This window comes from Chlorocebus sabaeus, chromosome 1, assembly GCF_047675955.1.
Source record: "Chlorocebus sabaeus isolate Y175 chromosome 1, mChlSab1.0.hap1, whole genome shotgun sequence".
Taxonomy (NCBI): Eukaryota; Metazoa; Chordata; class Mammalia; order Primates; family Cercopithecidae; genus Chlorocebus; species Chlorocebus sabaeus.
In genome coordinates this window covers 90,431,710-90,969,353 of record NC_132904.1, presented here as the reverse complement: position 1 = coordinate 90,969,353, position 537,644 = coordinate 90,431,710, and the positions used below count along the sequence as shown (strand labels likewise).

The following is a 537,644-nucleotide window of genomic DNA, read 5'->3' as shown; positions in this document are numbered from 1 at the left end:
TTTAAAAAAAAAAAAAATTGCTCTTGGCTGTGAAAAGAGGTACTAAATGTGATTCACTTCACCACTAAGGAAAGTGATGCCATAGCAGTTACAGAGGGTGAAAAATCTCTCCAACTAATTCAGGTCATTTTGTGAATGGTATGTATCAAGCCCTGAAAATATGGTAAATAAAACGTGACAGGGAAACCTTTCTTTGACTGACTATTGTTACATAGTTAAATGTGCTATATATCCTTAATATTTTATATTGATGCTGCAAATCGGTTGGTTTTGGGGGAGTTTCGTTTTTTGTTTCTAACAATTTTCAGACCTGTTGGTATAGGAGTGTAGAGGTCTTTCAGATGATTTGAAAGCAGCTGCATTTGCTCTTGGAGGCTTTGGGAGAGCAGGAATGAAAACATTCAGAGGAAAACATCTGTAGGGAATTCTTCTGTTGCTTACCAAAGAATAAATATCTTTCTGGTGTTTTGTTTCCTATCAAAAAAATACAACAGTGCATTTACAAGGTTAAAGATTCCTCGAAGTTCTAGGAAATTGTAGAAAATATAAGTGGTGCTTAGAAAATTCAAGTATTTAGGAATGTGACCTCTTAATTCAGGTACGTGAAAGACTTTTTTCCCCAAACTTTTAAAAGTAGGAAATACAATAAATACAGAAAAGTCATATGGTTGAATAAATTATTATAAAGTGAGCACTGATGGAATCCCTATACAGGTCAAGAAATAGTGCACTGTCCTGGACCCCCATTATATTGTTTTCTCCTTTCTGAGTAACCAGCCCTGACTTCTGTAATTTAAAAACTCCTACTTTTGCCACAAGGTGGTGCTTCTGCCATTACATGCAGTTAGGAGGATGCAACTGTAAATCTAAAATTAGGAAGTTAGTGTAGTTGCAATAAACTTAGAACATATGCATTAATACTAAACCTATACAGTATTACCATAATTAGCCTTCTAATAATGTAAATTGCTTTACTTAGGTATTTCATTTGGTTTAGCCTGTTATGGAATTTACCAGCTTGATAAATTTTGCATATCAAGGTTTATAAAGAAAAGGAATATTTTATGTTTTCATAAAGAGAAAAATCCATTCTTAGAAAAAAACTGAGTTAAAAAGTATCTCAGTGGGCTGGGCATGGTGGCTCACGCCTTTAATCCCAGCACTTTGGGAGGCCAAGGCGGGTAGATCACCTGAGGTCAGGAGTTCGAGACCAGCCTGACCAACATGGTGAAACCTCATCTCTACTAAAAATACAAAAAATTAGCCAGGCATGGTGGCATGTGCCTGTAATCCTAGCTACTCAGGAGGCTGAGGCAGGAGAATCGCTTGAACCCAGGAGGCGGAGGTTGCAATGAACCGAGATTGCGCCATTGCACTCCAGCCTGGAAAACAAGAGCAAAACTCAGTCTCAAAAAAAAAAAAAAAAAAAAAAAAAAACTCAATGTAAAATATCTTATTTGGAAATATAGAATTTAAAAGCAACTTTCCCCCAAAGTAATCTGATGTCCTTTTTGTATCTGTCATATATTTAATTCATAGTATTTTGTGTTTTTTTTAAAGCTAACTACCACTAAGATCATGATAGATGTTTGGTGTAATAAAGATTTGGGTTTCCATATTCTTGAATGAAAAAGATCCACATTTCATCATTTGCCTGTTTCATTTTCTTTTAGTACGTTTGAACTCAGTTTGGTTAGAAAATACTAGAATTTTAGTTTGATCTAAAGAACCAGCTTACATAACTTACTGTTGCAATGTACATTTGTATGTTTTTGGTGTGTCAAATAACTGGATCTGATTTTAGCTCTTTTTAATGCATTTTTATTCTTCAAATTCAGACATTGAATACATATTAAAATGTGTATGCTTACCTGTCATCTTCTCCCTATCAACAATTAGGAACATGTTTCTCCAATTACTGTTGGCACGACTACCAAGAAAAATTGTTGAATTAGAACCCCAGCGCCGGGCATGGTGGCTCATGCCTGTGATCCTAGCACTTTGGGAGGCCAAGGCAGGCAGATCATCTGTCAGGAGTTCGAGACCAGCCTGGCCAACATGGTGAAACCCCAACTCTACTAAAAAGACAAAAATTAGCCAGGCATGGTGGTGGGTGCCTATAATCCCAACTACTCAGGAGGCTGAGGCAGGAGAATCACTTGAACCTGGGAGTTGGAGGTTGCAGTGAGCCAGTATCACACCATTGCACTCCAGCCTGAGCGACAGAGCAAGACTCTGTCTCAATCAGTCAGTCAATCAATAAGAACCCCAGATTGTATAGCTACATATTTTAGTCCCCTTATCAAAGTATATGTTCTCCTTGGTACTTATTTTGATATTCTGATTTTTCTACATATGCTTTATCAACCTCTTAATTAAACCATCATTGTCTATTTTGAGAGATAACGGCACTGCTTCCCATTGTGTGTTTTAAATGTTGTTCTTCAGTTTGAGTCAAATAAAAGGATATTTAATCTATGGTGCCTTGACATTAAAAGTGGTAAAGTGATTTTTAAAGGGCTCTTGGCTGGTTGTTGCACATTATGGCTGATTAACAACAGACATTTAATGGATATTAGGCTGGTTGGCCCATGCAAACTTTCTTCTGCCTCTGAGCCACTGTGTAGTCAAGATGGGTCACGTACAAATACCCAAAACTAGTGCATAAGTACCCTTGATCACAGTGCCTGTTTAATATCAATACCAAGTGTTTCGTGTTTATATTTTATGTAAAAACAAGAATTTTCTACATAGAAGCTTATAACTGCAGTCTTCCTGTTAGTGCATTTGAACTGATTGCAAAGTATATCTGACTTTGAGTACATTTTGCTAGAGGCAAAAGGCCATTGCTTAATAGGCTGAGAGGCCCACCTGCATTTCCACTGGTTCTTGGGTAGTCCGGGAATGAAGGCATATGAACTGAAGGCATCCATTTTACACTCATTAAAGTGTTTTACCATAAACAATGAGATAAATAAGTAAACCCATCATACGCATACCTGAAAGTTTCTAGTGGTTTATCATTCCAATACTGATTTCTGAAGTTTTTAGTAGTTTTAAGTCCAGATTATATTTTTAAAACTTGAAATAGTATCAACTTTACAGAAATTTGCAAGAATAATGGAGAACTTTTTATCCTTTTTTCAGATTCACCAATTTTTGACATTTTGTCATTAAAAAAATTCTATATGTACATATATGTATATGTTATATACATATATTTTCATATCAAATGTGAACACACACAAACACAATTTCTCAGTCTTTTGACAGTAGGTTGGAATGTCATGTTCCTTTACTCTTTAATACTTCAGTGTATGTTCCCTAGGAACAAGAATGTCCTCTTATATATATCCTTTTATAACCACCATACTGTTCATCTGCAGTCCATTTTCCAATTTTGTTATTTGTTCTAATACTTTCCTTATATAGCATATTTTTCCCTCTATTCTAGGATTTAGTTTTATTTTGTGAATATGTAGAGTATCAATGTGCTTCCTGAAGTCTAAATCATTCAAATGCACACTCAAGTCTTACTCCCGTCCCTATTCCTTTCATCCCTTTTTGCCCCACCCATTGTAGGTAACCAATTTCATTTTTGTTTATTCTTTTTGCCAAAATATGCAGATTTGTACATTTTTTCATGTCCCCTATTTTCGTACATAAAAGGTTTTATGCTATATATACTCTTTTTATCTGAACATTATGTTCTACAAACTATGTCATTTTATGGAGATCTTCCTTACTTTTTTATAGCCTCATGGTACTCCATTGAGTTTAAATGCCATAATTTATTCTGTCCTCCTATACTTGTGCCTTTTGGTGGTTCTGATTATTTACAATTACAAATAATACTGCAGTGTTAATACTAGTATTTTTAATACTGCAATACTAATACTAGTATTTAAAAATTTTTAGAAGTGTTATCTTCAGAGTAAATTCCTGGAAGTGTGATTATTCAGTAAAAGAGTAAATGTACATGTAGTTTTGTTAGGTGTTGCCAAGTTCCTTTTTATAAAAGTTGTATTCCCACCAACAATGTGTGAACTATTTCTCTATAGCCTCACCATCAGAAGAATGTGTTGTCGTCAGATTTTTTATTGTTTGCCAAACTGATAGACAAGAAATGGCATCTTAGTGTAATTATAATTTGCATTTCTCTTATGAATTAAGTTGAATTTGTAAAAATATGTTTAAGGTACATTTTTACACCCATTTTTGGTGAATTGTTCATGTGTCTTATTTATCTAGAATGTCTGGTCCTGTTTTTCTTCACTCAATATAAAAAATATTTTTTAAATATTAGATATTAACCCTTTGTCTATAATATATTGTAAATTTTTTTCCCAACTTCTTGTTTGTATTTTTATTTTGCTTATGGTGGTTTTTTTGCCGTGCAACTGTTTGTTTTTAATGTAGTCAGATTTATCTGGTTTTGTATCTGGACTTGACTTTTGTTGTATAAATGGTGTCTAATTGAACAGAGGGTCTTTTAAGGAACATAACTTTTTTATTTTTATAATTGCATAATTAGACTTTATGAAGTCCAACTTACATTGATTAAGGTGTAACACTTTTGTGTTCTGTTCAAGAAAAGCATTTCTTATGCTAAGGTCATGTAACTTCTGTGTTATCTTCCAGAACTTTGTGTTTTGCCTTTCCAATTCAGCTCCACAGTCCAGCTGGGAATTGATTTCTATGCTCTTAATTGCTATTGGGCTATTTTTTTCTATTTGTTTCTGCTATGTGCTTTGTTTCAAATCAGATCCTCAGAACATGAAAGAAAATAATTATCTGTTAATTTAAGCCATTGATTAATATTGCATCTTACAGAGGGGGAAATAATGATTAAAGTGGGTTGTTTTTGTTTTAACAACAATACCATGTAAAAATGTCTTTAAGAATATTTCTAGAAAGCATCACCAGATCAGCAACTCATTTTCACACGATGCAAGCAATAGCTATCATTGATCTTACATGTTTTTAAAAAATGCTTCTAATAAGATTTTTTAAATTGCCATTTGAGGCCATTATTTTTGAGCATCAGAGAAAGAAAAGTTGTATTTTTTCATACTGACTCTAACTGCCTTATGTTTCATAAAGTTCATGCTATGATAAAGACAAATTCTATCAATTATAGTTGAAGACACAGCTTGCAGGCAGTGAAACAGGGAAGGCTGTGGTGATCATACATCTCAGGGGAAAAATCTGTACACAGTGAAGGAAACATGTAGGATCTGAAGGTGAAAGTCTGTTCTTGACCCACCAGTTAGACTATTCAGCAAAATCACATGATATTATAAAAGGCTGAAATTAAGGGCAGAGTGATAAAAATCTAAATTGTGTGAAGAAAGTGACCATGCCTTTTGTTTTGTTTTTTTTAAGTTCGAGAAAGTCTTGCTCTGTTGTCCAGGCTGTAGTTCAATGATGCGATCTTGGCTCACTGCAACCTCCAACTCTCCAGATTCAAGTGATTCTCCTGCTTCAGCCTCCCGAGTAACTGGGATTACAGGCATGAGCCATCATACCCAGCTAATTTTTTTCTATTTTTAGTAGAGATGGGGTTTCACCGTGTTGGCCAGGCTGGTCTCGAACTCCCAATCTCAGGTGATGTGCCCACCTCGGCCTCAAAGTGCTGGGATTACAGGTATGAGCCACCATGCTCGGACCATGCTATTTATGCTATACCTACAAGTTTAATTGCTAAATAACGATTCTTAACAGCAAGTGCCTTCTGGCAGGCTGTGGACTCCCAGCCTGGGTTCATCCTGAATTCACCTCTTCCACAACCTTTTATTATGCGATGCCATAACTCTCGACACTGCCTTTCCCATTAAATTGAGTTTCCTTAAGGGAAGGCACCTTGCTGTTTTTGTCTTTTAAACCAAGCCTAGCATGGTGCCTGGCACATAGCAGGCTCTTAGTAAATACTTAATGTGTGACTATGTGAAGACATAAATAGATTTTGTTAAAAAAAATTCCAAAGTACTCAGAAATGAAGCAGAGCTGTTAATTTCACCCTCACTCCTTGACAATGGAAATACCTCTCGTAAACACAAATAAAGTAAAAACTGTGTTATGCCGTAGAGGCATTAGAGTCTTAAGTTATGAAGCCAACGACTTGATTTCCAAACAGCTACTTACCCAAAATTGCCACCCTAGTCAAATTGGTTCAGTTGACTGATCAGACCAGTGACCCATCTCTGACAGTGGCAATAATTAGGAACCTGTTACAGGTAAAGATGGATTGTTATCCTCTGTAAACTACTGAGTTTTTCGAGTATAAATAGTATTTGCGAAAAATGCAAAAGAATATGAAGAAAAAGGATGCCATAATCCTGCTATTAACATTTCACTGTGCCCCCTTAACTCTTCACATAATTGAAATGAAATTGTATCAGTTTGTGTCCTGCTTGTGTTATTCTGAAAGCATTTTCTATAAAAAACATTTCTTTTAATGGTTGCATAGTGTTTGGGGTCATGGTATGCCACAGCATAATATATTTTTTCACTATAATAAGTAATGCTTGATGGAGTCATCTTTTTACATGAATATTTTTATACATTTTATGTGGAATAGAGTGTGAGAAACCTACATGTATCCATCATCCTGCTTCAATCCATTTCTCTTCCCCCAGTCCAGATGATTTTGAAGCAAATTCCAGACGTTGTGTTACTTAATCTGCATGGATATATGCACATGTGTATATACAATAAACAACAAGGACTCTGTCAGTTGTACATAAATCTTTAACCACATTTTAAAAATTATATCCATAGGCTAGGATAGAGTAAAAAATAGAATTTCAGATAAAGGAGATAAAAATATTTTGAGGCTTATGAGAGTTTTACCAGATTGCTTTGCAGAAAGGATATATCCATTTGTACTCCCACCAGCAACATGAGAGCACCTCTTTCACTGCACCCTAACACCTAGTCATTTATTTGATTTTGTGAACTTCACAGTAAAAGGTTTCTTGCATTTAGTTTTAGGCTTTAGCAGTATTCTTCACCCAGAAGCTAATAAGATTGTTGATCAGTCAGACTTGGGCTTCAGTCTTCCAATCCTTTTAGCTGTGTGACTTACACCAGTCAGTCTCGGAACATCTGCTTCCCTATTCAGTAGATAAAAATGCCTACCTTGTATGTTTTGTGATTAGATGCAGTGATGCTTATGAAGTGATTAGCACAGTCCCAGCATATAAAACTTCGATGGTTCCATTGGCTGCAAGCTGCATCTTCAACTGTAATTACTAGAATTTCTTTTATCATAGCATGAACTTTATGAAAAAGAAGTCAATGTAAAATGAATATGAAAAAAAAGACTTCTTTTTCTGATGCTCAAAATTAATGGCCTCAAGTGGTAATTCAAAGAAATTTTTTAAAATCCTATTAAAGCATTTTCAAAAGAGCCTGAAATCAATGATAGCTATTGCTTACATCCTGTGAAAATGAGTTGCTGATCCTGTGATGCTTTCTAGAAATCCTTAACAATTTTTTTACTTAGTATTGCTATTTAAAAACAAAACAAAACTTTAATCATCATTCTCCCTCTGTAAGATGCAATATTAATCAAATAGCTTAAATATCATGAGTAATTATCCTCTTTGTCATTCTGAGGATATGATTCAAAACAAAGCACACAGCAGAAATGAAATAGAAAAAAATAGCCCAATAGCAATTAAGAGCATAGAATGAGAGCTGATATTAAGAAATGTGACTCAACCTATAGAATTATAGAAAATCCCCTTGAAACATTAAATGCACAGCTCTGCTCATTAGAGGAACTGTATCTTCCTTTTGCCCCCTCTGAGAGCTAATGAAGAAATTCTCATTTTATGAGAACACTTGGACACAGGGCGGGGATCATCACACCCCGAGGCCTGTCGTGGGGTGGGGGGAGGGGGAAGGAATAGCATTAGGAGAAATACCTAATGTAAATGACAAGTTAATGGGTGCAGCAAACCAACATGGTACCTGTATACCTATGTAACAAACCTGCACGTTGTACACATGTACCCTAGAACTTAAAGTATAATTTGAAAAAAAAAATCTCATTTTAAATGGTTATCCAGCAACAGAACCAGAAAATTGTTACTTTTACAGAAGGTAGGTTTTATTGCATATGCAAGATGGATATTGATATCATTTTAAATTAGATATGTCCAGGGTAAACGATCATATCAGCAAACAGGGACAGTTTGACTTCTTTACTGATTTGGATGCTCTTTCTCTTTTGTCTGATTGCTCTGGCTTGGACTTCTGGCACTATGTTGAAGAGGAGTGGTGAAAGTGGGCATCCCTGTCTTGTTCCCATTTTCAGAATACTTTCAACTTTTTCCCATTTAGTATTATGTTGGCTGTGGGTTTGTCATAGATGGCTTTTATTACATTAAGGTATGTCCCTTGTATGCCGATTTTGCTGAGGGTTTTAATCATAAAGGGAAGCTGGATTTTGTCGAATGCTTTTTCTGCATCTATTGAGATGGTCATGTGATTTTTGTTTTTCATTCTGTTTATCTGGTATATCACATTTATTTACTTTTGTATGTTAAACCATCCCTGCATCCCTGGTATAAAACCCACTTGATCATGGTGGATTATCTTTTTGATATGTTGTTGGATCCACTTAGCTAGTGTTTTGTTAAGGATTTTAGCGTCTGTGTTCATCAAGGATATTGGTCTGTATTTTTCTATTTTGGTTGTATCCTTTCCTGGTTTTAGTATTAGGATGATGCTGGCTTCATAGGATGAATTAGGGAGAGTTCCTTCTTTCTCTGTCTTGTGGAATAGTGTCAAAAGAATTGGTACCAGTTCTTCTTTGAATGCCTGGTAGAATTCTGATGTGAATCTGTCTGGTTCTGGACTTTTTTGTGTTGGTGATTTTTAAATTTCAATCTCACTCCTTGTTATTGGTCTGTTCAGGGTATCTAATTCTTCCTGATTTAAGCTAGGAGGGTTGTATTTTTCCAGGAATTTATCCATCTCTTCGAGGTTTTCTAGTTTATGTGCATAAAGGTGTTCATTGTAGCCTTGAATGATCTTTTGTATTTTGGTGGTGTCAGTTGTAATATCTCCTGTTTTGTTTCTTAGTGAGGTTATTTGGATTTTCTCTCTTCTTTTCTTGGTTAATCTTGCTAATAGTCTATCAATTTTATTTATCTTTTGAAAGAACCAGCTTTTTGTTTCATTTATCTTTTGTATTTTTTGTTTGTTTCATTTAGTTCTGCTCTGATCTTGGTTATTTCCTTTCTTCTGCTGGGTTTGGGTTTGGTTTGTTCTAGTTCTTTAGTTCTTTGAGTTGTGACCTTAGATTGTCTGTTTGTGCTCTTTCAGAATTTTTGATGTAGGCATTTAGGGCAATGAACTATCCTCTTAGCACCAGCTTAGCTGTATCCCAGAGATTTTGATAGGTTGGGTCGTTATTGTCTTTCAGTTCAAAGAATTTTTAAATTTCCATCTTGATTTCATTTTTGACCCATAGCTCCTTCAGCAGCAGGTTATTTAATTTCCAAACCCTAAGGGTTCCCCCAGAAAGCTACTAGAACTGATAAAAGAATTCAGCAAAGTTTCAACATACAGGATTAATGTACACAAATCGGTAGCTCTTCTATGCATCAAGAGCGACCAAGCGGAGAATCAAATCAAGAACTCAACCCCTTTTAAACAGCTGCAAAAAAAAAACCCATAAAGTAAAATACTTAGGAATGTACCTAACAAAGGAGTTGAAAGTCCTCTACAAGGAAAACTACAAAACACTGCTGAAAGAAATCATAGACGACACAAACAAATGGAAACACATCCTAAGCTCATGGATGGGTGGAATCAATATTGTGAAAATGACCATACTTCCAAAAGCAATCTACAAATTCAATGCAATCACCATCAAAGTACCACCGTCACTCTTCACAGAGTTAGAGAAAAAAAAACAATTCTAAAATTCATTTAGAATCAAAAAAGAGAGCCCACATAGCCAAAGCAAGACTAAGCAAAAAAAACCAAATCTGGAGGCATCACACTACCTCACTGCAAACTATACTATAAGGCCATAGTCACCAAAACAGTGTCGTACTGGTATAAAAACAGGAACATAGACCAGTGGAACAGAATAGGGAACCCAGAAATAAACCCAAATACTTACAGCCAGTTGATCTTCGACACAGCAAACAAAAACAAAGTGGGGAAAGGACTAATTCTAGAAGATAACATTGGAAAAACCTTTCTAGACATTGGCTTAGGCAAGGATTTCATGACCAAGAACCCAAAAACAAAAGCAATTAAAACAAAGATAAATAGCTGGGACCTAATTAAACTAAAAAGCTTTTGCATGGCAAAAGGAACAGTCAGCAGAGTAAACAGACAACCCACAGAGTGGGAGAAAATCTTCACAATCTATACATCTGACAAAGAACTAATATCCAGAGTCTACAACCAACTCATGTCAGAAGAAAAAAAAGTCCCATCAGAAAGCTGGCTAAAGACCTGAATGGACAATTCTCAAAAGATATACAAATGGCCAACAAACATATGAAAAAATGTTCACCATCACTAATCATCAGGGAAATGCATCAAAACCACAACGTGATACCAGGTTACTCCTGTGAGAATAGCCATAATCAAAAAATCAAAAAACAGTAGATGTTGGCATAGATGCGGTGATCAGGGAACACTTCTACACTGCTGGTGGGAATGTAAACTAATACAGCCACTATGGAAAACAGTGTGGAGATTCCTTAAAGAACTAAAAATAGAACTACTGTTTGATCCAGCAATTCCACTACTGGGTATCTACCCAGAGGAAAAGAAGTCATTATTCGAAAAAGATAGTTGCACATGCATGTTTATAGCAGCACAATTCACCAGTGCAAAATCGTGGAACCAACCCAAATGCCCATCAATCAACAAGTGAATAAAGAAGCTGTGGTGTATATATATACAATGGAATACCTCTCAGCCATAAAAAGGAATGAATTAAGAGCATTTGCAGTGACCTGGATGAGATTGGAGACTATTATTCTAAGTGAAGTAACTCAGGAATGGAAAACCAAACATCGTATGTTCTCACTGACACGTGGGAGCTAAGCTATGAGGATGCAGAGGCATAAGAATGATACAATGGACTTTGGGAACTTGGGGGGAGGAGTGGCAGGGGGTGAGGGATAAAAGACTACAAGTATGGTGAGGTGTATACTGCTCGGGTGATGGGTGCACCAAAATCTCACAAATCACCACTAAAGAACTTACTCATGTAACCAAATACCACCTGTTCCCCAATAGCTTATGGAAAAATAAAATACAAAAATAATTAAATTAGATATGTCCCAGGAACTTACTAGACAGATAGAGTATTTAGAGAGATAAAGACCTGCCTCCTGGGTTTTCTGATTCCAGAGCCAGTATCTCAACCTCAGTACTGCCAGTTTTCCCTGTCTTAGTACTAGGGTGTAGGAGACAACATTAGGAAGACAGTAGTTCCTGGCCTGGTAATACTGACAATTTCATAGGAAATACACGTGTAGCAAATCATGAGACCCCAACAAGGACAGTACAGTATCAGAGAATGAATCTCATGTTATGGGAGTACTTTTAAAAGAGCAGATTTGGGAACATTGACTTTGCTTGTTCTGGGGTTGTGGCAGTCAAGGGAGTCAGTCTTCAGAGGGGAGATAACATTTCAGCTGGGTCTTGAAGAATAAGGAGTTTTTCTGGCTCGAAGGTGGTGGAGAGGATGGCTGTAGGCAGAGAAACAGCATCCTCAAATACACAGTGTCATGTAATTGGTGATGTGTGAGATGACCACAAGATTCTAACCGTGGTGAACAAGTGAACAGGAAAAAGAGCAAGTACAATAATGTGAGGGAAGAGCAAGATATAATGAATTGAGTTTGGAGCTTGCTGAAGTGGGTTGGTATTCCAGGTCAAAATGTCTAATCAACAGTGAAATGTTACATAATACAGATTTGGAGCTTTTAACAGGTGGTAAGTGAGGTACCGATCTTGGAGTCATTGGTGACTAATGGATGGTTAAACCAGTGAAGGAGGCCGAGATCACCCAGGGGGACGTTTAATTCAAGAGGAGCAGATAATGGAGCATAACACCTTGGAGCCCTGAACTTTAGCTAGCAATCCTGTGGTACCATTTATCCATATATGGATTAAATGGATTGTTGGATTTGGCTTAAGTCCCTAGCCACCATTTAGAAAAGTTTCTATGTAGAAGTGCAGAGTAAGTTCAAGTAACTTACAATTTAATTTGGGGCCACAAACTGAAGTTGGAGCTTGGTTGTGCTTCTTTTTACATATCCTAAATATACCTTTTTACTCTATGGCTCAGTGTGCTGGAACTTGGAAAGCAATTCCTGGCTTAGCCTGCCTACACACTTTGCATTTTTATTGCATTTGAGCATATCTTCAGCTGTACTTGGTATTTGAGGCTTACTTGGTTCATTTGTAATTCAAGTATGATGACATACAACTGGTACAATTTAGGAGTGACTGTCATGTGCCTGGCACTGTGTTGAACTGTTGTTTGTTCACTTCTGCCACTGTGATTAGTACCCTAAGGAACTGGGAGTGTGGTGAGTTTTTAACTCAAGTAGGGCCTTTTCAGAGAGTAATATTGGAGTTAAAAAGGCATTGTTTGCAGTGTCAGGAATATTGATGTGGCGAGGCTCTCAGAACCTCTTTCTTAGGCCTCTGTGATGTTACAGTAGTCTCACTTTATCCAAGGTTTCGTTTTCCACAGTTTCTGAAGAAATCGCGCACCACCCTACTGTGTCCACTCAGGATGTGAATCCTCCCTTTGTTCAGCATATCCATGCAGTACCTGCTCCTCAGTCACTCAGTAGCCACCTCAGTTGTCAGAGCTCCCGTAAAGGTATTGCAGTGCTTGTGTTCAACTAACCGGTATTTTACTTATAATAGCCCCAAAGCTGCAAGAGTAGCGATGCTGGCAATAAGCATATGCCAGCTAGAAGCTGTAAAATACTTCCATTATGTGAAAAGGTGAAAGCTCTTGATTTAATAAGGGGGGAAAATCGTAAGCTGAGGCTGCTGAGATCTGTAATAAGAATGAATCTTCTATCCATGAAATTGTGAAGAGGGAAAAAGAAATTCATGTGTAGCCTGTGTATGGTTTGGTACTATCCACAGTTTTGGGCATCCACTGGGAATCTTGGAATGTTTACCCCATGAATAAGGGGGGACTACTATATTCTATAATTCTTGGTCTCATTTTTATTAAAATAGTGTGAAGTGTTTTATTTTTGTTGTTGTTTCAAGTACATTTGCGAGAGTGAAACCCTCTGCTCTTTGCTGTGTTTACTATGTGTGACTATTATTAGAGATCTAGGACTATACTTACTATTTGGCACAAACTGACTATTCAGTGTCCTTGGTTTTATTTGTAATATACAAAACAAGAGGCTGGTTCACTGTAAGAGCTGCTTGTGACTTCCTGTAACCACTTAGTAAGAACAACAGTGATTTACAGTACCCATAATGCCTCTGAGAAAAGAACTTCTTTTAATAACTCAGCCTTCGTGTGGGGTAAGGTGGGGGGATATTCTTGTTTCATTAAAGACTGTGACTTCAGAAGTTCAGGATAAGTTTGGGGCAGTGGTGCTGGGCTGAGAGGAGGGCTTGGCAGGGCTCAGGCCTGGCTGAGTGGAGAGCTGAATGCCTGGGGAAGAGGAAGAGGAAGTGATTCCAGACCTCATGCCTACCCTTGGATTTTCTCTGGACCTCCTCCCCCTTTCAGAGCACACCAGTGCAACTTGTAACTGCCAGCAGTAGCATTTATTTGCCTGAGTCCTTTTGCCTCTGGAGCCCATTTTGACTATCCACATGGCAGGCCAGAAGTTCAGGAGCATCCTGGGAGAAGGAGCACACCCCTGGGAGAAGCCTTCAACCAGTAACTAACAGGAGGTGGAGTACAGATATCACAGCTCTGTCACCCCTTGGCTTGGATAGCTGATGTGTACACCTTACACTGGCTTCCCAGCAGACTTCAGCTTGTCACCCACCGTGGTAGCTGGCTTGACAACACTCTTTATTGGTTGCTTTCCCTTTCTTGTCACGCTTCTCCACTTCCCTATTGGTGTTTGCCTTCATCTCTCAAATGAACCCTCTCACTAGAGTATTTGGCTTAGGAGATGCTTTTGGGGAAAGCTAAGAAGAACTAAAACACCTCACCTCTTTCAGAGAGAAAGTTTCAGGCTTCTGGTGTAAATGTCCTCACACTTACAAGGTGGGCATGATGAGAAGGGAATCAATGTGAAGACCTTAGTTAGGTGGCCCAGATTACAAATATGCCTGCTAGCAAGCACCTGTTGGGGTACTTGGAAGAGAGTGCTTGGAAGAGCATGGGCTACCTTTGATTTCTTTCTCTGAGCTTGACGCTGACTATTCCTCTTCTATCCATACATTCTTTCTTGACACTGGGCACAGTTCTTTTGACTAGGATTCTGTTTTCTAAATGACCATCATATTCCAGCCTTGCCTCTCAAGATGATGCCAAGTCATCTTGATGGAGCAGCAAGTCTACCAAAGCTTTAAGTGTTTACAGGCAGTCTCTTGGTTTATTTCCTAGAGCTAAAGATGTATTATTTCATCAGCCTAGCACCTTGTCCCTTCTAGGATCTGTCACATAATCCCCTATTTCAGCCACTTAATCCTGTGAGACCTGCCAGGTCCTTCAGTATAATTGAGGGATATCTGCTAGCCATACTTTCCTCCAGACACAGTTGCTTGAAGAGTACATGTGAAGTGGAAAACTGGAGACAAGAGTGATACCTAGGTTTGAGTCATTGTTTGGGTCCCAGCCCAAGCACACTGCTCCCCAGGGCACGTTGACACAATGGAAAGAATCTACATGGTGTTTCCTGTTGGGGGTCAGGGGTGGTTACAAGTAGTCAACCACATATTGCATCTCTTGCACCAGAGGGCAATGCAGTGAGAGATGTATAGAGGGGTCTCTGAAAACCTCACATTTAGGAAAAGAAAGCCTTTTAACCAAGACCAAAAATGTTAAATGGCTTGCTCAAGATTTCACAGCTAGGAAGTGACAAAGCTGGGATTAAACCCTAATTACAGAGCCCATGGTCTTTACCACAGGCATGTGGGTGGCAGAGGACCCAGTGACTGGGAGAGTTTTCACAGTGGAAGTGAAAACAGGTGAGCATGATAGCAAGGTTTCCTGGAGAACTAGGTGGGGAATGAAAAACAACATGGCTCATCATACCCCTATAAAGATACAGCTTCACGGACTTCCATGGCAGAAAAACTATTACCCAAGAGGTGAGCACATAGCTAAACTCTTTTCCTTCGCTTCTTCGCTTCTTTGATGCCATCAGAACTGCTTTGAAGAGTTTCCTTGAAAAACAAAGCTCCCCAGATTGCAGTCCTGGGGACTGTCAAACCGTAAACCTTTAATAAGCCCTCCAGCACCGCTGACACCTGGATACTCGGGGGACTTGGAGAATCCTTAACGTCTCTAATTTCTGGTTTGCCTTTTTCCTGGGACCGCCGGGACGCAGCCATCCACTTCGATATTGAAACTGTGCCAAAGCTAAGGCTTAAGTGGAAACAAATGGAATATATCCTTGTTACTGACCCGGCTTTGCCAGCATGCTCCCTTATCATCCCAAACGCCCCTGTGGGCTTCCTCCCACCCGCCTGTCTACTTCCTTTACAAGAGGCTAAGCCGACACCACGCGAGCATGTACGCGCTGGGGAAGGAGACCCCGAAGTGAAGCCCTGTCGGAGGAGTTACGGGCGGGAGTGGGAACGGCTAGGGGTGGGGGCAGCAACGGCGCCGCCGGCAGGGTGGGGGGAGCGAGGCTTGTCAGAGCTGGAGCGCGTCACCGTCGCCGCGAGAGACGCCGCGCTGCCCAATAGGCAGAGGCGCTCCCTAGCAGCCTGGTGGGAGCAGAGATATAAAAGTGCTCCAACAAACCCGGAGCTGGGGTGCCGACCGCGGGCTGCTGGCGGGCTGCGCGGTGCTCCGCGGGTCCAGGCTAACTGGCTCCTCGGGACGGCCTTGCACGCTCTGCGCCCCGCACTCCGGCTGCGGCCCCGAGCCCGGCGAGAGGGCGCCCGACCCGCAGGCTCCAAGGGGAGGGGTGGCTCCTGCAAAATGGTCCCTCACCTCTTGGTGCTCTGTCTCCTCCCCTTGGTGAGAGCCACCGAGCCCCACGAGGGCCGGGCCGACGAGCAGAGCCTGGAGGCGGCCCTGGCCGTGCCCAATGCCTCGCACTTCTTCTCCTGGAACAACTACACCTTCTCCGACTGGCAGAACTTTGTGGGCAGGCGGCGCTACGGCGCCGAGTCCCAGAACCCCACGGTGAAAGCCCTGCTCATCGTGGCTTACTCCTTCATCATTGTCTTCTCACTCTTTGGCAACGTCCTGGTCTGTCATGTCATCTTTAAGAACCAGCGAATGCACTCGGCCACCAGCCTCTTCATCGTCAACCTGGCAGTTGCCGACATAATGATCACGCTGCTCAACACCCCCTTCACTTTGGTAAGGGGCCCGCTGCCTGCCGCCCCACCTTCTCTCTTCGTCTCCCTCTCCTGTCTCAGTTCTCCGGCCTCCCTCTGCCGTTCTGTGTCTCTCTGTGGGTCCCCACTTCTGTCTCCACGTCTCTCTTCCTCCTCATTTCTCCTCTCCTCTGCCTCTGTCTTCCTCTCCTAGTCTCTTTTCTCTCTCCTCTGTCATCTCGGTTCTTGACTCTCTCCTCTGTTTTTCTTAGTCTTTCTTTCAGTCTCTGTCTCTCTGAAGTCTTTCTGTCTTTCTTCTCCCTCTCTGTCTGTGTGTCCTCATCTTTTTTTTTTCTGTCTTTCTGTCTCCCTATTCCTCTCTGTCTCCTCACCTCTTATCTCTTTTTCTTCTTGTCAGTCTCTCTGTGATTTTATTTTTCTATTCTCTCTCCTCTCCCCTCCTCTCCTCTCTTCCTCTCTCTCCCCTGCCACACTCTGATTCCTCCCCACTTCTTTCTGTCTCATCACTTTATAAGCCAGAGCTTCTGCGGAGGTGGCATTGGGTCAATAGTTTGAGTGTCTGCAGCCAGCTGGAAATGAATGACCATTTCCTGTTTAATCTCACTGGGTCTGGGCTTGCTTGATAATTGAGCAGTAAATCAATGCCCCTGAAATGTCAGCAGAGATGATCAGGTCCCCCTCCCTCTGAAGTTCAGCCTATTCAGTGCCCCACCGTACCCATGGGATGCTGCTTTGTGCTACAACTGAAATATCAAACAACTGCTAATTTTTAATGGAACATTAAGTGCATTTTCCCAGACCACTTATTTAAAGTGCATTTCCCTTCTGTGGGTTGATAATGAGGCTGTGTTTGAGGTCTGTTGAGGAAGAAATGAGGGGAGTGGGCTTGGGCCACAGAGATCGGGCAGGCTGGGGGCATTTGCACATTGCAGCTAATGGGATTCCTCCCCCAAGCCCTGGCTACTTAGCACTGGTGGTGTCCCGCTGTGACCAGGGAGTGTGGCTCTCATGGATGCTTTGGGACTGTAAGGGCGATGACTGAGCAACCATAGTGACAGTTATACTGCATGTTTCTCTAGTGTGTTATATTTTTTCATTTTATGGAATAACTATTATTTGAGTGATTACTAAAGCAATATCTGTTAATCCCTGTCTGTCTCTCTCCCCACTATCTCTCGTACACACACAACCAGATATCACAGACAAGCAAAAAACACAGGATGAATCCCCACAAGTCCATCAGCTGTGTGAACATCCTTCCAAATCTTATATTGAAAAAGTGCCCTCACATTCTCTTTTTCATCCTCACTTATTAGAATATTACTCACATTTTGCAGATGAGAAAACTAGGGCACAGAGAGGTTCAGTCCCTTGTCCAAAGCCACCTGGCCAGTAGCTGGCAGATCGAGGGTGAGAATTCCATCCCCTAACTCAAATCCAGAGGTCGGTCCACTAAGCCAGCCAGCTGGGAGTAAAGAACACTCTTGGACCATGTTTAGCTTCTGCTACTCCAAACCCTGGACTTGTTCTGATCTCCTTTCAGCCTACATCTAACGTATTGATAGCTGCTCAATATCCCCTGGGCATTACCCAAGGATGAGTGGGCTTTCAAATACTCCCCTCCTCCCTGGGTGTCTCAAAGCACAAGACAACAGCATCCCTGCCACCCCTTGCCCCTTCCTTGGTTTCTGACCTGAGAACCTACAATGGTGCGGTTGGGCTGGTCTACCCAGGTTGGGCACTGGGAAACCACAGAACATGGCCTTTTTTGCTGCTGCCCAGAGCCAGGATGCAGGGCTGGATCTGCAGCAGACACAAGAAGGGGTAGGGAGGCCATGGACTCAAGGACAGGCTACACCTGACAGCTGGCAATACCTGCCCCAGAGGATCTCCTGCAAGAGATATATAGGATGTCAAGGTCCTCAGAACCCAGCACCCCCTCCAGTATGAGCCAAAGCAGCTTAGCCTTGAACCTGATCCATCAAACTGCCCCAATCCAAATTTGGATTACAGCTTATAAGGTGCTGGCAGGTAGGAAAGGGAGAAGGTTATGGGGAGGGGCTTCCAACCCCTCGGCCTACTCAGCTCAGGCTCCCCCACTGGGAAAGGCATGCCTGTCTTTGGCTGATTGGCAATGATATCCTTCTTCCCTGGTCTCCCTTCCTATCCACTTCATCTACTGCAGTCAGCATGAAACCCAGCCCTGATAATGGGGAGAAAAGCAGACAATTACTTACAGTTCCCCTGGTAGATAAGAGATAGATGTACACAGAATGTAGTGGAGCCTGGAGGAGGGAGTCTTTCATTCCGACCCATCAGAGTCCCATGAGAGGGTTAAAGGAGACTGCAAAGAATGTGACATTTCAACAGGACCTGGCTGAATAGGAATTTTCCAGGTCGAGATGAACACTTAGTGCAGACAGAGGGACCAGGGAGAACAAAGGCATTGAAGCATCAAAGTTCATGGTGTGTTGTGGGAATGCTGAGTGGCTCAATGAAGCTGGAGCAGCAGGAAGCACAGTGGAGGAGTGGGCAGGGGAGGCAGAAGCCTCATATGTTGTAATAATAATATGTTGTATGTCTCATATGTTGTAATAATGGCAGTTGATAGCGTTAATGTACTAGGCACTATTGTACCTACTTTACATATGTTATCAACCTTGATTGATGTAACAACCATGTGAAAAGGGTTAGCCCATTTTACAGATGAGGAAAGTGGGGCTCAGAGGGCCCAATGCCTTGCCCAAGGTCACAGTGATCAGTGGCAAACACTCTGCTGTAAGTCACTACATTATACTCCTTCTCTTGGGCCGACTTGCCCTGTTTCTATGCCTCTGTGCCTCTGCCCCCTCCCATTCCTATCTGGTGGCCCCATTGCCCTTTGTCTGGGTCTCTACAAAGCATTGATTACTTTCTGTCTTGCACTTGAGTTGACCCTCCTCTGCCCTGGCTGCCAACTCCTTAATCAGAATCAATGCTCAATCTCTCAGGCATGGGATGTTACTCACAGGAGCTGCTCAAGTACTAATTGAATGAGTAAATAGTGCTGGGTGATGTGGGATAAGGACCGGGCCTGCTTCTAGGGCCCTACACGGTTTTGAGAGCTTGTCTTCTCTCCCCACACCTGTCAACACCTCTCCAGGTCCCTGGATCTCCACCCCAGATGATGACCTGCAAGGCCAGTTTAGCCAAGATTTGCCAGCACAGCCTGCATGCATGCTGTGTTGTGACAATTCAGATGTGTCTCCCCTACTAGAGTGAACTTGTGTGGACCAAGAGTGAATTTTGTTATTGCACATAAAAATAGCTACTATTTACTTCTAATAATAGCTGAACAATCTGCCAGACATTGTGTTTTGCCCTTTACAGACATTTAAAAAATTTAAACCTTATACTAAGCCTATAAGGAAGAGATTTTTGATGGCGCTTTTTTTTTTTTTTTTTTTTGCAAATGAGGAAACAGATTCAGAGAGGTTACCTATCTTGCCCAGGCCCTCACAGTAAGAAACTGTTAGAGGTGGGAAGTCCAACTCCAAAGCCCACATCCTTCCCAAGCTCTCCTGGCACCTAACGGAGCCTGGCCCAGAAGCATGATCAGGGTTTGCTGAATTGAATGAATGAAAATGAGTTGTGCTGGAGAAAATCATGTTTACTCCACAATTCAGTCTCATAGACAGAAAGAAGGGAGGAGGTGGAGGAATCCTCCTAAGGGCATGCTCCTCAGAGACCTCTAGGGATGGGTGTCAAAGTCAAGGCCTGTCTGTCTCCTAACATCTTTGGGCTCATCTCCAGGTTCGCTTTGTGAACAGCACATGGATATTTGGGAAGGGCATGTGCCATGTCAGCCGCTTTGCCCAGTACTGCTCCCTGCACGTCTCAGCACTGACGCTGACAGCCATTGCGGTGGACCGCCACCAGGTGAGGGCACCTACCCCTAATGCTCTGCTCTTCCCTGTCTTGCTTCCCCTTCCTGGAAGTTGCAGGGGCTCCGAAGACAGTGTTTTAACCCAGTTTTCAATGAGTGTGTTTCTCTTCTTATTGATCAACATGAACACATAAGTTAGTGATATTAAACCCTTTGTCCTAATTGTCACAGAAAGTTATTCTTAGTTTGTTGATCCAATGAATACTCATTGCTGGCATTTTCTTTTTTCTTTTTCTTTTCTTTTTTTTTTTTTGAGACAGAGTCTCACTCTTGTCGCTTAGGCTGGAGTGCAGTGGCGCCATCTTGACTCAACCTCTGCCTCCTGGGTTCAAGGAATTCTCCTGCCTCAGCCTCCTGAGTAGCTGGGATTAGAGGTGCCTGCCACCATGCCCGGCTAATTTTTGTACTTTTAGTAGAGGTGGGGTTTCGCCATATTGGCCAGGCTGGTCTTGAACTCCTGACCTCAGGTAATACACCCACCTCGGCCTCCCAAAGTGCTGGGATTACAGGCGTGAAACACCGTGCCCGGCCATTGCTGGCATTTTCTGTCTCAGAAATTAGTGAGCTTGTTTTGAGGATAGAAAAGCAAACCCGGAAAATCACAGATTAAAGGAGAGGAGTAATTGCAGGTCAGAGACGAGGCTTCAGAGTGAGAAATGAATATTTACCAATTCAGGCTGTTCAGGCGGAAAACAAGCCAGGATGTCCAGGTGGCAAGAGCAGGCATTGCAGTGGAGCATGGCAGCCCTGGGTCAGGAAGGTATTCTAACAGTTCTGCCCCCATGGGAAGCTCATAGGTATATATGGTGAAAGGAACTGACCAGGACATCTAAGTAGGACAGCTTCATGCCAGGCGCCTTTTCCATGCTTACTCAATGAACTCACGTTGTATGCTTAGACCTATGCTGAATTATAGAATGGAGGCTCAGTAAAGTGCATATGTAGCTTTTTCAAGATCATGTGCCTATGAATGGTGAAGCTAGGATTAGGACTGAGGTCTGTCTGGCTCCAAGCCCATGTTCCAGTCACTAGACCATGCTGTTCTGAGAAGGCTCAAAGGAATCTACAAGGCCAGTATTATGAGGGCCACCAGACACAGAAAGATGAGATTTATTCTGAGTAGCACCATGAGATGCAACAAGGACCACGGGATAGGAGGCTTCAAAGATGCAGTTTCAAAGATACAGTCAGTCCAATGTGGGAAGAATTCTCTCGTAGATGTGTCTAAAGGTAGACACACCTGCCTGGGAGGTAATGAGTTTCATGTCACCAGCCATATTTAAGCAAAGTGAGAATGACAACTTGATGGGGAGGTATTTGAGGAGATTCCTGCATCTGATAAGGGATGGGACTAGTCAAATTTTGAGATCTCTTTATCTCTGAAATGCCATAATTTTGTAAGAATCAACTCTTAATGTATGTTGCAGATGCTTTAGTGTAAAGTGTGAAAAGTTTGCATATCAGTATTTCCTGCCTTTTCTTAACTGTCTCCCTTAATTTAACTAGAAGGACTTCTGATTACTTTTACCTGGCCTATGCTTACCCCAGATTAACGCAACCGAGCACTGACCATGGGCTAAGGGTGGGTCTGGGGAATAGGGGCAAAGCCTTGCTCATGTTGACCATGTTACCGCAACATATACCCCAACAAGGGGCTCTGTCCCAAGGTCAACGGAGTCTTTGAGAAGTGCTTGGAGCCTCTGCCCCAGGCTGCCACTCTCTTCAGCAATCTGAACACAAGAGTGTGAGGGGCAGAGATGGCTGAATCCAGAACGGAGATATGCTGTCAGCTTCTGAAGCCTCATTGCTTCTTCCCATAAAACCTTGAAAACACTGGGAGGAATAAAAAAAAAGTTCAGGACACAGCCAGAATGTCCAGTGTGTTCTGGGATGGCATCTAGAGGTGGTGGCACCTCTTCCTGACCTCTTCCCCCTAACGCTGGACTAACCTATCACAAATGCCTTTTTCAAAAAAGAATGTTCTCATCTGAAAATGAGGATGGTTTTAAATCCCTAAGTCTTTATTTAAACCTTTTAGGAGAATTGATTGATATACAGTAGCAACTCCAAGATGCATTTCAGCCTGAAGCCTGCAACACTGAGTTTATTATGGGTGTGTGAGACTTGGGGCCTGCTGCAATTTTAGTAATGGCTTTCATAAACATGTTGGGAGTTCCCACATAAGTGCCCATGCAGCTTCCCAGGATGAGTGATGAGAATGGTCTCTTCCTGTCTGTCAGACCCTCTCAGAGTCCATCATAACCTAAGGGGTCTAGAATCATGGGAAGATGAGCTCAGGTCCCGAGGAGATGGGAGCTGACCATGGACTTGCTCCTCTCCCAGCCTCACTGTGATGCCATGTGAGCAGCCTTCCTCCTAGACCCCTTCCCAATCCTCTCACTGGACCCTGGTTCAGCCTGAGTATGATCAGCAAGAGGCAGATGACCTGCCCCGGGTCTCTGAATCCAGATGACCCTTTCTTTCCTCCTCTGGAGGTGGGCTGTTGGGTGGGACATGGCTGGGCCTCCTCTCCCCCAGCAGCTACCTGGTGTAGCTCAAGGGCTCGATAATGAACATAAGGGGTGCTTGACTTTATCAATAGGGCCTGCCTTATATGACAAGTGAGCTGTGCCATCCAGATTTCTTTTTATTTATTTATGTATTTTCATTTAAAAAAAAAAAATAGAGAGAGGCAGGGTCTCACTATGTTGCCCAGTCTGGTCTAGAACTCCTGGGCTCAAGTGATTCTTCTGCCTCAGCCTCCCAAAGTGCTGGGATTACAGGCGTGAGCTCCTGCACCTGGCCCAGATTTCTGATTTGTTCCAAAATGTCTTCAGTTAGTGATGCGGTTTGCTTGTTTTCCAGGTCATTATGCACCCCTTGAAACCCCGGATCTCAATCACAAAGGGTGTCATCTACATCGCTGTCATCTGGACCATGGCTACGTTCTTTTCACTCCCACATGCTATCTGCCAGAAATTATTTACCTTCAAATACAGGTGAGATGAATTCGTAGGGATCCACCTGGTGATTCGCGTCTTCTCCCGAGTCAGGCTCGACCAAGGAATACCTGAGGCCCCCAGGAGCTCACAACTCTCTGAGTGACTAGTACCTGCCTCACTGAGTCTTTCTCTGGCTCACTCCCATCCTGTTACCTCCTGGTCCATGCCTGTCCTCTACATTTTGTCTGCTTTCTCTCTTCTTTAGCTTCTCCCTTATTCTCTTTCCGGGGTTCTCTACAAGGACAAAGCAATAGTTATCAGCGTCTGTCACCAGGGTGCTGTACTCACGCAGCCTGAGATCCCAGTCACCAAGGCCTTGTTGAAAAGGAGCAAGGTGTAAACCACTCACACTATCTACAAACAAAACCTGCATGCAAGTCTGAGCCTGAGGCAGGCTTCTCTATCTCCCCCACCTCCTGTGCATGTTTATCTTATGCTCTACTGAATGAGAACGTCTTTCTTTCAACACACAGTTTTTTAAAACTTAAACTGCTTCATTAGGTGATCTCCCTGCTGCACTGTCAGTTTGGGAAGAACTGGCCCTGTTTCTTTGTTATCTCGGTGATCCCCACTCTTAGCTTACTGTCTCCACACATTTACTGAATGAATGATCTTAGAGTGACTTTTTTTTTTTTTTTTGAGACAAAGTCTCGTTCTGTTGCCCAGGCTGGAGTGCAATGGCAGGATCTCAGATCACTGTAACCTCCGCCACCGGGGTTCAAGCAATTCTCCTGCCTCAGCTTCCCAAGTAGCTGGGATTACAGGCACGCACCACCATTCCTGGCTAATTTTTTGTGTTTTTAGTAGAGACGGGGTTTCACCATGTTGGCCAGGCTGGTCTTGAACTTCTGACCTCAGGTTATCTGCCCACCTTGGGCTCCCAAAGTGCTGAGATTACAGGCATGAGCCACTGTGCCCAGCCTCTTAGAGTGATTTTTGTCATTTGTTATTGTTGTTGTTGGTCACTGGTATGTCTTTTTTAAAAATTTTTAAATTATACTTTAAATTATGGGGTGCATGTACAGAACATGTAGTTTTGTTACATAGGTATACACGTACCCTGGTGGTTTGCTGCACCCATCAACCCGTCACCTACATTAGGTATTTCTCCTAATGTTGTTCCTCACCTAGTTCCCACCCCCTGACAGGCCCCAGTGTATGATGTTCCTCTCTCTATGTCCATGTGTTCTCATTGTTCAACTCTCACTTATGAGTGAGAATATGTGGTGTTTGATTTTCTGTTCTTGTCATAGTTTGCTGAGAACAATGGTTTCCAGCTTCATCCATGTCCCTGCAAAGGACATGAACTCATCCTTTCTTATGGCTGCATAGTATTCCATGGTGTATGTGTGCCACATTTTCTTAATCCAGTCTATCATTGATGGACATTTGGGTTGGTCCAAGTCTTTGCTATTGTGAATAGTGCCGCAGTAAACATATGTGTGCATATGTCTTTATAGTAGACTGATTTATAATCCTTTGGGTACATACCCAATAACGGGATTGCTGGATCAAATGGTATTTCTAGTTCTAGATCCTTGAGGAATCACTACATTGTCTTCCACAATGGTTGAACTAATTTACACTCCCACCAACAGTGTAAAAGCATTCCTATTTCTTCACATCCTCTCCAGCATCAATTGTTTCCTGACATTTTAATGATTGCCATTCTAACTGGTGTGAGATAGTATCTCACTGTAATTTTGATTTGCATTTATCTGATGATCAGTGATGACAAGCATTTTTTCAAATGTCTCTTGGCTGCATAAATGTCTTCTTTTGAGAAGTGTCTGTTCATATCCTTTGCCCACTTTTTGATGTTTTTTTTTTTTCTCGTAAATTTGTTTAAGTTCTTTGTAGATCCTGGATATTAGCCCTTTGTCAGATAGATAGATTGCAAAAATTTTCTCCCATTCTGTAGGTTCACTCTGATGGTAGTTTCTTTTGCTGTGCAGAAGCTTTTTAGTTTAGTTAGATCCCATTTATCAATTTTGGCTTTTGTTGCCATTGCTTTTGGTGTTTTAGACACTAAAAGGAAGTCTTTGCCCATGCCTACAGCCTGAAGGGTATTGCCCATTCTAGGATTTTTATGATCCTAGGTCTTAGTTTAAGTCTTTGATCCATCTTGAGTTGATTTTTGTATAAAGTGTAAAAAAGGAGTCCAGTTTCAGTTTTCTGCATATGGCTAGCCAGTGTTTCCAACAACATTTATTAAATAGGGAATCTTTCCCCCTTGCGTGTTTGTGTCAGGTTTGTCAAAGATCAGGTGGTTGTAGATGTGTGGTGTTTTTTCTGAGGCCTGTGTTCTGTTTCTTTGGTCTATATATCTGTTTTGGTACTAGCACCATGCTGTTTTGGTTACTGTAGCCTTGTAGTATAGTTTGAAGTCAGGTAGCGTGATGCCTCCAGTTTTGTTCTTCTTGCCCAAGATTGTCTTGGCTATGTGGACTCTTTTTTGGTTCCATATGAAGTTTAAAGTAGTTTTTCCAATTCTGTGAAGAAACTTAGTGGTAGCTTGATGGGGATACCATTGAATCTATAAATTACTTTGGGCAGTATGGCCATTTTCATGATATTGTTTCTTCCTATCCTTGAGCATGGAATGTGTTTCCATTTGTTTGTGTCCTCTTTTATTTTGTTGAGCAGTGGTTTGTAGTTCTCCTTGAAGAGATCCTTCACATCTCTTGTAAGTTGTATTCCTAGGTATTTTATTCTCTTAGTAGCAATTGTGAATGGGAGTTCACTCATGATTTGGCTCTCTGTTTCTCTGTTATTGGTGTATAGGAATGCTTGTGATTTTTGCACATTGATTTTGTATCCTGAGAATTTGCTGAAGTTGCTTATCAGCTTAAGGAGATTTTGGGCTGAGACTATGGGGTTTTCTAAATACACAATCTGCAAACAGAGACAATTTGACTTCCTCTCTTCTTATTTGAATATCCTTTCTTTCTTTCTCCTGCCTGATTGCCCCGGCCAGAACTTCTAATACTATGTTGAATAGGAGTGGTGAGAGAGGGCATCCTTGTCTTATGCCAGTTTTCAAAGGAATACTTCCGGTTTTTATCCATTCAGTATGATATTGGCTGTGGGTTTGTCACATATAGTTCTTATTACTTTGAGATACGTTCCATTAATACCCAGTTTATTGAGAGTTTTTAGCATGAAAAGGTGCTGAATTTTGTTGAAGGCCTTTTCTGCATCTATTGAGATAATCGTGGTTTTTGTCATTGGTTCTGTTTATGTGATGCATTATGTTTATTGATTTGTATATGTTGAACCAGCCTTGCATCCCAGGGATGAAGCTGACTTGATCGTGGTGGATAAGGTTTTTGATGTTCCGCTGGATTCAGTTTGCCAGTATTTTATTGAGGATTTTCGTATTGATGTTCATCAGGGTTATTGGCCTGAAATTTTCTTTTTTTGTCGTGTCTCTGCCAGGTTTTGGTATCAGCATGATGCTGGCCTAATAAAATGAGTTGAGGAGGATTCCTTCTTTTTCTATTGTTTGGAATAGTTTCAGAAGGAATGGTACCAGCTCCTCTTTGTACCTCCGGTATAATTTGGCTGTGAATCCATCTGGTCCTGGACTTTTTTTGCTTGGTAGACTATTAATTACTGCCTCAATTTTAGAACTTATTAGTGGTTTGTTATGGGTTTTGACTTCTTCCTGGTTTAATCTTGGGAGGGTGTATGTGTCCAGGAATTATCCACTTCTTCTAGATTTTCTAGTTTGTTTGTATAGAGGTGTTTATAGTATTCTGTGATGGGAGTTTGTATTTCTGTGGGATCAGTGGTGATATCACCTATATCATTTTTTATTGCATCTATTTGATTCTTCTCTCTTTTCTTCTTTATTAGTCTGGCTAGTGGTCTATCTATTTTGTTGATCTTTTCAAAAAACCAGCTCCTGGATTCATTGATTTTTTTTTAAGGGGTTTTCGTGTCTCTATCTCTATCAGTTCTGCTCTGATCTTAGTTATTTCTTGTCTTCTGCTAGCTTTTGAATGTGTTTGCTGTTGCTTCTTGAGTTCTTTTAATTTTGATGTTAAGGTGTCAATTTTCGATCTTTCCTGCTTTCTCTTGTGGGCATTTAGTGCTATAAATTTCCCTCTACACACTGCTTTAAATGTGTCCCAGAGATTCTGGTACGTTGTGTCTTCGTTCTCATTGGTTTCAAAGAGCATCTTTATTTCTACCTTCATTTCGTTATTTACTCAGTAGTCATTTCATAGCTAGTTATTCAGTTTCCATGTAGTCGTGTGGTTTTGAGTGAGTTTCTTAATCCTGAGTTCTAGTTTGATTGCACTGCGGTCTGAGAGATTGTTATTATTTGTATTATTTTGCATTTACTGAGGAGTGTTTTATTTCCAATTATGTGGTCAATTTTGGAATAAGCGTGATGTGGTGCTGAGAAGAATGTATATTCCGTTGATTTGGGGTAGAGAGTTCTGTAGATGTCTATTAGGTCCATTTGGTCCAGAGCTGAGTTAAAGTCCTTAATATGCTTGTTGATTTTTTGTCTCATTGATCTGTCTAATATTGACAGTGGGGTGTTAAAGTCTCCCATTATTATTGTGTGGGAGTCTGAGTCTCTTTGTAGGTCTCTAAGAACTTACTTTATGAATCTGGGTGCTCCTGTATTCGGTGTACATATATTTAGGATAGCTAGCTTTTGTTGCTGCATTAATCCCTTTACCATCATGTAATGCCCTTCTTTGTCTCTTTTGATATTTGTTGGCTTAAAGTCTGTTTTATCAGAGATTAGGATTGTAACTCCTGCTTTTTATTTATTTATTTATTTATTTATTTATTTATTTATTTATTGAGATGGGGTTTCACTCTTGTTGCCCAGGCTGGAGTGCAATGGCACAATCTTGGCTCAATGCAACTTCTGGCTCCCGGGTTCAAGTGATTCTCCTGCCTCATCCTCCCGAGTAGCTGGGATTATAGGCATGCGCCACCATGCCTGGCTAATTTTGTATTTTTAATAGAGACAGGGTTTCTCCATGTTGGTCAGGCTGGTCTCAAACTCCTGAACCTCAGGTGATCTGCCCGTCTCAGCCTCATAAAGTGCTGGGATTACAGGCATGAGCCACCCTGCCGGGCTTCATTTGTTGTGTTAGATGACCTTCCTTAGAGACAGGTTTTGCCTTAAAGTCAGGTACACCTGCAAGTGGCTAATTGAGGCAGTGCTCCCAAGAGCAACGGGAAAGAGAGTGGCAGAGGCTGGACAGGGACCAGGGACAGACTAAGGAAGGGTGTGATTTCAGGGGAAGCTGTCCCTGCCCCACAGGAGGCTCTGGGGCTGACTGAAAATGCAGAGTTGGCCTCAACTTGAGGCCAGGTAACTGGGCTTTCCTATTTCTCCATCTCTCAGTCTTTTGTTACAGGTGTTTCCTAGAAAAACTGAAAACTGCCGGCCAATTATGGCTGTACTGAATCGTGGGAAGGGCCTTGGGTGGCCTTAGGGGAGTCCTAGGCACCTAGAAGATCACAGATGCCAGCTGTTTCTTGCTGGGTGGTTGGTTCTCCAGACTGACAAAGGGGCTCTGCAGGGATCCAGGGAGTGTCTGTCACAGGAGCCATGCTCCACCCCACCTGCAGCACGCGTGCGCACGCGCGCACACACACACGCGCACACACACACACGCGCACACACACACACGCGCACACTCACTCCTGTGACAAAAGCAAGGTCAAGAGAAATAAGCCCAGAAGGTGGATTTCAACTAATTTATAAAGGCCCCCTCCAGGAATTCTAGGACATTGAAATGAATCACATGCCCAGGCCCCCAACATCCAGGCTGCCCTTCTACCTTTCCACATAGAGGACTTATTTTTTCCCCCCTAACAAAAGCAAAGGAAGTTTCCTCTCTCTCTTGGTAGTGATGACCACCAGCACATAGAACTAGAGCACCAAGCCACATGGATATTCCTAAAAAGGCTGAAGAGGACCGGGGTACATTCCATATAAAATAAATACTTGTTCTATGAGTGGCTGAAGAGATGTTAGTTCAGGCTTTACCACTCATATGCTCAAGACCCATCATTTCTTTTCTTTATGCCTTAGTTTTCCCTTTAAAATGGGGAAGTAGCACAATGGGAAATTCTAGGATTTCCTCAAGGATGAGTTACTTTTCAATCTGGGAACATGAGCATTTCATTCATTTATTCAAGAAATATTTATTGGGTCTCTACTATGGGCTAGGAATTGCACAAGATTAAGAGAACACAGAGAAATTCAGGTGTGTCCTTTACCTCTATGCAATTCCCAGCCTAGTGGGGGAGGCAGAAATGTAATCAGATAATTAGGCTACAGCATCAAAAGTGCTTTATTAGATGGATGTACCAGGAGCCCAGTGGAAGGAGAGGCCAGTGCTTCTTGGGATGAAGACTTTCCACACTAATAACTCCTTTCTGTTACCTCTCTCCCCCTCCCTACTTCCTGCCCCCAGTGAGGACATTGTGCGCTCCCTCTGCCTGCCAGACTTCCCTGAGCCAGCTGACCTCTTCTGGAAGTACCTGGATTTGGCCACCTTCATCCTGCTCTACATCCTGCCCCTCCTCATCATCTCTGTGGCCTACGCTCGTGTGGCCAAGAAACTGTGGCTGTGTAACATGATTGGCGATGTAACCACGGAGCAGTACCTTGCCCTGCGGCGCAAAAAGAAGACGACCATCAAAATGTTGATGCTGGTGGTGGTCCTTTTTGCCCTCTGCTGGTTCCCCCTCAACTGCTACGTCCTCCTCCTGTCCAGCAAGGTCATCCGCACCAACAATGCCCTCTACTTTGCCTTCCACTGGTTTGCCATGAGCAGCACGTGCTATAACCCCTTCATATACTGCTGGCTGAACGAGAATTTCAGGATTGAACTAAAGGCATTACTGAGCATGTGTCAAAGACCTCCCAAGCCTCAGGAGGACAGGCCACCCTCCCCGGTTCCTTCCTTCAGGGTGGCCTGGACAGAGAAGAATGATGGCCAGAGGGCTCCCCTCGCCAACAACCTCCTGCCCACCTCCCAACTCCAGTCTGGTAAGACAGATCTGTCATCTGTGGAACCCATTGTGACAATGAGTTAGAGGAGGTTGGGAAGAGGGAGTGGGAGGGGTCTGTCTCCACCCAAGGCAGGGAAAGAGAGCCCATTCTCACACATGATCTTCAGAGTGCTGGAAACATGCTCCTGCAGAAGCTGTAGGACTCTTGAATTCCTAGGAAACTGTCCAGCCTCCTAGCCCCATGTGATGTGAAAACTAAAAGGCACCACCAACTAGACATGTGTTCATAAATTCCCATCTAAGAAACACTGGGAGGCACAGCAGTCTGGATCTCTGAGGAAGAGGAGCAAGGACAACTTTGGCCCAGATGGGGGCTGAATCATTCAACTGCCTCCATCTGTGGGGCAGCTGCTGCCCTACAGCCCTTCCTACTGCTAAGCATCCCGAAGGGAGACCTGCATCACACTTTGGGTGTGGTGACCCAGATGCACAGAGCTCTGCTTGAAACAAGTACACGGGCCAGGGAAATGCCAGCAAGCCAGAGTGGGCGTGGAGATTTTTATGCCTCACTTTCTGGAGTCACTGGGCCATAATGAATCAGAAGTCTTCAGTGGCCTAGCAATACGCAGACAAGAAAGGACCAACTTGGGTTCCTTAAAACAAAGCGCACTTATTATTACCACTTAGAAAAATTCAGAAAAGCATACACACACACACACACAATCACTCTCTTATCCCATCCATTTGTGATAACATCTGTGAACATGCTGTGGCTCTATTTGCAATGTTTTCCTTTGTGTGTGTGACTGTGTGCATGTGTGCATGACCTTTTTTTTTTATTTATACTTTTTCATTTAGATTGTAATAATTAACAGAAACAGGGGTACCTTTCCCAGGGGTGTCCACCAGAAGAGTTGAAGAAGAGGTGAGAAGAACCCAAGGTGAAGCCTGTCACCATGCAGACAGAACTGCCCCCTACCATAGACAGTGGTGGGAAGGGCCTGGCTTACATGCCCCTCCTTAGAGGCAGCCTCACGATGAACCAGGGAATCAAACTCAACCAGGAGGCATGATTCCTCCTCTCCTGCTATTGCGCAAAAACAAGAGGTGGTGAAACGTTGTTCTGTTTTCACAAGAGATGAGGGAGCAGGCTTTCCAATATGCTGGAAGTAATTGTGCTTAGACACCTCATCCTCCCGAGCTGTCTAGAAAGGCATTTTGCTGTGTTTTCTGAATAATGGGAGTTTTTTCACACCATTTCTCAAAAGGACATTCACTGTCAATATCATTTTAGTGGTTCAGGTGTCACTTTGACTTACAGAAACCTATGCATCCTTAAGAAACCTCAATTCTTAAAGGTCTAACTGGCCAGAGAAATCTCATTCCAGGGACTGATTGTTTTTATCACCTTCCATCTGGTCCTGAATGACTCACTGTATCACCCAGAAAAGAGACCTGTCAGGCAGAATCCAGCTTAATTCACCTGCTCTAAACAATTGCGACTGACACACTGCTTTCAGGTTTTCTTCGAGCACCAGATAAACTCTGAAAGCAAAGCATGGATATGAGCTCAGTAGGAAACTAAGGTTTGAGGGAGAGTTTGTCACTTAGACCTCTTGGCTGTTAACTGAAACTGAACCTGGTCACATCATCTGCTTCCCGGTAATGAACTATGAGGGTTCATTATCCTAGTTTCTATTTATGAAGATGGTTGAAAATTTTCAAGACACAAAATTTTGAAAACTCACTTACTGAATTATGGGCAAAACCGTGACTTTCATTGGGCAGAAAGAGTCTTCTAAGCCCACAGGGATCCCCAAAGGGACTTTTCAGGACAAATGGCTCATGTGCCTGTACTTATTGTCTCTGTGGTGTGTCAAGAAGTAGCTAATGGTTTCACCTGAAAGCTGCCATAGAAATTCTATGAACCGGCCGGGCACAGTTACTCACGCCTGTAATCCCAGCACTTAGGGAGGCCGAGGCGGGCGGATCACGAGGTCAGGAGATCGAGACCATCCTGGCTAACACGGTGAAACCCCATCTCTACTAAAAATACAAAAAATTAGCCGGGCGTGGTGGTGGGCACCTGTAGTCCCAGCTTCTAGGGAGGCTGAGGCAGGAGAATGGTGTGAACCCGGGAGACGGAGCTTGCAGTGAGCTGAGATCATACCACTGCACTCCAGCAAGGGTGACAGAGCAAGATTCTATCTAAAAAAAAAAAAAAAATTCTGTGAACCAGAATGAGACAAGACAGCAGGAATACAGAAGGTTTGTCCTGCTCTGGGAAGCATGGAGGATGTTGCACTTCACTCCTCTCTGAGGGTGTCTGGGAATACAGAAGCTCCTTGACTTACATCTCAGTGAACCCATCATAAGTCCAAAATATTGGAAGTTGAAAATTCATTGAATACGCTCAACCTACTGAACATCGTAGCTTAGCCAAGCCTACCTTAAATGTTCTGAGAACACTTATATTAGACTACAATTGGGAAAAAACCATTTAACACAAAGCCTATCTTGTAATGAAGTATTAAATAGCTCACGTAATTTATTGAGTACTGTACTGAAAGTGAAAACCGGAAAGGTTGTATGGATATGCGAAGTATGGTTTCTACTGAATGTGTATTGCTTTCACATCATCATAAAATTTTTAAAACCCTAAGTTGAACCGTTGTTAGTCAGGGACCTTCAGTTCTGCCAAGTCCCAGAGAAAACCTTTTTCTCTGGGGAGCACCCACTGATGGCTCATTAGGTCTTCCCTTCCCCAAGGTCCCTGTGTGCCTTTGAGCAAAAAGTGACTTGTATTTGTGAATGTAAAATTTGTGAAACTTGAGTTTTTCCAATGTGCTGTAAAGTGTTTTATTGTAAATTGCTCATCTCAATAAAATTTACTTCAGGTGTGTGGACTGTGCTTCTTGGACTTGCAATTATATCACAACTGGTAACCTTTAAAGTGGGGTCAGCAGGGATTAGAGGAAGGGAGCATGAAGAATATCTACTCAATCCCGCATTTTACAGATGCTGAGATTCAAGCCCTGAGAAATTAAATAGCCAGTTGAGGAACCTCTGCCTCTTTGTCTAGTGTTTCTTCCATTGGTCAGCTGCCCAAGTTCCCGTTTTTGTAGTTAAAAATCTGTGCTGCGTGTTTTAACCTGGGACTCCATCTGTTCCTCAGTGACTCAGGATGAGGTAAAGCTGCCACTCAAGCCTTGAGAGCAATTCTCCCACTTGGCAGTGTGCAGTGCACACCACATTCCCTGTGTTTACCATGCTACCCACTGTAGCCTGGGATCCTACGATCCTACGAGGTAAGCTGGGTAAGCCTTCATTACATGCATAATTACCTGATGCCATTCAGAGTTCAGGAAATTAGTTTCAAACAATTTCACAGAAGGTTGTAAATAGGGGTAATTTGCTAAGCCTAGAGGAAAATTTGAAAGAAAAATGAAAGGCGTAGGAGAAGGAGAAGGAACTAAGAATTTGTTACCACTGCCTATGTGCAGTATTGTGCTAAATGCCTCAGAGCTCATTATCTCACTCACCTTCACAGCAGTCCTCCAAGGTGGGCATTATTATTGCAGATGAGGAAACAGAGGCTCAGCTAACTTAAGAAACCTGCTAAAGATCATGCACAGCTAAACTGGGAAAAGGCTATCCTCTTGCAGATTAAGTTCTGAGAAGGTATGTAGAATAGAATCTTAATTTTTAAAAAATCTAGGATTCCCCAAATTTCCCTGATTAAGAGACACCTTTTTGGGTAAAATCTATCAACCATCCTAAAAAACTAGTGCTTGAGTTACATACTTTGGGAAATGCTTGACTAGATGAGCTCCAAAGCCTCTTGCAGCTCAGTGGCCAAGGAATCCACCATTTTAGTACAGGCAAGATCTATGGCTGCTTTGTGAGGTCAATTCTCATTAGAATTGTCTTCCAAAAAAGCTTCTAAGTGACTCCCAAGTTACTGAAGCCTGCTCGACTGTCTTAGTCCATTTTGAATTGCTATAAAGGAATACTTGAGACTGGGTAATTTATAAAGAAAAGAGATTTATTTGGCTTACAGTTCTGAAGGCTGTACAAGAAGCATGGCCCCAGCATCTGCTGCTGGTGAGGGACCTCAGGGAACTCCATTCATGGCAGAAGGCAAAGGGACCAGGCATCACATGGCGAGAGGAAGGAAACAAGAGAAAGGAGTGAGGTGCCTGGTTCTTTTTAACAATCAGTTCCCCTAGGAACTAACAGAGTGAGAACTCATGCGTTACCACAAGGATGGCACCAAGCTGGTCATGAGGGATCTGTCCCCATGACCCAAACACTTCCAACCATGCCGCACTTCCAACATTGGGGATCAAATTTCAACATGAGATTTGGAGGGGACAAATATCTAAACTACATCACTGATTATGGCAGGTTGCCAAGGAAAACTGCCATTCCACAGCCAGCCTGGGCCTCAAGGTCCTCAGGTAGCACAGGTAGAACGCCACTAAACCCTCACTGCTACTAAGCTTGCTGTGATGTGCTACGCAGACCTCTATGGTGATAGGAGTCCTTCTGGGGTGTCTGAATTCAGGGAGAAATCTGAGAAGACTGGGGGTCTTGGAGCTTCCACTGGTGAAACGTGTGGCTTAGAGTGTAGCCTAAAGGTGGCAAGTGGATGCTGCCAGCCTCCTAGTCCTGATCATTAGCATCTTTCTTCATCATCTTCTGCATCTCTGTGCACCCCCCAATTCTCTTTCATTTCAAGGAGTAGTTAGGGAAGGAAGAAATGGAATACATGCAATGCTATATGCATTTTTGAAAGAATAAAAAAAACAACAATGATATGTTTAATGTGAGAAAACTCTGGGGCCCAGTCTCCTCTCTGAGTTTTTATTTTTATTTTTATTTTTATTTTTTTTGAGATGGAGTCTCGCTCTGTCGCCCAGGCTGGAGTGTGGTGGCCGGATCTCGGCTCACTGCAAGCTCTGCCTCCCAGGTTTACACCATTCTCTTGCCTCAGCCTCCTGAGTAGCTGGGACTATAGGTGCCCGCCACCACATCCGGCTAGTTTTTTTTGTGTGTTTTTTTAGTAGAGATGAGGTTTCACCGTGTTAGCCAGGATAGTCTTGATCTCCTGACCTCGTGATCCACCCATCTCGGCCTCCCAAAGTGCTGGGATTACAGGCTTGAGCCACCGCACCTGGCCTATCTGAGGTTTTATAATCTCTCTTGCAGAGAAGAAGCTATCTGTTACTTCATTGGGACAAGTGCTTGATATTAATAGGTCCTTCTTTGTTTCTGTTTCTAGTCCACTGGAGACACTGTCTTCAGACAAGTCATGAATTTAAGATCTTCAGCTGAAACATGAGGAAGACGAATGAATCTTGAACACCGAATTCAGCATGTTGGTGACCTCAGGTGGGAGAAAGGGGTATGGGTTAGTGTGGGGTGGGAACAAGGTTAGATAATTGTCTAGGTTTTAGATTTTGTTTTGGGCAGTGAGTTCATGGGTTCTTATTACATTATTTAAAATAACCAGATGGCTAAAAGCAGGTCATACATGGACGAACATTAAAAGGGTGCTAGAATTGGAGTATGATCAATCCAGTTCTGTAACCCTGTGGTCTATAAACAAACAATAAACCAATGAAAATGGAGGCCTAGAGGTCTAGGCCTTCACTTTTCTTCCCTACATCTTCCAGTCAAGTTACATCTATATTTCCATTATTAAAACATGGAAATACAGTTCACTGCCAAGTTAAAGCCCCTTTGCGACATGGCCACACACATCGAGTGCTCTGCCAACCACCACCAGAACTGGTTCCCCTCGACCTCCTGAGCTATCTATGCTGCTTTGCTCTGAGCTAGTTGCTCTTTACATCTGCAGAATACCTGTTCTCCCAGGACTTTCCTTCTACTTTCTCCAGTGTTAGCTCTAGTCAAGTTTCCAAGGTTCCTGTCTTCCTCTTATTTAGTTTACTCCCTTATTTTGGAAGTCCGTATCTTTCAGCAGTTTCCCAAGACTGCTTAGATGCATAGGACCTCATTTTTTTGAGACCTCATATGCCTGAAAATATCTTTAATTTAAACTCACATTTAATTAGTAGTATGTCTAAATACAGGATAATAGGTTGAAAGGCATTTTCTCTTAGAATTTTGAAGACATTTGTATTAGTTTTATATTTCTGCCTTAACAAATTACCACAGTCTTAGTTGCTTAAACAACACAAATGGATCCTCTTACAGTTCTGTAGGTACATCAGAAGTCTGACACAGGTGTCCTGGAGTTAAAATTAAGGCATCATCAGTGCTGCACCCCTTTCTACTGGCTCCGGGAAGCATCCATCTCCTTGCCTTTTTCAGCTTCTTGTGACTGTGCATATCCCATGCCCTTGGTCCCTTCCTCCAGCTTCAAAGCCATCTACTTTGTACCTTTCTGAACTTCTTTTATAGTCATATTTCCCTGACTTGCTTCTTCCACCCCTGCCATCTACTTTTCAGGACTTTTGTGATTACATTGGATCTACCTAGTAATCCAGGATAATCTATTACTGTCTTAAAGTCAACTAATTAGCAACCTTAAATCCATCTGCAAACTTACTTGTCCTTTGCCTGAGCATATTCATGGCTTCTAGGGGTTGGGATGAACATCACTGGGAGGCCATTATGCTGCCAATCAGCATTTCTCCTTTCTCTTCTATTTTCCAGCACTTTGGTTGAGAAACTGGATATTTTGCTTATTCCCAGTTCTATGTATGAGAACTAAGCCCCTTCTGTGTTAGGTAGAGACCAATGGGCTTTAATAGGAATCCCCATCTCCATACCTTTCATATATTTGATGTTGGCACAAGCCTCTGTGGTTCCTCCAAGGACACGATGTTGCTTTTGGTTTATTGTCTTCACTGGAAGGAGAAGCTTCAGGGGCCTGCATGTGACACTACTATAATTGTTCTCATGTGTATTCCACCTCTACACTTAGGAAGTCAGGGACTAACTACAGGCTAGATGCATGCCCCCAACCCATGAGCAGGACATAAGTCGAAATTCCCTTTATCATTTGACCCCTCACAAATTCACATGGGAATGTGAATGGTGACTGCTTGGCCACTGTATGCTCTGGGACACCTGTGCCTCATCCTGTAATGCTACCCAATCCTCATTGCCTTCAAACCCTATGAAATAAGAATAAATTCCAGATTCCCAGGTCCTTAAAATCTGTAGTCTGCCACCATTTCTGGAATGAATTCTTTATTGATCACTGTTCTTTGTTGTAGAAAACAAAAATCATTCTAGCTAGCTTACATGTAAAAGCAATTTTATGTAATATCCGAGAGATTAAAAGATTTTCAGGAACGCTAGAGAGGTTTGGAAGTTTAACAAGCAGAAATAGTCAGCCAAGAGAAATGCCCAGTTATTCTGTGGGACTGCACTGGAAGAAAACCTATTGCTGCAATTGGTTATCAATGAACACTAGAATCTCTGCTGCAGATGCCACAAAGAAACCAAATGCCCCCAACTTAGTGTTCACTAGAAGAGCTCTTTGACCTTCTCCCAGCCTCTACTTTACATAGCTCTTTTGCCTTCCAAGTCCCTGTGAGTTTGTCCCCTACCAGAACCTGGGTCACACGCAGATCACTAACTACAAAAGGGTTCAGGATATGTCATTTTTAAAAAGCATTCCAGCCTCTATAATGTAAGAAAGTCATTGGAATGAATATCAAAATGGAACCAATCTGATGTATTAGTTATAGCAAAGATTATAGGAAATAATCACACTCAGAATTTGAAAGTCTAAAAGTCACTTTACTATGCACTCACTCTGGAATATTAGTTAAGCTGTGTGATGAATAGCAAGTTGACTGTCATTTTCCCTTCACACTTTTAGAACCTTATTTTATTGTTTGTGGCATCTGTTATTAGTGATGCAGAATCTGCTGTTGGAATATCTTTCCGTGGTAGGAAAAATTATTTCCTTTTTATTTTATCTTATTTTTTATTTTCTAGCTTTATTAGGGCATAATTGACAAATGAAAATTATATAGATTTATGGTGTACAGTGTAACATTTTGACATAAATATCCATTGTGAAATGATTAAATCAGAATAGTCAACATACTCATCATCTCATAAAATAATCATTTTACTAGTGGGGAGAACATTTAAGATCTACTCTTAGCAATTTTCAAGTATATCCTACATTATTACTAACTGTAGTCAATGTCCTGTGATTCCAGCCTTTATTCATCCTGTCTAGCTAACTGAAGCTTTGCACCCTTTGACCAGCATCTCCCCATTTCTCTCACCTCCCTCCTGGCATGACCCAGCCCCTGGTAACCACCATTCTACTCTCTACTTCTATGAGTTCAACTTTTTAGATTCCACATATAAATGAAATCATGCAGTATTTGTATTTCTGTGCCTGGCTCATTTCACTTGACATAAAGTTCTTCAGGTTCATTTGCAGATAGTTTTTAAGATTTTATCTTTGACATTTTGAATTTTTACTATTGAGTATTTGGGTGTACATTTGTTCTTATTTATTCTGTTTAGAACTCTATAATCCTCACTCTAAAGATTTATGGATTTTACAGTTCTGAAAAATAAAATGACATTATCATATTGAATATCACTGCATTAGTCCATTTTTGTGTTTCTCTACAGAAGTATCTGAAACTGGGTAATTTATTAAGAAAAGAGGTTTAATTGGCTCATGGTTCTGCAGGCTTTATGAGAAACTTAGCACTGGTATCTGCCTGGCTTCTGGTGAGGGCCTCAGGGAGCTTTTACTCGTGGTAGAAGATGAAGTGGGATCAGGCAGCAGGCATGTCACATGGCAAGAGTGGGAGCAAGAGAGCGGCAGGGAGGTCCCAGATTTTTTAAAACAACCAGATCGTGCATGAACTAATGGAGAGAGAACTCACTTACCACCAAGCGGATGTTGCTAAACCATTAATGAGGGATTCATCCCCATGATACAATCACCTACCACCACACCCAACCTCCAACATTGGGAATCACATTTCAGCATGGGATTTGGAGGGGACAAACATCCAAACCATATAAATTACCTATCCCCATTTTCTCTGTTCCTCACTCTGGAACACTGTCATTTTGGGGGAGCTTCCTATTAGATCTCCTTTGACTCTTAATTTCTCTTTCATATTTTTCATCTCTTTATGTCTCTGTGGTACATCCACATAATTTCTGGAGATCTTTTATTCCATTTCTTCTCTCTTTAGCTGAATTGAGTCTACTACTTACTGTATGTTAAAAAATTCAAGTGACCCTTTTTTTTTTTTTTTTTTTTTTTTTTTGAGACAGTCTCGCTCTGTCACCCAGGCTGGAGTGCAGTGGTGGAATCATGGCTCACCATGGCCCCAACCTCCTGTGTTCAAATGATCCTCTTGCCTCAGCCTCCAGAGTAGCTGGGACTACAGGCATGTGCCACCACACCCAGCTTTTTTTTTCTTACTGTTTTTTTTTTTTTTTTTTTTAATTATTATACTTTAAGTTCTAGGGTACATGTGCACAGCGTGTGGGTTTGTTACATATGTATACATGTGCCAAGTTGGTGTGCTGCACCCATTAACTCATCATTTACATTAGGTATTTCTCCTAATGCTATCCCTCCCCCTTCCCCCAACCTCACGACAGGCCCCGGTGTCTGATGTTCCCCACCCAGTGTCCAAGTGTTCTCATTGTTCAATTCCCACCTATGAGTGAGAACATGTGGTGTTTGGTTTTCTGTCCTTGTGATAATTTCCTCAGAATGATGGTTTCCAGCTTCATCCATGTCCCTATGAAGGACATGAACTCATTCTTTTTCATGGCTACATAGTATTCCATGGTATATATGTGTCACATTTTCTTAATCCACTCTATCATTGATGAACATTTGGGTTGGTTCCAAGTCTTTACTATTGTGAATAGTGCTGCAATAAACATACATGTGCATGTGTCTTTATAGCAGCATGATTTATAATCCTTTGGGTATATACCCAGTAATGGGATGACTGGGTCAAATAGTATTTCTAGTTCTAGATCCTTAAGGAATCACCCACTATCTTCCACAATGGTTGAACTAGTTTACAGTCCCATCAACAGTGTAAAAGTGTTCCTGTTTCTCCACATCCTCTCCAGCACCTGTTGTTTCTTGACTTTTTAATGATTTCCATTCTAACAGGTGTGAAATGGTATCACATTGTGGTTTTGATTTGCATTTCTCTGATGGCCAGTGATGATGAACACTTTTTTCATGTGTCTGTTGGCGGCGTTAATGTTTTCTTTTGAGAAGTGTCTGTTCATGTCCTTCACCCACTTTTTGATGGGGTTGTTTGATTGTTTCTTATAAATTAGTTTAAGTTCTTTGTAGATTCTAGATATTAGCCCTTTGTCAGTAGATTGCAAAAATTTTCTACATTCTGTAAGTTGCCTGGTCGCTCTGATGGTAGTTTCTTTTGCTGTGCAGACACTCTTTAGTTTAATTAGATCCCATTTGTCAATTTTGGCTTTTTTTGCCATTGCTTTTGTTGTTTTAGTCATGAAGTCCTTGCCCATGCCTATGTCCTGAATGGTATTGTCTAGGTTTTCTTCTAGGGTTTTTATGGTTTTAGGTCTAACATTTAAGTCTTTAATCCATCTTGAATTAATTTTTGTATAAGGTGTAAGGAACGGATCCAGTTTCCGCTTTCTACATATGGCTAACCAGTTTTCCCAGCACCATTGATTAAACAGGGAATCCTTTCCCCATTTCTTGTTTTTGTCAAATTTATCAAAGATCAGATGGTTGTAGATGTGTAGTATTATTTCTGAGGGCTCTGTTCTGTTCTATTGGTCTATATCTCTGTTTTGGTACCAGTATCATGCTGTTTTGGTTACTACAGCTTTGTAGTATAGTTTGAAGTCAGGTAGCATGATGCCTCCAGCTTTGTTCTTTTGGCTTAGGATTGTCTTGGCAATGCAGGCTCTTTTTTGGTTTCATATGAACTTTAAAGTGGTTTTTTCCAATTCTGTGAAGAAAGTCATTGGTAGCTTAATGGGGATGGCATTGAATCTATAAATTACCTTGGGCAGTATGGCCATTTTCACAATATTGATTCTTTCTATCCATGAGCATGGTATGTTCTTCCATTTGTTTATGTCCTCTTTTATTTCATTGAGCAGTGGTTTGTAGGTCTCCTTGAACACGTCCTTCACATCTCTTGTAAGTTGGATTCCTAGGTATTTTATTCTCTTTGAAGCTGTTGTGAACGGGAGTTCACTCATGATTTGGCTTTCTGTTTGTCTGTTACTGGTGTATAAGAATGCTTGTGATTTTTGCACATTGATTTTGTATCCTGAGACTTTGCTGAAGTTGCTTATCAGCTTAAGGAGATTTTGGGCTGAGACGATGGAGTTTTCTACATATACAAGCATGTCATCTGCAAACAGGGACAATTTGACTTTTTCTTTTCCTAATTGAATACCCTTTATTTCTTTCTCCTGCCTGATTGCCCTGGCCAGAACTTCCAATACTACGTTGAATACAAGCGGTGAGAGAGGGCAACCCTGTCTTGTGCCAGTTTTCAAAGGGAATGTTTCCAGTTTTTGTCCATTCAGTATGATATCGGCTGTGGGTTTGTCAAAAATAGCTCTTATTATTTCAAGATATGTCCCATCAATACGTAGTTTATTGAGAGTTTTCAGCGTGAAGGGATGTTGAATTTTGTCGAAGTCCTTTTCTGTGTCCATTGAGATAATCATGTAGTTTTTGTCTTTGGTTCTGTTTATGTGATGGATTACATTTATTGATTTGTGTATGTTGAACCAGCCTTGCATCCCAGGAATGAAGTCAACTTGATTGTGATGGATAAGCTTTTTGATGTGCTGCTGGATTTGGTTTGCCAGTATTTTATTGAGGATTTTTGCATCAATGTTCATCAGGGATATTGGTCTAAAATTCTCTTTTCTGTTGTGTGTCTGCCAGGCTTTGGTATCAGGATGATGTTGGCCTCATAAAATGAGTTAGGGAGAATTCCCTCTTTTTCTATTGATTAGAAATAGTTTCAGAAGGAATGGTACCAGCTCCTCTTTGTACCTCTGGTAGAATTTGGCTGTGAATCCATCTGGTCCTGGACTTTTTTTGGTTGGTAGGCTATTAATTATTGCCTCAATGTCAGAGCCTGTTATTGGTCTATTCAGGGATTCAACCTCTTCCTGGTTTAGTCTTGGGAGGCTGTATGTGTCCAGGAATTTATCCATTTCTTCTAGATTTTCTAGTTTATTTGCATAAGGGTGTTTATTATATTCTCTGATGGTAGTTCGTATTTCTATGGGATCAATGGTGATATCCCCTTTATCATTTTTTATTATTTCTATTTGATTCTTCTCTCTTCTTTATTAGTCTTGCTAGCCGTCTATGAATTTTGTTGATCTTTTAAAAAAAACCAGCTCTTGGATTCATTGATTTTTTTGAAGCATTTTTCGTGTCTCTATCTCCATCAGTTCTGCTCTGATCTTAGTTATTTCTTGCCTTCTGTTAGCTTTTGAATGTGTTTGCTGTTGCTTCTGGAGTTCTTTTAATTTTGATGTTGAGGTGTCGATATTAGAACTTTCCTGCTTTCTCTTGTGGGCATTTAGTACTATAAATTTACCTCTTTACACTGCTTTAAATGTGTCCGAGAGTTTCTGGTATGTTGTGTCTTTGTTCTCATTGGTTTCAAAGAATGTCTTTACTTCTGCCTTGATTTCGTTATTTACCCAGTAGTCATTCAGGAGCAGGTTGTTCAGTTTCCATGTAGTTGTGTGGTTTTGAGTGAGTTTCTTAATCCTGAGTTCTAATTTGGTTGCACTGTGGTCTGAGAGCCAGTTTGTTATACTTTCTGTTCTTTTACATTTGCTGAGGAGTGCATTACTTCCAACTATGTGGTCAATTTTGGAATAAGTGTGATGTGGTGCTGAGAAGAATGTATATTCTGTTGATTTGGGATGGAGAGTTCTGTAGATGTCTATTAGGTCTGCTTGGTGCAGAGTTCAAGTCCTGGATATCCTTGTTAACTTTTTATCTCATTGATCTGTCTAATGTTGACAGTGGGGTGTTAAAGTCTCCCATTATTATTGTGTGGGAGTCTAATTCTCTTTGTAGGTCTCTAAGGACTTGCTTTATGAATCTGAGTGCTCCTGTATTGGGTGCATATATATTTAGGATAGTTAGCTCTTCTTGTTGAATTTATCCCTTTACCATTATGTATTACCCTTGGTTGTCTCTTTTAATGTTTGTTGGTTTAAAGTCTGTTTTCTCAAAGACTAGTATTGCAACCTCTGCTTTTCTTCGATTTCCATTTGCTTGGTAGATCTTCCTCCATCCCTTTATTTTGAGTGTCTCTGCATGTGAGATAGGTCTCCTGAATATAGCACACTGATGGGTCTTGACTCTTTATCCAATTTGCCAGTCTGTGTCTTTTAATTGGGGTATTTTGTCCATTTACATTTAAGGTTAATATTGTTATGCATGAATTTGATCCTGTCATTATGATGTTAGCTGGTTATTTTGCTCGATAGTTGATGCAGTTTCTTCCTAGCATCGATGGACTTTACATTTTGGCATGTTTTTGCAATGGCTGGTACCTGTTGTTCCTTTCCATGTTTAGTGCTTCCTTCAGGATCTCTTGTAGGGCAGGCCTGGTGGTGACAAAATCTCTAAGCATTTGCTTGTCTGTAAAGGATTTTATTTCTCATTCACTGAGGAAACTTAGTTTGGCTGGATATGAAATTCTGGCTTGAAAATTCTTTTCTTTAAGAATGTTGAGTATTGGCCCCCACTCTCTTATGGCTTGTAAAGTTTCTGTCAAGAGATCTGCTGTTAATCTGATGGGCTTCCTTTGTGGGAACCCGACCTTTCTCTCTGTCTGCCCTTAACATTTTTTCCTTCATTTCAACCTTGGTGAATCTGACAATTATGTGTCTTGGAGTTGCTCTTCTCAAGAAGTATCTTTGTGGCATTCTCTGTATTTCCTGAATTCGAATGCTGGCCTGCCTTGCTAGGTTGGGGAAGTTCTCCTGAATAATATCCTGAAGAGTGTTTTCTAGCTTAGTTCCATTCTCCCCGTCACTTTCAGGTACACCAATCAGATGTAGATTTGGTCTTTTCACATAGTGCCATATTTCTTGGAGGCTTTGTTCGTTTCTTTTTACTCTTTTTTCTCTAAACTTCTCCTCTCACTTCATTTCATTCATTTGATCTTCAATCACTGATACCCTTTCTTTCACTTGACTGAATTGGCTACTGAAGCTTGCACATGTATCATGTAGTTCTTGTGCCATGGTTTTCAGCTCCATCAGGTCATTTAAGATCTTCTCTATGCTGTTTATTCCAGTTAACCATTTATCTAATCTTTTTTCAAGGTTTTTAGTTTCTTTGCGATGGGTTCAAACATCCTCCTTTAGCTCGGAGAAGTTTGTTATTACCAGTCTTCTGAAACTTACTTCTGTCAACTCGTCAATGTTATTCTCCATCCAACTTTGTTCTGTTGCTGGCAAGGAGCTGTGTTCCTTTGGAGGAGAAGAGGTGCTCTCATTTTTAGAATTTTAAGCTTTTCTTCTCTCGTTTCTCCCCATCTTTGTTGTTTTATCTACCTTTGGTCTTTGATGATGGTGACCTACAGATGGGGTTTTGGTGTGGATGTCCTTTTTGTTTATGTTGATGCTATGCCTTTCTCTTTGTTAGTTTTCCTTCTGATAGTCAGGACCCTCAGCTGCAGGTCTGTTGGAGTTTGCTGGATGTCCACTCCAGACCCTGTTTGCCTGGGTATCTCCAGCAGAGGCTGCAGGACAGTGAATATTGCAGAACAGCAAATGTTGCTGCCTGATCCTTCCTCTGGAAACTTCGTCTCAGAGGGGCACCCAGCTGTATGAGGTGTCAGTCGGTCCCTACTGGGCGGTGTCTCCCAGTTAGGCTACTCAGGGGTCAGGGACCCACTTGAGGAGGCAGTCTGTCCATCCTCAGATCTCAAACTCCATGCTGGGAGAGCCACTACTCTCTTCAAAACTGTCAGACAGGGACGTTTAAGTCTGCAGAAGTTTCTGCTGCCTTTTGTTCAGTTATGTCCTGCCCCCAGAGGTGGAGTCTACAGAGGCAGGCAGGCATCCTTGAGCTGCAGTGGGCTCCACTCAGTTCAAGCTTCCTGGCCACTTTGTTTACCTAGTTAAGCCTCAGCAATGGCAGATGCCCCTCCCCTAGCCTCACTGCCACCTTGTAGTTCAATCTCAGACTGCTGTGCTAGCAGTAAGCAAGGCTCCATGGGTGTGGGACCCTCTGAGCCAGGCACAGGATATAATCTCCTGGTGTGCCATTTGCTAAGACCATTGGAAAAACACAGTATTAGGGTGGGAATGTCCCGATTTTCCAGGTACTGTCTGTCATGGCTTCCCTTGGCTAGAAAAGGGAATTCCTCAATCCCTTTTGTTTCCCAGGTGAGCTGATGCCCTGCCCTGCTTCAGCTCACACTCCATGGGCTACACCCACTGTCCAACAAGTCCCAGTGAGATGAACCTGGTACCTCAGTTGGAAACGCGGAATTCACTCGTCTTCTGTGTCACTCATGCTGGGAGCTGTAGACTGGAGCTGTTCCTATTTGGCCATCTGGGAGGGAATCCTAACTTTTGAATTGTTTGTAAAGATGGGGTCTTGCCATTTTGCCCAGGCTGGTCTCTAACTCATGGGCTCAAGTGACTTACCACCTTCTTCAGCTTCCTAAAGTGCTGGGATTACAGGTGTGAGCTACTGTCCCTGGCCCAAATGACTATTTTCTTATATTTCTGGTGTGACTGCTTATTCCTTTTTGAAATATGTTTGCTTTTTTCTCTTATTACGAACACTATTCCTTCTTTTTATGTCTTTAAACAGGTAAGTCATTTTCTAAGTCCTTCAGAGATTGAACTATTTTCTATCATTTTTTTTTTTTAATTAATTTATTATTATTATACTTTAAGTTGTAGGGTACATGTGCACAACGTGCAGGTTTGTTACATATGTATACTTGTGCCATGTTGGTGTGCTGCACCCATCAACTCGTCATTTACATCAGGTATAACTCCCAATGCAATCCCTCCCCCCCCCCATGATAGGCCCCGGTGTGTGATGTTCCCCTCCCCGAGTCCAAGTGATCTCATTGTTCAGTTCCCACCTATGAGTGAGAACATGCGGTGTTTGGTTTTCTGTTCTTGTGATAGTTTGCTAAGAATGATGGTTTTCAGCTGCATTCATGTCCCTACAAAGGACACAAACTCATCCTTTTTTATGGCTGCATAGTATTCCATGGTGTATATGTGCCACATTTTCTTAATCCAATCTGTCACTGATGGACATTTGGGTTGATTCCAAGTCTTTGCTATTGTGAATAGTGCTGCAATAAACATACGTGTGCATGTGTCTTTATAGCAGCATAATTTATAATCCTTTGGGTATATACCCAGTAATGGGATGGCTGGGTCATATGGTACATCTAGTTCTAGATCCTTGAGGAATTGCCATACTGTTTTCCATAATGGTTGAACTAGTTTACAATCCCACCAACAGTGTAAAAGTGTTCCTATTTCTCCACATCCTCTCCAGCACCTGTTGTTTCCTGACTTTTGAATGATCGCCATTCTAACTGGTGTGAGATGGTATCTCATTGTGGTTTTGATTTGCATTTCTCTGATGGCCAGTGATTATGAGCATTTTTTCATGTGTCTGTTGGCTGTGTGAATGTCTTCTTTTGAGAAATGTCTGTTCATATCCTTTGCCCACTTTTGGATGGGGTTGTTTGTTTTTTTCTTGTAAATTTGTTTGAGTTCTTTGTAGGTTCTGGATATTAGCCCTTTGTCAGATGAGTAGATTGCAAAAATTTTCTCCCATTCTGTAGGTTGCCTGTTCACTCTGATGGTAGTTTCTTTTGCTGTGCAGAAGCTCTTTAGTTTAATGAGATCCCATTTGTCAATTTTGGCTTTTGCTGCCGTTGCTTTTGGTGTTTTAGACATGAAGTCTTTGCCCATGCCTATGTCCTGAATGGTACTACCTAGGTTTTCCTCTAGGATTTTTATGGTATTAGGTCTAACATTTAAGTCTCTAATCCATCTTGAATTAATTTTCGTATAAGGAGTAAGGAAAGGATCCAGTTTCAGCTTTCTACTTATGGCTAGCCAATTTTCCCAGCACCATTTATTAAAAAGGGAATCCTTTCCCCATTTCTTGTTTCTCTCAGGTTTGTCAAAGATCAGATGGCTGTAGATGTGTGGTATTATTTCTGAGGACTCTGTTCTGTTTCATTGGTCTATATGTCTGTTTTGGTACCAGTACCATGCTGTTTTGGTTACTGTAGCCTTGTAGTATAGTTTGAAGTCAGGTAGCGTGATGCCTCCAGCTTTGTTCTTTTGACTTAGGATTGTCTTGGAGATGCGGGCTCTTTTTTGGTTCCATATGAACTTTAAAGCAGTTTTTTCCAATTCTGTGAAGAAGCTCATTGGTAGCTTGATGGGGATGGCATTGAATCTATAAATTACCTTGGGCAGTATGGCCATTTTCACGATATTGATTCTTCCTATCCATGAGCATGGTATGTTCTTCCATTTGTTTGTGTCCTCTTTGATTTCACTGAGCAGTGGTTTGTAGTTCTCCTTGAAGAGGTCCTTTACATCCCTTGGAAGTTGGATTCCTAGGTATTTTATTCTCTTTGAAGCAATTGTGAATGGAAGTTCATTCCTGATTTGGCTCTCTGTTTGTCTGTTACTGGTGTATAAGAATGCTTGTGATTTCTGCACATTAATTTTGTATCCTGAGACTTTGGTGAAGTTGCTTATCAGCTTAAGGAGATTTTGGGCTGAGACAATGGGGTTTTCTAAATATACAATCATGTCATCTGCAAACAGGGACAATTTGACTTCTTCTTTTCCTAACTGAATCCCTTGATTTCTTTCTCTTGCCTGATTGCCCTAGCCAGAACTTCCAACACTATGTTGAATAGGAGTGGTGAGAGAGGGCATCCCTGTCTTGTGCCAGTTTTCAAAGGGAATTTTTCCAGTTTTTGCCCATTCAGTATGATATTGGCTGTGGGTTTGTCATAAATAGCTCTTATTATTTTGAGGTACGTTCCATCAATACCGAATTTATTGAGCGTTTTTAGCATGAAGGGCTGTTGAATTTTGTCAAAAGCCTTTTCTGCATCTATTGAGATAATGATGTGGTTCTTGTCTTTGGTTCTGTTTATATGCTGGATTATGTTTATTGATTTGCGAATGTTGAACCAGCCTTGCATCCCAGGGATGAAGCCCACTTGATCATGGTGGATAAGCTTTTTGATATGTTGCTGAATCCGGTTTGCCAGTATTTTATTGAGGATTTTTGCATCGATGTTCATCAGGGATATTGGTCTAAAATTCTCTTTTTTTGTTGTGTCTCTGCCAGGCTTTGGTATCAGGATGATGTTGGCCTCATAAAATGAGTTAGGGAGGATTCCCTCTTTTTCTATTGATTGGAATAGTTTCAGAAGGAATGGTACCAACTCCTCCTTGTACCTCTGGTAGAATTTGGCTGTGAATCCATCTGGTCCTGGACTTTTTTTGGTTGGTAGGCTATTAATTATTGCCTCAATTTCAGAGCCTGCTATTGGTCTATTCAGGGATTCAACTTCTTCCTGGTTTAGTCTTGGAAGAGTGTAAGTGTCCAGGAAATTATCCATTTCTTCTAGATTTTCCAGTTTATTTGCGTAGAGGTGTTTATAGTATTCTCTGATGGTAGTTTGTATTTCTGTGGGGTCGGTGGTGATATCCCCTTTATCATTTTTAATTGCGTCGATTTGATTCTTCTCTCTGTTCTTCTTTATTAGTCTTGCTAGTGGTCTGTCAATTTTGTTGATCTTTTCAAAAAACCAACTCCTGGATTCATTGATTTTTTGGAGGGTTTTTTGTGTCTCTATCTCCTTCAGTTCTGCTCTGATCTTAGTTATTTCTTGCCTTCTGCTAGCTTTCGAATGTGTTTGCTCTTGCTTCTCTAGTTCTTTTAATTGTGATGTTAGAGTGTCAATTTTAGATCTTTCCTGCTTTCTCTTGTGGGCATTTAGTGCTATAAATTTCCCTCTACACACTGCTTTAAATGTGTCCCAGAGATTCTGGTATGTTGTGTCTTTGTTCTCATTGGTTTCAAAGAACATCTTTATTTCTGCCTTCATTTCGTTATGTACCCAGTAGTCATTCAGGAGCAGGTTGTTCAGTTTCCATGTAGTTGAGCAGTTTTGATTGAATTTCTTAGTCCTGAGTTCTAGTTTGATTGCACTGTGGTCTGAGAGACAGTTTGTTATAATTTTTGTTCTTGTACATTTGCTGAGGAGTGCTTTACTTCCAATTATGTGGTCAATTTTGGAGTAAGTATGATGTGGTGCTGAGAAGAATGTATATTCTGTTGATTTGGGGTGGAGAGTTCTATAGATGTCTATTAGGTCTGCTTACTGCAGAGATGAGTTCAATTCCTGGATATCCTTGTTAACTTTCTGTCTCGTTGATCTGTCTAATGTTGACAGTGGAGTGTTGAAGTCTCCCATTATTATTGTATGGGAGTCTAAGTCTCTTTGTAAGTCTCTAAGGACTTGCTTTATGAATCTGGGTGCTCCTGTATTGGGTGCATATATATTTAGGATAGTTAGCTCTTCCTGTTGAATTGATCCCTTGACCATTATGTAATGGCCTTGTTTGTCTCTTTTGATCTTTGATGGTTTAAAGTCTGTTTTATCAGAGACTAGTATTGCAACCCCCGCTTTTTTTTGTTCTCCATTTGCTTGGTAAATCTTCCTCCATCCCTTCATTTTGAGCCTATGTATGTCTCTGCGTGTGAGATGGGTCTCCTGAATACAGCAGACTGATGGGTCTTGACTCTTGATCCAGTTTGCCAGTCTGTGTCTTTTAATTGGAGCATTTAGTCCATTTACATTTAAGGTTAAGATTGTTATGTGTGAACTTGATCCTGCCATTCTGATATTAACTGGTTATTTTGCTCGTTAGTTGATGCAGTTTCTTCCTAGCCTTGATGGTCTTTACATTTTGGCATGTTTTTGCAATGGCTGGTACCAGTTGTTCCTTTCCATGTTTAGTGCTTCCTTCAGGGTCTCTTGTAAGGCAGGCCTAGTGGTGACAAAATCTCTAAGCATTTGCTTATCTGTAAAGGATTTTATTTCTCCTTCACTTATGAAACTTAGTTTGGCTGGATATAAAATTCTGGGTTTAAAATTCTTTTCTTTAAGAATGTTGAATATTGGCCCCCACTCTCTTCTGGCTTGAAGAGTTTCTGCCGAGAGATCTGCTGTTAGTCTGATGGGCTTCCCTTTGTGGGTAACCCGACCTTTCTCTCTGGCTGCCCTTAAGATTTTTTCCTTCATTTCAACTTTGGTGAATCTGACAATTATGTGTCTTGGAGTTGCTCTTCTCGAGGAGTATCTTTGTGGCGTTCTCTGTATTTCCTGGATCTGAATGTTGGCCTGCCCTACTAGGTTGGGGAAGTTCTCCTGGATGATATCCTGAAGAGTGTTTTCCAACTTGGTTCCATTTTCCCCCTCACTTTCAGGCACCCCAATCAGACGTAGATTTGGTCTTTTTACATAATCCCATACTTCTTGCAGGTTTTGTTCATTTCTTTTTCTTCTTTTTTCTTTTGGTTTCTCTTCTCGCTTCATTTCATTCATTTGATCCTCAATCGCTGACATTCTTTCTTCCAGTTGATCGAGTCGGTTACTGAAGCTTGTGCATTTGTCACGTATTTCTCGTGTCATGGTTTTCGTCTCTTTCATTTCGTTTATGACCTTCTCTGCATTAATTGCTCTAGCCATCAATTCTTCCACTTTTTTTTCAAGATTTTTAGTTTCTTTGCGCTGGGTACGTAATTCTTCCTTTAGCTCTGAGAAATTTGATGGACTGAAGCCTTCTTCTCTCATCTCATCGAAGTCATTCTCCGTCCAGCTTTGATCCGTTGCTGGCGATGAGCTGCGCTCCTTTGCTGGGGGAGATGCGCTCTTATTTTTTGAATTTCCAGCTTTTCTGCCCTGCTTTTTCCCCATCTTTGTGGTTTTATCTGCCTCTGGTCTTTGATGATGGTGATGTACTGATGGGGTTTTGGTGTAGGTGTCCTTCCTGTTTGATAGTTTTCCTTCTAAGAGTCAGGACCCTCAGCTGTAGGTCTGTTGGAGATTGCTTGAGGTCCACTCCAGACCCTGTTTGCCTGGGTATCAGCAGCAGAGGCTGCAGAAGATAGAATATTTCTGAACAGCGAGTGTACCTGTCTGATTCTTGCTTTGGAAGCTTCCTCTCAGGGGTGTACTCCACCCTGTGAGGTGTGGGGTGTCAGACTGCCCCTAGTGGGGGATGTCTCCCAGTTAGGCTACTCAGGGGTCAGGGACCCACTTGAGCAAGGAGTCTGTCCCTTCTCAGATCTCAACCTCCGTGTTGGGAGATCCACTGCTCTCTTCAAAGCTGTCAGACAGAGTCGTTTGCGTCTGCAGAGCTTTGTGTTGTTATTGTTTACTGTGCCCGTCCCCAGAGGTGGAGTCTACAGACACAGGCAGGTTTCCTTGAGCTGCTGTGAGCTCCACCCAGTTCGAGTTTCCCAGCAGCTTTGTTTACCTACTTAAGCCTCAGCAATGGCGGGCGCCCCTCCCCCAGCCTCGCTGCTGCCTTGCTGGTAGATCACAGACTGCTGTGCTAGCAATGAGGGAGGCTCCGTGGGTGTGGGACCCTCCCAGCTAGGTGTGGGATATGATCTCCTGGTGTGCCTGTTTGCTTAAAGTGCAGTATTGGGGTGGGAGTTACCCGATTTTCCAGGTGTTGTGTGTCTCAGTTCCCCTGGCTAGGAAAAGGGATTCCCTTCCCCCTTGCGCTTTCCAGGTGAGGCAATGCCTCGCCCTGCTTCAGCTCTGGCTGGTCGGGCTGCAGCAGCTGACCAGCACCGATCGTCTGGCACTCCCCAGTGAGATGAACCCAGTACCTCAGTTGAAAATGCAGAAATCATCGGTCTTCTGTGTCGCTCGCGCTGGGAGTTGGAGACTGGAGCTATTCCTATTCGGCCATCTTGCTCCGCCCCCTTCTATCATTTCTTGACTACAAATTTTCCAATTTGTTGTAATTGTTAAATCTCTTTTATGGTGTGAATTTCCATGTGTGTTTTGTAAATTTTGCCTATGAGCTCATATTTGGCAAGAATTATTTTTTATAGAAGTACTGTGGAAGTGGTATGTATGCACAGGTATTATGCTGAATAAGTTGACATTTGCCTCTGTCAGGGCCCCTGAATTTTAAATGAATTGTTTCGTGATTTTATTAAACTTTATTTTTTGACTGCATCATAATTTAAAAATGTGTTCATTCTGTAATCTTTTCCCATACCTAGATGAAGATGGGCAGACTATATGACTTTTAAAAATAAGCTTCTATCTTTTAAAATAGTTTTAGACACACAGAAAAGTTGCAAAGGCAGTTTAGAGAATTCCCTATATCCCATACCTAATTTTTCTTATTATAAATATCTTACATTGGTATGACATATTTGTCAAAATATTGAACCAATACTGATACATTACTATTAACTAAAGTCCATGTTTTATTCAAATTTCCTTAGGTTTTGCCTAAGGTCCCTTTCCTGTTTCAGGATTCCCTCCTGTACATCACATTTTATTTTATTTCATTTCATTTCATTTCATTTCATTTCAATCTTCACATCTCCTTAAACTCCTCTCAACTGTGATGGTTTCTCCACTTTTCCTTGGTTTGGATGACCTCAACAGTCTGAATGTGTACTGGTCACGTATTTTGAAGAATGTCCCTCAACTGAGATTTGTGTGATGTTTTTCTCATGATTAGGTGGGGTTTTGGATTTTTGAGGGAAAAAGACCACAGCAGTAAAGTGCTATTTTTATCACATTATATCAAAACATGAATTGTCACTATTGATGTTAAAATCTGGCTAAGTTACTGTTTCTCTGGTTTTTCCACCATGTATTCATCAGATTTCTCCAGAGGGACAGAACTTATAGGATATATGCCTATATAAAAGGGAGTGTATTAGGGAGAATTGGCTCACACTGTTACAAGGTGAAATCCCATGATAGGCCATCTGCATGGAGAAAGAAAGAAGCTGGTAGTGGCTCAGTCCAAGTTTGAAAACCTCAAAACAAAGAAAGCTGACAGTGCAGCCTTCAGTCTGCGGCCAAAAGCTAGAGAGCCCCCAGGAAGCCACTGGTGCACGTTCCAGAGTCCAAAGGCTGAAAAGCCTGGAATCTGATGTCCAAGAAGAACAGAAGCAAGTGTCCAGTTCAAGAAGAAGAAAGAGAGCCAGAAGCCTCAGGAAGCAAACTCATCTCACCTTCTTCCACCAGCTTTGTTCTAGCCGTGCTTGCAGCTGATTGGATGGTACCCACGTGGGTCTTCCTCTCCTAGTCCACTGACTAAAATGTCAATCTCCCCTGGAAACACTCTCACCAGCATACCCAGAGAAAATACTTTACCAGCCATCTAGCCTTCCCTCAATCAAATTGACACCTAATATTAACCATCACACATTGTAAAGTTACTCTCCCCACCAATTCCAGTTTTCACACTGTACTCTTTGGAAGGAAGTTACTATGTTCAGCCTACATTTAAGAAGTGGAGTTATGCTCCACCTTCTTGAAGGTGAAGTAGCTACACAAATTATTTGGAATTCTACTACACAGCAGATTTGTCTCTTCTCCCATTTATTTATTCAATCACTTTTTGTATCAGTATACACTAGTGGATATTTATGTTATCTGTTGGGTATAATTCAATACTACTGAATTTTGCTAATTTTGTTCCAGCTTTGGCTGTGAGGAGTTCCTTGAGTTAGCTCCTATATCTGTTGACATACTTCCATCAATGTGGGTTTTGTTTTTTGTTTTGGGGGGTTTTTCAGTACTTTCTTACTTTCTTGAGCTATCAGATGCTCCAGGCTTATCTCGTATATTTCCTGCTCTTGTCCTAAAATCAGCTATTTTCCAAGAAGACTGGTTTCTTTTGTTGGAAAATGACTTTAGAAATCAAGATCTGGGTGCTGAGTGTGTTCATTGCTACTGGGGTGTCATTACTTCTAGGACCCCTCAGCTGGCAGAGCAAGGAAATATATGTGTGTATATTCTGTGTATGTATATGTAACCATCAATATATATATATTAATTATGAGCTCATATTGACATCTTCAACTCTACACCATTGGCAAGGGATCATTGTAACCTCCTCTAAACTCCCACTCTGGCAGTGAGAAACCTGGCTCACATCATCTTCCATCCATTTACTTAATTGTTCACTTCCTATATACATCTACAGCAATAGCAGAACTGTTAACTCATACTCCTATGAGAAACAACTTTGTTAACTAGAGTACTATGCATATGTGCCGTTCTTTTTGCTTTTAGTCTTACAGGTTCCATTTCCAAAATTACTTTTGGAAAGTTATAATTTCCAAATTCAGCAACTTTATCATCTATCCCCTTCAGTGATATTGTTTTAAATAATTATAATACAGTTAGATTCTTTTGTTCTATCTACAATCTATCCTGAGATCCATCCAGGGACCTCCTAAATGAGACCTCCTAAAATGATCTTTTAAATTTGTATACTTTAAGGTTTGTTTTGTAAAGCTTCACGGGCTTTGACAAATGCATAGTGTCTTATATTCACTATTATAGTATCACACAAAATAGTTTCACTACCCTAAAAGATATTCCTGTGCTTTATCTATTCAGCACTCACCTTACTCCTCCACTCTGAACCCCTAGCAACTGCTGATCCATTTACTATCAATATAATTTTGACTTTTCCAGAATGTTATATAGTTGGAATAATGTAGTATACAGATTTTTCAAATTGGCTTCCTTCACTTAGCAATACGCATTTGAGATTCATCCATCATTGCGGGTTGACGTCTCATTCCTTCTTTTTTCTTTTTACTGAATAGTATTCTACTGTATAAATGTACCACAGTTTGTTTATCCATTTACCTTTATTCAAGGACATAGTGATTGCTTCCAGTTTTTGACATTTTTAAATAAATCTATAAATATTCACTTGCTATTTTTTGTGTGAATATAAATTTTCAAATTTGTTTAGTAGATACCTAGGGGCATAAGTGTTGAATAATGTGGTAAGACTATGTTCAGCTTTGTAAGAAACTGTCAAACTGTCTTCCAAAATGGGTGTAACATTTTTGCATTCCTACCAGCAAAGAATGAGTGTTCCTGTTGCTCTGCATCCTCACCATCAATTGGCATGGTCAATATTTTGAATTCAGCCATCCTAATAGGTATGTAATGTATCCCATTGTTGTCTTAATTTACATTTTTCTAATAATGGATGGTGCTGAGCATCTTTTCATATGCTTATTTTCCATCTGCATATTTTTTCTGATGAGCTGTTCAGATCTTTTGCCCACTTTTTAGTTGGATTGTTTGTTTTCTTACTGATGAGTTGTCAGAGTTCTTTGTGTACTTTGGACCAAAGTCCTTTATCAGTTGTGTGTTTTGCAAATGCTTTTTCCCAATTTGTGACTTGTGTTTTTATTCTTTTAGCAGTTTCTTTGGCAAAGCAGAAGTTTTCACTTTTAATAAAGTCCGATATATTAATTATTTCTTTCATTTATCATGTTTTTCATGTTGTAAGGTCTATGACAATTTGTTTTGCTTACTTTTAAAAAAATAGAACTTTACATCAAAAATTATTTCAGATTTTTATTTCACAAATTAAAATGTCAGGTACAAGAGTCAATACTTCAATCCTTATCTGAAGCGAAATCTTCCCCCACTTTGCTAACATTTGTGGCAGTTTCCTACTCTCGGAATTAGGGGTATGACTGGTGTCTACTCTGACATCCCTCATCACAACTTTAACTCTTTAGCTTCTGTTTGGATCTTCACTGAGAAACGAGTCAAAGAGAGGGAAGAGAGTTAAGAGTTCCTAACTTCGTGGGGTGACTTCATCCTTTCTGGTTTGGGCAGATAGTTAAAGCTAACTTTGTTTTATGGGTGTTTTCAATGGCTCTGCAGAGGCTCTCCAAGGACCTCTTGCCATAATCCTCAAAACAAAGGGGATGCATTTGATCAGTGTTCCAGGAACACTCTGCCCTTGGCCTCTTGTTTACTACTGATCCATTCCACTGTGGTTTGCATGCTAGAGTCTATTCTCTCTCCCAGTAACTCCAGTTCTATTCTCTCTCCATGTGACTGACATCTTGTTCACAGAGAACACTCAGGCATTCTTCTCTCCTCAGACACACTAAAGCAATGCAGGCAGTTCTAGCATGGCAGCCTTCTCTTTGCTATACCACCAAAGCAGTGAGTCAGTCCTTATCCTACCTCCTATGAGCACCTGGACCAGACACATGTCCACAGTATCCCTGGACTCCAGGGGACAGAAAATCTCAAGGAAGCTCCTTCATTACTTGAAATTAAGAAAATAGAAACTCACATTTCTCATCTCTCAGAGGGGGTGGGAGATAAATAGGTAACAGCTCTCTACAAACTTTTTTTTTCAAAAATTTTTCTCCTCCAAATCTGAGCCCTTTTTATATTCTTGATTTAGCTGAGGAATTCAGGAAAAGAAGACATGGTTTGAAGTCTGTCTCATACTTTGATGTTACTCTGATAGCCATAGAATTGGTCCCTCAGTGAAACTGAAACTAGAGTCCAATTTCCCTCTTAGGTAAGTAACACTTCCAGATCCTAGAGATCAGAGGCTTTCGGGTAGAGAAACAGGTAGTTAACCCAGACATAGCCACTTCAAAGGAAGAGCTACTTAGCTCTGTCTCTCAGAAATGCTGTATGCATTTTTAGATCTTATACATATAAATCAATTTTATTAGCCAGATGTTTGATTTTCTTTCTAGTGGAAGCTGGAAACTCTTCTCTCCCTTTTTATGCAAAGTTTTGCTGAGTCTCCTTTTCTCACTTTAATTACTGTCTGATTAAAGTTCCTTTCCTCTGTCAGCCCCTAAGGGCATTTGCTAGGTTATTGCTTCTGGTACTTCTCATTACTTCTTGTATATCCAAGATATAGAAAACTTAAAAAAAATATATTGGACTCTTATCCGGCAACCATGCTGAATTCAGTAATTCATTTTAGTAGATTTCTTTTGTAGATTTATTAGGATTTTCTATGTACATCACTATGTCATCTGCAAATAAAAATGGTTTTACTTCTTTCTAATATATATGACTTTTATGTCTTTTCCTTGTTTTAGGGCACTAATTATATTTTTGTGTACAATAGTAAAGAAGTGGTGAACATGGATATGTTTGCCTTATATAGGATGTCAAGTAGAAAGCATGCAGACTTTCACTGTCCAGTATCATGTCTGTCATAAAGTTTCTGTAGTACATATTTCTTTCTATTCTTAGACTGCTTACAGTATTAATGAATGGGTGGCTGAATTTTAGCAAATGATTTTTTCTTATATATTGAGATGATAATGTGGGTTTCCTTTATTCTTTATTCTACAAGTATGGTAAATTACATTAATTAATTTTAAAATGTTAAAACAACCTTGCATTCTTGAGACAAATCTTGTCTGTATACACATAATTCTTATCCTGCAACCATACTAAATTCAGTAATTCACTTTAGAAGAATGCACATAATTCTTGGTTGGCAGTCTTTTAGAATCTTAAAAATGTTATCCTAGGCTGGGCATGGAGGCTTCTCGCCTGTAATCCCAGCACTTTGGGAGGCCAAGGCAGGAGGTTCGCTTGAGCCCAAGAGTTGGAGACCTGCCTGAGCAACATAGGGAGACCTCATCTCTACAAAAATAAAAAAATTAACCAGGTATGGTGGCACATGCTTGTGGTCCCAGCTACCTGGTAGTAAGGGAAGAGTAAGGGAGGAGACCACCCCTCATATTGTCTTATGCCCAATTTCTGCCTCCAAAGAAAGAAGAAGTAAAAACTAAAAGGCAGAAATGAAATCCACAGGCAGACAGCCCGGTGCCATACCCTGGGCCTGGTAGTTATAGATTGACCCCTGACCTAATTGGTTGTGTTATCTATAGATTACAGACATTGTATAGAAAAGCACTATGAAAATCCCTGTCCTGTCTGTTCTGTTCTAATTACTGGTGCATGCAGCCCCCAATTACCGCTGCACTGGTAATTAGAGGGACAGGGATTTCACATACCCTCAACTTGCTCAATGGATCACGACCCTCTCACGCAGACCCCCTTAGAGTTGTGATCCCTTAAAAGGGACAGGAATTGTGCACTCAGGGAGCTCGGTTGTTGGAGATATAAGTCTTGCCAGAGCTCCTGGCCAAATAAAGCCCTTCCTTCTTCAACTCAGTGTCTGAGGGGTTGTGTCTGCAGCTTGTCCTGCTACATTTATTGGTTCCCGAACCAGGAAGCGAGGTGATTAATGGATGGTCGAGGAAGCCCCTTAGGGGGCTTAGGCCTTCCCTGTGGAGCATCCCTACTGGGGACTCCAGCCAGCTTGAGCTATGTGGATCTTGAGAGGGCTCCTGGGTAGGCAATTGCCCTGGTGGAACACCTCGCCAGAGCAGTGCGTGGCAGGCCCCCATGGAGGATCAACACAGTGGCTGAACACCAGGAAGGAACTGGCACTAGGAGTCCGGACATCTGAAACTTGGTAAGACTGGTCTTTGGAACTTGCCTACTCCATCTGAGTGGAAGCATGGCTTGATCACCGATGGTGTGACTATACCGGCACTTTGGTTTTTGTTTTTGACTTGACTTGGATTGCTTGATACTTTGGTTTTGGTTTTGACCTAGCTTGGATTTCTTGATACTCTGATTTTGGTGTTGATTCTGGTTTGGTATAAACTGTAAAAGTGTGTGTGTGCCCTTTTTACCCATTCTTTCTTTTGTGGGGTGCTTGTGGTGTGAGCATGGTGTTTTGTCTCAAAGAAGCATGGGTCAGGCACAAAGTAAGCCCACCCCACTAGGAACTATGTTGAAAAATTTCAAGAAAGTATTTAAGGGAGATTACAGTGTTACTATGACACCAGGAAAACTTAGAACTTTGTGGGAAATAGACTGGCCAGCATTAGAGGTGGTTTGGCCATCAGAAGGAAGCCAGGACAGGTCCACAGACATAAAGGAAGTTTGCTTTGGAAAAGAATGGTTATCTTCGAGAAAAAAAAAAGGAGAAAAAGGGGCGGGGGGCAGAATTTATGTAAAAAGAATGTTATATGGTAAATTCTTGTCCTCAAATAAATTAACTGACTGTTTAAAGAAAGAAATGTTTGTAATAAGTTGGAAAGTTGAGGCAAGTCGGAGAATTGTCTGTGAAAGTCGTGAAAGAGGAAAAAAAATTGTAAAAAAAGAATTTATGCAAGAAATGTTGTATAATTTAAAAGTAACTAGGCCTCCTGAATGTAAAACAATTGAAAAAACAGTTTATGTGCAAGGTGTATAAGGAAAGTAAAATATACCTTTGGTAAAAGGATTATAAGGAGGCATAAGAATGTAAATTTTTACCTACAATTAAAAGGTTAAAAAAATTGTTGTTTTGAAAGTTTAAGCAAGTTTTAAAACATTAATTGTAAAGAACATTCTATATGTAACCATATTAGCTAAAGTTAAAGGGGTATCATCCAGTTTTTCTGTGAACTGGACATTAAAGTAAAAACACAACGGGTTTTTCTCAAAGCACTTTTCTCTGCTCTTTAACAAAGATTATAAAAGGTTAAAAAGAGTCTATAAAAATCTTACCTTGTGGTACGACATTAAAAATTGAATAAATATGTCTACAAAGTTTTATTAAAACTAAGTTTAACATTAATAGTACAGTAATATAAAGGTGAAATTTAGCTTATCTGGTATAAAAATCATACAGGAAGCATTGTCAGATATAAAATGGTGTTTGGCTTCTTTGATCTAAAAACTAATAAAAATAGGTGCTAAAGGAAATTTCTCAGTAGAAAGACACCGAGGGCTATAAAGTCCACTGCTGATGTCCCCACATTTAAAACAAAAGGTCAATTTCTTAGAAATTGTATACTTAGTTTATCTTCCACTTTCCTTTGCCTCAAAACTAAAAGTCTTTTAGCACATGCACCACCCCTACAATTTCCAGTAAACCAGCACCAGCCTGAAGATCACCTTCCCATCAAAAGGTGGAAAGAAGAAAAACTCGAGTCAGCCTAGGAAGGACCCTACCTTGTGCTGCTACCCACTGAGACTGCTGTTCGTGCAGCGGGAAAGGGACGAACTCATCACACCCGAGTCAAAATACCACCCCCTCCAGAGCCGTGGGCCACAGTCCCAGGGGAAAACCCTACCAAACTAAAGCTAAGAAAAATTTAACTCTTTCATCTATTCTATTACTCTTTCTTCTTTCCTCACTCTATTGCCGACCATCTGGTTATTAACATAACTACGATAATTTTGCCTCAAACTATTGCATTTAATGCTTGCCTCGTTATACCCTGTGGGGACGTGCCAAGTCAAGAGAGATCTCTACTTCAGAAAAGCATCTCTGCCCCTCCTGACTCTCCTCAGACTGGGCATTAGTAAATTAGGACCATTTAATCAGGCGAAATTTTGACAAGGTCTCCAGTGTCAACCAGGAGTCTTGCTCCTCAGTGTAGAGCTTTTATGCCATAGTTGGTCCAACGTTCTGTGGACCACTAAAGAGCAAGGATGGACTGCCCCAACTGGGTTTTGTAATTTCCTAAAATCATACATTCATTTTACTAGAGGATCATAAAAGTTAAAGACTTAAAACAAACGTTGGCAATTAAGACAGGATACCAAGATGCAAATGCCTGGTTGGAATGGATCAAATATTCTAGCCCCACGTTAAACAAAAGCAATTGTTATGCTTGTGCACATGGCAGGCCAGAGGCCCAGACTGTCCCCTTTCCACTAGGGTGGTCCTCCAGTCGACCAGGCATGGGCTGGGTCTATTTTAAGTTTACTAACTTGTTACTCTGTCATAAACATTCTGCTATTTAGCCTATCCAGTGAATATCCTATTTCACGTTTTTTCATTTTTGAAATTTTCCATTTTTTTCATAGTTTTTATTTGATGAGCACATCTACTTTTCCATTTACTTCAAGTGAGACTATGTTTATCTCATGAAGCATAGTGATAATAGCTTACTTAAAGTCTGATAATTTTAATATCTGGGCCCTCCTTGGGTTGGCATCTCCTGACTGTCAATTTTCCTTGAAAATCTGTCACATTTTCTTGGTTCCTTGTTCGTCGTATAATTTTGGATTGTATCCTAACCATTTTGAATATTGTGTTGCTTAGACTTGAACCCCGTTATAATTTTGTAAAGAATGTTGATTTTTCGTATTAGTAGGAAATTGATCCACTTCAGTTTAGACTACAAGTTCTGCCTCTTCTATTTTGACCAGTGGTATCAATAACAGTTCAGTTTTCAAATCTTTGCTCTGCTTTTTCAGGTTTATCTCATGTATGCGCCACTCAGTGGCCAGTCTGAGACTTGAGTGTTGGTTTAAATTTTTAATTTAGTTCTCAATGACTTTGCTGTGTTTCTTTTTCTTTCTTTCTTTTTTTTTTTTTTTTGAGATAGAGTTTAGCTCTTGTTGCCCAGGCTGGAGTGCAATGGCAAGCGATCTCGGCTTACCGGCAACTTCCGTCTCTCAGGTTCAAGCGATTCTCCTGCCTCGGCCTTCCTAGTAGCTGGGATTACAGACGCCCGCCACCACGCCTGGCTAATCTGTACTTTTAGTAGAGACAGGGTTTCTCCTTGTTGGTCAGGCTGGTCTCGAACTCCCAACCTCAGGTGATCTGCCCGCCTTAGCCTCCCAAAGCGCTGGGATTACAGGCATGAGCCACCGCGCTGGGCGACTTTGCTGTGTTTCTATGAGTCTGTCCCACGCATGTGAAGCTTGGGGTAAGCCCAGGACCTATACTGACTTGAGACAGGAATAATACACGGTCGTCCCAGGAGAACAGAAAATTCCAGACAGCAGTTTCGGATAACTAACTAAAAGGGAACTTGTTGAAATAGCTGCCTAAGGTAGGGGCCAATAAGATCCTGAAAATCCAGGTGTGGGCCAAGCTGGCTAAGATCAACTGGACCCAGTATGGTACTGGATTGACCTAGGTTTCTCCTAGGACCTCATTATATGCTCATTAACAAACTAAATCACACAACCACCAGCATCATGACAGTTCCAGGAACACTCACATTTGGTATAAAATGGGTGACACCACAATTCGAGAACTCTTCACCTTTGTCCAGGAATCTTCATGAATATTCCACTCCTTAGTTAAAGAAATCCATGAAGGTAGAAACCTCAAACCCAACTGTGCATCTCTCTCTCTCGAGTACACCCACACTCCCCTTTCTTAAGTGTGTACTTTTTACTTTGCAGTAAATCTCCACACTTTCATTATTTTCGGACTCATCCTTGAATTCCTTCTTGCGATGCTGTCAAGAGTCTGGACACTGTGGGCTGGGGTTGGGGTCCTACTGGCATTTAGGAGCATTTAGGAACCTTCCCCAGCCGACCAATAACAGGTTCACACACAAATCAAATCCCCTTGCGCCGGGCGCGGTGGCTGACGCCTGTAATCCCAGCACTTTGGGAGGCCGAGGTGGGCGGCGGATCGTGAGGTCAGGAGATGGAGACCATCCTGGCTAACATGGTGAAACCCCGTCTCCACTAAAAATATAATTAGTTGGGCGTGGTGGCAGGCGCCTGTAGTTCCAGCTATTCGGGAGACTGAGGCAGGAGAATGGCTTGAACCCGGAAGGCGGAGCTTGCAGTGAGCCGAGATCGCGCCACTGCACTCCAGCCCGGGGGACAGAGCGAGACTCCGTCTCAGAAAAAATAAGTTCCCTTTCCAGACTCTCTCCTCCTCAGGGCACGCCCCCCGCCCCCCACCAACACACACACACACACACACACACACACACACACACACACACACACACTATACTCCTCCAGCTCACAGAAGCCCCTTATCAGGTTTCTCTGGCCAGAATTATGGAGTTTTGATTGAAATTTTAACTATCTACACTACTGCTCTACCATGCTGCTCGGCAACTGGGGCAAAACCTGGAGAAAAAAGGAAAAAGCACCCCCGGACCTGGGAGTGCTACTCCTTAGAGTATCACTTCTCCAAGTTTTGACTCACCTCTACAATCAGCCTTTTTTTTTTCACTTTTGAGAGTCCTTAAATAGTTGATTTTAGAATTTGGTTTAGAGTTTTTAGTTGTAATCAGTGGGAGAGTTAGGCTGTTACGGGCTTCAGCAGCGGTGGTGGTCAGACCTCTGTGCTCAATTCTTTTGGCTCCCAGGTTCTACTTTGTTAAGCCTGGCTCCCCGGAGGGTTGCCTTGTATTTGCATATTTTAGTGGTAAACCAAGGATTTTGGCAAAATTTATATTCAGATTTTAGATCTTAGTCTTTCTGTAGTGCTCTAGCGTCCAGAATTTCCCTCTTAAATTTTCAGCTGTTCTAGTCTCTGAAACCTATGTGTCCCTCCCACATAGCAAGGCTGCCATAGTTAGTTCCTCACCAGAACTTGGAAAGTTGGGAGCTCCAAGAAGAAACAGCCATAAACTCACATTTCTTACCTGATACATTATTGGTCATTCAAGAGTAAACTCTTCACAAGTGCCTGCCTGTCACTTGAACTTTTTGTAGTACCTTCAAATAGTTGTTTTTAATAATTTTGTCCAGTTTTTATAATTGTTATCTTTAAGAGGAATTGTGTGACCTTCTTATGTCATCATTACAGAAGTCCCATCTATCCCTTGTGTGATTTTTAAAATAACATCTATTTCTCTGCAGAGATTTTCCATCTGTTCCTCTATTTTGAATATATTTTCCTTTAAAATATTAGAATATTTACAATAGTTGTGCTGTAAATTTTCCTGTCTGCAAATTGCAACATCTAGGTCATCTCCAGACTGGTTTTCATTGCCTGATTTTCCTGTAGAATAGAGGGTCAAATTTATCTGTTTCTTTGTATGTCTAGTAATTGCTCATTGATTGCCTACTGGACATTATAGTGGCATGTTAGAGAGAGATTTTATGTTTCCCTGAAGAGTTTTGTTTTTCTTTTTTTGGTCTTTGAGGAAGTTAACCTTGATGTCCCTTGTGATGGGCATCAGCTGAAATCTCTACCCACTTTCTTCAACTTTCTCCTGCTGCTTTTTAGCTGGACTCTCTGAGGCCTCCAACACATGCACACTTCAGTTGTCTGCACAGGATTTGGGCTCGGTGTATATTCATATTTTAGGATTCCTCCCTTCTGCACCTCTCTCTCCCCTGCAATTTCCCCCTTAACTTTCTTGCCACTCTACAAGCCCTGAGCTTTTTTTAATCTCTTCAACTTTTAAGTTCTGAGGCACATGTGCAGGATGTGCAGGTTTGTTACATAGATAAATGTGTGTCTTGGTGGTTTGTTGCACAGATCATCCCATCACCTAGGTATTAAGCCTAGCATCCATTAGCTATTCTTCCTGATGCTCCCCCTCCCCCAACCCCACTCCTAACAGGTCCTAGTGTGTGTTGTTCCCCACCATGTGTCCATGTGTTCTCATCATTCAGCTCCCACTTATAAGTGAGAACACGCAGTGTTTGGTTTTCTGTTCCTGCCTTAGTTTGCTGAGAATAACCGCTTCCAGCTCCATCCATACCCCTACAAAGGACATCATCTTATTCCTTTTTATGGAAGCTCTGACATTTGTCCCTTGAGTTTCATGTATATTGGGAATGTCTCAAATTCCCAAATCACACCAATTGTAATTGCTGTATTTTGAGGGTGGACCCCTATTCAATTTCTACAGGGCCTTCATATAGTTGTTTTAATATTTTTTTCCCATATATTTAGTTGTTACTAGAGAATCTGACCAAGCTATTTGGCCATTACCATTCTCATGAGTTTTAAATTTGTTTCTCAGCTTAGGCTTTCCATACCCTGCAATTATTGTGAATTTGGCCTTACATCCAAACATGGAGCTGTCCTTGATTTCCAGTTTCTTGTCGGTAACTCTATTTTTCCATCCATGGTGCAGGATAAATGAACAGCTTCTATATCATTACTCATGCCACTAGTCCACCTTCCACCATTCACTCTGATAGCACATATATAGGCTTCTACCTTTAGGCAGGGAGTTCCAGCTTCCCCTTCCCCACCATGAATGTAGCCTCCATATTCACAAAGGCAATATAAATTCAGCATCTAAAGTGTATATTCAATCCTGATATCACCATGAGCAGTTATCACATCAATTCCTACTCCCCATTTAGCTGTTAGTTTACTTCTTGTTGATGATATCTGGGCCTTTCCATTTCTTAGTTTTAAAGAACTTTTCTAACTGTTTGTAGTAGTCACAGAGCATCTTGCATCTGCCTCATCATGCATCTTTAACAAAAATCCCATAATTCATTTTGCATAAGTATTCCTTGAAGAAGTTTTTAAAATCCACCTTCTCTTACGTATTAATTATTTAAGACATGGTGTGCCATTTAGTCAACTTAAAAGCTTACTTAGGTGTCACCACAAACAGAAAATCAAACAGAAAAGATGCACACATTTCAGACATGATGTGTATTCCAAGATAATTTGCAATTTAAAGAAATGAAAGCATATTCAGGCCAGGCATGGTAGCCCACACCTGTAATCCTAGCACTTTGGGAGACCGAGGTGGGAGGATCACGAGGTCAGGAGATCAAGACTATCCTGGCCAACATGGTGAAACCCTGTCTCTACTAAAACAATACAAAAAAGTTAGCCGGTTGTGGCGGTGTGCACCTGTAGTCCCAGCTACTCAGGAGGCTGAGGCAGGATAATTGCTTGAACCTGGGAGGCAGAGGCTGCAGTGAGCTGAGACTGCACCACTGCACTCCAGCCTGGCGACAGAGTGAGACTCTGTCTCAAAAAAAAAAAAAAAAAAAAAAAAAAAAAAGTGAGAGACAACTACACACCTACTAGAATGGCCCAAATCCTGAACAATGACAACACCAAGTGCTGATGAGGATGTGGAGCAACAGGAGCTCCCATTCATTATTGGTGGGCGTGCAAAAAGTGGTACAGCCACTTTGGAAGAGAGTTTGGCGGTTTCTTACAAAATTAAACATACTCTAACCATACTATTCAGCAACTGCACATCTTGGTTTTTACCCAAAAAATTTGAAAATTTATGTCCACACAAATTCCTGCACATAAATGTTTATTTTGGCAAGCTTTATTTATACTTCCCAAAATCTGGAAGCAAGCAAAATGTCCTTTAGTAGGTGAATGGATAGACAAACTGTGGTACATCCAAACAATATAATATTATCCAGTGCTAAAATGAATGAGCTATCAAACCATGAAAAGACATGATGGAAAACTTAAGTACATATTACTAAATGAAAGAAGTCAATCTGAAAAGGCTACATACATACTGTAGGATTCCAACCATATGACATTCTGAGAGAGGCAGAACTATAAAGACATTAAAAAGATCAGTGGTTTCCAGGGGCTGGGGGGAAGGAATAATGAATTAATTAACAATTTAATGAACATAGAGAATTTTTAGAGCAGCGAAACTACTATGTATAATACTATAATGGTGGATACATGACTTGTCCAATGTCCAATGTTTACACAAATGTAGAACACCAAGATTGAACTTTAATGTAAACTGTGGACTTGGGATGACGATGATGTATCTGTTAGGTTCATCAGTTGTAACAAATGTATCACTCTGGTGGGGGATGTTGATCATGAGAGAGGCTGTGCATGTGTGCAGGCAGAGGATATATGGGAAATCTATACCTAAAACTGCTATTTAAAAAATGAAGCTTTTTAAAAACAACCACCAAAACCCATGAGTAATTACCTCACTGACAATCCTCCACTTCCTCACTTCTCCCAGACTTTGCTTCCAAACCCTCACCACTTCCTACTTTTGTTGGTTAAGTAATCATTTTAAGTCTATCCAGTGGTATTGTATTGGTCTGCTACAGCTGCCACAGCAAAAAACAAACAAACAAACAAACAAAAACAAAAACAAAAAGCAAACACAGGCTAGAGGGCTTTATCCAAGCTTGTCCAACCCATGGCCTGCAGGCTGCATGTGGCCCAGGATGGCTTTGAATGCAGCCCAACACAAATTTGTAAACTTTCTTAAAACATTATGAGATTTTTAATAAGCACATCAGCTGTCATTAGCGTTAGTGTATTTTATGTATGGTCCAAGACAACTCTTTTCCTTTCAGTGTGGCCCAGGGAAGCCAAAAGATTGGACATCCCTGGCAATAGAAATTTACTTTTTCACAATTCTAGAGTCTGGAAATTCAAGATCAAGGTGACATCAGGGTGGACGTCTAGTGAGAGCTCTCTTTCTGGCTTGTAGATATCTGTCTTCATGCTGTGTCCTCACATGGGCTTTCTTCTGTGTGTATGCAGAGAGAGAAAGAAAGAAAGAGTGAGAACTCTGGTATTTTTTCCCCTTTTTGTGAGGACACTGGTTCGATTAGGTTAGGGCCCTATGACTTATGACTTCATTTAGTCTTAATTACTTCCCCAAAGACCCTACCTCCAAATACAGTCGCATTGCAGGTTAAGTCTGCAACACACGAATTTTTTTTTTTTTTTTTGGGGGGGGACACATTCAGTCTATAACAAGTGTTATTATAATTGATTTTCTTAAACTTCCATTTCTGTTTTATCACATTTACACCACTTACTTTGATTACTCACCATGAAAAATCACCGCTTACTTCTAAGAAGAAGTCATTGTGGTTGACCAGAGATTCAAACTTCAAGTAACTTTAAAGAAGGGAATGTTAGAAAGGGCTCAGGTGTCTGATGTGAACAATCCATACACTTAAAAAGAGAAAAGAGGACTTTATGATACTTTCAGTGAGTGCCCAGACAGCCCCGATTTGCTTATTAAGAGGAGGCTAAACCTTCAGTGAAAAATGACTACTTAATTATATTGTAAGGTTGTATATAGGAAACATGTGACTTTTGATAAAAAGGTAATTTGGAGGGCAATTAGGTTCCAATATAAATATTCTCATAGACGTCATTCTGAGGGATTTGTCAGAGTCTTGGGAATGCTTCTTGAAAATGTCAAGGATCTGCTGTCTTGTGTCAGTGAGACCCTAGCAGTGAGTCTGCTAGGGTCAGACTAACTGGGCCTTAATTCCAGCTAAGCCATTTACAAAGGCTTGCTTTTTCTTCTTTTGAAGGTACAATAATGAAAGTTGGGTATATGTTGTTTGGTGACTATTTGGCATTCCATATGGTGCTACAAATAGACATATCTGAGGCGGTGCGGGATGTAAAGCCGCCCTCAAACTTCAGCATGAATAAAAAGCACAGCAATAGGAACAAAGCACAAAGAAGAGGTGTCCAATTGTCAGGAAAGCAAGCTAGTTTCTTTTTCATAAATTCTATTCAAGAAAAAATGATTTTTGAGCCTCAGTCCCTTGGCAATGAATAATTTTATTTTGTTACCCCCAAAATACATTTTATTTTTACCAACTGGGGCATGATCTTGAAAGTCAGAAATGAATCACTGTTGTCCATGAGTCCAAAGGATGGAGCTGTTTGTGATGAAGAGTGGTGACATAAGTATTTTGAAATAACATTTTAATTTCATATTATTTCAAGCTTTTCCAGCTCAACTAAATAAGCTGCACAGAGTTGAAATAAAAGCAAGAAACAATTAGGTTTTGACAGAAGAGAGATGTTCTCAGAGTAGTCCCAGTGAGAGGCTTCAAGACATGAAATTGTTTCCTCAGGAAGGCTGAAAAATTTCTCCCTGGAGGTGCTGGTCTGGGAAACAGGGCTCAGTGTGAGGTCCTTTGTCAGGTGTTTGTCTCATCCTGTGGCTCTGAAGCCAGGAGAGGCAGTAGGATGCGGTGGTTAATGTCATGGCTCTGCTAGGGTCAGACTAACTGGGCCTCAAATCCATCAGAGCCATTTACAACTGCATGCCCTTGGGCGACTAAATTAACTTCACTGAGCCTCAATTCATTATCTGTAAAATAGGTCATTGTAAGGATTAAATAATGCAGATAAAGTGCTTATACTTTTGTAATTGTTCAACAAATGATAGCTCTTATTATCACCTATCAGATTCCCTAAATAGCTCAGAATGAAATTATGAAATAAATGAACATCAAGGGAACTAAAACAGTGGGCATTGTGCTAACAGGGCTTTCCATTCACTTTCTCACTTAATTTTTGCAACAGCCCTTGAGGCTTTAATTTTCCCGTTCTTCACCTCCGTTTGTTCTCATCCTCGAGGATTTTGTTATGGTTGGCGATTTGTTTGTTTAGAGGACATCCAAGGAAATACATTTGAAGACCACTGGTGAAGCACACGAGTGGATATCAAGAACCTTCTACTCCATTCTTTTCTAAGGCTGCCTTGCACATGGATGAACACTGTCCTCCTTCGCATGATCTTGGCTCTTAAAACTGAGCTACCTCCCACACTGAGGAGCCACCATCTCTCTTGATAAACTTGTTCCCACATCAGAAGAAAAAGCATCTCTGTTTCCCCCATTGTCATTACACTTTCCCAAGTGTCTCATCCTGAGCAGTCGACCCATCTTGCTCACCACAGGAATGAGCTCTCTTTGTCATACTCATAAGTGTGTTTGTGTATGCTGCTGTATGTTGGGTATAGCAGCATTTTACAGGCTCTCATTTTTAGTAATTACCCCTCCAGCTTGAGGGTTTTCATAAGGGCAAATACCTCAGCTGACAGGAAAACGATCAGTTACAAATTCAGCAGTTCATATTCTCAGCGAGCTGGAACTGGTGAGGCAAGTTAGGTGCAAGGAAGCAAATTTTTATTTTATTTTTATTTATTTATTTTTATTATACTTTAAGTTCTAGGATACATGTGCAGAACGTGCAGGTTTGGTACATAGGTATACACGTACCATGGTAGTTTGCCGCACCCATCAACTCATCATCTACATTAGGTATTTCTCTTAATGCTATCCCTCCTCTAGCCCCCTACCCCACGAAAGGACACAAATTTAAGCAGACACTTGCACAACCCTGAGAATGAGCATCTCTAAATTTTGCACCCGCTACGCCTCCCTCTGGAAAACACAATGGTCTCCAAACTGGCCTCCATATGCCAGCCTTGCTCCTCCAATTCACTCCTCATGCCATGTATTAAAATGACTCAAAGCCAAACCTGTCATCCCTTGCTTAAAATTCTTTCATGGCTCCTGTTGCCGACCCACCTATGGAGGCTCACCTCTCACCTTCTTTCCCTGCCTTGGCCCCTGCAAAGCCCAGACCTGGTAACCTCATTCACAAAATGGGGATGGTAATACTAACCTCCCAAGGGCTATGGCGAGGACCGAGAAAGATAATGTGTGTGTTCATATTTACTGAAATGGTGGAGGCTGAAGGTTAATCTTTACAGAAGTCTATTTCCAAACATAATAGCTTTGTGCTGCCCTGAAAACCAAAAAATTTTAAGAATATGCTTACTCTCTACTCTGTGCTCTGTGTTTAACAAGTGAGTCACATTTTCCCCAAGGCCAAACAGCCCTTAATGTTTTTTAGGTAATTACCTACCTTTGTTACATTCTGTATTTCCTTTTATCTGCAGTGGTTTATGGTTCTCCTGATAGAAATTTATTTCTTGTTGAATTTAAAATATTATGGTAGTGCCAGGAATTCAGAAATGATTATAGAAGCAAGGAAGTTATTGGAATGTTAAGGAGTTATGAGAAACTGTGGAAAGGAGATAAGAAACACCTCAAATAGCCAAATATCAGAAGTCTCCCTGCTTGCCCATTTGTTTTATTATAGGGTGTGAGGTGTATTAGTGGTGGGATCCGGGAGGGGTGGCATTGGTAGAATGTTGCAGAAGATACTATCGTAATGAAAAGAGCCTGATCTCTACAGTTTTTGTAGAAGTTTCCTTTTCTGAGATAGACTCGAGACTTTGTGTGACCTGTTTCTCCCAAGTTCTGTTCAGCCACCTGAGAAAATCTTTTAAGATTCTATCAACCCAACACAATGTTCACTTCTTCACTGTCAGGTTTTACAGATAAAAGACAGAAGACCCAGGAAGTGGCAAAAAATGTATGGTTCACTCAGCCTGCAGTCTATAAATAATTTATAAGTACTAGTGCTATGGTTTAAATACTGGTGTCTCCCCAAAATTCATATGTTGGTATTTTAAGAGATGAGGCCTTTTCAGAAGTAATTAAGTAATAAGGGCAAAGCCCTCAGGGGACTGATGCTCTTATAAACGAGATTGATGGGAGTTGCCTTGCCCCTTCCACCATGTGAGAATGCAGTAAGAGACACAATCTGAAGTGGAGGGCAAGCCATCACCAGATGCCCAATCTGCTGGTGTTTTGAACCTGAAGTCCTCAGCCTCCAGAACTGTGAGAAATAAATTTCTATTATTTATAAATTACCCAGTCTCAGGTATTTTATTATGGCAGCATCAGTGGACTAAGACAGAAATTGGTACTGAGAAGTAGGGTGCTGCTGTAACAAACACCTAAAAATGTGGAAGCAATTCTGGAACTGGGTAATGGACAGAGACTGGAAGAGTTTGGAGGAGCAGGCTAGAAAAGGTCTCTATTGCCATGAATAAACCATAAAGGGTGGTTGTGGTGAGGGTTAGAAAAAGCGAAAAGCTATAGAGAGAGGCTCAATCTTCTTAGCGATTGTCTAAGAGATTGTGATCAGAATGTTGGTAGAAATATGGACAGTAAAGTTCACTCTGATGAGATCTCAGATGGAAACGAAGAGTATATTATTGGAAACTAGAGCCAAGACTATTCTTGTGGCAAAGAACTTGACTGAATTACTTTCTTGTCCTAGTGTTCTATGAAAAGAGGAATTTATGAATGAGCAATGAAATTAGATTTGGCAGAAGAAATCTACAGGTAAAGAGTTCAGGGTGCAGCATGGCTTCTCTTGACTGCTCATAGTAAATACGAAAAGAGAGAAGCAAATTAAAGATGAACTTTATAACCAAAAGGCAAGCAGAAGTTAAATATTTGGAAAATTGTCAGCATGGCCATGTTGTAAAGAATAAAATGGCACAATAGAGACAAAACATCAAAGTGTGACCAAGCAACTGCCAAAGAGATTAATATGGGTGGGCGGAAGCCAAATGCTCTTCATTAAGACAATAAAGGAATGACCCTGAACACATTTCAGAGATAGTCAGGGTTGCCTCTCCCAGCACAGGCTCAGTGCAACACCTGGAAGACAGAAATATGTCAAAAGAGGGGCTTTGGGCATCTGTAGAAGTTTGGCATCAGGCCACCTCAAGCCTCTGCTGCCTGCATTCCAGTGCAGCATTCCTTAGCCACCTAAAGTGTGGCTCAAGCATGCCCAGGTATGGCAGTGCCTGTTCTTATGGAAGGCCCAAGAGGTAAACCATGGCAGTGTCCATGCAGTACCATCTCCACAGGTGTGTAGAGTGCACAAATCGTAGGAGCATGACTACCTCCAGCTAGATTTCAAAAAATACCCTGAAGAGACTTGGTGCTCAGGCTGAGAAGTGTCACAGGGATGGGGCCACTGCAGAGAATCCCCACGAGAGCAATGTTCAGTGTAGTCATGAAGGCAGGTCCACTTCCTAAACCCTAGGCTGGTAGAGCCACCAACATGCAGCTCCAACCTGGGGAGAGCTGCAAGCATATGACTCCAATGCATGACAGTTACTGTATGGGATGCGCCCAGCAAAACCCTGGAGCCTTCAGGGCCTAACCCTCACCCTAGTGTGTCTGGAAGGTAGGACGTTGAATTAAAGATTATTCTGAGGCCTTAAGATTTAATGTTATTTGCCTCGTAGTGTTTCAGACTTACTTGGAACCCATTATCCCTTTCTTCCTTACTATCTCTCCCGTTTGAAGTGGGAATGTCTATCCTATGCCTATTCCATCATTGTATTTGGAAGTACATAAATTATTTGAATTTACAGGTTCACAGTTGGAGAGAAGTTTACCTTAGGGTGAATCATACTCTGAATCTCACCCATATCTGATTTAGGTGATATTTAGATAAGACTCTAGATTATAGACTTTCGAGTTAGTACTGAAGAGGTTAAGGCTTTTGTGGCTATGGGATGGAATGAATATGTTTTATATGTGAGAAGGACATGTCTCTCACTTTAAATCAAAAGTTAGAAATGAATAGCTTAATAAGGAAGGCATGTTAAAAGCTGAAACCTAGGCTTCTTGCACCAGTTAAAAAAATTGTGAATACAAAGGAAAAGTCTTTGAGGGAAATTAAAAGTGATGCTCCAGTGAACGTGTGAATGATAAGAAAGCCAAACAGCCTTCTTGCTGATATGGAGAAAGTGTTAATAATTTGGATAAAAAAATCAAACCAGCCACAACATTCCCTTAAGTCAAAGCCTAAACCAAAGCAAAATGTTCAACATCGAGGCAAAACTCCACCAGCAAAAAGATCACAACTTGCTGAAGGTTCAGATGATTGTCAGCATTTTTTAGTTATAAAGTATTTTAAAATTAAGATATGTACACTTTTTTTTTTAGACAGAATGCTATCACTCATTTAGTAGACCTCAATGTAGTGTAAACTTTAATATGTTCTGGTAAGCCAACAAATTTGTGTGACTCACTTTATTGTGATATTCACTTTATTGCGATATTCACTTTATTGTGGTGGTCTGGAACCGAAGCCACAATATCTCCAGGTTATGCCTCTATTTGACAGAGTTTTGTGATTAGACAACCTTCAAGACAGCCCCCAATGATGTCCATTCCTGGTGTTCACTCCCTTCTGTAATCCCTGCTCCACGCCCCCATCACACCCCAAGTTGATCTTTCTGGGATAGACCTAATACTTTGCTTCTAATGAATAGAATATAAGGCAAAAGTGATTCAATGTCTCTTCTGAGACTAGGTTGCAAAAGGCTATCATTTCTGTTTTGATTGCAGAGTCTGTCTTGATTCTTTTTCCCTGGCTTTTCTTGGTTTGCCGACTCTTATGAAATGAGCTGCTATATTATGAGCTGTCCTGTGGAGAAACACAGGTTAAAAGGAATTGAAAGTGGTCTCTGGCCAACAGCCAGTGAGGAACTGAGGCTCTTGGTCCAATAGCCCACAAAAAACTAAATTCTGCCAACAGCCATGTGAACATCAGAGTTGTAAGCGAGCTTGGAAATTGATCCTTCCCCAATTGAGCCTTAAGACGATTACACAACCAGATGATACTTTGACTATGTCCTTGTAAGAGATCCTGAGCCAGGGAATCTGCTAAACCATACCTGGATTTCTGGCCCATAGAAAATGTGTGATAATAAATATTTTAAGACACTAACTGTTGGGGTAATTCGTTACACAGTGCTATGGTTTGGATGTGTCCCCCTAAAAGCAAGTGTTAGAAACTTGATTCCCAATGCAACAGTGTTGGGAGGTGGGACCTAATGAAAAGTGATTAGGCCATGAAGGTGAAGTGAATGGATTAGTGCCATTATTGAGGGAGTGGGTTTGTTATAAAAGGGAGAGTTTGGCCCCCTTTAAACACATTCTTTCTTTCATTCTTCCTCCCTTCCTTCCATCATATGACACAGCAAGAAGACCCTTGCAAGATGTCTGCACCTTGATATTGGATTTTCTACCCTCCAAAAGTGTGAGTCAATAAATTTCTGTTTATTATAAATTACCTAGTCTCATGTATTCTGTAACAATAGCACAAAATGTACTAAGACACGTAGCAATGGATAGCTAATACAAAGTTGATGATGGGTGTCCTCTGTGGGAGGACACACAAAGTCAGCCTCCTATTGATCACCCGTGGGTAGCTGCAGAAAGTGCAGACCAAACATGATGTTGAAGCACAGAGTATACAAATGGACTGAATACATAAATGGACAATGGCAGACTGTATGTTACAATAGAACTCTGGTCAGGAAGCCAAACCATAACCTTTGTAGCAACTTTCACAGAAGGGGGAGGACTTGGTCAATGGCTGCCAGTTTCCTTATTTTTTGCCCTCACTTCCAACTGAGGCCCAAACATAGAATGCTCCCCAAATCAATCATGTAAGGTACTCCACTTTTAATTATCCTGCCTACAGCTTCCCCACACTGACAAATTACAATCAAAGCATACTTAAAGCTGTTCCACTGACTTTTTTTTTAACTATAAAGTTTTCCCACTCTCTTTTGCCTGCCTTGAGCCTCTGTCATAGGATAAGTGAGGGTGGCTGACCCCCTTGTTATAACCACCTCTGAATAAATAGCCTCTGCTTGTTCTCATGTAGGCGATCTTCATTTCCACAGCACCCTCTTCCCCAACTCCCATGTGTTATGCTGCCTCCTGCTGGCCACCTGAGGAAGACCAACCTTGCTGGGGGCCACACTGCTCTGGATGTTCCTATAGAAACAGGAGCAGCAACCCAGATGGCTAATGACCGGTCATCCTCTCCCTTCTCCACCTCTTATGCTAGCATTCACTGTGAATTGTCTTTTGACTAGTTGCTTGTTGACTGCAGCCTTTAATTAATCCAAATGGGGATTACTGTTTTCTAAGAAATATGCCAAAAGAAGGAATTTGAACTTTGTAATTGCTTGTATTGAGAATAGGAAAGTCTGAAGAAATAAATGAATTTTCATGGTGGTAAAATATGTTTCATTTCAGATACCTTGGGGGGAAAATGCAACTCAGAGCAGAAAATTTATCATTACCCCACTTTCTCTCCTTCCAGCACTCCATGTCCCAAGTCTCCCCTCCCCATGCCCTCACTTCCTAGCAGAACCAGGGGATGGTAAGATCAATTCTGCTAAGTTAGATAAAGCCACGGACAGTCATATGCATACAACCATGGTACACTAATGTCCAACAAAGATATAAGTGATCAGTTCTTCTGAAAGGAGGGTCAGGCAGGGTATTGGAAGTCTTGAAGAGAGGGATTATGAGAAGAAAAGAGAAGAAAAAGAGAAAGGTTGGGAAGTGGCATGTCTTTGAAGCTTCAGCCAATAAGACTTTATTCTATTATTCAAAGACTGAAAGGCACATCAAGGATGAGTCTATCACTTTTTTTTCAACCCTGTGTGTCTTTTGGCAGTAAAAATCAGCTTAAATTTTTATCCATATCCAATGAAGGGAAGGTAAGAAAACAGGAATGAGGTGACACAGAAGCTTATCCACCAGGCTGAGGGAACAACTTAATTACAGACCACAAAGTGATGAGGATACATCCTTAGAAGGATGGCCCTGTTGAGGAAGTAGTAAGATGGACTCCTTGCCTCCCCTCTGCCTGTTTCTCCCTTCCTGGTAGGTGATTAGAAACATAATTTGTGAGAGAGAAAAAGGAGGCGCCTGCCACATGGGTTACATCAACGAGTAAATCTGACCTGAATCTTGTGATGGTTTGTTTGTCCTTTCTTATCTCATCTCTTGGCCTCTCCTGGCCTTGCAAAAGAAACCTGGGGCTTGGGCAAGGATGCATTTTACTGAATGGTGTTTCTTATAACAGAGGTGGTTGTAAGGATGAGAAGGAATGTTATACCTGGAAATTCCCAGCACAGAACTCAGCACATGGGAGATCCTCAGTAAACTGTAGCACACTCAGGATCTAGGAACCAAAATGTGATACGGGATGAAAAGTTGCCCTTGTCCACAATCTTCTCTTCAGTAGTGTAGTGCTCTGAAAATATTAGTACCACCTCAATGAAACATAGAAAATGTTTCTTGCCACTGAGATGTCGGGGGCAACTGGAGGAAGAGTAGCTGTCCTTTACAAGAGTCTTCCTCTCTCTTCCCTTGTGGCAGGGGCCTTTGCCTAGGATACCTCTATCTACTTCACCACATTCAACTTTTCTTGTGTTCTTTTAGAGCTGTTTTCCTCAGGCAACAATTCATGTTGCGTGTTATGTGTCAGTAAAAGGGTGCTGATTAAAGTTATTCCATTAAAAATAAATACGTTGGGAGGTATGTATGCCTTCCTCTTCAAATTTCTAGGAGAGTTTTTGTAGAGTTGGTATTATTTCTTCCTTAAATGTTTGTTGTAATTCACCAGTAAATCCATTTGGACCTTGTATTTTCTTTGTGGGAATAGTTTCAACCACAACTTTAATAGGTATAGGGCTATAGTTTCTTTAATAGGTATAGGGCTATTCAAATAATCTATTTCTTTAAAAAACTTTTTTGGAAAGAGGGGTTACCTATGGCTGAGGCCATAGGTGCACACCACCCTACCCTACTAATGTTTTTTATTTTTTGTAGAGATTAAGTCTCTCTATGTTGACCAGGTTGGTTTCAAATTCCTGAGCTTAGGATTTAAGTAATTTTTAAAAATCTTGGATATCTACCCACGTAGTTCATCTTTCCAATGTTCCTCATTCTTTTGCATAGATCTACATTTCAATCTATTATTTTTATTCTGCCTATTTAATACTTCTCATTGTCTAGGTCTGCTAGTGATGAATGTTTTAAACTTTGTATGTCTAAAAATGTATTTACTTTGTCTTCATTTAAAAAACATATTGTATTAGGTTGCTAGGACTGCCGTAACAAAACACCACAGAGTAGATGGTATACACAACAGAAATTAATTTTTTCATAGTTCTGGAGGCCAGAAGTCAAAGATCAGGGTCTGGCAAGTTTGGTTTCCTCTGAGGCCTCTCTCTGTTGCTTGAAGAAGGTCATCATCTCACCATGATCTCAGATGGTTGCCCCTCAGTCTGTGTGGTGTTCTAATCTTCCCTTCATATGAGGACACCAATCATATCGGATTAGGGCCCACCTATATCACTTTATTTTACCTTAATTACTCCATAAAGGCCTTATGTCAAAATATAGTCACATTCTGAGGAGTTGGCAGTTAGGACTTCAGCATATGAAGTTTGGGGGGTGGGGGAACACAATTCAGCCCATAACAGATATATTTTCTGGGCATAGAATTATAAGTGGACAGTTTTCTTCTTTCAGCACTTTAACAGTGTTGCTCCACTCTCTTCTTAATTTTGTTCCTCTGAAAGTATCAAATGTTTTTCTCTCTTTGCTTAAAGGTTTTCTCTTTATCACATATTTTGAGCAATTTGATTATGATTTATTTTGATGTCACCTTCATGTTTCTTGTGCTGGAGATTCATTCAGCTTCTTGGATCTATGGATTTATCATTCCAGTCTGAAGTAGAAGTGACATTTCCTTAGGATTTTTCATGGAAGTAGAATTGTGAGCTAAAAAGATTTGACAATTTTATATTTTAATGCATTTGAACAGTTTTCGTTCTATAATGCATTCATCAAGTTATATCCCCAGAAACAGACAGTACTATTTTTTTAGTCATTACCCATCTAATTAGTTTTAAAAAGGTTCTCATTATTTTAATTTGCACTTATTTAACTACCCACAAAACAAAATTTTTGTTAATGTTTATTGATTTTGTTTTCTCATTTTTCTTTATTCATTCATTTAATCATTTAACAAATATTTGTTGAGACCCCGCTGTGTGCCATGAAATGTTCCATATACTGGGGATACAGCAATAAATAAGACAGGTGAGGTTCTCGCCTCATGGAGCCTGCTTTCTAAGAGTGAGGTGAGGGAGACAGTACAGATACACACTCACACAACTTGGGGTAGTGATATACGCTATAAAAAATAAGACAAGGTGACATGGAGTATGACTTGGAATGGTGACTTGAGTAGTTGCAGAAGGCTTCTCTGAAGATGTGATATTTGAACTAAAATCCAAATTATGAGAAAGAGCTAGGTATGCAATGATATGGGCAAAAGCATCAAAGAAATAGAAAACAAGCAAGTACAAATGTTCTGAGGTATAAATGAGCCTAGTTTATTTGAGAACGAGAAGAAATCCCAGGTCACTGGAGAGTGGTAAGCAGGAGCAAAGGTCTTAGGAGCTGAGGTCAGAGTTCTAGGCAGGAGTTTAAAGTTTATTCTAAATGTGAATTACCTATACAAATCCTTTGCTTATATTTTAAAAACATTTGTTGTACTAAAAATATTGACATCTGTATGTATGTGTTGCAAATATTTCTTCCTATTTTTGTGTCTTTTAATTTTATTTAGAGTGTTTTTTTTAAAAAAACCCTTTCCTTTTTCTTTCTTGCCTTTTAAAAATATAAGTAAATATATTAATCTTTTACTTTATAGATACTGCCTTTAGAAAGCTCACCTCATCAAAACTATGAAAATATTCACCAAAATTACTATCCTACTCATTATTTTCACACATCATCAATTTTTAAGGGTTTTTTTGTGTGTGTAGTTATTAAGTCATGTGTAAGACAAATATTTTTATCTTACCTCTGAACTTCCTTGGGCTAAGAAATGGGTTAAGAACTGGGTGGTGTCATACCTCTTACTTAATAATAAAACTATAGAAACACATATTATTTAATGCCTTGCTGTGGCTATTTTGAAGTCCTAGAGTAAGGGAGGGGGAAGAGACTGACCACAGTTGACTTGTATCCACAGAGGATAAACCCAACTTAGTTATTGGTGAGAAATGTGGCCCTTCTGCTTGCCTTTCTTTGTTCTTCTTTATGATCTGACTTCCTGGGGCTTGTTGTTAAGGCTCCAAATTCCATTCCAGGGAAAATTGCTCTTTCTTCCCAAACATCTCCTTTGAATTGAAGTAATCAGAGCCTGATAAGTGCTAAGTTCTTCCTTTGTGAAGTAGTCAGCAGGCCTGACCCCATCAGCTTTACAATCAGGGGTTGTTCTAGGATCTGGAACCATAGCCCCTCTCTCTATAGACAGATGCAGAGTTCAGAAAAGGTGGAAATGAATTTTTTTTTGCTTTTTCATTGCTGGTGCCAATTTTTAGTCTATCCATAAAATGTCCTGACTCTGAAAATAATTCTGTCTCAGTTTTTAAAATCTCACTGATAGCAACAGGGGGCAGCCAAATGCCTAGGCAGATAGGGGCAGGTCCCCGGTGAAATCCCACCTCCAAGCCAAAGTCAGTTTAAAGCCTGAAATGTAAGCTACAAATCAAATCTATGGACTGGATTGAGAACCTGTCTTCCCATTTGGTGCACTTTCCTCTGATTGATCCCCATCCTTTGCCTATTTTACCTTTACCTACCCTGTCCTAATTGATTTTCTACACTGTTGTGCCCACCTTTGAGTGGTGTCTTCACTTTAACCTTTTTTGCATACTCACAAACCAATCAGCATCCACTCCACATTCTGAGTCCATAAAAAGCCCTGGACCCAGCCACACAAGGAGAGAGAGAAACCACCTGACGGCATCCTCTCTCTGCTGAGAGCTGTTCCGACACTCAATAGCATTTTCCACCCTCATCAGCCTTCAATTGTCAGCATGACCTCATTCTTCTTGGACACTGGACAAGAGTTCCAGACCCACTGAGTGTGGGTACCCAGAAAGGCTGTCACACTGGCACTTTGCCCTTGCCGGTAGAGGGCAGCCAACCCATGTGACGGGGCCAGGGACCAACTGAGCTGCTAACATGATGCCATCCATTGGGTTGCGGACAGCAGAGCCAAAAGAGCTAATGATCACACTGACACCCTCTCTAGGGCTTTGGGGTCATAGACACCCTTGTCTGGGTGATGCCATTTTCACCTTGAGGCCACATGCCTGGTCTGGCCGTGGGCCTCACATGGAGCTTGCTCCTGTGTCAGTGCTCGGAGTGGGCAGCCAGATCCTGCACTTGCTCACTCACATGCTCCCTCCTGCAAAGGGCTGAGCTCAGTAGGCTGAGCAGATGGGGCACCCCTGCTGTGAGTCCAGCAAAGGGCTGAGAAAAACTCTGCATTGTCAACCTTGGGTGGATTTTGATTCTTTGGACATTTTACATTCACTACATGGCTGGGAACAGACAAGCTGCCCAGGTTGTGAATTTGGGAAGCTGGACGTGAGGAGCAGTTGCCCATGTGACACACTGCCCAGAATGTTACCACTGGCCCACAGATATGAGCTTCTAAACTCACAGCAGGTGGCAAGCTTCAATGTTAATTGAGTCAAAGGTTACATTTGAAACATTTTGATTCTGAAATCACTTTTAAACATTTTCTTTCTTCTCCCATCACAGTGGAAAGAGTATCAAACCTCCAATAATCTTTGTGTTCAATGCTGGGTCTCCTAACCCCTTTGAAATCGTGCCCTCAGCTCTTCTGCCCTGTTTTGAACTTCACCTCACTAGCACTTTCCATTTATCCTACAAACATGCGCCCCAATCTTCAAAATGTTTTCTCAGGCTTCCTATTCCTTTTATGTATCTATCTCATCTAAATTAGCCACCTCTTCAACTCTCTCTGGGCCCCTGTATGCTTCTTTCCTAAGAATCATCTTATTTGTAGTTCTTTTAATTTTAATCATCTGCTTATATCTTTAACGTATTTCTTATCACAGTATAAGGTCCTCGTGGCCAGGAATGATGTTTGTCTTCTTTGCTATCCTATCTTGTGGAAATAAATGAAGACCATCCATATGAGAACAAGCAAAAGCTACCAATTCAGAGCTTACAAGGGAGTCCACCACCATTATTTACATTTTGCCAGAGACTCAAGGCAAGCAGGGGAGTGGGAAAGTTTTAGAGTAAATAAAAGAGAAGGCTTCAGATCTGCCCAGATCAAAGACTGTGGGAAGGGGCAAGCTGTAGGCAGTTGTATTAGTCTATTCTTGCATTGCTATAAAGAAATACCTGAGACTGGATTATATATAAAATATATAATAGGTTTAATTGGGTCACAGTTCTGCAGGCTGTACAGGAAGCATTGCAGCATCGACTTCTGCGAGGCCTCAGGAAACTTCCAGTCAAGGCACAAAACAAATGGGAAGCAACCACATTATGTGGCAAAAGTAGCAGCAAGAGAATTGGGAGTGGAGGCGTGGGGGTGCCACACACTTTCAAATGACCAAATCTCATGAAAACTCATTATCATGAAGACAGCACCAAGTCATGAGGGATCTGCCTCCATGATCTAAACACCTCCCACCAGGCCCCACCTCCAGCACTGGGGATTACAATTCAACATGAGACTTAGCTGGAGACAAATGTCCAAACCACATCAGCAGCTCACTAGAAGCAGGGCGTTCCATGTGATTGGTGAGGGGGCATATTTAGCTTTCCCCAGTTGGTCCTAAGTTAAAAGCAGGAGCTGAAATAGGAAAGCTGGAAGTTATTAATCAATTCCTGATCATTTTGGGTCAATTGTTATAGGGGTTATTCTTTGGCTTCCTGGAATGGATACTGTGGATAGTAAGTTGGCTTCCTGGGCTGGCTGTTACAGGTTGTGGGTCAGAGTCCTGGTTTGTACATTGCCTGGTCATTGTTCATTTGTATATTCAGTCTTTCAATTCCCAGGATGAGCATTTTCCAGCATCGAGTAAGAACGTAGTAATTATGAGTTAATTAACATGTAGTGGGCAACTTCGGATTTGACACTGCCCCTCAGAGATGCAGCTCCCTTCCATCCTTTCTACCCGGCTTCTGCATCTCTGTGTCTTTACTAGCTCCATTCCTTGTCACTTCCTTGACTGTAGGTGAGTCAGAGAGACTCTCCACAAGCTTCTCCTTTTTATCTCTTTAGTTTCCTTAGAGAACTCATCTACTTCCACACTTCTAGGAAAGTGAGTCCAGGATTTTTATCTGTAGCCCACACCTCTCTCCTGCACTGTGGGTCAATTGTCTGATGGACAACTCCTTGCTGACATCCTGCCAGCATCTCAGAGCCCATCATCAGCTCCTCCTCACTGGGAAATCCTCTCTTCTCCTCCAGATGTTTCTTTTTTTCTTTTTTCTTTTTCTTTCTTTCTTTTTTTTTGAGACGGAGTTTTGCTCTTGTTGCCCAGGCTAGAGTGCAATGATGGGATCTCGGCTTACCACAACCTCTGCCCCCCAGGTTCAAGGGATTCTCCTGCCTCAGCCTCCCTAGTAGCTGGGATTGCAGGCATGTGCCACCACGCCTGGCTAATTTTGTATTTTTAGTGAAGACGAGATTTCTCCATGTTTGTCAGGCTGGTCTTGAACTCCCGACCTCAGGTGATCCACCCACCTCGGCCTCCCAAAGTGCTAGGATTACATGCATTAGCCACCACGCCTGGCCCTCCAGATGTTTCTATTTGGCTCATTTGTGGCAAAAGCACTATTGAAAGTGGTTTCTGATTCTGTGGGAGAGTAAATCTGAGGATGGATGTAAGGAAAACAGAGTAGGAGGGAAAACAAAAAATGGGAGACTGGTGTTGTTGGCAGGAAAAGTGTCCCCTGGGGATGCAAGAAGGGAGTGGACACAAAAGGGCTTGAGCTATCTCAAGGGCTGGAGCTGGGGAAAGTGATCTGACCTTTCCTCCTTATCCCCTAGTCTCCAAAGTCCATTGTATCATTCATATGCCTTTGCATCCTTGTAGCTTAGCTCCCATTTGTAGCTTAGCTTCCAACACCAGCCTAGAAATAATCTTCATTTCTGGGTCTTCCAACAGCGAAAGCAATAGGACATTGGGAAGCAATGGAGGAAGCAGTCATTTTTGTGGAGGAGGTCAGTGGGGGTGGGGTGGGAGAGGAATGGCAGGGGTGCTCAGCGCTCCTCCGTCAGGCAGCAGAGGCGGTCTAGGAACAAGATCTCTGTGCATGACTGTCAGGCTGCAGCAACTCCTGTGCCTGGTAAGGCATCTTACCGAGGAAAGTTACTCAGAAAGAATCTTAAAGCAAGGGCAGCATACAAGAGGGCCACTTTGCTTTGTTTTTTTATTTGCCACCCAGGACTTCCCATTGTCTCTGAGGAAGGACTTGAATAGGGTGTGATGTTCCCACATCATCAAAAGTGACTGGGTTGCCTCCAGGAGAAGGAACACCCTCTAGTAGCTCCCTGCTACCAAGACCTAGTACAATCCAAAGTGGGGAAAGTTCCTCTTATAAATGGAAGCATCAGAGTACAGTTATCCAAGGCTGCTGGTTTCTTTGGGATAGTTCTCCGTCCCTAACATCTTTTACCTATTTTGTGGTACTTTATGCAAAAATATGCTCTAAGCTTCTATTGGTTCTATCCTCTAATATTTCCCGAATCTGCCCCTCTTGTATCCACTGCCTCTACTGTAGCCTGGCTTCATGCCTTCTAGAAGGTTGCTCACAATTAGGTTTCTAGCACCTGCCTTCTGATTTTCTTTCTTTCCTGCAAGTTCATTCTATATATTGTCCTCATCCTCCTTGTCTTCCATTTGGCTGTCTTTCAATCTACTGTTTAAACAACTGTTGAGTCTTTAATAAATCTACAGCTTCTGGTTACAGAGAGTTGAATGAATACCTGCTATTCCACTAAAATGATTATTTCCATGTTCCTTTATCAAGAGCATGTGAAGGAAACCATCAGCGAACAAGAGATTTCAACAAATATTTAGAAGACAGGAAGCACATGAGAGCACATCAAAGGAAACAAGAAGGCCAGAGAAATTGGAGGCGGCAGCTGTAGTGGACGAAGGAGCTGATTCATCAGGCAGAAACTCTGAGAGGCTCTGGGCCCAGAGTTGGCAGGCATTGGGGGCAGAGCAAGAAAGTCTTTACACACCACTGGTCCACATGTCCTCTGCCCAAATCTAGTGCTCAGGTAACCCAACTTTAGCCCCTGGGGTAGAATAACCTTCTCTAAAAAATTAAATGAAATTCCGGATAGTGCTGAAGTTGGGTTTTGTTTTTGTTTTTGTTTTTTTTTAAGATAGAGTCTCACTCTATCACCCAGGCTGGAGTGCAGTGGTGCAATCTTGGCTCATTGCAACCCCAACCTCCCAAATTCAAGAAGTCCTCCTGCCTCAGCCCCTCAAGCAGCTGGGACTACAGGTGCATGGCACCACCACGCCCAGCTAATTGGACAGTGCTGAAATTTGATATATGGTTGTTAGCATCCCAGAGAGAACCATCCCTATTCTGCCATGCAAAGGCTCCACACCCCAATATAGCTCCTGCTAACTTGGTCTCAAGAGACTAAATACACAGATGGACAATGACCAGACCACATATAACAATAGAACTCTAACCCATTATCTATAGTAACCAGCCCAGAAGCCATCCTACTATCTTGCAAGTCAGACTTGTAGGACATCAGAACTCTCTCTCTAGCAATTAGCCTAGAAAGCCGAACCATCAGCCCTGCGGTAGCCCCAAACAGCCAGGAGTCGATTAATAACTGTTCCCTAATTTTTGTCCCTGGGATTGAAAGACTGAATCTACAAATGAACAATGGTTAGCTGTATATAAAACAGGATTCTGATCCACTAGTAGCCCAAGAAGCCAACCTATTAACTGCACTTGGTAAGGGATCTTACCTTCAGGAAGATGCAGTGTAGGGAGCCAAAGAATAATCCCTGTCACAATTGACCCAACATGGTCAAGAATTTTTTATTAATAGCCAGCTTTCTTATTTTTGGCTCCATTTACAACTTAGGACCAATCAGAAAAAGCTAAGTATGTTCCCTGAACCAAACACATAGGATGCCCATTTCCAGTTAGCCTGCCTACAGCTGCCCCTGCACAGCCTCTGAGCCTAGCAGACTTAAAGCCTTCCCTTTTTTTTTTTTTTGAGATGGAGGCTCGCACTGTCACCCAAGCTGGAGTGCAATGGTGCGATCTCAGCTCACCGCAACCTCTGCCTCCCGGGTTCAAGTGATTCTCCTGCCTCAGCCTCCCAAGTAGCTGGGATAACAGGTACCCGCCACAACACCAAGCTAATTTTTTTGTATTTTTAGTAGAGACAGGGTTTCACCATGTTGGCCAGGATGGTCTTGATCTCCTGACCTTGTGATCTGCTCACCTCAGCCTCTCAAAGTGCTGGGATTACAGGTGTGAGCCACCATCCCTAGCCGAAGCCTTCCCTTTTATCCACTCTAAAACTTTCCCACTCCCCTCCTTGCCTTGAGTCTCTGGCAAAATGCAAGTGATAGTAGCTGACTTCCTTGCAAGCTCTGAACGAATAGCCTTTGCTTGTTCTTATTTGGGTATCTTCATTAATTTTCACACTCTGAAGCAAGGTCTTTCTCTCAACAAGCTCTTCCCACATACCAATAAACCTTTACAAATTGTTACAAATAGCAGCAGTGCTGCTATTTAGGGGAAATGAAGATCCTTATATAAAACCATGGAGGAAACCTAAAATAGCTCACTATAAAATCAACTCAGCTCCTCATTCTTAAATATGACAGCCAAAGATAGACAGTCAAAGCCACCAGACTCAGAGAGAACCAGCAGCATGTAGGAGAAAATCAAGGAAACAGAACAGATTGACCTTGGAGGAAACAGGTCATTCAGAGACTCAAAACAAGCTTAAAAACATTCTAATTAGATCTTCAGTGACATTTGAGAAGATATTACATCCATGAAACAAAAAACAGCAGGCTGTGGAAAAAAAAAAAAAAACGAAATAAAAAAGTATCCTGGAAATTAAAAGTGGATTGCCGGAATTAAAAAGATTGGAGGATTAAGTTGAGAAACTCAAACAGAACAGAGAGCAAAAACATAGCCTGAACGTCTGGCAGAAAAGGTAAGTCACATTTTGTAACTTTTTCATAGCTAAACCCAGAAATGGTTAGAAGGGGTGCTCCTAGGGTAGGAACCTGGTGGATGGGTGAACTGACAGCTGCTCTCTCGCTTTGCATTAGAAATCCTTTGGCCGATGTGTGTGAGCCATGTGCATGGATCACTCTGATTAAAACACACAATCTAACTGCAAATCTGACAGTTCTACTCCATTGCTTACAACCCATCACTCCTCCTGTTGACCAAAATTAAGGCTATTTGTAACAATTTGCAAAGGTTTGTTGGAAGCAGAAATAATTTACAAAGGTTTATTGGAAGCCAAATGTGAATACTGACCCAGGAAGACACACTAACAAAGTTGGGAGTCTTCTGGAGTGTTACATGTTGGAAGGCTTTTTATAGGAAAGTTTAGGAGAAGGGAGGAGATTTCGCATCCTGAAGTTGTCCTTTTTCATTGGAGGGTACAATATAGAGGTTACAATTATTGGATACAGATTGCAACATACAAGCTAAAATGTCTATGTGGAAGACAATCAATAAAACTTTAATATGTAAATTTAAATCAGCACTCTTGGCCGGGCGCTGTGGCTCACACCTGTAATCCCTGCACTTTGGGAGGCCGAGGCAGGTGGATCACAAGGTCAGGAGATGGAGACCAGCTTGGCCAATATGGTGAAACCCCATCTCTACTAAAAATACAAAAATTAGCTGGGTATGGTGGTGGGTCCCTGTAGTCCCAGCTACTAAGGAGGTTGAGGCAGGAAAATCGCTAGAACCTGGGAGGCGGAGGTTGCAGTGAGCTGAGATTGTGCCATTGCACTCCAGCCTGGGCGACAGAACGAGACTCTGTCTCAAAAAAAAGAAAGAAAGAAAAAAAATCAGCACCCTTTTCAATGTCGGTAGGCTACACATTAAGCAGTATGCGAACAATTTGGGAACTCACAATAAGATTATTTTTCAGGGAAAGGATGTCACCATGAATCACAAGGCCTACCCTAGGTGAGTTAACTTGGAAGCCTTTTTACTTTTAAACTGTCAAATGTGACCTGTGGGTTATGACTCCTAATCCCATGAAGTGGGAGAATTCAGTCTCTTTCCTGACTGTGACTTGCCACCAGCCATCCCTCCCTCTCTCCCACCACTCCCAAATCCACGTCAGTTCCACTCAACTACAGACCAGGCTGTTCAGTGTAAGCCCGTGAGCTGGAACTGTGGGCTCAGACTTAGCTGGTTTCAAACCTACTTATATTTATGTCCCAATCTGAAAAATGAGAAGAGTAAAAAATGAGGATATTATAATACAAGGATAATAAGGGTTTTGTGAGGATCAAATGAGCTAATATATATTATGTACTTCTCAGAGATCCTGGGTGCAAGGTAAGTGATCAATAAGTATCAAGTTATTAGGGCTTCCAGACTACTTGTTTTGTCCACTCCAATTTTAACCTTCCTTTGGCAATTCCTTATATTTAAAAACACTTTAAAAAGAGCATTAACCTCTCAGCTTTATTATCAACCACACACCCACAGACACCTCAGTTTTCAAGAGATTTTCAATTTTTTAAGCTCTTTAAGAGATTTTTGATACATTCATATGTATTTTTGAAGCCACAAGCTATTAATTTAAGAGCAATTGAAGGTCCTGCTTCATCTGGCTCATACCTTGGGGCCTCCACTGGGTTTTGACTAGCACTTCCCTTCTGTTCTCAGTGAGCTGCCCTCTTTCTTTGGGGCTCCAGCCTCACCCCTTTGTGAGGCCTTCTCAGAGACCCCCACCCAGCCCCTTTCTTTCAGATTTCCTATGACCAGCTTTGTCCCCACTGCAGCTGTCATCTACTACTCTAGACACTGAGGGCCGCACTTGGAAGGACGCTCTTTGTTGGTTTTGTGACTCCAGTGCCTCCCCTGAGACAAGGTCTGCTCAGTGGATGAGGCTGTGAGGCCGGTGCAGAAGGAATGAAGGCCGAGTTTAAGCAAAAAGCGAGGCTGGCTGGTGTCTGACAAGAATGAACAGTTGTCAGAAAAGCCAGTCAAATCAAGTGCAGCCATGCTAGAACCCTCTCTTTGTCAAAGAAAATGTTGTGGGGGAAAGCATCATCTACTGCTGGGAAGCCGCCCAACTCCAGGCTCCAGAAGGGGCTGGGTGGGCAGGTCAGCTGCTTGTCCACTTACAGCCGGGGTGCGAGGTCAGGACCCCATGCCTGGTGCAGTTCTAACACTTCATTCTTGAGGTTGTGGCGTACCATCTGAGGAGCACACACTATCTCCTGGCAAACAAGGTTGCTAGCTTTTTCCTTTTTCTTCTTTTTCATAAGTTAAATCCAACTAACTCATTCCTTTCAGCAGAGAGAGAAACCAAGGCAGTCTTAATGAAGATCACAGGAGTTGCCAAAAGTCATATAGAAAGCAAAGAGGCCAGATTAGAACTTGGGTTTCCAAAATTTTAGACCAGTGTGCTGTGATTCTGGGGTAAAATGAATGGGTTAAAAGGAAGAGGGAACCCTGAAGGCAGTCGAGATAGCAGCTTTAATTTTGGCAGCCAAAATAGAGCTGATGCTCTGGGTGGCCCCATCCCTCTCGCCCTGGCTTTGGGTCCTTTGTATGGGGTGTCGCTTGTTGCAAAAAAAGAGGCATTGAAAGTACTCCCATCAGAGAGGTGTTGTGAGGATGTGTGGCAGATAGTAAGAGGGTAATAATTGTTAGGCAAGTAACAACCTAACTCTGAGGCTTCAGCGCAGTGGGCAAACCGCTTGCCGCTGTGTGCATGCTAGGTCCCTGCTCGTAAAGCTAAGACAGAGGAAGTCAAGCAGAGGAGCGGTTGAGTGCCGATTTATTGGAGACACCATCGGAGGACGGGAGGCCAGGTCTGCCACCATGAGCTCTGTCATAGAAAGGGGTAGGCGTGCACTGGATGGGAAAAGTCCTCGAGCCCCTTGAAATCTCCCATCCCTCAAGGCAGGAGGGGGCCAGTCACCTTGGTACTTCCAGCCCCCAGCTGCCTCCCAGGCCAGCTAAGGCAGAGCAGAGCAGTGGAGGGGGCCTCAGGCCAAATGTGCAGGGCTCAGGCACCAGCGGCTGAAGCCTCAGTGGCCACTTCCTTCCTCAGGCCCTCCCCTAAAAGCAGTGGCATGGGCTGGGAACTGCAGTCCCACCCAGTCCCTAGCCCATGCCACTGCTTTTAGGGGAGGGCCTGAGGAAGGAGGTAGGCTGTGGCCTGGCCTGACCCACAGTTGGCGGACGTGCAGGAATGTGGGTTGGAGAAGAAGGGCTCTCAGGAAAGGAACGGCAGGAACACGGAGCAGACCATGAGGGTGCAGGATAGTTCCCAGGATGGGGCAGAGCTGGCGAAGAGGCGGGCCACGGCCACATTGGGGTTGCCCTGAGCAGGCTCAAACCACTTCTGGAGACACCGCCCACTGTTCCGTCGCTCAGGGCTGGCCTTGAAGGAATTGCTCCAAGTCTTCTCACACAGGTCAGCTGGGGTGGGGAAGTAATGGGAGAAAGGGAGGCACTGGGCCCCTTTGGGGCAGCGGTTCTTCCCTGCAGGGGATGGAGGAGGGACAGCTTACCTCCTACTCCCTCATCCCTAGCCTCTGCACCTGCACCCTTGTGGGGACCACCAAGGGTCCTGCTTCCCCACCAAGGCGTTGTCAGCACCACTCACCCTGACTCCAGTCCCAGCCGCCACGCCAGTTGGATTTGCATGTGTAAGACAAGTGACAGTCTTCCCACCACTCCTCACAGTCCTCCTGGCACAGCGGTGCATTCACGACTCGCTCTCCCTGCCCACTCGGGGCCTCCTGGGTGCAGTCATAGCCAGAGATAAGAACATTAATAGCAGAGATGTGAAGATTACTAATAGCTACAGTGGTATTTGTGCCAGCTACCATACGTACATCATCTTCTATAAAGTCTCTAAGTATTATTTTACAAATAATACCAATGAGGCTAAGAGATTTAATAGTTTGTCCCGGGCTATACAGCTGGTAGGGACAGAACATGAGACTGAGGCTCAGGTCTGTCTAACTCCACCAAACCTTCTGTGGTGATAGCCCTGCATCCCACTGTTGTCAAAACAGTCTCCCCCATGTGGTTCTCCAGCAGGGGCCTCTGGGTCTGCTCCTGTCCATAGGGAGATAACACCTCCTGTTCCTGCTAGCATCCTGGAGGCATCAGCGTAAGATAGGGTGAAAGCTCTGGCTGTTAATATAATAACAGAGCATTGCACAGATCTGCCTCCTACCTCCCACCCCAGGCTTCCCACTGGCTGGATCCAGGGCCCCAGGTTTGGGGAGCACTCATAGAAGCAGATGGCCTGGATGAAGTGCTTCCGACAGCCAGGCATCAGCAGTCCACAGTGAAACAGGCTGAAGTTGTAGAGTGGGGACACATCCAGATGAGCTTCCCAGCTTGTCGTGAGGGTGCAGCAGGCATTGTCCTTCCAGGGGATGCACTGAAGGCAGACGAAGAAACAAAAGGCCCAGGCATAAGGGGCAAGGATTGCCGGGTGTCTAGGGAAGAAGGGCGCTGAAATGAAAATGTCCCTTAGGAGAAGGCCTGAGCAAGTGGGATGCCTTTATCTGGTAAGCCCCTACATAAGAGGAACCCTGATAATCTCTCAATGTTTACCCAAAGGGCAGAGGCACCTGCACACTGACCCCCTGCCACAGGCTGCTACAGTCCTCTAGGAACACAACTTCTGGGCTCTCAGCTCCTGAGAGGCAGCAGAAACCTCTTAGGGCAAAGCAGGTAGAAGAGCCCCAGCGAGACCTAGGGGAATCTGGGGTTGCATTGAGTGGGGAGGGTCTCATAGGCAAAATGCCAGCTGTGTTCTTCCTCCCACATCCCTGGCAATTGCCTTTAGGAGCTTGGGGAGGGGTTACATACGTTGTATGTTTCCCCAGGACCTGTTGGCAGGAAGGCTTGTTTTCATCTATGCCAAGTCAACAATGGACCTCTGGGATCACCATCTGCCCCGGCTTTCCCAGTGGCTGGAGCAGCTCAGAAATGGGAACTTTGAATCACTTGGCTCTTATGGTCTCAAAAAGGCATAGTCTCTTTCCATCTAGTTGTCTTTGCTCAACTCCCAACCCCAGGAACCAAATGATCAGGGTTGATGAGGTTTGGAGACCATCTTGGCATTTGTGTCCCTTCCCTGATCTTCCCCGTCCCATCCCCAGGTCTGGCCACTGTACCTCCTCATAGAGCTTGTCTTCTGGGCCGGGCACTCTCTTGTGGTGTTTGGCATTCATGCAGATGTTGAGTAGCTCGTCCCCAGCCCAGGTGGGCATGACTGTCAACAGCTCTAGCAGGAATGGCCACCACCATGCCATGGCCTGCTGCAGAGAGACCGATGCTGCACACTCATTGGAAAGGATACCCCACTCCACCCACTTCATCATAGCAGGCACTGAAAAAGGAGGATAGGCTTCAGTCTCCCTCAAGTGACTGCAACACTTTGGCTGTTCCTAGGACCTTCTGTTGGAGGCAGCATCACGGAATGTCAGGGCAGGTAGAATAATCCTCGGAGGCCTGACACAGTGCTGGAGGCCTTGCTGGCCCTGCAGAGCCAGGGAAATGCCGAGGCATGAGTCAGATAGGAGGAGCCTTCTACATCCACAGCCTGATCCCCATCACAGGAATGAGGAGGAGGGCCCTTCCTATATCCAACTCTGTTCTGGGTAGTAGTGGTAATGAGAGGTAGTAGAAAGAGAGACAAAGCAAAAGGCAGAGGGGCCCCGGGCCTCAAGCACCCAACCTCTTAGGACACAGGGCCCCTCAGCTTCATAACCCAGGAACCCATGGCTCCCCCAGTCCCCCAGGTCTGGCAGGAGCCTGACCTGGACCCATCATGGTGAAACTGGAAACTTCTAGCCTACCCTGAGCTAAGAGCCTCAAACATCCTGGGGAGGAAGAGCCCAGTCCCCTCTTCAGAGTCCAACCTCAAGTCCAAATCTAAGGCTGTTCTCTCTCCAGATCACCAGTTTCAAGTTCAGCCATGACCTCGAATATTTTTAAAGAATCAGGTCTGTTAGGTAAAAGGAGGAAAGATGCTGCCCCTTCCAGCACTCTCTTCATACTCACTTTCAAGGCAGGGGCCTCCAGGTGCTCCTGCTCCCTCCTCCCCCTGAAACTGTGAGGCTGAGGAGAGTTCCACGTCCCACCCATTTATTACCCAGTCTGATTTCTACTAGGTCCAGGTGCAGGAGGAGAACTCCACGTGGCTCCCATTAAACAGCGTCTGTCTTACTCAGCTCTGCAGGCCTGTGGGTTCTAAGAAGTTTGCTTCCTCAGAGAAACAGACCCCATCATAGGCAAGATCTGGGGCTCTTCAATAAGCTATTGGGTTCAGCTCTCAGCTCTGCTACTCACTAACTGGCTCCCCTGGAGAAAATGACTCAAACTCTGTTAGTTTCCCTCTCTGTAAAGGAAGTTTTTATTATGAGATTGGGAAAAATACAGAGAAAGTTCATGAACAAAAACCTTGGCATTGTGCCTGGGATAGAGGAAGTCTTAATGATTTTAAATTGTATTCTTTTATCCTCTCTCCACACGCCCCTCCTATATTCTGTTCCATAGCTCTACCTGCCCTTCACTGTTAGCCAGGCATCAGCTCAGTCACCTGGTGGCTTTTCCGACAGTGTCCTCGCACAGCCCGCAGGAGCTACGGTCCCTGCTGGAGGGCAGACCCAGGACACAGGATGCAGAGATGAAGTGTGGCCTTGGGGACCCAAGAATTTAAACATATGAACAAAGCCAAAGCAAACAAAACAAAGAATGTCCCTCCATAACCCACCAAACAGCCCCCCTTAGCACACAGGAATCGTTGTCCTGTGAAATATTCTACAAGGGTCCTCAGCAGTGATCATATTTGCAAGACTATCCTTTTCAGCTAAGGAGAGACTAGAAACTTGGATAGGATTCTTGGGAGAGTCCTAAAGATGATAAAAATGCTGGAAAAGGAGCATATTTCTTTGTTTTTATAATATGTTCTCTCTGTCTCTCTGAAAGAGAAGTAGCTGAAATCAGTGAAGTTTTATTGATACAAAGGAAATGAAAACAAAACACTAAAAGCATTTTTTAATGGAATAAAATAAAATACATTCTGTGGTGTTCAGCTACACAATTGATGTGTAAAACGTGTACTCATGTTGGAAAATGACATTCTCCACACCTGGGTAGTCACAGCCATTGAATGCGGAGCACAAACAAGGATGCAGGCACTGGCCTGGTGCCGTCTACAGGATCTGATGTCTCAAAAAGACCTCCAATGTGAACACCCTCCTTGTTTTAGCTGTGGGGAAATTAAGGCTCACAGGTGCGTAGTGGAGCTGGGATATAAATTCAGGTGTATTCGACTCCCTATCTAATGCTTAAGGACCAGGTGAGGGAGAAACCTCCAGGACTAAAAGAGTAGATACTGTCTGGTTCTCAAGTGAGGTCTCCTTCTTAAAAAAGCTTAAATGCCATAATGAGTTTGTACATGCATTGGGAGGTGTGTGTTGGCTTTATTCTAGAAAAGTGACGGTTATCAACCCATTCTCCCATGTTCCCACCTGAAGCAGAGCCTGGAGTCTCCTCCTTAGGTTCAGATACCAAATGGTAATAGCATCTCCATAGCCTGACAGGGGGAGAAGCAGGCTCTCATATTCTGTTCAGTTCCTCACGAATATTCAGGAAGCTCCAAGCCTTGACAAGGTAAGAGATTTAGGGTTTAAGGTTCAATTTTAAATGACTGTGGAGGTGCCAGAGCCAAGAATCCAGACATGAATCACAACAGTAATTATTGAAATGGAAATAGGTCCTCTGACAACCGTCCTTCCTAGGGTGGGAAGAAGCACTAAGGGCGGCTTGCTAACTCTCCGGGACAAAGCTGTAGGAAATGAGCTAAAATTGCAGCCAGCGTATATGCAGGTGGAGGGAGGGAGGGAGAGAGGGAGGAAGGAGTTACCCAGTGAGTGAGGCTGCCTTTCAGAGAACCATCAGGCCGGCCAGCATCTGCTCTCGGGAGAGGCAGCTTGAGATCCTTGAGCAAAGCTTATTTTTGCCTTATTGTGACTGAGTCTTCCAGAGCAATCTGTTTTCTGACTGAAAGCAGATAAATCAAAGCTGACTGTAGATGAAGCAATTTGAAGTGGCTGATTCAAAACAATTTTATTCTAAAAACACACACACACACACACACACACACACACGTACACACACAACAAAACAGAACACTTCCATTTCCAAAAGAAGAGGTACAGCTGCCTTCAGAGGGCTCTGAGGGAGGACAAGGAGGTCAGGGCAGTGGGTGAAGCAACCCAGCCTTGGCTCTGGTTTGGGGCCACTGAAGATGCTGGGCAGTGATGACTTCTCTCCCCTCTCCCGTCCTCAGGTCACCCAAGGGGCTGAAGCCCACTGACTTCGAGAACAGACTACGAAAGTGAAGAGCTAGAGCCTGGAGTCTCCTGGTGAGAATCCGCTGTCAGAGGCCAGCCGAAGGGGACTTCAGTGATTCCAAGTTCTTAGTGGGTCTCTCATGAATTCTTCTCACCCCAAACCCGATTGACCATCCTCATCTAAACTCTTAATTGGTTTCTGTCTAGGGCAGGTAAACAGGGATATTAATTTATTCTTCCCTCTATGTCTATCTAATCGCCGAAGCTGTTGATTTCATTTTCTAAATCTCTCTTGAATTCACATCCCTTACTTACTGTCTGGACCATGATCAGCTCTTGCCTCAGTTACTGCAACAACCCCCTAATTAGCTCTCCCACCCTTTAATGGAGCTTTAATCATGTAGCAGCCATAATGATGTAATGTCTCAGAATTTTTTTAATTTGTATAAATTTAAGGGTATAAGTGCAGTTTGGTTACATGGATATATTGCATAGTGGTGAAGTCTGTGCTTTGCACATTGTATTCATTATGTAATTTCTTATACCTCACCCCCTCCCGCCCTTCCGAGTCTCCAACGTCTATTATTCCATGTTCTATGTCCATGTGTACACATTATTTAGCTTCCACTTTTAAGTGAGAAAATGCAGTATTTGACTTTTTGTTTGAGTTGTTTTACTTAAGATAGTGGCTTCAGTTCCATCCATGTTACTGCAACATACATGATTTCATTCATTTTTATGGATGAATAGTGTTTCATTGTATATATTTTACCACATTTACTTTATCCATTCATCTGTTAATGGACACTTAGGTTGATTCCAAATCTTTGCTATTGTGAATAGTGCTGTAATAAACGTAAGAATGCAGGTCTATTTTTCATATAATTATTTCATTTCTTTTATCAGTATTTTCATTATGAAAGTTTTCAAACATAAAGTTGAGATAATTTTATAGTGAACTCTCTCCCATATGACCACCACTTAGATTTCACCATTGCCATTTTATTATATTTTCTTTATTATATATTTAGCCAACCATCCTTCTCTCTATTCAGGTATCAGTCTTATTATTTTTTATGCATTTCAAAGTAAATTGCTGATATCAGTAAACTGATGTCTTCCTAAGTAATTCAAACCTGCATTATCATTAACCAGGGTTCAACATTTGTTTGCAGTCTTTGTTTTTCAGAATGATCTTTTAAAAATGTAAAGACAGTTATGATACTCCCATGTTTAAAACCTTTCTAGACCTTAAGGTAAGTCCCAGATCCTTAACGTGGCACACCAGCCCTTTTAAATGTGGTTTTTATTTACTTTTCCATCTTAATCTGTTGTCCTTGCTCTCATGGATGCTCTGGGCACTCCTGAGGCCTGATGGCCTGTCATTGTCCTGCCCCTTGCAGGGGCCCCTCTTCCAGGGCTGTTCTGTCATAGCCCAGCCTCTGTGTCTAGGGATACATACCCTTCAGCTCTCAGAACTGAAGGCTTCCTGTCAAGGAAACTTGCATGGCCGTCATGGGCTGGTGAGATGTCTCTTGGAGCTTATGCTTGCTGCAGTCATTGCACATACCTCCTGCCCTTGGAAATGAATGCCTGCAGACAGGCTCGACCTTGCCTCTCTTCTGTAAGCAGGTGCAGGAAGATAGTAATGATCACAGGGTCAAACACAGTCCCTGGCCCAGAGTGCATACTCTGCAATTTGTTGAGTAAATGAGGAGAAATACCTGAGTAGAATAAAACTGCATTTCTTTCCTTCCTTCCTTCCTTCCTTCCTTCCTTCCTTCCTTCCTTCCTTCCTTCCTTCCTTCCTTCCTCTCTCTCTCTCTTTCTCTCTCTCTTTCTTTCTTTCTTTTCTTTTCTTTTCTTTTCTTTTCTTTTCTTTTCTTTTCTTTTCTTTTCTTTTCTTTCTCACAGACTCTTGCTCTGTTGCCTAGGTTGGGATGCAGTAGCACAATCTTGGCTCACTGCAACCTCCACCTCCTGGGTTCCAGCGATTCTCTCACCTCAACCCCCTTCCCGAGTAGCTGGGATTACAGGTGCACACCACCATGCCTGGCTAATTTTTTGTATATTTAGTAGAGACGGGGTTTCACCATGTTGTCCAGGCTGGTCTCAAACTCCTGCCCTCAAGTGATCCACCTGCCTCGGCTTCCCAAAGTGCTGGGATTACAGGCAGCAGCCACCGTGCCTGGCCCAAACTGCATTTCTTAAAAATGTAGTTTTAACTCAGACACTTCTCTAGTTTGACCTGACCTATCCCACCTCTCTTTTCTGCCTCTCTTGCTTCCTGCTGCTGAGTGTAATAGCTCGTAACTGAGGTTTGTATGCAGTTTCACAATGTGCAATTGTTCTTGAGACATTTTCAATCCATCCAGCATCTCTTCCTGGAATATTAATTCAGACACTTCCCTAGTTTAACCTGACCTATCCCATCTCTCCCTTTCCCCTGCCTTCCTTCCTTTCCTCTTTCTCTTTCTTCTCCTTTATCATATGCTCACCCATCCTTTTCTCTCCAACTTAAGGTGACCTCTCCCTTCTCCCTCTCCCCATGCTTCTTCCCATCTCTTCCCTCTTTTCTGTTTCTCCTCTCCCTCCCTCCCCTCTCCTCTCTTCCTTCCTATCCCCTCTTTCTTTTCCTTCCCTCCTCTATTCTTCCTCCTTCTAGTTTATAGTGACCTCTTCTCTCAGCCCTTCCTCCACCCCTCCCCTCCCTGCCTTTCCTCTCTCAGTTTTCTTCCTCACTCCCAGATTTTCCAACCAGAGCTTCTTCAGTTTCTGATAATTTCTGTGATATTTCAGAGTGTTAATGCTGGGGCGTCTCATTGCCACTTGAAGAAGGCCACTTTTTAGGTCTAATCACCACAAAGGAAATGAGTTTGAAGCTCATCAACTGTTGAAAAGAGTCCAAGTAAGGGGAGAACAGAGAGCAAAACACCAATGTTCTGTGGACAAGGAATTAACTGAAAATTACAGACAGGAGAAAGAAAAAATGTCTTTACTCTCCTTATTTTCCTTCTCGGGCTGATGGCTCCCTTGCTCACCATCACACTTATGTCACATTGTCACATTCAAACCAGGCTGCTGCTGGGTGTATCAGAGGGCATTATTAACTAGTAACTAAGGTTTGCATGCAGTTTTACAGTATGCAACTGTTCTGCATACATTTTCTTTCTTTCTTTCTTTCTTTCTTTCTTTCTTTCTTTCTTTCTTTCTTTTCTTTTCTTTTCTTTTCTTTTCTTTTCTTTTCTTTTCTTTTCTTTTCTTTTCTTTTTTCTTTTTTTATTTTTGAGATGGAGTCTTGCTTTGTTGCCCAGGCTAGAGTGCAATGGCGCAATCTCAGCTCACTGCAACCACCGCCTCCCAGGTTCAAGCAATTCTCCTGCCTCAGCCTCCCGAGTAGCTGGGATTACAGGCACGTGCCACCATGCCTGGATAATTTTTGTGTTTTTAGTAGAGATGGGGTTTCATCATGTTGGCCAGGCTGGTCTCGAACTCCCAACCTCAAGTGATCCACCTGCCTTGGCCTCCCAAAATGCTGGGATTACAGGTGTGAGCCACCATGCCCAGCCTCCATATATTTTCAATCCACCCACCATCCCTTCCTGGAACTGTCCTTAGACCCTAAGTTCCACCTCAGCTACCAAACTGTCTTTTCTTCCTAGCTATGTTTTGTATAAAACCTGTGTATGTTCATGGTGGCTCCTCTGTGTCTCCTCATGTTCATTATCCCTCCCTGCTGCCTGACTTCACCACCGTTCCCTGGAATCCACTCTGGCCATATTCAGCAGCAACTTCTAAATTATCCAATCCAGTGGATAAGGTCTGTCTGGATCCTACCTGACTCCTCAGCTGCCTTTGACCAAAGTACTCAGTCCCCCCAGCCTTCTTGAAACTCACGTCTTCCTTGATTCTCAGGGCTTTCCTCCTACATCTCAACTAGTTCCTTTTTGGTCCCTTTGATAGGTTCCATTTCCTCCTTCTGCCCTTTAAGCACTTTCTGGGGCTCTGTTCTTGGTTGGACCTCTTCTCTTCTTACAGTACACTCTCTCTCTCTGGGCAATATCACCCCCAATGTGGCTTCAGTGATCATCTATATGTGGGTACTCTTAAATCTCTATACAGTCCTGACCTGTAGAATTACATATCTACATACTTCCAATGGTATTGCACTTGAATTTTTCACAGGCACCTTACACTTACCTGTTTCAGCTCCACATTCAATCTCCTTTTCTGTGCTGGCTAATGGGACCCCTTCCCTTCAGTCACCCTGCCTGGAGCTATCCTGGACCCCTCTTCCTCCACCACCTCATGCAAATACTGTAACATGATCATTCGAGGCTTGTCATCATCTGACATGGGTTACAACAGAAACCTCTCTCCCCCCATCCCATCCTCACCCTTCATGCCAGCCACACTGAGCTACTCCCTGCTCTACCGCCACTCTGTTCCTTTTCATCTGCAGCTCCATCTGCTGGGGATGACCTTTCCCTGCTTCTCCACCAGGCTGCTCATCATCTCAGGCTCTGCTCAGGCACCTTCATCACAAGAGAGCCTGCTTTTGTCCCTTCCTTTGTGGACTGTCATGGCATTCAATGCTTCTTTTCAGCATCGTGCTTAATACAGGGTGATGCAATCTTCTGCATATTTGCTTGCTCCGCCCTCCTTAGACTCTTGAGTTCCTTAAGGGTGAGGACTTTACTTTATCCTTCTATATTAGTCTGTTCTCACACTGCTATGAAGAAATACCTGAGACTGGGTAATTTATAAAGGAAAGAGGTTTAATTGACTCACAATTCCTCATGACTGGGGAGCCCTCAGGAAACTTACAATCATGGCAGAAAGCAAAGGAGAAGCAGGCACCTTCTTCATAGGGTTGCAGGACCAAGTGAGTGCAAGCAGGGGAAATGCCAGACGCTTATAAAACCATCAGGTCTTGTGAGACTCACTCACTACCATGAGAACAGCATGGGGGAAACCACTCCCATGATCCAGTGACCTCCACCTGGCCCTGCGTTTGACACACGGGGATTATGGGGATTATAGTTCAAGATGAGATTTTGGGTGAGGACACAGCCGAACCATAGCGCCTTCTGTTACAAGCTCCTGCCAGTTTATGGTACATAGAAGGGCCTCTCAATATTTGAATACATGAATGAGTGAGTGAGTGAATGGGATGTGTCAGGTGTGACAACCCACAGGGCCTGAACCTGGGGTAGAACTCAGTGTTTCTGACTCCACAGGCCATGCTCTTTCTTCACAGTCCAATTTTCAGTAGATGCCCCTCCTGCCAACCTAGTATGCTTAAAATGAAAAGTATTTGAATAGGCACAAACTTACCAGTAGCTCCTCTCAAAGGACCTTGAAATACCCCTACATAGGTATAGGTTCCTTTAGACTGGGACAATTTTATATGGGTGTAATACATACGGTTCAGTGGTCCCCTGCAGGCAAGGCTGCCCAAAGTATGACTCTTAGTGTGACTGTGTCCTGCCCCCATCTCTCCCCTTCACATCCAAGGATGTAAGCCAATGTTGGTGGCAATATTAGAATTGTATCCACTTCCTGGTGTGGGAAAGTCCAGCTAAATGGAACTGTCTTCAATACTTTCAACTCTCTATGATCACTGTTGCTACAGGCTTTTGTACATGTTATTCCATTTCACACGGGACCTCCTCCGTCATCCTCAAAACATGTAGTATCTTCCCTTAGCTAACTTGTTATTTTCTAGATCTCAATTTGAAGATATCTACATCCAAGGAAGCCCAAATCTGGGTTAGGTGTCCTTCCAGGTACTGTCTCTCATAGCTCTTGGGTTACCTCCATCACGTCACTTGCCACACTATTCTAGAACTGCCTGCTGACTGATGTGTTCCCCACTGGGCGGCTGTAAGATCCTAGACCAGTAGAGACTGTGTCTGTCAGTATCACACCTATAACCACAGTTCTGGGTACATGATAGGCACTCAGTAGGTATTTGTTAAATGAACAAGTGATTGTTTTTTAGTTAAAAAAAAAAAAAAAAGATTTCTCCTATGATTCACTTTTGCCAAGAAACATACGAGGAAAAATTCTTGGAAATCTGAGTTTCTGTGTATGGTCATATTTAGATGGTCATATACCTGTGTGATTTGCAGGCGTTTCGATGTCTACTTTGTAGAAAATGATTGTTTTTCTTCTCTTTTTTAACTTCTCATATCGCTAGATGACCTGTGTCTTGCTGGGCTCATCTTCCTGACTCCCCACAGCTCTATAAACCAGGAGGCTTGGCAAATGCAATTGGTGAGTTGTTTTTTGTTTTTTCTTAGTCAAGTACACAATTTCAAGTTTGAAGAATGGAATCAGTCGGATTATACTAGAGAAAACAAATATGCATCTTTCTGGATTTGTTTTAGTCTTTGTCTTACATTGAAAATATCTGAGAAATCTTGCAAAAGGGTTGGAAGGTCCACAATGTATTTTATAGTTTTTATAGAAAGAAAATAATGGAAAGTAAATAGTTTTAATGTGGCAAATATTTGACTCTTTATGCCCTTCTGCTTACAAATGAAAAGACAGAGAGAGGAAAGTCAATTTTCCAGGAGGCTGTGGGTAAATTGCCTTGCAATACCATCATTAAGCAGTTGCCATTTCTAGAAAAGTAAATTTTGTGATTCTTCAGAGACCTTTATTATAGACCAGTGAGATGTAACATTATGTGAAGCTCTTGAATTGCTTTAAGTTTATTTAAGACTTAAATCTCTGAAAAATGTTAATAGTTGGGAATATTCAAAGACTCTGATTTATGAAACTATAATAGATTTTAAGTTGCCAAGTGTCTTCTCATATTTGAGTTGATGCTTCCATTTTATTTTTTTATTTTTTTTATTTTTGGAATAGTTTCTTTTATTATTATTATTATACTTTAAGTTCTAGGGTACATGTGCATAATGTGCAGGTTTGTTACATATGTATACTTATGCCATGTTGGTGTGCTGCACCCATCAACTCGTCAGCACCCATCAACTCGTCCTTTACATCAGGTATAACTCCCAATGCAATCCCTCCCCCCCCCCCCCTCCCTCCCCATAATAGGCCCTGGTGTGTGATGTTCCCCTTCCCGAGTTCAAGTGATCTCATTGTTCAGTTCCCACCTATGAGTGAGAACATGCGGTGTTTGGTTTTCTGTTCTTGAGATAGTTTGCTGAGAATAATGGTTTCCGGCTGCATCCATGTCCCTACAAAGGACATAAACTCATCCTTTTTTACGGCTGCATAGTATTCCATGGTGTATACGTGCCACATTTTCTTAATCCAGTCTGTCACTGATGGACATTTGGGTTGATTCCAAGTCTTTGCTACTGTGAATAGTGCCGCAATGAACATGAACGTGTGCATGTGTCTTTATAGCAGCATGATTTATAATCCTTTGGGTATATACCCACTAATGGGATGGCTGGGTCATATGGTACTTCTAGTTCTAGATCCTTGAGGAATTGCCATACTGTTTTCCATAATGGTTGAACTAGTTTACAGTCCCACCAACAGTGTAAAAGTGTTCCTATTTCTCCACATCCTCTCCAGCATCTGTTGTTTCCTGACTTTTTAATGATTGCCATTCTAACTGATATGAGATGGTATCTCATTGTGGTTTTGATTTGCATTTCTCTGATGGCCAGTGATGACAATGCTTCCATTTTATAATCAAAGTCTGTGGAATGTCTGGTTGCCATGCATACTGGGGCTTAAGAGGAAACATTGAAGCCTCTTGCTGTATTGTCCTTAAAGACAAAGCATTGCACTCATTCACAGAAATGTGGAAAGACTTTATCTTCTCCCTTACCTGCCAAATCCCATGGTATGGTGTTTTCTTTGAATCTGGAAGATTCAAAGAGTTATTTCTACTGAAGGATGAATGGTCTCTTTGGGTGAAGTGAAGGAACCTAGTATATGAGGATGGTTGTTCTCAGAGCTGCGCCTTACCCATTCCATGAATAAGGGGAAGGCAACCAAGATTTCTCAAGCATTGGCTCTGTCCCAGGTCCTATACCAAACTCTGGAGACATCTCATCTCACTGTCTGCTAGTCAAGGGCAAAGATTGTGTCACATATGAATGTCTTGGTGTATACAACACAGTTTACATTGATTGGTATGAATGACTGCTGAATGAAGGAATGAGCAAACAATCCTGTGTAGGTGTTTTAAACCCATTTTAAAGATCACCTCAGAGAAGTTAAATAAGTTGTTCAGTCTTATCTCTTTATCACAGAACAGAAGATGTATTAGTGATAGTTAACTTTATTTATTTATTTTGTTTGAGACAGGGTCTCATTTTGTTGCCCAAGCTGGAGTGCAGTGGCATGATCATGGCTCACTGCAGCCTCAAACTCCTGGGCTTAAGTGATCCTCCCACCTCAGCCTTCCAAGTGGCTAGGACTACAGGGATGCACCACCATACCTGGCTTATTTATCTATCTATCTATCTATCTATCTATCTATCTATCTATCTATCTATCTATCTATCTATCTTTCTTTCTTTTTCTTTTTGCAGAGATGAGTCTCACTATTTTGCCCTGACTGGTCTCAAACTGCCAGGCTTAAGCGATCCTCCCACCTCAGCCTTCCGAAGTGCTGGGATTACATGTGTGAGCCACCATGCCTGGCCAAAAGTTAACTTTATGTCACAGTACAGTCATGTGTTGCTTAATAGGAATATATTCTGAGAAATGTGTTGTTAGGCAATTTTGATATCATGCAAACATCATAGAGTGTACTTACACAAACCTAGAGGGTATAGCCTACCCTCGGCTAAATATAATAGTATAGCCTGTTGCTTCTAGGCTACAAACCTATACAGCATGTTACTGTACTAAATACTGTAGGCAATTGTAACACAATGATAAGCATTTTTACATCTAAACATATCTAAACATACAAAAAGTACAGTAAAAATAGAGTATTATGATCTTATGGGGCCACCATCATCACTATTGTATGTGGTTCACTCTTTGTATTTAAGCCACAAGATATGAAAGGAAAAGAGTGAATATCACCCAAAAATCTGCATTCTGTTCTGGGGAAAGGATTAGCATGTTTCTGTTTGCACACAGGATAGTTGTGTCATGTTAGGTAGAAGTATCACCTTGTTGTCTTTATTTGGATATTAAATATGGCTTGAGAAGATGTGTATGGGTGCCAGGTTGTCAAAGGGTGGATTCATGTGGTCCTTATGTATCAAATTATCTAGGCTATTGCCCCCTATTCTCAACAAAATGGTAATCTAAGTGTTGCTAGGAAGGTATTTTGTATCTCTTGTTAAAGTTCATAATCAGTAGTGAGCAATGGAACAAGGATTTGAGGCCCAATCTATCTGGCTTCAAGTCTGTGTTCCCCCTATTCTACATTAAACAGAAAATAAAAGCCTATTGAGTGTTTCATTGGCAATTAAATCTAATAAAATCTGCAAAGTTTAAACACCTGCCATGTGGCAGCCACTGGGCCAAGTGTGTCACTCAGGTTATCACACAGCAACCCTAAATGCCATCACCCAACTATGGTCATGAAGAAACTGGGGTTTAGAATACCTCTATTTTTTGCTTAACTTTACTATGCACCATTCTCTAAAGAATGTTCCCTGAAGTTCCAGTCTCCAAAATAACAGATTCTTTTCACGATGAAAATGTTTGGGAAACATTCATGTTATCACTACCTCCTGAGGACTCAAAGTGTACATACACAATGTGTTACAGATTCCAATAAGTACTGCAGTAAAGACTTTTTTTTTTTTTTTAAGACAGAGTCTTGCTCTGTCAGCCAGGCTGGAGTACAGCAGCATGATCCCGGCTCACTGCAACCTCCGCCTCCTGGGTTCAAGTGCTTCTCCTGCCTCAGTCTCCTGAGTGAGTAGCTGGGACTACAGGCACATGCCACCACGACTGGCTAAGTTTTGTATTTTTAGTAGAGACAGTGTTTCACTATGTTGGTCAGGCTGGTCTGGAACTCCTGACTTCAGGTGATCCACCCGCCTTGGCCTCCCAAAGTTCTGGGATTACAAATATGAGTCACCGCGTCCAGCCAAGACATTTCTTGAACTCCATTTAACCCAGCATTTCAAACATATTTGACCATAGCAGCCCTTTTGTGTTATACCCATTAACATCATTGGCATGAGACTTCTGCCAAGCAGACTTAGGAAAATTTTGGCTTGCTATGTAGCACCAGGCCTCAATTTCACAGGAGCAACTGTAGGCAGGTTCTCAGACCATGTTGAGCTGCTAGGTCATGCTTATTACCTAGATAATGCTTCGTGTTTATTTATATTATATTTTTGCTGAAAATCTTGTGTGGGCTGAGCTTCTGTTCAGAGGAGTCTCATTTTGCCCACAGGCTATGTGTCATATTCCAGTGAAAGCCAATTCTTGCACCTGTGGACAAAATGAGACAGAGGACCTCTAGATTATTTTCTTATTTTTTTTCTTGTGTGCCATTTTGATTCCCACCTCATTTCCTTTACTGTATGTTTCTTAGTTATTTTCTTAGTGGTTACCCTGGAGATTATAATCAACATCCTAAATTTCTTTGAATTGATAGCAACTAACTTCAACAGCATAGAAATCTCTGCTCCTATACAGCTGCACTCCCTCTTCACATTGCTGTTGTTAACAGTTTTGTCTTTATACATTGTGTGCCAATTAGCAGAAATTTATAATTAGTACTTTTTGCATTTATATTTTAAATAATATAGGAAAAGAAAGATGAGTTACAAACCAAAAATGCAATAACCCTGGCTTTTATATTAATATTCACCTATGTTGTTACCTTTACTGGTGTTATTTCTTCATATCGTTTTGAATTCCTGTGTAGTGTCTGTTCATTTCATCCTGAAAGACTGCTTTCAGCATTTCTTGTAGGGCAGGACTGCTAGCAGTAAACTTTCTCAATTTTTATCAAAGAATGTCTTAATTTCATTTTAGTTTATTTATTTATTTATTTATTTATTTATTTTTGAGATGGAGTCTCATTCTGTTGCTCAGGCTGGAGTGCAATGGCGCCATCTTGGCTGACTGCAACCTCTGCCTCCCGGGTTCAAGTTATTCTCATGTCTCAGGCTTGCGAGTAGCTGGGATTACAGGCACCCACCACCGTGCCCAGCTAAATTTTGTATTTTTAGTAGAGACGGGTTTTCACCATGTTGATCAGGTTGGTCTTGAACTCCTGACCTCAGGTGATCCACTCGCCTCGGCCTCCCAAAGTGCTGGGATTACAGGCAAGAGCCACCGCACCCGGCCTTTTTTTAAAAATTTCATTTTAATTTTTAAAGAATATTTTTATAAACATATAATTCTTAATTTACAGGCTTTAAACTATGTCATCCTGTTGCCTTTTGGCCTTCATGGTTTCTGATGAGAAACGAGCTGTTAAACTTATTGATGATTGCTTGTATATGACTAGATGTTTCTCTCCTGCCACTTTCAAAATTGTCTTAGTCTTTTTTTTTTTTTTTGACAGTTTAATTAACATTGTGCCTCAGTGTAGATGTCTTTGAGTTTATTCTACTTAGAGTTTGTTGAATTTCTTGGATATATAGATTCATGTATTTCATCAAATTTAAGCCATGATTTCTTCAAATAGCTTTTTTGCCTCTTTCTCTCTCTCTTCTCCTCCTGGGATGCTTCTTGGTATGCTTGATGGTGTCCCACAGTTCCCTTAGACTCTGTTCCTTTTTCTTTAAAAAAATGTTTATTTTTTGCCGGGCGCGGTGGCTCAAGCCTGTAATCCCAGCACTTTGGGAGGCTGAGACGGGCGGATCACAAGGTCAGGAGATCGAGACCATCCTGGCTAACACGGTGAAACCCCGTCTCTACTAAAAAATACAAAAAACTAGCCGGGCGAGGTGGTGGGCGCCTGTAGTCCCAGCTACTTGGGAGGCTGAGGCAGGAGAATGGCATAAACCTGGGAGGCGGAGCTTGCAGTGAGCTGAGATCCGGCCACTGCACTCCAGTCTGGGTGACAGAGCAAGACTCCGTCTCAAAAATAAAAAAATAAAAAAAAATATATATAAAAAAAAATAAAAAAATGTTTATTTTTAAATTTTATTTCAGTAGTTTTTGGGAAACAGGTGGTTTTTGATTGCATAGATAACTTCTTTAGTGATGATTCCTGAGATTTGGTGTGCCCATCTTATGCAAAGGCATAAGAATGACACAAGCACTTTGGGGACTCAGTGGGGGAGGGTGGGAAGGCAGTGAGAGATAAAACACTACACATTGGGTATAGTGTACACTGCTTGGGTGATGGGCACACCAAATCTCAGGAATCATCACTAAAGAAGTTATCTATGCATTCAAAATATTTGCTTTTCCATTCCTGAGTTGCTTCACTTAGAACAATGGTTTCCAATTCCATCCAGGTTGCTGTGAATGCCATTATTTCATTCTTTTTATTATGACTGAGTAGTATTCCATGGTATGTATATTATATGACATTTTTTTATCCACTTATCACTCATTGGTTGATGGGCATTTAGGCTGGTTCCAAATATTTACCATTGTGAATTGTGCTATTATAAACATGCATGTGCAAGTGTCTTTTTCATATAATGACTTCTTTTCCTCTGGGTAGAGACCCAGTAGTGGGATTGTGGATCAAATGGTAGCTCTACTTTTAGTTCTTTAAGGAATCTCCATACTGTTTTCCATAGTGGTTGTACTAGTTTACATTCTCACCAGCAGTGTAAAAGTGTTCTCTTTTCACCACATCCATGCCAACATATGTTATTTTTTTATATTTTAATTATGGCCATTCTTGCAGGACTAACCTCATTGTGGTTTTGACTTGCATTTCCCTGATAATTAGTGATGTTGAACATTTATTCATATTTTTATTGGCCATTTGTATGTTTTGAGAATTGTCTATTCATGTCTTTGCCCACTTTTTGATGGTTTTTTTTTTTTTTTTTTTTTCTTGCTGATTTGAGTTCCTTGTAGATTCTGGATATTAGTCCTTCGTTGGATGCATAGTTTGTGAAGATTTTTCTCCCACTCCATGGGTTGCCTGTTTACTCTGCTGATTATTTCTTTTGCTATGCAAGAGCTTTTTAGCTTAATTAGGTCCCATTTATTTATCTTTGTTTTTGTTGCCTTTGCTTTTGAGTTCTTTGTCATGAACTCTTTGCCTAAGCTAATGTCTATAAGAGTTTTTCTGATGTTATGTACTAGAATTTGTATGGTGTTAGGTCTTAGATTTAAGTCTTTGATCCATCTTGAGTTGATTTTTGTATAAGGTGGGAGATGAGGATCCAGTTTCATTCTTCTACATGTGGCTTGTCAATTATCTCAGCACCATTTATTGAATAAAGTGTCTTTCCCCCACTTTATGTTTTTGTTTGCTTTGTCAAAGATCAGTTGGCTGTAAGTATTTGGCTTTATTTCTCTATTCTGTCCCACCAGTCTATGTCCTGATTTTTATACCAGTATTGTACTGTTTGCATAACTATAGCCTTGTAGTATAATTTGAAGCTGGGTAATGTGACGCCTCCAGATTTGTTCTTTTTCTTAGTCTTGCTTTGGCTATGCAGGCTCTTTTTTGGTTCCATATGAACTTTAGGATTTTTTTTTCTATTTCTGCAAAGAATGATAATGATACTTTGATGGGAATTGCATTGAATTTGCAGATTGTTTTTGGCAGTGTGGCCATTTTCACAATATTGATTCTACCCACCCATGAGAATGGGATATGTTTCCATTTGTTTGTGTCATTGATAATTTCTTTCAGCAGTGTTTCATAGTTTTCCTTGTAGAGATCTTTTTCTTCCTTGGTTATATATATTCCTAGGTGTTTTTCCTTTCTTCCTTTCTTTTCTTTTCTTTTCTTTTTTGTTTTGTTTTGTTTTGGTAGTTGTTTTAAAAGAGATTGAGTTCTTGATTTAATTCTCAGCTTGGTGATTGTTGGTGTACAGCAGTGCTACTGTTTTGTGTTCATTGATTTTGTAACCTGAAACTTTACTGAATTCATTTATCAGAACTAGGAGCTTTATGGATGAGTGTTTAGGGTTTTCTAGGTATACAATCACCACATCATTGGTGAACAGTGACAGTTCGACTTCCTCTTACTGATTTGGATGCCCTTTATTTGTTGTCTGATTGCTTTGGCTAGGATTCCTTTTCTTTATTATTTTTTCTTTTCTCTACTCATACTGGATAATTTTAATGAGCCGTTCCTCGAGTTACTGAGTGTTTGTTCTGCCTGCTCAAATTTTCTGTTGAACTCCTCTAGTGTATTTGACAAAAGTAGTTATTATGCTTTTCACCTCCAGAATTTCTATTTGTTTCTTCTTATACCTTCTGTCTGTTGATATTCTCTGCTGAGACATCATTTTTCTGGTTTTCTTTAGTTATTTTCCATAGTTTCCCCTAGTTATTTGAGCATCTTTAAGACAGCTGCTAAGTTCAATGTCTGAGCATCCTCAGAGAAAGCTTCTGGCAATGTCTGTTCTTCCTGTGAACGGGTCATACTTTTCTGTTTCTTTGCATGTTCATAATTTTTTGCATGTTTGTAACTCTGGAAATCAGATTATCCCCCTTTCCAATAATTGGCTACTGTTGTTTGTTTTGGGCTGCAGCCATCCATTTGCTTAGTAACTTTTCCTAAGAATTTGGCGAAGATTGTATTTCTTGTTATGTATGTTCACTGTTATGTCTCAGCAGTTAGCCAGTCACCTGAGAGATACTTACTTAAATGCTTGGAACCAAAAATAAAATGAAAAATACTTAGTGACATCTGCAGTCTTTGCAGATTATTTTTTAGTTGGAGCATTCAATGCTTAGCCAAATCACCTACAACCCTGTCTTAACCCTTATCCTCCTGCTTCTGTAGGGCCCAAAGATCAGCCAGAGATGCAAGCACCGAATCATCCCAGATCTTTCTGAACATTTATTCAGAGCATGCACATGGCTCTCTGGATTCCTTGATATATTCAGGAGTCCTTCAGAGTCCTTATTTCCCCATTTATCTTGATCCTCAGGCTACTCATTCCCAGAATTTTTGTTCTGTCCGCTGCTTGTCCCATTCTCCACCTCTTTCTCCTGGTGGCTGTCCATTGTATAATGTCCTTATGTGCTTTTGACAAATGCTGTCCAGGAGGCCTCCAGTCATGAGAGAATTCAAAGTGGGGCAAAACAAAGACAGTTGTCTAAGCCAGCCTCTCAAGGAACTGCCAAAAAGATTAAAATGCAGAACACAATTTATTGATAACAAGGTCTTTATTGATCTTTCTGGCACTAGCAACTAAATCACCAGGAACATGGCCACCACCAAGCTAGGGTATAGGGGGTGATAGGTTGATAAGCAAAAATGCCACACAATTTTTTTTTTATATTTATTTATTTATTTATTTATTATTATTAAACTTCAAGTTGTAGGGTACATGTGCACAACGTGCAGGTTTGCTACATATGTATACTTGTGCCATGTTGGTGTGCTGCACCCATCAACTCGTCATTTACATCAGGTATAACTCCCAATGCAATCCCTCCCCCCTCCCCCCTCCCCATGATAGGCCCCGGTGTGTGATGTTCCCCTTCCCGAGTCCAAGTGATCTCATTGTTCAGTTCCCACCTACGAGTGAGAACATGCGGTGTTTGGTTTTCTGTTCTTGTGATAGTTTGCTAAGGATGATGGTTTCCAGCTGCATCCATGTCCCTACAAAGGACACAAACTCATCTTTTTTATGGCTGCATAGTATTCCATGGTGTATATGTGCCACATTTTCTTAATCCAATCTGTCACTGATGGACATTTGGGTTGATTCCAAGTCTTTGCTATTGTGAATAGTGCTGCAATAAACATACGTGTGCATGTGTCCTTATAGCAGCATAATTTATAATCCTTTGGGTATATACCCAGTAATGGGATGGCTGGGTCATATGGTACATCTAGTTCTAGATCCTTGAGGAATCGCCATACTGTTTTCCATAATGGTTGAACTAGTTTACAGTCCCACCAACAGTGTAAAAGTGTTCCTATTTCTCCACATCCTCTCCAGCACCTGTTGTTTCCTGACTTTTGAATGATCGCCATTCTAACTGGTGTGAGATGGTATCTCATTGTGGTTTTGATTTGCATTTCTCTGATGGCCAGTGATGATGAGCATATTTTCATGTGTCTGTTGGCTGTATGAATGTCTTCTTTTGAGAAATGTCTGTTCATATCCTTTGCCCACTTTTGGATGGGGTTGTTTGTTTTTTTCTTGTAAATTTGTTTGAGTTCTTTGTAGGTTCTGGATATTAGCCCTTTGTCAGATGAGTAGATTGCAAAAATTTTCTCCCATTCTGTAGGTTGCCTGCTCACTCTGATGGTAGTTTCTTTTGCTGTGCAGAAGCTCTTTAGTTTGATGAGATCCCATTTGTCAATTTTGGCTTTTGCTGCCGTTGCTTTTGGTGTTTTAGACATGAAGTCTTTGCCCATGCCTATGTCCTGAATGGTACTACCTAGGTTTTCCTCTAGGATTTTTATGGTATTAGGTCTAACATTTAAGTCTCTAATCCATCTTGAATTAATTTTCGTATAAGGAGTAAGGAAAGGATCCAGTTTCAGCTTTCTACTTATGGCTAGCCAGTTTTCCCAGCACCATTTATTAAATAGGGAATCCTTTCCCCATTTCTTGTTTCTCTCAGGTTTGTCAAAGATCAGATGGCTGTAGATGTGTGGTATTATTTCTGAGGACTCTGTTCTGTTCCATTGGTCTATATCTCTGTTTTGGTACCAGTACCATGCTGTTTTGGTTACTGTAGCCTTGTAGTATAGTTTGAAGTCAGGTAGCGTGATGCCTCCAGCTTTGTTCTTTTGACTTAGGATTGTCTTGGAGATGCGGGCTCTTTTTTGGTTCCATATGAACTTTAAAGCAGTTTTTTCCAATTCTGTGAAGAAGCTCATTGGTAGCTTGATGGGGATGGCATTGAATCTATAAATTACCTTGGGCAGTATGGCCATTTTCACGATATTGATTCTTCCTATCCATGAGCATGGTATGTTCTTCCATTTGTTTGTGTCCTCTTTGATTTCACTGAGCAGTGGTTTGTAGTTCTCCTTGAAGAGGTCCTTTACATCCCTTGTAAGTTGGATTCCTAGGTATTTTATTCTCTTTGAAGCAATTGTGAATGGAAGTTCATTCCTGATTTGGCTCTCTGTTTGACTGTCACTGGTGTATAAGAATGCTTGTGATTTTTGCACATTAATTTTGTATCCTGAGACTTTGCTGAAGTTGCTGATCAGCTTAAGGAGATTTTGGGCTGAGACAATGGGGTTTTCTAAATATACAATCATGTCGTCTGCAAACAGGGACAATTTGACTTCTTCTTTTCCTAACTGAATCCCCTTGATTTCTTTCTCTTGCCTGATTGCCCTAGCCAGAACTTCCAACACTATGTTGAATAGGAGTGGTGAGAGAGGGCATCCCTGTCTTGTGCCAGTTTTCAAAGGGAATTCTTCCAGTTTTTGCCCATTCAGTATGATATTGGCTGTGGGTTTGTCATAAATAGCTCTTATTATTTTGAGGTACGTTCCATCAATACCGAATTTATTGAGCGTTTTTAGCATGAAGGGCTGTTGAATTTTGTCAAAAGCCTTTTCTGCATCTATTGAGATAATGATGTGGTTCTTGTCTTTGGTTCTGTTTATATGCTGGATTATGTTTATTGATTTGTGAATGTTGAACCAGCCTTGCATCCCAGGGATGAAGCCCACTTGATCATGGTGGATAAGCTTTTTGATGTGCTGCTGAATCCGGTTTGCCAGTATTTTATTGAGGATTTTTGCATCGATGTTCATCAGGGATATTGGTCTAAAATTCTCTTTTTTTGTTGTGTCTCTGCCAGGCTTTGGTATCAGGATGATGTTGGCCTCATAAAATGAGTTAGGGAGGATTCCCTCTTTTTCTATTGATTGGAATAGTTTCAGAAAGAATGGTACCAGCTCCTCCTTGTACCTCTGGTAGAATTCAGCTGTGAATCCATCTGGTCCTGGAATTTTTTTGGTTGGTAGGCTATTAATTATTGCCTCAATTTCAGAGCCTACTATTGGTCTATTCAGGGATTCAACTTCTTCCTGGTTTAGTCTTGGAAGAGTGTAAGTGTCCAGGAAATTATCCATTTCTTCTAGATTTTCCAGTTTATTTGCGTAGAGGTGTTTATAGTATTCTCTGATGGTAGTTTGTATTTCTGTGGGGTCGGTGGTGATATCCCCTTTATCATTTTTAATTGCGTCGATTTGATTCTTCTCTCTGTTCTTCTTTATTAGTCTTGCTAGTGGTCTGTCAATTTTGTTGATCTTTTCAAAAAACCAACTCCTGGATTCATTGATTTTTTGGAGGGTTTTTTGTGTCTCTATCTCCTTCAGTTCTGCTCTGATCTTAGTTATTTCTTGCCTTCTGCTAGCTTTCGAATGTGTTTGCTCTTGCTTCTCTAGTTCTTTTAATTGCGATGTTAGAGTGTCAATTTTAGATCTTTCCTGCTTTCTCTTGAATGCCACACAATTTTTTACTGAACTTTAGAAGTCTCCTCTTTATTAAGCACTCTCCTGGTTGTTGTAAGGTTTTTCTTATTAGATTCTCACATTCCAAAATAGTTTAACAGCTTTCACTAGCTTAACATTTGCTTCAGTGGAGGAACAGATCCTTAGGGCTCCCTATTCCACCATTTTTAGTGACATCTATCCACCAGTGTTTTTGAACCTGGATTCTATAATTTCATGAATCACCTTGGGGGCCCATGGAAAGGTCCTTAGAGTCCACAAGAAGATTTAATGAATCATGTTGGGGATCATTGTCTTTACCCCACCATTTTTAGTGATGTCTCTTCACTAAATTCTTCTTGAACCTGGAGTCTATGATTTCCTGAATTACCTTGGGGTTCATTGGAAGAAGCTCTTAATATTAGGCCATGTTCATATTTTCATCCTGTTTTGATTGTGCATATTTTTCAATGTAATTTTTAATGTTACATATAAATATACCATAATGTATTCAATCATTTACCTAGTGTTGACCATTTAGTTCTTTCTGGTTTTTTATTCTAAGTAAAACCATGATAATCATTTTTGTATGCAAATATTTGCTTATAAGATAGATTTGTCTGGATTTTGAGGATTTCTAGGAGTGCTATTATCAAGTCAACTTTTTAAAAATTCTTCATGTGTTTGGAAATAATTTATATTCCTATCAGCACTGTTTAAGAATGACAATATCAAAACTCTCCAGGCAGTGAGCACTAGCATTTTAAAATCTTTGCTGATATGATATTGAAAATGTAGAGAATTTAAATAATTTTTTGTGTTTGAATTAGTAGCTCTTTCTTGTACCTACCTCATAATGTTGTTTTGAGATGAAAAGTCAGTTTATAAAAAGTGCCCAGAATAGCACCTGGCATATCATAAGCATTATATTAGCTCTTGTTGTTTTGTTTGTTTGTTTGTTTTTGTTTTGTCGTTTTGAGATGGGGCCTGGGTGACAGAGTGAGATCTTGTTATTTTTGTTGTTGTTACTTTGTAAATTGTTCACTTCTGTGACTTTAAAAAATTAGACTTTCATAGGTTTTATTTTACCTATTTATCTATCTGTATGTCTATCTATCATCTAGAGTTCTTCTGTCTTTTGATTCTTTATTTTATTTTAATGCATCTTGGTCACAAAGGTATCAATGTATCAAGTTCTGCCACTGAATAGAGAAAGCCAGCCAACTCTCAGGAGAAGAAAGATTTCTTTCTGGAGTAGAGTTTCTCTAGAGTTTATTTAAAGAACTCCTACAGCAGAATCACCTGAGACATTTGTTAAAATAAAGATTTCTGGGCTCTATCCCTCAGATTCTGATTCAATAGACCTGGGGCAAGGCCCAGTAATATTCTTTCTTTCAGCACTTTAAATATGTCATCCCATTGCCTTCTGGCCTCCATGGTTTCTGATGAGAAATCAGTCCAAGAATCTTCATCTTTTAACATGCTCCCCCAGGTGATTCTTAGGTTCATGAATGTTTAGAGGGTCACTTTTTTAAAAAGGAACTTCACTTCATCTTGCCATTCAGATAACAGAAGTTGAATTTGTGAGGGCTTACTTTCTCTCCTATTCTCTCTTAATGAATTCTATTATTATTGGTTTGTATTTGAATGAAATTCTTAATACTCTGGTATGATTCATTAATATATGTCCTCCCTCGGTGAAAATCCAGAAGTCCCCTTTCTCTTAATAATCTATCTTCATGGGTGTTGGTTTCTTAGTCTGTGAAGCAAGAGGATGGACTAGCAGTGGGCCTTCTTTTTTTTTTTCACTATCACTCTCTATCCTCACCCTATGATTAATGCCTGTTGCTTTATTTGTCCACATGCTCCCCTGCTTTGGGAGTTGGTAATCCCCTTATTCAGGGGTCTGTTTCTCTCTCAACTTCCTTTATATGGAGAGGCTACTGTATCCTTTCAGGACCCTCCCACTGGTATAATTTTTTGGTTTATAGAGATAATGCCTGACCCAGGCTGGGCCAATGAGATATTTCCCTGGATTTTTCAACATGAGATTAAATATATCAGATTAGTCTCTGCTATGGAATGAACCTTCATGTTCCCCCAAATTTGTATGTTGAAGCCTAAATCCCCAGTGTGATGGTATTTGGATGTGGTGTCTTTAGAAAGTGTTTAGATCGTGAGGGTGGAGCCCTCACGAATAGAAGCAGTGCCCTCACAAAAAAAAAAAAAAAAAAAAAAAGACAAGGTTGAAGCAGGAGAATCGCTTGAACCTGGGAGGCAGAGGTTGCAGTGAGCCAAGATTGTGCCACTGCACTCCAGCCTGGGTGATAGAGTGAGACTCCATTAAAAAAAAAAAAGAAAAAAAGAAAAAGAAAATGACATGAGAGCTTGCTCTCTCTGTTCTGTTCTTTGAAATGTGATCACATGAGGAGATGGCCATCTGCAAATCAGGCCCTCATCAGGACCTGACCATGCTGGCACCCTGATCTTAGCCTTCCCAACCTCTAGAACTGTGAGGAATAAATTTCTGTTGTTGGATCCCCCTCGTCTATGGTATTCTTTTATAGCAGCCCAAACTAACTGAGACAGTCTGTCTGCCATAGCTAAAACTATGCTCATATTTTCTGCCATGTAGAGAAATTCAATTTCTAATGAGGGAGAATGAAATGAGAAAGAGTAGAACTGATGTGCAGAAAAAAGGCACTGATATGAGATGGGAAGAAGAGGTTCTGACAGCATTTTGTTCCCTGGTTTTAGTCTTCCAAAACTAGAAGCCCTCTTGATTTCCCCCGCTCTTTCATGGGATACTCAATACAGTCAAATACACTGTCTTTTTTACCCTCTCTATTTTGAGTTGAATTTCTGCCATTTGCATGCAAAGAATTCTTAACATACAAACTTTCTTTGCTTTTAAAAAAATTTTCTAGTAGTATGATTGCCTCCTTTCATGAAATATGGAGTACAAGCTATCAATGGTAAGAATGAAATAAGAAATTGCTTTAAGTTGTATCATAAGTGGCCCATCTTGAAGGTCACTTGGATATCTGAGTAGCAAGACTGCCGTTGGCCGAAACATTTTGTCTCTAGAACTAAGACATCAAGAAACTTCAAATGAAGAGAAAGAGATGGAGATCATCTGTGCTCAAAATATAATTTCTAGCTGGCATAAGATTGCATTTAGCAACAATTTATTAAGAATAGTATCATGAACTCTGTCCTGGAGAAAATCCCTGGCCATTCTTCTTACTTTGCAGCATTTTTTCATTTTTTGTTTTTGTATCTCAACTGCTTCCTTTTGACTTGGAGTCACACTTAAGGAAACAAGTCTGTAATCCCAAAATGAATTAAAATAGTTTAAACTTTATGCAATATCTTGATGAAACAAATGTTTAGAAAAAAAGTTATAAACCTGCCTTTTCTCTCTAACCTGTATGGCATCTTCTCTTATACTTTCTCTCATTCCTCATTCTGTTTTTGTTTTTGTTTTTTGGTGGTTGTTGTTTCTTTATGCCTTTCCCTATAATTCTCTACAAGTTCAGAGGTAAATACATTATATCCATCTAGTTTCTCTGGTCATTCTCACTATTCATCATCCTAATCTGAATAATAATGTCCCTAATCTGAATAATAATAATAATGTCCCAGGGTCAACCAGCAAACAGAACTTTACCCAGTGGGTGGAGGTGTGGGAGAGGTGGCAAATACTCTATCATTGAAGCTCTTTCTGCATCACTTGCCACATAAGCTGGCCCAGGCAAGCTTATAAGCTGAATTCAGGTCTATTGGATAAAGGCATGGCTCTGTTTTTAAACAAATCTTGTTCATCAGCTTTACAAACTGGACTACCTATACTGAATCAGGCAAAATTGCTTGAAAGGGTAGCTTGTCAGAACCCCACAGACCTTGGGACCTCTTCTCCTGCCCAACCAGGTCTTTTTGGAATAAGAATGATGTAGGGTTGTTTCTCTCTGACCTAAAGAATTGCCTGCTAAATAACAAGCATGTTGTTTTCTTCTTATTACTGAAGAGCTATTACAGCAAAGTCAAGTGCTGCAGGGCCATTGTGCTGTGTCTTTCTTTGAGTGGCTGCCAAAGATTTTTGAGGCAAACATCCAGCATTTGCCAAGTTTCTTCTTCTCTCCCTCTGTCTAACTAGCCTCTCATGAGTTCTCACCTAACATTCCCTCTCTATCCAGAAGGGGGTAAAAGTTGAGGAAATGCTGATTTCAATTTTATTACGCATTTATTCATTCATTTTAAAATTTTATAAATTTTATCCATGAGCCAAATATTGTTGTAGGCACTGAAAGTAAAAGAGGGACTTAACAGGCAAAGTACCTGCTCCCATTGCATGTGTATTCTAGTGGGAAGAGCCAGAAAATAAACAAGCAAATAAGTAAAAAGAAAAAAGATTATGATATGCTATGAGCATATAAAAGTATTGATGCCATAATTTTGGGGGTTGCAGCTACTTCCATTTGGGTGGCCAAGAAAGGCCTCTCTGGGGAGGTGATATTTGAGCTTAATGATGAGAGGAACCCTGTTCTGTGATAATCTGAGAGAAGACTGTTCTAGAATCTATTATGTACAAATCCCTGTGCTGGGAACATTAAGAGGCAGAGAGTTAGGTAAGAAGAAACCTGACACCCACAGATACCGACATAAGAACTGCTTGGGTTAGTAGAAGTTGTGAGATATCATTGTAAGCCAGTAGATTATGAGAAACCCTAAATTAAAAACCTAAACCCTAACTGAAAAAGAAAGGCATAAATACAGCACCTGGGTTAGGGGAGGGAAGGTGGCATGTACGCTGCTTATCTTCCTTAAGGAATGACATGTCCCATTCTCGGAAATGGCATAGAACCACAAAAGCCTATGGAATCAGATATGTGAGTTTTGAAACAATCATTGTTCCATTTGCTTAAGATGGTCTAAAAATTGCAAATGTACTGTCTTTCTAGAAAGTAGCAGCAGAGAAAAGTGAACAGGAGTTTGATAGGCTTCATTTGATGATGACATTGCTGTCATGCCATCTCTGCCTGGTGGTATTTATTGGGGAGAGCTTTCTCTCCCCTGGCTTCTCCTTGTGAGAAACATCAGTCACACTTCCCCACCCTCGAATTCAAACTCCTTAGGGGGAGGAGGAGTGATCTAAGTGGTGATTATGGGATAAGGGGCTGGCAAAGTGTGGTCAGTCCTGCCCTCTTCTTTTGGGGGGTCTACTTATCATTCTGGTTTGCTCCTTCACACTGTAAGTTTTTCAGGGGCAGGCTGCAATCAGGAGGCCTGAAGTTGCTTAGCACTGCCTGTGGCTTGGCAGGTAAGCTCTGTTTGAGATTTAGGATTAGGAAGCCGTATTTTTCATTATTAACTTTATCAGTAATAAGGCTAGTATTTGAATGCCCATCTGCTTTTTCTTCTCTATTTCTCAGTGGTTCCAAATTCGGATGGGAAAAAAGTAATGCTATTTATTTGGCCTGTCTCAAAATCCCTACAGAATTTTCTTCATTTGCCAGCAGATCTTGCTTGTCTATATTGGACTCAAGTCTTCCTGGTTTTCTATTAATTAATATTCCCTTTATTAACACCCTTATTTTAATATTTTAGCCATGGATGATGATGAATTATTTATTAAAAATGGTAATCATCTGAAAATGATTTTAAAAGAGAAGCTTTACTCCCATTAGCAATATCTCCCTGTCTAAGATTAGGATAAACAGTTATGCCTTAGGGCAGAGTTTTCCAAACCATATGTCAAAACTCATTCAGTCATAATAACAGTTTAATGGGTCATGACAGCACTTTAAAACAATAAAATAGAATATAAACTATAAGACTATATCACACATAGAACATTAATTTTTTTTGCTCTAATTGTATTTGTGTTGAGTGTGTGTGTGTGTGTGTGTGTGTGTGTGTCTCAGGGCGGGGTATTTGGTAACAACATAAAAAATATTTTGTGGCAAAAACAAGCTAGTCATTTTCCAATGAGCACACAAATAAGCAACATCCCACTGCCTCTTTCGTTCTTAGGAATGGTTGTATGCCCGAGTTTTAATTAACAGCATACCAGTGACAGTTATGAATGTCCCTTCTAGATCTGGTTCATAAAAATCTGCCACACAGTTCTCTACTCTCCTTCTCTCTTTTGATATACCACCTGGAGTTTAAATACTGAGCCCAGAACAACTCTGGAAACTATATGTTGAAGATGGCAATTTCATCAATATGAATCTGAATGGTTGTGTAACAAACACCTTTACCACCTCCCCTCCTCACCCTCAGCACCAATGGAACCCTATGAGAATAAGAAAAGGCTTCTAATATGGTAAGCTACTCAGATTTGGGGGTAGAGGGGATTACCTACTACAGCAGATAGTGTTACCTTAACAAATAAATCGTTCTTAGTATTCTTGTAAAAGCCACTATGAGCGCTTTGATTATTCAGGACCCTGGACAGTGACACAATAGTACCCCATCACCCACTCCCGTGAAATAGGACTATCAGGGTAAGCCTGCAAATTCTTGTAATGTATGGCAAGTCAAACTGATATCTCTCTTCACATGTCACCTTACTGACACCAAGGCCATCGTATTTGTTGAGTGGAAGGAATATAAGTACCTTTGGTTGGAGTTTTCACAGTCAGATGAAAAGTGAGAAGACCACATTAAGTTGGGAGCCAGCATACACAAAAACGTGAGATCAAGGAAACTAAGTGCACTTGGTTACAGTCAGCCCATTCATATTACTGGAGCACAAAGTTTCCCTGCTGCATAAGGTAGCTATCACATTTCACAGATGAGGAAGCTAGAGCATGGAGAAGTCAAATCATTTACCTAAGATTTCACCAGGTTATGGCAGAGCCACAGTTGAACCTAGATAGCTTGAAGCTGTAGTCCCGGCTGCTAGCCATAATGCCCTAGATGGTTCATCTATTGTTAATGGCCTCAGCAGCATGCAGGATATTAGAAACATTTGGCTTTCAATTACCAAGATACGGGGGCTGCTACTGGGATTCAGACACTGGTATAAATTCCAACTTTATGTTAATATATGTCTCTATTAAACTTATCTAGTTCATAATGCATACTTAGGAGGGAGCATGGTATGGGGCAGGAGTAATAAACACTTTCTAGAAGAAAGCCGCCTTCTTCAAATGAAATCTCAGGCAAAAGCCCAATGTTCTACACAAACAGAAGCAGAGATGCCCTGGTTGGAACAGGGATAGACAGCCTGGGACCCCACGCTGCCAGGCAGCCACTCATACTAACCCTCCTCATGTCACCCAGTGCCTTTGTGGCACACAATTTAAAAACCACCTGTACAGAGGATAGAACATAAACATTTGGGTTAGACAATCCTACCTGCTTGTTTGCTTGCTTGCTTCATCTTATTTAGTCATTCATGTATTCATTGCTCAATAAATATTTATTGAAGACCATGTGCTAGGTGCACTGATTTCAATCCTGGACCCGCAGCTAATCAGCTGTATGATTTTAGCATCTTTCTTAGTCACATTGGGCTTTATTTGCTTTCTTTGAAAATATACCATACATCGTGATAACTGCCTCACAAACCTTCAGGATCACAAGAGAGAGCAGTGGTATATGTGGTATTCAGGGAGCTCCTGGCCCTTAGTGAGTGTTCTCAGTGAATATTTGTTCTTTCTTCACTTCCTATGCTGATTTTCAAAGTATGATGTAATTCAGAGAAAAGTCATTTTAAATACATATCTAGTACACACACTCACACAAACACAGAAACATTTTTAAAACAGCTCTACGTGTTCCCATTCCTTGTGGTATACTTTGTTTCAAACCTGTATGAAACTTTGACAGTCTTCTTCTTTGTTCCGCTCTCACCCTCAGCTTAATACCATTTCTCAGTTCCTGTTCTCGGACACAGCAAGAAACCGCCCTTTCTACCAATCTTCTTCTCATTTTCTCAGTCTGAACTTCCCAAACTTATTCTCTCAGAATCTTCTCCAGATTAGGTGATCCCAGATTCCCTGATAGCATCTGCTGAGCCACCCCTACTTAAAACAAAAAAAGCAATTTCCAGAGATTGAAAAGAATTACTTTTCTTTCCAGAACATCCAGAATCTTCCAGTTATCAGAGGATTTCACCCTCATTTCTTCTGGGTAAAATGTGTTTCTTCAATGCTGGTAGAAGACTAAACTTGGCCTGGCTTTGCAAATGGCCATTAATGATGGGATTGAGTATTAAGCAAACTTTCAACAGTTTCCCAAAGAGCAGGAATTTTCAACTAGCCACCACTATCGAATTTTTAAACTTATATCATTCAAGTCAGCAAAGAAAACTACACATTTCAAATTTTCTCTAAGGCCAAACATTTCATTCATTAGACAGATCATGTAATGGCTATGAATGGAGGGTCTGGAGCTCGACTGCCTGCATCCAAATCCCAGCTCTCTCTCATATTAGCTGTGTGAAAAATGAGCATATTAACAGTGCCTGACTCGTCATACTCTTATAAAGTATAGTTACAATCATTTTAAATGGTTATTACATTGCTTCATGTACAAAAAAACACTCAATATATGTTATCTATTATTGTCATTATCATTATTTTAAAATAGTGTTCTGAAGAGTGTTTTCAGAGCTCTGGTAGTGGATGCGTAAATTTCAGGCAAATTATAAGAAATAAAACATTTGCCAGGGTCTATGTAGGAGAGAGAAAAATGAAAAAGACAGACTCTTTACAGATTCCTTTAGCTCTCACCATGAAGCAGGAAGATTGTATTCACATCCTTGGATCTTTTTCTACCTTCTCTCTAGCGATATGGTAGGTATACAATCATGATTGTAGAATAAGTGAAAGAGAATGGATGGAGGAATGAATGAATAAATGAATGGATAGGTAAGCAAATGAACAAACAAGCAGATCACTGGTAATGGAATAAACTAAGTCATGTTCTTTTCCATAGTCTTTGATGTTCAGTTTATCATACTTCACCCAAATACACAGGTCTGATGTGCTCCACTGTCTTTCAAATGAAGAATCCTGTTGTTCACTATATATTGTCCCTCATCTTCCACCCACACAAACCAAAAATAGGGTTCTTGGCTTCCAGCTGTGCTCTCTGGGCTTCTTTGTGATTTTTTCCTGGCATCCTCTTGGTCTGCTCCATGCTTGGCCTCGGTTTCCAGGAAGGCATAGCAGGAGCCCACATGTCTGATATAGAAAAAGATGGTCCTAGCACTGTCCTGGGAAGAAACAAAGACAGTGCTGTAAGAAACACATAATCACCCATCCAAATCCAAAGAATGGACTCAGAGACGCGAAGAATAGCCGAAGTGAGACTTTTAATGGTGGTCTTGCAAGATCGGGTGTCTGGTAGACAGATACACCCTGGGCAGTTATAGCAGGTAATTTACCTCCTGGCATGCAAGTCCCTCCCCCAGTTCCTCACTGGTTGAGTACTACGGGGTTACAATCTTCCCAGACATCGCCTAAGTTTCATCATCCCCGCTATAAGGTTATACCCTGGTCTCCTCCCCGCTTAAGTTTTGATTTCCCAATAACGAAACTTTCTTCCCTTTTACGGGCTGACCCCTCCTCTACATTCTGTTTGCATATTGTGACCTTCTAGATCATGAGCCGTGCTGTTTGTTACATCTGCAGGCTGGCTGACAGTATTTAGATTTATCATGCCTTGAAAATGAGCCATTTAAAATGTTTTCTCACAGTGCCTTGTGGCTCTGCTTTTCAGAAAGACTGGAGGACACTCACAGTCACAGGAAGACTAGGACATTCATGGGTAGCAGGCCTGAATTTTCTAGCAAGAACCCTTGGACTCAGGTTTCAAAAGGGAGAGAATTTCCATGTGAGGTTGCAGAGTGTTAGCATATCTGCTGGATACTTCTCTTGTGTATTGACTCAGCTAAGGTAAGCCCCATTTTTCTAACATGGCAGTGACATAATGCACCATTTTCTAGTGGGATGAGACAGTGTACAGGATATATTTTCCGAAACCTATCAGAGTGGCCTGATACAGGGACTTCCTTTAAGTTTTCCTAAAGCACTGGAAGTGGAAAGGGGCAATGCTTGCAATTTGGTCAGATAGAGGTAGATAATAACAATGCGGTTGAGCATAGAACACAGTGAATTCAAATTGTAGCAATTGTAACACCCTATTGCTATACTTAAGTATCATTTCTTTCAGCTGCCAAAGAGGAAGTGATAACTTAGCACAAGGTGTGAAAAGGAGGAGTTGTCAATAACTATATATCAAAGTGGTATGTCAACTGTTGAGGCTTCACTGTTGTGTTAGTTTAATGGCTTTTATTTTTATTTATACAATTTTTAAATGATGAAAATCTAGTATGTAGAGTTACCTATATGACTGACAAGCCCAGTCAAAGTTACTTTGACACACTGACTCCCACAGCATAAGAGGGATCAATGTAAAGTTCTATCCTTAGATCCGAAGATCAGTTGCACAAATGAGGCTATAAATTACAGCTATTTGGAGAGCTGTCTTAGGCTCAGACAATCTGGATTTGAATCTCACTTCCACCACTTATAGTATTGAGCAAACTATTAGACCTCTATGAGCCTCAATTTCTTCATCTGTAACATTTGGTCAATTATACTATCCTTGAAGGATTATTTAAGGATTTTGTAAATTAACACTTATTAAGTGCCTGGAACTTTAGTACATGGTCAATTATTTATCATCCCTCGCTCTACCCTCCACTGGTCTGACTTAGGATTTTGACGCTTGGCCATTGTTTGACCTATTCTCTATTTCCATTCTGATTCTTCACCTCTTCCTCCACAATATTCTTCCTGATGTGTCCTTGGTATTTGCTGGGGACAATATTCTTCCCGATATGTCCTTGGTATTTGTCTCTCCTTGGGGAGAAAGTTGAGATAAGGTAATCAGCCCTTAGGACTAATGCTAATATTGCTTTAGTGATTCCTTGCAATAAGACTGTTAAGCTTGTTTTAATGTTACCTTTAATATCTTCCTCTCCTGTAGCAAAAAGAAGCACAAAATGATGATGGTGGCAGTGGTGAGGGTATGAGTTGTCAGGAAGAAAGAAAAAAAAAATAGAATTGTAGCATAGGTATAGTATATATGGAATTTTGTAATTTCTACGAGTGCAATTGTAGAAAATATAGGTAATTTAAATCCACAAACAACTATAGCTTGAATTATATTTTTCTATATAAAACTTTTACTCAGACCACATAAAAGGGTTCATGATAGCTATCTATTCCAAAGAATGCATGTAGTGAGGCAGTGTATGGCACAGGAGGAAGTATGGGGGATTGAAAATTGAAGATTTGGGTTCCAGCTGTGGCTTTGCCATGGACTACCTGTGTGACCTCAGGTAATTTACTCTCTCTGGGCCTCAGACTTCTCGTCTGTAAACTGGCAATAGTATTACCTGTTAGTGTGTGAGGATTAAAAGAGAGAATGTGTACAAATTGCCTGGCACTGTGAACAGACCCCTTTATGGGTCCTAGCACCTTTATTAATAAATTCAGGATAACGCAACCTGCCTTTAGGACCTCAATGCTTCTGAAAATGAGGACGTGCTTTGAAATAGCCCTACAAATGTAAAGTATTCTTGGATTTAACACAGGAAGGTCAGCTGACTCATAGCCCATACTCAGCAAATGTCTAATGAGAGTAATGATAAGATAGTAGAATCTGGGGAGCTTTTGAATTGGTATCCCTGAGAAGTGTGAGCTTTGTGAAGAGTTCCCTAGTACATTTCTTGATGTCTGCTTCATTTGAGTTTACATTCAGGTGATCTCAGAACCTCAAAATGAAGTCGTGAGCTTGATAATAGTTTATTGTGCTATGCTTAACCAAGTTAAAAACCATCCTTTCTGTTTCTGATTTTGTGGAAAAAGAGGAAGCACCATGGATCTACAGGGGCTTGGGTCTGAGGCTCCAGCAGGGGAAACATGGGCATAAATGGCATATAAATTACATTTTGAGGCCTGGGGATACCATAGTGTCAGGGAGAAGGCTAGACTTGTGCCTGTGTTTGCACCTGGCATAAAGTTGGTACTGAATGAATATTTGTGCCATGAAAGAAAAAAAGCAAAATCTGAGCTAATGAGGATGCAGTACACTCTCTGAGAAATCAGTAGAGCTGAGTTTCATGAATTTTATAATTTTATAAATACTGTATTTAAGAATAACTACACTAGAGAATGGCCAACCAGTTTGGCAATTTTATTTATAATAATGGGCACAGTTTATTAAACACTATGTAAAAGTTCAGCACTGTACTAAGGACTTTACACATATTATTAAATTTAATACTACAACCCCGTGTCAAACCAAACCTCTATTGGTTACCCATACTTTAGCCATAACCTACCTCTTACTTGGTAACAAAAGCCTGATTTTTTTTCTGAGTTGCAATGTTCCCAACCCAGGATATGAATTCTGGTTGGTCTAAACCAATAATGATAACAATTCCCCAATTTCCCAGCTCGTTTCTATAAGAATTGTCATATGCTAACAGGAAATCTAGTACAGAGACCACAGAGAATCCATTTTCTTGATAAAAGGAAACATATGGTTTCTTTGAATATAAATGTGATATCTGGAGCTACATCAGCCATTTTGCAGTCATGAGGCAATAAGAATGAGGCAAAGGCCAAAAGAACTGGGAGAAGACAGCATTGAGGTACTGATTCAACACAGTTAGCCACCTCTTGCAGAGCTCTTGTTAAGTGAGAGAAACTACACTTCTTTCTGTTTAAGCCACTGAAGTCATATTGCTTTACCTGGAACCAAACGATGCAAACTCTGTGATACAGAATACTATCATTCTCATTTTTAGATAGAAAAATAGATTTAAGTAAGTAGCCCAACATTACATAAGTGCTAAATTATGCTATTACATTCAAGTCTAGCTTTATCCAAATTTAAAGCCTATCTTCTCAACCACTATGCTGTGTTTAAACTATCAGTATTGCTAATCTAATGTATGTTTTTGAACCCCTGGGAATTCTGAAACATAGAAAAATGTAGGGCAGAGGAAAAGAAGGAAAAAGCAAGTTCCCACAGACTTTGCTGTGGGGTTTGGACCTTTTCAAATCCGAGATGCTGATCTCTACGAAGAGGCTGGAATGGTCCTGCAGACTTACTTGGTATCACATTTGGAAGTTTCTTCAGCAGCAGAAGGAGACAGGGGGTGCCCACATGGGGTGAGGCCAGAGAGTAGAGTCAGCAACTAGGATTGAAGTTTTGAGGTGCAGACTTTGCTGGCTTGGTGAGGAAATATGAAGCCATGCTGGAGAGCTAGCCACGGAGCTAGACAGAGACTCAGCCTTAATGCTGACTTAATGGGCATTGGCCATGTGCCTATGTCCCCTGCACAGAGTTAGGAAGCATGGCAACTCAGAAAAGATGCAACAGGAGCCAGGGAATGCGACTTGCTTGTAGCATGCTTATCATGTAAGCAGAAAGAAAGGAGGATCTGCCTGAAAAACGTACTCAAGGATGCATATCTCTGGGAAAGACACTTTGGGTCTGCCTAACGGTTATGGAGAACAACTGAATCTTGCACTCCCAGCATTTTCCAAAGAAGGGTAATGATACATTCATTCAACCCTATGTCTACCGCACTGGAAAACAAAAATGAATAGGTTTCTCTACAATGTGCCAAATGTTGAATTGGACACTTTATGTATCTTATTTAATTTTTACTACAACCCAGGAAGGTAGTTGTGTTAATATTCTTGAGTTGTCAATTTATAAAAAATTGAACCGCAGGGACATTAAGTAACTTTTCCAGGATGCACAGCTAGAAAATGATAGGGTTGGAATTCCAGCCTAAGTTTACCTGTTTATAAAGCCCAGGCTGCACTACACCAACTCCAAGGAAGCTCACGGTAGAAGGAAACGGACATATGTTTCTTCTATACTACAGACAGAAGGCAATTAATATCTAATCTCAACACTTTGGGAGGCTGAGGCAGGAGGATCACTGAAGGCCAGGAATTCAAGACCAGCCTAAGCAACATAGCAAGATCTCATCTCTACAAAAAAATTTAAAAAAATTAACTAGGCATGGTGATGTGAGCCTGTAGTCCCAGCTGAGATGAGCTGATTGCTTGAGCCCAGGAGTTTGAGGCTACAGTGAGCCATGATTGTGCCATTGACCTCCAGCTTGGGTGATAGAATGACACCCTTTTCAAATAAATAAATAAATAAATAAGTCAGGAGCCCAGTTTGCAAATGTTGAGTTAGTGTTATCAGTAGGATATTCAGATAAAGGTATCCAAGAAACTCTTTGTTATAAGAATTTGGGTATTGACCAGGAACCACAGGCTGAAATCCTAACATGGTTGTCATCAGTATAGAGAATTATTGATTCCAATGGGGTAACAGAGGTTTAAGGATGAGAATATCTATTGAGAGGAGAAGTGGGCTGTATTAATGAGTTCACTAACATGAATGCTGTTATATTGGTCCCCAATGAATCACACTTCCCAGTATTCATACTCTTGTGAAGTTTTTCCCTTTGCACCTGGCCTGGCCCTGTGACCTGCTTTAAGCAATAAAATGCTGAGACTGTGATACTCTGAAAGTCTAGGGCTAACCCTTAAGAAGGGCCAGCAGCTCTACTTTGGTGCTCAGGCTCTGAGGGAAGCCAGCTGTTATTCAAGAAATCTGAACATCCTGTAAAAAGTCCAACCCAGTCATGTGAAAAGGCCACACAGAGAACCAAGGCTCTCCTTAGAAAGCCTAATATTAAGATAGACTAACATTCTATCTTTCAGTTCATATAATTCTTAGTTCTGCTGGCCAACAGCCGCAGCTGAGTTCCTAGTCAACAAACAGCAACAACTGCCTGCCATGTGAGTGAGAACGTCTTGGGATTTGATCTTCCAGGCCCATTGAGCCATGCCAGACAATGCAATCAATGTAGGGCAGAGATGGGTTCACTCCACTAAGCTCTGCTCAAATTTCAGAATCACGAGCAGATAACTAGAATGGTGATATTTTTTAAGCCATTAAGTTTCAGAGTTCATGATATAGCAATAAATACCCAAAACAAGTATGTACCTTGACTGATATGTATATGAGCCTGTTTATCTCCATAGATACATGCTTGCCTGGGGCTATTATTTTTTCCTTTTGAAGACTCTCTTAGAAACAGAACCAGAAGATAATTGGAGAGTCAGGAAGATGAAGCCTCTCAGAAGCTGTGATCAGTTTGTTTTATATTTTAAAATATAGCCTGTTATTTATAGGTCATGGTTTAGCATCCTGATGTTCTCTTTCAAAGTGCTAACATCTAAAAATACATATTTTGTAGAAAAATGAAATTATATGTACCAGTTTCATTAATGTTAATATCCTTTAGTTTCTAGGGGAATTATGAATAATTTTTAAAAGAAGCAAAGAAATGAAAACAAAACAGGAGTTTCAAAGGAGCAAGGGGCTTAACCTGCCTCCATTTACAAGATCTTTCACTGAACTTCTATGTGTGTGACTCACATTTTGTTGTATTTGACTAACATTCTATCTTTCAGTTCCTATAATTCTTTCAGTTCACCTGGCAACTTGAAGTATTTATTATGTCTCATCATATCAGTCATGTTTAATTATATAGCAGTATGGCCTCAGTGAAAAAAGATACACATGATAGAGCCTGACTTCCAATTCTGGTTTGACCTAATCTTCTTACCATGAAACTAAGAAAATGTTCTCTGAACCGCATTGCTGTTAGATGGGGAAAAAAATTTTGTGAGGCTGCACGTGGTTGCCTGTGCCTGTAAGCTAAGATTACACTACTGCACTTCAGCCTGAATGACACAGCAAGACCCAGTTTCTTAAAAGACAAGAAAGTATTGTCTAGAGATACATTTTCAAAACCATAGCCACTATCTATAGGCAGCACTGAGAATGTGAAATGTGACTGCTCTGAATTGAGATGCTCTGTAAGTACAAAATACACACTGATTTCAAAGATTTAGTATGAAAAAGATATAAAATATTTAATTAATAACATATTAATTATATGTTGATATAATTTGGATATATTAGATTAAGTGAAATATATTAGAATTAATTTCAGTGGGGCATGGTGGCTCCTGCCTGTAATCTCAGTGAGTTGGGAGGCTGAGACAGGAGGATCACTTGATCCCAGGAGTTTGAGGCTGCAGTGAGCTATGATCACACCACTGCACTCCAGCTTGGGCAGTAGAGCAAGATCCTATCTCTGAAACAAATACATAAATAAAATTAACTTTATCTTTTTCTTTTACTTTTTTAATGTGGCTATTAGAAATTTGAAATTACATATATGGTTCACCTTTGTGGCTCACATTATATTTGTATTGGATAATACTAGTCTAGAGCACTAGGCTAAAGTTATAAATAGAGATGCAGAATTATACATTCAGGCTGATACTACCACAAAAATATCAGGAGATTTCACATTAACTGACCCCCTTATCGTGGCCTGACAATCTTAGTGGCCTCAGTGGCTATACTACACAGTTCCATTCTGATTAAACTATTAACCCCACCAGTGGCTCCGTCACCTTCCCCAAAGCACTTCTATTCCCACTCTGAGGAAATCGAAAGCCATCAGAGAGGGACTTTATCAACTTCCACAAAAAACCTACAGATGTATTTTTAAAACATTGTTAAAAGACCATTAACTGTCTATGCAAAAATAATAATGCACTGAGGAGTTTGTAACATATGATGAAGTAAAATATGACAAAAATAACACGGGGCTGGGAAGGGGAAAATGGAAGTATTCTCTTGGAAGATTCTTATACCATAATAATATCGCTTGAATACAGACATTGATGAGTTAAAGATATATAGTACAATGGAGAAAGGATAGTTTTATCACCAAATGGTGTTGAAACGACTGGATATACATATTGAAAAAAAAAAAACCTTTGAACTTTATCTCACAACATACACAAAAATTACCTTGAAGTGAATCAAACCAGACTATAAAAGCTCATGTTATAAAACTGTCAGGAAAATATAGGGAAAAATCTTTGCAACCTTGTGGTAGGCAAAAATTTCCTAGGTAGGCAAATCACAAAAGAAAAGGTTGATAAATTAACATTTATCAAAATAAAAATTTTGACTCTTTGAAATGTACCATTTAGAAAATATGCAAAGTAAGTCTACAGCCTAAGAAAAAATATTTACAATACATATATCTCTGACAATGAACTTGTATACTAACTATGTAATTACTTTTTTATTTTTTTATTTCAATAGTTTTTTTGGGAACTGGTGGTGTTTGGTTGCATGGAAAAATTCTTTAGTGGTCATTTCTGAGATTTTGGTGCATTTGTCACCTAAGCAGTATACACAGTATCCAATGTGTAGTGTTTTTTTTTTTTTTATTATTATTGTTATTATACTTTAAGTTCTAGGGTGTATGTGCACAATGTGCAGGTTTGTTACATATATATACATGTGCCAAGCTAGTGTGCTGCACCCATTAACTCGTCAATCCATTAGGTATATCTCCTAATGCTATCCCTTCCCCATACCCCCACCCCACGACAGGCCCTGGTGTGTGATGTTCCCCTTCCTGTGTCCAAGTGTTCTCACTGTTCAATTCCCACCTATGAGTGAGAACATGCGGTGTTTGGTTTTCTGTCCTTGTGATAGTTTGCTCAGAATGATGGTTTCAAGCTGCATCCATGTCCCTACAAAGGACATGAACTCATCCTTTTTCATGGCTGCATAGTATTCCATGGTGTATATGTGCTACATTTTCTTTATCCAGTCTATCATTGATAGAAATTTGGGTTGGTTCCAAGTCTTTGCTATTGTGAATAGTGCTGCAATAAACATATGTGTGCATGTATCTTTATTGCAGCATGATTTATAATCCTTTGGGTATATACCCAGTAATGGGATGGCTGGGTCAAATGGTATTTCTAGGTCTAGATCCTTGAGGAATCGCCACACTGTCTTCCAAACTAGTTTACAGTCCCACCAACAGTGTAAAAGTATTCCTATTTCTCCACATCCTCTCCAGCACCTGTTGTTTCCTGACTTTTTAATGATTGCCATTCTAACTGATGTGAGATGGTATCTCATTGTGGTTTTGATTTGCATTTCTCTGATGGCCAGTGATGATGAGCATTTTTTCATGTGTCTGTTGGCTGCATAAATGTCTTCTTTTGAGAAGTGTCTGTTCATATCCTTCGTGTACTTTTTGATGGGGTTGTTTGTTTTTTTCTTGTAAATTTGATTGAGTTCTTTGTAGATTCTGCATATTAGCCCTTTGTCAGAGGAGTAGATTGCAAAAATTTTCTCCCATTCTGTAGGTTTCCGGTTCACTCTGATGGTAGTTTCTTTTGCTGTGCAGAAGCTCTTTAGTTTAATTAGATCTCATTTGTTAATTTTGGCTTTTGTTGCCATTGCTTTTGGTGTTTTAGTCATGAAACCTTTGCCCATGTGTATGTCCTGAATGGTATTAGCTAGGTTTTCTTCTAGGATTTTTATGGTTTTGGGTCTTATGTTTAAGTCTTTAATCCATCTTGAGTTAATTTTTGTATGAAGTGTAAGGAAGGGGTACAGTTTTCACAACATCATTTATTAAATGGGGAATTCTTTCCCTGTTGCTTGTTTTTGTCAGGTTTGTGAAAGATCAGATGGTTGTAGATGTGTGGCATTATTTCTGAGGCCTCTGCTCTGTTCCATTGGTCTATGTATCTGTTTTGGTACCAGTACCATGCTATTTTGGTTACTGTGGCCTTGTAGTATAATTTGAAGTCAGGTAGCGTGATGCCTCCAGATTTGTTCTTTTTGCTTAGGATTGTCTTGCCTATGTGGGCTGTTTTTTGGTTCCATATGAAATTTAAAATAGTTTTTCTCATTCTGTGAAGAAAGTCAATGGTAGCTTGATGGGGATAGCATTGAATCTATAAATTACTTTGGGCAGCATGGCCATTTTCATAATATTGATTCTTCCTGTCTATGAACATGGAATGTTTTTCCATTTGTTTGTGTCCTCTCTTATTTCCTTGAGCAGTGGTTTGTTGTTCTCCTTGAAGTGGTCCTTCACATCCCTTGTAAGTTGTATTCCTAGGTATTTTATTATCTTTGTAGCAATTGTGAATGGGAGTTCACTCATGATTTGGCTCTCTGTTTGTCTATTACTGGTGTATAGGAATGCTTGTGATTTTGCACATTGATTTTGTATCCTGAGACTTTATTTTTTATTTTTAAATTATGGCCATTCTTTCAGGAGTAAGTTGGCATCTCATTGTGGTTTCGATTTGCATTTCCCTGATAATTAGTGATGTTGAGCAGTTTTTCATATGTTTGTTGGCCGTTTGCATATCTCCTTTAGAGAATTGTCTATTTATGTCTTTTGCTCATTTTTTGATAGGATTATGTTTATGATTTTTTCTTTCTGATTTGTTTGCGTTCTTTGTTAGTCCTTTGTTGGATGCATAGTTTGTGAAATTTTTCTCCCACTCTGTGGATTGTCTGGTTACGCTGTTGATTATTTCCTTTACTGTGCAGTAAAGACTTTTAGTTTAATTAGGTCCCATCTATTTATTTATATATTATTATTATTATTATTATTATTATTGTTTTACTTTTAGTTTTTGCATTTGCTTTTGGGTTCTTGGTCATGAATTCTTTGCCTAAGCCAGTGTCTAGAAGAGATTTTCCAATGTTATCTTCTAGAATTTTTTTGGTTTTTGGTCAAGTCTTTGATCCATCTTGAGTTGATTTTTGTATAGGGTGAGAGATAAATATCTTGCTTCATTCTCCAACATGTGTCTTGCTTCTGTTATGTGGGCTCTTCGTTGGTTCCATGTACATTTTAGGATTTTTTTTCTAGCTCTGTGAAGAATGATGATAGTACTTTGATGGGAATTGCATTAAATTTGTAGATTGCTTTTGGCAGTATGGTCATTTTCACAATATTTATTGTACCCCTCCATGAGCATGGGATGTATTTCCATTTGTTTGTGTCCTCTATGCTTTCTTTAAGCAGGGTTTAGTAGTTTTCCTTGTAGAGATCTTTCGCCTCCTTGGTTAGGTATATTCCTAAGGTGGTTTTGTTTGTTTGTTGTTTGCTTTTTTTCTTTTTTGGAGCTGTTGTAAAATGGGTTGAGATTTTGATTTGATTCTTAGCTTGGTCATTGTTGGTGTATAGCACTGCTACTGATTTGTGTACATTGGTTTTGTATCTTGAAACTTTACCAAATTCATTCATCAGATGAGAGCTTTTTGGATGAATCTTTTTTGTTTTCAAGTATATGATCATTTCATTGGTGAATAGCGACAGTTTGACTTCCTTTTTACTGATTTGGATGTGCTTTATTTCTTTCTCTAGTCTGATTGTTATGGCTAGGATTTCCAGTATAATGTGGAATAGTAGTAGTGAAAGTGGACATCCTTGTCTTGTCCCAGTTCTCAGAGGGAATGCTTTCAACTTTTTTCCATTCAGTGTAATGTTGGCTGTGGGTTTGTCATAGATGGGTTTTATTACATTGAGGTATGTCCCTTCTATGCCAATTTTGCAGAAGGTTTTGATCATAAAACGATGCTGGATTTTGTCTAATGCTTTTTCTGCATCTATTGAGATTGTATGATTTTTGTTTTTAATTCTGTTTATGTGTTTTATCACATTTATTCACTTGGGTATGTTAAACCATCCCTTCATCCCTGGTATGAAATTACTTGATCGTGGTGTATTCTCTTTTTGATACGCTGTTGGATTTCATTAGCTAGAATTTTGTTGAGGATTTTGTTCTAAAAAAATATTGAGCATCTGTGTTCATCACTGATATTGGTCTGTAATTTTCTATTTTTGTTATATCCTTTTCTGGTTTTCAAATTAGGATGATATTGGATTCATAGAATGATTTAAGGGGGATTTCATCTTTTTTCTGTCTTTTGAAATAGTTTCAGTAAGATTGGCACCAGTTCTTCTTTCAATGGCTGATAGAATTCAGCTATTAATCCATCTGGTCCTGGACATTTTTTATTGGCAATTATTTTATCACTGTTTCAATAGCTCTACTTGCTATTGGTCTGTCCAGAGTTTCTATTTCTTCTTGATTTAATCTAGAAGGGTTTTATATTTCCAGGAATTTATCCATTTCCCCTAGATTTTCTAGTTTCTGTTTGAGTAATGGTGTTCGTAGTAGCCTTGAATGATCTTTTGTATTTCTGAGGTATCAGTTGTAATATTTCCCATTTCATTTCCTTTTTTTAAAAAATTTATTATTATTATACTTTAAGTTGTAGGGTACATGTGCATAACGTGCAGGTTTGTTACATATGTATACTTGTGTCATGTTGGTGTGCTGCACCCATCAACTCGTCATTCACATCAGGTATAACTCCCAATGCAATCCCTCCCCCCTCCCCCCTCCCCATGATAGGCCCCAGTGTGTGATGTTCCCCTCCCCGAGTCCATGTGATCTCATTGTTCAGTTCCCACCTATGAGTGAGAACATGCGGTGTTTGGTTTTCTGTTCTTGTGATAGTTTGCTAAGAATGATGGTTTCCAGCTGCATCCATGTCCCTAAAAAGGACACAAACTCATCCTTTTTTATGGCTGCATAGTATTCCATGGTGTATATGTGCCACATTTTCTTAATCCAATCTGTCACTGATGGACATTTGGGTTGATTCCAAGTCTTTGCTATTGTGAATAGTGCCACAATAAACATACGTGTGCATGTGTCTTTATAGCAGCATAATTTATAATCCTTTGGGTATATACCCAGTAATGGGATGGCTGGGTCATATGGTACATCTAGTTCTAGATCCTTGAGGAATCGCCATACTGTTTTCCATAATGGTTGAACTAGTTTACAATCCCACCAACAGTGTAAAAGTGTTCCTATTTCTCCACATCCTCTCCAGCACCTGTTGTTTCCTGACTTTTGAATGATCGCCATTCTAACTGGTGTGAGATGGTATCTCATTGTGGTTTTGATTTGCATTTCTCTGATGGCCAGTGATGATGAGCATTTTTTCATGTGTCTGTTGGCTGTATGAATGTCTTCTTTTGAGAAATGTCTGTTCATATCCTTTGCCCACTTTTTGATGGGGTTGTTGGTTTTTTTCTTGTAAATTTGTTTGAGTTCTTTGTAGGTTCTGGATATTAGCCCTTTGTCAGATGAGTAGATTGCAAAAACTTTCTCCCATTCTGTAGGTTGCCTGTTCACTCTGATGGTAGTTTCTTTTGCTGTGCAAAAGCTCTTTAGTTTGATGAGATCCCATTTGTCAATTTTGGCTTTTGCTGCCGTTGCTTTTGGTGTTTTAGACATGAAGTCTTTGCCCATGCCTATGTCCTGAATGGTACTACCTAGGTTTTCCTCTAGGATTTTTATAGTATTAGGTCTAACATTTAAGTCTCTAATCCATCTTGAATTAATTTTCGTATAAGGAGTAAGGAAAGGATCCAGTTTCAGCTTTCTACTTATGGCTAGCCAATTTTCCCAGCACCATTTATTAAATAGGGAATCCTTTCCCCATTTCTTGTTTCTCTCAGGTTTGTCAAAGATCAGATGGCTGTAGATGTGTGGTATTATTTCTGAGGACTCTGTTCTGTTCCATTGGTCTATATGTCTGTTTTGGTACCAGTACCATGCTGTTTTGGTTACTGTAGCCTTGTAGTATAGTTTGAAGTCAGGTAGCGTGATGCCTCCAGCTTTGTTCTTTTGACTTAGGATTGTCTTGGAGATGCGGGCTCTTTTTTGGTTCCATATGAACTTTAAAGCAGCTTTTTCCTATTCTGTGAAGAAGCTCATTGGTAGCTTGATGGGGATGGCATTGAATCTATAAATTACCTTGGGCAGTATGGCCATTTTCACGATATTGATTCTTCCTATCCATGAGCATGGTATGTTCTTCCATTTGTTTGTGTCCTCTTTTATTTCACTGAGCAGTGGTTTGTAGTTCTCCTTGAAGAGGTCCTTTACATCCCTTGTAAGTTGGATTCCTAGGTATTTTATTCTCTTTGAAGCAATTGTGAATGGAAGTTCATTCCTGATTTGGCTCTCTGTTTGTCTGTTACTGGTGTATAAGAATGCTTGTGATTTCTGCACATTAATTTTGTATCCTGAGACTTTGCTGAAGTTGCTGATCAGCTTAAGGAGATTTTGGGCTGAGACAATGGGGTTTTCTAAATATACAATCATGTCATCTGCAAAGAGGGACAATTTGACTTCTTCTTTTCCTAACTGAATCCCCTTGATTTCTTTCTCTTGCCTGATTGCCCTAGCCAGAACTTCCAACACTATGTTGAATAGGAGTGGTGAGAGAGGGCATCCCTGTCTTGTGCCAGTTTTCAAAGGGAATTTTTCCAGTTTTTGCCCATTCAGTATGATATTGGCTGTGGGTTTGTCATAAATAGCTCTTATTATTTTGAGGTATGTTCCATCAATACCGAATTTATTGAGCGTTTTTAGCATGAAGGGCTGTTGAATTTTGTCAAAAGCCTTTTCTGCATCTATTGAGATAATGATGTGGTTCTTGTCTTTGGTTCTGTTTATATGCTGGATTATGTTTATTGATTTGCGAATGTTGAACCAGCCTTGCATCCCAGGGATGAAGCCCACTTGATCATGGTGGATAAGCTTTTTGATGTGTTGCTGAATCCGGTTTGCCAGTATTTTATTGAGGATTTTTGCATCGATGTTCATCAGGGATATTGGTCTAAAATTCTCTTTTTTTGTTGTGTCTCTGCCAGGCTTTGGTATCAGGATGATGTTGGCCTCATAAAATGAGTTAGGGAGGATTCCCTCTTTTTCTATTGATTGGAATAGTTTCAGAAGGAATGGTACCAACTCCTCCTTGTACCTCTGGTAGAATTCAGCTGTGAATCCATCTGGTCCTGGACTTTTTTTGGTTGGTAGGCTATTAATTATTGCCTCAATTTCAGAGCATGCTATTGGTCTATTCAGGGATTCAACTTCTTCCTGGTTTAGTCTTGGAAGAGTGTAAGTGTCCAGGAAATTATCCATTTCTTCTAGATTTTCCAGTTTATTTGCGTAGAGGTGTTTATAGTATTCTCTGATGGTAGTTTGTAATTCTGTGGGGTCGGTGGTGATATCCCCTTTATCATTTTTAATTGCGTCGATTTGATTCTTCTCTCTTTTCTTCTTTATTAGTCTTGCTAGCGGTCTGTCAATTTTGTTGATCTTTTCAAAAAACCAACTCCTGGATTCATTGATTTTTTGGAGGGTTTTTTGTGTCTCTATCTCCTTCAGTTCTGCTCTGATCTTAGTTATTTCTTGCCTTCTGCTAGCTTTCGAATGTGTTTGCTCTTGCTTCTCTAGTTCTTTTAATTGCAATGTTAGAGTGTCAATTTTAGATCTTTCCTGCTTTCTCTTGTGGGCATTTAGTGCTATAAATTTCCCTCTACACACTGCTTTAAATGTGTCCCAGAGATTCTGGTATGTTGTATCTTTGTTCTCATTGGTTTCAAAGAACATCTTTATTTCTGCCTTCATTTCGTTATGTACCCAGTAGTCATTCAGGAGCAGGTTGTTCAGTTTCCATGTAGTTGAGCGGTTTTGATTGAGTTTCTTAGTCCTGAGTTCTAGTTTGATTGCACTGTGGTCTGAGAGACAGTTTGTTATAATTTCTGTTCTTGTACATTTGCTGAGGAGTGCTTTACTTCCAATTACGTGGTCAATTTTGGAGTAAGTACGATGTGGTGCTGAGAAGAATGTATATTCTGTTGATTTGGGGTGGAGAGTTCTATAGATGTCTATTAGGTCTGCTTGCTGCAGAGATGAGTTCAATTCCTGGATATCCTTGTTAACTTTCTGTCTCGTTGATCTGTCTAATGTTGACAGTGGAGTGTTGAAGTCTCCCATTATTATTGTAAGGGAGTCTAAGTCTCTTTGTAAGTCTCTAAGGACTTGCTTTATGAATCTGGGTGCTCCTGTATTAGGTGCATATATATTTAGGATAGTTAGCTCTTCCTGTTGAATTGATCCCTTTACCAATATGTAATGGCCTTGTTTGTCTCTTTTGATCTTTGATGGTTTAAAGTCTGTTTTATCGGAGACTAGGATTGCAACCCATGCTTTTTTTTGTTCTCCATTTGCTTGGTAAATCTTCCTCCATCCCTTTATTTTGAGCCTATGTATGTCTCTGCGTGTGAGATGGGTCTCCTGAATACAGCAGACTGATGGGTCTTGACTCTTTATCCAGTTTGCCAGTCTGTGTCTTTTAATTGGAGCATTTAGTCCATTTACATTTAAGGTTAAGATTGTTATGTGTGAACTTGATCCTGCCATTCTGATATTAACTGGTTATTTTGCTCGTTAGTTGATGCAGTTTCTTCCTAGCCTTGATAGTCTTTACATTTTGGCATGTTTTTGCAATGGCTGGTACCGGTTGTTCCTTTCCATGTTTAGTGCTTCCTTCAGGGTCTCTTGTAAGGCAGGCCTAGTGGTGACAAAATCTCTAAGCATTTGCTTATCTGTAAAGGATTTTATTTCTCCTTCACTTATGAAACTTAGTTTGGCTGGATATAAAATTCTGGGTTTAAAATTCTTTTCTTTAAGAATGTTGAATATTGGCCCCCACTCTCTTCTGGCTTGAAGAGTTTCTGCTGAGAGATCTGCTGTTAGTCTGATGGGCTTCCCTTTGTGGGTAACCCGACCTTTCTCTCTGGCTGCCCTTAAGATTTTTTCCTTCATTTCAACTTTGGTGAATCTGACAATTATGTGTCTTGGAGTTGCTCTTCTCGAGGAGTATCTTTGTGGCGTTCTCTGTATTTCCTGGATTTGAATGTTGGCCTGCCCTACTAGGTTGGGGAAGTTCTCCTGGATGATATCCTGAAGAGTGTTTTCCAACTTGGTTCCATTTTCCCCCTCACTTTCAGGCACCCCAATCAGACGTAGATTTGGTCTTTTTACATAATCCCATACTTCTTGCAGGCTTTGTTCATTTCTTTTTCTTCTTTTTTCTTTTGGTTTCTCTTCTCGCTTCATTTCATTCATTTGATCCTCCATCGCTGACATTCTTTCTTCCAGTTGATCGAGTCGGTTACTGAAGCTTGTGCATTTGTCACGTATTTCTCGTGTCATGGTTTTCGTCTCTTTCATTTCGTTTATGAGCTTCTCTGCATTAATTACTCTAGCCATCAATTCTTCCACTTTTTTTTCAAGATTTTTAGTTTCTTTGCGCTGGGTACGTAATTCCTCCTTTAGCTCTGAGAAATTTGATGGACTGAAGCCTTCTTCTCTCATCTCGTCGAAGTCATTCTCCGTCCAGCTTTGATCCGTTGCTGGCGATGAGCTGCGCTCCTTTGCCGGGGGAGATGCGCTCTTATTTTTTGAATTTCCAGCTTTTCTGCCCTGCTTTTTCCCCATCTTTGTGGTTTTATCTGCCTCTGGTCTTTGATGATGGTGATGTACTGATGGGGTTTTGGTGTAGGTGTCCTTCCTGTTTGATAGTTTTCCTTCTAAGAGTCAGGACCCTCAGCTGCAGGTCTGTTGGAGATTGCTTGAGGTCCACTCCAGACCCTGTTTGCCTGGGTATCAGCAGCAGAGGCTGCAGAAGCTAGAATATTTCTGAACAGCGAGTGTACCTGTCTGATTCTTGCTTTGGAAGCTTCCTCTCAGGGGTGTACTCCACCCTGTGAGGTATGGGGTGTCAGACTGCCCCTAGTGGGGGATGTCTCCCAGTTAGGCTACTCAGGGGTCAGGGACCCACTTGAGCAGGCAGTCTGTCCCTTCTCAGATCTCAACCTCCGTGTTGGGAGATCCACTGCTCTCTTCAAAGCTGTCAGACAGAGTCGTTTGCGTATGCAGGGCTTTCTGCTGCGTTTGTTATTGTTTACTGTGCCCTGTCTCCAGAGGTGGAGTCTACAGAGACAGGCAGGTTTCCTTGAGCTGCTGTGAGCTCCACCCAGTTCGAGCTTCCCAGCAGCTTTGTTTACCTACTTAAGCCTCAGCAATGGCGGGCGCCCCTCCCCCAGCCTCGCTGCTGCCTTGCCGTAGATCACAGACTGCTGTGCTAGCAATGAGGGAGGCTCCGTGGGTGTGGGACCCTCCCGGCCAGGTGTGGGATATGATCTCCTGGTGTGCCTGTTTGCTTAAAGCGCAGTATTGGGGTGGGAGTTACCCGATTTTCCAGGTGTTGTGTGTCTCAGTTCCCCTGGCTAGGAAAAGGGATTCCCTTCCCCCTTGCGCTTCCCAGGTGAGGCAATGCCTCGCCCTGCTTCAGCTCTTGCTGGTCAGGCTGCAGCAGCTGACCAGCACCGATCGTCTGGCACTCCCCAGTGAGATGAACCCAGTACCTCAGTTGAAAATGCAGAAATCACCGGTCTTCTGTGTCGCTCGCGCTAGGAGTTGGAGACTGGAGCTGTTCCTATTCGGCCATCTTGCTCCGCCCCCCCCATTTCATTTCTAATTGAGCTTATTTAGATCTTCTCTCTTCTTTTCTTGGTTAATCTCACTAATAGTTTATCAATTTTGTTTATTTTTTCAAAGAACCAGCTTTTTGTTTCATTTGTCTTTTGTATTTTTTTCAATTTCTATTTCATATAATTCTGTTCTGATCTCTGTAATTTCTTTTCTTCTGGTGGGTTAGGGTTTGGTTTGTTCTTGTTTCTCTAGTTTCTTGATGTATGACCTTAGATTGTCTATTTGTGTTCTTTCAGACTTTTTGATATAGGCATTTAATGCTATGAATTTTCTTCTTAGCACAGTTTTTGCTTTATTCCAGAGGTTTTTATAGGTTATGTCACTATTACCATTTAGTTCAAATAATTTTTAAATTTCCATTTGATTTCATTGTTGACCCAAAGACTATCCAGGAGCAGATTATTTAATTTCCATATATTTGTATAGTTTGGGGGGTTTCTTTTGGAGTTAATTTCGTTCCATTCCACTGTGGTCTGAGGGGGTACTTGATATAATTTAGATTTTCTTCAATTTATTGAGACTTGTTTTGTGGCCTATCATATGGTTTATCTTGGAGAATGTTCCGTGTGCTGATGAAAAGAACCTATATTTTGCAGTTGTTGGGTAGAATGTTCTGTTAAGTATCTGTTAAGTCCATTTGTTATAGGGTATGATTTAAGTCAATTGTTTCTTTGTTTACTTTCTGTCTTGATGACCTATCTAGTGCTGTCAGTGGAGTATTGAAGTCCCCATTATTATTATGTTGCTGTCTATCTCATCTCTTAGGTCTAGCAGTAATTGTTTTATAAATTTGGGACCTCCAGTGTTGGGTGCATGTATATTTAGAATTATGGCATTTTCCTGTTGGACTGATTCTTTCATCATTATATAATGTCCCTCTTTGTCTTTTTAAATTGTTGTTGCTTTAAAGTCTGTTTTGTCTGATATAAGAATAGCTACTCCTGCTCACTTTTGGTTTTCATTTGCATGAAATATCTTTTCTCATCCATTCGCCTTAAATTTATGTGAGTTCTTATGTGTTAGGTGAGTTTCTTGATGATTTAATAAATAACACCATTTAGCTAAAGATAATATCAATATCTATCTCATACCCACAAAATAAACACTAGATAGATAAGAAACCTAAATACGGGGGACACACCCAAGATGGCCCAACAGGAACAGCTCCATCCCCCAGCTCCCAGCGTGAGTGACATAGATGATGGGTGATTTCTGCATTTTCAACTGAGGTACCAGGTTCATCTCACTGGGGCGTGTTGGACAGTTGGTGCTGGTCCGTGGGTGCAGCCCAACCAGCGAGAGCTGAAGCAGGGTGAGGCATCTTGGATATAACTGGGGGAATATATCCCACACCTGGCCTGGAGGGTCCCACGCCCACAGAGCCTCCCTCATTGCTAGCACAGCAGTCTGAGATCCAACTGCAAGGTGGCAGCAAGACTGGGGGAGGGGCACCCACCATTGCTGAGGCATAAGTAGGTAAACAAAGCTGCCGGGAAGCTCAAATTGGGTGGAGACTACCACAGCTCAAGGAGGTCTGCCTGCCTCTGTAGACTCCACCTCTGGGGACAGGGCATAGCTAAACAAAAAGCAGCAGAAACCTCGGCAGAAGTAAATGTCCCTGTCTGACAGCTGTGAAGAGAGCAGTGGATCTCCCAGCACAGAGGTTGAGATCTGAGAATGGACAGTCTGCCTGCTCAAGTGGGGCCGTGACCCCTGACTAGCCTAACTGGGAGACATCCCCCACTAGGTGCAGGCCGACATCTCACACCTCACATGGCAGGTTACACCCAGGAGACGAAGCTTCCAGAGCAAGAATCAGACAGCAACACTCACTGTTCAGCAATATTCTATCTTCTGCAGCCTCCACTGCTGATACCCAGGCAAACAGGGTCTGGAGTGGACCTCAAGCAAACTCCAACAGACCTGCAGCTGAGGGTCCTGACTATTAGAAGGCAAACTAACAAACAGAAAGGACACCCACACCAAAACCCCATCAGTATGTCACCATCATCAAAGACCAAAGGCAGATAAAACCACAAAGATGGGGAAAAAGCAATGCAGAAAAGCTGGAAATTCAAACAATCAGAGCACATCTCCCCCTCCAAGGAACGCAGCTCATCGCCAGCAACGGAACAAAGCTGGATGGAGAATGACTTTGATGAGTTGAGAGAAGAAGGCTTCAGTTGACCAGACTTCTCAGAGCTAAAGGAAGAACTATGTAACCAGTGCAAATAAACTAAAAATCTTGAAAAAAGATTTGATGAATGGCTAACTAGAAAAACGAATGTAAAAAGTCCTTAAAAGAACTGATAAAGATGAAGACCATAATACGAGAACTACATGAAAATTGCAAGAGCTTCAGTAACTGACTCGATCAACTAGAAGAAAGAGTATCAGCGACTGAAGATCAAATGAATGAAATGAAGCGAGAAGTGTAGAGAAAAAAGAGTGAAAAGAAATAAACAAAGCCTCCATGAAATATGGGATTATGGGAAAAGACCAAATCTAGGTCTGATTGGTGTGCCTGAAAGTGACAGGGAAAATGGAACCAAGTTGGAAAACACTCTGCAGAATAGCATCCAGGAGAACTTCCCCAACCTAGTAGGGCAGGCCAACATTCAAATTCAGGAAATACAGAGAATGCCACAAAGATACTCCTCGAGAAGAGCAACTCCAAGACACATAATTGTCAGATTCACCAAAATTGAAATGAAGGAAAAAATCTTAAGGGCAGCCAGAGAGAAAGGTCGGGTTACCCACAAAGGGAAGCCCATCAGACTAACAGCAGATCTCTCGGCAGAAACTCTACAAGCCAGAAGAGAGTGGGGGCCAATATTCAACATTCTTAAAGAAAAGAATTTTAAACCCAGAATTTCATATCCAGCCAAACTAAGTTTCCTCAGTGAATGAGAAATAAAATCCTTTACAGTTAAGCAAATGCTTAGAGATTTTGTTGCCACCAGGCCTGCCCTACAAGAGATCCTGAAGGAAGCACTAAACATGGAAAGGAACAACAGGTACCAGCCATTGCAAAAACATGTGAAAATGTAAAGTCCATCGATGCTAGGAAGAAACTGCATCAACTATCGAGCAAAATAACCAACTAATATAATGACAGGATCAAGTTCACACATAACAATATTAACCTTAAATGAAAATAGACTAAATGGTTAATTAAAAGACACAGACTAGCAGATTGGATAAAGAGTCAAGATCTATCAGTTGGCTGTATTCGGGAGACCCATCTCACATGCAGAGACACACATAGGCTCAAAATAAAGGGATGGACGAAGATCTACCAAGCAAATGGAAAATTAAAAAAAGCAGGGGTTGCAATCCTAGTCTCTGATAAAACAGACATTAACCATCAAAGATCAAAAGAGACAAAGAAGGCCATTATATAATGGTAAAGGGATCAATTCATCAGGAAGAGCTAACTATCCTAAATATATGTGCACCCAATACAGGAGCACCCAGATTCACAAAGTATGTCCTTAGAGACTTACAAAGAGACTTAGACTCCCATACTATAATAATGGGAGACTTTAACACCCCACTGTCAACATTAGACAGATCAACGAGACAGAAAGTTAACAAGGATATCCAGGAATTGAACTCAACTCTGCACCAAGCAGACCTAATAGACATCTACAGAACTCTCCACCCCAAATCAACAGAATATACATTCTTCTCAGCACCACATCATACTTACTCCAAAATTGACCACATAGTTGGAAGTAAAGCACTCCTCAGCAAATGTAAAAGAACAGAAAGTATAACAAACTGTCTCTCAGACCACAGTGCAATCAAACTAGAACTCAGGACTAAGAAACTCAAGCAAAACCGCTCAACTACATGGAAACTGAACAACCTGCTCCTGAATGACTACTGGGTACATAACGAAATGAAGGCAAAAATAAAGATGTTCTTTGAAACCAATGAGAACAAAGATACAACATACCAGAATCTCTGGGACACATTTAAAGCAGTGTGTAGAGGGAAATTTATAGCACTAAATGCCCACAAGAGAAAGCAGGAGAGATCTAAAATTGACACCCTGACATCACAATTAAAAGACTAGAGAAGCAAGAGCAAACACATTCAAAAGCTAGCAGAAGGCAAGAAATAACTGAGATCAGAGCAGAACTGAAGGAGACAGAGACACACAAAACTCTCCAAAAAATCCATGAATCCAGGAGCTGGTTTTTTGAAAAGATCAACAAAATTGATAGACTGCTAGCAAGACTAATAAAGAAGAAAAGAGAGAAGAATCAAATAGACGCAATAAAAAATGATAAAGGGGATATCACCACCAACCCCACAGAATTACAAACTACCATCAGAGAATACTATAAATACCTCTACACAAATAAACTAGAAAATCTAGAAGAAATGGATAATTTCCTGGACACTTACACTCTCCCTGAATAGGGGAGTTGAATCCCTGAATAGACCAATAGCAGGCTCTGAAATTGAGGCCAATAGTTAATAGCCTACCAACCAAAAAAAGTCCAGGACCAGATGGATTCACAGCCAAATTCTAACAGAGGTACAAGAAGGAGTTGGACCATTCCTTCTGAAACTATTCCAATCAACAGAAAAAGAGGGAATCCTCCCTAACTCATTTTATGAGGCCAACATCATCCTGATACCAAAGCCTAGCAGAGATACAACAAAAAAAAGAGAATTTTAGACCAATATCCCTGATGCACATCGATGCAAAAATCCTCAAGAAAATACTGGGAAACCAAATCCAGCAGCACATCAAAAAGTTTATCCATCATGATCAAATGGGCTTCATCCCTGGGATCCAAGGCTGGTTCAACATACACAAATCAATAAACGTAATCCAGCATATAAACAGAACCAAAGACAAAAACCACATGATTATCTCAATAGATGCTGAAAAGGCCTTTGACAAAATTCAACAGCCTTTCATGCTAAAAACTTTCAGTAAATTCGGTATTGATGGAACATATCTTAAAATAATAAGAGCTATTTATGACAAACCCACAGCCAATATCATACTGAATGGGCAAAAACTGGAAGAATTCCCTTTGAAAACTGGCACAAGACAGGGATGCCCTCTCTCACCACTCCTATTCAACACAGTGTTGGAAGTTCTGGCTAGGGCAATCAGGCAAGAGAAAAAAATAAAGGGTATTCAGTCAGGAAAAGAAGAAGTCAAATTGTCCCAGTTGGCAGATGACATGATTGTATATTTAGAAAACCCCATTGTCTCAGCCCAAAATCTCCTTAAGCTGATAAGCAACTTCACCAAAGTCTCAGGATACAAAATCAATGTGCAAAAATCACAAGCATTCTTATACACCAGTAACAGAGAAACAGAGAGCCAAATCAGGAATGAACTCTCATTCACAATCGCTTCAAAGAGAATAAAATACCTAGGAATCCAACTTACAAGGGATTAAAGGACCTCTTCAAGGAGTACTACAAACCACTGCTCAGTGAAATCAAAGAGGACACAAACAAGTGGAAGAATATTCCATGCTCATGGATAGGAAGAATCAATATTGTGAAAATGGCCATACTACCCAAGGTAATTTATAGATTCAATGCCATCCCCATCAAGCTACCAATGAGTTTCTTCACAGAATTGGAAAAAACTGCTTTAAAGTTCATATGGAACCAAAAAAGATCCCGCATTGCCAAGACAATCCTAAGCCAAAAGAACAAAGCTGGAGGCATCACACTACCTGACTTCAAACTATACTACAAGGCTACAGTAACCAAAACAGCATGGTACTGGTACCAAAACAGACATATAGACCAATAGAACACAACAGAGCCCTCAGAAATAATACCACACATTTACAGCCATCTGATCTTTGACAAACCTGAGAGAAACAAGAAATGGGGAAAGGATTCCCTATTTAATAAATGGTGCTGGGAAAATTGGCTAGCCATAGTGGAAAGCTGAACTGGATCCTTTCCTTACTCCTTATATGAAAATTAATTCAAGATGGATTAGAGACTTAAATGTTAGACCTAAAACCATAAAATCCCTAGAAGAAAACCTAGGTAATACCATTCAGGACATACGCATGGGCAAGGATTTCATGTCTAAAACACCAAAAACAACAGCAACAAAAGCCAAAATTGACAAATGAGATCTAATGAAACTAAAGAGCTTCTGCACAGCAAAAGAAACTATCATCAGAGTGAACAGGCAACCTACAGAATGGGAGAAAATTTTTGCAATCTACTCATCTTACAAAGGGCTAATATGCAGAATCTACAAAGAACTCAATCAAATTTACAAGAAAAAAACAAACAATCCCATCAAAAAGTACATGAAGGATATGAACAGACACTTCTCAAAAGAAGACATTCATACAGCCAACAGACACATGAAAAAATGCTCATCACCACTGACCATCAGAGAAAGCAAATCAAAACCACAATGAGATACCATCTCACACCAGTTAGAATGGCAATCATTAAAAAATCAGGAAACAACAGGTGCTGGAGAGGAAGTGGATAAATAGGAACACTTTTACACTGTTGGTGGGACTGTAAACTAGTTCAACCGTTGTAGAAAACAGTGTGGGGATTCCTCAAGGATCTAGAACTAGAAATGCCATTCGACCCAGCCATCCCATTACTGGGCATATACCCAAAGGAGTATAATCCATGCTGCTATAAAGATACATGCACACATATGTTTATTGCAGCACTATTCACAATAGCAAACACTTGGAATCAAACCAAATGTCCATCAGTGACAGACTGGATTAAGAAAATGTGGCACATATACACCATGGAATACTACACAGCCATAAAAAAGGATGAATTTGTGTCCTTTGTGGGGACATGGATGCAGCTGGAAACCATCATTCTCAGCAAACTGGTGCAAGAACAGAAAACCAAATACCGCATGTTCTCACTCATAGGTGGGAAACGAACAATGAGTTCACTTGAACACAGGAAGGGGAGCATCACACACCGGGTCCTATTGTGGGGAGGGGGTAGGGGGGAGGGATAGCACTAGGAGATATACGTAATGTAAATGATGAGTTAATGGGTGCAGCACACCAACAGGGCACATGTATACATATGTAACAAACCTGCATGTTGTGCACATGTACCCTAGAACTTAAAGTATTATAATAATAATAATAATAATAAAAACTTAAATTTAAAAATCAAAGCTTTAAAGATTTTTAAAGAACACATAGTAGCCAAAACCAGACAAAGACACAGCAAGAAAAAAGAAAAACCCCACAGGCCAGTATTCCTGATGAATATTAAAGCAATAATACTAAACCTAACATTAGCAAACTGAATTCAACAGCTCATTGAAAGGATCATACACCATGACTAAGTGGATGTATACCTGGAACGCAAGGATTGTTTAGTGTACAAAAATCTATACATGTACTATACCTCATTAACAAAATAAAAGAAAAAAACTACATGATCATCTCAATCAATACAGAAAAAGTATTTAACAAAACTCAAACCCCTTTCATGATAAACAACAACAACAGCAACAACAACAACAGCAACAACAACAACACTCAACCAACAGGGAATAGAAAAAAAAATCTACCTCTGGACTAGTCATGGAGTCTCATGCATGTAATTCTGGCACTTTTGGAGGCTAAGGTGGGAGGAACACTTGAGGCCAGGAGTTCAAGACCAATCTAAGCAAGACAGTGAGACACTGTCTCTCCAAAAAAATTTTTAGGTAGCCAGACACAGGGTGCATGCCTGTAGTCTCAGTTACTAACGAGGCTAAGGCAAGAGGACAACTTGAGCCCAGGAGTTGAAGGCTGCAGTGAGTTATTATTATGGCATTGCACTCCAGCCTGGATGACAGAGTGGGACCCTATTTCTTTAGGAAAAAAGAAGACCTTAACATGATAAAAGCCAGGTATAAAAATCCCACAGCTAATATGATACTCAATAGAGAAAGCTTTCCTCCTAGATAAGGAACAAGACAAAGATGTCTACTCTTGCCACTACTATTCAACATGGTACTGGATGTTCTAGTAGAGCAACTCAACAAGAAAAAAAGGAATACAAATTGTAAAAGAAGACATAATGTTATATATAAAAAACCCTAAAGACTACACACACACACACACACACACACACACACACACACTAGAACTAATAAATTTAGTAAAATTGCAGAATACAAAATCAGCACTCAAAAATTAGTTACATTTTTATGCACAAATAATGATCAATCTGAAAAGGAAATCAAGAAGACAATCCTATTTACTATAAATGAAAAATTAAAAAATAGGAATGGAGGGGCAGAGCAAGATGGCTGAATAGGAACAGCTCTAGTCTCCAACTCCCAGCGCGAGCGACACAGAAGACGGTGATTTCTGCATTTTCACCTGAGGTACTGGGTTCATCTCACTAGGGAGTGCCGGACAATCAGTGCTGGTCAGCTGTTGCAGCCCGACCAGCCAGAGCTGAAGCAGGGCGAGGCATCACCTCACCTGGGAAGCGCAAGGGGGAAGGGAATCCCTTTTGCTAGCCAGGAGAACTGAGACACACAACACCTGGAAAATCAGGTAACTCCCACCCCAATACTGCGCTTTAAGCAAACAGGCACACCAGGAGATTATATCCCACACCCGGCCGGGAGGGTCCCACACCCACGGAGCCTCCCTCATTGCTAGCACAGCAGTCTGTGATCTACCGGCAAGGCAGCAGCGAGGCTGGGGGAGGGGCGCCCGCCATTGCTGAGGCTTAAGTAGGTAAAGCCACTAGGAAGCTCGAACCAGGTGGAGCTCACAGCAGCTCAAGGAAACCTGCCTGTCTCTGTAGACCCCAACTCTGGGGACAGGGCACAGTAAACAATAACAAAAGCAGCAGAAACCTCTGCAGACGCAAACGACTCTGTCTGACAGCTTTGAAGAGAGCGGTGGATCTCCCAACACGGAGGTTGAGATCTGAGAAGGGACAGACTGCCTGCTCAAGTGGGTCCCTGACCCCTGAGTAGCCTAACTGGGAGACATCCCCTACTAGGGGCAGTCTGACACCCCACACCTCACAGGGTGGAGTACACCCCGGAGAGGAAGCTTCCAAAGCAAGAATCAGACAGGTACACTCGCTGTCCAGCAATATTCTATCTTCTGCAGCCTCTGCTGCTGATACCCAGGCAAACAGGGTCTGGAGTGGACCTCAAGCAATCTCCAACAGACCTACAGCTGGGGGTCCTGACTGTTAGAAGGAAAACTATCAAACAGGAAGGACACCTACACCAAAACCCCATCAGTACGTCACCATCGTCAAAGACCAGAGGCAGATAAAACCACAAAGATGGGGAAAAAGCAGGGCAGAAAAGCTGGAAATTCAAAAAATAAGAGCGCATCTCCCCCGGCAAAGGAGCGCAGCTCATCGCCAGCAATGGATCAAAGCTGGATGGAGAATGACTTCAACGAGATGAGAGAAGAAGGCTTCAGTCCATCAAATTTCTCAGAGCTAAAGGAGGAATTACATACCCAGTGCAAAGAAACTAAAAATCTTGAAAAAAAGTGGAAGAATTGATGGCTAGAGTAATTAATGCAGAAAAGGTCATAAACGAAATGAAAGAGACGAAAACCATGACACGAGAAATACGTGACAAATGCACAAGCTTCAGTAACCGACTCGATCAACTGGAAGAAAGAATGTCAGCGATTGAGGATCAAATGAATGAAATGAAGCGAGAAGAGAAACCAAAAGAAAAAAGAAGAAAAAGAAATGAACAAAGCCTGCAAGAAGTATGGGATTATGTAAAAAGACCAAATCTACGTCTGATTGGGGTGCCTGAAAGTGAGGGGGAAAATGGAACCAAGTTGGAAAACACTCTTCAGGATATCATCCAGGAGAACTTCCCCAACCTAGTAGGGCAGGCCAACATTCAAATCCAGGAAATACAGAGAACGCCACAAAGATACGCCTTGAGAAGAGCAACTCCAAGACACATAATTGCCAGATTCACCAAAGTTGAAATGAAGGAAAAAATCTTAAGGGCAGCCAGAGAGAAAGGTCGGGTTACCCACAAAGGGAAGCCCATCAGACTAAGAGCAGATCCCTCGGCAGAAACTCTACAAGCAGAAGAGAGTGGGGGCCAATATTCAACATTCTTAAAGAAAAGAATTTTAAACCCAGAATTTCATATCCAGCCAAACTAAGTTTCATAAGTGAAGGAGAAATAAAATCCTTTACAGATAAGCAAATGCTTAGAGATTTTGTCACCACTAGGCCTGCCTTACAAGAGACCCTGAAGGAAGCACTAAACATGGAAAGGAACAACCGGTACCAGCCATTACAAAAACATGCCAAAATGTAAAGACAATCGAGGCTAGGAAGAAACTGCATCAACTAATTTGCAAAATAACCAGTTAATATCAGAATGGCAGGATCAAGTTCACACATAACAATCTTAACCTTAAATGTAAATGGAGTAAATGCTCCAATTAAAAGACACAGACTGGCAAACTGGATAAAGAGTCAAGACCCATCATTCTGCTGTATTCAGGAGACCCATCTCACAGGCAGAGACATACATAGGCTCAAAATAAAGGGATGGAGGAAGATTTACCAAGCAAATGGAGAACAAAAAAAAAGCAGGGGTTGCAATCCTAGTCTCTGATAAAACAGACATTAAACCATCAAAGATCAAAAGAGACAAAGAAGGCCATTACATAATGGTAAAGGGATCAATTCAACAAGAAGAGCTAACTCTCTTAAATATATACGCACCCAACACAGGAGCACCAAGATTCATAAAGCAAGTCCTTAGAGACCTACGAAGAGACTTAGACGCCCATACAATAATAATGGGGGACTTCAACACTCCACTGTCAACATTAGACAGATCAACAAGACAGAAAGTTAACAAGGATATCCAGGAATTGAACTCATCTCTGCAGCAAGCAGACCTAATTGACATCTATAGAACTCTCCACCCCAAATCAACAGAATATACATTCTTCTCAGCACCACATCGCACTTACTCCGAAATTGACCACGTAATTGGAAGTAAAGCACTCCTCAGCAAATGTACAAGAACAGAAATTATAACAAACTGGCTCTCAGACCACAGTGCAATCAAACTAGAACTCAGGACTAAGAAACTCAAGCAAAACCACTCAACTACACGGAAACAGAACAACCTGCTCCTGAATGACTACTGGGTACATAACGAAATGAAGGCAGAAATAAAGATGTTCTTTGAAACCAATGAGAACAAAGATACAACATACCAGAATCTCTGGGACACATTTAAAGCAGTGTGTAGAGGGAAATTTATAGCACTAAATGCCCACAAGAGAAAGCAGGAAAGATCTAAAATTGACACTCTAACATCACAATTAAAAGAACTAGAGAAGCAAATCAAACACATTCGAAAGCTAGCAGAAGGCAAGAAATAACTAAGATCAGAGCAGAACTGAAGGAAATAGAGACACAAAAAAACCCTCCAAAAAATCAATGAATCCAGGAGTTGGTTTTTTGAAAAGATCAACAAAATTGACAGACCGCTAGCAAGACTAATAAAGAAGAAAAGAGAGAAGAATCAAATAGATGCAATAAAAAATGATAAAGGGGATATCACCACTGACCCCACAGAAATACAAACTACCATCAGAGAATACTATAAACACCTCTACGCAAATAAACTGGAAAATCTAGAAGAAATGGATAATTTCCTGGACACTTACACTCTTCCAAGACTAAACCAGGAAGAAGTTGAATCCCTGAATAGACCAATAGCAGGCTCTGAAATTGAGGGAATAATTAATAGCCTACCAACCAAAAAAAGTCCAGGACCAGATGGATTCACAGCTGAATTCTACCAGAGGTACAAGGAGGAGCTGGTACCATTCCTTCTGAAACTATTCCAATCAATAGAAAAAGAGGAAATCCTCCCTATCTCATTTTATGAGGCCAACATCATCCTGATACCAACGCCTGGCAGAGACACAACAAAAAGAGAGAATTTTAGACCAATATCCCTGATGAATATCGATGCAAAAATCCTCAATAAAATGCTGGCAAACCGGATTCAGCAGCACATCAAAAAGCTTATCCACCATGATCAAGTGGGCTTCATCCCTGGGATGCAAGGCTGGTTCAACATTCGCAAATCAATAAACATAATCCAGCATATAAACAGAACCAAAGACAAGAACCACATCATTATCTCAATAGATGCAGAAAAGGCTTTTGACAAAATTCAACAGCCCTTCATGCTAAAAACGCTCAATAAATTCGGTATTGATGGAACGTACCTCAAAATAATAAGAGCTATTTATGACAAACCCACAGCCAATATCATACTGAATGGGCAAAAACTGGAAGAATTCCCTTTGAAAACTGGCACAAGACAGGGATGCCCTCTCTCACCACTCCTATTCAACATAGTGTTGGAAGTTCCGGCTAGGGTAATCAGGCAAGAAAAGAAATCAAGGGTATTCAGTCAGGAAAAGAAGAAGTCAAATTGTCCCTCTTTGCAGATGACATGATTGTATATTTAGAAAACCCCATTGTCTCAGCCCAAAATCTCCTTAAGCTGATCAGCAACTTCAGCAAAATCTCAGGATACAAAATTAATGTGCAAAAATCACAAGCATTCTTATACACCAGTAACAGACAAACAGAGAGCCAAATCATGAATGAACTTACATTCACAATCGCTTCAAAGATAATAAAATACCTAGGAATCCAACTTACAAGGGATGTAAAAGACCTCTTCAAGGAGAACTACAAACCACTGCTCAGTGAAATAAAAGAGGACACAAACAAATGGAAGAACATACCATGCTCATGGATAGGAAGAATCAATATCGTGAAAATGGCCATACTGCCCAAGGTAATTTATAGATTCAATGCCATCCCCATCAAGCTACCAATGAGTTTCTTCACAGAATTGGAAAAAACTGCTTTAAAGTTCATATGGAACCAAAAAAGAGCCCGCATCTCCAAGACAATCGTAAGTCAAAAGAACAAAGCTGGAGGCATCACGCTACCTGACTTCAAACTATACTACAAGGCTACAGTAACCAAAACAGCATGGTACTGGTACCAAAACAGACATATAGACCAATGGAACAGAACAGAGTCCTCAGAAATAATACCACACATCTACAGCCATCTGATCTTTGACAAACCTGAGAGAAACAAGAAATGGGGAAAGGATTCCCTATTTAATAAATGGTGCTGGGACAACTGGCTAGCCATAAATAGAAAGCTGAAACTGGATCCTCTCCTTCCTCCTTATACGAAAATTAATTCAAGATGGATTAGAGACTTAAATGTTAGACCTAATACTATAAAAATCCTAGAGGAAAACCTAGGTAGTACCATTCAGGACATAGGCATGGGCAAAGACTTCATGTCTAAAACACCAAAAGCAACGGCAGCAAAAGCAAAATTGACAAATGGGATCTCAGGAAACTAAAGAGCTTCTGTACAGCAAAAGAAACTATCATCAGAGTGAACAGGCACCCTACAGAATGGGAGAAAATTTTTGCAATCTACTCATCTGACAAAGGGCTAATATCCAGAACCTACAAAGAACTCAAACAAATTTACAAGAAAAAAACAAACAACCCCACCAAAAAGTGGGCAAAGGATATGAACAGACATTTCTCAAAAGAAGACATTCATACAGCCAACAGACACATGAAAAAATGCTCATCATCACTGGCCATCAGAGAAATGCAAATCAAAACCACAATGAGATACCATCTCACACCAGTTAGAATGGCAATCATTAAAAAGTCAGGAAACAACAGGTGCTGGAGAGGATGTGGAGAAGTAGGAACACTTTTACACTGTTGGTGGGACTGTAAACTAGTTCAACCGTTGTAGAAAACAGTGTGGGGATTCCTCAAGGATCTAGAACTAGATGTACCATATGACCCAGCCATCCCATTACTGGGTATATACCCAAAGGATTATATATCATGCTGCTATAAAGACACATGCACACGTATGTTTATTGTGGCACTATTCACAATAGCAAAGACTTGGAATCAACCCAAATGTCCATCAGTGACAGATTGGATTAAGAAAATGTGGCACATATACACCATGGAATACTATGCAGCCATAAAAAAGGATGAGTTTGTGTCCTTTGTAGGGACATGGATGCAGCTGGAAACCATCATTCTTAGCAAACTATCACAAGAACAGAATACCAAACACCACATGTTCTCACTCATAGGTGGGAACTGAACAATGAGATCACTTGGACTCGGGAAGGGGAACATCACACACCGGGGCCTATCATGGGGAGGGGGGAGGGGGGAGGGATTGCATTGGGAGTTATACCTGATGTGAATGACGAGTTGATGGGTGCTGACGAGTTGATGGGTGCAGCACACCAACATGGCACAAGTATACATATGTAACAAACCTGCACGTTATGCACATGTACCCTAGAACTTAAAGTATAATAATAATAATAATAATAATAATAATAATAAAAATAGGAATAAACTTAACTGAGGGGATGGAGAAAGACTTGTGCACTGAAAACTATAAAACGCTGCTGAAGGAAATTAAAGAAGACAAGTAAATGGGAAAGCATCCTATGTTCATGGACTGGAAGGTTTAATATTGTTAAAATAGCCATACAACCCAAAACAATCTACAGAGATAATGCAATCCCTTTCAAAATCCCAGTGTCATTTTCAGAAATAGAAAAAAACCTACTGTTCATACCTAATTTCAAGGAACACTGAATAGCCAAAGCAAACTTGAAAAGGTAGGACAAAGTTGAAAGTTTCAAACTTCCTTATTTCAAAACATACTACAAAGCCAATAGTAATTAAGACAATGTGGTATTGGGATAAAGATAGATACATAAATAAATGGAGCAGAATAGGTAGCTCATAAATAAACCTCTGCTATATGACCAAATGATTTTTTACCAGTGAGTCAAGACTACATAACAGATAAATAGCAGTCTCTTCAACAAATGTTGTTGGGAAAACTGAATATTCACACGCAAAAGAATGTAGTCAAATCCTTACCTTACATCATATACAAAAAGTAACTATGAATGGATTAAGTATTTAAATTTAACACTTATTAAATTATTAAATTCCTACGAGAAAAAAGGTAAAAATTTTCAGGATGTTGGATTTGGCAATAATTTATTGGATGTAACATCAAAAGCATAGACAACAAATTTTTTAAAAGAGATTATGCAAAACTTTAAACTTCTCAGTGTGAAAGGAAACAATCAACAGACTGAAACGCCAGTGGGAAAGTGAGAGAATGGAAGAACATAATTGCAAATCACGTATCAGACAAGGTGTCAATATCCAAAATATTTAAGGAACATCTACAACTTAATAATGATAACAAAATGCCAAATAACCCAATTAAAATATGGCAAAGGACTTGGATAGACATTTCTCCAAAGAAGGTATACAAATGACCAATAAGCACGTAAAAATTCTCAGCATCACTAATAATTAGGAAAATGAAAATAAAAGCCACAGTGAGATATCACTTCAAACCCATCAAGATGGCTGCTATCAAAAGAAGAGAAATAACAACTTTTGATGAAGACGTGGAGAGATTGGAACCCATGTGAACTGTTGGTGAGAATGCAAAATGGTGCAGCTATTATGAAAAACAGGATGGGGGTTCCTCAAAAATTGAAAACAGAATTATCACATGATCTAGTAATCTCATTTTTTAGTATATATCTGTAATAATTCAAAGCAGGATCTCAAAGAGATACTTGCACACCCATGTTCATTGTAGCATTATTTGCAATAGCCAAGAGGTGCAAGGAATCCAAATATCCATTGTTGAATGCATAGATGAAGAAATTATGGTATATATATCCACTGGAATATTATGCAGCCTAAAAAATGAAGGAAATTCTATTACATACCACAACATGAGTGAACCTCTAGGGCATGCTAGGAGAAAGAAGCCAGTCACAAAATAACAAACACTGTATGATTTCACTTATATGAAGTATATATAGTAGATAAAATCAGACGAGAGAGTGACATTAGCAAGATGACAGAGTAGAAGATCCTTCAGCATCGTTCTCCTACCAAAGTACAACTAAAAACTACTCAAAGACAAGAATACTACCCTAAATTCGCCATGTATTTTGGGGAAGGGAGTGGAAAAACCACTTGGATCCACAGAACCAAGAAATGCTTCAACTAGTAAGGGGAACAGTCATTTTAGACTGGACTAACCCCTACCCCAAGCTGGCACAATGTCACTCACAAAAAATTTTCCTAAACCCAAAGTTTCTGAGGTGGTAGGAGAAAATTGGAGGTGGGTGTTTAATATCCCCGCCAGTCTGGGAATCTTCTTGGGAAGCCCACTCCAGTCCCATCTCACAGAAAACACTGAGAGTACCAGGAAGGCTGAACCACCTGGGGTGAATTGGGGACAAAAAGTAGGGGCACTGATCACAGCAACTGGCATGCAAATCTTGGTGCCTTCTCTGAGCTTAAATCAATGAAGACACCATGTTGAGGAGACTGACTGCTGCCAGAGCATACTAGTATAAGGGAAACAATCCACAGGAAGATCCAAATCTCTGGCCAGATTCCCCACAAAGCCCAGGTGCTTTCATGAAGCCTTCTTCTGACCTGGAAACAATCAAGTTCTAGTGCTTATTTAAGTCTTCTTAAGACTAGAAAACTGGTAGGGCAGTGATGTAGTTCTAGTGCTTAAGTTCTGGTGCTTACTGGGAGTCTTCCCCAGACTAGACAAGCAATGAGTTAGTTCCAATGCAGTGTTTTAGTTCCAGTGCTTATTATAAGTCCTTCCCAAAATGAGGAGCAATAGCAGTCCAGCAATTAAGTTCCAATATTAAATTATAAAGGTCTACCACCACCAGAGAACACCTGCAAAACTGGAAGTGGTGGCTGTCTCCTTAAGTGCATAGGCATCTGTATAAAGATGCAAGAATCTGGAAAACTCAAGTAAATATGACACCACCAAAAGAAACCAACAAAGCTCTTATAATAGACATAAAAGAACTGAAGAGCTATGAAGTGTCTAACAAAGATTTCAGAACATTGCTCTTAAAGAAGTTTAAGGATTCACAAGATAATATGAATAAAAAGCTAAACGAAATATGGAAAACAATCCAGGAAGAAAACCGACAAAAAAAATTTTGTTTTTTATAAACAGAAATCCTATAAATAAATAATTCAATAACTGAATTTTAAAACTCATTAAAAAGTTTTAACAGCAGACTGCTTCACACTGAGGAAAGAATCAGTGAGCCTGAAGACAGAACATGAAATTACCAATCAGAGAGGCAAAGAGAAAAAGAATAAAAAAGAGTGAAGAAGGCCCATAAGAATTATGGGACACCACCAAGTGAACCAACTTTTGCTTAACAGGAGTTCTAGTAAGAGACAATAGAGAAAAAGGCCTAGACAGCATATTTATAGAAATAATAGCTGAAAATTTCCCAAATTTGAAGAAAGACATTATTGAAGTACAGGAATCTCAGAGGTCACCAGTCAAATTCAATCCAAAAAGAAATTCTTTAAGGCACATCATAATCAAATTATCAAAAATCTGGGACAAAAAAATAAAAATAAAAAAGAAAACTGAAAGCAGCAGGAGAAAAGAAACGTATCATTAAATGATGCCCCAATATAGCTTTCAGCTGATTTCTCAGCAAAAACCCTGCAGGCTAGGAGAGAGTGGGATGATATATCTAAAGTGCTGCAGGGGGAAAAAAGCTGCCAGTCAAGAATACTGTATCCAGCAAAACTCTCTTTTAAACACAAATTAGAGATAAAGACTTTCCTGAACAACAACAACAACAAAAAACTTGAGGGAATTCATCAACACCAAATCTGTCTTACAAGAAATGCTACAGAAAGTTATTCAGTCTGAAAGAAAATAATGCTAATGTGCAAAAAGAAAACATTTGAAGGTATAAAAAACTCAGTGGTAAAAGTAAGAATATAGAAAAATTCAGAATACTCTGATACTGTAACTGTGGTATGTAACCTACTTATATATTAAGTATGAAGACTATAAGACAAAACTATTAAAGAAAATAATAATAGCCATAACAATTGGTAAAGAGATAGGCAATACAAAAAGATGTAAATCAAAATATCAAAAAGTCAAAATTTGTGTGGGGGGGAAATAGTGTTAAAGCATAGTTTATTTTTGTTAATTTTTTGTGATCAAAGTTAAGTTATCAGTTTAAAATAATCTGTTATAACTATAAGATGTTTTTAAATAAGCCTTGTGGTACTCATAAAGCAAAACTCTGTAATAGATACAGTAAAAATAAATAGCATGAAATCAAAACATAATACTAAAGAAAAATCACTTAACCACAAAAGAAGATAATGAGAGGAAAAAAGAAAAAAAGGATCTACAAAACAACCAGAAAGCAAGTAAGAAAATGGCAGTAGTAAACCTTTACCTTTCAGTAATAACCTTGAATGTCAATGGATTAAATTCTCCAAGTAAACATACACAACATACCAAAACCTATGGGACACAGCACAAGCAATGCTAAGAGGGAGATTTATAGCAATAAACACCTACATCAAAAAAATAGAAATGTCTCAAATAATCTAATATTACACTTCAAGGAATCAGAGAAACATGAATAAATGAAATCCACAATCAGTAGAAAGAAAGAAAGAACAAAGAGCAGAACAGAAATAAGCAAAATAGAGATTTAAAGAACAATACCAAAGGTTAACAAGACAAAGAGTTGGTTTTTGAAAAGATTAAAAAATCAACAAACCTTTAGGAATACTAAGAAAAAAAGAGAGAAGACTCAAATAAAATCAGAGATGAAAATGTAGACATTACAACAGAAACTACAGAAATGTGAAGGATCATAAGACTATGATGAACAACTATACACAAACAAATTGAAAAAATATAGAAGATATGGATATATTCCTGGACATGTATAACCTACTAAGTTTGAACTGTGAAGAGATACAAAACATGAGTGGACCAATAATGAGTAACAAGATTAGAGCAGTAATAAAGACTCCTTCATCAAAGAAAAGCCCAAGACCTGATGACTTCATGGCTGAATTCTACCAAACTTTTAAAAGAAGAATGAATACATATTCTTCTCAAACTCTTTTTAAAAATATAAGAGGAAGAAATACTTCCAAACTCATTATACAGGGCCAGCATTATCCTGAAACCAAAACCAGACAAGGACACCACAAAAAGGAAAACAACAGGCCAATATTCCTGATTAACATAGATGCAAATATGCTCAACAAAATACTAGCAAACAAAATCCAACAACACATTAAAAAGATCATCATAATCAAGTGGGATTCATTCCAGGAATGCAAGGATGGTTCAACATATGCAAATCAATAAACATGGTACATCATATCAACAGAATGGACAAAAATTATATTGCCATTTCAACAGAGGCAGTAAAGAGTTCAACATCCCTTCATGATAAAAACTCTAACAAATTAGGTATAGAAATAACATATCTCAACACAATAAAGGTCATATATGACAAACCCACCGCTAGCATCATACTGAATGGTGAAAAATTGAAAGCTTTTTCTCTAAGATCTGGCCCTGTTTTACCACTGTTATTCAACATAGTACCAGAAGTCCTAGCAAGAGCAATTAGAAAAGAGAAAGAAATAAAGGGCATCCAAATTGGGAAGGAGGAAATCAGATTGTTTCTTTTTGCAGATAAAATGATCACATATATAGAAAATCCCAAAGACTCTACCAAAAGACTATTATAACTACTAAATGAATTCAGTAAAGCTACAATATACAAAATCAACATATAATAATTAGCAATCCTTCTATTGGCCAATAACAAACTTGAGGAAAAATAAATCAAGAAAGCAATCCTATTTACAAGATCTACAAAAAACAGAATACCTAGAAATAAGTCTAACCAAAGAGGTGAAATACATCTTCAATGGAAACTACAAAATACTGATGAAAGAAATTGAAGGAAACACACAAAAATGGAAATATATCCCATGTTCATGAGTTGGAATAATTCATATCATTAAAATGTCCATACTATGCAAAACAATCTACAGACTCAATGCAATCCCTATCAAAATTCCAATGACATTCTTCACAGAAGTAGAAAAACTAATTCTAAAATTTATATGGAACCACAAAAGACCCAGAATGGCTAAAGCTATCCTGAGCAAAATAACAAAGTTGGCAGAAACAGATTATACCACAGAGCTATAGTAACTAAAATGGCAGGGTACTGGCATAAAACAGACAAATAGACCAATGGAATATAAGAGAAAATCCAGAAATAAATCCACACATCTACAGGGAACTCATTTTTGACAAAGGTGCCAGGAACATACACTGGGGGAAAGGACAGTATCTTCAATAAATGGTGATGGAGAAACTGGATAGCCATATGCAGAAGAATGAAACTAGAACCCCATCTCTCACATATACAAAAATAAAAATGAAAAAAGACTTAAATATTAGACCCCAAATTATGAAACTACTATAAGAAAACATTTGGGAACTCTCCAGGACATTGGTCTGAGCAAAGGTTTCTTGAATAATACCCTAAAAGCATAGGCAACCAAGGCAAAAATGGATGAATGGGATCACATAACTTCTGCACAGCAAAGGAAACAATCAACAGATTGAAGAGACAATAGAAAATGGGAGAAAATATTTGCAAACTATGCACTGAACAATAAATTAATATCTACAATATATAAGGAACTCAACTCAATAGCAAAAAACAAAAACACATAATCTAATTTTTAAATGGGCAAAAGACCTGAATAAACATTTATCAAAAAAGATATGCAGATATAGAACAAGATGCTCAATATCACTAATCATCAAAGAAATGCAAATTAAAACCACAATGAGATCTGACCTCTCACCCCAGTTAGAATGGCTATAATCAAAAAGACAAAAATTAACAAATGCTGGTAAGGATGCAAAGAAAGGGAACTCATACACTCTTGGTGGTAGTGTAGATTAGTTCAGCCATTGTGAAAAACAGTATGTTCTTGTCTGATGGTACTATTTTATCTATTAAAAAGGAAAAGGAAAAAACAGTATGAAGATTCCTCAAAAAACTAGAAATAGTACTACCAAAAGACTCACCAATTCAACTACTGGGTATATAGCCAGAGGAATTAATTAAGTATATTAAAAAGATATCTGCGTTCCTATGTTTATTTAAACACCATTCACAGTAGCCAAGATATGAAGTCAACCTGTGTGTACATCAACAGATAAACGAATAAAGAAAATGTGGTATAAGTACACAGTGGAATACTATTCAGCTATAAAAAGAAATGCAATCCTGTCATTTGTAGCAAAATCAATGAACCTGAAGGACACAATGTTAAGTAAAATAAGCCAGGTGCAGAAGGACAAATACTGCATGATCTCACTCATATGTGGAATCTAGGAAAGTTGAACTCATAGAAGTATAGAGCAGAATGGTAGTTATCAGAGACTGAGGAGGTGAGGGATAAGGGGAAGATAGGGAAACTCAGTCAATGAGTACAAAGTTATAGTCAGATAGGAAGATAATTTTGGTGTTCCATTACATAGTAGGATGACTATAGTTAAGAACAATGTATTGTATATTTTAAGATAGCTAGGAAAAAGGATCTTGAAAGTTATCACCACAAAGAAATGATAAAGGTTTGAGGTGATGGGCATGCTAACTATCCTAATTTGACCATCATACAATGTATACATATATTGAAACATCACACTGTACCCCGTAAACATATACAATTAGTGTATGTCAATTATAAACAAAATTTTTTTAAAATAGAGTAGTCGAAATCACAGAACCAGAAAGTAGAAAGGTGGTTACCAAGGGATGGAGGGAGGAGGAATTAGAGTTTAGTGGGTATGCAATTTTAGTGTTGCAAGATGAAAAGCTTCCATAGATTTGTTGCCCAACAATAGAACTATGCTTAATACTAGTGAGCTGTGCATTTAAAAATGGTTAATAATAAGTTTAATGTTACGTGTTTTTTAAACAATATTTTTACAAGTGATGTACAAGAAGGCAGTGTTAAATGTTTGACTAGAGAGAAGAAATGGTCTTTTAGAAGATGAGTGGATGGAGGAAGAGACTAAGGTATAATTGTCAGACAATATTATGGAACCGTGTAGTCAGTGTTTAGGTTTAAGAGGTTATCAGTTGTCATGATTTAGTTTTTCGTCAGCATTGGTCAGCTCTGCATGTGAAGATATCGTGGAAGCAAAACTTTTTACATAAGCAGATTTTGGTTTAGCTAAGGGAGTAAGAGACAGTGAGAAGTAAGAGGCTTAAGGATTTGTGCAAGGGACAGTGAATAGTAGTAGGATCGACAACATTTTCCGCCTTATAGCTATGCAAATAATGTTTTGCTATATTTAATAAAAATGGAATTTCAGAAACAGTAACAAAAAACATATAGGAGAACATCTTTATCACACCAGAGTATGGATAGAGTTTTGATAAGACACAGAAGGTATACACCATAAAAGAAAGAATTGCTAAATCTAATGACATTAAAATTGAAACACCTGGGCTGGGCGTGGTGGCTCACACCTGTAATCCCAGCACTTTGGGAGGCTGAGGCGGGTGGATCACGAGGTCAGGAATCGAGTCTATCCTGGCTAACACGGTGAAACCCATCTCTACTGAAAATATAAAAAATTAGCCAGGCATGGTGGAGTGTGCCTGTGGTACCAGCTGCTTGGGAGCCTGAGGCAGGAGAATCGCTTGAACTCAGGAGGCGGAGGTTGTAGTGAGCTGAGATCACGCCACTGTACTCCAGCCTGGGCTACAGAACAAGACTCCGTCACAGAAAATAAAAGAAAGAAAGAAAAAGAAACACCTCTGTGGCAAAGAGTGCTATAAAGAAAAGGAAATTCAAAAACCAACCTAGTAATTGTTTTCAATGCATTTACTGACAAACTCTTTCAAATAAATAATAATTTTTAAAAATTCAATAGAATAGAAAAGTGGGGAATTCACAAAGGAAAATCAAATGGCCATGTAAACATGAAAAGATGTTGATCCTCACTAGTTTATAATCAGAGAAATAAACTTTAAAACAACCATATGATATTTTCACCACTCCAATTGGTAAAAAATTTTCAGTTTGATGATTGCAGGGGACTGATCCTCATTCTTGAGGTTTCAATTCCGGGGACTTTAACCCTACAAACATTTCCCAAACTCCTTTGTCTCCATGTACTTCCCAGAGCAGAATTATTTCTTTGCTTTGTCCTTACTGTTAACGCATATTGTTTTACTATGCTTCTGGTATATCTATCTCTTTAAGTCATAGGCACATAGAAAGCACATGGGGCAAAGCACATGGAAGGTGTTTTGAATTAATTAAGAAAAGGTCCTATGTGGCAGAGAAAATTAAAATCATAACTTTGCTAATCTGTGTTTCTTCTGCCCCCACCCCTGGTACTGTTCACAGCATATAATGGGCTCACAATGAAAGCTTGCTGCATTGAATGTAAGCCATCTTTTTTTCTTCCAGAAAAGTACACAGGCCAGTCACCAACAAACTGTTCTGAGTTTATGTAGTTTGGGTTTATGACTAATAAAATATGGATGAGCCCAATCCAGAAATTTTTATGTCAAGGAACGCTGAGCCGATGGTTAGGCATGGATGAGTGGAATGTTTCTGTCACTTATCTAGATTCTTTAACATTTATTCTCAAAAGTATTTTCTCCTGGTGAGAGAGGCTAACAAGAAAAGTGATATGAGAGGCTGCTTAGGCATCAGGGGACCTTTCCATTAGGCATTAATAATTTGAATGTTATTTGGAAATGCTTTTATCATTTTAGCCAATGGGTCCTGAGGCACTGATAGTCAATTTTTAAAAATATAAGATGCCAGTAAGGACTGGATTGTTTTGAATTAACTAAGAAAAGAATCTATGTGGCAGAGGAAATTAAAATCATGGCTTTGCTAATCTGTCTTCCTTATGAAATTGTTCTGTATATCTGATTTCATTTTTAATTCAGAAGTTTTGAGGAGAGAAGATGGAGAGATAGGAGAGTGGGGAGCTGGACATACTGTTTCTGATCAATTGTACCCTTCAGGGGAGAAGGCAGTAGGGGAGGGACTTCTGGACCTTGTGTGTGGGGTGTGGGGGTGGGGGGAATGTAGGTAGGGCAGTAGGGTAGTGCTAGGGTGAGTGATTTACTGTAACTAAATTACAGTAATTTAATTATATATTCAGCTCTGCCACTTATCAGCAATGTGGTCTTGGACAAACATCTTGAATGCTCTCTGCCTCAGTTTCCTCCTCTATAAAATATGTATAATATTAACAATGAGAATTTAGAAATGTAATAGATGGAAACATTTTATGTCCGTGACACACTGTAAGTACAGTCTGCATTCGTTTTTATTGTTATGTTAGGGTTTCGCTATTCCTGTTGTAGTAGTCATGACGTCATACTGGATGTTTCAGTCAATAATGGACTGCATATATGACAGTAGTCCCATAAGATTATAATGAGGCTGAAAAATTCCTGATGCCTAGTGACATCATAGCCATCTTAATGTCGTAGTGCAACCCATTACTTGTGTGTTTGTGGTGATACTGGTGTAAACAAATCTGCGCTGTCAGTCATATAAAAGTACAGCACATAAAATTATGTACAGCACATAATACTTGATAAACAACTATATTACCGCTTTATGTATTTACTATATGTTACTGGTTTATGTATTAACTTTTAATTGTGATTTTAGAGTATACTCCTTCTACTTATATATTTTTAAAAAGTTAACTGTAAATCTCAGGCAGGTCCTTCAGGGAATGTTCCAGAAGAAGGCATTGTTATCATAGGAGATGACAACCCCATGCATGTTACTGCCTCTGAAGAACTTCCAGTGGGACAAGATGTGGAGGTGGAAGACAGTGATGTGTAGCCCTAGGCTAATGTGTGTGTTTGTGGGCTAGGTTTTTTTTTTTTGAGACAGAGTCTCGCTCTGTCACCCAGGCTGGAATGCAGTGGTGTGATCTCGGCTCACTGCAACCTCTGCCTCCCGGGTTCATGGCATTCTTCTGCCTCAGCCTCCTGAGTAGCTGGGATTATAGGCGCCCGCCACCACACCTGACTAATTTTTTGTATTTTTAGTAGAGACAGGGTTTCACTGTGTTAGCCAGGATGGTCTCGATCTCCTGACCTCGTGATCCGCCCACCTTGGCCTCCCAAAGTGTTGGGATTACAGGCGTGAGCCACTGCACCTGGCCTGTGGGCTAGTTTTTTTTTTTAACAAAAAAGTTAAAAAAAACAAACAAACAAGCAAAAGGCTTGATATAGAAAACAGCTTATAGAATAAGGAAATAAAGAAAGAAAAAAAATTTTTTGAGACAGAGTCTTGCTCTGTTGCCCAGGCTAGAGTGCAGTGGCTCAATCTTGGCTCGCTGCAATCTCCACCTCCCAGGATCAAGTAATTCTTGAGACTCAGCCTCTCAAGTAGCTGGGATTACAGGTGTGTGCCACCACACCTGGCTAGTTTTCTGTATTTTTAGTAGAGATGGGGTTTTACCATGTTAGCCAGGCTGGTCTTGAACTCCTGCCTCAAATTGATCCACCCACCTCAACCTCCCAAAGTGTTGGGATTACAGGCACGAGACACCATGCTCGGCCAGAAAGAAAATATTTTTGTACAGCTATATTATGTGTTTTGTTTTTAAGCTTAGTGTTATTATTAAAAAGTCAAAATGTTTAAAACAAATTTAAAATTTGTAATGAAGTTATAGTGAGTTAAGGTTAATCTGTTTTTAAAGAAAGAAAAATGTTTAAATAAATTTAGTGTAGCCTAAGTGTACCATGTTTATAAAGTCTACAGTAGTGTGCAGTAATGTCTTGGCCTTCACATTCACTCTCTACTTACTCACTGACCCACTCAGAGCAACACCCAGTCACACAAGCTTCATTCATGGTAAGTGTTTTATAAACACAGCGGTGCCATTTTAAATCTTTTATACTGTATTTTTTACTTGACTTTTACACTGTATTTTTTATGATTACATGTGTTTAGATACACAAATATTTACCATTGTGTTACAATTGCCTACAGTATTCAGTACAGTGACATGCTGTACAGATTTGATAGCAATAGGCTATCCCAAATGCCTAGGAATACCTTACTTTTAATGGCAAAAACCGCAATTACTTTTGCACCAACCTAATAGTAGGCTCTACCATCTAAGTTTGGTAAGCACACTCTGTGATGTTCACATGATGACAAAGCCACCCAACAATGCATTTCTCAGAACATGTCCCCATCATTAAGCATGACTGTAGTTGTTATAGAGGCTGAGCCCTGAGCTAGATTCTATTAATACAATAATGAATTCTGTACACCGTGTTCTTAATGAGGAATCTGGTGGTGGAGACAAGCAAGCAGGCTATTCCTTTAAAGTGGTCTGCATTACCATGGAGACAAGTTCGGGGCACCCTTGGGACTGCAAAGGAGGAGTGCCATCCCAATTATGGGTGTCAGAAACTCCTTCCTGACACCCACAATTGGGTGCACATTCTTCCCTGCCATTTTTTCTTTTCTCCTACTGCACTTTCACCGTATACTACTCATACAAGCCTCCCTGGGTTTCCTTAGCAGTCCTCAGGCCTAAAGAAGTTAGGACATCTGGGCTACTCACCCGTGCCCAGGCTGAGATGCCAGAGCTAGATAACGCAAGGCTTTGTCCAAGCTTTGAAAACTCCTAAGCCTTCCATCAGACCAACCTTGGAATTCAGTCTTACCCAGCCCTTCCTTGCCCTGGTTTCATTTTCTTTTGTCCAAACTGCCTTTGTGGTTTCCACAGAAATGAAAGCTTCTGGCTGGGACCATTCCCATGGAAACTTTAAGGTGATTAATAGGCACCATTGCCATATTCTATGTATTTCTCATTTGCTGACTTGATTAAAAACTCACAATTCCAGCTCCTTACCTCCCTGGTGCAAGGGAGGGGGAATACATAACTTTGTTAGTAGGTTACATATGACATCCACGTTTGATTCGCAGGCCACTGCTCTGCAGTTGTGCGAACATCATATTTTCTGGCTTGGAGTAAAAAACATATGTATTTGCATAGATGCTGATGGCTGATGAAAATGACAGGCTTTTAAGGTTCCCTTGTTAACTAATGGGATCTTGAAGAATAGGGCAGCACATTACCTTTGTTTCAATAGGTGTGGATGGTTGTGGTGGTTCTGAGCTGCCTGGATGCTATACTTGGTCATACCTAGCCCGGCCTCTGGGACTGAGTCTGTTTACCCAAAAGCAACAAGTCCCCCCAGGCAGGGAGGGGTTGGCAGACAGTCTTAGAGGCTGAGGAGGGAGGGTTATGGGAAAGACAAGCTTGGCTTATAAGACCCTCACTAACTCAGGGAGCTCAGAGCGTGACTAAGACCTTGACTACCTCAGCAAGCTCAGAGCTGTGACTAAGCTTGTACAGCCGTCTTGGTGAGCTAGACTGAGAGAATTATTGAGTCTGCACCTTTCACATCCATCCACTAATTTTAAAAGCAGGTTTATTGAGGTATAATTTACATACTGCAAAATTCGACCTTTTTAACATATAGTTCTGTGATTTTTGTGCAAATACATACATTTCTGTAGCCATCACTGTAATCAAGATACAGAACAGTGCCATTGCCCTAAAAAATTATTTTGCGGCCTTTGTAGTCCACCCCTCTTCTCACCTCTCACTTCTGGCATCCACTGGTCTGTTTTCTGTTACTACAGTTTTTCCTTTTCCAGAATGTCATGTAATGTAGCCTTTTGCATCTGGCTTCTTTCCCTTAGTATAATGTATTTTAGACTCATCCATGTTGGTGCATGTCTCTAATTCTTACAATAACTCTTCAAGGTGAGAGTTCTCTTAATTTCATAGATGAGGTCCCCAAGAGCCTCAGAGAGGATTCATGATCCACTTAAGGTCACCCAGCTCATAAAGTGAACCTGAGATTTGAACCCAGGTCTGTGTGGTTCCAGAGTTCACATTCTCTGCGTTGTCCTTCCAGCAAAGGTGATGCTTGCCAAGGAGGCTGCATCTCTCTCTACCTTCACCAGTTGAGGGAGGTGGAGATGTGAGGGAGGGCTTGTAGGTAAAGACCAACCATCTGAGTGAGACCATCCATCCATCCAACAGAGCTTCCTCTCACCTCTCTCCATCCCAGGTGTCAGGATGTTTGAATTCCACTAGCAGCTCAGAACTAGGAGTGCTCCCACAAGAGAATGTGGAGAATCTCTCTTCCCATGCCTTGGAGAAGGTCTTCTATGAGTATGTCTGTATGCCCTAGTCATTGTGATATTGTAAAACTGCTATTCTGTAAGAAGGTTTTCCAGGGAAATAATTGGGTGGGGTGACTGAGTTCCATTCAATGTTGTTGCAAATGGTCAGAGAAGATCTTCTGGGCAAGGAAAAGAATAGAAGCATATGCTACTAGGCACTGTGCTTCACTTTCTTTTTAATGAGCATTACAAATTTTAAATACAGACCAGATTTCATTGGTGCATTAGTTATGTATTGCCTTAGAATAAATTACCCTAAAATGCAGTGACTTAGAGCAACAAATATTTATTATCTCTTAGTCTCTGTGGGTTGAGAATCCAGGCATAGCTTAACTAGGTGACTCTGGCTCAGGGTCTCATTCAAGGCTACAATCAAAATACCAGGAGGGACTGTGGTTTCCTCTCAAGGCTCAGCTGGGGGAAGAGCTGTTTTCAAACTCACTCATGTAGCTGCTGCCAGGTCTCAAGTTCTTGCTGGCTGTTGGTCAGAGTCATCAATTCCTTGCCATGCGGGCCTCTTCATACAGCAGTTCACAATAGGGAGCAAGCGAGGCCAAGAACAGCAAGAGAGCACCTGAAAGCCACAGCCTTTTTGTAACCTCATCTCAGAAGTGACAATGCCTCACTTTTGCTGTATCTATTTGTTGAAAGGGAGTCGCTACGTCCAGTGCACAATCCAGGAGAGGTAACTCCATAAGAGTGTGAGTACCAGGAATCAGGGATCATCACAGAGGTTGCCTGCCACAAGGTGTAATTTATGTATCATAAAATGCACAGATCTGAAGTATTCAGATCAATGAGTTTTGACAATTGTATGTGTCATGTACCCATCACTCAATAAGATCTAGAACATTTCTGAACCTCTGGAAAGCTTCCTGATGATCTTTTCCCGTCAGTGCAACCCATTCCTTTCTCACTCCCCACCATCTCTCCCCTCCATCACAGAGTCAACCACTTTCTTATTTCCACCAGCATAGACCTGTTGTGCCTGTTTGTGGACTTTATATAAATGGAATCCTTCAATCTGATTTTTTTGTGTGGGGGGGTACATATATTTTGTGTGGGTATATGTATTTATAGGATACATGGAATATTTTGATACAGGCATACAATGTGTAATAATTACATCAGGGTAAATGGGGTATCCATCACCTCAAGCATTTATCCTTTCTTTTATGTGACAAACCATCCAATTATACTCTTTTAGTTATTTTTAAATATACAATAAATTATTGTGGACTGTAACCACCCTGTTGTGCTATCAAATACTAGATCTTATTCATTCTATCTAACTATATTTTTATACTCATTAACCATCCCCACTTCTCACCTCCCTGACTACCCTTCCCAGCCTCTGGTATCCATCATTCTACTCTCTATCTCCATAAGTTCAATCGTTTTAAGTTTTTAGCTCTCACAAATAAATGAGAACATCCAAAGTTTGTCTTTCTGTGTCTAGCTTGTTTATGGAACTTAATGTCTTCCAGTTCCATTCATGTTGTTGCAAATGACAGGATCTCATTCTTTTTATGGCTGAACAGTACTCCCTTGTGTATATGTACTACATTTTCTTTAACTATTTGTCTGGTGATGGACACTTATCCACTTAAAAATTGCCATTGTCCATTTTTATATTCAGCTTTTTGGTTGCTTTTAAAGACATGAGGAAAAAGATCCTGGGTAACTCTGTCCTACTTAAAATTCAGTAGCATGAGAGGAACAGCAGGTAGGAATGGAGGCTGTATTCATTGGTAAAACCAACTTTAGCAATCATCAAACATGCTGCAGGGAACCCAACAGGACAGAGGGAACATAGTCAATGCTGAAGGAAAAACTTCCAGGGCCTGGAATTAAAAGCCCTGGACTCAAAGCTGATGAGGCACCTAGAGACTAAAAGATGAATCTTTAGGACCAGCTTTAAATCTGCCTTCCTTATTTAATGGGGATACCCTAGGGTAGAGCGGGGTGGGGTGGGGCCAGGCCTTGGTCTGGAGAAATTAGGAGGGAGGCTACCACTGGGCCTGCAAATCCCACCAGCAGTAGCAGCCTTATTACCAGCTTGGATTTCCATGGTCCACAGCTTGCACAGCCATTCTGATCATTGAGGATAAATCCTCAAGGATGACTTAAGAAGGGAAAGTAGGAGCCTGGGAATCCCATTTGTTTTCAGGAAAGTCAAAGAAATGAAGACCTGGAGAGAACACGCTGCCCTGAAGGGATCCTAAAGTGAAGGTGGCAGTCCAACAGAAGGAACGTCAGATGTGCCTTTTCAAGATTCTAAGCCCGGTGTGGTATGGTGGGGAGAAGGACCTCTGGGTTCTACTTCTCATTCTGCTAGGTGAGTGTAATACCATAGACGCTTGAAAAATTCTGACAAAGTACAAGAGAACATTCTACCTCTGTGTTATCGTCCTCGGGCAGCACAGAAGGAATGAGCTTCCATCTTCCTAGGCTGATTCATCTAAATCTTTGTTTTCTCAGCCTGCCAGCACTTTGCTCAGGCCTGCCTTTGGGGTTGTTTTGTTTTGTTTTTGTTTTTCTCTCCCAAAATCTGCTTGGAATTTCAATTATATTTTCAATCCTTTTCATTGGCCCCCAAAAAAGAATTTGTCTCATAAACTCACCACTTAAAATATAGAGATGCTACTATTTTCTCAAGCAGTAGATTGCTTTAGAAGCCTAATTTTTTTTTCCCTCTAAGCTTTTTCTTTTTTACTTTTTTCACAAGCAGATTTTGGGAGAGAAAAAGAAAAACAAAATGTTTTATCATGCCTCCTTCCTCACAGGGAAGCAGGATTTGATCTGGCAGACAGGATGTGGGGGCTCCAGCTCTTTGGCTCTATTGCTTTACAGCCCTCCTGTCCTGAGAGAAACTTTAGTCCTTCAAGGGCTCCCCGGAGTCCCACCTTTTCCAGAGAGCCTACCCTTCTTAACTCCAGGGTTCTTTGATAGTTTCCTTCTCTGCAAAACACCTATAAGAGTTACCAACAACTAGTGAGTGGAGAAGCACCTTTGAGACAATTCAGGAATGATAGATAAGTGTGTGGTGGTGCCTTTAAGGCAGTGGTATCTCAGTCTTGAATTCATTTTGGAATCTTTTGGGCAGCTCTGAAAAATCCCAATGCCAAGACCCAACCCCATTAAATCAGGCACATGAAATCAGAATCTTGGGGGATGAGGCTCAGGCATTCATATTTTTAAAATATTTTCCTCAGCACCTTTTATGTCTTGCCAAGGTTAAGAATTACTGCTCTAAGGACAGTCCTGGTCCAGTTGCCAAACAGAATAAAAACAGGCTATCCTGAGCTTACTCCAAATCTCCTGTCTCCTGTCTCTCAGACTAGTTTCAACTATGTCTTCCCGTATACACCTCAAGGCAGGCTGTACTCCCACTTAGCTCCTGGTGTCTGTCCATCCTGAAGCCTGGTACCTGGCAATCCAGGCCCCCCAGGCTGGGTGTGAGTCTCATTCCCACTCCCTCCAGCCGGGACACTCTATCTCCATCTAGCTTTGTATGCTATTGGGTGCAATTGCCAGATTACTTCAGGAAACTCTCAGTCTCACTTCCTTAAGGAGATTTTAAACTCATCCAAGTCAGAGTCCTAATCTATTTCCAGGAGGGACTAGCATACTATTGAGCATATAGCAGACAGGGCCTCAATGTCTTTATCTGTAAAATGGAGATATCTGTAAAATTGCCTGTTAAATAGAAATATCTATAAAATGTATAGGCATGGAAATTTATATCTGATTCCAAAAGAGATGCTTGACGTGATGCATACAAAGGAAGATCTAAAACACAGCAAGGACCCCATAAGTGGTAGCTATTGTTGGATCCATTGAAACCCAGGCATTGTGATTTCTGGACCAGTGTTTCTTCTAGATCTCAAGTCAACATCACCTACCAGGAAATAACAGTATCTGAGTCATTCAGAGTACTAATGATGTGGCATGAGGAGCCCATCAGCCATATCAGCATGCCTGCGTACCTTATGCCAGGCCAATACTTAACTTACTCTATGAAAGATGCAACTGGCTGGCATTGGTCTTCCTTTTTCTCTTCATTCTGCCTGGATTTTCTGAGAAGACTGTGAGGACCTGCTGTTCTGGTCAGTGTGTGGGATGGGCAGCTTGTTTTGCCACTCAGCAGGAGGAAAGACATATGCTTTCTGTTTTGTTGTCAAAGGAAATGACAACTCTCAGATGTTGCAGTGTTGCCAATACAGAGAGAACGAAGAACTGCCCAAATCCTGCCTCAGTTTATCTCTTCTTTTAAGAATCAATAGTTGTCAGATTGGAAAAAGCAGGGTCATACTAGCCAGACTCTATAGAGATCCAGGAGCAAAAAAGACCATAAGAGAGTTCAGAATTTATCTAAGTGACCTTGAGGCTCCCCTGATAGAATAATTCTCACTGTGCTGGGAGAAGTTGCAGATGAAATTGCGGATCTCTTGTTAATACTTCAGGGAAGTAGTGGAAGAGAAGGTCAAGACAAGGGAGACTACTGTTACCCTGTTTTAGTTAAATGGTTCTAGCTGCTGTATGCTAAACCTTACAGTCTCTGTGACTTAGCACAATACAGGTACCTCTCCCTAGGACACAGTCTGGTGTGGTGGCATGGCCCAGCAGCCTTCAACATCAACATTCAGGGGCCCAGTCTCTTTCCAGCTGTGGCTTGGCCTTCCTTATGGTGGTCAGAGTTTTTCCCATTCAACTGGTAAATGAAGAGAGAGACAAAGAAAAAGGTACACCCACCTGCTTCTGCCCAGAAATGATACCTATCGCTTCTGGCCATGTTTCATTGGCCAGAGCTCAGTCATATGGCCACAATTAATTGCAAGAGACATGGAAAATGTGGTCTAGTTGTGTGCCCAGGAGGAAACGGAAATGGGCTGGATATGGCAAAGCAGCAAGCCAAAACATAAAGCTAACTGAAATACAAATGCATTAATATAAATTAAGTATTCAGAATTTTAATGATGTCCCAACTTATTTCAAGCTGGTAAAGACAATCCTTGAATATATTGTTCCATTCAAGATGCTACACTTTAATAGAGACATTGAAATACTGGAGTGCATCAAAAAATGAGTGCCATGGTCTGAATATTTGTGTCCCCCCAAAATTCAAATATTGAAATCTAAATCCCAATGGCGTGACATTGGAGGTGAGACCCTTAGGAGGTAATTAGATCATGAGAGTAGAGCTTTTATCAATGGGATTAGTGTCCTTATTAAAGATACCCCAGAAAGCTAGCTAGTCCCTTCCACCATGTGAAGACACAGAAATAAGGCACCATCTATGAGCCAGATAACAGTTCCTCACCAGTCTCTAAATCTGCCAGTGCCTTGATGTTGGACTTCCCAATATCCAGAATGGTAAAAAATAAATTTCGGTGGTTTATAAATTACCCAGCTCATTAGTCTGTTTTCAGACTGCCAATAAAGACATACCCAAGACTGGGCAATTTATAAAGGAAAGAGGTTTGACTCACCGTTCAGCATAGCTGGGGAGGTCTCAGGAAACTTACAGTCATGGTGGAATGGGAAGCAAACACATCCTTCTTCACATGGCGGCAGCAAGAAGTGCAGAGTGAATTGGGGGGAAGTCCCTGATAAAACCATCAGATCTCTTGATAACTCACTCACTATCACACTAACAGCATGGAGGTAACCACTCCCATGATTCAATGACCTCCCACTGGGTCCCTCCCATGACATGTGGGGATTATTGGAACTACAGATGAAGATGAGATTTGGGTGGGGACACAGCCAAACTATATTACCCAGTTTATGATATTTTTGCAGCAGCCCACACAGCCTAAGATAATGAGAAACCAGGGTGGAGAGAAGACTTGACAATATAGCATATGAGGATCATCAGAGAGAACTGAGACTGTGTATGCTAAAAAGAAAAGACACTAAGGAACATAACCATCTTCAGATGTGTGAAGAGTAGAGTAGAAAAAAACTGTGCATCAGGTGAAGTTATTTTTTGTCTAGAAGATACCCCTTCCAAATTATCTGATTCTAGTCTGTCATCATCTTTGAGATATTTTACAACTCTGTGAGTTGTAGGCAACTAAGAATGATGTGAAATGATTCTTATGGACATGTGAATTCTAGCCTGTACTGAAGAGGTTCAGTTAACTTCCCTCCTCCCTATAGAAAAACCAGGTTTGCCTCCATTTGTATATTAATTTAACTACTTTGATCTATAAGTATATCTGTTCTTTACATTATTATTTGAACCAGTTATAACATGAATAGAAATCTTTCACACATATTCTCATTTTTATATTTGTATGAGAGTCATGGTTTTTTTAAAATTATTTTTTAATAGTGATTGTATGTGGCAAAAATGATTATAGATTATGATGATGAAGCAAAAGGAAAAAATGTAGTTTTGGCACAAAATAAGGAAAAGAGTATGAATTCAAAAATTGGAAAAATCTAGGTTCAGTTCCTGGCTCTAGAAATCTATACAGTCTGATTTGGGCACATGTCTTTATCTCAGTTTCCTCAGCTATTGAATGGGAATAACAATGGTACCTACATCATAGGACTCTTGGAAAGAGCAGAGACAGTAATCTAAACAAAACGGTTCATGATATGTCTAGCATATAATGAGTGTTAGCAGAGAGGAGTGATTGTTATTATTAATTTTATTGATTATTCTCCATGAAAATAAGAGGATCTGCTCAGAGGTAGCAAGTAGATGGTCTTGGAGGGTTCCAAGAAGAGACTGAGCAGCTGCAGTTGAGGTGCTGTACAAAGGATTTCTGCTTTAGGTGGGAGGAAGGATCCCTTGGTTATCCAAACACAAGGTTCCATGTGCCATGCCCTTTCATACTTCTGAGACTTGGTACATTTCCTCTATGTAAGAGTACAGGACTCTCCTCCACCTAAGCCTGTGGTAACCTCTTGCCTCAGAACGCAAATGTCCTCTCCTCTGTAAGCCTTCTCTGTGGCCCCCAAGTAGTCAGAAAATCCCATTCTCTGTATTGTTGTGTCCCTTGTTTGTATATATAAGAATCTAACTTCATTGCTCTTCTCTTGACTTGAGCCATGACGGCTCATGACCTGGGACCATATTCTTTTCCCCTGAAATCTCTAGCAGCTAGAACAGAGTAGGCTCTTAATCACTGATTATTGAATAAAAGATTTCTGGCAGGGAATCATCTGAATAAATGACACAGCCATGGCTTCCCTGCCATGGAGATGTACCACAGTCTCTACATTCCAACCTGGAGAGAAGCTGATCAAATATGAATTTTGAGTGTAATTAATATAGAAAAAGAAAGAAAATGCCAAGTGTTGATGAACATGTGAAGGAACTGCAACTTTCATGGACTGCTGGTGTCCGTATAAATTGGTACAACCTCTTTGGAAAATAGCTCAGCCATATCTCCTAAAGCTGAATGTATGTATGCCCTATGACCCAGCATTTTACTCCTAGGCATGTAGCCAATAAAAATGTATAAATCTACTCACCAAATGACATGTCCTGGAATGTTGAAAGCAATACTATTTACAATAGTCACAGACTGGGATGGGCACTGCCCAAAAGCCCATCAAGAGTAGAATGAACAAATAAATTATAGTATGATCTACAGCAATAAAAGTGAACAAACTATGACTATACACAACAATGTGGATAGACCTCACAACTGTAATGTTGAGTGAAACAAGTTAGACAGGAAAGTGTCTATATTGTTTTATCCTATTTATATAAAGTACAAAACAGTCAAGTTGAAGTCAGAATAGTGACTCCCCTTGGTGAATAATGACCAAAATAGGACAAAAGAGCTTTCCTGAGTGTGGATGTTTCTTCATCTGACAGTTGGTTACAAGAATGTATTTGTTTGTGAAAATATAGTAAGTCAAAATTTTGACTTACATTTCTTTTGCTGTGTGTATGTTACATTTTGATAAGAAATTGTTTTTAATATTAGTATCCTCAAACCACGAAATTCTCAAAGACCTTGAGGCTTCACCGTGCCTAGATAGGCCTTGCATATGGTAAGTTCCAGGAAAAAATAATTTGGAAAATATTTTATTTAGCCATTATTATGTTTAAGACCCAAGCAATCCAAAGATGAATAGGACAAAATCCCTGACCTCAAGCAATTGATAATATTGTTAGGAATAAAGCAAGATCTCTAATTATAACATGGCTAGACTACTCTCAGTGGGATATGGGAAAGGGTGATAACAGCTAGCACAAAGTACACAGGTACTATGTGCTTTATGCATATTAATATTTCATTTTCATAATGGACCTAAATATAGATATTACTATTATTCCCATTATATATGTGAAGATATTGGGGCATGGAGAGATTGAGTGCTTTGCATCATCTTCTCTGTTCCTCCCTATCTTACTATCCTTTAATATTCAAGCTCCTCTTTGCTCTGTTTTCATCACAGTAGTCTCAGTTTCTCTAAGTTGGTCCCCTACCTCCTGCTCAGGACTTTGCAGACACTGTTTCCTCTGCTGGAACCATTCTCCTTCTCCTTCCTCTAAGCCCTGTTATCGCCCATTCATTTATTAGCTCTCTACAAAAACATCACTTCCCCAGGGACTGCCAGATAGGTACAATCTGACTGTTATAGGTTCTCAAACACCATATACTTCCTACCTTCACAGCATTTGTCTCAGCTGAAAATTTACGTATTTTTAATGAGATGATTTTATTAAGACTTTCTTTATCCCTAGACTATAAGCCTCATGAGGGCAGGAACCATGTCTGTTTACCACTGTTGTCTCAGTAGCTAGCGTAGTAGATACATAATAAATATGTGCTTAGTAAATGAGTTAAGTATCTACCAAGCCCAATTACTATATTTTTAAGTGATACAAAATTTAGAGCAAGAATTAAATATAAATGACATGATATCATCTAGTACAATTTTCATTAATTAAGTGTAATCACTGTTTATTTTTCAAAGCCAAGCTGAACGTGTTCTTCTGACTTACTCTGGGCCTTTTTATTAGAAAAATAAATTTTTGGAAATGTTTAGAAACACATTCAGAGGTCTATCTTCAGCCTGTTTTCAACTTTCCTGTGGTTTTCTTTCTTGCTCCAGTAGGAAAGAGAGTCTTTGAGTTGCCTGCTTAAATGTTCTCAAGGGAAAAGCCTTAGTTGTCCTGCCAACCCCTTTGCTCTTTCCTCAAGGCAGAAGCAGAGTGATAAGACTGTGGGGAAAAAGATTGAAAGCACAGCATATGCCTATATATCAGCAGTGTGCATCCCAATAATTGTGTTTTCCCAGTTGTTGGTTTTCCCAAAAGTAGACTGGGCTAACATTCTAGAAACTTTTTCTCCCATAAGATGGCTTAAAATTCCCAGAGAAATAGTATCTTCAGTAAACTTTTGGGTTTTCAGAGGTTATAACTAGGTCTCTGACTCTGCTTTCTTGATTTTAAATGTAAGGTTTTTTGCTGCAATTAAACAGAATATAATAACATTCTCAAAGAGAGACAAAAAAGCAGTTGTCCACTGTAACTCTGCCATGTTAGGAATTTTATCTGATCTAAGAATCAAAGGCTATTCCTGGTGTCAACCAAATTGCCTTCTGCTATATCATCAATGCTTTTTATGATGGGTTTCAAGTTTGTAGGGTACTGATGCTACAAGTTCATCACATTTTCCTCATATGAATATACCTTTCTGTAATCACCCAATCTTCTAGGGAAGCAAAAAATAAAAATAAATAAATAATTCCATTAGAACCTTCCTTTGCCCCGTGCAGTACCTAAAATGTGAATTTCCACCTAGAAGCAAAAAGTTAAGATCTATAGTTTTATCCCAGCTTCCTTCCAAAGGGCTCAGTATTTGGGAAACCAACACCAAAAACAGTGCAAAGGTGCCACTAATCCAAGTGAGCATAAATGCTTCCCTAAGGGATTCTTGGAAGACCCTTCCAGATATCAAGGCTGTGCAGATAAGAGGCCCACCTCAGACCCAGTGATCACTCAACGGTCTGCCTGGTGGGGGCTTAATACAAAATCTGTCCTCCAATTCCAAACGCCTGCTTCATAGGCAGGGGCCTGGGAGATTCAGCAGCTTTTGTAGGGGGGAACTTGAGGACAGATAATAATCGATATCCAGTCACCTTACAGGGAGCCAATATATTTTTGAGAGAGAAAAATGTAATAGTATCTTACTAGGGAACCTCCTGGTCCCTCCTCCTTAGCAATCATACTAAAACAGTAAAACAAGAACAAACAAACAAACAAAAATTCCTAAGGTTAAAACAAATCTCCCCAACTACTCCCAGAGAACAAACACTGACATTCATCCCAAGTGGGCCTTTTTTTGCCCTACTCTCTGAGAACATAATGAGATCTTTGAGTGGTGGTTTCTTTCTTTGAGGAGAGTCCTCACTCATAAATTGCTGTTAAGTGCTCTGCCAGTCTCTGAATCTGTGGCTTAGTATTAGGACAGGTGAAGAGAATCTAACATTTTTAGAATACTTGCTATCTGTCCAGTGTTCACATCTGCGGTTTTACTTGTATCTCACAACTATCTGAATTAGAATGGAAGCCATGAGACACATATTTCTGTCTAGTTTTTCCACTGCCATATCCCTGGCACCTACAACAGTACCTGACATGTAGAAGATGCTCAATGGAAACATGAATAAATGCAAGCATATTATTACGGATACTATTATTCCTGATTTTCAGTTAAAAAACTGAATCTCAAAGAAATTATGAAACACATTCAAAGTCACAGGTTTTGTGAGTAGCAGAGGCCTTTCTGATGCCAACTTTTATGTTCTTTCAACTCTGCCTTTCAAGGCTCATTCTTCAATTTCCCCATCCAAGAAAGCCTCTTTTATCAATGTTTGTCTTCCTTATCTTTCTCCTCCTTTTTCCCCTCCTTCCTACAAGCTACCCCACACTTTTAGCCAGTTTATTCATTTCTTTCCCCTGTGCTTCTTCATCTGCTCAAAGAGGGGAATAACCTCCACTCTTACGGAGAAAGAAACCTCCTTATGACAACAAGGAAGAGAGAGGTCTGAGCCGTAAAGGGTGTTGTACCTACTGCTGAAAACATGGACTGCTCCTAAATGTGTGATTTGTGTGTGTGTGTGGTCACCCATTGAGAGAAACTCTTGTTAGACCTCAATGCCAGACCAAGGTTTCTCCTCTTGAACTACTGGTTTTGTTTCCTTTTGAAGATGGTCTGATTCTTCTTGCCGATTCTTTTTCTGTCATCATTTGCTCCCTACAAACCTCAACGGTGGAACTTTACAATGTGTGCTTCTCCTCACCAAAATTGGTAGCCTTTCCATCAAAATTCGCATCCACTTGGATTCTCAGAATGTGACCTTACTAAGAAATAGGGTCTTTGCAAAATGTAATTAAATTAAGAAGAGGTCATACATGATTAGAGTGGGCTCACTTCAATGGCTGGTGTCCTTATAAGAAGAAAAACAGAAACAGACAGAAATACAGGAAAGAAGGCTATATGATGATAGAGGCAGAGACTGGGATGATGCAGCTGCAAGCCAAGGAATGCCTGGGATTGCCAGTAACCACCAGAAGTTAGGAAGAGGCATAGCAAGTTTCTTCCCTAGAGCCCTCAGAGGAAACATGGCCTGCCTGGTACCTTGATTTTGGACTTCTGGCCTGCAGAACTGTGATAGAATGAATTTAAGCCACTCCATTTGTAGTACTTTGATATGGCAGTCCTATAAAAATAATACAGGGAGTCTGAAACATCTTGTTATGCCAGAAGCAAGGAATGTATCAAAAACCAGTAGGACCTTTTCAAAAAAACTCAGGAACTAAGTTGAGGAGCCTCGACTGGCCAAAAATGAAACAGCTTGAACAATAATAAGGATAAAAACTAAAATAAATTTAAACATGTTAAGTATGTTTAAATTCATGATTTATAATAATACACAATTGGACATTGATCATCTTTGGAGGGTGCTCTAAACCCTACATATTATTTGAAAACTGGCAAATAAAAGGAAATAAGCATATTTCCTTTTTTCTTTTGGGTAACAAATAGTCAATGAAATGAAGCTTCTCTATATAAAAACAAAGAAGGAATGATAGAATAAGAGCATTAACATTTGTAACCCCTAAGGAATTAACAGATCGAAGTCATGATCGGCAACAGCTGCTGGCATCACAGAGAGATGGTCGGAACGTACGGGCTTCCTGACGGAAATACTCACCACCACTTATGAAATAGTCTGTACACACACACACACACACACACACACACACAAATGTGCTGATTAAGTCTCTAGATTTACCTACCTATTTGCTAAAAACATAGGGAACAGTGAAGCATGTTCATCATGACAAATGAAAAATGGCATCATGAGGATGAGTCAGCAACATCAAAACTGGGAAATCCTATGGGAATAACAACCTGTTTTCTTCAACAAATAATTGCAAAGAGAGGAAAACAGATGAAGGGTGTATTACTAGATCAAAAAGACATATTATTCATAGAAATAAAAAACAATGAATGGCTCTTAATTGAACCTGATTCAAACAAGCTCCATCTATCTATATCTATCTATCTATCTATCTATCTATCTATCTATCTATCTATCTATCATCTATCAATCATCTATCATATCTATCATCTATCTATCACCTATCTATCTAAAGAGAAAATTCTTGGACAGAATATTTTAAATTTAAAAATTATGATTAACATTTAGGTAAAATAAATTCATTATAGCTATTTTTATATTTCTTTTAGAAAGACATACTGAAATACTTATGGATGAAATTATGTCTGAAATTTTCTTCACAATAATCCATGGGGTGGGAGGCAGTATAAATGAAACAAGACTGGCCATGAGATGAGAATTGTTGAATCTGAGGGGTGGTTACATAGGGGTTCATCATACCATTCTCTCTGCTTCTCTACATGTTTTAAATTTTTGTAATAAACATTTAAAACTTATATACCTACAACAGTCAGGATTGGCTTAGGAAAATAGAGTACAACAGAGGCTGCAGGAGGGTAGGCATTTGTGAGGTCAACTATGAGAAGTCATGAGCCTGGAGAAAGACCCAGGCTGACATGGGAGCTGGGACTCAAGTATAGAACTTGCATCCCGGGGTCACTTGCCTAATCTTTTCCTCCTATGCTCACACATTTTTTCCTGCACATCCACTTGCCAAACCACCCTTACTCCCAAGCTTTATCTTCCCAAGCTATGTACCCAATAACCTTCTAGTGCCACTCACCAATCCCCCATTCACTACTCTGTTTCCTTCTCTTTCTCAATGTTTGAGTACAAAGACATGAGGCAGTGGGTAGGCCTATATCTGCTCAAGAATGAACAAGTGGTCTTTGTTGTGTTTAAATGCTGTTGAGTTTCTAGAAGTCAGTATATGTCTTACTGGCAAGTAGAGACTTCGAAATTCCCTCACAATTCCTATCCCAGCTATAAACATTCAGTTACTATTTCATCTATAATATTTTCAAATCTGACTTTCATAGTATGAAATAAATTTCTGGTAGATTTAGAGAATTGATGTTTTCCAACTTGACGGCAAAACATTTCTGGTTGCTTCACTTTTTCCATCAAGTAAGGAGTGGCCCTTGTTGTTCTCTGCTTCATATGGACTATTTCCATAAATCCTCATACAAAAGGTACTATGGAATTCCAAGGCAATTTAATGTTGGTTTAATGCAAACCTGGAGACAAGAGTGAGGGAACTGAACTAATTGCGTTGTAATCCCATAGCTTGGCTCCTTTAAGTCACATACACAGTCTAAACCATTATTTACAATAAATTTGCCTTAAGATAGCTTATTCAGAAATATTATAGAGGCAAAGGAAAGGAAAAGTCAGAATTAGCTCTTACTAAGCACTTTCAATGTGCCAGGCATGATGGTGTTTATCATTACTCATAGCATAATGTCATTTAGTACTACAAGGGTTTAAAGAAGAGTAAATGAGATGTAAAGCAAAAAGCACAGAAGCTGGTTCACAGAAAATATCAAAAACTTAGTGCTCTAAAACAAATAAAATAAGGACAGTTTTTATTATTAACTCTAGAATAGTTATTGTTACCCTAAATTTATAGATATGAAAGCAGGAGCTCAGAGCCATTCACTAGCTGTCCTAAGATCACACAGCTAGTAAGTAGTAGAGCCAGGGCTTGAACCAAGTATATACTTGAACCAAAGTATAAAGCTTGTGTGGGTCAGAGCTCAACCAAAGGGAGATAGATAGAGAGATGTTAATGAAAGCAATTGGCTTATGCAATTATGGGGACTGGTTAGACAAGCTGGAAATCTGTAGGTCAGGAATGAACTCCTGGGCACAGGCTGATGCTGCTATCCACAGGCAGAATGTCCTCTTCTTCAGGGAATCCTCAGCTCTGCTCTTAAGAATATTTAACTGAATCAGGTGCACCCAGGTTATCTAGGATAATCAACTGATTATGGATCTTAATCACATCTATACAATACCTTCACAGCAACACCTAGATTAGTGTTTGATGGAATAACTGGGACTGTAGACTAGCCAAGTTAACATATCAGAAAACCATCACAAAGTTCTTCCCACTTTGCCTTCTAAATATAAATTTAGAGCAGGAAGTTACCTTAGGCCTTATCAACTCTAACTTCCACAGTTTAGAGGAGAGAGAAATGAGGCTCAGAGCAGTGGAATGGCTTGGCCAAGCTCACACATTTATCAGTGAGAGAGCTGGCACCAATGCCCAGGCCTCCTGGCCCTCAGCACAGTGCTCTTTCCATAATAGCAAATGCATGAGCTTACTCAAAAAGGATTTGCTATGTCCATGCTGCACCTTGTGGGGCACAAGAGATATGATGTAGAGTATGATCAGTGCTGTAATAGGTGTGTGTAGTGCACAGTAGAGGCACAAAGCAGGTCAATTCTACCTTGCAGAGGAGTAGGGTCAGAAAGGGCCTCAGGATAGAAGAAAAGCTGAGATTTGGAAAATGTGCTGATATTGGCCAAGTAGTCAGCAAGCAGAAAGCCATCACTGAAAGAGGAAACAATGGGAGCAGAGACCTTAAAAAGAATTTGTTTGAGGTAAGAAGAGAAAGGTCTGGCCACAAGGAAAGCACAGACATGTTCACATTACAGTGTAAGGAATGAACCAGCTGAGGCTCACCCAGGCATGCTCCTCTGAGCCCTGCTGGGCCCTGACTTTATCTTGAGAACCACTGCTGTGCACTAACATATATAAAAAAAGAGGTAAACAGGTATCTCAGTTGTTAAATACAGAGGAAGACTGGGAACTCTGGCAACTCAGCTAGACTCACCCAGCTCTGAAGCAAAATCTCACCATTCTCCAGTGTTCATGATTAGGAAGAGCTGAACCTTCACCATAACAGGATGCATCAGCACCGTGTCTCTGGGGATTTTTCTCTGGCTCAGGCATTGTCTGGGCCTCTGGCTGGAGTGGTCTAAGGATTGAAGGATCACTGTTCTGTTCGATGGAATCCTTTTATCTGGTGGATAAGACGTCCTCTGTGATGTGGTGGAGTAACATTTACCACCCTCTGACAAAGGAGGACAGTGAAGGCAGTCCTGCTGCAGCCAAAATGTGTAGGGAACAGTTCTTTGAAGCAACTAAACATCTTGAATAAATTTAAGCTGGCTCTAGTACTGCTTCTACATAGAAGACTGGAGGGCAACAGGACCTTTGAGAGTTTGGAGAGGTGTACTCCCAGGAGTAGGACAAAGGGCGTGTGGGGTTCCTGCATGGGAAAGAACTCAGCATTTAAGTTCATCATATACTAGCAGTGGGACCTCTCTGAGACTGCAAGGAAAATGAAACACTACAAAACCCTGACTCACAGGGTTGCTGCAAGGGCATTGGGAGGTAACACAAGGACAAATGTCCAAATGGTATGTGGAAAATGTTTGTGGAATTTCAAAATCATGGAAAATCTATACTACACGTCAAACCCTAACTGTTGCAGGAAGTCAGGGACCTTGAACAGAGAGACCAGCTGAAGCCACGACAGAAGAACATAAATTGTGAAGATTTCATGGACATTTATCACTTCCCCAATCAATACTCTTACAATTTCCTATGCCTGTCTTTACTTTAATCTCTTAATCCCATCATCTTCATAAGCTGAGGATGCATGTCACCTCAGGACCCTGTGATGATTGCATTATCTGTGCAAATTGTTTGTAAAGCATGTGTGTTTGAACCATATGAAATCTGGGCACCTTGAAAAGAACAGGATAACAGCAATTTTCAGGTAACAAGGGAGACAACCATAAGGTCTGACTGCCTGCAGGGCTGGGCAGAACAGAATCATATTTCTCTTCTTACAGAAAGCAAATAGGAGAAATACGGCTGAATTCTATTTCTCAGCAAGGAATAGTCCTGGGAAAAGAATGCATTCCCAGGGGGAGGTCTTTAAAATGGCCACTCTGGGAGTGTCTGTCTTACACAGTTGAAGATAAGGGATGAAATATGCCCTGGTCTCCTGCAGCACCCTCAGGCTTGCTAGGATTAGGAAATTCCAGCCTGGCGAATTCTAGTCATACCGGTTGTCTGCTCTCAAACCCTGTTTCCTGTTAAGATGTTTATCAATGAAATGTGTGCCCAGCAGGACATGGACCTTCATCAGTAATTCTAGTTTCACCCTGGCCTTGTGATCTCACTCTGCCTCTCTGCCCTTGTGATCTTTTATTGCCCTCTGAAGCATATGATCTTTGTGACCCACTCCCTATTTGTACCCCCTCCTCTTTTAAAATCCCTAATAAAAACTTGCTGGTTTTGCGGTTGAGGGGGCATCACGGGACCTGCTGACATGTGATGTCACCCCCAGAGACCCAGCTGTAAAATTTCTCTCTTTTGTACTCTTTCTCTTTATTTCTCAGACCAGCTGACACTTAGGGAAAATAGAAAAGAACCTATGTTGATTGGGGGCTGGTTCCCCCAATACCTAACTCCCCACAGTTAAACATAGACATATAATAACAGAAAGTTCAAAAGGGGATTAAAGCTACCAAAAATCTTCCCTGAACTCACCCCCCATTTCCCATACCAAATAAATTAGTTTCTCCAGCTAGGTAATCCCGTAGCATCCCAGTACATCATCAACATAACACTGACCAGACTTTTAAATACTTGCTGGCTAATTGTTGGGCTTCCTTGATGGACTGTCAGTCCTATGACAGCAGGGTCCATATTTGTCTTATTCTCTACTGCATTCCCAGAGGCTAGGATAGGTTTAGCCTGTGGTAAGTGCTCAATATTTATCAAAGGAAAGATGGTAGGAGGGAGTGGGCACCCCCAGGTGCTTTGCCTTTGTCTTCTGCACCCTTGGCCTGGCTTCAAGTATAAAATTTGGGAAGAGCATCCAAGGGAGCCAAAATCAAGTTATGGAAGACCCAGACCCAGCTTTGCCTCCAAGTCACCCAATAAGACCTATGGTCTGGAGGGGTGGTCTGGAGTCTTTCCATAATAGCAAATGCATGAGCTCACTCAAAAAGGATTTGCTGTGTTCATGCTGCACCTTGTGGGGCACAAGAGATATGATGTAGAGTATGATCAGTGCTATAATAGGTGTGTATAGTGCACCTATTGGGAGAATGATTTCTATATGATCTGGTCATTTATGGTCTGACTGGGACAGAGGGTAAGGAAGAGATGACTGGAACAGAGCTTCTCATGAGCAAATTATAAATGTGCAGTATACTGATTACCTAAGCCCATCAAGCAGAGCCTAGGATAACTGAAGCTCACAGGTTTCACATCCAGCCAGAAGTGGCATCAAGTATTTATCCCAGGAGGCCAGGTAAATATTCTTATGCACAACATAATATAGAGAAAAATAAGTTGGGAAGCACTGTACTGGATGAATACAGATATGGTGCCTTGCCTATAGCACTACTAGTCCTCACTTAGGAGGAACTAGGTATTAGGAGGCCAAAAAGGACTCTTCAACAGCAAAGCCAAACTGAGAAAACTGAGCTGCCCAGAAAAAAAAAACATTAGAGGAGAGGGCCCATGGGATCTGTCTGTGGTGATGAATCAGCTCCCAGCAAGTTGAGCCCATCTCCTTTCTTACTTGGCCCTGACTTCTGCTATTTTGATCTTTTCTATTTTCACTAGTCTTGGAACAATGATGTTGACTTCATCTCATTAGGCCACTACATGCAATCATGGCAAATTCATATGTGACCCAACCCAAATATCTACTGTGCCAGTAACATTCATCACATCTGAGGTTCTCTCTACCCTCAGCCACTCAGGAATCTGCCCCTCCTCAGCTCTCCTCCTCCGGACTGTATCTCCTGCAGATCAATAGTTTAAAACTTGGTTACTAAAGATTCAAGAGAAAAACAGCCAAAGAGATTGCTGAATTGTGTGAGGGAAGATCAGTTGTGCATGGCAAAATATGCCTCTCTGAACACTAGTCCGAGATCTAAGGGAGAGAGACCCAGTCATGTATGGAGTCTGCCAGTTTTATTTAGGGTAGGCTAGATTATGCGATGGCAACAAACAATCCCAAAATCTTCTTGGCTGACCACAGTGAAAGTGAGGTTCTTGCTTAAGCAAAGTCTTCTGCAGGACCAGATAGCTTCCCAGAGAAAATTTTCTCTGTATGTTGACTCATCATTCTAGGCTATTTTTGTCTTATAGCACCTCCATATCAAAAAGTGCTTCTGGAAGTTCTAGCCAGAGCAATCTGGCAAGAGAAAGAAATAAAAGGCATTCAAATAGCAAAACAGTAAGTGAAACTATCTCTCTTCACTGATGATATGACTATATGCCTAGAAAATCCTAAAGACTCTGCCAAAAGGCTTTGGAACTGATAAAGGACTTCAGTAAAGTTTCAGGATACAAAGCCAATGTTCAAAACTCAGGAACATTTCTGTACACCAATAACATTTAAGCTGAGAGCCAAATCAAGAACACAATCCCATTTACAATAGCCACACAAAAAAATGAAATACCCAGGAGTACCTCTAACCAAGGAAGTGAAAGATCTCTACAAGAAAAAACTATGAAACAATGCTGAAAGAAATCATAGATGACACAAGCAAATGGAAAAACATTCCATGCTCATGGATTGGAAGAATTAATATCATTAATGTGGCCATACCACTCAAAGCAATCTACAGATTTAATGTTATTCCTATCAAACTACAAATGTCATTTTTCACAGAACTAGAAAAAAACTATTCTAAAATTCATAAGGACCCAAAATAGTGCCCAAATAACCAAAGCAATCCTAAGCAAGAGAACAAAGCCCTAGGCATCACATTATCCAACTTCAAACTAACTATAAGGCTACTGGCACAAAAACAGACACATAGACAACTGGAACAGAATAGAGAACCCAGAAATAAAGCTGTGTACTTACAGCCATCTGATGTTTGACAAAGTTGACAAAAATAGGCAATGGGGAAATGACTCCCTATTCAATAAATGGTTCTGTGATAGCTGTCTAGCCATATGCAGAAGAGTGAAGTTGGATCCCTACCTTTCACTTATACAAAAGTTAACTCAGGATGAATTAAAGATTTAAGTGTTAGACTACAAACTGTAAGAATCCTAAAAGAAAACCCAGGAAACACCGATCTAGACTTTAGCCTTGAGAAATAATTTATGACTAAGTACTCAAAAGCAATTGCAACAACAAAAAATTGACAGGTGAGACCCAATTAAACAAAAGTGCTTCTGCACAGCAAAAGAAACTATTAACAGAGTAAACTGCGACCTATGGAATGGGAGAAAGTATTTGCAAACTATGCATCCAACAAAGGTCTAATATCCAGAATGTATAAGGAATTTAAACAATTGAACAAGCAAAAAACAAATTACCCCATTAAAAAATGGGTAAAACACATGACCAGACACTTCTCAAACAAGATATACAAGTGGCCAACAAACCTATGAAAAAAAGTTCATCATCACTAATCGTCAGAGAAATGCAAATCAAGACCACAATGAGATACCATCTCACACAAGTCAGAATGATTATTATTTTTAAAATAAAAATAGCAGATGCTGTCAAGGCTGCAGAGAAAAGGGAATGCCTACACATTGTTGGTGGGAATGTAAATTAGTTCAGCCACTGTGGATAGCAGGTTGGAGATTTCTCAAAGAACTGAAAACAGAACTACTATTTGACCCTGCAATCCCATACTGGGCATATACTCAAAGGAAAACAAAACATTCTACCAAAAATATACATGCACATGTATACTCATTGCAGCACTATTCCCAATAGCAAAGACATGGAATCAATCCTGGTGCCCACCAATGGTGGATTGGATAAAGAAAATGTGCTACATATACACCAAGGAATACTACACAGCCATAAAAGAGAATGAAATAATGCATTTTGCAACATGGATGCAGTTACAGGCCATTATCCTTAGTGAATTAACGCAGGAACAGAAAACCAAATACCACATATTCTCACTTATAAGTGGGAGCTAAATATTAGGTACTTATAGACATAAAGATGAAAACAACAGACACTGGGGACAACTAGAGGGGGAAGGGAAAGGGGAGGGAAGCAGTGAAAAACTAACTATTGGGTACTATGCTCAGTACTTGAGTGATGGGATTAATTGTACCCCAAACCCCAGCATCACACAACACAAACCTGCATAGGTACCACCAAATCTAAAATAGAAGTTGGATTTTTACAAAGTGCTTCCATGTGTTAAAAGTAGCAAGGGAAGAGGGAAAACTGGTGAGTTGACCACAAAGGCTTAAGCACTTGGTCCAAAAGCGACACACATCCCTTTTGTTCTCATTTTATTGGCTGTATCTGGTAACACAAACATAGTCAACTTTAAGGGGGCAAGGAAACACAGTCTTGTTTATCTGGACATAGAGAAGAACCACATATTGTTACCCATTGGCAGGGTCTACCACATTGGCATTGGGCCTTGGCGTGATGTATTTAAGTCAGATACACCCTGTTCAAGTCCCAGGTCTGCCACTTGCAGGGACAAATCACTCAATCTCTCTGAGTTATTTTTTCTCTTTGTGTAAAATGGAGATGACAACTGTTCCTGTTGAGATTCAAATGAGCTAACGTAATTGCAAGTGTTTTGAGAACTGTAAGCACTAGCTATTAGTTGTTAAGACTATCAGAGGCCCTTGCAAAATTTAATAGAAGAGGGAGCTGAGGTTTCTAAATAGAGAAATGACAAAGTACAAAAATACCCTCAGGGGAAACATTTCTATAGGTTAGGACTAGAGAAGCGATTAATTTTTCATTTGATTCTTAGTCCTCACTGTTTTATATAGCTATTTTTTGTTCTTTTATTTATGAATTGTTGATTGACTCATCCTGTACATGTTTAAGGTTTCGTGGACAAAGAATTGCATCTCTCTTTTCTATCTAAGTTTGGAATCAATTGAAAAATTGAAGTCAAGCAGAGGGAAAATAAAATGTAAATTTTGTTAGTAATAAAGCTGATATTGGAAAACATGGCATTAGTGTATGCAACAGTGGATTTCTTAACACTAAGTACTAGAATTAAACAGATAGATCCTCTCAAATCACTTCAATATAATGCAAGTATGTTTAAAGAAATGTGTGCAGAGAGCTATGGAAACAGGGCAAATTACTCCTCAGCTCTGTGGTGCCAACCATAAAATAAGGATGGATTAGAATGTCAACCCACCATCCATGGCTGTGCAATTGTGTACTGCACAACTCTAGAGGATGTTATAGCCTACGTGCTATTCCCCCTTCCCTCCAACTACAAGTTGAGTAAAACACAGCTTGAATGACTGCACATAGAATAACTACATAAGAAGGATAGACAACCTTTAGGGTGTGTAAACCACTTTGAAGATCTAATGAAATACAAGGGTAATGCTCTCTGTAGTAAGATTCACATACTCAGTGTAGAATTTCACAAATAATTTCAGGGATGACACAAACTGTCAAAAGCTCGTCTTTGAAGAGCCAATTAAGAATTGCTTCAGAAAATGATCTCCAAAACCCTTTATAGCTCTGATAGTCCATAATTCTGGACTGCATGGTTTGCCTGGCAACAATCTGGGGAAAATGTATGAATGATAAGGTTAAGAAAAAAAAATAAACTTCAAAACAAAAATGCATCAGCACAGAGCACAAATGACCCAAGCCTAAAAAGCTCAGGCAAAAATCTACAGTAGTTACTAGGATAGGCTTTTGAAATTATGGATAGCTTCATTTCTCTCTCTTTTGACATTTAAAAATTGCTGTGTTATTTTTATAATGTTTTTAAAGAAAAAAGAAAGAGATAAACAACCCCTATGGTTTCTGTGCCATTGGCATTTCTTTGAGAGTAGACTTTGTTACTGCAGGGGAGGTAAGATTTCCATGACTTCCTGGCTTACCATTTCAGTTGACTCTCCAGAGGTTACGGTCAGTGAGACTCACCTCAGGGTCCTGGCCCCTGGCCTGGTTTTACTTCTGAAATCACATTCAGAAGAAAGTTAGACAAGCAGGGCTATGTGAGGGGCTGACTTTAAATGAGCTTTGAAATTTCCTTCCAAGATGTGGTGGACCCTGTAAAGACACAGTTGGGTGTATATTAAGCTTTTCAATTAATTTACTCTGTGAACGAAGGTGCCTCTTTCCTCTCCATTCCCCTCAGTTAACATATCATGGGATGATCACACAATACCTCAAATCAGCCTTTTAAAAGACTTCACTTTTACTTTGAAGAACATTCTCATCTTTTCGTGGGAAGCAACTACTTTTTATTTCCCACAGATGTAGGAACAACAAGGAGGTAGCACAGAGGGCACACAATCAGAGGCATGGGAAAATGGGAGGGATGAGAACATGGACAAGGAGACCGATATTCTTTCCTCTGAAGGACTTCACTCTTCTGAGAGCTTCCAAAAAGTGAGAAGGTAGGATAAAAGCCACAGTAACGTGCTGGGAGACCTCCCAAGGAAATTAGAGTCTTCCAATCCTTGTTAGTTTAGACTAAGCTAAACAGACATGTTATATGTGTTTAATCGGTGCCTGCCATCATGGGAAATGGTTTAAATCCACTGTTCTTGGAGCAGTGTGGTGGCTCATGCCTACAATCCCAACACTTCAGGAAGCTAAGGCAGGAGGATTGCTTGAGCCCAGGAGTTCGAGACCAGCCTGGGCAAAATAGTGAGACTCTACCTTCACAAGAAAAGTTAGCAAGACATAGTGGTGCATGCCTGTAGTCCCAGCTACTTGGGAGGCTTAGGTGGGAGGATTGCTTAAGCCCAGGAGTTGAGGCTGCAGTGAGTTGTGATCGGACCATTGCATGCCAGCCTAGGAGACAGAGCAAGCTCCTGTCCCTGCCCCCATCACACATAAAACTTCATTGTTCTCAAGCTTCAGGATCATCTGGATGATTAAAATAGTTGGTTAAGATAGTGGCCTCACCCCCAGAGTTTCTAATTCAGTAGATGTGGGATAAAGACCAAGGGTTTGCACTTCTCACAAGCTCCCAGGGAATGTTGTGGCTACTGTTCCATAGACTACACTTTGAGAACCACTGGTTTGATTGTTTGCATTTCCTATTTTCTATTTTCAGAATGAGAAAAACAGAATATGAACAGTGTGTTCAGGGCAGTAGAGGGTGCTGGAGAGATAAGGAGAATCCAGTTTTCCTGGAATGTCAAGCAAAAAGTCTTTATTTACCCTAAAGTAATAAGAAGTTACTGAATGATGTTAAAAGAGTGAGTCACTTGGCCTAAATTAAAATTTAAGAGATTATTCAGGAGGCATTCATCTCCCCTCTTCCCTCAGAAAGACACCAGAAAGATGTTAAGAGTTAGGCTTACTCCAGGAACTCCAGGTGAAAAATGGTTTGAAGATAATATACAGTCAAGGCAGGTGATGCCCATTAAGACATGGGGTAGAGGCCTGAGGTGGAGGAGGTAGTCAAAGCAGCAGCATGTTTCCAATATCTGTTTAAAGGTTGTAATGAGGATCCATTGTCTGGGCTCTGGGAATAGGCTATTGATTATATTCTGCATGCAGCATCACCAAACCTTCAAATTTAAATCTCTAGCTTTTTCTCCATATAATACTTATTACATATACATCACATAGAAGAAAAATATAGATGTGAACGAAAATACATAGCACATCACACAGATCATGGGCACTGTAAAAATTGTACCACAATGCTTACCATAAGAAAATTTTCTGGGCAGAAAGGACAAGGAATTACAAAGAATGAAAGAGGAAGCTGTGCCATATGGGATGGGAGCTGGGGTTATGACATTTCAAGATGGAAGGCATGTAGTGGCCATATATATTTGCCAAGAAGTGAATGGATGAATGAATGCATAATTTAACAGCATCAAATTAAAATCTATTGAAAAGATTTAGAGTGGAGCAAACCCAGTGGCTTTAAATGCGATGCCCTCAATGGTTTTCAGATCATGAGAATTAACTTCACTGGATCTTTGCCCTTTCATACTACAAATGGAGACTGTACTCAATTCATAACAGGACACTTTGAGAGGGCAGTCACATGTTTTTGTGAGCTGAGAGAAAGATAACGGCTCTAGAAAAATGGCTCTAAGTAAGAAGTTGCCTGTGTCATCTTGTGTGGATGCTTGATTCTGATTGCCCTTGGAGAGCTTGGGTCCTCCTGATTATCTTATGCATGTCTCATACAGATTCTCAGCTTTCCCTCAACTTTCAAATGATAGTCACTGCTGGGTTGAGGTTGGCACTAGAGTACACAGAGCTCCCCTCCACCATCAGTCTCCACCTGCCCTGCTCCTGCCATGATGAAGCCTTGGACCTGCCCTAGGGCGACACAGTGATTTTGAGAACCAGGAAATTTCAAATGTCTTTGCTTGTTCAAACAATGCCCAGTTATTTTCCTTTGCCAATAATTCCCAACTTCTGGCAAGAATGTTTCTGGATATTATGTTCATTTTATGGCTACATATATCTTCAAAGTTGAGACATAACTTCCGACAGAGTCTCCTCTGGCTCTGGTTCAGAACAGACTGAATTTTCTCTTCATCACATCCTTTTGATGGATCACATTTGGGTCACAAAAAGTGATTCCTATAGTCAGTTTGGGCTTTAGAGTCCTATAAAATTCTGGATGAAGCACAGAGGACCTTTGCACTAGATTTTAATGTTTCACTATTTGAATGGGCTCTGTTAACTGTGCACATGGGGTGCCTGGCTGCAATCCATGTTTCTTTCTGAAGCCAAGCAGTTCATCCAAATTAAACTGCTGGAATCTGCAATGAGCTTCGAGGCAAACACTCTGTCTTCCTAGTGGTTTCAACTGTATAGATAGAAAAAATTGTACATAGAGCTAACCACACACACAAAAATCTGGTTTTGGCCACTGGTTTGGGCACACTCAAATCCAAAGTTGGTTTCTTGTTTTCCTCAGCTTTGAGGTGTAGCTAACAAAAAAGTATACATTTGTTACGTAACAACATGTTTTGAAATATGTACATTGTGAAATGGCCACATTGAGCTAATTAACATATGCATTACCTCACCTACTTATAATTTTTGTGGTGAGAAAGAACATTAAAAATCTACTCTTAGTGATTTTCTGGTTTTCTTCCTTCAACTTTTATTTTAAGGTCTGGGGTACTTGTGCAAGATGTGCAGTTTTGTTACACAGGTAAACATGTGCCATGGTGGTTTACTGCACAGATCATCATATCACATAGGTATTAAGCCCAGCAGCCCTTAGCTATTCTTCCTGACGCTCTCCCTCCTACCCACCCCTATCTCCCACAGGCCCCAATGTGTGTTGTTCCCCTGCCATGTGTCCATGTGTTGTCATCATTCAGCTCCCACTTACAAGTAAGAACATGCGGTGTTTGGTTTTCTGTTCCTGCATTAGTTTGCTGAGGATAATGGCTTCCAGCTCCATCCATGTTCCTGCAAAGGACATGATCTCATTCCTTATTATGGCTGCATAGTATTCCATGGTGTATATGTACCACATTTTCTTTAACCAGTCTATCATTGATGGGCATTTGGGTTGATTCCATGCTTTTGCTATTGTGAATAGTGCTGCAATGAACGTACACATGCATGTATTTTTATAACTAATTTACACTCCCACCAACAGTGTAAAAGCATTCCCTTTTCTCCACAGCCTCGCCAGCATCTGTTGTTTCTGGACTTTTTAATTATCACCATTCCGACTGGCATGAGATGATATCTCATTGTGGTTTTGATTTGCATTTCTCTAATGATCAGTGATGTTGAGCTCTTTTTCATATGTTTGTTGGCTGCATGAATGTCCTCTTTTGAGAACTGTCTGTTCATGTCTTTGCCCACTTTTTAATGGGGTTGTTTTTTTCTTATAAATTTGTTTTAAGTTCCTTATAGACTCTGTATAGATCTTCGTCAGATGGGTAGATTACAAAAATGTTCTCCCGTTCTATATGTTGTCTGTTCACTCTGATGATAGTTTCTTTCGTTGTGCAAAACCTCTTCAGTTTAATTAGATCCCATTTGTCAATTTTAGCTTTTGTTCTAGCTGCTTTTGGCATTTCATCACAAAATCTTTATGCATGCCTATGTCCTGAATGGTATTGCTTACGTTTTCTTCTAGGGTTTTTATTGTTTGGGGTTTTACATTTAAGTCTTTAATCCATCTTGAGTTAATTTTTGTATAAGGTATAAGGAAGGGGTCCAGTTTTGATTTTCTGCATATGGCTAGCCAGTTCTCCCAGCACCATTTATTAAATAGAGAATCTTTTCCCCATTGCTTGTTTTTGTCAGTTTTGTCGAAGATCAGATGGTTTGTAGGTTGCAGTCTTATTTCTGAGTTCTCTATTCTATTCCACTGGTCTGTGTGTTTGTTTTTTTACCATTACATAATGTTTTGGTTACTGTAGCCTGTAGTATAGTTTGAAGTTGGGCACCATGATGCCTCCAGATTTGCTCTTTTTGTTTAGGATTGTCTTGGCTATATGGGCTCTTTCTTGGTTCTGTACGAATTTTAAAGTAGTTTCTTCTAGTTCTGTGAAGAATGTCAATGACAGTTTAATGGGAATAGCATTGAATCTATAAATTACTTTTGATAGTATGGCCATTTTCACAATATTGATTCTTCCTATCCATGAGCATGGAACATTTTTCCATTTGTGTGTGTCCTCTCTGATTTCCTTGAGTAATTTTCAAGAATATGATACATTGTTATTAATTGTAGTCACCATATTTTACAATAGATTTCTGGAACTTATTCCTCCTATCTAACTGAAATTTTTTATCCTTTGATCAACATCTCCCCAACTCTCACCTGCTCTTAGCCCCACCATTCTATTTTCTGCTTCTCTAAGTATGTCTTTTAAAAATTATACATATAAGTGGGATCATATGGTATTTTTATTTCTGTACCTAGCTTATTTCACTTAGCATAATGTCTTCCAGGTTCATCCATATTGTAACAAATGTTAGGATTTCCTTATTTTTGCAAGGTTCAGTAGTATTCCATTGTGTATATATATATAATTTTCTTTATTGATCCATTAAGGGACAATGGATTCCATATTTGTTAATTCTATACCTTGGCTATTGTGAATAATACTGCAATTAACATGAGTACAAATATCTCTTTGACAAACTGATTTTATTTTTTTAATATATACCCAGTAGTAGGATTGCTGAATCATAGAGTAGTTCTATTTTTAATTTTTTCAGAAACTATCAGACTGTTTTCCATAATGGTAGTATTAATTTACATTACCACCAACAGTGTGCAAGTGTTCACACTGTTTTCTTCACATCCTCACCAACACTTGTTATCTTTTGTCTTTCTGATAATAGCCATTCTAACCGGTGTGAGGTAATATCTCACTGTGGTTTTAATTTGCATTTCCCTGATGATTAGTGATGCCCATTTTTCATATACCTGTCAGTCATTTGCATGTCTTCTTTCATGAAATGTGCATTCAGGTTGTTGGCTCATTTTAAAAATCAGGTTATTGGTTTTCTTGCTCTTGAGTTGAGTTCCTTATATATTCTGGATATTAGCCCCTTGTCAGATACATGGTTTGCAAATATTTTTTCCCATTCTGTATGTTGTCTCTTCATTCTGTTGATTTTTTTCCTTTGCTGTTCAGAAGCTTTTTAGTTTAATACCATCCTATTTTCACTTTTGTGCCCATGCTTTTGGAGTTATATCTGAAAAATAAGACAAATGTCATGGAACTTTCCTTTATGTTTTTCTCTAGTAGTTTTATAGTTACAAGTCTTATGTTTAAGTCTTTAATCCATTCTTATTGACTTTTTACGTGGTGTGAGATGAGGGTCTAATTTTCTTCTTCAGCATATGGATATCCAGTTTTACCAACACCATTTATTGAAGAGACTGTCTTTTCCCCATTGTGTGTTCTTGCACTTTTAGCAAAAATTAGCTGACCATAAATGCATAGCTTTATTTCTGGGCTTTCTACTCTGTTCCATTGGTCTGTGTGTCTGTCTTCACACCAGTACCATGTTGTGCTGATCACCATATGTTGACCACCATAACTTTGTAATATATTTTGAAGTCAGATAGTGTAATGCCTCCAGCTTTGTTCTTTTTACCTTGGCTATTCAGGGTCTTTTGTATTTCCATACGAATTTTAGGTGTATGTTTCCTATTTCTGTGAAAAATGTCATTGGAATTTTTGATAAGGATTATATTGAATCTATAAATTACTTTGGGTAGTAAGGACACTTGACAATATTCTCATTCATGAGCATGGGGTATCTTTCCATTTATTTGAGTCATCTTCAATTTCTTTAATCAATGTTTTGTAGTTTATAGGTCTCGCACTTCCTTGGTTAAATATATTCCTAAGTATTTCATTCTTTTTGATACTTTTAAAAATAGGATTGTTTTCTTAATTTCTTTTTTGAATAGTTTGTTGTTAGTATATAGAAACATAATCAATTTGTGTATGTTAATCTTGTAACCTGCAAGTATACTGAATATGGTTATTAGTTCTAACTGTGATTTTATAGAATCTTTAGTGTTTCTATTTATGATCATGTCATCTGCAAACAGACAATTTTACTTCTTACTTTATGTTTTGGATGCCTTTTATTTCTTTGTCTTGCGTAATTGCTCTGGCTAGGACTTCCAGTGCTATGCTAAATAGAAATGGCAAGATTGGGCATGCTTGTTTTGTTACTGATCTTGGATGAGCTTTCAGCTTTTCACCATTGAGTATGATGTTAACTGTGGAATTGTCATCTATGGCCTTTATTGTGTTGAAGTGCATTTCTTCCACATCTAATTTGTTGAGTTTTTTTTTTTTTTTTTTTAATCATAAAACGACATTAAGGGCCAGGTGCAGTGGCTCATGCCTATAATCCCAGCACTTTGGGAGGCTGAGGCGGGTGGATCACCTGACATTAGGAGTTTGGGACCAGCCTGGCCAAAATGGCGAAACCCCATCTCTACTAAAAATACAAAAATAAGCTGGGCTTCGTGGTGGGTGCCTGTAATCCCAGCTACTCTGGAAGCTGAGGCAGGAGAATCACTTGAACCTGGGAGGTAGAGGTTGCAATAAACCAAGTTCATGCCATTGCACTCCAGCCTGGGTGACAAGAGTGAAACTCCATCTCAAAAAAATAAAAACAAAAGGGCATTAAAAAAGGACATTGAATTTTGCCAAAGACCTTTTCTGTATCTATTGAGATGATTATATGGTTTAAATCCCTTATTCTGTTAATGTGATATATCACATTTATTATTTGCATATGTTAATCATCCTTGCACCCTTGCGGTGAATTCCACTTAATCATGGTGTACAGTCTTTTTAATGTGTGGTTGAATTTGGTTTGCTAGTATTTTGTTGAGAACTTTTGAATCTATGTTCATCAGAGATATTGGCCTATAATTTTGTTTTCTTGTCTGGTTTTGGTATTAGGGTAATGTTTGCCTTTGCAAAATGAGTTGGAAAGTGTTCCCTCTTCTTGAATTTTTTGGAAGAGTTTGAGAATGATTTGTATTAGTTATTTAAATATTTGGTAGAATTCTGTAGTGAAGTCATCAGGTGCTGAACTTTGATGGGAGACTTTTTATTACTTGTTCAATATCCTTACTCATTATTGATCTGTTCAGATTTTGTCTTTCTTCGTGATTCAGTCTGGTAGACTGTATGTTTCAGGAACTTACTCATTTCTTCTAGGTTATCTAATTTGTTGGTATACAATTGTTAATAGTAGTCTCTTATAGACAAAGAAGGCCATTACATAATGGTAAAGGGATCAATTCAACAGGAAGAGCTAACTATCCTAAATATATATGCACCCAATACAGGAGCACCCAGATTCATAAAGCAAGTCCTTAGAGACTTACAAAGAGACTTAGACTCCCATACAATAATAATGGGAGACTTCAACACTCCACTGTCAACATTAGACAGATCAACGAGACAGAAAGTTAACAAAGATATCCAGGAATTGAACTCATCTCTGCAGCAAGCAGACCTAATAGACATCTATAGAACTCTCCACCCCAAATCAACAGAATATACATTCTTCTCAGCACCACATCGTACTTACTCCAAAATTGACCACGTAATTGGAGGTAAAGCACTCCTCAGCAAATGTACAAGAACAGAAATTATAACAAACTGTCTTTCAGACCACAGTGCAATCAAATTAGAACTCAGGACTAAGAAACTCAATCAAAACCGCTCAACTACATGGAAACTGAACAACCTGCTCCTGAATGACTACTGGGTACATAACGAAATGAAGGCAGAAATAAAGATGTTCTTTGAAACCAATGAGAACAAAGATACAACATACCAGAATCTCTGGGACACATTTAAAGCAGTGTGTAGAGGGAAATTTATAGCACTAAATGCCCACAAGAGAAAGCAGGAAAGATCTAAAATTGACACTCTAACATCACAATTAAAAGAACTAGAGAAGCAAGAGCAAACACATTCAAAAGCTAGCAGAAGGCAAGAAATAACTAAGATCAGAGCAGAACTGAAGGAGATAGAGACACAAAAAACCCTCCAAAAAATCAATGAATCCAGGAGTTGGTTTTTTGAAAAGATCAACAAAATTGACAGACCACTAGCAAGACTAATAAAGAAGAAAAGAGAGAAGAATCAAATCGACGCAATTAAAAATGATAAAGGGGATATCACCACCGACCCCACAGAAATACAAACTACCATCAGAGAATACTATAAACACCTCTACGCAAATAAACTGGAAAATCTAGAAGAAATGGATCATTTCCTGGACACTTACACTCTTCCAAGACTAAACCAGGAAGAAGTTGAATCCCTGAATAGACCAATAGTAGGCTCTGAAATTGAGGCAATAATTAATAGCCTACCAACCAAAAAAAGTCCAGGACCAGATGGATTCACAGCTGAATTCTACCAGAGGTACAAGGAGGAGTTGGTACCATTCCTTCTGAAACTATTCCAATCAATAGAAAAAGAGGGAATCCTCCCTAACTCATTTTATGAGGCCAACATCATCCTGATACCAAAGCCTGGCAGAGACACAACAAAAAAAGAGAATTTTAGACCAATATCCCTGATGAACATCGATGCAAAAATCCTCAATAAAATACTGGCAAACCGGATTCAGCAGCACATCAAAAAGCTTATCCACCATGATCAAGTGGGCTTCATCCCTGGGATGCAAGGCTGGTTCAACATTCGCAAATCAATAAACATAATCCAGCATATAAACAGAACCAAAGACAAGAACTACATCATTATCTCAATCGATGCAGAAAAGGCTTTTGACAAAATTCAACAGCCCTTCATGCTAAAAACGCTCAATAAATTCGGTATTGATGGAACGTACCTCAAAATCATAAGAGCTATTTATGACAAACCCACAGCCAATATCATACTGAATGGGCAAAAACTGGAAAAATTCCCTTTGAAAACTGGCACAAGACAGGGATGCCCTCTCTCACCACTCCTATTCAACATAGTGTTGGAAGTTCTGGCTAGGGCAATCAGGCAAGAGAAAGAAATCAAGGGGATTCAGTTAGGAAAAGAAGAAGTCAAATTGTCCCTGTTTGCAGACGACATGATTGTATATTTAGAAAACCCCATTGTCTTAGCCCAAAATCTCCTTAAGCTGATCAGCAACTTCAGCAAAGTCTCAGGATACAAAATTAATGTGCAAAAATCACAAGCATTCTTATACACCAGTGACAGTCAAACAGAGAGCCAAATCAGGAATGAACTTCCATTCACAATTGCTTCAAAGAGAATAAAATACCTAGGAATCCAACTTACAAGGGATGTAAAGGACCTCTTCAAGGAGAACTACAAACCACTGCTCAGTGAAATCAAAGAGGACACAAACAAATGGAAGAACATACCATGCTCATGGATAGGAAGAATCAATATCGTGAAAATGGCCATACTGCCCAAGGTAATTTATAGATTCAATGCCATCCCCATCAAGCTACCAATGAGCTTCTTCACAGAATTGGAAAAAACTGCTTTAAAGTTCATATGGAACCAAAAAAGAGCCCGCATCTCCAAGACAATCCTAAGTCAAAAGAACAAAGCTGGAGGCATCACGCTACCTGACTTCAAACTATACTACAAGGCTACAGTAACCAAAACAGCATGGTACTGGTACCAAAACAGAGATATAGACCAATGGAACAGAACAGAGTCCTCAGAAATAATACCACACATCTACAGCCATCTGATCTTTGACAAACCTGAGAGAAACAAGAAATGGGGAAAGGATTCCCTATTTAATAAATGGTGCTGGGAAAACTGGCTAGCCATAAGTAGAAAGCTGAAACTGGATCCTTTCCTTACTCCTTATACGAAAATTAATTCAAGATGGATTAGAGACTTAAATGTTAGACCTAATACCATAAAAATCCTAGAGGAAAACCTAGGTAGTACCATTCAGGACATAGGCATGGGCAAAGACTTCATGTCTAAAACACCAAAAGCAACGGCAGCAAAAGCCAAAATTGACAAATGGGATCTCATCAAGGCATGGGCAAAGACTTCATGTCTAAAACACCAAAAGCAACGGCAGCAAAAGCCAAAATTGACAAATGGGATCTCATCAAACTAAAGAGCTTCTGCACAGCAAAAGAAACTACCATCAGAGTGAGCAGGCAACCTACAGAATGGGAGAAAATTTTTGCAATCTACTCATCTGACAAAGGGCTAATATCCAGAACCTACAAAGAACTCAAACAAATTTACAAGAAAAAAACAAACAACCCCATCCAAAAGTGGGCAAAGGATATGAACAGACATTTCTCAAAAGAAGACATTCATACAGCCAACAGACACATGAAAAAATGCTCATCATCACTGGCCATCAGAGAAATGCAAATCAAAACCACAATGAGATACCATCTCACACCAGTTAGAATGGCGATCATTCAAAAGTCAGGAAACAACAGGTGCTGGAGAGGATGTGGAGAAATAGGAACACTTTTACACTGTTGGTGGGATTGTAAACTAGTTCAACCATTATGGAAAACAGTATGGCGATTCCTCAAGGATCTAGAACTAGATGTACCATATGACCCAGCCATCCCATTACTGGGTATATACCCAAAGGATTATAAATTATGCTGCTATAAGGACACATGCACACGTATGTTTATTGCAGCACTATTCACAATAGCAAAGACTTGGAATCAACCCAAATGTCCATCAGTGACAGATTGGATTAAGAAAATGTGGCACATATACACCATGGAATACTATGCAGCCATAAAAAAGGATGAGTTTGTGTCCTTTGTAGGGACATGGATGCAGCTGGAAACCATCATTCTTAGCAAACTATCACAAGAACAGAAAACCAAACACCGCATGTTCTCACTCGTAGGTGGGAACTGAACAATGAGATCACATGGACTCGGGAAGGGGAACATCACACACCGGGGCCTATCATGGGGAGGGGGGAGGGGGGAGGGATTGCATTGGGAGTTATACCTGATGTAAATGACGAGTTGATGGGTGCAGCACACCAACATGGCACAAGTATACATATGTAGCAAACCTGCACGTTGTGCACATGTACCCTACAACTTGAAGTTTAATAATAATAAATAAATTAAAAAAAAAAAATAGTAGTCTCTTATGCTCGTTTGTATTTCTGTGGTATCAGTCGTAATGTTTCCTCTTTTTTTCTGATTTTGAGTCCCCTCTCTTTTCTTTTTTTTTTTTTTTTTTTTTTTTTTTTTTTTGAGACGGAGTCTTGCTCTGTCGCCTAGGCTGGAGTGCAGTGGCGCAATCTCAGCTCACTGCAACCTCCGCATCCTGAGTTCACGCCATTCTCCTGCCTCAGCCTCCCAGGTAGCTGGGACTATAGGCGCTCGACACTACGCCAGGCTAATTTTTTGTATTCTTTAGTAGAGCCTGGGTTTCACTGTGTTAGCCAGGATGGTCTCAATCTCCTGACCTCGTAATCCACCCACCTCGGCCTCCTAAAGTGCTAGGATTACAGGCCTAAGCCCCTGCACCCGGCCCTCTCTTTTCTTCTTAGTCCAGCTAAAAGATTATCAATTTTGTTTATCATTTCAAAAATCCAACTCTTAGTTTTGTTCATCTTTTCTTTTGTTTATCTAATCTCTTTTTTATTTATTTCTGCTCTGATTTTCATTATTTTCTTTCTCTATTAACTTAAGACTGTTAGTTTTTATTTTTCTGGTTCCTTGATGTTTAAAGTTAGGTTGTTTATGTGAGACTTATTTTAACTTCCTGTTGACATTTTACCGCTATAAACTTCTCCCACAGAACTGCTTTTGCTGCATCCTATACAAATTATTATAGCTATTGCTATTTTTAATATTTTCATCTTTTAACCTTTATACTATACTTATAAGTGATTTACAAAGAACCACTACACTATTAGAGTATTCTGAATTTGACTTAGCTTTACCAGTGAGTTTCAGACTTTCAAATGTTTCCATGTTACTATCATCTTTTCATTTCAGCTTAAATATCACCCTTTATCATTTCTTGTAAGATAGGTCTAGTAGGAATGGACTCCATCAGCCTTTGTTTGTCTAGGAAAGCTTTTGTTTCTTCTTCATTTCTGAAGGACAGCTTTGATGGGGGAAGTATTATTGGCTGACAATTTTTTTCTTTCAGCACTTTGAATGTATCATCCCACTCTCTCGGCCTGTAAAGTTTCTGCCAAAAGTCTGCTTATAATGTTATAGAGATTACTTTGTATGTAACAAGACTCTTTTCTGTTGCTGCTATCAAAATTCTCTTTAATTTTTGATAGTTCAGTTATAATGTGTCTATGAAGTCTTCTTTGAGTTGAACCTATTAGAGATCCTTTGAGTCTTGTGTACTGGATATCCACATATCTCCCTAGGTTGAGAACATTTTCAGCCACTATTTCTTCATATAAATTTTCTGCAACCTTTTCTCTCTCTTTTCCTTCCGATACTTTCATAACATGAATGTTAGCTCTCTCTTGATGGTACTCAATAAATCTTCTAGGCTTTCTTCTTCTTTTTTTATTCTTTTTTCCCTTTTCCTCCTCTGACTCAACATTTTCAAGTAACCTGTCTTTGATTTCATAGTTTCTTTCGTTTGACCAAATCTGCTGTTAATTCTCTTTTTTGCATTTTAAAATTTTATTCCTTATATTCTGTATCTCTGGAGTTTTGTTTGGTTCTTTTTAAGTGTGACTCCTATCTCTTTTTGAACTTTTAGTTTAGTTCATGTATTGTTTTCTTGATATCATTTAGTTGTTTATCTGGGTTATCTTGTAGCTCTCTGAGCTACAATGGTTAAAACAATTACTTTGAATTCTTTGTCGGGCAATTTGTAGATTACCGTTTTTGGGCATCAGTTACTGAAATATTATTGTGTTATTTTGGTAGTGTCATGTTTCCTTAATTTTTTATGTTCCTCGAGGTCTTGTATTGCTGTCTGCACACTTGAAAAAACGATTACTTTCTTCAGTCTTTACTGACTGGCTTCAGGAAAAAAATGCCTATACTAATTACCCTGGCTATGGATTCTGAGGCTCTCTCAAAACTTTTTTATGAATGTGCCTGTTTCATACTTCGTGTTCCCTTTTGGCAGGAAATTCTTCAGATTGTATGCCTCTCTCAATCCCACAAAACCAGATCAGGTGTTGAAAGCCTCCCATTTGTTTTCCACAGAGTAGCGCCCTGAAATGCTCAACTTTGTATGCCTTCTCCTAATCCTGCAAAGTCAAGTCAGCTATCTGCATGGGATGCACTTACCATCCATGGGGATAGGCTTGAGGAGGAGTTGGCCTGGGGAGGGAAGATGAGGTGCACAGAGCATTTGGGATGATGGTGGATTGGGTGTGGAGGGGGTCCATAGATGAGGTGTCCCAAACAGCTCATGGACGATCTTCCTGATGGAATTTATGGAGCAGTTAGTAGGGTAGTAGGGTACACAACATCTCTTCCTTGCTCCCAGACTCTCCCAACCTGTCAGCTTTGCTGATCACCTCAGTAATATGGGTGAAGTAATAAAGAGGTGGGCCTCTTTGGCAGCACCTTGCATGACTGGGAGAGCTGGATGGTCACTCACTGTGCTCTTACTTTCCAGAGAAGTTGGACTGGGTGGGGGTGTCTCTTGGCACCGAGCTATGCCACCTTAGAGGAGAGATGATGTGTGTAATGTGAAACTCTTTTTGTATATTTTATGTTTTAGAGACAGGGTCTTGCTCTGTCTCCCAGGCCGGAGTACAGTGGTGTGATCATAGCTCATTGCAACCTGGGACTCCTGGGCTCAAGTGATCCTCCTGCTTTAGCCTCCTGAGTAGCTGGGACTGTAGGCACATGCCACCATTTCTGGCTAAGTGTTTTTTGTTTGTTTTTGTTTTTTAACATTTTTTGTAGAGACAGAGTTTCACTGTGTTGCCCAGGCTGGTCTCAAGCTCCTGAGACCTCAAGTGCTCCTCCCACCTCGACCTTCCAAAGTGCTGGGATTATAGTCATGAGCCACAGCACCTGGCCAAAACTGTTCTTCTTACTCTTTTCATGCATCTATTCTCAGATTTTTTTCTCCAACAATGTGCTGGAACTTCTCCACTGGACTCCCAGACTCCCACTATTCATGAGTACTTGTCCAAACTGATACCTCTGCAGAAGAATAACAGTAGAAAGCTTCTATTCTGCCAACTTGCTGACATCCCAAAGCTGGTTTATTAAGAATGTCATGCTTTGTATACAATATTGATAATAAAACTAATAAATAATTTGTTTTGAGCACCCTCTGGCCTGATTATATATTATCTTATTTAACTATGATGTTGGGAATAATGAAATTTGCCATATAGTATGGATTTTCATAGGCTAGCCTCTGTGCTTTATGTAAATTATTCAATGGAGCTTATCACAAATTTACATTGTTATTTAGCAGATAGGGAAATTTAACAGATGGGGAAATTCAGCACGCTCCTATTAAGTGACTGACTCAGCATTTGGACCCAAATCTGTCCAGGACAAGGGCCATACTCTATCCACTAGGTCACTCTGGCTTCCTCACAGGGAAGAAGGTCATGGCCTATGCAGCTTAACCTAGCCCTAACAACCTCTCCCACCGCAACACACATAGGTGCCACTGGTACATCCACATGCATTCTGGCCCTATGACAGTCAGGGCTCCTATTAGCTGATACACACACAGAGAGAACACAAATCCCCCAGGAGTGTTTCATTAGACATGCATGTGGTCTGTTAATAGATATTGCTCTAGGCACATTCTATGGTACCAGTTTTGCCCCTGACTTTTAATTTCCACAAAAACCCTCAGTGATGTATCATGGAAGCAGATCTGGAAAGCCAGACTGACAAGGTTAGGCTGAGAGCTAGTCCTAACTGCTTGTCTTTCTTGGGTTAGGTCAGACCCTCATGATTCTCAAGCACCCTAGGTCATCTAGCAGAGTTCTAAGTAAAAGGCTGCTTCCCTGGCCCAGCAAATCCTCAGTTTCTTTGTCTGAAAAACAAGATGATTAGACTAGGGAAGTATTTTTCAAACTTGAAAGGTTTTGTTCATAAAAACAACCTAGACTTGGCATTGACATAAACATTTTTTGTTATATAATGCATTTTTCACATCTGTTTGCTTGTCTTTTTTCCCCCTTAGTCTGTTCATGTTGCCATAACGAAAATACCAGAGACTGGGTGGTTTAAACAACAAACTTATTTTCTCACAGTTCTTAAAAAGGCTGGGAAGTCCAAAATCAAGGCACAAGGAGGTCCAGAGCTTGGTATCTGTTGGGGGGCCACTTCTTGGCTTGTAGAAAGCACTCTACTTTTTACCTTACTCGCATCATTTCATTCATTTCTCCTAGCAACCTAAAGGCACAGGTATTGTTCCAATTTTACAATTGAGGACATAGAAAGTAAAAGGCTTAACTAAAGTTAAGCCTAATAAGTGAAATAACTGAGATTTGAACGCAGGTCTAGATTGAGCCTCAAGTACCAATACCCATAATCACTGCGTAGGCTGCTTCTAATGGAATTTTCCACATCACAGGTGCCCTCATCTCCTGCCCCCATTGCTTTTTTTAATCCAGATTTACCACCTTTTCCACCTTTCTTTTGGAGCTTCTTGCTGTGCCTTCACAAGGAAGGGAAGATGGAGAGGAGAAAGAGAGAGATAAATACATTTTATGCATATCCATATTCCCAGCCTATTGCACAGTACCTGGCACAGCGGACATTCAGACAATATTTGATGAATAAATGAATATATATATAAATGAATAAAGGAATGGATGGAAGACGGGATGGATGGATGGATGGATGGATGGATGGATGGAGAGTTGCTGAAGATGTGGGAATAACCCATGATGTGGTGGTAGATGACCTCTTATACCAAAGGACAATGAGAAGTGATAAAGAAATGGAATATGAAGACCTTATTCCATAAAAGCACAGATGTGGCAATGGCATGAAGCCATCAATGAATGTAGCAATATCTCAAACAGCCATGATGTGGTGGTAGATGACCTCTTATACCAAAGGACAATGAGAAGTGATAAAGAAATGGAATATGAAGACCTTATTCCATAAAAGCACAGATGTGGCAATGGCATGAAGCCATCAATGAATGTAGCAATATCTCAAACAGACCGCACTTAAAGTTTATTTGTCCAGCCAACACATATTAATAAGCATCCATTATGCATATATAAGTGCATGTTGGCACTGTGCTGGGAGCTCCAGAATCAGAAATGAGTAAGACACAGCTTGTACCCTTAAAAAATTCTTGGTTATGAGGACAGACACGCACATAAACAGAATTTTCACAATATAGTCAGTCTAAAACAGAATGTATCAATCAGTATAGGTCAATTGATACTATGGTAACAACCCACAACTTTCAGTGTTTTTAATCAACAAAGCTTGTGCTACATGTCCATGGCCTCCACTCATATAATTCTCACAATAGGGCCCAGGCTGACGTAGCAGCTGTTGCTGGTTGTTGTGGCAGAGGGAAAGGAACCCTAGCACGCTATGCATTAGCTCGTAAGGAGCATATCACTTTCACTCACGTTTGCTTCATCAAAGTCATGTGGCCATATTTAACTCCGAAAGGGCTGGGAGGAATTTAACTCCAAGGGGCAGAGGGAACACTGGAAGCATCTGGTGATTACTTAACAGATGTATAAACAAACTGCACTTGGAGTACACACAAGGGCATTACTATGAGTGAGCAACTGGGGTCCTGTTCAAAGAGGAGCTGCCATTTGAACTGAGTCATGAAATGCATGCACTAGTCACACTGATGCACAGGGTCTAGGAGGTCAATCCACAGGGAGGTCAGTCACCTTCATGCTGTCTGGAGGTGCCCCAGGGGTCTCCATCATTGTACAGTGTGCAGTGACAAAACTCCATCTGCAGTACATGTGGTGGTTTCAGCTTCACTGACATTATGATGATGTTTAAAATTACTAATGTTTTTTCTTTTTTTTTTTTTAGATGGAGTTTCACTCTTGTTGTGCAGGCTGGAGTGCAATGGCTTGATCTTGGCTCACTGCAACCTCTGCCACTCAGGTTCAAGTGATTCTCCTACCTCAGCCTCCCAAGTAGTTGGGATTACAGTGCCCGCCACCACACCCAGCTAATTTTTTTGTATTTTTAGTAGAGACGGGTTTCACCATGTTGGCCAGGCTGGTCTCGAACTCCTGATGTCAGGTGATGCACCAACCTTAGCCCCACAAAGTGCTGGGATTACATGTGTGAGCCGTCACTAAATGAACACTTACTCTGTGTCCAGGGAGGTTTATTGAGGCAGAATGCTGGGCAGCTCATTCACAAAGGACCACCAGTTTCGACTATGATGTCATGTTCAAACAGTTTCTAAATAAAATCACAAAGATTTCCTGAGAAGATATTCATCATTCACACTTTGTGTCTAATTTCTAGACACAGAATCATGAGGACCCCTGAATTAATATTTTCTAGAATTCCTATAATCTTGCACTATATTTTTGTACTAAAAAAACTGTTAATTCACAAAAATGTATACATAAAGCTCTTCCCCAATTTATGTAATATGTTGCTATTCATTTTCTATCTAAAAGCCTTAAAAAATGGGAGGCCTGCATCCCTCTTGGCCTGGGCAAGGCCCCCGTAGGTACCAGGCACTCTGCTTTCTAACTTCCTTGTATCATTTCATAATTTCTCCAGGCAACCTAAAGGACAGCATTATCTCAATTTTAACAAATGAGGAAATGGAGGCTGAAAGACTTAATTAAGCTTAAGCATAATAATTGGAGGAAGTGAGATTTGAACCCAGGTATAGCTTGATCTTAAAACTCTGACACTCATAATCACTGTGTAGGCTGCTTCTGATGGAATTTTCCACATTTCAGGGCCACTCACCCTCTTTGTTGCTTTTTTTCACCTGGCTTTATCAACATTCCCACCTTTCTCTTGGAGCTTCTGCTTCCAGTTGCTCCTCCTGACCCAGATGGAGGTGGCAAGCTGGGAGAAGCCAGCCCAGAGTCAGCACTTTGTCAAGCATAAAGTCAGGAAGGAATCCCACTGTTGCACTAGAATCTGATGGCTTCCATAGCAACAGAATCAATCAATCAGTTAATCAACAATAACTTGTTGAGCATCATCCGTAAACTCAGTTCAGTGTTGCAACTGAGGGGCAAGGAAGAGGGAAGAGGGTGGGAGCAGAATTACGAAGATGAAGGAGACACAGGGCAAGCTGTGGGTGTGAGCGTGGGTATGGCTGGTTTCCTGCACCAAATCTGTGCAGAGAGGCCAGAAGTTGGCTGTGATTCAGAAAGGCAGACAGATATCATTCTGAGCTGCTGCTCAAAACTCTAAACCCCAGAGCCGCTGTTGGTTGATCCACTGCGTTCAGGTACTTTTACAGAAACCCTGGCAGCTCCTGAATGTCAATAGAGGAGGAATTAGGGGCAGCCATATAGTTGCTTGAGCATGGGCTAAAGGTTTTGTTGTGAAACTGCATTTATTTAGAAAGCATACTGACTTTTACTTAAATTTAAAAGTAAACCCAGTTCAGTGTTGCAACTGAGGGGCAAGGAAGAGGGAAGAGGGTGGGAGCTCCCATGGGGGAGGTGCGCGGGTCTGATTAGGAGGAATTAAACTACCCCCTTCCTGTTCTTGACCAAAGCATTTCTTAAAGACCTCTTAAGCACATGTTACTTTGCCTTTTCAATGGGGATTTTAAAAGCAGAACAAAGACTGAGGATAATTAAACATACTCTAAGGAATGGTGAATTTAGCACATTCATAACAAATATAAATTGTAAATATTGAAATCTACCAGCATAACTACGAAGCAACTCTGATGGCATCTCCAGTTCCTTCTCACTAGGCAATGGGTAAAGTTCTCAGCAGAGAAGGCTAGGACCTGGTCTTCTGTTGCTCTCACTGGCCCACAGCACTTCTTGGTGGCCCTGTCACTTCCTTTGTTCACAGATGTCATGCCAGTCATGGAGGTAACTCTCTCCCTGTTAGTTTTAAGGGACAGAGCCTTTGCCAACTGTATTTCCAGAGCGCTGGCTACTTCTGCTGCCTGCTGCTGTGCAGATCCCTGCTTAAAGACTGGAAATGAGGAGGCAGGAGAGCCAATTCTCAAGCCCCAACACACATAGGAATCACCTTCAGAGCTTGTGAAGAATTTATATTTTGGGGCCTCACTGCCAAGATTTACTGAGTAAGAGGAGGGGTCAGGAATCACTCTCCAAACACCCGACAAGATTCTGAAGCTTGCGGGACCACCTCTGGGAAACACTAGTGTGCATGGTGGTCGGGAGAATGAATTCTAGTCAGGGAAGTCTGTATTTTCACCTCTCATATCTTGCCCTCTCAATTGTAAAATGGGGAGAAGAGCACCTTCCCTTGGGAGGCCAAGTGTCACACCAGGCCCTGCAGCTAGTAAGTGGCAGAATAAGGCTTGTACTTGCTGGCCCTAAAGTTGCATTTAACCTCGATGCCAGAGTGGGTCTAAAAGCTGTGATATGACTCCTCCCCACGTCTCCAGCCACTGTAGGCCAAGTGGGGTGTCGTGTCCATGAGGATGATAAAGAACATGTGAGCAGTGCTCGCCATAGAGGATGTCCTCAGAAAATAGGCCATGAATAGATAATCAGACGATAATTACAGTGGCATCACTTGTGGAGTCCCTTCTCTGGACTGGACCCTCCACTAGTGCTTCTGAGTCCTGCCCTGGAAGTGAGCCCCACAACGTGTCCATGTAGTGACCACTCATGTGACAGCTACCAGCTCTCCCCCTCCCTACCTCAGGACAAATTAGGGGACATGACACCCTTCATCTAGCTTCTTTCCCCCTCTACTCTACCTCTCTACCCTGTCTCAGAACTCATCTTCCTCATCTGTAAAGTGGGGATAATTGACCCTCTTTTTCCTGCTATCGGAGTACAAAAACGAGATGATGTCAGTGCTATGGACCAAATGTATGTGTCTCACCAAAATTTATATTTTGAAGCTGTAATCCCCAATGAGATAGTGTTTAGAGGTGGGACCTTTGGGGGATAATTAGATCATGAGGGTAGAGCCCTCATGAATGGGATGAGTGTCTTTTAAGCAGCAGCCAAGGAGTAAGCTAGCTCTCCCTCAGTCATGCAAGGATACTGTGAGAAGGCATCCCTCCACAAACCAGGAAGTGAGCCCTCACCAAGAACCAAATCAGCCAGCACTTTGATCTTAGACTTCCCAGTCTTCATACTGTGAGGAATACACTTCTGTTATTTAAGTCACCCAGTCTACGGCGTTCATGTTCTAGCAGCCCAAACTGACTTAGACAACCAATATAAAGTGCCCCCTCCACCATAAAGGATGTTTCTGACCCCTCTGGCTCCCTTCCAACTAAGGATGGTATATTAGTCCATTTTCACGCTGCTGATAAAGACATACCCAAGACTGAGAAGAAAAGGAGGTTTAATTTTACTTACAGTCCAACATAGCTAGGGAGGTCTCACAATCATGGCAGAGGGCAAAAAGGCACTTCTTATATGGCAGCAGCAAGAGACGATGAGGAAGAAGCAAAAGCAAAATCCCCTGATAAACCCATCGGTTCTCGTGAGACTTACTCACTGTCACGAGAACAGCACGGGAAAGACTGCCCCCATGATTCAATTACCTCTGCTGGGTCCCTCTCACAACACATGGGAATTCTGGAAGATACAATTCAAATTGAGATTTGGGTAGGGACATAGCCAAACCCTATCAGAGGGCCAACCACATTGGCAGCACTTAGCCCCAGTTCAGGGTGGGCTATACTCACGGGGCTGGGGTGCACAGGGCCATCAGGGATGCCCAGCCTTTGAGTCAGGATGGGCAGCCAAGATAGTCCAGTGGGCCACAGCTGGTGCTATCTCATTCCTTTTGTGGATGTATGTGCCCTCTCAGAACATTGTCTTTTCTTGGAACTGGTGAAAGGAGCTAGAAATGTGTGCAGGGCACCAGGCTTCTAGCATGTCCTATAGTGGGGGTGTCCTCAGGGACCCTCATCATTCCTTTGGTTCCCAAAAGCTCCACTAGATCTTCCTAATAAACAGGCGTTGGCAGATTCTGATCCTCCTGGAACAACTTCTCATTCTTCTAGCTGTCTTCTGCTGGGTCCCCCAGTTCAGTCCACAGGCAGGCAGTATAGCACAGGGCAGGGATTCTCAGATGTTGGTATGTGTTAGAGTCACCAGGAGGGTGTGATAAATACACATCCCCAGACTCTGCCCCAGAGGTCCTGACTCAGTGGGTCTGTGGAGAGGCCCAGGAATCTGCCTTTTTAACAAGCATGTCCACATGTTCTGATGCGAGTAGTCCTCCAGCCCCAGTTAGCACTGACATGACTTGGGTTTTGGAGTCAGGCTGGCCCAGGATTAGATCCTGGCAGTGTGGTTTGGGCAGGTCACGGAGGCTCCCAGGCTTCTGTTTACTCCTCTAGGGAGGGTGCCAACCTACTAATTATTACATAGTAAGGGGTAAACTAGTTCATTTAGACTGTGTGCTTTAGCAAAGCGCCTACCGCAGCAGGTGCTTAGTGAAGGAAACTCTTTTCCTAGAGCCAGGAGACTTCCCGCCTGCCCCCTAAGCCTGTGCACCGTCACCTGGGTGCATGTCTCTTCTGATGACATGATGGGGAGTTATCTGAGGGCAGGTTGGTTGCTGGCTTGTTATGGGGGCTGCAGGAAGAAAGAGGGGACCCCAGGGTGGAGGTGAGCTAAGAAGATATAAAGATGGCCTAGCCTAGCCTTGGCCCTTGCTGCTCTTCACCAACAGGCCTCTAACTCTTCCCTGACCCACAGGCTACATGCACTCATCTTGCACACCTAAGCTTGTGCTGTCCCCTGCCTGGAATGCCACCACTGTCTTGGCTTCTTAATCTGGTAAATTAGAAGCCATGTTTCTAGGCTAAACCCAAAGGTAACCACTTCTGTGAAGTTTCCCCTCTGTGCCCCTAAGAAGTATTCCAGTGATGTTTTGTATACCTCTTGAGAGCACTTAACAAATTGTGTTGGATTTCCCTTTTTATCCCCTTACTCCCAGGCCAGAGTTCAGAGTGCCCGTGAGACCTCAAGGGCAAGAACTGGGTCTGATTCATCCCCAGTGTTTGTTACAGTGCTGGCCACGGAGGCAAAGTACAACATATTTGTTCAATAATTAAGTGAATGGATGCTACCAAGCTGATTCTGCTACAAGAACCTCAGAGTCCTCACATTCCAAAGAAGAGAATCAGCCTGGCACGGCGGTTAAGAGCACAGGCTTCGGAATCCAAATTCTACTCTTCCCTTAAAAGCTGCTTGCTTTGGTCTGAATTAATCTCTATAAGTTTCATTTTCCACATTTGTACAACTGGGGTTGACAGTATCTATCTCACACAGTGGTTATGGATATCAATTAAGCCCATGTCCAAAGGTATTTGGCACAGTGCCTTACAATTAACAAAATTCCGGGGGCGGAGCAAGATGGCCGAATAGGAACAGCTCCAGTCTCCAACTCCCAGCGCGAGTGACACAGAAGACCGGTAATTTCTGCATTTTCAACTGAGGTACTGGGTTCATCTCACTGGGGAGTGCCAGACGATCGGTGCTGGTCAGCTGCTGCAGCCCGACCAGCCAGAGCTGAAGCAGGGCGAGGCATTTCCTCACCTGGGAAGCGCAAGGGGGAAGGGAATCCCTTTTCCTAGCCAGGGGAACTGAGACACACAACACCTGGAAAATTGGGTAACTCCCACCCCAATACTGCGCTTTAAGCAAACAGGCACACCAGGAGATCATATCCCACACCTGGCCGGGAGGGTCCCACACCCACGGAGCCTCCCTCATTGCTAGCACAGCAGTCTGTGATCTACCGGCAAGGCAGCAGCGAGGCTGGGGGAGGGGCGCCCGCCATTGCTGAGGCTTAAGTAGGTAAACAAAGCTGCTGGGAAGCTCGAACTGGGTGGAGCTCACAGCAGCTCAAGGAAACCTGCCTGTCTCTGTAGACTCCACCTCTGGGGACAGGGCACAGTAAACAATAACAAACGCAGCAGAAAGCTCTGCAGACGCAAACGACTCTGTCTGACAGCTTTGAAGAGAGCGGTGGATCTCCCAACACGGAGGTTGAGATCTGAGAAGGGACAGACTCCCTGCTCAAGTGGGTCCCTGACCCCTGAGTAGCCTAACTGGGAGACATCCCCCACTAGGGGCAGTCTGACACCCCACACCTCACAGGGTGGAGTACACCCCTGAGAGGAAGCTTCCAAAGCAAGAATCAGACAGGTACACTCGCTGTTCAGAAATATTCTATCTTCTGCAACCTCTGCTGCTGATACCCAGGCAAACAGGGTCTGGAGTGGACCTCAAGCAATCTCCAACAGACCTACAGCTGAGGGTCCTGACTGTTAGAAGGAAAACTATCAAACAGGAAGGACACCTACACCAAAACCCCATCAGTACATCACCATCATCAAAGACCAGAGGCAGATCAAACCACAAAGATGGGGAAAAAGCAGGGCAGAAAAGCTGGAAATTCAAAAAATAAGAGCGCATCTCCCCCGGCAAACAAGCGCAGCTCATCGCCAGCAACGGATCAAAGCTGGACGGAGAATGACTTCGACGAGATGAGAGAAGAAGGCTTCAGTCTATCAAACTTCTCAGAGCTAAAGGAGGAATTACATACCCAGCGCAAAAAAACTAAAAATCTTGAAAAAAAAGTGGAAGAATTGATGGCTAGAGTAATTAATGCAGAGAAGGTCATAAACGAAATGAAAGAGACGAAAACCATGACACGAGAAATACGTGACAAATGCACAAGCTTCAGTAACCGACTCGATCAACTGGAAGAAAGAATGTCAGCGATGGAGGATCAAATGAATGAAATGAAGCGAGAAGAGAAACCAAAAGAAAAAAGAAGAAAAAGAAATGAACAAAGCCTGCAAGAAGTATGGGATTATGTAAAAAGACCAAATCTACGTCTGATTGGGGTGCCTGAAAGTGACGGGGAAAATGGAACCAAGTTGGAAAACACTCTTCAGGATATCATCCAGGAGAACTTCCCCAACCTAGTAGGGCAGGCCAACATTCAAATCCAGGAAATACAGAGAACGCCACAAAGATACTCCTCGAGAAGAGCAACTCCAAGACACATAATTGCCAGATTCACCAAAGTTGAAATGAAGGAAAAAATCTTAAGGGCAGCCAGAGAGAAAGGTCGGGTTACCCACAAAGGGAAGCCCATCAGACTAACAGCAGATCTCTTGGCAGAAACTCTTCAAGCCAGAAGAGAGTGGGGGCCAATATTCAACATTCTTAAAGAAAAGAATTTTAAACCCAGAATTTTATATCCAGCCAAACTAAGTTTGATAAGTGAAGGAGAAATAAAATCCTTTACAGATAAGCAAATGCTTAGAGATTTTGTCACCACTAGGCCTGCCTTACAAGAGACCCTGAAAAAGCACTAAACATGGAAAGGAACAACCGGTACCAGCCATTGCAAAAACATGCCAAAATGTAAAGACCATCAAGGCTAGGAAGAAACTGCATCAACTAACGAGCAAAATAACCAGTTAATATCATAATGGCAGGATCAAGTTCACACATAACAATCTTAACCTTAAATGTAAATGGACTAAATGCTCCAATTAAAAGACACAGACTGGCAAACTGGATAAAGAGTCAAGATCCATCAGTCTGCTGTATTCAGGAGACCCATCTCACACGCAGAGACATACATAGGCTCAAAATAAAGGGATGGAGGAAGATTTACCAAGCAAATGGAGAACAAAAAAAAGCGGGGGTTGCAATACTAGTCTCTGATAAAACAGACTTTAAACCATCAAAGATCAAAAGAGACAAAGAAGGCCATTACATAATGGTCAAGGGATCAATTCAACAGGAAGAGCTAACTATCCTAAATATATATGCACCCAATACAGGAGCACCCAGATTCATAAAGCAAGTCCTTAGAGACTTACAAAGAGACTTAGACTCCCATACAATAATAATGGGAGACTTCAACACTCCACTGTCAACATTAGACAGATCAACGAGACAGAAAGTTAACAAGGATATCCAGGAATTGAACTCATCTCTGCAGCAAGCAGACCTAATAGACATCTATAGAACTCTCCACCCCAAATCAACAGAATATACATTCTTCTCAGCACCACATCGTACTTACTCCAAAATTGACCACATAATTGGAAGTAAAGCACTCCTCAGCAAATGTACAAGAACAGAAATTATAACAAACTGTCTCTCAGACCACAGTGCAATCAAACTAGAACTCAGGACTAAGAAACTTAATCAAAACCGCTCAACTACATGGAAACTGAACAACCTGCTCCTGAATGACTACTGGGTACATAACGAAATGAAGGCAGAAATAAAGATGTTCTTTTAAACCAATGAGAACAAAGATACAACATACCAGAATCTCTGGGACACATTTAAAGCAGTGTGTAGAGGGAAATTTATAGCACTAAATGCACACAAGAGAAAGCAGGAAGGATCTAAAATTGACACTCTAACATCGCAATTAAAAGAACTAGAGAAGCAAGAGCAAACACATTCGAAAGCTAGCAGAAGGCAAGAAATAACTAAGATCAGAGCAGAACTGAAGGAGATAGAGACACAAAAAACCCTCCAAAAAATCAATGAATCCAGGAGTTGGGTTTTTGAAAAGATCAACAAAATTGACAGACCACTAGCAAGACTAATAAAGAAGAACAGAGAGAAGAATCAAATCGACGCAATTAAAAATGATAAAGGGGATATCACCACCGACCCCACAGAAATACAAACTACCATCAGAGAATACTATAAACACCTCTACGCAAATAAACTGGAAAATCTAGAAGAAATGGATAATTTCCTGGACACTTACACTCTTCCAAGACTAAACCAGGAAGAAGTTGAATCCCTGAATAGACCAATAGCAGGCTCTGAAATTGAGGCAATAATTAATAGCCTACCAACCAAAAAAAGTCCAGGACCAGATGGATTCACAGCTGAATTCTACCAGAGGTACAAGGAGGAGTTGGTACCATTCCTTCTGAAACTATTCCAATCAATAGAAAAAGAGGGAATCCTCCCTAACTCATTTTATGAGGCCAACATCATCCTGATACCAAAGCCTGGCAGAGACACAACAAAAAAAGAGAATTTTAGACCAATATCCCTGATGAACATCGATGCAAAAATCCTCAGTAAAATACTGGCAAACCGGATTCAGCAACACATCAAAAAGCTTATCCACCATGATCAAGTGGGCTTCATCCCTGGGATGCAAGGCTGGTTCAACATTCGCAAATCAATAAACATAATCCAGCATATAAACAGAACCAAAGACAAGAACCACATCATTATCTCAATAGATGCAGAAAAGGCTTTTGACAAAATTCAACAGCCCTTCATGCTAAAAACGCTCAATAAATTCGGTATTGATGGAACGTACCTCAAAATCATAAGAGCTATTTATGACAAACCCACAGCCAATATCATACTGAATGGGCAAAAACTGGAAGAATTCCCTTTGAAAACTGGCACAAGACAGGGATGCCCTCTCTCACCACTCCTATTCAACATAGTGTTGGAAGTTCTGGCTAGGGCAATCAGGCAAGAGAAAGAAATCAAGGGGATTCAGTTAGGAAAAGAAGAAGTCAAATTGTCCCTCTTTGCAGATGACATGATTGTATATTTAGAAAACCCCATTGTCTCAGCCCAAAATCTCCTTAAGCTGATAAGAAACTTCAGCAAAGTCTCAGGATACAAAATTAATGTGCAAAAATCACAAGCATTCTTATACACCAGTAACAGACAAACAGAGAGCCAAATCAGGAATGAACTTCCATTCACAATTGCTTCAAAGAGAATAAAATACCTAGGAATCCAACTTACAAGGGATGTAAAGGACCTCTTCAAGGAGAACTACAAACCACTGCTCAGTGAAATCAAAGAGGACACAAACAAATGGAAGAACATACCATGCTCATGGATAGGAAGAATCAATATCGTGAAAATGGCCATACTGCCCAAGGTAATTTATAGATTCAATGCCATCCCCATCAAGCTACCAATGAGCTTCTTCACAGAATTGGAAAAAACTGCTTTAAAGTTCATATGGAACCAAAAAAGAGCCCGCATCTCCAAGACAATCCTAAGTCAAAAGAACAAAGCTGGAGGCATCACGCTACCTGACTTCAAACTATACTACAAGGCTACAGTAACCAAAACAGCATGGTACTGGTACCAAAACAGACATATAGACCAATGGAACAGAACAGAGTCCTCAGAAATAATACCACACATCTACAGCCATCTGATCTTTGACAAACCTGAGAGAAACAAGAAATGGGGAAAGGATTCCCTTTTTAATAAATGGTGCTGGGAAAATTGGCTAGCCATAAGTAGAAAGCTGAAACTGGATCCTTTCCTTACTCCTTATACGAAAATTAATTCAAGATGGATTAGAGACTTAAATGTTAGACCTAATACCATAAAAATCCTAGAGGAAAACCTAGGTAGTACCATTCAGGACATAGGCATGGGCAAAGACTTCATGTCTAAAACACCAAAAGCAACGGCAGCAAAAGCCAAAATTGACAAATGGGATCTCATTAAACTAAAGAGCTTCTGCACAGCAAAAGAAACTACCATCAGAGTGAACAGGCAACCTCCAGAATGGGAGAAAATTTTTGCAATCTACTCATCTGACAAAGGGCTAATATCCAGAACCTACAAAGACCTCAAACAAATTTACAAGAAAAAAACAAACAACCCCATCAAAAAGTGGGCAAAGGATATGAACAGACATTTCTCAAAAGAAGACATTCATACAGCCAACAGACACATGAAAAAATGCTCATCATCACTGGCCATCAGAGAAATGCAAATCAAAACCACAATGAGATACCATCTCACACCAGTTAGAATGGCGATCATTCAAAAGTCAGGAAACAACAGGTGCTGGAGAGGATGTGGAGAAATAGGAACACTTTTACACTGTTGGTGGGAGTGTAAACTAGTTCAGCCATTATGGAAAACAGTATGGCGATTCCTCAAGGATCTAGAACTAGATGTACCATATGACCCAGCCATCCCATTACTGGGTATATACCCAAAGGATTATAAATTATGCTGCTATAAAGACACATGCACACGTATGTTTATTGCAGCACTATTCACAATAGCAAAGACTTGGAATCAACCCAAATGTCCATCAGTGACAGATTGGATTAAGAAAATGTGGCACATATACACCATGGAATACTATGCAGCCATAAAAAAGGATGAGTTTGTGTCCTTTGTAGGGACATGGATGCAGCTGGAAACCATCATTCTTAGCAAACTATCACAAGAACAGAAAACCAAACACCGCATGTTCTCACTCATAGGTGGGAACTCAACAATTAGATCACTTGGACTCGGGACGGGGAACATCACACACTGGGGCCTATCATGGGGAGGGGGGAGGGGGGAGGGATTGCATTGGGAGTTATACCTGATGTAAATGACGAGTTGATGGGTGCTGACGAGTTGATGGGTGCAGCACACCAACATGGCACAAGTATACATATGTAACAAACCTGCACGTTGTGCACATGTACCCTACAACTTAAAGTATAATAATAATAAATAAATTAAAAAAAAAAAAATTCCAACACCGTAACTCCTGTCAAATGGCCTGGTCAAGCCATACAGATTTCAGGCGATTTTTATTATTTGTGTATACTCTCCAAATTCTCCCCTATGAGTGCATACTACTAGTCTAACCAGGAAAACGCACGTACCCATTGCTAAGTCCTGCGCAATGGAACTGACTCTTATAGACTTGGATTCTGGATTATCACAACCCTAAGTTCAACAGGCTCATTTCAGAGACTGTCAACTGGATAGGTTCCTATTATAAGGTGACCACTAAAAACATGAAAATAGGCCAGGCATGGTGGCTCACACCTGTAATCCCAGCACTTTGGGAGGCTGAGGCTGGTGGATCACCTGATGTCAGGAGTTTGAGACCAGCCTGGCCAACATGGTAAAACCCCGTCTCTACTAAAAATACAAAAATTAGCCTGGCGTGGTGGCACACGCCTGTAATCCCAGGAGGCTGAGGCGGAAGAATCACTTGAACTTGTGAGGCGAGGGTTGCAGTGAGCCGAGATCACGCCACGGCACTTCAGCCTCGACGACAAGAGTGAAACTCCATCAAATAAATAAATAAATAAATAAATAAATAAAAACATGAAAATAAGGTAAAAAAATTACTGAGAGTTCTACTGTAAGGCCAAAAACAGATTCTAATAAAATAACCAGAACTAACATTAGGCTTCACCTGTGCCAGGCATTGTAGTTGTTGACATCTGTTCCCTCTTTTAACCCTCACAAGAGTCTTCTGAAGTAAGTGATATTATCACTACTTCTTGGTTGAATATTGTGTTGTTAGAAGATCGAGGAAGTTCTTTAAGTTGTGCTGCAAAATTGCATCTGCTGGCCTTCAGAGCCTCTTTAAATCCACTTGAAAAAGAATTCCTCAAATCAGTGGCACTTGACCAAAATGTTACATGTTGATAGAAAAATATGCTTAAATATGTGTTAGAAAATTACGATGCTCTTTCCCTTCTGAAACAATTCAGTCCTAAAATCATTAAGCAGGTGAGCAAGGCAGCTTGGTGCAGATTATCAGACCTGAAGACAAGCGAGGAGGTGGACACTCTGGTGATAACTGACTCTGCTGGGCAGCCCAGATTGGACTTGTGAAAGGCAGCAATGCATGGAGGACCCTCACTCCATAGACAGTCATGTATTGCATAGCGATGACAATCGGTTGAGGACAGACTGCACATACAACATACCTTATTTTTACTGCACCTTTTCTATGTTTAGAGTTGATAGATACATACTTAACGCTGTGTTACAATTGTCTACAGAATTCAGTACAGTAACATGCCATACAGGTGTGTAGCCCAGGATCAATAGGCTGCATCATACGGTTATACTATCTAGGTTATAGGAGCTAGGTTTGGGTAAGTTCTCCATGATATTCACATGACAAAATCGCCTAAAGAAGCATTTCTTAGACTGTATCTATATTGTTAAGTGATGCATGACTATATTTCTATATTATCTGATTTTCTTTTGCAACAAATATATACTCATCAATAGCTTGCATCATCTTTAAAAATTAAAACTAAAACTAATAAATGACAAAAGAGAGAGGAGGAGAAGAAAATGAGAGGAGCCAGTGGTCTGTTTTGGGATTCACTTTCCGCCACCCCAGCCAGGCAGGGCAGGATGAGCTGGCAGCCCTGGCCCGGGGACAGGAGCGCTGAAGCAGGCAGAGCATGTGTCTCCGGCAATGCCCACGTGGGTTTGCGCAATGGGCCTGGGGGCTGGGGTTCCCCGGGTAGCTTCTCCAGCCTCCGCTCCAAATGCTCAGTAGGTTCACACCCACAGGGTCCATCTGGCTGCTGCCCGTGCTGAGTCAAAGATGTTCTTGAGTCATTCCGAAAATGCCCAAGGTACCTTCACAACTCTGCCATCTTTGCTGCTACTCATGCGGGGCCCAGCAACAAAACATGGGGGTTGCAGATAGGGTGTCTCGCTGCTCTTGGATGAGGTCGGGATTTTTTTTCTTAGCAATGGCCTTTCCAGTATCCTTTCCCAGCTGAATTTGCCTCCATTGGGTTCTGAGCAGCAGCTTGAAATGACGTCCTTTTCACTTAACTATTGTAAATGAGTTTCTATTCAAGGTAAGATAAATAGCTACTATTTGTTGAGTTCCCGTAGAGTGCCAGGTACATTATTCTCATTGAATCCTCACAACAACCCTGAAAAGTAGACACTGGTACAGAGAAAACATTTTAAGTGACTCACTGGGTTACCTCTTGGAAGTATTAGAGTTAAGACTCCAAACCAGATTTTCTGATATCGAAACCCAAATTGAGCTTTCTCAATATGCTAAACCGCCTTTCTGTAGTGCTCCAATAGTTTGGGATTTTCTCGTTTTTCACATGGCTTACGATGTGAATAAAGAAAATGCTGCTAGACTTAAAAAAGATTGAGGGATTGAGTATTTATTATGTGCCGGCATTATGTTTACTGCCTTTGTTTAATCGACTTCAGCCCTCATCAAAACACATGACTTTCTGTCATAGAGGAGGGAACCAAGGCCCAGAGGAGTCAAGAACTCAGGTCACACAGGTCACTGGGCAATCTTAGGCCAGAACTCAGGCAGCTTGTCTTGAGAACCCATTCCCTTAATGTCCCTCACCCCAAAACTAAAGGAATATCCTCACTGGATGGTGAAGATTTAATGAGCTAATACGCATTGTTTAATGCCTGGCATGTAGGCACTCAACAAATACTAATTTCCTTCCTTCTTGTCATCTGGATTCCCAGGGATCTAGGGTGGAACACGATGAAAGAAGACAACCCCAGAGACACAGACCAATAGATTTTAGAGGTTGTTTAGTTCGAGCCCCTCACTGGGCACATGGCTCAGAGAGGTGGAATTATAGATGGAAACAAAGGTTTAGGCTTTCTTGGTCTTCCTATCTTTTGCCACCATCATTCCCAGCAAACTCCATGAGCCCAGAGGCTTGCTGAATTTTTCACCTTAATATGCCCAACACCAGATAGTAGGTGTTTGAAAACCCCTTTATTGAATGAATGAATGAATGAAAATGAATACCAACTTCACTCTGCAACTGAGTTTGAAGTCATGAAGGTTATTTCCTCATGGGAGCTTCCTATCTAGGGAAAAGCCAACAACTCTTGGCTCCCTGCCCTAACCTGATCAATACTCAGGGATGACTCACTGGCTTGAATAGGAGCCCAGCTTCTCAGCTGAGGTACTGCACAAAGACCATCGTTGGGCCAAGTGGGAGATGGATCACCTGGCACAGATTGCAGGCTTGGAGGAAGGCATAGTATAGTGAAGGGGGCACTAGGTTGGGAGCAAATAGGGTATGAATTTTTCTCCACTTAGGCAGTGGGAGTCAATGACTTAGAAAGATCATCTGATGGGAAAACTTTTGGAGGGATTCTACCATGTGCCCTTATTACGTTGCTTTCTCCATGTCACAGCTTAAAGAATGAGCACCTGCAGTTTGTTCCCAGAAGGGTGAAACACTGCATCACCCACACACTGACTTCCAGCTTCCATCCATCTCCCCTTATCTTGCTGTGTGTGCTCAGCATGTTGCTAGACTGAGGTTGGGGTGGGGAGGTTGACAGATTATTTGCTCCTACTGTTAGGTTGAATTGGCCAGAATCTCCTTAACTTCTGATGGTTCCTCTTAGAAATTTTCCATCCACTGACCCCTACCCTGCTTCTTGGTTATAAATTTCCACTTTCCCATGCTGTATTCAAAGCTGAGCCCAACCTCTCCCACTGTGAAATCCCATTTCCCACAGTGAAAGTCCTGATACCTATTGTGATGCTCCTTAATAAAGTTTGCTGTCCTGTGCTTTAACAAGTGCATCAAATAATTTTTCTTTAACAAAGACTACTAAGAAGGCACTAAGATGCTTGAATGTAACAGACTTGTAGCCTTTATGAGAACAAGGACGAGCAGCAAAACAAAACAAAACAAAATAAACATCAATAATGACAATTAAGGCAAAATAGTGTGGGTGTTGGGGAAGCAGCCCAGTTCTTACTAGTTTATTTCAGATTAAAAAGCTTCAAAGGGAGGAGGTAGTTTTGCATCACTATGAGCAGGTGAGAATATGCATCCAGTTAACCAATTCTGCTTAGAGGGCAACTTAATCTTGCAGAAAGGAGACAGACCTCAAGGGAAGAGAATCCCAGGTCAAAAGAAAGACATTGACAAGGACACAGGGACAGTGAAGAACACTTCATTAGGTGGGAACAGACTTGCATAAAACAGTCTGGTCAGCCTATTCTGTCCAATATGGTAGTCACTAGCTACATGCGACTATTGAGCTGTTTAAATGAGGCCAGTGTGAAATGAGATGTGCTCTAAGTAAAATATACACACTGAAATTTAAAAATGTAGAATAAGAAAAGTAAAATTTTATATTGATTACAAGTTGGAGTCTTTTGGACATATTAGGTTAAAATAACCATTAATTTCACTCACTTATATGGCTATTAGAAAATTTAAAGTTACTTATACATGTCTCTCATATTCAACTGGACAGACTGTCTAGACCATCCTTTATTCTTATTTTTTTGAGACAGAGTCTTGCTCTGTCTCCCAGGCTGGAGTGCAGTGGCATGATCTCTGCTCACTGCAACCTCTGCCTCCTGGGTTCAAGCGATTCTCCTGCCTCAGCCTCCCGGGTAGCTGGGATTACAGGTGCGCGCCACCACACTTGGTTAATTTTTTTTGTATTTTTAATAGAGACGGGTTTTCACCATGTTAGCCAGGATGGTCTCAATCTCCTAACCTCGTGATCCACCCACCTCAGCCTCCCAAAGTGCTGGGATTACAGGCATGAGCCACCACACCTGACCCCTTATTCTTTTTTTAATGTTTACTCTTTTTTTTCTTTCTGCTTTCTTTGCCACAGCCATAGTTTTGGGTAATTTATTTCAAATGAAGCTTCCCTTATCTCATGGGTTACTTAGAAATATCATAAGGAACTCCAAAGGCCTCTGTACTTAATGCTTCCTTTCTAACAGTTCCGATATTCAAAATGAACAAATGAGTCAAATCTCTTTGAGTCTCTTTACCTCTGAAATTACCATGAGAACATTTCCTTTTACATTCCTGAATCTTCCATGAAAGCTTGGGTTTTATTATTGGATTCTTCGCTTCCTGAGGTAATGTGAATTTCATTTCTGGGAATTAGGAAATGATTTTTTGGTAACACTTTAGTTGTTTCCATTTCCTTGTGTCTGAGAAAAGGCACATTGCAATAGTGGAACAGGGCTCTTGGGAAGATCTGTTTTGACTTTTCTTCATTCATGGGCTTGGCATGCTTCTCCTCCCCCTGTGGGGTCTCCACAGCCTCTGGTGTACCACAGAGGAGCATTTGGGCCTTTTCTTTCCACTCCCCTTTCAAAGAGGGGAATTCAGAACACTGGCATTATATGAGGGGAGAAGAGGTAGGATTTGATCAGCAAATTACCTCAAGTCTGCAGTTTAGTTACTGTAATTTGGTTTTTATCAAGGGGGACACAGGTCGGTAGCCTCCAGCTCGGCTTCTCTCCTTCCTCCTCTGCTCTCAGCACTGGGTGGTGGTAGGAGGGGGATGCAGGTTGGGGAAAACTTCATAAACATCTTCCTTGGGTGGACACAAATTATAAACAGAAAAGGCATCACTATTCTTACTACAATGGCATTAAGTATCTCAGATCAATAGCACACCCCAACTGCGGAATTCAAATAAGGTGGTGAATGTTAGAACTCTTAGAAAAGTGAGGCTACTCAGATGTAAATTATCATGGGTGCAGATGCGAGAAACCATCATCAAGAAAAGTTTCTTAGAAGTGCTTCAGAAAGCCTTCAAGTTAAGCCCTCAATCACCAAAATAGGAGAAGGAAATACAGGACGAGCTGTACTTGGCCACTTCAAATTGGGCAAAGTAGAAGGAGTCGTGATAGAGATGGATAAGGCTTGGGGGAAGAATTCACTTCTAACTTGATGCTGTCACCCACTCTGGACATGTTCAGAAGGCATTCATGGGGGCAGACGGGGGTCTAAATAATCCCTCAGCACATGGGCATCAGGCTGTGTGCCAGGTGCTGGGAGCACAGGGATGTGGAAGGCACCACCCTGCCTCAAGGGCCTCCAAGGTAGGGGGAGACAAACAAAGTCATCGAGGTAGTGCAGAATGCTAAGCACTGAGGCAAAGAGTAATGGCAAGCACAGAGGGCATCTAAGTCAGGACAATGGGAGGGGCAGGTCAAGAGTACTTCCTGCTGGGGAGGCTGGAGCTGACTTCTGAATAGAAGGTATGAGGCGGGTGAGGACAGACAGATCTGAGAAAGCAGAGAGACTTTTAAGAAACAGTGCAGGAGGCTGTGTCAGAGATGAGAGGGAGAGTAGTGGGTATGTGATGATCTTGAAGAGGTGGGGCCTTGTATGGTCTAAGAAACAAGGTTGTTCTTTGTACTGAAATCCACACAGAGTCCTGAGGAATTTAAAACTGGTGATGGTGAAATGGTAGGGAACGTTTGCATAATCACAACTGCATTCTAGAAAGACCACAGACATGAAATGTGTTAGCTGGGTTAGATACAGTAAGACTATCAATCCACCACTGGGAACAGAGGCTGGCCTCAGAAGACTGTCAAGGGGGTAAAGCTACAAGTCTCTGAGACAGACAAGGTAGGATTTAGGTTATCTGTGCTGACAGAGTGTAAGGTGGCCCCATGACTCCAACTTAGAGTGTGGGCAGGACCTGTGACTTGATTCTAGCCAAGATAATACAGCAAAGATGGAGGGTTTTAGTAAATGTGATTAAAGTCCCAAATCAGTTGATTCCGAGTTAGGCAAAATGAATCCTGCCAACAACCCGGGGCAACTTTGAAGCAGCTCCTTCCCCAGTTGAGCTTCAGATGAGAACACAACCTTCCACAACTGGGTTGCAGCACTGTGAATCCCTGACCACAGGACCTAGCTGAGCTGTGTCCAGATTCCTGACCCAGGAAACTACAAGATGATAAATGTGTACTGCTTTAAGCTGCTAAGTTTGCAGTAATTTGTTATGGAGCAAGAGAAAATGAATACAACATCCAAGGGTCCCGGGTTGCCACCCTGGGAACAGCCAGTGAGCAAGATAGTCAAAGCTAGCATTTAGAGAGAATTTACTATATTTGTGATATGCCAGGAATGGCACTAAAATTTCACATGGCTCTGATTACCCACAATAGCAAGCTGCACTAATTGACCATTGTACAAAGGAGTCCTCCTCTTGAGAGAGGTGAGCAGGAGAACCCATGTTTAGCAGTACATGGTTGCTGATCTTTTTTTCCCAAGCCCAGGCAAACAATCCTCAATCAGAAAGCAAGTGATTTGTGCTTTAGAAATTCCAGAATCTGTGGGCCCATAATCAAGGATTTTCTTCCTTTAGTTACCACCAGCTGGATTTTAGCAAGTAGCATGAAGCCTACTGAATTTTATGTTTCCAGCAGAGAGGAATGAGCCTCAAGACATTTTGGAATGCATCTCCCATTACATCTTCCATGAAATGACTCACCCGAAAGGGAAGGCAAGAAATATTAAGACATTTTTCATTACTTACTCAGTTTTATTTAGGTGGACACAACAGTGAAGAACTCAAACATGGTTTGACCTTTATCTACAGACACAGCAGCCTGGATTTTCAGCCTTTCATTCTTCTTTAAATGAAAGTCAGCAGGCTCAAAATGCAGAGCTTGGCTAAGTGACTTCTGTGGAAATATGAAATATAATAGTGATAACCACCAAGGGCTTTCAAGATTCTTGTGTTCTTCTAAGGATCCTTTCTTAACACCATGATTTGTTCTCATCTTTGTGGAAATGAAACCAAGATGGCCTTAATTTGTAAAGTCCTTCTTCATCTGTTGGCAGTCTTCTTACAAAGGATGCAGCAAAAAGAACACACACTTTTCTTTCAAAGTTTTGAAGAAATATAGTCATTAAAAAGAATTTAAATTATGCCTAGAGCACCATTTTACAGAATACCATTAAATTGTAATTACGTGCTTTTAAAAAGCCAGCTTGTTAAAGAGTAGCTGATGGTTTCAGTTTTTATAGGGAACACTTGTAACACTGCAGAATTCTACAAGGGCTTTCTCCTCTGGTGGGCAGGGAAAAAAACCACTCAAGTCATGAGAAACTTTTATAGCTTTCAGGAACTTGAAGAACAATTGCTGATTAAATTTCATGCTTTAGTGACGAAGTATTTTTACAGCTAAAAGAGGAAACCCGAAACATAATACATTTCATTTAAAGCAGGCAGAAAAACCAACCACAAATTAATATCTATTGTATTCCACATGACACAATATCAATGTCAATCGGTTTAAATGGTTTCACTTTATTTGTGAAAAATAAAGCCAAAATGCCAACAACTTCTCAGAAGGAACCATTTCATCATCTCCATCCCCTCAGATAAAACCTCAATTACTGGTAATTGTACATTTCCATCAACATCCCCTTTTAAGAGGTTTATTCTTTTAAAGCTTCAATTTCCCTAATCACTGAAAGGCAATCTTGAAGTTGTATTAAATTTGGAAAGTGGTCAAGACTCACTCCATAATAAGAAGTTAAGGACCATCACTACTTAAGGTGGAAACCTATTCATTTGCAGAAATATTCCTCTCTCTACCAAGAGGCTAATGAGCCTCCCCTTCCCTTCTCCTTTCTAAAAATAAAATCACGTTTGCCTTCTAAAATCAAATCACAGTTGCCAACAAATTAGGATTTATCCTAAGAGTTTGTCCATTCATTTCAACAAACATTTACAGAATGCCTCATCTGGGCCAGTCTCTGTTTTAAGCACTTGTGATACAGCAGTGCATAAAAATTCTCACCCTTCAAACCTTTGATTGACCCAGGACTGACAATAAGGAAAACAAACCAAACACGAGCACATTTTAAAAAGGTGTCTAAAAATCTGCCTCTGATAGCTGAGCTAATTCTCACAGGCACAAACTGCCCTGACCTGAGCTCTCTCTTGGACAAGCAGTTCCCACAAACGAAACATAAACATGCAAACCAGACCCACTGAACAGGTGGAAGTTTCCAGCTTTCTCACAGTACAACTGTAAGGTAGGACATAGCATGTTATAGTGTTATGTCCTTCCTCCCCACATTCCTGTGAAGCGGAACAGGAACAATTACTTGACCCTGGAGGAAGACAACGCCTTGTGGTCAGGGAGAGAACAGCAGTTCATGCCGGCTGCCTGGTCTTTCTAGGCCCGCTGCTGCCCAGGCTTCTACTGACCTCGTTAGGTCTGACTCTAGAAAATGAAGGCAGGTACTCAAAAGGTACAGTTCATCCAGAAGAATGTAAACGTGACTGAGCTAAGCAAACGTACAGCTGAGTCTTAGTGTTGGGGGAAGTAGCTTTCATGAAGGCAAAGGGAGCCCCATTGTCTGCTGTGTGGCTTGCTCCTCAGCCATTGGAGCACAGCTTTTTCAAAGGCATGGACTACAATGACCTCCTAAGGTGCACTGAAAATGTTGGCTGTAGATCTGAGGAGAGGGTCCATAGCTATAAAAATATTTGCAAGGGTGTTGTAACCCCTCGAAGTTTAAGAATCTCTATGATGGAAGTATCTGCCTATCCCTTCGTAAAAGTGAAGATGTGTTGGAACGCTGCTTTCAGAGTACTCTGTGTCCCTCCCAGCTGCAACACTTGTTTCCAGCCTGGTTCAGCAGCTTGCTGGTGGTTTACTAGGCAGACGTGAGCCAGAAACAAAATTAGCAACCCTGGAGTGGTCATTTAGGATCTGTTTGTCTCCTTTTACGAAACAATGAGTGCTTTTATAAAAGCATTTCTCCTCAGGAAACTGACTCCTCAAAAGTCGTTCTCCAAGCCAGTAGCTCACAGTAGATGGATGAGTTTACCTGTCCTAATAATACTTTTTTTTCCAAGCTGAAAGGTATCCCCAGGCCTCCACACCAGCCTTCTGGGGCCCTGACAGTTGTTCAATAGTGGCTCCACATCCTCCACAGGCTTGTTCTCTCATCCCTGCGAGGGAAGGTTCAAAAGGCAACTGGATCCCTTACTATTCAAAATCACTGCGACTATTTTGCGCAGATTTCAACCTAGGGGATTTGCAGCTAAAGAACCTTAAGGTGGTCATCTGCCTCTGGGAAAAATGATAACTATATTCTCAAAACCAGCAGGTACAGAAACTGCAGGAGAGAAAACAAAAATAATGTGGCCTCTCCCAAGAACACAGGGCATTTGCTAGGAGTTTTCTGGCATAGCCTTTACTGTGGCTACACTTTCTCCTCTTAGGCACCAGCCCACGTCTCTGCTGCCTTTTACCGGACTCTGAAGTCCTCAAGGATGGGACCTGCCTATGCGTATCTGTATATCCAACCTGGTACTGGTGACTGGGACATCACAGATCCTACTAGAGCTCAGAGAGTGGGAATGGCTTGGAGACTTCCTGGTCTCCTAAAATATCAATTTTTACCATTTCAAAATACAAATTACGGATAGTCTACAGAAGATGAAGCTTTTTGTAAAAAAAAAAAATCATATCCTAGAAAATATATCTCATAAATCTTTTTAAATTTTCAAAAGAAACCAACGTAGAAATTTGTGATGGAACATCTCAGATATGGCAATATAATAATTTTGCAAATTAAATTATTTAGGTTACTGCCATTTCTAAGTCACAGCATAATTCAACAGTAATAAATATCATGTAACAGAATAACTTAAAGCACTGATTGCTGCTTTGATATTTATCATCAGCTTTCCATTTCAGAAAACATCATAGAACTACAAATAAAATCTGCTTTTCTGAATATTCTGAAAGGCAGACAGCAGCTTATATAACTTCCGTTCTTCAGAAAACAGTAATTAGATTATGTAAACAACTGTCTGTAAGAGCCAAAAGTAAACTTGGAAGTTCCTGAGGATTACTCAACTTATGCAACGTGCTAACTTTCTAAGACTAAAACTGGGAAGTTCCACAGATGTTAAAGATTTTTTTTGTGTGTATGTGTAAAATGTGAACATAGGATTTACATAGTTGGAATTGGGAACAGTTTTGAACATTTTCTGAATCAGCTTTAAATGTTTATGAAATAAGCTTACATTTGTCTTATCCAACCATTTGTAATCTTTATTCTATAATTCTCCGCCAGTGCTAGAATTTTCTTCCCAAATGGTCTCAATTCGGACACTGAATAAATGAAAATGAATTTTTTAAAGCTGTGCTTAAATATAAACAAAATAAACTGCTAAGTTTGTCTGGCTTCAAGCACGCCATATGAAGCACGCCAATGTCACTTACGTGCCCTGATCACATTCAGGCCAAGTGTTCGTCACTTTAAATACTTCTGTGTTCCATTATTGTTTAAGTAAAATCCTGTTTCAAATGCCTTTGAAAACAGAGAAACATCCTGTAGACAAACTCTCCGAAAGTGACTGAATTAATGTCTTCTGTGATGTCAGATTTCCCCCCTGGGCTCTTTTGGAAGCATTCTTCCTGAATTGAAGTCACTATGAATATCCTTTAGATTTCATCTTGTTAACTCAGTTTTCAGTTAGAGCAGTGCTTGGGCCTGCTGCCTTTCAAGGCATAGTACAACAAGTAGTGGTGACGGGACTTCCATCAACCTTACAAGGTTGACAACTAACAGTGTAAAGAGAGTTCGAATGTGGGCCAAGGCATCGGACCTTACACCTAACTTAGGATACAGGTCGATCTATGGATCATTAGCCAGTGAATGCTTTTCTTGTCTAATGGTCTTTAAGGGCACATAAGAAACTCATGTTAAATTATATCCCGACATGTTATTATTCCATGAAAGCAAAACAAATCTCCCAACGTGCTTGCTTTCCAGTAGCTGTGGGTCTTGTCTCACCACGGGTACAGAAACGTATTGCTCCGAGGCTCTGACAGGGCTACTGCTCTTGATTAATCGTTCTTGTCTTTCTGCTTTTCATTTGATGAGGACTTACATATAGTTACTTGCTGCAGTTTACTTATCTCTCAGGTGGTTCCTATGGGAAGATCATAAACCATTCTTCCATAACCTTTTGTTGATCACCATTTCCATTAGGGACTCAGTAAGACATGCTCAATATCTCCACCAAGAACCATTTATTGCAAATCAGCTGTGAAACCAACAGGGGTGCTTTAGCCAAATTAAATCCTATGTCACAGATGTCACAGATTTTCAGCTCAAGGAAAAAAATCATCAGCAAGAAGAATCCAGAAGTCTCTGTCGGGCATTCTTCTTTCCATTATTTGCTTTAATTTCACTGTCTATGTTCGTATCTGTCAAAATTGAAAACAAATATTTATGACAGAAATATAGCAGGAATTATCAATACTAATCAATTTCTCTTCTGCCAAAAATTCCTCTCACAGTCTATACCATGTTTTGCTTCTTAGCCTAACTTCAGAGCACAGTGAAGTTAGGACAAGAAAATGAATCAATAAACTTTCAGTCCCCTTTGAAAGAGAAAGTCAGAGAGTAACAGAGGAGATCAGAGGTACAGAGAGGAAAACCAGTAAGATAAGACAAAAATAAGCAAGAAAGAGTGCTGAGCAAGACAGAGTGTGAGACAGAGAGAGAAGAGGGAAACACTAGAAAAAGCACAGAAGTTATCCTTCTTTGGAAATGTAGAGGAGCACCAATTATTTTCCTCTCTCTCTCTCAATACTGAGGGGCTCCCACCGCCTCCCCCCAACCTTGGTATTAAGGTTTTTAATGCTTGGAAATGGTTTAAATGATTGGCAGGGTAAAGACTGTCAATATTCCCACAAGGCTGCTGCAAAAGCTCTCGGTGGGCTCCTGTAGCCTCTGCCAAAAGCAAACCCTACCTTTGAGCTCTGCCGTCTGGTTCCCCTGCTCCTCTCTCGTCTCTGCAGACATGGGAGTTTTGCCATCAACAATATCCATCTTGATCATGCCAAGGTTTGTCAGGAGTAGCACTGGGTCGATCCCCTGACCACTGCTCTTAATATTCTCCAGTACCTTAAGACACTTGTATGACTTGACCTCACTTATATTTTCCTCCAAGAAGAGATTGTAGAGGCTCAAATCGTTGTACCCTTCAGATTTGAAATGTAGAACATCAAAAGTAGGGAGGATTTCGTACACTTTGAGAACATCTGTCTTCTGTCGGAACGGAACAAACAGCGTGTAGACAACCACGGGAGCCAGCAGGACATAAACCACAAGGTTAATGACACTGAGCAACTGGAAGACGCCCACGGCGATGAGTTTGCACTGAAACTGATCGGGCACGGCAGTGTCGTTTCTCAGGATCCCTGATTTGATGCTGCACACAAACTCATCTGAGAGTGAGGAGAGACTGAAGTAATAGCCCAGGTAGATACACGCTAAAAGTATAATGATCAGTGTCAGCAGGCGGCAGCTAATGTACTTAATGATTAAATTATTCGAATTTTTCTTTGTCTTCAAGTACTGCTCCACAATTGGGTACTTGAAGTGGCTTTCAGATACCTCCCACAAACTAAAACATAAAGGAAACAAAAATAATGTAGGCACTCATCAAGACCACCAAATATTAAAGGCAGATACACATTCAACAATGTCACACTAAAAATTTCAAACACCCATACTTCTTTACCTACAACTTCAGTAGAGTGGTCAAAAATAAAATCCGTTTAAAAGAGGAGGAAGAAAAGGAATAATAAAATACTTTTCCCCTTAATATTTAATAGAAGGCCTAGTTAATTTAATGGGTTAATATTTGGAAATTTTTAGAATGATGCCTGGCATCTGGTAAATCCTAAATACCTGTAAACACATGCCTCTTACAGGCGAGGGGTGGGACAGCTCAGGGGGTGTGGGCACAAACTATGGGGTCTAAAGGGCATGGTTCAGTTTCCAGCACTCTTACTTATAGCTATAGAAGAGTGTTTTTATCCAGAATAAAAGTGGAGGGGGAGGTTAACAAATGCACTTAGTAACATTGGTCTGAGGGTTAAAGGAGATAATGTACTTAAATAACTCAATATGGTGTGTGGGATATATTAAATATTCAAAAAATGATGGTTCTTAATATTATTATTCCAATTATTCAATAACAAGAACCAAAGGAAGAATGTGAAAAGGCAGGGCACAACCTACTCCTTCCCCATTTCTCTCTCATCCCTTGCTCAGCTGCCTTGAAATCCTCTGTGTATCTCCATTAAGGAGTTAAATAGATCAAAGCAAGCAAGCCTCATATAGTACCTAAATCTGTTACCCCTACAAGAACTGCATTTTTAAAATGAGATGGTAATGTTTCACTCATCAAGGGAAGGAGTCTTGACAGAAGGACAAACAAATGGGTGGGATGGGTCGGGGCGAGATTTGGGGAGAGTGGACATCCCTGGATCCTACAGGCTGTCACTAGGTGCATGACATCCCCCTGCCTCTACTCCTGCCCCACCTCCTAGCAGTGAGAACTCTGGGCCCAGACTGGCAGTAGAAGGGCAGAGAATTTGTCCTACAAAACCCGATGAGCTGCCTGCTGGGGCTAAGTTACCTTTGCCCCAAGTTCTCAGCAACACCTGGAACTGAGCAGGCTCCATCTCTCATGTCAAGGTCACACGCACTCTTTGCAGCCTTAATTGCACGGTTGTAAACTTTGTCAAGTTCTTCCATGATAAACTTCAAGTCTGAGCAAATATGAGGAGCAGCTGCGAAACGCCAGAACAGCGGGGGCAGGTACAGGAGGATCGCAAAGAGCAACAGGATATAGGGGAAAAACTGAAAAACAAGAGAACAAATCACGGGCTTAACAGAACCCCCACGCAGTAACCTAACGGCACCAAGTGATGCTCTCATTTTCTCACATCTTGAGACCAATATGCATTGTGGAAATCGGGCTCATTACCTAATAACTACTTCTTATGGCTAAATTCCCCTGTCCAGGTAATACCTGACACTGGTAACTACCTATTTTTTTTTCTTCCATAGGTATTAATTTGAAGTAATCAGCAACTGCACGGTGACACATGGTGTGCACATTCTAATCACAGAAGGAAAATAAAAAAATAAAATTACTCCCATTCCCTGAACAAAATCCCAGTTAGAAAACCTGTAACTATCACAAAGGCTTCTGCTGGGTTTTTGTTGTTTAATTTTTGTGGTTTTAAGAAGCAACTAAGGCATACGGCTCCATTTTTGCCCTCCTCTGGAATCTGGGAAAATGCCAAAGAAACATGTAACTTCCCCCAAAACAAATTAGAAAAGCTTTGACTTCAGTGATTCAGTAATCATCCCAATAAGACAGCTGAAATAAGCAGTTGAATTAACAGAATGCAGAATGAACGTGGAACAGACTTTGAAGGCAGTCCAACACCCTCATTGTATAGTTGGATAAACTGAGGCTCAGAAAGGCCATCTACAACAAGCAAGGGAATCAAGAGGAGAGCGTCCAGATCAGGGTGCAGACACACACCAAACAAGAGGGGATTCGCACGTCAGAGAGGGTGAGGAGCACCCCAGTAACCAAGACCACCAGTTGGTCAGAGATGGCTTAGCCTCAGCAGAAGACTTAGGAAGAGACTGTAAACGGCAGTCAGCACAGATCTGAACTGAAGCTCAGCACTGTGGCCTTGGGGAGTGAGGTTACCGAGTCTCTGACCCTCAGTTTCCTTATCTATGAAAAGGTCATGGAATAGAGGTGTCGTGAAGATTAAAGGAGATAATTGATGGAAAATGCTTAGCAAAGGGCCTGGCATGGAATAGGCACTCAAACACTCCAGGTAACCACAAAAAGGTTAGCTAGGTGGACATGTTACGCTCAGTCCTCACAGCAACGCTGACAGGGACTCTATATATGGCTCCATTCCGCAAATGGGAAGAGAAAGCTGGGAGCAGTTTCTGGCCCCAGATCACAAAGCCGGTAAGTGAGAATCAGACTATGTTGCCAACCTCTCTGAACCCAGAGACATCTTCTTCCAATTGAACACACTCTCAAGTACTTTACTCCTATGGAAAACTTCTCCTTACTTTTGGATGGGTCTATCTCCACCATTTCTCGGAGCTGTAACGGAAGAGGCCATGATGGCCTTAAGTTGACATGAAACCCTCCCCCGCAAACATTTCTGGGAGTGGACGGCAGACCCCACAACATGACCCTCACTGTAATTTCAGATGTACACGGCATTCCCATCAGCCCCTCACTCAGTTTCCCCCATTGCTAATGACTCACATTTCTGTGATACATTTGTCAAGACTAAGAAGCCAACACTGGCACGTGCCATTATCAGAAACTAAACTTCAGACTTTTATTTGTAAAGCACACTGGTTGTTTTTCCACTATTGTCCTCTTCCTGTCCCAAGATCAAATCCAGGGTACCCACTGCATTTAATTGCCATGTCTCCCTAGACTCCTTGGTTTTGTGACAGTTCTTCAATCTTTCCTTGTTTTTAAGTGCATAAAATAATATATAGAGGTTCATAAAAGAAATAGAGTATTGATATACAGTTATCAAAATACTAATATTTTGAATCCACTTCTTTATTCATACTTAAAATAGGATCTAGCAGATGATCTAACAGCTATTGACACTTTGAAGTTGTGAAGAGTAAATGATATTCCAGGATATCTGTGATTTTCTGTGGGTGACAAACTCACAGGTACTGCTAATATCACTATGGATTGTTGCCTACATAAAAACTTTTTTAAGCTAAATTTTAGTTGGAAGTGAATAAAAAATAAAGCTGTCATATATTTTCCTATCCTAGTTTGCAGGCCTCCTGTCACTATCACAGACCCACATAAGGAATCTCTGCCCCAGACGCAAGAGAGAAATAAGCACAATTGGAAGTGAATAAAAAATAAAGCTGTCATATATTTTCCTATCCTAGTTTGCAGGCCTCCTGTCACTATCACAGACCCACATAAGGAATCTCTGCCCCAGACGCAAGAGAGAAATAAGCACAAATGGCCCCAAAACTTTGCAAAGCCCTCTTACCAAGACAGCTGCTTTACTTTGGCATTCTGGCATGGGATGAGGTGTCTCAAAAGTATTAACCCAACTTGCAAAGGGCTGCTACACAATGACACACACAGCAGGCTGTGATTAGCTGAATTTTGGCTGCATAATTCATAGCTGGCTGTGGGGAGGAGGAATGTTCGTTTAATTCATGCCCAATCGGAAGGGTGCCCATTAGTTTAAAAACATAACTGTATGACACAGAATTTCTGCTGCTTCTATAACCATGAAAGCCAGGCATTCTATCTGGAAACCGCAGGGAGAAAACTGTTTCTAAAATGGGCTTGTGAAACATCTATACAAGTCACTTTTGTTTCAAAGCCATTTGAATAATGGCATTTCACCTCAAACTGTTCCCTTGAATTAATAAGTGACTATTTACAGTCTGTGGCATTTTTAAACATGCCCAAGTGGCACAATAATTTGGTACAATAAGTGGTACAATGAATAGCTCCGCACAGCTCATTGTAATTAGAAAAACAAATTACATATTGGGTATAAATTTCCCTAAAATATCCTTGTACCTTGATCACCCTATAGTAACGTCATTTAATGTTCCATAGCTTGGTTTTCTCCACACTTAAACCTCTTTTTATTTATTTTTTCCCACCAAAAATAAAAAGGCAACTTCCAGTGAGTCTATAAAAATGTAGTAACACAGGAAATAAGAATCCAAAAAAACCCCATAAAATTAGTCTTTGAAATCCTTTTGACCAAGTAAGAAATATGGAAAAGCTGCAGGGCTTTGAGGGTGCATCTGCAGATGGAAACAGCTTTGTTCCTAGGCTGTGTCAACTCCACATGAGGCCTGGGATGCTCAGCATCTCTTGAAGCCATAATGGCACTATTTTGCGTGATGCTCGAGTGACTATTGAGCTCTTCCAAGAATAGGGAAACTTCTCAAATCCTTGTGGAACCAAGCAGCTGTCCAACTACAATTTTCAGTCTATCTGCCTTAAAAATGTGTGCTGTTTCTGGAAGAGGTGATAGTTAGAACAACAGAAACCTCCAGATGGAAGGAACCTAGAGGGTGAGCCAGTACAACTTCCCTCCATATTCAAATCCTCTCTACCTCATCGACGGCAAAGAACCATCCAGTTCGGACTGAACAACTCCTCCCCTAAAATGCATGTAACCTCATCTTACAAGATTCAGTGCAGATGGGTAAATTCACTCGAAAACATCTTCTGGGGACCTGCTACGTGCCAGGCAGTGGGCTGGATGCATGGCCCCTGCAGACTAGGCACAGAGTCTACCCCAAGATCACACAGGACAGGTGGGAACACAAGCTGGTCATTAAATCATCAAAACGTATAGGTACTAAGTACTGAGGCAACAGAAAAGTCCCCGGGGAGGTGGTCAGGGAAGCTTCATAAAAGAGGTAACACCTGAAAGATGTCTTAAAGTACAGTGCGGCAATAAAATAAAACGAAGCCTTCTCTTAAGACTCAGCACAAATGTCACCTCTGTGGCCCTTTGGAATCCTCTTTCCTCTGCTTGGAATCCTTTCCTTCTTGCTTGTCTGTTGAATTCTCACTCATCCAGAGCACCAGGGTAAATGAGCAAGCCTGTGAGTGAGGAAGTGGCCAGAGCAGAGGCCAGAAGGGTGTGCTGGGTTGAATACTGCCCCCCACCCCTAATTCATGACCACCGGGAACCTTAGAGTGTGATACTGTTTGGAAATAGGTCTTTGCAAATATAATTAGTTAAATTAAGATAAGGTCATGATAAATCAGGGTGGGCCCCGGTCCAGTGACTTGTATCCTTATCAGAAGGCCAAATGAAGACACAGAGACAAACAGGAAGAAGCCCTGTGATAACAGAGGTAGAGACTGGAGTGATGCGTCTACCATCCTAGGAACACAGGACTGCCAGCAGCCACCAGGAACTAGAAGAAAGCACATCACAGATTCTCCCTGGATGCACCAAAAGGAGTTGAGTCAACTCTGGCAACACCTTGATTGTTCTGGTCTCCAAAACTAGGAGGAAATACATTTCTGTTGTGGTAATTTGTTACAGCGGATGTAGGAAACTCACAAAAAGAGTAAGCAGAGACTGAATTAAGGCGGCCACAAATTCCCACACCATACACAATGGAGTACCACTAGTGGAGGGCATAATCAAATATATTCCAGAAAACCACTATAGAGGCAAAGAAGAAACACATCGGAAGGAGAGAGACCAGGCAGGAGGTCACTGTGGCAGAGAGGCAGAAAGAGAAGACAGATCTGAGAGCAACAGATGGGGAAGACAGTTCAGTGTCCACACAGAAGAGGGGGGTGGAAAAGGAGAAGAACTGAGGATCACACTGGGTGTGCAGCTCATGCAAGGCCATGGGGGTTGGAACCATCAGGTGAAATAAATGAAGAGTCCCAGATTCAGAGCAGACAGGAGTGAGGTGGGAGGCAGACCTGAGAAGACGAGAAATTTTGAACGTGAGATACCTGCAGTCAAAACGCCCTGGTGTGTAGTAGATAACTGAAAGTAGAGAAAAATAATCTAGCTGTACAATTCAGGATTTGGTGGCACATATGTGGTCAAAGCCAACAGTATGGTTAAGATAATCCAAGAAGAATGGGCAGAAGGAGAAGACCATGGACAGGCCTGAGACCCTATAACATTTAAGGGTCGGGCAAAAAGAGAATCTTGGAGGAAATGGACAAAAGTGGTCAGAAACTAGGAAGTAGGTGAACCAAGAACATCCTGCACTGGGGAAGGGGAGTAAAAAGATGCATGAAGGATGTCTGTTCTGGCTATATGCTGTTCAGGTAATATCACACTTACAGACAATCCTAGACAGCGGGAGTCATGAGTGAATGGCTACCCCAAAAAGCTAATGTGCACTCCCTGAGAAGCTTACAGAAGGCAGAAAATACAGATGGCATGGCTTCTATTCTGCACCCCAGGTGCTGTGGTTTGCACTGGGTGACATTCTGAAGTGCAGTTGAAGGGAACCTATCATGGGGAGAGCCCTGGAGAAGACAGTGAGCAAAGTATCTGTTCACAGAAGGAGGAAAAGATGCCCACCAAGATAAGCAGAACCAAGTGACAAGGAACAGCCTTCCCACGGATCTATGAAATGCAATGAATTGTCCTATAAGGCAAGGAGCTCCCTTTTAAGGCAGTTTGTGATTATCTGGGAGAGCGTGAGTATTCTAGATTAAGGGTCCATAGGGTCTTCTTGTAAAGGGCCAGAGAATAAATATTACAGGTTTGAGAGCCACATGGTCTCTGTTGCAGCTGCTCAGCTCTGCCATTATGGTGCAAAAGCAGCCACAGATAATGTGTGAACAAATGGGGCACAGTTGTGTTCCAATAAAATTTTATTTACAAAAACAGGTATGGACTGATTTGGCTCAAGCATGTGTGCCGTAGTTTGCCAACCCTGGCTCTGCGTTCTTGCTTCTTAAAGAGTGGTGTGGTCCGTAGACCATGAACCTCAGTTATCACCTGGGAGTCTGTTATAAGTGCAGAATTGCAGGTCCCCATCAGACCTGATGAATCAGAGCCTGAAGTTCAACAAAATCCACGCACAGAGAATTTGAGAAATGGTCTACATGGGTGGTGCCCACATTGTACGGCAGGACAGGCTCACGTCGGAATCTCCTGGGAAGCCGATAAAAACCACATTCCTGACCTTAACCCATAGAAGCTCCAACCTAATGGCCTGGATGGCCTCGGGATCCTGAATTTTCACAAGGCCACTCTGGCAACGCTAAGGTTTGGAAGCCTCTGGTCCGGAAGCCTCAGAGGATTCCTCCAACCAAGTTTCTATGAGTCTACTTAAGAGAAATAAAGATTTGCCCGCTCTCTTAATTTTGTTCTTGTTTTTCTTACTGTTTTTTTTTTTTTCAGTCAAAAACTGACTTTCCTGTTTCAGAGAGAAATCTTACTAATAGTTGCCTCCTACATTCTAAACTTGAACAAAGGGAACAGAACACTCAAAAGAAAAAAAAAAAAGCCAGTTCTCAAGCAGTCTTAGAGCACCACCTACCGGCCCCCCTGACTGTACCTGCATCTCCACCAAAGGCCTCACAGTCTCTCCTTAGAGGCCATCAGTAGTGCACGGAGTGGGAGAGAAAGGGAGGAGGAAGACAGGGAGAAATCAAAGTCAGTTAGGGAGAAATGACACCATTGATCATACCAGTGTCATACCAGTGCTGACTTAAACATTACACTAAATAACTTTTTTGGAGGAACTGAACTCTCCTAACTTCAGCATCAGAATTAAATTGAGAAGTGCTGAATAAACTCTGTGCCTCTAATCCCCCATCCTTTGTCAGGATGCTCCTGGAGAACCAAGTCTGGTTCTGAACAGGACACACAGCTACCTCACTGCCCTCCTCCCTTCCACATATACTCTTCAAGCACCCACTATGGACTACGCATTGTCTCAGGGGTACAGGGATAAACAAGACATGGTCATGGTCTCTGCCTGCATAAAGCTTACAGTCTGAAGTCTCAGTCCTCACCTTACTCACCCTCTTGGCAGCATTTGACACAGGTTATTACATTGACACCAACTTTCTTTACAAGATACCCTGCGTTTCAAGCATACACACACTGTTAACACTTTCCTCATCACCCCTGTGTCTCCTCTGTTGACTGGTCCTACCCCACCCTCTCTCCATGTTGGAGCAGCCCTCAGACCTTGCCCCTGTCTACATATAATCACCCCCTAAGAAACCCCATCCACTCCTATAGCTTTAAACACTATCTATTTTCTGACAATCTGCCATATCTATAGCTCTCCTCTAGCCTGCAATCTCCAGATACCATATCTCACTGCCCACCTAACACACCCTCTGGACCATGGAGCATCTGATTCAACGTGTTCAAGCAGAACTCTTTGATTTTCCTCCAAAATCTGCTTCTTCAAGTGTCATGAAGGTGTCATTCCATCCAGTGCCTGAAACCTTGGTCATGTCCTTCATCCTGATCTTTCTCTCATCTTCCCACGTCCAATCAGTACATCTTGTTACTTCCATATCTTAGAAAAGATGCCCCGAGCCTTAGAAAAGATGCGCTTCCCACCTCCTCTGCTGTCATCCTAGACCTCAACTGCTGTCACTCTAGACCAAGGATCAGCAAACTGCTGCCCCTGAGCCAAATCTGGCCACAAGCGATCATGTCTACTCTGCAGAACTGAGTAGCTGCGACAGTGACCGTGTGATCTGCAATGACAAAAAACTTTATGATCTGGCCCTCTGCAGAAAAGTTTGCTGACCCCTGGTCTAGGCCCTTGACATCACTTTTGACTATCCTTTTGTGTGATCTTCTAATCAGCAATAAGACACAGAGTATTGCTTTTTGTTTGTTCTTTGCCCTCTTAGACATAACTGCTTCTTTTCCTTTCTGTTCCCTAATGAGAACCCTCACTCTGTACTTACCAAGTGGCTCTCCCTGCCTCTATTCCCTCCTGCACACCGTCACTAAGGCTTAACTCTTGGAATTGCCAAGTTCACCCTGCTCAGGTACCTGCAATGGCTCCCGCCGTCCCCAGCATTTAGCCCATCTATCTGGTTAGTTTTCAAAGTCCCCTGTAACCTAACCTACCCTGCATAGTTAATCAACGGCCCACTGCTCCCCAGCAGGCCATGCCTCTCCAAGAAAGTGCTTCCTACCCTCCCAGACAGTGCTTTTTTTGTGCTTGTTGGGCCTGTATTTTCCTTCCAGTTGTCACCTAGCTTGTTCCTCTCTCTTCTGGTTATCAGGAAGAGAGAGTTTATGAAAAGGAAAAAAAAATTGTGAAGAAATTGTCTAATCATCTTCATTTCCTTACCTCCCATTCACTCTTCACCACAGCCATCTGCCTCCCACTTCTCCACTAAAATCATTCCTGCTGGATCCCCAATGTTTTCATTAAATCCAGTAAGTTTTATTTCTCCCAGACTGCATTGGCTTCTCTGCAGCAGCATTTAACAGTTCACTGCTGTTTGAAACACTCTCCTTTTACCATTTAGCTGATTATTCCCTTTTGCTGCCTTCTTCCATGGTTATTTTTCCACTAAACAATGAGCTCCTTGATGAAGGGACCATGTCATCTGTGGCTCTCCGCCACTGCACATACATTCTAGCATATCAATCAACGTTAGCTGAAATCAACTGTGACTAAATGTTTCAGCTCAAGAATTTCTATTTGATTCTTTTGGTGCAATTTGCAGTCAGTTCTCTGTAAAAATCTCCATATAATCATAATTCTTTGAATATATTATTAATGATTAGTTAAAATGCACGGTTGATCAATCTACTATCTGAACCTCCAACAGGTTTGTTTCCATTTCTGATTTTTCTCTTGGTTTTCTTGTACACCTAGTTATTTCCTAGTGAGTGCTGAATATCATATATGAAAAACCTGAGCAAGAATTTGAGAGCACATAAGAGGAGGCAGAGCAAGATGGCTGAATTGAACCCTCCAATGATTGACCCCCCTGTTAGGAGATAGACAATATAAAAAGATATAAAGTATCCAGGCAAGAAAGTACCTTCTTAAGAACCAAAAAATCAGATGAGCAATCACTGTACCTGGTTTTAACACAACATGGTAAGTGGCATTGAAGAGAGTAGGAAGGATGGTCTTGCATTGCTTACACTACCCCTTCCCTAAAACCAGGCAGTACAGTCTGGAGAAAGAATCTGCGTGCTTGAAGGAGGGAGAGCAAAGTGAGTATGGGACTTTGCATTGAAACTCAGTGTTACCTTGTCATAGCCACACACAACACCAGGCAGACTTCTGCCAGGTCCCACAAAGGAAGCATTTAGACCAGCCTGGGCCATAGGGGAATCTTCTGCCCCAGTGGGAGAAACGTGACTCCTGCTGGCTTCACCACCAATTGACTAAAGTGACCTAGGGCCCCAAATAAATCTGAGTGCCAATCAGAATATAGTAACTATAGGCCTTGGACAAGCCCTGGTGCTGCACTGGTCTTAGAAACAGTGGGCTTGGGATGTGACCCAATATGACACTAACTGTACCAGCCAGGGGAACACCTGCATCACCCCTCTCCCAACTCTAAGCAGTGCAGCTTGGGGAGAGATCTTTCAACTTGGTGAAAGGACAGGAAAGAGTACAGAGGATACTGTCTTGCAACTTAGATATCAGGCTCAGTCATAGTAAAATAAAGCACCAGGCAGATGCCTGATATAATATGCAGGTACAAGAAGGTTAAAGGACACAAAGAAGACTCAACCCAAATAAGACTACCTCAAGGAATATAATAATCCAACTCTCAAAGGTGAAGGACAAAGAAAGGATCCCAAAAACACCAGGTGAAAAGATACAAATTACATATAAAAGAGTTCCAAGACATCTGGCAGCAGACTTTTCAGTGGAAACCTTACAGACCAGGAGGGAGTGGGACGACATATTCAAAGCACCAAAGGAAAAAAGCTTCCGACCTAGAATATCATGACCAGCAAAGTTATCCTTCAAACATAAAGGTGAAATAAAGACTTTCCCAGACAAACAAAAGCTGAGGTATTTCATCAACACTAGACCTGTCTCACAAGACATGGTAAAGGGAGTTCTTCAGTCTGAAAGAAAAGGATGCTAATAAGCAACAAGAAATCATCTAAAATTACAGACTCACTGGTAAAAGTAAGTACGCAGACAAATACAGAATACTCTAACACTGTAATTGTGTAAACCACCCATACCTTAAAATGAAGACCCTAAAGTAAACCTATCAAAAATAATCGTAATTACAACAATTTGTTAGGAGATAGACAATATAAAAAGATATAAAGAGACAAGAAGTTGAAAGGGGGGGGGGGATGAAGTTAAAGTCCAGAATTTTTTAGTTTTCTCTTTGCTTGTTTTTTAATTTTCATTGTAATTGGATTAAGTTATCTTCAGTTTAAAATAAATGGTTAATAACATAACCAACAACAATAATAATAATAGTTATTATTATATTTTTTGAAATGGAGTTTCACTCTTGTTGCCCAGGCTGGAGGGCAATGGTGCGATCTCAGCTCACTGCAACCTCTGCCTCCTGGTAAGTTCAAGCGATTCTTCTGCCTCAGCCTCCCGAATAGCTAGGATTACAGGCATGCACCACCATGCCCAGCTAATTTTGTATTTTTAGTAGGGACAAGGTTTCTCCATGTTGGTCAGGCTAGTCTTGAATTCCTGGCCTCAGGTGATCTGCCCGTCTCGGCCTCGCAAAATGCTGGGATTACAGGCTTGAGCCACCATGCCCAACCGCATAACCAATTATTTTAAAATGAAGATAACTTAATTCCAATCACAGCCTCGTGTGTAGCCTTATGGCAAACAAAGTAAAAGCCTATGATAGATACACAAAAAATAAAAAGCAAGAAACTAAAACATACTACCAAAAAATCGCTTATACACAAGGGAAGACAGAGAAAAAGGAAAAAAAGAGAAACTTACAAAACAACCAGAAAACAAATAACAAAATTGCAGTAGTAAGCCCTTATCTATCAATAATAACACTGAATGTAAATGAACTAAATTCTTCAATCAAGAGAAAGAATGGCTCACTGGATTAAAAACCCAACCATATGCTGCTGACAAAAAACTCACTTCACCTATAAAGATACATATAGGCTGAAAATGAAGGGCTGAAAAATACATTCCATGCAAACAGAAACCAAAAAAGAACAGGAATAGCTATACATATATCAGATAAAATAAATCTCAAGACAGAAACTGTAAAAAGATAAAAAGTAAGTCATTATATAATGATAATGGGATCAATTCAGTAAGAGGGTATAACAATTGTAAATGTATAAGCACCCAATGCTGAGCACTCAGATATATAAAGAAAATATTATTAGAGCTAAAGAGGGATAAACCCCAATACAGTAATAGTTGGGAACTTCACACCCGACTTTCAGTATTGAGTAGATCATCTAGACAGAAAATAAAGAAATATCAGGCTCAAGCTACACTGTAGGCCAAATAAACCCAACAGACATTTACAGAACATTTCATCCAATAGCTGCAGAACATTCTGCTCTTTAGCAAATGAAACATTCTCACAGATAAACCATATGTTAGGCCACAAAACAAGTCTCAAATAATTCAAAATAATTGAAATCATAAAAGTATCTTTTCTGACCACAAGGTCAGAAATCAATGACAAGAGAAACTCTGGAAACTACACAAACACATGGAAATTAATATGCTCCTGAATGACCACTGGGTCAATGAAGAGATTAAGAATAAGTTTAAAAATTTCTTGAAACAAACGAAAATGAGAACACAGCATACCAAAACCTACTGGATATAGCAAAAGCAGTACTAACAGGGATGTTTAAAGCAATAAACACCTACATCAAAAAAGTAGAAAGACTTCAAACAGCTTAATGATAGATCTTAAAGAATTAGAAAAGCAAGAGCAAACCAAACCCAAATTCAGTAGACTATTAAAGAGCATAAATAAATAAAATTGAAACTTAAAAAAAATACAAAAATCAATAAAATTTAAAAGTTGGTTTTTTGAAAAGATAAACAAAATCAACAAACCTTTAGACAGACTTAAAAAAGAGAAAGACCAAATAAATAAAATTAGAGACAAAAAAGGAGACATCATTCATACCACAGAAATTCAAAGGATCACTAAAGACTATTACGAGCAACTATATGCCAATAAATTGCAAAACCTAAAAAAAAAATAGATAAATTTCTAGACACATACAACCTACTAAGATTGGACCATGAAGAAATACAAAACCGGAATAGACCAATAGCAAGTAACAAGGGAGAGGCAGTAATAATAGGTAATAATAAGTCTCCCATCAAAGAAAAGCCCAGGACCTGATGGCTTCACTGCTAAATTCTACCAAACTTTTAAAAAAGAACTAATACCAATCCTACTTAAAGTATTCAAAAAAACTGAGGAGGGAATAATTCCAAACTGTCCTTTGAGGAGGGAATAATTTCATAAAGCCAGTCTTACCATGACACCAAAATCAGACAAAGACACAAGAAAATTACAAGCCAATACCTCTGATGAACATAGATATAAAAATCCCCAATAAAATGATTCAGCAAACGGATTCAGTAGCACATTAAAAAGATCATTCATCACAACCAAGTGGGATTTATCTTAGGGATGCAAGGATAGTTCAACATATGCAAATCAATACATTTGATACATCACATCAACAGAATGAAGGTCAAAAACCATATGATCATTTCCATAGATGCCAAAAAAGCATTCAGTAACAGTCAACATTCCCTGATGATAAAAACCCTCAACAAACTGAGTATAGAAGGAACACACCTCAATATATTAAAGACCATTTATAACACAGCTAGTGTCACAAAGAATGGGGAAAAACTGAAATCGTTTCCTCTAAGATATAGAAGAAGACAAGGATGCCCACTTTTAACACTTTTATTCAACATAGTAGTGGAAGTCCTAGTCACAGTAATTCAACAAGAGAAAGAAAAGGGCATCCAAATTGGAAAGGAAGAAATCAAATTATCCTTGCTTGCTGACAATATGATCTTATAGAGAGAGAAATCTAGACTTCACTAAGAAACTATTACAACTGATAAATGAATCACTGAAGTTTCAGGATACAAAACCAACATACAAAAATCACAAGCATTTCTATATGCCAATAGCAAACAATCTGAAAAAGAAACCAAGAAAGTAAGTTAACAATAGCTATAAATAAAATACCTAGGAATAAACCTCAACAGAGAAGTGAAAGATCTCTACAATAAAAACTATAAAACACTAATCAAAGAAATTGAAGAGGACATAAATGAATTAAAAGATATTCCATGTTCATGAATTGGAAGGATTAACATTGTTAAAATGTTCACACTACCCAAAGCAAGTTACTGATAAATGTATCAAGATATCAATGACATTCTTCATAGAAAACACAATCCTAAAATGTATATGGAAATACAAAAGACCCACAGTAGTCTGAGCAATTCTGAGCAAAAAGAACAAGGCTGGGGCATCACAATATCAAGTTATATCACAAAGCCATAGCAACCAAAATAGCATAGCACTGGCATAAAAACAGACACACAGACAAAGGAAACAGAATAGAGAACCCAGATATAAATCTACTCATTTATAGTCAATTTATTTTAACAAAGGTGCCAAAAAGATACAATACAGAAATGACCGTCTCTTCAATAAATGGTGCTAGGAAAACTGAGTATCCATATGCAGAAGACTGAACTCAGATCCCTATTTCTCATCATATACAAAAATCTAACCAAAATAGATTAAAGACTTAAATACAAGACCTAAAACCATGAAATTACTAGAAGAAAACACTGGAGAAACACTCCAGAACGTGAGTCTGGATAAGCAATTTCTTGTGTAAGACCTCAGGAACACAAGCAACCACAGCAAAAATGGACAAGAAGGATCACTTCAAGCTAAAAAGCTTCTATGCAGCAAAGGAAACAATTAACATAATGAGACAATCCACAAAATGGGAGAAAATATTTGCCAACTATCCATCTGACAAGGGATTAACAACCAGAATATGTAAGAAACTCAAACAACTCAGTATCAAAAAAAAAAAAAACCTTAAAAATGGGCAAAAAATCTGAATAGACATTTTTCAGAAGATGAAATTCAAATGGCAAACAGGTATATGAAAAAATGGTCAACATCATTGATCAGGGAAATGCAAATCAAAATCACAATGAGATATCATCTCACTCCAGGTAAAATGGCTTTTATCGAAAAGACAAAAAATAATGAATGCTGGTGAGGATGTGTAGAAAGGGGAACATTCCATACTCTTGGTAGGAATATAAAGTAGTATAGCCACTATGGAAAACGATATGGAGGTTCCTCAAAAAACTAAAAACAGAGCTACTATATGATACAGTAATCCCACTGCTGGGTATATATCCAAAAGAAAGGAAATAGAATATCAAAGTTATTTGCACTCCCATGTTTATTGCAGAGCTATTCACAATAGCAAAGATATGGAAATTGACCTAAGTGTCCATCATCCAATGAATGAATAAAGAAAATGTGGTACATATACACAATGGAATATTATTTAGCTATTAAAAAAACATGATATCCTGTTAAATTCAGCAACATGAATGGATCTGGACAATGTCATGTTAAGCGAAATAAGCCAGGCACAGATAAGTACTCCACATTCACACTTACGTGAGAGCTTAAAAAAACTGATCTCATAAAGAATGGAGTGAAGGTTACCAGAGGCTGGGAAGGGTAGTGGAAAGGGAGAATGGTTAATGGGTGTAAGTATACAGTTAGATAAAAGGAATAAGATCTAGGTTTAGATAGCAAGCTGACTATAGTTCATAATTTACTGTATATTTCAAAAGAACTATATGAATGGAATCAGAAAGTTGCTAACATAAAGAAATGATAAATGTTTAAGGTGATGGGTATCCCAATTACCCCGATTTGCTCATTATACATTGTATGCTTATATCAAAATATCACATGCATTCCACAAATATATACAACTATTATGTAACCATAAAAATTAAAAATAACAATAAGCCAGGTGTGGTGGCTCACGCCTGTAATCCCAACACTCTGGAAGGCCAAGATGAGTGGATCTCTTCAGCTCAGGAGTTTGAGACCATTTCTACAAAAAATACAAAAATTGGCCAGGTGTAGTGGTGCATGCTTGTAGTCCCAGCTACTTGGGGGGCTGCAGCAGAAGAATCGCCTTACAACCAGGAGGTTGAGGCTGCAGTGAGCCATGTTTGTGCCACTGCACTCCGGCCTGGGTGACAAAGTGAGACCCTGTCTCAAAAAAAAAGAAGAGAAAAACAATTTAAAAAAAGAAAAAAAAAAGATGGATGATAATTACACCCAGAAAATCCTCCAGAAACGATTTATTTTTACTTCTGGCAGGCAAGTAGACCACACACTGGCAATCCCTGATCTCTGTCACTCAACTGCTATTGCAATGATTTAAATCAGGACTCTAGTCCCTATGGGAGCTAGATTAATTCTGGATTGCCCCTTGTTCTCAAAGAACAGTCTTTCAGAGTCCCAAGCAAATGCCAAGGAGTGCTAATAAGGGTCCTTCCAACGTGGCAGGTCCTGACTTCAATTTCGGTCCCCAGCCTTGTGAATCTGGCAAGAGCTCTGCTGAGAAACTCAGATGAACCTCCATTCAAACAAGCAGTCTTCCACTGCCAGAAAGAGGGCTTCTTAATCTCTCATCAGTACCAGGTAACTTAAGATTTGGCTACCCATACTGTTTCCACATTTCCCCTTCCTTGACTAGAAGAGCAACGGGCTAGATGTCTGAAGATCTGAGCTCTGGTGTGTTAGTCAGCAACAAGTCCTATGACCTTTAGGCTAGATCCCTCAAAGTTCCCTTACCCTTAAATGTAAAAGGCATCTGGATAAAATATCTGTTAGTTTATTCTTGCTCTAAAATAATTACTAACACGCCTGCCAACTCTTACATTAGACAATTCTCCTGTGGATCCATCAAAGCCAGCCCAGTGACTCATTAAAACTCTTCATTTTCATGAGAACACTATAACAAACGAACTGAAACTACAGTAAAAATTTGGATTTACAAAGCAAGCTGTTAAACTTTAGAACTGTGGCCATTCACACTGCAAGTCCTATTATATGTTGCCTTGGCTACTAAACCATGCAAAGCTGACAAGAACCCACCTCTGGCTGAAAATAAAGAGAAAAGCCCGACCTAAATGAAGAAAAGAGTCACTATAGGGTACCACTATGCAAAATGGCAAGCAATACAGCTGACGCTTGAACAACATGAATTTGAACTACACGGGCCCACTTTTATGGGGCTTTTCTTCTGCCTCTACCACTCCTGATACAGCACGAACAACCTCTCCTCCTCTTCCTCCTCCTCCTTAGCTACTCAACATAAAGACAATGAGGATGAAGACCTTTATGATGTTCTACTTCCACTTAATAAATATTAGGTTGGAGCAAAAGTAATTGTGGGTTTTGCTATTCCTTTTATATATTTATTTAATTACTATTATTTTTTGGAGTCTCACTCTGTCTCCCATGCTGGAGTGATAGTGGTGTGATCTCTTCTCTCTTCAACCTCCACCTCCCGCATTCAAGTGATTCTCCTGCCTCAGCCTCCTGAGTAACTGGGACTATAGGCATGCACCACCATGCCTGGCTAATCTTTTTTTTTTTTTTTTTCTGAGATGGAGTTTCACTCTTGTTGCCCAAGCTGGAGTGCAACAGCACGATGTAGGCTCACTGCAACTTCCACTTCCCGGGCTCAAGCGATTCTCCTGCCTCAGCCTCCTGAGTAGCTGGGATTACAGGCGCCTGCTACCATGCCCAGCTAATTTTTGTATTTTTAGTAGAGACAGGGTTTCACCATGTTGGCCAGGCTGGTCTCGAACTCCTGACCTCCAGTGATCTGCTCGTCTCAGTCTCCCAAAGTGCTCGGATTACAGGCATGAGCCACCGTGCCCAGCCATGCCTGTCTAATTTTTGTATTTTTAGTAGACGGGGTTTTACCATGTTGGCCAGGCTGGTCTCAAACTCCTGACTTCAGGTGATCCGCCCACCTCGCCCACCTTGCAATTACTTTTAAAGGCAAAACCCATGATTACTTTTGCACCAACTGTAAATATATTTTCTTTTCCTTATAATATTCTTAGTAACATTTTCTTTTCTTTAGCTTACTTTATTGTAAGAATACAATATATAATACACATAACATATTAAATATGTGTTGACTGTTTCTGTTATTAGTAAGGCTTCTAGTCAACAGTAGGCTATCAGTAGTTAAGTTTTGGGGGAGTCAAATGTTACACACAAATTTGTGACTTTGCAGAGAGCCAGTGCCCCTGACCCCTGTGTTGTTCAAGGGTCAACTATAAACAAACAAGAGGGAGAACAAGCCTGAGTCATAGCTCCCTTAAATCATTCCTTTTATGAAGAAGGATGCTGATGGTGTGTCTGGCAGCAGATCAAAGCAGAAGAGAGTCAAACTTTGGCTTTTGGGTTTTCAAAAGCTAAAATTCTGTATTTTGTTCAGCAGAAATGAATACCAGAAGATACACATTCTATTTGTTTTCACAATGGACAAAAGAAACAGTGGTTGAAATTAATGACAGGCTGAAACAAAGTCCTACTTTCATAAGCACAGAGAAGACCTAATGCAGTCTCTTCATAACTCAGAGAACATTCTTCTGCACAAATTTGTCAACTGCTGCCTAAGGTCCTCGCTACATCCCCTGCCACCTGCAAGCACAAACCACCACTTCCCTGACGACAGAGCGCCTGACTGCCCTTCTCTATGGGAAGTGGAACCCAGACATTGGTGTCTCTTGTGTAGTAATCTCCCCTTCCCTGCAGTATCTGGATCTATCAAAAGCAAACAGATCCATTCCAAAAGCAGTGATACAGCCAATACCCCCATAGGGCCTCATCACTAGGTTTTTTGATGCTCCAGTAACATATCACCTAGAAGCAACTGAACTCTAGGTCAGTCCTTACTTTCTGCAAGAGACCCTGTGTGTGGTATAAAAGGCGCTAGCTGAGAAGCTATGCATGAATCCTAGCTCTGCCACTCAAAATCTACTAAGAACCTACTATGGGCCACACATCCTGCTGGGCTTTATGATATAAAGGTGACAAGACACAGAAGGTGCCTGCTGTTACAGAGCTAAAACCCAAAGAACACTTCCATTGCCCCATTGTGCTAAATGACAGTGCCTACACCAAGTCATCTCAGAGGTTCTTTTTGACTATAAGGTGCTACAGTTTTACATCGAGATACAGCCCTGGTTGGCTACAATATCTGTGTGGTCTTTGGCAGTCTCCCTGGGACTTAGTTTCCTTATCTATAAAGCAAACGGTTTCTATTTGGAAATGTCTCCCTTTACCTTATGCAGCCACAGTGGGAGGTTTCCAGAATCGCTCTGCAGTGAGTTCTTCTGCTGAACAGCAGCCCAGCAATATGAATCCACAAAGGCAGCCTGACGCCAGGAGAAAGAACTTGGAGAGAAACAGCTTATCTGTGTACCTGAAAAGCAAAACAGATAGTTTCCAATGAATGAAGACACAGTTACTTGGACCCTTGTCCCCATGTCACATGTTTCTAGTTTTTTAGTTTTGTCTAAGTTAGGGAGCACCAGGACAGGAGGTGGAGACATTAGGACAGAACTAAAAATAAATACCCAAAGTTCTTATCAAAACAAAAGATCGCAGACTGGTTTTGGCCAACACTGGTCATGATGGCAGCTTGGCCTCAGTTGGGGAAAAATTCTTAAAAGAAGTAGAACTACCATACAAAGAAAAAGGAAGCAGGAAAAGAACCAGACCTAAAATGCATGAGGCAAGCGTACAGAGAGGTGGTTTAGTTTGGAGTAAGGATTGAGAAAAAGGAAAGGTTATGTGGGAGGGCCAGTGAGACACCTGAATGCAGAAAATTGGACTAAAAAAAAGTTCTTTTAGAACAAAGAAGCAAAGAACTATTAGCCTGAGGAAGAGAAAGCTGAAGGGAACATTTGGTAATAGAACACTGGATGGGAAATCAGTGGTTTTCTACCTCCTCTAACACTAAAGAAGAAACAGGCCTAAACTGCAGCCCAAGTGGTTTACATCAGGAAGGGAAATGCTCAAGACCGCAAACCTCCCAACAGCAGATGGGCGCTAGATGGGGAATGGGAAGACCTGGGTCCTGTCAGGGCTCTGCCGTTTACTCGCTCTTCTGGGAAGGGACTCTGGGACTTGGTTTTCTCCTCTGTAAACTGAAGACTACATCTCTCTGCAGATGCTACTGTCACATCTGTAAAACCTATCATTTGGAAGACTCTTTGTGCTCCTGACACACACAGGCCATGGAGGGAAACTGACCAATAGGATCATAAGGCTCAGGCAGAGCTGTGTCCTACCGTTCCCACCAGTAGTAGCACAGGTGCTGGCGCTAAGCCTTGCCTGGCAAGGCCCTGATCCCCTGTCCCCACCTGGCACATTCAAGGGTGTGTGTGTCGCAGGCATAGGGGTCAGAGCTAAGGCTCCACGACAGGCACACTCTCTTCCACATCCAACACAGCCTGGGAGTGTGCTCAGTGACTGGGCTCTGAAGTGAGTCATATTTAAATTTGACTCTGCCACTCTCAGCAGGGTGAGTCACAGCTGGTAAGTCATTAACTTTCCAAAGCCTGGGATCTCTAAAATAGGAATGACATTAATAGTGTATCCACATTACAGATTTGTTGTGGTGACTACAAAAAAAAAAAATCAAAAACTTGCTGCAGCACTTGCTAGGGTGTCTGGTTCCCAGAAGTTGCTGAATTAATGTTACATTTTTCTAGATGAAGTAACAAGCGGATTCTCGTATTGCCTTAAAGACTGGGATGTGCCTACCATTCTCCCTTCCCACCCTATGGAGCAGGGATAGGGACAGTGGAAAGATACCGAACTGGACTTCCCTAATCCCTGGCACATAAAAGGCCTCAACACTCATCTTTGCCTGGGGAGGGGGTGGCCTTTATGCTTATGGTACAAGACATAAGTGGTGGGGATGTTGTCAGGAGAGTGTATTCTTGTGGTAGGAGTGGTATGTGGCAAGACCCTGAGCACTTCTTCCCCATCAGGGGCTTGTGCACCCACAGACATCAAGAAAGGACTTCTCAGCAAAAGCCTTTGTAGGAAATCATCATGAAAAGTCACAAACATCAGCAAGTGTTCTATAAAGGGGTAGTTCTTGCCATTCAAGAACGGCTTAAATATGAGTGGGGGCAGGTAAGATATCTCAAGGTCCCCCTCTGACTCTCTTATCCCATTAAACTTAAGTTCTTAGATTTTATTTTTTTTAAAAAAAAAAAAAAGGAGTAGTCCGGACAGCACAGGACTTGGGGCTAAGCTCACACAGCTCCTGCATCAGTGTGAAATGCTTCCTAAGCCAACCACCTACCAAGGCTTATGAGGGCAACAGCAAATACCCGAGGGGACAGGCAGTCCTCAGGTTATAATCGGATGGTTTCTGGTAAGGTTGTTGATAAGATGCTTGCTTGGGAACATCTGTCTGAGTACTTACTCATGAAAATGAATAATGCTGTTATGATTTCACAAAAGCCTGCCTGGCCCAGAATGTTCCTTAGGCAAAGTCCTCACAATGCAAGTATCCAACATTTATTAACATTCTTTCTATAGGAAAGAGTGCTTCAAGTCCTATATTGGGATCTCGAGGACCTCCCCCTCAAGGCAGCAGTAGAAACTCCTGGAGCAGAAATAACTACCCTTTTTTTTTTTTTTTTTTTTTTTTGAGATGGAGTCTTGCTGTGTTGCCCAGGCTAGAGTGCAGTGGCACGATCCCGGCTCACTGCAAGATCTGCCTCCCGGGTTCACACCATTCTCCTGCCTCAGCCTCCCCAGTAGCTGGGACTACAGGCGCCTGCCACCAGGCCCGGCTACTTTTTTGTATTTTTAGTAGAGACGGGGTTTCACCGTATTAGCCAGGATGGTCTCGATCTCCTGACCTCGTGATCCGCCTGCCTCGGCCTCCCGAAGTGCTGGGATTACAGGCGTGAGCCACCGTGCCCGGCCATAACTATACTTTTTATACCAAAACTTTTGCAAAAGAGGAAGAAGGAAAATGTAACAGAGAGAGGAGGGCAGAAACATGTGAAGCTCTTAATAAAAAGTCTTCATCTGGAATGGAAAGTCAGAAGAAAAGGCAGTGGGCAACTCATATTCACTAGACACCAACCAGCCCTTTAAATCATTACCTCATTTAAGCCTCACAACCAAATGGAGAGACAGATCATCATCTTCCTTTTCCCCTGGAGTAAACCAAAGCTCCAAGTAGTTCAGTACTCCCCTTCCCAAACTAGTGAATGGTAGCAGCATTCATTTAAATCTGTATCCAACTCCCAGTTTCTCTCAGCACTCCTCTCTAAGCCAGTCACCACTGCAAGGCCACCCTGGAGGAGCTCCTGGGGACCAGGGCTTTGTTGGAATGGGGGTGGTCTAAGTAGGTGGTTCCTCCAAGTGGCCGGGAAGGGGAGAGCTTCCTGGGAAGGGTCAAGGGCATACCTAGAAAAAGAAACACACCAATCCCCAGGTATCGGGTATTCCCAAGCCAGAAATGGGAAACAAAGTCAAGGACGTCAGGAGCCAGGCAGGGAGGGGCAGGCAACAAATGGGGAGAAAAGAGCAGGAGTGAAGAGGGGGGTAAAGCCGGAGGGTACAGGGGACCGGCACAGCCAGGCTCTGGGCCCACACCTTCACCCAGGCTGCCTAAAGGCACCTAAAGGCAGCAGGTTAGTGTGATCAGCTGCTGCCAGGGGGCCAGGAAGCTTGGGACAGGGACCATCGGGATGCATTTTTTCAAATGTACTTCCATATCCTCTATCTCATTTACTCTTCAAGATAATATTGGGAGGTAAACACATTAGATATTTGTGTGTTTTGCACGTAGTCTCTGAGTCAGAAGGGCTTCCAGTCTCTCCCTTCTCCACCTGTTTAAATTGTTGCCAGGTTATTCACCCTAGAGCTCAGTTCCATCTTGCCACTCCTGGGACTCAACATTTTTCAGTGGTTCCCCACTGTCTGGGTTACAAATCCAAATCAATGCTCCAATCCAACTCAATGAAGGCTGTGGCTTGTACAGGCCTGATATGCACTCAGATCTATGCCTGACGTGATCCCCTCTGCCCGGAGGCCCTGTTGCCAGTACCTGCTTGTTAAGTCAATGCCCCATACACACCACCTTCCTCAATGGCTCATCTTTCAAAGCACTGTTCAGGCATCACCCGCTTCACAAAGCATCCTTCCCACTGACTTTCCACAGTGCTTTTCTTTAAATCAGAGATGTGCAGATAATCACTTTGAACCATGTTGCATAGACACCCACATATGTCCCATCTCCTCTAGTACTAGCTCAAGGTTTTACAGGCAAGACATACTCTCTGTCTCTGAATGTCATGCACCATCGTGTACCAAGTAACATGTGTCTGATGCTTTGAAAGTTTCAAAGTACTATCATAAACACTATCTCAATTAATGTTAAAGTATCCCCCAAAGATATCACTGTCCAACTTGATAGTTGAGAAAAGAGAATCCCAGGAGATTCCCAGCCACAGCCCCATGCTGTCTACCACGGTGTGTCAGCTTAACAAGTGTGTGCTACAATTTCTAGGGAACAGACTTTGCAAGATATGCACTGCCTTTTATTACTGTACAGGAAAGAAAGGAGTGTCAGGTTTATACCAAGAACAACAAAGAATACTACTTCCACTTGGCTGAGAGTGCAGAGGCAGCTATGGGCTTTACATTTATGTGCATCTGGCCAAATATAAGAAAAGATCACCAGGAGAAAACGTGTGCTCACAAGGCCCAGAGGAAGTAGCCACAACATCCACCAAATAAGCAATCCATGCCACAGACATCTCCCCATCCACCCTCCTCCAGGTGCCTTGACCTGGAGCCTAGGGTGCTGGTCACACCTTCTGCCTGAGCAGCAGTGCAGGTGGCTCTTGGTGTAGCATAGACCTGTACCTATAGCTGATTAGAGAGTAACACAGCCTAAAGAGAAATAGGACTGGGGCTGGGGTAAGCAAGCCAGAGGTTTCTCAAAGACACCACAGCAGGATGCTTCCCCATTCTTGTTCCACTTCAGCAGAGGCCTCTGGCTTACTTTTGCTATGATCTACGCCCCCATTTTTTTTTTGGTTCCTCTCTTTTAATATGCTTTCTTTCATTCTCATGCATTACTAACATGGGGTTAGATCCTGCACCTAGGCAGAAGAAGAGAACTAACCCTTGCTATGTACTTTCACCCCCATTTTATTTTATTTTATTTTGTCGTTTTATTTTTTATTATACTTTAAGTTCTAGGGTACCTGTGCACAACATGCAGGTTTGTTACATATGTATACACGTACCATGTTGGTGTGTTGTACCCATTAACGCATCATTTACATTAGGTATATCTCCTAATGCTATCCCTCCCCCCCCAACCCCCACCCCACGACAGGCTGTGTCCAAGTGTTCTCATTGTTCAATTCCCACCTATGAGTGAGAACATTTGGTGTTTGGTTTTCTATCCTTGCAATAGTTTGCTCAGAATGATGGTTTCCAGCTTCATCCATGTCCCTACAAAGGACATGAACTCATCCTTTTTTATGGCTGCATAGTAAGTATTCCATGGTGTATATGTGCCACATTTTCTTAATCCAGTCTATAATCGATGGACATTTGGGTTGGTTACAAGTCTTTGTTATTGTGAATAGTGCCGCAATAAACATAGGTGTGCATGTGTCTTTACAGTAGCATGATTTATAATCATTTGGGTATATACCCAGTAATGGGATGGCTGGGTCAAATGGTATTTCTAGGTCTAGATCCTTGAGGAATCACCACACTGTCTTCCACAGTGGGTGAACTAGCTTACAGTCCTACCAACAGTATAAAAGTGTTCCTATTTCTCCACATCCTCTCCAGCACCTGTTGTTTTCTGACTCTTTAATGCTTGCCATTCTAACTGGTGTGAGATGGTATCTCATTGTGGTTTTGATTTGCATTTCTCTGATGGCCAGTGATGTTGAGCATTTTTTCATGTGTCTGTTGGCTACACGAATGTCTTCTTTTGAGAAGTGTCTGTTCATATCCTTTGCCCACATTTTGATGGGGTAGTTTGATTTTTCCTTGTCAATCTGTTTAAGTTCTTTATAGATTCTGGATACTAGCCCTTTGTCAGATGAGTAGATTGCAAAAATTTTCTCCCATTCCGCAGGTTGCCTGTTCACTCTGATGGTAGTTTCTTTTGCAGTGCAGAAGCTCTTTAATTAGATCTCATTTCTCAATTTTGGCTTTTGTTGCCATTGCTTTTGGTGTTTTAGACATGAAGTCCTTGCCCATGCCTATGTCCTGAATGGTATTGGCTAGGTTTTCTTCTAGGGTTTTTATGGTTTTAGGTCTAACATTTAAGTCTTTAATCCATCTTGAATTAATTTTTGTATAAGGTGTAAGGAAGGGATCTAGTTTCAGCTTTCTACATATGACTAGCCAGTTTTCCCAGCACCATTTATTAAATAGGGAGTCCTTTCCCTTTTTCTCATTTTTGTCAGGTATGTCAAAGATCAGATGGTTTTAGATGTGTGGTATTATTTCTGATGGCTCTGTTCTGTTCCATTGGCCTAAATCTCTGGTTTTGGTACCAGTACCATGCTGTTTTGCTTACTGTACCCTTGTAGTATAGTTTGAAGTCAGGTAGCATGATGCCTCCAGCTTTGTTCTTTTGGCTTAGGACTGTCTTGGCAATGCAGGCTCTTTTTTGGTTCCACATGAATTTTAAAGTAGTTTTTTCCAATTCTGAGAAGAAAGTCATTGGTAGCCTGATGGGGACGGCATTGAATCTATAAATTACCTTGGGCAGTATGGCCATTTTCACGATATTGATTCTTCCTATCCATGACCATGGAATGTTCTTCCATTTGTTTGTGTACTCTTTTATTTCATTGAGCAGTGGTTTATAGTTCTCCTTGAAAAGGTCCTTTACATCCCTTGTAAGTTGGAATCCCAGGTATTTTATTCTCTTTGAAGCAACTGTGAATGGGAGTTCATTCATGATTTGGCTGTTTCTCTGTTATTGGTGTATAAGAATGCTTGTGATTTTTGCATATTGATTTTGTATCCTGAGACTTTGCTAAAGTTGTTTATCAGCTTAAGGAGATTTGGGGCTGAGACAATGGGGTTTTCTAAATATACAATCATGTCATCTGCAAACAGGGACAATATGACTTCCTCTTTTCCTAATTGAATACCCTTTATTTCTTTCTCCTGCCTGATTGCCCTGGCCAGAACTTCCAATACTATGTTGGATAGGAGTGGTGAGAGAGGGCATCCCTGTCTTGTGTCAGTTTTCGAAGGGAATGCTTCCAGTTTTTGCCCATTCAGTATGATATTGGCCGTGGGTTTGTCAAAAATAGCTCTTATTATTTTGAGATATGTACCATCAATATGTAGTTTATTGAGAGTTTTTAGCATGAAGGGCTGTTGAATTTTGTCAAAGGCCTTTTCTGCATCTATTGAGATAATCATGTGATTTTTGTCTTTGGTTCTGTTTATATAATGGATTATGTTTACTGATTTGCATATGTTGAACCAGCCTTGCATCCCAGGGATGAAGCCAACTTGATCGTGGTGGATAAGCTTTTTGATGTGCTGCTGGATTCGGTTTGCCAGTATTTTACTGAGGATTTTTGCATCGATATTCATCAGGGATATTGGTCTAAAATTCTCTTTTTTTGTTGTGTCTCTGCCAGGCTTTGGTATCAGGATGATGCTGGCCTCATAAAATGAATTAAGGAGGATTCCCTCTTTTTCTACTGATTGGAATAGTTTCAGAAGGAATGGTACCAGCTCCTCTTTGTACCTCTGGTAGAATTCAGCTGTGAATCTATCTGGTCCTGGACTTTTTTTGGTTGGTAGGCTCTTAATTATTGCCTCAATTTCAGAGCCTGTTATTGGTCTATTCACGGATTCAACTTCTTCGTGGTTTAGTCTTGGGAGGGTGTATGTGTCCAGGAATATATCCATTTCTTCTAGATTTTCTAGTTTATTTGCATAGAGGTGTTTATAGTATTCTCTGATGGCAGTTTGTATCTCTGTGGGATCGGTGGTAATATCCCCTTTATCATTTTTTACTGCATCTATTTGATTTTTCTCTCTTTTCTTCTTTATTAGTCTTGCTAGTGGTCTATCAATTTTGTTGATCTTTTCAAAAAACCAGCTCCTGAATTCATTGCTTTATGAATCTGAGTGGTCTTGTATTGGGTGCATATATATTTAGGATAGTTAGCTCTTCTTGTTGAATTGATCCCTTTACCATTATGTAATGGCCTTCTTTGTCTCTTCTGATCTTTGTTGGTTTAAAGTCTGTTTTACAGAGACTAGGATTGCAACCCCTGCTTTTGTTTGTTTTCCATTTGCTTGGTAGATCTTCCTCCATCCCTTTATTTTGAGCCTATGTGTGTCTCTGCACATGAGATGGGTCTCCTGAATACAGCACACTGATGGGTCTTGACTTTGTATCCAATTTGCCAGTCTGTGTCTTTTAATTGGAGCATTTAGCCCATTTACATTTAAGGTTAATATTGTTATGTGTGAATCTGATCCTGCCATTATGATGTTAGCTGGTTATTTTGCTCGTTAGTTGATGCAGTTTCTTCCCAGCATCAATGGTCTTTACATTTTGGCATGTTTTTGCAGTGGCTGGTACCGGTTGTTCCTTTCCATATTTAGTGCTTCCTTCAGGAGTTCTTGTAAGGCACGCCCGGTAGTGACAAAATCTCTCATCATTTGTTTGTCTGTAAAGGATTTTATTTCTCCTTCACTTACGAAGCTTAGTTTGGCTGGATATGAAATTCTAGGTTGAAAATTCTTTTCTTTAAGAATGTTGAATATTGGCCCCCACTCTCTTCTGGCTTATAGAGTTTCTGCTGAGAGATCTGCTCTTAGTCTGATGGGCTTCCCTTTGTGGGTAACCTGAACTTTCTCTCTGGCTGCCCTAACCTTTTTTCCTTCATTTCAACTTTGGTGAATCTGACAATTATGTGTCTTGGAGTTGCTCTTCTCGAGGAACACCTTTTTGGCATTCTCTGTATTTCCCGAATTTGAATGCTGGCCTGCCTTGCTAGGTTGGGGAAGTTCTCCTGGATAATATCCTGAAGAGTGTTTTCCAATTTGGTTCCATTCTCCCTGTCCCTCTCAGGTACACCAATCAGACATAGATTTGGTCTTTTCACATAGTCCCATATTTCTTGGAGGCTTTGTTCATTTCTTTTTACTCTTTCTTCTCTAAACTTCTCTTCTCACTTCATTTCATTTATTTGATCTTCAATCACTGATAGCCTTTCTTCCAGTTGATCGAATCAGCTACTGAAGCTTTTGCATGCATCACGTAGTTCTCGTGCCATGGTTTTCAGCTCCATCAGGTCATCTAAGGTCTTCTCTACACTGTTTATTCTAGTTAGCAATTTGTCCAATCTTTTTTCAAGGTTTTTAGCTTCTTTGCGATGGGTTCAAACATCCTCCTTTAGCTCAGAGAAGTTTGTTATTACCGATCTTCTGAAGCCTTCTTCTCTCAACTTGTCAAAGTCATTCTCTGTCCAGCTTTGTTCCATTGCTGGCAAGGAGTTGTGTTCCTTTGGAGGAGAAGAGGCGCTCTGATTTTTAGAATTTTCAGCTCTTCTGCTCTGGTTTCTCCCCATCTTTGTGGTTTTATCTACCTTTGGTCTTTGATGATGGTGACATACAGATGCGGTTTTGGTGTGGATGCCCTTTCTGTTTGCTAGTTTTCCTTCTAACCGTCAGGACCCTCAGTTGCAAGTCTGTTGGAGTTTGCTGGAGGTCCACTCCAGACCCTGTTTGCCTGGGTATCACCAGCCGAAGCTGCAGAACAGCAAATATTGCAGAAAGGCAGATGTTGCTGCCTGATCGTTCCTCTGGAAGCTTCATGTCAGAGGGGCACCCGGCCGTATGAGGTGTCAGTTGGCCTCTACTGGGAGATGCCTCCCAGTTAGGCTACTTGGGGGTCAGGGACCCACGTGAGGAGGCAGTCTGTCTGTTCTCAGATCTCAAACTCCGTGCTGGGAGAACCACTACTCCCTTCAAAACTGTCAGACAGGGACATTTAAGTCTGTAGAAGTTTCTGCTGCCTTTTGTTCAGCTATGCCCTGCCCCCAGAGGCGGAGACTACAGAGGCAGGCAGGCCTCCTTGAGCTGCTGTGGGCTCCACTCAGTTCGAGCTTCCCAGCCGCTTTCTTTACCTACTCAAGCCTCAGCAATGGCAGGTGCCCCTCACCCAGCCTTGCTGCCACCTTGCAGTTCAATCTCAGACTGCTGTGCTAGCAGTGAGCGAGGCTCTGTGGGCATGGGACCCTCCGAGCCAGGCATGGGATATAATCTCCTGGCATGCTGTTTGCTAAGACCGTTGGAAATGCGCAGTATTAAGGTGGGAGTGACCCGATTTTCCAGGTGCCGTCTGTCATGGCTTCCCCTGGCTAGGAAAGCGATTTCCCTGACCCCTTGCACTTCCCAGGTGAGACGATGCCCTGCCCTGCTTCAGCTCACACTCCCTGGGCAGCACCCACTGTCCAACAAGCACCAGTGAGATGAACCCAGTACTTCAGTTGGAAATGCAGTGGTCACCCGTCTTCTGCATAGCTTACACTGGGAGATGCAGACTGGAGCTGTTCCTATTTGGCCATCTTAGAACCTCTCCTCACCCCCATATTACAGGTGAGGAAAGTGAGGTGTGAGGCACTGTGATCTCATGGCTAGTGGGTTGTGAAGCTGGGATGTCAACTCAGCTCTCTCTACCTTCTAAACACAAGGAAGAGGAGGTGAAAAGCATAAATTATTAAAGAAATTTGGGTCAGAGATGGAAGGATGAGAAGGAAGGAGCCAGGAGAGAAAATCCTGGGGTTGCTGTTCTGGAGGCACAAAGGGAAAACAGAGAATATGATAATGATTATATCAAGTACAATCATTAGCATATACACACTACTTTAAAAGTCTGCAAAATGTTGTTACTTTATAAAACAAAAAATTGGTTTAATTCACCTTAATATAAATTGTAGACCCACACACCCCATACATATGGGATCCAAGTAGATTATATTACAACCCCTAAAGCACCAAACTTGAAAGGTCTGGCTGTATTTTAACGTTGCCAAAAGATCTGAAAACTACTTTATTACAAATTCTCAGTGAGAAAAATCATACAAAGAGGATCCTGAATGTGTGGTGTAGAGAAGAGATAGACAGTGGTCAGCTCTGAAAACAAACACAGAAAAGCAACAAGCACTCAGAAGGATGAAACAGGTCTGAATTTGTTTAAAGTACCTCTAACCCCAACATAATAAGACCAAATGACGTTTGCCCTGAAGGATATTCTGGCCCAATACTTATAGTTCCCAACTATCATAAAATACAGTAATGTTACAAGAATCTCAGAATAACTTCTCTTACTAAAAACAAGCCAAATTCCTCTCCTTTTACCTTTCCAGCAGACTTCAATCCAAACCCATCTTTAGCTTCAAACACATGAAATTAAATACATTCTGGAAGTCCCAAATTGTCCATTACTGCCTTCACTTTTCCTCTGCAGGAACTGACTCTGAAGTACATGCATGTTTTAAACCAGTGAGAAAATATAAGTACCCTCTGCAGCCCAAACTAAAAAATGGAATTGAAATACTCCCTTTTTTTTTTTTTTTTCCTTTAAACCACGTTGGTTCACCAGGTCTGTCTTTCCCACAGCTAAGCCTGGCTTTTAAAGAAAACACATCAGGGCTAACAACTGCTCCTTAGCTAAAGCTGGGCATCATCAAATGTTTCCTTTTAAATGAGTTACAAGAAGACCCAGATGTGTCCCTCCCCATTCCTGTTGAATAGAGCAACAAATAACTCCAGGGCATTTTAGAATGAATGGTTTGCCCCTGTGAGTCCAATAGATTAGACATGGCACTGTCAAGACAGCAATGCCCTCACCAGACGGAGGGAAGAATTAATAGTCTGTACCAGCCAAACGCATGGTCCAGGGTGTGACCACTCAACCCCACAGTCAAAGAGAACAAACGACCATGCTGCTGGGCCTCAGAAGGCAACCTACAAGGCTTATCTAATTTAATTGGGAATGATGGTGTGAGCAACGCAGCCTGCTACATGCAGGAACAGAAATGAGGAGGCTGGGCTGCAGATGACAGCCACAATCAACCACGAAGACAGGATGACACCCACAAGAACCAACAGACGAGACAAGTAGCAGTTTAAGGGGTTTCCTCCCTGTGTTAGCAAGTCCAGTCCCTCGCACACCCACAAGGTCTAAACCACACAAAAAACCCATATAATTCCAATGTAAATGTCACCACTGTCTAGTGGAAAAAAAAGTTCATGACCTGGGTACCAGGGAAAAAAGGCATCAGAAGAACTCAATGGTATATTAAGATGAAAGTACTGGATGTATTTAAATATATATTTTTTACTTTTGTCATCAGATTACAGATGATAAATACAGATTTTCAAACATACAGAAAATAATGTAACAGACACTTAAGAGTTTAAATCAATACTGACATTTTGCTCTATTTACTTCATCTTTTTAAAATTGAATATTTTATTTTGAAAATTTTTTCAGACCTACCAAAAGATTACAAGACTATTACAATGAAATCTGATATACCTAGCACTTAAATTCAACCAGTGTTAACACTCTGCCACACACCCTCTCTCTCTATGCGTATATAATATATCCTTTACTTTTCTGAACCACTTGAGAGTTAGTTGCAGAGATCATGACCCTTTACTCTCAAAAGTGTGTATCTTCTAAAACAAGGATATTCTCTTTAAATAATCTAGTGCAATTACCAAAGTTCTTAAAATACCAGATACAAGCGATTATCTATAGTTAGACCTCCCAAACAAGCCTTATAGCAACTGTTTTTATCCAACCAGGATCCAGTCCTGCCCTAAACACTGCATTAGTTGTCCTATCTCTGTAGTCACCTTATCCTGGAACGGTTCCCCAGTCTTTCTCTGTCATTTGTGACCCTAACATGTGTGCCGAGCATCACCTGTTTAATGCAATGCTCCTCAATTTGGGTTTGTCTGATTGTTTCTCCACACTCCAATCCAGGTTCTGCATTGCTGGCAGGAATCCCAAGGAAGGGCTGTGGGTCCTCAGGACAGCACCCCAGAAGCATCGGATTACCTTTCCCCCATAACTAGGCGATGTCTGCTATGGTGGGCACTTAGTCAATGTGCTGTCTGCTAGGTCTCTTCTGCCGTAAAAGTGCCTTTTCCCCTGTGCAATCATAAGTGGTCTGTGGAGGGACCCTCGGAGACAGGGTCAACATTGTATCCCAGAACACACTTTCACCCAGTGGTGAATCAAATACTTTAAATGTGGTTGCAAAATAAAGATTCTTTTTCAAATTTGATTCGTTCCTTCTACATGTATTAGTTGCAATGGATTAAGAGGAGCTTTCTCTTAATTTTTTACTATCAATATGGACTCATGTAATCCTCTGTTATTCAATATTTTATAATCCATTACTGTTATTCACTATGATGTTCAAATGGTTCCTATCAAAATAGCTCCTGTGTCCTTTGACATGTTCCCCTCAGTTCCTGAGCAGTCCCATGCATCCTGGTACAAAATGTTCTAGGCTTGTCGTGTACTTTCTGTTTCCACTCTACAATTGATCACTTCCGCAAAGAGCTCTGGGTTCCTTCTGGTAGGTAAAGAAATTTTAAAACCATTATTTGGGTGCTCGACATGCTCCTTGTTACTAAGATGTCATTGTTCCTAGGCCCTTCAGCAGAAACTAGAAAAGAAATCTCTTATAAAAAATTGTAAATTGAAACAGAAACTTTTACTTCTAATCCACTACCACTGGGTTCTTCTTCATCTTCCCCATCCCATGTTTGTTCTTTCTTCTTTCACAGTGAGAATCCTGGCTCCCAACAGTATCTATAGTTATTCATTTACTCAAACCCAAACTGTACACAAAATAATTTCAGAATTCTTAAAGCAAAGGTAGTTTCTGATTTTTCATTTTAAAAGGTTTAGTCTGGACACTATGTCAGTAACTATCTGGGGTCAAGAACAGAAGCAGAGACCAGACAGGAATCTATTGCAATAACTCAGGAGATGGTATGAAGACACAGTCACAGCACATGTCTGCAAGGAATCTCTTCTATCACCTCTAGGTCCGAGCCTGGCACAGGCTGAAGATTTTGGTTCCATGAAATGAAGATGAATGCAAAAAGCTAGATGGAAGGCATAAAAGAAAACCAAATATCTCTGCTACACAACTATTGATACGTTCACAAACATGTTCTGCAAAGTCATGAAAATAACAGTGCTTATGGAGCATGTAGGTTTGGGGCAGATCACTGGAAAATCTACGCAATTTTTTTTTTAACCAAGAGCACTAGAATCCTGATAAAAACACGCTTGCACAATCAAGGGGTATATAAAGAAAGGTTGAGGCTGCCGAGTTACACACGTAAGGACTAAATGCACAAAGAGCAGAGAGCACTGTATAACAGCATTTCTAAGATGGAGCACATGGTCAAACAAAGCCAAGGAGAAAGCGGGGGGAGAAGGTGCAGACAGGCCATGGGGGCTGGGTGGAGTGGAGAAGGATGGGCACTGTGGAATGTAAGGCCAGCCCGTAACACAAACAGCAGCAAGAAAGGGCCAGCACCAATCTCCCCAGAAGCCTGGTCCTGAGCTCTAGGCCCAAGTTCATTAAAAACCACAGAGCTGACAAGACCAGCCACCTACAGTCAATGCCTGGAGTGTGAGAACCCTACCCAGAGCGCCTAAGGCTGCTCTGTGTGGAGGTGGAAAGACTGCTGGCAAGGTGGAGGGGACTGGCAGCGTGGTGTTCACCTGGTGGGGACAGAAGCTGGACCCATGGAAGGAAAGGGCCAGATCAAAAAAATGACATCATCAAAAATGTCGCAACAGGAATGTGACATGTGAGAGCTGGGAAGTGAATCTTCACAGCAATCCCAGACTGGTCACATGTTCCCTAGAGGAAATGTGCTTGGTCTTGGTTTTTGCATAAGAAATGAATGATGGAAAAAAATGGGGGACAGGGAGGAAGAGGGATTGACTTCAGAAAAATGTTAAAGGAACAGACTATTTAAGGTCAAGGGGCAACTTTAACAGACTTCTTCAAGCAGAAGAAGGGTTAGAACAAAATTACTCTTCAGCTGGTCTTCACTGTCACAAAGGCCTAATGTGCATGAAACAAGTGGAAATCCAGTTAGATATGGGTGAGGGGGACTGGGCACCATGGGTCAGCCCTATAATCTCAGCACTTAGGGAGGATTGCTTGAGGCCAGAAGTTTGAGAGCAGTCTGGGCAATAAAGTGAGACCTCGTCTCTACAAAAAATTTAAAAATTAGCTAGGCGTGGTGGTGTGTGCCTGTGGTCCCAGCTACATGGGAGTCTGAGGCAGGAGGATCACTTGAGCCCCAGAGGTCAAGGCTGCGGTGAGCTGTGTTCACACCACTACACTCCAGTCTGGGCAATATACAGAGACACTAGACACTGTTAAGAAAAAAAAAAAAAAAAGATATGGAGAAGGGACTTTTGGCTTAAACGGGAAAAGTTAGGTAAGTCTTCTAGACAGAGGTTCTCTGGAGTCTTTATTCCTGAATGTTGCTTTAAAAAAGATTCTACTATATTCAACAGACATTTGGTTTTCTCTTTTACTTCCCAGCAACTTAACCTCTCTGAGGTTTTCTCATTAGTAAAACCTCATAGAATTCCTATGAGGGTTAAATAAAATGTCTGTTATAGTGCCAGCACACAGTAAGAATTCAGTAAATGGGAACTAGTACTTTTATTTCTTTGTCAGGCACCATAGTAAGCACTGGAGATAGAAGAATGGAGGGCTCCCTTGTCGCATCCTCTATTATTTTCTTCCGTGCACTTATCATGAATTTCATATTTATTTGTTTACCCATCTGTCTTTTTGTCTAAAATACTAGAGCAAACACATCATGAAAGCAGGCCTCCTTGGATAACCGGGATCTTAGATTTAAAGGGGCCATAGCCTGAAACCAGATCCAACTTCATTAAGTTCTTCTGCATCATCTCTCCTTCAAAGATGCCTTTTAAAAGCTGGGTTTTGTAGTTCTTGCAACAAAGAAATCCTTTTGTGTAGGACAAGGCCTTGAGTGTTTAAATTCAGTACTGAATCAAAGATTAGTGACTCTGGCAACATGAAAAGGACTTACAATGACTGTTACTATTATGTAGACAACTGGTCATGAGACCTCTTTGCAAACAAGGGCATTCTAAATAGACAAAAACCCATGACAGATGCAGATGCTAGAATGGCAAATGCTTTTTCAAGGAACCTCAAAAAAGAAAAGGGACACCCACACTTTTTCATCAGAGCTGGGTATTTAACGCTACACGGCCTTTGTGCCAGCAGCACGCCCTCCCCAGGGCTCCATTCTTCCCGTTTCTACATGGGGCAACAGAGCACAGGTATTCTCCCTAAGGCACTCAGCTCTACAGTGTGGAGCTTAACCCCAAAAGCATTCACTGGGCACCTACTATGAACATGGTACCATATGCAATGCAAGGGATTCAAAGATAAAGAAGACATGGTCCCGGCCCTCCAAGGACTTACAGTCCGGTGGAGGCAGTCAAGGATATAAACCACCAATTATTGTAGATGAAAACAAATCACATAAGGGTAATGGTTGAACCATGACAAATGCTCATATTCAAAGGAGGAGAGGAGGGAACCCAGGCTGGGAAAACAGCACAAGCAAATACTGAGTCTTTAAAGCTGACAGCCCATTTAGGACAGGAAGCAGACCACTGTGCCCAGAGCACACAGTCAAGCTGGGGTCAGATAAAGGACATCCTGGGGTGGCAGGCTGGTAAGTCCAGACTTAAGTTTATGAGTAAACACAAGGAGGGTTAGGCAGGTGAGGGTGGGGAGCCATGCTTTACGTTTTCAAGTCCCCAGTGGTGCTATAATCCATACACCCACGTTCCTAATGACCAGCTGAGGCTGCAGTGCTGAACCAAGGGTGAGGTTGGTGGTGGCGCTTAACAGACTAGGCACCCTCCCCAGCAGGAATCCAAGGGATGGGGAAGATAATCCCAGGGCGGCAGAACCGAAGACCCAGGACAAACCAGCCGCTTCTGAGCTGGGCTGTGAGCTTGCGCCATGCACTCCTGTTTCCCTCAGACATACGACAGGAAGGGGCAGAGAGCACACAGCAGTGCCTGAGAACCCAGGCTCTGGAAAGAACAATGCACTCCAGCCCCACTCTGTGTGCTCCAGACATATTCCCCAACCCCAGCAGTCCCAGGTCCTCACCTGCCAAAGGGTCAAAACAGGATTAGGGGATGTTTAGCAGCTAACCTGAGCTGAGTGCTTCCTACATACCACACACCGTTCCAGTGCTTCACGTGCTAATTTATTTAATTCTTACCCTGTGACATAGGTGAGAATTCTATCACTGCCCCATTTACTGACAAGGAGGCTAAGCACTGAGAAATTCCAGAATTTGTCCAAGGTCTCACAGTGAATGTGTGCTGTGCCAGAACTGGAACCCAGGAAGTCTGGCTTTATAACTCATGCCTTAATCACTATTCCACACAGTCTCTCAAAAATGAAAATCTATTTTGAAGGATTGGTGCTGGGAAAAACATCATGCTGGGGGGCGGAGCAAGATGGCCGAATAGGAACAGCTCCAGTCTCCAACTCCCAGTGCGAGCAACACAGAAGACCGGTGATTTCTGCATTTTCAACTGAGGTACTGGATTCATCTCGCTGGGGAGTGCCAGACGATCGGCGCTGGTCAGCAGGGCAAGGCATTGCCTCACCTGGAAAGCGCAAGGGGGAAGGGAATCCCTTTTCCTAGCCAGGGGAACTGAGACACACAACACCTGGAAAATCCGGTAACTCCCACCCCAATACTTTGCTTTAAGCAAACAGGCACACCAGGAGATCATATCCCACACCTGGCCGGGAGGGTCCCACACCCACGGAGCCTCCCTCATTGCTAGCACAGCAGTCTGTGATCTACTGGCAAGGCAGCAGCGAGGCTGGGGGAGGGGCGCCCGCCATTGCTGAGGCTTAAGTAGGTAAACAAAGCTGCTGGGAAGCTCGAACTGGGTGGAGCTCACAGCAGCTCAAGGAAACCTGCCTGTCTCTGTAGACTCCACCTCTGGGGACAGGGCACAGTAAACAATAACAAACGCAGCAGAAAGCTCTGCAGATGCAAACGACTCTGTCTGACAGCTTTGAAGAGAGCGGTGGATCTCCCAACACGGAGGTTGAGATCTGAGAAGGGACAGACTCCCTGCTCAAGTGGGTCCCTGACCCCTGAGTAGCCTAACTGGGAGACATCCCCCACTAGGGGCAGTCTGACACCCCACACCTCACAGGGTGGAGTACACCCCTGAGAGGAAGCTTCCAAAGCAAGAATCAGACAGGTACACTCGCTGTTCAGAAATATTCTATCTTCTGCAGCCTCTGCTGCTGATACCCAGGCAAACAGGGTCTGGAGTGGACCTCAAGCAATCTCCAACAGACCTACAGCTGAGGGTCCTGACTGTTAGAAGGAAAACTATCAAACAGAAAGGACACCTACACCAAAACCCCATCAGTACATCACCATCATCAAAGACCAGAGGCAGATCAAACCACAAAGATGGGGAAAAAGCAGGGCAGAAAAGCTGGAAATTCAAAAAATAAGAGCGCATCTCCCCAGGCAAAGGAGCGCAGCTCATCGCCAGCAACGGATCAAAGCTGGACGGAGAATGACTTTGACGAGATGAGAGAAGAAGGCTTCAGTCCATCAAATTTCGCAGAGCTAAAGGAGGAATTACGTACCCAGCGCAAAGAAACTAAAAATCTTGAAAAAAAAGTGGAAGAATTGATGGCTAGAGTAATTAATGCAGAAAAGGTCATAAACGAAATGAAAGAGACGAAAACCATGACACGAGAAATACGTGACAAATGCACAAGCTTCAGTAACCGACTCGATCAACTGGAAGAAAGAATGTCAGCGATTGAGGATCAAATGAATGAAATGAAGCAAGAAGAGAAACCAAAAGAAAAAAGAAGAAAAAGAAATGAACAAAGCCTGCAAGAAGTATGGGATTATGTAAAAAGACCAAATCTACGTCTGATTGGGGTGCCTGAAAGTGAGGGGGAAAATGGAACCAAGTTGGAAAACACTCTTCAGGATATCATCCAGGAGAACTTCCCCAACCTAGTAGGGCAGGCCAACATTCAGATCCAGGAAATACAGAGAACGCCACAAAGATACTCCTCGAGAAGAGCAACTCCAAGACACATAATTGCCAGATTCACCAAAGTTGAAATGAAGGAAAAAATCTTAAGGGCAGCCAGAGAGAAAGGTCGGGTTACCCACAAAGGGAAGCCCATCAGACTAACAGCAGATCTCTCGGCAGAAACTCTTCAAGCCAGAAGAGAGTGGGGGCCAATATTCAACATTCTTAAAGAAAAGAATTTTAAACCCAGAATTTTATATCCAGCCAAACTAAGTTTCATAAGTGAAGGAGAAATAAAATCCTTTACAGATAAGCAAATGCTTAGAGATTTTGTCACCACTAGGCCTGCCTTACAAGAGACCCTGAAGGAAGCACTAAACATGGAAAGGAACAACCGGTACCAGCCATTGCAAAAACATGCCAAAATGTAAAGACCATCAAGGCTAGGAAGAAACTGCATCAACTAACGAGCAAAATAACCAGTTAATATCATAATGGCAGGATCAAGTTCACACATAACAATCTTAACCTTAAATGTAAATGGACTAAATGCTCCAATTAAAAGACACAGACTGGCAAACTGGATCAAGAGTCAAGACCCATCAGTCTGCTGTATTCAGGAGACCCATCTCACACGCAGAGACATACATAGGCTCAAAATAAAGGGATGGAGGAAGATTTACCAAGCAAATGGAGAACAAAAAAAAGCAGGGGTTGCAATACTAGTCTCTGATAAAACAGACTTTAAACCATCAAAGATCAAAAGAGACAAAGAAGGCCATTACATAATGGTCAAGGGATCAATTCAACAGGAAGAGCTAACTACCCTAAATATATATGCACCCAATACAGGAGCACCCAGATTCATAAAGCAAGTCCTTAGAGACTTACAAAGAGACTTAGACTCCCATACAATAATAATGGGAGACTTCAACACTCCACTGTCAACATTAGACAGATCAACGAGACAGAAAGTTAATAAGGATATCCAGGAATTGAACTCATCTCTGCAGCAAGCAGACCTAATAGACATCTATAGAACTCTCCACCCCAAATCAACAGAATATACATTCTTCTCAGCACCACATCGTACTTACTCCAAAATTGACCACGTAATTGGAAGTAAAGCACTCCTCAGCAAATGTACAAGAACAGAAATTATAACAAACTGTCTCTCAGACCACAGTGCAATCAAACTAGAACTCAGGACTAAGAAACTCAATCAAAACCGCTCAACTACATGGAAACTGAACAACCTGCTCCTGAATGACTACTGGGTACATAACGAAATGAAGGCAGAAATAAAGATGTTCTTTGAAACCAATGAGAACAAAGATACAACATACCAGAATCTCTGGGACACATTTAAAGCAGTGTGTAGAGGGAAATTTATAGCACTAAATGCCCACAAGAGAAAGCAGGAAAGATCTAAAATTGACACTCTAACATCGCAATTAAAAGAACTAGAGAAGCAAGAGCAAACACATTCGAAAGCTAGCAGAAGGCAAGAAATAACTAAGATCAGAGCAGAACTGAAGGAGATAGAGACACAAAAAACCCTCCAAAAAATCAATGAATCCAGGAGTTGGTTTTTTGAAAAGATCAACAAAATTGACAGACCACTAGCAAGACTAATAAAGAAGAAAAGAGAGAAGAATCAAATCGACGCAATTAAAAATGATAAAGGGGATATCACCACCGACCCCACAGAAATACAAACTACCATCAGAGAATACTATAAACACCTCTACGCAAATAAACTGGAAAATCTAGAAGAAATGGATAATTTCCTGGACACTTACACTCTTCCAAGACTAAACCAGGAAGAAGTTGAATCCCTGAATAGACCAATAGCAGGCTCTGAAATTGAGGCAATAATTAATAGCCTACCAACCAAAAAAAGTCCAGGACCAGATGGATTCACAGCTGAATTCTACCAGAGGTACAAGGAGGAGTTGGTACCATTCCTTCTGAAACTATTCCAATCAATAGAAAAAGAGGGAATCTTCCCTAACTCATTTTATGAGGCCAACATCATCCTGATACCAAAGTCTGGCAGAGACACAACAAAAAAAGGGAATTTTAGACCAATATCCCTGATGAACATCGATGCAAAAATCCTCAATAAAATACTGGCAAACCGGATTCAGCAACATATCAAAAAGCTTATCCACCATGATCAAGTGGGCTTCATCCCTGGGATGCAAGGCTGGTTCAACATTCACAAATCAATAAACATAATCCAGCATATAAACAGAACCAAAGACAAGAACCACATCATTATCTCAATAGATGCAGAAAAGGCTTTTGACAAAATTCAACAGCCCTTCATGCTAAAAACGCTCAATAAATTCGGTATTGATGGAACGTACCTCAAAATAATAAGAGCTATTTATGACAAACCCACAGCCAATATCATACTGAATGGGCAAAAACTGGAAAAATTCCCTTTGAAAACTGGCACAAGACAGGGATGCCCTCTCTCACCACTCCTATTCAACATAGTGTTGGAAGTTCTGGCTAGGGCAATCAGGCAAGAGAAAGAAATCAAGGGGATTCAGTTAGGAAAAGAAGAAGTTAAATTGTCCCTGTTTGCAGACGACATGATTGTATATTTAGAAAACCCCACTGTCTCAGCCCAAAATCTCCTTAAGCTGATAAGAAACTTCAGCAAAGTCTCAGGATACAAAATTAATGTGCAAAAATCACAAGCATTCTTATACACCAGTAACAGACAAACAGACAGCCAAATCAGGAATGAACTTCCATTCACAATTGCTTCAAAGAGAATAAAATACCTAGGAATCCAACTTACAAGGGATGTAAAGGACCTCTTCAAGGAGAACTACAAACCACTGCTCAGTGAAATCAAAGAGGACACAAACAAATGGAAGAACATACCATGCTCATGGATAGGAAGAATCAATATTGTGAAAATGGCCATACTGCCCAAGGTAATTTATAGATTCAATGCCATCCCCATCAAGCTACCAATGAGCTTCTTCACAGAATTGGAAAAAACTGCTTTAAAGTTCATATGGAACCAAAAAAGAGCCCGCATCTCCAAGACAATCCTAAGTCAAAAGAACAAAGCTGGAGGCATCACGCTACCTGACTTCAAACTATACTACAAGGCTACAGTAACCAAAACAGCATGGTACTGGTACCAAAACAGAGATATAGACCAATGGAACAGAACAGAGTCCTCAGAAATAATACCACACATCTACAGCCATCTGATCTTTGACAAACCTGAGAGAAACAAGAAATGGGGAAAGGATTCCCTTTTTAATAAATGGTGCTGGGAAAATTGGCTAGCCATAAGTAGAAAGCTGAAACTGGATCCTTTCCTTACTCCTTATACGAAAATTAATTCAAGATGGATTAGAGACTTAAATGTTAGACCTAATACCATAAAAATCCTAGAGGAAAACCTAGGTAGTACCATTCAGGACATAGGCATGGGCAAAGACTTCATGTCTAAAACACCAAAAGCAACGGCAGCAAAAGCAAAAATTGACAAATGGGATCTCATTAAACTAAAGAGCTTCTGCACAGCAAAAGAAACTACCATCAGAGTGAACAGGCAACCTACTGAATGGGAGAAAATTTTTGCAATCTACTCATCTGACAAAGGGCTAATATCCAGAACCTACAAAGAACTCAAACAAATTTACAAGAAAAAAACAAACAACCCCATCCAAAAGTGGGCAAAGGATATGAACAGACATTTCTCAAAAGAAGACATTCATACAGCCAACAGACACATGAAAAAATGCTCATCATCACTGGCCATCAGAGAAATGCAAATCAAAACCACAATGAGATACCATCTCACACCAGTTAGAATGGCGATCATTCAAAAGTCAGGAAACAACAGGTGCTGGAGAGGATGTGGAGAAATAGGAACACTTTTACACTGTTGGTGGGATTGTAAACTAGTTCAACCATTATGGAAAACAGTATGGCGATTCCTCAAGGATCTAGAACTAGATGTACCATATGACCCAGCCATCCCATTACTGGGTATATACCCAAAGGATTATAAATTATGCTGCTATAAAGACACATGCACATGTATGTTTATTGCGGCACTATTCACAATAGCAAAGACTTGGAATCAACCCAAATGTCCATCAGTGACAGACTGGATTAAGAAAATGTGGCACATATACACCATGGAATACTATGCAGCCATAAAAAAGGATGAGTTTGTGTCCTTTGTAGGGACCTGGATGCAGCTGGAAACCATCATTCTTAGCAAACTATCACAAGAACAGAAAACCAAACACCGCATGTTCTCACTCATAGGTGGGAACTGAACAATGAGATCACTTGGACTCGGGAAGGGGAACATCACACACCGGGGCCTATCATGGGGAGGGGGGAGGGGGGAGGGATTGCATTGGGAGTTATACCTGATGTAAATGACGAGTTGATGGGTGCAGCACACCAACATGGCACAAGTATACATATGTAACAAATCTGCACGTTGTGCACATGTACCCTACAACTTAAAGTATAATAATAATAAATAAATTTAAAAAAAAAAAAAAAAACAAAACAAAACATCATGCTTAAAGGACCTAGCCACAAGGTCATTCATTGACTGGGGCTAATATACAGTGGCTGTTAGTTAATGCTGGTCCTAAGGACAGCAGGGGAAGGCACCAAGAGTAAATGCCTAAGTGCAGTGGGGCCTCAGTAGTGTTTCCCCTTGGGACACCCACTGCTTTGGCTGTCTACCTCCAGGGCTCTGGCCAGGCCCCTAGGGACTTCTCACAGGCCCTCAGCAGACAGGACTTCCTGTTCTGCCAGGTACTGAAAGTCAACTGCTAGGACCCATCCAGGACTAAGCACCCACACCAGACCTGACCCACAGCTGCCAGGCACAGCCCTCCTCCTTACCGTACACTGGGCTGGCCTGGCTTGGAAAGCTGTCATGAAGCCTCAGAGCAGACTCACTGATGTAACCAGCTCAGGTCCCTCCCAAATCAGCTCCAGCATCCCTGGGACAGGAGGGAGGAATCGGGCATGCCTATGGAGCTCCCAGTAAAGGCTCCTGATAAATTTTTAGGAAACAAAGTACCACAATGGATTCCAAGATAAACAGTCATGCACCATACAACCGTGTTTCAGTCAATGAGGGACTGTGTATAAAATGGTGGTCCTGTAAGATTGTAATGCCATATTTTTACTAGAGTAAAAATATTTTCTATGTTTAGGTATGTTCAGATACACAAATACTTACCATTGTGTTACAACTGCCTACAGTATTCACAAGTCTGCAGTCTAAAAACAAAACTATGCCATCTAGGTTTATACGTTTGCTCTGGTGTTTGCACAACAATGAAATTGCGAGATGACTCATTTCTCAGAATGTATCCCATTGTTAAAGAATGCTCTATTAGTCAAGGTTCTCTAAAGGGACGAAACTAATGGAATAGATATACAAGTATAAAGGGAAGTTTATTAACTCACAGGATCACAAGGTCCCACAATAGGCTGCCTACAGGCTGAGGAGGAAAGAGTCAGTCTGAGTTCCAGAACTGAAGAACTTGGAGTCTGATGTTTGAGGGCAGGAAGCAGCCAGCACCGAAGATGTAGGCTGGGAGGGTTGGCCAATCTCTCTTCACATTTTTCTGCCTGCCTATATTCTAGCCTTGCTGGTAGTTGATTAGATTGTACCCACCCACATTAAGGGTGGGTCTGCCTTTCCCAGCCCACTGATTCAAATGTTAATCTTTTTTCAGTATTAACCATCACAGATGCACGACTGTGTAAGACAGTGCCGATCCTCCAAGCTCACACAAGTCAGTAAGCCCAAACTTACTGAAATATCTCCTCATTCATCTTCCACATCTGCTTCTGGTTCTATCTAATCCATCTTCCATGAAGTATCTGGGGTGAGATTTTTAAAATGTGTATTCGATCATGTCACTCACAGTTAGAAGCCCTACAGCTGCTTGCTGGATAACTCTAAAATCCAAATCCCACAAAGCCCTCCTTGATCAGACCCCTGACCATCTCTCTAATCGCTTTATACCACTCACTCTTCCCCCTACTCAGGAGGTTCCAGAAACACTGATTCTCTTTCAGATTCTCCAAGAAGGCATTTTCATTTTTCCCCAAGAGACTTCACAATGCTAGGGATGACACAGCTGGAGTGCTGCTTCCTCAGCAAGCCACCCCCAAAGCCCCATCTGGGTGAGGCTTCCTCGCCATGGCACTTGTTCCAAAGCTCTGATCACAGCCAGAGTTCCGAAATGACTGAGGAGCTATCTCCCCCACGAGGCCACGAGCTCCCAGGACCAAGTCTGCCTTCTTCACGATGGGACCCTAGCGTACAGCAGAATGCTCAATGCACACATTTCTGATGAAGGAGAACATGAATGAACGTAGACAACAAATGAAAAAGAATCATTACCATCAGGCAGGCATGAGCTCTAGTGCCCACATCGGAAGTGCACTGGAGTGCATCTGATAACGATGGCCTCCAATGCTACAGGGGACGCTGATCCCTAGGCAAGTTGCCTTCTGGCCACACATGCTCCTTGCAGCTCTTCCTTGCTGTTAAGCACTAAGTATCCTAAGAATGTGCCTTCAGTTCTTAAAAGGGCATCATTTTTCTGTTCCATTATTCATGTCAATGTGTGCAACAAAGAAAATCCGCTGAGAACATAAAGGCTTAGAATGCTTATTGAAAAGGAATGAGGCCTTATTAAGAAGAATGTCAAGATCATCAGCCTCTGGACTCTCCCTTATCTAAGGACACTGGGGACAGCAAGTCCTAGTTACCATCAGCCAATGTCATCCCAGTGGGGCCTCCAGAGCCCGCTAAATGGCACCTGAATCTGAGTGGGAGCTGGAGAGAAGCATGAGGCCTCTGTCTCAGCTTTGTTGGAGGCTCACAATTTTGCAAAGTACCTTCATGTTGTAGAAGGTTAATCTATACCAGTTCAGCGTCAACCAACATTTATTGAATACCAAGTACGTGTCAGGCTTCTTTCTACATATTATCTTATTAAAAGGGTTTCTGCAAATGAATCATCTGGTGTTGTCAGGGAGGAAATGTAAATCTCACCAACCAAGGGTACTGCCAAATAAGAATGTCTCTCTCTGAAAAATAACTTTCCCACAGGGCAGCGGCTATGCTTTTTGAAAACTTAAGAACCCTTACATTAAATCATGAAATGTAGAGCAGATGTTAACATTTAAAAGAAAGTTTTTTTAGCAGACAATTTCACATTTCCTAATAAATAATATTTGCTAGTTGACTAAACAAGAAACAGAGAGCTCAGAAGTGAAACAACTAAGGTTTTTTTTTTTTTTTTAAACCCTTTAGCTTAAAAAAATTGATTAAAAAATAGTTAAGATGGATTTCAGAAGGAAGGGGTATTTCATAAGCCAAAGAAAACGAGACCTGTCAGTCTCTCTAGGATCAAACGTCCCAGGCCAAAGAGTGGGCACTCGGGAGGGAGGCGGCAGTCACTAGACATCGCCAAGTGTCACAGCGAGCCCAGAAACGTGTGTCTCATGAAATTCTGGCGTAAATACGGAACTACAAGCTAAAACAATGAGATGCCATTTTAACCATTAAGAATGGCAAATTTAAAACTCTGAAACTATTAAGCATTGGTAAAGAAGTGGGGCGGAGGGTCTGGCCCGTGTTGGTGATGGGAGTGTAAACTGGTATTCTGGAAGGCAGTTGAAAGTGCCTTTTCAATTTAAAATGTGCACAACTTTTGTCCCTCTGACTTCAAACTCCACTAGAGCAATGGTTCTCAAAATGTGGTCTGGAAACCCTGGAACCTGAGACCTTTTCAGGAGGTTCACGACATTAAATCTATGTTCATGATACTGCGTTGTTACTTGCCTTTCTACTCTCGTTCTCTCATGACTGTAGGCAGTGCAGTTTTAGAGGCTACTGAGGTGGGTTATCACAACATAATGAACGAGAACCCAGAATCCAGTCATCTACTAGGAAATGAAACACTAAGTAGATTTTCAAAGATAGAAAACAATGCTACTCTTATTACTAAGTTTTTGTTTTATAATTATTTTTCATAAAAATATGTTATACCTGAAAATGTAATGGGTTTACTTCAAATCAATCAATAAATATTTTTAAATCTGTCAGTTTTAATTTCTAATATGATAAATACCAATAGACAACAAAAGCTCTTTGGAATCCTCAAGAAATTTTAAGGGTGTAAAGGGGTCCTAACACCAAAATGTTTGAGAACCACGGCTCTAGAGAAACACATTCTGCACGAAGAAGTACATGCAAGGATGTTCACTGAACCACTGTTTGTAGTAGGAAAAAGTGGAAGGAACATACTAGCCCATAAACAGATGGTTAAATGAACTGAGGTATAGTCACATGATGGAAAATTGTGGCACATTTAAAAAGATGAGGCAGATCTGCATGCACTAACATGAAGATATCTCTGAGACATACTAAAGATAAATGAGCAAATTGCAAAAAAAATGAGCACTGTAAAAGAATATGCACTAAACGGGAACAGTAGTTACCTCTGGGGAAGAAACTGAGATTGAGGTGTGTCCACAAAAAAGGGTAGGGCTTTAATTTTTCCTCTTAATGTCTGAACTTTGACATATATAGACATTTGGCAAATTAAAATTAATCTGGAAAATTCCCTCCACTGCCATACCAGCAGTAAGGTGGGGGGACCTGCTGAGACCGATGCAGTAAGCACCCCAGGACAGCCATGGGGTGCCCATGAATGGGTCTGTCTCATTAGCTGAAGCGCCAAGTCCATGTATAGCCTATTTATCCTTCATACTAAAATATTCACCACCTTCTGAACCGATCTCAAAGTTGTAATCTTTTTCAAAGCATTTCTACTCTATTTAGCCCATCCATTATCCCAAAATTACAAGAACAGCAGTAACAGAACTTCTGACCAACCAGCTATAAATTGAGGAGTCCCACAACCGCTTCCTAGGGTTCATTCATTTGCTAGAGTGACTCACAAACTAAGGCAAACCCTTTACTTACTACTGTCAATTTACGAAAAAGGATCTTTTAAAAGATACAAATGAACGGACAGGTGAAGAGATACACAGAGCGAGGTTCAGAAGGGTCCTGAGTGAAGGAGCTTCTGTCCCCATGGAGTTGGGATGCACAACTCTCCCAGCGTGGATGTAACCTGGATGCCCTCTGAACTCTCTCCCTGGGTTTCTATGGAGGCGTGGTTGTAGATCATGAGCCACCAGTGATTAACCCAAGCTTCAGCCCCTCTCCCCTCCCTGAGGTCAGGGGTTGGGGCTGAGAGTCTCAACCCTCTAATCACATGGTTGGTTCCCTTGGCAACAAGCCTGGTTCACAAGGCTACCCAGGAGACCACTGCCATCAGTGACCTCATCAGCAGAGTGCTGGGAAACCAAAGACCAAATAAATATTTATTATATATCAAAATAGTGTTCCTCATATAAAAGTCCAATAGTTAGATAGCCTGACAAGTTTCCAGCAAGGATCCTGCTGATAATGATGCTCTTCCATTAATTCAAGAGCCTTTTAAATATTTAATATATTATGACAAATTAATCTAAGGAGATATGACAATTAGTGTCAAGCAAGTCACTCACTTAGATTGCTGAGCTTCAGTTTCCCTGCTCATGGTTCTAATATTTTATAACTGTAATTTACCTAGGTATCTACTCACATGTAAAAACAAGCCAGTATGAAAGCAGTGACAAAATGGATGGTCTGGTATTTTCATGAAAATTAACAGACCAGTGGAACAACATAAAAAGCCCAAAAATAGGCTCACTTACTTGAGTTGACTATATGATTGGGAAATCATCACAGATCAATGAATAAAGAACAGGTTCCTCAATAAATGACAATGAGGGGATGATCAGCTAGAGTCTTGACTTATAGCACCAAAAGAACAAAACAGACTGTAGAGGTTATGTTTAAATAAAATCATTAAAGATCATTTTAAAAAGCTGATAGATCTAAGGATGGCTATGACAGTCTAATCATAATGGAACTGAAGAAATGATTAAAAGATGGGTAGTTTTAATGACTTAAAATAATTTCTGCTTATCAAAACTTATACTGTAAAGGTTACTGAGGGATGGCATCGGGGAAATGGGGATGGTTAATGGGCGTAAAAATAGAAAGAATGAATAAGATTCAGTATTTGATAGCACAACAGGGTGACTGTAGTCAATAATAACTTAATTTTACATTTTAGGATAACTAAAAGAGTATAACTGGATTGTCTGTAACAAAGGATAAATACTTGAGGTGATGACATCCAATTTCTCCTGATGTGATTACTACACATTGTATGCCTGTGTCAAAATATCTCCATACCCCATGAATATATACCTTTACATACCCATGAAAAGTAAAAATTAAAAAATGAAAATGCTTAACATAAACAGAATTCATAGGAGATTGACAACTGGAAAAGAAAATACAATAAAGGCTAGCTAGAAAATATTTGAAACATAGAAACAGTTAATAAAACCCATTGAGAAACCAACATCCCCTTGGAAAAATAAGCAAAAGATAAGAACAGACAATTCACAGAATCATATAAATGGAAAAAATACATATGAAAAAACATTCAGTGCTGTAACTGAATAAATGTGACTTACACCTTTGTTCACCTATTAAACTGTGGACGATAATCCACTAACTTTTGCCAGCTGTGAGGAAAGCCACTCCCTCAGCTGCGGGGAGAAGTGTCCATTGGGGGTCTATCCAGAGGGCAACTCAACCACACCGGCCAAGTCTTAAAAATGTCTGCGTATACTTTGACCTTGTAATTAGAATTATACAATCTATTGAAATACTGAGATCTTTAGAGAGGTGATTTATTATGTACAGGAGTGTTCTTCACAATGCTATTTATATTACAAAAAATTGTGAAACAGTTAAATTTTGACACATTTGCACAACATTCCACATCACTGCCAACAAAAAAATCAAGTGTACGACAATTTAAGAACATGGTAACATGGCCTTGACTTAGCTGTCTGGTTTTTTTTAAACTTTTTAAAAGTTACTGGAGAGATATATATATATCTCCTATACATATATTCATGGGGGAAAATAGACCAAGATAGAATAGTGGTTATCCCTGGTGTATTACAGATTTACCGCTAGCTTCTCTTCTGTATTTTCTAGAGTAAGTTTTATCTTTATAATCATATAATATACATATATAAATATTTATATTTTAAAAAGGAGTGTGAGCTATATAGAGAATTTATTTAAAAAAAAAAACACAGAGTCCCCTCCCCACCACCCTTTTCATCCCCTACAGGTGTGCCTGGTACCAAGCAGATGGCAGATTCTCTTTAGGCCCCCTTCTCCCCAAGCAACTAATGTCTCCCTGCTCTCAGAAACCCCATGGCATGAAGCTGGGCCTGCCTCACCCAGAGATCCTAGCTCAGCCAGGGCAAATGCCCCCAAACTGCCTCCCCTTCTCTACTTCGGATCAAGCTCTGACTGCCTCAGTTAGGGGTTTGACAAGGATGCAATCCAAGGAAGCAACCACTGCAAAAAAAAAAGGTGTTTGCATGATTTTTTAAAGGGATATTGCTAATCCAAACCTAGAGTCCATGAAGGTCCTAAGACCTATTTTCAGGTTTTATCTATTTTTTATTATTATTATTATTATTATTATTATTATATTTTTTGAGACGGAGCCTCGCTCTGTCGCCAGGCTGGAGTGCAGTGGCACGATCTCAGCTCACTGCAACCTCCACTTCCCGGGTTCAAGTGATTCTCCTGCCTCAGCCTCCCGAGTAGCTGGGACTACAGGCATGCGCTACCACATCCGGCTAATTTTTTTGTATTTTTCGTAGAGACGCGGTTTCACCATGTTGGCCAGGATGGTCTTGATCTCTTGACCTCATGATCCACCCACCTCAGCCTCCCAAAGTACTGGGATTACAGGTGTGAGCCACTAGAAATGTGTAACACCTCCCCCCACTCTTTCTTGCTCCTGCTTTTGCCATATAAGACGTGCCTGCTCCCTGTTTGCCTTCCACCATGACTGTTTTCTGAGGCTTCCCCAGAAGCCAAGCAGAAGCCACTAGGTTTCCTGTACAGCCTACAAAACCATAAGCCACATGAACCTTTCTTTATAAATAACCCAGTCTCTGGTATTTCTTCATAGCAACATGGGAGCCACCTAATACTTCTATGTATCAAGTTTTAAAGATACATGGTCCCTGCCCTAAATGAACTTACAGTATTCAACAAATAAGTATGCAAGTAATTACCTAAATTCAAGTGGTGGTAAATGTTAGAAAGGAAACTTAAGAGTGTTATGAGAACATGCATCATGAAGTGCAACTTAAAGTTGCAATTCTACTCCCTGAAGGAGGCCCTTTCTTTCTTAAAACCAAGGGCACATCAAAATGCTTCTTCCAAACTTCTAATGCAGTCACATTTTGCGGGAGTTAGAGCTGGATAGTGTACAGGGCAGTGTTTTGTTTTGTTTTGTCTTGTTTTTCCACTTATTTCAAATAGGAACGCAGGAATGCAAAACTATTCTAGAAAATGATTTCGTCCTTCTGGAAACTGATACTGCTGTAGTCTCTTTTCCTTTTAATGTTGGCAGGAGATAAATATTTACAAAGATTTTCATGCAAACAAGCTTTATGTGTGAGTAGAACTTTTGAGAGAATGTAAATGTCCATCATTAGTGGACTGCTTATATGAATTATAAGTATATTCTAAGCTATGGAATACTCTTCTATTATAAAACAGTGAGGTGACACCTACGTACTGGCTCGGAAAGCTCTCCAAACATACTAAGTGAGAAAAACAAAATAAGCTGTACACTTTATGTTAATACAGACAAAGTACAGCAATAAGGCTGCACAAAGTGTCCACCTACCTTCAGCACATGGTGAAAGAGATTTATGAATCCTTTACCATGATAATGTATTTAGGTACTACTTGTACAAGAAAAGCATTAACAAAGTAAAACATGTATCCAACAGTAGACTCTCTGGACAGCACGCATCCTTCTGGAGGGGTTAGGAGTCTCTCTTGGCTCTTTGGTTAAGTGTGAGTTGAAGATGTTCTATTATAAGACCTATGCCATGAGACCCTAAATATTGGCCCACTCTGATAGACAACCCTGAAAAGAATCGATCTGCTTTGCCAGCTGGTACATGCTAAAAAGCAGCCTGAAGATATTCCCAAAGACAGGTCTAAATTCAGCCACAACAGAGTAGATAACTTAAGCCACCCAGTCGCTGACTCAGTTGCAGGAAGTGAAAGGGGAACTCCAAGTAAACCATATTGGAAGCAGCTGCAGTTATATCTGTCCTTTGGCTCACTGGGGCTGGTCCAACACCTGCCCTGTAATGATAGCAAAAGAGCAGCGCTAACTCAGAAAGACGAAGTCCTTCTCTGCCCAGAACGGTGGTTGCCCACTGGGAGGTCAGTCGGGGAGGGAGGCAGGGTCCCTGGCTGACCAGACACCCTTTCCCTAGTAGACTACTGGCTGCTCCAGCTCCCCCCCTGGTCCAGCCAGCCAGACTCAGGGCAAGAAACATCCTGGCAGGAGACAGGGGCTCTCCTTCCCAGGGGATATGTGCCACGTGATGCACCAGGGAATCAAAGCAGCCCCTGAGGCCTTGGGCCTTGTACAGCTCTAAGCACAGGGCACAGGAGGCCCTGTCAAAAGACCCCTTGAACATGAATCCCATTTAGAGTCTGGTCGTTGACAGTTTTGTCTTAATCTAGGCTGCTGTAAGAAAACCCCACAGACTGGGTGGCTTAAACAACAGTTATTTTCTCACAGTCTGGGAAGTTCAAGATCAAGGTGCCAGCAGATTCGGTGTCCGGTGAGAGCTCTTTTCCTGGTTTGCAGATGGCCCCCTTCTCCCCGTGTGCTCATACACCTTTCCTTGTGGCCACACTTGTGGAGAGAGGAAGAGGGAGGAAGAGAGGAAGGGGAATAGTGGGAGAGAGAGAGAGAGAGAGAGAGAGAGAGAGAGGGGAGAGAGAGAGGAAGGGGGAGGGGAGAGAGAAAGAGGGATTTCCTCTTTTTCTAAGGGCATCCCATCATGAAGGTCCCACTCCCATGACCTTATCCAAACCTAATTACCTCCCAAAGGGATCTCCAATTAGCATCACACTGGGGATCAGGGCTTTGACATATGAATTTTGGGGTTGGGAGACACAAACATTCAGTCCATAACTGCAGCACACTAACGGAATTCATAACTTGAGAGAAATACTTCTAGAATTTCAGGGCTTGAAGGTCACGTCATGCAATCATGCTTATATTCTACACAAGGTGTCGCCCAGCCATTTCCTAAACCTCTCTCCCTCAATGAAATGTGCTGCATCTCTAGAGGCACCTGAGAGCAGATGTGTTAGAAATGAAGGGCCTCAAGGCACAGCCTCCTAGCAGTTTGCACAAGGCAACACCCACAGGGTACCCAAGCCACATAGATCACACTCATCCTTCTTCCACAGTACAGCCATTCTGCACTCTGAACACAGATTCTTCCTCATCACAAAAATAACACAAAAAGGAATCTGAGGCACATGCAATATAATCTGAGCTTATAAATCAAGTGGGACAACTTACCTATCATGGTGACGTGCATCCTTGACTGCTATCATCAGAGGCAGGTGTCTGGGAGGTAGCCAGGACAGGTCTGACCCAGGGCAGCACTTGTATCATTAAATGGCACTCAGAGGGCGCACTTCCAAGCAACTGGGACCCTTATCCAGAACACCCCGTCCATTCCCTCAGCACAGCCACTCTGGGAGAGTTCCCTAGTGTGCTCTGGCACTTTCTTCACTAAATTTATATGGAGCACTTGTTGAGGGCAAGACATGATGGAAGGCAAGAGGAAGGAAAAATGAGGGCTGGTGAAACCACTGATTCTCCCTTCTCTGGCTCCCACCACACAGCTTTTCTAGCCCAAAGTCACAATTAAATTTAAACTGTCTTTCGCTGTGCATCACTTATTTTCCCCCTACCCAACTGAATCTCAGGGGAAGCAGGCCTGCGGTATTTTAGAAAGGCTGAGTAGAAGTATCAGGCCTAACCAGACAGGTGCACATTTTAGTTCCTACATTCAGTCCTTAGTATCTCACTGTCTAAAAGCCTTCAAAATGCTCCCAGGCACAACTCAGAAGAGTCTCCTTGACACTCCCTCAGGAGTGTTTCTGCTTGTAATTCTCACTATCACAGGGCAGATCTGGACCAATGAGTGGCTGCGGACCACAGGCTGCTGCAAAGACTACCGAAGTTGCCCTCCACCTTGACCATGGCATCAACCTTGCTATGCCCCCGCCAGACCACATTACTTCTGCAGTGACCCTCAACCTGTGATTGTGGGCAGACAGACCAAGATCTGGTGAATGAGCAAGGCAGAGTCCCTTCTGCTCTCTGCCCCCAACACAGTCCCCACCAGCCCAGGCAGCCCCACACCAGTGCCTATCACGTGGGACCTGTGTGAACTGCTGTGGGAGGGGAGGGGCCAGAACCTCCAAGGAGTGGACGCTTCACCTGCAGCCACCGTGCTGCCACCCGGCAGGGCTTGATAAAGGTCAGCTCGCTGCCATGCCCATGGGTCTCTGTGGCCCGGGCAGGCTCAGTCCCTCTTTTCTGAGAGGAGCCCACTGGGCTGAACTATTAAGAGAACAGGCCAAAGACTAAAGGGAAGCCTTTAATATGAAGCCAAGTATTTTATCATATGAGGACATTCCCTCTCTCTAACCTGCAACACCCCCACCCCTACAGAGGATCTGCTCTTAAATCTAAAACACAATCCATGCACAGTTTTGATTTAATGGATTACCTTTAAAGTAAAAAATCATTTATTTAAAGGAAAAATCACCACAGCATTTCAACTTGAATCCTATTTTACCAAATACCAGTTGACAGAGAATTTAATTTTGGGGAAGTCACTGGAAAATATAATTTATTTTACGCTTGAGGGGATTTTATATCACAAGAGATGAATTCTTATATATACCAGTTTATCATGCAGGTGGAAAAAGGAAAAACATGTAATTACGGTTGATTTTCTCATTTCTAATTTTATATATATACACACACAGCCCAACACAAACAGGAAAACAATGGGATTTACTGTGCCCTCTTTCATGTGGAGCCCCTGGACCCTTACTTTGGCTTCCACCTCTCCATGTGACTGTGCCGCTAAAGCTAAAGCTCCAGCGGCCACATGTTGTCTCGCACATCTCAGCTTCAGCCAACACTGCTCCACACACTTGGAATCCTGCCTCAGGGGCCAACTCTGCCCTGAAACTCTTACCGTTCCTGAGTCAGAAAAAAACCCTTCCTTCTGCCTTCCCACAGCATTAGGCTTTAGTATACACTTCGGACACTGCCCAGGTTTCATGAATCCTGTATTAGGAGGGTTATGCATTCAACTTCTCCACTAGACTGTGCTTCCAGAGAAAAGATTCTTAAGTCCTATGTGTGTCTGACACCCCATTGCCAAGGTACAACATCATGCACACCAGAATCAATCAACAACGTCTGATGATGCCAAAAGCTATCACCTTTCATTCCCTCAACAAATGTTTATAGAGTAGTTTCAAACTCCATGCAAAACACGCATAGACAAGTTATAAAGCTCTGTATTAAGTTCAACAGAACAGTATTCCAAGCACCAGAGAGGGAAGGAGTAATTATCAGCAGAGGGAGGATGAAGCCATGTTTTAAGTCTGCAGGCCTTATCTCAGTGTCCTCCTGGGGCTTGTGTTCATTGACCAATATGGTGGGCAAAGTGCCAGCTCCATTTCAATTACTTCACTCTCCCTTTATTGTTGTTCTCATCTCTTTTGGCTGAGTGCATACTACTAACTACACAAAATTAAATGCTGCATAACATGATCCCTCTCACTGTACCAACTCCATGTATTAGTCTATGTACCTCTCCCCTCTTCTCAAAAGCCCTTCTTCTGGTTTTATCTAAATGTATACCTGATCTAATAGGTCTTCCCTGGTCCTGTTAGCTTCATCCTACATGTCCGTCCTCCCCTGGAACTCCTGAAAACACTTCAGAAAACATGGGAGTCTGCTCGATAGCTCCTCACCCAAGTGCCTGCCAACCTTCACCAGCCTGGAGCTCATAGCTCAACACCTGTCTGGGTGCTGAATTACACACAGCTGAATGGTGTTACCTGCTGACAGATATGTTCTAGCGCCCAACTGCATAGTAAATTGCCATAGGGCAGGGAGAAGACAGGGCAAGAACAAGGTCTCAAAATCCTTTCCCATCTCCCTCAGCACACAGTGCTATGCACACAACATGACCTCAGACTCTTGCTAGGTAAAACCACTCCCAATACACCAAAAATACCTCTCAGCCCACCAATTTAGATGTATCTAAGGCATTACAGGTGCAGGTGCCTTAGAGTCCCTCTAGTACATGCGCTAGAGGTGGAGACTAGTCATAGAGGGTGACTAACTCCTCCCTCCTGCCTTTCTGTCCCAACCAGGTACCCAAGACTTGCACCTCCAAGACAGGGACCATGCCTCTTTTACTCCCGGGTGCTTGGAGGTCAGCACCGAGTTCAGCACACAGCCAGTACTGAAGGAGGAATTGACTGAAGGGAGAGATTATCTCCATGACTCATGCTACTTGGTGGTTTCCTTTCAGCTGGAAGCCTCAATTCACTGTCAAACGGAAAGTTAAAGAAAATCCCGATGACTATGCCTATGCAAATGCAGGAAAACGAAAAACTTATTTTCCACCATGAATTTGGCAACTTCCTGCGAAACTGAACAACTTAATGCTGCAGACTGCAAAATCACACTCACCGTCACTCTTTCCTAATCAGCTCTTCCCTCAACTTCACAATTCCCACCAACACCACACTCCAATCATCCAGACATACAACCTCCACAGCGCATTCAACCAGTTCTGCCCTTCATGGCCTATGAAAAACTAGGTACTCAAGTGCTGCTTATTTACTCCTTGATCTCACAGCAATCACCCACCTGTTTTCTTCCACTCTCCACACCTGCTGTGCACAAGACTTCAACTGATGCCTTGCTCTCTAGCACCCAGCCCTCCAGGCCCCATCCTCTCACCTTCTTCCCAGACCCTAAATGCCACCATCAGGCTAGTATTTACTTAGTGCTGTTTTCAACCAGTCTGTCCTCTGCTCAAACAATAACTTCACAGTTCTGAAACCATCAGCCTACACTCTTCTGTTCCAGGCTGACCCAGGCCCATATTCACTCTCAGACTCCAGGAACTCTGACTTATCTTCCTGCCTTGGCTAGGACGGTCACTGTGTCTCTCTTTCCAGGAACATATAACATTCTCTGCCATCTCAAAACCTTCACAAAGGTCTTACTCCTGCTTATCCAAATCCCACCCACCTTCTGACAAAGTTTTCCCAAAGTCCAGTCGCACTGGGTCCTCTCTCTTCTCCCTGCCACAGAACTGTATTTAACCTTCCTGAACTACCTTCCTGTTGGTTCATAAACACTCTCTCCTGTGTGGAAAGTCAGAACAGCTGATGAGGAAGATAAGCCACATAGCCACACGATCCTGCCCAAATCACCAGACTTTCCCATCTCACACAACAGTTATGAAGCTCAAATGAGAATTTACAGGAAGGGGACTTGTTCATCTCACATTCGTAAGACCGTCCAAGTGGAGGATCCCTCTAATGCCTGCCAAGTGCAGATATTTCCCATCATGCACAACCCTAGAGAGCTAAGATCTCAGCAAACACCAATTATATGTAAGATAGTGAAAGAACACACTTCTCATGGAGCACCGGTCTTCACATTCTCCATGTAGCCACTCAGGAACTTCTCCGGTGCAAAATTTTAAGCGGCTGCTTAAAAGCGGCTGACAGGGGTGAAAAACGGGGACACAGCTATTCTTGTTAAATCTGGTGGCAAGGTGCCAATTCTAAGGGTGGAACATAAACTGTAAGCCACAATCCGATCAGTGGGGGCATAAGGAAAAAAACTGAGGAGTAGGGATGCGAGCAGAGTAGACCAGGGTACCAAAGAAACAAACACCTGGGCAAAGAACGCTTTGGACCATAAAACCGGGACCACTGCCCTTCCTGACGCTCACTACCATCACAGCTGGGCGTGCCCAGGCTCGGGCCTGTGAGCCGTAAAATCGCAGCTCACCGGGCCAGACCGGGGCAGCCACTCCCCTCCGTCCTGGGCGAGGCTTACCAATCGAGATCTCCTGCGCGAAGGCCAGCGAGATGAGCAGCAGCGGCAGCCCCACGGCAATGCACGTAACCATCTTGTCCACGGCCAGCTCCAGTCGCAGCCCCTTGAACTTAGGCTCGGTGGGCTCCTTCAGCAAGAAATCCGAGAACACATACTCCGTGGCCAGGTGGGCGATGGCCATGGCTGCGGCGCGCCAGGCTCGGCCAGGCAGGACTTGGTACTGCCGGCGTCGGGAGAGCTGCGCGGCGCCTTCACCCTGTCACTGGCCGGGCGCGCGGCTTTCGCTTTCCCTTTGCCTGCTCCCCAGATGCTCCCGCATCCCGCCTGCCTTTGTGTCTCGGTGCCTCCAGCTCCCAGCGACCCCGCTGGGCTCTCGCGCTCGCTGCCTCCGCCGCCGGCGGGGCGGGGCGGGGCGGGGCGGGGACCCGAGCGCTCAGGTTCCTGCGGTCCCACCTCGCGCGCTCAGCCGGTGTAAGTCCCCGGGGCGCGCGCGGCACTCGGATTCGCGCCTCTCCCGCGCGCCCGCAGGCGCGGGAACCACGCGCGAAACAAAGCGCTTCCCTCTGGCCCTGCGCCTACGCGTCGCCCCGGCTGCCGAACGGGCCTCCGGGCCTGCCCTGCGCTCTCAGCCAGCCGCGCGGCGCTCTTCCGGAACCATCCGGGGAAACCGAGTACCCAGGGGCGTGGAGCTTCCGGAGACGCGGTGACGCGAGGCGGGGTGGGCGCGGCTGCATCCCGCGCCTCTCGGGCCCTCTCTCCGACAAAGGGATTTTCCCACTGAGCTGCACCTTTGAAAATTCTCCCGTCCCTCCCGCCCGCGTTCTCCTCAGGTCCCGGCACCCGGGAATTTTAAAATCATTTCTGCAAGCTACTCTTTCTGTGGACGGGATGGCCCCCTTTACGCCCCACCCCCAACATTTCCAACACAGTGAAATGGGTTAGAAGGAGCTGTAAAAACTTCAAAGAACAGTCAGTGCCGTAAAAGGCCAATCGAGCGGTGTAGATAGACGGTCCCTTGCAGCGGGAGCGCTGGACCCTTCCAGGAGCTCCGCGTGAGATGGTGGCGTGGAAACGCTGGTGAGTGTGGAGTATGACCCGTCTGAGGCCTGAGTAGCGCTGCTGCTCGCGTTTCTCTTTCCTCTGCCATCCCAATCAGAGCCTTGTTCTGGGAGCCAGCAGAGGGGCGGCCTGCAGGTAGGTGGGTGTTGAGGCTGCAGAGAGCTGCTTCTGAACAGCTCACAGGAAGTGGATGATAGAAAGACAGAAGGAAATACTCTAAGTGTCCACGGAAATTAAGGCTGTTGAGGTAGAAATAATTTGATTTATCGGAAGCTAAATGTGAGGATCCACCCAAGAAGACTTACCAGCAAAGTTGGGCATGTTTCAAAATGTGTTACACGTTGGAAGAGTTTAGAAGAAAGTTTAGGCAAAGGGAGGAGGACCCCTCATGTCAGAGTTGGGTTTTTTTTCATCAGAGGGTGCGGTACACAGGTTATAGTCACTGGCTTCAGATGACAACATACAGCCTAAAATGTTTTGTGCACAAGAAAATCAAAGTTTATATGATTCAGAAACAAGTCAAGTGTTCTTTTCAATGTCAGTTTTTACATATTAATCAGTACATCAACAGTTCGAGCAACTGACAAAAAGATTTCAAGGACTCACAGATTTTTTACTCAGGGACAGGATCTAAGCCATGAATCATAAGACCTTTCTCAGATGGCTTAGTTTGGAAGCCCTGTCAAATGTGGCATGTAGGTTATCACCAGCAACATCTGAAGCAGGCAGGACCTGCAAGCACGAGGGCACCTTGGGGCAGGGCTTGGCTCTCTTCTCTGTGGGTCCACAGATACAAGCCTCAACTCCCACATGTACCTCTCCACCCCAGCCTGGCCGCTGAACACGCATCCAAGAGATGGCTCATAGGGCTTCAAACTCAATGACCAGGACTTCAGTCTTCATCTTCCCCTTAAATCTGAACTCCATCTTCCCCATCTTACTAAATGTACTACCAGCCACCCATGCACCCTAGTTGGAATCCTGGGGTCCATCTTCAACACTCCATCTCTCACAGCTGCCATAACCAAGTGTCAAATTCTCTTACTTCTCTCTCCTAAATATAGCAAATCTGACACCCCTCCATCTGCACTCCCAATACCCAATTCAACTCACCATTCAACTCATATCCTAACCACATATAGGAAATATGTGCGACAGGGTCCCCATCCATTCTCCTCTACAGCTGCCAGGATGAGCTTTTCAAAGCTCTAGTTGGATCATCTTTTCTACTTAAAGTGTACATTGTTTTTAGCATAAAATACAAATTTCTTAGCATGGCCTCTGCCTACCTCACCACCAGCTTCACTGCTTTCCTTTCGGTTCTTCAAGTTAGCTAAGCCCCTGGCCTCCTCCAGGCTTTCCCACCCGAAACACTCCCCACAGTGGCCTATTTGCCTGGCCCACCTTTATTCACCCTCCTGGCCTCAGCTCGATGTCACTTACCTGGGAAAGCCTTCCCTAAGTAGACAGACTAGATTAGGTCCCTTTGTGAAATTCTCCCATATTACTAGCAACACTAATTACTAGCTGTGAGTCTTGGGGAGTTATTTGACTCTCCTGTGTCTCAGTTTTCTCATCTGTAAAAAGGTTGTACCTCTTAGGACTGTGGTAAGGACCAAATGAGTTAACACGTGGGTAGTGCCTAGTGCCAGTGCCTGGCAACTTGTGAATCTAGGTAAATATCATCTGTCATTGTTGCTCTCTATTTTTCCTTCTTAAAAAATAGTCACAATTACAACTCAACAAATATTTATTCATTTATTTGGTATTTGCCATGCCTTTATATGATCGACTTCTTGAGGGTAGGTCCATGCCAGTGTGTACCACTTTTATCCTCAACACTTAGCACAAATGCCTCGCACAGAGTTGATGTTTTAATTCATAGTATTAAATAAATGTCTGAAGGCATCTGAACACTTTTTAAAGCTGTTTAAATTCACACTCACTTATCCATACATTCCAGGCATATATTAGAGGCTGGTGATGGGCCAGTTCTACGCTGAGTGGATGGGGAAGCAGAAATGAAATGAATACATTCCATTTCCTCAAAGACCTATGGCTTAGAGAAATAAGGCATGTACACAATTAACTATAATGCAAGGTAGAAAGAGTGATTATTGTGAAAAGTGGGGTATACCAAGGGAGGTGCAGAGAATAAGTAGGGCCTGGGAGAATGTGTCAGTTGGGACATTCAGAGCTGGGACAGGGGCTTTCTGGGAGTGAGGAAATCATGAGTGCCATTTCCCTTCTCTCCTTGCCAAAATCTACTCATCCCATAGGCTCAAATGGCCCCTTTTTAAGAAGCCTTCCAGGATCCTCTAGTTGTAATGAATCCTTCCCTCCCTTGTTACTCTCTTCCTCTGGCTTAGCAGTTAGTTCATTCTGCCTTCTGTGATGGGATGGTGGATTGCATATCTCTTTTTTCATTACATATCAATTTCCTCTGAGGATCTGGGCTGAATCTCAGCAGTTGCATAAATTGCCCTCAGTTTTGACAATTTTTTACTTTCAGTATGATGCCATTCTACTTTCAATGAATTTAAAATAGAAGCCAGATGGAGAACTTGTTGGGAAATAGGATGTGGAGCCACCGGACACTGGTGTAGGGCCAAGTCAAATATGAAAATTTGGGTCAGAGGAGGTAGTTTGGATTTTTTTCAATAGGCATTAGGGGGTTTCTGGAGGGGAGGAATATAAAGGATGTTGTGCTTTAAGATGATTAATCTGCCAGCCATGTGTACAATGGACTGGAAAGCAGAGAGTGGAGATGGAGAGGCTGGGTAAGAGGCTGTCAAAGTTTTGCAAAGGAGAAGTAACAAGGGCCCAAACTGGTGCTGTGGTCTGGAGGATAGAAATGAGTAGCACAGAAGGGTGTGGTAGCTAAGGGAGCCATTTTTCCTACTGTAAAAATCAAATCAGACAATCTGACATGTGCCAACATTCTTTGGGGGTAATGAGAAGGTAAGACCCTGAGTTCAACTCCTGGGTTTGTCACTTACTTGATATGTGACTACGGCTGTGTCCCTGGAAACCTGTAAGCCTCAATTTCCCTATTCTCCAAATAGGGATAATGCTTCCTACCTCTTGAGTTGTTCTAAGGATTAAATGTGATAATATATGTAACAGTACCTGCCATATTGGTAGCATTTAGCATTTGATAGCTGTTATTACCAACCACAGGACTTTAACATGTCAAATGAGAGTGTAGATAACTGTTTTTTTAAAATGTAGACTTAATCACTTGAGGCCAGAAGTTCAAGACAAGCGTGGGCAACATAGAAAGACTGCATCTCTACAAAAAGTTTTATTTAAAAAATAGCCAGGTGTGGTGGTGTGTGCCTGTAGTCCTAGCTAATCTGGAGGATAAGGCAGGAAGATTGCTTGAACCTAGGAGTTTGAGGCCACAGTGAGCTATGATTGTACCACTGTACTCCAGCTTGAGTGACAGAGCCAGACTCTATCTCTGCACACACACACTTCCCCCAGAGAGTTCCCACATACCCCATTCCTGCATCCATTCTACACTTGACTGGCAGATTAATCATCTTAAAGCACAAGACCTCTATTATTATTATCTTACATTAGCATAGTATATTTCTTACAAGAAATGAGATATCGATACATTAATTAAAGTCCATAGTTTATTCAGATTTCCTTAGTTCCCCCTAATATCCTTTGTTCCAGAAGCCCATCTAGAATATTATAGTAGGGTTCTTTCATCAGCATGTCTTCTTAGCTCTTCCTGGCTGTTTCTCATGCTTTGTTTTTGATGAAATCACTTTTTTATAATTAGAACATACACTTAGGGATTAAATCACGCATCCTCCTCCCATGTCCACCCTGCCTCTCCCCTTGTCCCAGTATCATTTGTTAGAAGGAAGCCAAGGTGGAGGCCAGGTGCGGTGACTCATGCCTATAATTCCAAAACTTTGAGAGGCCGAGGCCAGTGGATGACTTGAGGCCACGAGTTCGAGACCAGCCTGGCCAACATGACCGGCCTGGCTGACCATGTCTCTACTAAAAATACAAAAGCTAGCCAGGCGTTAGCCAGGCGTGGTGGCACATGCCTGTAATCCCAGCTACTCAGGAGGCTGAGGCAAGAGAATCGCTTGAAACCAGGAGGTGGAGATGTCAGTGAGCCAAGATTGCTCCATTACACTCCAGCCTGGGCAACAGAGCAAAACTCTGTCTTAACCAAACAAACAAAAAGGAAGCCACGGTAGGTTGTGAACCTCATAGCCAGTCTCTCAGAACTCTGTTTTACTTGTTGGAGACCCTTGACATTTGAATATGAGAGCTTTTGCAACCAAAATAGTCTAAGTCAAAATAGTGAAGTTCAGTAGACTGCCTAATCTCTATATATTCATTCATTCATTCATTCATTCATTCAATAAATATTTACTAATAAACTATTGTATATATGTACTATGATCTCTGCTGGGGATGCGACAGTGAGCTAAACAGGTCAGGGGTCCTTGCTTCCACAGAGCTACATTCCAGCCAAAGAGGCAGACAAAACTTAAGCCAACAGACATAAAATGATTATGTTCTGTAATAAGTGCTGCAAAGGAAAACAGTGAAGATAGTAAATAACAGGGGGAAGGACCCACTTTAGAGAGGGAAGTCAGGGGAACCCACATGTGAACTAGAAGAGCTAGGAGAGTATGATATTGAATACTGAGTGTCAACTTGATTGGATTGAGGGATACAAAGTATTAATCTTGGGTGTGTCTATGTGAGTGTTGCCAAAAGAGATTAACATTTGAGTCAGTGGACCCAGGAAGGCAGATCCACCCATAATCAATTGGCCACAATTTAATCAGCTGCCAGCAAATATAAAGCAGACAGAAAAATGTGAAAGGGAGAGACGGGCCTAGCCTCTCAGCCTACATCTTTCTCCCATGCTGGATACTCCCTGCCCTCAAACGTCGAATTCCAAGTTCTTCAGATTTGGGACTTGGACTGGCTCTCCTTTTTCCTCAGCTTGCAGACAGTCTATTGTGAGACCCTATGATCATGTAAGTTAATACTTAATGAACTTATATATGTACATACACACATATATGAGTTTATATATCATTATATGTATTATATTTTATATCTGTTTTATATACATTTATATATATTACATATCATTATATATATGATATATATCCAGCTTGGGTGACAGAGCCAGATTCTATTTCTACACGCACACACACACACACCCCAGAGAGTTCCCATATACCCCATTCCTGCATCCATTCTACACATGACTGGCAGATTAATCATCTAAAAGCACAAGACCCGTATTATTATCCTCTTACACATATATATATTCTGTCCCTCTAATAGAACCCTGACTAATACAGAGAGGGAATGAGGAAGCTAGAGAGAAAGAGCATTCCAGGCATAGAAAGCAGCATGTGCAAAGGCCCTGAGGCAAGAAAGAACTAGCAGGATATAGGAGCAGATGAAAGCTTGAGCAGAGTTGAAGAAGTTGGAGGAGTGGGCATGGGCCAAGTCAAGCTGGGTCTTAAAGACCAAAGTAAAGAGTTTGGATGTTATTAAAAGTGCAATGGGAAGACAGTAAAGGGTAGCCACCAGAGAAGGGATGAAATTTGGAAAAACACGAGGCAATGTGTGGACAGTGGTTGAAAGGAGCAGTAGTGATGATGGACAGGCTGGTTTGGGGACCACTGCAATGACCCTACTCAAGCAAGATTTGTGTGAATCTGCAGCCCAAGGTCAGGGTTAGAGAAACGCATTTTGAATTTATTCACAGAAAAATGGTTTTCCAATCATAAGGATGGATAAAATAAACTATGGAGTAGCTGGTGATACATTACCACAAACTTGGTGGCACACATTTCTTCTCTTACAGTTCTGGACCCTCTGAAGTCCAAAATCAGTTTCAAGATATCTACAAGGCCAACCTCCCTCTGGAGGCTCTACAGGAAAATCCATTCCCTTACCTTTCCCAGCTTCTGGAGCTGCATTCTTTGCATTCCCTGGCCCATGGCCCCTTCCTCCATCTCCAAAGCCAGCAGCATAGCATCTTGCCTCAGTTGTCACATTGCCTTCTTCTTCTGTAGTCAAATCTCCCACTGCCTCTCTTTCATAAGGACACTTGTAATTACATATAGGGCCAATATGGATAATCCAGTATAAATTTCCTATCTTCAGGGTCCTTAAAGCAATCATACTTGCAAAGTGTCTTTTACCACATAAGGTGACATTCACAGATTCAGGAATTAGGACATGACATCTTCGGGGCATTATTCAGCCTACCACAGAGGGAAAAAAGAGAAAAAAGAACCCAGTGTCAAGTTCTGAGGCATGCTAACATTTAGGTCAGACAGAGGAGAAGGAACTAGCAAAAGAGATTGAGAAGGAATAGTCATTGAAGAAGAAGGAAGCCTGGCAGAGAGTCATGTTGCAGAGCCAAGGGACTAGAGACTCTGAGTGTTCAGAAGGAAGGAGCTGTTTCTTGTTGCTGAGAGGTTGAGTAAGATAAACATGGAGAAGAAGCCACTGGAAATGGCATCATGGTTGGTGATCTCTACTCCAGCAGATTGGGGTGTGGGGGCTGGGCACGCTGGATTAAAAGTCATCAGAATGCGCTGAGGAATTCATGGGGTGAGGTGGTACAGGCACCACGTGTGAATACCTCCATGTTCTGCTATCAAAGGAAGAGAGAAACTGAGTCAGAGGGGGTTATAGAGTTAAAGAAGACAGCTCATTGTTTTCTGTTTTTAGTGGCGGACATTGCTGATGATTTCATAGAAAGATGCAGGAGGAAAAATGGATACCCAAGGTAGTGAAGTCCTTGAGAAAGCAAGAAGCAGTGAGGCCCAAAGTCAAATGAAGAGACTGCCCTGCTAGGAGCAGGGACACTTGTATTTTAACAGGAGGGAAAGGTGTGTGTAAGTGAAGGCCGAGGTGATTTTCTCAAGAGTGAGGCTGAGAACAAGGAGTGTAGTTATGTTTGAGGAAACAATGTTTGAGAAGTCATATTATTTGTGGAGATACATTATTTTGTTTGTTTTCCTCTAACAAGTATCATTGGCATAGTCATAGCTCCTAAATATCTAAAAATTAATTCCCCTTTAACCACCTCCCCTACTTCAGTGATAGATAATTTTAAGTGAAAATAACCATGCAAATAGCCACGTTATAGGAAACTTTATTAAAACGAGAAATGATGCAATCAAACTACTTTGTGGTTTTGTTTTCATTAAAAAAATAAACTGAAAAGAAAAAAAACACAACAACTTGTCTTACTAAGGTGGGTAATAAATAAGGCATTTACTATAATTATTATGAAATTATGCAGCCTACACATGTATGAAAACTGTAGAACATGTACTATGAAATCACATTGTCCATGGTTAGCAGACTGAAATTCAAAATCTTTTGTGTATGCTGTTTGATATGACATTCAAGCAAACTATGAACAGAACTATTAGCATTTGTATCCTTTTATGTTAAGACTATAGCTTCTATCCAATTACCCATTTCCCCTCATCAAGATGAAGATGAGACAGTATGAAAGGCCCCTCCACCAGAATATTTCTTAACTCCTTGTCATTCACTTTGACATTCAAATGACCCACTGCTAAGGCAGGCATACCAGTATCACTCATCTAGCATTGGCATTGGCATCTCAGGGCATCTCACCCAGAGCTAAAAGCAATTTCTCAGTCTTGTAATAAACAATGTTGCTTTTATCAGTCTTACACCTAATGTCTAAGCATAGGACAGTGTAGATTGCTCATAATGGGTTGAGTTTTGTTGTTCAATAATGTTTTTTGCATTCAAACCTTGGAAATTATTTATTAATTTTCAAAGCTGGTTTAATGGTTTAAGAGAATCTGCCACCAAGATTATCTTTTTCTCACCTTTCCTTTTCCTTTTTTTCTCCTTCCATAAAGGGGTATATCTTTAAAAGGCACAGAAGGTAGGATCTTCAGAGGTCCCTTCTCCTATCCAGTCACCTACATTGATAAATTCCTCCTGGTGTTTCTCATACAATGAGAATGTTATTATTTCATAGAAGATGAAGACTTGTAAAGATTCCCTCTAACTGATTGAAAAAATCAAACTCCAAATTCGTGCCCGGACTTGCCTCCTGCAAAGCTTCCCTCCCTTATAGAGAACTTGCTCTAAACTCTCAGGGAGTCCCTGCTTCATAAAGGGAGAGCCTAACATGTTGTTTTACAACTTTCAGCCCTCCCACAGTCTGAAGTAGAAATACAATTTCTCTACTTGATTTTTGAAAGTACAAACATTGCCATAAAAACATATTGTAAAAACATGTAGATATTCAAGTATTTCTACAGGTTTGAATAAAAACAGCAGCAATTAAAAAAAAAAAGCTTTTAACTTTGCTTTTTATAACAAGCAGTGCATAGGCTATTTATATCAAAGAGGAAAAGGCCAGGAGAGCTGGTTAAAGCCTCCAAAAAATTTATTTGGTCTAATTCTCAGCAGACACTGACTTAGACATTTCCAAGAACTCCTGAGAAAGATCTTTTCCATAGAACAACAAAGGGATGCATGTTACGCAACAATGTTGAAAAAGTTAAATGTCTGAGGCACTCCAACTTTTTCTAGAAGCTGTTCATCTAGAAACTTTGGTGGTTAGCTAAGAAAGCACTGTTTAATCTAGGAATTATAAAAGATGGAATATAAAGATATCTTTCTGAGGGTCTCCCATTCAGTGAATCCATCCAGAGAACAGACTAAGAGTTGACATTCTCAGCCATGCCCATTCTCCTTTTTCTGTGTTTTATACCTGAGGATTATTCACAGCCCGTTTAAAAATAAATAAATAAAAGCAAATTGCTTTGGATGATGTTTCGGAGGATCAGAAGGCTGATCCAGGATACAGTGTCAACCTTCCTTGGTGAGTGATGCCTTGGTCCAGTTTCCCTGTTGGCTGCCATCTGGCCAGCTGTGGGACATCGCCCTTTCCTGTTGAGGGAGACCAGATGGTTCACAGAGCATCCGTGGGGAGAGCACAGGACTGGACTTGCTGGTAATCTGTCTGCTTAATTGCAGAGCGGAGTCTAAGGGAGAGAATCACCGTGGTGATTAGAAGGAGGAGTCCAATAATGAAAAGGATGACCAAGGCTGCCTTAGCTCCTGTTGGACCCAGATTCTTGCCAAAGAAATAGAGCTGCTCCTTGCCAGGTTGTTCTGTGAAAAAGATAAAGTTGTTAGGCCCCTGCCATTCTTGAGGAGTGAAATGTTGACTCATTTACATGGGGAGAGGGTATCATTACCGTTAGATGGCACTGTGGCTGGGTGAGATGCCCCTCCAGGAGATGTGGTGGAGTAAGGAATCCTGTTGTCTGCACAAAGAGAACAAGTTGATTGTTTTATTAACAACAGAAGGGGATTCTTTTCATGACATGAGTCATTTCATTTCACCGGCGAGGACTTATTCCGTCAGCATCTGCCAATCATTTATGGATTCTTACTGTGCTATTTCATTCCCATGTACATGCTTTCCTGCCCCGTCTGTCTTTCCCACTTCTGCTCACCCACTGAGTCTATCTGGAGCATCATGGTCTCTGTGAAACTTTGGCTCATATCCTCCAACTGTTACCCATTCCCGCCTACTGCTGCCAGTAAGCCCTGTACTCTGCATTCTGCTACGGCACATAGCATACTTGATTATAGTTACATATTTACATATATGTCTCTCTTACTTGACTCTGAGCTTGTTGAGGACTATATCTGGGTTTTTATCATGCCTCCTGTTTTAAGGGTCTACAGGAAGCTTGGTGCCATCATCTGGCATCACTGACAGATAACAGTACCTATGTTACGAAGGACCGTGTAGGTTGTCTCCATGCCAGCATGGATGTGGTCAGACACATGACAGTGTAGCAGCCATGTCCCTGGGTGATCTGCAAACAGTTCAATGGTTTGGAATGTCCCAGGAAAGAGATCATACACATCTTCTCGGTAAGATTTATCTATCTGCAAAAACGTTTTAAAAAACAACAGCTAGTAGCCTTCTTTGCTCAGAACAGCAAGAAGAGAAAGAAGAGCAAAAACAAATAAAACCCACAGTAAGCAAAAGGAAGGACATAAGAAAGAGTGGGAATCAAGAATAGAAGTACAATAAAGTCAAAGAAATCTAAAACTGATTCTTTGAACAGATCGATAAAATCAATAAACTCTGTAGTAGCCAGCTTCCATGATGGCCTACAATGATCCCCACCTCCTGGTATTCATAACCTTTGTAGTTTCTACCTACATTGTATAAGGGTTGGTATGTGTAATCAATAGCATGTGGAAGAAGTGCTGGCATTCCAATTCCAACATTAGGTTATCATTACTTCTGTCTTAGATATTCTCTCGCCCTCTTCTCTTGGATAACTCACTGGAGGAAGCCAGTTTTCATGTCTTATCCACATGATCAGGAGTTGAAGCCTCTAGTCAACAACCATATCAGTAAGTTTGGAAGTAGATCCTCCAGCTCCAATCAAACCTTTGAAGACTGCAGCTCCAGTCAACATCTTGATTGCCTCCTCATGAAAGATTCTGAATCAACCAACTAGCTAAACTGCTCCCAGATTCCTGATGCAAGAATTACTCAAAGTTTAGAGTAATTTGTTATGCAGCAATAGATAACTAATACAAATCTCTGGACAGACTAACCAAGGGAAAAGGGAAAAAGACACATTAGAAATACCAAGAATGAAAGTGAGGACATCCCATTAATATCTTACATACATTAAAAAGGAAATACTGGACAAACACCTCTTATCCATAAATTCTACAACTTAGATGGTATGAACAAATTCCTTAAAAGACATAAACTCCTGAAGATTACTCAAGAATAAATTGATAACCTGAATAGCACTATATTTATTAAAGAAACAATTGCTTCAAAATATTCCAACAAATTAAACTCCAGATGGTTTTATTGGCAAATTCTACCAAACATTTAAAATAGAAATAATACCAATTGTAAAAAAAACTGTTCTAGAAAATAGAAGAGGAAAGAACATTTCCAACTCATTTTATGAGGCCAGTATTACTGTGATACCAAAACTAAACAAATGCTTTGCAAGGGAAAAAAGCTACAATCAATACTCCTCATGAACATAGATACCATCATTCATAACAAAATACTAGCAAATCAGTTCCACAAAAAGGAATAATACATCATGACCAAGGTTTATCCTGGGAATGAAAAAGTGTTTTAAAACTCCAAAATCAATAAATGTAATTCAGCAATGGATTAAAGAAAAAGCATCTGATCATCTCAATAGATGCAGAAAAACCATTTGATAGAATTTAACTTTTGTTGATGATCAAAACTCTGAGCAAATTTAGAAGGGAACTTCCTCAACCTGATAATGGGATCCACCTTTGTATTCAAAGGTGAATGACTAAATGCTCCCCTTGTAAGATTAAGAACAAAGTGAGGATGTCCACTTTCATCACTCATATTCAAAATTGCACTACAGGCCCTAGCCAGTGCAATAAGACAAAAGAAATGAGAGACATACAGATTGAAAATAAATGAAGCCATGTCTATTCACAGACAACATGATTGTCAGCTTGGAAAATCCCCCTAAAATCTACCAGAAAACTATTGGAACTAAAGTGAGTTTAGCAAAGATGCAGGATACAAGGTCAATATGCAAAAATCAATTATATTTCTAAATATTGGCAATAAACAACTATAAATTGAAATAAAAACACTATCATTTACACTATTACCAAAGCCTTTTATACACTTAGTTATAAATAAATATAAGAAAATATATGCAAGATCTCTATACTTAAAACTACAAAATGCTGATGAAACAAATTAAAGAAGAGGTAAATGATAGATATACCATGTTCATGGATTGGAAGCCTCAATGTTGTTATGTCAGTTCTGTCCAACCCATTGTATAGATTTAGTGCAATACCAATCAAAATCCCAACAGGATTTTAAAAATCAAAATCAACAAGTTATTTCTAAAATTTATCTGGGAAGGCAAACATCTAGGATAGCTAAAACAATCACCATCTGATTTTGAGACTTACTGTAACACTAAAGTAGTCAAAACATTGTGACATTCAAGAAAGGGCAGACTATAAACCAGTGTAATGGAAGAGACAGCCCAGACATAGACCCACATATATGTGTTCAATATGATTTTGACAAAAGTGAAGAGTAAATTCTGTGGGAAAAAAAAGATAATCTTTTCAATGAGTGGTGATGGAACATTTGGACATACATATGAAAAAAATGAACCCTATTTCATATCTTGAACCACATAAGAAGATTAAAATGTATCCGAGTCCTAAATGTAAAATCTAAAACTATAACACTTCTAAAAGAAAACAAAGGCCTTTTTTGTAACCTTCATTCAGTAAGGCCAAAATTTTTTATACATGACACCAAAAGTATGATCTATAAAGAAAAAAAAGAAAAATTGTACTTCATCAAAAATTAAGAACTTCTATTTGAAAACTGTGAAGAGAAGGAAAAGATAAACCACAAACTGGAAGCAAATATTTGTGAGTCACATCGCTGAAAAAGGATTTGTATCCAGAATATGTAAAGCCCTCAAACTCTACAATAAGGAAACAAATAACCCAATTTTTTTAAATGGCCTTGCAATTTGGACACTTCACCAAAGATTTACAGATGACAGATGGTAAGCAAACACATGAAAAAAATGCTCAATATCATTAGCCACTGGGAAAATGCAAATGAAAAGCAATGAGATACCACTATATCCCCTCCCCAACGAGGGAATGCCTAAGGGAAAAAAAGGAAACAAAAACTAAAAATACCAACTGCATATGTGGATATGCAACATATGGAGCTCTCATATATTTCTTTGGAAATGCAAAATGATACTGTCTCTTTGGAAAACAGTTTGGCAGTTTCTTATTGAAATCAAACATACACATCACATGGCTTAGCAATCCTACTTCTAGGTATTTTCTCAAGGAAAATGAAAACATATGTTCACATGAAAACATGTGTACAAATGTTTGTAATGACTTTGTTTGTAATAAACAACCTTGGAAATAACTCAAATGTTCCACAACAGGAGAATGGATGAACAGACTGCATTATATCCATACAATGGAATACTACTCAACAATCACAAGAAACAAACCACTGATACACATAACAAGATGGATGCAATTTGAATGCCTATGCTAAATCAAACAAGCCAGATTCAAGATGCTGCAAACTATGATTTCCACATAACCTTTCAAAAAAGGCAAATCTATAGAGACGGTGGTTGCCAGGTGTTAAGTATGGGGAAGTAGTCGACACTAGAGGTTACAATGGGGAAATTTGCCAGAGAAATAAAAGTATTCTGTATTTTGATTGCTGTTGGTTGCACTACTGTATGTGCTTATCAAAAGAGAACTACACACTAAATTGGGTGAATTGTATTCAATGTAAATTATATCTCATTTTTAAAGTATATATGTAAACTTCTATCATTTTATATATGTTATTGAATTTTATAAATTTTTAATATAATTTTTTAAATGTAACTTTAAAAAAGCCAAATTCTGAAATGCAGCATAGCCATTTAATATGTGAAACTCTAATGATAGCAGGCTAATACTTGGTGTCCTAAACAATGTTGAAATATACAGAGGAGAAAGGATATTAAATGTTTTATTAAAGTTACCATTTATTCCTGTCTAACTAGGAAAGACCAATTCCAGTTTTCTCCATACATTGGATGTGATTGTTCTTGTCCATTCCACCTCCTTGTAGACAGCACTGAGAACTTCAGATGACAGACTATTTGGACCTTATCCATTGAGATTCTGATTCAGCAAGTCTGGGGCAAGGCCTGGCAATAGGGTTTTTACATGGTTCCCCAGATGGTTCTGCTATACAGGAAGCGCCAGCCAAATGGTATAGCTTGATGCTAGAGGGTAGAAGGTCACACATGGTCCAGCCCAGCTCACTAGGGCAAAAGTCAAGATAAAGTTTGAGGGCTCAGGCCAGAGCTCAAAACAGCTCCTTTACTAGATAGAGCTATTCTGTTAGCTAATCACACAGAAAAAGAAAAGGGTAGGGAGAAGGAAAGGGAAAGAAAAAAAGAAAGGTGAGGAAAAGGGACAAATGCTGTCAGTGTCAGTACTTTCATATACAATATTAACAGTATATTCCAGGGTGGTCAGAGTTATCCCCAGATCACTAATGAAAAAACACTCACCTGAGGCTTGGTGAGATTTTTATAAGCACAATAATATACATACACATATTAAGAAATATCCAGGCCGGGCGGGGTGGCTCACACCTGTAATCCCAGCACTTTGGGAGGCCGAGGCGGGCAGATCACGAGGTCAGGAGATCGAGACCATCCTGGGCTAACACAGTGAAACCCCGTCTCTACTAAAAAAATACCAAAAAAATTAGCTGGCATGGTGGCAGGCACCTGTAGGCCCAGCTACTCGGGAGGCTGAGGCAGGAGAATGGCGTGAACCCAGGAGGCGGTGCAGTGAGCGGAGATCGCGCCACTGCATTCCAGCCTGGGCAACAGAGCGAGACTCTGTCTCAAAAAAAAAAAAAAAAAGGAAATATACACCAGGGAAAGGGTACAATCACATTATTCTGTTCCATTTTCACCTCCCCTCACAAGCATTATTGCCAAGTAACTCTTATTTTCCACTGGAAATACATTGAATTTGTTAGTTCAAAAAAGTCTTTCCCAAAGCACTTTCCTTATACTTACTTTGAAGAGAAAGCTCTCAGCATGATAATGGATGGTATGTATGTCCACTTCACTTCCTAACCCTAACAAATACCAGTTTGTCATTGTATCTTCGTTCATTATGAGGCCATGGAGATTCCCAAAAATCTTTCCATTAATAGCTTTAAAAGGGTGATAAGAACATAACCTTTGGTTAATTAAAATATAAGCTGATTTTTTAAATGTTTCCAGAAGATCTTTAGGTCACTGATATTTTCATCTGTCTAGTAAACATGTAACAATCTCACTCACCCCTAGCAGTGTCCCACCATTCTAGACCCAAAATTCAGATTACTGAGAAATCCTTCTACAAAGAGAGCGAGAACAAAGAAATAGCAGTTTTAAAGCCATATCTTGGTGGCAGTGTTTTGTTTTTTCAGCATAATCTCTTTATGAAGGAAATTACAGGCTCATTGGAGAGGTAGCCAGATTTATACCACTCTACAGAGAATAAACTGAGGCATAAACAAGTTTATATAAATCAAAATTGAGTGACTTAGAAGCTATTTTCTTAATACTTCACTTGTTGAGAATAGTTTAAGCCTGGTTGAATCTCCGAAAATAAAAGAGAACTCCACACGGGCTGAGCTCGTGACCAAACAATGACCAAAGCAAACTGAGTTTACATGATGGTGACTTCCACTCCTCCGCTGTCTACTGACTTTTGATTCTGTGCATTGTGGCACAACCAAATGACCTGCATTCATTAAAAATGGAGACCATACTAAAAAATCTTCAGGAGAAGAAAGCAAAACTGGTAGGGGAAAAAGTAGCTGAATGGGAATCAGGCTACTATATTCTAATCTATATTAATAACTAGCTTTGTGACCTTGGGCAAGGCCTATCTTTTTGTGCACTTTGGTCAAAAATAGCTGTTGGTGAGACACTGGATGTGTCAATTCAAACACATTATTCCCACCAACAAACTACCTTAAATAATACAGAATTAAGTAACACAGATTCATTGAAACAGAAATTTGATGATAGTATTTCATATCCCAGAGACAAACCTGGCCCTTAAATTTAATCAAATGGAAGTTACGGCATATTCTTATAAAAATATGACAATAAGCCATTATTTGTTTTTAAAGGATTAGTTCACAGTCTTAGAGCTTAGAGATCCCAGCATTCAAAAATACATGTCTCTACAAGTTGGTTCAAAGCCTCAATGACCTCATTGCCAGCCAATCAGTGGCTAGGCTGGTTCAGTCTGAACGAAAGCATTAGAGGACTTTCTTCAGTCCAGGTGCCCCTGGGAAGGGGGAAAGGCTCAGAGAAGGATGCTGGGAGCCTCCTACATTTACAGAAAATCCTATGAGCTTATCTCAACATAGGCTTCTTCTCTTTAAACTTTGGATATACCATGCATTCTGTTGCTTTCCTCAAAATCATCAGTGCGCTTAAAATCTCGTGGATCTTTGTTGAGATACTTCCTAATATTGTCATCCAGATACCAGGATTCATTCTCATTAAATACCAAAAACAAGAGAGCAAATTCATAATCAATGTCACTTCTTCTTCCCTTTTCATTCAATACTCCTTCTCGGCATGTAATCAGAGGACCCATCAAACCACTATACGTATCCTGGAAGAAAAATAAACCGAGTTAAAAGAGCCATTAAGTAATTTAATAATATTTCATTCCACCTGTCACCATTCTAGTATAGGGTCATAATACCTCACCCTGGACTAGAAATTGATTCCTCTCTTGGCTATGATTCACCCCACCTCCAGACCATCCTGTTGAACACCATCACAGTAATCTTTATATTCCCGTATCTAGAAGTCTTCAGTGATTTTCCATGGCCTGCAGAATTAAATATAAATCCTTGCAGGTCCGTGAGCCCTCCATGTGCTCCCCTAATGAATTTTTCTGGCTTAGGCTACCCCTTGATTTACTACTGGACCCCTTATGATAGCCAAATGGGACTCTCAACATGTCCCAAACACTCACCCTACTTCCCTATTTTCAGCTGTGCTCATCATGCTCTTTCTTCCTAGACTCTCCTTCCAAAACCTTCTATAGTACTTTAGTTAGTCTGCCACTCTTACAGAATTCACCAGATTCAGAGCTCTATTACAGTTACAAGTGTGGACATGTATTATTTTCCCCACAAAGTTGTAAGTTTCTTCAAGACAGGAGTATCGGCCGAGCGTGGTGGCTGACGCCTGTAATCCCAGCACTTTGGGAGGCCAAGACGGGTGGATCACGAGGTCAGGAGATCGAGACCATCATCGCTAACACGGTGAAACCCCGTCTCTGCTAAAAAACACAAAAAACTAGCCGGGCCAGGTGGCGGGCGCCTGTAGTCCCAGCTACTCGGGAGGCTGAGGCAGGAGAATGGCGTGAACCCGGGAGGCGGAGCTTGCAGTGAGCTGAGATCCGGCCACTGCACTCCAGCCTGGGCCACAGAGCCAGACTCTGTCTCAACAACAACAACAAAAAAGACAGGAGTATCTGCATCTCTCATAGTATTTGGTGGGGTCATTTGCACATCACAAGTGCTCAATAAATATTTGTTGTGATGCATAAAATAATAAATAAATGTGGATTTTCCCATAATTCTCATATGTAAGTTTATTTATTCAAGTGCCTTGTATATCTGTCTCTGAACTCTAGAACCGTCCAGTACAACTCAAGGACATTAATACAAGCCATCTAATACCTAAGAGGGAGGTTAAGATAATCCCTCCTTTTTTTTTCTTTAATAGGCAAAGCTTACATTTTACATCAGATAACGGCTTTAGATTGGACTTTGGTTTATGGCATGTAATTAAAGACTGTGGTTGTTTTACACACACATATCTGGCTCAAATTCAATATTGAATCTTTGCCTTTTATTTCAAAGTTAGATCATTAATCATTCAAATAGTTTTGTAGTTTCAGTTACTATGTTTAAAGTGAACTTTCTTTTCCTAAGCCCTAGTAGCCCTGGTAATGCATTTAAAATGAACAGATTTCACACATCCAAAACCATACATAAATTGTATTCTAAGTTATATTTATTTTATTGTTATATATTTACATATCCTCTTTTGCTTCAAACCTTTTATCTTTTGAAGTTCTAAATTTGGTAACTGAAACATCGGGATTTTGTTTTTATCCCCCATACTTTAAGTCAAAGGTCAGCAAACTTCTTTTTTTGTTTGTTTGGAAAAAATAATATCACCAGATAGTAAATATTTTTGACTTTGTGGGCCATACAGTCTGTTGGTAGTCATACAGTAGTCATGCAGCTACTCAAGTCAACCACTGACAATGTAAACGTAAATCCAGCATGGCTAGATTTGGTAAATGGGCCATAGTGTGAGACCCTTGCTCTTAATCATTACGCGCTTTCACATATACCAACCCAAGCTGTGATGAACTTTCATCCAGATTATTTTAGTCAACTTTCATCCGGATTATTTTAAACCTTTTGGTTGCTCTCTCCACCTTACCTTCACAAAGTTTACTGTTGAATAGTAAACCCATGGAATACAATTGGGATCAGAAGGCCCTGGACCAGATCTTTTAGGGATATTCCATCTATAAGTTTTTACTTCTCCTGTAATAAATGAAATAGAAAAAATTTATTAGAATTTACCTGTGTTTCAGATGATTTATCTGAAGAAATACAAGCAGGTCTTTATATATTTCATAATGTTTATTGCTGGAGAGAATTATTCATTACAAATGTTCTTATTAAACTCCCATCTCGATTTCTACTATTTCAAAATGAAATGGCAGATTTGTCATGTCAGGCTCCAGTCTTCCCTCTAGTTTCCCTTTTTTATTGTCAACTGGTGTGTATTCAGGAAATAAGAACATTTTATACCTTACTGTTTTTCCTACTTAAATGTTGTATTTTCTTCCCAAGAACGGTCCTTGAGCACATCTTAGTCATCAAGGACCTCTGCCTTGACCTCTTATGGGAGTCACCAGGGATATTTGTAAGCTCTTGCTTCTCAGGCCTCACCCCAGACCAGTGAAATTGGAGAGTCTGGGGTCTAGGACTCTGGTGCTAGTGTTTTTTAAAAGCTTCTCAAGTGGGCAGATGAGATTTGGTAAGAACCAGAATCAGAGAGGTGTAGTTCCAAATCTCAACCCTATGACTTCCTTTTTCCTACATTTGACAAGCTACTTAACTTCACTAACATTTAGTATCCTCATCTGTAAAGTGGGTTGGTCATCATAGTTTTCTAATTGTTGTGAGGATTAAATGAAATAATGTAATTAAATACACAGGATAATGCTTCATTTTGAAGGCAGTTAATGTGTTAATTTTTATGTTTACTACAGTAGTCCCCCTTTATCCAGGAGGGATACATTCCAAGACCCCCAGGGGATGCTTGAAACCACAGACAGTGCCATACCTATATATACTATGTGTTTTCCTATACATGCATACCTATAATTAATTTATAAATTAGGCACAGTAAGAGATTCACAATTAATAATAAAATATGACAATTATAACAGTACACTATAATAAAAGCTATGTGAATGTAGTCTCTCTCACTCTCAAAATATCATTTTATGGTCTCTAATTGAAGTTATCTCAAAATTTCTTAATATTTTCAGACCAAGTTTGATTCAGGTAACTGAAACCAAGGAAAGCAAAACCGTGATAAGAGGGAGCTACTGTAAGAACAACTATGGAGACAGTAAAAAGATCAGTGGTTGTCAGGGGTTAAGGAAGAGGAAAAAACAAACGCCAGAGAACAGAGAATGTTTAGGGCAGTGAAACTATTCTTTATAGGACTACAATTGTTCATTTGTCAAAACCCTTAGAGTGTATACACCAAGACTGAACCCTAATGTAAATTATGGGCTTTAGGGGATGTGTCAATGTAGGTTCATCAGTTACAACAAATGTACCACTCTGGAGGGGGATGTTGATAATGACGTCCCTAATGGAGGTTCCTAATGGAGCCCTAGAAATTCCTAAACATTTGGTCATTGGATGAATGATGATCTCATACCAGAATGACTAGATGATGGCTGAAACACATCGACATTAAGATAAGCTCTTTAAGACCCCTCTGAGGTCAGAAAAGAGTTGACTCCAGTGTTCTTCTTCAAGATGGAGCAGACCTCTGACGCAACTTACCTGGTTTTGTCATGGGCACTTGGAATTGCTTTCCACTATCCATCTCCTCCACACCCTGGGCTGAGATGGAGTAGGGCCTACTGGCTTTGTTCTTAAATATGATCAGGATGGTGTCGCCCACCTCGGCATGAATCATTGGGCCTAAAGGCAAAACACAGGACTGTGTGCATTATTATTGCTCTTTCAACATTAGTGTAATTTAAATATAGGCAGTAGTGAGCCAAATAAAATAGTTTGGCTTTAGTTGTTTTTCTGAGAAAGGCATATATAAATCTACGTTGTTTCAGAGAGCAACATTATGTGGTATTAAATGTCATGTAGTCTTTAGCAATGGGTTTAAATTCTGCCTCCTTCATTTATTAGAGGGGCCTTGGGTAAGTGATGTAATCTGTCTGAGTTTCAGTTTCCTCATCTGTAACATTGGTTTAGTAATAACTTTCGTGTGGGATTATAGTAGGAATTGAATAAGGTAATGTATGTAAAAGTGTTTACTTCAGTGCACTGATACACCATAAGTACTCAGTAAATGCTTAACTTTTTACTACTGAGAAATCATCTCCAGGAAAAGCCATATCCACATGATATGGTGACTTTCAGTTGTAATCTCCCTGTGTATAACCTTTGACAAGTCTGAAATTATTCATTATCTGGTAAATGGATGACAATAATAATGAAGATCCAATGAAATGTGTATAAAAAGAATTTGAAAGATTAGAGTGAAATAAAATCATTTATGTATTAATTTATGATTAATACAGTGACTTCATGAATGCACGTCTAACTCTGTTTCTCAATATTTGTTTACCCAAGGAGATAAGCACTCTTTAGCTTCTCTGGTGTGTGCATTTCTGTTGGAAGCAACCAGGCTGTGTGCCAATAGAGATGAGCCCACACCTGGCTGAGAGGGCCTGTAGCAGCATGACTTGTGCATTGCTTCATGGTAAGTAGACTCCCATTTCAGAAGTGCCTGATCCCTATGGCTCTCTCTTGGCTATTTGGTGCATTCTACATTCACAGGGAGATACACTCACAGTTGGTGGTCTGGCCACACATATCAATTCCTTGCTGATTCAAGCCATGGTTTTAATTGCTTTTCTGAGAAAAGGTATATGTAAATCTAAAATTTGTTGGACTGTTATTATTTTCAAGTTTCTCTCAATTTCTTAAAACATAAATGCATTAAATTAAAATAAATAAATAAAATTTTCTTAAAATATTTAACATGAATCAGGAAGTTCTAAAAAGCACTCATTTTTTCCCCTTAACGGCAAAATTAGAAAAGAAAACCCGAAGGCAAGTGGACTGGGCTGAAAAAAAGAAGAAAATGCTTTGCATGTTCTTAAACAGTACATTTGGTTATAGTTAGAAACAAGTGCCTATGTATGCATATGTTAAAATCATTATTTGTGTACTCATTACCACCTGAATTGCACATGCCTTGCTATACTGGTTGGTAAGAGCAAATGACTACTGATGAGTAAGAGCAAATGACTACTGATGAGTAAGAGCAAATGACTACTGATGAGTAAGAGCGAATGGGTACTGATTCAGAGCATGAGAGGTCACTATCAGGGAATAGTAATGAACTGAAGTGTGCCTGCCATGCGCCCAGTTTGAGGAACCCAAGCCTCTCCCTGAGCCGCAGAAAATGAGTAAATAGGCCTCACATTCCTCTGGCTGAAGTGCTGATGGGCTTGCCTCTCATAAAGTCAACTCATTTGTGTCATTTTGCTGAGAAGAACCAAACCAAAGAGCCTTAGAGGCACACCTCAAACCCCTCAGCAGGACCAGCATCACAGCATCTTTAAAGCTCTGTCAACATCACAGCTCAAATGACTGAATGTTTCGATCAGGGCTGACTCACTCATTTGATGAGACAAACAAGCTTATCCGTGAACGTTAGTAGACTGTGGAAGTGTGGGGTCTACTATACCTCCACATGTATTACATGGATGGAGCATTTAATTTAATCATTTATCAAGCTAGGAGTTGTGGGGCCTTATTCTAATGTTGGAAAGCCCTGTGTAAGACCATACTGTTTACATAAGTTACCTTGTGCATTAAAAAGTGGGCAGGATTTCCAAAAAGTCCCTTAGATTTGCCCTCTGCTTTAAGGTCTTATCCCCAAGATGGGGTCAGAGGTGACTTCCCATGAAGAAAAGTGGAGAAGGAAAGCAGGAAGAGCTTATCTCATTGCCAGGTCCGGCAGCTCAGGTTCTGAGAAGGCCATGAATAAGGGCCTCCTAAACTGAGAGGGACCTCTCAGGAAGGAGAAAGCCAGACCTTTCTCCCTTGGCCCCATCTCATATAGGAGCTCTTCTTTTGTCACAAATATGTTTATGGTGTGTTGCAATAGCACTGTGCATGGATAACCCAGGACCTTAAGAAGTTATGGAAACATACTGCCTGCTGTTCTGACACATCAAACTATTTCAAATTAAAACTTCCTGGCTCACTATAGGGGTTGGAAAGAAGCTTTAGGGTATCATACACCAGTTAGACTGCCCTGATATCATGGATTCCTATTTGTGTGTTATCTGGTAGTCTTATTATGACAATTTTTTGTATGAGTTGAGCACTCAGCACACTCCCTGATAATGGTAGAGCAGGAAAATATTGCACTTGGAGGAATGCAGTCAAGCTACTCTATTTCTTCTATCCTTTCTCAGCCACAAGTCTAACAGAACACATGAGTGTGTATGCATGCACATGCTTGGGGCTGACAGTGCATGCCTGAAATCTGTGCCATACCCAGGAGTTCTAAGTGCTCCTCTCGTGGTGGTCGGGCTTTGATCTCCACAAATTCTCCATCCGTGTATTCCCTGTAAACCACCTTCTTGTACTGAGAGCCAATCCAATTTTCAGTGCGGTTCATAAATATATCTCCATGTCTGCAAATCAGAAGCATCAGAAATTAAAGTTGTCAGAAAGCAGAAAAGCTTTGAGCACTTCTAAGTGATTCAGGGGTACTCTGGAGAAGTGCTCCCCAAACCTGGCTGTGATCAAGTGCTCCTTGGGGAGCTGGCCTTTTGCACCAGACTTTCCGGGAGTGAGGCCAGGAATCTGCACTTTAAAGCTCCTTGAGTTCTGATATGGGCAGCCCAGCACCAGTTCATGGCCCACCCTTGGAAATCACTATTGTAATCTTCTGCTAAGCACTGAGTAGGGCCAACCTCAGAGACTCCTAAGGATCCTTTGAGGTTGCACCTCTCTTCTGGGACCATCTAACCTTACATACATGCATCTGCTTGTGTGTGCCATCACACACACACACACACATCCACCCTCTACCACCCTGAGTTTCTCCAGATTTCATTTGCATCTTTCTGTACATGGTAATGCTTTTCCACTTTGAAAGATCTCAAGAAGGACTGTAGTCACGTGTTGTGCATACACCCATACACAAATATAGATAGATATAGTTGATACTTGTTATTCACCCAAGTTATGTTCTAGAAAATCATTGTGATAACTGGACTAATAAAGACTGAACCATTGTTCCTAGGGGAAATATAGGGTTAGGTTCCTGCAAACCTCTGGTCATAATATTTTCATCAACTGATCAACATATGACCTTGTTTTATGTCTGTTTCTTTTTGAAGACACATTATTTAATACACATTGCTGAGCTCAACAGCATTAACACTGTTGAGCTCATTAACACTGAGCTCAACAGCCAACAGCGCTATAACTCATGCAGGAACAAAGTACCTCTCACATGTATAAGGCACATCAGAGGCTTCTTGCACTCAGGACACAGCTTCATCACTCTGCTTAGGGGGGCGTTCTAAACAGTGAAAGCACTAACATAAAGCACACAAGTACAAAAAAACATGGCACTAAATAGTCTGAAAGCAAGGACACTTGTTTACAGTATGAGAGCCGAAACAAGAAGGCAGAGAGACACCTTGTTTGACCTCAGCTGAAAATGTGTACATCAGGCAACATAAAATTTTGTCACTCTACATGTACCTTCAAATGACCACAAAAATATCACAGGAATTGATTTTGGGGTTAAAAATAAATTTTAGCAAGTAGGCAAATTTGCAAAAGCAGAATCTACAAATAATGAGGATAGACTTTATGTGTACCGTACATGTATAGTACATTTCATCTATTGCCAAGGCAGATCATCACAAAAGACAGATTTTCAAAATCTATTAATTTTATCTCTAAAATACAGTGAGGCCCACCCCTTCCATCTCCTTCCACTGAGGGAGCTTGCATTCTCATCTCAGCCACATGTATCACTTACCTATCTTGTGTGGAATTATTCCTAACCATTCTCCCTGCCACCTGTACTCCTTGCCCTCTATTCTCCACACTGCAGTCAGAGGGATCCTAAGTTATATATTTAATCACGTTGGTTTTAAGCATTTTTATGATTTCCCACTGCCAAACTCCTCAATTTGACTCTCAAGCCTCACTATCTGCCTTTGCCACCTCCTGAGCCTCATTTCCCATCACTGGCCCCCTACGCTCTGTGCTCTGGTCATTCTAAACATTCACTCTCTTGAACATGATGTGCTCTCCCTCACCTCCAGGCCTTTACACAGGTTGTTCCGTCTGCCACAAACATACTTCCTTCCTCGTCAAGTGAACTACTCTTCATGTCCCAACTCAAAGACTACTTCCTCCCAGAAGGACCTTCCGACCTTCTCCCTACCTTTCCTCAAGACAGGGCTGTGTACTTCTGCCATATCTCCTGCTGCACTCTACCCTTCCCCTCTCATAATGACTGCCTCACTCCATATACTTGTTCTAAAGTCTTACCGTGGACCAGGAATTCTGTGTAAGAAAGGACCTTGTCTATCCTCCACACTGTTTTACCAGCACATTGCACAATGCCTAGCATATAGTAGGTATTCAATAAATGCATGTAGACTTCCACCCTAGACAGTATTTTCCAAGGGAAGAGAACTTTTCTTCCACTTTCATTTTTCAGGAGTCCCAGTTACATGTGGTAGTGACCAGCGCAGACACAACCTGGGAATTTGTAGGGAGCCACACTTGCTAAAGTCCTACGGAGCATGCGCGATCCCACTGAAGAGCCCTGGCGGCGGCGCCTGTGGTACCTTTCCCCTCTTGCGTCCAAGTGCTGCTTTTCGAACTCCCAGTTTTTGTTAGGGGCATAATCCCATTCTACCTCTTCAGCGGCGATGTAAAAAGTTCTTATCATCCCGTGTGGCTGCTCAGAAGGGTCCCTGTTGTCACAGCTGTTGACCTCATAGATCTGACCCATGCCTCTCGGGAGGTGGTGCATGGTGGCACAAAACACCTTAAAAATACCTGCAAGACAAATGGCTCGGCATTGAGTGTGGTGCTCGGTATTTTTGTTGGTGATGGTCTGTTTTTAGCAAACCTGCATATTTTATTCCAAAATAACCAGTTAGGTGGATTTTTAAAATACCAGTTGCCTAGTAGTTTAAAATCAGACCCCAAGGGGAATAAATTACTTTGAATATATTTACTTCTGTGGGGAGAAAGTTCCTGTCCAAAATTCATTTGTAATAAAAAAAGAAACTTACAATATTGCTACCAAGAAATGACTTCTCTGGGTCTCCCCTATAATACACACCTATTAGAAGACAGTCTCTCCTGGAAAACCACCAATGACTATCTTAACCCAGCCCAGTTTAAAAACAACTAATTACGGGTAAGATGATTATCCTAGACAAGGTTCAAATTAAACCACATTTCTGATGAGTATTTTGCCCTAAAGGATTTCATAAATTCTAAAGTGCAATAAATATGTAAGGTATTATTATCACTAAAGCGAAGTGTATTACTTCATTAAGCCCTTGAGCAAAGAAGTTTCTCATTTCCAGTGGTAAGTCTACATAATGCTAAATGAAAAGGAAACAGAAAACAGAAAATCAATCAGCTGAATTTTCTACATAATACCGACAATCATGTCTGCCAACAATTATGTAATTCTTAGATTGAATTTTCTAGATGCATTGGCATCAGATAGATATTTCTTAACTGAACTCACCATAAAATCACATAAGACAAATAAAATTATTGAAGATATTAACTCTCAATGAAAATATCAGATCAATAACTCTTCCTTCCCTTTCTCGAGTAGCCTCTGTTTTTAGAGGTGAGGCAGGAGTGTGCCTTTCTTTAACCTTCTACAATGTACAGAGGTATCTTCTATCTTGCTATACATGTAAGTCTATTGTCCAACCATCGCCAAATTACTCCTTTTAGATGAGCGAAAACTCAATGGGTTGATTAAATGGGTACCCATGCACACCCAGGCACTGATGAGGACACATGAGGAAGGGTCTTTATACGAAACCACAGAGAAGACACCTTTGAAGACAGACTTGGGAAGACTGTCTCTGCATTTGTTTTTTTCCAGGCAGCCTATTGTTTATGTGTTGATCATGGCACTTCAATAGTTGAGGAATTGTCTCCTCTAAGAACAAAGAGGATCTTAGACAAGGTAGCATGAAGAAGAAAAGAAAATTAATAATAATGATAATAAAAATAGAAGAACATGGAAATGTTTGAGTTGCAGCCTATAGTCTACTCTATCCACTTTTGAGCACCTTCCTTCTTGACTTATAGGTAAGGGACAGGAATTTGGCAAAATGGCTAAGCTTTTAAGCAGTCATAGATTTATGCTTATCACCAAATATAAACTGGAAAACATTGTTGTGAAGCTCTTTAGAAACCTATAGGACATATGGAGTAATAATCAAAGCACTAGAATAAGTATCTCCATCTCTAAAATTATTCTGGGCAGCTCTAACTTTGAGTGCCTATTTCTATGGATTAAAATGATTTGGCTATTTCCCAATCCCCTCCTCTCTTTGGTCTTGAAGAGTGTATTTAAAAAAAAGTTGTGTCCAAGGCATCCCTTGATTTGAGTAATTCATAACTGATCAACTATACTAATGTACAGAGATTGGACACTAGGAAAAATTCACATAGAAAAGACTATGGAGCTCCTAGTCTCAGGCAGTCCTTAGGCAAAGATTTTGAAGCCCAAGCCTTAAGTTCTTAACTGATGACATGGAGACATCTAAACTGCAGTTCCAGTGGAAAGCAAAGAAGTAGAACATCCATTAGTAAACAGCAAGTACTCATCTTAGGTAGCATATTGGTTTCTTGCTAAGACTGATGAAAAAATGGGATTGGAAAAACATGTTCAATGTCTGTAGGGCTTGTTCTCCTCACTTTTCATGCAGTGATTAGCATATGCTACCATGTGTTGCTCTAGATCTTTTATGAAAACGCCCCAATTATCTTATCAACTTGGAATCTCTGAGAGAAGAAGTTCCAAGTACTGGCATTATACAGGGGTCTCCATAAATTCCAGATCCAATGCAGATTGCCCTGTGGGGAAACCAGGGGTGCCCAACAGAATGAAAACAGAGAAGCCGCCCAATCAAAAGGCAGTTATCAGTACCTATGGAAGAGAGACCAGGCTGCAATTATGCCTACATCTATAATCTGGAAGCATCCACTGGGATGTCCATAACTGGTAGATGCTTCAGAGAAGCAACTGAAATTATGTTCATGCTCAATGAGAGCAAAACATGTCCACTTTATCAGGGCTGAATTTTTATGGACTGTTAATCAAAAACATTCTCCTAGGATTTATGCACCAAAGACTTTAGAGCGCTTCCACTTCTGTTTTGTGGATGCTATTTTAGATATTTCCCCTCTGTCCCTTGTACTATGTGTTTGGACTAATAATTCAGGATTCTCTGATTCTAATCAAGACTATATCTATTTCTACACCACTTGAAGTGCACAAAGTCTGTCAATTTCTTCTGCGGGAGGACTGTAAGTGGATGAGCCTGAAGGTAGAAATCTGGTCACCTGAGATGGACCCAGCAAGTTTACCTGCATGGTCTGGCTGCATGAATGCTGTTGTGGCCATGTGGGGAAACAGGGCCAGGGAGTCTCGGTGAGTCCCTCGTAGGTGGATGGTGTTCCCTTGAAAAACAATTCCATGCATGTCGGTGTCAGTGCCCAATCCAATCAGATGCCAGGAAACTCTATCCTTTTTACACATGTTTAGACCTGGCTGGTTGCCGTACATGTAGCCATTAACAGCTAAATGGAAGAAGAAAGATAGTGAAAAATTATCAGTGTGTATCGGGCAGGGGAGCTTCAAATATGTCAACTGTTTACAAAAGATCCTTGTTTTCAGAGAATAAACAGTACCGGGGAAAAGCCACATGGTGAATCCACTTAAAATGGAGACCAAAATTAACAATGAATAATGAAAATATACGGAAATTATTAAAATGTTGTCTTTAACAACACATATGCAAGAACACTAGTTCTAAGAATGACTAAGGGATAAATCAGATTGTTTACGAAATAATTTCCCCATACTCTTCTCTAAGGCTCTTGATATGAAAACCTTTTTCTTTTGAGGTTATTTTCCTATGATCTCCCTTGTCAAATGTCTCTTCCTCAGTTATTAATTCATTGAATTCTACAAGACCCTCATTTGCCAGTGGGCTTTGCATTTGATTCTAGAAGTTATCAGACATGCTTTTACTGATTACATGGATTCAGCATTATTTGAAAGATTTTTTAATCAATTGACAGTATGTGTGCATGTGTGTTCAGTGGAGAGGGCTTTTTTTAGGGGGTACTTAAGCTTATATGAGGTTAGCCTTTGAGTAAATAAATTTGCTTTATGATAACTTGTACTTTTTTACCCCAACACAATTACTGGAGGGACTTTATTAATAAATAATGATTAGTTAGATATGAAGACCCTCTGTGCTTCCAGAGTGGAAAATTGTTTTTATCTTTGACATCAACCCCAATCCATTGATAGTGGCTATCTGAAGTAGTGCCTTGAGAAGAATTTAGAAACCACATTCTCACGCTATGGGGATGAATGCCATGATGTAATAGCAATGTCTGACTGGTGAATGAACATAATTGCGTCTCATGCTTGATGTCTCTTGGAGAAATAAATATTTCTACCCGCCTCCTACTCTCTACTAAGCCTATAGTAGGACAGAACTATTATCATGCACATGAATGACCTTCTGTTATAATCCCATTATCAAATAAAATTACTTTTTATTAGGTTGGTGCAAAAGTGATTGCAGTTTTGGCCATTGAAAGTAATTGCAAAAACCGCAATTACTTTTGTACTATCCTAATATTTCTGTGCCTGCAGAACCAGTGGTGCTTGGTAATTGTACTCAGATCTGGGATTATTAGTAGAAATTCCAAGAAATTCTGGCACTTCTGAGAAGAACACCACATTTTCTGAAAAAAAAAAAAAATACTTTGATAATGTCTTTGCAAATAAATGATCTAAATCTTGACCATCAAATGTTAATGAGATCTGAGTATAAATCAAGGTGCTAATAAATTCAGTCCTTGACTGGTTGGTAGAGAATCTTCTCTTGCCTTGGAATGCTTGTTTAAAGCCTCTTTTTCTACAACATTCACTCATCCGTTCTCTCTTTCAACAAACATGTTTTGAATACAGGCTATATAATAAACACAACACAAAGTATTGTGTACCATGTCAGGCCCTTTCTTTTTGGCTTTGTTGCTCTCTTCCTTCCACTACCTGCAAGCAGGACTGAAGCTAGAACTTAATTTATAATCAATGTGACATTTGAATTAAGATGCATTATTTTCCTTGAACTTTGTTGTAACAATGATATATCCTGTATTTATTTATTTATTTTATTTATCTTTTGAAAGAGAGAGAGAGTCTTACCCTGTTGCCCAAGCTGGAGTGCAGTGGAGCCATTATACTTACTTCAGCCTCAACCTCCCAGGCTCAAGAGATCCTCCTACCTCCTACCTCCTACCTCAGCCTCCTGAGTAGCAGCTGGGACTACAGGTGCACACCACCATACCTGGTTAATTTTGTATTTTCTGTAGAGATGGGGGTCTCACTATGTTGCCCAGGCTGGTCTTGAACTCCTGGATGCAAGTGATCCTCCCACCTTGACCTCCCAACGTGCTGGGATTACAGGCATGAGCCACTGTGCCTGGACTACATACTGTATTTCTAAATATGAAAGTAGTTTCACATTGCCAAAATAGGGTGGGGCTGGATTTGACGTAGTTCATTCAGTTGTTTACTATTTTTTTAGATGAAGACCTCTCTTATGATAAATTTCTTTTACAATTTAGCCTCTCCACCAAGAAACTGCTATATTTCCTTATTTCTACCTTAATTTCCCCTTTTTATTGTCTACTAAGAAGTTTGGAAACAATATTCCTGTTCAGTTACAGCAAAACCTTTTGTAGAAGATGACACTGAAAATGCACTACTCCGTGCTTTCCATTGGCACAAGAGGGAACTCTGTTGGAAATGAGCATCTGGGACCCTAGGGTCTGTGACCTGGTTGCCGTGGGGCACTTGTAACCTTGGACTATTTTTTACTTCCATGCAAGGAAAGGAGGTTAAGGGCTATTTTGTTATTCTTCCATAATGCTTTAAAAGGCAATAAATGGATTTTATGCTGAGTCCTAAAACAAGCAGGTTAGCACCTGTTGTCTTAGGTTACTTGCTTCAGGCACTTTTATTGACTGCACACTCTTGCAAGGCATTGAGTTTGGACTCTCATTACTCTGCTACCTTAGGTAATATGCCTAAGAGTAGTGAGCATCCTGTGTTACTCACGAGCAATTAGCAGGTGGTTTGCTATTGTAACACTTGATAAAAAGAGACAGAGGGAGAATTAAGTAATTCCTCTCAAATGAAGATCTGGGATGGGAACAGATAGTATTTCACAAATTAACACTCACCAGTCACTCATACTACTTAATTAAGTCATTCATACTACTTAATTATAGACACTTTGCTATGTAATGATTATCTCCTATTATCACTTTGGTTTTCCAACTTGATGTTATTGTGAACCCAAGGGAGAGTAGTTTGTCAGTAATTTTCTACATTTATGATGTACTGTGAACTTGGCTAGTTTAAATTTCATTTTATTTATTTATTTATTTATTTATTTTTGAGACGGAGTCTCACTCTGTCACCCAGACTGGGTGCAGTGGCACGATCTTGGCTCACTACAACCTCTGCCTCCGGGTTCAAGCGATTCTCCTTCCTCAGTCTCTTGAGTAGCTGGGACTACAGGTGTATGCCACCACGCCCAGCTAATTTTTGTATTTTTAGTACAGATGAGGTTTCACCATATTGGCCAGACTAAGTCCCCGGACCTCATGATCTGCCCACCTTGGCCTCCCAAAGTGCTGGGATTACAGGCGTTAGCCACCCGCAGGGCCACTAGTTTAAATTTTGTGTTTCTTCATCTAAGGCTGATAAAGTGTTCTAGAAGTATTAAATTTCACATCTCTGAGAGATAGGGAGGTTTCACTATACTATCTGAAGCTGAAGGCATGAAATAACTTACTCATGACCAAGAACAATACCCAAGAAACCAAAATTAAGATAATTAAAACACACCAATCATTTTCACTTCGAATGCAAGTCAGCCTTTCATTTACAGGAGGGAAAGAAATTTGTCATACCATGCATTCGGTTGGATTTCACAAATTCTTTATCTTCTTTGTCAATGCTGAAGGGATGCCAGATAAACTTCTGAATGTTTTCATCAAAATATCTGCTCAGATTCTCATCAAAGACTGTGAACAGTAGGTAAAACTCCTTGTCTATTCCTTTCTACAGAGAAGAAAGAAATGAATACATAAAAAGTGCAGCTTGGAGGAATTCACAGAATTGCTTTCCTTTCAAAGTTCACACAAAGTATTAATAAGTTAGGGAAGATCAACATCAGCTATAGAGTTCCCAGGTCATTTTAAAATCAGGATACTGAATGTTGCTCTGATGAATTTATTCCCCATCCAGAAAATGTGTCTTTCTGGTTACATCCATCCTCCAAGGAAATCAGCCCCTGCTCAGAAGACTTTCTACTCTTTTGGCCTTTGTTGCCAGGCTGGTCCTCACTGACTTTTTCTCCTTACCCTGACCTCCAAGCCCTGGCCCAGCCTCTCTCTCTGACTGCATCTCCCTGTACTCACCTCCTAGCTTGCTCCAGGCACCCTGGCCTTTTGCCCTTCCATGAACACACCAACCTCATTCCTGCCTCAGGGTCTTTCCATGTGTTGTGGATCATGAATTGAGCAACTCCCTTCCTCAATTCACTTTTCTGCATGTCACTTTCTCAGAGTGGTCTTCCCTAACCACCCTTCTAAACTAATCACCATCTTTTGCCCAGAAACTCACTCACTTTACCCTATTTTATTCTTCATAGCACTTATCTTCACCTGAAACTGTATTTTATTTATGAAGTCTTTTTTTTTTTTAACTTTTTCCTACTGCAATGTGAGTTTTCTGAGGGTAGGAACACCTCAGATTCCTCTCTGTACCTGCATCACCAAGAAAAATGCCTGGAAAAGCAGGCACTCAGTATACATTTCTGAGTGAAATAATGAATTCATGTAACTGATGAGATTTAGCTAAATTATGTTAACTTGAGTGGGCAGTGAGGAGACAGTGGATATGACTTCCCACTGTGTGTATTCCTAATCAGTCTATTTGAGCCTATCTGACCACACAGCATCACAGATTGCTGCAATATGCTTTCCTTTAGAGCTCACCAAGAGAGATGACTAGGTTTTCTTTTCTTTTTAATTTAATTTAAAATTTTGCGACACAGGTGCAGTCCATGCAGATTTGTTACATAGGTAAACATGTGCCATGGTGGTTTGCTGCACTTATCAACCTATCGCCTAGGTATTAAGCACAGCATGCATTAGCTGTTTATCTTGATGCTCACCCTCCCTCCAACCCTACCCCCACAAGCCCCAGTGTGTGTTGTTCCCCGCCCTAGGTCCATGTGTTCTCATTGTTCAGCTCCCACTTATAAGTGAGAACACGCATTGTTTGGTTTTCTGTTCCTGCATAAGTTTGCCAAGGATAATGGCTTCAAGCACTATTCATGTCCCTGCAAGGGACAAGATCTCGTTTCTTTTTATGGCTGCATAGTATTCCATTGTGTACATGTACCACAATTTTTTATCCAGTCTATCAAAAGACATGGGCTTTTCAGTTGATTCCATGTCATTGCTATTGTGAATAGTGCTGTAATGAACATATGTGTGCATGTATCTTTGTAACAGAATGATTTATATTCCTTTGGGTATATCCCCAGTAATGGGACTGCTGGGTCAAATGGTGTTTCTGGTTGTAGGTCTTTGAGGAATCACCACACTGTCTTACACAATGGTTGAATTAATTTACATTTCCACCAACAGTGTAAAAGTGTTCCTGTTTCTCCACAGCCTTGCCAGCATCTGCCATTTCTTGACTTTTTAATAATTGCCATTCTGAATGGCGTGAGATGGTATCTCATTGTGGTTTTGATTTACATTTCTCTAATGATCAGTTACATTGAGCTTCTTTTCATAGTTTTATTGGCCGCATAGATGTCTTCTTTTGAGAAGTATCTGGTCATGTCTTTTGCCCACTTTTTAATGGTTTTTTTTTTTTTTCTTTTAAATTTGTTTAAGTTCCTTGTAGATTCTGGATGTTAGACCTTCATCAGATGGATAGATTGCAAAAATGTTCTCCCATTCTATAGGTTGTCTGTTCACTCTGATGATCGTTTCTTTTGCTGTGCAGAAGCTCTTTAGTTTAATTAGAACCCATTTGTCATGCTTTGCTTTTGTTGCAATTGCTTTTGACCTTTTCATCATGAAATCTTTGCCTATGCCTATGTCCTGAATGGTATTGCCTAGATTTTCTTCTAGGGTTTTTATAGTATTGGGTTTTACATTTAAGTCTTTAATCCATCTTGAGTTAATTTTTGTACAAGGTGTAAGGAAGGGGTCCAGTTTCAATTTTCTGCATATGGCTACTCAGTTCTCCCAGCACCACTTATTCAATAGGGAATCCTTTCCCCATTTTTTTGTTTTTGTCAGGTTTGTCAAAGATCAGATGGTTGTCGATGTGCTGTATTATTTCTGAGTTCTCTATTTTGTCCAATTACTCTATGTGTCTGACTTTGTATCAGTACAATGCTGTTTTGGTTACTGTAACCTTGTCGTATAGTTTGAAATAGGGTACTGTGATGCTTCCAGCTTTGTTCCTTTTGCTTAGGATTGCCTTGGTTATATGGGCTTTTTTTTGGTTCCATATGAATTTTAAAGTTGTTGTTTCTAATTCTGTGTAGAATGGAGGTGACCATCCTTTCCATCCCTCAATGCCTTCTTATCTCTAACACGCTCCCCACCCAAGCCACCTTCATCCTGCTGCATGCTGTGGAGGGACCCTCAACAATGTCATCTGACCACATCTCTCTCCTTATGTTGGACAATGCAGTCTCACCTCATAGTATTCTGATTCCTGCCTACCTGTTCAGCCTCATCTCTTGACTCTTTCCTCCTGGCACTTTGAAGCAAGTCCAAGCTCCTTGTTGCCCTCTGCACTTGCTGTGTTCTGCATCCCTCTGCCCTTCGTGCACGTATTCCCTCAGCTTTGATAGTCTGCCACTCTTTTCTCTTGCAAACCACTAAGCAACCTCATGGTTCTGCTTAGCTGCCCACTTCTGTGATGCTTTCCTAACTCCTCATCAACGATGTGAGTACTCCTTGCTCCTACTATCCCTTATATATAGTTATTTCCTTAATTACATGATGCTTTAGAAGGCAGTGGTATAAGAGCATAAGCTACAGAAGAAAACAATTAAGACTTGAAAGTTTTCGGAATAAAATGTTAAAAATTTGAAGAACATAAAAGATCAAAATGTATTTTAAAAGATCATGGGCTATGTGAACAGAAAAACCTAGGTTCTAATGCTATTCTTCTGTTCACCCATTGTGAAGCCTGGAGCAAGCGATTTATCCTCTCTAAGCCCTAATTCCCTCACTTGCAACATGAGGGCAATAGTAGTTCCCACATCACGTTTTTTTGTGAAGATTAAATGAGATGACTTAGCTAAAGCACTCAACACAACAACTGACAAATATTAAGTACTCAGTGCTGTTATTATTAGGTGTGACTACAATTGTCCGCAGTACAAGAATGAACAATTGAAAGGAGTTGCATTGAAGAACCTCATTGCTTGACAGGTATTTGGAGAGTAACTGGATTTAATGAGCGTGGGAAATTAGCCCAAGAAAACATTAGAAGGAAGGTGGCAGAACCCTGCATGATGGTGAAGATATGTATAACTTAACTGGGCTACAGTGTGCCCAGATTTTTGCTCACACATTATCCTGGGTGTTTCTGGAAGGATGTTTTTGGATGAGATTAACACTTGAATCAGTAGACTGAATAAAACTGATTGTACTTCCTGACGTGAGTATACCTCATCCAATTGGTTGAAGGCCTGAATAGAAAGAACCAAAAGGCTCACCTTCCTCTAAGTAAGAGAGAATTTCTCCTGCCCAACTGCCCTTGAACTAGGACATTGTCTTCTTTTTGCCTTCATGCTTAAACTAAAATGTTGGCTCTTCCTGGTTCTCAAGCCTGTCAGCTTTCTAACTGGAGTCACCGCATTGGCTCTTCTGGGTCTCCTACTTGTTGACTCAGCCTGCAGGTGCTGAGACTTATAAGTCTCCATAATCATATGAGCCAATTTCTCATAATAAATATCTCTCTCTGTGTCTCTTTCTCCATATATATATATATATATATATATGGAACATCTGAGTAGTGACTGGTGTCTGCAGCACACAGCTATTTTGTGAAAAGCATATAAGTTAGTATATAGTAGGCTCCCACAGCAGCAGGGAAGAAAGGTGAGAGGTCTAAACCATAACCCATCACACAACTCTGAGTATTGAAATGTGGATAAGGGAAATGAGTTTTGCAAATGAGGTCGTACCGGAATTTTCAGTGTTTGTTTGCAGGCCACACAATGTTTAAGATGTGTGTAATATGGCATCTTCTGCTAACTAAACTTCTTAACCTTGGGGATAAGAGTACTTACACTGTATTTCATTTATTCAAGCAGAAATATTTGTTGAATGTCAACAATGTGCCGTGCATTGTTCTAGGAAAGGAAGATAAGATAGGCAAGGTCCTTGCTCCATTGCACTTATCTTCTTGTAGGAGGAAGCATACTATACACATAAGCAAATAAATAAAGAAGGAAACTGTCTTATGGTGGTAAGTGATAGCAAAATCAGGTGATATAAAAGAGATTGACTTAACCTGGTGATCAGAGAAGGCTTCCCTGAAGAGTGACAAGAAGAGTTAGCCATGCAAAGGTCAGGGGAAGACATTCCAGGCATAAGGAGCCTAGTATAGAGGCCCGAAGTCAAAGGCAAGCTTGACCTCTGAGAGGAACAGAATGTGGGTGGAGCATAAGTGGGCATGAGGAAGCGTGGTGCCCACTTGTGGGAACAAGAGGCTGGGGCATGTCTAAATAGTGTTGGTTTTTATTCTGGGTGTGATAGGAAACCACTAGAGATGCAGAACAGGAAAGTGACTTGATCTCATTTGCACTTTAGAAAAATCATGCCTGGTGCCCTGTGATAAAATTAATCATGGGGAGGGTGACTATAGTCACCCTAATTGTACATTTGAAAATAACTAAAAGAATATAAATGGATTGTTTGTAACACAAAGGATAAATGCTTGAGGGGATGAATACCCCATTCTCCATGATGTGGTTATTATGCATTGCATGCCTATAGCAAAACATCTCATGTACTCCATAAATATATACACATTCTATGTACCCACAAAAATTAAAAATAAAAAAAATTTAAAGAAATTAATTATGGGGGAAAGAGGAGACAGCTCAATGCAATGCCTGATCCTAGATCAGACCCGGGACCAGGAAAAACATGTTTTTCTTTTGCTATAAAGAACATCAATGAGACAATCAGCAACATTTAAAAATGTATGTAGATTTGACAATGTCAAGGTCAATTTTCTGACTCAGATAATTTTACTTTGTTTATGTCAGAGAGAGTCCTTGCTTTTAGGAAACACACACTGAAAGACATTATGTCTGCAACCTATTCTCAAACAGTTCAGAAAAAAAACCCATAAAAACAAAGAGAGATAATAAAGCAAATGAGATCAAATGTTAATGAATCTGGGTGAAGAGTATATGAGGATTCTTTGCAAATTTTTTCTACTTTTTCATAAGTCAAAATTTTTTTAAAAAGTGTGAGATATATAGAGAGGTGAATTCAAAGAAAGAAACAGCGTGGGAGTAGGGAGTTTGACTGAATTGTTATTGTGGAGGACCAGGGGTCTTAGTAAACGACATTCTGTCACCTGACCATTCACCACTGCGAGAATTTATGACAATTTACTGCAAAGAGATGCAAACACTTCTTTCCATTTTCATCTCTCCACATGCCTAGAAGAGGACTGACCATTTTGCTTATAGAGGGCCTGGCGCATAGTAGGTATTTCCTAAGTAATAACTCTTGAATTGAACAAACCTTTCCATCTGGCCAAATGGTTTTCTCTCTCAGCCAAGTTATGGGCATAGGATGTTTCAGGTTACTTTTTTTTTTTTCCCCATGAATTTTGTGTAAGTGGACTGACCATGAATAGTATTTGGCTTAGGCAACAACTCCCACAGACTATGAGGTGCTTCCAGCAAACCTCAAAGGTACTATTGAATGGATACAGCAGGGGCAAAATCAGAACTACCTTTCAAACATTTTCTGGCACTTAATCTCCTTGGCTTAGGTATTTAGCTGCGAGGAAGCAAGAGGATGCATTGGAAAAAGGACAACGTTGGATGTTCAAGGTCCTGTGTTTTACTGCCAACTTTCACTACTTACTAGGTGTATTTCCTGGAATTCCACTCAATGTCTCTGAGCCTCTTCAGCTTTAAAATATGGATAATCATCCTGCTTTGCCTTGTGTGCTTGTTGAGGCACAGCATAAACATTCAGTCTTATAACACATGCAATAGACATTTCTGGGATTGTTCCTTCATGTAGAAAAAGGAAAATCCAAATAGGATCGAGATATTTTGTGTGTTTTAAATCTGGAAATTCTTTTGAGTCCAGAAGTGGAGTCACACAATACCAAAACTTATAAAATATACTATTTAAATAAGTGTCCTTGCTATTTCTGATGGATAAAATAGATGGTTAAATGACTGTATTTTTCTCTTTTCATCAATATGTTTAATATCATGTAGACATAGCTTGAAAGGCTCTGCTTCACTACACTAATCAGTTGATCCATTCAAATCTCTAAGTTGGGACTTGCAAGAAGTTATCTAAATGCTTTCTTGTTCCTTCTCAACCTTGGCTGCACATTGGAATCATCTGGAGATTCTGATTTAATTAGTCTATAGTATCTGAATAATAGATGTTTAAATGGTCCCCAAGTATTTCTGATGGTGGCTAAGTTTGAGAAACCTTGTTCAAGAAGATAATTCCCATTAGTGTTCCATGTGGATCTCTAAAGATTCTGTAATAAAAGCAGCACACAGAAAAAGAGGTCTGCCAAATCCTAACCACAACAAGCAGAGATCCCAGGTTCCTGAGTAAGCATTTGTAACTACAAATTTAGATGTTAAATTTTCACCACATAATAAAATAAAATCTCCATTATGTAGAAGTCTACTTCAAGAGGAAGAAAGGTAAATCGCTTTTTGTAACTGACTATTCCTGTCTCATCTCTAGCTCTGTTGCAAATCTCTCCCACATACAGCCCTGAGAAGAACTGGTGACACTCAGTGGCCTACCTGTGTCCCATCAGCATTGAGGACGCCCTTTTTACAGACTAGCAAAGGCCCTACCAGGCCAGAGCTGGTGTCCTTAATTGGATCAACTGCTGAGAAGTAAAGATAGGTCAGACAGGGAGGATCACCAGCAGTTGGGCTTACGCTCTCAGGCACTGTCCACTTGTACGTGAAGGTTTCACCTGGTTTAACATGTGCCCCTGGTTTCACAAATCCTGAGGATATAAACAAAACAATTATTCAAAGCAACAGGCAAGAACATTATATTGGTCAGACTGGGTCTTCCAGCCCTGGGTGTCTCCCTCTGATGATGAAGAATTTTGTACCAGGAGAGTGGTTTTCTCTTGTGTATCCTACCAGAGGAGGCCACTGCCACAATCTACTGGCTTATGAGATGAAAGTTTAAATCAAAGGATTATCTTCTTAATAAATCCCATACAGTTTCTTACTCAAATGCCAGCCTTAACAAATAGTAAAAGACCGATAATGGCCCATTCAACAAGTAAGTGAAAATTCATAAAATATCACTGGAATGCTTTCTATGTAGAATATATTATACTTGGTCTTGCAGAAGATACCCAAAAGAATTAAGCAAGAAACCTGTCTTTAAAGAGTTTGAAATATAGGAGACTGAACTCAGAAATCATCCAAATAACTACAAGATAGAGGAGTTTAGTGAATGCCCAAAGTTACAAAGCTGATAAATAGCAAATCTGGGATTCAAATTCAGTTTTTGTCTGATTCCAAAGACTGTGAACTTAACCCTTACACCATACTGCCAAAAAACACATTGAATCTTTCCTACTAGACAAGGCGAGAGGCTCACTCTGCATTTTATCCAGTGCTCTGCAAAAAGGTGCCCAATATGTTTGCTGAGTTCACAAGTATTTTGTCTGTTCTAGTGTTCTTTCTGCACACACAAACACACAGTCATTCTGAGCATTTTTTTTCTTTTATTTTTTTAAGAGACATGGTCTTGCTCTGTCATCCAGGCTGGAGTACACTGGCATGATTATAACTGTAATCTTGAATTCCCAGGCTCAAGAGATCCTCTTGCCTCAGCCTTCCAAATTGCTGGGCTTACAAGCGTGACCCACTGCACCCAGCCATTTTGAGTATTTTTACCAAGGAGGAGAGGACAGGTATAGGAATTGTTACCACAGCAAGAGAGGGTGAGGATGGGTCCAGGGAGAGGGAATTCTCTTCCATTCCTTTCTCCTCTGTCCCCTCACCATCAGCACAAAACCTATTCTCAACTGGCATCACACTCGAGTGTTAAGAGTATCCCAGGAAGCCAGGGTGTCTGCTGCAGTGACAGGGATGAGTACCAAGGAACTAGAAGTTTCCTAAGAGCAATATCATGAATGGATTAGAGTTCTCACAGCCAATGGGCAACAGCTACCTTTCTTACATTTAAAGAACCTGTGCCACATACTCTGTGATGGGGAGAGGCCATATCAGATGATAAGCACATATTACTGTTTTTTATAAACATATTTGTTGATTTGATACAGAGCAAAGACCATGTGTAAGATGTTGATGTCAACAAACCATTAGAAATCAGGTTTTCCCTTCAGCCTTTACCTGCAAAATCCTATGCAACCTGCAACTGAAAAGCTCTCCATCTTAGAGAAAAAGAAGTGATTGTGAAAGTAGCTCACTTTTGCAATTTACTATATTATTGAGAAAAAAAAAAGAAAGAAATGAACATTTCCTAAGAACCGGCCATGGGCCAGACCTTGTCCTAAATTCTCTCCCTCCTTTTCCAAAGCCCTGTGAGGTGAGTATTGTTATCTGCATTTGACAGGAGAGAATCAGGTTCAGAAAGTTTAAGTGATTGCCCAAGCCCTCAGGACAGGTAAGGGAAGGCACCAGGATTTGAAGCAGGTCTGTTTATTTCTAAGTGCTTTGCTCACCCTTCCTGTTTACTCCCTAAGGTCAGAGTGAGACTTACCATCTAGGTTTGGGGCTGCATCAGATGCCTTGTCATAGATCACGCCATGGGGCAAAATGCTATAGACCTTGTCAGCTTTGTTGGCAAAGGTCACTAACAGGGTATCACCCACCTCTGCCTTGATGACTGGGCCTGAAAAATATCAAGAAGAAGAGAGAGAAGAGAATGAAAAGAGACAGAAAGAAGTAGAGCAGAAGAGTCACTCTGTGCAGATGTATATGCCCCGCTAAAACATCTCCCTGGGTTCAATGCATGGGGGATGGTTTTACTGTACCAAGAATTCCAAGATGGGCTTCTGCAGCAGACAGTCTCTTCCTTTTAGTAAAAGTTGCATCAACAAATTCAGTATACCGAACCTTCCAGTATTTTCCTCCTATTCTGTTGTCCCCTTGTGTGAAGTAGAGATCAGAGTCACTGAAAAGACATAGGAACCCGATTGAGGACACTTCTCAACATATCCACCAAATGCTTTAATTATGGAGCTTTATTCTATCACTTTTAGTCCACTCACCCACCCTTCTCCCCAGAAAAGACAGCAAAGGCTTCGACAGTGTTCCCAGGAATAGTCAACCAGCCCTAAAAGTCTTCAGAGGCTGGATGATACTCAAGCTCATTTCTCTCTTAGCCATTGTACTTTCTTCCCCAGAGGTCCAGCAACTGAAGCAGGCACAAGTAAACTCCTTGTTTACCAATATTAGAGTCCGAGAATGGTGTTCTACAGAGTAACAAAGAGCTAACCAGTTTCTCTGCACAATAAGCATCCCTCTCTCTCTTGCTGACGTTAATATGAATAGTCTCTGCATCTAGTAAGCTCTTTGACATCTGGCATTATTAAGAAATGGAGTGTCTAGTCAATCAAATAGTGTAATTAATGGAGAGCTGCCATATAAACCATATACATGAAATGCCGAATTTCCAAGTCATGAATATGATAATATAAATTCTGACTAATACTGTCTTTACACTATCTTATTTCTGTTAATGGTACCATCACTCCTGCAGCCATGTAGATTTTCTTTTTCTCCTTCATTCCCTTAACTCATTCATCCTTACTTTGTAAAATTTTCTGGCACTCTTCCTTTTCTACTCTCCTTGTGCATCTTTTCTTTTCCTTTCTTCCCACTACCATGACCCCAGTTCATGCCCTAATCACACTGGATGTGGCCCGTTATATGAACCTCTGAACTGTATCCTCTATCTGATACTGGCTCATTTACTTTTCTTCTCAGCATATACACACACAACTATTAGATTAGTGCAAAAGTAAGCCAAATGGTCATAATGGCCAAGACCGTGATTACAAATTACTTTTAATGGCCAAGACGGCACTTACTTTTTCGCTTAATACAATATTAATCTCTAAAATGGTAATTTTAATTGTCATTTACCTGCTCCAAAATCTTTAATTGCTTCCAATTGCCAATCAAATAATGTTCAAAAAGATTAAAGGACCTCTGCAATTGATATCCCGTTTACCCCAATTCTCTATTTCTCTATGCAAATGCCCATTCTTCTATGCAAATTGTTACTGCAGTCTCATCTGTTCATTCCCCCCATGCCATAGGTGTTTTGCATCAACCCCTGCATCTAAAATTCCCTTCTTCCCTATTCAGTTAGATAAATTCTATCACTCCTCAAGATCTTGCTTAAGTCTCACTTCCTCTATGACTAGCTTAGCTCTCTCTGAACACCCAGATAACTCACTACCAGGACAACTCACCTCATTCTTCTTTGTAACTTGCAGTTACTTCTCTACTCCTGTGAACCCAACTTCTCCCTCTGCTTTTTATTGCTTTAGATATCCTTGTATCCCTCATGTCATCTTGCACGTTGTGCTTTCATATATCACATTAAATATTGATTGAATATAGTTTAATCTTTCATATTTCAGAAGGCACTTCAGAATTCTACGAGGCCCCTAAGACAATTTTGAATGCTAATTCTCATTATTCTGTTTATGGAGAAATACTAGTCAATAGAGAATATTGATATCAGAGTCTTTCACATATGGTTCACACAAATTCTTTAGGCAGGGTTCAAGTGCATCAGTTTGGTAGAATAATTAGTGAATGTAAGGATGAATAAATGAATGAATGAATAAAATGTACAATTAAGGACGCAAATGATCACAAAGAGAATTTTTAAAACATTCCCTTAAATATAAAAAAGGATTCTTAATATCATACTGTACATTTTCTAATATCTTCACAGACATCTTTGCATATGGTTATATAGTAACAAGTCACAGGAGTCCAGATCCATCTAATAAATTGCTAGATTCAATTTTTTAAATAGTATATTCTATGGGAGCGCAGAGAGAACACGATTCATTCAAATCAGGAGTCAAAGGATTTCTAACAGCACTTTGCACTGGAGTTTGCATATAGTACCTACTCAGGAAATTCTGATCAATGAATGAATGATCTAGTGTTTTGATTTAGCCAGCAAGTCACAAAACAAGAAATATTCTACCAGTTCTCAGCAGTGCTTTTGCAGCACTATGCCATCCATGCAGTATGAGCTCATCAGAGCAGTGGTTGGAATACAAATGAGATCACAAAGAAAGCCTAACACATACTTCTCTGACCAGAGGCTTAGAAACACCAGCAAAGAGTGCTTACCTGCCAGAGGCATTTAGAGGAAGACCACTGAATTTGTTATAGCCTTGAGGAGCATAATCCCAAAGAATTTTTTCAGCTGCTATAAAGTAGCGCCTCTGTTGACCCTTCATCTCGGGGTAGAAAATATCACTTTTGCAGTTAGCAACATTGTATTGCCCCAGCATACCAGCTGCAGAACAGAGGAAAACCACGAGCTGAGGCATAAATTCTCACAAAAGGAATCAGAGAGGAAAACACTGATAGATTTGACTATTGAACATTTAGACTTTTGTACAGAAAATTAGACCATAAAGAAAGTTTTTTTAAAAAGGATAAATGGCAACAGGAGGGATATTTGTGACACATATGACAAAAGATTAATATGTAAATCACTTTTACAAATGAAGATGAAAACAAGTAAATCTCCAGTAGAAAATGAGCAAGGAACAGAAATGTTTATTCATAAAAGGAGTAACACTGGCCAACAAACAAATGGAAAAAAAAAGTTCAACCTTAATAGTACTCAAATAGTACTCAAACCTTAACAGTATTCAAATGATATTATGTTCATTGATTAGATTAGTAAAGATTAGAAAGACTAATAATTCTCAGGTTGGTAGATGACTGGGGAAAGAGCCATACTTGTACACTTTGGGTAGAAGAATAACAATTTCCAAAAGAGAATGTGGCAATGTATGTCCATAGCTTTTTAAAAAAAAATCAAACTCTTTGACCCAGGAATTCTAAATCTAGGAGTTTTTCTAAGGAAATGTTCAGACGAAAGTGCAAACATCTATAAATAATAGTCATCAGTACTGTTTATAATAGCAAAAAATTTGGTGGGAAACATAAGCGTTAAGTAATGGAGTGTTGATTAAGTAAGTTGTAATCTCCTTATAATGGACACTGAAAGTATTAACAATGATGACCCAAGCTCTATATTCATCGACATGAAAATGTATTTCTGATATATTTGTAGAGAAAAGTTAACTACAGTGAGGCATCAATAGACTGATTTCATTTTATAAAATACATACATATTTGCATATTAAGAAATAGAAAATAGGGAAGAGATTCACCAAAATGTGAATGTAAAATATATCTATTATGGGACTACTGATTTTAAAATCAATGTATAGGGGCCAGATCCAGTGGCTCATGCCTATAATCCCAGCACTTTGAAAGGCTAAGGTAGGAGGATTGCTTGGGCCCAGGAGTTTGAGACCAGCCTAGGCAACATAGCAAGATTCTGTCTCTATTTGTTAAAAAACCTCCAATTATATATATTTTCTAATTTTTTAGAATAACTTTTTTCTGAATGCACAGACAATTTAGAAATATTGTATTTCAGTGAAAGTATAAATACCAGCTTATGTCCACAACTATTGGGCTAATTTAGCAATCTTACTAGTCTCAAATGGCTGCTAATACCTTGATTTTAAATCTACAGTTTCTCCCCAGATTTACCAGCATGAGACTCTTTGAGAATACAAACCTTGTCTTGTTAATCTTTGTTTTTCCAGAAGAGCATCTAGTACATATTAACTGATTAATTTTTCAGTTGAATGTAATTGGGATACTGCAGTTGACTAATGCTATGATTCACTGCCGAAGGTGGACAGGAACAAGAATGTGTTATCAAAGCAGCCCTGAGCAGCTGGATCTTTGCACCTATTAGTGACTAGGTGAAGTTAGTATCCAAATTTAATCAGACATTGTTTCTTCTATGTCTATTCCATTAACATATTTTTTTCGTCTTGATTTCAGCATCTGAGGGCAGACCTTTTATATGTTAGAACTCTAATGCTGTCAAATGCTTCTTAACTAGCATCCAGTGACCAGAATTCCTCTATCAAGTCCTTCTTGCATGCATACATTTATCTTCCTAAATAACTGCACTGATTATGTCACTGGTGTGCCTAAAGAGCTAAGGATCACACAGCCCCACCTCCTTAGCTTTGCTAAGGGGCCTGATGAGCCTCCCTAGGCTCTTCTGTCATCACTTCTCTGTAAGGAACATTATGATCCAGCTCAGAAAGGACATAGTGTATGGTGTGCCAAGAAACCAGGACCAGGTCATTCAACAGGCACTTAAGCCAATAAATGTTTATCATGCACCTGTGATAGGCCATGAAGGAAGCTACAGGTCAATGGATTTTGTCTCAATTTGAGGAAGAACATTCCAATAGAGCAGTCCAGAGATGAGGTGAGCTGCTATAACTACTCACAAGAGATGTTCAAAAGGAAATTAAATAATTGAAGGGGCGATTGGTCCTTATTATCCAGAAAGTCCTTTCCAGTGCTAAAACTTTATTACTCTACTTACAGTTGCTCAAAGAGAACATGTGTTTTTCCCAGTTCATTTTGCTTCCTCTATCTGGAAAGTCTTTCCTTCTTTATCTATTCAGTTCCTACTCATATTTCAAGGCTCATATTAGGAGCCAGCTCCTCAGGAAGCCCCTGTGATTGCTCCAGAGTAGTGACTACAACCCCCAAAGAGTGTTTGTCTCATTCTGCCTTAAATTTTATTCATTTTGTGAATGTCTAACTATGTCTAACTACTAGATTATAGGTTCCTTGAAGGTCTCATCAATTTTTAATCACTTCTCCACCTTTTTCATACAGAAGTGGTCAATAAATACCTGTTGATAGAATATCAGAGAGATGAGCATTATATTTTCCTGTATATTTATTACCTAATTAAATATAATACATACAAGACTCTATCTAACAGTAGGCATTGGATGAGCACTGGTGACTGTGTGGTTTTATTGTACCATTCTAAACATATCGACTGGTCTTTGTCCTTTTTACCTTGTAGGTGGTCGCTGACCTGGCAGGTTATCATCCACTTCCCAGGATTCTCGGCTATCATTTCTGTTGTAAGGAAGGTGGCTGGGAACAGGTTGACGACATCAGTCCGATGCCCTCTGCTGATGAAGGTGTTACCATAGAAATAGATGGAATGGATGTCTATCTCATTCCCCATTCCAAATAGGTGCCAGGACACAGATTCACCAACACACATATCAGGCTCAGGGAAGTTTCCAAAGAGGTATCCATTGAGGGCTGGAAATAGAAACACACTAGTGGAAGAGACTCCCCTGCAGAGGCGACCAGGACCAGAAATGTTGGTAATACGTACTTGAATGTGGCTGGAAAACCAGTGCAGACCATTGGTTGTAAGGTTTTGGTGCAGAAAAACCTGACTCTTAGAAATATATATTGTCCAAAAGAGAAATGAAATGTTTTTATTGGCCTTTTTCCAGAAAAAACACTCAATGAAAGCGAAGATCAGCACACACTGAAAACAGCCTCGGAGCTGCTGTGAGAACGCAATAATGAGGTCAGGAGAAAGCAGAGTGCTGCTCATATTTACAGGAGGCTCAGTCGCCTTTTGTCCTCATCCTTCACTGGCATATCTGCTGTCTCTACCAGATTTTGTGCTCCTTGGAACTAGAAACCCTGTCTTGTTCATCTTAACAGTTATCAGGACCTAGCAGAAAAACTGGCACATAGTATCTACTTAATGAAGAGTCAAAAGCATGTAGTGAGATAGAAAGAAAAGGAACTGATTAAAAGGGATTTATGAGAACTGTTTTGTTTGTTTACTTTAAAAAGCCAAGAGAAAAACAGTGTTTACTATATGTTGCTGGGGCAGAATCTTATTAAGTTTATGGCGTAAGTCCAGGACCAAATACTTTAAAACCATCTAAATGGCAGCTGAGACTTGACCAAATTCAGAAAAGAACTTGATTCAGGGCTTTAAAAAGTCACAACATCCCTTCTTAAGTTCAAACTGAGTTGAAAGGCAATTGTTGCTGAAATTAATCTTAAATTATTTTAGTAAATTTAAATAAATTGATTAATAAATCTTGTAATATTAATTATCTTCCATAGGCTAGATTTTTTTTAATAAAATTTTTTTCTTTACTTGATTAGGTCTCCTTTTCCAGTCTCTCTCTCTCTTTTTTTTTTTCTTTTGAGATGGAGTCTCACTGTGTCACACCCAGGCTGAGGTACAGTGGCACAACCTCGGCTCACTGCAACCTCTGCCTCCTGGGTTCAAAAGATTCTCCTGCCTCTGCCTCCCCAGTAGCTGAGATTACAGGTGTCCACCACCACTCCCAGCTAATTTTTGTATTTTTAGTAGAGAGAGGTTTTGCCATGTTGGCCAGGCTGGTCTCAAACTCCTGGCCTCAAGTGATCCATACACCTCGGCCTCCCAAAGTGCTGGGATTACAGGCATGAGCCACCATACCTGGCCCTTTTCCAGTCTTGAAGGATTGTTTGCAAACACACATCTACTTCAGCATACAGACTAGGGTTTTTGTTTTTGTTTTTTGAGACAGGATCTTGCTCTGTCACCCAGGCTGGGGTGCAGTGGCACTTAGTTCACTGCAGCCTCAAACTCCCGGGTTAATGCAATCCTCTGACCTCAGCATCACAAGTAGCTGGGACCACAGGCATGTGCCACTATGCCCAGTTCACTTTTTTGTTGTTTGAATTTTTTATAGAGAACGGATCTCCCTATGTTGTCCAGGCTGGTTTTGAACTTCTGGCCTCAAGCAATCCTCCCATACCTGCTTCTCAAAGTACTGGGATTACAGGCATGAGCCATTGTGCCTGGACAGGCTTCTTTTTATGATACATGTAATCTGTATTTGCTTATGTAATTCATTTCATTTTGTTGGACATTTTCACTTCAAAAGAACAAATACAGAGTAACAGGAATTATTTGGGCAGGTGAGTCTTAAATAATCACAATTAGTGGTTTTCTGTAATATTTGAGATCATCACTCCCATTTTGTAAAGGTTATGAATTACAACTGGTCACAGTAATGATTTGAATTTACGTCTTCATTGACTCCATCCTTCATTGTTTTCTCTGCCTCCCTGCCTTCCCCTTTCTTTCTCTCCCTTACTTCCTTTCCTCCTAAATTATTTTCCAAGAATCACTACACACAAGGTTGCCAAAATACCACTAGAAGTAAAAGAGAAGGCATGCAATACAATGGAAATAGTCAACATACTGACAATCATGCCTTGATGTGCTTTAGAATAAAACATGGCCAAATTTATATTATTTGCTATGGGACTTCTCTCAGGAAACTGTCAGGCACTAATTATCACTTTGACCTTAAACAAGTCATTGATAGTCTCTTGACCTCAGTTTCTCTTCTGTAAAATGGAGATGTCAGATGATCATCAGCTCCTTCTATTTCTCTTATGATTTTATGACTATATTGAGGATAACTTGGTTAGAATAATTCTGAGAGAGAGATAAGCAATAGAAGGAGAAGATATGTCAGTAAATAAGGTGAGATATGTAGGTTGACTATTTCCTTTATGTTCACTAGAACTCTGTTAGAAAATCCTAAAATGCTACATTAAGCTACTGCTTTGCAAAACAGGCACGAGTACGTGCCCTGTCTCAACTAATAAAATAGCTACAGAAGTTCACTATTTTGAACAAACACAGAGTCTGATGTATAGTGCATGCTCAATAAATTTTGTTGATGTAAAGAATGCCTGGGAAATGTAATGAATTCATAAGTGCTTATTTAAACCCCATGCATAACTCAGTTCTTAAAATTTAGCAGTGGCTCAGAAAATGGTTACTGGATAAAGCAAAATGTTGCAAAACAGAGGATTATTATAGGATGATTATTTGGTTCTCCTTTCTCCTTCCAGTCAGTCTAAGCCCACCCATGCTCTGGGCTCATCTCAGGCACCGATTCTTTTCCAATTACAATATAACATTGATCCCTCCATTTTTCCAAAGCTCTGTGGCTTTGTCCACACTGCATGCCCAATGTAGCATGTATCCACTGCTCTGTCCCCCTCAGATTGTTTCAGGTTCAAACATGTGTCATGTATTGTATCACTTTCTAACCATGGTCATCACTGAGTTATAAATCTTGCCAAACTCAGATCAACATTTCTGTGTATTTTGTATCCCTTGTAGTACCTTACAGTATAAAAGGCCTGGTATATGTTTGGGAACATGGGAGGTACTCACCATGCATTTTGTTACTCCTCTGGAAAACAGCATCTTTCTTGTCAACGGAATCAGGGTCCGTGCAGAAATGTTTGATATTTTCATCGAGGTACCAGCTTTGATTCTCATCCACAAGAGTAAACATTATAACAAACTCTCGATCCACATCATTCCGCGTCCCTGAATATCTATTCAGGATACCTATCAGGCACATTCAAAAGAGTAGAGAGAAAGAACTAAATCAAGATGAGCTTTGCTTCCTTCCAATAGTGTCAGGTAAGTGTGAAGTTTGGTGAAGACCTACACCTACAAGGATAACCCACAATATAAAATCAGCAAAAGGCTTTAATGGAAATAAGAGAGCCATAGAAAAGTCATAAAACAGAAATCTTCATAATCACATACTTGGAAGCCTGGCTATCTCTAAAGGGAGTTCATTTTATTGACAAAGCATGGACATGCTAAGTCAAATAATAAGGTATAAAATAGCAAATGATTATTTGGGTGAAATAATGAAGCAAAAGGCATCCCTGGTCATTTGACTAAATTTCTCACTTTTCTATACATTGTGTTATGAAATATCATTTTTAAAAAATAACTATCAAGTCTCAGAATGCTGTGATGATTCTTAGACAAAAATCTGAATTACTGCCCTCTGCTATGGTATCAGATTAATCTTCCATGTTAGAATTTCTAAAGAAATTTGGAAGAAGAGGCACATTCTGTGTGGAGCAAAGGAGGTAGGCAAAATAAGACCTGAATCTTATTCACACTTCAACTCCCTAGTTACCTGGAAACAAAGTTCTTTACCTTCCTTGCAGACCAGCAGGGGACCAATTAGCCCAGAGCAGATGTCCTTAGGGGCGTCAATGTGCGAATGGTACACCCAGGTCAGGCAGTTGGCATCAGCTGGAGCAGGTGCATATTCTTCTCTCACCGGCCAGACGTAGGTGTAGTTTTTCCCAGGAGGAACCATGTCATCATTTTTGTTCCTTCCAGATGTTCCATCTGGGTATAGGGCTCCTTCCAAAAAAAAAAAAAAAAAAAAGATAAAACATAGTTAAAACACAGAGATCACATGCTATAGTAGAGAGGGCCAGAGCTTTGGAATCAAACATAACTGAATTAAAATTCATTTGTTTTGGGACTTGAGGCAAGTTACTTAAATTCTCGATGTCTCTGTTCTCTATCAGTAAAACTGAAATGTTGATATCTATCCTACAGGGATATAATAACTAAATGAGGCAATGTATACAGAGTGTTTTGAACAGAACTAGGAACTTAATAAATGTTTATAATAAGGACTCTTTCTGATGAGCCACTTTACAAATTAAACCCAGATGCTACATAATTAATTAGAGCCCTTTCATATTAACTGAAGCTCTGAATTTCCTGATTATATTTAGGTTATATTGTTAAATATAGAGTTAATATATATTAGGTCAATATAATTAGCTTATACTGTTTCATTGTTCAGTAAAGGGAAAGTTACTAGTTCCTTAAGAGAAAGGACTTTTTTGCTAGTACTAGATTCTGAGAGAGTATTTTTAAGAAAATTATTATATACAATTATTCAGTAATGTAATGAATTATGTCTTCAATGTTTTCAAGAATGATTTCCAAAGGATGCAAAAACATTCTTTTTAAAACAGTTTCTTACATTTTCTCTCAATACGGGGTGAGAATATAATACTGAATAGTATTTTGACAAAACTATTTGTACTCAAAGTTAAATTAATGTAGTTTGCTGCTTTCTAACTTGATACTTATCCAATGTGATAGAGGAACAGGACATAGGAAAAAACTCCAGAGAGCTGCCCCTCATCCATTAAATCCAAATGACGTTTTTAAAAATTGTGTTATCTCAGCAGCATTTGATACTATTGTCAGCTCCCTCCCTCCTTGACTCATGTGGCATCACACCATACGCTTTGACCACTCTTTTTCAGTCCACTTTTCCAGTTCACTCTCTTGTATCTGCCATTTTTTTGTCAGAAATCCTCAAAGTATAATGCTGGCTTCTTCCTTCCATGCCTTGTGCTTTCTCCCCAGCCGATAGTGCTCATCCCCACAGTGCCAACAATCAGCCACGCACCAGTGACCCCCATGTTTATCTCCAGCCAGGACCTCACCTCTGTACTTTACACTGATATTCAACTGTCTGACATCCCTACTTGTAAACTTCAAGAAGATTGCAAATGCAACCTTTCCCAGGGAGCATTAGCTCTCCTCTCCCAAGCTTGGTCCTCAGCCACTGCCACTACACCCAGTAAAAGGCACTACCAATATTCAGCCACAAGCCAGAAACAAAGGAAGCATTTTTCTTCCTCCTCCTCTCTTTCCATTTCCAAAATACCACAGGGTCCTATCTCTGCTTCTTCTCAAATTCATCCATTTATTTATGTGGATCTCCATCATCACATTCATAGCCTGAACTACCATCGTCTCTCACCTGGACTTTGTAGTAACCTCCTAGTTGGCTTCCCTTCCTCTTGCCTTTCTAATCCATTTTCCAAGCTACTACAAGAGTGATCTTTTCAAATCTTAAATATAATTCTATTGTTCCCTGTTTAAAATCATTTCATGGCTTCCCATCAGTGTTGGGATGAAGGTCAAATGTGTTTAATGTAGATTAGAAGGTCCAGCATGGTCTGGCTCAGGCAATCCTGAACTCCCTGGACTGGGTCAGTTTTCTAAAATGCATTCACACTGAGAGAAGGGCAGTAGAGCCAGTGGTTAAGCTCACAGCCACTGAAATTAGACTGCCTGGAAAGGAATCCTACCTCCATCACTTGCTAGATACGCAGCTTGGGCAATTTCGTTCTCTTCTATGACTCTTAGCTTCTTATCTGTTAGGTGGTGATAATCATAAATTCCTACCCCCTTTTTTTTTTATTATTATACTTTAAGTTCTAGGGTACATGTGCACAACATGCAGGTTTGTTACATATGTATACTTGTGCCCTGTTGGTGTGCTGCACCCATCAACTTGTCAGCACCCATCAACTCGTCATTTACATCAGGTATAACTCCCAATGCCATCCCTCCTCCCTCCCCCCTCCCCATAATAGGCCTCGGTGTGTGATGTTCCCCTTCCAGAGTCCAAGTGATCTCATTGTTCAGTTCCCATCTATGAGTGAGAACATGCGGTGTTTGGTTTTCTGTTCTTGCAATAGTTGGCTGAGAATGATGGTTTCCAGCTTCATCCATGTCCCTACAAAGGACATGAACTCATCCTTTTTTATGGCCGCATAGTATTCCATGGTGTATATGTGCCACATTTTCTTAATCCAGTCTGTCACTGATGGACATTTGGGTTGATTCCAAGTCTTTGCTATTGTGAATAGTGCTACAATAAACATACGTGTGCATGTGTCTTTATAGTAGCATGATTTATAATCCTTTGGGTATACACCCAGTAATGGGATGGCTGGGTCATATGGTATTTCTAGTTCTAGATCCTTGAGGAATCGTCATACTGTTTTCCACAATGGTTGAACCAGTTTACAATTCCACCAACAGCGTAAAAGTGTTCCTATTTCTCCATATCCTCTCCAGAACCTGTTGTTTCCTGACTTTTTAATGATTGCCATTCTAACTGGTGTGAGATGGTATCTCATTGTGGTTTTGATTTGCATTTCTCTGACGGCCAGTGATGACGAGCATTTTTTCATGTGTCTGTTGGCTGTATGACTATCTTCTTTTGAGAAATGTGTGTTCATATCCTTTGCCCACTTTTTGGTGGGGTTGTTTTTTTCTCATAAATTTGTTTGAGGTCTTTGTAGGTTCTGGATATTAGCCCTTTGTCAGATTAGTAGACTGCAAAAATTTTCTCCCATTCTGTAGGTTGCCTGTTCACTCTGAAGGTAGTTTCTTTTACTGTGCAGAAGCTCTTTAGTTTAATTAGATCCCATTTGTCAATTCTGGCTTTTGTTGTCGTTGCTTTTGGTGTTTTAGACATGAAGTCCTTGCCCATGCCTATGTCCTGAATGGTATTACCTAGGTTTTCTTCTAGGGATTTTATGGTTTTACGTCTAACATTTAAGTCCCTAATCCATCTTGAATTAATTTTCATATAAGGAGTAAGGAAAGGATCAGAGCTGTTGAGACTTGTAGGATATGATATCTATAAAGCGCTTATCACAGTGCCTGATATATAGTAGCCTTTTAGTAAGCTATTTTATTTATTTAAAGCATTTATGTAAGTTTTTAATTATACATGTGTATATGTATGTATGTATATATATGCACACACTATATATATATTAAACACATATATAGTATGTATATGTGTATACCTACACACACACGTATAAATATCGTGTGTGTGTATGATTGCTTGATTAATGTCTCTATCTCATGTTAGACTGTAAGCTGCATTAAAGCAAATACCAGCCTTCTTTTTGCTCATGGTTGTATCTTTAAGACCTACCCCAGTGCAAATATATATATACACACACACATATATATACACATATATATATATAAAATAAAATATGACTGAGTGGCATTACCTTACACTGCCTTTGTCCAAAGCTCTATGAATAAAATGCATGTCTTGGAAGATTCTTTTCTATATGGAGAGATTTATATACGGAGGGTCAGGAGTTGAGTGAGAGTGGACTTGTCTTGAAGTTTCTATTGAGATCATTTATTTTGAATTGATTATATGATACAAATCAATATAAATAACAATTGTTCTAGAAATTCTTATGTTCACAATTTACTTAGTGGGTCTTGTTTTTATTATTATTAGGAGTTATTGAAGGCTGTTATTGAAATGAGGAGAGAGAATCCCCAAACAGAGCCTTTGTGCCACTACTGAAGTTGAAGAATATCATTGGAAATCAAAAATAAAGTATAAATATAAAGGAAGAAGTGATTTGGAGATAGGTAGCTTATTAAGTTGTTCTGAAAGTCATTTTCAAAAGAATTTATTAAGGATTTTGACCAATGGTAACATTAACAATATGAAAGTATAAAACACTATTTATTTGCTTATATATGTTCTAGGCTGTGTGACCTTTTAAAATTCACACAATTTTTGGCCGGGCGCGGTGGCTCAAGCCTGTAATCCCAGCACTTTGGGAGGCCGAGACGGGCGGATCACGAGGTCAGGAGATCAAGACCATCCTGGCTAACCCGGTGAAACCCCGTCTCTACTGAAAAATACAAAAATCTAGCCGGGCGAGGTGGCGGGCGCCTGTAGTCCCAGCTACTCAGGAGGCTGAGGCAGGAGAATGGCGTGAACCCGGGAGGCGGAGCTTGCAGTGAGCTGAGATCCGGCCACTGCACTCCAGCCTGGGCGACAGAGCGAAACTCCGCCTCAAAAAAATAAAAAAAAAAATTCACACAATTTTTTTACCCATCAGGTTTGAGAATTTTGAGGATTGATGGGGTCATGGGAGAATTAAACTCATTCATAAACAAATGGCAGAAGAGTAAAATATGCAATTTTTCAGAAGAGAGCTTGCCAATTCCTATTCAAAGAAAGTATGTACAACCAGCAATTTTATTTGTAATAATGTATTGTGGAAACATACTTGAAAATATTTTTCAAATTACATGAACTGGAAACAACCTAAATAATTATCAATACTGAACTGATACGTTCATATGATGGGATACTGCACAATTGTTAAATGGAAGTCTCACTATATGTACTAATATGAGAAAATCTCCAAGACAAAGTAAAAAGTGAAAAACAGAAAGTGTTATAGCATAATCCCTTTTATATAAATGAGCAAGAATATACATATACATACATGCTAATATATGTATAGAAAAAAAGTCTGTGAAAAATTTATAGAAGTTGTTTAAGATTATTGCCTTTGGAGTGAAAGACAAGTGAGCAGGGCTTTAACTTTTCTTCTTATACCTCGTTACTCTTAAGAACTTCTAACCATGTTCATAGGGTACTTTCTCTTTAATTTTCTATTTTGAACTAATTTTAGTGAGTATGTAAAGAATCAGATTGTGTGCAATTTTCCCCTGCTTTATACTTTTTTATATTAAAGCAAAAACCAGTCCAGATGCAGTGGCTCACACTTGTAATATGAGCACTTTGAGATGCCAAGGTGTGAGGATTGCCTGAGGCCAGGAGTTTGAGACTAGCCTAGGCAACATAGCAAGACCCCATCTCTATAAAAATAAAACAAATAAAATAAAAAATAAAATTTAAAAACCAATAACATTTATTTTTAAATAATTCCTAATACTTAAGCATATTTCAGATGTAGGTCAAGAAAGCACTAGTTCATTTTATCATTAAATGAAGGCATGTATATAAGACCTCTGGCACAGGCATTAGCATAAAATAGCTTCTCAATTAATGTTAGCCCCACCCGCTCAACCCACTTCTAAGTTCCATTCTCTACCCCTCCCTTGGATGATATCTTGGAAGCAACAGCTGTATATTTACTCTTCTTCACAACCCAGCATTGTGTCTGGCTCACAGCAAACACTAAGCTGAATTAAGCAGAGACTTTAAGACTTTCAAGCTTATAGCTATAGCAAAGACAAAACCTCATTAAAGGAGAGCAAAGAAGTCAGCAAATTCTCTTCCAAAAAAAGCAACTATAAAGTTAGACAAACTTGATTAAAAAAATAACAAACCATTCTGGTATCTAGAAATTGAATAAAAACATTTAGCAATGTTTATGCTTGAAACTGCTGAACATCAGCTAAGAAGAGTAGGATTCTACAGCATTGTTTTTCTAACCACTCACAGATCCACTAGCAGAGAACATAAGATTTATTGGCTCAGGATGCTTAGGCACAGCTGCTTCCAATCATTTGCTAACCACTGAGCTAAGCAGACATAGGAATGACCTCTCAGAAGCCAGACTTAAAAATAAAAATAAATAATAAAAAAAGCAGAAATCTCAGTGGCCACACACCATAGGAAAGATAATCCACAGATTTAGCCCACAGGTTACTAAACAAAGAAGCAAGCAAACAACAACAAATAACATAGAGTTGATGAAGGAATGAGAAACCAGAGTTGCTACATTACATTCTTTAAAAAAAAATCCAGTTTTCAAGAACAACAAAAATATGAGAAACACAAAGAAACAGGCCAGGCAAGTGTGATTAATAGTCAGAGAAAAAAAAGCAACCAGTGGAAACTATCTCTTTATGTCCTTAGAGGTTGAATTTAGTAGAGAAAGACTTCAAAGCAGCTATAATAATACATTCAAACAACTAAAAGGAATTATGTGTAAAGGTTTAAAGAAAAGTGGGACAAACGACTCAACAAATAGAGAATCTTAATAAGCAAATAGAAACAATAAAAAGAATCAAATTGGAATTTTGGCATTGAAAAGCACAATATGTTAAATAAAATACTTACTAGAGGAGCTCAATAATAGATTCAAGAAGACAAAAGAAAGTATCAGTGACCTTGAAGATAGATCAATAGAAATTATCCTATCTGAAAAAGAGAGTGGGGGAAATAGAAGAAAATGGATAGAACCTCAGAGACCAGTGGGACAATGTATTTACTAACATGTGTATAACAGTTGTCTTCAGAAAGAGGGGAGAACAACAAAAAAAAGGGGATAAATATTTGAAGAAATAATGGCCAAAAATTTCCCGAATTTGATGAAAAACATTAACCTACACATCAAAGAAGCCTAATGAGTCAAAATTTGATAAATGCAAAGAGGTCCACAAACAGATCATTGTTAAACTGTGGAAAGTATAAAGGAAGACAAAAAGGTAATATTGAAACCAGATAGAGAAAAATGACCCATCATGTACAAGGGAACATCGGCATGATTAATGGTTGACTTCTCATCTGAACATTTGAAGCCAGAAGACAATGAGATGATATACCCAAAGTGCCAGGGAAGAAACGTTAGCCAAGAATGCTATATCCAGCAAAACTATCCCTCAAAACTAAAGGCAAGACATTCTAGATAAATAAAGACTGAATGAGTTTGTTACTGGCAGAACTACCTTACAAGGAATACTAAAGGACGACCAACCTTCGTAATAAATGGAAATATCACCAAAGAGTAACTTGAATTCACAAGAAGAAATGAAAAGCACCAGAAATGGGAAATATATGACTTAATATAAGAGGTTCTATAAATATATTTCCCTTATTTTCTTTATTTTTTAAAAGTCATAAAGTAATATAAAGCACCAAGTATATAACATTTATTGTTAGGTTTATTTAGAGAAGGGCATTATAGATAGATAGATAGATAGACAGATATCAATAATAGCACAAAGGAAGGGGAGAGAATGGAACTTTATGGGCAAAGCTTCTACATTTTGCCAGAATTTAGTTGGTAAAAGTGATAAACTAGGGTGCATATTACAATCCCAAGGCAAACCAAAAAGAAAATGATTCAATGATATATAGGCTAAAAAATAAACAGAAATTAAAATATTATTCTAAGAAATATTTGTTTAACACAAAAGAAGGCAGTAAAAGAGGACCAGGGAAACAAAAAAGACATAAGACATATAGAAAATAATTAGCAAAATGACAAATATAAATCAAACTAATAAATAATTACATTAAGTGTGAAAGGTCTAACACCACAATCAAAATGTAGAGATTGTCAAACTGGGGGAAAAAAGCAAGATTCAACTTTATGCTGTTTGCATTGTGTCTTACATTCAAAGACACAGATAGGTTGAAAGTAAAATAATTGAAATAGCAAAAGTAAGAGGCTATATCAATAACAGACAAAATAGATTTTAAGACAAGAAATATTATTAGAGACAGATATTTTGTTGTGATGAAAGGGTCAATATATCAGGAAAATATAACAATTATAAATGTATTCATATCTAACAAAAATGCATCAAAACACATGAAGGAAAAACTGACTTAATTCAAAGAACAGGGAATAGAAGCTGGCTGTGAAAGAGTCCAGCAGAAGGAAACATGGCTGCCAAAGTATTAAAGTCCATTGGCAAGTTTGGCCTGGCCTTAGCTGTTACAGGAGGCATGGTGAGCTCTGCCTTATATTATGTGGATACTGAGCACAGAGCTAAATCTTTGGCAGATTCCATGGAGTACAGGACATTACAGTAGGGAAAGGAACTCACTTTCTCATCCTATTGGTACAGAAACCAATTATTGTTGACTGCTACTCTTGATCACATAACACACCAGTCATCACTGGTAGTGAAGATTTACAGAATGTCAAGATTACAGTGCACATCGTCTTCCAGCCTGTCACTAGCCAGCTTCCTCACATCTTCACCAGCATTGGAGAGGACTATGATGAGCGTGTGCTGCTGTACATCACTAAGAGATCCTCACATTACTGATTGCTTACTTTGATACTGGAGAACTGATCACCCAGAGAGAGCTGGTCTCCAGGCAAGTTAACAACAACCTTATGGAGCAAGCAGCCACCTTTAAGCTCATCCTGGATGATGTGAAAAGATCCTCATGTTACTGATGGCTTACTTTGATGCTAGAGAACTGATCACCCAGAGAGAGCTGGTCTCCAAGGCAGGTTAGCAATGACCTTACAGACTAAGCAACCACCTTTGAGTTCATCTTGGATGATGTATCCTTGACACATCTGACCTTTGGGAAGGAGTTCACAGAAGTGGGAGGAGTGAAACCGGTGGCTCAGCAGGAATCAGAGAGAGCCAGATTCATGGTGGAAAAGTCTGAGCAGCAGAAAAAGGTGGCCATCATCTCTGCCAAGGCAGTCTCCAAGGCAGCTGAGCTGAGTGCCAACTCACTGGCCACCACAGGTGATGGCCAGATTGAGCTGCACAAGCCAGAAGCTGCAGATGACACTGCATACCAGTTCTCATGCTCTCATAACATCATCTACCTTCTAGCAGGGCGGTCTGTGCCCCTCCAGCTGCCCCAGTGAGGACCCACCCTGCCTGTACCTCCTCAGGTCAACTGGGCCACAGCCCCATTGATTCTTGACACTGTCTTCCTTCTGCTCCTACCTGAGAAATCACTGTGAAATTTCATGATTGACTTAAAGTGAATAAAATAAAAGTAAAATCACTTCAGATGTCTAATTATCAAATGAAGCTCTTTCACTCTTCTCACATTATCACATTCATCTACTTTTTTATGCACACCTGCTACAAAAAGTTCCCAAGTGCCTATGCAGACTGGCTTTAGGTCCCAATCTGAGGTCTACTGTAGCTCCATCGTAGATACTGCAATTGGCAGAACTAAGGTAGGGCAATGTGTGTGATGGACTGGGGAGAACAGTTGTCAGCCTGAGTTCACAGGTAGCCTCCATCCTGTCATTGATTGAAGATTTGAGGGTAAAGGCACATGCAGCTGAATTGAAAAGGCAGGCCTCAATTTTCCCAGTAGTTCCTGCACAGATGCAGCTGAAGAGAGGTGCTGGAGAGGGTCAGAAAGTGGTCTGTCTCTTACTATAAGGCTAATTCTCTTTAACTGTGGGACGAGTGGAAACAAGTGTGAACTAACTGAGTACAGATTGAAGAATCTGCTTCTGTTGAAACGGGTTGGCCTGATTCTTGCCCCCCAGGGTCCTAATACTTGGATGGACTTAGACAGTGCAAGAGGAGCTGAATCCTGTTGAAGACTTATTTCTACCCTCAACTTTGGTCCCTCTCAAACATCCAGTGGAATTCCAACTTGAAGTATTGAATCCTTCTGGGGCTAAACATGCCTACCAAAGATGTGTACATCCTGTGTTCCTGGCTTCCTTGTTCAGAGACTGCTCTTCTCCAGGGCTCTGTGCCTGAACTTTGAAAACAGATCTGTATAAATTGCTGTTAATAAGTGACACTCTGGCCGGGCGCGGTGGCTCACGCCTGTAATCCCAGCACTTTGGGAGGCCGAGGCGGGCGGATCACAAGGTCAGGAGATCGAGACCATGGTGAAACCCCGTCTCTACTAAAAAATAGAAATAGCCGGGCGCAGTGGCGGGCGCCTGTAGTCCCAGCTACTCGGGAGGCTGAGGTAGGAGAATGGCGTGAACCCGGGAGGCGGAGCTTGCAGTGAGCCGAGATTGCGCCACTGCACTCCAGCCTGGGCGACAGAGCGAGACTCCGTCTCAAAAAAAAAAAAAAAAAAAGTGACACTCAGACCTTCCCCCAAAAAAAGGACAAATAGACAACTCAACAATAATTGTTGAAGATTTCAATATTCAATTCTCAATAACTGATAGAACACCTAACCAGAAAATCAGCAAGGATATAGGAGACTTGAACAACACTATGAACTAATTATAACTAAATGATGTCTCTGGAACATTGCACCCAATGACTATAGAATATACCTTCATTACAGAGCACATGGATGGTTCTCCAGAGTAGAGCGTATACTAGGCATAAAATAAGTTTCAATACATTGAAAAGGATTACTATCACACAAATCATATTTTTCAATCACAATGGAATTAAGTTAAATACCGACAGAAAGAAATCTTTGAAATCATCTAAATATTTGGAAATAAAATGATACACTTCTAAGTAACCCATAGGTCAAAGAACAAATCACAAGGGAAATTGTAAAATATTTTGAACTGAATTAAAATGAAAACAAAAATATCAAAATGTATGAGATACAGGTAAAGCCATGTTTAAAAAGGAAATTTAGATTTTAAATCATCTATCTCAGAAATTTAAAAACCTCTCAAATCAATAACCTAAGCTTTCATCTTAAGAAACTAGAAAAAGAAGAGAAAAACAAATCCAAAGCAAGCAGAAAGAAGAAATAAGGATTGGAACAGAAATCAATGAAAAAGAAAACAGAAAAAACAAAATAGATGAAACCAAAAGTTGGTACGTGAAAAGATTAACAAAATTGAGACAACTTTTTTCAGACTGGCCAAGAGAGAAAGAGAACACTAATTGCCAAAATCAGGAATGAAAGAGGCGATATCACTGACCATACAGAAATTAAAAGTATCACAAGGAAATATAGGCAACTTTCTGCCAAAATATTAGACAACTAAGATGAAACACACAAATTTCTAGAAAGACACAAGTTACCAAAACTGACTAAAATATAAAAATAAAAAATTGGAATATACCTATAACAATAAATTGAATTAGTAACTAAAAATCCTCCCTGAAAGTAAATTCAGGTTTAGATGGTTTTATATAAAAATTCTATCAAATACTAAGAAAAATCCATGCCATGTAAAGTATCTAAGAAAAAGATACTTTACAAAATCTTTCAGAAAATAGAAGAGTGGAGACTTTCCAATTCATTCTATGAGGCAAGTATTGCCTTGACAACAAAATCAGATACAGACATCGCAAGAAAACTACAGACCAATATCCCTCATGACTTAGACACAAAAATTCTTAACAAAATATTAGCAAATCGCATTCATCAGCATATAAAAAGCATTGTATGCCATGGCCAAATGGGATTGATCTCACGATTGCCAGGTTGGCTTAACATCCAAAAATTAGTTAATGTAATAATATATCAATATATCTCAATAGATATAGAAAAGCCACATGACCATCTCAACAGATATAGAAAAGTATTAAACAAAATCCAGTACTTACTTAGTGAAAAACTCTCAACAAACTAGGAATAGAAAAGAATTTCCTCCAGTCCTAGTTAGAGCAATCAGATAAGAGGAAGAAATAAGGACATCCAGATTGGCCAGGAAAAAGTCAAATTATTCTTATTTGAAGATGATATAATCTTATATTTGGAAAAACCTAAAGACTTCACCAAAAACTACTATAACTTACAAATTTAATTAAGTTACAGGATACAAAATCAACATACAAAATCAGTAGCATTTCAATATGACAACAGTGAAAGAAAGTAATTCCATTTACAGTAGCTACAAATAAAGTTAAATACCTAGAAATTAACTTAACTAAGGCAGTGAAGGAGCTCTATAATGAAAACTATAAAACACTGATGAAAGAAATTGAAGAGGACAAAAAAATGGAAAAACATTTCATGTTCATGGATTGGAAGAATCGATATTGTTAAAATGTTCATACTGTCCAAAGCAATCCCTATCAAAATACCAAGGACAGTCAACACAGAAATTGAAAAAACATTCCTAAAATTTATATGGAACCACAAAAAAAATAGAATAGCCAAAGCCATCCTAAGCAAAAAGGACAAAACTGGAGGAATCACATTACCTGACTTCACATTATACTACAGAGCTATAGTAACCCAAATGGCATGGTACTGGCATAAAAACAGACACATAGACAAAATGGAACAGAATAGAGAACCTGGAAATAAATCCATACATCTACAGTGAACTCATTTTTAACAAAGATGCCAAGAACATACATTGGGGAAAAGACAGGCATCTGCCACGACTCCTGGCTAATTTTTTGTATTTTTAGTAGAGACTGGGTTTCGCCTGTTGGCCAGGCTGGTCTCAAATGCCTGACCTCAGGTGATCCACCCACCTTGGCCTCCCAAAGTGCTGGGATTACAGGCATGAGCCACCATGCCTGGCCAGTATTAAGTGTTATGAGATAAACCAACATACTTCTGAAATGGGAGAGTCCTGCAGACAGGATAGAAAGAAGGTTTCCTGGGTAAGCAACATTTGAAATGTTCTTAATTTAAGGACCTATGAATGTTTTCAGGGACCCTGAGAATCTCTTTAAAGCGGGTTCAAAATTTTGTCCACAGGCTGGGCACAGAGGCTCATGACTGTTATCCCTGCACTTTGAGAGGCCAAGGCAGGAGGTTTGCTTGAGGCCAGGAATTTGAGACCAGCCTGGACAACATAGCAAGACCTCATCTCTACAAAAAAAATTTGAAAAATTAGCTGGTTGTAGTGGCAGGTGCCTGTGGTCCCAGCTACTTGGGAGGCCGAGGCAGGAGGATCACTTGAGCCCAGGAGTTCAAGGCTGCAATGAACCATGATTGCACTACTGCACCCCAGTCTGAGTGACAGCAAGACCCCATCTCAAAAAGAAAATTGTGCACATACATATTTTTCTGGTGCAAGGGCTCATGGCTCTCACAGATGGTCAGAAAGATCTGTGGTGCACTAATGTTTATAGCAGTATTATTCACAATAGCCATGATGTGGAAACAACCAAAGCATCCATCAACAAATGAATGGATAAACAAAGTGTGGTATATACATGCAATTGAATATTATTCAGCCTTAAAAGGAATTACATTGCGATGCATACTACAGTATGACTAAGCCTTGAAATTATTATGCTAAGTGAAATAAGCCAGACACAAAAGGACAAATATTGTATGATTCCACCTATATAAGGTACCTAGAATAGGCAAATTCATAGACATAGAAATTAGAATAGAACTTGCCAGTGGGGCAACAAAAGGGAGGAATGGAGAGGTACTGATTAATGGCTATATAGTTTCAGTTTGGGATGATGAAAATGTTGTGGAAATAGATCATGGTGATGATTGTACAACCTTGTGGATGTAATTAATGGCACTGAATTGAACACTTGAAAATGGTTAAAATGGTAAATTTTATGTTCATATGTTTTACTACAATTTTTTTGAAAAAAGAATTTGCGGCCCTATAAAGCTTTAGAATCACTGACCTAAATGATTTTTCAGGACACCATTAACTCTATTAAGGTATGCTTTCCAGAAACATACGGAGGAAAGAAGACAAAAATTAGACTTAAAGATGCCCCTATTTTCTCCATATTTGAAAAGACAGGAACAACTATCCTGGTACAGCTTTACTTTCTACCTGCAGTATAAATAAGACACATGGAGTCAACCTGAACGCCCATCAATGATGAACTGGATAAAGAAAATGTCATGCATATACACCTTGGAATACTATGCAGCCATAAAAAAGAAAGAGATGATGTCCTTTGCAGGAACTTGGATAAAGCTGGAGGCCATTATCCTCAGCAAACTAACACAGGAAGAGAAAACCAAACATCACATGTTCTCACTTATAAGTGGGAGCTAAATTATGAGAACACATGGACACATAAAGGGGAACAACACACACTGGGGCCTAGCAGAGGGTGGAGGGTTGGAAGAGGGAGAGGATCAGGAAAAATAACTGATGAGTACTAGGCTTAATGCCTGGGTGATGAAATCATCTTTACAACAAATCCCCATGACACAAGTTTACCTATGTAACAAACCTGCACATGTACCCCTGAACATAAAATAAAAGTTAAAAAAACTGTATTAAAGAAAATGCATTCACAGTTACACCTTAAAGTTCACCTGGCACAATTTTTGTGCTCATCCTCAACAACTAAGAACTACCAAATCTTGGCTGCACTCCAGGTGGATAAAAAAAGCGCAGAACAAAGGGCAATCCCAGTTGTGTGTTCACCATCAGAGTTCTCTCCTCTGGCTGCTTACAGAGACATGGCTGGGGCAGCTGCCACACAAGTTAGGCTGCCTTGGGATATTTGTTAATGCCCAGAAACTCCCCTTTGATGATAATGTGATTTGCCTCAGAGTTAATGGCACTGTGCTGGCACATTTCCCAGAAGCAGTCACCTAGCAGGTACAGCACCTTTTGACTCGTTCCACCAGGTCATGAGCAAGAATGAAATACAGGATGCAAAAATTATTTTTGATGTTAGAGAAATATTTGTGTCTCAAAAGTCTAAGAAAGTTGTTTAATATTTTTCAATTAGGGAGGAATCCAGAAACTGCCCTAATGAAACTCCTAAAGTACACACAAGAAGGAAGACAGGACTGCTTCACAAAGGCAGCACCAAAAATAGCAGCCTGAAGCAAGGAGTGGGGATCAGCTTCTGTTGATAAAACCGTACCCACAGCCAAGGCTGCTACTGGGTGATAGGAGCATGTTGCCCTTTATCCAATGTGCAAATCAGGAATGACTAAGTGACAAGGAAGAAAGCTAGTGTGCTTCTGGGGCATGGTGGAGCAGGTACTGAGGAGTTTTGTGTCAACATAAAGAAGAGCAAGGAAGAGGAGAGGGAGGAAATAAGGGAAAGAAAAAGCATGAAGGGGAGCCAGGCACAGTGGCTCACACCGGTAATTCCAGCACTTTGAGAGGCCGAGGCAGGCGGATCATTTGAGGTCAGGAGGTCGAGACCAGCCTGGCCAACATGGTGAAACCATATTTTCTCTACTAAAAATACAAAAAAAAATTAGCTGGGCGTGGTGGTACACATCTGTAATCCCAGCTACTACAGAGGCCGAGGCAGGAGAATATCTAGAACCAGGGAGACAGAGGTTGCAGTAAGCTGATATCATGCCACTGCACTCCAGCCTGGGCAACAGAGTAAGACTACCTCTGAAAAACAGAAAACAAAACAAAAAAAAAAAAACAAAGCAAGAAAGGAGTGAGACAAAACAGGTAGACAGAGATGGATGCCGAAGGAGACAGAGAGGAGACAAACATATCCATGTAATCATTGTGCTCCTAAAATCTTTTTAACTCTGACAGTTACCTTACTTATGAAATAGAGACAAGACCCCAATAATCGAGGATTGATATTTACCTTCCGAATCTTTGTTGTAGAAAACGCCATGTGGATGCAGAGAGTAAGGTCGAGAAGCAAAGTTCTTTAAATGAATGACAATCACATCACCCACTTCAGCCCTCAAGATCGGGCCCAGGAATCCAAGCCAGGGAGGTTTGGGGATCTCTATGGAGTAGGTTCCATCCGTGAAGTGTCTGTAAACAGCCTTTTTGTAAATACCACCTATCCTGTTGGGCCCTCTTTCGAGAAATAAGGTTGCAAGTCTAAAAGTAAGAAGAAAAATATTTTGTAATCGAAATGAAAAGAGAAGCCCTAATAGCTTACCATTAGGAGTTTATAAAGTATTGCATGTATGACCTCTCATTTGGTGTTCCCCATAACCTGTAATTTCTGTAGGGCTGGGAAGATTATCCTCAATTTACTAATGTGGAAATGAGATTCAGCAATTAAGTGGCACGCCAAAGGGCACAAGTAGTATTCACAACCAAACTAAAACAAATCCAAAGAACTCTAAAGCCACAGTACACATTTGCCCCTTTCCACTCAACGTGTTCCCCTTTGCTTTTTCATTTAACTAACACTCATTGCACATTTACTGCATTCCCAGCATGTGGCTAGATGGTGTAAAAAGTTTGTAATCAAATAATGGGCTTAGATGATTAAGCTCAAGTGAATGATTGATACAACAGATACAGGCTCAACATTTCTAGGAACATAATAGTTCAGGGAGGCCAGGCATAGTGATCCACACCTGTAATCCCCACACTAGGAGGCCAAGGCAGGCAGATCTCTTGAGCCTAGGAGTTTGAGACCAGCCTGGGCAACATAGTGAGACCCTGTTTCTGCAAAAACAAACAAACAAAAAGAAAAAACAAAAAAAAAACAGCCGGGCATGGTGGTGGGCCGACTGTAGTCCCAGCTACCTGAGATGTTGAGGCAGGAGGATCACTTAAGCCTGAGAAGTCAAGGTTGCAGTGAGCCATGATCATGCCAGCCTGGGTAACAGAGCAAGACTCCATTTAAAAAAAAAAAAGCAGAAAGTCAGGCATAGTGGCTCATGCTTGTAATCCCACTTTGGGAGGCCAAGGTGGGAGGATCACTTGAGCCTGGGAAGTTAAGGCTGCAGTGAGCCAAGATCGTACCACTGCACTCCAGCCTGGATGACAGAGCAAGATCCTGTCTCAAAAAAAAAAAAAAAAAAAAAAAAAAAAAAAAAAAAAAAAAAAAAAAAAAAAATTGGTTTGGAGAAGGAAAAGATTGCTGTGGGTACAAGAGGTCAGACAATTGCAAGAATTAAGGAGAAGTAGGATTGAGTAACAAAAGGGAAAACTGAGGACACTAAGTGGGACAACGGATGTACAGTGAGGAGGAAGCAGTACAGATGGAATGAGAAGAGCGGGTTATAGGCTGATGCACAGGTCTAGGAGGTGAGGAATGAGAGATAAAGGTGCATGTAAGTTCCGGAGATAGACTGACAAGTTTAATTCCAGGTTGGAGAATTTAAAATTTATCTTGGAAGCACTGAAGCTCACTGAGGTTTTTCACAAAATGGGTGACATGATAATCATGTGTTTAAGGACTATTCTATGGCAGTGTTGTGCAAGTTTTAGAGGAGTTGAGCAAAAGGCAGAGCAAAGTTGAGGGGCAGAGAGACTGTTATGAGACCAGAAGTGGGTGGTGCAATAGAAGAAAAGGGGTGGACATGAGAAAAACAGAATTCTAAGACTTGAGATGACCAGATGCCCTCCTGAGGACCTAGATGTTGGGGAGACTCAGTCCCTGGTGTCTGGGAGCATGAAACAATAGCACCGCTTGAGAGTTGCCAGACAATCTTCTCCTGGAGAGGTGAAGCCCTCTTCCCCACTCTCAGTCTATGTGATTAGCATGGAGCTCCCATCCTAGCTCCAGCTCTGTAAATACTGGCTTCTACTTGAGCTAAAGCTCCAGCACTCCTGGGTGCAGCCATCCCAATGTAGCTGTGTCCCTTTTGGGGGCAAGAGGCCACATCTTACTCTGAGACACACTCCTGCAAGTGTCCGTGCATTTAGTCTCTCTCAGTTATCCAACAAACATTAATTATATCAAGCCCTGACCTCAGTAGTAGGGATATGGAGGAAAAAAGACAAAGTCCCTGCCTTGAAGGAGCCCCTATTCTGGAAGGGAGAGTTATGAGAACACAGATTACATTCTGGGGCATCTAATCTGGGGTCAAAGATAGGTCAGGGGAGGTTTCCTTAAGGAAGTAATGCTTCAGTATAGTCTCAAAGAAGAGTTACTCAAGCAAAAGAAAGAAAGAGAGAGAGAAGAAAGAAAGAAAGAAAGAGAGAGAGAGAGAGAGAGAGAAAGAAAGAAAGAAAGAAAGAAAGAAAGAAAGAAAGAAAGAAAGAAAGAAAGAAAGAAAGAAAGAAAGAAAGAAAGAAAGAAAGAGAAAGAAAGAAAGAAAGAGTTGATGTAGAAGACATTTTAAAGTTTTGGCAACTCGGCACCCACACTCCACTCTTTGAGGAGTGAGGAGTGTGCCGAGAGCGGGAGAGCACACCTTTCTCGCTCTCGTTCTCTGTGCTTTGAGTTGTGCTCCATCCCCCAGTCCCACTGATGGAGCAAGGGCCTCAGGCCAGCCCAAGAGCATGTCAAGTTTCTCTAATAAGCTGTTGTTAGGGCAGGAATTGTGATCCAGGCCAATTGATATCATTCATCCCCCAGCCAGCCTACTCTGGGCCATCATGATTAGTTCAGGGACAGCCACAGAGTGTCTGGTTGGTTAAATCCGAGAAAATTTAGGGACTTGTGAAGCATCTCTTTCTTGTGTACTTGGAACTGAGACATGAGTCTGGAGCTTCAGGTAACCATAGAAGGAAGTTTGAGAGTTGTTTGTTCCTCTAATCTCTTAAATTTGGCTATTGACTTTTTCCCCTCTAATCAACTCCTACTTGTTTTCATCATTGTATGACTATTTCTTTTCATTTTTTTTATTTTATTGTACTTTCTATTCTTCCACTCAGATCCAAGAATTCAATCATTCGTATAATTTATTCAAAAACTGTGTTAAGCACCTATCGGGGATCATGAAGCTCTTCTCTTTTCTACTTTTCTGTGCCCCTAATATTTTTTCTGTTTTTCTTTTCTCTTTCCCAATTGTTTTCAAAGGAAACTTATCCCAGCCTTTCCCAAAGGAATTAATGCCTAACAGAGGCTGGGCGCAGTGGCTCAAGCCTGTAATCCCAGCACTTTGGGAGGCCGAGACGGGTGGATCACGAGGTCAGGAGATCGAGACCATCCTGGCTAACACGGTGGAACCCCGTCTCTACTAAAAATACAAAAAAAAAAAAAAAAAAATGTCTAACGGAGTGGTCAAGCCACCCACTCTGGGCCAGAATGAGTAATTCATGCAGTTCTGTTCATTCCAGGTCCACCGTGCGTGTCAGGGTAATTCTAAGGTGGGTAGACCAGTTGGATCTAGAAGACTGTAGAAGCTCTGTTCTATGGCATTGGAGCCTGAAAAGTTGTGAGATGACTCAGGCCTCACAAATTCCTCTAGAGTGTCCTGCACCAACTCTTCCCATCCCTCACCTCCCTCAGCATAGGGCACAATGATCCTCTCTGATTCTTCTCTCCCTTCTCCAAGTCAGAATCCTAGGCAGATGCCTTGGTCAGGCACCCTTGTCTTGTCCCAAGCCCTAGCCTCAGACATCAGCAGGTGGAGCTATAAACTCATAGACCCTTGGGGTTTAGCCTTTAACTGTACCTCAGTTGCATTCCTATTCTGTCCAGAGACAGACCCAGGGACAGTGCTCCTTCTGAGGTGGACATATTTCCTGGACCAAAATATATAAAGTTTATACTCACGTATGACTGTGTCACCCTAATGAAACAAACCCTTAAGGGCTTCCATGAACTTCAGGCATTTCAGTGGTGGTATAAAAGAAAAGTAATAAGTAAAATTAAATTTAAAAGAGACTTTCATGACCACTCTGGAGAGGGACCAACGGGAAGGCTCTGCCTACCTTTGTCGTAGGCTCTGGCTGCCCCCATCACCCTGCATGACTCCTTTAAGAACTCTCCCAGAAGATCCCATGGGAATCACCTCTGTTTCAGTCTTGGTTAAGCTTGAAAACCATTCTGCTGACTTTCAACAAGTACAGATTGAGGATTTATAGCATGCAAAGTACTGGGCCAGATGTTTGAGTGCAATAATGAAAAAGGTACAATCTCTAAATAAGTATGTTTGTTGTCAAGAGGAACAAAGCCTTCGTTACCTGCACAAAGGAAACTGCTAAGAATTGTAGGAACAGAACATGTTATGGGAATTTAGGACAGAGGGAGAGACACCTCAATACCTTGCTCCAGTAGAAGGAATAGCTTGAGAAAGGTGTTGAGGTGAGAGAATTAGAGGTCAGTTCAGGAAATCACAGGCAGCTTTATAGGACCAGAAAATTTGCTAAGAGTGAAACTGTGGAGAAATTTGAGTGCTGGGCTAAGGCATTTAGATATAATTATATCTTCAACTAAGAGCTACTGAAGATTCTTGAACTGATGTATTTGACCAGATCTGTGTCTTGGGAAGACAATTTTGGAAGGATCCCATATCTGATTCCTCTTCATCATACCTGCCCACATGATTTTTCTCATCTGCTTCTGCTCACTGGATCAAGCCTCTTCCTTACCCTCCACCTCTGAATACTGAGTCATTACATCTGTGTGCTCAGAAGGGCTCTGTTTAACTCGATGCCTGATTTTGGGGGGAGGGTGTTATTCCTTGATATCTGATTCAGCTGGGCCTCCTACTCCCAGTGACCCAGGGTGGCATCTGCTTGCCTGTCTAGTCTGGGACTTTCTTTGGTGAAGTTTTATTATCTTTCTTTACCTAAATGTCATCTTTTCTGCATTGCTCTCCCTTCTTTCTGACAAGGTGCAGACCTGCTGACAAATAGGGTTTACAGCCACATTCCTTTGTTGATGGAGTTACACCAGGTCTGATAGCCTTTGTATTAAATAATGAATCTTTGTTAGCTTCATTAAGGTTGGGAAAAACACTATAGATCCAAAAGATAAAGAGGTCTTTTCAGGGCTTCATCTTCATTTCCTCAAAGAGATGATCACATTTGTATACAGTGACTCAGGCGCAAACTCCAAAGCAGCTTCTACTCCAAAGCTCCTAAGCAGTCTTAGTAATAAATGGTGGCTTTTCCCACCCTGCAGGCTTTTCAGGATGATGGAACTAGAGGTCAACATGTGGAGTAGCCTGGAATCCATCCCTGCATGGAGCAGAAGATGGGAACAACCCTAGAAGGTGGAAGAATCACTTAGGCAGATGGAGGAAAGGGCACCTGAGTCAAGCTGGGGAGAAGGATCCACAGGTTCAAATCAAACAGAAAAAGTCCTCTTTGAAGCAACAGCTTTTCTCTCCAGCCTCATTTCCTCCCTGTTTGCCCCAACTCCCAGGTCCCCGTGCTTCTGCCAGATCAGACACTTTCTTCTTGGTACACACCATGTCCTTTCAGCATTTTAAGACTTCTGCACATTGTTTTTCCTGGGCCTTCATGGTCTTCCTCATTCTCTACTTGCCAAGCACCCTTTGAGGTAGGTTCACACTCTTCCTCTTTTCCTCCTCTCTACATACACAGTGCTCTGTTCATGTGCTAATAATGGTACTCACCAAAGTGTGTTACAGTGAGATATGCACATCTCCGGTTTGCGAGCTCATTGAAGACAAAACCCCTTTAAACATCCTTTTTATTCCTAAGCCCCAGCAACTTGCCTGACAGAGTTGGTGTTTAATGGCTTTGGCACTCAAAAACAAACAAACAAGTGTGAGTTTGTCCCCATATTGGCAAGCTAAAGCTGGGATAGTGTTGCAAACTCTATTTGCTGAAAAGCATATTTGAATACCCTCTAGGTCCAGGATAGCCAATAAATTTTACCTTGTGCACCAAATCTGACTGGTGGCAATTGCTTAGAAAAGAAGTTGAGGTTGAGTTCAATGAGAGAAGAATGCCATGATCCACACTAGATGTCTCCTGTGGATATGAGGCTGAGGGCACTCCAGGCATATAGTTGCTCTTCTTGTCCTACACAAATGGCCAGGCCACACAGTACTCCAGAGTCTTCGGGTCCTCTCTACACCTGGATGACACCATATCTTACTACTGGGAGAACACACACTGAGTTGTTTTCTCATAGTGGCAACGGTTAGGGAATAAGCCACCCATATTCATTTACTAGGCCCTCCTTATAACCAAAATATATAAGGTATTTATCTAATGATTCCTGGGTCCAGGGTACAGTTTGTGCCCATCAGAAAATATCCAGTGAACATCTCTCAGAAATTCAACATATGAACCTTGTTATCAGCAGCAAATTCATACGGGCCTGCAGCAACCTAAATCCTTGCCTCCTCAGAAGAAAGAATTCAACTAAGGGGCATAAGGTAGAAGGAGAGACCGGGGCAAGTTTTAGAGCAGGAATGAAAGTTTATTAACAAGCTTTAAAGTAGGAACAAAAGGAAGGAAAGTACACTTGGAAGAGGGCCAAGCGGGCAACTTGAAAGACAAGCGTGCAGTTTGACCTTTTGACTTGGGGTTTTATATGTTGGCATACTTCCGGGCTCTTGCGTCCCTTCTCCCCTGATTCTTCCCTTGGCATGGGTTGTCCATATGTGCAGTGGCCTGCCAGCACTTGGGAGATGAGCATGTGCAGTATGTTTACCGGAGCTGCACGCATGCTCACGTGAGGCATTCTTCCCTTACCGGTGGAATGTCCCTGGAAGGTTATATACCAGTTAAACTCTGCCATTTTGCCCCTCAATGCACTTGCTTGAGCCCATTTGCCTAACTCCTGAGATCTTATCAGGAAGCTGCTGATCACCAGTTTCAGGTTTTTTCTATCTATAGGGAGACTGCCTTTCCCTGGCACTGACTGTGACCAATTATTATTTTAGAGAGACAGTTAACAACTGCCTGCCCATCGCCTGATGGTTACCTTACATTCCTGGTGAGGCAGACCCCTCTCCTGCCCTGCTCATGCCTGACTAGCTACCTACTCTAACAACATTATAGGCTTCAGTTTGCTGGGTATGCCTCCCAAAAACTGGTGGGACCTGCTAACAAATGGGGTTTACAGCCACCTTGACATTTTCTAATTTGTAAACTGAAGTGTACAGCATAGCAAAATTAAAAAGAAAAGACTTTAAAGAGAGCACAGCCAGGTTTAAAAGTCAAGCTAAAAAGTGATTATCACTCCCGCTCTCTAACCAGCTGAGGTATCCAGCCTGCCCCAGACCACCTAATAAAACCATAAGCCAGGTCAAACCCACCAGCAACAAAGCCTCTTTTAACGAAGCAGGCCTTGGCCTCAGAGGCTGGAGAATCCCCTGGGGTCTTCAGCTGAGCCAGATTAAGGGGTAGAGCAGTTGGGTCTCAGATCTAAAGGGCACTGGAACATCACTGGGGAGCTGGAAGCATTGCAGGGTGAATAAAATTCACTGGAAATGACATTGAAGGTGGAGAAAATTGCAACCTCTGGAACTTCTGTGGGGTAAGCATTGTATGTCATTGGAAAGGAGACTTTGATTAGCTGTTTGAGATGGGGTTTAGGGGGTGGGTAAAGAGACCCCAAAGGTTATGCTCAATACTAACAGGGCACCACAAAAATCTATTCCAAGGAGAATTGGTCCAGTGAACTGTAGAGTGGACTGTTTTTTGCTTGCAGCCAAAGGGAGGTAAGAACGGGCGCCACCAGACCACTTTCTCCTCTCCTCAGCACTTAGCCTCTCCTATAGATGAAGGAGATCCATGCTATTTATCTGCCCAGAGCACCCGATTATAACCTTCCCAGGGTTAACCCTATCCCACCCTCAATGTGGAGTCTGTGGTAGGGAGGAGGTCCTGGGACAAGAAGGAACTGATGGGTGTAGAACCCCCATAGAGAAGCCAGAGATGGGCCTGACTAGAGAAGAACCCCAGGAATCATGGGGCAAGACCTCCCAGAGGCAGCAGCAATTCTTTCTCTCCCCCAACTACTAGGTTCAGCTTCCAATCCAAACAATGTGATCCAGACAGGAATCCTGTTTTAAAAATTAGAGAATGGTTTCGATAGCAAAAGCCTGGAAAGACCAAAATGTTCTTCAACTGCAGCTGGGTACATAAATGATGGCATTCATGCCACATACCCACAAGAAAAGAATAAGGTGGTCTACAGGTACTGATATGGCATGATCACCAAGACGCTAATAAAAGAAAGCAAATTGCAGAGCCGTATGTAAAGTATTATCCCATTTGTGTGTGTGTGTGTGTGTGTAACGATGCACATTTACCTATATGCAAACAATGCATCTGGAAAGTGACCAGGGAAACAAAGTGTTACCTCCAGATTATGAGACTGAAGCCACAGGTAGGAGGGAGGACAGATGAGAATTTTACTTTCATTCATTCTCTTTTATACTGTTGTGACAGGAGAGGCAGTTATTCTGTACCTACAAATTCAATACTAAAAACAAGCTCATATTTTATTGAAAAAAAGAAGTCCCAGGCTGTTTGGCCACCAAGGGGCCAAAATTCTCTTGCATGCCTTCTATTTCTAAAAACAAAACTGCCACAACAAAGGGTGTTGTTGGATTGAGTTGTGCTCTGCAAGGCGATTGGCCTCTGGAGCAGAGAGCATGGCATCTGCTCAATGAGTTGGAGGGAAGAGAATCCCTGCTCAGTCTCCGGCTTGCCAACTCTCCTCTCAGGCATTGAGGCTGAAGCCTTGGGCCTGTCTATGAACACTTTGGGTCTCTTGTATCCAAGCATCCACCAAGCCTGCATGTGTCTACCTAGGAGCAAGAGTTAGCCCTCTCCCATTCTACAAGGCAAAGATTTACACTTCCCTGTGCAAGAGAATGGGATATAAAAGTTGGGATGCCTGACCCTGGACCTTTATAATAGAGGCTGTTACATTTCTCAGTCCTTGCTTGCAACTTGGAATAGTCATGTGACATAATTGTAGGCAATCAGATGTAAGCAGAAGTCATTCAATGATACTTCTCCAGGTGTAGCTGGAAGACACCCTTTTTATCCTCTTCTCTTCCCTTTATTCATGCCTGAAATGTAGATAAGATGACTGGAGCTCCAGCAGCCATCTTGAGATAATGAGGAAGATGATCACACCCTAGGGATGGTCAAGTGAAAGCCAAAAGGAACCTGGGACCCAGATGATTGCCAACCTCTGGCTCTCTTTTATGTAAGCAATAATAATAAATCTTTAATCGATTTAAACCACTTCTGTTTTTTAGGATTCTGTTAACAAGTAGCTGAATACAACTCCTGATTGAACAGGCTGTTCAAAAGGACAAGAAAGAGGAAGAGGAAGAGGCAGAGGAAGAATTGAGTCATCCCCAAGCTTGCTAATAAGCCTCAGATTGCCCAGTTTTATAGCTGACAATGGGTCACCCAGTAAGGTGGCACAGCAAGGATTAATTCAGAATCTCTGGTATGCCCTCTGGGTTCAGCCTGATGTGTAAAAAGCTATAATACAACACTACTATTCATAGGATCTTATCATTCCAACAGGCCCTGCAGGGAAGGATGGACATTGGACTCTACTTCTCTACCCTGTTCTCCCACCAGGCACATGAAGACACAAAAGTATACACACATGCAAATGCATGTGGAGCACACATGTTCACATCTTCACATATGTACTGCTGCTTTTAATCTTCTAAAAGGTCCTGACCCCACCTCTGCCCAAGACCTTTCTCCATCACCTCCACAAGACCAGGTCTTACCATGAGTTGTTTGGCAAAGGCACCCAAATAAGAGACAAAATAAGTATCAGGAGGGGCAGTGAAGTGTTTGCTGAGTCCCTATAGGGACTGCAGCATTTATTATATGTGCTTCATATTTTGGCACTGAGTTATACATTGACTTTTTCATATTCCTGGACACATATCAGTCTTATCACTTATACAGTCAATAGTCACCCCAAGGGGGGATTGGGTTTTCTAAAGCAGTGGTTCCCAAATGTCCACCCATGTACCACTTGCATCAGACTCATTTGGAACATTTGCCAAATTTTTATTCTCAGGCGATGGAATCAGACTTTCTACTGGCAAGACCATGGCACCTGTATTTTTCCTAAGATCACCAAATGATTCGTGTAGTAGAACTTTTCAGGGCTTGCCTATACTAATTCATCTTTCCTCCTAACCAAAGAAGACCACAATGATTCTGCTTTTGCAAGTTAGATGGGCCATAGTGTTCTGGCAAATGGGCTGTGAGTGGAAATGCTATGTGTCACTTCTGGGTCGGGGAATTTAATTATTATTGCAAGACCCTCTCCTCCTCTGCTGCGGGAGGAGCCTCCTGCTTAGTGAAGAGAACCCATAGCTTCCTCCTTGTCCCAGGACTTCTTCCCCTTCACTGACTCCACATCAAGAGTAGGACAGGGTTGACCCATGAAGGTACCCTAAGAAGATACTTAACACAAAACAAAAACTATAGTAACTGTTTGATAAAAATTTGTTGAGGCTGGGTGTGGTGGCTCATGCCTAATCCCAGCAGTTTGGGAGTCTAATGCAGGAGGATCACTTAAAGCTAGGAGTTTAAGACCAGCCTGGGCAATATAGTGAGATCCTGTCTCTATTCTTTTTTAACTAATAGGAAAAAAAACCTTGAAAGTAAAAAAAAGAAGTGGGAAGGCGTAGAAGTAAGAGAAGAGAAAGCAGTTTGTTTTAGTGTCTACATAGCAAACCAGCCATTGAGAACATATTGTGCATTTGTAATAGTAGAACAGAAACTCCAGCTCCTTTGAGTTCTATAAAATGCAAATTTGCCCAAGAAACAAAGTAAGGAAGTAACTTCAAGGGAGTCATCCCCATGAAGCAGCCTCCAATTTAAATGGAGTATATTCATTAGAATGTCACATTGGTGAGCCATCTGTTGTTCATTGCGTAGCCATGGCGAGGGGCTGAGCAATCACTCTCCCTCAAGAACATTTTCAGTCTGCATTCTAACATCTTGACTCAAGCTAAGGAGGTGTCTACTTCCTGCTGCAAAGGAATCCAGTGAGTCCAGGAAGGTTACCATTAGCAACTGCCTTAAAGACAAGATGGGGACTTGGAACATTACATTGCTAGGTGCCCGGGGTCAATCCTGTGGAGGGAGATATCTTCCAAAAGCAGGGGACATTAATCATTATCAGAACAAACCTGCCCTTTGGAATCCCCTACACAGTGCAGGGTTGGATTTCCAGGTTAGATTCTCAGGAGTTCGTAGCTTGCAGGGGTGTAAACCACACCTGCAATCCCATGACCCCTGCATCTTTTAGCGGGATGTTTTCCGATCGCTTCCTTGGAGCAATTGCTGATCATCTACTATGTCTGGAACATAAAACTAGAAGCTGGGGCCGAGATGTATTAACCTCAGTCCCTGCATGCAAGAGTTTTACCATCTAGTTGGGAAACAAAATATATGCATTTGACAATAAACAAATAGTTTTACAATGTTAACTGGCAACTCTACTGTCCAGAGCCCACATGTCTGGAGAGGGCAGGGAAATACAGGATGAAGATAAACTGCAAAATAACCTTAGCAGAGAGTGTGATCAGAGCCAACACGTGAGATCATAAGGGTCACAATAAGGACAAGAAATATTGTCTGAGCTTGAGAAGAAACATTCTTCACCAAGGAGAAAAAAGGATGAGATTGAGACAAGTGCCACTTGGCAAAAGGAAGGGTGGAGACAGAGATTACACATTCAGTTTGGTGAAGCTGCACCCTCCCTATTAGATTAATAATTTTTAATAGCATCTGGATGATGTGCTTCTAGATACATTCTTTCACTCTGGGTCCCCTGGCGCCACCTATGTCTTGCGTCCTCTCTTTTCACTCTTCATTTCCACAGAAGCCCTCCAGCGCATACACAAGGCATTTTCAAAACAAATGGCATGATGAGGGGGAAGGAGAATGAGCTTGAATCCCAACTCTCTCACTTGTTGGTTGTGAAATGGGGAAAAGACTTAACCTCGCTGAACCCAGTTTCCTCTGCTGTAAACTGGTGACTGTGGTAGAGCTATCATAAGGATTCAGTGAGAATAGGTGTGGAGCACCCCACACAGCAAAGGGGAGAGTGGTGCTGAATCAATGACAGTTATGATTATTTCTGGTCAAGTGTACAGCTTTGTTAGAAAAGAGGAAAATGTGACTAGCCAACATCTCCCCCAGGGCTCCTGCTCTCCAGAGAACCCCATGAGACAGCAGAGCTACCATGAGAGCGATCAAGTGCTCTCAAGTGGCAGGCACTGTGTCTGAGTATCTGCAGATCCTAAGTCCCAAAGACAACTCCACAGTCCTCATCCACAGAAACTTATTGGAAAAATGGGTCTTTGCAGATGTGATTAAGTTAAGGATCTCGAGATGGGGGGATCATCCTGGGTTAGCTGGGTGGGCCCTAAACACCATCAAAAGTGTCCTTATAAGAGGCAAAGATAGGCTAGACACACACAGAGAACAAGACAATATGAAAGTGGAAGCAGAGATCAGAGTGATGCAGCCACAGCCAAGGAATGCTGGCAGACACCAGAACCTGGAAAAGTCAAGGAATGGCCCCTCCCTTAGAACCTCCAGAGGCAGTGTGGCCCTGCCAACACGTTCAGTTCAGACTTCTGGCCTCCATAACTGGGGGAGAATAAATTGCTGTTGTTTGAAGTCACCTAGTTTGTGGTAATATGTTATAGCAGCCACAGGGAACTAATACACCCTCAAAGCAAGTACTATTGCTATCCCCATTTTACTGATGAGAAAACTGAGGCAAAGAGAGATTGAATTACTCACCCATAAAGTGGGACAAGAATTTTAAATGTAACAGTTGATGCCAGAGCCCAATACTTTACCAGCAAACTGGTCTGCCACGGCATCTCCCTCAGACCGAGGCTGGGCTACACTTGGCTGGGGAAATCCTCCCAATGCCCCCGATCTCCCTCTCAGGTACAGAAGATTGGTCACCCTACTTCATGGTGTGCTAACCTTTTAAAGCAATGCCTGGAGCATAGTAAATACTCAGTGACACTTAGATAACTTATTATACTGTCAATGAGTTATCTTTCAGATCCTGCTAACTAGGCCTTGGGGCCCCATCATATGGAGGTGGGGGCCCATCATATGGAAGTGGGAAAAGGAAGACGGGGACTAAGAGGATGCCTGTGAATCCTGGAAAACAGGGGAGAACTGAGGTAGAGGAGGGTAGCAGGGACTGCCAGCTGCCTTGCAATAGTCATGCTCCCCTTCTTTCTTAGTGTCAGAGATAAATTCTATCTTTATTCAGGCAGAAAAGCACACAGCTGAAAGATTATATTTTTTCAAGTTTTCTTTGTGGCTATGCATATCCAATGAGATGTAAGTAAAATCAGTTGGGTAGGGTTTCAGTGAGAACCCTTTAAAAGGCAGATGCAGCAAAAATTGTTCTGCTTCTACCTTTTCCCTTCCTCTCTTTCTTCCTGGAATATAGACATGACAGCTGGAGATCCAGCAGCAATCTTGTGACCATGAATGTGCTTGAGGAGGGAAACCAGATAGGGTTTAAAGCACATAAGTTAAGGATGGTGGATCAGAAATATAGAGAGCCCATGAGATCCTATTATACCATCTATCCCACCAGCCTTGGACTGCCCACTTCCGGATTCTTCTACAAATGAATACAAAATCCTAATTTGTTAAAGACATTACACTCCAGTCCCTAGTGGCAGCTAGAAACACTCACTCACTGATATAGGGTATAACAGCAGCTCCAAGAGATTCATATGGCATCTGTCTAAACAAAATATTTTTGGTGCTGATAAGACAGAAGTTGAGGTTTGAAAGTTACCGTTTGTTTAGACTATGCACTAACCAGATGATATTCTTTTCTTTATTTCAAAGCTCACAAAAACCTCTGTCTCCTCCCTGCTTCCCCTCAGTTGGTCCTTCTTTCAGATAGATGTGTGAGTTCTCTGTCACACCCGTCCTAGGGCCTGCTTCTTAGAATAGTCAAAGCCCCTTGCCACCCACTGGGCTGATGCAGTGATGTGGCTGGGTCAACTAACAGACCCTACAAACTTGGGGTTTGAACAGTGGCTAGCCTCATTTGTGTTTAAGCGCAGTTCCACCCATGAGTTAGCATCCATGAAAACCCTGCATTTCACTGGGAAGAAAATGCCAGAACGTGTGTTGATTGTCTAATGGGGTCTATGGTGAGAACTGTGGCTTTAAATAAGATGACCCCACTCTAGTTCCATTAAAGACCAGGCTTTACCACCAAATGCACACCTTAATTAAGCACTTTATGAGCCTGAGCAGGACTGGTATAAATAGATCAAAATACTGACACCATCCCCAGGCAACTCAAAGGAGCCTGGTGCCCCCATTTACTCCAGGGAGGAGGAGAAGAAGTATATTTATCTGGAGAAAATATTTCTAAATAGAATCTAACTCCTAAATCCTATACTTTCTAGGAAACATTAGTGATTATAGACTCAATTATATTTTTGAACCCTATAATCAAGCAAAGATACCAAGTAGGAAAGTTAAATTGCACCATCTAAGGGCTACAGAGTCTCAGTGAAATGATTTCAATTCATTTCTGATCTCATCCTTGTGCATCAGGATGTGCCTAACTTTGGTTTCCAAATGTTTTTACATTACTGAAACTTTGGCACCCACCATCTTTTTCCCCAGATTTTTGCCCATTCCCCTTATTCAAAGATGAAGCAACCAGAACAACTCATTCGATAAGGTGATTCGTTTTTACTTCAATGATTTTTGAATGCCTGCCCTGTGCTAGATCCTCCATGGGATACTGTCAATGACAAAGCTCGTGTAGGGAAGGGGGATTATTAAATTTATGCTCGAACATCTTATCTATCATCATGGTGTTTTACTGCAGCTGCAGACATGACTGATGTACATCAAGTAATTAGAGGGCAATGTAGAGGGAAGAAAATGTAGTGTCTAAGTTCATGATAAAGACCCCAAGCTCCATGAGTGGTTAGGAAGGAAACAGATCAGAATAAGCCAGGGTCATGGGGGAAAGCTTCATGTATGAAGTGAGGAATTGGAGATAATTCTTAAAGGACAAGGGAAAAAAATGGAGAAAGAAAAATACAGACTACTTCAAAAGTTGTCACATAGGTCCACGATCAGTCCCACGTCTTCTCTAACTCTAATTTCTAGGACTGAACATTTGCAAATCATCTATCTCCTTTCATTCAACATTGCAAAAATCTTTCTAGAACTGGCAAGTCAGGTAAGATATTTTTCATTCGGTTTCAAAATTATTTCTAATGCTTTGGCATTACACTTCTCAAGTGACTCTATGGATTACATTTCAAGTCCCTTCTTACACAGATTAAAGGAAGTGATATTCAGAGAGATTATGTGACATGTTCAAGATTACACACCAAGTTGGGCAAAGCAAGTGCTAGAAGTCAGGTCTCCAGATTTCTGTTTCAGGTTCTTTCCACTCATGGTGGAATTCTGAGCACCTGGCTCTCCTGGTCCTTTAAATATCAGACTTTTGTCCAAGTGTGAATATCCAAAACAGCAGACTGTCCTCGGAAAGGCAGCCTATTCACCCTCCAGGAGGCTGAGTGAGCGGCATGATTACATCGTCCACGATGGCTCCTTGCTGCTCCTTGGGAAATGGCACAACACAGAGTATACACACTGAACTCCACTTATGTCGCAGTCACAGCATCTTCACATACACCCAGGATGTGTATCTTGTGGTCCACAAGCAATGTCAGTCACCTACGACAGCCCTACCTTTTTAGGAACTTGCCTGAGCCACCTACCACGACCACTAGCACTGATGGGATTGCTGATAAAAACAAGTATCCTGATAGGATCACTGATAAAAGCCAATATGCACTGCATACTCACCTGGATTTCCCTTCCAAGAGTTAGCAGTCAGTCTGACACAAACTCTGTCCCTTTGCATACCAGAAAGAAATGTTTGGGGACCTTGGCGTTCTAGGTATGACACCTTAGCATACCAGTTGCCTCTTAGAACAAATGCACTCTCATATGGGACCATGTATTTTGACATCATCTCACTCAAATCTGATGCCAAACCATCTGTTTTCACCATGCCTATTTTCTTTTTCACCATAGCAAATTTTATGTTTTATTGTACTTTCATCAAAGCGCCATCTTCTGGTTGAAACAATCAAAAGAGGCCCCAACTTCTTCCAGCACCCTGCTTTGTGAAAACAGCATTGTAGTATTTGAGTATTTATGATTCTTTGGTGTTTTGAATGAACCCAGATAACTTGTTTGGTCACTGACTGCTAGTGATCCCTTTCAACATGATTCTAGGAAGAGTGACAAAAGAGACTAAATGTGCCTTTGGCAAAAATTAGGACTTTCTAGAAAGTTCTTATTACTGCGATCCCTGGCTTCCCTCAAAGTTGCTTCAATTTACTGGGGAAGGATCACCTTTACCAAGAAACAGGTTGTGTGGTGAAAAGAAATATGGGCTGTGGAACTAAAGCAATGTGAGTTTGGTGCTACCATTTACTCTATAAACTCTGGCAGGTATTTAACCTCAGAGACTTGGTTCCTGGTTCATAAAATGAGAATAATATCTGTAAACAGTAATGAACTGAAAAATCCCTCATAGAATTTTTGGGTCAGAACAAATGTCCACACACAGTTATAGTGACACGGGCATTTTAGGAAGAAGACAGAATTTCTGTGCGTGTTAATCTTATGGAAAGGCAATCCAGTATCACATTTAAACGCTATATTCATTACACTCAGTGTACACATTTTCAACATTCTTATCCCCAGTAGCTGCTCACATTGACCGTTTCCTACTGAGCCCTCTCTGAGAATAGCAGAGCTCTATTTGTAGAGAAGGCTCCTGGCATTTTGGGTACCTTTTCAATCCCATAGCTATTCATCATAGTAAAGACACCACCACCAATGGTCAGCAGATGTGGGATTGAAAGCAATCAAGAGTTTCCTTTGGAAATAGCCCTGCAGACATTATATTTCCTGGTACAAAGCTTAAGGAAAAGTCTTCCTTGGCAGCTTGTCTGGCATAGGCTTTATCTTTGGTAAACAAAACATGACTATACCACCTTGGTGTTGTTAGAAGACTTGGAAGCTGTATTTCCAAGTCAACTGGATCTTTGGTCTTTCCTCAAAGACAAGGGGCCCCGGCTCTTAAAGACTTTTTGCTAGGCCCTGTGCTGTTCCTGAGTTTTATCAACTAAACTCATCTTTAGGAAATGGAACATGGATGCTGAATGCAATGGGTTCTGCCTATCAGAAAAGAAGCAAGCATTCAAATATCCAACAGAGATTGCCAAAAGATCTCAAAAGATGTTCTACTAACCACAAAGTTGAAAATAGCATGGCAGCTTCTGGAGTCAGGAGGTGACTTCAGAGGGAGATCCATGAAACAAACTAGATAGTTAAGATATTAGGCCCTGGAGGGGGCAGGGAGCAAGGGTTATTTTGTGCCCCAAATTAAAAATCAGGAACATAGAACACCGTGGCTCCATCTCACCTAGCTATGCTATGGGTTCTAGGATAAGATATTGCCCTCAGCATGAATGACTTGGAGCTGGAATAGACTTTTTACCAGTGAAAGAGCTATCTCTAAGTAGACTCAAGGAAACTCTGAAAATAGCAGGCAAATCTCCTGTGACTTCCCTCTCTTTTAAACATTGAAAAACATGACTTAGCTTACTCATCTTCAATTATGATGCTTCATTCCAAAAATACAAACTAAGAAAACACTGTGTTTTAACAGTAAGGAATTCTTGAAATTTCTCAAATCTTCATCCCAAGTATTGTCATTTAAAAACAAACAAACAAACAGAATCTCCCAGAAGTTACTAGTAGTGCCTGGTGAAAATTGTCAAACACCTGGTTTTGTATATGCCTCTTCACAGGCAAGGCTGTTAATAGGTGGCTCAACAAATATATGGAGCTATGAATATCTCTTCCAAATTACACACTCATCCATACTAGGGATCTTCAAGCAAAAAAACAAAACATCTTCTCTTGGTCTAGATCAACTCACCCCAATTACAAGTACCCAAGAAATACAAACTTCCCCATGCAGAATCAAAAAGAGGCCAAACCTGGGAGTCAAAGAGGACCCTAAGTTCACTCACTTGTCTTCCGTGAAACTTTTCCCAGTAATAACATTCTTCCCTTGGGGTACATAGTTCCAGTATTCTTCCACAATCCCAATGTAGTATGTTCTGGTAACTGCACCAACCAGCCCAGACAGACCCAGGAATGTGAGGAGAAAGATGCAGCCAGCCGGCTGCTTCCGAGGCATTTGTGGATGTAACTCAAGCAGGCAGGCAGCCTGCACAGGGGACAAATCTGTTGGTCCCTCCCCCTCACTCAGCTCCTCCTCCTCAGGTAGCTTGGGGTTGGGGCAGAGGCAGAGGTTGAGGACTTGCATAAGCAAAGCAAGCTCAATGCGGGCATTGCTTTGACAACAACACTTTTGCCAGCCATCCAGGAAATGTAACTGGCTTATTTATTTACTGCCCAAGCCAATAGGCCTGTTTCTGTAAGTTTCGGTACCATGCTCTGACATCAGTCATTTGTCAGCCAGGATGACAGTATGACAACTTGGGCTGATGGCTTTCCCCCACCCCTTCTGCTTCTTTTCTTTTCCACACCTCTTACAGGAACACATTAAAATCTGAAAAGTGAGCTGGCCTGAGTGGAGCATCAGGAAATACTCCAGGCACTAAAGAAGGCCTCATCTCTGCCGGGACAGTAGAGGAAGTGACATAATCACCATCCAGCTTGTTTTATGAGGCTACATGAAACCACAAACTAACATCATAAAGTTCATCACGACAACATAAAACCCCACTAATCCTTCATTGGCTCGTGTGCCATCTCCTCCATATTCTCTCAAATCCTACCAGCAAAAATGAGAAGGTTGACTGCTCAGTTCAGCCAAAATGTTAGAGGCCACCACCTCCACACAGGGAGCCGCCTTTCTTGGGATAAATGAAAATGATGATGGGGGAGTACCCTTCAGACACATGGAGACAAAATTCAGTAACAGGTGAAAAAGACTGGGCCATTCTTCTGTGTCTCCTAATCTGTGTCCCAGAATCTCAGTATTGATAGAGACCTTGATCAACCTTGGAAGAGAGGTTGATCCCCATGCAGAGTTACTCTTGAGGGAACAGCCATGGAATGAAGGAAACAGCCTCCTGGCCTTTGAAGTTGGTCAGACCTGGGTTTGAATGTGAGTTCCTACCACTTTCTAATTTAGTGACATGGAGGAATCGCTTAACATCATTGAGCTGGAGACTGTAGAAGAAGGATTGAGGGATTCTTAAGGAACTTTTTAAATGATGATGTCTGCAAAGTGCCTATCCCAGTCCCCAGCATAGGGTAGGTACTAAATAAGTGTTAAAGTCCTTCTTCCTCATTCATGCCCTCTAAGAGAGACTGTATCAACCTGTGTATCCACAGACTTGCATTTCCCCACAGTCTTCGGCTTTCTTGCCACTATTCTTTGCCAAAGTCCTATGTGCCATGCCTTCTACCTGTCTCAAGTAAGAGAATTATTTTTCTTTAAACTGTAGCTACCCTATAAATGTCCCATAGCACAGTTTGTATTAACATTCATCTTAATTAATAATAGGCCAGGGACAGTGGCTCAGGCCTATAATCCCAGCACTTTGGGAAACCAAGGCAGGTGGATCACCTGTGGTCATGAGTTCAAGACCAGCCTGGCCAACATGGTGAAACCCTGTCTCTACTAAAAATACAAAAATTAGCCGGGCGTGGTGGCATGCACCTGTAACCCCAGTTACTTGGGAGGCTGAGGCAGAAGAATCGCTTGAACCTGGGAGGTGGAGGTTGCAGTGAGCCAAGATCACACCACTGCACCCTAGCCTGGATGGCAGAGCAACACTGTCTCACATAAAAAAAAAAAAAAAAAAAAGTTTGGGGAATTTGGAAATGTCCCAAATCAAATATCTTGTTGCTTATATACCAGAGAAGCTGGCTATTTTGGGCCTATCAAAAGCATTATTAGGACATATTCCCTCCTTTTTGCACAGAAGAAAAAAAAAGGTATAAGTGATACAGCTCAAAGAGACAAAAGAGTTAACTTTCCTGCCCAAGATACTGAACACGTGTAATTAAAACCCAGGAGAAGGCGTTACCTAACTTCTGATTCAAAAACTAGATCTGCAGAATAGATCAGGTCAAGAAATCTGAGTCACTGTAGCAGATGAAGTCAATGCATTTACTCTGTTTGTAGCAGAGAACTTCCTTACTGAGGGCCAAAAGAGGGAAAGAGTTTATTAAAAACAATGAAATAGGGTTCTGGAAAGCTCTCTCAAATTCTTCCTTATCCTATGACAGTAAAGGTGTTACTCAAAGAGCATTTGAATGCCATAGGAGCTAAAGAAAAGAAACTGGGATGAGACAATGCAGTGTTCCTATAATACTCGTTTCGGAAAGTCCACAGTTCCATGCCCAATGTGTTTGATAGTGTCTAAATTTTATCAGGAAACCTGTGAATTATAATGTCAACACTCATTTTTGAAAACGCGCAGTTACATACAAGATGTGTTTGACAACTTAAAATTTGATTAAGTAACCTGTGTAAGTAATAATGTTAACAAATACTTCCAACTCCGTTGAACACTATTCTGACATGTTTTTTAAAGTTAAGAAACCCATTTACCAAGCATTTATTATGTGAGATGGCCAGTTCTAGATATTCACTCCATTCCTCAAAACATTCACCAGTTTTCAGATATGGTAAATTTGACACCATGCATCAATAGCAGAGAAAGATAATCCTGGGTTAAATCATATTTATTTGAAACTATGGTACAGACATACCTCGAAGATATTGCAGGTGTGGTTCCAGACCACCACGATAAAGCGAGTATCAAAATAAAGTTGAATCATATGGATTTTTTGGTTTTCCAGTGCATATAAAACTTATGCTTAGGCCACGTACAGTGGCTCACAGCTGTAATTCCAGCACTTTGGGAGGCCAAGGTGGGAGGATCACTTGAGGTCAGAAGTTTGAGACCAGCCTGGGCAACACGGCAAAACCTTGTCACCATAAAAAATACAAAAAAATTAGCCAAGCATGGTGGGGTGCACCTATAGTCCCAGCTACTCAGGGGGCTAAGGTGGGGGGATCATTTGAGCCCAGGAGGTCGAGGCTGTAGTATACCAAGATCATACCACTGCACTCCAGCCTGGGTGACAGAGTGAGACCCTATCTAAAAAAAAAAAAAAAAAAAAAAAAAAAAAGTTATGTTTATACAATATTATAGTCTAGTAAGTATGTGTGCAATTACGTTATATCTAAAAAATGTACATACCTTAATTTAAAAACACCTTATTGTTTAAAAATGCTAACACTCATCTGAGTCTTCAGTGAGTCAATGTTTTTGCTGTGGAGGGTCTTGCCTCAATGTGGATGGCTGCTGACTGATCGGGACGGTGGTCACTGAAGGTTGAGGTGGCTGGGGCAATTTCTTTTTTTTTTTTTTTTTTTTTTTTGGTTAAATGACTCACTGTGTAATTTTATTTCATATTACACAAATATTAATCAAATGCTCAGTAGACATGTAGATGACAAGCAGTATATGACAAACTCTAAAGAAATAGTTACATGCAGAGTTTCTCGGATTTTCAGTGTATTTAAGAATTAACTGAAGAGTTTGTTAAAAATGCAGGCTTAAGGCCAAATCACAGATTATAATTTCATACAAATAGGATGGAGCCTAAGAACCTGTAAATTATTAAACAACTGATTAAAAATGGAGAGGTTCCTATGAAATTAGGCTCGTTCTTAAATTTCTTATTTCAACTGGACAAGTGGAAGGATAATAGGTGAGCATTATCAGAATTGAAGTAGAGGCCAGAATAAACCAAGGTGTTTTAGCCTAGCTAAAGAAGCTCAGACTAGAAAAGACCTCCAGGATCAAGCTGAAAAATCTGGGGATTAGACTCTTGAAAGTAAGGTTTCAGAACAGGAGAATAATAATATGATACTGACTTTTAAAGGAATATTAAGTTGATGAGATGCATTGTAAGCTGGAAAGCCAGTGAGAGGGTTCAGAATGAGGTGATAAAGGTGAGCATTAGGTAGGAGGCATTTACAAGAAAAAATAAAATCTCAAAAGACACTTTGGTAAAAAATGTTCCTTTCACATATTTAAGGATTGGCAGTTAAAATTAAATACAACATTATAAAATACCATGTCAAACGTAATAACAACATCAATAACAACAATACGAATGAAATAATCTTCAACAGGTTTTTCAGATGTTTACTTCCATGATTCTTGTCACTCCATAGGAGTTCAGTAAAATAAGAACAATAAAGTTTTACACATCAATTGATTTCCTTTCATGAAAGATTACTCTGTAATGCATGATGCTGTTTAACGGTATTTTACCAACAAAAGAACTTCTTTCAAAATCGGAATAAATTTTCCCAGCTCTGCTCCTGCTTTATCAGCTAAGTTTATGTAATATGCTGAATCCTTTGTCGTCATTTCTACAATATTCACAGCATCTTCACCAGTAGATTCCATTTCAAGAAACCACTAGCTTTGTTCATCTATAAGAAGCAACACTTTATTCATGTAAATTTTATTATGAGATTGCAGCAAGTCAGTCACATATTCAGGCTGCACTTCTAATTGTAGTTCACTTATTTCTACCACATCTGCAGGTACTTCCTCCACTGAAGTCTTGAACCTCTCAAAGTCATCCATGAGGGTTTGAATCAACTTCTTCCAAACTCCTGTTAATGTTGATATTTTGACCTTCTCTCATGAATCACAAATATTTTTAATAGCATTTAGAATGGTGAATTCTTTCCGGAAGGTTTTCAATTTACTTTGCCCAGATTCATCAGAGGAATTATTATCTGTGGCACTTATAGCCTTAAGAAAGGTATTTCTTAAATAATAAGACTTGAAATTCAAAATTGCTCCTTGATCTATGAGAAACTGAATGGACGTTGTGTTAGCAGACATAAAAACAACATTCATTTCATTATACATTTCCATCAGAGCTCTTGGGTCATTGTTAATGAGCAGCAATATTTTGAAAGAATTGTTTTTTCTTAGCAGTAAGTCTCAGCCCTGGGCTTAAAATATTCAGTAAACCATGCTGCAAACAGATGTACTGCTGTCCAGGCATTATTATTCCATCTAGGGAGCATAGACAGAGTAGATTGTGCATAATTCTTAAGGGTCCTGGGATATTTGGAATGGTAAATGAGCACTGACTTCAACTTAAAGTCACCAGCTGCATTAGCACCTACTAGGAGAGTTAGCCTATCCTTGGGCCAAGCACAGTGGCTCATGCCTGTAATCCCAGCACCTTGGGAGGCTGAGGTGGGAGGATCACTTGAGTGCAGGAGTTTGAGACCAGCCTGGGCAAGATGGTGAGACCCCATCTTGTAAAAACGAACAAAAACAAGAGTGAGCCTATCTTTTGAAGCTTTAAAACCAGGCATCGACTTGTCCTCTTCTTCCACTATAAGGATGTTTGGTCTAAACTGAAAATTTATTGGCCTAGTGTGGTGGCTCATGCCTATAATCTCAGCACTCTGGGAAGCCAAGGTGGGCAGATCACTTGAAGTCAGGAGTTCGAGACCAGCCTAGCTAACATGGTGAAACTCATCTCTACCAAAAAATACAAAAATTCGCAAAACGTGGTGGCACACGCCTGTAATCTCAGCTACTCCAGACACTGAGCTGGGAGAATCACTTGAACCCAGGAGGCTGAGATTGCAATAAGCCAAGATCCTGCCACTGCACCCAGCCTGGGAGGCAGAGTGAGATCCTGTCTCAAAAAAAAAAAAAAAAGAAAAAAAAAGAAAAAGAAAAAAAGAAAAGAAAAGAAAGAAAGAAAAAAACAGAAAAAAATGTATTGTATAGTTTAGCCACCTTCATCAGTTATCTTAGCTAGACCCTCCAGAAAACTTGCTGCAGATTCTCCATCAGCACTCGCTGCCTCATCTTCACTTCTGTGTTATGGAGATGGCTTCTTTCCTTAACCCTCATGAATCAACCACTGCCAGCTCCAGACTTTTCTTCCACTACTTCTTCATCTCTCTCAGCCTTCAAAGATTGAAAAGAGTTAGGGCCTTACCCTGAATTGGGCTTTGGTTTAAAGGAATATTGTGACTGATTTGGTCTTCTACCCAGATCGCTAAAACTTTCTCCATATCATCAATAAGGCTGTTTCACTTTCTTAGTATTCATGTGTTCACTGAAGTAACATTTTTAATTTCTTTCAAGGATGTTTCTTGCATTTGCAATTTTGCTAACTGTTGGGCACAAGAGGCCTAGCTTTCAGCCTGTCTCAACTTTCACCATGACTTTCTCACTGTGCTTAATCATTTCTAGCTTTTGATTTAAAGTAAGAGATGTGCGACTCTTTCACTTGAACACATAGAGGCCTTTGTAGAGTTATTAAATTGGCCTAATTTCGACATTGTTGTGTTTCAGGGAATAGAGAGACCTGAGGAGAGAGAGTGACAGGAGAATGGCAGCCAATGGAGTGCCAAGACCAGCTCTGTCATGGAGAAACTAACTCAGTGGCGCTAGAGGAATTAAAGACACATTCTCAGAAATATAGAGTATGGAGTGGGAAATCAGGGTCTCACCGCCTTCAGAGCTGAGACCCTTGAACAGAGATTTACCCACATATTTATGGACAGCAAGCTAGTGATAAGCATTGTTTCTATAGATTATGGATTAATTAAAAGTGTTCCTTATGGGAAATAAAGGAATGGGCCAAAGTAAAGGGATGGGTCTGGCTAGTTATCTGCAGCAGGAGCATGTCCTTAAGGCACAGATCGCTCATGCTATTATTTATGGTTTAAGAATGCCTTTAAGCGGTTTTTCACCTTGAGTAGGCCAAGTGTTCCTTGCCCTCATTCCAGTAAACCCACAACCTTCCAGCGTGGGCATCATGGCCATCATGAACATGTCACAGTGCTGCAGAGATTTTGCTTATGGCCAGTTTTGGGGCCAGTTTATGGCCAAATTTGGGGACCTGTTCCCAACAGTGGAGCAGTCATCTCACACACATTTTATCAATTAAGTTTGCTGTTGTATATGAGCATGGCTTGTGGTGCCCCCAAACAACTATAATGGTAACATCAAAGATCACTGATCACAGATCAACATAACAGATATAATGGTAACGAAAAGTTTAAAATATTATGAGAGTTAACAAAATGTGACACAGAGATATGAAGTAAGCACATGCTGTTGGAAATACGGCACAAATAGACTGAGAAATACATTTTGAGAGATCCCAAACTCTGACTGCAAACTTCTGTCAGCTCACGCTCGACTCAGAGTTACCACAAACCTTCAATTTGCAAGAGGCGCAATATCTGTGAAGTGCAATGACACGAAGGGCAATAGGACAAGGTGGGCCTGCATAGGCTATATTTTTAAATCAACTTCTATTTTTATTTCAATAGGTTTGGGGGTACAGGTGTTTTTTGGTTACATGGGTAAGTTTTTAGTGGTAATTTCTGATATTTTACTGCACCCATCATCCAAGCAGTGCACACTGCACTGAATATGTAGTCTTTTATTCCTCACCTCCCTCCCAACATTCTGGCCCCAATTCCCTAAGTCCATTATATCATTCTTATGTTTTTGCATCCTCATAGCCTAGCTCCCACTTATAAGTGAGAACACACTGTATTTGGTTTTCCATTCCTGAGTTACTTCACTTAGAATAATGGCCTCCAGCTCCATCCAAGTTGCTGCAAAAGACATTATTTCATTCCTTTATATGGCTGAGTAGTATTCCATGGTGTATCTACAGCACACTTTCTTTATCCACTCAGTTGATGCACACTTAGATTGGTTCCATATCTTTGCAATTGTGAATTGTGCTGCTATAAATATGCATATGCCTGTGTCTTTTTCATGTAATCATTTGTTTTCCTCTGGATAGATACCCAGTAGTGGGATTGTGGATCAAATAGTAGCTCTGCTTTTAGTTCCTTAAGGAATTTCCTTTCTGTTTTCCATAGAGGCTGTACTAATTTACATTCTCATCAGCAGTGTATAAATGTTCTTTTACCACATTCACACCAGCATCTTTTTTTTTTTTTTTTAACTTTTTAATTATGGCCATTCTTGCAGGAATAAGGTGGTATCTCATTGTGCTTTCAATTTGCATTTCTCCGGTAATTAGTGAGGTAGAGCACTTTTTCATATGTTTGTGGGCTGTCTGTATATCTTCTTTTGAGAATTATCTATTCATGTCCTTTGCCCACTTTTTGATAGGACTATTTGGTTTTACCTTGCTGATTTGTTTGAGTTCCTTGTAGATTCTAGATATCAGTCCTTTGTCAGATGCATACATTGAAAATATTTTCTCCCATTCTGTGGGTTGTCTGTTTATTCTGCTGATTATTTTTGTGTGTGTGCAGAAGTTTTTTAGTTTCATTAGGTCCATTTATTTATTTTTGTTTTTGTTGCTTTTGGGGTCTTATTCATGAATTACTTGTCTAAGCCAATGTCTAGAAGAGTTTTTCCAGTATTATCTTCTAGAATTTTTATGGTTTTAGGTCTTAGATTTAAGTCTTTGATCCATCTTGAGTTGATTTTTATATAAGGTGAGACATGAAGATCCAGTTTCATTATTCTACATGTGGCTTACCAGTTTTCCCAGCACCATTTATTGGATAGGGTGTCATTTCCCCAATTTATTTATATACAGGCTATTTAAGTAAAAATTTATCTTAGCTAGACCTGGGAGAAGCCAATTCAAATGAATAATATTCTACTTAGCCTTAGCTGAAGTGTCATTTTCTAAAATAAGTAAAATGGAAGAGACAAATTGATTCTCCCATTCTTTAGACTTTTTGCTTTTTTGAGAGATACGTTGAATTCTCCTTAAAAGACTTTCTGATATCCCAAACTGTGACTGCAAGCTTCCATCAGCCCTGCACTCTCCCTGCCCTGCTACAGTAAATCATGGCTCTCAAACCTCGTTGGGGCCTCTAGTCCCTTGATGGTACCTCATTATTCCCCACCTGGAGCCCTGTGACTTCTCTACTGCTCTGACTGGTGCTAGAGTGACCTTATCAATTACAGACAGGACCAGGTCTCTCCACTGCTTGAGAGTTTTCAGTGGTTTTCTCTGGCCTTTAGGGTAAGGACTAATGGTCTTGACTTAACTTTTAGAGCTGGTCCTGATTTGACTTCTGGGAACTGGGGTCACTCCTCAACATTTAGTCATCATCATGGTTGTGCCCTTCCTCTGAGCTCCCACCAGTGCTGTGCATGCCTCTGCCATAGCCTGTCACACAGTGCAGTGACCACCTCTTTATCTGCTCTCCCCTACACACTCAACACAGGCTTCTCATGGACGGGAGCTGGGTCTTGTTCACCCCTGTGTCCCCAAGATCTGACACATCATAGGCACTGGAGAAATGGTGAACTAAGGCATGTGCAAATGAATGACTGAATGAACAAATGAATATAAGACGATTGCAAATGTACACTGGCTCTATGTTATGTAGCAGTCTCTGCACTAGATCTTTATTTCATTTTCTTATCACAACAGCCCTTTCAGGGTGTGCACAAGTTTTACCCCTATTTTACAAATGAGGAAGCTGAGATTTAGAAAATTCGGATTATTTTCTCAATGCCCCACAACTGGCAAATAGTGGAGGTCTGTAAGACTCTAAAACCAGCATCCCTACAGAACCCATCCAGACGAGGAAAATGGGGATTGGTGGGGGGCCTAGAGACCATGGTCACCTGCTTCATGCTGCAGAGTGGGACCCATGCTCTGCAAAGAAATATGAGCCAGGGATGTTGAAGGACTGGTTTACTGGAGGAGGATTCCAAAATGCCCCTCCAGCTTAGCCCATCCACCCAGACTGTCCAGATAAAACACTAATTACAGAACCTTAAAAACACCCAAACACACCATTTTGTTTCATTCCTCCATTTTGTGTCCCGACCCTCCACCCCTGCATCACGTGCTCCCCAGTCTCCACCCCCACTAAATTCCTTCTCATCTTCCCAAATCATCCTGGGCTTTTCCTCTCTGAAGCCTTCCTTAGTTCCTGCCACACCTACCACACCCTCCTCCCAGCCCCTGGCAATTAATCACTCCCTTCTCTGTGCTTCCTCTGTACTCTGCCCACACGCCTATCCCTGTTTATGTTATTGTTTGCTTACATGTTAGTCTGCTTTAAAAGATCCTGAACCCCTTGAGAATAGCATCTGACCAGGTCTCCATACCACCCTCCCACTACATCTGTCTCAAAAATTTATTAAAAGAATCTGCAGCTCAGGGGCTGTTCTAGCCTCCGCTGCCTGTACCCTGGATCCCCAGTTTTTAAACTCTTGCTCTTACTAAGAACCTCTGCTCCAAGATTTGAGGTCTGAGGGCCAGGCTGCCTCACCATCACACCCAGGTCTGGTGCTTAAGCCATTTCTTATCTGGATCAGGGGATTATCTTGTTCTTCTTTGTGTAGTGGTTATTATAGAACCAGGTGCTCAGCAGGCCCTGAGGAAATAATATTAACAACTGTAGCATTTACAGTATGTCAGCCGGCATGCTGTTTTACACATAGTATCACTTTTATTCTGCAACCAGAATACCCTATGAGGTAGATGTTATTGTCCTTGTTTTACAGATGAGGAAACTAAGGTTTGGGAAGGTTAATAACTTGCCTGAAGTCACACAGCTAGAAAATGGCCGGGCCAGGATTCAAACCCAGGTCTTTCTGACTCCAAAGCCTACACACCAGAGCTCCACACTCGGTGGGCATTAGTGGAACTGAGCTAACTGGAAAGTCAATGCCAGCTCGGGAGGCCCTTTCAAGGAGGGAAACGTGAGCATCATACAAGAGGTTTCCTCCAACATAACCAGGACCTAAGAATTGTAAAGGCACAGCATAGAGACTGCATATGGGCAAACACCCCAACAAATAAAAGTGCTGTGATAAAATAATGTATTTAATTGTTTGAGAATATTTACCAAGCATCTGCCTTGTGCCAAACACCGTTCTAGTCAACTGGGAATGAGACAGACAGTCCCTGTCCTTGAAGAGTTCATAATCTAGTGAAGAACATAAATTGTAAACCACAAATAAGTTTTCTAAATTACATATTGTGATGAGTGCAGCAAAGTTCAAGTTAAACCCAAGGTGAATGGTGCAGGGAGAACCTCAAGACCGCACCCAGGAGGTGTCTGGGGAGGTGGCCCAGCAGCCTGTTCTGAAGCATGCTTATATTTTACAAGGTGAAATAGAGCGTATAGAAGTCCCATCCCTAGAAACCTCACCCGTCATCATCAACAGCAACGACAAAAAACAGGACAACTCTGGCCAGGTGCGGTGGCTCAAGCCTGTAATCCCAGCACTTTGGGAGGCTGAGACGGGCGGATCACGGGGTCAGGAGATCGAAACCATCCTGGCTAACACGGTGAAACCCCGTCTCTACTAAAAAATACAAAAAACTAGCCGGGCGAGGTGTCGGGCGCCTGTAGTCCCAGCTACCTGGGAGGCTGAGGCAGGAGAATGGCGTAAACCCGGGAGGCGGAGCTTGCAGTGAGCTGAGATCCGGCCACTGCGCTCCAGCCTGGGAGACAGAGAGAGACTCCGTCTCAAAAAAAAAAAAAAAAAAAAACAAAAAAAAAAAAAACCAGGACAACTCAGGGTGGTCCTGAAAGACACTTTGGTTGAGTTCTCTGAGAAAAGTTAAGAAGCCACATGTCCCTGCCCAGTGGGAACATCCACTCTCAGGCATTCATTTTTTTCCTCCACTTGGAAAGTACCTGATGATGCCTCACCTCCCACAAGTCTGAGGCAAACTCTGGTGTCAGAGACTCAGAAAAGCCAGCCTTCAATCATGGATACAGTGAAAAGAAGAACAAAGGACATTGGCTTCCCTCCACTCTCTCCTCAGGCTCCTCTGTCTTCCCCTCCCTTCCCAGCACAGGAGGTGATTCAAGCCCCCAGTGCTCTTTGTTCTGTAGATCTTGATCTGGGATGACATGCCTGTCATCCCAGCACTATAGGATCCTTGATCTTGGAAGAGCCACCTCTAGGAGTGGGAGGTGAATATAAGCAACCTGAGCACAGTTCTGGTAGCCCAGTCTTACAAAAGAAATACCATGTCTGCCAGTTGTAATAGTCCGCCAACAAGGCCACCCTCCTGGAACTGGAGCTGCTTAGAGGGCCCTTGAACAACCCAATAACACAAGTCCTAGAGCTCCTAGGGCATCTGGATGACCACCTCCCCATGCACAAGCTAGAGGGTTAGAGAGCACCCCAAAGGGGGAAAATGCTACTGGAGATCTTCAAAGGCATTAGAAGGTTGCTGTCTGGTCTCAGGGTAACCTGCCCAGAGGAGCCCAGACAGTCCCAGAGCTCCGAAGGAAACCATCTTTCAGGGCAGCACTTTAAACAAAAGACCCTCTGAGGGCTGTGGCTTGGCACAGGGGCCCTATTGGCCAGGTCTAAGGACAATACCGGGTTCAGGCATCTAGCTCTTCTCTTGGATCCAGTGTCTGGGGGTTTTGTTGGGGGAGAAATAGGAGATGTGGGCACAATCTGGCCACTGTGATCGAGACATAGGGTTTTCCCATAGCATTTCATGGGTGACACTTCTGGACCCTTTAGGGTGGCACTCTGTGTTTCTCATTCAAAGAGAGAAACCAGAGCAATGGGCAGGAAAGATCCTAGAGACTCACAACTGCCTCTTTCTATGACTAAAGGGTCAGGCATTCATTCACTCCTCCATAGAACAGGGATCCCCTTCATGATCCCCCTCATACCCTAAATATGCTCAAACCTCACAACCAGCTGTGTTGTTACTTGGGTACATGATATATGGTCATAACTTGTCCTAAATCCAGTCACCAAAAGTTTTCGAGATGACCGGGAGTGGTGGCTCATGCCTGTCATCCCAGCACTATAGGATGCTGAGACAGGAGGATCACTTGAGGCCAAGAGTTGGAGACTCCTATTTCAAAACAAAACAAAACAAAACAAACAAAAAACTGCTCCTGAGACCTCCTATCAGAAACAAAGAAGGCACACGTGGGTGATCAGTACAGGTCAAATTCCATTGCGTTAGAACTCTCAGAATTCTTTTGTTGAACCTAGAATTTTGAGTGTGTATCCAATAGTCTTAAAATAGGTGGGTCCTCCCTGATCCTTGAAGCTTGTTTTGTATTGACCTTGGTTGTACTCACATTCATTTGTACTAGTGGAGACATCTCCATTTCTGCTCATCTTTAGTGACCACAGAAAAAGTCTTAAAGACAAAGTGAGTTCTCTTGTTAGAGACCTGTAGGTTTCAGTGTGATGTCTGTGTGGAGGCGTTTGGCAAATCAGGGCGCTCTCTAGGACTGGTTGGTTGAAGGTCAATCCAAACTCTAGATCATCCCTTCTTTGAAGATGAAAGAGCCCCTCTTCTTTCTCCCACCCTTCCATGGTTCTTTTACTAATGGCTCAATAGGGCTGTGCTTAGTATACCTCAGTGACCGAGGCTGGCAGAATGCAGATGAGCTGGACAGGGCACCCAGGAAGGAGTTTACAGACTCCCAACCTGTTTTCTGGGAAGGTACCAGGCTGTTCACCAGCACTTTTTTAAAAATCCCACCCTGAGGAGCAGAGCTCTTTGGGAAATCTTATTACATGGCATCAATGATGCTGATTAACTGTAGCAAATTTCTGGGTGTGGGTAGCTGCAGGAGGTGAATTCCTGTTAGAAATGAGGTCTCTGGCTCCAGGTGGGAGCTGCTTAGGTGAGACTTCCCTGGGGCATAGAATCCCAGAAGCAATGCTTCTGATGATCAAAGTACACAGCCATGCTACAGAGAAGAGCTTTATAGGTAGGGCTTCAGCTCCCAGGTTTGGGCATGTACACATGTAGTATGGATTTTGGAGCATGGCCAAGGCTCCTTGCTCTGGCCTGATCCCTGATGCCCGAATTCCACTGTCATAGCGTCCTAATTTTGGCTTAAGACTAACCCTGTAAAAATGCAAGTATCTCATGGCATTGGTCTCATTGGTTGCGGCTGCCTTCAATGGATGAGTTTATTAGGTGCTTTCCCATGAATAGGTGAAGACTGGAAGGAAGAACAGAGGGAGCATGAGGCACCTGGTCTTTCAGGAAGAGATACCAGTAAGACTCTGCTACAAGTCAGAGGGAACCTAAGCAACCACCTAGTTCAGAAGTTCCAATTTACAGCCCACAGGCCAACTCTAGCCTGTTTTGTTGGTCTAAAGCAGTATCTAATTAAAAAAAAAATCTGAATTTGATTTCCTTAATAAGGCTATGATCCCTCCAGTTCATCGCCGACCCCACCAGTCCACAGTCTCACAATAGTCTGCTGCATTTGTTCAGGGCACCCAACCTGCAGGTATGTGAGTTGTTGACCTCTGCATTCTAGTCCAGTTTTCCATTAAATGCAAAAGCCCTTTCGACAACATTATGTATTCTTTATTTATTCATACATTCATTCAAAAAATATGTGCTGGGCATGTACCACAAGTAGGCTCATAAATGCATAGAATTTTAGAGCAGGAAGAGAACTTGGAGATGTTCTAGTCTGACCGCTTCATTTCCCAGGTGATGTCACTGAGGTCCAGAGAGCTGCCTGACTTGCTTACCACAAAGCTGCTCCAAGGCAGAACTACATTTCGTGAGGAACCAGGTGGCCAGACTTGGCTGTCTCACTTGAGGCTGCCCTGCATCCCATGGAAATCCAATTACTGAAGTCTGACCACAGCCCTCCCCTAATGAAACAGTTTAATGATTCTCAAAGTACAGTCCAGGGATCCTGAGGTCCCCAAGATCCTTTCAGGGGACATGTAAAGTCAGAACTGTTTCATGACCCAACGCAGAGGCTCACACCTATAATCTCAACACTTTGCAAGGCTGAGACAGGAGGATCTCTTGAGCTCAGGAGCTCAAGACCAGCCTGGGAAACATAGCGAGACACCGTCTCCACAAAAAAAATACAAAACAAAAACAAAAACAAAAACACTAGCCGAGCATGGTGGCCTGTAGTCCCAGCTACTCTGTAGGCTGAGATGGGAGGATTGCTTGAGCCCAGGAAGTTGAGGCTGCAGTGAGTCGAAGTCACACCACATTCCAACCTGGCCAAAAAAGCAAGACCCTGTCCCCCACAGAAAAAGTTTCATAATGATACAAAGCTATGATTTGCTTATTTTGTTACTCTCATTCTCTCACAAATGTACATTGAAGTTTTCCAGAGGCACATGACACGTGACATCACAAGAAGCTGAAGACAGAGGCAAAACTTTGGACAGGTTTGCACCATTGTTTAACTGTGCCACTCTTCTCACTAAATGTTTTTTGGAAAATTTTAATTTAAAAAATGTTAGTTGGAGATTGCTGGCAAGATGGCCGAATAGGAATAGCTCCAGTCTGCAGCTCCCAGCAAGATCGATGCAGAAGGCAGGTGATTTCTGCATTTCCAACTTACGTACCTGGTTCATCTCACTGGGACTGGTTGGACAGTGGGTGCAGCCTATGGAGGGCAAGCCTAAGCAGGGTGGGGTGTCACCTCACCTGGGAAGCACAGGGGGTTGGGGAATTTTCTCCCCTACCCAAGGGAATCCATGAGGGACTGAGCCTGAGGAACTCCGGCACAAATACTGCACTTGTCCCACGGTCTTCACAACCCACAAACCAGGAGATTCCCTATGGTGCCTGCTCCACCAGGGCCCTGGGTTTCAAGCATAAAACTGGGCAGCCATTTGGGCAGACACTGAGCTAGCTGCAGGAGTTCTTTTTTTCCATACCCCAGTGGTGCCTGGAACGCCAGTGAGAGAGAACTCTTCACTGCCCTGGAAAGGGGTGCTGAAGCCAGGGAGCCAAGTGGTCTGGCTTAGCAGGTCCCACCCCCACAGAGGCCAGCAAACTAAGATCCACTAGCTTGAAATTCTCACTGCCAGCACAGTAGCAGTCTGAGATCGACCAGGGACACTTGAGCTTGGTGAGGGGAGGGGTGTCCGCCATTGCTGAGGCTTGAGTAGAAGGTTTTACGCTCACAGTGTAAACAAAGTCACTGGGAAGTTTGACCTGGGCGGAGGCCACTGCAGCTTAGCAAGGCTCCTGTGGCCAGACTGCCAGATTTCTCTTCTCTGGGCAGGGCATCTCTGAAAAAAAGGCAGCAGCCCTGTCAGGGACTTATAAATAAAACCCTCATCTCCCTGGGACAGAGCACCTGGTGAAAGGGGTGGCTATGGCTATGCAGCTTCAGCAGAATTAAACGTCCCTGCCTGATGGCTCTGAAGAAAACAGCAGACCTCCCAGCACAGCGTTTGAACTCTGTTAAGGGTCAGACTGCCTCCTCAAGTGGGACCCTGAACCCCGTGTATCCTGACTGGGAGACACCTCCCAGTAGGGGCAGACAGACACCTCATACAGAAGAGCTCTGGCTGGCGTCTGACAGGTGCCTCTCTGGGACGAAGCTTCCAGAAGAAGGAACAGGCAGTAATCTTTGCTGTTCTGCAGCCCAGGCAAACGGGGTCAGGAGTGGACCTCCAGCAAACTCCAGCAGACCAGCAGCAGAGGGGCCTGACTTTCAGAAGGAAAACTAACAAACAAAAAGGAATAGCATGTCCACTCAAAGACCCCATCCAAAGGTCACCAACATCAAAGACCAAAGGTATATAAATCCACAAAGTTGGGGAGAAACCAGAACAAAAAAAAAGCTGAAAATTCCAAATACCAGAACACTTCTTCTCTTCCAAAGGATCACAATTCCTCACCATCAAGGGAACAAAACTGGGTGGAGAATGAGTTTGACGAATTGACAGAAGTAGGCTTCAACAGGTGGGTAATAACAAACTCCTCCAAGCTAAAGGAGCATGTTCTAACCCAATGCAAGGAAGCTAAGAACCTTGAAAAAAGGTTAGATGAATTGCTAACTAGAATAAGCAGTGTAGAGAAGAACATAAATGACCTGATGGAGCTGAAAAACACAGCATGAGAACTTCATGAAGCATACACAAGTATCAATAGCCAAACTGATCAAGCAGAAGAAGGATATCAGTGATTGAAGATCAACTTAATGAAATAAAGCGAGAAGACAAGATTAGAGAAAAAAGAATAAAAAGGAACGAACAAAGCCTTCAAGAAATATGGGACTATGTGAAAACACCAAACCTACATTTGATTGGTGTACCTGAAAGTGATGAGGAGAATGGAACTAAGTTGGAAAACACTATTCAGGATATTATTCAGGAGAACTTCCCCAACCTAGCAAGACAAGTCAACATTCAAATTCAGGAAACACAGAACACCACAAAAATACTCCTCGAGAAGAGCAATCCCAAGACACATAATCATCAGATTCACCAAGGTCGAAATGAAGGAAAATTGCTAAGGGTAGCCGGAGAGAAATGTCGTGTTACCCACAAAAGGAAGCCCATCAGACTAACAGCAGATCTCTCTGCAGAAACCCTACAAGCCAGAAGAGAGTGGGGGCCAATATCCAACATTCTTAAAGAAAAGAATTTTCAACCCAGAATTTCATATCCAGCCAAACTAAGCTTCATAAACAAAGGAGAAATAAAATCATTTACAGCCAAGCAAATGCTGAGAGATTTTGTCACCACCAGGCCTGCCTTACAAGAGCTCCTGGAGGAAGCACTAAACATGGAAAGGAACAACTGGTACCAGCCATTGCAAAAACATATCAAATTGTAAAGAACATCAACACTATGAAGAAACTGCATTAACTAACGGGCAAAACAACCAGCTAGCATCATAATGACAGGATCAAATTCACACATACATAATAATATTAACCTTAAATGTAAATGGGCTAAATGCCCAATTAAAAGATATAGACTGACAAATTGGATAAAGAGTCAAGACCCATCAGTGTGCTATATTCAGGAGACCCATCTCACATGCAAAGACACATCTAGGCTCAAAATAAAGGGATGGAGGAAGATCCACCAAGCAAATTGAAAGCAAAAAAAAAGCAGGAGTTGCAATTGTAATCTCTGATAAAACAGACTTTAAACCAACAAAGATCAAAAGAGACAAGGATATTACATAATGGTAAAGGGATCAATGCAGTAGGAAGAGCTAACTATCCTAAATATATACACCCAATACAAGAGCACCTAGATTCATAAAGCAAGTTCTTAGAGACCTACAAAGAGACTTAGACTCCCACACAATAATAGAGGGAGACTTTAACACCCCACTGTCAACATTAGACAGGTCAACAAGACAGAAAATTAACAAGGATATTCAGGACTTGAATTCAGCTCTGGACCAAGCTGACCTAAAAGACATCTACAGAACTCTCCACTCCAAATCAACAGAATATACATTCTTCTCAGTACCTCATTGCACTTATTCTAAAATTGCCCACATTATTGGAAGTAAAACACTCCTCAGTAAATGCAAAAGAACAGAAATCATAACAAACGGTCTCTCAGACCACAATGCAATCAAATTAGAACTCAGGATTAAGAAACTCACTCAAAACCACACAACTACATGGAAACTGAGCAACCTGCTCCTGAATGACTATTGGGTAAATAACAAAATGAAGGCAGAAATAAAGATGTTCTTTGAAACCAATGAGAAGGAAGACACAACATACTAGAATCTCTGGGACACATTTAAAGCAGCGTGTAGAGGGAAATTTGTAGCACTAAATGCCCACAAGAGCAAGAAAGAAAGATCTAAAATTGGCGCCCTAACATTAAAAGAACTAGAGAAGGAACAGCAAACAAATTCAAAATCTAGTAGAAGACAAGAAATTACTAAGATCAGAGAGGAACTGAAGGAGATAGAGACACAAGAAGCCCTTCAAAAACTAAATGAATCCAGGAGCTAATTTTTTGAAAAGATCAACAAAATAGATAGACTGCTAGCCAGACTACTAAAGAAGAAAAGAAAGAAGAATCAAATAGACACAATAAAAAATCATATAGGGGATATCACCACTGATCCCTCAGAAATACAAACTACCATCAGAGAATACAATAAACACCTCTACACAAATAAACTAGAAAATCTGGAAGAAATAGATAAATTCCTGGACACATACACCCTCCCAAGTTTTAATCACGAAGGAGTTGAGTCCCTGAATAAACAAATAAAAAGTTCTGAAATTGAGGCAGTAATTAATAGCCTACCAACCAAAAAAGTCCAGGACCAGACGGATTCACAGCCAAATTCTACTAGAGGTCCAAAGAGGAGCTGGTACCATTCCTTCTGAAACTATTCCAAACAACAGGAAAAGAGGGACTCCTCCCTAACTCATTTATGAGGCCAGCATCATCCTGATACCAAAGCCTGTCAGAGACACAACAAAAAAAGAAAATTTCAGACCAATATCCGTGATGAACATTCATGTGAAAATCCTCAATAAAATATTGGCAAACCGAATCCAGCAGCACATCAAAAAGCTCATCCACCACGATCAAGTCAGCTTTATACCTGGGATGCAAGGCTGGTACAACATATGCAAATCAATAAACATAATCCATCACATAAACAGAACCAACAAAAACCACATGATTATCTCAATAGATGCAGAAAAGGCCTTTGACAAAATTCAACACCCCTTCATGCTAAAAACTCTCAATAAACTAGGTATCGATGGAATGTATCTCAAAATAATAAGAGCTATTTATGACAAACCCATAGCCAATATCATACTGAATGGGCAAAAGCTGGAAGCATTCCCTTTGAAAATCACCACAAGACAAGGATGACCTCTCTTACCACTCCTATTCAACATAGTATTGGAAGTTCTGGCCAGGGCAATCAGGCAAGAGAAAGAAATAAAGAGTATTCAAATAGGAAGAGAGGAAGTCAAATTGTCTCTGTTTGAAGAAGACATGATTTTATATTCAGAAAATCCCAGTTGTCTCAGCCAAAATCTCCTTAAGCTGATAAGCAACTCCAGCAAAATCTCAGAACACAAAATCAATGTGCAAAAATCACAAGCATACCTATATACCAGTAACAGACAAACAGAGAGCCAAATCATGAGTGAACTCCCATGCACAATTGCTACTAAGAGAATAAAACACCTAGGAATACAGCTTACAAGGGATGTGAAGGACCTCTTCAAGGAGAACTACAAACCACTGCTCAAGGAAATAAGAGAGGACACAAACAAATGGAAGAACATTCCATGCTCATGGATAGGAAGAATCAATACCGTGAAAATGGCCATACTGCCCAAAGTAATTTATAAATTCAATGTTATCCCTATCAAGCTACCGCTGACTTTCTTCACAGAATTGGGAAAATCTACTTTAAACTTCATGTGGAACCAAAAAAGAGCCCGCATATCCAAGACAATCCTGGGCAAGAAGAACAAAGCTGGAGGCATCACGCTACCTGACTTCAATCTATACTACAAGGCTACAGTAACAAAACCAGCATGGTACTGGTACCAAAACAGAGATATAGACCAATGAAACAGAACAGAGGCCTCAGAAATAACACCACACATCTACAACCATCTGATCTTTGACAGACCTGACAAAAACAAGCAAAGGGGAAATGATTCCCTATTTAATAAATGGTGTTGGGAAAACTGGCTAGCCATATGCAGAAAACTGAAACTGGACCCCTTCCTAACACCTTATACAAAATTAACACAAGATGGATCAAAGATTTAAACCTAAGACCTAGGACCATAACATCCTAGAAGAAAACCTGGGCAATACCATTCAGGACACAGGCATGGGCAAAGACTTCATGTCTAAAACACCAAAAGCAATGACAACAAAAGCCAAAATTGACAAATGGGATCTAATTAAACTAAAGAGCTTCTGGACAACAAAAGAAACTACCATCAGAGTGAACAGGCAACCTACAGAATGGGAGAAAATTTTTGCAATCTATCCATCTGACAAAGGGCTAATATCCAGAATCTGCAAAGAACTTAAACAAATTTACAAGGATATGAACTGACACTTCGCAAAAGAAGACATTTATGTGGCCAACAAACACATGGGAAAAGCTCATCATCCCTGGTCATTAGAGAAATTCAAATCAAAACTACAATGAGATACCATCTCACACCAGTTAGAATGGTGACCATTAAAAAGTCAGGAAAGAGATGCTGGAGAGGATGTGGAGAAATAGGAATGCTTTTACACTGTTGGTGGGAGTGTAAATTAGTTCAACCATTGTGGAATACAGTGTGGTGATTTCTCAAGGATCTAGAACCAGAAATACCATTTGATCCAGCAATCCCATTACTGGGTATATACTCAAAGGATTATAAGTCATTCTACTATAAAGACACATGCACACGTATGTTTATTGCAGCACTGTTCAGAATAGCAAAGACTTGGAACCAACTCAAATGCCCATCAATGACAGACTGGATAAAGAAAATGTGGCACATATACACCATGGAATACTATGCAGCCAAAAAAAAAGGATGAGTTCATGTCCTTTGCAGGAACATGGATGAAGTTGGAAACCATCATTCTCAGCAAACTATCACAGGAACAGAAAACCCAACGCCGTATGTTCTCACTCACAAGTGGGATCTGAACAATGAGAACACATGGACATAGGGAGGGAAACATCACACACTGGGGCCTGTCAGGGGGTGGGGGGCTAGGGGAGGGATAACATTAGGAGAAATACCTAACGTAGGTGATCGGTTGATGGGTGCAGCAAACCACCATGGCACATGTATACCTACGTAACACAACTGCACGTTCTGCACATGTACCCCAGAACTTAAAGTATAATTAAAAAAAAAAAGAAAGGAAAAAATAAAAATAAAATAAAAATGTTATGCTAACATTTAATGGGTTTTATGTTAACATTATTCTTCTTTTAAAATGAATTAATAAGTATGTTTTAAACTTCTCAATTTTAACTTCTTTTTTTTATTTAATTTATTTATTATTATTAAACTTCAAGTTGTAGGGTACATGTGCACAACGTGCAGGTTTGCTAAAGTGATAAATATCAAAAGCTGTATATAAACTGAAGTTATTTGGGGTCTCCAGTAATTTTTAAGAATATAAGGAGGTCCTGAGTTCAAAAGTTTGAGAATTGCTAATTTAATAAACCAAGCAAGGGTAAATTATATTACTTGAATTTTTCCAACAAGCATATAGTCATGTATAAGTTGTGTAATTAAAAAAGAAAAAAGTGAATGGGCACCATTTTTACTTGTTAGAAAAAATTGGAAAGTGGGGCCTTGAGATGTGACTCCTTCATATTGCATCAAGGATTGGTCTGACTTGAGTTGTTCCACCACCAAAGACTGGCATAAGTAACACTAGCAGTGGGGTTATCAAAGAGTGACATTGGGGTTCATGTTACCTAAATTAGTATCTCAGTTCCCAAACCTGCTCCTCCTGTGTCCATCTTAGTAATGGGTACCACCACCAGGAGCCTAGGCTGGAAACCTGGCTTCCTCTTACATGCCCTCCCCTTAATTTCTACCACATTCATCATTGCTAGCTCCTTTGACAGCTCTGGCTCCATTCTTCTTCACTGCAACAGCTGCTGATCAAGACAGGTATTATCTCATGTGTGGAGATGGCCCCCATGTCTTCACTGGTCTCATGGCACCTCCAGTCCCCTCCATCATGGCTCCATGCTGCACTTGAGTAATCTTTCTCTTACACAAATCTTTTGATGATCCACCTCCTGCAGCCTTCTTTGTGCCATAAATGACCCTTCCTAATCCAGCCCCTGAGGACCTAACCAGCCTCACACCTCTTCAACTTTATCCTCCACCACAAAGCGCTCTTTGTATGTTTCCAAATCCACCATGTACAGTGGGGTTTAGGAGCTTTTCAACATGGGGGTTGAAGATCCCCCAGCCTGGAATGCATTTCCTTCCACTTGTCTATCTGATAAACTCCATACTTTGTCTCAAAACAAAGACTTTCTTCTTCTGAAGGAAACCTCAACTCCTAGAAAGGCCAGGTACAGAGTTAAGCACACAATAAATATTTTTAAGTAAATAAATGAATCCCTTATTTGAACAAAGAAAATCATTCTGTGGTGTCTGTTAAATGTCCTCACATAATGAACTTAACCAACAATCACCATCCTAAAGGATGAATGGTTTCACTCTAGGACCAGGCCTTATGGTATGCTCTGTAGGGTAGAAATGAGGACTAGGGTGAATGTTCATTGAGCTCAGTTCTTGACCCAAAAGTTATTTTTCTACTACTATATCTCTGATACCAACTGTTTTCTTGTCTTTTTCCTAAAAATGGAATTATAGGACAAGATTGAGATAATTTGTGGTTCTAATAAATTGGTATCTGGTTCATTGGTTCTGTCATTTTTAAATCAACAATACAATACTTAAAAAGCTTTTATCTGGTACAAATAATGCATGAATATTATTCTCATCACTTTCTCATTAAAAACAGTACTTCTTTATAACATTAATTCTGGCAGCATCTTCTTTGTAGTGTCAATATAAAATAGGATAGGTTGTCCATAGAGTCTTTGCCTGATTAAAATAGATTGTGATCCTTATTTTTTATTAATAGAGGAAACTTTACAGAAAGAAGAAAATATATTGAAATAAGCCATGTCAAGTACCTAAATCAGGATGTCTCATGGTAGTAAACAATAAATGCTGTCCTTCTTCCTTCTACCATTAAAGCTAAATTCAGCAAGATTAAGCCTAGAGCTTTCACCATGGCAAGTAAGTCCCTACAGATTTGTTCCCTGCCTACTTCTGAAATCTGCAACTCTCTCTGTGAAACTTTACATTGCAGCAATATAATCTGCAGTAGTTCTTGGATACATGGTTTTATGCTATTTCTCATTTCTTTGTCTTTACTTATCTGATTCCTTAGCTGGGAATGTTCTTGGTTCATCAGTTCCTTCCCATCCTGCCTGACTGAGAGGAGGTGTCACCTTCTCTGGAAACACCTCCAATCCTTCTCAGCTTGGATCAGCTGCTCCACCTTGGAGCTCCCACAGGACCTTTGGCTTATCTCTATCATAGCCACTTGACTCTGCACAGAACGTGACCTTGCATATCTTAGTTTCCTCATCTGTAAAATGGAATAATAATAGCCTCAACTACACAAGGTTATCAGGATAATTACTCAAGATATATGTAAAGTGCTTAGGATAGTGCTTGTTATATATTAATCACATCCTACATTTCTAGCTCTTATATTTATTTTGGTAGCACTTACCACATTGAAAATGCCTGTGCTCTTATCACAGTATATGACTGTATATTTCTGTTTCTAAGAAACTACCAGACCTCCTGGTTACTAGCAAGAGTTCTGTAAACTGAACTAATGCTTTTTATCATTAAGAATTCTATTGTCTCTTAATGTACATACATAGATTTATATCATAGTAGTCAGCAGAGAACACTATTCCACATTTTGATTTTACTTTACGTCAACAACACTTGCTATTTTTAGCAGTTATATACATGTTTATTTATTTTTTCTTTATATTTTTACAATTGGTTGTATTATAAACATATTTGGTGTTAATAAATGCTTCCTTTGGGAGGCTGAGGCTGGTGGATCACTTGAGGTCAGGACTTCAAGATGAGCTTGGCCAACATGGTAAAACCCCATCTCTACTAAAAATACAAAAAATTAGCTGGGCATGGTGTCATGTGCCTGTAGTCCTAGCTACTCAGGAGGCTGAGGCAGGAGAATTGCTTGAACCTAGGAGATGGAGGTTGCAGTGAGCCAAGATTGCGCCACTGCACTCCAGCCTGGGCTACAGAACAAGACTCCATCTCAAATACATACATATATACACACATACATACATGCATAGAATGTTTCCTTACTGCAGCAGGAATGATTTGGTCAAAATATATAAACACTTTGAAAGAGATCGTTACATTGACCTCCAAAGAGACTGGGCTGATACACAATTTCTCATGAACCCATTTCTTCACAGACTTGTCATCATTGGATGTTATCACTATTTGATTGATAATGGTACTTCTGAGTTATTTGCCTTTTTAAATTAGTAGCAAGGGTGGACATTTTACCATGTGATGAGGTACTTTGTTTTTTCCCATCAGCAACAAGATGCCTATTCATCTTTTACTACATTGAAAGTGGAAATCAAATAGTAACATTATATATTTCCATCAAGCCTTTACACTTCTTTAGATATAAAATTTCCCCAATCTTTACCTTTTCTCTTTACTATGTATCTTACAGCATTTTCTACTGCCATTGATTTCTGTTCATGAATAGTACCCTTGGAGTCATGCAACACAGAGACCCAGACATTCAAGCTGCCATATGACGGTCATCAGTAGTATTTGATTACGCTAATTTGTGTATTTCAAGCTTATTTTTGACAGACTGTTTTTAAATAGTTCATACCTTGACTCATCATGAATCTATTCTAGCGTACATCTCCAAGTTCATTCTTTTCCCTAGTGATATCCAATTTCTTCAAACTGCTGACTAAATAGTCATTCTTTTCCCTATTGTGATGCTGATGCTGTTTCTAGAATGTTATAAAGTTCTTACACAATTTGGAATTTCCATCATTTCTGTTCTAGTGCACTGATGAATCTTTTAAATTTCAAGCCATATGATTTTTGACCACAGTTACTTTTTAATCACGCTTTGCGGTCTGTTTACAGTGAGAGGGGCATTACTACTAATCTAAAATGGTTTTAGTTTCAATGTTAATTTCCCCCATTTCATCCTTCGAGGGTGAAGTAGTGAGAACTGAGAGCTGGAGGAGTTAGGGAACCTTAGTGTTCCTTCCCATCCTAAGAATTAGGAAGGGTGTTATGGTATGGAGCAGACATCAGAAGCTGGCTGCCTGATCTGGCATACAGTCTTGTTCTGTTTGTCCTACACAGCTGCTATTATTTTGGTTTGCTTTGACTTTGAATGTCTTTGGTTAAAATATGCCTGCTGCAGCTTTCTACAATCCCCACCAGTTTCTGTGATCTTACACTTGGCCTGCTTATCTCAATTTAGTTATCTGCCTGATACCTGGATTTATTTGAGCTTGCAACCCCTGGCATAGTATGTCTTAATGCCTCCTTAGTTGTAAAATTGGAATAATACTGTATCTCATCAGGTTGTTGAAAGGATTACATGAGCTAACCTATAACCATTGCCCACTGGAAGAAATGTGTTACTCCAAAAAATTTCTTGTCTTTCTCTACTCACCCCTACAGAACAATGATAACTTTGGGTTCTCTGAGGGCAGTGGATGGATCTTGGTGATATTTGCACTCTCACGCCATTGCACAGTGCCTGGTACGTAGCAGGGACTCACTAAATAGTGGCTAAAATCTGTTGGAATAACTATTACCAGTAGCATCATCTCTGCTGTCAAAGTGACTTTTTGTTAAAAAAAAAAAAAAAAAATAGAATGTTAAGAATATGGATATATGCATGTCAAGTGCCCAGGGGTCAAACTGTACATATAAGGACCTCAAGTTCCACTTTAAAAGGGCCCACATTCAAGGTCGCCATACCTCAAATACCTGCCCAGATTCCTGTGGCCAGTCCCTTGTCATTGGTCAAGGGTCTGTAACAGAGTCTGTTGAATTGCTAGCCATGACAGTGCTCATGATAAACTGGTTTCTGCTCTAACTTGGCCTTGATTAGCAAAGACACTAATTAAATAATGCCTGCTCACCCTATACTCACCTGTATTTAGTCCTCCTGGCTCCAGTAGCCATGTCTCCTGTTCAGATAGAAGAACTCATTGTCAGATGAGGATCTAAGTTGTAAAAATGCTTTGCTTTCTAAATTATAAGTAGAGCCAGGTCACTAGAATTATCGAGAGATATTAAGCTGTATCCATCTATATCTATTTTAAATGATGCCCAAGAAGCCAAGATTTACCCCATAACCCGAGGCAATGCTGCTAAAATGTTTTAGGTCAAATAAATAATACATATATAGAGAAGTCTTAATGAAGAAGGAATTTTAAGATTTATAATATGCTAAATTGAACTAACCCATTATTAGCAGTCCCATTACATGAAGCATTATAAAAACGGTCAATAGATATTAGACAAAAATAAGAAATAAAGTCCATTATTGTGACCCACAACCCCAGCATCATGATTAGTGATGATGAACCAGGTTATGACCTGGATTTATGTTGTATACCTCATCATTACACTGAGGATTTGCAAAAGGTTTTATTCCTCATGGACTGATTGTGAACAGGACCAAACAACTTGCTTGAGATGTGATGAAGGAGATAGGAGCCTCTCACATTGTAGCCTTCTGTTTGCTCAAGGGGGGCTGTAAATTTTTTGCTGACCCACTAGATAACATCAAAATACGTGAATGGAAATAGTCATAGAGCTATTCCTATGATAGAGCCAATAAAGACCAAAAAGCTACTGTAATGACCATCAACAGGGAACATAAAGGTAATTGGTGGCAATGATCTCTCAACTTTAACTAGAAAGAATGTCTTGATTTTTGAAGATGTAATTGACACAGGCAAAACAATGCAAACCTTGCCTTCCGGGTCAAGTAGCATAATCTAAAAATGGTAAAGGTTTTCAAGCTTGCTAGTGAGAAAGCACCCCTCAGAGTGTTAGAAATAGGCCAGACTTTGTTGGATTTGAAATTCCAAACAAACTTGTTGCAGGATATGCCCTTTACTATTGTCAACCAAAATTAAGGCTGTCAAGGCAGAAATAATTTGATTAAGATTTATTGGAAGCCAGATGAGAGGAGCAACCCGGGAAGATACACCAAAAAAGTTGGGCATATTGCAAAGTTTGTTTACAAGTTAGAATGCTTCTGTAAGAAAGTTTAGGAGAAGGGAAGGGGACTCCTCACATTATAATTGTCTTTTTTCATTGGAGGATACAATACAGAGGTTTCAATCATTGGCTACACGTTATAACATAAAGGCAAAAATGTTCTATGTGTAAGTCAATCAATATAATTTCATGATTTTGAAACAAATCAGTGTCCTCTTATTATCAGTAGTCCTGTACATATTAATCATTAAATCAACAGTTTCAGGACGCATGATAAGATTTGAGTGACTCACAATAAGACTTTTTTACTTAGGGACAGGATATAAGCAATGAAGCATTAGATCTTCCCCAGGTAGTTAATTTGTGATCTGTAGGTTATCATTTCCCGCTTTTGATCCATGAAAACATGGAAGATTAGTCTTTGTTTAGATTAGAGTGATAGACATTCTTTATCCCCCAGTGCTGAAAAGGCTCATTTCCAGAAAGTCGTGTCTCTCAGTGAAGGAAGAGAACTTGTTATTATAGGTGGACCAAATTGTTAGCAGCATTTGGTAGGTCATAATATGAGAAAAATATGTTGTTTTTCTGAATAATGAATCATCTCCAGTCACTGGGTGACATGATTAGGTTTCTGTCCCCACCCAAATCTCATCTTGAATTGTAATCCTTAGGTGTCAAGGGAGAGGCCCGATTGAAGGTGATTGAATCATGGAGGTTGTTTCCCCCACGCTACTCTTGTGATAGTGAGTGAACCCCCACAAGATCTGTTGGTTTTATAAGGGGCTCTTCCCCCTTTGCTTCGGTCACATGCTCACTCTCACCTGCTGCCATGTAAGATGTACCTGCCTTCTGCCATGATTGTAAGTTTCCTGAGGCCTCCCCAGTCAAGCAGAACTGTGAGTCAATTAAACCTCCTTTATTTATAAATTACCCAGTCTTGGGTGGCATCTTTATAGCAGTGGGAGAATGGACTCATACACTGGCTGACTATTATTTTGGCCTTAGCCATTGAAGAAAAGTTTTAAAATTCCGGAACAGTTAGTTAAGAGAAAGGTAAATGTTAATTTTGTTTACAAATGTATACTTCACCCAATTTTTCTAAGATATAAATAGTTTAAGGGAGAAGAATTTTTTTTTACTTTGGAAAACAGAATATAAAATAATTAGCAATGTTTTCAACAAAAGTAATAAAACTCATTTTAGTTCTCCATTAATTCAGTCCCATGTAATTTTCGCTCTGTTTAATGCTGTGGTGGTAATTTTTTTTTTTTTTTGGCAGAGTCTCACTCTCTTGCCCAGGCTGGAGTACAGTGACAGGATCTCAGCTCTCTGCAACCTCTGCCTCCCGGGTTCAAGTGATTTGCATGCTTTAACCTCCTGAGTAGCTGGGATTACAGGCATGTGCCACCACACCCAGCTAATTTTTTTTATTTTTAGTAGAAACAGGTTTTCTCCATGGTGGCCAGGATGGTCTCAAACTCCTGACCTTAAGTGATCTACCCACCTCAGTCTCCCAAAGTGCTGGGATTACAAGTTTGAGCCACTTTGCCTGGCCTGTGTTGGTAATCATTATGTATCAGTTTTTATTAGAGTTATAGAAGTTTACATTTAGTCCATTTATCTTAAAATTATTAGAAATCTGTGTTCAAGAGTATTTATTAGAGTTTTTCTATGGAAAGCAGTTTTAGATTATAATTAATTGTAAATTTTTAGAGAAGAATTTATAACAATAACTGTAAATGATAAAAACTTCGAAGAGTTACGATAAAATGTAATAAAAGTTTCCAACTGACAAGAAAAGTTAGTTATTTTTATTACATGTCGCATTTTAAGGTAATAACCAGAATTATTACTGACAGTGTCACAGCAGAATCACCAGACTTTTACAATTTTATATTATCTTTAGAATACTCACATTAATAACATATCCATATAAATGTAACTTTAGAAAAGAGTTAACATAACAATTGAAATTATTACTAATGACACATTATATTTTTAAGAACTTATATAATTTTTGGAATATTTACATCAATAACATACTCATAAATGTAACTGAAATATCTTGTATCATTTAGCATTTGACAATGTCTCCCATAAAATTTAACCAAATCGAACCATTTAATATTTTTACAAGATGAGAAATTTTTTGAGCTTTCCAGGGGCCTAACTAGAAAATCTCAAAGTTAATTTTAGGCCAAGAAGACTTAATTTAGGATTTGGATCCTGGGGAAAACTGTCAAAGACATTCAAATGTTTAAATTATTTGTTTAAAACAGAATCACAGGTCATTGTAAAATAATATTTATTTATTTGATGAGAGTAACAGTCAAAGGGACCTTAAAAGCAATATAGAAAGTTACATGTATGCAAAAACTTTCGCTCTTCTAAAACTCAGTTTTCTTAAGGACCCCAAAATCTTTTTAAAAAACAACACAGGAATTATTTTGAGAAAACACCAAATCTTTGTTTCTTAGGCCAGTTACCAAAAGGTAAAGAAAAACTTCCTGTACTGTCATTGCTTTTCCTTCTGGGAAGTCCATTTAGATAATCTGGAAGTCAAATATGATCAAACGGGTACTTGGATTTAATCAAACACAGAAAAATTGTGTCCAGGGTTATGAGTAAACACTGTATTATAGAGGAATAAAAATAACAAACCTGGTACCTTAAGCAGGAAAATGCATGCCTCTTAGTAACAACATAGGAGATTTCCTTATTACATCGAACTATTTAGACATATCAGGAAAAGCCAAAGGTACAGAATTAAGTTATGCTAGAGAAAAACATTTTTTTAGAGCTTTAAGATAAAACATTTAGTGTCTGGCCATGATAGTAAACTTAGAACCAGAGAAAACATTATAGGAGTTTACAAAAAGTTGGAAGAAGAGAGTTACCATTTCATCCAAGGAAAAGATAAACTTTTTAACAGAAAAAAGGAACAGAAGGCAATGATATATGTAGAATTAAAAAGTGAATGGCCAGGCATGGTGGCTCACACCTGTAATCCCAGCCATTTGGGAGGCTGAGGCAGGCAGATCACTTGAACCAGGAGTTTGAGACCAGCCTTGGTGACATGGTAAAACCCCATCTCTACAAAAAATTTAAAAATTAGCCAGGTGTGGTGGGTCAGACCTGTGGTCTCAGCTACTCAGGAGTTAGGAGGCTAACTTGAGCCCAGGAGGTGGAGGTTGCAGTGGGCTGAGATTGCATTACTGTACTCCAGGCTGGGTAACAGAGCGAGACTGTGTCTTAAAAAAAAAAAAAAAATCAAAAACTCTTGCAATTTTATTAAGAGTAAATCAAAACTTTAAGAAAATCTTGTTGTTCTAACATAGGAGACTAAGATTTTCAGTTTTGTATTAGTGTATTTTTAATATCAAAGTTCATTTGACATTTAGAAAGGCTGTTAGGTAATTTCTTTTATATAGTCAACTTAATCATGTACAAAATTTCTTTCACAAATTCCTTTTTTATGAACCATATCGTGGCTTACACAGACTATTTACCACATTTTTGGACTTTTTGTTTTGTCCTATACTTTTTAAAATAAACAGTGGTTCACGTCTACAACCATCTGATCTTTGACAAACCTGACAAAAACAAGAAATGGGGAAAGGATTCCCTATTTAATAAACGGTGCTGGGAAAACTGGCTAGCCATATATAGAAAGCTGAAACAGGACCCCTTCCTAACACCTTATACAAAAATTAATTCAAGATGGATTAGAGACTTAAATGTTAGACCTGAAGCCATAAAAACTCTAGAAGAAAACCTAGGCGATACCATTTAGGACATAGGCATGGGCAAGGACTTCATGTCTAAAACACCAAAAGCAATGACAACAAAAGCCAAAATTAACAAATGTATCTAATTAAACTAAAGAGCTTCTGCACAGCAAAAGAAACTACCATCAGAGTGAACAGGCAACCTACAGAATGGGAGAAAATTTTTGTAATCTACTCATCTGACAAACGGCTACTATCCAGAATCTACAAAGAACTCAAACAAATTTATAAGAAAAAAACAAGCAATCCCATCAAAAAGTGGGTGAAAGATATGAACAGACACTTCTCAGAAGAAGACATTTATGTAGCCAAGAGACACATGAAAAAATGCTCATCATCACTGGCCATCAGAGAAATGCAAATCAAAACCACAATGAGATACCATCTCACACCAGTTAGAATGGCCATCATTAAAGAGTCAGGAAACAACAGGTGCTGGAGAGGATATGGAGAAATAGGAATGCTTTTACACTGTTGGTGGGACTATAAACTAGTTCAACCATTGTGGAAGACAGGATGGCAATTCCTCAAGGATCTAGAACTAGAAATATCATTTGACCTAGCCATCCCATTACTGGGTATATACCCAAAGGATTATAAATCATGCTGCTATAAAGACACATGCACACATGTTTATTGTGGCACTATTCACAATAGCAAAGACTTAGAACCAACCCAAATGTTCATCAATGATAGGCTGGATTAAGAAAACATGGCACATATACACCATGGAACATTATGCAGCCATAAAAAAGGATGAGTTCACATCCTTTGTAGGGACATGGATGAAGCTGGAAACCATCATTCTCAGCAAACTATCACAAGGACAAAAAACCAAACACCGCATGTTCTCACTCATAGGTAGGAATTGAACACTGAGAACACTTGGATATAGGAAGGGAAACATCACACACCAGGGCCTGTCATGGGGTTGGTGGGGGAAGGGATAGCATCAGGAGATATACCTAATGTAAACGATGAGTTAATGGGTGCAGCACACCAACATGGCACATGTATACATATGTAACAAACCTGCACGTTGTGCACATGTACCCTAGAACTTAAAGTATAATAAAAAATGAAATGAAATGAAATGAAAATTTTTTAAAAAGTGGTTTTATTTTAGAACAAAAATTTAGCATATAATATTTTCCATACAATATTATTCTCTTAAACTATTTTTATCAAAAAATATATCTTTATGTCCATAACTTTTCTACATCTCTCTCTCTCTTACTTACTGGTTTATTTCTATCTTGTTTTATAAATAACTTTTATATAACCCCTGAAGTAGATAAAATTATTTTTAATAAAAAATACATTTCTATGTGTTTTGTATACTTTTTATTCAAAACACATTCTATTTTTGGTACACTTTATTTAAAAATATATATATATATCAATTAGAATTTAAATTTTTAGTGAAAACCTGAAAAGCAAGAAATCTTGACTTGTCTATCATCACATATTGGTATTTATATATGAGAGTCATTTAAAAATTTTTAGAAACGTATTTCCTTATAACACAATTTTTAACTGGAAATGACCCAGGCATTTAATGAGTATCTTATTTAATTTAACATAAATCTAAGATTTAAAATTACATTAAAAGTTTATAAACATTTGTTCCATTTATATTTACTTAAATAGTTTAACTAGATTACTTATAAGAACTGAGGTATTAGACAAAGTTAGTCATTACTTTATTTTTCTGTTAGCCAATTTTATAGCCTATAAATATCATGTGTTTACTTAAGTAAGAACTTTAAATATGCAGGCATGTTGTCAATGACTTAGAAAATACAGCGGTTTTTATTAAACCAACAATTCTAAATAAGTCTTACCTACCAAAAAATTACACAAAGATTATTTTGTTTTTTGTTTTTTTTTCTGGGCTTATGGTTTTGTAACTTCTATGTCAAACCCTGACACCTTAAAATACCTAGTAGAGACAAATATAAAACTGTCTGACTAATAAATCCAGGCAAAAATATAGGTTAACAATTTTAAAGACATTTTTATTTTACCAAAAGTTTTAGAATTAGTTTAGCAAAGGTTTAAGTCATGTGAACCTGGAAAATATTTGGGCTTACTAGTTTATGAGCATTTATTTATTTATTCATTCATTCATTTAATTAGTATTATTGTTTTTAGAGGCAGGATCTTGCTTTGTCACCCAGGCTGGAATGCAATGGTGTGATCATAGCTCAATGCAGCCTTGAACTTCTGGGTTCAAGAGATCTACCTACCTTAGCCTCCTAAGTAGCTGGGACTACAGTTGCACCCTACCACCCCCAGCTAATTTTTAAATATTTTGTAGAGACAGGGTCTCACCATCTTGCCTAGGCTAGGGTCAAACTTTTGGGCTCCAGTGATTCTCCCATCTTGGCCTCCCAAAGTGCTGGGATTATAGCATGAACCTAGTCAACTTGGCACCATATAGACATGACATATAACATAATGCATGTTGTATTAGTCCATTCTTGCATTGCTATAAAGAACTACTTGAGATTGGGTAATTTATAAAGAAAAGAGGTGTCATTGACTCACAGTTTCACAAGCTTTACAGAAAGATTGGCTGGGAAGGTCTCAGGAAACTTACAATCATGGCAAACAGGGAAAAGGACGGAGGCACGTCTTACGTAGCTGGAGCAAGAGGAAGAAAAAGAAGGAAGAGGTACTACACACTTTTAAACAACCAGATATTGTGAGAACTCTCTCACTATCATGACAACAGCAAGGAGAAAGTCTATGCCCACGATCCAATCATCTCCCACCAGGTCATTTTTCCAACACTGGCGGTTACAATTTGACAAGAGATTTTTGTTCTCTTTGTTCATTTTGTTTTAAATTTAAATGTGCTTTGCGATTTTCAGAGAAGAAAATGTGTGCATTGTGAAATTTCAAAGTTTCTGCATAAGAGATGTATAGGATCCAAGGGAATAAACTGAAAAGAATGAGTTTAGATAATACGTAGAAGGAGGGGGAACAGTTGGAAGTTTAGAGGCTTTTAGGTGCTATTAGAAATAAGTCTCACATTTAATTTGTGTTGTTCTAAAACCACGTTTTTCCTTTTTAATTTTGTATGTAAAGAAGTTGTTTTAGGCATGTCTAAAAGATCCCTACTCTGGCTATTATTGCTTATAAACATCCCAGATTAGGTTAATCCACTTATTTAAGTAGAAGGACCGTATATATTTTATGTAAACCCAGCTGGTGCATCCTCAGTCTTATGACCCATTTTCCATTTTGGTTGTTTCGAGTGAGACAAGCTATGTAGTGGAGCAAAAGTGTCCTCATGTGACCATTAAGGAAAAGGTATCTTGCCCCAAACCTCCTGGAAAACAATTTACAGACTATTTTAGCCTGTCTTAGAATTCAACAAAAACCCTTAGGTTGAATTTGCAGCAGTAACTCTCGTTCCTGGAGAGTCATTGTACTTCCTAGCCAAAAAGGAAACTAGCTTCAATAAACCAGAGCTTTGGCTAAGACACGACGTTCATTAATTTTGGGAAGAACTCATCTGTAGCATCCAACAAGGGAATCCAAGTTTGGAAATGCAATGAGTTCATTTCTGTTACCTGCACAAAGATTGGAAATTGGCTGGGTGGTCCAGGGAGGTCATTCCAAAATCCTTCCCGGGATACCATTTTGTTGACCAAAATTAAGGCTATTAAGGCAGAAATAACTTGGTTAAGGTTTATTGGAAGTTAAATGTGAATATCAACCCAGGAAGACACACCAAAAAAGTTAGGCACACTCTGAAGTCTGTTACAACTTTTTTTTTTTTTTAAATAGGGTCTTGCTCTGTTACCCAAGCTGGAGTACAGTGGTGTGATCTTGGCTCACTGCAACCTCAACCTCCCAGGTTCAAGCAAGTCTCGTGCCTCAGCCTCCTGAATAGCTGGCATTACAGGTGCACACCACCACACCTGGCTAATGTCCAGCTAACTTTTGTATTTAGTAGCAACGGGCTTTCACCATGTTGGTCAGGCTTGTCTTGAACTCCTGATCTCAAGCTATCTGCCCACCTCAGCCTCCCAAAATGCTGGGATTACAGGCATGAGCCACTGCACCCAGACCAACAACTTGAAATGTTTTAATAAGAAAGTTTAGGAGAAGGGGGCTCCTCATATCACAGTTGTCCTTTTTCATTGGAAGGTATAATTCAGAGGTTATGTCAATTGGTTACAGAAGACAACATACAAGCCAAAATGTTCCATGTGCAATGGAGGACATTCACATAGAATAATGAAGTTTACACTCAGTAAAACTTCATGATTTAGAAACAAATAAGTGTCCTTTTCCATGTCAGCAGGTTATGTATTAATCAGTACATCAACAGTCTGAGAAAATTATAAGAATTTTTTTATCTGGGAACAGGATTTAAGCCATGAATCGTAAGACCTTCCCCAGCAGTAAATTTGGAAGTGTTTTAAGTGTGACCTGTAGGTTATCATTGTAATGACTATTTCAGGGATTTGAAGCATGTTTGTGTCATTAATGAAATGGAAAAAAGCAGAATACAAAGCCTAAAATGAGAGTTCAAGTTCAGTTTGAAAACATCTAGAGTCCCATTGATGTCACCAGTAAAATATCAAACATTCTAGTTCTGTGTCTATCTGCTTAGTAAAACTTTTGTTACACCTCCTAAGAATTTTATCTGTTTTATATTTTAGAAATGTCCATTGCTGCATTCCTGAACTCTTTACTTGCACCACGAGTCTATCACCTATCATTTCCTTTGGGTGGATTGTCATTTAACTTGTGAATGGAAAAAATCTCTTAAACTACACTACTATTGAATGAAAATATTAAAGTTGTATCTGTAAGAAGCATTTAAGGAGAAGATATATTAGTTTTTAATGGCGTCATATATATATATACACACACACACACACATATATATTCAGGAAAGAACAGAATTGATTAAATATTGTTAATTATACCACTATATGTTTAGAAAAGTAAGAAGCAGTTAAGTGTTCACATCAATGACAGCATCTAATGGGTTTTGTTTTGTGGAGTAAACGTACGTCCTGGAATTATTTTGGTAGTGTTTCAGTAGTGTCAACTGTATTTTCCTAGCTGTTCAGATTATTACTGTGAACCTTTTCCAGCAGTTCACTTTATTTATTTATTTTTCTGAAAGTTGCCTATAAAATATAATAAAACTTATTCTGACTCCCCCGGCAGTTCTTTTTAAACACAAATTAATAAATTCCAAAACAATTACCACCTAAAAAAAGAAAGAAAATACACACAACATGAGAGACACAGTTACTTTCTACAAAAACAAGTATTGCTGCCATTACCTTAATAAAGACTAACTGCAGTTTTAAACCCTAAGAGAAAAGACAGAAGAGCAGACAATGGCAAGCCTCCATTTCTTGAAACAGGAAAGCAGTCAGGATCTACCTATGTTCTTCAAAAGTCATATGTAAGAATGTTCATGGCAGTACCAGAAACAACCCAAATGCTCTTTATACAATGGGTAAAAACATGGAGGTAGAGTCATACAATGAAATGCGACACAGCAATAGAACATACACAACAACAAGCGTATTGCTGAGCACAAAAAAGCCAGAAATAAAACAATGTTCAGTTTCCATTACAAACTAATTTAAAAGGCAGTCTAAACAAATATATAGTGTTAGATGTCAGAGTGGTGCTTATCCTGGTGGAAGTGGGTGAGAAGTGACCTGAGAAGTGACCAGTAGTGAACATAAGGGACGCTTCTGGACTGTGGGTAATTTTCTTTTTCTTCATCTTAGAACTGATTACACGGGTGTGTTTGTGAAAATTCTAGTTGCACACTCATGGTTTGTGCTCTTCTCGGCATGTATGTTATACATCAATAAAAAGTTTATTAAAACAAACCAATAGAATCACTGGGAAATGTCTGAGGTCTGAGCTCCAACTTCTTAGAATCCTGTTCATAGCTTCTCTGTGGAATCTAGAGAAGGCAGGATCTAGAGCTTCTCTGTCCAGTATGGTAGCCACTGGCCACATGTGGCTTTAGAGCCCTGGAAATGTGACTAGTCTGAACTGAGATGTGCTGTAAGCATAAAATGTAAAGGCTTAGTATGAAAAAAGAATATAAAATATCTACTTTGCAACCCTGGTGTGCTGAAAATTTTTTAAAATAATAAAAATGATTTTTTTTAAATCTTAATAATTTTACATTGGTTACATATTGAAATGGTAATATTTTAGCTATATTATGTTAAAGAACACATACTAGTAAAATTAACTTTGTTTCTTTTTACTTTTTTAATGTGACTACTAAACTTTTACATATGTGGCTGACATGTGTGGTTCTAGAGCCTCCATTCCTTCTGAGACTTGAAACTGTGACTTTATCATATGCTTACAGACAGGAATGAGGTTAACCCACAAAATAACCCTAAACCTATGGTTATAACTTTTGTCACACTCTAATATGGTTCACGAAATATTCCTGGCCCTGTTTTAAGCTTGAAAGCTAAGGATAAATTATTTGCCTTGGAATGTGGAGTCCTTAAAACTTAAGAGTTAGGCTCCCAGAAGCTGAGGCTGTTATTGTCTGCTTGCCCACACCGAATTCATTCTCCACTCTTCATACTCAGTCCCAGCTCTTCCTGGGCTCCAGTAATTATTTTTTTCTACCATCTCTTTGGCTCTGACAGAGGTAATTGCTTCCCACATTGCTAGTCTCTGGTGCCTCAGCTTCTCTAGTTTGTTCCTTATCTTGCCATGCCGCTGTAACAGTCCTTTCATTAAAGTCTGTGCATGCAAATCCTCTGCCAGGATCCATCCAGGCTGATAGGATCTTTTCATCATTTCACCCTGTGCAGTAAACCTACTCCAGTATCTCTGATAGATGACCCTTTGGCCTCTGCTTAAACATTTGACCAACCCAGCACAACAGGAGTCCCTTTTCCTTATTCTCCCATCCACAATATGGGGAGGGAGTGATGGGAGGAGCTCTCTTTTGTCTTTTTTCCCACTCTATACAACTTTTGTGTTACTGTCTACAGTTCTACCTACATGCCTCTCATCTAGCCATAGTCTACTTAGAGGAGGAATATATTCTTTTTAAAATCCTCTTGGTCGTTTTTGAAAATTGTGATAATAACACAACGTGAGATCTACCCTCGTAAGTTTGTAAGCACAAAATGCAGTACTATTAACCATAGGCACAATGTTGTAGAGCAGATCTCCAGAACTTATTCAATAATCTTGTCTGAAACCTTATGCCTCCTGAACAGCAACTTCCCATTTTCCCTTTCCCCCAACCCCTGGCAACCACCATTCTGCTCTGTGTCTATGAGTCTGACTATCTTGATACCTCATGTAAGTGGACTCATGTAGTATTTGTCCTTCTGTGGCTGGCTTATTTTATTTCATATAATGTCATTTTACAAATAAATCATTTTACAGTTTTCTTATAGTGCCCATGCATAGATTTTGATATTCCCAGGCCAATATTCTCATATAATAAAAGTTATTTCCTGTGATGAAAGTTATTTGCTGGCAAATTTCTATAATTTGGTGTTTGTGAAAATAAAATCCATGGAAAATAATATTAAAATAGTATTAAAGTTCCCTTGAGAAGATATTTCTTTTTTGCCAAATTAAGTGACATCAAAGATTCCTATTAAGAATACCTTATTGGTATCAGAATAGACATATTCACAGAGACAGAAAATATGACAGCTGTTACTAGAGGATACAGATAGGGGAGAGTGAGGAATTATTTTTAAAGAGCACAGGGTTTCTATTTGGGATGATAAAGAAAAGTTCTGGAAATGGATAGTGGTGATTGTTATACAACATTGTGAATATATTTAATGCCACTGAATTCTGAATTGTACACTTAAAGATGGTTAAAATGGTCAGTTTTTATTTTATGAATATTTTATCACAATAAAAAATTTAATACAAAAATTTAATACATTTGAAATTCAAATAAGCAACAAATAATTTTTAGCATAAGAATATCCCATACAATATTTGGGACATATACTAAAAAATTATTTGTTTTCCTGAAATTAACATGTAACTCGGCATCTTGTATTTTATTTGACAACCCTGACAAGAGATGCCCAGAGTCTCAACATAGGAAGGGACAAAAAAAAACAATGAGGATTCCACACACATTTTAGGATTAGAATAGATAGGACTTGGTGACTAGAATGAGCACATGCAGAAGAGGGAAGAAGTAAGAATAGCATTGAGACTTCTGTTTCACAAGGGATGCCATTGAGGGAGATAAAGAGCAACCACAACCATTCAGTCCATTCATTCATTCGACTAACCTGTGTACTTCGCCTGGTCTTGTTGTAGGGACTGACAAGAACTCAGTGAGTAAGTAAGGAACTTACAGTGCAGTGGGGATGATGAACAAGTGAGGAGACAATTGCAATCAGTACAACAAGCTCCATGATGGGGGGAGTACCTACTGCCAGGGGCATGTAGGGGAGGCACGGAGAAGGGATCAGATGGTGGCTCACTAGAATCTGGAATGGGGGCGGAACATCATCAGAGGAGCTCTTGGATGAGAACCAAGGACAGTCTTGGCTTCCTAGACAGTCACCAGGGGTGGCCCAGCAGACCATGGGGAATCTTGCTTTATCATTTTTTTCCAAAGACCAGTGCCCTTCTGCAGAAGGGCTTCTCCACTCCTAACCACAGAAGTACCTGTTGTCAACAAATTCAGATACAATTTTGCAAGCTGGAATGATTACTACGACCTTCCTGGAACAATGATTTTAAAGATTTTTTTAAAAGGAAATAAAATGTATCATTAGGGCTCTTCCCAACCAACCACAGGTTTCCCAGTGCCCAGCGTGCAGCAGTTAGCTGAGCCAGGCCTGGGAAATATGCAGCTTCTAAATCAGGTTAATGTCTGGCTTGGCTTCGGTGCTTGCCAAACTGGCCCCTGCTGTTGCCTCATATACCTTGTACATCCACAAATTACCACTTCATTAGACACATTGGAGCACCACTAAAATTATGTACACAAAACGCTCCATTAAAGAACTTAGGTTTGTTCAGGAGGAATGAGTCATGAAGATTAAAGAAAGGCCATTTCTAAAATCCTGAATTCCCTGGGGCAGCTCAGCAGGAAATTAAATTGCCCTGTTAGTGAATTGAATTCTTTGTAACTTTCCGAACCTAGAGACACAGCTTCTCATCTCCTTCTGGGTCTTTCTACTGGAGAGGCAGGGTAGAGTTCCTCTCAAGTTTGGTGAAGATTTAGTGGTGTCTGGGTGATAAGTCAGCCTAGATCCTAGGGTGGGGCAAGGTAACCTAAATATATGCTAGACTTTGATTTCAATCCAAGTGAGTGTAACCTTCCTTTATTATTGCGTGGGCAGGGGAGGCATGGAGACAGAGCAAGACAGCAAAGGGGCTGCAGACCGATTTTTAGGGCAGCGAGAAGTTCTATATGCTATTATAATGGTGGATACATTATATATTTGTCAAAATCTTCAGAATGTACAAGACAAAGCATGGAAATGTAAACTATGGACTTTAGATAATAATAATGCATCAATATTGACTCATCACTTGCAACAAATGTACCACACTCATGCAAGATGTTAATAATAGGAGAAGCTGAGTAGAGAATGAAGGAGAATATGGGAACTCTCTATTCTTTCTGCTCAATTTTTCTGTGAACCTAAAACTTCTCCAAAAAATAAAAAATAAAGTCTATTAATTTAAGGGAAAAAGGGGGCTTCAGAGTCCTCACAGGGTAGGAGTGGCATGGAGGCAGGACCGGCAAAATTGGACAAATTCATAAATGAGTAAGGCTGAAGCAAGCAGGACTGTGAGGTCTATAAGCAGGATAGGAACTGTTTTATTAATCTCTATGTGTGTAGGACATAATACATTTGCTGTGTAAATGAATGTTTTAATGAATGAATGAAAGAAAGTGGTTTTACTATATTTTAAGGCAGTTATCAGTAGGCAAATGAATTAGAAACACAAAGGAATCTTTCTTGAAATATGTAAGCCCATCAGACCTCCTGCTCTAGCCCATAAGATTTGGAATGCACTTGTGGGTGTGTGCGCATGTGTGTGTGCGCTTGAGCGCACGCGCACACACACACACACACACACACACACACAGCTGCCTTACCCCCAACCCCATCCCCTGAATTGACAGCTACAATTTTTAGAGCTCTTCCTTATCTTTCATGTACACAGCCATAGCATAAATGTATTATTGCCCCAAGCCACCGGCGGGAGACACAGGCTAGGAAAGAATCCTGTCTTTGCCAAATTAATCTTGCATGTAAAAAAGTACTGCACACAGGCAGAGAATGTGGCTGCCTAGCAGCACAAGAGTGGAATTATTTGCTTCATTGCCCACTGCTTCTCTCTACTTGTACAGAAGCCTTCCTTGAAGTACTTACTGAACTTCATTAAGGGTTCCAAAAAGCCTCTAATAAAGCACCTGTGTTCTTCTTCAGACCCTTTTTTATGCTGTCTACACAGCACCTAAGAGTGATGCATTCATCTGGTGAATTCTGGTTGGCAACTTTCTCTCTGCAAAGAGGGGAGAGAATGAGTGGCCAGCCTGAATTACAAGAAGGAGCAGAGGAGACAAGCAGTGGAAGACTGATCAGAGGTTTATGCCCTGCCAAGTCAACTTAGAAGGGTACTGAAGGCCCGGGGTAAGCTTTAGATTCAGGGAATCACAAAAGAGTCGGCTTTTAGGTTGAGTTAAAAAATAAGTAGGACTGCATGCAGGCAGAGAAGGCAGGAAGAAATTAAAATCAGAATTTTTGACAGTTTCAGAGATGGGCAAGAATTGGCCCATGGCCCACAGCCCAAATCTGGCAGCAAGAGATAGGCAGTTTGAAGTTACTTAAGCATAGAGCCCGGAGCTGCACTAGCTTTGTGCAAAGGGTTGGCCTCAGAGGAGGGAAGCTGCCCAGTGAGTTCCATCTCTGGACAGTTTGGGAATTTCTGGCCCAGGTCCCACTCTGGCTAGATGAGCTTGACCAGCCTGCCTGCCTCCTTCTCTTCTTTCTTTCTTTCTTTTTCTTTTGTCCCTCTCTCCTTTTCTTTTTCTTTCTTGCATCTTTCTGTTATTAAAAATACTAAAAGCATGTTCCAGTTGTCCAATTTCTTAGCTTGTTAAAGAGATAAAGCAGGCAGGCACAGTGGTTCGTGCCTATAATCCCAGCATTCTGGGGAGGCTGAGGCGTGAAAATCGCTTGAGCCCAGGAGTTTGAGAACAGCCTGAGAAAATGGTGAGACTATTCTCTACCAAAAAAAATAAAAATTAGTCATCCCAGCTGCTACTTGGGAGGCTGAGGTGGGAGGATCACTTGAGCCTGGGAGGTCATGGCTGCAGTGAGCCATGATTGTGCCACTGTACTCCAACCTGAGTGACAGAGCAAAGTCCTGTCTCAGAGAGAGAGAGAGAGCAGGATGAGCTTATACTATGGGAACTCGGACAAAATTTCCCTAAACCAGGAAATAACACAGTGTGTCTCATGTAAAGCTTGTGACACTAGCTGAGCAAGGCCTTAACTTTATGAATTGCACTAATGCTTTTCAAACTTTAATATGCATGCAAATCACATTGGGGTCTTGTTAAACTGCAGGTTCTGATTCAGGGAAGCTGGACTGGAGCCTGAAATTCTGCCTTTCTAGCAAGCTCCCAGATGTTGCTGATGGATGGAATTCACTCTAAGTAGCAAAGCATACACCACCCCAACGCGTGGAGGAGTATTTCTTACACTCGTTGGTGGAGTATATGAAAGGAGATTCTAGATATTATTAATCAAGTACCAATTTCTTAGACCTTGGGAGGCATGTTTTGGTCTGACTTATTGGTTCAGGACATACCCATATACACTTATTCCCACCCCCAGAGAGTAGGCATCACTCTGTACTAGATTTCAATAAGTATATTTCAATTGTGCTACGTATGAACAAAGCAAGATGAGAAAGGCAAACAGGGCAGATAAGGAGTAGAGAGCAATCTACACATCCACAGGCCAACTCGACCAGATACTCAGACAGTCTTCTCAGCATCCCAATGCAATAAATACAAACTCACTGTCCCTGACACCTAATCTGTCTCCTTCTCCTCCTGGACCCACAGCAAGATTACATGTATCAGCCTCCCTCAAAGTTCTGGCCAACAGAATCTGAATAGAAGCATTATCACCACTTCCAGGATTGGCCTGTTAGTGAGATTGTTACACTCTCCCCTCTGTTATCAGAGTGAAAGAGAGAGTTCTAAGGCCCTAAAGAAAGGCAGAGTCACGATGACAAGGATCATGGGCCCTGAACCATGTAGAAGGCTGCCCAATGAACACAAAAAAACAAACCTGTATTGTACTAAGCCCTTGAAACTTGGGTACTTAATTTATATTAGTCAGGTCAATCTAACCAGGGAAAAGAAGCAACTCTAAGCTAAGTCTTTCAACAGAGGGATTTAATACAAGGAATTGGTTATACAAAAGATGACAGAGATTGGAAACCAACCACAAGATAGCTGAGGCAGCCCTGTGATTAGCAACATAATACTGTTCCCTCTCTATACCCTGATAGACAACAGAAGAAGGTGGTGGTGTCAGAACTCAAACACTGGCATGGTCTGGCTGGAGCTACAAGCACAGTGGGAACTGCCAGTCAGAGTTGGGATCACAAAGTGAGAGGCAATCTTGCAGAAGTTGGGGCCCAGAGGAGACATCCACTGCCAGAAGTGCCACCCAAAGCTAATCAGGAGAGGCAGAAATATCTTGGTCAATGCATCCTACTGGGCTGGCCACCCAGAAGCCAGTTGACAAGATATTTGGGGAAATGTAGTTCTCTACGATACATAAAAGGGCAAGGGTAAGGTAAAGTATGGTAAAGTGAACAAAGAATTCATCTCCATAGTCTGTTACCACAGCAGTGTTACTATACTTATTATAATAACATATGCTGCATGCTTACAATTGGCCCCCTGGATTGACCCCCGGCTCAATAGTGCCACAAAGATTGTTCAACTTTTGCTTGACTATTTCCTCAGTGAACCTTTATCTGTGCTTGTCCAGTTACCCTCCTGTCCCGGTGGAAGCAAACCTGTGGAATGCCCACACACCCTAAAATCTCCAGCCTACAGGCAAGAATAACAACTGGCCATAAAAAGATGCAAAGAATGCTTTAGCCTAAGCTTTAATACTTGATAAATCTGTTAGCCTCGGCAAGTTATTTAAATAGCAGTCGACCCACCAGTAGAATGGGAATTAACAAATACTTTCATATTATTGTGAGAAGAAAATGAGATAAATTATGAGATAAAGAACCTAATGCATACTCTATGCACAATATATGATTATTATTATTCACTCATTCACACACACATGCATGTACTTCATTACTTATTAATAGAAATAATAAACTACTATGTCTGTCTCTCTGCTGATTAGAAGTGCCTAGATTTTTTTTAAAAGCCTTCAACTAGGTGCAGTAGCTCACACTTGTAATCCCAGCATTTTGGGAGGCCGGGGAGGGAAGATTTCTTTAGCTCCGGAGTTGGAGGCAGCCTAAGCAACACAGTGGGACCCTGTCTCTACAAAAAAAGAAAGCTTCCTATGTTCATTTCAGAGACTAATCCTAATATATGTGCCTAACTCTAGTCTAGGGTAGATATTGTGAGTAAAGTCATGAACAAAAGACAAAATCTCATCCTCCTGAAGCTTATATTTTAGTGAATGTTAATGTATCTTTTGGTCACATGAAAAAAAAATGAGTTGAAGTTTTCTAGCAGGCACTTTTCAGCCCTGAAATACATAATCTTTACTTCAGTTTCACTCAAAATAAAGCAGAATAACCAACATTTACAAATGTTCAATATTAGATATAAATTAATCCATGAGTTTCATGCCGCTGGTGATAGACATCATTAATTCAAATGGCACTTGCCAAGGGAATTGTAGCAAGAATTTTTTCGTCAGATAAGAAAATTGTATCAGACAGCCTCAAAAATTCCTCCTAAATAATTTATGAGAAATATCAGCCAGGATTGAGAGCTCTTTAAGATCTGCCTTGCTCTGCCATCATATTCCCAACACCTAGCATAGTGCCTGGCATTCAAGAGGTACCTACTAAATATTTATTAATACTTGTTAAATAAATGACTGGTGGCTCTATGATTTTGGACTTATGATTCTATTACCTGGTGCATGAGCCTTATTGTAGCGCCTACCACATTGTGTTATAGCTGTTATTTATTCTGTTATCCACACTCATTTCTGGCCTCCCTAAAGACTAGGGCTGCTTTTTGCCTCTCTGCTACCCAGCTCTGCACACAGCAAAAAGCCAATACTAAAAAATTGTCAGAGGGAAGGAGGGACAATATATGAACAAATGAATGAATTTTTTGATCCACAATATTATGATTTATGAACATATAAACTACACATCTCTTGTTAGAGACTCATTTTAAAAAATCAAGACATAAGTGATAAAGACCCATCGGCAAAGTGGTAGAAGAGATTCTAGGACCCCAGGAGAAAATTGGTTATGGAAATAATTGCTAACATTTCCGAGGGGACACTGTATCTTAAATCAATCAGAATAGAGTAGAAACCTACTATGTTCAAATCCCCTTGGTAAGTGCTGAGAGGTGACAACTAGAACTTTCCAGAACTTACGGTCTAGATGAGGGGTCAACAAATTTTTTTCTGCAAAGGGCTAGATAGTAGGTATTTTCAGCTTTGCAGGCTAGATGGTCTCTTGTGCAACTACTTAATTGTGTTGTAGAGTGAAAGCAGCCATAAATAATGTGTAAACAAATGGGTGTGACTGCATCCCAATATACGTTATTTATAGACATTGTAATTTGAATTTCACGTACTTTTCACATGTCATGAAATATTAGTGTCCTTTTGACTTAAACGAGGCACTGGTGATTTCAATGAGGTGAAGCTCTTCTGTATGAGACCTAATGATGAATATATGTCACTATGCATTTGTCAAAATCCATAGAACCATAAAACACAAAGAGTGAACCCTAAGGTAAACTATGGACTTTAGCTGATAATTACTAACTTATTAATATTGATTAGTTTTAACAAACATATCACAATACTACAAGGTATGGATAGGGGAAATTGTGTGCTGGAGGTAAGGGAAAGAGGGAGGTTGGTTTATGAAACTCTGTGTGCTGCTTATTCAATTTTTCTATAAATTCAAATGTATGCTTTAAAAAAGTCTTGAAAAAAGAGTACAAAAATATATATCACCCATGAGGCTTGCTTTGAAAACCAGTTAGTGAATGCCAATAGCAGGCACCAGGTAGGAGTTATTTAATTGGGTCCAACAGTGGATGTAATGGCCTGGCAGGAGTGTCAGGGCCACCCATCCACTCTTTTTAGTCACTGAGTGTGATGATTAATCCTGAGTGTCAACTTGATTGGATTGAAGGATACAAAGTATTGATCCTGGGCGTATCGGTGAGGGTGTTGGCAAAGGAGATTAACATTTGAGTCAGTGGGCTGGGAAAGGCAGACCCACTCTTAATCTGGGTGGGTACAGTCTAATCCGTTGCCAGTGTGGCTAGAATATAAGCAGGAAGAAAAATGTGAAAAGAGAGACTGTCCTAGCCTCCCAGCCTACATCTTTCTCCCATGCTGAATGCTTCCTGTCCTTGAACATCAGACTTCAAGTTCTTCAGTTTTGGAACTTGGACTGACTCTCCTTGCTCCTCAGCCTGCAGATGGCCTATTGTGGGACTTAGTGATCATGTTAGCTAATACCTAATAAACTCATATATATATTATACACACACACACACACACGCCATGTATATACATATATATACACCATATATATACATATACATATATATACACCATTAGCCACCATATATACACCATATATACATACACACACACACACACACATAGACACACCATTAGCTCTGTCCCTCAAGAGAACCCTGACAAATACACTGAGAAAGGAGTTAGAGGGACCTTCTGCAGGGTCAGGATCTTACCATTGTCCTCTCACAGAGCAGTGGTCAAGGCTCTCTGCAGAAATAATAGGATAAGATCAGAAGTTCTTAGATTTCTATAAAGCTGTGAGACAATGTTATGCATTTATTGCAGAAATTAATCATAATACAAAGGAGGAGGAAACAGGGTAGAATGGAAGAAGGACTAGAAGAGGCAAAAAGGAGAGAACATACAACTCAAGCTCCGTTTGGCCTGCTTTTCTGAAACTCTGCTCAATGTTCTCTAATTTAGGGCCCTTCAGAGTCAGGCAGAGACTGTGAAATCAAATATACTTTCATACCTTCTCTGTAATCAGATGCTGACAATGACTAGAAGATAAACATGGGTTTGTAAATTCAGACACATATGAACAAACTACTGTGTTCTGAGAAGGCTGAAAAGAATTCAAGAGTTAAGTTGAAATGGTTTCCTTAGGTTAGTTAGTATCTTACAAGCATTTCAAGTGCTGTGCTGGGTAAAGATTAAAACACTGTGAATAGAACTCTGTGTCTGTGTCTTCAGGAAACTTATGATATAACCTTTTAAGACACAAATAGACTGTCTTTATTCTCTGTCTGACTGAATTTATTCCCTCTGCTCTTGAGTGCATCAAGATAGGCACAATTCTGATTGGAAACTTCCTCGACTTAAGCATTTATTCCTGGCTAACACCCCAAGACAAGTTTCTAAATCTGAGTGTTCAGTATGGTGACCACTGGCCACATGAGGCTAGATGAGCTCTTAAAATATGGCTAGCATAATGGAGAAACTGAATTTTTGTCTCTAATTAATTTAAATTTAATAACTGATACTCAATTCAGTTATTGGGAAATGTTTCAGTATGTTTGATACAACCTAAGTAAGTGAATCTGCTTTTTCAACTGTAAATTTTATAAATTTTATCTAAACACAGATCAAGCATTTCCACCGAAAATTTAAAATCCAAGTTGAGATGTGTTGTAAGTATAAATACACACTGGAAGTCAAAGACTTCATATGAAATCATGTTAAATATTGTATTAATAATTTGTATATTGATTAAATGTTTACCTTTTATTTTTAAACATTGGGATAAAACTGGGATATGATAATAAATATGTTATTTAAATTAATTTCATGTTTTCTCTTTGACTATTTCAACTTTTCTATAAAAACATCTACAATTATACATGTGGCCTGCGTTATATTTCTATTGGACAGCACTGCTCTAAAACAATCACAACTTCCAAATTGGTCTCCAAACTCCAGTATTCCCAAGCCTTGCTCTTTTTTTTTTTTTTTTTTTTTTCTGTGCCAGGAAGATCCTTCTTAACCTCTATTTTTCACATGGCAGTTTTCCACTTAGTGTCTCCCAGTTACATGTTGTATCCAATCTAAGCTTCTCAGTTTGTCGTCAAGACTCTCCAACTATGCAGGCCACACCTCTGCACAGCCCACACCTCTGTAATCTCATATTTATTTCCTACCATGCTGCCTATGTTCTAGCCAAACAGATGTTTTGTCAATTCCACATTAGTGTTCTATACTCCTGTTCCTTTCCGCAACAGAGTTTCTTCAAATTCCATCATTTTTCTTCTCTCTGCAGCTTCTACTTTTTCAAGGAATGTATCTAAATCCAGCTCTTCTACAAATATTTCCCATAATAATATCAGCTCTGCCTCCCTTTTTCCAGATCCCAAATTACTTGGCCCTCAGTTTTTTCCATGGAATGTTACTCTTGTCAATGTGTCCAACTCCCATGCAATCGTTTGTGTGTGAGCTGCCCTGTGCCCAGGACTTGTGTCCCCAACTCTCCAGCAAGCTCCTGCAGAACAGGTGTCATGCCTGCTCAATGTTTTATATCCCCCAACAACACCTCTGCAGTGCTTAATAAATGCCTGTGAATAAACTGTCAATACCACAATAAACCCTAATGAAAGAGGCATATAGACAGAGAACAGAGTTTTCACATGTGGATACTTCTTCCTACACATGTTTTTCATGTGGTCTGAGATCTCATCTGGCATGTCATCTTTCACATCATTTGTGGAAGGGACACACCTTCATCAAAGTGTTCATTTGCCCAAAGCATTTTACAATAAAGTCCTCTTGGTTTTAAAGAAGCCATTTGTACAGGCAGAGCTGTTAGCATACTGTCTGAAAGACTACTTAGCATTTCTCCATGTCAAAAGCAACCCCTTACTACATAGCATTAGCAATTTCTCAAAATTATTAGTTTTTACTGTTGGAATTATTCTTTGTAATTTGCTTTTTAATGCGAGTACTGAGTTAATATGGTGTTAGAACAAAACATCCATATAAATTGTAGTTCAAAGGCATTCTTCCTTATTCATTTATTCAAGGAAGAGGTATCGAGTCTCATCAATGTGTCAGGTTCTGTTCTAGGGACAGAGGATACAGAAAGGAGGAAAACTGATGTGACCTCTATTTCCACAGAGCTCCCAGCCTAGTGGAGAATAAAGAAATTGAGCAGGAACCAGCTCTTATCACAATTCAGCTCGATAAGAACAATGTTAATGGAAATAAGGGATACTAAATGGTAAGGAGGCCTCATGAACAAAGACACAGGACCTCAAGCATGGTTTTACTGGATTATTTCCTGGTATCAGGCAGCTTAGTGCAAGAAAATTTTCCTCACAACCCAGGATACCTCCTGGTACTCATCCTGAAGACCCACTACAAAACAAACCCTAGGACCCAGAAGTTGGATGAAGGTAGAACCCCTCTGAATTCTATTCAAAGAGTTTTTATCCCTTGAAGGACAAAAACTTTGTTTTACAAACTGCCCCATCCTGGGCATAAGAAGAACAAGACTACACCAGGCTTAGCAGAGATAAGTTTTACCAGTCTAAGGATGGAACAGACAGAGGGAAAGGCAAGCAGTTGGAGTATGTAGAATTCTCAGTGTTCTGGTGATACCAGTGAAGACCTTGATAATCTCTTGTCAACACCTAGGGCATCCATCAGAAAAACCCCTACATGCAAGAACCATCCAAGAAAGCAAAAGTCCTTCAACATTTTGGTCTCAGGATCCCTTTACACTCAAAAAGTATTGATGACCCCAAAGGGCTCTTCTTTATGTGGTTTTAATCTATTTAATAATTTTTAATATTGACGTATTAAAAATTAAAACTGATACTTTAAAAAATATTAATTCATATAAAAATAAGTAAATCCATATATGCCAACATAGATAGCATATGTTATCTATTAACAATTAGTGAAAAGGTTAGCATTTTGTATTTTTATAAATCTCTTTAATGTCTGGCTTAAATATATGATATGTGGATTCTCATATTTACTTCTACATTCGATTTGTTGTGTGTGGAGCAATAGTAAATAAATATCTGGCTAGGCGTGGTGGCTCATGTCTGTAATCTTAGCACTTTGGAGACTGAGGTGGGCAGATCACTTGTGGTCAGGAGTTCGAGAACAGGCTGGCCAACATGGTGAAATCCCAATTCTACTAAAAATACAAAAATCATCCAGGTATGGTGGCACACACCTGTAATCTCAGCTACTCAGGAGGCTGAGGCAGGAGAATCACTTGAACCTGGGAAGAAAAGGTTGCAATGAGCCAAGATTGTGCCACTGCATTCCAGCCTGGGCAACAGAACAAGATTCAGTCTCAATTTAAAACAAAAATAGTAAATAAATATTTGGTCTATCTCCCCCCAGTTCCTAGCTCACAGCTCCTAAAACTCTTGGAATCTCTGAAGTGATAAGTGCCTTTTATATGCTAATGATATGACTGGTAGCTGGGGGACACTGGAGAGTTTTAGGATGGGGGCTCATCACCAGAAAGATCAAGGATAATTAGAGGGTTGGAACTTTCAGTACCACACTGCAACCCCTGGAAAGGGGACAGGGGCTGGAGATTAAATTAATCACCAATGGCCAGTGATTTATTGAATCATATCTGCGTGAGGAAACCTTCATAAAAATCCCTAAATGAAGGGGTTTGGAGAGCTTCTGGGTTGGTGAACACATCAAAGTGCTAGGAGGGTGGTGTGCCTGGAGAGGGCATAGATGCTCCGTGTGCCCTTTCCTCCACCATGTCCCGTGTATCTCTTCCATTTGGCTATTCCTAAGTTGTGTATCCTTTACAATAAACTGGTAACAATATATCAAGTTCTTTCTTGGGTTTTATGAGCTATTGTAGCAAATTATAAAACCCGAGGTGGGGGTTGTAGGAAGCCAAATCTCTAGACAAGTCAGACAAAAGTGTAAGTAACCTGGGCACCAATCCTTATGACTAGCATCTGAAGTGAGGGCAGCCTTGTGGGACTGAGCCCTCAAACCTATGGAGTCTGACACTCACCACCCAAGTCTGACACGAATGCTGGGTAGTTAGTGTCACAACTGAATTGAATGCAGGACACTCAGTTGGTGTCCAGAGAGTTGGAGAACTGGCCACATAAATGTCTTCTTTTAAGAAGTGTCTGTTCATATCCTTTGCCCACTTTTTGATGGGGTTGTTTTTTTCTTGTGAATTTAAGTTCTATGTAGATTCAGGATATTAGCCCTTTGTCAGATGGATAGATTGCAAAAATTTTCTCCCAATCTGTAGGTTGCCTGTTCACTCTAATGATAGTTTCTTTTGCTGTGCAGAAGCTCTTTAGTTTAATTAGATTCTGTATGTCAATTTTGGCTTTTGTTGCCACTGCTTTTGGTGTTTTAATCACAAAGTCTTTGCCCATGCCTATGTCTTGAATGGTATTGCCTAGGTTTTCTTCTAGGGTTTTTATAGTTTTAGGTCTTATGTTTAAGGCTTTAATGCATCTTGAGTTAATTTATGTATAAGGTGTAAGGAGGGGATCCAGTTTCAGTTTTCTTCATATGGCTAGCCAGTTATCCTAGCACCATTTATTGAATAGAGAGTCCTTTCCCCATTGCTTTTGTCAATTTTGTCAAAGATCAGACGGTTGTAGTTATCAGGCATATTTATGAGCTCTCTATTCTGTTCCATTGGGCTACGTATCTGTTTTGGTACCAGTACCATGCTGTTTTGGTTTCTGTAGCCTTATAGTATAGTTTGAAGTCAGGTAATGTGATGCCTCCAGCTTTGCTCTTTTTGATTGCCTTGGCTATTCAGGTTCTTTTTGGTCCCATATGAATTGCAAAATAGTTTCTTAAAGGTTAATTTCAACGTGGAATCTGAAACCACATTAGTGAACTTTTCATACTCTGTTATATTAAAACTCATTAATCTAGCTTCTACTTTAGATGGAACTTTTGCCTATGCATGATTTTCTAATATCACATTAATCATTTGGAAAATACTAGTTCACTCAGTTGTGAAGATATTCCAAATATTCACATATTTCATAATACAATATCAAAAATACATTTGCTAATGTCATGACTCATCTCACCAGAAAAGCCTTTAATTATTGAAAAGCTGTCAGGTTTATGATGGTGAATACCAATTTTCCAAAATTCTAATTTTCACTTGACATCTTAATTTTATCATTGGCAAAAATAATAATGTTATTTTCCTTGAAGTGCTCACTTTGTTCATTTTTAAGAAAAATGCCTGCTAAGTCTCCAAGTCAGCATAATTATACTTTGACAATAATTCTTTTAAATAACAAAGTATTTCATAAACCAAAGTAGCTTATTCAACTTAAGCTTAAATAATCACACAAGTGTTTTTCTTTGAGTCAACCAAGTGCTTTTCTTTGTGTCCGTGTGTGTGCGTGTTTTTGCCCCTGGTTGTGTGTGTGTGCCCCTGGTTGTGTGTGTGTATGTTCCTGGTCATGTGTGTGTGTGTGTATGCCCCTGGTGTCTCTCTTTGTGTGTCCAAATTTCCTCCCATAAAAATACCAATCAAATTGGAGTAGGTCTCACCCTAATGGCCTCATTTTAACTTAATCACCTCTTTTAAGACTCTGTCTCCAAATACAGTCACATACTGAGGTTAGGGCTTCAACAAATGAATTTGGGGTTATGGAGAGGACACATTCATCCCATAATAACCAGTAAGATTTAAAAGGTTAGCTCAGAAAAACAAACAGAAGAAAATAATCAAAGAAGCAACACGAAAGCATTCACCAGGGACAAAAGATACACATTTCTAAATTTAAAGGTCCCACCAAGTCTGTAGCACAATGAAATAGAACCTCATTTGGACATGCCATTATGAAGTTTCAAAATAATAGGAAAAACAAGAAAACCCTGAATGATTCAAAGTGGAAAAAACCATGTTACCCACAAGAAATAATAATCAGACTGACACCAGACTTCTCACCAGCAACACTGGAAGCTAGAAGACAGTGGAATAATGCCTTCAAAGTTCTAGAAAAAGAAAAAAAGATATTTTGAACCATAAATTCTCTACTTACACAAATTATCACTTATATTGAGGATGGTTTAAAAATATTTCTGGGCATTCAAAACACAGAATTTATTTATTTATCTATTTATTTATGTATTTATTTATTTATTTAGTTTTGAGACAAGGTCTCATTCTGTTGCCCAGGCAAGAGTGCACTGGTGTGATCACAACTCACTGCAACCTTGACCTCCCCAGGCTCAAGTGATCCTCCCACCTCAGCCTCCTGAGTAGCTGGGACCACAGGCATGTGCCACCATGCCCAGATAATCTTTCTATTTTTTCTAGAAACAGGGTTTCTCCATGTTTCCCAGGCTGGTCTTAAACTCCTCAGCTCAAGCAATCTGCCTTCCTTGGCCCCCAAAAGTACTAGGATCACAGGCATGAGCCACCACATCTGGCCCAGAATTTATTTTTAATAAACATTTTTGGTGAGAAAGCAATTGAAGATGTGTCTAGAAAATCAAAGGAGTAAAACAAGAACAAGGAAAATGCAGCTCCCAAAAATCGAAAGCAGTGAGGAAGGCCCAGATTATTACTGTGCAGCCTGTGGACAGCAGTTGTTCAGAGGATGCACAGCTCCAGGAGAGAGGGATCTGAGGGAAATGGAGGGAAGGTATTTAATAGAATGCCTGTTTGAACCAAGTATTTGAAAAAAAGTTAACGATGTAATAAAAGCAACCACCAGAATAAAAAAGGAATTTAGACCAAAAGAAAAACTTGAAGTTTTACAAGAGAGAAAATATAATCATAGTATAAAATCAGGCTCTGCACAAAACAGTTAATGGTAGGTCTGACCCACAGATGAAACACGAATTAAAAAAAATTAAAGAATGTGTAAGCAAAAACCCAGTTGTATGTAAGAAAAGCCAATCGCCCTGAGTAGGAGAAAGAGGTGGAGTCCTTTAAAAATTCCTGCTTTTCTGTCTGTGGCTAGTGAGCCTTATCTCTCCCTTTCCCAGGCATTGTGAAGACCCTGTTTCTCTAACTGTGCAGCTGCAAGGTCACTAGGCAAATAAACTCAAGTCGTAAAACATATTTTTCCTTGAAAAGTAAGAAATGATGTAATGCGTGTCTCAATTGAATAACTGTCTTTGTTTCTTGTTTCTGTAATATGCTTCCCCCTGCACAGATCTCCCTCTGCCCCACAAAATGCTTAAAAGGTAACCTGACTCTTTGTTCAGGGCTCAGTCTTTTTGGATGTTAATCTCACTGGGCTGTGGCACCTAAACAATAATAATAATAAATCCCTCTCAACCTCTTGGTCTCTCTGATTCCTAAATTATCCCACTGCACAGACCCTGGCCAAACAATGGATGAAAAAAATGTATGCTGACACAAGTGTTTTGCCTGACAGCGTGACTAGGGGACTTCACCGCTCAGCACTGCTGATGAGAGTCCAGCAGCAGAGAGTGAAGCCCCTGATAAGCTGGCGACATCTGTATTTATTTAGTACAGATTTCATGACAAAGGCTTTGAGTCAACACTACTTATGGGTAATTAACATGGTGGCCCCCCACCCCCACCCCAAGAGAGCAGTCCTGTATGTGGATGATTAAAGACCAGGTTCTGAGGCCTAAGTAAACTAACTTATCTAGATCAATTCCTTTACACTTCCTTCTTACCTACCTTTTGCACTCAGGCTTCGGGTAAGAGAATTTGGCTGCCTTCAGCCAAATTATCTTTCAAAGCTTTTGCAAAATCTCCTGGCCTTCCAAGGTTTGCTTCTTTCTATAATTTTTATAATTTTTCCCACCACCCTGACTGAACTCTTACAAGTTAAAATATTTTTCAGCTCTTAGACTAACCCCGTAGAACAGCGGTTCCCAACCTTTTTGGCACCAGGAACCAGTTTCACGGAAGACAATTTTTCCATAACCGGGGTAGGAAGGTGAGGGCAGCATTAGTTTAAGTCTCATAAGGAGGATGCAACCTAGATCTCTCACATGAGCAGTTAACAATAGGGTTTGTGCTCCTGTGAAGCACAAACACATTACACATTAGCACAAAACTCATTAGCTAATGCTGCCACTGATCTGACAGGAGGTGGAGCTCAGGTGGTAATGCTCGCAGTCACTCACCTCCTGCTGTGCAGCGGGGTTCCTAACCGACCATGGACTCGTACTAATCTGCAGCCCACGGACTGGGGACCCCTGCCATAGACAAAGCACAGAAGAGAGTTATGGTTTCAGAACAGAATGTAAATATTATTAATCTTAACAACATAAAAGTTCAAATGATAGAAATTGGGAAGTGAAAGGCAGGAAGGAGAGCTAAAAGGAAAGATAGAAGTGCAAATGTTCCCATCTTGCAAGGGGAAGAGTCAAAAACTACCATTATTGAACAAGAAATAAAGTGGTAAGTTTATGACTTAGAGTTTTAAATGATACTGATTTTTAAAATGAAAGTATGATATAACTACATGAAAAGGTTGAGGGAAGAGGGATGTAGGATGGTAAAATCTTAGATCAATGGCAGAAATGCAATAACTAATATCTAAAATTGATCAATCAAAAAACAGAAATGGAAACATCTTATTTAGAGATATGGAAATTAACACCAAAATAAATACTAAAAAGATTAAAAGTGGCTACCCTAGGGAAAAGAACAGGAGTTAGGAAAGAGTGAGGCAAGAAACTGTGGCTTTGTATCACAACAGTTCTACAGTATTTTGACTTGTTAACCAGTGTAAGTTATTTTATAAATTTTTTTTAAATTTTAGTGGATTTTTAAGTTGTCTCTTGGATCACTGACATATTTCCTTTGGCCTTTGTTTCACGTACAGATCCCAGTTCTTACGGGCAACTCCCAGATCCCAACACCAAGAAGTCCTTGGGTACAACCCCCACCTTTTTATACACCTCGTTGTGAACCCCATAAGCACTGATGTTTCCATGATTTCCGTGGGTCAAGGGCCTTAACATGTGATATTTATATGGTGCCTTTCATCTGAAGACTACAGTGCAGGGCATGACATTCTCTCATCATGTTCCTATGGGGAAGGTAGAAGATAGGTGCGATTAACTCTATGATACATACGGGAAAACTGAGACAAAGAGCTTTTATAACCAATCTAGTAGGTTGGTTCTATTACTCAGAATTAAGGAGATAACTGCTGAGCCTTAGCGATTCTGAAAGACTTTACCTGGTTTTTTAAGCCCTGCAAATGCTTCTTTCTGAAGACATGTGTGAGTTGGCTTAATTATGGGCTTCATCTTCTCCCTGTTTTAGTTGAATGATCCAGGGGCCAGGGTGGAGCCATGGGAAAAGGGAAGTAAGTCCCAGAGAGTGAGTGACAATGGGGAGAAGTGAGAAAGAAAGGCCTAGTTAACTGTGGGCTGTGTCTTACTCACTCACTAAATTGATCAGAAAGTATTTACGAAGCCCTCTCTTAGGCTTTCAGTTCCATGCCTGGTGCCAGGGAGAATACAAGGAAGGAGTGTAGAATTAGTGTCCATTTGTCAGTAGCTTACAATTTCCTTGGATTCATAAGAAATACATACATTGAACAAGATGAAAACTAATGCTGGGAGGTAGAAACAGAATAGTCAGTATAACAAGATCCTAGGGGAAAGTAAGCTGAGCAAGGGCTTCAATGGATACTTTTTCTACCTGTGTTTCTTCACTGAGCAGCCACAATCACTGGGTGTGGTGTTTAGAGGCTGCAGATTTGACACTCAGTACCTGTTCCCATGGACTTATAGGCCAACCTAGCTGAGAGAAATAGTGCAGCGGGAAGGGCTGGTCTGGAAAACCTCCCAGAGCAAGTAACCTCTATAAATTGAGCCTAACTAGAGAATGGACGTTATGCCTGTGAAGTGAAGGGAGAGCTCTGAGCAGAGGGAGGGGGCTGCAGATACAGGGGAGGGCAGCAGAGAAAAGAACAGCAAGAAGGAAGGAGGGCTTGGGCTCAATTTAAAAATACTTTTCTGAGGTCACCCAGATGCTTCTCCGAGGCCAGGACTCTTCCCTTCACTCATATTGTTTTTGCTTAATTGAAGTTAAAGAAAGCACTCCTCCTCCATTTCCTCCATATTTTCTTTCCACTTTCCTTTTCTATCTTTCTCTTGTCTTCCTGACTTTCGACAGTAGCATCAAGAGAATGTCTATTACCTAAAAAATCTGCCAGTCTTTCCATTTTTTTGGTCATTGGTTTAAAAATAGTATTCCTTATTAAGAATATTTTCATTTGTGTGTGACTTCATTGCCCACAAACTACTTCTATCACCACAAAGTTACATCTTAGATATGACAAGGGACACGATGTCAGGTCAAGGGCTTACTTGCAAATCAACAGAGGGACATCGGGTGAAACTCCAGTTAAATTAGGCAGTGGAGCTATCCAACTACCCAGATGACCCAGGGGAGCAAAAGTCCATGTGGCCTTGGGTTTCCCCAAGGAAGGAGTGTGCAGCATTCCCAGACCTCTTGGTGCCCGTGATGGAGGCCAGGAGTCAGAGGGTCAGGAAAGCAACTCAGCTTGATTACTAAGCAGGAATATTCTTCACCTGCCTATGACCAGGACTCTGGGCCAGAGGAAAGGAAATCACACAGATTAATGCCTGTCATCAGCTGCAACCACATTCTCCATATGGCAAAAGAAATGGGCCCCCAGTCTCTCTTTTTCCAGAACAAGAACAGATGGCACCTGGCAGCATAACTCAGTGGTTTCTACACGCTGGCCTGGTTCTAAAAGCCTTTGACATCCCCAGCTTCTCAATGCCCTCCCTCTACTCCCTAATTCTGCCCGTTCCTTGCCCATTCATTCATGCTAAAGATCCCAACTCAGGTATGCTCTCCTCGTCACCCAAGACAGGGCTGACTATGTAAACAGAAGCACATCCCCAGTCTGTGCAGAGCTCGTGCCGAGTGCTGGAGCCCAGCCACACACCACCGCACACCTGACGCCAGACCCCAGCAGGGCAGCTGTGCTGAGGTCGGCTCCTCAGGGCCACCTCTTGTCTTTACTGCAAGGTATATCCTGATTCTTCTGGTGTCCCCGGAGGTAGCTTGTTACGCATGACTCTCTGCTCTCCTAGAAATAAATGATTGATGCTACTACTCATAGTAAATAAGTTATCAATAAATATTTTATTAGTTGTAACTGATACTATCAAAATCATCATAAATACTTATATTGTAGTCATTACTAATGGTAGTAAATTTAATTGTTTCATAACAATCCTTGTAGAGTTAATGCATGTGTCCCTGAGCCCTCAGGAAATAAAAATGTTGTTTCTCAGGCATAATATTGTCTTAAGTAATAAAATTAGAAACCATAAATCTATGTCTTACTGCTCTTTTCATCCAGTTCTCCTTACTTCTCCAAGGTTTTAAGTTCTCACAAGGTCTAGGCTCCCTCTAATGGTCATATTTGGTTACAAAGAAGTTCTTCAAGTTCACCCAGAAATCAGATCTGATCTGCCCCTTGTGGGGCATTTAGTAGCCATGAACAGGGTGTGGTCTATCAGAGGCGGTGCCTCCTCTTATTAGAGGAAGCTAGAACCTGAAAAGGTAAAACTCAACCCAAATTCCTCTCGAATCTTTGGAAAAGGAGTGAAAAATTAAAAATTTTTTAAACGTGAAAGTTGAAAAGCTCAAGAAACATGGAACGAAAAGGACGAAAATTTAAAAAAAAAGAGAACAATAAAAAAAATTTTTTAAAACGTAAAAGTTGTTTTAGTAACTTATTAGAGAGGTCGAGGTGATGAGATTTTCATGCTTGATCCAGAAAAGCAATGAAGTCATAACTTAATGTGAGACAAATCACTAGAGCCTTGGGACAGCAGGGGTGGGAGAGGACCCACAGTCCATCTAATTCATCTGCCCACTTCATCTTCTGTTCCGTCCACCACATCCACCAGGGGAGCACACCACCTCCCTAGTCGAAGAAGCCAGCAAATAAGCCAGCTGTGCTTGGGACGAAACTGGAGAGGAAGGTCCTATCTATTCTTTCTGTTTTTAAAGTATATATATTCTTAATTTTCTATTTAATTATCTAATTTATTAAAGGCAAGCGAATTACACATATGCAACAAAACTGTAACTAATAAAAGCAAAATCACTATTTCTGAAGTTATTTTCCAGACTACATCTTCAGTGTCAATCCTGAAAATCCAACAGGACGGCCGTTTAAAACATAAGAGACTGTCCACATGTTTGTGTCTGCTTGTTCCTGGAAGTTTCCTCCAAAAACAAAGTAAGTTTATTTAAAAAGGCAAAAGGAGGGAAAATGAGATCACAGAGTAGGAAGATGTCAATGTATTTGGGGAAGATGAAAAGTAAATCAGAGTGTGGTACCTAACTTAGAAGGGGAAAAGTGAGCTCTGAACACCTGCAGAGGACACCAGTGTGACTCCATGGAGTCCCAGACACACAGTCTGGAAAGGCCTAGGAACTAGAACTAATTTGTAAGGTGGGAGTGAAGGACAGAACTAAAAACATCTTGTGACTCCAGCATCGACTAGGACATCTGCATCCAGCCAACAGACAAAAAAAAAGAGGGTGCAGAATCGCACATGAGAAATTGCTATGGGCCAAGAAGTAGCACACATCACATCAGCCTATATTCTACTGGCCAGAATTTAATCACATGGCCACATTTACCTCCAAAGGAAGCTGGGAAAGGTAGTCTAGCTCTGTGTCCAGAACGAAAAGGAAATAGGTTTTGGTAATTGTGTACCAGTTTCTGCCACAGGCTAATTCTAATTGCTAGAGCAAATGATAAAGTTCAAATGAGGCACATACCACTTTCATATCACTTATCTTCTCAGTGCTCCATTACGGGGTGCTCACTGAATACTGAGTCATAAACCATAATACCTCTGAGAGGTTGCTTTGTGTGCTTAACAATAACATTGTATAGTGTTTAATCTGTGTCAGGCATGGTTTTAAGTACGCTACATACACAAACTCATTTAATCCTCCCAACAACCCTGTGAAGGAGATATTATCGTCCTCATCCCCATTTTACAGATGAGAAAACTGAGGCCCATCAAGGCTGCATAACTGACCCTGATCACTTAGCAACTCAGCAGCAGAGCTGAGATGAGAAATCAGCCAATCCAGTTCAAGTCCACACTTGTAACCTAAATTCTTCTATTTTAAATTGACTCTATACAAGATCAATAGGACTTCCCCAAGTTCTCTCAAACAACAAGAAAGTAGGCGTTTAACATGCTTCTCAGGATCAGGAGTTGTCCTGGTATTCATGCCTCCTTACAGTGCGGGACAATTCTCAGCTTGGGCCTTAGCCAGAAGGTTCTTCTCCCACCATAAAGCAACAGTGAATGTGACCACGATGCCAATCACTCAGACTAAAGGCTACGTTTGTGGGGCCATATTCTGGCTCTGGCACGGCCCAGGGCACACTGAAGGAAAGCCCGCCAGGTGCAATACCCTGGGCAGAGGCAATTGTAACCATTTGCTCCAAGAGCAACATTAAGAGCTCAGGAGTCAACTCTTCTTAGCCTGATATAAGCAGGTAGCATTTATGGAGCATTGAGCCCACCTGAGGCCCTGTCACACTAGTCTGTGACTAGCCCCTTTCTGTTGATAAACATGACTTGCATATACCAGGAACCTTTAATCCTCACCACGATCCTATGGGTTATGAAATAATCCTGCTATTTTGATGATCCCTACTTTAGAGAAGTAACACAGGGGACTGAGAAGTAACTCACCTAAAGACATACAGCTAGTAAGTGGGAGAGCAAGGCCACTCATGTCCAAAGACTTCTTTTTTTTTTTTTTTTTTTTTTTTTTGAGACAGAGTTTCACTCTTGTTGCCCAGGCTGGAGTGAAAATGGTGCAATCTCAGTTCACTGCAACCTCCACCTCCTGGGTTCAAGCAATTCTCCTGCCTCAGCCTCCCTAGTAGCTGGGATTACAGGCACCCGCCACCATGCCCAGCTAAATTTTGTATTTTTAAGTAGAGACAAGGCTTCATCAGGTTGGCCAGGCTGGTCTCGAATTCCTGACCTCAGGTGATCCGCCCACTTCGGCCTCACAAGTGCTGGGATTACAGACATGAGCCACTGTGCCCGTCCTGTCCAAAGACTTTTTGCTGTTCAGCAGCAAAAAACATGAGCTGTGTGGAAGTGTAGAAAAGGATCAAGGGGGCCTGAGAGAAGGGGAACTCAAACTGGATCCCAGGGAAATGTCCCTAGCTATGAATTTATGTTTTGTTGTTGTTGTTGTTTTGTTTTGTTTTGAGACAGGGTCTGGCTCTGTCACCCAGGCTGGAATACAGTGGCATAATATCAGCTCACTGCAACCTCTGCCTCCCCAGCTCAAGTGATCCTCCCATCTCAGCCTCCTGAGTTGCTGGGACTACAGGCACGCACCACCATGCCAGGTTAATTTTTGTATTTTTTGAAGAGTTAGAGTTTCACCACATTGCCCCCAGGCTCAAGCAATCCACCTGCCTTGGGTTCCTAAAGTGCTGGGATTGCAGGTGTGAGCCACCACACCTGGCCTGTGCTACTTCCTGAGTGAGATGGAACTGGAAATGTAGAACTCTACATGGAACTCAGTTCTAGATATGCACATATTTTGTGTTTATGCTAATAATTATACCAGCTAAATCTTTCTGTTATGTCTATAAGATCCCTCCTGGTATTGGGATCAATGTCTGGAGAGGGAGGACGTGGACCATTGAAGTAGGAGAGAAACAGACCTGATAAGCCCATCATCCCCAATGATGTTTTAACAAGTCAGATGTTCATGGGTGCTCTTTGTGTCTCCTGTGCCAACGTGTATAATCATGAGTACACATGAACGTGTAATTATGTGTACAACACTCGTATGTGAGTGAAACAAACATATCCACAACTGGGTTAAAGTTCCACATCTTTCATCTATTAATTATAAGATCTAGTGCAAATTATTTATTCTATCTGAAGCTCAGGTTTCCCCTATATAAAAGAATAACTCACCAGATTGCCATATTAAATGTAACTTAAATCTCTATAAATAAAAAAATGATTCAAGCATGTAAGTTATTATATGTATATGGATCCGTGTATAAATTCATACTTTTTTTTGAGACAGGGTCTTGCTCTGTCACCAGGCTGGAGCGCAGTGGTGCAATCAGTGCAACCTCAGCCTCCTGGGCTCAAGCAATCCTCCGCCTCAGCCTCCCAAAGTGCTGGAATTATAAGTGTGAACCACCACACCTGGCTAAAATGCCTACTTTAACGGCCTGCTTGAAATTTTGTCTTGTTACTTCTCTCCATGATTTTACAAACACCAATGAGACAGACTTCTCTGTCTCTCCTTGTGATATGGTTTGGATGTCTGTCCCTTTCAAATCTCACGTTGAAATGTAATCCCCCATTATCCTTAGCACACTAATGCAGGAAAAGAAAACGAAATGCCACATGTTCTCACTTAGAAGTGGGAACTAGACGACGAGAACATGGACACAAAGAGGGGAACAACAGACACTGGGGCCTACTTGAGGGTGGAGGGTGAGAGAGGAAGAGGAAGAGAAAAATATAACTATTGGTAGGAGGCTTAGTATCTGGTGATGAAATAATCTGTACAACAAACCCGCATGAGACAAGTTTACCTGTATAACAAATCTGCACACATATACCTTTGAAACTAAAATAAAAGTTTTTAAAAAAATAAATGAAATCGGCCGGGCGCGGTGGCTCAAGCCTGTAATCCCAGCACTTTGGGAGGCGGAGACGGGTGGATCACGAGGTCAGGAGATCGAGACCATCCTGGCTAACACGGTGAAACCCCGTCTCTACTAAATATTACAAAAAACTAGCCGGGCGTGGTGGTGGGCGCCTGTAGTCCCAGCTACTCGGGAGGCTGAGGCAGGAGAATGGCGTGAACCCGGGAGGCGGAGCTTGCAGTGAGCCGAGATCTGGCCACTGCACTCCAGCCTGGGCGACAGAGCAAGACTCCGTCTCAAAAAAAATAAAAAAAATAAAAAAAAATAAATGAAATCCTCAGTGTTGGAGGTGGGGCCTGGTGGGAGGTGATTTGAACAAGTAAGTTCAACTCTTTGGGGCTCTGTTTCCTAGAAAATGAAGGAATAAGATTTCCCAGGTTCCTTCACAGCTCTTAACATTCTTGGCCATCACCCATGACAGTAATTGCCTTCCCATAGTTTTATTAAGTGCCAACCTTGAGGGCTGCTTGGTCCCCCTTTCCAAATGTGGCCCCAGTCTCTACCCATCCCCTCTTTCCTCTTGAAAAGATCTACAGTTTTCCTGTAATGAAGTAAGCACAACTGTATATATAGCCGCAGTAGTCAGAACATCTAGGAAGCAACAGAAGGCTCCTGGCTTTGCGAGTACCCTCCAGGCACAACCCTGAGAATGGGGGGAAAAGCTCCTTTCACAGGCTGGAAGGTTCCACAGCCTGGATTCTCAGTGCTTCCAGTTTCTAATCACAAGCCGTAACTGGGCATAATTGGAGGTGTAAATGAGCAGACCTACATTTGAGTGTCAGTTCTGTCATTAATCAGCTGGGAGACCCTGGGATCTTATTTAATTTCTATAAACTTGTTTACTCATAAAGCTATGGAGCTATCACCTTATTGGGTTGCTCTGAGGATTGAATGAAATAATGTCTGTAATGTGCCTGGAGCAAGTAGAAATAATTTTATGTGTTTTTGCACATCATAAAGTGTCATTTCCCATTAAGTGTTGTTGTTGTTGTTTTGTGTTTGTTTTGTTTCGTTTTGTTTTGTTTGAGAAGGAGTCACACTCTGTCCCGCAGGCTAGAGTGCAGTGGCGCAATCTCGTCTCACTGCAACCTCTGCCTCCCAGATTCAAGTGATTCTCCTGCCTCAGCCTCCCGAGTAGCTGGAATTACAGGTGCACACTGCCACGCCCAGCTTATTTTTTGTATTTTTAATAGAGATGGGGTTTCACCATGTTGGCCAGATTGGTCTCAAACTCCTGACCTCGAGTGATCCACCTGCCTCAGCCTCCCAAAGTGCTGGGATTACAGGCGTGAGTCACTGCGCCTGGCCCCCATTAAGTGTTAAATTTTCATTATCACTACTGTTAGTGATCATAATGGGGAATGATGTCACTAGTTTCAACCTCCTTCATCCAAAGAAACCAGAGGCAGGCAGCACCCCATTCGGGCATCAGCTTTCTGCAGCCCTGAATTTGGGTGTTAGAGAGAAATAAGACCTTAGGCATTACCATCCTGCTTCAGCCATTGTTCATGAATAACTTTAAATCTTCTGTGAGCATTAAAAAACTGATGTTGGACATTTTTCCATTTTATTCCCAAAAAGAGAGAGGTTCCTGGCTCTTCAAATGACTTTAGGTTACCCCTGTGGGAAGCGCCATTCATTGTACCAGGCCTCCATATCTAGAGACCTGAGTTGTGAATGGGCAACTATTCATGAGCCAGTTAGCAATCCAGCATGAAGCTGAATCGAGAATAGGCACAAAGGGGTGTTAGCACGAACACCACCTAATCTGAAACAGGAACTCCTACTGGATCTCAGAGGCACGTTCTGGGACCTCTGGGCCTTGCAGGGAGCACCAGCACCTCGTGCTCCCATGGCAGCCTCCACTCAGCAATGCAATACTGAGTTTACTCCAATCTGACTTAAGTCCAGAAAGAGCAAGCACAGAGAAGAAAGCAAGATATGAAATCTTCCCTTCTCTCCAAGTGCATCCGTTCTGGCTTCTCTGAAATCTCCAGGCTCAGTACACTCAATCGATGAAGAGAGTGAGAAAGGAAATTTTCCACATGGATAAAATGAGGGGACAAGATGATTCAGATTCCCTTGGTTCTTTATTTCTCCAGCTACCAAGCATTGCGAGCCTTTTTAATACGTTCTCTTATTTTCCACCTCTAAACAATCCCACAGGTGGGTGCCCATTTTGCAAATGAGGACATTAAAGTGAAAGAAGTTAAATAACTTGCCCAAGCTCACACGTGGAGGCAGGGTTTGGACCCAGGTTTGGGTGATCCAGGGCCAAGTTCATAATCACTATGGGAATTGCTCTGGGAAAAAAACAGAATAGGCCGGGCTCAGTGGCTCACGCTTGTAATCCCAGCGCTTTTGGAAGCCAAGGCCGGCAGATCATTTGAGGTGAGGAGTTTGAAACCAGCCTGGCCAACATGATGAAACTCCATCTCTACTAAAAATACAAAAATTAGCGGGCGTGATGGCGGGCGCCTGTAATCCCAGCTACTTGGGAGGCTGAGGAATGAGAATCACTTGAACCTGGGAGGCGGAGGTTGCAGTGAGCCAGGATCATGCCACTGCACTTCACAGAGCAAAATTTCAGCTCAGACAAAAAGAAAAAAAAAAAAGAACCAGAATAACAGTGATTTCCTAAACATTACCTCAGTTCCCCCTGTAGTTGATGTTCAGTAGACTGTCTTTAAAAGATTCCCCATAATCTTTTAAACAGATAGCTACTATAAGCCAAGTCCTTCCACATTTATTAGACTTCTTTAGTCTATACACCACTATCAAAAGGTCAATATTTTCTCTGCATGACAGAAGAAACTGAGGCTCAGAGAGGAAAGTGGCTTCCCAGGTCATCCTGCCTACCAGTGGCACAGCTGGGCTTGATGCATTGCTCTTGCAGGTGTAAGGTTGGAGCGCTCTCTCCTGATTCTGCAATGGCTGGAGTGGGACAGCTTCCTGGTATCAGCTGTTTCCTCTTTCTCTTCCAGGGAGGATTCGTATGAGCTCTGACAATGGCTCCAGGTGCGTGGGCACACTGAGCTTGGCGTTGGCTACCACAACCATCATTGCCAACCTCCTGCTATACTTTCCCAGTGGGCAGGTGCTGGAGCCTGCCAAGATCACAGACCTCGTCTGGGTTTTCCATGGCTTTATTGGAGCTGGACTCTTGGTAAGAATGAGATTTATCTATTTCTCCTCCCTTGGGTGAAGTGTGTCCCTAAGCACTTGTCCAGTCACAAAGCAATCATCTCATCTGGGGGCCACCTTACCTGTGCCCCCAGAGCATGGCCGGCTGCTCTTCCTCTGCACCCCACACATGCTATAAATAAACACTCCGCATTGGCACCTGGCACACTGTATTGCAAGCATCTGTTTATTTGTGTGCTCCCCCATTAGGCTGTGCGCTCCATAAGAACAGAGCCCAAGTATCACTCACCTTTGCCCTCTAAGCGTCTGCCTAGCAAAGTGGCTGGCTTAGATTAGAGCTCAATAAATAAATTGTTGTTAGCTGCATGAAAGATACACTTTAATCAAAAGCACAATAATAGGATATTTGTCAGGTTCATCAAAGATGACCATCTTTAAAACATTATGTAGCTATCATCAAGGCTTTCCTAGGTATAATTAAGGGGTTAGCAAATCTTCTCTATAAAACGTAAGACAGTAAATATATCCATCTTGGTGGACTATTTGGTCTCTTTTTTTTAACTGCTCAACTTTGCCATAGCAGGGCAAAAGCGGCCATAGAAAATATGTAAGTAGATGAGCATGACTACGTTCCAACAAAGCTTTAGTTATAAAAACAGGCACTCTGCCAGAACTGGTCCACAGCCCATAGTTTGCTGCCCACTGAGATAGGCATGGGGTGTTTTCCTTCCTTTCTACCTTTGTTTTCATTTGGCTCCTCCTCTCCAAGGTATCCAGTGGTCACTTACAAAAAGACAATTTATTTGTGTGAAATTCCAGTGCCAAGCATTGAGTGCTCAGCAAATGGGTGAATAAATGAATGGGACATAAGGAATTCTCTCAAAAACAAGTTGACTACCGCCCTTCTAGGTTTTTCTTCACACTAGTAGGCACGGTGATGTTGCGAGTTGCATCCAGTGACCACCTGCCCCTCCCCTACATGGCAGAGGCTGGGGCTTCCTGTGCAAGAGAGTATCTAAATCAGCAAAACCTCAGCAAAAACTGTCTGTGTCTCAGTTCAGAGCCCTTCCTCACAGGGAGCACAGACCATGGAGTCCAACAGACACTGCTCAAATCATGAGTCTGCATCTGGCCTGCTCTGCAACTTCCCTGTGCTTCAGTAAAAAGAATTAAACTATCTTACAACTAGGTGGAGGACACTGAATGAAATAACACACATAAAGTGCCTGGCACATACACAGCCGCCAGTAAACATGCATCAGTCCCCTTTCCTGGCCCAGATGACCTACTCTACCACCTCCTCTGGGGATCCAGCCAAGCACCTGTCTCCTGCTTCTTATCCACCCTATTTTTGAAGGACAGATTTGCATTTCTCAGCTCCACTGCCAAGCAAATTACACAAATCGTCCTAAGCCTCACTCATCATCTGGAGAATTTACAGGAACATCACCACCCAACTTCTTTTAATATGTAAATGAACAAATACAGTGCAAACAGCTTGAAGTCACATAGGTGTCCTAATAGCAGAATCTCAGAGTGTTTACTAAAAAAGAGTGACCCATAGAAAAATATTCTGTGGTCCAGAAGGATGCAGAGTACAGCCTGGCTCACTCATGGACCAGACTCTCTGCCTCCATAGCATCCCTTAATACCAGCTGGCTTGTCCAGCTCTCACTCCAGCTTTCCAGCAAAACCTCCTCCAGCTCTCCCAGACAGTGACATGGGAATAATGCAAATAGGACCAAACCAGGCCATGAAGTTCAATAACATAAAATCCAACAAACCAAGCCAGCCTCTCTTTCTCTTTTCCTCCTTCACTTTTTTCTTCCTTCCTTTCTTTGTTCATTCAGTCATTAGTATACACTCTATACCTTGACAGGCGCCCAGCTAAAGCAAATCAAAGCAGTGGCCACGGAGGTGGAGACAGGAGGGCATATTTGAGCAATGTTAAAAGACCAGATTGGCAGGACCTGAAGAAGGATGGGGTGTGGGGGAGGGGAGCCGTCCAGTTTGGCTCTGGCATTCTGGCCTGGGTGCTAGGGGAAATAGTGGTAGCTTTCTCTGAGGCAGGGACCTCAGGGGTGAGCTTGGAGGGAGGGCAGAGGACTCTGTTTTGCTCTAGTTTACATCTACACCAAGGGATCAGAGGATGGTTGGGCTGGGACTGAAGACCAAGAAACAGACAAGATTAAGAGGCACTGCAGAGAGGTGATGTGGGAGCCTCCATAGTAGTAGGTGTGTCTGGGGCTGGTGCACAGAATGAGAGGAGAAAAGAACTCAGGTTAAAACCTTACGAAGTACCAGAAACTGAGGTATACAGAGGAAGAGAAGCCTGTGAAGAAGACTGAAAAATAACTAGAAAGCCAAAGGCAAAGCAGAAAAAAGGAAAATTAGGAAAGCTGAGGAAGGAGAAAGTTTCAAGGAGCGAGAAACTGCAACATCAATTGCAACAGGGGAAACATAAGCTAGGTCCTGAAAAGCATCCAGCGCACAGCAAGGTGTCCAGTGGATCTGGGCTGGAGCAGTCCTGGGGCAGTGGCTGGAAACTGAAGATTGCAGAGGACTGAGGAATGAATGGAGGCGAGGCTCTAGGGGCCTGGTACAGCACTCATCTCCCCAGTGGCTTAACTCTGAATGGAGGAAGAAGGGGCAGGAGATTGAGCTGCCCTTTATAATATAAGGAAAGCTAGAACAAAATCTCAAAAGCCACAAGGGACACTCTGAAGACAAAAACAGGCACAGCCATTTATTTAGCATCAGCTTTATGCTTAACATGGTTTAAGGATAGACAGGGGATAAAACCAGAATTCACAGTTACTGCCCTTTAATAATAAGTGTATCAGGCATTTTCATAAAGGTTTAGACTGTATTAAATCTTGCACACAAATCATTTATTTCCTTCCTACAACAATTTTGTGAAGTAGGTATCATTATCTCCATCTTATGGGTGTGGAAATGAGGCCCAGGCAGATTAAGTCGTTAGACTATGACCACACAGCTAGTGCAGGACAGAACTGAGACTCAGACACCCATCTGACTCTGAAGCCTGTGATCTCTCCATTTCTCCGCTATGACCCATGCATTCACACAAGATAAGACACAGGGAAAGATGGCATGCGTGAAGTTCATGTGCTTGGGAGGGCTCTCCAGCCAGCTAAGAGTTGGTCCAAGTTTGTTTGGCACAACGTCTATCAGGTGGAAGAACACACCTGAGTAGGTAACGGCCAACTTTAGCACCAATCACACGTCAATCATACATGCCCAAGGATATGTCTTCATCACCATCGTGAGAACTGGGAGTTTCCCAGATGTTCACATCAGCAAATACATTTACCAACCATCTCACAGGGGGAAGTGATTTTTTTCATGAAGCCAAGTCAACCATTGTAGTTACTTCTTGTTCCTGGCCTGTGGCTCTATTGTCCTGCTCTTTCTCCTACCCCACTGCTAGAAGAAACCTGTGGAAATGTGAGCACAAATTTTATCACCTCATCATTGGCTTCTGATCCCGTGTAAAGCACTGTGGTAAAATCTGCTGGCCCACAGAGTTCAAAGCCCACCTGGGCAATGCTGGCCCACAGAGTTCAAAGCCCACCTGGGCAAAGGAGACTGTCATGTGCTTAGTACAATCGTTGAGGCTAACCTGAAGGAAGGAACTAATTGTTTTGCCTGGCAGGGGTCACTGAAAGCTACAGAGAGGACTTGCTTTTGTTTTCTATTGCTGCTCTAACCAATTATTGTAAAGTTGGTGGCTTAAAACACCAGAAATTTATTCTCTCATGATTCTGGGGGCCAGCAGTCCAAACTCAAGGTGTCGGCAGGGCTACACTCCCTCTGGTGCTCTGTTGAAAATTCATTCCTCATCCTTTCCAGCTTCTCATGGCCTCCGGCATTCCTTGTCTTGTGGCCACATCACTCCAGTCTCTGCCTCCATCTTTCCATGACTTTCTCCATCTGCCCTCACAACTCCTTATGCCTCACTCTTATAAGGATACAGGTCATTGCATTTAGAACCCATCCAGACAAACCCAAGACAAGCAACTCCTCTCAAGATCTCTAACCTAATCCTGTCTTTTGCCCTATAAAGTAATATTCTCAAGTTCCAAGGAGGAAATGAATACATCTCTAGAGGAGAGTGCATTTCTTCAGACTATCACAGGAGATACTATCACCCTCAATGGGGCCCTTTTAGAGTGAATAGCGGTTTGCCTCATGGCAAAGAGTGAAGAGCATATTCAAAGGCACAGGGGCAGGAAAGTCCTGGGCCATCCTGGGAGCTCACAAGCTGATATGTCAGGAGGTCTTGATGAAGGAGTATTGAAACTCTGACAGCAGGGCAAGACCAGGGCATGAGGGCTCATGTACCATGTCCAGGGCCTGAGTTTATCCTATAAGCAGTGAAGAATCGTTAGACATTTTTAAATAGGAAGAGAAACAATACAAACTGTACTCCGGAAAGCTCACATCCCCTTCATTGAGAGCATTTTCATGACCACAGGTACCAGTGCCCTCCCTAATGTTGTTGAGAGGAGGTAGAGAGGGCTACTGTTTTCATAGATGTGCACTAAGTACTGTGGGATCTACAGAATTGTTAGCCACTCCCAAGATCTACCCAAAAAGGCTTTATTTCCTAGGATGTGGGCTTTCCCTCTTTTGTAGGGTAGACTACTGACCATCTCCTAGTACTTGTAATTCCTTCCTTTTAAAGTACAGAGGTATATGCAGAGCTCTAGCCAACAGAGATGGGCACTGCTCCACAAGGCACCAGGAAAAATGAGCCTGGAAGGAGGCTTCGAAGACAGCCACTGCAGTGGACCCAAACACCTGTCAGTGCTGGGAAGCCAGCCTGCTGAGGTGTTGTTGTTTGTTTGTGCTTCTATTGTCTGTAGAGAACTCTAGAACCTTCTCCTCCCTTGGCTTTCTTATTTCCTCAGTAACCAGTGAGATCACACATCATAAAACTGGTATTGCAGCAAGAAGGAACGTTGGAGATTGTACTGTCAAAAACTTTCACAGATGGTCTCTCTCAATGGCCCATGAAAAACAAAAAGCTGACAGTCTACAGGTTCATCCATGATGTATTTATTTCTCATTTCCAGCCCATGGCCCTATCATGCTACTGCTCTTTCTCCTACCTGGTAATCCACATCATCTGTGGAAATGTCACCACAAACTCTACAAACATATCCCGCATTTGACAAACAAGAAAGGAAAAACCCTGAGAGACTGAGTGGCTGCCCAAATTCACATAGCTCACATTTTAGAGCTGGAAGACATGTTTAGGATGACAGTTGACCCTTGAACAACACAGGGATTGGGGCACCTACCCTCCCCACAGTCAGAAATTTGCCTATAGCTTTTGATTCCCCCAAAACTTAACTACTAATAGCCTACTGTTGACCAGAAGCCTTACCAATTAAAAAAATAGTCAATTAACACATATTTTGTATGTTGTGTGTATCTTATTGTAAGAATACAGTATAAGTACAATTAGAATACAGTATGTAGTACACACATCATATAATAAACTAGTTTTCTCTAGTTTATTGTATGAATACAGTACATAATACACATAACATACAATATACTAGAGAAATAAAATGCTATTAAGAATCATGAGAAAGAGGAAATATGTTTACTCTTCGTTAAGTGGACGTGAATCATCATAAAGGTCTTCATCCTTGTCTTCAAGTCGAGTAGACTGAGGAAGAGAAGGAAGAGGAGGGTTTGGTCTTGCTGTCTCAAGGATGATAGAGAGAGAAGAAAATTCACATATAAGTGGACCCATGCATTTCAAATCCTTGTTAGTCAACTGCATTTAGTCATCCCAGGTAGATTACAAAGCTCCTTGCTTGGGGACAATCTTATCATCTCTGGACCCCCCAGACCCTCCACAGATCCTGACAAACAGTGGAGAGCCTGGGGAGTCCAGAGATGATAAGGACACCCTGAATGCAGGGGTGGCTGGTAGGGCTGGGACTCAGTCTAGTTCTCCTGACTCCCAGCATCATGCTCTTTCCCACACATAAAACTGCCCTTGTCTCTGATCACAGTTCTGACAGTTTTTGTTCATACACTTTTTTCCTCCCTTAAAGAATAGAAAAAAAAAACTCAAATAGCCAGAGATCATCCTGATCCAAAGATTCTGTGCCCCAACCCTTGCAGCCCCCAGTCAGAGCCCCCCCAGAGACCTTAGACTCCACATCATCTGGGGGCCATCTCTAAGGAGCTGCTTGAGTCATTCCATTCAGCTCCCCCATCCCTCCCTGTGGTGAGAAAGACATAGCATGGATGTATCAGGAATCAAAGCTCATGCTTTGAAGTGAACGCGTCCTTCAGCTTTGCCCCACTTCAGCAACGCACTAATATGCAGAAAGGGTCACTGGTCTTCCCCTGGCCTCACCGTCACACTCACCCATCCAGTGAACAAGTATTTATGGAGTTTGTATACTATACAGGCCCTGTTTTGGTCACTGACTTAGGCATTAGGTAAGTACGGTAAGTAATTATTCATTTACTCACCCAATCATACAACATTTACTGAACACCCACCACCAGAATGGCAAATAGGCTACATTTACAGCTCCAGTACCAACCGACTGGCCACTGTTTTGAGAACTGTGAGGTCTTGTCCAGGCTTGATGGGGAAGAGTGCAGGAATACATTACTGAAGTCTGTCATGAGTGTGGATGAAGGGACTGGCAGCACACTTACTTCTATGTGCCAGGCGGCTCACAGGCCCCAGGAGTCAACCATGGATAAGTCTCACTTCCTGCTCACAATTCTGTAGCAGATGATTTCATTCTTTCAAATTGCAACTGGGACAGAAGGTTTCTCAGCTCTAGAGCCCCATTTTTATCTACCTGGGAAACAAAACAAGGACACCTACCTAGTCCAGCATCTAGAAGAAAAGATTTGGGCCCTCTTCAATTTACCATCACCTCCCTCACCATTGTTGCAGTGAATTTCTGGCTCTTTTCCATGTCTGACGCTGTTCCATGTGCTTTAGGACACCCAGGGCACTATGGGGGCATGTACTGTGTGGCCATTTCTTCACTGGGTTTACTCAGCAGCCCCTTCTGTGACACAGACAGTGGAAACTATAGCCTTTCAGGAAGGACACTGTGGAATGAGTAGCATTCACAGTCTTGGAGCAGTGTCTCACATCTAAAGAGGATACAGCTGATGACCACAAAGAGCATATTCTCTTGGTATTGACTGTCCAGTAGTGGGGCCACGTACTTCCATTCATACCTCCTATCTTGTTCCTCTCTCCCTACTTTCTCCCAGATCAACAATGTCTGAGAGATGATTGGCCTAGGAAGCAGCCCTGTGTGGGCCCATGAATTAAGAAGTCCACCCAAGGTATTCAACCCAATACCTTGACTTCATTAGCTCCAATTAATGAACTCTACCAAGTAGGTGCTGAGGGCATGGCTAGGTGCTGTGGGAAGAGAAGGGGTACAAAAGAAGGATAAGACAATTTTACCTGTTTGCAAGAAGCACACAATCTAACTGGGGAGATTTAACTACCAAATTTGGGGTTGCACAAATATTTTGAAGTGGCTAGACCCTGTGATGCACATTTGTTTTCCTAAAGGAGTGCAGAAGGAAACCCAGCAGCAGTTGATTTAAAAAGACCCTGCTTCTCTTGTCATTTCATGTTCTCTCCCTTGCAGATCTCATCATCCCCATGGCTTTCAGAGCCATCCATCCATTTATGTGTAATCATGACTATTTATGAATATTCCTCAGGTGTCTCTCTCCAGCCCAGATATTTATTCTATATTTCTGAGCCAAATAACCAATTGCCTCTCTGAAGTTTCCTCTTAAATGTCTCACAGCATTTCAATATGAATATGCCCCAAACCCTTGATGTTCACCCCAAATCCCCTTTCAGTCCATACTCTAGATGGCATCTAAAACCTGTGAGTCATCTTTGGTTCTTCTCTCTTCTCGATTCCCCCATTCAATCTACCTCCACAATACATCTTGAATCGACCACTGCTCCCACCCAGTCTGTTGTCACTTTCTTCTTAATGTCCATCACCCTTCACCTCTACCTCTACAACAGCCCTCCAAGTATCCCAGTCTCATTTTACTCCTCAATCCTTTGGCCATAGATCAGCCAAAGAGATTTTTGTAAAATGTAAAGGTGCTGGTGAGCCCCAGAAGTCTTTAATTTAAGGAACTTACAATCTCACTTGGAAGTCAGTAGGTACAGATATGGATAGCAGTGAAGGTGGAGATAGAGACAGAGATATCAGAAGATATAGAAGCCTAGGAAATATGGCCTGAAAACCTATTTCATATTCTCTTTGTCCAGCTAGTATACTCTGACTCTGAATCCCTGAGGGTTTGTACTTCCATGCCGTTTCTCTGCTGCCAGCCTCTTTCAAGGCCAGGAAACCCCACTTTTCCCCATGAAGCTTTCTCCAGCTACTCTAGGCCTCTCAGACCTTTCCTTATTCTATGTTAGTAATTATGACATAGCTGAAATAGATGCCTACTCCATGACAGATTCTGTGCTCATTATTATCTTACCTAATCCTCACAACCATTCTATGCTGTTGATGCTGTTTTAACCCCCATTTTAGGCATAAAGAATCTGAGGTGCAGAAACATTTAGGAAACTTATCTATTGAATAGAACTTCTTAGCGAGAGAGCTGAAATCAAGACCTGGGTCTGTGAGACTTCAGAGTCATTGCTCTTTATCACACCCCACTGCCTCTGAGATCCTTATAGCAGTTAAAATCTTGTATCACATGCCTTTCTATCTCCTTCTATGCCCTGTTGAGTGGCTATGTCTGTATTCGCAATGCCTTGCTGAAGACCCATAGATCTCTAATCCCCTGTACTAGACTAGTGTTTTTCAGATGCTTGTAAGTGGCAGTTCCCTCCCTTTACTGTCTTTGTTATAGTAACAAATAATAATAGAGACCTGTGAAATACAGCCTGAAATCATATTTGAATTTTCAAATAACTATTTGGGAGTTCTCTAATATAAAGCCCTATGAAATATGACCTGAAAACCTATTCCATGTTCTGAATTTTCTCCCTTGTACTAGCAGGGACAACTACTTATTCAACCAACCCACCTGGGCAATAACCAAGAGTCTGTGCATATCGTTCTCTGGAACGCGGTCTTTCCATCCTCCTGAGGACTGGTGCTGTGGAAGCTGTGCTTTGCCTTAGCCAAGCTGTCAGTGGACTCTGCAGCCACTGCAGACTCTTCTGCGGTACACGCATCCAAAAAGGACATATTGCTGCCTCTCGGGAATTTCCCCTCATTTCCCCTTGACCTATCCCTTGCTGTTTCTCTGCTGCCCTAACTCCACACTCCCAGAGGTAAGCCAGTAACTGTGAAATGTCTTTTGAAATGGAGAATTTCATTTGGCCACTTTTGGCTTAATTGGGTAAACATAATAGCTTATGGCCAGCCTGAAGAAATCACAACTTGTCGACAGATGCGAAACAGTTTCCCACGGTTCAGAATAACTGGATTTAGTAAATGTCAATTCCCACAGTTCTTAGAAGCTGAGAAAAAAAATCAACTTTCTTACCAGGGCTGATATTTATAAAGGTCAACAGCTTTGAAAACTTAATCTTCTTTGTTAGACTCAAGATCATCATTCCCCCCAAATGATATCTAAAAATGACATAAGAAGTCATTGGGCTTTATGATAATTAAAATAATAATTATGATGATGATAATGATAGACACTCACATTTATTGAGTTGTTACTATATCCCAGGCCCCGTGCTAAACACTTTATCTATAGTATTTCAATTAATCCTCTGAAGCAAGTAGCATTATATTACTGTCTCACAGATGAGGAAATTCAGGCTCAGAGAGGCTTAGTTACTTATCCAAAGTCAACAAATCTAAGTCTTGAGCCCGATTCTGGCATTTATATTCTTGACCACTCTCCAGTGGTTCTCAAAGTTTATTGCTTAGACACTAGTTCTATGGATTGTATTTCAGTTCATCCTATGAAGCAAGGATGAACTGAAATACAACTGAGACAGAGGATTTCTCAGCTCTAGTGCCCCATTTCTTGTCTACTTGGGAAACAAAACGGGGACACCTACCTAGTCCGGCAGCCCATCGTGCTGCTGGGCCTGTCATGCTACTGCTCTTTCTCCCACCTGGTACTACTAGAGGAAACCTGTGGGAATGTCACCACAGACTTTACAAATGTATCTCCCATTTGACAAACAAGAAAGGAAAACCCCAGAGAGACTGAGTGACTGCCCAAATTCACGTAGCTCTCACTTTAGAGCTGGAAGGCATGTTTAGGATGGCAGCTGATCTTTGAGCAACACAGGGATTGGGCGCAAACCTAATAACACATGTTATTCATTTATCAAAGAAAAAAGGAGGGGAGGCTTTAGCCAAATAAATTTGGGATCACTGGATTAAAACAAAGTTTATAGGTTTCTCTACTGCAAGACTCGGGAACTTTTACAAAGCGGGTACATTACTAATCTCCAGGAAAAGAAAAGCAAATGCACAATGCCCCAGTCTTGTTTAACCACAAAAACCATTTTCTCCTGGGACAATTTTTATGGGGCTAACACCCCATGGGCACACTTTGAGAAATATTGTATGACTCACAGTAATGGGGTAGAACCCACCACATTTAACCCTTAAGAATCCAACAGGCTTTTTTAAACCACCAAAGAAGCAAAGACTCATGGGATAAAACAGGTTAAAAGCTACTCATCTATGTTTTCTAAAAAATTAAAAAGCTTTGCTGTAATAGCTGGAATCAGAAGGGCTTTTCCAGATTTTTGTCATAATTATTTGCCGTGATTACAACAAACGTTTTTGAGAACTTAATGAATGGGTAGAAGCTATGGCAGTTCTTAAAGAGTTACCAGACAATGTCCCTGCTTCAAGAAGCTTATAAACTAATATATCTTGCAGTGCTGACTGTTTCCATAGCAAAACCTAGGGTTTCTGCTAGCCCAAATAGCACCTTTGCTCAAACTGGAGGAGAAAAAAAAAAACTTGGAGAACACAGCTTGGCAAGCAGACAGAACCACTGGCAATTTTTTAAAGGTGCCCTTTCCTTCAGGCTGATGCAGCCCATGCTGGGTTGAAGAGTGTCCCCTAAAAATTCTGTTCAAACAGAACCTTGGAATGTGACCGTGTTTGGAAATCGGGTCTTTGTGGAGGCAATTAGTTAAAATGATATCATACTGGATTAGGGACGGCCCCAAATCTAATATAACTAGCATCGTCATAAGAAGAGGAAAAGAAATACACACAGGCACAAAAGAAGGTCCTGTGAAAACAAAGGCAGAGATTAAAGGATGCTGCCACAACCAAGGAATGCTACAGATTTCTGGTAGCCGCCAGAAGCTAAGAACAGATTCTCCCTCTGAGCCTCCAGAATCCAGATGACCCCTTGATTTCAGACTTCTGGCCTCCAAACCTGTAAGCGAATAAATGTGTTATTTTAAGGCACCCAGTTGGTGACAGTTCATGACAGCAGCCACAGGAAACTAATACCCAACCCCATGGCAGGCATAGGTCAGCCTGGCACAGGCTGGATCTCAGCCCCTGACTCAGGCCCTGGATGCTCTCTGCCTTGCACAGAAACAACCTGCTCAACAAAATAGGGTGGCCCTGCTGAAGACGCAAATGCCCAACAGTCCTGCCAACTCTGGATGCTTCTGTAGCTTCCCTTTAGCTCTCCCTCTGGCACGAAACCAGACACAGACTACCCAGAAGATGAACTGAGCACTCTGCAATGGGCCCAGCACGCTACTGCACCTGAGATCATCCTCTTGGCCCTAACAACCCTGGGGGGCTGTTCCCTCTCATGGGGAAATTGGGCTTAGGGAAAGGACATCTTTAGAAGAGTCAGCCCACCAAGCAGAATGACTCTATGCAGCCCGAATACTATTTCCCCAGGAGGAAAAAAATCCAAAGCATAAACTTTTATAAGCTTTTTTAAATTAAAACACTCTTTGTAAAGTGATGGATTTGAAGCAAGGGAGGAGAAAGGTTTTCTGGTAAAAAGTGGTGTTCCTTTGGTGAGCAAAAGGAACTCAACTGATGAAAACACCAAAGCACAAACATTCTGTGGCCAGCAAAGTGGGTGGAGGGGGCAATGGAGACAACCTCAGGCAGGGAACAGCTTGTAACGCTGGCAGGGCTCTGCTAATGTGCTCCATAAAGAGCTTTGGAGGGCAAGAGGAGCACTACCAACATTTTAAATGTCAGGCCAACCATAAAACAATTCTTGATTAGTCCACTAAAATGTGTTTATTAGCAAATAGAAAAGAGATCCCTGAAAATAAGCAGGAGCAGCTGATTTTCAAGGCTGACTTAGGTCTACTATTCAGCTACTCAACAATTATATCCTAGCCAGGTGCAGTGGCTCATGCCTGTAATCCCAGCACTTTGGAGGCTGAGGCAAGAGGCAAAAAGTTCGAGACCAGCCTAGGCAACCTAGCGAGACCCCGTCTCTCTGAAAAATTTAAAAATTAGCCTGGCATGTGGCTTGTGCCTGTGGTCCCAGCTACTCAGGTGGCTGAGGTGAGAGGATCACTTGAGCTCTAGAGGTTGAGGCTACATTGAGCTGTGATCGCACCACTGTATTCCAGTCTGGGTGACAGCGTGAAACCCTGTCTCAAGAAAAAACTAAAAGTAAAACAAACAACAACAACAACAAAAACACAATTGTTTCCTGAGTTCCTACTATTTGCAAAGCAAAAGTGCCTGGAGACAGGATGGAGGGAACAGTCTCAGAGCACAACACCCAGATATAAGGCAGAAATGGAGGAGGTGGAATTTCCACTGCAATCTCTGTGTCTTTAAGCATATCTCGTCTTTAAAAATTCCTTACTCTCATTAAAAAGACAAAATTTAAAGATCTTAATTCATCATTCTAGAATCGGGCAGCTCTCAGAACCAGAACACGTTCAAAGGACTCCAATCTGCCACGTAGTCAGACAGCACTGATGAACAGAAAATGCAAATGAGGTACAGAAATGGAAGTGAGGTATAGAGACAACCCGATTGGTTACTGCTTGGGGTTTGCCTTATTTGAACTTGGTCTGAACAGTTGGCTGCCTGTGACTGAATGAAGCTCAGCTGCTATGATTGGCTGAGACTCCGCTATCTGTTTCCAGTTAGTTTATGTATTAAGTTATGCTGCAGTTTGTTATGTGAGGACTCCTGTATGGAGACATCCTCAGGTCAAATTTAGTTTAATTTAACACTCAAAAGAAACCACATGTTTTCCAGACCAGAGTTGACTGATACTGTTTTCCAACTCTCATTCTGTACGTTTATAACCATTGTCACATCAAGATACAACAGTGTGCATGCACGTGCTATTGGAAGTGTTAAGAATATATCTTTCATTAGTGAATTTGAAAAATCTTTCCATTTTACCCTATACACTGTATGCATAGCATAAAAATTCCCATGTTGTCTAGAATAAGCAAAAATGACTTTTATAAACATATGTGGAAAAAAATCATTTTTCTAATTAAGCAAAGTTATCTAAAAGATTCATCTGTCTGCCAAGCCTGGTGAAATGCTCTTACAATCCTGACACTGACTTGAGGGAAATATCATGGGTCAAAGGCTCATTGACAAACCAACATCCAGTATTTCTTTCAAACCAAATGGGTAGAAACTAATTTTAAAAGAGACAGAGGGAGTGGGGAAAAAAAATAAAGCTAATATAAGTAGCTTTAGAAAATTTGGAAAATTATGTTTTGGCTTTGAAAATTTGGAAAATGTTGGAAACTGTAAGGCTAGAGACAAAGGAAATTGTGCATAAACACTGTACTTTAAAGTTGCTTCTCACAGGGGTATAAGTTAAGAATCATGAAATTGCTATGCATGTATACTAGGGTTGAATGATGGATGGTGAGAGCCAGTGTTCTCACTGTTAGAGGAAGAAGTTACAGATAAGCAGAGAGAAGGCTAGAAGGAGTCCATGTGGTGATAGATCAGAGTCAGAGACATCAATCTAAACTCACATTTAGCTTAACATAGATACAGATGGAGAGATATAGAAATATATATGTGTGTGTATACATGGATTATTATACATACATATGTGTATTTCCTAGCTCTGTCTGCTGCAAAAACTAGAAACAGTTATACCCCAGTAGCAATGAGCATACCCAGAGCCAAAATCTTGAACTCCACTGCCATTCTCAAAAAAATAAATAAAGAAAACAACCAGAACTCCGTGAAGAATACAATCTTGATTCTAGGGATGGTGTAATATCGTGACATAATAAGAAATATATATTTGGCCTTCATCCCCAGTTCCTAGCACAGAGCTCCTAAACTCTTAAAGTTTCCTGAGTAATGGGGTAAGAGGAGTGCCTTTTGTTATAATATTTGGTATTTATTCCTGGTTCCTGACACAAGAGAGTCTAAAACCCTTGGAATTTCCTGAGTGACAGGAGTGAGAGGAGCATCATTGAGTTACTTTTCCTCAGAAGCCCCTTTTAACCATACTTGAGTTTATGCTGATGAGGTGTCTCTTGGTGGGCCCATATATAGCTTCAGGATGGGAACTGGTTACCAGAAGATCAGCCAGTGATTAGATGGTTGAAATTTTCAGCCCCACTGTGTGACCTCCAGGATGGGAAGAAGGGCTGGAGATTGATGAATCACCAGTGACCAGTGATGTAATAAATCATGCCTACGAAATGGAGACCGCAGAAAAACCCTCAACGACGGGGTTCAGAGAGCTCCTGGGCTAGTGAACACATCAAGGTGCAGCTTGGGGAGTGCATGGAAGCCTCGCACCCCCACCTTCATGCCTTGCCCTCTGCATCTATGCTGCTCTTCCTAAGTTGTAGCCTGTATAATAAACTGACAATAGTCAGTAAACTGTTTTCCCTGAGGTCTGTCCAGGGATAAGTTCCATTTGGTGATGGTATATAATCCTTTTTATATAGTTCTAGACTTGGCCAGTGCTTTTTCACCAGTCACAGCTATATCTCATAGACTCTCTCCCAAAGCAAATCTCCTGTGGTGGTACTAGATCATGTCTCTGATCTTAAAAACTGCTAAGTGGCAAATAATAACCAAAAAGCTGAACATGACTCAGTTGGATTCTTCAGGAGGCCAGAAGCTTGATGAGACCAGCCACAAAGGTGGCTCAGAGGAGAGAGTGGTGGGAACCCCCAATTTATAGCAAGTTAGTCAGAAGTACAGGAGGCCTGGACTTGCAATTGGTGTTTGAAGTGGAGGAAGGCTTGTGGGACTGAGCCTTTAACCTTCAGAATCTGACTGTAACTGCAAGTAGATAGTGTCAGAACTGAACTGAATTGCAGGGCAACTTTGCTACTGTTGGAGAACTGGTTAGAGTAGGGAAGAAAAAAACACACGGTTGGTGTCAGAAGTGTCATGAAAGTGAAAAACAGATCTTTGTAGATGGAGATGAAAAATACAAGATGAGCCGGAAGTACCTTGTGCCTGAAAGTAAGGAAGTACTCAAAAACCAAAAGGGTGGGGGCATGCCAAAAGGACACAGAAACAGAGGTCAACCTAAAATAGCTCCCCATAGTCAAAGCAGAAACCATTTGAGCAACAAAACAAATAAAGCAATGTCATGTGTAAATAAATATAAAATATTTATTGGCCAGGCGCGGTGGCTCAAGCCTGTAATCCCAGCACTTTGGGAGGCCGAGATGGGCGGATCACAAGGTCAGGAGATCGAGACCATCCTGGCTAACACACTGAAACCCCGTCTCTACTAAAAAATGCAAAAAAACTGGCCGGGCGAGGTGGCGGGTGCCTGTAGTCCCAGCTACTTGGGAGGCTGAGGTAGGAGAATGGCGTAAACTCGGGAGGTGGAGCTTGCAGTGAGCTGAGATCCGGCCACTGCACTCCAGCCCGGGCTACAGAGCGAGACTCCGTCTCAAAAAATAAATAAATAAATAAATAAATAAATAAATAAATAAATAAATAAATATAAAATATTTATAACTGCATACTGATGTAAGTACATAATTACATAAATAAATGGGGAAGGCTAATCTTCCTCACAGAAGAATTCCAAATAATTTATGTAGATGCTCCCTTCCTAGGAAATAGAATTTAATCCCCCCATCCCTTTGAGTATGGACTGTGCCTAATGACTTACTTCTAAAGAATAAGAGTATAGAAAGTGGGAGGAAAGTCACCTTACAGGGACAAAAACTAGAAAGGACCACCTAGGCCGGGTGATAAAGATTAACACCAGTAGCGACGTCATGTTGATAGCATGTACCACTTAAATGATGTGAATGAAATACAGCTATGTTAGCTTCACCTCTATAGTCTTCCTCCCAAAACCCATAACCCCAGTCTAGCTATGAGAAAAACATCAGACAAACCCAATGGAGGGACATTCTACAAAATATCTGAACAGCACTCCTCAAAAGTGTCAAGGTCATCAAAAGCAAGGACAATCTAGGAAACTGTCATAGCCTAAAGGAATCTAAGGAGACATGACAATTAAATGTAATGCGTTATTCTGGATGGGATCCTGGAACAGGAAAGAACATTAGTGGGAAAACTGGTGAAATGTGAATAAAATGTGGAGTTCGGGTAATAGAAATATCCCAACACTGATTTCTTAGTTGTGACAAGCGGTAATGTCCGATGCTCACAGTAGGGGAAAACTGGGGTTGGGGGGGTAATATGGAAACTCCCTGTGCTATCTTTGCAACATTTTTGTCATTCTAAAATTAAAAGCTAATTTAAAAAGAAAAAGAGGCCGGGCGCGGTGGCTCACGCCTGTAATCCGGACACTTTGGGAGGCTGAGGCGGGCGGATCACGAGGTCAGGAGATCGAGACCATCCTGGCTAACACGGTGAAACCCCGAATCTATTAAAAATACAAAAAATTAGCCGGGTGTGTTGGCAGGCACCTGTAGTCCCAGCTACTCGGGAGACTGAGGCAGGAGAATGGCGTGAACCCGGGAGTCGGAGCTTGCAGTGAGCGGAGATCGGGGCCACTGCACTCCAACCTGGGCAACAGAGCAAGACTCCGTCTCAAAAAAAAAAAGAGAAAAAAAAAAAGAAAAATAAAAAAATGGGTTTCCTTGACTAAGTCCTTGAGTTTCCCAGTCTACTCAAGCAGAAGTCTAGGAAACTTGAAATCATTCAAAAATAGAGAGACTCAACCAAGTCTTCCTGTGTCTGAGTTTCACTGTCTAAACAGTGGCCCTACCCACAGATGGCTAGAGTGAGCAAAACACAGTGGAAACACACAGGGCCCTTTATGTGAGGGACACTGATTTGGCCCCTTTCTCTAAGGCAATATGCTGAGAGTGGGTCTAAAGAAATCACATCATGGAAACGCACCACGCCATCCGACCCCTGACAGGCTAACATTTGGCTGTAGAGTGACTGAGAACATGAGTTCAGGAATACAACCATGTCGTCTAATGGATTCCTTTGTATTAGATGTTTTCTTGCCCTTCCACATGCAGTCACATGCCCAGTGTATGCCGTCTTACCTTCCATGCAGACAATGCCCTGAGAATAATTGCTGGTCCCTGGTTTGAGATAGGTGCCCCTTCGGTTCCCTAGACGTATCTTAATCACTGCATCCATCTTGTTGGTCACACGCCAGCTCCCTCAACCTGGCTGTGTTGCAGGCGTGTGCCTTATTCATCTCTGTATCCACAGTGTTCAGGGCATAATAAGCTCTCAATAAATGTTCAGTGGATGACTAAACATAAGAACAAGTGACTGAATGTTCCAAATCCACAAAGGCAATCAGGAAATGTGATTATCCAAAGTAGCTTACACAAACTGAATGCACAGCTCTGTAAAAAGTCAGCTTCCTTCTTTTTCTCTTCCTCTCTTTGATCACCCTTTCCCAAATATGGAAATCCCAAAAAGGAACAAAGCCAGTTCTGAGCAGGATTTCATTTTGCAACTGTAGTTAAAATGTACTCTGTCACTTGTCACCAGCATCACTGGGATGTATATGTTCTTAGTAAGAGCCACGCTGTTCTAGATGAAGCATAAAAAATCCTGTAATGATTATGTCTGGGATCTTTGCATATGCTGAATCATCTCCAAAACTTATTTCCTACATGATCATACCTGACCCTGGAACAGCCTTGTCATGTCTTCCAAGTAGAAATAGTGATCAGAATTTACTGAGGAGGAAATTGAGGCTCAGAGATGACTGTCTGATACGAGGCAGATACGAGGCTCAAATCTGAACTTTTGACTCCAAGTCAAAGGTTTCTTCTATGGAATTTCACTGCTTATCACCTAGAAGAAGAGAGAAAGACCAGTACAGAGAAAGGAATTCGAGGGCACCATGATGTGATTGGAGCAGTAAGGGGAGGGCTCTGGACAACAGAGACTTGAGCTGGATAAGTGGGAAAAAGAGGTTGACCAGGCAGAAGGAACAGCAGGGGCAAAGGGAGGAAGCAGGAGCTGGCAGGGCCTCTGAGAGGCACCCTCAGGGGGCCAGTGACTGGGACAGTGCGGTAACACAGGCATACCTGGGAGTAGAAAAGCCCTTCTACCTGTGAATTTCAATGGATGGACGCTCACACAAAGCTAAACTGAACCCTGGTGCCAAAGTGCCTTTGACCCAAACATGGTGTGAGCATCCTTTTGCCCTCTGCCATATTGTAAGGGCACATACCCTATGCTAGGATGGTTGTAAGGATTTACCATAACCAATTTTTTTCCTTGAGACAGGGTCTTGCTCTGTCACCCAGGCTGGAGTGCAGTGGCACAACCATGGCTCACTATAGACTTGACCTTCCAGACTCAAGCACTCCTCCTGCCTCAGCCACCTAGTAATTGGGACTACAGAAATGCACCACCATAACCAGCTAATTTTTTTAATTTTTAGCAGAGATGAGGTCTCACTATGTTGCCCAGGCTGGTCTCAAACTCCTGGGCTTAAGTGATCCTCTGCCTCGGCCTCCCAAAATGCTACTATAACAATTAAGAAGAAGAGCATCCTTACAATGGAAACAAAAGTAGCCATTAAAAAGGAGGCTGAAAGTGATAAGGAAAGAACAAATACTATACATCCTAATGTCTGAGGCATTTGACAATATGAATGATTCTCAAAATCAAAGAAAATTCAGCCACATGTGAGGAATGCTGTAACTTTGCGATGTATAGCAGTCAGCTAGATATGAAAAAGAGATGAGTAAAATGCAAAGATTTTGAGTATGCAATTTGTGGATCAGCATGAACTCTAATTACACATGAGACTATTGTTAGAAATAGGCTAGGAGTTTACTTATTCAATCATTCCATAAATATTTGTTGAGAATCTACTATGTGCCAAGAACCATTCTAGATACTGAGTATAGAGCAGTGAACAAATCAAGTCCCTGCCCCCATGGAGTTTTTATTTTATAAGAAGAAATGGATGACAAACAACATATTTATCAGGTGCTGATATGTGTCCTGAAGAAAAATCAATCAGGACAACTGAGTTAAAGAGTACTGGTGTGGGAAGGCCCAAGGAATATTGATGCTTGTGTTCAGTGGTCAGCTAGACCTCTGAAATAAGGTGGCTTTGATCAGACACCGAAGTTCTTTGAGATCCAGAAGTTTAAACAAGATGAAAATGCCATCAATGAAACTTTTTGTAAGTTTTAACTTTTTTAATTTTAATTTTCATTTTTTATTCTTTTGTTTTTTGAGACAGGATCTCACTCTGTCACCCAGGCTGGAGTGCAGTGGCATGATATTGGCTCGCTGCGACCTCCACTTCTCGATCTCAAGCGATTCTCCCACCTCAGCTTTCCAAGTAGTTGGGACCACAGGTGCACACCACCATGCCCAGCTAATTTTTTTTCTTTTTACTTTTTGTAGAGATGGGGTCTCTCTGTGTTGCCCAGGCTGGTCTCAAACTCCTGAGCTCAAGCAATCCTCCCGCCTCAGCCTCCCAAAGTGCTGGGATTACAGGCATGAGCCACTGCACCCTGTCAAGTTTTAAATTTTAACTATTTATTTAATTTCTATTTATTTAGTTTGAGAGGCAGTGAATTTATGCTGCAAGACACAGCAAGTCCAGTAGGTTCTAGAAGGTAGGTCCCAAGAAATGTCATTGCGCTCAAGAGACCTGCATGTCAATCGTGTGGACACCAGAACTGCCAAAGCTTTCTCAGACAGTTGCAAGAATCCTCAAAGAGCCAGGTTAGCTGCTTGCCTTGCTCCTGCCTCCTTCGACTGCAAAAGGAATAGAAACGTGTCTCTTTTGACAAACAATGTGTAATAAAATAGTCACCCCTAATAGGCAATGAGTGTGTCTGAGTTTAAAGCTTACAATTAACTCACATTTCTATTAGGTAGAAATGATCTATGAGATACAGACTTGAACTCTTTTTGTTCCTTTGGCTTTCAAAACCTACGTTGTTGGTGAGCAGGTAAGGCATGGGAACTCATTTTCCTCTCATTTAGCCCTTCACAGGACAGACATAGAGGCATCTGCTTTGCTTTACAGACAATGCTGGTAAATCTCTGAATGCTGGGATTTTCAGTATCTGCCAATGAGTAACACGTGCTCTCAGCTTAGCCCAGAAGGAAAATTCTTTCCAATTTGGAGAGTGTTTTTCACGCATCATGTTGGCATCAGCCTGCCAGTCACTCTCATAATTCAAATCCAGCCACATTGTGTGACAAGGCAGAGCAAAGCAAGCAAAGCTCAGAGGAAACTCAAACCAGCCCAGCCACAGCCCTGACGGCCTGACTCATGTCCTCTATCCCCAGGGAAGGTGGGTTGGCCCCTAATGAATCTCCCACAAGCCAAACAAAGGACTCTGAGCCGGACTGTTCTGGGAGGGGAATGAGATCTTATCCCTTAATTACTTAATGTCCCTAAACACTCTAAAATCCCTCCTCTATGCTGTTTGGACCATAAGCTCTGGGGTCATTACCTGAATTTCTGTCTCAGCTTCACCACTCGCTGTGTGACTGTGAGCAAACTGCTCGGTTTCTCCACCTCATAGAAATGTTAGGATAAAATGAAATTAAACAAAATGAGAACCTACTATGTGCCTAGCACATAGCTCAAAATTACTGCTAGCTAGTGGTATTATTTCTGCCCTTTGTCTCTTGCCTGGACTATTGCAGTGGTATCCTAATGGTTTTCTACCTCCAGTCCCCCGCTAAAGCCATCCAAAACATTGTTGCCAAAGTATTCTTTATGCACATAAATCAGATTCTAAAACCCTGCAGTGATTCCTCAGTGCCCTCAGAATATATCTAGATTCACCTGCAGGGCATATAAAACTCTTTGACATCTGACACCTCTGTACACCTGCACTATGCTGTTTGTTCAGCCCAGAATGCCGGTTTCTCACCTTGACCACCTGCTAAGCTCCTGCTCATCCCTTAAGATTTGCCGTGAGCATCATTTCCTCCAACCTCTCTCTCTATCATAGTCAAGCATCTTTTTCTTTGCTTCCTGTGGAACATTCAGTATTGACTTTATGATGGCCCTTAGTACATTGTACTGTCATTGTTAGCCTGGCTTTCTTCCTTTATAGCATGTTTAGTTTAGCCATAAAAGTGAGGCCAAAGGTCAAGAGAAAATGACAACCCACAGTCAATGGGATGCCTTTACTCTATTTTTTCATCACCTCAGCCAGCTAGCAATACACAGAATACACGCAAAGCCATGCCATCCTATGCTTGTGATGCTATGGATGTCAGATTTTATTGTGAAGAGGCAATAGTTGTAAGTAGGGAAGTAAAGTGGTTGGTTTTGGAGAGATTGAGCGATCTTACAGAAGCAGAACTGGCAAGGGTGATGACTTACTGGAAAGCAAGATAAAGAAGGAGTTGGCTGGAGATGTTACTAATACAGGTAACCCAGAAAGAGTAGAAGTCTAGGAGAAGCAAATAAATTCAGTTTTAAAACACACACACACACACACACACACACACACAATCAAGTGTACATAATAATGTCATTGGACAGTGCCCTCCCTGGATCCCACAGAGAATGCCCAAAGTTCCAAAGTTCAGGGGTCTCAACACACTGCAGGGAGGAAGGAACTTGCCAGGTCTATAAAGCCCAGAAGTGAGGGCTTTCTGCCTTTCACACAATTTTAGGACCAGGCTAAGGGTCATATAAGATCCCATCACTGGTCCTAATGTCTGGATGTTGGGTTCATAATATCTTGCAACACCACAGTTAAGCCATTTACTCACACAAATGCAAAGCTGGCTTGCCACACTGGGCATGTTTTGCTGACAGAGACTATTTATATCTACCTTTATATATATATCATATAGTAAGTGTTCAATAAATGTCTCCTGAATAAATAAATGGAATCTATAAGTGAAGATAATAATACCAACTTCATAAGGTTGTATAAGTTTAATGTGATAACTAGGTAAAGTCAGGCCACTACACACACACACACACACACACACACACACAATTCTAGTGGCATTTACTAGACATTTAGGTAACCTAAATGTTTAGCCTTACCCAAAGAAAATTAAATATTGTTTCATATTCATTCAATCATGCAATAAGTGTTTCTGAGTGCACATTATGTACAGTACATGTCAAACAAATACACATCAAAGAGATTTACAATCTAATGACTAAATGCTATGAATAAGAAAAATAGCAGGAGGGAATTAAGATCGACAGATGGTGATAACTTTATATATCAGAGAAGGCTTCTCTAAGGAAAATATTTGAAGAGATACTGAAATGAATTGAGGTGTTGTACAGACAGACCTCTGAGGGAAGAGAGTTCTCAGCTGAGAGAAGAGCAAATACAAAGGCCCTAAAAGAGCTCTGGTTCACGTTTTCCTATTTTTGGCACGTCTAGTAGTTTTCATCTGGAAACTGGATTGTTGAGTGTTGAATTTTGCTCTATAAAAAGAGTTTCATTATTTTCCCAGCAGGTAGGAAAGTCTCTTGAAGTTCAGCCTGATCCTTTTGAGTCCTGTTGTTAAGTTTTGTTAGGGGGGTCAAAAGGAACCTATGCTCTAGGGCTGGGATAACCCCACAACTAAGGCATTGTCCTTTTGAAGTCTTCACGGAATGCACCAGGAATTCAGTAGTACTTACCCCTTTCTGATTAGAACATAAATGTCTTCTAGCCCTATGTAAGCTCTGTAAATTATTCAAATTCTAGGACTCCAGTCATTCTTTGCCTGGCCTCTTGGAATTATACTCTGTGAGGGCATAGTTTGGTATTCAGCAACAGACTCAAGGAGACCACTATGCAATTTCTTGCTCTGTGTGGCTTAATTATCCTCCTCATTAGTCTGCCTTGCAAACAGTAGCTGCTTCAGCCTCTTCAAACTTCAATCTCTCCTCAGTTCAGCAAGACTGCTTGAATTCTCCCTTCCCACACTATAGTTCAGAAAGTGCTCCCAGTCAGCAATCTGGGGTAACCATAGGGTTCACCATGTTTGTTTCTACTTCTCTGATTTACAGTTTTAAAAGCCCATTCTGACTGTTCTGTGGAGAATAGAATGAAGGATACCAAGAGTGGAAACACAAGACCAGTTAGGACACTACTAAAGTAATCCAAGTAAGGTAGGGTGGAGCAGTGGAGGAGGTGAAAAGACGTTAGGTTCTGGATATACTCTGAAGGTAGAACCCATAGGGTTTACAGGTGATTTAGATGTGAGAGGTGAAGGTCAAGGATGATTCCAAGGCTTTTTGGCATGAGCATCTAGATGAATTGTGGCACCATTTACAGAGATGGAGGATTGTGGAGGAGAAGCAGGCTTAAGGATTGGGAGAGTGATGAAAAGTTGGGTTTCAGGAATGTCAAGTCTGAGATCCTATTGCATCCGCGGAGAAATGATACATAGGCAGTTGGTAATGTGTGTCTGGAAAGCATGGGAAAGGCTGGGATTGGAAATGTAAATCTGGATTATAGAATAAATTTAAAGGCAGAATTAGATGAGGTCACCTGGTGAGTGACTGTAAATAGACAGAAAATGTTCAAGGCCTAAGACTTGGGTGACTTCAACGTTTAGAAGGTGCATTAGTCCATTTTCACGCTGTTGATAAAGACATACCTGATACTGGGCAATTTACAGAAGAAAGAGGTTTAATGGACAACTATGGTGGAAGATGAAAGGCACGTCTGACATGGCAGCAGAGAAAAGAACTTGTACAGGGAAACTCCTGTTTATAAAACCATCTCATGAGACTTATTCGCTATCATGAGAATAGCATGAGAAAGACCCACCCCCATGATCCAATTACCTCCCACTCGGTCCCTTCCACAACATATGGGAATTGTGGGAGCTACAATTCAAGATGAGATTTGGGTGAGGATACAGCCAAACCATATCAGAAGGCAAGAAATCAAGCAAAACAAGTTTATATATTCTCCACAGAGTCACAACATCATTTCTCAGCAGCATCTAAGATGTGAGGTTTCTGGGAAAAAATACAAGATACATGTCACAATCCAGCCCTGAAGAGCCATATCTTATGCTTAGTAAACCCAGAAAGTACAACCACCCCCTCATGGCCAGCGTCACCTGAAGATAAGATTGTGTCTGAGATCTGATTTGAAAACAACCCAAGCAGAGCCAAAGTGAATTCATAACTAAAGTACAGTGTGTTGTGGTGACAAATGCACAGAAACAAGCATCAAGGGACATGAGTTCTAGTCCAGATAATGACTTTAACTAACTGTATGAACTCAAGCAAACACTGACCTCCCTGAACTTTGGTTTCTTCCCTTGCAAAATGAAGAGATTGAATGAAATGGTCTTTGAAGTTTCTTCCAGTTTTTTATCCTAAAAACCGTGGAGAAACTATTTGAAAGATGAGAAAAGAGATATTTTCTAATTCCAGCCTCCACTGAAAGATCTTCCCCCTAATTTACCTATGAGATCTCTCCAAATATTCTGGAACAAGCAGTGCCTCTTCAAATATCTGTCTACTCTGTGCAACCTATGCCTTCCTTCCAGAAATGTGGATACCTAGAGAGGAGCCACCAACTCCTAAAATGGGAGCAACTTATTATTAGAGCTCTCAGGATTTTCTAAGACTCAGGGTATCAGTCAGAGTGCAGTCACCTATGCCACATCAACTACCACATCAGGGTTTTTTAAATAGATGTTATCTTTAATACACATTTACATTCACAGCAAATGCCCCCTGCCCCTATAAGCTATATGCCCCCTGCCCCTATACATACACAGCCTCACCCATTATTAACTTCCCCTGCCAGAGTGCCACATTTGTTACAATTAATGACAAATCATTATCACCCAAAGCCCATAGTTTACATTAGGGTTCACTCTTGGTATTGTACATTCTATGAATTTAAACAAATGCATTAGGACATGTATTCATTATAGTACCATATAGAAGAGCTTCATTGCCCTAAAAGTCCCCTCTGCTCCACCTATTAAACCCCTTGCAACCACTGATTATTTTGCTGTTTCCATAGTTTTGCCTTTTCTAGAATGTTACACAATTAGAATCATACAGTATGTATGTAGACTTTTCAAATTGGCTTCTTTCATTTATTAATGTGCCTTTACATTTCCTGCATGTCTTTTCATGGCTTGACAGCTCATTCCTTTTTAACAGTGAATAATATTCCACCATCAGGATATATCACAGTTTATTTATCCATTAACACTGAAAAACATCTTGGTTTCTTCCAAGTTTGGGCAATTATGAACAGAGCTACGATAAACATCCACGTGCAGGTTTTTATTTGGACATAAGTTTTTAACTCTTTGTGTAAATCCCAAGGAGTATAATTGCTGGATTCTTTGGCAGGAATATGTTTAGTTTTGTAAGAAACTGCCAAACTGTCTTCCAAATTGACTGTAGCATTTTGCATTCCCATCAGCAATGAATGCAAATTCCTATTTCTCCCCGTACTTGCCTGTATTTGGTGTTGTAAGTATTCTGGATTTTGGACACCCAAATAAGTGTATAGTGGTATGTCGTTGTTTTTTAATTTGTATTTCTCTGATGACATGATGTGGAGCATCTTTTCATATGCTTATTGCTCTCTATACATCTTCTTTGATGAGGTATATGTTACAATCTTTGGCCCATTTTTTAATTGGTTGTTTGTTTTCTTATTATTGAGCTTTAAGAATTCCTTGTATATTTTAAATAACAGTACTTTATCAGATATATCTTTTGTAAATATTTTTCCTACCCTGTAGCTTGTCTTCTCATCCTTCTGTCATTGTCTTTCACAGAGCAGAAGTTTCTGAATTTTAATGAAGTCTAGTTTATCAATTCTTTCTTTCAAGGATCATGACTTTGGTGTTTTATCTAATAGTCATTGCTAAAATCAATATCATCTATATTTTCTCCTATGCCATTTTCTGTGCGTTTTATGGTTTTGCACTTTACATCTAGGTCTGTGATCCGTTTTTAGTTACTTTCTATAAAGGGTATAAGATCTGTGTCTAGATTTACTTTTTTGCATGTGGATGTTGTTCCAGTCCCATTTGTTGAATGGGCTATCTTTGCTCCATTTTATTGCCTTTGATCCTTTGTCAGAGAGTTATAGTTTACTGTATTTATGTGGATCTATTTCTGGGCTCTCTATTTTGTTCCACTGAACTATTTGTCTATTCTTTTGACAGTTTCACACTGTCTTGACCACTATAGCTTTACAGTAAGTCTTAAAGCCAGGTATTGTCAATCTTCCAACTTTGTTTTTCTCCTTCAGTATTGAGTTGGCTATTCTGAGTTTTTTGCATCTACATATAAACTTTAGAATCGATTTGTCAATATCCACAAAATCTGGTATTTTGATTAAGATTTCATCAATAGATGCAATAGAATTACATCATGATTGAACCTATAATAGCTAAAGTTGGTGCTGAAATAAATCATAGATGACACAGACAAATGGAAACACTCCAGGCTCATGGATTGGCAGAATCAATATTGTAAAAATGGCCTAATTGCCCAAAGCAATCTACAGATTCAATGCAATTCACATCAAAATACCAATGTCATTTTTCACAGAATCGGAAAAATTCCTAAAATTAATACAAAACAAAAAAGAACCTGAATAGACAAAGCAATCCTAAGCAAAAAGAACAAATCTGGAGACATCACATTACTGGACCTCAAATTATGCCACAAGGCTATAGTTACCAAAACAACGTGGTACTGGTATAAAAGTAGGCACATAGACCAGTGGGACAGAATAGAAAACACAGAAATAAAGCCAGATACTTATAACCAACTGATCTTTAACAAAGCATACAAAAACTTAAATTGGGGAAAGGACATCCTACTTAACAAATGGTGCTGGGAAAACTAGCTAGTTTTCATCTTATACAAAAATCAAACCAAGATGGATCAAAGACTTAAATCTGAAGCTTGAACCCATAAAAAATTCTAGGAGAATACCTTGGGAAAACATTTCTGGACATTGGCCTAAGTAAATAATTCATGACTAGGACCCCAAAAGCAAATGCAACTAAAACAAAAATAAATAAATGGGACCTAATAAAACTAAAAAGCTTCTGCACAGCAAAAGAAATAATCATCAGAGTAAACAAACAACCCACAGAATAGGAGAAAACCTTTGCAAACTATGCATGTGACAAAGGACTATTGTCCAGAATCTACAAGGAACTCAAACAAATCAGCAAGAAATAAATAATAATAATCCCATCAAAAAGTAGGCAAGCAACATGACTACACATTTCTCAAAAGAATACATACAAATGGCCCACAAGCATATGAAAAAATGCTCAACATCACTAATTATCAGAAAAATGCAAACTAAAATCATAATGAGATACCACCTTACTCCTGCAAGAATGGCCATTATTAAAAAGTCAAAGAACAATAGATGTTGAAATGAATGTGGTAAGAGAGGAATGTTTATACACTGCTGGTGGGAATGTAAATTAGTACAACCTCTATTTAAAAAAAAAAAAAAAAAAAACAACCGTATGGAGATTCCTTAAAGAACTAAAAGTAGACCTACCATTTGATCTAGCAATCTTACTACTGGGTATCTACCCAAAGGAAAAGAAGTCACTATATGAAAAAGACACATGCATATGTACATTTATTGCAGCCCAACTCACAATTACAAAAATATGAAACCATCCTAAGTGCCCATCGACCACTGAGTGGATAAAGAAAATGTGGTATATATACAACATGGAATACTACTCAGCCATAAAAAGCAATAAAATAATATCTTTTGCAGCAACTTGGATAGAACTGGGGGCCATTATTCTAAGCAAAGTAATTCAGGAATGAAAAACCAAATACCATATATTCTCACTTATAAGTGGGAGCTAAGCTATGAGTATGCAGAGGCATACAGAGTGATATAATAAACTTTGGAGACTCAGAAGGGGGAGAGCAGAAGGGGGATATAAAATTTAAAAACTACATATTGGGTACAACATACACTTTGCTGATGGGTGTACTAAAGTCTCAGAATTCACTGCTATATAATTCATCCATGTAAAAAAAAAAAAAAAACACTTGTATCCCAAAAGCTATTTTTTAAAAATTTAAAGAAGAAAATGAAAAAATAATCATAATAGATCAAGTTGGAAAGAACTGACATCTTGTCAAAATTGGGTCTTCCTATCCATGGATATGGAATATCTCTCCATTTATTTAGTTATTCTTTGGTATCTTTCATCATAATTTTGTAGTTGTCCTCATATAGATCTTATTCATAATTTGTTAGATTTATGCCTAAGTATTTCATTTGTGTATGTGCTAATTTAAAGGCATTGTGTTTTTAATTTCAAATTTTGCTTTTTCATTGCCAGTATATATGAAAGCAATTGACTTTGCCTATTAATCATGTATCCTGCAGCCGTGCTATATGTCGGAAACCAATTGACTCTTATATATTAACCTTGTATTCTGCAGCCATGCTATAATAATTTACTAGTTTCAGAAGTTGTTTTTTGTTTTTGGTTTTTTGGTCAGTTCTTTATGATTACTTACACAAAGGATTATATCATCTGCAAACAAAGTTAGTTTTATTTCTTCCATCTTATTCAGTGTAACTTTTATTTTCTTTTCTTGTCTTACTGCATTAACTGGGACTTCCAGTGTGATGTTGAAAAGGAGTAGTGAGAGGGGATATCCTTGCCTGCTCCTGAACTTAGTGGGAAAGTTTTTAGTAGGTTGTTACCATTAAGGATGATATTAGCTGTAGGGTTTTTCTTAGATATTATTTATCAAGTTGTGTAAGTTCCCCTCAATTGCTTGTTTACTGAGAATTTTTATTATAAATGAGTGTTGGATTTTGTCCAGTACTTCTTCTGCATCTATTGATATGATCATGCAATTCTTCTTCTTTAGCCTGTCGATAACGATAAATTATATCAATCAATTTTTATATTTTGAACCAGCCTTGCATAACTAGGATAAATCCCATTTGGTGGTGGTATATAATTCTTTTTATATATTGATGAATTTGATTTGCTAATATTTTATTGAGGATTTTTGCATCCAGACTTATGAGAGATATTGGTCTGTAGTTTTCTTTTCTTGTAATGTCCTTGACTGTTTTCATATTATAGAAATGCTAGCCTCATAGAATGAGTGAGGAAGTATTTTCTCTTTTTCTATCTTCTGGAAGAGGTGATAGACAATTGGCATAATTTCTTCCTTACATTTTTGGTAGAATTCACCAGTGAACCCATCTGGGCCTCGTGCTTTCTGTTTGAGAAGGTTATTAATTATTTATTCAATTTTTTAATAGATATAGACCAGTTTGAATTGTCTGTTTCTTCTTTTATGAGTTTTGGCAGACTGTGTCTTTCAAGGAATTGGTCCATTTCATCTAGGTTATCAAATTTGTGGCCATAGAGCTGTTGATAGGATTCACTAATTATTCCTTTTTTGTATTTTTGAGACAGAGTCTCCCTCTATCACTCAGGGTGGAGTGCAATGGTGCAATATCAGCTCACTGCAACCTCCATCTCCTCAGTGCAAGTGATTCTCGCCCCTCAGCCTCCCAAGTAGCTGGGATTACAGGTGTGTGCCACCATGCCCAGCTAATTTTGGTATTTTTGGTAGAGATGGAGTTTCACTATGTTGGCCAGGCTGGTTTCAAACTCCTGGCTTCAAGTGATCTGCCTGTCTCGGCCTCCCAAAGTGCTAGGATTGCAGGTGTGAGCGACAGTGCCCAGCCTGATTATTCTTTTAACTATCATGGGATCTGTATTAATTATCTCTCTCTCTTTTCTGTTATTAGTAATTAGTGTCTCTCTTTCTCACTCACCTCTCTCTTACTCATTCTAGCTAGAGGCTTATCAATTTTATGGATATTTTCAAAGAACCAGCTTTTGGTTTCATTGATTTTCTTTATTGCTTTTCTGTTTTTAATTTTTGGATTTAATTTGCTCTTGTTTTTTCTCTTTTCCTATGGTGGAAGCTTAAATGATTGATTTTAGATCTTTCTTATTTTCTAATACATATATTCAATACTATAAATTTTCCTCTAAGAACTGCTTTCACTGCTTCTTACAAATTTGGTAAGTTGAATTTTCATTTTCATTTAGTTCAAAATGTTTTTACATTTATCTTGAGATTTTTTTCCTCTGGCCCACGTGTTATTTTAAAAAGTGTGTTGTTTAATCTCCAAGTATTTTGAGATTTTTCCAGCTATCTTTCTTTTATTGATTTCTGGTTTAATTCCATTGTGTTCTGAGACCAAATATTGTACAACTGCTATACTTTTACATTTGTTAAGGTGTGTTTTATGGCCCAGAAGGTGGTCTATCTTGGTGAATATTACATGTGAACTCAAAAAGAATGTGTATTCTGCTGTTGTTGGATGACGTACTCTGAAGATTTTATCTATATCCAGTTGCTTGATGATGTCGTTGAGGTCAGCTATGTATTTACTGATTTTCTGCCTACTGAATCTGTTCATTTCTAATAGAGGAATGTCAAAGTCTTCAATTATAATAGTGGAATTATGTTTCCTTGCAAGTCTATCAGTTTTGTTTCATGTATGTTGACATTCTGTTGTTAGGTGCATACATTTTAAAGACTGTTAAATTGTCTTGGAGAATTGATTCCTTTATCATTATGCAGTGCCCCTCTTTTATTTTAATAACTTTCCTGCTCTGAAGTCTGCTCTGTCTGAAATTAACATATTTACTCCTACTTTCTTTTGATTAGTGTTAGCATGATCTTTTATGCTATATTTCTTTCATGCCATTTATTTTTAATCTATATGTTTCTTTATATTCAAAGTGGGTTTGGGGTTTTTGGTATACAACACTACAGTCGAGTCTTGCTTTTTGATCCACTCTGAAAACCTCTGTCTTTAATTGGTGCATTTGGACCATTAATGTTCAAAGTGATTATTGATATCATTGAATTAATATCTGTCATATTTATACTATTTTCCATGTTGTTGCCCTTGTTTCTTATTCTTATTTTTTCCTTTCATGCTTTTTCTGCCTTCAGTGGTTTTTGTTTTTGTTTTTTTTAACCACAACTTTTTGTCCAAACCTTCAGTAGTTTTAGTTGGGTATTTTATTATTCCATTTTATGTCCTTTCCCAGTATATCAGTTATACTTTTTTTTAGTGGTGGCCCTAGAGTTTACAATATACATTTTCAACTAATACAAGTCCCACTTTCAAATAACACAATACTACTTCATGGGTAATGTGAATATCTTATAATAACAAAGTAATCCTAATTCCTTCCTCCCGTTCTTAGTATTATTGCTGTCATTCATTTCATTTATATATAAGCCTTCATAAGAATCTACTTTCTCTACAGATGAGAGATAGGGGCCACGCACAGTGGCTCAATCCTGTAATCCCAGCACTTTGGGAGACCAAGGCGGGTAGATCACTTGAGGCCAGGAGTTCAAGACCAGCCTCGCCAATATGGTGAACTCTCATCTTTACCAAAAAATACAAAAATTAGATGGGTGTGGTGGTGCATGCCTGTAATCTCAGCTACTCAGGAGGCTGAGGCATGAGAATCACTTGAGCCTGGAAGGCACAGGTTGCAGCAAGCCAAAATTGCACCACTGCACTCCAGCCTGGGAGACAGAGGGAGACTCTGTCTCAAAAAGAGAAAGATAAGTAGGTATTTATAATTGAATATGTTGTTGCTATTATTATTTTGAATAAACTATTATCTGTTAGAACCACTAAGAATAAGAAAAATAAAAGCTTTTACTTTAAATAGTTTTTTCTCTGATGTAACTTCTTTCTTTACATATATCTGAGTTTTTGACCCACATCATTTTCCTTCCCTCTAATGAACTTCTTTAACATTTCTTATAAGGCAAGTCTACTAGAAACAAATACCCTCATTTTTGTCTGAAAAATTATTTATTTCTTCTTCACTTTTGAAGTATAATTTTACAGAGTACAGAATTCTAGGTTGGTGGGGAGTTCTCTCTCAAAACTTTAAATATTTCACTTTACTCTCTTCTTGCTTGCATGGTTTCTGAGGAGAAGTTGTATGTAATTCTTATCTTTTTTCCTTTATAGGTCAGGTTTTTTTTTGTTTGTTTTTGTTTTTGCTTTTGTTTTTTTGCCTCTGGCTTCTTTCAGGATTCTTTATCTTTGATTTTTTGTAGTTTGAATATGATATGCCTCGGCATCGATATGCAACAACATCATTGTTGTTGTTGTTTAATTGTTTGAGGATTTTGTTTTCATTTTGTTTTGCACTTATTCTGCTCTGTGTTCGCTAAGCTTCCTAAATCTGTAGTTTGGTGTCTGGCATTAATTTTGGAAAAATTCTCAATCATCATCGTTCCAAACATTTCTTTCTATTCCTTTCTCTATTTTCCTTCTGGTATTTTCATTACATGTATGTCACACCTTTTGTAATTTTCCCACAGTTATTGGATATACTGGGATTTTCCTTTGTCTTCTTTCTCTTTGATTTTTAGTTTTAGTTTGATTTTAGTTTTAGATCTCTTTGATCTTCAAGTTCAGAGATTCTTTCCTTAGTTGTGTACCGCATACTAATAAGCCTATCAAAAACATTCTTCATTTCTGCTACAATGTTTTTCACCTCTAGCATTTCTCTTTAGTTCTGCCTTGAAATTTCCATCTCTCTGCTTACATTGCCCATCTGTTCTTGCATGGTGTTTACTTTATCCATTAGAACTTTTAGCATATTAATCATAGTTTTTAAATTCTGGTCTGATAATTCCAACATCCCTGCCGTATCTGAGTCTGGTTTTGATGCTTGCTGTGTCTCTTCAAACCGTGTTATTTGCCTTGTAATTTATTCTTGGTAGGCAGACATGATGTTCCGAGTAAAAGGAACTGCTATAAATAGGCCTTTAGCAATGTGGTAGTATTGTGTGGGGGAAAGCGAACCATGCTATAGTCCTGTGACTAGGTTCAGTCATTTAGTGAGCCTGTGCCTCTGGACTATGAACTTCACACGTGCTTCTGAGTTCCTCTCTCTCCTTTATGTGCAACAGGATGGCTAGAGTGAACTGGAGTTGGATATTTCCCTTCTCCCATGTGAAAGGCCAGAAGCAGGTAGAGTTGGATGTTTCCCTCTAAGGCTCCGGGGCGGGGGGGGGGGGGGGGGGGGGGGGGGGGGGGGGGGGGCGGGAAACAGCAGGTAAATATTTTACCTGATTAAAAAGTTTCTCCTGAAGGCAGACCTTGTTAAGAAGAACAGAAGGCTCTGGTATATTTCAAATGCTTCTTTTTTCCTATCCCTGCTGGAAGCCAAAGGGGATTTTTCTCCCATATTCACTGAGAGAACCTGGTAGAGCTCCAAGAAGCAAAACTCAAGAAAGCATGGGGGATCCTGCTAACTTGGTCCCTGGAGCTTTTATCTATCAGGTTTGTCCGCACTAAGCCTCCAGCAATTGGTCAATTATGATTCAAGTTTTCCTACATTGGCAGTGGTTCCACAGAGGTTTCTGCTAGTGGGTTTCTGCTCCTATAAGATGTGATTGTGTGTATTTGTCTGTCTGTCTCTCCAGTTTGGAAAGCACAGTTTTCCCAGTGAGCTCACTTCTCTTGTGGATCTAAGAAGAGTTAATTTTTTTTAGTTTGCTCAGCTATTTACTTGTTAGGATGGAGTGTGACTTCTAGGATTCTAACATGCCATACCAGAAATCGTAAGTCTCCACGCCAGCTATTTTAACAGAAAGAATTTCATATAAAGAATGGTTAGTAGATTTGGAGGAACTGAAACAGCAAAAAGAGAACACTAAGGTTTATCACAAAGGTAACAAGTGCAGGATGTAGTTCCCACCCCTAGGACTGGGGAAACAAAGAGGCTGGAATTATTGAAACCTAGAAGCTTAGAGGAGGGGTTTTGTGGGGCCTAGAACCCTTCTGAGAAAGGACATCTGTGAGAAAGAGGCACTGGCCACTGGAGCTGGTGGCCCAGGTTAGGCAGAGAGCCACCTTGCTGTGAGGCTGATTCTGCAGTTGTTGGGGAAACCACTAATTGGATTCAGCTGATGCCACTGAAACAAACTGGCCCTACGAAGGTGAAGAAGCGTTGCTGGGGTATCTGAGAGGCACAAGAAGCCAATGAGAAGGGCCGTGTATCTTTCTCTTCCACCAGCCTTCCTCTAGCACCCTCTACTGGCAGAGTTAACGAGTGAGCAGTTGGTAAAGGAGAAGGGTGATTTGCAGCCTCCCAGCCCCAAAGCCCATGTATAGAAAGCTAAGAACCCAGCACTTTGGGAGGCCGAGGCGGGCAGATCACAAGGTCAGGAGATCGAGACCATCCTGGCTAACACGGTGAAACCCCGTCTTCACTAAAAATACAAAAAATAGCCGGGAGTGGTGGTAGGCGCCTGTAGTCCAGTCCTTGGCAGGCTGAGGCAGGAGAATCGCTTGGACCCAGGAGGCGGAGGTTGCAGCGAGCTGAGATTGCGCCACTGCACTTCAGCCTGGGCTCTGTCTCAAAAAAGAAAAAAGAAAAGAAAAAGAAAAGAAAGCAAGCTGGGAACCAAGAATTTAATCATTGAAGCTGGGAACCAAGAGTTTAATAATTGACACACTCAATTATTTTGAAATTACTAGAGACAATACTGAGTTTATAATCTGTAATATAAAATGCAGCATTTTAAAAAATTCTCTATTGAGCAACTTAGAGCTTCCTTTGTTTACTCTTTATGGCATCCAAATTCTGTATCTATAGATATCCTTTTTATGCCCAGTAAATAAATTCTCCCCACCATACCCAGTAGGTATATATTTAGCACATTCCATTACACACCCAATCATTCTGTCATTCAGTCAACCAATGTTCGAGTGCTTATTCTATGCCACATGCCATTTTAGGTCCTGAATTCTTAGCTATGTTATTTGAGAGTGACCTGAAATGGAGTTTCATCTGAGCATGACAATAAAGGAAAGAGTATGGTCTTCAGAAAGCTTAATTAAAATGCAGACATTACCTGGCATGTTGGTTAGACCTCTAACTATCTCCCAGCACTTTTTATAAATCCCTTCCTCCATATGGCCCCCTACCATTCACATTCATTATCCAACTGATCCCCAAAACAACTCATGTAGAAATAGTGAGATATCAATGTACTCATGTCACTAAGCAAAAAAGGCAAGACTCAGAGAGGTTGTCAGTCGATGCACAGTTTTGTGTGTAATTACACACAAGCAAGCACTCAAACCCGAATCTTCAGATTCAAAATCCAAGGCTCTACCCATCACACTGGGCTGACCTTGTAAGAATTAGCTTATCAGAATGGCTAGTGCTATAGACCTTGTGGGAAAAATTCAGAAACTATTTTATACTCTCCCCACGCAGGCAGACAGATCACCTGTAGCTCCACATCATTACATCAAACCATCTTAGCCACCTCGCCTGAGGGAACACAGATAGCCCCTTTTCTGAAAAGCTCCAAGGAGAAAATGCTGGAGCAGTCTGGCAACTCAGTGGGCAAACTAAGGACAACGGAGAGATTCACCACGTTCATGACTCTTTCACCAAGAAAACCTGAGAACTGCCAGAAATGATGGCCTAGAACACACAGGGGTTTTTCTATCAACAATGACATTTCTCGGCCAGTGGAAACAGAAAAACAAAAATTATAATTGGTCTAACCTGAGGCAAATCTTGGGTGAGCAAGCACCACGACTTCTGAGAGATGCATACAAGCCTCTAGGCCTTACCTCAGAAGTGCAGTAACCATTCCAGGACCTGGTTTCTTGAGAATAAAACTCCGGCCCAAATGCTTAGCTAAAATTCACTGGCCCTCCCACTATAGCAATCAATTCTGATTTTCTTAGAGTTGGACATTTTGTTGTTGCTCTACATTTGGTATTCATTACACTTTCACCAACACATACACTCATATCCTTAAGGCTAGGAGCACCTATGCATTGACCCTTATACACTCTGACTGATATGCAAAAGAAGTAAAAGAAGAGTGCTTCATTCCTCTCCATTTCACCACCTCCATCCATCACCACTCCCCATGTAAACATGCACGGCACCTCATAATTACATATCCAGTAGTTACAAGAAGGGATTGTCTGAATGAAGAACATCAGAGCCAATAAGGAAAACCAGATCAGAGCCCTCCTCACCTTCATTAATGAAAACAGACATTTATAGAGCTCCATTATACAGAAGGAACACTGAATCAGGCAGTGAGGATACAAAGAGGTGTATTGCATGTCTGATGTGCACAAATTATTTCATTCCCCTCCATCTCCAATAGCAGACAAACAGATCAATGAGAACTAGTAAAACTCCTTAAGAAATAGAGCATAGCCTTTTATCCCAGGAATTTCAAAGAACCTTTGCAAACACTCATTAGGCCCAACCCATTCCATAGTCAGTGGGTAGAAAATCCAACGTTGGCCATAAACTGGTCTTTGCCTCTATCTCTTCCAGTTCATTCTCACACAATTACCTCTCTTGAATACAGCCCAATTAACTGACCATTTTGCTTTACTCATTTGCTTCTTTTATTCAGCCCTCAGGGAGCTAGCCAGGTATGTTCCTTAAGAAAAAGCAGCTATACGGCTGCAGGGTGGCCTTCTGCCTTAGTGACTATCTGAGGAGTGTAGGATGATCACTAGGAGAGCATATTCAGCAAGAGAGAGTGGGAGGGACTGAGGCAGTCTCTGGCTTCCATCCTCAGGGCATTTGGTTATCCCCCAAAGCTGAAGAAGTATCAATCCTACCACACTCCATGTGCTATATTTATCATAGGTAATAGCTTATCTTGACTGTTTACTTTGTTCTTAGTGCTTGCACATGTCTTCTCATTACAGGGCTGAGAGGCTACCCCTGGAGTCAGAAAGATGTGGGTGTCATATAATAACTATGTGACCTGGGAGCATCAGTTTCCTCATCTGTATAATGAAAAATCATAATATTAGTATCAATCTGACAGAGTTGGTGTGAGAATCCAATGAAGAAATTCTTGTAAAGCACATAACATAATGCCAAGCACAGATTAAATGCTCAATAAATATTTTCCAATATTAAAGCTCACCACAAGCCCATGAAGCAAGTATTAGATATTATTATTCCCTTTATATAGATGAGAAAATGAAGATTCAGAGATAATATCATCTACCAAGGTCACCAGCTGTAAATGATAGCCTAGACTTCATGGAGGTGTGACTGACCCAGATCCCATGCTGACAACCACCACAGAACGTACAGAATGGGTAACTGTGCCATAGCAAAGGGAGCTCGTGGTCACCATCTCAACCTGGCCACAGTCCAGTCATCCCAGGAGAGGAGGGCAAAGAGCACTCCAGGCAACACAGAGGTGGGGAAGGCAAAAGATTGGAAGGCTCAGTCATTATAGGCAGGAAGCTGGAGCCTTCATATGTAAGTACCAGAGAAACAGCAAGCAAATACACACCTGACTCTGAAATACTATTGTCATTCCTTTCATTAAAATGAGAAAATTGAGGCTCAGAGAGGTAAGCTGACCTTCACTAAGCCACACAGCTAGTAAGTAGTAGAGCCAGGATTAAAACTCAGGCTTTCTGGTGCCAGAATCCATGCTCTGAACCTCTTCACATGGCCCTAATTGGTTTCATGGCTACAACCCCACAGCCACCACTCACTCTTGACTCTTTTCTGGATCAGTGGCTGCTGAGTGTGTTTTTGACTCAACTGAAAGAAAAAAGGAATAAAATCAGCATGTATTGAACACCTCCTGTGTGTCCACATGCTTGATAAATGCCTCACAGACATTAACTTAATCATGACAACAACCCAGGAGTTTAGACAGAAGGAAACAGAGGTCCAGTCTCCAATTAAAGTAAATCTCCCCAGGCGACCACCTCCTAAGAGACTGGGAACTTGAAACTCCACCTTGGCCTACCCTCCCTCCCACATTGCACTACCTCTGGGGAAGCCCTGGGGAGAGCACCTTTTATTCCTGAGCATAGCAGGTTCTGGACATCCTTAGCCATTTGGAGGTTTTCCTCTAGAACTGGTGCAGGAGCATCTCACACTGTTGGGAAAAGTAGACTCAAACCACCATTTTGTGCCCAGATGTGAAGCTATCATCAAACTCATCAGAAAGATAGATAAAACGTGCCACATAACACCAGCCTCTTGGACACTTGACGAGGAGAGATAAGGTGTCAGGACTGATAAGATAGCCCGCAAACCTGTAAATTTTTACCGAGAACTCAGGATTTTTATCCTCTTTCCTTTATCTAGCAAATAAGACTAATACACAATAATGGTGTTTACTGTGGAAAGCCATGAACTCAGAGAAGTTGACTGACTTAATTCCAAACTTAAGACAACATTTCAGCTGTGATTTTATCTATTATTTTGCTTCAAGACGATTTCCTGACTTTTTCCCCTTTACTGCAGATGTATTTTTAGCTGTGTGCTATAATTGGAGTCATTAATATGCCAGCAGAAATTGGCTATAATAAATTTTTATCCCTTGGGTTTCTGAGTCTTTTCTTTTGAATTATTTGTATTGTTTAAAAAGCAAACAAAACAAATAAGCAGAACCAGGTAGAAAAATTGAGAGTCTGAAGTGTGGGAATCTGCTTTAAGCTAGACCCTTCCCCAAGTCATAGCATGGATAGTGATCCACATTATAGAATGTTGCTGTGATTTGGGCTGGAGATCTAGATGGCCTGGCTATAATGACAGAGGACATGTTTTCTAGGCTGAAAATCAGGGCATGTAGTCTGATGTCAGACTACAGAAATTTGAAAGTAGGATTGATGTTGGAGATTTGGAACACCAGCTCACTAAACTCAAATGCAATGCATGAACATGGCTCTCTTACACACTGGAAGAGAAATAGCAGCAGCATCTCAGTGCTTCCCCTGAACCACCTTTGTGGCTGCTATCATCAAGTTTCTGAGGGCCTCCTGAGGAATCCAGCTGAATAGTGTTCAGCTTTTTGGTTATTATTTGCCACTTAGCAGTTTTAAGATCAGAGATATGATCTAGTACCACGACAGGAGATTTGCTTTGGGAAAGAGTCTATGAGATGTAGCTGTGGCTGGTGAAAAAACACTGGCCAAGTCTAGAACTATGTAAAAAGGATTATATACCATAACCAAATGGAACTTATCCCAGGAATGCAGGGTTGGTTTAACATACAAAAATCAATCACTGTAATGTACCATATTAATGGAATAAAAGAAGAAACACATGATCCTCTCAATGGTTAGAGAAAAGGCATCTGACAAAATCCAATATCCTTCCATTATAAAAAAAATTCAACAAACTAGAAATAAAAGGGAACTTCCTCAACTTAATAAAGGGCATCTACAAAAAAACCCATGGTTAACAACTTGCTTAATGGTGAAAGACTGAATGCTATCCCCCTAAGGTCAGGAAGAGGACCAGGATAGCCACTTTCACCACCTCTATTCAACATTGTACAGGTGGTTCTAACCAAGGCAATTAGGTAAGCAAAAGAAATAAAGTCGTCCAGATTAGAAAGGAAGAAGTAAAATTATCTTTATTTGTAGTTGACATTATCTTATTGATAGAAAATTCCAAGTAATCCCTTAATAAACTGTTAGAAATATTAAGTGAATTGGCCAGGTGCAGTGGCTCACACCTGTAATCCTAGCACTGCTGAGGCGGGCAGATCACGAGGTCAGGAGATGGAGAAATATTAAGTGAATTCAGCAAGATTGTAGGATACAAGATAATACATTTTAAAATTGTATTTCTATACTCCAGCAATGGGCAATCAAAAATAAAATTAAGAAAGAAATTTCATTTATAATAGTATTCAAAAGGATGAAACACTTAGGGATAAATTTAACAAAAGAAGTACAAGAATCATACACTGAAAACTACAAAATATTGTTTAAAAAATTATAGGCCCACAGAAGAAAGAGAAGACCACAAAACAACCAGAAAACAAAAAACAAAATGGCAGGAGTAGTCTTTATTTATCAATAATAATACTGAATGCAAATAGACAAAACTTTTCAATCAAAAGGCAGAGAGGTTAAACAGATTTTTTAAAAAAAAGACCTAATGACATGTTGCCTAAGAAATACACTTCACCTATAAAGAAGCACTATACACTTCACCTATAAAGAAGCACATAAGCTGAAAATAAAGGGATAGAAAAAAGATTTTCCAGGCAAATGAAAACCAAAATAGAGCAGGAGTAGCTATACTTATATCAGAAAAATTAGACTTCAGGACAAAAACTAAAAAAAGAGAAAAAGTTGATTATTATATATGACAAAGTGGTCAATTCATCAAGAGGATATAACAATTATAAATATATATACACACAGCACTGGAGCAGCCAGATCTATAAAACAAATATTATTACAGCTAAAGAGAGAGATAGACCCCAATACATAATAGCTGGAGACCCCAACACCCCACTTTCAGCATTGTACAGATCTTCCAGACAGAAAATCAACAAAGACACATTGGGCTTAATCTCCACTATAAACCAAATGGACCTAATAGATATTTACAGAACATTTCATCCAACAGCTACAGAATACACATTCTTCTCTTCAGCATATGGATCATTCTCAAGGATAGACCATATGTTAGGTCACAAAACAAGTCTTAAGAAATTTTTTAAAAATTGATATCATATCATGTATCTTCTCTGACCACAGTATAATATACTAGAAATCAATAACAAGAGGAACATTGGAAACTATACAAATACATAGTAATTAAACAATATGCTCCTGAATGACCAGTGGGTCAATGAAGAAATTAAGAAGAAAATCAAAAAATTTCTTGAAACAAATGAAAATGGAAACACAACATACCAAAACCTATGGGTTACAGCAAAAGTAGTCCTAAGACGAAAGTTTACAGCAATAAGCATCTACTTTAAAAAAAAAAAAAACAGAAAAACTTCAAAAAAAAAAAAACCTAATGATGCATCTTAAAGAACTAGAAAAGCAAGAACAAACTAAATCCAAAATTAGTAGAAGAAAAGAGATAATAAAAATCAGAGCTGAAATAAATAAAAGTGAAATTTAAAAAAAACCACAAAAGGTCAACAGAACAAGAAGTTGTTTTTTTGAAAAGATAAATAAAATCAACAAATTTTAGCCAGACCAAGAAAAAAGAGAGAAGTCCCAAATAAATAAAAGTAAAGATGAAAAAGAGGACATTACAACCAATACTGCAAAATTTAAAGAATCATTAAAGACATAATCAGAAAAAATGTGAGCAACTATGTGCCAATAAATTGGAAAATGTAGAAGAAATAAATGTCTAGATGCACATATCCTACAAAGATTGAACCATGAAGAAATCCAAAACCTGAATAGACTAATAACAAGTAATGAAATCAAAGCCATAATAAAAAGTCTCCCAACAAAGAAAAGCCCAGGACCTAATCACTTCAATGCTGAATTTTACCAAACATTTAAAGAAGAACTAATAGGAATTCTACTCAAATTGTCCTGAAAAATAGAGAACATGTCCAAGCTCATTCTATGAGGCCAATATTACCCTGATACCAAAACCAGACAAAGATACATTTAAAAAAAAAAAGAAAAAAAAAAAAGAACACCTATGGGCCAATATCCATTATGAATATTGATGCAAAATTTCTCAACACAATACTAGCAAACCAAATTCAGCAACACATTAAAAAGATCATTCATCATGACCAAGTGGGATTTATTCTAGGAATGCAAGAGTGGTTCAACACATGTAAATCAATTAATTTGGTACATTATATCAACAGAATGAAGGACAAAAAACATGTGATCACTTCAATTGATGCTGGAAAAGCATTTGATAAAATTCAACATTGCTTCATGATAAAAACCCTAAAAAAAAAACCATATATAGAAGAAACATACCTCAACATAATAAAGGCTATACACAACAGACCAACAGCTAGCATAGTAAATGGGGAAAAACTGAAAGCTTTTCCTCTAAGATGTGGAACAAGACAAGGATGTCCACTTTCAACACAGTTATTCAACATACTACTGAAAGTCCTAGCTAGAGCAATCAGGCAAGAGAAAGAAATAAAGAGCACCCAAATTGGATAGGAAGAAGTAAATTATCCTTGTTTGCAGACAATATTATCTTATATCTGGAAAAACCTAAAGATTCCACCAAAAAAACATTAGAACTGATAAACAAATTCAGTAAATTTGCAGGATGCAAAATCAACATACAGAAACTGGTAGAATTCCCATATGCCACTAGCAAACAATCTGAAAAAGAAAATAATCCCATTTACAATAGCAACAAATGAGATTAAAAAGTGAAAGATTTCCACAAAGAAAACTAGAAAGCATTGATGCAACAAATTGAAGAAGACACAAACAAATAGAAAGATGTTCTGTGTTCAAGGATTTGAAAAATCAATATTGTTAAAATGTTCACACTACCCAAAGCAATCAATAGATTCAATACGATGCCTATAAAAATACTAATGACATACTTCAAAGAAATAGAAAAAATAATCCTAAAATGTGTATGAACCACAAAAGACCCAGAGTAGCCAAACCATTCTGAGCAAAAAATAATAATTAAAGCCCTAAATAAATGGAAAGACATCCCATGCTCATGGATTGGAAGACTTAATAATTTTAAAATGATAATGCTACCCAAATCAATTAACAGATCCCACACAATCCCTATCAAAATCTCAGCTGTCTTTTTTGCAGAAATTAGCAGGCTGGTCCTAAAATTAACATGAAAATACAAGGAACCCAGAATACCCCAAACAATCTTGAAAAATAAAAAAAACATTGGACGACTCACACTTTCTAATTTCAAAACTTACTACAAAATTATAATAATTTGGCGTAAGGATACATACACAGATTAATGGAATAGAATTGACAATTCGGAAATAAACTCTTATATTTACTGTATAGTCAATTAATTTTGACTAAGGTGCCAAGACAATTCAATGAGAAAAAAGTACATTTTTCAGTGAAAGGTGCTGGAACAACTAGGTGACTCCAAGAGAAAAAATGAAGCTGGAACCCTACCTCACACAATATACCAAAATTAATTCAAAAGGAATTATAGACCTAAACGTAAGAGCTAAAACTAGGAAGTTTTAGACGAAAGTATAGAAGCAAATATTTGTCACCTTGGATTAGCCAATGGTCTCCTACATAAGGGACCAAAAGCACAAGTAACAAAAGAAAAAGTAAAAAAATTATACTTCATCAAAATTAAACACCTTTGTGCTTCCAAGGATAGTGTCAAGAAAGTGAAAGGACAACCCACAGAATGGGAGAAAATACTTGCAAATCATATATCTGATAAAGAATTTGTAACCAGAAACCAAATACAGTTCTTCATCTCTTACAACAGTAAAAAGACAAATAATCCCATTTTTAAATGTGCAAAGGATTTGAATAGACATTTCTCTAAAAAAAAAAAAAAGGATATACAAGTGGCCAATTAGCATATTAAAAGATGCTCAATATCATCAACCATTAGGGAAATGCAAATCACAACTGCAATGAAATAACACTTCATATCCTCCAGGATGGCTAAAATCAAAATGACAGACAATGACAAATGTTAGCAAGAATTCAGAGAAATCGGGACTCTCACACACTGCTGGTGGAAAACTTTGAAAAACAGTATGGAAGTTTCTCAAAATAAAAGTGGCAATTCCACTCCTAGGTATATATGCAAGATAAATAAAAACATATGTTTACACAGGAACTTTTACACAAATATTCATAGAAGCATTATTCTTAATAGCCAAAAAGCAGAAACAACTCAAATGTTCATCAATTGATGAATACATTTTTCAAATGTGACATAGTCATACAATAAAACATTACTCAGCAATAAAAGGGAGTAAAGCACTCCAAAAAAGAAAGAAAGTAAAGGAAGGAAGGAAGGGAGGGAGGGAGGGAGGGAGGGAGGGAGGAACGATGGAAGGAAGGAAGGAAGGTAAGTAGGAAGGAAGGAAGGTAGGAAGGAAGGAAGGAAGGTAGGAAGGAAGGTAGGAAGGAAGGAAGGTAGAAAGGAAGGAAGGTAGGAAGGGAGGGAGGGAGGGAGGGAGGAAGGAAGGAAGGAAGGAAGGAAGGAAGGAAGGAAGGTTGCCAGATGCTCAGGGGATGGAGATTGATTGCTAACAAGTATGGGGTTTTTTTTTTTTTTCAGGGTGATGAAAATATTCTAAAATTAGTGGTAATAGTTGCATAACATTATTAATATACTAAAAAGTATTGAATTGTATCCTTTTTTATTTTCACTTTTTTTAGAGACAGGGTCTTGCTCTGTTGTTGGAGTGCAGTAGCTCAATCATAGCTCACTGCAGCCTTGAATTCTAAGGCTCAAGTGATCCTCCTGCCTCAGCCTCCTGAATAGCTGGGATCACAGGCATGAACCACAAAGCTCAGCTCTGCACTGTATATTTTAAAGAATACATTTTCTGCCGGGCGCGGTGGCTCAAGCCTGTAATCCCAGCACTTTGGGAGGCCGAGACGGGCGGATCACGAGGTCAGGAGATCGAGACCATCCTGGCTAACACGGTGAAACCCCGTCTCTACTAAAAACACAAAAAACTAGCCGGGCGAGGTGGCAGGCGCCTGTAGTCCCCGCTACTCGGGAGGCTGAGGCAGGAGAATGGCGTGAACCCGGGAGGCGGAGCTTGCAGTGAGCTGAGATCCGGCCACTGCACTCCAGCCCGGGCGACAGAGCAAGACTCCGTCTCAAAAAAAAAAAAAAAAAAAAGAATACATTTTCTGCTATGCAATAAAACTGGGGGGTGGGGGGAGGAAAGGAAAAGTATTCAACTGGGAGTCAGACCCAAGTTCAAATTCCCGCTCTGTACTTTCAACCTTGGGCAAGTCACATCGCCATTCTAAGTTCCTCCTCAGCCCCTTTTATATGACACTAGCTCCTTTGTAGGAGAGCATGTGCCCAGGCCTAACTCAGAGAGCTTGCTCAGTGCATCTTATTTTCTCTCTTCCATCTTCTGTCCTCCCAACCCAGTCTTCCCTCCTGGATAATAGAAAAAGGCGTCCCATCTCCCCAGAGCATGGATGATCTTCATAACCATTCACCCAGGCTTAGCACTTACTGGTAGCCATTCAAAACTAAAAGATAAGAGAGAGAAAAAATTAACTAAAAGACAAATTCATAGAGACATAAAGTAGAATAGTGACTACCAAGGCCTAGGGAACGAAGGCAATGGGGAGTTACTGTTTAATGGGTACAGAGTTTCAGTTTGGGATGATGAAAAGTTTTGGGAGACAGATGGTGGTAATGTTTGCACAACAATGTGAATGTAATTAATGTTACTGAATTGTATACTTAAAATAGTTAAAATGGTAAATTTTATGTATATTTTACCACAATAAATATTCATTAATTTACAATGTGTCTTTAGGCCAGGCACAGTGACTCACGCCTGTAATCCCAGCATTTTGGGAGGCCAAGGCAGGAGGATCACTTGAGGTCAGAGGTTGCAGACCAGCCTGGCCAACGTGGTGAAACCCCGTTTCTACTAAAAATTCAAAAATTAGCCAGGCGTTGAGGCACACACCTGTAATCCCAGCTACACGGGAGGCTGAGGCAGGAGAATTGCCTGAACCCAGTAGGCGGAGGTTGCAGTGAGCCAAGATCATGCCACTGTACTCTGTCTCAAAAACTTTAAAAAATTAGAAAGTTAAAATAAAATTAAAATTAAAGTAAAATGTATCTTTAAAATACATTATTAATCAAAAATAATTTTATTCAATCAGCCCCACCTACTGAGAGAATGTAGCTGAATGAGTAACAGGTAGGCTACCTGGCTCTTAGGAAGGAATAAGGCAAGGAGAGAGAAGCCTCTGGATTCAAAGGTTACAAGGTGGGGAAGTGGGTGAGGGCAGAGGTGATTCTGCTTTGATGAACAGAAACTGGGGAGAAACACTATAAAAAGAGTTCAGGACCTTGTCATAGACTGTGCTATCATGGGACATATCATTCTATCCTGTTAGCATGACAAATTGAATCTCAATACTGTTTCTCCAGTTTTCCTGGGAGATAAAATATGCTAACCTATCCAACCAAAATACTGTCCAGGAAAATCCACTAACACCAAGTCCCCCATAAACCACATCCAATGCAAAGGGAAGCATGAAAAAACCCATCACAATCTTCTACCCAAGAACCAGGGTGGGCAAACAAAAGCTGGCCAATTTCTCCTTTGTCAATAACCCAATAAATGACCTTTTTATCCTTTTAAAACTGGTATTCAGTTTAGGAAGAGATCATTTGGGTTGAAGCTTGCAGATGGGCCAGAGGAGGATTGAAATGGGCTGTGTGAATCTTCACAGTAGACCTGCATGGATGTCTTTGGGGCTTCCCTCATTCTTGGAGCACCAAAATATTTGCAACTTTTTAAAAAATTAGAAAATGCTGCCTTATTTATTTTCAATGCATTTCTCCAGGAAGGTCCCAAAGCAGTCTTCCATTCATTCATTTAATAAGTATTTACTGAGTGCCTGTGGGCATTGGACTCTGTGCTAAGCACTGGTGCTGCAGTAGTGAGCAAGCCAGCTAAGGTCCTTGCTCTTGTGTTGATTACAATCCAAGAGCGCTCAAAATCTCTAATCCTCCAAATCACTGGCCTTGAAGCTCTCCAGTGGATTCTCAGTATTCATCTAAGGCATTAGAGTGTGGTGGTGCAGGTATGGGATTTAGAGCAAATAAGACCTGAGTTCAAATCCCAGCACTTGGCCGGGCGCGGTGGCTCAAGCCTGTAATCCCAGCACTTAGGCAGGCCGAGACGGGCGGATCACGAGGTCAGGAGATCGAGACCATCCTGGCTAACACGGTGAAACCCCGTCTCTACTAAAAATACAAAAAACTAGCCGGGCGAGGTGGCGGGCGCCTGTAGTCCCAGCTACTCCGGAGGCTGAGGCAGGAGAATGGCGTGAACCCGGGAGGCGGAGCTTGCAGTGAGCTGAGATCCGGCCACTGCACTCCAGCCCGGGCGACAGAGCAAGACTCCGTCTAAAAAAAAAAAAAAAAAAAAAAATCCCAGCACTCTCTTCCCAGCTGTGCTACCTTGAAAAAATGTTTTAACCTCTTGAGTCTTAGTTTGTTGTCTGTGAAGTGTGACTGATAATCTCTTCTGCTACGTAGGGTTGTTGGAAGAACTGAATGAGGTAATATATGCAGAGTATTTCCAATGACACCTGGCCAGGTGTGGTGGCTCACTCCTGTAATCTCAGCACTTTGGGAGGTCACTTGAGCCCAGGAATTCGAGACCAGCCTGGGCAATATGGCAAAACCGCATCTCTACCAAAAATACAAAAATTAGTCGGGTGTGGTGGCTCATCTTTGTAGTCCCAGCTACTTAGGAGGCTGAAGTGGAAGAATCATCTGAACCTGGGGAGGTTGAGGTTGCAGTGAGCTGTGACTGTGCCACTGCACTCCAGCCTGGGCAGCAGAGTGAGACCCTGTCTCAAAAAAAAAAAGGAGGAGGAGGAGAGGGAGAGGGGGAAGGGGATGGGGAGGGGAAGGAGAATTTTGATCCTGCAACTTTCTTCAGAAGAAGCAAGGCCTGATAGGAGACACAGACTCAGGTGTCAGGGGGTCCAGGGTTTGGTCTCCATCCACATCTTCAAAGGTGTCACGAATTTACCACCTCAGTCTTACCAGACATAAAATGGTAATAACACCCACTGCCTCCTTGCTCTGTTGTAAGGATATTTTAATTATTTCTTGCAGGGCACTTTGAAGCTGAAAGTGCTGAGTAAGTATCACAAATTAGAAAACAAAAAAGTGCATCATTTATTAGAAAAACACCAAACTGCTGCCTGTCCCTTTGTCACTAGAGATGTGGCCTCCACAGCACCAGCTTCTTTTCTTTGACCCACACTAAATGAGATCAGTTTAAATAACACCACAATAAATGGCACACCCCCACCTACCACTCACCTCCAACACAGGGAGAAAACGGACATTTCCAACCACTGTGTTGATAAAATGTGCTTTCAGGATTTTGACAATAATTAGAGATTGCATGTGCATTCCTAAGATGCCAGTGGCCACATCCCAAGGAGTACAGCATCAGTCAGGGTTCTCCAGAGAAACAGAATGAACAGGATGCTATACATGGATAGAAAGATTTGTGTTTTGTTGTGGTGGTGGTTTTGTTTTGTTTTCTTGTTTGTTTTTTTGAGACGGAGTCTTGCTCTATCACCCAGGCTGGAGTGCAGTGGCATGATCTCAGCTCACTGCAAGCTCCACCTCCCGGGTTCACGCCATCCTCCTGCCTCAGCCTCCCCAGTAGCTGGGACTACAGGCGCCCGCCACCTCGCCCGGCTAATTTTTTGTATTTTTAGTAAAGACAGGGTTTCACCATGTTAGCCAGGATGGTCTCGATCTCCTGACCTTGTGATCCACCCACCGCGGCCTCCCAAAGTGCTGGGATTACAGGCGTGAGCCCCTGTGCCCGGCCAGAAAGATTTGTTTCCCTCTTCTTCTGGGGACATGACTTTTTCTCTGAAGACCTTCCACTGATTGCATGAGGCCTACCCACATCATGCAAGGTAATCTGCATTATGCAATCTACTGATTCAAATGTTAGTCTCATCTCAACAACAACAACAACAACAAAGACCTTCACTGAAACATCTAAAATAATGTTTGACCAAAGATCTAGGTATCGTGGCCTCGCTAGACCATAAAATCAACCATCACAACTGCATGTTCTCAGATGTGTTGCCAGAACCTGCCTTAGAGGGTCACCATCTTTGCTGCTAAGTCCACCTCTGGAGCCCTGGGTTGCTTGCTCCCACTAGCCACCCACATTGATGCCTCATGCCTTTGGGAGTTTCTTGCCCTATGTTGTCGCCTACCCACAGCCTGCCTGTGTGTGGAGAAGAGTCTGCTCTGGCCCAGCCTCGTGATCATCTCCCTCCCCAGAGAAGATAGGGTGAGTGGAAGACCAGACCAGCTTCCTCCATTTGTTCCCCAAAAACAGTTGGTCTCAAAATGTAGTCCCCAGTCCATCAGCAACCACTTCACCTGGGAACTTGTTAGGAAGGCAAATTCAGGGGCCTCTCCCCAGTCCTACTGAGTCATACATGCTGGAGTGGGACCCCGCAGTCTGGTTTTAGTAAACCCTCCAAGAGACTCTGATATACAATCGAGTTTGGGGGTCATTGGCTTAAGGGAAGTACAACAAATGCTGCAGGAAAGCAACTCCTGGGAACCTAGTTTTCTCTTTTCTTTCTTTGTTTCTTTTTTTCAGAGTCTCATTCTGTCACCCTGGCTGAAGTGCAGTGGCACAATCATGGCTCACTAACCTCTGCCTCCTGGGTTCCAGCAAGCACATCCAACTAATTTTTGTATTTTTTAGTAGAGATAAGGTTTCACCATGTTGGCCAGGGTGGTCTCAAATTCCTGACCTCAGGTGATTTGCTTGCCTTGGCCTCCCAAAGTGCTGTGATTACATGCATGAGCCACCGCGCCCAGCAGGAACCTAGTTTTCTTTTCTCCTTTCTCTATCTTTCCTTTCTCCTTTCTGTATCCTTTCTCTATCTTTCTCCTTTCTACTATCTTGACACTATCTAGTAAACACCTTCCCTTTGCGAGATTTCAGGACTGGTTTCTCAGCACACAAGAGTTTCCTAAAGTGTGAATCACACTATGGACTAGGCTCTTTTCTAAAGAGCTTTAATTACATTCAATTGATTTCATTTAAAATCATGTTTTTTCTAAGTTCGGGTGTTTATCCTTCTGAAGGGCATACGGCTTAAAACTACACTAAGACATTGGAATATCCCCTATCAGTTCCTTTAATCCTCACAAAGATCCCATAAACCAAGTACTAATATTATTGTCTTTATTTCACAGATCAGGAAACTGACATGCAAAGAAGTTAAGTCATTTGCCAAGGAATCTGGTTCCAGAATAACGTCTCTAACCACCATACTGTCTTGCATGGGACTCCGCTCTTCACTTCTGAGATGTGTGTACCTTAGCCTTGAAGGCTGGTTAGACCTTACAGTGGACAAGATAACCTCCATCCAATGTCGCCCACATCTAACCTCGGGCCTCCGCTAGCTTGTGGCTTGCTGGGTGTACCTGCTTCTAGAGCATTTCCCCAAGGGTCTGTGAATTCCCTCCAAGGTGTGTTGCCTGCATCAGTAAATCATGTAATTTGTTCAAACTCTTTCGGCAGCTCCCACCTACAGTGACCAAGGTGGTCAAGGGGAGTGTGGGATTGCTAAAAAGAGTTTGCAACGTGGTCCACTCACCAACTCTGTAGGACCTGGGAGAATAGCTCAATATGAAAGCTCAGGCTCACATGTTTAGCAGTATTTAGTACAAGCAGAAGTTTATGTACTCAGAACTTTAAAAAGTACAAAAAACCGTTCATTACAAGCAGCGCCAAGGACTGTTTCATTAAGCAAACATTCTGATCAATAGAAAGCTGCCATATATTCTGTACATGCCTTGTTAATTTAAACAGATTCCAGATTCATAAATCATACATTTTGGAGAGTTGAAAGAGATGTTAGGATTTAAGTCAACATACCTTCTCAGTGTCTACATCCCCCAGTCACCATCCCTGTCTTGTTTATCTGACATTACTTGATGGGAATCCATCCCCAAGGCTGTCCATTCCACATCGGGCAGCCAGAGAGTTAAAAATGTCTTCTTTCCAATGAGCCAAGATCTTTTTCTCTGCAGCCTCCTAGTTTGACCCCTGGGTCTAATCCATCTTTCAGTTACCTTCAAATACTTGAAGACAGTGTTCCTGTCTTCTCCAAGTCTTCCCACGAACTCTCAGCTCTGTGATTCCTTTCACCAGTTGAGCATCAGCTCCAACTCTCTCCAGTTTTATCTGTATCCCCCTCTAAGTGTGGTATCCAGAACGGACCTCCATACTCCAAGGGATGTTCTGATCAAGAAAAAGAAGAACAAAGCAATCCCCTCCCAATAATGAATTGGGATACAGATGTATCTGATGCCACCTGATATGTCTTTGTGGACACAGATGTGAAGGCCATTTCTAACTGCACGCATATAAATAAAAATAAACTCCAGATACCTACACAACACGTTACTCATTCGCACCATTCCTGAGCTCTTTTATGCTTTCTTCTTTTTTCCTTTTTTTTTTTTTTTTGGAGATGGGGTTTTGCTCTAGCCCAGACTGGAGTGCAGTAACATGATCATAGCTCACTGCAGCCTCAAACTGCTGGACTCAAGTGATCCTCCCCACTCAGCCTCCCGAGTAGCTGGGTCTATGAGCATGCACCACCTGCTCCTGGCTAATTTTTATGCCTTCGATTTCTATTAGTGTCATGAACACTGCAACAGTGGTTGGTAAATTCCAGAATCAGAGGGTTGGAGGGCCACCACAGGAGCTGCCCCAGGTCCTCCCAACTTGAGTACTGGATTACTGGGTTGGGAGGTACACCTGCCCCACTTCACAATATATAGTCATGCCCTTGGATGGATGAGGCAGCAACAGGACGCAGCCTTCCTGGGAAGCCTGTCTTGTGGTCAGGCAACCTGGACATTTTCCAGCAGCTTTATAAAAGCAGATACGGCTTTCTTCAGGCCCTCTGCAGGGAAAGGGAGGGAAAATGTGTAGAAGACCTATTATGTGCCGGGTACGATGGAATTATACACGGTCTCTCTTTTTACTCCTTTGCCATTTTATAAGGGACATGTGTTGTCCTCAGGGAGCACAGAGTGGTTGTGTAAATTGCTCAAAGCCACATAGATAAGAAGCAGGTAGGAATGAGCCTCCAGGAGGGCAGTCCAGGCTGACGCATCCTTCTGGCAGGCTCCACCCAGGAAGCCATGTGGGTCATCACTCATAATCAAAGGCTGCACTAAACACTGCACTCTGTGAGATGAGCTGGAGGGGTCTGAGTGGGAACCACAAATCAGATCCCTTCTCAGGCGCAGGGATCTGGGCTCTCAGGAACCCCAGGACCCAGTCGGGTCTTAGCATTGCACCATAATGAGTCACTTCAGTTCCACCTTGGGAAATCAGTCCCGCACTGGTACACAGATATCTGGGTTTTCTCTGTGGTCTGGGAAAAGCAAGAGCTGGTGCTGGGGATAATCAGTACATATTAATTAATGATAATGAGCACTTTTCTCCCCTCCCTTCAAATCTGGTGAAATGCTTTGAATTAAACAGATTATTCATAATATATAAAAATTGCTACTTTTCAAGTCAGATCATTTTGGGAGAATGTCAAAAGAGAGGGGTAAGACAGAGATTAAAATCACTTTCAGGATGACTGTACATTTTCAAGGCTTTAAAGGTTTACTGTGTGGCCAGCCTGGAGGCTGTAATGTCTCTTGTTTGATTGAAGAGCTGAGAGGCAATTAAAGGACCTCAGCCAAAAGGGCCGCCTCCCAGTGTGTTCGAAGAAGAAAAATACCATTAATCATCATAATGATGTGTGCTTATATAAGGCCTTTCATCTGTGCCTCTCAAAGTGCTTTAACCACCATTAATTATAGCTCCCAGTGCACCTCTGAGGTAGGTAAAAATTAGTATACCCATTTTACAAGTGAATAAAGGCCTACAGGGTGAGTAGGAGTGAATTATTTGGGGCCACACATAAACCAGTGGCAAAGGAAGTAGCTCCTGTCCTCCAGGTCAGGACTGAGGCTACCCTATTCTTGGGTGCCCTCCTCTCTGAAGGATTGGGCTCTGAGAGAGAACCAAAGATGCTTCTGTGATGCCACCTCTAAGGGCTAATGGAATTGATCATTCTTAGCCTAGGCTCTTAAAAACAGAAAGTGGCCTGTTGATGGAGAGCATGAAGGCAGGATATTCTCATTATTTGAGCATTGCCCCTTAGGATACATGTGGCCAGTGATCAACAGGATGTTTCGGACCTGTCTTAGGGTATGACCCAGCTGCCTGGGTCTCTCTCCAAGGTGTGTATTTCAGGAAAGTCACTGAGATGGTTCTCAAAGTCAGTCTGAGCAAACAAATTCCCTGCACAGCAGCTCCTCCCTGTGACGAGCGTGCACATCTCTCTGTGGCCCCCCCTTTGCTCTTACTTTCCATTCCCATCACCCACACCACAGGAGCACCTAGCAGGGACACTAACCTTGTCTTGGAGGCTTCGGGAGAAGAGCATGAGTAGGTAAGACCCTTCGTGGGGAAAGAAAACACTGTACCTGAGGTAACAGCGGGCAAAGGTCCAGTGTTCCAGAGGTGAGAGACAGATGACACCAGCATGCATGAGGAGGAGTAAGTGGTAAGAGCCAAGATAAGGAATTTTATACAGGAGCATCGGTGGAGAGTGGTGAGCTGTGGAAATACGCAATCAAGTCTGTATTTTCAGAATAGGAAGCCCAGGAGGAGGTGCAGCGCAGGGTGCAGCAGAAATGCTGATTCAGTTGGCACTGTTAATTTGAGGTGCCTGCAGAGCACCCAAGTGAAGATGTCCAGTGGACTTTGGGTACTGGGGCCCAAAAGTCAAAATCTGGAATACAGATGGAGATTTACAGCCGGGTGTGGTGGCGTGCGCCTGTAGTCCCAGCTACTCTGCTGGACAGGAGAATCGCTTGAACCAGAGAGATGGAGGTTGCAGTGAGCCGAGATTGGCACTCCAGCCTGGGCAACAGAACAAGACTCTCCCTCTCTCTCTCTCTCTTTTTCTCTCATATATATATATATATATATATATATATATATATATATATATATAAAATATATAAATATATATTTATATTATATATAAATGCAATATATAAATATATATTAGCCCAAAGTAGAGAATTATAATATGTATTATAAAAATATATATTTTATATGTATATATAATATATAAAATTTAAAAATATATAACATAAATATATATGATAAATATATTTATTTATTTTTAGTATGTATGTTGGACCATTTTCCTCTTCTGCTGGGAACCCTCCAGAGGCTTCCATTTCACTAGGAGTGAAAAACAGAGCCCCACTCGGCTCCAAGCCTGGCCCCTGCATTCTGACCTTCCCTCCCACTCTTCCCTGTATCAGCCTTTTTGCCAGTCTTACTCAAGCAAGCCCTGCTCCCGCCTCAGGGCATTTGTCCTTCTGTTTCCTCTGCCTGCAAGTTCTTGCCCCTGTAGCCACTGGTTGCTCCCTGGCCTCTCCATGCCTATGCTCAAGCCTGGCACATGACCACCTATTTAAAACTGTAGCTTCCTCCTGCCTCCTCACGTACCCTACTCCCTTTGCCAGCCATGTTCTCCCCTCTCACCATGGTACTTCGTGTATTTAGTCCCACATACCATTTACTCATTTATTTTGTTTGCTGTCTTCCTCTACTCTCTACTGTCTCCTGAACCACTCTCTGTCTTTCTCTACAGCTCTAGAATATAAGCTAGACATGAAGGCAGGGATTTTTACCAATCTTATTCACTGGTAAACAGTGAAAAATAGAACAGTGCCTAGTACACACAAGGTACTCATTAAATACTTGTCAAAAAAATCACTTAACTAAAATTGATCCAACAAAAAGAGGTATAAAGAGTATTATTGGAAAAACTGGGAAATTTTTTTAAATTTTTTTATTATACTTTATGTTCTAGGATACATGTACACAACATGCAGGTTTGTTACATATGTATACATGTACCATGTTGGTGTGCTGCACCCATTAACTCATCATTTACATTAGGTATATCGCCTAATGCTATCCCTCCCCCCTCCCCCCACCCCACAACAGACCCCAGTGTGTGATGTTCCCCTTCCTGTGTCCAAGTGTTCTCATTGTTCAATTCCCACCTATGAGTGAGAACATACGGCGTTTGATTTTCTGTTCTCGTGATAAAAACTGGGAAATTCTAAACATCGATTATAGATTAGATAATATTACCGTTATTACACACACACCAGTATTAAATGTCTTGAATGTGATGTAGGTTATGCAGAATATCCCTGTTTGAGGGAGATACCAGCTGTAGTATTTACGGAGAAAGTGCTATGATATTTACAACTTGCATTCCAATGTTTTAGCAACATATACAAATATTTGGGAGTGGATAAAGCAAAATAATTGATGAATCTAGGTGAAGGGCATTTAAATGTCCATTATACTATTTTTTCAAATGATCTTTAGTTTGAAATTATTTCCTTCAATTGTGGTAAAACACACATAACATAAAACTATGCTTCTCATTTCAGCCAGTTTTAAGTGTAAAGGCATTACAGTCCAGTAGTGTTAAGTACATTCACCCTGCTGTGCCATCTCCAGAACTCTTTTCATCTGGCCAAACTGAAACTCTTAAACAACAACTCGTTCCTTCATCTCCACAGCCCCTGGCAGCTGCCATTCTACTTTCTGCCTCTATGAATTTGACTACTCTGGGCACCTCACATGAGTGGAATCATACAGTATTTGTCTTTCTGTGACTAGCCTAGTTCACTTAGCAAAATGCCCTCAAGTTTTATCCATGTAGCATGTGTCACATTTCCTTCCTTTCTAAGGCTGAATAATACCTTATTGTCTTGCAATGCTTATTAATTCCATTGTGTGTGCATGTGTGTGCAAATGTGTGTGTGCTTCTGTGTGTATTTACATATATTTATATCTACATACCACACTTATTTTATCCATTCAGTCATTGATGAACACTTGGGTGGCTTCCACCTTTTGGCTATTGTGACTAATACTGCAATGAACAAAGATATACAAATATATCTTCAAGACTCTGCTTTCAATTTTTGGGGGGTGGTATATGTCCAGTGTGGAATTGTTGGATTATACAGTGGTTCTATTTTTAACTTTTTTGCTTTTTTTAATTATACTTTAAGTTCTGGAATACATGTGCAGAACATACAGGTTTGTTACATAGGTATACAAGTGCCATGTTGGTTTGCTGCACCCATCAACCTGTCATCAACATTAGATATTTCTCCTAATGCTATCCATCCCCTAGCCCCCCATCCCCTGACAGGCCCCAGTGTGTGATGTTCCCCTCCCTGTGTCCATGTGTTCTCATTGTTCAACTTCCACTTATAAGTGAGAACATGCGGTGTTTGGTTTTCTGTTCCTGTGTTAGTTTGCTGAGAATGATAGTTTCCAGCTTCATCCATGTTTCTGCAAAGGACATGAACTCCTCCTTTTTTATGGCTTGTGCCACATTTTCTTTATCCAGTCTATTATTGATGGGCATTTGTGTTCCAAGTCTTTGCTATTCTGAACAGTGCTGCAATAAACATACAGGTGCATGTGTCTTTACAGTAGAACGATTTACAATCCTTTGGGTATATACCCAGCAATGGGATTGCTGGGTCAAATGGTATTTCTGGTTCTAGATCCTTGAGAAATCGCCACACTGTCTGTCGTAAAGGTTGAGTTAATTTACGCTCCCACCAACAGTGTAAAAGCATTCCTATTTCTCCACACCCTTTCCAGCATCTGTTGTTTCCTGACTTTTTAATGATCGCCATTCTAACTGGCATGAGATGGTATCTCATTGTGGTTTTGATTTGCATTTCTCTGATGACCAGTGATGATGAACTGTTTCCATATGTTTGTTGGCCGCATAAACATCTTCTTTTGAAAAGTGTCTGTTCATATCCTTTGCCCACTTTTTGATGGGGTTGTTTGGTTTTTTCTTGTAAATTTGTTTAAGTTCTTTATAGATTCTGAATATTAGCCCTTTGTCAGATGGATAGATTGCAAAAATTTTCTCCCATTTTGTAGGTTGCCTGTTCACTCTAATGCTAGTTTCTTTTGCTGTGCAGAAGTTCATTAGTTTAATTAGATCCCATTTGTCTATTTTGGCTTTTGTTGCCATTGCTTTTGGTGTTTTAGTCACGAAGTCTTTGCCCACGCCTATGTCCTGAGTGGTACTGCCTAAGTTTTCCTCTAGGGTTTTTATGGTTTTGGTCTTATGTTTAAGTCTTTAATCCATCTTGAGTTAATGTTGTATAAGGTGTAAGGAAGGGGTCCAGTTTCAGTTTTCTGCATATGGCTAGCCAGTTTTCCCAAGACTATTTATTAAATAGAGGATCCTTTCCCTGTTGCTTGTTTTTGTCAGGTCTGTTGAAGATCAGATGGTTGTAGATGTGTGGTGTTATTTCTGAGGACTCTGTTCTGTTCCATTGGTCTATATATCTGGTTTTGGTACCAGTATCATGCTGTTTTGGTTACTGTAGCCTTGTAGTATAGTTTGAAGTCAGGTAGCATGATGCCTCCAACTTTGTGCTTTTTGCTTAGAATTGTATTGGCTATACATGTTCTTTTTTGGCTCTGTATGAAATTTAAAGTAGTTTTTTTCTAATTCTGTGAAGAAAGTCAATGGTAGTTTGATGAGGATAGCATTGAATCTATAAATTACTTTGGGCAGCCCCTGGCAGCTGCCATTCTACTTTCTGCCTCTATGAATTTGAGGCAGATTCATAGAGGTATGAATCTGTATGGCCATTTTCATGATATTGATTCTTCCTATCCATGAGCAAGGAATGTTTTTCCAGTTGTTTGTGTCCTCTCTTATTTCCTTGAGCAGTGGTTTGTAATTCTCCTTGAAGAGGTCCTTCACATCCCTTGTAAATTGGATTCCTAGGTATTTTATTTTCTTTGTAGCAATTGTGAATGAGAGTTTACTCATGATTTGGCTCTCTGTTTGTCTATTATTAGTGTATAGGAATGCTTGTGATTTTTGCACATTGATTTTTTTACCCTGAGACTTTGCTGAAGTTGCTTGTGAGCTTAAGGAGATTTTGGACTGAGACAATGGGGTTTTCTAAATATACAATCATGTCATCTGCAAACAGAGACAATTTGACTTTCTCTTTTCCTATTTGAACACCCTTTATTTCTTTCTCTTGCCTGATTGCCCTGGCCAGAACTTCCAATATTATGTTGAATAGGAGTGGTGAGAGAGGGCATCCTTGTCTTGTGCCAATTTTCAAAGGGAATGCTTTCAGCTTTTGCCCATTCAGTATGATATTGGCTGTGGGTTTGTCATAAATAGCTCTTATGATTTTCAGATACGTTCCATCAATACCTAGTCTATTGAGAGTTTTTAGCATGATGGGGTGTTGAATTTTATCTAAGGCCTTTTCTGCATCTATTGAGATAATTATGTGGTTTTTGTCATTGGTTCTTTTTATGTGATGGATTACGTTTATTGATTTGTGCATGCTGAACCAGCCTTGCATCCCAGGGATGAAGCCGACTTGATCGTGGGGGATAAGATTTTTGATGTGCTGCTGGATTCAGTTTGCCAATATTTTATTGAGGATTTTCACACTGATGTTCATCGGGGATATTGGCCTGAAGTTTTCTTTTTTTGTTGTGTCTCTGCCAGGTTTTGGTATCAGGATGACGCTGGCCTCATAAAATGAGTTAGGAAGGAGTCTCTCTTTTTCTATTGTTTGGAATAGTTTCAGAAGGAATGGTGCCAGCTCCTCTTTGTACCTCTGGTAGAATTTGGCTGTGAATCTGTCCAGTCCTGGGATTTTGTTGTTGTTGTTGTTGTTGTTGGTAGGCTTTTAATTACTGCCTCAATTTCAGAACTTGTTATTGGTCTATTCAGGGACTCGACCTCTTCCTGTTCTTCCTGGTTTAGTCTTGGGAGGGTATATGTGTCCAGAAATTTATCCATGTCTTCTAGATTTTGTAGTTGATTTGCAGAGAGCTGTTTATAGTATTCTCTGATAAAACAGACTTTAAACCAACAAAGATCAAAAAAGACAAAGAGGGTATTACATAATGATAAAACGATCGATGTAACAAGAAGAGCTAACTATCTTAAATATATATGCACCCAATACAGGAGCACCCAGATTCATAAAGCAAGTTCTTAGAGACTACAAAGAGACTGGCTCCCACATAATAATAGTGGGAGACTTTCCACTGTCCATATTAGACAGATCAATGAGACAGAAATTTAACAAGGATATTCAGGACTTGAACTCAGCTCTGGACCAAGCAGACCTAATAGACATATACAGAAGTCTCCACTCCAAATCAATGGAATATACATTCTTCTCAGCACCACATTGCATTTATTCTAAAATTGACTACATAATTGGAAATAAAACACTCCTCAGCAAATGTAAAAGAACAGAAATCATGACAAACAGTCTCTCATACCACAGTGCAATCAAATTAGAACTCAGGATTAAGAAACTCACTCAAAATTGCACAACTACATGGGAACTGAACAACCTGCTCCTGAATGACTACTGGGTAAATAATGAAATTAAGGTACAAATAAATAAGTTATTTGAAACCAATGAGAACAAAGACACAACATACCAGAATCTCTGGGACACAGCTAAAGCAGTGTATAGAGGGAAATTTATAGCACTAAATGCCCACAGGAGAAAGTGTGAAAGATCTAAAATTGACACCCTAACATCACAATTAAAAGAACTAGAGAAGCAAGAGCAAACAAATTCAAAAGCTAGCAGAAGACAAGAAATAACTAAGATCAGAGCAGAAATGAAGGAGATAAAGGCATGAAAACCTCTTCAAAAAATTAAAGAATCCAGGAGCTGGTTTTTTGTAAAGATTAACAAAATAGACAGCTAGTCACACTAATAAAGAAGAAGAGAAGAATCAAATGGACACAATAAAAAACTATAAAGGGAATATCACCACTGATCCCACAGAAATACAAACTACTAGCAGCTGCTATTTGAATCTGATGGTAGGGATAGAAGAGGTGAGAGGAGCTCCTTGTCCCTTCTCTCAGACACTATTTCCCTTTTGATATAGGCTGAAACCTTGAATCAGAAGAGTAAGGAGCTAATGGTGGTTCAGATATGAGTGAGTGACAGGTAACTGAAGAGCTATGAAACGGATTCTTTTTTTTTTTTTTTTCCAGACAAACTTTCACTCTTGTCACCCAGACTGGAGTGCAGTGGCGTGATCTCCGCTCACTGCAAGTTCGGCTTCCCGGACTCAAGCGATTCTCCTGCCTCGGCCTCCCGGGTAGCTGGGATTACAGGCACCTGCCACTACATCCGGCTAATTTTGCTATTTTAGTCGAGATGGGGTTTCACCATGTTGGCCAGGCTGCTCTCAAACTCCTGACCTCAAGTGATTCACCTGCCTCAGCCTCCCAAAGTGCTGGGATTACAGGCGTGAGCTACCATGTCCAGCCAGCAGATTCTTATTCTTCCAGCTCAGGCCCTTCACCCAGGCCCCAACTTCCCAGCGTCTGCTCAGAAACTCCTGACACCTCAAGTTCCCTCAGTCCCTACCCACTTAGCTTTCATCTTAACCTAATTTTCATATCATAGAATCTGGGGCTTAATAACCCTGGGCATGGACCTGTACCAGAAACCCACCAGGTCCTGCCTCCTCTTGTTCCCAGAATCCTGTCCATGTCCTGCTACGGGTACTGTAGGTCCACAATCCTGACCCACCCAGGTCCGCTCTGCTCCCCCAACACAGGCCACGGGGGGCTCTGACACACAGACACAGGGATGGCATAACATGAGAAATCAGAGCTGCCAGCCTGTTGGTAAGCCCTCCTGCCACTGTGCCCTGCAAAGCCCTTCTTTAGGGGTCAAGCAGGGCCCCCTCTCAGCAGGTACAGGTGGTTCTATCAGAGGGATTGTCTCCCCAGGTGTATTTAGTCTGAATCCTTACTCTGAGCCTGAGATACTATTAACTGGCTTATGAGGAAAACTGGCTTGTGAGGAAGAGACACCAGTTACAGGAACTAAAAAGCTGTGGTGGCCGGGAGCGGTGGCTCATGCCTGTAATCCCAGCAATTGGGAGGCCAAGGCAGGCGGATCACCTGAGGTGAGCAGTTCGAGACCAGCCTGGCCAACATGGCGAAACCCTGTCTCTACTAAAAACACACACACACAAAAATGAGTTGGGCATGGTGGTGTGTGCCTATAATCCCAGCTACTCAGGAGACTGAGGCAAGAGAGTCACTTAACTCGGGAGGCAAAAGTTGCAGTGAGCCGAGCTTGCACCACTGCACTCCAGCCTGGGCGACAAGCAGGACTCCATCTCAAAACAACAACAACAACAACAACAACAAGCTGTGTTATCTCAGTACACCTTAGCACAGCATGAGAACATTGACCCCACTTCATCCAGTAGGTTGGTTATTCAATTAACAGCTCTGTCTCCTAGTAGACCTTGTTAGTTGTGCTCTCCATTGTATTCCCAGAACCTATCACATAGCAGTGATTAATAAATGTTTGAAGAATGGGTGAATAAATGAACAAATAAATGGAAGACTAGGAAGGGATAGGATTCGTGTTGACTACACTCTAAGATACCTCTTCCAGGATCACAGAGGGAAACAGAGGACAAATGGGAGTATAGAGTGGTCTAAAGGTGCACTTAGGAAGCTGAGGGAGACCCCACACGGTGCTTTCCACTTGCGTTGTAAATTGAGGCTTGGAGAGTAGAGAGTCGCCTCCTGAAACAGCGGGATGGGATGAGCAAGGAGGGAGGACTGAGAAGTGAAGGTTTAAAACAGCTACTGCAGGAATGGGACTGGATGCCAACTGGACTCATGGAGAAACTGCCGAGCAGCAGGGTGGCCCTGAAGTTTTAACTCTAATGCTGGAGCTGGCAGACACCATCAACCAAGAAAGGGAATGCAGGAGGAGGAAATTTAATTCAGGGAAGAGTGTATGGGGTCAGGCTTCCAGACAGAGCTAACTGTCTCAGATTAACCAGAATGTATCAAGCTCCTACTATGTGCTGGACCTTGTATGCAGTACAAAGAAAAATAGGAGAGCTCTGCCCTAAAGGAGCTAGAAAATGCTCCTCAAATCTGAGGGAATCATAAATGCCTAAGTAAAATCACAGAGGATCTCATACTACGGCTCAACTGTGAATGAAAAGAATGCCAAGACCAAAGGTTTTTCTTTTCTCCCTCCCCCTTCTCCTTCTTGTTCCTGTTTTAAACCAAAATGCACAGATTGCAGCTCCTTGGCGGGTGAACAGCACTCTTTTTCAGCAAGTGGGAGCTATACTAGGCAGTCTTGGAGCACCCTCTGTTGGGTCTTCAAGGTATTAAATAGTTAACTCTCTGAAGATAAGCTTCTAGATTGTAAACATAGGAGAAAAAACGCACTCATTCAGCAAATACTTATTGCCAAAACATTTTAACAGGCACTGTGACTATAAATATATGCCCTCAAGTTTCTTCCAGTCTAATAAGAAAAAAAAATGGCATTGTTCATTAGGACTTGCACTCATTTCTAAATGGAAAGGCTGTATTGAAAGCAAATTTAATGGGAACTGAGATCTGTTGACTGAATTATGGTTACCCCAAAAAGACAAGAGAGTATAGTATCCTGTTAAGTAGAAAATAGAAAAAAATCTAGTACCTGTAAACTGTTTTTCTTCTAGGTCTATTCTCATCTTTTCTAGCTCCCCAAATATTAATCTGATCAGGCACCAGAAAACACTGCACAAAATGCTCAAAAACCCACACCTTCACAGGTGCCAGGCGGGGAGGCAAATGTGGGTCAGGGAAAGAGGACAGACTGAAGTCAATAGTTCTGAACTGGAGCTAAATAAAACCATGCAAACTTGAGCAAGTTTTTTTTTTTTTTTTTTTTTACTGTAAATCAACAAATTACAGTTGTTTATATTCATGGAGTACAAAGTGATGTTTTGATATATGTATACAGTGTGAAATAATTAAATCAAGCTAATTAACATATCTATGACCTCAAATAGTTACCATGTTTTGTGGTGACAACACTTGAAATTCACTGTCATAACAATTTTGAAATATGGAATACATTATTACTAACGATAGTCACCATGCTGTGCAATACATATCTAAACACTTAGTCCTTCTGTCTAACTAAACTTTTATCCCCTTTGACCAACATCTCCCCATTCCCTACCCCCAAGTTGCTAGTAATCCCCATTCTACTCTCTGCTTCTATTGTTTGATTGTTTTAGATTCCACATATAATAAAATCCGCAGTATTTGTCTTTCTGTGCCTTAGTGCACTTAGCATAATATCCTCTGGGTCCATTCATGTTGTCTCAAATAGCAGAATTGTCTTCTTTTTCAAGGCAGGCAGAATAGTATTTCATTGTATGTATATACCAAATTTTCTTTATCTGTTCATCCATTCATGGAATGAGCAAGCCCTTTTAGCTTCCTGAAATTCTGTTTTCTCACTAGTAAGATGGAAATTAAAATGTCTATTTTCAAGATAGTAATAAGGATTAAATAAGATTATAATGTAGGAAACTTTGCTTTTTTTCTGCCCATATAATATACAGGAAAGGGAAACTCTTTTTAAACTGCTGATCACGCTATTGAAATGAAATATGGAAAAGAAATCAAAAAGATAAAGTGTTGATCAAGTTTTGGTTATTGCAGTTATTAGTCCACAGAAGGGCACCCTCCATCAGGGAAAAACATGCTTCTGTCTTTGCTAGTGAGCCATCACTGACCTAGGTAAATGAGGGGAAGGTGAGGTAAATGCAGAGGTCTTATCAAAGAGTCTTTTTCATTTCACAAATAGTCAAAGTTTCACAGAAAAATTTTATGTATCTGTGGCAAACAGACTCTACCTTTTTAGCAGCTTCAAAAAAAAAAAATATGAAGTGCCTACAAATAAGTATGACAAAATTGTGCATCTTAATGGGAAACATTGTAAAACATATTGAGAGATATTAAAGATAGCTTAATTAAGAGATATGCCATGTTCATAAATTGGAAGACTCAGTACTGCAAACATGTCAAGTATCCCAAATCATTTATAAAATCAATGAATTTCCAGTCAAAATGCTAACGAGGTTTTAGTGGTATTCGAAAAAACTGATCCCCAAATTTATGTGAAGATGCAAAAGACAAAGAATAGCCAAGATATGGAAGAAGAAGAAGAAGGAGAAGGAGAAAGAAAAAGAAGAAAAATGTAGGACTGGCACTGTCAAATGTCAAGACTTTCTATAAAGCTATAGTATTTTAAACAGAATGGATTGGTACATGGATCAACAAACAGACCAATACAACAGAGTCCAGAAAGAGAACTTTGCATTATATGAACACTTGATACATAATACAGGCAACACTGCAGGGCAATGGGAAAGAATGGTTTTTAAATACGTGCTACTGGGACAATTTGCTACCCATATGGGTTAAACAGAAATCAATTCCAGGTGTATTCTAGTCCTTAACAGAAAAGGCAAAACTAGGCCAGGCGCAGTGGCTCACGCCTGTCATCCCAGCACTTTGGGAGGCCAAGGCGGGTGGATCACCTGAGGTCAGGAGTTCATGGTGAAACCTTGTCTCAACTAAAAATACAAAAATTAGGCTCATGCCTGTAATCCTAGCATTTTGAGAGGATAAGGAGGGAGGACCATTTGAGCCCAGGAGTTCAAGACCAGCCTGGGCAACATAGCAAGACCCCATCTCTATTGTTTAAAAAAGGGTATTGTTTATATCTCTATTACAGATCAAGAAATTAAGAATCAGGGAAGTTAAGACATGTGTCCAAGTTCACAGATTATTAATTAGTAAAGATGGAATGGGACCTAGGTTTGTCAGCCAGGGTTCTCCAGAAAAACAGAACAAATTAAATATATGTAGAGTAGGTATTGGTATATATAGAGAGAGAGATTTATTGCAGGCATGAAGTAGAAATCTACCTTGATAATTATGGGCAAAGATTTTCTTTTCCCTTAGAGCCTCTCCCTTTCCTGTCCAACTTAAACTTAATTAGTTAGGTTGTCCCTGAATTTGCCTGGAAGCCCAGCTACCCAAACTAACGAGGACCTTTCACTCTTCCTATCTCTGAGAGAAAAAAAAAAAAAAAAGTCAGACAAAATCCAGTGTGTTTGCCCCACAGGGAAGAAATCCCAGTGTCCCTGAGTCCTGAAGATGCACAATCTCTACCCTCGCACACTCCCACCCCACCCCAGAGCAATCGTGACTTGCTGGAAGGGTCTCCGAAACGTTGATGCTATAACTTTGCTTTTCTCTCTCCAAAATTATTGCAAATTACCATGATGCAATAGAAAGAGGGTGAGCTTTGAAGTGCAACAGATCTGGCTTGAATCCTGGCTCTGACCTTTTTTCGACTCTGTATTTCTTTGACTTTAAAATGGGATAATAATTTTCATCTCATGAGGTGGTTGTGATAGTTAGTTAGGTGAAATAATTTTATAAAGCCACCACATTGGTCCTGGTACATGGTTCCCACCTCCACCAGCATCACTCCTTTCCCGCAAAACCCTCAGAACCTCCCTCCACTGGCCATTACCTAGCCTGAGGGTAGTCTCATGGCATGGGGGAACAGGAACTGGATTCGGTGTCAGGAGCCCTACATTCTAGACATGGCTTTAGTACTTCAATTGGGCGGGTGCCAACACCCAGCCTGTCTGGCCCTCAATTTCTTCATCTGAAAATGCAGATGATGACTGATGATTATTCCAGCCCTGCTCATCTCACAGAATGGCTAGGAGATTGAAGTACACTAGCTAATATGATTTGTAAATATCAGCAAAAATGGACTACATAATTAAGTTCATACTAAAGTACCAGTATGTGACAGCAGCCTGAAGTGCTCCTTCCCTGAGGAGTATTTGCATTTTTCTCTGCAGTGAAATGTCATCAGCCATTCACTTAGAAAAACTGTATTGGGGCTGGGCGCAGTGGCTCACGCGTGTAATCCCAGCACTTTGGGAGGCCGAGGCAGGCAGATCACGAGGTCAGGAGATCGAGACCATCTTGGCTAAGATGGCGAAACCCCATCTCTACTAAAAATACAAAAACCAAATTAGCCGGGCATGGTGGTGGGTGCCTGTAGTCCCAGCTACTCAGGAGGCTGAGGCAGGAGAATGGCATGAACGCAGGAGGCAGAGCTCGCAGTGAGCTGAGATTGCGCCACTGCACTCCAGCCTGGCAACAGAGACTCCATCTCAAAAAAAAAAAAAGAAAAACCGTATTGGGCAGCTACGAATCTATGCAAAGAATTTGTTCATAAATAATCCTATTGGATACATAAGATGAACATGTATTTATTCATTCATGCATTTATTCAATAAATCTTTATTGAATCTCTGGCATTTGGAAGAAGCTGCAGTATTTATCTCTTTAAGGACATATTTTAGTCTTATTAGTAATTTACTTGGTTGTCACCTCCCACTAACTGGATTGCAAGCTTTTTGAGGACAGGTGGGATCCAGGCAAGGGTCAGTGTCTGTTACTGACCAAAAGAACATGAAGAACTGACCAATTCTTTTTTGTTTTGTTTTGTTTGAGACAAGGTCTTGCTCTATTTCACAGGTTGGAGTGCAGTGGCTCAAACACAGCTCGCTGCAGCCCTGACCTCATGGGCTCAAGCAATCCTCCCTACCATGCCTCCCGAGTAGCTGGGACTACAGGCATGAGTCACCATGCCTAGCTAATTTTTGTATTTTTTCTAGAGGCAAGGTTTCACCATGTTACCCACACTGGTCTTGAGCTCCGGGCTCAAGTGATCCAGCCACCTTGACCTCTGAAGGTGCTGAGATTACAGGCATGAGCCACTGCACCCAGTCAATTCTTAAATAACACAGCTGCCATCAGCCACTTTTCTCTGACCATTAACCATACCCACAGGGGATGTTTGTCACCCTGGTCAGGCCAGGAGGATCTGGCCTCACCATGTTTTGATCAATCACCTCAAAAGAACTCCTCCAGGCCCTCCAGATCACTCAGCAGCCTCCAGGCCCTGGCCAGGCATCAAACCTCAGGTTGGCCCCAGGAGGCACCATCTCTGTGAGCACAGCCTGGTGTCTGCCCAACCCACTGTCTCCAGTCCCTTTGTAGCCCACACAGCTGAGGGACCATTAGGGCTGGCTGGAGCCTCTGATATTAATGAGGAACACTCTCAGCACAACCTGGCTGTACTTCCTGGGCATCAGCCCATCAGGAGCACCTACGGATCCCGCTGGCAAATGCATTTTGCTCCAGTCCTGAGCCATTCAAAGGCTGCCTATTGGATGGCGGCATGGGAAGGATTTGGTGTCTCTCCCTCTCTTTTGTCTCCTTTCTGTCTTCATCGTCCATCTCTATCCTTCCCCTTCTCTATCCCAACCTCACTATCTTTTTTGTGTCCCCCCCACACACACCTCTTCTTAACCCTATTTCTGTATCTTTTCCCCTTTTTCTTTCTTCCTCATTGTCCCTCTACTCCTTTATCCTGTGCCCACCTCCTTTCCCTCACTCTCTATTTTTTTAATCTTTGTCTAATTCCACTTCTTTTTCTCAACGTCATTTTGTGCATTTTCCCTGTCTTTAAATTTATTTGAAAAGTATCCCTTTTAGTGGGTATTATATATCATCATAAAGCTGTATCATAATTTACCTAACCATCTCCCTATTGTTGGAAAGTAGGGTGTTTTCTAATTTTACCCTATTAGAGATGGTGATGCCATAACAGACATAAATGGAAATGTGTAGAAATGGAAGGTTTTTTACATTGAATTAGTGATTTCAGAGCACGGGCTCTGGAGCAAGACCAGGTGGGTTTGAATCTCAGTTCTGCCACTGACTAGTTGTGTAATCTAGGTAAATGATTAAACTGTCATGGCTTCAATTTCCTCATTAGAAATGGGGGGGTTCTTTTATTATTATGAATAAATGTTAATTGACATTTAACAATTGTACATATTTATGAGATACAGTGTGATATTTTCATACATGTATACAAGATATAATGATCAAATCAGGATAATTAGCATATCCATCATCTCAAACATTTATTATTTCTTTGTGCTGGTAACATTTAAAATCTGCTCTTCTTGCTATTTGAAAACATACAACAAATTGTTCTTAATTATAGTCACCCTACAGTGCTATAGAAAGCTAGAACTGGCTGGGCGCAGTGGCTCATGCCTGTAATCCCAGCACCTTGGGAGGCTGAGGTGGGGAGATCACAAGGTCAGGAGTTTGAGACCAGCCTGACCAATATGGTGAAATCCCATCTCTACTAAAAATACAAAAATTAGCCAGGCATGGTGGCACACGCCTGTAATCCCAGCTACTCAGGAGGCTGAGGCAGGAGAAACGCTTGAACCCAGGAGGCGAAGGTTGCAGTGAGCCAAGATCGTGCCACTGCACTCCAGCCTGGGCAACAGAGTGAGACTTTGTCTCAAAAGAGAGAGAGAGAGAGAAGAAAGAGAAGATAGAAAGAAAGAAAGAAAGAAAGAAAGAAAGAAAGAAAGAAAGAAAGAAAGAAAGAAAGAAAGAAAGAAAGAAAGAAAGAAAGAAAAGAAAAGAAAGAGAGAGAGAGAAAGAAAGAAAAAGAAAGAAAGAAAGAAAAAGAGAGAGAGAGAGAGAGAGAAAGAAAGAAAGAAAGAAAGAAAGAAAGAAAGAAAGAAAGAAAGAAAGAGGGAGGGAGGGAGGGAAAGCTAGAACTTATTCCTCATATCTAGCAGTAAATTTCTATCCATTAACCAACCTCTGGGTATTGCACCCATCCCCCTACCCTTCCCCACCTCTTGTAACCACGATTCTACTCTACTTCTGAGATCCACTTTTTTTAGAATCCACATATGAGTGAGAATGTGCAGCATTCATCTTTCTGTTCTTGGCTTATGGAAATGGAGATATTAATAGTAACTTACCTAATAAAATGTTTGTAAGGTTACATGGTATAATAAATGTAAAGCACTCAGAACAGTGCCTAGCATTTAGTAAGCCCTTAAAAGGTATTAGCTATTATTTGTAATATTATTTGAGGAAGGACATAAAATGAGGCTTAGAACAACGTTGCAAGCAAGTTTTTTTTAAGTATTATTATTGAAGGACGAGGAGAGACTGGAGAGAGTTATTAGACTACTCCAAAAACCTACATTTGGGTTAGCAGAATCAAGATTTGGGGTTCATAAGGCCAATTCACACTGACTTCCTAGAACTAAATCAAATGGAAACACTTCAGTTATTACAGAAAATATCCTCTTCATTTACATAGGGCATATACCGACTAAATGACTTTGTAACTTTACTGCATCCTCTTCGTTTACATAGGGCATACACCAAGAGACCGATGGAAACCTCTAGAAGGTATTTAAATCCCAGAAAATTCAGTAATGGAGACCTTGAGCCCCAGTGCTCAGGCCTGTACACCTATGGGGTATACTTTTGTTTTCAATAAATCTCAGCTTTTGTGGCTTCATTCTTTTCTTGTTTTGTTTGTGCATTTTGTTCAATTCTTTGTTCAAGAAATCAAGAACCTGGACACTTTCAACTGGTAACAGAACCACCTGGGTCGTGGGATAGGCAAACGCCCACAACGTTCCCTGGCGATCCCTACCTCTTAGCAGTGACACTCTTGTGTGAGCCTCTCCATTTATTTTTCCTTTTTTTTTTTTTTTTTTTGTATAGAGACAAGGTCTCACTGTGTTGCACAGGCTGGTCTCTTAACTCCTGGGCTCAAAAGATCCTCCTGCCTCCACCTCCTAAAGTGCCACAATTACAGGCATAAGCCTCCATGCCCAGCCAGTCCATTCATTTAGAGTATGGGCTGGACCTAGTGGCTTGCTTCTAATGAATAGAATATGGCAAAAGTAATAAATATTTTCATAAATGAGTTATAAAAGATCATGGCTTCCATCTTGCTAGCAGACTCTCTTGCTGACTTATGAGGCAAGCTTCCAGGTTGGAGAGGCCCCTGGTGCAAAGGAACGAAGGTGATTTCTCAGCCAACAGTCAACAGTCAACGAGGAACAGATATCCTCAAGTGAACAGGCTGTGGGGACCTGTGTCCTGCCAGCAGCCACTGAGTGAGCTTGGATGCAGATCCTGCCCTGTGGAACCTGGACTGCAGCCATGTGAGAGCCCCTGAGCCAACACCTTAACTACAACTTTGTGAGAAATCCTGAAGCAAGGGACCCAGTAAGTTGCATCTGGATTCCTAAACCGCAGAAAATGTGAGATTATAAACATGTGTTGGGGTAATTTGTTACACGGCAATAGATGATTAAAATAAGTAAAAAGGAAGGACTTAAAAATAAAAAATAAAAAATAAAACTGATGCAGACTAATTAAATCAGAATCTCTAAGGATGGGAACTAATCATGTGTATTTTAAAAATCTTCCCAGGTGATCTTAATATAAATCCAAAGTCCAGAGTCACTGACTGGACTTCTCAAACTTCCAGTGAATGAGAATCACCTAAGGATTTTGTCAAAATGCAGATCTAGGGTGGTACCCAAAGTTTTGTAATTCTAACGAGCTCTCAAGTTAGGCTGATGCTCAAGGTCCCTGGAGTACACCAGTAAGCAAGGATCTAGAGACCAGACAAAAGACAAAGTAGGCCTGAGCTAGGTGTATGACTCTGGAAATGGTGAGAATCAGGAGTAGGTGAGCTATTTAAAGGAATAAGCCTCAGTTCTTGAATCATTTAGACGTCAAGGGCTAGGGTGAGGCATGCGTGACAGCTGCCTTGAGGTTTTAAGTCCAAAGAACAGGGAGGAAGTAAGTATTTGTAGCTGAGATGAGGACTAAAAGAAGTTTGGGAAGAAAAATAATAAATGCTCAGAGGAAAAGTAATACATGCTGGAAGTAACCTATTAAGGATGATCAGGACATAAATTGTGGTGCCCAATACAAAATAAAAATGCAGGGCCCCTTGCTAAAAAATTATTGAGAATTTCAAGATGGCAACAACAGAGCATTAGTTCAAGCATGTGAGACCCTCTGAGCATGAAACTTGTGCTATTGCTCAGGCCATACTGCCATGTAGTGAGCCCTGGGACAGATCAGTCAAAATCAAGACTTAACTACTCCGGGAAAATATTTTTGGTGCCTGTCATGCCCTCTCCCTACCCTCTGCCATGGAGACGCCATGTTGTGTGCCTGGGACTCTCTCACATGGTATTCTATAACTGGGGTCTGGCCTGGTTGGCTGCTGTACCTTGCCAGTGAGACTGGAAGCTGCCAGAAGGCCAAAGAAATGATTCTTTTGTTTTTTCCCCCTACCATCTCAGAGAAGATAGGGTGTGGCTTATACTAGTTCCCCCAAGGTCAGACTGCTAGGAGCAAAGTCAGCCCATTTTTCCTTCATTCTAGCCCCACCCTGGATCCAAAGGCCTCTCCCCAACTGGCCACCAGGTAACAGGCTATAAACAGAGTTCACAGCCTGTAGCTCTAAGAATATTTGCAAATAGTTATTTTTAGCAGAGTGCTGTGTGGTTCAAATTGGAAAATGTAACTCCCCAAAGAGTTCACGTTGTCTACTGCCTAGAAAGAGCCGATTTATCAAAACAGGGGAACTGCAACAGAGAAAGAGTAGTTCACCCACAGCCAGCTGTGTGGGAGGCAGGAGTTTTATTATTACTCAAATCAGTTTCCCCAAGCATTTGGGGATTAGAGTTTTTAAGGATAATTTGGGGGGTGGGGAAAGGCCAGTGAGTCAAGAGTGCTGATTGATTGGGTCGGAGATTAAATCACAAGACGTTGAAGCTATCTTCTTGTGCTGAGTTAGTTCCTGGGTGGAGGCCACAAAATCAGATGAGCCAGTTTATGGATCTGGGTGGTACCAGCTGATCCATCAAGTGCAGGGTCTGCAAAATATCTCAAGCACTGATCTTAGGAGCAGTTTAGGGAGGGTCAGAATCTTGTAGCCTCCAGCTGCATAAGTCCTAAACCATAATTTCTAATCTTGTGGCTAATTTGTTAATCCTACAAAGGCAGTCTAGTCCCCAGGTAAGAAGGAGGTTTGTTTTGGGAAAGTGCTGTTATTGTCTTTGTTTTAAATTACAAACTAAATTCCTCCCAAAGTTAGTTTAGTCTACTCCCAGGAATAAACAAAGACAACTTGGAGGTTAGAAGCAAGATGGAGTTAGGTAGGTCAGATCTCCTTCAGTGTCTCAGTTATAATTTTGCAATGGGGATTTCAAAAATAGCTGATCCATCCCTTTGGGCTGGTACCTGTCCCATACTGATACCTTTTACATTTACTGGTCCCCTGTGGTTCTTGGTGAGTTGCAAAGCCAGGCTGACCACTCTCAGGATTAGACCTCACTCTTAGGCCAGACCCAAGAATGAGCTTGGGAGACCCTTTCTGGGACGTGAGTATGAGCAACTGTTCACAACCAATTTACTAAAAATATATAGTCAAACTGATATATTTGACAAACATATCACACTTCCCGGTACTTATAATCATGTCCCAAACCCAAGAAATTAAAATGTCAAGATGATGAAAATAATACTGTATAATACAGTCTTCAAAATTATACTGAATTTTACTTGCTACTATCTTTCATATATGATCCCAAAAGTGTAGGTAAATGGTGGGATGTTTGGCATCTCACTCTGTGACTTTGTACCTAAGAAAAAAAACAGTATTTATTGTGAAGGTAGTATGTGTTGGATACTGTGCTAGGCACTTCATATACTATCTCATTTAATAGCATAGAAAAGCAGAATAACAGAATGACGGGGAGAAGAGTTTTATAAGCTAAACAGCCTGGGCTCAAGTAAAGCTCTGCCACTCACTAACTCTGTGCCTCAGCTTTGCAATTTATAAAACAGATAGAATGAAAATAATAGTACCTTTTTGGCCAGGTGCAGTGGCTCATGCCTATAACCCCAGCACTTTGGGAGGCTGAGGTGGGCAGATCACTTAAGACTAGGAGTTCAAGACCAGCCTGGCCAACATGGCAAAACCCTATCTCAACTGAAAATACAAAAATTAGCCAGGTGTGGTGGGACGTGCCTGTAATCCCAGCTACCTGGGAGGCTGAGGCGCAAGAATCTTTTGAGCCCAGGAGGCAGAGGTTGCAGCGGGCCGAGGTCACACCACTGCACTCCAGCTAGGGCAACACAGTGAAATCCTGTCTTAAAAAATTAAAAGACCAGGTATGGTGGCTCATGCCTGTAATCGCAGCACTTTGGGAGGCAGAGGCAGGTGGATCACTTGTGGTCAGGAGTTCAAGACCAGTCTGGCAATATGGTGAAACCCCATCTCTATTAAAAATGCAAAAATTAGCTGGGTACAGTGGGTACTGGGTACAGTGGCCCATGTCTGTAATCCCAACTACTCAGGAGGCTGAGGCAGGAGAATTGCATGGCCCAGGAGACAGAGGTTGCAGTGAGCCAAGATTATACCACTGCACTCCAGCCTGGGTGACAGAGTGTGACTCAGTCTCAAAAAAAAGAAAGAAAGAAAAATAAAAAAGAAAATAAACAATAGTACTTTATTCATGGGGTTGATTAACTGATTAAAGGACTAAATGAGTCATTACAGGTAAGGCACTTAGGACAGCACTGGCTTTCTAAATTCTCCTAAAGAAATTCTCCTTTATCTTCACAACAACCTGGTGAGATAGTATGATAATACTCAATTTAAAGATTAAGGAACCATAGTTCAAAGAGGTAAAGCAATTTGCTCAGGGTCACAAAGCCAATAATGCCATAGCTAGTATATGAATTCAGGAATGCTTCAAGAATAACCCAGGAATGGAATTCCTGGAATTAGTTCACACATGAGCTCCTATCACACACAGGCACTGCAGATAAAGTGAAGAACAAGAAAATAAGATGCTGTTGGCTTAGTTGGGGAAAAGAAGAAAGTCAAATATAAACAAATAGATGAATAAAGTAATTTCAGATAGTAATAATGCAGTGAAGATGATAAAACAGACTGACGTCAATAAGCAAAAACTAAAATTAACACAAATGTTCAGTAAAGATGAATGAAGACACTGACTCTAATATATCCATAAAATGGAATAGCAAGGAATAAAGTATTGATACACACAACAAAGTGGATGAATCTCAAAATCATGATGGCAGGAGAAACCCAGACACAAAAACTAAATGCTGTATGATTCTATGTATATAACTGTCACGCGCGTCCATGTGCAGAGATCACCCACCGGCTTTGTGTGAGCAACAAGACTGTTTATTTCACCTGGGTGCAGGCGGGCTAAGTCGGAAAAAGGAGTCAGCAAAGGGTGGTAGGATTATCCTTAATTCTTATAGGTTTGGGATAGGCATACAAAGTACATTCTCAAGGGCAGGGAGAATATTACAAAGTACCTTCTTAAGGGTGGGGGATAATGTATCATACCAGTTAGGGTGGGGTAGGAACAAATCACAATGGTGGAATGTCATCAGTTAAGGCTATTTTCACTTCTTTTGTAGATCTTCAGTTGCTTCAGGCCATCTGGATGTATACGTGCAAGTCACAGGGGATATGATGGCTTAGCTTGGGCTCAGAGGCCTGACAATAACATTCCAGAAAATGCAAATGAATCTATATTAACATAAAACGATTCAATGGTTGCCTAGGGCTGAGGGCAGGGGAAAGAATAGACTGCACAGAGGAAACTTTTGGGGGTGATGGAAATATTCTGTGAAAGAAAAATAAATCTTCAGGCACCCAAATCTCTAAGCTAAATGGAAAAGTCAAGCTGAGAACTGCTTAGGGCAAACCTGCCTCCCATTCTATTCAAAGTCACCCCTCTGCTCACTGGGATAAATGTATATCTGATTGCCTCCTTTGGAGAGGCTAATCAGAAACTCAAAAGAATGTAACCATTTGTGTCATTTGTATCACACCTGTAATGCCTAATGACCTGGAAGCCCCTCCCACTTTGAGTTGTCCCGCTTTTGCTTCAAGTTGTTCAAGTTGTCCCGCTTTTGCTTCAAGTTGTCTTTTCTGGACTGAACCTATGTTCATTTCACAAATGTTGATTGATGTTTCATGTCTCCCTAAAATGTATAAAACCAAGCTGTGCTCTGACCACCTTGGGCACATGTCATCAGGACCTCCTGAGGCTGTGTCACAGGTGTGCATCCTCAACCATGGAAAAATAAGCTGAGACCTGTCTCAGATTTTCAGGGCTCACATTCCGATAACCACGGAGGGATTCTGAGTGGAGATGCCCTGACCTTTGACAAATCTCTTATCAGTGCTTAGTACCAGCATGAGCTAACTCTACGGTCAAACTAATAGCACAATTTGCTGAAGTCTGGGAGCACCCCCTCCAGAAAGGACCTGATCTCCCAAAATGTGGTCAAGATCTAAAGTTTGTTTTGCTATACAACTCCCTTTATTGGGAGTTTTATTTGTTTCCAACAAGAAAGGCAAGTTTTCCTGCTTCCATGATGATGGAAGGCAGGTAACTCCTTTATGCAGTTTGAGCTGGCTTCCAACAGGAAAGATGGGGTTTTTTTTTCCTGCTTCTAGGATGGTGGAGAGCAGTCTTCTGCCTGAGACCCATCCCTAAGTAAATAGCTGAATTGGGGTTTTGTCTTGCCTAAAGCTAACAACCAGCTGGTTTTAACTTCTCCTTACCATAAGAGCGCTCAGTAATCATATAAGTTTTGTGATTGTTTGTTTTCCTTAACAGTTTTGTTGTTGTTGTACGTTTCTGATTTTGTTGTCCTTTTAATCTTTTTCCCATTGGGTTTTACCAACATTATCTGACTCACTCAAATCCAGAGGAAAGTTTCAAATTATGGGGAACAAGTCCTCTGAAATGGTTAAATTTCCCCCAACACATACCAAAAATCATAGTGTGGTAAGGTGGAGAAAAATGGCCAGAAAAAGAAAAATAAAAAAGAGGAAAGATTTATTATTTTGATTTTGACTACTAAAGGGATTTTATTTACATAACATTTATATAACATTTTGTGAGCCAGGTTAAACTGAAAGCAATGGCTGTTGCCCCACGCTGCAGGTCAGTTCAATAGCTAAGGTTCTGCATTATTTTTTTCCACCACAACAGGTTGGGTTTGGTTCCTAAATCAAGATCTTTCTGGTTTGATACTTGGTACTTCTGAAATAGTGCCTATTTGTCCTAGCTGAAATACAGTAATGAGATTTTAAAAGATTTTTTTAAGGAGTTCAGTGGTTAAAGTCAGCTTAATAAAAAGCTAACATCCAAGATATGTGTGTCTGTGTGTGTTTGTATTTAAAAGATCATGTTTTTGTTTTTGTTTTTTCTCTCTTAGGACCTTGTCTCTTTTTTTTTTTTTGAGCAAAAGTTATTTTCTTCTCAGTTGACTGAATTTTGTTTTCTTCATTTACTTCTGCTGTCTCTCCTTTTTCTCTTGCAACTTTTGCTGCATGAGGGACCTAAACTCATTTATAATAACCTGGGGTTTCTTTTTTTTTTTTTTTTTTTTTTTTGAGACAGAGTCTTGCTCTGTCGCCCAGGCTGGAGTGCAGTGGCCGGATCTCAGCTCACTGCAAGCTCCACCTCCTGGATTCACACCATTCTCCTGCCTCAGCCTCCCGAGTAGCTGGGACTACAGGCGCCCGCCACCTCACCCAGCTAGTTTTTTTATATTTTTTAGTAGAGACGGGGTTTCACCGCGTTAGCCAGGATGGTCTCGATTTCCTGACCTCGTGATCCGCCCGTCTCGGCCTCCCGAAGTGCTGGGATTACAGACTTGAGCCACCACGCGCGGCAACCTGGGGTTTCTTAAAGAAAATGGAGAAGGTGCCAGGCTCCCTTTAGGGGAGAAACTTGTTTTTCTTTATGGAACCTCAAGAGTATAAACAGACAAGTTCATCTCAGCTTTTAAACTGCTTCCTTTTGACCTGATTTATTGACTAAAATCATTATTGCAACACAAGCTATTCTTGTTTTTTGTTGTTGTTGTTTTTTGACAGACTCTCAATCTGTCACCCAGGCTGAAGTGCAGTGACCTGATCTATTGACTAAAATCATTATTGCAACAGAGGTTATTCTTGGGTTTTTTTGTTTGTTTTTTGTTTTTTGACAGAGTCTCAATCTGTCACCCAGGCTGGAGTGCAGTGGCTTGATCTTGGCTTACTGCAACCTCCGTCTCCTGGGTTCAAGTGATTCTCCTGCCTCAGTCTCCTGAGTAGCTGTGATTACAGGCACCCACCACCATGCCTGGCTAATTTTTGTATTTTTAGTAGAGATGGGGTTTCACCATGTTGGCCAAGGTGGTCTTGAACTCTTGACCTCAAGTGGTCTGCCTGCCTTGACCTCCCAAAGTGCTGGGGTTACAGGCATGAGCCACCATGCCTGGCCAATATTCTTGGGCTTTGAAAGAAGAGTATAGTTTAGACACTTAGAAATGTCTTTGTTTTTTAAAAAAAAATTTATTTAAGTGCACTATATAAACATCATGTGGTCTAGCCTTATGATAATTCTTCCTTTTTGGAAACCCAGGATTCAGTATGAGCTCGCCCCAGAGCTCGGAGATCCAGTTAAAAGATAAGAAGTCCATATCTAAATAAAACTGGTCTCCTTATACAATTCTCTGATAGATTTTCATAATTTTATGTTTGATTGGCATCCATCTTTAATCTCCCACCAGCATACCATACTTTTCCTCTCCATACCTTATGATTTAAATTTTGCTACTTGATTTTCACCACAGTTGTTTCCTTTAATATGCAAATATAAGGCTATTTAGCTGACACCTGTTTAGGGTTATAAAACAGTTTATCAAGAATCTGAAAGTCTAAGATAGGGGAAAAAAGGGAGGGTTTTATGAATCTATAAGATCTATTTCTATCAGCATGCCTAATATGTCTATATATTTATGTGTGGTACATACAATGTTCCACTACTGAAAATATATAAAAGAGGTCTAATTAGTTGGCTTAAAGAAAAATAAAAGTGCTTAAATCAAATACTTTATCAGAAAAAAAAGACTATTCAAATGCTTTTTCAAGTTTACATAACTTAAGTAAAATATTTAATAGATAAGCTAGCTTTAAAATTATTCATGAAATGGCCGGGCGCGGTGGCTCAAGCCTGTAATCCCAGCACTTTGGAAGGCCGAGACGGGTAGATCACGAGGTCAGGAGATCGAGACCATCCTGGCTAACACGGTGAAACCCCGACTCTACTAAAAAATACAAAAAAACTAGCCGGGCGAGGTGGCGGGCGCCTGTAGTCCCAGCCACTCGGGAGGCTGAGGCAGGAGAATGGCATGAACCTGGGAGGCAGTTCCAGTGAGCTGAGATCCGGCCACTGCACTCCAGCCTGGGCGACAGAGCGAGACTCCGTCACAAAAAAAAAAAAAAAAACATTCATGAAATAATAACAGAAATGTCTTAAGAATTTCCAGCATACATTTTGGTTTGCATTTATTGATCAAGCAATTTTATATTTATCCTGGCCAAATACTTTAAGGTGTCAAAATTTGGCATAGGGGTTACAAAACTATAAACCCAGCCCAAAACACAATGTTCTTCACTTGTGTAATTTTTAGTAAATAAGACATTGATATTGGTTTAATGAAAATAGCTACATCTTGAATTTAGTAAGATTACCATAACTTCTAAGCAGCAAATGAGGCCATGCCTCTCCCTGTTGACACCTCCTTGTCTTCTCAACTGTCTTGCAGGCACAGACATGTTTATCTGCCAACCCGACCCTCACAAAAAACTACAACCGAAGTAGACAGGCCCCTACACTGTGATACTCAGCATGCCAACTGCAGTGAGAGTCCAAGAACTCTCCCACTGGATCCATCGCACCAGGGTCAAACTCACCCCCAAGGCTACTTCTTCCTCCAAAACATTAACAACTAAGTGTTTGTCTAGCCCAATTTCTCCTACAAAGCTTGAATTAACCCAAAAAACAGAACACAAGGAAGACTAATCACCTGCTTTCAGAAATGGCCTGTATCTACCCAACCGCCTGCTGTACCTCACTTCCAACCAAAAGTCTTAATACAGGAATATCCCTCACCACAATCCTAATATTGTCAGTAGTTGCCCTGCTGTCCACAGCAGCCCCTCTGAGCTGCCATGAGTGTTATCAGTCTTTCCACTACGGAGAAAAAATGCAACAATCCTTTATTTACCATACTCATATAGAAAAATCCTGTTATGGAACCTTAATCGAGGAATGTGTTGAATCAGGGAAAAGTTATTATAAAGTAAAAAATTTAGAAGTATCTGGCAGTCATGATGGGGCTATCTGTCCAAATGGTAAGCAGTGGCTTTGCTGCACCAAAATTGGACAACGGGGAGTAAACACTCAAGTGCTAGAGGATATAAAGAGAGAACAGATTATAGCCAAAGCAAAAGCCAAAACCAACAACTCCCTCCCCAAAAATCACCCATGGTATTTCCCTTCCCAAGCCAGGAAAAAAAACTGCTTGTAGATCTAGGAGAATGCATCGCGCTTACCATGAGTGTGCTCAATTGCTAGGTACGTGGGGGAGCTCATATGAGTTAACAGTGGCCGTGGTATGGGATAGACATTCCCCCTTACTTACTAACATCCCAAAACCCCAGCCTCACTTTCACTCCTCAGGAACACCCACAGTCCTGGACATTCAGCAACCCAGTAAGAGGGACAGTGTGCATATCCCACAAGTTGACTGATGAAACCCATTGCACCATAGGTAAAAGCCCCTGTCACCAAACCCTAACAGTCAATGCCTCCACAGCAGAGTGGTGGCCAAGGTTACCCCATGGAGCTTGGTCTCCTTCTAACTTAAGCTACCTCAATTTTGTCTTGTCCAAAAAGGCCTGGTACTGTACAAACACCACTAACCCTTATGCCACATATCCCCACCTAAGTGCACTATGGGACAATCCTATGAACACTAGCATACAATGGATTGCCCCTGATGGATTCTTTTGGATATGTGGAACCCAGGCTTACTCACGACTACCTTATCACTGGCAAAATACTTGATTCCTAGGCACAATTAAACCTGGATTCTTTTTACTTCCAAAGCAGGTGGGCAACACCCTTGGAGTCCCTGTATATGATAACCTAAACAGAGAAAACGATCCTTAAAGGTAGGAGGAAGCCAAAGATGGCAAGAGGACAAATGGCTTCCACGATGGATCATCAAATACTACAGCCCTGCCACTTGGGCTGGGGATGGTTCATGGGGTTATTGCACTCCCATATATATGCTAAATAGAATAATTAGATTATAGGCTGTTCTATAGACAATCACTAACCAAACCGCCTCAGCCCTGGAAATGCTCGCACAACAACCAAACCAAATGTGTGCGGCAATGTATCAAAACAGGCTAGCACTAGACTACTTATTAGCAGAAGAGGGTGGGGTCTGTGGTAAGTTTAATATCTCCAATTGTTGTCTTAACATAGACAATAACAGAAAAGCAGTCTAGAGATCACGTCAAACATCGGAAAAGTAACCCATGTACCAGTCCAAATCTGGAAGGGATGAGACCCGACGAACCTTCTAGGAGGGTGGCTCTCTAACTGAGGAGGATTTAAAACTCTGGTAGGGACAGTAATCTTCATCATTGGGTTTCTCCTATTTCTCCCCTGTATTATCCCACTGATAATAAAAGCCATTAAAACTCTTGTTATAGTTAACTGCCAGACAATACAGATGATGCTCCTGCTACAACGACACAATGGATACCAACCCATCTCTCAAGAATATCCCCAAAATTAAGTGTTTCTTTTTCCAAGGTGTCATTGAGAAAGTCATCGCTTTTCCCTTTTCTATAACCAAATAGACAGGAATGAAAGATTCTCCCTGGGGCCTGAAAGCTTAGGGGGATGAATAACTCCTCCCTCCTCAGGCCCAGTCCCAAGTGGCTTTGTGTCAGCAGCATGAGTCAGCAAGATAGCAGAAGCAGGAAGATAGCTGGCTGGAAGACATGTGCCCCCTGGAGATCGAGAGAGAGGCGCTGTCTGGGTACCACGTAGCAGTTATGTCAGACTGGAACACTTCCTGTTTACAGTAGACTATAAAACCCCTGCCCCATCCTCACTTTTGGGGCTGATGCCATTTTAGGCCTCAGCCTGTCTGCACCCAGGTGCTCAGTAAAACAGCATGTTGCTCCACACCGCCTTGTGTTGTTTGTTGGCGCGTTCTCAAGGTTTGAACCAATACAAGAGCCTTGCACTTTCCAGTGAAAAAAATTGCATTTCACATTCCATCTTTTCCCCCAAGTTTTAATGAATGATTTTGCAGGTGTGCCTCTTTTTTCAACTTTTATTTTAGATTAAGGAATTACATGTGCAAGGTTGTTACAAAAGTACATTGCATGATGCCTAGATTTGAAGTATAATTGATTGAACCCATCACCCAGGAGTTGAATAACATTCCATTTTAAGGCAATGTGACAATCATGAAATCTTTGTGTGAAAGGTAAAAGAGAGGTTAATCTATAATAAAAGTCAACAGTGGAGAGGGAAGGGGTCTTCCATGGTGCCCTTTAGCCATTTGCAGCATTTTACAAAACAACGCAAGTAAGGAAAAAGAATCTGTATAGTCAGAGATATTAAGGTTTACAACTTTCTAGGTTATAGCTGCCTGTCATGTGACTCAGAATCTGAAATTCACATTCCTTGAAGCCTCAAAATAGTTTAGAATTCCAACAGCTTAGATTTTGAATTACTTATTTTCATAATGTATGCCCATGAAACTAGCCCCAGTATCAAAATACACAAAGGTGACAGGTCTCAGTTAATTTAGCAAGTTTATTTTGCGAAGGCTGAGGACTCGCACCTGTGACACAGCCTCAGGAGGTCCTGATGACATGTGCCTGAGGTGGTCAGAGCACAGTTTGGTTTCATACATTTTAGAAAGACGTAAAACATCAGTCAACATATGTAAAATTAATATTGGTTCGGTCTGGAAAAGGCAGGATAACTTGAAGTGGGGAGGTGACTTGCAGGTTATAGGTACTTCAGAGTCAAATGGTTGCAATCTTTTGAGTTTCAGATTAGCCTCTCCAAAGGAGGCAAACAGATATGTATTTATCTCAGTGAGCAGAGGGGTGACTTTGAATAGAATGGGAGGCAGGTCTGCCCTAAGTAGTTCCTGGCTTGATTTTTCCCTTTAGCTTAGCGATTTGGGGACCCCAAGATGTTTTCATTTCACATTTCCCCCTTTTCTGTTTAAAGTCTTTTGGGTTTTGTTACCTCTATGCTGAATCTTGACACCTTTGGCAGGGATAAGTATGAAATTGCTTGATCAATAAATGCAAATAGAAATGCATGCTGGTAATTCTTAAGGCATTTCTAATATTACTTTACCAATAATTTTAAAGCCAGCTTATTTATTAAAGATTTTACTTAAGTCATGTAAACTTGACAAAGCATTTGGCCAGTCTCTCATTTTTCTGATAAAGTGTTTGAATTAAGTGATTTTATTTTTCTTTAAGTCAATTAATTAGAGCTCTTTTATATATTTTCAGTAGTGAAGCATTGTGTGCACCACACATAAATAATAGACATATTAGATATGCTGATAGAAGTACATCTTAAAGATTTATAAAAACCTTTTTTCTCCTATCTTAGACTTTCAGATTCTTGATAACCTGTTTCATAACCCTAGGCAAGAGTCAGCTAAGTAGCTTTAAATTTGCATATTAAAGAAAACAACTCTGGTGAAAATCAAATAGTATGGAGAGAAAAAGTCTGGTGTGCTAGAGGGAGATTAAAGATGAATGCCAAATCAAACATAAAATTATAAATACCTATCAGAAGATTGTATAAGGAGATCAATTTTATTTAGATACGGACTACCTATCTTTTAACTGGATCTCTGAGCTGTGGGGAGAGCCCACACTGAATCTTGGGTTTCCAAAAAGAAAGAATTATTATGAGGCTAGACCGTGCGATGTTTTACAGTGGACTTAGAAAAAAATCTTTCTTATTACAAAGACATTTCTAAGTGTCTAAATTGCACTCTTCTTTAAGAACCCAAGAATAGCCTCTGTTGCAATAACTATTTTAGTTAGTAGATCAGGTAACACAGTACAAAAGGAAACAGTTTAAAAGCTGAGATACACTTGTCTGTTTACACTCTTTGGGTTCCATAAGGAAAAACAGGTTTCTTTCCCAAAGGAAGTTTGGCACCTTCTCCATTTCCTCTAAGAAACCCCAGTCTTTTATAAACTAGTGTAGGTCCGTCATGCAGCAGAGGGCGCAAGAGAAAGGAGAGACAGCAGAAGTAAATAAAGAAAACAGAATGCAGCCAACTGAGAAAAAACAAACTTTTGCTTAAAAAAAGAAAGATCAAGGTCCTAGGAGAGAAAAAAAAGAATAAAAACACAAAGTTCTTTTAAATACAAACGCACATGCACACACACACACACGCATCTTGGATGTTAGCTTTTAGCACATGTCCTCAGTACCTCCTAAGGCTGTGTCATGGGCACACATCCTTATCCTTGGCAAAATAAACTTTCTAAATTTACCAAAACCTGTCTCAGATTTTGCGGGTTCACATTTTGGTAATCACAAAGGGATTCTGAGTGGAGGTGCCCCTGACCTTTGACAAATTTATCGGTGCTTGGTACTAGTTTGAGCTATCTTTATGGCTCAAACCAATAGTTTACTGAGGCCTGGAAGCACCACCTCCAGAGAGTCCCCGATCTCCCAAAATTTGGTCAAGATCTAAAGTTAATTTTGTGGTACAATTCCCTTTTTGGGGGGAGTTTTACTTGCTTCCAACACAAGGAACACAGTTTTTCCTACTTCCATGATAATGAAAGCTAGGTAAACTTCACTCTCAACAGAGAAGATGAACTTTTTGTTCCTGTTGCTAGGATGTAGAGAGCAGTCTTCAGCCTGAGACCCATCCCTAGGTAAGTAACTGAATTGGGGTTTGTCTTGGCTAAAATGAAAATTAACAACCAGCTGGTCTTAATTTCTTCTTGCCATTAGAGTGCTCAGTAATCATATATGTTATGTGTTTGCTTGTTTTGCCTCTCCAAAGGAGGCAATCAGATATGCATTTATCTCAGTGAGCAGAGGGGTAACTTTGAATAGAATGGGAGGCAGGTTTGCCCTAAGTAGTTTCCAGCTTGACTTTTCCCTGTAGCTTAGTGATTTGGGGGCACCAAGATATTTTGCTTTCACAGCCTTATAGGGGAACTAAGGTTTGCATGCATCAATCACTACGATTTCTGGTTATAGACGCTAAACACAGGCTGCTGCTTGGCTCAGGCACTTTGTACCATCAGAGTTCAAAGAAGGAACTAGTGACCACCTAGTACACATTTCTCTTTTACTAGGCTTGGCCTCCATGTGGTTCCAGGGTGACGTCAGGAATACAAATCAGCTCAGTCTGGAGACTTAGCACGCCATATAGCATGATAAAAGCCCAAAGGAACAACTTTAACAAAGGTTTGTATAAGCTTCCTTACTGCATGTATGTCTTCTATTCAGTAGCATGCAACACAAGTTCCCCTTGCAGTTCAGCCACCTGCTTGGCACCATAACACACATCCCATAATAAACAACAAACATATTTTCAAGAAAGATGAAAGCACTAAGAACTTATGAGCCATCTGAATATGGTGATCTATTTGCATATTTTCACAAATTCAAATGTACTTACAGGAACAACAGAATAGTATATTTTAATTAGGACTGTTCTCAAAAAGGAGAAATGCATGGGGATGGTGTGGCTGTCATAAAGCTAGGTCACTATAAACAGACACCATTTACGTCTCTTAGAAGTGAGAAATATATCCTAGGATTTTGAGAAAACAAACACTGGTGGGTGTTGTTTTTTTCCAGAGTGGCTGACTATTGAGAAGAGTTAAAAATACCTGAGGGCTACAGTGTGTGCCAAAGATTGCAAAGGAAGAGCCAACATTTCATACTAGTTGTGCATCTCGAGTTATATCCTTTCAGCAAAAAACAAGCATCGTGAGAAGTCAACATACAGACCCAATCTGCTTTTCACACTCTCTTCCCTGCCTTCCCCACCGCTGACTCCACCAGCTAATGCCGTGCCTGAGATCTTGTATGCACTTAATTAATATTTGTTGAATGAATAAAATGGTAAATACAATCATGTCTTAAATGGACCCATGCGATCTCCTTCCTCCCCTCTATGAAATCCTGTACTACAGAAAAGATATAAACAACTTGGACCTAAAAAGGCATCACACATGACTGTGAGAAGCCTCCAATCTAGAGCAGTGGTTTTCTACCCTGGCTGCACATCAAAATCATTCAGAGAGCTTTCTAAAAACACTTATGCCTCAGCCCTACCCTCCGAAAATCTGATTCAGTTGAACTGGAGTGAGGCCCAGGCCATGGTGTTTTTTGTTTTTGTTTTTTTTCTAATGTGCAGCCAGGACAGACAATTTCTGGTACAGTCCCACCACTTCAAAGGTTCAGAGACTTGATGCCACTTCTCCATAGCCAGAGGGCTTGGAGAAGGCAGAGGCAGGAGACAAAATTCACAGCATCACTGAATCACTCCAACATTTGTCAGCTCTTTATCTCATGAGCTTCTTCCTTCTCACTAACTTACATTTCTGACTTCCATTTTTATCATTGTTATCTCCACTTAACAAATTGTTATTACCCATCTACCACGTGCCAGATGCCAGGTGCCAGGTATATGGCAGTGTGAAAGGAAAATAAATCTTGGGGCCCTTCAATCACGAAGTTAAAGGGAAGAGTCAAGCTGGGAACTGCTTAGGGCAAACCTGCCTCCCACTCTATTCAAAGTCACCCCTCTGCTCACTGAGATAAACACACATCTGATTGCCTCATTTGGAGGGGCTAGTCAGAAACTTAAAAGAGTGCAACGACTTATCTTTTATCTACCTATGACCTGGAAGCTCCCTCCCCACTTTCAGTCTTCCTGCCTTTGCTTCAAGTTGTTCCACCTTTCCAGACCCAACCAATGTACATCTTGCATATGTTGATTGACATCTCAAGTCTCCCTAGAATGTATAAAACCAGACTGTGCTCTCACCACCTTGTGCACATGTCGTCAGGACCTCCTGAGGCTGTGTCATAGGCATGCATCTTCAACTTTGGCAAAAGTAACTTCCTAAATTAACTGAAACCTGTCTCAGACTTCCAGGATTCACGTTTTGGTAACCATGAAGAGATTCTGCATGAAGATGCCCCTTACCTTTGACAAATCTCCTATCGGTGCTTGGTACCAGCACGAGCTAACTTTATGGCTCAAACCAAGAGGACAATTTCTTGAGGTCTGAGAGCACATCCAGAGAATCCCTGATCTCCCAAAATTTGATAGAGATCTAAAGTTTATTTTACTGTATGACTCCTCTTTCTTGGAGTTTTATTTGTTTCCAATAAGGAAAGCAAGATTTCCTATTTCCATGATTATGGAAGGCAGGTAACTCCTTTATGGAATTTGAGTTTGCTTCCAACACAAAAGATTAGTATTTTTTTCCTGCTCCTAGAATGGTAGAGAGCAGTCTTGAGCCTGAGGCCAATCCCTAGGTAAGTAACTGAATTAGGGTTTGTCTTGGCTAAAGTTAAGATTAACAACAAGTTTGTCATAATTTCTCCTTACCATAAGAGTGCTCAGTGATCATATACATTGTGCCATCATTTGTTTTGCTTAACTGTTTTGTTGTTGTTGTTTGTTTCTGTTTTTGTTGTTGTTTTGGTCTTTTTCCCACTGGTTTTAATTAACTCTATCTGACTTGATCAAAGCTGAAGGAAAAATTCAAATTATGGGGAACAAGGTCTCTAAAGTGGCTAAATTCTGCACCCCCCCCACACACACACACAAAGTTGGTGTGGTGGTGGCCGTATTTGGCCAGCAAAAAGGAAAAAAAAAAAAAGCGAAGATTTTTTACATTGACTACTAAAGGGACTTTATTTACATAACAAGGTCACCTTTTTCTAGCCAGACCAAACTGAAAGCAATGGCTGTCACCCCACACTGCAGTTCCATAGCTATGGTTCTGCATTTTTTTTCTGTCACAACCGTCTGGATTTGGCTCCTAAATCAAGCCCTTTCTGGTTTGATACTTGGTACTTCTGAAATAGCAGCAATTTGTCTTAGTTGAAATACAGTAATGAGATTTAAAAAGATTCTTTAAAAGATGCTTGATAATTAATTAAGGTTCTTTAAAAGGTGCTCGATAATTAAATTAAATACAGTACTGAGATTTTTAAATACAGTACTGAGATTTAAAAAGATTTAAAAAGATTCTTTAAAAGGTGCTCGATAATTAAGATTGAGATTTAAAAAGATTTGAGATTTAAAAAGATTTAACTGATTTAATTGATTTAAAAAGATTTAATTGAGATTTTAAAAGATTTAAAAAGATTTAAAAAGATTCTTTAAAAAGTGCTCAATAATTAATTTTCTTTAAAAGGTACTCGATAATTTAATTAAGTCAGCTTAATTAAAAGCTAACATCCAAGATGTGTGTGTATGTGTGCATGTGTGCATATTTGTATTTAAAAGGCCTTCATGTTTTTGTTTTTGTTTTTTTCTTTCCTAGGCCCTTGTCTTTTTATTTTTTTAGCAAAAGTTTTTTTTCTTTTCTCAGTTGACTGAACTTTGTTTTCTTCATTAATAGCTATTGCAACTGAGGCTACTGTGGGGTTAAGAAGAAGTATAGTTTAGACACTTAGAAATGTCTTTGTTTAAAAATAAATTTTTTTAATGCACAGTAAAAGCATCACATGATCTAACCTCAAAATAATTCTCCCTTTTTGGAAACCCAGGATTCAGTGTGGGCTCTGCCCAGAGCTCACAGATCCAGTTAAAAGATAGGTAGTCCCTATCTAAATAAAACTTATCTCCTTATACAATCCTCTGATAAATGTTTGTAATTTTATGTTTGATTTGGCATCCATCTTTAATCTCTCTCTAGCAGTACCAGACTTTTTCTCTCTGTTCCTTATACTGCAAATTTTGCCATGTGATTTTCACCTGAATTGTTTCTTTTAACACGAAAATTTAAGGCTATTTACCTGACAACTGCCTCGGGTTGTGAAACAGGTTATCAAGTATCTGAAAGTCTAAGATAGGGGAAAAAAAGATTTTTATGAATCTATAAGATGTACTTCTATCGGCATACCTCTATGTATTTATGTGTTGTGTACACAATGTTTCACTACTGAAAATATGTAAAGGAGTTCTAATTAATTGACTTAAAGAAAATAAAAGCACTTAAATCAAATACTTTATCAGAAAAAGACTAGTCAAAATGCTTTTCAAAAATGCATTTGATTTCAAAATGATTTTACTTAAGTAAAATCTTTAATAAATAAGCTAGCTTCAAGTTTATTGGTAAAGTAATATTAGAAATGTCTTAAGAATTGCCAGCATACATTTCTCTTTGCAATTATTAATCAGGCAATTTCATATTTATCCCTGCCATATACTATATGGTGTCAAAATTTGGTGTAGGGGTAACAAAACTATAAATCCAGCCCAAGACAGAATGCTCTTTGCTTCTGTACTCTTTAATAAATAAGACATTGATATTGGTTTAATGAAAATAGCTACATCTTGAATTATTTAGTAAAATTATTATAACTTCCAATCTTCTGGGTTTAGACAGTCTAGTCCACAGGCAGTAAGGAGGTTTGTTTGGGGGAAAGTACTGTTATCACATTTGTTTCAAAGCTAAACTATGTATTAAGTTCCTCCCAAAGCCCAGGAATGAACAAGGACAGCTTAGAGATTAGAAGCAAGATGGCGTCAGTTAGGGCAGATCTCACTGTCTCAGTTAAAATTTTGCAATGGCACATAACTTTAAGTGATGACTATCACAGTTTTCATAAATAATCTAGGTAAATTAATAAAATAAAATAAGTAGATAAATGTAATGGGATAAATACTTGTAGACAAACTTGTCATAATTTAGAATCTAAAGTTATATTAAATTAAATAATAGATATGTCAATATCTGGGTATTTTCCAATAAGAATATATTGTAGGAAAATAGTCTTTCCAAAAAAAAGTGTCCTTTTTAAAAAGGTGAACGATTTTTGTCTAATTCAAAGCTTATTTAAAGGTTATGTGTAAAACAAGGTAAAAGGAACCAGGAAATAAGAGAGATGTAAAGAAAGTTATAGAAATAAAGAGGGTTTTTTTGCAAGACAGCTTAAAGGGAAATAATTTTATATGAGAAAGAATCCTGTATGGTAAATTTAGACCTAGAACAGGATGACTGTAGTTTAAGAAAGAGGGATATTCAGGACAAACCAGAAAGTCCAAGCATATCATGAATGGTCTGTGTAAGTCACAAGAGGATTTATTTAAAAAATCAAAAACTTGGCCGGGCGCGGTGGCTCAAGCCTGTAATCCCAGCACTTTGGGAGGCTGAGACGGGCGGATCACGAGGTCAAGAGATCGAGACCATCCTGGTTAACACGGTGAAACCCCGTCTCCACTAAAAAATACAAAAAACTAGCCGAGCGTGATGGCGGGCGCCTGTAGTCCCAGCTACTCGGGAGGCTGAGGCAGGAGAATGGCGTGAACCCGGAAGGCGGAGCTTGCAGTGAGCTGAGATCTGGCCACTGCACTCCAGCCTGGGCGACAGAGCGAGACTCTGCCTCAAAAAAAAAAAAAAAAAAAAAAAAAAAATTCAAAAACTTGTATGTGATCAAGTTATATATAATTAAAGGGAAATTATAATGGACTTTCTAGAGATTGGATTTGATGTAAAACAATACTTATATACTAAGGAATTGATTAGAACAATAAAATTTCCTTAAGGGATTGTTTTACTCTTGATTATAAGAGATTTTAATGTTTTTAATCCAAAGCTCAACTTTTATTGGATCACTCCATTTTCAGTTTACTTTCTTCTTTTAAAAGGCTCAAAATAATAATACTCTCCTTCAACTCATTTTCAACTCATGTAAGTTTTTTCAACTCATGTAATTTTTTTCCCTCAAGTTCTGTTTGTTGTAGGTTGATATTTTCTTAAACATCTAAAGGAAATATTTCCTTCTAACATAATATTCTGTACACTACAGAAGGTCTTTTCTTTTGCCTTTTGGTAACTGGCCTAACAGATTTTGTTTTTTTATCAAAATAATTCCTATGCCATTATTATTGAGTTTTGGTTTGCTTAGGGAAAAACTGAGATTTAAAAAAAAAATTTTAATTAAGGTTATTACATCTGTGTACCTTTCTGTATGTGCTTTTAAGGTACTTGTAACATTAAGTTACATGACTTTGACTTCCAGGTCTAAAAAGGACACAAAGTCCTTCTAAATCGTAAACACTGACTGCAATTAAAGCCTCATTTTCAGGCCCCATAGAAGATGTCAATTAAGGCTGGCATGGTGGCTCATGCCCATAATCCCAGCGCTCTGGGAGGCTGAGGAAGGCAGATCACCTGAGGTCAGGAGTTCAAGACCAGTCTGGTCAACATGGCGAAACCTGGTCTCTACTAAAAATACAAAAATTAGCTGGGTGTGGTGGCCGGCACCTGTAATCTCAGCTACTTAGGAGGCTGAGGCAGGAGAATTGCTTGAACCTGGGAGGCACAGGTTACAGTGAGCCAAGATTGCACCACTGCACTCCAGCCTGGGCAAAAGAGGGGGATTCCATCTAAAAAATACTAAAGATCCCAATCAAAATAAACTGCATTCCTGAGACACATAGGACCAGAAATTAAAGCTATTCAACTCCTCAAGGCCCAGGGTCTATTGCAGAAGAGGTGAGAGTGTGAAATTATAAGGACCAATTTTAAGAGATAAAATAAATTCAGTTTCTCTATAAATTAACCATTAATGTCAAAGATACACTGATGCAAGACTAGCATATGGGCCCCTTTGTCAGATTAACAAGGTTTTCTTGAAGCATTAACCAACTCCTTAACAAAGGTTATAAAAGGGTTATGGAAGCTACATCTTATGATCAAGGCTAAAATTTTATAATTGCTTATAAAATTTTGAAAAAATTAATTGGCCTCATGCTGTTTTCATTAGGGCTTATCATTTGGAAAATTAAGTCTTATCTCTCAAAGAAGGAAGGTTTTTGGTAAACAAATCCTTGAGTTATCACTTTGGTTAAATGCATGACTTATTTTACAAGACCTGTAATCCTATTTTGTGTTATCAAGTGTTTCAAACCTTTGATATTTGACAAACTTTCCAAAATCAAATTATAAACTGTCTTTTTCTGACCTAATTAATTCTTTAAGATATTACTAATAGGTTCCCTAAAGTCCAAAAAATGACATAGTTGGCTTATTTATTTGGCATATAAATGCTACAGGAAGCATTGTCAAATATGTCATGGTGTTTGGTTTTCTCTGGGCTGTATTTGTTTAAATATATTATTGGTATGTATTACAAAATTATGGAAAACTCGTATAATTCTTATATGACAGTGTACATTATCAGTAATAATTATAATTGTTATGTTAAATTATTGTGTGCCACAGAGGTACAAATTTACTTGTCAATTGTGTCTTTGACTACGGCTGCCCTAAAACATTTTGTCATCCACAGACAATTGTTGTCTTCTGTTGGTCCTCTTAGAAGGTGGTTTTATTATTGGCTATACAACTCTAACAGGTGATCTTGAATACAGGTTTCTGATAACTTTGAAGACTGTGACATCCAAATAGAGGAAAACTTTCATGACTAATGGAGAGCTGAAATGTTCATGAATACCAAACATAACAAAAATTATCTACATGGACTAAGCTAATAGAAGTCTAAAGTAATCTTTTAAACTAAAACATTGCTGATCCTTTGTTTTGTTTTTCAGAGTCAAGAAAACTTTTAAGCTATTTACAACTTTTAACAATTAAGTAAAATATACTCCTATGAACAAAAGGTGGAGTATATTTGTTTTCTCTCTACTTGATTTCTACAGAATTTGGAAACTATTTGTGAGCATTATTAACTCATGACAATACACTTATTTGCATAAGTGCAACAAGAATCTGTTTTCATTTGTAACAGGACAAAACTGGAGAAACTGGTTATTTTACCAAGGCTTTGACTGGAATGGTGTACTTTCCTTTAAGGAATCAAACTTGACTTATGGAGCCAATGAAAGCCCTTGGGAAAACTGGCCTCATCCTTGTCTACACAGTATAATGTGGCCTATATCAATTTTTCAGGATTATTCTTTAGTTTACTGTTTTTCTCCCTTCCTCGTCCTATTGTCATAGGACATGAGACTTCACAACCTGCTGCTAATGAGCTTTCCTAATAACTCAGCACCTACCTGTCTAGAAATAAACCATTCTAAGCCATGAGAGATCCGATGAAACCCGAGCCCAGAGACTCATTTTCTTCTAAAGCGTCTTCTCAAAAAAAATTTTTTTTTTTTTTTTTTTTTTTTGAGACGGAGTCTCACCCTGTCACCCAGGCTGGAGTGCAGTGGCTGGATCTCAGCTCACTGCAAGCTCTGCCTCCCGGGTTTACACCATTCTTCTGTCTCAGCCTCCCGAATAGCTGGGACTACAGGCGCCCGCCACCTCACCCGGCTAGTTTTTTGTATTTTTTAGTAGAGAGGGGGTTTCACCACATTAGCCAGGATGGTCTCGATCTCCTGACCTCGTGATCCGCCCGTCTCAGCCTCCCAAAGTGCTGGGATTACAGGCTTGAGCCACCGCACCTGGCCTCAAAAAAATTTTTAAAAAGAAAAGGGGGGAAATGTGAAAGGAAAAAACTTATTGGGGCCCCCAAATCACTAAATTAAAGGAAAAAGTCAGACTGGGAACTGCTTAGGGCAAACCTGCCTACCATTATATTCAAATTCATCTCTCTGCTCACTGAGATAAATGCATATCTGATTATCTCCTTTGGAGAGGCTAATCAGAAACTCAAGAAAAAGCCACCATTTGTCTCTTAGCCATCTATGACCTGGAACACCCCTTCCTGCATTGAGTTCAACACCCCTACCTTGCTTCAAGTTGACCTGCCTCTCCAGACAGAACCAATGTTCATCTTGTATATGTTGATTGATGTCTCATGTCTCCCTAAAATGTTTAAAACCAAGCTGTGCTCTGACCACCTTGAGCACGTGTGTTCAGGACCTCCTGAGGCTGTATCACAGACATGCATCCTCAACCTTGGCAAAATAAACTTTCTAAATTGAGATCTGTCTCAGATTTCCAGGGTTCACAGCAGTAAGCAGAACAGCCAGTTTCCTCTCAACTTAGCCTTAGCAGGAGGAACCTCTGTGTCTGGAAGCCTTTCTCAACTTGAATCATTTTGTCTCCACTAGTTCGTGAGTATTTTGAGACTAGGAGTTATGAGTTATTATTCATCTTTGGAGCTGCAGTGCCTAGCACGTTGCCTGATATGGGGGCAGATTTGATAAATGTTTGATGGATAAACAAATGAATGCAAGTGATTCCTGAAGCCCTTTACGTCTAATAAAGAAAACATAAAAATGTCAAGAAGACCACTTGTTTTAGCAGGACATTCTCAATTTTATATCATAAAAATGCAACTTAAATTTGCTGAGGCAAAAGAGGGCATTTATTTGCTGATAAATGGCAAACCCAACTGTGCAGAATCCCAGAACTCAACCCATGTAGTTAGGCCTTTATCTCTTTCTTTAGTTCCCAGCTCAGTTTGTCTCATCTTGGTTTCGTTCTTAACTCAGGAACTCTCCACATGACAGACAAGATGGTCCACCAGTACCCCCAGGTTCATATCCCATTTTTAGCATCCCAGCAGTGGCCATACATTTACAGAGAAGACTCTGATGGCCCTGTCTGCCCATCCTTGAACCAAATACTTTGGTTGGCAGACAGGGTACTTCAAATGGACAGCATGGTTGACAAACCCACCCCAAGCCAGTCAGCAGGGTACCACTATTACCGGCCTCACCAGGAACACATTGGAATTGGCAAGAAATCTCCTTTAGAAACCAGAAGAAGATTGGAAAGTACAGTGGATTACGATAATCTTCTATGTCTTCCTTTTTTTCTTTCTTTCTTTCTTTTTTTAAAACAGAGTCTCATTCTGTCACCCAGTCTGGAGTGCAGTGGCACAATCACGGCTCACTACAACCTCTGCCTCCTGGACTCAAGTGATCTTCCTGCCTTGGCCTCACGAGTAGCTAGTACTACAGACATGGGCCACCATGCCCAGGCTAATTTTTGTATTTTTTGTAGAGATGGGGTCTCAGTATATTTGTCCAGGCTGGCCTCAAACTCCTGGGCTCATGCAATCCACCTGCCTCGGCCTCCCAAAGTGCTGGGATCACAAGTGTGAACCATCACGCCCGGCCCTTCTAGGTCTTTCTATCTTCCTGCTCCACCATCCTTACTTAGCATGATGGTTTTTTCATTCATTTATGTAACTTAATATATGCAAGACATACGCCACAGATCTGGACAGAATAAATGTTTTCAAGGCAGAAAGAAAGGGGGAGGGGTAGTCCCAGCCTTAGCTGTCTTTTTTATGAGGAAAGCAAAAACTTTTCCAGAAACACCTCAAAAAGACTTCCCCTATAATATCACTGGCCAGCACCGGGTCACACTGCTACCCCTTGTGGCAAGTGAAGCTAGAAATTCTAGTTTTGACAAAGTGAAATAGAATTTCATGACTAGTTTGGGCCAAAACTGATTGTCCCGCCCCTCCATCGACCTCTCCTGGGGGCTAATTACACTTGCTCTGAGCCCCCAGAGCATGCTGGGCCTCTCTGATCCTAACGGCGTATGAATTGTGCA

The 537,644-nt window shown here is 40.7% G+C and overlaps 4 protein-coding genes, 1 long non-coding RNA gene and 1 pseudogene across 5 annotated transcripts; 3 read left to right on the top strand and 3 right to left on the bottom strand.

Moving 5' to 3' along the window:
- Positions 1–15,906: 15,906 nt before the first annotated feature.
- GPR83 (G protein-coupled receptor 83) lies at positions 15,907–33,202 on the top strand. The gene is made up of 4 exons (XM_008020561.3): positions 15,907–16,522; positions 20,293–20,418; positions 23,291–23,424; positions 29,883–33,202. The coding sequence occupies exons 1-4, from the start codon at positions 16,136–16,138 to the stop codon at positions 30,505–30,507; spliced, it is 1,272 nt and encodes a 423-aa protein (XP_008018752.1). The 5' UTR covers positions 15,907–16,135; the 3' UTR covers positions 30,508–33,202.
- A 52,159-nt stretch (positions 33,203–85,361) lies between these two features.
- LOC119626592 (uncharacterized) lies at positions 85,362–209,786 on the top strand. The gene is made up of 5 exons (XR_012094422.1): positions 85,362–86,829; positions 87,787–87,824; positions 95,203–95,278; positions 101,409–101,485; positions 206,345–209,786. It is a non-coding gene; the product is annotated as an uncharacterized lncRNA (long non-coding RNA).
- Positions 89,553–92,924, bottom strand: IZUMO1R (IZUMO1 receptor, JUNO). Its single transcript, XM_008020551.3, has 4 exons — positions 92,021–92,924; positions 91,069–91,278; positions 90,490–90,625; positions 89,553–90,365 (listed from the first exon to the last, which is right to left on the bottom strand). The coding sequence occupies exons 1-4, from the start codon at positions 92,225–92,227 to the stop codon at positions 90,097–90,099; spliced, it is 822 nt and encodes a 273-aa protein (XP_008018742.1). The 5' UTR covers positions 92,228–92,924; the 3' UTR covers positions 89,553–90,096.
- A 19,468-nt stretch (positions 209,787–229,254) lies between the features above and the next one.
- On the bottom strand, positions 229,255–292,532 carry PANX1 (pannexin 1). The gene is made up of 5 exons (XM_008020554.3): positions 291,846–292,532; positions 253,733–253,872; positions 235,431–235,654; positions 233,755–234,410; positions 229,255–233,205 (listed from the first exon to the last, which is right to left on the bottom strand). The coding sequence occupies exons 1-5, from the start codon at positions 292,024–292,026 to the stop codon at positions 233,126–233,128; spliced, it is 1,281 nt and encodes a 426-aa protein (XP_008018745.3). The 5' UTR covers positions 292,027–292,532; the 3' UTR covers positions 229,255–233,125.
- Positions 292,533–298,068: 5,536 nt separating this feature from the next.
- On the bottom strand, positions 298,069–376,623 carry HEPHL1 (hephaestin like 1). Its single transcript, XM_008020555.3, has 20 exons — positions 376,454–376,623; positions 358,336–358,580; positions 342,742–342,954; positions 341,953–342,132; positions 338,745–338,999; positions 335,952–336,120; positions 333,605–333,744; positions 333,331–333,462; positions 331,380–331,591; positions 324,220–324,370; positions 320,587–320,799; positions 317,802–318,015; positions 315,478–315,617; positions 312,727–312,867; positions 311,075–311,181; positions 308,996–309,218; positions 307,616–307,755; positions 302,711–302,873; positions 302,171–302,239; positions 298,069–302,084 (listed from the first exon to the last, which is right to left on the bottom strand). Exons 1-20 carry the CDS (start codon positions 376,621–376,623, stop codon positions 301,882–301,884), a joined length of 3,480 nt encoding a protein of 1,159 aa, XP_008018746.3. The 3' UTR covers positions 298,069–301,881.
- Positions 350,834–351,785, top strand: LOC103248250 (prohibitin 1-like; annotated as a pseudogene).
- Positions 376,624–537,644: the final 161,021 nt, after the last annotated feature.

Coding starts and splice junctions, on each gene's coding strand:
- GPR83 (XM_008020561.3), top strand. CDS start 16,136: ATGGTCCCTCACCTCTTGGTGCTCTGTCTCCTCCCCTTGGTGAGAGCC. Junction 16,523..20,292: donor TCAACACCCCCTTCACTTTG/GTAAGGGGCCCG, acceptor GCTCATCTCCAG/GTTCGCTTTGTGAACAGCAC. Junction 20,419..23,290: donor TTGCGGTGGACCGCCACCAG/GTGAGGGCACCT, acceptor CTTGTTTTCCAG/GTCATTATGCACCCCTTGAA.
- IZUMO1R (XM_008020551.3), bottom strand. CDS start 92,227: ATGATGAAGTGGGTGGAGTGGGGTATCCTTTCCAATGAGTGTGCAGCA. Junction 91,279..92,020: donor AAGACAAGCTCTATGAGGAG/GTACAGTGGCCA, acceptor GTCTGCCTTCAG/TGCATCCCCTGGAAGGACAA. Junction 90,626..91,068: donor TGGGAAGCCTGGGGTGGGAG/GTAGGAGGCAGA, acceptor GACTGCACCCAG/GAGGCCCCGAGTGGGCAGGG.
- PANX1 (XM_008020554.3), bottom strand. CDS start 292,026: ATGGCCATCGCCCACCTGGCCACGGAGTATGTGTTCTCGGATTTCTTG. Junction 235,655..253,732: donor TCCCACTGTGGCTGCATAAG/GTAAAGGGAGAC, acceptor CTTGTTTTTCAG/TTTTTCCCCTATATCCTGTT. Junction 234,411..235,430: donor GCTGAGAACTTGGGGCAAAG/GTAACTTAGCCC, acceptor TTTATGTTTTAG/TTTGTGGGAGGTATCTGAAA.
- HEPHL1 (XM_008020555.3), bottom strand. CDS start 376,623: ATGCCTCGGAAGCAGCCGGCTGGCTGCATCTTTCTCCTCACATTCCTG. Junction 315,618..317,801: donor TTGGACGCAAGAGGGGAAAG/GTACCACAGGCG, acceptor TCTGATTTGCAG/ACATGGAGATATATTTATGA. Junction 307,756..308,995: donor GGAAAGCAACAGAATGCATG/GTATATCCAAAG, acceptor ACCCTTTTAAAG/CTATTAATGGAAAGATTTTT.